This window comes from Anopheles coluzzii, chromosome 2 (genome assembly GCF_943734685.1).
Source record: "Anopheles coluzzii chromosome 2, AcolN3, whole genome shotgun sequence".
In the NCBI taxonomy this organism is placed as follows: Eukaryota; Metazoa; Arthropoda; class Insecta; order Diptera; family Culicidae; genus Anopheles; species Anopheles coluzzii.
In genome coordinates, this window is record NC_064670.1 from 13,688,981 (window position 1) to 14,194,781 (window position 505,801).

At 48.2% G+C, this 505,801-nt stretch overlaps 25 protein-coding genes, 1 long non-coding RNA gene and 1 other non-coding gene across 63 annotated transcripts; 14 read left to right on the forward strand and 13 right to left on the reverse strand.

Moving 5' to 3' along the window:
- Positions 1 to 2,410: 2,410 nt before the first annotated feature.
- On the reverse strand, positions 2,411 to 4,087 carry LOC120951539 (WD repeat-containing protein 5). Its single transcript, XM_040370314.2, has 3 exons — positions 3,700 to 4,087; positions 3,540 to 3,636; positions 2,411 to 3,455 (listed from the first exon to the last, which is right to left on the reverse strand). The coding sequence occupies exons 1-3, from the start codon at positions 3,829 to 3,831 to the stop codon at positions 2,641 to 2,643; spliced, it is 1,044 nt and encodes a 347-aa protein (XP_040226248.1). The 5' UTR covers positions 3,832 to 4,087; the 3' UTR covers positions 2,411 to 2,640.
- Positions 4,088 to 4,265: 178 nt separating this feature from the next.
- On the reverse strand, positions 4,266 to 5,368 carry LOC120951630 (NADH dehydrogenase [ubiquinone] 1 beta subcomplex subunit 8, mitochondrial). The gene is made up of 3 exons (XM_040370431.2): positions 5,227 to 5,368; positions 4,798 to 5,021; positions 4,266 to 4,715 (listed from the first exon to the last, which is right to left on the reverse strand). The coding sequence occupies exons 1-3, from the start codon at positions 5,309 to 5,311 to the stop codon at positions 4,500 to 4,502; spliced, it is 525 nt and encodes a 174-aa protein (XP_040226365.1). The 5' UTR covers positions 5,312 to 5,368; the 3' UTR covers positions 4,266 to 4,499.
- Positions 5,369 to 5,872: 504 nt separating this feature from the next.
- On the forward strand, positions 5,873 to 15,070 carry LOC120949404 (1-acyl-sn-glycerol-3-phosphate acyltransferase alpha). Its single transcript, XM_040366660.2, has 3 exons — positions 5,873 to 6,813; positions 12,810 to 12,943; positions 13,019 to 15,070. The coding sequence occupies exons 1-3, from the start codon at positions 6,629 to 6,631 to the stop codon at positions 13,771 to 13,773; spliced, it is 1,074 nt and encodes a 357-aa protein (XP_040222594.2). The 5' UTR covers positions 5,873 to 6,628; the 3' UTR covers positions 13,774 to 15,070.
- Positions 15,071 to 15,307: 237 nt separating this feature from the next.
- LOC120949403 (protein maelstrom homolog) lies at positions 15,308 to 17,443 on the reverse strand. The gene is made up of 3 exons (XM_040366659.2): positions 17,195 to 17,443; positions 16,926 to 17,127; positions 15,308 to 16,835 (listed from the first exon to the last, which is right to left on the reverse strand). The coding sequence occupies exons 1-3, from the start codon at positions 17,312 to 17,314 to the stop codon at positions 15,649 to 15,651; spliced, it is 1,509 nt and encodes a 502-aa protein (XP_040222593.2). The 5' UTR covers positions 17,315 to 17,443; the 3' UTR covers positions 15,308 to 15,648.
- Positions 17,444 to 19,285: 1,842 nt separating this feature from the next.
- On the forward strand, positions 19,286 to 24,453 carry LOC120948154 (uncharacterized). Its single transcript, XM_040364189.2, has one exon. The coding sequence runs from the start codon at positions 20,071 to 20,073 to the stop codon at positions 20,527 to 20,529; it is 459 nt and encodes a 152-aa protein (XP_040220123.2). The 5' UTR covers positions 19,286 to 20,070; the 3' UTR covers positions 20,530 to 24,453.
- A 6,952-nt stretch (positions 24,454 to 31,405) lies between these two features.
- On the reverse strand, positions 31,406 to 33,119 carry LOC125906642 (uncharacterized). Its single transcript, XR_007452013.1, has 2 exons — positions 32,878 to 33,119; positions 31,406 to 32,554 (listed from the first exon to the last, which is right to left on the reverse strand). It is a non-coding gene; the product is annotated as an uncharacterized LOC125906642 (long non-coding RNA).
- Positions 33,120 to 38,750: 5,631 nt separating this feature from the next.
- LOC120961087 (uncharacterized) lies at positions 38,751 to 44,372 on the forward strand. Its single transcript, XM_040384726.2, has 3 exons — positions 38,751 to 39,333; positions 39,478 to 39,858; positions 39,958 to 44,372. Exons 1-3 carry the CDS (start codon positions 39,230 to 39,232, stop codon positions 42,383 to 42,385), a joined length of 2,913 nt encoding a protein of 970 aa, XP_040240660.2. The 5' UTR covers positions 38,751 to 39,229; the 3' UTR covers positions 42,386 to 44,372.
- On the reverse strand, positions 43,121 to 65,844 carry LOC120961085 (F-BAR domain only protein 2). 9 transcript variants are annotated; one of them, XM_040384721.2, is made up of 17 exons: positions 65,631 to 65,843; positions 61,279 to 62,080; positions 55,620 to 55,964; positions 55,331 to 55,546; positions 55,049 to 55,147; positions 54,825 to 54,921; positions 52,910 to 53,734; positions 50,619 to 50,891; positions 48,227 to 48,338; positions 47,967 to 48,139; positions 47,686 to 47,858; positions 46,598 to 46,851; positions 46,356 to 46,531; positions 46,085 to 46,268; positions 45,485 to 45,994; positions 45,163 to 45,392; positions 43,121 to 45,093 (listed from the first exon to the last, which is right to left on the reverse strand). In XM_040384721.2, exons 2-17 carry the CDS (start codon positions 61,306 to 61,308, stop codon positions 44,942 to 44,944), a joined length of 3,849 nt encoding a protein of 1,282 aa, XP_040240655.2. In that variant the 5' UTR covers positions 61,309 to 62,080; positions 65,631 to 65,843; the 3' UTR covers positions 43,121 to 44,941. The 9 variants fall into 9 exon arrangements, with proteins under 9 accessions (XP_040240655.2, XP_049462307.1, XP_040240654.2 ...); XM_049606350.1 differs by having other exon boundaries at positions 46,085 to 46,531; positions 65,724 to 65,844; XM_040384720.2 differs by having other exon boundaries at positions 46,085 to 46,531; positions 48,227 to 48,335; positions 65,631 to 65,844.
- LOC120961088 (uncharacterized) lies at positions 62,088 to 64,962 on the forward strand. The gene has a single exon (XM_049606364.1). It carries the CDS (start codon positions 62,691 to 62,693, stop codon positions 63,267 to 63,269), a length of 579 nt encoding a protein of 192 aa, XP_049462321.1. The 5' UTR covers positions 62,088 to 62,690; the 3' UTR covers positions 63,270 to 64,962.
- A 311-nt stretch (positions 65,845 to 66,155) lies between the features above and the next one.
- On the forward strand, positions 66,156 to 67,547 carry LOC120947645 (dehydrodolichyl diphosphate synthase complex subunit DHDDS). Of its 4 annotated transcripts, none has more exons than XM_040363144.2 (2): positions 66,156 to 66,289; positions 66,394 to 67,547. In XM_040363144.2, the coding sequence occupies exon 2, from the start codon at positions 66,397 to 66,399 to the stop codon at positions 67,393 to 67,395; it is 999 nt and encodes a 332-aa protein (XP_040219078.2). In that variant the 5' UTR covers positions 66,156 to 66,289; positions 66,394 to 66,396; the 3' UTR covers positions 67,396 to 67,547. The 4 variants fall into 4 exon arrangements, with proteins under 4 accessions (XP_040219078.2, XP_040219079.2, XP_040219077.2 ...); XM_040363145.2 differs by having other exon boundaries at positions 66,166 to 66,299; positions 66,377 to 67,547; XM_040363143.2 differs by having other exon boundaries at positions 66,166 to 66,299.
- A 63-nt stretch (positions 67,548 to 67,610) lies between these two features.
- On the reverse strand, positions 67,611 to 77,389 carry LOC120947643 (uncharacterized). 4 transcript variants are annotated; one of them, XM_040363138.2, is made up of 8 exons: positions 77,194 to 77,389; positions 73,209 to 74,085; positions 71,622 to 71,779; positions 71,436 to 71,527; positions 71,144 to 71,343; positions 70,650 to 70,848; positions 70,000 to 70,561; positions 67,611 to 69,921 (listed from the first exon to the last, which is right to left on the reverse strand). In XM_040363138.2, exons 2-8 carry the CDS (start codon positions 73,401 to 73,403, stop codon positions 69,471 to 69,473), a joined length of 1,857 nt encoding a protein of 618 aa, XP_040219072.2. In that variant the 5' UTR covers positions 73,404 to 74,085; positions 77,194 to 77,389; the 3' UTR covers positions 67,611 to 69,470. The 4 variants fall into 4 exon arrangements, with proteins under 4 accessions (XP_040219072.2, XP_040219075.2, XP_040219073.2 ...); XM_040363141.2 differs by having other exon boundaries at positions 70,650 to 70,836; positions 77,194 to 77,388; XM_040363139.2 differs by lacking the exon at positions 77,194 to 77,389 and adding an exon at positions 76,262 to 77,114.
- Positions 77,390 to 77,997: 608 nt separating this feature from the next.
- Positions 77,998 to 91,542, forward strand: LOC120961587 (bromodomain and WD repeat-containing protein 3). 2 transcript variants are annotated; one of them, XM_040385391.2, is made up of 10 exons: positions 77,998 to 78,169; positions 78,432 to 78,490; positions 78,594 to 78,623; positions 79,860 to 79,919; positions 81,870 to 85,564; positions 85,649 to 85,819; positions 85,914 to 86,187; positions 86,261 to 89,152; positions 89,238 to 89,583; positions 89,697 to 89,856. In XM_040385391.2, exons 1-10 carry the CDS (start codon positions 78,127 to 78,129, stop codon positions 89,747 to 89,749), a joined length of 7,623 nt encoding a protein of 2,540 aa, XP_040241325.2. In that variant the 5' UTR covers positions 77,998 to 78,126; the 3' UTR covers positions 89,750 to 89,856. The 2 variants fall into 2 exon arrangements, with proteins under 2 accessions (XP_040241325.2, XP_040241324.2); XM_040385390.2 differs by having other exon boundaries at positions 89,238 to 91,542.
- A 322-nt stretch (positions 91,543 to 91,864) lies between these two features.
- Positions 91,865 to 91,936, reverse strand: Trnad-guc (transfer RNA aspartic acid (anticodon GUC)). The gene has a single exon. It is a non-coding gene; the product is annotated as a tRNA-Asp (tRNA).
- LOC120961589 (uncharacterized) lies at positions 91,876 to 103,119 on the reverse strand. Its single transcript, XM_040385400.2, has 10 exons — positions 102,477 to 103,119; positions 101,339 to 101,535; positions 100,066 to 101,257; positions 99,581 to 99,974; positions 99,282 to 99,501; positions 98,973 to 99,201; positions 97,928 to 98,901; positions 93,217 to 93,528; positions 92,895 to 93,135; positions 91,876 to 92,822 (listed from the first exon to the last, which is right to left on the reverse strand). Exons 1-10 carry the CDS (start codon positions 102,526 to 102,528, stop codon positions 92,335 to 92,337), a joined length of 4,299 nt encoding a protein of 1,432 aa, XP_040241334.2. The 5' UTR covers positions 102,529 to 103,119; the 3' UTR covers positions 91,876 to 92,334.
- On the forward strand, positions 93,775 to 95,935 carry LOC120961595 (arginine kinase-like). Its single transcript, XM_040385422.2, has 3 exons — positions 93,775 to 94,142; positions 94,241 to 95,216; positions 95,299 to 95,935. Exons 1-3 carry the CDS (start codon positions 94,134 to 94,136, stop codon positions 95,703 to 95,705), a joined length of 1,392 nt encoding a protein of 463 aa, XP_040241356.2. The 5' UTR covers positions 93,775 to 94,133; the 3' UTR covers positions 95,706 to 95,935.
- Positions 103,120 to 103,827: 708 nt separating the features above from the next.
- LOC120961593 (intron Large complex component GCFC2) lies at positions 103,828 to 109,113 on the reverse strand. Of its 2 annotated transcripts, XM_040385415.2 has the most exons (8): positions 108,486 to 109,113; positions 107,588 to 107,928; positions 106,415 to 106,679; positions 106,168 to 106,344; positions 105,374 to 106,087; positions 104,554 to 105,289; positions 104,140 to 104,463; positions 103,828 to 104,057 (listed from the first exon to the last, which is right to left on the reverse strand). In XM_040385415.2, the coding sequence occupies exons 1-8, from the start codon at positions 108,823 to 108,825 to the stop codon at positions 104,000 to 104,002; spliced, it is 2,955 nt and encodes a 984-aa protein (XP_040241349.2). In that variant the 5' UTR covers positions 108,826 to 109,113; the 3' UTR covers positions 103,828 to 103,999. The 2 variants fall into 2 exon arrangements, with proteins under 2 accessions (XP_040241349.2, XP_040241351.2); XM_040385417.2 differs by lacking the exon at positions 108,486 to 109,113 and having other exon boundaries at positions 107,583 to 107,674.
- A 215-nt stretch (positions 109,114 to 109,328) lies between these two features.
- Positions 109,329 to 110,954, reverse strand: LOC120961597 (dihydroorotate dehydrogenase (quinone), mitochondrial). The gene is made up of 2 exons (XM_040385426.2): positions 110,680 to 110,954; positions 109,329 to 110,580 (listed from the first exon to the last, which is right to left on the reverse strand). The coding sequence occupies exons 1-2, from the start codon at positions 110,704 to 110,706 to the stop codon at positions 109,411 to 109,413; spliced, it is 1,197 nt and encodes a 398-aa protein (XP_040241360.2). The 5' UTR covers positions 110,707 to 110,954; the 3' UTR covers positions 109,329 to 109,410.
- A 267-nt stretch (positions 110,955 to 111,221) lies between these two features.
- Positions 111,222 to 119,118, forward strand: LOC120961594 (zinc finger FYVE domain-containing protein 1-like). 2 transcript variants are annotated; one of them, XM_040385419.2, is made up of 6 exons: positions 111,222 to 112,750; positions 114,442 to 115,754; positions 115,900 to 116,098; positions 116,180 to 116,477; positions 116,734 to 116,907; positions 116,969 to 119,118. In XM_040385419.2, exons 1-6 carry the CDS (start codon positions 112,703 to 112,705, stop codon positions 117,469 to 117,471), a joined length of 2,535 nt encoding a protein of 844 aa, XP_040241353.2. In that variant the 5' UTR covers positions 111,222 to 112,702; the 3' UTR covers positions 117,472 to 119,118. The 2 variants fall into 2 exon arrangements, with proteins under 2 accessions (XP_040241353.2, XP_040241355.2); XM_040385421.2 differs by having other exon boundaries at positions 111,223 to 112,750; positions 116,803 to 116,907.
- LOC120961592 (leucine-rich PPR motif-containing protein, mitochondrial) lies at positions 118,024 to 123,087 on the reverse strand. The gene is made up of 2 exons (XM_040385414.2): positions 122,998 to 123,087; positions 118,024 to 122,901 (listed from the first exon to the last, which is right to left on the reverse strand). Exon 2 carries the CDS (start codon positions 122,893 to 122,895, stop codon positions 119,707 to 119,709), a length of 3,189 nt encoding a protein of 1,062 aa, XP_040241348.2. The 5' UTR covers positions 122,896 to 122,901; positions 122,998 to 123,087; the 3' UTR covers positions 118,024 to 119,706.
- A 722-nt stretch (positions 123,088 to 123,809) lies between these two features.
- Positions 123,810 to 206,909, forward strand: LOC120961588 (serine-rich adhesin for platelets). Of its 5 annotated transcripts, XM_040385392.2 has the most exons (11): positions 123,810 to 124,457; positions 151,372 to 151,421; positions 197,317 to 198,257; positions 198,442 to 198,693; positions 199,808 to 200,717; positions 200,790 to 201,299; positions 201,386 to 201,563; positions 201,661 to 201,840; positions 201,929 to 202,503; positions 202,570 to 202,917; positions 203,008 to 206,909. In XM_040385392.2, exons 3-11 carry the CDS (start codon positions 197,318 to 197,320, stop codon positions 203,582 to 203,584), a joined length of 4,470 nt encoding a protein of 1,489 aa, XP_040241326.2. In that variant the 5' UTR covers positions 123,810 to 124,457; positions 151,372 to 151,421; position 197,317; the 3' UTR covers positions 203,585 to 206,909. The 5 variants fall into 5 exon arrangements, with proteins under 5 accessions (XP_040241326.2, XP_049462304.1, XP_040241327.2 ...); XM_049606347.1 differs by lacking the exons at positions 123,810 to 124,457; positions 151,372 to 151,421 and adding an exon at positions 173,657 to 174,573 and having other exon boundaries at positions 201,932 to 202,503; XM_040385393.2 differs by lacking the exons at positions 123,810 to 124,457; positions 151,372 to 151,421 and adding an exon at positions 173,658 to 174,573.
- Positions 206,910 to 210,806: 3,897 nt separating this feature from the next.
- LOC120961596 (uncharacterized) lies at positions 210,807 to 213,012 on the reverse strand. 3 transcript variants are annotated; one of them, XM_040385425.2, is made up of 5 exons: positions 212,671 to 213,012; positions 212,336 to 212,588; positions 212,044 to 212,224; positions 211,742 to 211,954; positions 210,807 to 211,655 (listed from the first exon to the last, which is right to left on the reverse strand). In XM_040385425.2, the coding sequence occupies exons 2-5, from the start codon at positions 212,429 to 212,431 to the stop codon at positions 211,354 to 211,356; spliced, it is 792 nt and encodes a 263-aa protein (XP_040241359.2). In that variant the 5' UTR covers positions 212,432 to 212,588; positions 212,671 to 213,012; the 3' UTR covers positions 210,807 to 211,353. The 3 variants fall into 3 exon arrangements, with proteins under 3 accessions (XP_040241359.2, XP_040241357.2, XP_040241358.2); XM_040385423.2 differs by having other exon boundaries at positions 212,336 to 212,501; positions 212,675 to 213,011; XM_040385424.2 differs by having other exon boundaries at positions 212,336 to 212,501; positions 212,671 to 213,011.
- Positions 213,013 to 214,069: 1,057 nt separating this feature from the next.
- On the forward strand, positions 214,070 to 296,582 carry LOC120961590 (interference hedgehog-like). Of its 11 annotated transcripts, none has more exons than XM_040385410.2 (10): positions 214,070 to 214,266; positions 215,533 to 216,044; positions 245,920 to 245,991; positions 271,391 to 271,636; positions 286,214 to 286,835; positions 286,918 to 287,234; positions 287,298 to 288,151; positions 288,878 to 289,693; positions 289,785 to 289,960; positions 291,634 to 291,765. In XM_040385410.2, the coding sequence occupies exons 5-10, from the start codon at positions 286,251 to 286,253 to the stop codon at positions 291,658 to 291,660; spliced, it is 2,775 nt and encodes a 924-aa protein (XP_040241344.2). In that variant the 5' UTR covers positions 214,070 to 214,266; positions 215,533 to 216,044; positions 245,920 to 245,991; positions 271,391 to 271,636; positions 286,214 to 286,250; the 3' UTR covers positions 291,661 to 291,765. The 11 variants fall into 11 exon arrangements, with proteins under 11 accessions (XP_040241344.2, XP_040241342.2, XP_040241345.2 ...); XM_040385408.2 differs by having other exon boundaries at positions 289,785 to 289,954; positions 291,622 to 291,765; XM_040385411.2 differs by having other exon boundaries at positions 289,785 to 289,954.
- Positions 294,555 to 455,786, reverse strand: LOC120948088 (serine-rich adhesin for platelets). Of its 4 annotated transcripts, XM_049606345.1 has the most exons (13): positions 455,117 to 455,785; positions 443,152 to 443,232; positions 440,495 to 442,963; positions 412,854 to 412,943; positions 350,201 to 350,624; positions 341,840 to 342,219; positions 328,344 to 328,462; positions 327,993 to 328,213; positions 324,535 to 324,947; positions 311,075 to 311,758; positions 307,532 to 310,669; positions 307,264 to 307,342; positions 294,555 to 305,475 (listed from the first exon to the last, which is right to left on the reverse strand). In XM_049606345.1, the coding sequence occupies exons 4-13, from the start codon at positions 412,869 to 412,871 to the stop codon at positions 305,459 to 305,461; spliced, it is 5,493 nt and encodes a 1,830-aa protein (XP_049462302.1). In that variant the 5' UTR covers positions 412,872 to 412,943; positions 440,495 to 442,963; positions 443,152 to 443,232; positions 455,117 to 455,785; the 3' UTR covers positions 294,555 to 305,458. The 4 variants fall into 4 exon arrangements, with proteins under 4 accessions (XP_049462302.1, XP_040220003.2, XP_049462303.1 ...); XM_040364069.2 differs by lacking the exon at positions 443,152 to 443,232 and having other exon boundaries at positions 307,532 to 310,654; positions 455,117 to 455,786; XM_049606346.1 differs by lacking the exon at positions 443,152 to 443,232 and having other exon boundaries at positions 455,234 to 455,785.
- LOC120948089 (major facilitator superfamily domain-containing protein 6-like) lies at positions 403,104 to 407,329 on the forward strand. Its single transcript, XM_049606368.1, has 2 exons — positions 403,104 to 404,399; positions 404,457 to 407,329. Exons 1-2 carry the CDS (start codon positions 404,031 to 404,033, stop codon positions 405,777 to 405,779), a joined length of 1,692 nt encoding a protein of 563 aa, XP_049462325.1. The 5' UTR covers positions 403,104 to 404,030; the 3' UTR covers positions 405,780 to 407,329.
- Positions 455,787 to 466,561: 10,775 nt separating the features above from the next.
- LOC120953469 (uncharacterized) lies at positions 466,562 to 468,125 on the forward strand. Its single transcript, XM_040373397.2, has 2 exons — positions 466,562 to 467,091; positions 467,168 to 468,125. The coding sequence occupies exons 1-2, from the start codon at positions 466,825 to 466,827 to the stop codon at positions 468,053 to 468,055; spliced, it is 1,155 nt and encodes a 384-aa protein (XP_040229331.2). The 5' UTR covers positions 466,562 to 466,824; the 3' UTR covers positions 468,056 to 468,125.
- Positions 468,126 to 473,146: 5,021 nt separating this feature from the next.
- LOC120952960 (uncharacterized) lies at positions 473,147 to 474,820 on the forward strand. The gene is made up of 3 exons (XM_040372566.2): positions 473,147 to 473,535; positions 473,609 to 474,510; positions 474,576 to 474,820. The coding sequence occupies exons 1-3, from the start codon at positions 473,421 to 473,423 to the stop codon at positions 474,792 to 474,794; spliced, it is 1,236 nt and encodes a 411-aa protein (XP_040228500.2). The 5' UTR covers positions 473,147 to 473,420; the 3' UTR covers positions 474,795 to 474,820.
- A 4,551-nt stretch (positions 474,821 to 479,371) lies between these two features.
- LOC125906641 (uncharacterized) lies at positions 479,372 to 481,152 on the forward strand. The gene is made up of 3 exons (XM_049606363.1): positions 479,372 to 479,754; positions 479,828 to 480,729; positions 480,795 to 481,152. Exons 1-3 carry the CDS (start codon positions 479,640 to 479,642, stop codon positions 481,011 to 481,013), a joined length of 1,236 nt encoding a protein of 411 aa, XP_049462320.1. The 5' UTR covers positions 479,372 to 479,639; the 3' UTR covers positions 481,014 to 481,152.
- Positions 481,153 to 505,801: the final 24,649 nt, after the last annotated feature.

Consider the following 505,801-nt stretch of genomic DNA (forward strand, 5'->3'; position numbering starts at 1 on the left):
ACACCTGATGGCCACCACACGACACCCCCGGCCCACCTCCACTTCGGGCCAATGACCTTCGGAATTCCACCCGCTTTCGATCTCGTTTTCTCACTTGCTAGGTTTTATCGTGTCGGTGTCGTCTGCTCGGTCTTTCTCCTCGGGAGCGGGTTTTGGGGTTGAGCGCGCTTTTTGCGCGAATTTCTCCCCCGTTGGTGCTGACTGCTGGTGGATCTTTTGCCTTTGCTGGAGCGGTGCCGCTTTTCCTGTCCGATAATTGAGGCCATTATGTAGAGCACAGGTGTGGCGCAGGCGAGCGAGCGGACGAACGATGGGTGGACACCTATTCAAAGCAGCGGCTGCATTGCGGAAGGGAGTTTTAATTAATGCTACCGAAACCCATGCATGGGCATGGAGACGTGATAGTAAGTGGTACAAATAAACATTACATTTTAATGTTTTTTTTTTGGTTACATTGTAAACATATTTTTAAATTATGTTTTATAAGAAATCAGAATGATGCAGTGCTGAGTTTGCCGCTAGGTCATAAATAGGATCAAATGATTGCCAACCTACAGAAAAAGTTATTACAATTTACATAATCAAAATATGTGGTTTGTAGGTACATATCAAGGTATTGTTTTTTTAGCATAGCTTTAGTCTATTTGGAAAAACAGTTTTTGTCTCTATTCTGTAGGCCGTTACTTCACAAACATTGCTTAATTAATGTCGTAAGAGTCAGTGAAGGTAATTAGTGTTGTCACTGGTACAAAAACGATTTAATTAACGATTGCTAACAGCGACCTTAATTATGCGACAATTGCTTTCCCAAAACCGCAAAACCAGTACTTAGAAAAGATCACTTATGTAAAGCTTCTAGATTAAAACATCTTCATTTTTTGCTAACAAGAAAAAAAAAACAATGATCTCGAAATGTCTCGATCGATAAAGATCCCCTGAAAATTTACCCCCTTTGCTGCGGATTTATAGTACGATCATGATCACCGTTCTCCGTTACGATCTTACGTCAGTATTAAATCACTCCCATCCAATATTGGTAGCTACTTTACTCCCTTTTTTCCCCCGAACCCAACCGTAATCGGCACCGTTCAAGCGCTCTCCGTACAAATTGCACAATCTTGCCTGAGGGGGGGCTGAGCTAAAAAATCGGAAGTAAGAGCAAGCAACTCCAATGAAATAAATTAATAACTCCATTAGCCCAAACACAGCCCGAAACGGAAAGTGGCTGTGATCGCGATCATATCGCTACCTGGTGGATTGCAACTAGCTCCAATTCCTCCGTACCGCGCGCAGCAATGGAAGCAGAATGGTAAAGTGCATAATGCGTTTATTACGTGCCTTACGCGCGCGCGCGCGCTCTCGTCTTCACGTCTCCCAATAAATCACGCCTCATTTCCTCAGGTTGGGATTTTTTGTTGCTAGATGTTGCTCTGTTTTCCCGCTCATTGTTGGTACGACAAAAAGAAACAAGACTAAGGGATCAATTTAAACCATAAATCGAGTTAGTAAAACGATGGTGCTGTGATACCCGCAGTGGTGTAATTACTGAAACCATCCATTTCTGTGCCGGACAATGCGATGCCCAAAAAGTGGACAATCGCGATCGCTTCCATTTATTAGTAAGGGGTAGAGTTTTTATTCAATCGATCGAAACTTCCCTTTTTTATCTTTCCCATAGTCCACGTTGCTTTGAAAGAGATCCCCAAACAAAACCCAGTGCCACCGAACACTGATCGGTGGTCGGTGATCAGGCACGGAAGCGCGTTTAATGCTCCAAACAAAAATGGGGCTCGCGGGTTTAAATGAAAGTGAAACTTTTCTTGGGGATACTTTTGTTTTCGTTCGCTACTAACTGCGTTTGATTGACTCTCTCGCTTTCTGTCGCGCAGGGTTAAGGAATTGTATGGAGAGCATCAATTAGCGGTAGATGTGCCGCTCTATACAACCCGCTGAAGAAACACCCTTCCATGTGGTAAACGTGCAACAACACTGCCAAATCACTACTGGCCGTTGGGTTTTATGAAATACGCTGTGCAAAATTGTCAGCTGTAAACAGGCTGACGAAAATATGCTGGCTCCGGCAAACAATGGAGTTCCCATAATCGACACTTTCACGCATAATTTTGGCTTATTTGTTTTTTTTTTTGGGAGAGGGGGAACAGAGAAACCCCCTCTCCGAATCAACGGATTAGCGGCCGTTCTTTGGCTGCTGCTTGTAATTTATGGTTAACGATAACGAGTTGGCTTTTTATTGCCCATTGGCGCAGCAAAACTACTTTCAGCAAAATAAATGGCATTGTTACGTGGAAGGAGGGAGTGTTTTGCTCAAAGTGAAATTTTAAAAGTACGGCAATAATTTTTAAACATATTTCTTTCCTGTTTCGTGTGCGCTATAAACCACTCAACACGGTGTCGTTTCCTTATATATGTTGTATCATTATCATGCACGTTTAGTTTGTATATTATTATACACAAGATGTCGAAGTCTTATAAAACCATCCTGAATCTTTCTTACCTCGCTACAACTGTCCGCATCGCCTACCGTCTACTTACTGTTCTGGTTTATGAATTTACCCTTAAACGATAGTGAAGAAGGTTCTCCTCGCACCGCAACTAACTCCGCTTCTATCGTCTCCCACTCTACGTATCGCTCTTCCAAAGCTTTATCGTTTTATCGTTCTCGAGCGCAGCCGAGGCAATGATGTTCTCCGTCGGATGGCAAGCCGTACAGAGGACCGTATCCGTGTGGCCCTGCAGCGTCTGCACGATCTCTTTGCTCTGCAGGTTCCAGATGTACACCATGTGGTCCTCACTGCCCGACACGATCCACTTGCCACCGGTGACGGAGAAGTTGGCAAAGATGCAGTACTTCTCGTTCCGATGGCCGGTGTACGTCTTCAGGCACTTGCCCTTCGAATAGTCCCACAGCTTAAGCGTGTTGTCGAGCGTTGCCGCCAAAATGTACTTGCCGTTCGGCGAGAACTTCACGAACGATACCGGCGGATTGTCATCGTCGATCAGCGTCTTCAGACACTGGCCGCTGGCAGTGTCCCAGATCCGGCACAGCCCATCGTAGCTGGACGATACGATCAACGACCCGTCCCGGTTGAAGTGAACCGCCGACACGGGGTCGGAGTGTGCGGGCAGCGTCTTCAAACACTTGCCCGTTCGCACGTCCCAGATGCGCACGGACTCGTCGAAGCTGCCCGACACGATCAGATTGCTCTGCGGGTTGAAGTTGCAGCAGAACACGTAGTTGGTGTGGCCCTTCAGCGTTTTCAGACACTTGCCCGAGCTCAGCTCCCAGATTTTCAGCGTCTTGTCATCGCTGGCCGTCACGAGCAGACGGCTATCGCTCGACCACGCCACATCGCTGATGCCGAGCTTGTGGCCGGAGATCGTCTTCTCGAACTTACCGTCGTAGGCGCCCCAGATTTTGATCAACTTGTCGGCCGCTGCAAGGGAAAGGGAGGTAAAGAGGGAAGTTTTGTTAGTGTGAAGGACCGGTAGGAAGGAAGGTACGGTAGGTGCATACGTACAGGAGCTTGCAAGCCATTCACCGTTCGGACTGAACTTTACCGCCGACACCGCCTTGGTATGTCCGGCAAGGGTGAACTTGAGGGTGTAGTTTGGTTTCTGGAAAAACAAAACAATGAGTTAGTCAATATGCTACGGCTACGATAGTGTGCCAATACGTACCACCGATAGTGATTGCCGGTTCTGACTGGATGGTGCATGCTGACTTTGTGACGGTGGAGGAGCAGTTTGTATTGGAGTCGGTATGTGAATCGGATGTCCACCGTGTCCTACAGGACCCCCGATTGGTACCATCGCTTCGGCAGTATGTCTTTAGCGTAAACACAAGCCAAGGTTGCACAGCGAGCTAAAATGCGGTTCGTCCTTTTTGGTGTTTTACGGTTTAGAACACAAGCAAACTGCCGTTAATCTGAAGATGGCGACAGGAGTTATACGTGCAAGATACTTCTTATCCAGTTTTAAAGTTTTATTTTCAAGATTTGAGACCAATTTTTCACAAGCACTCTGAAAATGCTGAACCCAAACAATTAATCTCACCGAGTTCGCGTCTTTTCTGCTGTCATCGAAGCGGAAATTTTGCTCGACTGTTTTCGAGCAGCAGAACTGTCAAACAGGGAAGCAGTTTTTAGACCAAAACACGTGTGCTAAAAAAATCGTTGCTGATTTAGAACAATGTAAACATTAATTTCAAGTCATGAAAAATGAGGAAAATACAACCATTACGTCGATTGGGCTTTGTAATTTGTGTTTATTTACATAGCGCTCATAACAATTGTTTCAATCTACTTTGTTGTATTGACCAGAACCAGTGGATACGGTGCCAGTACCACGCGGCGGCAGCAGTGATGGTTGTTCTGCTGGCTGTTCGTTTTCATAGGATGTTCTCCATTGCTCTGAGTTTGTAGCAGCATGCAATATTAGCAAATTTCGCACTATTGCTCCAACCAGTACCGAAAGCCGGCTTACTTCTTGTCGAACGTGTAGTGAGACTTTCCTTCGTGCGGATACTGCTTGGCAAGCACCGGTCGGAACATTTTGTAATTTTCAAGCCAGTAGTACACCGCGAAGCAACCGGTCATAACGCCCAAAAATGCTAACCAATAGGTCTTCATCTCGTAGCGCAATGGTTCCGCTGAACCGAATCGATCCTCCGACCAGAAATCGGTCTCTGCGTGGAGCTGCAAGTGAACAATAATAACAAAGCATCATGACACAACGACTATTCTGCTGGAACAGGGCGCAAAAGGTTCCACTACTTACTGTATCATGAAGATTTCTCTTCAGTTCCGGAAAATCGTACGGATAGTAGGGATCGCGTGCTTCCACCGGTACGTCCGGCAGCTTCGGATAGTCACCGTAGCCGAGACCATCGTCCGGGTACGGCTGATACTCGGCGGTAGTCAGGCCGTACTTTTTAGCGGCCGCTTCACGATCCTTGTCCGATTCGGGGAACTTACCAGGCTTGTAGTCTTTGTTCCAGCCATCTAAAAGAGAGCATTTACATTATCAGTACACCGCACAGTAGCGCACCCGCAGGATGAAACGTAAACAAATCAAAGTCCTTCTCTATGCGACACTCCGGCACTTGTCACTGAAGTTACGTAAAGTTAGCGTAGCAAAAGATTCAGTCTATTTGCTCGCCCCACACTGTATTTACACTTTAACGCATTCATCTTGGAAGATACTTACGATGTCTTACGCTCGTGTACAGTATTGCTGGGTTTCGGTTCGAGATTTGGGCCGCAAGTTTAATACCCTTGATCAGCGCTGCCATTTTCAAGAGGTGTTTTTTCGTCGTATTATTTTGCGAGCAGAACCCCTTGACAGCTCACACAGGGTGCCTCGAAAATGGATTCTGCTGATTGTCAAACATTTTCGAAAACTAGTTCGAAACATATTTTGCAACTTTTTTGGAAATCGTTTTGTCCCTCTTGAATATTACAAACTCTGCTTGCAAAATGTTGCAGAACATTCCAGATTTGCACAAATATAATTATCATATTTCCATGCGATCCAATTTTACATGTTTAATAGCGATCTCTGTTTGCATTTCAGGCCATTTGGAGTCGTGCAATAATTTTATATAATGATTAACCAAGACCGATAACTGCTAATTATAAATCATTTTTAAATAATAAACCTTTAAGAAGAATCAAATCATTTGTGAACACAGCATTTTGATTTTTCGCATCAACCCTTGACCACTAAGGGTTAACATTCGGCCGGAAACCTCCGCTTCGTAGGAGTGAAGCATGCCGATGGTTCGAATTGTTAGCCCGTCTCTTTCACACTTACGCAAAAGGTTCAACCCGCTCTAACGTCGGTTTCGCACGAAGCGAAGCAACATCGGTTTGGCTCCATAAGCCAGTGAAAAACACAAGCGACCTGCACGCATGGCGGACATAGACCTGCGATGCTGTAAATAAACAGTCGCAGCAGTGAAAACATCGGACGTATTCTACCAGAATCGGCCACTGATCCAACAGTACAGCATTGTACCCGTCCACATCGACCCGAGCATGCTAGGGGGCCCGTGCCGGACCGACAGTTGATACAACATTCGCAGCATCGCCTTTCCGTCAGGACATTCGCCGTCAAGGATCGTACCCCAAGAAAAAGGCAAGAAACCAACGTGTGCAGTGCAACGAATCGATATTTTGGCGAATGTAGTGTAAAAGTGCGAAAAGCGGGTGCGGTGGAACTAAATATTCCACGCTTGCTGCTTTTTGCTGACAATTGCGGGCAGAGTGTGCATGCAGAAGTGCAATTCGCTGATCAGATGTGCGCGTGTGTCAGTATGTGTGTGTGTGTGAGCAGTGTATTGATTGCAGGAGCATTGTGTAAAAAGCGTTGATTGATATTTTCCACCTCCGTCGCGACAAGAAAAAAAAACACCATTGCAAAACCAGTGCACCCGGTGGCAAATAGTAACATCACCGTCCGTGCGTGACCAAACGAAACCCCAAACCAACACCCCGGGATTTTTCTCGCTCCTTCCGCGAACGGACAGTGTGCGAAGGAGCAGCTTTTAAAGCAAGAAAAACACGAAAACAGTGCAACAACAATAACAAGAAAAACGTACATCGCCAAAATGTTGTCCAACTACGCGGAGCTGTTTCTCGTCTGTGCCATCATACTGATGCCAATATTTTACGAAACGTCGAGCCGCTTCCGGTACTACTTTAAAATCTTCGTCTACTACGCGGTGGTCATACTGAACTCCTTCTTTTTCATACCCATCTTCCTGTTCCGGCCGTGCGATGTGAGAAACCTGACGTAAGTAGCCACACACCACCAAACAGATGGGCGCAAGACAGTAGTAGTAGGCGTGCGGCGCGGGTAGCAGTGTAGAGAGCGAAAAAGCTTCTAGGATGTTCTGGGGTACCCGCTTTTCCTTCGCTATGCGTTTTGTAACGTGCTCCATCTTTTCGTGGCAGGAAGAGAGAGAGCGAGAGGTGGGCACCGATAGCGATAGCGCAGAGCTGTGCGTGCAGGGTGCGTGGAAAACACGCTGTGAAAAAACCGACGACCCCGGGAAAATAGACACACGGAACGTGTCGTCGCAGTAATCGATATTGGACTTCTGGCCGTCCTTTGGGGAATTGGTGCCCTTTCCTTTGCAGATGACGGATTCACACATGCTACTACGATTGGAGGCGGGGCAAAAAAGGATTTTTCTTTCAATTTCCATGGGAAAGGGACAGTTGACGTTGGCTGTGTGAAAGGCACATTAATAGTGTGTGCACGATTTAATTTTGGTTTTCTTTTAGCACTTTTTCAGCTGAAATGCCATCTAGTGTGCCCAGAAAGTGTCTCCCCAAACAGCTGTGTGGGACTTCTTATGGCTAGAAGACAAACACGCTGGCGCTAGCAAACGTATCGATCTAATACCAGCCAGCGGACAGGCACTCAAGGGCGCACACTTGCGATGTACACAATTACCAAGTGCCAAGTGCCGTAGTGTGTTTGGAAATTCTTTCACCACCGCAAACCAGTCCAACACCAAAAAAAATATGGAAATGAAAGTGAATCCCGTTTGTTTATGGTACAGTTCCCAAAATGTTTACCTTTGGCAGTGCAAACTACACGGCGGCTCGTTCTTATTAACCGCTCCCTGTTTAATCTCACCTTTTCAGCCAAATGTCAATCGATGGCATTTAATCCCCTTTTTTTTCCTTCACCGCCACACTCGTGCGAAGCATGATTATTATTTTAAAACAAATTCTAAAATTAGCCATTTCATTGGACCATTTTCAATTACCATGCAGCAACACACCGGCACAAACACACATCGTCCGGTATAATTACAGCCCTCCAAAGCCCCCGACCATTCTTATCATCAAACCCATCAACGCATATGCTCCACAATGAATCAGCTTATTGATGAGAGGGAGAAGGGACAAATATGCGCCGTGTGGCTCCGTTTGGCGTATCGTGGTTTTCTTCGTGCTCTCAGGTCTCTCCTCCCCATACCTGGCCGTACGTCTTTGCCACTACTGCCGCTGGTATGTCAGGAGTGTGCGATACAGTGTTGTGTGGTAGTGTGGTGCTGCTGCATTTATCAATTCGTACCACCATGGTGGGCGAAAGATAGGGCGAGATGATTGGGATGTAGTTCATATACGCGCCCGTACCCACACCCGACAGTGTCCGGGACAATTCAATCGCCAAGAATGGAGGAGGTGTGTTTGGCGCGCTTTATCGTGCCCACTGGGAGCCATTTATTGCCAAAGGGCCATCTGAAGTGGCATCCACCTACGATCCAACGTGATGATGTGTACTTTCTCAGGGGGCCAGTCTTAATAATGACGGTTGAAAATGACTGTATAATATTTAAACATTTTTTTTCTCTTTTTCTGTATTTTTTTCACGAACCTTTCTATTGGAGCAGATGTTCCACAACATACCTGAAATTCACAAAATGTAAACTAAATTAAAAAAGAAGGCAAGCATTCCTTGTACTTCCTTCAAGTAGAACGCCGAACGACCAACAGTGTGCGAAAAAGAAACGACCTCAACATGGGCAGCCCACACACAGCACCAATCTGTCTGGACAGCGCTTTCCGCTGGGGGCACGTTGCGCACAGCATTGCCGACTGAATCACATCCCAAATCCATCCTCTTCGGGCGCTTTTGTCGCGGCCCACTCCCGCCGATCCGTAATTCCTATATGTTAAACCACACCGCCGTACGCTCGTGCACACACACACACAAACACACTCAAACAAGGGCCGTTGTGTCGTTTTCGCCCCTTCGGTACCCTGAGAGGAGAGGAGGGACCGTTTTGCCCGTGGCGTGGATCATCATATGCGTGCGTTCGCGCGATCTAGATGTCGCGACGAAAGAGTAAATCTGCGATGAATGGATGGAGCATAGCGTCGTTTTTGATGGGGGGGGGGAACCGGCGGCTGCTCCGCGCGTGTGTGTGTTGGTGCTGGTATGTTTACTCAATTCGGTTCAATTAGCTGTCAAGTGCTTGGCGGTTCGGTGCCGGCCGTGCGGAACTGCTGATAATAAAACAGCACATCACTTTCTTCCCGGCAAGAACTAGGGGAATTCTCGGTTCGTTAAGGAAGCTCAAAAATCGGAGAAGCGGTAGCGATGGAAACACGGTTGCGGTTCGTTCTCGTTTGCAGCACGAGACAGCGAGACACACACCGCCTGCTTGGATTGATGAATTGAGAAGCCTGCCACACAGACACATAGGAGGATGTCATAAAGATGCGATCGGTATGCCCCCGTCCAATGTATGATCTCTTCACCAAGCGGCAGGATCGCACAAGATTACGCGTTGGAGCATAATTTGCAATCAGAAACAATGTGACGAATTTGATTGCAAAATAATGCTTTCATGTTAATGAAGTGCATGATCCTCTTTGCTATTTTTTACCGCTAATTTAAAATTAACGCGAGCGACTCATTTGCCTGCAATGAACACTAAATTTTGCTGGACTTTTGCGTAACGCACCACAATGCCAACCCTCAGGCGCCCCGTTTTTTGTGGTGTACCGCTTTTCTTCTAATGAGATTTAAAGCCTAAAATTAACTGCATAAAAACTGCAGATAGCAGATGCTGCTAGTGCCAAACAGTACCCAAACAACCTTGAACATTAACTCCGCAGTGGTTTTGGCGGACACAACCTTAAAGGCCAGACAGACCCGGCGGGCAGCCTGCACGTGTCGTGTGGCCTTGGGAAAACGCTCGTTGGCCATTTGTCGATAAAGTACTGCTTTTTTTTTTTGTTTGGCTTAAGTACCACACACGCTATGACGTGGGACATTTGCTCAAGGCTACATGCACCCAACTCAACACACCCTTGTGTGTGTGAGAGAGAAAGAGAGAGAGCGAAGAACTGTTACCAGCCCAAGCAAAACGTTTCCATTTCCACTCGGAATAAGCCACAGCAAAGAATGCTGCACCGGGCGAAGGGAAGAAATGTGCATAGCTCAGCATAAAAAGGCTTTGCTTACGGTTCGCCGGAAAAGAGATAGGAGCTTCCGAAGTACCGGTTACTACCCCCTGTGGAGGGTATGACCCGCGGGCAGTGATACAACACTGTGTATCTTACAGGTTTCCCTTTTTTTTATCTTGCCTGGATACAACCCCGCAATTCAAGCGACGACCCCCGATGTGCCCGGAGTTATTTCTGTTGCATCAACAATAATCTTCCAACAAAAATAATAATCAAAAAATGCAATCCATCCTACCTACGTCAATCATGGGGATGCATTAACAGAACCGATGCTTTAAATACAATAACGTTTAAATCCCACACAACTGGCCCATATCATTATCATTGCTGCCGCGAAGACGCCCTTCCGTACGAATGCACTTTTGAGTTCTGGTGTGTTTCTAGTTACGAGCCCACCTTTGTGCGCAGAAACGGTTGGCGTCAGCGCAGCACCGTTTGCGTCCTTGCTAGCGAGACGGCGTAACAATAATCCACAATAATCCCAAAATAATAAATTGCGCCCCCCCCCCCCTCGAAGCACCGATAATGAATGGTTATCGTTTGGTGATAGCATTTTGCAGAAAATAAAGCGTAAAAAGGAGGAGATCTCTGAGGCAGTCGGTTATCTCGGTCCCATCCAGTGTGCGCAATCGTATCCCCGTATCGTTATTTTGGGACCTTGCTCTTCTATTATCGTTACCAACCGAAGAATGCGATTGGTTTTTAGATCCTCGGGTTCCGGCTGTGTTCCTTCGCCCTCCTCGCTCAAAGGTTATGTGCAATAAAACAAAAGCAATCTTAAGGCGAAGGAGAATGATTGGGATTTGTGGGAGGAATTAGCGAGAGTGGTGTGCGCAAGCAAGCAAGCAAAACAACACCGATTACTTTAGGTAGAAGATCAAACGGTGACGGTTTAAATAAACCCCCCCATTCCCGATTATTGTTCCCGTTTGTTGTTAGAGGTAGAGAGTTTAATGACCAGCAAATGGTGCCGACCATTTTCAAGCCAGTTCCTTAGCTCTTTTGCTTATCAAATCGAACAAATGTTTAGCTGAAAGAGTTCAACCAACAGTAGCCGTAGGGGCGTCGATGACGACAGCGCGGCGCATCATCATCACAAAGCTCTCTTACACGTCTAATGCCACACATTCCGCCACAGACGGTTCTCGAACCGTCGGCACACTCGATGATGCACCCGCACCACCACGCACGACCGCGTCCAAGTGATAAGGAGGGGGGGGGGGGGGGCGTCTTTTATAGACATGGGGACATACCCCGGGCAGTGGCCTTGCTCGGGCGGCACAGAAGAAGGAAGTTCCAGTAGCTTCAGTAGCTGCTACCGTTCCATCCTGCGTGCACCAAGATGTACTTTGTACCTGTCGACACGTTCCACCAGCTTAAATGTGAATTAAATCACCACCCACTTTATGATGGGGTGCCTCCAGAAGCAAGAGCAAAAAAGTATGATCATAAAAGAAGTAAATGGCGACGCTGCTTGCCCCCCCCCCTCCCTGGGATAGGGGACGCGTGGACGCGTGCTAAAGTCACAATGGGCTTACGCTATCTTTGGGCGTTAGTGGTGCTTTAAGAGAAAATGGAAGCATTAGAAGGGGAGTGGAGGGTGGAGATAATTATAATTATGGTATCGAAATAACTATGTGTCGTATGGGGCGGTATGATAAGAGAAGGCAGCAGAGTGTGGCCGCTAATTGCCCTGCCACATGCCCCCTTATTGGCTGACACACAAAAGGCGGCTTTGCGTATGATTTTAAAGAACGTTCTTTTTGTTCAATCCTACTCTAATACGGTTAATTAAGAACGTTTGCCCACGCAAATTTGCTCTTTTGCTCTTGGTGTGCCCAGTCTAAAAGATCACATTCTCGATCGTACGCTGAGAACCGGCTAAAATGCAGGCCTACTTGGACGCCAATTTAACAACTCTTTGCATGGCCCACATAGATAGCATAACAACGGTACCCATTCACACCCGCCAAGCAATTAGCGATGTGCGGCGCTACGGTGTGCTACCGATGTTGTTGATAAGGATTATCCGCACACCCCGCGACCACCGCTGCCTGCTTGGTGCAGGAAAAAAAACACACGCGGGCACCAATAACGCGAAAAGGAGAGGAGGAGGGAGTATGTTTAGCTTGACCCGCTTTTTATACCGGTGCATTAACAACTCCGCGCTGTTGCTGCCTCTCTATCTCACTCTCTCTTTCTCTGAGGTTGGCGGCGTCCAATATCTGCGTATGTATCCTAGGTCAAGGCGGACGCGCGCGCTTAAGCAGCGAGAACCGTCCAGAAGGCGTCTCTGTGTGCGCCTCTCGTTTTAAGGATGAAGGCAGTATTATTTTCGTGACATGCTCGATCCAGTGACACCTACCTAGTACCAGTAGACAGTGAGGCAATTTATTATCGCCCATGTACGAGAGGGACGTGTGCTATCGGGCCTGTCAAACTCTGCCGTAACATGCCGTCCGGTTGGACAAATGAACATACTTCTTCGACCAGTTCTCTGGGCCCGGTGCTATTAAGGATGCTCAACACACGTCTCAGGCAGCGGCGTAACCATGGCCACGGCTAGGTGTCTAGGTTGCCTTGTTTGCGTTCGTAAAGTGCGTGCTGTTGTGCGTGAGCCGTGCAAGGAGCCTCGGCGCACACTATTTTATCTAATTGGAGATATAATGTTCTTATTAGAAAATCCGCATTTAGGGGGGAGAAATATGCCAATCGCTCTTCTAAACAACCCGAAGGGGCTGTACGCCTTGAACTCGATGTAATTTTTTCAATGATTTATCCCCCTTTTTACTCTTACAGACTGGCGAGCAAATTCTGCCGCCTTGCGTCGCCAATCATCAGCATGAAGTGGGAGGTGCGCGGTGCCGAGCACATGGGTGCCGATCGGGCGATGGTAATGGTGGCCAACCATCAAAGCTCACTCGATATTTTAGGTAAGTGTGCGTGTATGTGTGTGTGTGTGTGTGCAACGTTGATTTTAATTTTGTTCTCTCTCTCCCCCTCAAAAGGTATGTTCGACTTCTGGCACCTGATGGACAAGTGTACGGTGATCGCCAAGCGGGAACTGTTTTTCGCCTGGCCGTTCGGGCTGGCCGCCTGGCTGTCCGGGCTGATCTTCATCGACCGGCGGCATGCGCAGCGCGCCCAAACGGCAATGAACGAGTCCACCAAGATGCTGATCGAAAAGCGCACCAAGCTGTGGGTATTCCCCGAGGGTACGCGCCGCATCACCAACGAAATCCACCCGTTCAAAAAGGGCGCTTTCCACGTGGCCGTTCGGGCCCAGCTGCCGATACTGCCGGTCGTGTACAGCTCGTACCACACGTTCCTGGACACCAAGAACAAGGTGATGAACCCGGGGCACGTGATCGTGACCGCGCTGCCACCGATCGAAACGAAGGGCCTCACGATCGACGACATCCCGGAGCTGATCGAGCGCACCCGCAATGCGATGATCGAAACGTTCAAGGCCACCACCAAGGAGGTGGAGAATCGGTTCAATCTGAGCGGCCACGGCATGACACCGGCCAAGGGTACGACGACGGTGATCTCGCGCATTGCGGCCGCCCTGCCCGGTGGCGTGAGCAAGCAGCCGACTACGGCGACTTCGACGACCACCGTGGTGGATCCGCTTCCGATCCGGCCCGTTGTTGAGCTGATTGAACCGGAAGCGCGAAAGATTGGCTCCCTGCTGGGGGGTGGCGATGCGTCACCGATTAAGGAACCGACCGCCTACCGGCGCAAGGATGTACAGCGGGATTAGTTTGCTCGTTGTTTTTTGTTTTGTTGTTGCTGTTGGCCCGCTGCAATGTGGTGTCACATACACACACACGCGCACTCACACGGGCAACCTAATTTGTTGTCGATTGGTTAGGGGTGAAAGCGTGTTTTAATTTGATTACGGTTGGAACGGAAAAGGAAAAAGGTTCAAGGATCCCATGGGCAGTATGGGAATTGCAATTATCCTCCTCATGGTCCAAAGATCGAGTGAGTTTTAATACAAACATAAACGCTTTCCGGCGTCTCTCAGAGAGTGAAAGAGAGAGAGAAATAGAGCGAAAGAGAGGGGCTCCCGTCCCCGGTTGGTGCGTGTTTTTTTTTGTAAAAAAAAGAAGCAGAGATGGAGGCCGAGTAAAGGGATCGTTTCCATCGCGAAAAAGTACTGTTTTGTGGACGTTTCAAAACGCAAAAAGCGCACCCTGGCGAGAGCGCCGCACCCACAATCGAACGGGAAAACAGATTTTGCAAAAGAGATTACTTTTAGAGAGTTAGACCAAAACCAGACGTTAAAGCAAAACAAAAAACATTAAATCAATGTGCCATCGTACAGGAGGAAAAGAAAAAGGCACCATAAATGTGAACACTCCAAAGAGACACACACACACACACGTCCTCGTTTTGCCTCTATCACCCATTTTTATCTTCATCACCCTTTTACTTTTGTGTATATGTGTACATGTTGGTTCGAGAAGTCACGAATTTGTATTAAATTATTATTATTATATATATTCCTTTGCTCTTATATATCCGTAACCAAACGGACGCGCGTTGAATTGTAGTTCGTATCAAGGGAAGGGAAAGGATAATAGGAAAATATGGCTGAATAGGAAGAAGAAAGGAAGGTATTCAAATGTTGGCGAAAATGGGGGAAAAAGTGCGAATTGTTATTTTGATTTGTTGTTTATTTACACAGTTTGTTTGTTTGTTTTACATGCTGATCTCGTTTGGCACGGTGTAACTCTGTCATGTAAAAAGTCGATTACATATATGCACACATTTACACTGTTTGAACAAAAGTTTTACTATCCATTCGCATCGTCCTTTTCTAGCACCCGTGCGCCCGTATATTTTTGTATAGTATAGCACACATTTGCAGACACTTTTGTGATAGACACGTGTCAGCGCCGTCTCACCACATGGTTTTGTAACGTTCACCCCATCTTGGCACTTGGCACTAGTCGGAAAACAGGTGGCAGAGAGAGGGGCGGCGGGCAGGAGAGGATCGGCAAACGTGGTAAAGATAGTATTGCAGAGGCACAGCATAGTAGGCACAGCGTATAAAGCGAAAAAAGCCCCCCCATATGAGATGATGAAGGAAGTAATGTGCCGTATTAATGATATTCATTCCACATTCTTTTTATCATAATTTTTCGTACCTAGTTTGTTCGCGTAAATAATAGAAAGAAGATGAAAAAAATGTAATCAAAAGATGGCCTGGGATAATAATAATAATAATAATAAACAAGAACAAAAACTGTATTCACAACATTCAATGAAACTTTACAAAAGCGTGCCAATAAGTTCTTTACGTACTACTTTTATTAATACGTAATTCAGACGATTTCATAATACCGAAACGAGTGGTTGGGAATCTTGGGAAAAAAAATCATTGGCTTTGGTTAAGCCCAAGTAAAAATGCTTTAAAAAAAAAAAAAAAAAGTCGTCGCCCTTGTGCACAATGAAGCGCGCGAGTCAGTAAGTAAGCTCTTGATTGTTCGTTTTGGATGTAATTCTAATTGTTTGCGTTTTGTTTTCGAAATCTGCTCATGGCACTATATCCCTAACCGAAGGCACGCGCACAGAAAGTAATGAATGATTAAAAAAAAAACTGCGAAAAGACAGAAAAAAATCTCCCGGCTCACAGGAACCGCCGAGCGCGGCCACGTCCACCAACGCCGGCAAGCGGTGGAAACTCCTCCAGCAGCTGGCCCCGTCCACGGCCCGCCCCACGGAAGCTGCTACTGGCGGGCGACTTTGTTTCCGGGCCCCAGGCACTGCCACCCGCCATGCTGCTGTTGCTTTCCCACGCGGCCGAACGTTTGAGGCTTTCGTGCAGCTCCGTCTTATCGTCGCTTTGCGAGCTGCTTTCGAGCGAGCTGCTTTCAAGCGAGCTGTTTGTATTGATCGACTCTTCGACGCTTTCAAAGTGCGACCGTACCGCACTGCTGCTGCTGTTGGCCCGCGAACTGCCGCCCGGACCGAAACGCTTTGCACCTCGACCCGCCGACGCCGGCAGCTGGCTGCTGGCGTAGGAATCTCCGGTCAGCGGGTTCGTGAAACGGCTGACGTTCGACCCGGACACGAACGAGTCCCGGTCGTCGTGCGCCGACACGAACGAGGACAGATCGTAGGTGCAGGCGGTCGGGTTGGTGTTGGCGTTCAGCGGCACATGCTTCCCGGGGATCGGCTCGATGCCCATGTCCTGGCAGCAGTTGTCCGAGATGATGTACGCCCAGCGGATGCACCGGGACAGCGGGCAGTACAGCACGTTGTCCTTCTCCTCGTGGTAGTCGCAGCTGATGCCCTTGGTGTAGTCGTACACGTCCTTCGTGATGATTTGCTGCGCAATGTACACGGACGGGAAGGTGGTCTGGTCCATCATGTACAGCTCGACGTTTTGCTTCAGCCGGAAGAACAGCTCCGCCAGCGGGCAGATGCGCAGCTCAATCTCGCTGAGATGGTCGCTCAGAATGTGCTCCAGCATGCTTTCCACCCGGGGCACATCGGTCTCGTCGGTGAACAGTAGCGGCATGTCGTCGTTCTGCAGCAGAAAGGAGAACAGCCTCATCGCCACGTCACCGTAATCCGACACGCCCATCGCGTTCGGTGGCAGCGGCAGCTGGTGGTCCTCCTCGGCGTGCCGCTGCGCATCGTACGCCATCCCGATCGGCAGCCGGCCCGGATTGATGAACATGTGGAGCTTGTCCTTTACGCCACCCTCGAGACTGTACCGCACGACGGCCAGCTCGGCCGGCAGATGGACGCCAGTGTTCGTCCGACAGAAGTAGGCCATGGAAATGAAGTAAAACTCTTGCTTTTCAAGCACTGCGGAAAGAAAGGCGGAAAGAAGGCGTCCGTGAGTATCGGCGGAATGAGCAACACGCTCCGCTTGTCTGTGATTCCCTCCACACATACCATTTTTCGATGCAGCATTCATCACCAGCGTGCTGACGAGCTTTTTCAGCCGTTCCGCTTTGCTCTCCCGGTCGCGTTTTTCCTGCGTAATTTCGCTGATCGGTATGCCAATGTTGGTTATCTTGCCCTTGCCACCGCTCGTGTTTAACACGTCCTGCTTCGCCTGCACGTTGTACGGTTCACGCTGCTGGGCGTTCATTTTCTGGAGAACAATAAAAGAAGCGCACACATGAAGTGCATTGTGGTAGAACGATAGTGTTTTTACGTACCTTCCATACTTCGCCGGCAATGGGTGCCACCTGATCCAGGCCGCTGAACTTTCGTCCCTTGGCCTCCTCGCGCTTCTTGTAGTCGAGCATAAAATAAAAGAAACCGTTCTTTTTCGGCATTTTTGTTTTTCGATGTGTGGGTTTGCGGTAAATGAGTTTAGTAAATGTTGTGCACCGATAGCAACTGCCTCTTCTGTGAATTTAACAGGAATTGACCGAGATAACGTTCTGACAGCTGAGCCAAATGTCAGCCAGATTTGACACAGACTGAGGGTGCATTTACACAATGCACCTCAGAACTGCTCGAATGGAGTTTGTCGCAAATTGAACCAGTTCGACAAATTCGAGCTAATTAGAAAGAATGTAAACAATATAGCGCGTGGCCACGGAGCTGAAAAAATGTTGAAAATTTTTTCAACTTTGTCAAAATTGCTTGTCAACTGCAAAAAAGAGCTTTTCTCGTGGCCGCACCAAAAACATACACAAGAGCGACAAAAAGCTCCAACATCTGAATATCATCGATATTTTGTTTAAGAAACACTAACTAGGTATATAAATCAATTAGAATCATGCATTTTAGCATTATTATCATAACAATGGGTCACAACTGCGCCAAATAGCTGTTTGTTTACGCTTTTTCACGAACGTCAAATTTTGTCACAAAATTTTGACAAAAGCTCAAAAAAGTGACAAAAGCTCACATTTTGAAAAATTTGTCAGCATTTTGTCACTCCCGTGGCCTTTCGCTTATAGAAGGTAAAATCGCTTGAAATATTGCTGTCCTATTCTTCCAATGTTTTTCGCCTAGCTTCATCTAATCATAACATATATACCCTTCTAACTTTCCGAGCAGAAAACCATAAAAATGGTCGTGTGGTCAGGTCAGATACATGTATATCAGCACCGACGACCATTACTCAAATCTCACATGCTTCAAAGCTGGTGGTTAACATTGTAATTTAGTATTTAAGCAATCATATCGCTGTTCTAGTTCTAGCGATGCTTAACTTTAATACGAAACCATATAACATTACAGAGGGAAGGAGAAAGCTCTCAAAGCAAAGAAAGCTTCGCTGTGTGGCTATCCCAAGTGCCACAAATTCACTAAACGACCACTAAACGGCTTCTAAACGACTCAAGTTCTCTACCTAAACGGAATATTGAAAGACTTCGTTTAGCAGACGGCAAACGACTCATGCATTCTAAAAATAGCTAAAAAGCTGGTGGCGCTCTCTGTTGGTGGGATACCCCAACCAGTTGAGCTTCATCGCTTGGAGGAGAGCTTTTTCATCTCCTCTGTACTGTTGTATGGTTTCGCATTGAAGTTATGCATCGCTAGAACTAGAACGGCGATACGATTGTTTAAATACTAAACTCCAACGGAAACCACCAGCACTGAAGCAAGTGAGATTTGAGTTATGGTCGTTGGTGTTGATATCCACGTATCTGACCACACGACCATTCATATAGATTTTTGCTCAGAAAGTTAGAAGGCTATATAGGTCATGATAAGATGAAACTTGTCGAAACACATTGCAAGAAAAGGATAGCAATATAATGATGAGCTGTAATACGCCATCTATTGATCAAACCAATGAAGCTGTGGAGCTTTCATTTTTTTTCTATGGATATTCAATTTTCCAGTCGTTTAAGCTTAATCTGTGGCGCTTGGGATCCCACCAACGGATGGCACCACCAGCTTTTTTGCTATTTTTAGAATGCTTGAGTCGTTTGCCGTCTACTAAACGAAGCATGTATTTTTAGATTTCGTTAATGTTGAGAGCTTGAGCCATTTAGAACCCGTTTTGTGGCCGTTTAGTGGAGTTGTGGCATTTGGGACATTCTTAGAAATGATGCTCGGCAAAAACAGTGAAAATATACGGCCTCAATTCATACGTTTAGCTCATCCAATAACTCTTGTTTACCGTATCTAATAACCCTTTAATCACAAAACAATGCGATTAAAAAAACCAAAATCGTCGAACTCGAATGCATGTACGTCACCGGATGACACTGCGTGGAGAAACGACTTTATACTTGTCGTGTAGCAGGGCCTTCATGAAACAATACCTAAAATGAGAGAGCGAACGCCCATTCTCGTCATTCTCTCTCGAACCGCCGAAAGAGCCAATAGCCAACCGACAAAACGGTCATCACGCGAGTTCACCGTAACAGTATACACACAGAGCTGAAAGCGTATCGTTGTAAAGTGCACAGCGTGTTGTGAATCGATCAAATCGGAAAACCGCGATTGCTGCAAACGTTTCTCTACACCGTCGTGTGCGAATTAGTTGTGTCTGTGTAAAGAAAAACACAAACACCTATACACAGCAAAACCGAACGAAGTGAAAGTTTTGTTTCTGCAGGGAATGCGTTTTACGTGCATCGTCGTCGATGTAAAGAGAAAAAGAGGCAAAAAGGCATCTTGTTAGTTTTTCTCCATCGCTAGCGTGCGCGAGTGTGTATGTGTGTCCCTATGCGTTCTCGCTCTAGCACAGAATTTTACAACGTGCCTCGAACGTGATCAAATACAATAACAGAAAAAGCAACTGCAACAACAACAAAAATACACCCACCGCGTAGTAAAATAACAACCCCCCATCCACGGGTACGAATTATCGATTTTTCGTCCCAGTGTGTGAAAAGCGTGGAAAACGAAAAAAAAAAACGCTACTGGAGTACGTGACTACGAGCACAACTTTTCCGTTTGACAGACACCGTATTTGCCGTTTCGGTGTGCCGCCTTGTTGTGTGAGTGCGTGTGTGTGTGTACGCGCGCTTGTGTGCGTGTGTCTGTGTGTATCGCCACAAGCGAAAAGGAATTGTGTGTTTTGTTTGCGCGTTTGAGCGGTCGCCACTTTCCCACGCACGCCAAGATGGCTTTCATGATGCCGGTGATGAAGAACGAGTTCGACATCTACAAGGGGCGCCAGCGGCGGATATCGGAATGCTCGAACCAGAGCAACTGCCGGTCGCGCAAGGTGTCGGAAAGCTCGCGCTCCGACTGCCCCAGCCTGTCCACGTCGCCCGGCACCGAAGGGTTCATGTCGAGCTCGCCGGCCCACCGCAGCCACCCGATGTACATGTCCCATCTGGCCTCCCGGTCGCAGTTTTCCCGCAACTCGTCCCGCACCTCGCAAAGCTCCCTGATCGCGTCCAGCCCGTCGAAAGCGAGCGCGGGCAGCAGCCCGCCGAAGGGTGCGGCCGGACCGGCCGTACCGGCAGCGGCGGCGGCCGCCGGCAGCCAGAGCAGCCTCAACAAGTTCCACAGCCGGCTGGTCGACAAGCTGCGAAAGTCGCTGCGCAAGAGCAAGTCGACCGATGGCCGGTCATGAGAGGGGAAAGGAGCGGGTGCTGGCGCCGTGGAGGGAGAAAGCCCCGATGCGGCACCGAACCACAAAGACGACGGCGGCGGCGACGATGATGACGACGACGACGGCAGCAACAACAACAACAACGAAGACGATGACGAGACGCCCGGCGAAGCAAGTCACCATGGTAGCCGGATGAGCAGGCGGCTGGAGGACGAGGTGCGGGAAGCTTGCTCGGACAGTGTGCTGCATGTGCATCACCGGAAGCCACCGCTACCCCGGACGTCGACATCGTCCGTCAGGGCGCCGGGCAAGATCCGCTCCCGACGGGGCACCTACAGTGCGCCACGGTAACTTGGCCGCACCAGCAGTGGCCGCGAATGGTGTTCGGTGTTGTTGTGCCCCGGCCGATTTCAAACATTTAGAGCAACGAGAGACACGGATAAGACGAGTATGGCTTATTATTAGTAAACTTACATTAAACTACTTAGAGTAAACGCAAGGCAGCAGCAGCAGCAGCAGCAGTACTAGCAGCATTAGAGCAGAGTCAAAGAAGGCATTGCAATAGTTGAGTGAAGGGGTAGAAGAGAAAACATTGAACACGGGTGCGCCGCATTGAACCAGCAACATATACACCACACATACACAGCTTACTTGTTATAGTTACAGTACGGCTAGCTAATATTAATCACCTATCACCATCCCGCTCATACTAGCAAGTAATAACGGCTCGCCGAATCAAAACTATTCAATAATACCTGTACGTTTTAAGTGTTATCAAGTATGCTCGCAATCGCGTCCCTGGCTCATATTAGTATGTACGTTAGTATGGCGTGGACAGGGAAACGATGGTTCGTTTCCTGCCTAGTATTAGGTCCCTTAAGTTAGAGCAAATATTTATGGAACAAAAACTGCAACTCCTCTCTCTTCGATTCTTTTTACATGACTCGTTTCTTCATAATGCCGGTTCTTATCATACGAGGATATACTCCCACCATCAGTTGCTAATAATCACCAGCACACGTTTTGCCATCGTACGCGTACATACATATACATATCAGTTTCTAGCAGTGTTGAAACGAGAGATTTGTTTCTCCTTTCCTCTGTATCCTACTCAATCCGCAAAGATCCGTACGGTGCAGTAAATTGTTATTGGATCATAAGGGCCAATCAGCAAGCAAAAATTGAAACATACATATTGCATTATGCACACCCCAACGCTCACAGGAAACAAAACAAAACAACCTTATTCAAAACTGTGATACATGTTCGGAATCTGTACAGAAAAGATCGCACCACATCTTGTAATAGAGCGCCAAAGCAGGTAGGGTGCATGGAGCGATTTGCTTACACGGTACGCTCCAACGGCCATTCCGTAAACGGCCCATCCCCAACAACACTTAGTAGATTACGAAGAACAGAGGGGGGCGATGCAATCGCAAACGAAATTCCGATCCCTTTCTGTATTGGGCACGTGTTTGAAGGAAGCACAACGAACCAACAACAACAAAAAACGAAACAAATTGGACAATGAAATTGCATCCATCTGGAAAGTGCATTAGCTGTTTACAGTTTTTTGTTTTGTTTTGTTTGTTTGGGTTTGTGCATGTGCACACCTGTACAATTGGAAGTGGATGTTGAATTTTGTGTTTCAAAAACATGATACGAAAGAGAGAAAAAACAACATGCAAGTCCTATTTTGATTAGCCTGCCCCCCCTGGCTGGTGGTTGCAGTAGGTGGGGGAGGGGGAAGTATTTCCTTTTAAACAAGCTACCCATACACAGAGACATACAAAAACTTACACAATCTGTGATTCATACTGGTGAGGAATGTGTTGATATCGAATTGTGAATGCTTTTATGTAGCGAAACGAACCGGAGAAGAACACTAATAGTCGCGCTTCAGCAATGAGCATATATTTTAATATCCCTAGAACAAAAAAACGGAGGGGGGAAACATTAGCGCATACTGTGTTTTGTTTGCGTGTGTGAGTGTGTATGGGAATAGAAAATTGGAATTTACAAAACAATACTAAAAAAGACAGGCGATAGGGAGAGAGGGCGCATTTTGCACAGCACTGTGTGTGTGTGAGAGAGCGAAAGAGAGAGAGAGAGTGCGCTCGGGAAGGCGGTTAGATCAATATTTATAGAGCATAAGTCCCTGGATCTGTGGGGTGAAGGAAAGAATTCTAAAATACGCAATAGGATGACTTGACGCGTAGCCCACACACGTAGCGTGGTGTGGATGCTTTTTCTTTTCTGTTTTTATATCTATATGGAAATTTAAATGTATTGATAACAAGGACACGAACTACATACAAACACCAATGTGTTGTTTGGGGTGGCGATGCTCGGTGTTGGCGCATTAATGCGCAGAATTGATTGTACTGTAATGCGATAATAAAATACGATACACATACACAAATACGCTTAACGTGAATGACTTAACTAAACGGACACATGTACATTTAGCGGACTTCAGGAGGTCAAACGTGTAAATGGATACCCTTCCATATCCCTGATTTTTACTACACGTTAAACGTTGTTTTAAGGTGTAAATTGTTAATTTAGACATTTTTTTCTCTCTATCAAGCACTGCTTCTATACACCAAGCAAACAAACATGGCTGCCACGAGGCAGTAATGTTTTGGAAACCCCCCTCCCGCTGTAAATTCGGCACATTTCATAGATTGCTGCGACCTTTCCGGATCGTTGCTAGAGCGATAGGGGCAACTCGCAAACGTTCCGCAAACGTTCCGATTGTGGTGATTTGAGCGAGGAAAAAGCATTGAGATGCAAAATTTGGAAGTTTTTTTTTAATAACCAGATAATTGCATATGCTACAACCTGGATTAGCTGCTTTACGTGAGCGGTAGGTACTGAAGTTACCCAGGCTTTACAGCCCGGAGGCTCACTTTGTTCGGAGGCTCGATTGTTAGTAAAAGACTGTTGCTGGAGTTTGTTTTTTAGTTCCCCCTTCGCGCCCGTTCCTGTTAGCGATCTTGATCTTCTCTCGTTGCGTTCCCTTTTGCGGAAACGACCTAGACTTTAGTAGGGTAGTGAAGTCCCAGAATTGGGACGACTGTAGTGCACTGATAAGCAGAGAGCGTGGCCATCATCCTCCACCAGTCATCAGTCCATCCATCGTCCAACCCCATAATTCATCGCATTCTGACCAGTTGACCAAGCGTTTAATATTGATAGCCCGGAGCCGTCACCGGTACCGGGTATAGCACCCGAAGAAGATGCTGTTGAAGCAACTGATCAAAAGCAAAATAATAAATTGTGATCCAAACATGTTTATTGGTCTTCGGCACGTACCATAGGGCAGATATGCAGGCAGACAGGGAGATGAGCAAAAAACACAGGGCACATACCCACACGAAAGACACATTCCACTTTTGCCAAATTCTAAGTCACACGTGTGTCTATGCTAAAGGGGAAATTTATTCTGGCAAAAATGAGACAAAAATTTGGCAGACCAAACTCGATACCGGGACTCTAATTATCGCCTATTTAGAGAGAGAAAAAGAGAGAGAGTGTGTGTGAGAGAGAGATAACATAAAAGAACAAGCATGTCCTCTAGAAATTCTTTTCGGAATCGTTCAGAAATCGTACATTGCTCCACGTTGGACGTAAGAACCTTATCTACCTATATCTGTATCTCTAAAATAACCGAATATGCTGCAAAAATAAGGTGCAAATAAATGAAAACACCCCATGAAAAATCAACAGATTGGAATCGAATTAAAAAAACACACACACATAAACATATTGTATAATTATGTATAATTGTATAATGTATAATGTATAATGTATAATTATTACCCTGTATACATATATCTATATACCCTTATTAAGCGAACAAAACCGGAAGCTGCACAGTTCCGTCATTTGTAAACCCAAAATATGAAGAAAAAAATAAACAACCAGAAAAACAATATCGTATTTAGCGCCTTGTGTACGTTGTTCCCAATTTGTCCATCAACCACGAGTGAAAGAAAGAAAGCGTATCTCCAATAAAGGTTCAACTGCGATAAAGGTTCCGGCGGCCGTCCGGCGGTCGGTCAGGTTTAAGCGTCCAAATTCTTCGCCGCCTACGTCAATGGGGGTTAAATTTAGTAACTCAACCGCACAACCGGTTACAAATACAAGAGCGATCTGCAGATTCGAATCCGCGCGCACAGCGTTTCAGTGTTGGTTGGTGCGGAACAGCCCCGGGCCGGGAGTTCCCTCCGCCGGGAGACGATGGGTGGCAGTTTTGTTTTTCGAGTTTTCACCTGCATCTCGCTAGATTTTCGCTGCACGATTCTGTGACCGTACCGGCCAACGGAAGAGTGGGGGGTGCTCTGGTACGAAAGCAGCCGACGAGAGCATGTGCAGGTCGTAAATCACTGTTGCAAATTCTACCATTCCGCAGCCCCCAGCACATGCACAGCTCACCCATTTCTTCGTTAAAAATTTCGCCCTCTCCCTCCACTATCCACCCCCCCCCCCCTCCCAAAAGTCAACGGCGTGGTGCAGAGAAGCTGTGGTCAACCGTTTGCTGCTGTTTTGAAGAGGATGATGATGGTTGTGTGCTTTTGGGTGCTTATTTTTAGAGATCTTGTTCGTTTGGTTTTATTTTGTTTTTGCATCGTTCTGTTCGATTGAATTGCTGACTCTTTCCGTCTCTCTCTTCTCCTCATCCTCCCAAACCCCCTCCCCTCCCCGCAGTGTCCCGTGAAACATCCTACTAAACTAGTCCTACTTCCGCTCAGTGTGTTACCCGTCCCCAAAACCCAAAACCCTCTTGTAACCCACGTGACTTGGATGGGAAAGGGGTAATTGCAGAGTTAGTAAACTGTTTTGCTCATTAGTAGGAGTGATGCTACATAGTAATGGTATTTTAATTAGAACGTTTTACATGTTCCCGGGACCACTCGCCCACGACTAATGCATTCGTTGAGTGCGAGCGAAATTTTTCAAAAAAAAATGTACAACCAAATTGCTTTGCTTTTAGTCAATTCTTTAGGTCCTTATTCTGTCGGAATTTGCCGAGATGTAGAATGTTGATTTCACAGCCTATAGAACAGCCGACTCCACATTTCGCATGACTCCTTCCACTTCCGGGTGCAAATCATCTGCTCCCGGGTGCTACCAAACAAGCACGCGGTCTCATTTGCCATTCAAGCTGAATTTAAGCTCCTAGCTGGCTCCCTTGCCGTTCGATGCAAACCGAGGGGGTGTGCTACTTTTTACCTTCACATTCCAATTTGCTACGCCTGGATGGAGCACACTACTCTAAGAAACACAACTCTTGGAATATGTTGCTTCACTAGCTCGAACGATCCAACGTTCGCCACCAGCAAAAGCAAGTAAAAGGAGATCCAAAACGTTAGAACCGGATTTTCGGTTTTAGAAAATCATTACCCGTGGACGAGCCCTCTCGTGCAGGCGAACGACTGGTCAAACGACGAACCGACGAACCGGTTCCGTTTGCTTCAGCCGGACATGATGCGCGGTTGAACGGCCGCAATCGTACAAGAACTCGCCGAAGTAGGTTGAGCTATGGCAGCAAACGCAACGAAACGAGTTTCACCGCCACATTAGTGGCGGGGTGAGTGGCAAAATTATGAATGCAAATGTGTGCCGTTTATGGCAAAAGAAAAAAAAACCGCGCGTGTGTGGTAAGGGTAGATCCTTTTTCCGCGTAGCAGCACGGTTTCTAACGAGCTGTGCACATTATCTAACTGACATTTTGGTGCTGCCGCTGCTGCTGCTGCTGCTGCTGTTGCAAAGGCTGCTCTGCCAAAACAGACACGGCACAAAACCGCTTTCTTCGCTTCTTCGCGGCAAGCGCAAGAGTGTTAAGAGAGATGAATCACAGTGCACTGTGCGATTGTTTGTTAGAAAGGCGTGTGGGCAACAGGTTGAAAATTATGCGTACTGTGTACGTGCTGAGAGTGAAAGAGGACAGCGCGTGGGTGCTGAATATTAAAGCCGCCCACTTGTTGCTAACCCTTTCATCTTGGTACATCCTAATCATCACACTGAATGTAGTATTTTTATCATATGTTTATCCATTTTATAGCCCATTATTACTATGTTGATGACTCGCAGTCACAGTCAAGCACCATGCCAAAGCAAATGGATTTGCGAGATGAAAATTAAGCGAATTATCATCGCTTTTCTAACTCGATTCGCACTGCTTCATTTGACTTGCATAAAAAAAAACACTTTAATTAGCAAACCCCGAGACACACCTCCGTGCCATGCCATCATAATCAACACAATTCACGAGATCGCGGTGTTTTTGGCACACGTGTGCTGTGCGCGTTGTTTACAAAGATGTGCGACCGATCAACCGACGCCCCGGCGTCACGAGTTGATTTGCGCATTACTAGAGCAAGAAATGTATGACATAGAGCGAGAGAGAGGGAGAAAATATCCACCCCAATCATTAGGGATGTTTATGCGTATGCTCCCGTAGAACGTAGAAAGTGTGTGCGCCCGCGCGCCCCCACGAGAACGCTTGCATAATAATCCCCCCCACTACACGTCAGGTGCTGTCATTGGCCTTTAACCGGCAATTGAAATGTCAGGTGTACTGTACTAACACCCCCCCCCCACCCTCCCCTAAAGACTCCGTAGTTATCCTCTCTATCCCTGTACCACTCCTTCTCATATTTCAGTTTGTTTCCTTTCGTCGCCTAAAGCCATACTAATTATAGCCCACTGGGGGCTGTATAGCACACTGCGATTGACACTGCGAGATAGTACGCATTCTTTGATTGATGGGTGTACCTAACCTGTACCGGTACTCTCATCCGACCGGCTTAGTAGGCGAGCCCCAGGTTACGCTGCCGGGTAAGCAAAACGGTCACGAAAACACGATCATTCCCACACCACGTGCAACGGGTTGGGGGTGGTGGTGTGCGCGCACGAAATAATGGCCAGAAATTAAACTGCCAACTGTCACTCTACTGAACAGCGGGCGGCGTAGCTGGGTGGGGTAAATGGGGCTTCTTTTCTAAAACCCCTGCCGGCTGAGCGACCGCGCTGCAAAGCTTTGGAAACTGAGCGGAAATCACGCGGTATCCCACGATGAAACGAATCGATACAACTACTCCACGAGGGGTCGGCGTAAGACTACAACGTACATGTGCACATACTAGAATGCAACTTGTAGCGTGTACTTTTTTTAAATATAAAGGAATGATAATAGTAAAACCGAGACACCGCGGCAGAGTGGGGCATTTCAAGCTACGGCGTGCGGAAAATTCCATAAACGCGTTGCATACCCTCAGACAGGGAGGGAGAGTCGATATTCTAAGCAACATGCTTGAAGAATGATGCTTTACACCGTAGAAGACGCGTAGATACCATTGTTGCTGGGGAGTAAGTAAGAAAAATAATTAAAGATTAGTTGTACGGCTATATATATTTATAGATCCATTAGGCTTCATCGCTACCCACGGGATTCTCCCTCCCTTTTGAGTAGCAATTACCGTATCCCGTAAATCAAGACCCATCGCCACACACCTACGGGAGCTCTGACTAAGGCGTAGGCCGCAACAAATGTGGGCTTTGTTTCTATTTTTTTTTTTTCAAATTCTCACCCACCACCACCACCCGATGGAACGACATAATGAGCAGACGCGGCCCGAAGCTTCTCGAGTGGCCGATGGCGACCACTAAAACTGCAGGGCGCAGGGTGTCGAGAGCGGGCGAACTGCAAGGTGGTCTCTGCTGGACGCACCGCGCCGCACTGCATGCACTCTGTATGCAGCAGTGTCGTTGCAACAATTTTGTTGCTATTTTTAGCAACCGCCAGTAATGGCAAGAAAATGTACACCATCTCCCCCAACACCAGCCGCAGTATGTGTCATTAAAGACGATGACGATGTTGCTGTGGCGCGGTAAGCGGTCAAGACGTCGCCATACCATACCGGACCAATCCGGCCCCGTCTGACCTCGAATGTGGATCATCTGGAGGCGCATAAAAACGTGGTGTGTTTGAGTGCCTCTCTGTGTGTGTTTCTATGCGTTACAGGGCAGCAATCAGGCAGGCGGGCGAACCGTTTTCGTATGTTTACCGATGTGTGTCAGTGGGCGAAACGGAAAATAGGAAAGATGACCCTGGAAAGGGATGGCCCGGCCACCCTTCTTCTACGCAGTACGCGCTCGTACGCACGGCGTACGGTACGGGGTTGTTGTAGGGGAGATGGCATTGTTGGAATGCAATCCCTTGTTATTTGAACCGACGAAATGATACGTTAGCCGGAATGTGATACCAATGGTGGTGTCGTGCACGAGAAACATATCGTTTGCTGCGCCGCACTGATTGCCTCTGCCGAAGGAGGTTTGAAGGTCAATGGTGGCAGTATGAGTAACATAAAAGGGCAGAGGAACTTCCCTACCCTGCCTTAAGTACACGAGGGAGAGGGAGGGCGTCTGATAACGACAAAGTCAGTTTTAACCGGTACATGGAGTACATCTATTCGAAGTACACGTGTTACAGAAGAACAAACAAATGCCCGAGATAAACCCAATGTTGCGCTTGCAGTTGAATGAAGCTGCTCAGTGCAACGAGCGGTAAGGTCCGGTTAATTAATTCTAGCTTCAGATACAATTCGGAATTAAATGCTACTGAAGTTATGGCTTTATTTGTCCGGATTGCTGAGACTCGATGTGATTTTGACCATTTTTATTGCAGTTGCTCCCTAAAAATAATTCCAACCGTGTCGAATGGTTGTATTTTTCCATACGTAAACATGATAAAACGGACGGATCGTACGGACTGATATCTCCACTTTGCTCGCGCAGTGTGTGCGCAAAGCGTAAAGCGCCAATAGTTGTCCCCAAAAATAACCGCTTCATACCAGCTCCCAGCTGTTGACGGCTGTCACAACCATCAATGAGGTGTTGATGGTTTGCGATAACACTGCCCAATTTACAGCCCCACACGAAAGTGTGCCTTTGGACGGGATGTGCCCACCTGCCGAGGTCGAAATCGTTGGCCACTGTAAACAAATCCCCTGCTAACAAGACCAAACAATCAACAACAAGGCTGCACGGGCCGCCCAAAAAAATGTGTTGTCCAGCGTCAATCCGATAACACCGCGGCCATCCAGTAAAGATAGCGTCCCAAACGGCCTTCGCTCAACGGATATCGGGTAATTGTTTACAGTTTATTTTTAAAATAAAAATTCCATTCCATGAATGTGGTAACATTCTGCGATCGTACTTATCTCCCCTACTACACCACACGTGGATCGCGTGTACGGCCGCATACAGCGTTGGGAATTGTTTACGCTTCGACTTCACTGTACATGGACCTCGGCCGTCCAAGTCCTATGCACGTGATCCGTATCTGTCAGTTGTCTAACCTCTCCGCCAAGGGATAAGTGCAGCATTCCCTCCGATTCCGGTTGAATGCCGGCATGAATCAACCGGATTTGATGCACTCGTCTGCGAACGTTCCAGATCGCTGCAGATCCCCCAACGGATGGGAAGATTTCCGAATGACGCACGGGGGTAGTAGTTGAATAGTCGGGAGAGCATTCCGTGTCGTCTTTGTAGAAGATATTTTGCGTATCATGTCCATTCCGGCTCAATTGATCACAATTGATATCGTTTATGTTGTTGGCCATCGCCAGTGATGATGGCGTTGCAAAGCAACAAACTACCCCATGGAGGGGGGAGGGGCGAGTCGGCTAACATAATCCATTACCGACGCTGGAGGACAGCAATTCGCCCAGGCGCGTCGGGCGAAAATGGTTCTCGTTAATTTGCGTGTCCTATGGTGTTGCCGGTCCAACTACATGCATCCCGCCTTCCAAACCCTTGAAATGTGGTGCTAGAAAGACTCGGCACGCGTCTGGAGCGATCGCCGGTACGGGTACGATCAGTGGTCTTCGGGTCAATTAACCAACCACACACAGAATGGGCATGCGCCATAGATGATCAATCGATGAAGGCAGAAGGCGAACGATCGTTCGTGCACTGACTGGCGTCGTCAATTGGTTGTGTCGCCAGCAGTTTGATTGGAACTGGTTTCGGCGAAAGTAGTCTACGCGGTTGCCATTGAGCTTGAAATGGTATGGAGCGCTTCCCACACTTAATTGATTGTAGGATCTACTGCGTTGCAATACACGCAAATTGCGTTGTTTCTCTTCATCGACACAGTTGAATGAATGACGACGGCTGATCGGTTGGGGGGACTAATCAATGCACTACTCCGCGGTGATGGTATACTAAGGCACACTAAGCCATGAATCATGTTGCGAACAAGGAAATGGAAAGAGTGCGTGTATCTTGTAAATCAAATCGTAGCTTATCAGAGAGCAGTTATTGCATGTCCAATAAACGACACACAACGCCACAACTCAAAAGGAGCAAACACCATAACGGAGCGAAATGTAGCACCTTATCGAATTCCCACGGCAGAGAGAACGAGCCGCGTGGCGTAAATCACGGATATCCCCGCTGACGATAACCCGTCGCTAATATACAAGAGTTGTAAAGCTGTCCTAATCAAAGCGTGTTATGACACAACGTACAAGCTACATACGAAACTGCCCGTATCATCCTCCTTCCTTCCAAGTATTGCGATTGCCAGTACCGCGAACTTGACCTTGGGCTTCCCGCGTATGCATTACTGCATTTGTAATTGCGTCTCCTTGTACGCATTTCGAAAAAAAAACAGGGAACTTCTTACGCATAATTCCACCCAATCGGAAACTCCCTGCACGACGTCATCGCACAAAATAGGGGGTAGTAGGAATTTTGTCCCAGTTGTCTTATCACCCGCTTATCACCATAATTGCTAACGATTGCATCATGATTGTGGATTGTTGTCAGATGGTTCCGTTTTTGTGCCTTGTTCCAAGACCTGTCAGCAGGGATGACAGATGAGTTAAGATGGTTTACTCTGGTCCCATATCAAACCAAGCCGAAGGAATTGTTTTATTTGCACATACACACAAAGTCTGGTAGGAGGTGGGTGGGTAAAGCTACTGTCTAGGTTGTAGAATCATCACTGCACATATTACTCATTGCAATGATTCATTTCCTACTTGAAGGAACTGGGTTTTGGTGATGAGCCTTTCTTCCCTATTGTGAACCCTTTTTTTCTCTCTATTTCTCTCTCTATTTCTCTCTCTCTCTCTCTCTCTCTCTCTCTCTCTCTCTCTCTCTCTCTCTTGTTGGCCTGCTCACGATAGAGCACGTCGATGTGACATGGCCCGGTCAACAATAATTGTCAAGGATTCTCGGTCCCTGGCTGCAGCCATGTCCCATCCATGTAGACACACGATTTCCGACAGGTCTCGCTTCACCTGATCCAGCCATCGAGTTCGCTGTGCTCCCCTGCGCCTTATGCCGAACTGGGGATCGCTGTTGAACACCTTCCTGGTGGGACATGAGTCCGGCATTCTCATGACATGCCCCAGCCATCGAATCCTGCCAGCCTTCGCCACCGTCAGGATGCTCGGTTCGCCGTACAGCTTAGCAAGCACGTGGTTTATCCTTCTCCTCCACGCTCCATGCTCGAACACACCGCCAAAGATGATCCGGAGTATGCGTCGCTCAAACACGCCCAGCACGTTTGCATCCTCCGCTCGAATGGTCCAGGGCTCGTGTCCGTAGAGGACCACCGGGCGAATCAATGTGCGATATATCTCACATTTCGTGCGGGCTCGAAGTCTTCTGGATCTCAGCAGTCGGTGAAGCCCATAGTATGCACGATTCACCTGCACAATTTCGCTGCTGATGTCGTTTCCAAAGTAACGATCGTGGCGAGATAGCAAAACTCCTTTACCACCTCGAGACTGTCGCCGTCAACTAATACACTGCTTCCCAGATGGTCTGAGTCACCGGCAAGCAGGTACTTCGTCTTCGTCGCATTGATTCTCAATCCAATTCTTGCTGCTTCGCGTTTGAGTCGGGTGTACGCCTCACACACCTTCGCTGTTGTCCTGCCGATGATGTCGATGTCATCCGTGAAGCCAAGAAATTGGAGAGATCGGTAGAGGATCGTGCCACGGATGTCGTTGTCAACCCTTTTCTAAAGATGGTTGTTTCAGTCAGATTTTAACTACACTCCGAACTCGCTGGTTGAACTTCGATTCCCTGCCTACTATTGAATATGTGCTTTATAGTTGGCACGTTTTTCCATACAAAAAAACTGAATTTTTTCTCGGCAAGCCATGAGATTTTTGTGAAATTTTAAAAAATCGGGTTTTCCATACAAATGCATGCTTTTCAATTGAACTGTCGAGCGAACTATCGAGCGTTCAACTAAAAAGCATGCCAACTAAAAAGCATTCAACTATTGAATTATGACTGTACTTTAAATATAAACATACGCACACACACACACACACACACCTGCAAGTTATGCCTTTATAGCTTGATTTTATTGCCCTTGTGGGTATTTTCCATGTGTACCTTTAGCAATACGCAATGACTCCGTCCAGCCTCAGGCACTTTAATGCCAGGTTACATGGGGACAAATGGCGCCATTCAGTTGTATTTCCAGCGATCCAGAAATATCCAGTACATTCGCTCACATTGGCTTTATAATCTCAACCACTCTCGCGCAATCCCTCGACACAAAAGAAGGGGGGGGGGGGGGGTGCAACTAATGCCGTGCACACGGTGTAAAGCAAAACCTCTGATTACATGGATCTTCATGGAGCAATGTTATGAAATATATCCCACCAAACACCTCGGAACGACCCCCCTCCCTCAAATTCTGACCCCTAGAAAGGGCCGGCTAGAATCGAGGACCCGAGACCCCATATCACACGAGCGTCACACACGTGTGCGCCACTCTAGCGCCCGCTCGGCGGTCACACGGGTCGTCCGCGCTCTCCAACCGAACGAAACGTCTAGCGAAACGTGAACTAAAAACGAAGGGGGAATTCACCATTCCTTGCCCAGTACAGCTGCAGAGTTGCATTTTACGTTTGGGCGTACGTACCCCGCGCCCGTACCGGGACCCGATCGCTGATCGAGTGACAGCTAGAATGAGTTTCCCTTTGAGTGGTGCTGTTTTTTTTTTTGCTTTTATTTTGAAACCGGTTCGATGGAGAGCAGTGTTTACTAAGCACTTCTAGCCCTTCCCCCACCCCTCGGGGAGGGGACACCGGAATATTGCACCGTTGTAAAATGGTGTTGCGCCCCCCTCCCCCCTCTCTATACAGCAACTGTGGCGCGGTGTTTTATCGTTCTTTTGCGGGACACGTATGCGAGATTTTACCGTGTGGACACGTAACGAGCAGTGGTAGTGGTAGTTATGGAAAATTTCCACCATTACCATAAAGCGGAGGAGCGTTGTGTTTTAGGCCAAAGTAGAATTACGGGCTTTTTTTAACCCATCCCAACGGGGGTATCTGTAACCCGTTCTGTCTGGTTACAAACTTAAAGATTCGTATTTTTAAAATGTATTTACAGGTTTTTTTTTGTTGAATGAAAAGCGCCATCTGTATGAATCACAACAGAGTACAGTACAAACCAGTTCATTCCTCAATTGCAATTGCCTTGTGCAACAAAGCACATGGCTGTAGTATTGGAACCGGCTCGTCCATTGGATGAGTGGTTGCACTGCGTCACAGCGTGGTGTTACTTCCTTAAGTTTCAATAAATAAAATCCCCTGCACGATCACCGCACAGGGGAAGGGATCGATGACTGGACGAGCACGAGCACACACAAATGCATTGCTAATGGGGGAGGAGGTGATGAGTGGGTTACTGTTGCAGCAACCGGTTCTAGCTAGTTACGTGAACTACGGCTCATTCCGGTATGAGCAGATTCCATGTCCTTTGGGTTGGACAAAACAGGGCTTTGTACGAAAGATTGGAAATCCCAATGGGTGGGTGGGTGTGTGTGTGATTGACCTCTGCTGTACGTGGAATCACAGACCGGTTTGGCAGAGAGTAGTACTACCGAAGAAGTTACAAAATCCGTTTAAGAAGACGGGGGACAGAGGATCAAGAATGCGCTGGAACGAACCACCTGGAACCAGTTTGTCTAGGATGTGGACTCCTCTTCAGCTGATCCCCTGAGCTCTTGGGAGCGCCGAAGACAAGAGCGACTTTTAAATGTCGCAGTAAGTTCAATCAAATCGCCAATCATCAGAGATGACGCTTTGCCATCTACTGTGATATTGCCTCAGAAAGTGCCCTTAAGATCACACTTAGATGCAAGATTGTGCAATATCGCCTGGTTGTGCTGGAACCGGCTGCAACTGTCAGCTGCAAATACGATTAGGGCAAATAAAGTGCAGTGTCAACAGACGGCCCTCCGATGTGTTCAACACTTATATGCACGATATGGGCAGTAGAAAAAAAAAACCCCTGGAGACGATGACGCGTAACTGCAAATTGCGCCGGCCTGGGTCTCGTTGCGCAACCCGTGCACTTTATGGTTGTGTTCGTGTGTGTATGTGTGTGGTAGTCGCAAGTGTTTCTATCAACTATTCAGCAAAAATTGTGGTAGGCTCTTGAACGGTAAGCTCCGGTAAAAATCCCCATTTCCTGTTGCATCACACTCCGCGCGAGACCACGTTAGATGACCACCTGATTAAGGGGGAGTTTAAAAGATGGCCACTTCCGGCGCTTCACCGTACTAGACAGTAGTAGTGACAGATAATCCTCTAATCCTTTCTCTCTCTTTCCCCCTCCCTCTCCCGGACCAAGGAAACAGTGTGGCCAAACGGATTCAGGAAGCACCTTATAAATCATGCTGGACAGAGCGGCGATAAACCTTCACCAGAAGGAATGTCTACCAGTCTGCTCTTCCCTGTTTCCCCCCAACATTACCGTTTCTCTACTGCCTTGAAAAGGAAAGGCGGCCAGACCGGCCGGGTCGCTTCATCTCTCGTGCTCTGCCAATAAACTTCCGCCATTTCATAAATATTTACACCAATCCCTCATCCCCTCCCCACCATGCCATGTGAATGTGACAAGAGAGGGGGAGGAAAAAGGAGACATTTTAATTGCACCCAACTGTGGCTGCACGTGGGCGGGCCGGCGCTGCTGCCGCCGCAACCGGGTTGTCGTCCTTGACTCGTGAGAATTTTACATGCACACTCGCACACAGCCGAGTGACCAGAAATCAGCAGCAATGGCAGCTGTGTGTGTGTGTGTGTGTGTGTCGAATGCGGCTTTGATCGACTGGCGCCAGCAGCAGCTCGATCGAGACAACGGTTTTGATTGGCCACCGGAAGGGGTTGGTTCAAGCGCGGGGTGGTTCAAGCGCGTCATCGGGTTGGGTGTGTGTTAGCACGCGGTGTGCAATGACTACGATACAGCCGTGATTAAGCAGATCAAGCGGCACGGTCACACAGAGCCACACACACACACACCCCGTGCGATCTTCGCTTTGTCATCTTCGCTTTGTTGTGACGTTGAGAGTAAAGTTTGCTTACTTGTTTTACTAGACCTATAAAAATAGTCGTCAAATCGTAACAAAGTTGCTTGGAGACTGTATAATTACCACAAATCTACTGGACCTTTTCCAGAGTTACTATACTTTGTTATTTTTCTTAGCCACAGACTTCTGCTATGCTTAACTGTCCTGTACATTGCAATCTGTTCCATTTGTTCAATAAACATCCAGTGCGTTTGCGCTTTTCTTTGTCAATCCATTTTCAATCTTAATAATCGCTTACTACTTACAATGCTAGCTCCAACCTAGATCATGCCACACCTCAAAAAGAAGCAATTTATCATCTCGCACATCTCGTGCTGACGCAAATCAATTGTACGCGCCAGCCCGGTGCAGCCGTTACCCCGCGCGAACGATGCGATTCACGCGAAACACGCGACAGCTTTGCGCAATTGCGGAACATCGTTTACGCATGCTGTGTCCTGATCAATTACTATCAAGCGTGCGTATGTCACCCAAATTAACGGGTGTTTTTTTTTTATTTAATTCTGTTTGTATGTGATTGTGCGCGTGATTACATTATCGCGGGCATGTTACAGAGATCGGCCCAAAGGCATTTGGTCGCAACAATCACGATCTCCAATTCAAAATACCCGAATACCAGTTTTTTTTTGCCCTGCATGCCATTCCTCCACCGACCTCAAACCAACTCTCGTTCGTACCCGACCACCCGTTGCTGTCGTTGTGGTGTTGTTAAACATGGTTAAAAATAACATCTCGCCTGCACTGCATGTCTTACCATCCTATGTGTGTGTGTGCGAGTGTCCCCCCCTGTTGCCCCGATGGTCGGTTTGATCTGGTGTTGCGGTATTCTGTTTTGGTTGGTTGGTTGTTGTTGTTGTTTTTTTGGCGACAGCGTGGCCGTTGTCTGTGTGGGCCTGTGCCAAGGGCCACGACGTGCCAGGTAGGTAAAAATAGGCACGAGCTTTCTTACGGACTATACGGTGGCGACAGATGGTTTTCCTTTTTTCTTTCCGTTTACCCCCTTTGGTGGCCGCCTCCTCCCACAACAACGGCAAATAAAAAGGCAACGGCAAGGCAGAGAAAATGATCGTACGATGGGTTTGTTGACTTTACAAGCAAAATGGAAAGGGAACACAAGTAGCTCAAGGGACATTCTGGTCCGGTGGGATAAGGCCCCTCCAATGTGGGATTGATTGACGTCGCTGCACCAACAATGCTGCCACCCCAAGGTGGCACTGTGTGGTCTTCTTCGGACCGGCGGTTGGGGGCTTTTTGTTTTGTGCGGTAGAATAATTTACACCGTAAAACAAGCGCTCGCCGTAGTCGACCAACGCCCTCGCCCTCGTGTAAAGAATGATCGTAAAGTACCCCATCCCCTCCCCAGGGTGGCAAAGTCATAACAAATGACATCCCGTAGTGTAAGAAAAGCGTAAGCTTTTTCATGGACATCCGCACCACCGAAGCAGGCTGGAGCAGTTTTTATCCGTTCTCGACAACATTCCTTGTTAATATGTCGACAAGGACGGCATCCTACACGCATTTGTGGGTCAATGTGCATGCATTCACATCTGGGATGGAGGAGCAGGCAGCGGCAGCAGCAGTTGTTCCGCGATCGCCGTTTCCCAATGTCAGGGTTTTGTGCACCGGAACAGGGCATGGATAACGGAACGCGCGTCAGCTTGCAGGCTTGACAAGGATGACGAGGAGAACGTATGTATGGCATGAAAAAGGCAATCACGAAGAGCAGGATAAGGAGGCGTTACACCGCCACCGATGGGTGATATAACAGACGGGCCCGCGCACGAGAATGATCGTGCCGGCACGCACGGTCCGCGTAGCGCTGTGAGGAGCTTCTTACTCAGCTGGTGCTGTTGTTCTTATACACTTTACTGCACACATAGCTGAGGATCACGAGCGAGACAAACCCCCTTTACCGAGGAAGAGACAGCGAGATTATTTGTAGTACAGCTATAGCTTGACATTGGGGACCAGAGTCCCAACAACGGTTAGTGAAATAGCTTTGTTTACGACGAAATAATGCCTGCCCACGCCACCGAGGGGCATCACGGCCGCAAAGGTGGGCGGAGGAGATCCTATATCCGTTGTACCCCGCGCTCTAAAAATACATCCTTCTACATCTTCACGCACGGGCAGCTTCCGAGAGTGCATGCGATCTTGTACGATTCGCTGGCGATCTCAATACCGCGCCACAATCACGTTTCGCAGCCGATCGATGGACAGTGTGGAGGCAGGGGAGACAGGGGAGACAGGGGATTGACCGTTGCTAGCTTACATCGTTAGGCATTACCGGTTCAGGGTGGATATTACCGGCTGCCGGGAGGGATTAATGTCAAACGATTTTACATTGTTTGGTTGCTCCCAGTTGGTGTAGAATCTACGACGCTCTGGACATACGAGGTGTATCCGTACCACATCGCCAACAGTTCTGATGCGAAGTTAGCTATAATTATGTATCGTGCGAAGCGGTTAGTCTCAGCAGCATTGTGTGCTTGTGCTTCCTGTTCCATCGGTAAAATGTTTCCCTCCACATGGTTGAAATAAATAAGCCACGCTACCGTACACGGAAGATGCTTCATAACACACATTCTGTCCGATCCTGCATTGGCTCTGCACGCCGACTCGAGCTCATTCTTTTTGTTTCATTCGATTGACGTTGACTCGGCGCCGATGTGCGTCAATCGGCTGGTGTCTTTATCTAACGGCAACCAAATATGGTAAAACTTTGTGCAGGGAACCAAAATACCACCTATTTGTGTAAGTTTCCTATATTTGATTATCACATTTCTGTCACAATCCATATTCATTTTGCAGAAACGCATTCACAATCTACCATTAGCAATAGATTAAATATGAAAAATTACAAATTACAGCAAACGAACGAGCAAAAGTCAAACCGTTACCATAAATTCAAACGTCCCATTCAAATCACACTGCAATGTCGACTTCACGCAATCCTTACGTCGACGACTCTATGCACCTTGTTCCGCTATGCCGGCAAATTCAAATGTCAACAATTTTGACACTTTGCTTGTGCTTGGGATTTGCGGTCGAATTTGCTCCAAAACGTGCGTGAAAAAAGTTTCCGTAATCCCAGCTTTGAATAAATAGAAAAAAACATTGCATATAAACTGTTTCCAGACACAGGCAAACGGAGAATGGATTCAAGCGATTGAAACGACTGTTGAAACAGTGTTCCGCACGAGTGGTACCGCGTGTGTGTGTGTGTGTCTCGTGCTCTAAACCCGTGGACCCCGGAAAAGCCGAACAGGGAAAGGGAAGGGGTCCTGCCCTGCCGCAAAGAAAATGGGCGCGAACTTTCTAATCATGCTGGGCACGATCGTGGTGCCCTTGGTTGTGATCTGCTTCGTGTCGATCGTTACGTTCGTTAATCTGTACTTAAACGTCAGGTACTGCACGCCCTAGGAGATGTTTTTTTTTGTTTCCTTCTCTATGTTCTTCTCGACTTAGTTCCCTTCATTAGCTATTGTTTACATTAGAGGTTAATTATCGGTACCTTCTCACACACACTTTCTGCTTTTCGTTTTCCGTAGGAGACGCTTCCCGGCAAAGGTAAACTGTTGGTTCTGCAATCACGATACGCACGTGCCGTACGAGCAATCCAACTCGTTCGTCTGTCCGGCGTGCAAGCAGTACAATGGGTTTAGCGCTGACGGTGACTACAACCGGGAGATCCCGGAACAGTACCAGCAGCGGCTGAACAATTACCACTATCACCATCCCGCAAACGTCACCGACGATGATAAATGGGATAGTTCCACCGTCCGGTCAGTTGCCGGCAGTGGACGCCCCCAGCCCACCAGCAACGGACTGTGCTTCGGGTGCAATCGCAACCAGGAGCTGAAAATACATCAACTCGCATCGTTCGTGCCGGAAAATGAGGATAACTATGATGCTGAGGTGGAAGAATACCGGTAAGAAAGAGAGGCGTGTTGTGTGGCCACCTTTTGCCCTTTATAAGCCTAAATGCTTATTCGTTACTTTCTTTCCAAACAAAAACAACAACCCCACAGCAAACAGCTGGAACAGGCATACAAACTGTGCGGCAGATGCGAACGCGTGTTGAAGCGTACGCTGAACGATGTGAAGCGCAACGTACTCGGCTCGAAGCTGGCCCAGATCGGTAGCAAAAGCTTGACCGCGCTCGACATGCACATTCGGGCGTCGGGGAAGCAGCAGGCCCACCAGAAGCGGCAACGCTGGGCGAAGGTGTGCGTCTGGGCCATCACGGGACTGCTGGCGGTGAAGCTGCAGCACCACTTTGCCGACTCGGGCTGGACCGTTGCCGAGCTGATGCTGCACTGTCCGGCTGCAATACTTTCCGCCTTTAACATGGCCCTCTCGTACGGTATGGCAATGCGCGAGCTGTTCTGGAATCTGGCTGACCGAGTGCTAGCCGAGCCGAGCGTGCAGCAAACGACGGAGCGTTTCGAAACGATTGGGTACGAAATATTTCTCCAGTACGTGCCGAAGTCGGTGGTACAAACGTCCGCCCACTACCTGGAATCACTATCGGCACAGGTGCCACACGAGCGCAGCTCTCCTGCACTGCTGAACGCTGCGATAGTAGCGCTGGCCGCACTGCTAGCCTCCTTAGGCAGTCAGCGAACGATCGTCAAACAGCTGCTGATCGTAGTGCTCTGTGCCGCCGATTGTGCAGTAGTGTTTGCGGAGGCGAAAGATGCACCGACAATAGCCTTTCTGCTAACTTCCGGAGCCCTCTTAGTATCGCTCAGCTGCCTAGGACAGCGTTTAATACGCAGCGATGTGCCGGCCGGCAATCTCAATTCTAGCTTCCACAAGATCTACTCCCAGCAGTGCAAGGAAAGCGACTACTCCGACGCAGAAACAAGTGCCGCTGGTGAACGGGACACCTCATTCACCGGACCGGGTCAAGGTCATGGCTCGTTCGGTAGCAAAAGCCCCCCTTTGCTTCACCGCACCATAGCGGGGGGTGGTGATATGAGCGGTAAATCGCTCGATACAACAAAATCCGGCAGCCCTTCGGGTATGTCGTTCTCGACCACCAATCCGTTCCTGATGGCGGACGGATCGCCTCCGCTAGGCTGTGGCAGCAAAATTAGTGGCTCTCTGTTCAACGTTGCTGCCTGCACGAACCATCGCAGCAGCAGCATTGGACCAGCCGATAAGGAGTCGGTGTTTAGCGGCAGAACCATCGTCCCGTCGTCCAACCATCACCCCTCATCAGCCCATTCGCTGCTGAAAACACCATCCTTTTCGGTGGACAACTTTCAAACGGTATCACACGGCTTAACGCACCGGCGAAACCACTCTCGCTACTCGGGACCGACCAACAACCAGTTCCACTACTCGATGAGCACAATTAACCAGCAGGAAGAGGAGGACCACCCCAGTCAACTCATCCCGGACGATATCGATCGGCTATCGATCAGCGGGCGTGTGTCGTTAAATTCGGCTTCAGTACTGTCGCGCAGTCGTGTATCGCTCAGTGGCACCACTAACCCTTTTGCGAAGAAGTCACTGCACGAGCCGGAATACGATGAGCGCGTGATGCTGCCATCAGCCGGATCGCTGCATCATCGGGCACGCGTGTTCCGTGCGCCCGAACCATTTAAAGGCTACGCCAAAGACACACTATGGACGGGTGGTAACGGCGGGGGTGGTATCGGTGGCCCCTTCGGTGGTCAGCTGACCCACATGTCGCGCACCTCATCCCAGAGCTCCGGGTTTGAATCGCAGGCCGGCACCACGCGCCGTAACACTCCGACCGAGGTGGACAGTGCGGCGAACGTCGAAATGCCATCCGATGAGCTGCTGTCGCAGCATATCGCTTCTCAGCCCCGCAGCGAACAACCCTCACCAGTCCCATCGTCGGCGTCCGTTTTCGAGTGGAACAACATCACCGGAGGAGCGTCCATATTTGGCAGCAAGGCGACACCATCCTCCCAGCACCAGCGCTCACTGTTTAGCGAGCAAAACCTCTTCAACAGTGCGCTGCAACAACCGACCGCAGCAATCGACGGTAGAATGGGGCCCGCGCAAGGAGGTGCTGCTGCTGCTGCTGCTGGTGGTTTCACAACGATGGAAGGATCGGGACTCTTTTTCCCCAAACTTGCCCGCACCTCCACCATCGGCAATGGGTCTATAGCAACCGGCACCACCATTACGCCGCACATGGCCGCTCGTCACATTTTCCCGCCCCAACAGTCCAAAACGCCATCCTACCATCATCAGTTTAGCCATAACACTACTACTACTACTACTGCTGCAGGGGTGTGCACGCCCTTCGGTAATACTGCCAGCTTTGCGAGCAAAGCGTTACCCTCCTCACCGGCCTCGCTTGCCGGTAGCAGCCACTATACCTCAACCAAGTCAACTGCCACCGGCAGAGCAAGCCTGCTGAACATTAGCAAATTTACGCATGAACTCAGCCACAACGGAACCCTGCCCACTGCCTAAGGGAGGAGAAGAAAAGGAAAGACAAGTTTAGCTTAAGTTAGATAGGTAAAAATATCAGTGCTGCCAGCAGAGAGAAATTCTTCTGCGCACCGAGGTGTGATTGTAAAGTTATACGTGTTTCGCTTTTTTTTTGGTATTGCAATTTTTTTTACATTGAAATAAAAATAATAATCACTGCTGTGAACATAAATCGTGCATCGTCGTGAACGATTTCATTTTCGTTCCCTTTTGGTTAGTGAAATTAAGCATTATAACGTAAGGGTTGGTTGTCTTACTTACTCTGCAGTAGTTCCGGTGTGACCACTCCACGATCTAGTTCTACCGGTTAATTTTGGCCTTATTATCCAAGATGCACTGGCCACGCTACGTTTTCATCTTGCACCTAAAACACTTCCATTGTCCATGTCGAAGAATTCAAAGGCCTTTACAGACCAGGCGGCGTTGTCTTGTGATATGCAAACCGGACCTTTCCTGTGTGATTGCTCGACATTTTCCGCCTGCTACAGATTGGTTTCCCTTATCTTCCTTTTTCGCCCATTAGTATCCTAGCAACTGATCGGCCCGTAGTGTTTTCGGATGTTGTTGAGCGTACAACCGGCATGCGGGCACTCTCCTGTAAGTAGGTTGATGAACAAGAAGCTAGGAACTTACTCGATAAACGGAAGCAACATTCCAGCACAATCCACATTTAAAGATTGTGAGAAATGTAATGCTAATATCCCGCGCTGGTGTGTGTATTGTGATTGATAATTGCCTAATTTTTATTTTTCCTTCGCACGATGCAGGCAGTATATAATAATAATAATAATAATAGTAATGATACCTGGGCTAAATGTTTGCGTCCTGTTTGCTGTATCCCTATGTTTTGGAAAGAGTGATTTTGTATTCAAAATTGATTTCAAGTGTATTTCACTGTTTGCTTTCTTTGCATTTAGGAGGGGAAGGGAGGGGGGATGTGTGTCGTTTCCTAGCCTACAATTGTTACCGAGTCTTTTTTTATTTATTATTATTTACGAAGAGGAACGGGTGCCTAAGGATCGGTCGGTGTGTGGACAGACACATTCGGATCACTTTCTTGTTAGAGTTCAATATACTAGGAAACAGTCCGTTGTTTAGTTCAGATTCTTGCCCTCCTTTTGCCATGCTACGCGCTACATCTCATTTAACCTACTTCTTTGCCCTTAGTGCACAAACGGGATAATAATAATACAGCAGTATGTGTGTGTGTGAGTGTTTTGTACCGAAAACGAGGAGTGTGTGGCATTTTAACTAAGGTCTAAGTGATGGGAGCATATATAGCATCCACACCCGATACACATCAAACGTAGATTAGAGTTTACATGTTTTAAAAATATGCTAACATAAAGCATAAAACAACAGTATAAACATTCAAGCTTAGCATTCTGATGCAGTGCCACTTATCTGTAGTGAATCAAATTTTCTCTGGAGCCACGCTCTGGGGCTACTGATAGTGAATGTGTGTGTTACACTCTCTGTTACTGCAGATGTTATCTTAAGAGTATTTCCATTTAACATCGCAACTACCTCTTCCTTTTGTTTGCTGTTGTTGCTGGAAAGCATACGTAAAAAACACCGGCATACACCACACTCAGCTTACCACTAGCACATATAAACTCGCAGACTCACTGGACACTCGCTTCCCTATGTGATGCGTTGTTTGGTGGGTAAGCGAGCGCCTTCTACGAGGGTATAACATGAAATTTACATTACTTAAAGCATTCTCACGCAGCTGAGAAACGGATAACAAGTAGATATCTTCGAGAGAAAAGAAAAAAAAACAAAACAAGCTAGCGTCAGGAATGGCGTTCGGGGTGTCAGTCCTTGTGAAAATACTAGCAGTTGTTGCTACAAACAAACAAAACACGAAAGGGATAATAATAAGGAAGGAGGAGCGCGGAAAGAAATTAAACGTACAGAACTGGCAGGATAAGCAAAGCCGAGGCACACGCTCTCACCGACGGACCGGTTTGCACTAAAGAAGGAAGGCACCATACCCATTTTACACAGGCTTATCCGATATCCAACTCCTTCGCTCCGCACGGTCTGCCCCGCCACAGCAGAACCCCAATCATCATCATCCACTAAAAACAACATTTCTGAAATCTCCTCCTAGCCTCTCTCTCGTACGCTATCAACGTTCGCTTTTCCTCCTTCCGTATAGCGCGCGTGTGGGGTGGTATATATCACCATTCTCTCGCCTTCTCTCTTAGTACCAGTACGCAGTACAATTTGTTTTGCACTAGTCTATAGTCTTGGTTGGAAAGTCTTTCCACTCACCCTACTACTCGCTACCGACAAACAAGCCGACGCCCGGTATTGCGTATAGTGCGCGCCCTAGTGCAACAGCAACCGCCCGCTCGCTCGGAGGGTTAGACGTTCGCTGCCCGATGGCCGACAAATGATGAGGACGGGGTGTTGTCCCGGTTTTGCACCCAGCAGCACTGTAACAGTGGTAACTTCTACCTTCAGCTCACGCTCTCGTTCGGGGGAAAGGATATGGTGGTACTTGCTTTTCTAGCAGAAGAAAAACCGATACTATCCAGTGGTGCCACCGGATGAGGGGTTGGCCGACTTGCTGCTGTTGCTACTGCTGCTGCCGAACGGAATCGGTGACATGACGCCGGACACGTTCGGTGGCGTAGGTGTTTTCACCGTCCGTATGCCATCGCCTTCGCAGATGTACTTTCCTAAAAAGCAAAGATGATTTTTTACACATTTGACCGTCCAAAAATCGACAACAGCAGTTGCGTACGTACCTGATACGAATCGTCGCTTTACAAGCGATAGCCGATATCCCGAGCCGGCCAGCTCAAACTCAATGCCGGACAGCGTGGTCCCTTCGCAGTTGAACTGGGTCGAGATGATGGCCGGCGTCGATGGTCCCGTGCCTACCTCGAGCCGGGCACGGAGCGTATCAACACCGCCACTCTCCGAGTGCTGCGATATGTCCGTAAAGTTCCACACCAGCCGGTTCGATTCGCCTTGCCTGCACGCGACCCCCAAAAAACCCACACCAAAGCGAAGCAATCATGGTCAGAGGGTCCCAGCTGCAGCTGCTTCTGAAGAGCAATTACTCACCAAGCCGAATGAGGTTTCGATTGGACGTTCTTCACACCGCCGTCGACCGGCACCGAGATGGAAACGTTCAGCAGCGGGGACGGCTGGGCCATCGCGTGGCAGTTATACTTGTAGTCGATCTTAATGTCCGTGTGCCGCTGTTCGCACTTCCAGTAGGACACGAGCTGGAACGGACAGGAGGCCGCCCCCGGCTTGGCCTTGATCTGGTACTTCAGGATGTCCACGTTGATGTGCGGCGCGTTCGGGTTCTGCTCCGACTGGCGCCGCAGGGTCGCCGTTAATACTGGCATGTTGAACTCGAGCGTCGTGCTGAAGCTGGTCGACTGGAGCCGATCGATCGTGATGAGCTGCTTGTTCGGCAGCACGTTGTCGAGGTTCTGGAGATTCTTGATGCGGAAGCCCAGCTTGGCCGGGTTCGGATTGTTCGTCAGCACGTTCACAATGCCGGCCGGGAACGAAATCATCATGTCGCCCGACATTTTCACCTGACACCGGGACTCGTCGGCTCCTCTGGCAGAGGGAGAGAAAACATAGTTTAATTAGACTTTCGAATCTACCACTCCACAGCGGAGAGACACAGATGGGGAGAAGCCTTCTTACTTGAAATAGGCGTGAATAATTTCGTGGAATGCAACAGCCAATGGAATCGTATCGGACATGCCGATCGTTAGCGGGGACGGACCACGGGACGATCCGATACCCACGCTCGGACTACGGAACTCCAAACTGCCGACACTGTCGGCACGAGCAATCTGTGACGCCGGACTGACACGATCACGTGCAACTGAGGATTGAGTTGAAGAGAAGAAAATTACAGCATTACAGCCGGGGTCTAAACCACTGAAAGGACAGGGTTCACCAGCGCCCTTACCAGCCGCTTCCGATCTTCGCGATGGTGGTCGCGGTATAGCGATACTGCTGCCGCCCGCTGACGTCGGTGTGGGAATTTGTCGCTGGGTAAGCTTCGTTAGGTTCGCGGAAGTCGGTGCCGAGATGCTAATGTCACCCACCTCCGAAAAGATGTCACCCAGATCTGCATACCGATTGCTGTAACGTAAAAGAAGGCGAGTTTAGGCGTCTCCCATGCCACCGTCTAACGAGTCTACTACTCACTTCGAGCTGGTTGACATCGACAGGGTAGGGCTTTGTAGCGGCGCGTACGGATGTACCGTCGTCGGCGTGGACGCATTCGAGGCATTCGGACTGGTGAGGTGCGTGGCGGCGTTGCTATTGTTCAGGAGCGACGCATTCCCGACCGACATCTGGTGGTGCAGCGCGTGTGCCTGGGAGGCGGGCTGTGCCTGCTGTTGCTGATGGTGCAGCTGGTGGTGCAGCTGGTGCTGCTGATGGTGCTGCTGCTGCTGTTGCTGTTGGAAGATAGAGTGGTTTAGTGACAGCAGATCGTGGCTCGGTTTGCAACCGTTGCCATTGTCGCCGATCTGCTGCGACACGGACTTGGAGCGTTTCATGCGCAGCAGTCGGTCTTGGTGCTGCGGGTCGAAGCTTGAACCGCGCCTTGCCTGGTGTTGGGGGGGGGTTTTAGTACGTTATGAGGCGTTACATAGAGAACCGGCCACCGGTAAGCAAATCCCCGCGACACAACCAGAATTAACGAACGGGACAATGAACACCATGAATGCGTTTCCAAATCGTCCAAATCAGTGACGGGGTTGTTTTAGTTGTTCCATAGACACAGATGAGTTTGGTTAGTGATGATGAGTTGGGTTGGATGATATTAAGGCATGGATGATGATCGTCAAATAGACCCACGAAAATTCGACAGCACGACACGCGCGGACAGACAGTGTTATTAAGTGCGTAGATGGTAGTAGTAGGTAGGTGTACAAATGGATGAAAGGAAAAAAAGGCATTCGAGTAGTTTTGTTAGAATTGTTTTGAAATTAAAGATGGAATGAAAGAGGTATGACAAAATTTAGTAAAATCAAGCTTCTAGTGATACTTATTCAACGAACAAGGCATTAGATATGAATATGGTTAACTATCAAAAATTAAGCGGAAAAATAATGTTCTATCCATTTAAAACAACTTCAACTCAACAAAAGTGTCCTACTGCTCTAGAAAATTGCCACAAACTAATGAAAGCACAAATCTGTTATGGAACGATGATCACTACCGCGCGCACACACACACACCAAGCCCGTCCATTACTACACACAGTCGCTAAAAAGTTTAATTCTTACCGATGTTAGAATACCGATTGGTGATAGCGAAAGATTTTCCACCGTTGCCCGCAGCTCATCGACACTGGCCGAAATGGGTGCGGCACCATTGTTAAGCGGTTTAATTTCCACGTGGATTTTCTTCTCTTCACGCTCATCCTCGCTGTCACTGTCCGAGCTTGAGTAGAAATTATCTGCAAATAATCGACCGGGAAAAGGAACGATACACCAACGAACGGGGTTAGAGTTTTATCTTTTTAGCTTAAAAACGTTCAATGAGCGGCACTCAGAGGTATGCTTACTGCTCTTTTCCGTGATCGTCGCACTGTCCCAGGTGGTTTCGCGCGGCTGTATGCTGTAACCGTCCTCATCCACTTCGGGCGTTGCCGTGGGGGCTACATTCGAAGCACTGATCGCGGAAGTGGTTTGCAGATTCGTGGCGCTGTCCGCATTTGCCGTATCGCCCTTGCTATCGCTGCAAGTAGAGTAATGCATAAAGTGTTCAAACAGTGTCACTCGACAACATCGACGAGACGACCACGGCGACTTCGCTCACACATACCCGTCCAAAATATTTTCATCTTTGGCACTGGAGTTTTCCGTGGAATCTTTCTTCTTTTTGGCTTTCTTTGATTTGGCCTTCTCGCGCCGGCTGCGCAGAAACCCGGAAACTGCTTCGATCGGGAGCGACGAAAAGCAAAAGATGAACAAAAAAGATAAATAATAGTTACACACACACAAACACATGTTCTTCGATCGAAACAACTAACAAGACGGAACACGTCTTTTACCTACAACAAAACAGAGGATAAGATGTCTTGTTTGTTGTGATTTGTTAAATTTGAAACGGGGGTTAAAAACTGGGTGGGAAAAACTCAATGCAAGAACAAAATGTCAATAGGTAAGATCTAACACAAAATAGGAAATGTGGAAAGAGAACCGTACGCCAGAATGAAGATTTAAATTTAGTAACTATAGGAAAGTTATACTATCGGCAAAGTAATCCTGCTGCTACCAACCAAATGGGGAGAATTTTGTTCAGGTTCTCTTCGTGATGTCAAAAAGTTATGTCCACCAAACAAGGAAAACAAAAACATAGGAATTACAAAAAACACAAATGGATCACGATCGCTTGATCGCATTAAGTTAAGAGTACAAATGTGACTGCTGTTTGCATGTGAGTGTGGTGTTGGATGTGATAAAATCGATAGAAATGATAAAACAAAATGGGATTCGAGGAAAGAGGAATGGAAAGGGAGAACAGGCACGTAGGGAGATGTGGTATGAAATGAAAACGCGAGTTGGTTTTAACTTGAAAACAACGGAAAACAACAGAAACAACAATTCTTGCCACTAAAAAAAATAACAATGAAACAGCCAACAATCAGCATTAAATAAAAGCACGCACTAAATGAACAACTGAGCGCTATTGTAAGGAGCACAAATAAAGAGTTGTAAATATTTTGCATAACGCAACAACACTACTACTACTAATAATAGAAAAAAATAGGTGTAAATCATGAGAAGCCACATCACAAACACTACGCATTTTGAGGAGGTCGCACAGCTTTTGTCCGGTTGTTTACGGGGACCTTTGCGCTTCGTCCTGTGCCAGGGGCAGTCCGTTCTGTTGTAAGTCCTCTCTGCAGTCCACTCAGTTCAAGGTTTAGTATGGAAAATGCACAAACAGCACGCTGCCTAACAACCACACACACAACACACACACACACATTTATATCATTCACTGTGTCCGCGTGCTATAATCACATCAAACGCAAGCCACTTCCTATCACACACGTTCGCGCGTAACATTTATGTGTTCAGTCTTAATCTATAACCTTTCTTTGCCGTACCATAATAACAAGCACGCTATATGCGACATGCAGATTTTAAACAGTAACGCGCGATGGACGCGCTTTCCTTTAACGGCTGGCTTACTGAATGAAACTAGACGACAAGTGGCGATTAGCAACAATTCTGCAGACATGAACGTGGCCTAAGAGAGTCAGACTTTTGTTTTTTTTTTCAGTTCGTTGCGTTCCGTACCGGGTGAGTGCGTAAAGTGTTGAACACTTCTCTACCTAGAACTTGTCCTGTGCTGTGTGCTTCTCCTGTGTGTGTGCGTGTGTTCGCTTCACTACGTCAACCCTAGCCGTGGTCGAGAGATAACAAGAACAACTTCTTCCCGCACACCTTCAGGGTTCAGGTTAGAAAAGGTCACAGTTAGAAAATAGGTAGTTAGCTAGAAAATAGGATAAAAGCTATTGATAAATATAATCATTAACGTTAATTAGGGATGTTAGCTGATGGTACTAAGATAAAAATAGACGCTAGAAAAGAAGCAAACTGAAAAGCGTAAACATAATTCTAATTAAAAAAATAATAACCAAAAGCCAAAGAACCCCGCTATATAAGAAGATACAAATGGTACATGGTTTTTTACAGAAGCAAATAATTAACCTAATTTCAAATGGCACTAATATGATTCAGGTACAGCAGACAGACCCGAATAGACTAGTACTAACATTCAAAAAACTACTCTCATTCTTGCTGGTGAGCACAGATCGAAGTAGAAGAGCTAAAGAATACAAAAGAATAGAATAAAAACATCCAATAAAGTAACCAAAACAGAAGAAAACAGTCGTTTGCAACACACTCAGAAGACACAGGCTAAACACACTCCAAACCGTTTGTGGGAAAAAAGATAATCCAATGTAAAAAGTAAAACATCCTTTGCCGAACGAATACCGATCAATGGACGATCATCATCCATTGTTCTCTAGTAGCAGGGGAAATCCAATTAGATGTAAGAAATAGTTCAATTGAAATAAAAACAAAACACCAATAAAAAGGGATTTAAAAAGAGAGTGAGTGAGAGAGAGAGACAGAGAGAAAGAGAGGAAGAAAACACAACACCACGCAATGTAATCGAGATGAGAAGATATGTGATTTACATTTCGAGCCCCGCAGCAACGGATTCCGTCCGATAAAGGACTGCTGCTGCTGTGACCGTTCATCGATGGCTGCCGCCGTGCCGCCCCCGCTGCTTCCAGTGTCCGGATCGTTCGGGCTGGTCGGGGCAGAAACGGTCGCGCCGGTGGAGGAGACCGAATTTCGACCGACTTCCGATGCCGCCGCATTGGTGCCTCCGGCGATGTTGCTGTTGTTCCGGCGTCCGCCCGCACTGCTTGTGGTCGATTCGCGGCTTTCTCGGCTATCGCGACTTCCTGTATTGCCACCACGTTGACGTTGCCGTTCCCATTTACACGCAAACACACACACACATACACACACGTTTTGTCGAGAATGGAAGGATAACGAGGAGCCATACCCCGACCGCCCAGCGAAGCAATTATATATTGTATGCGTTGTGGAATGAATTGTTGTTGATATATGGATGGCGGCGTGTAGTGAACAGTGAGGTGTTGTGGGGAGATTTTTGTTTGTTTGTTTTGTTTTGTACAATCATCGAGAGGTGTAATAAATACACGGGGCAGAGATGTAAAAATAGGGGAAGAGACAAAAAAATGGGCATAAGAATATCGATATTGAAAACCATTTTGATGTGTTATTTTAATGCGCGTGTTATCGCCCAAACGTACTTGAAACGTTGTGGGGCATACGGTACGTGCCAATGTTACCGCTGGTGAGAAGAGAAGAGGGTAAAGTCTAGGAAAGGGTGAAGTGAGACTAGAATATTATCAAAATTATAACGAAAACAGACCACCAAAGAATGAAACCATAATTTAAGTACAGAAGAGAGGGCAGCAGTACCGGGGTTTTTTATTGGGATAAAAACAAACTACAAAAGTGATGCTTTGTGGGGAAAATAATGTGGAAAAAAATAGATAAAATGTACCCAAACTTTGAAAAGAGATTGACCACAATATTGTGGCTGATATTAGAGAACAGGGTAACATTTTTTCTCTATTCAACCATTTAAAACAGAGAAGAACCGACGTGCTCCACCACTGAAACTAACACTGATGTCTCTAACGATGGTAACCATAATTGAAGAAAAAAAAGCGCTATTCTTCACTTTGCCAAACACCTTTTTTCCACTAGGGCAGGATTCTGTAATGAAAGTGTAACTCCCACAGGAACGCTAGCTTCCAACACACCCCAATTACCACCACCATTGCGCTCAAATGATGGTCCGAAAATAGTGCAAATGACATCATTTACGACCCGCCCCTTCACAGGAGTGACGATAATGGGAGCGGTAGACACTCCAGCAGCCTGCGGACGAACGGTGGTGCCGCAAGCTACTTGCAATTACTGTGTTGGGCAGGCGCGCATCATATCCACCCAGCTAAAAGCACTAGCACTAATGGCACGTTCGTACACCTTGTTGCAAGACGTACGCACGCAGCAGCGTAGATACTTCGCTAATCTTTTCGCCATAAAATATGTAGAAAATGGGCAAAGGATACAACACTAACTTAGCTATTGTTTTAAACTATTATTATTGCAAAGCTGCACTAAAATTGAGCGTACGATCGAAACATGAAATCATGAACCTAGCAATAGTGATGAGGTAATTAGATCAATTAGTTGGACCTATTTTTTCTAGCGATACCTTCTTTTTAGCTTCGTTCGATTTTAGGATACGGCATTTCAAGCAAACGAGTAATCCCATTTGAAAATTAAACCCGAACTGCTGGCATTTGCCATCGATCCAAATTAATTAAAAGCGTGTTGGTGCCAGGGGTAAGAAAAACGGAGGTGGGTGGATGTGTGTGTGAATAGAAATAGAAAGCGGAAAGCAGTAGATTAAAAACGAAACCACGTCCCGTCTAGTGAGAAATGGCGCATTAAAGATATTAATAGCGTCAAAATAAAACAAACACAAATCGGTACGAAATATGCAAACATGAAAAAAGACAAATAATAACTAAATCTACGTTACGCATAGGAACAGGTAAAGAGAGTAAAATAGAAATGGTGAGCCAACGCAACGGAAAAAACAGAACTGTAAGCTATACTATTTCCAAAAGTAATAGATGGAAAGATAAGGCAAAAAGATATATAAAACCCATAAGAAAACCGATAGGAAACAGAAACTAGAGACAGACTATGGAAAAAAGAAAAGAGGAAAAAGAGATAGGAACAGCAAAAGTGGAAAAAAACTGTAAGTGTTTTGTAAGTGTGTGTGTGTGTTTTAGGTTGTTTTTTGGCAGTGTTGTGAAAGATAGAAAGTTGTATTCGCATATCGCGAATGTGAAAATCAAGAAGATAAAATTACCCTGGGAGTTAGACATGAAGAGATTGAGAAGGGAAGTAGTGCGGCGGGAAGATTTTTGTTGTTGTTGTTGTTGTTGTGGTGGTGGTAGTTGCTGAGGTGACGCAGGCTGCTGCTGCTGCTGCTGGTCTTGCTGTTGCTGTGGATGCTGTAAAGATTCTTGCAGTTGCTGTTCCTGCTGTTTCATTTGCGGCGATTGTTGCGATTGTTGTTTGCCGCTGCCACCGTTATTGTGACCGTTAGTGGCTAGGTTGGGCGGGTGGTGGTATGGCTGATTGTGATTAGTGGAGGGATTGGTACTATGATGCTTGAAGGAAAACAGATCGCCGTAGAATGGTTTACTTGACTGTTTGCCCGTACTTTGTGCGGATCCGGACACGCTACTTTCGTTCAGCACCGATGGCACCGGCGACATGGCACGCAACGAGGCCGGATGGGGCTGCTGCTGGGCTGACGGTAGGTCCGTTCCGCCATCGCCCCACCGTCCGCCGCCTCCGCCCATCGAGGTGGACGTGGGCGAGGTGGACAGATTGACCGGTGAGTTCGTTGGGACGGCTGCCGTCGAGCTGGAGCTAAACCAGGACCGCAGGTGGCTGCTCTCCTTCTTGCCGGGCGCCGTGCCGATGTTGATCGGTTGCGAGGAGCTGGTCGCGGACAGGGTCGGTGATTCGAGCAGCCCGCCGCCCGCCAACGAGGATGGAGCGGGCGAAATGCTGCCACCCGGTGGCAGCGGGGCCGAGGTGTTCACTAGCAGCTGGTGGCCGCTGTTATGGCCAACCGCACCGGAACCGCTCGCGGTGCCACTTTCAAAATCAAGCTCAATTAGCTCTGAAGGAAAGGAGAATATTGTAATGGATCATAAGCACACATTAAGCCGGCCGCCCGATCGAACACACACCCGGTACACCCCCGGCAAACGGGAACAGAGATTGAAAGGAGAATGAAATAGAGAGACGAAAAATCGCACGACTACAAAACACGCACACACCGGGCAACACTGTACGACAACGCACCACGTGGCAGGGATGTACCGGAGGCAAGGAAGCGCTCACTATTGCACAGACGTACAGGGGGAACTATGACTCCAACGACGAAGGGGGTAACGTTTTACAATCACTACTAATGTAGACAATTTTAAAATGAATTTGAATATAACGGCGAAATAGCACACGGCAAAACAAGAAAATAAATCTACTTTACATGCATTTTCAATTATTTTGGGCTTTTAAATTGTTCCTCTGCGAGTAGCGGTCTGTATCGCGCCTTAGCTGGAAGAAATGTTGAGCTGATCGATCGATCTGCCGATCGATCATAACTGCCAAACAAATGTTTACAAAAACTAGCAGCTATCCCTGCTGAGAGTCACATTAGCTTTTGTAAGCAAATTAATCAAATGACGATTAAGCTTTTTCAAACACAACAACGAAAAACACAAAAATAAAGCTTATTGGCTATAAAAGTACCATTCAACGTGAAACATCTACAAAAAAAATCACTTACAGCAAAAAAAATCAAACAAAAACGAACCAAAGGGCATACAACATAAAACTTGTAAGCAAATTCTCAAATAATTGAAAAAAAACTCATGAGAACGCATGCAAAAACCAACAAAAATCATGCATTAGATAAAAGAAAACGCAACACACAACAATGTGTTCGTCCGGGCAAGGCAAAAAATACGAATAAAAAACATTGAATTATAAAAGGAAGAGTGTATAAAGGGATTACAAATTCCAAATTGATGTTTCTCGACTGGTGTTGTGCTATGTGGACTGGGGATCTAATACACTGTATATATTTGGAGTTTTTTTTCTCTCTCTCTTTTTTCGTGGCTTCCGTGTACGCCAGGAGAGGAGTGGAAACAAAACACTACACCCCACGCAGGGTTGGTTTCGAACATTCCCGTCCTGTTACTTACCTGGTTTCTCCAGACCGGTGTACTTGTTCAGCACGAACTGTTCCAATAGCTTGTCCACGGTTAACTCTAGAAATTGACGCTTCAAATCAGAATGGACCTGGCGCAGGAAGCAAAGTAGAGAAAGAGAGAGCGAGAGAGAGAGAGAAAGAAGGAGAGAATCTATGAATAATCGGATTTTACGGCTACGCCATCTCATCGCACGTCACACCATTGCCCGAACGTACCTGGCCAACTAAATCGAAATTGTTCTGCACTATGTCCATGTACGACGAGAGGAACTCTTTCATTTGTTTCAGATGTGCTTCTTCCATCTCTTGAAAACGCTGCAACAGCAGATAGAAAACATATCAAACAATCAGCTTGGTCCGTGTGTGATTAGAATGTTCGTAGCACCGCATTTGCACACAGTGCTCAAGGCCGCTCCATGCCAGGGTTTCGGTTGTACGCGCCCCGGGTTTGAATGACTCACTGGCAAAACTGGAGGCTTTGATCGCATTTACACTCACCCTACACGTTATTGTCATTTTCTTCTCAAACTCCTGCTTGATTATGTTGTGCTTCTCCACCAGCGCCTTGTAGTCGTCCTGGTGTTTGCGTAGCTTTGCCTCCGACTTTTCGATCTCCTTGGCCGAATTGTCCTTCCGGGCCTTCTCCACCTCCTGCAGCCGGGCATTGTGGGTATCCTTTGCCTTGGCGACAGCCGCGGTCGATTCCTTCATTGCCTGTTGGGAAGGATAATGGAGCACAAAGCGTCATGTTATGCTCTTTCCGTGTATGTGTGTGTGTGTTACTCACCTGCACCGCATCCTGCGTGCCCGACTCTTCCTCCTTCACCGATTTATGCTTCTTGTGCAGGTCTTCCGCGTACTTGGTGACATTCTTGACCAGCTCCGTCAGCTTCTGCACCTTCTGGGCGTGCAGCTCCGACAGACGCTCGGTGGTTGACTTGAGTATGATCCAGAGCGGGGAAAAAGTACCGCCACCGCTCGAGCCCGCCTTGTTGGCCAGCTTTGTCAGCAGCTTCGAATTGTACTCCTCCAGATTCGAGCGCTCGCGGAAGTACTCCGCTAGCTCTTTCGTCGCCGATAGGCCATACTTCATGTTTTGGTACAGCACCTCGTACCCGTTGTTCTTCTCGCCCTGAAGACAGTGGAAAAAAGGGGAAAGATAGGTTAGTTAATTGGTTGTACAGCCAAATTTCCAAATCCATCGAGAAGGAGCTTTCAAGTATTGATATTTAGATTTTTGGATTTTTTTTATGACTGTTTCATTCTTATGCCCATTTTTTCCACAGGCACAAAATTGTGTACTTTATTCCTCAATATTGCAGTCACGTGCGAGACGTGAAGAATTTAAAATCCATGAAACAATCCTACACACCCCATCTGTGTGCCAGCTTATGACAAACAATTTCCACGTGTGTTTGTATTAGAACCGACCTCCAGCACCTCGGGCATAGTTCTGGTATAAAAAATATGATCTTTTCTGTCGATGTCTAAATGCTGCTTCATCCACATTATACTACAGTAACAACGCACACACTCAAGTTGCCGCTGTATGCTATCCAGAAATAGTTTTTTGTTTGTTTCCAGCGTGCAAAGACCAACGGCATGCAGTAGACTACTAGAACACCAGAATAGTAATCTATCTTTCTCCAAACCATAAGCCCCTGGCGCTATAATTAATGAACATGATATTTTAAAAACAGTCTTGAGCAATTCGCCAACCCATCTACGTAACAACGGCTAGTTAGTTTACCGCTTCCCAACCCACCCAACCCAAAACACGAAACTCCAATGCTCCACAGACAGGTCATAACCCATGAAGTGGAACAGAAAAACACCATGTGTCGGGGGAGGTTTCTGTTTGGTCGATATGTAAGCTTAAATTGAGTTAAATCAAATTATTTTGATCATCGGTGCCAGAAGTCGACCAATTGAGTAAAATTTCTTCCCATGAGCATGAGCACCACGCGGCACCACCTTCCTTTGGACCGCATGTTACTACCACCCGCAAAACACTGCCAAACTTGTATTTGGTCATATTTTTTTTCTGTTTTTTAGGAAGGGTCACATGGGCAGATTGAATTCACATATCACTCGAAGAAGCATGAGAATTGTAAAGTACTGCGAGTACAACAAGTCACTGGCATTGCAACTGATCTCCTCCTCACATACAACACACACTGGTCTCTCCTCAACCAACCAGGTGTGATGCCTTATGGGCGGACGAGAGTCATTGCGAAGCCGGAACCGGTTCTAGCACGAGTGGTAACAGTACTACACATGACGGTGGTGATTTATTATGAGAAAACCATCCATCGATGAAAACAAGCTTCATTGCGCTGAGCGCTTACCCGCTGTTGGTTGAGGTGGTATGGAATGCATTTTTCCCACGAGTTGTCCGGCGTACATACATGCACCATCACGACACGACTGCTACTACTAATTTTACTCCTACCACTACAAAATTAGTGGCACAAATTGGTTTTCATTCGACGACGAGATGATGTTTAGTTACATCGAATTCCCTGTGCCGCGTCGCAGTTACACAGTAGTGTCGTCATGGTGTCTTCATATTGGTCCGCTTTTTCATGGCTTCCTATGGTGTAGTGAATATCCCACACACACAAAACATCTTCCGACAAGGGATAGCAGCGCTAACGCAGCAAGCGCAAGGACGTAAATGATGATTAGACTCTTCTGACTCCTACGCGCAAACACGTGGTTTTGGTGCCTTTCCAGCGAAACATCGGGGCTAGCCTGGCAACCAGGAAAGAAAGGGCCGCTGACGGCCACTGCGTATGCTGTATCTTTGACCATCGTGGAAGATATTTTTAGCCAGTCGGAAGCAATAAAAAACACGGAACCGTAATGAAAGATGGGTGGGGGATGGTTGGGCAACGTAATGATTGTAACCGTACAGTACAATAAATCGAAATTAATGACTAGTTTGCGAGTAGATTGGTTGCCGAGGAAAGATAAGTTTAATTGTAATTAATTTCGTTTGGACGTTTCACCAGATACAGAGAAGGAGCGCATTAGTTAGTTTCTAAGTATATTTGCTGTTTGTTGCGTGTCTTCGGAGTGTACTACCAACGATGGTGCAATGGTCAGTAGCAATTCTGTACTAAAAGACTAAATTTCTCGACTAAATTCAACCCAATTCAATGTTCAAGCGTGCTCGTGTTCGGCATTCCTTTTACATATTCCGAAACCAACTCTAGCACACTCAAGCTACGCGAAGTGGAATGTTGTCTATTTTACATCGATCTTGATCCACCATCACTGGCAGCGATAGACAGCTCCGACGGGCAGGCGGCGGCAGGCAGACAGGCAGCGCTCATTTACAACCGATTTGCGTCACATGAATACAAATGGATGCATTTATGGTGTGACAGCACCTTCCCTTCATCGGGGCAGGCTCGTATCCCCGTCGTCTGGATGCCGGGTCAGTATGGTTCATCCGGGACAACCTCCCAACCCCCCCATACAGTCTTGGGGGTTGCACTTGTATCGTTCAAAGGTAAGGGGGGGCATGAAGAAGCAGCGCGACTGCATTAATTCATTACATCCTGTCCTCGGACACAAAGATTGGCGTTACATCGTGTACAAAAACAAACGCAATCATTATTAAAATCACATCGCACGGATTTGACCTTGCAATGCGCATACACGAACATCGTTCGAAAGCACCCTTCCTGCTACAAGATCTTAAACTAATATTGCTCTTCATAAAATAAAATGTATTTTTAACTTCAGTCAGCAATTCTTTATTAGGGCCGTCTTATCCTTTCGTACATGAATTGGAAAAGCCCTTACAACGCCACAACAACAACAATCGCAACCCACGCAGCTGAAATGAATGACTCATCAAAAAATGTCCACACACACACACACCAGCTGGCACACAACCGCAGCAGGAAAATCCCGTCGTTGCGTAAAAGACTGTGACAGAATAAAATGTATTATTTCATGATCAATTGCATTTTTCTTGCCACTCAGCAAAAAGCAACCGGGCGGCGTCTTGTGCTTGGTCGGTCGGTCGGTCGGTCCGAGTCAACGAACCGCATCGTAACGGAACAGAAGCGGAAAGGAACGTTCGACGGCGCCGGGGCAACGACGACGACGCACGTCAGCTGATTTTATAACGCCCTTATCCCCCAGCCCTCCCACCGACTCACGCCCTCCACACCAACAAAGAAACGGGTGTAAAGAATGAAATTGATACTGAAGCTTTGTCCAACAAACACACACACGGCAGAGTAGAGAAGAGAGGTGGTTGTAATATTTCAATGGAGGTTAACGGTCATTCGGTACACTTAATCATAACCGGGAAAAGCGGAAAAGTACTGGCTGGAGGTCAAATGGGTTACAAAAAATGAGCAGTAGCATCTCAAATACAATACAGCATTTGTGCAAGCTTCTCAATAAATCACATAAAATGTTGTTAAACAAGCTAAATAGTAAAACAGGTGTAACAGCATTAAATCGTATAAGATAAGGAATGTTTTGTTAGCGTGATAACCGACATAATACGGTTTACAGTTACTTTAAACGCAGTATCCTCACGTGTTGCCGGTCTCGTAGTACAGTCGTCAACTCGTACAACTTAACAACATGCCCGTCATGGGTTCAATCCCCAAATAGACCGCGCCGCCATACGTAGGACTGACTATCCTGCTATGGGTGGGAATCAATTAGTCACTGAAAGCCAAAGCCCACAAGTGGGTACAGGCAGGCCTTGACCGACATCAGTTGTTGAGCCAAAGAAGAAGAAGAAGATCCTCACGTGTTATACCGCGCTCAATTATGGAAAATTAATTATAAACTTTAACAATCGAATTAGTTCAAATTATGTCTAACACAGCAGCGCCTCAACTAGCTATTTGTTCTCCCACCCTACCTCCACCATCCCCAAGCTACCCTTTGCGAACAATAGGAACAAAACATTTGCACATACTACAATCTCACCCAACCCTCGAGGATTGACCTTCACTCTTGCATGAAAGTAGCATACGCGAAAACAGAGCTTAAAACGGGTAACAACGGGGCAGCGGCACGTGGCGCACTTGAGTAATTTTATCTTTTCCTGCTCGAACGACCGAACGACTTCGGTGGCGCATACGCAGGCTGCCTCCAGCGCAGCAAATATCACACAACACCGCGCGCCTACTTGGATGGAAGAAGGACGGCGGCGCGCAAGATAATTCCATTCAGCATCAACGCTCTTAAGCTCTTTAAAGATGGATGGAAGTGGTGTTTGGAGAGACCAGAGAGTGGGGTTTCGGGTGGAGGTGCGAGATGGTTGTCTTATGTGGGATCTCGAAACGGGGCCGCCCCCCTCCCAATGCTGCGCGCACGAGAAATAACAATAAGCGACACGAAGACGACGACAAACAACAGAGCGAGTAACACGATCTCGCAAGTCAGCGCCAAACACCCGGAACGTAGTATAATGTGAGCAGCGCATTGGGCGTCGGCCGTACCACCACCACCACCACCACCATCCATGGTCATGTTGCGTCACCGATTATGCCAAACTGCCGCATTTTGTATCGCGTTTACTACAGCAGCAGGACAATTTAGCGCTCAGATTTCCCATCTTGAGGTAGAAACAAACATTCAGCGCGCAGTGAAAAACTCATAAGAACGATCATGCGACTTTGTTCTAAAATAGTTGATAAGTTGCTGTAGAGTTGCCGGAGTAGAACGATGTAAATGCTCTCAAACGTCCTGTTCAAATATCTTCAAACTTGCTGCTGCTTTCAAATTCAACTACCATTCGTTCTGCTACACACTCTTATCAACAAAACCCATGAAACCTTCGTATCATGTGGCTCAACTTACATTTTTCCGTCAAAAAAAACATTAAAAAAACAGTATGATAACAAGCGCTCGCTCTGTCTTGACATCCATATTCCGATCCTCAAACGTACCACCCACCCCGATGCAACAGCAAACGGCAAGGCTAAGGCGAGGGGGGAAAATGCGTGAGAATTTCTTCTGTACACGAACTGGAAACTGGTTGTTTCCCTCCCTTGGTGTCAAGGGAGTTCAAGATCGACGGGTTCAAAGATAAAGCGTTTTGCAAATGGACCGCACTGGGTTCTGGGGTTGGTCGACGGAGATAGGTGTTGGTGATGGAAAGCAGCAGCGCAGACACATTATCAGCATCGAAGTATTTTTTCAACGGGTCAGGCGAGAGTGATAAATCTCCTCTATCACTGCCGCCGACATTCCGTGGCACTCTAGTGCAACAGCCCTAGATCATTTGCCCATGTAAAACATTCATGAATATAAAAGAGACGGAAAAAATACAAGATTAGAAATGTTGGGCGTGCGTAAACCATGCACGGTCGCACTACTAACAACACACTTCAGCCCACAGAAAATCCGGTAGAAAGCATCGGCAAATCCCAAAACAAATCCTTATCGCACATTGACACACTTACCCAAAAATAATCGTTGAAATCGACCGTCATTTTGTCAGTGGTTGGGATTGATAATCGTTGCCCCCACGGAAATGTAATTACGTGCCGATATATCGCGCGTCGTTGTCGTACTCTGCAATTATCCTTCCTTTGCACCGCCGCCGCGTCACAACTGCTTGGGCCGGGGGGGTTGCTATGGGTTTCAATTACTTTCACAAACACAAACACACACACACGTACACCGACACTTTGCTTCTTTTGTTCTCCAGCAAGGACTAGACACTTTCACCAGTACCACACACACTCACACACACCGGCCACCATTTAGCAGCTACTACTACCGTGACATGATGATGTGGTTGTTCATCTTCGCTCCATCACCGTGCCGCCCGGTTCCGATTGACGTATGCCCCGGGCCCAGAGTGTGGTGGTGGCCTCATTACAACCTGCCCATGCTAGGCTACCCCACCAAACACACCGCCGCCTTGGCAATGGGCCAAGAGGACACCAAACGCTCGAACACCGCCGAGAGCACTGTGATGGATGGGCTGATGAGAGGTTGGAGAGAGCTGGGGCGGAAGCAATAGCGCGACGGATGGTTCTGGAACGGTTCACTTTTCCCTTCCCGCGAGGGAGAATTTTCCGTTTTTGTATGTTCTTTTGTTTGATTGGAGATGCTCCGCGTTTCTGGACTAATTTCCGGCACTCATTTTTAACGCTACGTAATTGTTCTGACAGATTGAGGTGCTGGTAATTTCACATTGCCATCTGGAGGCGTATGAGGCGAGTGTAACTTTTGCTTCCGTTTAGCAATTTTTCTTGTCTGTGAATAAAGCGTTTAATTTGTTAATAAATAATTAGCACGATGAGTGAGTTCATTATTAGCTAAGTTTTATAATTATAATTACAATTACATAAATAAAGGACTGTTTTTGAGGCCATTTTAAAGTACATTATGAAACTAGTAGAACTATTTGATGTAACGAAAAAAAAAGAAGAATTTGTTTCATTCCTGAACAAACCCAGATAGCAAAAATGGGTAGCTTTCTCATATCACCACAACGAAACGTGTGTTTCAACGATCTGTTCGCTGGACGTCAGAAAAAAAAAACATAAAACAAATGCACAAAAAGAGACTCCCCAAAGGTGGGCTTAAATTTAGCCAAACAAAAAGCCTGCCGGGACCCGGTAGTGCGGCCCGCTACGCAAGCGAACCGTGCGCTCCGTGCCGTATCACCTCTGTACGGGTTGCGAAGAATTGGTGGCGCACTGATAATCGCCATCGTCCACAAGACATGCCGGTGGTAGCCTCAAAGTATAAAACTACCCCGACCACAGACCGACCGGTACAGTGCGGCAGGTTAGCTTAAACCATTCCATCAGCGCTTCAGCAGGACATTCGCAGGACAAACACACAGGAGCCGGAGTACAAAATGATCAAACCGTTCGTCTGCATACTGATCGTGGCGGCCGGTTGCGCCAACGCCTTCATGTACAAACACCCGTACAACCACCATCAGGCGGCGGTGCTGGCCCACGAGCCGGTCGTACCGGTGGAGTTTGTGAAGCACACCACCAGCCCCGCCTTCCGGCCCGCCTCCTTCCTCGAGGTGATGGAGGTCGTGCTGGACTGCTTCAACACGCTGCGCATCCCGCTGCAGCGGTTCCCCTCCTACCTGTCCGGCATCTTCCCGGAGGATCCGGAAACGAAGTGCTTCCTGCGCTGCGTCGCCATCAAGCTGGGCGTGTACTGCGACGAGAAGGGTGCCGATCTGGACCGGCACTGCGTACAGTTCGGGCTGGGCGAATGCTGCGAAAACTTCTCCAACCGCCATCTGGTCTGCCTGCAGCAGAACTCCCTGCCCTGCCCGGATCGGTGCACGGCCGCGTACAAGCAGGAGCTGTGCTTCCAGGAGCCGATCGCCAAGTATCTGGACTACCACTTCCACGATCTGGTCGGACTGTTGCATCAGGCCAAGTGCAGCCACGATCTGAAAATGCTGCATCCTTAAAAAAAGAAGCCCGTTCGTGTTGGTTGGTGTAGTGTAGCCGTACTTTTCTTCTTTGCGTGTTTGTTTCCGGTGTGTGTGTGTTGTGCCCGAAGGGGTAAGGGTATCATCAGCAGCGCGTGGCATGTGTTAGAGCACGAGCGCTGGCGATGGTGCCTAAAAACGCATAAAAACTAATAAAAAAATCAATAGCACAAAAATATCCTAATTTATTCGTTTTGTTCTGCCCTCGTTCCATTCGTTGAATGATAGAGAAAGGATGAATATTATGGGCACCGGAATAACCTTTTCTACCTTCTATCTCTTTCTGACCAGCTTGCTTCCTTCCACCAAAAAAAAAAAACAGGTCTACTAAACCTCTACGGCTTCAAATGCGCTATATTTACCGTAGACTTGCCATTTAATATGCTGAAAACTTCAATATTGTCCCTCTTTCGCTTCGCTTCGCAGAACGCAAGCTGGGAAGTGACAAGGCAAAAACTCCTTTCGCCAACAACGAAAAGGTCGGAAAAGTAGGCGAGCGAACTGCATGCTCATCGAAATGAAACCATGAGTGTTTGGCTAATTACGATTGAAAGAAGGATTAATAGTGATTAACCAGGCACTAGGCAAACTATTTGTTCCGGAATGGTGGTAAAAAGGTAATATTTTCGATGAACAGTGCAATGGAAGCTTTCTTAATCCGGTTGCAACCCTTGTAACTCCTCAATATGTCTTATTGAGATCTAAGTAGCCTATGCCTGATCGTTCGAGTCCTGATTAAAATACTGAAAAATTATTTTCCCGATATAAACCTGATAACTGAACAACGTTAAAGCCACTAACTTCAAATCGACTGGCTTCGTAAAACTAAATTTAAACGCTTCCTATTGCTTCCAACCTTTAGATATTTCGTGACACAGTAAGAAATCAATCGCCTCATTCCTCTAGATATGTGAACATGAAATGGCGAAATTCGCATAAAATTTCGACATGAAACATGAAAAGCACACGCTCACAGAGACACAACACAATACCGGGAACATGCACGAGTTCAGACCGTAAAGCACTTTTCCAAAGAAGGAAAAAACACAGTTTGGTGGAGAATTTTTCCTCCCTTTTTTTTTTTTTTTTGTTGTTGCACCAATGCGGTATCATGTTTAAACACGCACACATACACGCTCCCTCAGTGGCACGCGACTGCTGATTTTCCAATAATTAAGTATTCATACTTTTTTTTAACATACGCACACACACACACACACACAGCCAGACGCACAAACTATCCGCAGGTTACACAATCTGCCCGCTATTGTCGTGCTCTCCGAGGACAACCTTGCACTCTGCCTGCAACTTGCTCTTCGGGCGGACGGATGGCATGACATGGTAGGCAGTCGAGCCAGTTCCGCCCCATTGCGATTATTGTGCAGCACACACCCTTCTACCCCAACTTCCACTCCTTCATGTAAGCCACCAACCACCCACTCCCTTCCATCCGTTTTCTCCAGGGGCTAATACAAAAACACAACCCGGTTAATGGGGTCGGCTCGAATCAATAAACCTTCGAGCGAATATTTGCCATCGTCGTGTTACGCGTCGCGCACCGACCGTTGAACTTTTTTTGTTGATTCTATCATCATCCCCCTCCCCAGTGTAACTAAAGACCGGGCGTGCACATACACACACACACGCACGCACACACACAGACACACTGACGCAGAACCTGTGATTGCACGATGTTTGCCTGCTGGAAAATGGACATTTTGCACGATCAATGTGAAACAACAGTGGGGCAGCGCGGTAGGGGGTGATACAATTCCGTGCACCGAACACACACACGGGAATGCCGTAACAAACACTGCGAAAGCCTCCCGAACACATTCACAAATTTCACTTCAAGTAGGCTGCATTCTTGCCCAACGGTCGGGGGGAAGGAGAGGGGGTTGAACGACACCCTTGAAGCATAGAGAGAAAACACCCTTTCGGTGGCCGCTCCTTTCAATACATCGTCATTCGCGAGGGCAGCCCTGCTGTGCACTTTCGGTCGCCATTTGCTATCATCACCGCTTGCTGCTTCCAGCGAATCCCCCGGACACCGATTCCTGCTATCAAACACGGGATTGCTTCGCACTGGAGATGTGGGCGTATCGCGCGCCTAGTTGGCTGCTTGTTTTCTGCAGTCGCAGTTCACACTTGCTAACACACATTGACACCACTCACTATCCGGGAACATCGTATTTCGACCCAGCACAGATCGTCCAGCGAATATGCTAATCACCCTCTGAGCGGAGGTGCGCACAGCAGGGTGTGTTGGAAGGTGGTGCTGCTGCTGGTTCCGTACGGCGGCTCTACGCCGTTGTCTTTTTTACCACACAAACTGCTTACATCACGCAGCGCCGACGGAAGTGGTGGATGAATCGCGCATCAACTGCCCAACACTGCACCACTTTCCGACGGAGCGAATCGTTAATATTTCACCGATTTTCTTGCCTGCCTGCGACCGACAACAGCGAACAGAAACAAACGAAAAAACCAAACGACACCAGACAACGACGACGGAATGAAGGAATTTGCTGTCAAATGGGCTCTTCCTCTTCTTGTTTTGCAACTGTTTGCCGCGGAGCCTGACAACAATCGCCGTTACCGCGCCCGCGTCTGTTGACAGTTTGTGGCGCTGGCATTTTCGAACTCGTGTTTGAACAGTCCGTTACGCATTTTTGCCAAAATACAAGCAAAAACTGTTTCTTTTAACTCCTATTTGTGAGATAAAAGTTTAATTTAAATATAGCTGAGCAAGCCTCATACTTTGAGACAACAACATGGTGAAAATAGATCAGGAAATAGAAAGAGAAAGCATCAGCTACGAAAGGTGAATGCGCAACATCAGCATACCATGTGGGATAGTTTTTTCGCTGGGAGTTTTCAAAACAATCCGCTGTCATGTGAGGTTCCAAATCGGCAAGAAACAACTCACGAGAAGATCTTTCCCCCTCTTGGTGATTCTAATTCTAGCAGACCCCAATGAAATAGTTCAATTTTAGCAGGTAATTACAGGTAATCGTGCAATATACTTTCCTGCTTCTACACTCAAACAAATGGGACCGTCCGCACACACACACACACGCTCACAGTACTCCTTCTTTTGCAGGCGATGGCACCTTCCGCCGCTAGCGTCCGCCCCGTCGAAGTGTCGGGGCCACCACCACCGACACCAGCAACGGAACCACCTGCCTCGACCTGGGTCCGGGAGAGCAACCTGCACTGGTACCATCGATGGGTGATCCGGGTGCTGCAGGCCGGCCCGATACCGCGGCACGTCGCGTTCATTATGGACGGTAACCGGCGGTACGCCCGGAAAGCGAACATTGCCAAAGCGGAGGGCCACTCGGCCGGGTTCGAGAAGCTGTCGGAAACGCTCCAGTGGTGCCTGGAGGTGGGCATCACCGAGGTGACGGTGTACGCGTTCAGCATCGAAAACTTCAAGCGCACGCAGGAGGAGGTGGACACACTGATGAATCTGGCCAGGGACAAATTCCAGCGCCTGCTGGCCGAGCGGGACAAGCTGCACGAGCGCGGCATCTGCATCCGCATCATCGGCAACTGGGATCTGCTCGAGCCGGACATACGGCGCAGCATCGCGGAAGCGGTCCTGCTGACGCGCCACAACCGCAAGGCGATCCTGAACGTGGCGTTCGCGTACACGTCCCGGGACGAGATCACACATTCCATCCGCACCGTCGCGCAGGCGGTCGGCGATGGGCAGCTCGAGCCGGACGACGTCAGCGAGGAGCTGCTGACCCGATGCCTCTACACCAAGTATTCTGCCGAGCCGGATCTGCTAGTGCGCACGTCCGGCGAAGTGCGGTTAAGCGACTTTCTGCTCTGGCAGTCGGCCACCACCGTGATGTACTTCACCGAGACGCTGTGGCCCGAGTTCACCATCTGGCATCTGCTCGGCGCCGTGTTCTCCTATCAGCGGGTGCGCTGGCGCATGGTGGACGTGCGGAAGGCGCTAGACCACTACACCGACGAGGGTGTAGCATCGGCGTGCGGCAAGCGTGACGAACGCGTCGGCCGCTTTCTCGAGTACGTGGAGCGGGAGGAGGAACATCACCTGGTGCGGCTGGTGCGGGGGATGGGTATAAAGTAGCGCGTGCCGCGCACAACACGCCGTTCTCTCCGCGGGGGTGGCCCGCGGGTGTGTGCGGGGAATTGTGTAATATTTTGTTTTTTTTTTTTCTTTTCACTAGGTGTTACGTTTACATAAAACAATGCTAGAACTATGAAAATCGCATAAACACACACTTACCGTTGGTGCGGGAGTTTTATTTCTCCGATACATCCGAGCAGCTGTGCAACGCGTGCTTCAACTATATTGTACAGTTTATTCTTCCTTTTCTCATCTAGCGCGGGATAATCTGGTTTACAATAGTGCCTTTTCTCCGTTCTCCGCGAGCGAAGAAACGCAAGCTTCTCCTTCTGCTCCGGCTATTTCACTATAAAGGCTTGCTCTCTTCCCTCTTCCTTTTCTTGAGAGAACGTTCATGATTCCACTTCAGCGTGAGAGTTCACTGTCTGCGCTCGTGTATCGTCCGGATTAGATAAACGAATGCGTCGAAATTAGCCTACCGAACTAATCCTGTTCATAGTACCGTATGTACATCCCACCGTATAAGTCCGAATGCACACACACACACACATACATACATATATATGGATTACGCAGATAGTACGAGTTTTCTATTTTATTTCCTCGCTACCTCTAAATACCTCTCTCTACCAAATATTTTCCCTAACGCCGTGGTAGTACAAGTCGCGGTTCGAACTATGATGAGAGTGGACGCAAATCCCGAAAAACAAAAACAAAATGTGTGGCGACCCTTAATTATCATGAGTACCGCTGTGCCAGCTACTCCCAACTCCCTACCTTTACGCGCCCTTTTACGCACAATGTGGTTAGCAACTAAAAATAGGGATCTCTTTCTCTATTGCTTTCCTTCGCTCTTCAGCAAAAAAAGAAAAAAAAACACTGTACGGAAAATCCGTGCCGGAGGAAGTGGTCGAAGGAAGATATTACACATCGGAACAGCTCTTGGAACTGTCCGGTATATCTTGTCCTAACCGTGGCGCTTGTTTGTTGTTTGTGCAACAAAACAGACAAAACATCGCACTAATAACTCAAAATCACATGTGTGTAAAAATCACACACTGCGCGCAATTAAACTCTTCTGCTGGAGGGGGTACACAAACTGATTACTGTTCTGCTCGCAAATACAAGCAGAGCACACACAAGCGCACGATTGGTGGGCGCACACTACTATCTATTCGATTGTTTCGATCTACTCACTCTACTCCTCTGCTCTCAGTTCCGTTAGTAAAATGAAGAGAAAAAAATAAACGATTAATATACGAATGACTATACGTTTAAATGGTAAATAAGGTAAATTATTTCAACAGTAAGCGGCCACACCGAGCTACTGGATGCCTGCAAGACAAGCAGAGACACACAACAACGCAATGCAACAGGCTCACAGTACAGCCTGCAACCGACCACCGATCACAACGCGGTCCACAACACGCACACGTGGTGCATTGCACTACTGCTACAAAAAAAAGCATAATATTATGTGTGACTGTGTTGTGTTTTGTGACACGCAATTCGAGCGATATCTGCCTTCCCCCCCGGGGAATGTTCGGGGATTGGACAAGATAACTGACGGCAGGATGGATGAGGGTTGTGATGCTGCATTGCATTGCTTGGCCAGGACCTCTACCACAATCTTGCCTTCTAAAAAAGGGACAACTCCCCGGAAAAGTTACAAACTCTTGGCCAGCTTACTTGTTGTTTTTTTTTTTTGCTGTGTTATGCTTACATATATGTACTCTATATCACGTGTGTAAGCGACATCAATATGGTCGCGCACATTATGCAGGGGGGAGGGGCTCTTGATGATAATGATGATTTAGGTATCCGTAGTGCGTTCGCTTCGTTCGGCTGCACGCGCTCCATCCCTTTTAAAAGATTTCCTAAAATAACCCTTCCCAACTTTCCTCCCCCGTGGTGCGGGGTTTTGGGGGGAGTGGTCCGCACCCGGGAGAGAAAGAAGAAAAGAAAAACGCTATAGCACACCGAATCACGCGTGTGTTTGTGTGTGTGAGTACCACCATCCTCCGAACGTCGCAGCCACTCCAGGAACGTCCCGCCACGTTCGGTTAGGCACGTATTTACACAATATGGCTATTGTTGTTGCCATTACGTCTACGCTCATGCCGAGGCATCGGTTGGCGGGGGTACCGTCTCGGGGCACCACCACCGGACGATGACTCGGCCGGTGCTACCGGCGCGTTTGCGCCACCGCCCGCCGGGTTGAAGTTAACGTTCGGCAGTGCGGCTACCCCGAGACGCGCGCCGACACTGGTCGAGGGCATGTCTGGTGCGGAGCGGAACTGGCGCTGCTTGGTCCGGTCGCGCTGCATTGCATCGAGCAGTTCGTCGTCGGTCGTGTCTTCCGAGCCGTGGAACGAACCGGACAGGTGCGCATTGAGGATGTTGTTACCCGTGCCGAGCGGCACGGTGGGACTGAATGGTTGGGGTGACGGTGCTTGCGCCGGTGCCGGCGGTTCCTGTATGTTGTTGCCTTCGGTATCGCTTTGCGCCGTACTTCTGGTGAAAAATCTATCATTGGAGAATGAAATATTTAAAAATCAGTAAATGTTATCGCACCCGTTTTCCGTTGCTTAAGTTACAGCCTACCTTTGGAAAAACCTCCAACGGGAAGGAGTAGCCACATTGTCACCGATCGGACTATATGGAGACTCATTAAGGGGTTGCTGTTGCGGTTGCTGCTGCTGCTGATGCTGCTGCTGGGAGGAAGTACGGCCACGCAACAGCCAGCGCGCACTCGGTACATTCCGATCGTCCAGCATCTCATCGTCGTCGTCAGAAGGTGGCACCTCCATCACGTGACTGTCGGGAGCGGCATTCTGCTGCAGTTGCTGCTGTTCACGCTGCGGTGCAGCAGCAGCAGCTGTTTGCGCCCCGGCACCACTGTTACCGGACGGTGCAACCGCAGCAGTGACCGGACTGGAAGACGATGTAGCCGGTGGTGCGGTAACCACTCCGGCAGCGCTACCCGAAGTACTGTTTTCGGTCGAGTTGAGCAGTGGTGTCGATTCGTCCGCATTCGTCGACGACATGCTGTCGCTGGAGTAGCGACGTTGGCGTGCCTCGCCGCGCACTATTACCCGCCGTTTGCAGATGGGGCAAACGCGCCGGTTCTTCGTCAACCATGGATCGATGCAGATCGCATGATAAGCTGCGGCGCAAGGAGCAGAAAAGAATGCATTGTAAATAATCGCACCACAAGCAAAATTAGGAGAGATCCGGGTGGAGGTGATGCTTACCATGCCGGCAGGGCAGCACACGCAGTCGCTCGTTCTCGACAAAGTCCTCCAGACAGATGGCGCACGTGTCGAAGCGCATCCCTTTAGCGAACTTTACGATGCCGATCTTGCGCAGCACGCGGGCAGGCAACCGGTGACGCATCCGCCGTCGCCGCTCACGAATGCAGCGGATAATCATGAACAGCACCTGCAAGACACGCTACCGAAAATCAGCGGGAAAAACATACATACAGTTGGCCTCATTGGTAAGCCGGACACTTGCGGCGTTGTTGTTGTTTTTTTGTCTCTATATACTTGAAACCCGTATGCGAAAGTTATCTTTAAAAAGACTCTGTTCATCAAACAAACCAAAGGATAATCGTTTTGAATCATACCAAAAACAGCAAGTGTCCGACTTGATCCAAATGACCCATACACACGCGCGCGCGCGCGCACACAGGTGCTAATAATTGATTGAGCCTGATCGAGTCCTGACTCGAGCGACAAGGGCTTACCATAATGATAAAGCACAGCCCAACAACGATGGCGAATGGAATAATCAGATTATTGCTAATGTTGAACGGGATGTCATCGGTTATGACCAGTGCGTAGTCATGATCGTACAGGTACGCCTCGATGATGCTGCGTCCAGCTGATTCGCCCACAAACACGGACGGTATTAGCAGATCTTGCGGATGGTTGGCGGACATGTGCTCTGCGGTAGGAATAAGGAAATAAATAATTGCTATGCTCCAAAAAAGCTCCCAACTGTGTCTCTAACTCGCTGTTTGTTGCCACAAAACCTACCCAAATCATTACTGCCCACATTGTGAACGATAACCATGGCATATCCAGCCTGTTGAGCGTTCCGTACCTTCACCTCGAACGAACAGTTGTAGCTAAAATGGGAAATTGGAAAATCATAAACCATCGATGAGTGATTCATCCACAAATGGTAGGGATCGCTTTTTTGTTATACTCAATAAACCATACCGTGCGATTACTACCGCAAACTTGCTAGTTATATTCGGCGCTGGACGCATTTCGGTACAACCGTCCGGTGGGTCCGCCCTGTCCGCCAGTACCTTCAGCCCCGAGTCGGGAATTTCGCCGCCGAACGTGGCTGGAAGGTCACGAAACTCTTCGATGATCTACAAAGAGAGCACAAACGAACGAATGGAAATTAGTAAACAACATTGAGCATAATAATCTACACTGCATCGAAATACGATTGCATGCCGGCAAAATCGGCCAACAAAAAAGAGGAGCGAAGACAAAAAATAAATCAATCGGACACACTTTCTTTGTGAACCGTGCTCACTGTCGCAGGGCGGATTCATTCTTCTGTTTTAGCCGGTGGCATGTGGAGTGTATTATCATAAGAACGGTTATTAACAGTAAAATCGCTCGTGCCCGGCTACTGATACGGTGCAAAAGCTCGGCCACTACTATCTCCTAGCGCTATCAAACGACCGAATGGTCATTGCGCTAGCTGGCTGATGTCGGCAGCTACGGAGGAGGAGTTTGAGGAGGGAGGGTTCGAAGGGGGTGGGAAAGAGTGCAGCAAAAAAAAAAAAGGTTCAACAATAATCATCGTTCCTGCGGATGGCGGCATGTTGTAACACGTTGTGTACGGCTTGCGTATGTTATTGGTGACCTTAAAGCCGGAGCCTCTTTTGCATTAGACAGATTTGGGCCAAGCGGTAGTGTGTGCAACGTGAAGCACCGTGCACCGTGTTTTGCGATTACATTCGTTGCTGTAGTGTTCTTGATAGGACTGATGATACGAATGAGTACAAAGACAGACTTCTATTTAAATTTTTCTATGTGAAATTATACTTGAACAGTATCGTTGTTAAAAGATGTAAACCGATTAATCGTTCAATTATTTCGAACGATTGTTTTCTTATCGATCTTTTAACTCTATATCGTTGCAATAGCCGTCGATTTGAATTGGCAAGCAAAGTTAACGACCCTAAAATTTTACTATGTTTTCTACGTGCTTTTAAATCTTTTCCTCCCAGCAACAGCTAGCAAGAATCACAGCGAAACTGTTCCCGTACAAAGTAACCGGTCACGAAGTTCGTGCAATCGTTATTCTACTCACAAACGAACCACATTCGCAAAAGATGACATTGTTGTTTAGCCACTCTCTTAACACCAGATGGGCAGAAAGCAGTGACGTCTATGTTGCGCCGGCACAGACACCCAGGCGCATAAGAAAATGTCTTCACTGGACAATGTTAAAAAAATTATTAAACCAACTTCCTCTATACAAACTCATAGTCATTATTGCTTCCGTCGAATGGATTACGCGTCCTCGGATGGGGTACGCAGACGATAAAACTTATCCAGCGATAAGTGAAGGTGTAGTATGTATCCGTTTTGCCTGATAACAGGATGCTTTGCTGTTGGCTGCCTACCCTACAATCTGCTCTGTGTGTACCAGTGTCAGTGAAGATAACACCCGTATCCTCAGACGATGCGCCTTCCGGTAGAAGGTTACGGGGTCACATAATCGCAGTCAATATGGCCTTCCATCTAGAAGGTTCATGGAGGTCGAACTTTTCAGCAACTTACCTGATCGTTCAGCATCTGATAGACGAGTATGTCCGCTCGTACGCAGGGTTGCGCCAACATCAGGACCATGGCGACCAGCATCACCAGCCGATGATGGTACTGCCGATGGACGAACTTCGGCGATCGGTGTGCAGCCCGATTCATCGGCCTACGCGCGTACCCGCCCTTCACCATTATCAGCGACTGCGGCAGCATGTTCAATCCACAGAAACGTTTGCGATAATGCTTCGCGACGATGGGCCCCAAAACAAACCCGATAATCGCGATTCGTACTCTATATATAGCTCCCGCACGACTCCGGGTTTGCGCCCCTGGAGTACACGGTCGCCTCCCCTGCCGTCCACCGTCTGTGATACGCTTTTGCGCTAGGGTCGGTTTAACGCGTACGCGCTCGCACGTCTGTCTTTTCCTTTTCACGCGGCACGCGGCCGTCCCTTTGGGTACCGGGGTGGGAGAAGGGTGAACGGCACCAGTGTTCACAGCTCTCTAGTGCCTGTCCGGCTCTAGGAGAGTGATGATGATGATGGTGCTGATCATGTCTAACGGTCACACTTCAGCTAGCCGGCATCGCAGGAACACAAGATCAGGCTAGAGGCCAGCGTATCAGGTACGGGAAGCAGAGGAGGAACGCGGAGGGTTTGTGGTTTTCGCGACACGATTGTCTTCACATGCGTCTTTTATACGGCGGGGGCAGGAAACGTTCACCTTTTTCTTTGCCCAGCACTTCTTTGCTGCAAACCGGAAGCAACAATAGATGGAATGCACATTCACGATTTAGTATTTTTCCATTAGCGATGGTGGTTGATTGGGGTGTGTGGGTGTGTGTGTGGATATTCGCGATCCTACAGCAAGGTCAAGCAACGAGCCTGATTGATATCTACAATGAGAAAAAGGGATTAAACAAAGATTAAATTACACAAGAAAATTGTTATCGATTAGTTCTTTTAGATGAAAAATGAACCAACTGAAATTTTCCGAACCAAGATTGGAAAGCAACATACACGCACACCCATACACATATGTTGCCACCTGTTCCGAAACGTTCAACACACCCCGGGGGAGGAGAAAAACAGTTCACGTACGTTCGTTCACTAGCGCTGCGCCTACTGTGTGTATGTGCGTCGAAGGTTCAAGGACTGGTGGTGACTGTTGCTTGTTTCCTGCTTATCCCAAACAAACGCACGAACCACACCACACACGTTTGCTTCGACCCCGCTGTATCGCGGCTGAGCGTTGCAGCATCGTGGAGATTAGCGAAAACAAATGAAGAAGAAAAAATACCACTTTACAATTTCAACGACAAGAAGGTCCCGCTGTGCACGACCGCGGAAAGTTTGAACGCGATTTTAGCAGCTGCTTCTCACTATCTACGACTATACACGAAGCTACCGGACGAGTGTGTGTTAGTGTGTAGAGCTCCGTGAAATCAAGCTTAGAAAAACGATCACCCTCGTTCCTTAGGGTGGGGTATGATGCAAATGTGCATCGCATGGTGCTCGTTTGATGAAGCTAAAATTATGATAATTCAAGAAACAATTGAAGATTCAAAACCCAGTTGTATGCGCTTTGTTGCTATTAGTAGCAGTAGTTGGTGTTGTAAACGGCCATTCGTTTACGTTTTCATCCTCTGCCTCAATCAATTAGCCCCAATCATATGGTTTGAGAGATGCTTTACGCACACACTCACACACACACCATACGACGCGGGTTCTTTAATCACAAAGACAATCTCGCGGTCGCGTACAGTTAAAGATAGGGGATGATTTTGGGTTGTACGACATATAATCGGCCCTTTCGAGTTTGGCATGCGTCATGCGTTCTACGCTCCCCAGGAGGGACGTTCTAGAACGACTGTCCGCCACTGTGTGTGTTCTGTTCTGTAGGTGTTTGCCAGCATGATCATACAACACAACTGCTGATCATGGTGTTTGCGAGAACATAGAACGCATCCAAGTCAACGCGAAGGAGACAACATTGCTTAGACGCGATTAGGGAATGATGCATGCAGTGTGTGCTTTGCGTGTCTGCCATTCCATTCTGGTTGCGTATTGCGTATGTGTTCCGTCGAAACGCAACGCAACCAACAAACGGAGACACCACTTACTGCTTCCGATAAGCTAAAAGAAAAGGAAGTAAGAAAGGAAAACAGCGATCGATTTTCAAAGCCACTTTATACCAACACCATTGGTGACTTCAGCCACTGATTTTCCTGAATTCCTAATGCTCTTGCAATAATTGCTGAACGATATGCAACCGAGTTTATGTGTTTGCTGTGTGTTGTACCGCCTTTCAGCTTGAAATGCTTTGTTAATGCTGCTTTTCTCCCTGTACATGGTGTGTCGGATGGTTTGTAGCTTTGCGTTATCATCTCCAGGTGTGTTGCGCACAGTCAAGTGGCACTGAGTCACGCGCACACATTCAGCCAGATGTGGGAAAGAAAAAGGGCACGTACTCTTCTGGCTTCTTCCGTACACTTCGCTCATCACTGTGGATGGGAGTAATCTACCAGCAAATCCAACAACACACCGGGGCAGCTTTTGCCAGATCGATTGCGTCTACTGAATTTCGGTTCGCTTGTACCGCTGCGCACACGTTCACAACAATTCGACACCCTCCAGGGATGCAAATTTCACAGACAATCGCAAGTTATTGGTCGGACGTGTTGACCTTGGGGCTGGTACCGTCTGCCGTCGTCTACCGCGGGTGAGATAGTACAGTCAGCGCGTTGTTCGTGTGAGCTTGATGATGGTTGTCACGGTTCCGGAGGAAGAGAAAAAAACGGCCAACTTTGCACAACACCAACCCTGTTCCCTTCCTTTGAAGAGAGATAGACACACACACGCACAAAGCGAACCGTACCTGTATTAGCGTACCACAGCACACCACCTCTCTGTTTGGTAGTTTGCTAAGTGTACGGACGGACACACACACACACACACACACACACACACACACACGGCCCCCAAAATAGCGCTGTTGCTTTGATGAAAACAAACCGAAATTTTGATCACACGGTACGGGATATACGGGGAGCGGTAGGGATTTTCACTTACCCACACACTATTGCTTGTGTGTTTGTTTCTTCCGCTAGTTTGCGAATGCGATTTTCACTCCCATCCAAATACTTTTTCCACCTAACTTTCCTTTGTACGGGCGGTGCGCAATTTACAACGCACTAGAAACACCAAAAAGACACACCGAACAAGCGACACACACCGATATGACAGCTGACGGCGGAAAGCGTAAAACGGGAGGGGGCCGAACAAAGTCAAAACAAAAACCGTCCGTGCTGTGCTCTGATGGTAATTTTTCTTGCTTCGTGGTTCGATTATCTGGCTGGAATGAATCATTTCCCGTTCAGCGTGCAACCGGAAGCTGCTACCTCCCTGACGCTAGGGTGCGGATGAAACACGGGCATGGAAAAACGTCCACCACTTGACTGGGCGCTGAATCGCTAGGACGTAATCACTAAGCAGCGGTCGCCATTATTGTCTTAGCGATTGAAAACATTGCAATCATTTGCTCGCATTGTACAAACACAGACGCACACAGCTACACAAAACACACCAACACACTCATACACTCACACACAGCAGCGAATGCTCCGTGCTTCACACCGAGAGGGGCTTTTGGAAAAGAACAAACTTTGAACGTAATACTTTGCCAGAACTATGCCTTTGAAGAAACTGGACTAGATGAGCAAGAAGAACGTGAATATGGCACTGCTTTGCACAAGGAAATTCGTTTGCTTGTCCGACAACGACCACAACAACAACAACACCATCGCCCGCTGCCCAACAGAACCAGCGGTTGGAGGGAGAGAAGGAAGGGAGCCTCAACTATTCTACTGCGTGATTAATCTTCGCCTTTCCGTATCCGCAGCGCAGATCACAGCGAAGCAAAACCCCATCACAAATCCCGGATCGGAAACATCACACACCGTTGCCGTTTGTTGCGAATTCAGGTGAACAATTGTCCTGCGTACCTTTTCCTGCCGAGTACTGGCGGCGCCCGAACGCTGCCAACTTGCTTCTCGTTCGCAAACAGTAGAAAATAATGCACGGGAACAAAATGCACTCTTTCCCTTCGGCCTGCGCTGAATGAAATGAAATGGGCCCTTTTTTCGAGGTGAATATAGCACAGCACGGCTGAGCATAGCTGTAGCTCAGCTCGTTGGTCGATACTGTTCTGGCGCATTGCTTTCGTACGGTGGGATGGGGCACGAGCGAAACGCACATAGAAAAACAACAACAAAGCCGGAATGGTTTGGTAGGTTGGTGGTGAGTTTCTAGCACTGAGCGCAATCAGCTGCCCGTTTGCTGGCGCACTTAGCAAAGACATCCTGCATTGGTGCAACACTTCAACACACTGAAACGAAAAATGTTATTTTTTAGATCTTGTTGAAAATTAAATTCAGGAGGTAATTTAAATAATTTGCGCAATGCGAACAATTGCTGCCCAGCGGATGAAGTTGATGCAAACGTTTGTCCAAGTGCCAAGTGCACTGCAATCTCCAGTTTGCAGTTTTTTATCTAAAAAAAGAATTCCTTTTGTGTTTTAAAGCGTCCATTCAAATCGTAGAATCACTAAAAAAGAAAATAATTATAATTTTCTACTATTCTGTGTGAATATTTTTCCTTTTTTCGCAAAATATTTCTCAGCCACTTTTGAATAACGCACATCTCTCGCGTTTTCAAATGTTCGAGCAGTTTGCTCACCCGCAGCACGAACATGTCGAGCAGTGGCGGGTCTATTTTGTCGAGCGGGTCCTGCGTAGACCGTGCGTCCGGATGAGCGGGTTTGGATGTTTTACGAGCTCAGCGTTAAGTAATGGCGGATGTGTTCGTACGGTGCTCCGTCGAAAAAATGAACTTTTCTACCCGTTTTGTATGAGTGTGACAACAGAACCAGTGCAAAAATGGAAGATCAAAGCCTAGTGAAGCAAAACATTCTCGTTCCAGGTAAGTGCGGTGCCGTGCGGTGGCCAAATTGGGCGTACGAAATCGCTCGAAGCCCTACGCGAGACGACGGGGTTCGCGTAGTGTGAGAGCTCTGTGTGTGCCCAGCGCGCACCTATGGCTGTGTGTGTATGTGTGTGTGTGTTGGTTGTGTGGTGGAAAAAACATGGGGACGGAACTGTAACCCAAAAACATACGCCTGGAAAGTTGTTCACGTTTGTGGTTAAATTGTGCGGTTTTTCGTTCTGTTTGCTCTCTTCCACAGAACTTTATTTTCTGATATCCAAATTCCTGGCCAATGGACCACTGCGCGAGACGGCAAAGGTAAGTGCGGGGACGCTCGGAACGGTTGACAAATCTCAACGCCTATTCGCGTTCATTAATTGACGTTTCGTTTGTGTTTTGATTCGCCGTCTGTTATTTGCAGGTTCTGGTGCAGGAGTTGGAGCATTTGGACGTAAGTTTAGACGCTGTTTTGTTGTCATTTCACGATCTTTCTACCACGGCTCTTCACCCCGCTTCCTTTCCAATTCCCTTTCCATCGTCCCCTCTGTCTACCCTATACAAGCTTTGTTGTACACTGCAGCAGCAGCAGCAGCAGTACCTTGAAACAGAGCTGCGTCTCGCATCCACCAGCGGTATATACAAGCAAGAAAGAAAGAGATCACACGCTGCTGTTATTGCAGACCATTTTTGTAGCTGCGTGAATGAGTGTGTATGCGTGTGTGTGTGTATGTCGAGCATTGAAAAAGTGTTCAATGAAAAAACACACGCGCGCACCGTAACGTTCGATTCTCCGTAAGCCATTTTCGATATTGCGATCATCTTTTATGATAATTATGTATGTTGTTCTGCATAACCATGAGCCTCTTTTCTTCATATGAAGTTTAAAATTGAACTTTCAGCGAAAAAATAAGGCCTCCAGAAGCAAACTTGTTTCCAATCGCGAACGCGCAATATCGCCGCACCGTTAAAAACGGGTAGCATCGTTAGTAATCATCGGAGCACGTGTATTGCCCACCCCGCCCCTCCCTTCCACCGGCATTACACCTCCTCTCGCCCTCCGCGGGTTGGATTTGCCGGTATGCAGCAGGGCCAGTGCGTCTTTCCGTCCGTCTTGCCCCTTCCCCATGGTAGGGAATTCCCAAAGTCTTGGCGGCGTCTAGGCTAGAAGTAACACGTCAGATGACGATTTTGAATCAAGCGGGAATCTCCCTCTTGATACATTCGGCCTTGACCTTGTCCTAGTTTAGAAAAGAGACTTTCTTCTTCCTCTGTTTTTTTGTTGTTGTGTTGGCCCCCTGCGAGTGTTGCCGGGTTTGTTTCGAGGAAGCGAAAAGCCAGAGCGATTGTGCTATTTCTTTCTCGCACTTGGTACTTTGGTGTTAAAGTATTGACAAAATGAAATTATATGCTTTTTCTCCTCAACCATCTCTCCTTGCCCATTCACCACCCTGCCTTACCCACTCGATGAGTCATGTGGCAGTTATAGTAAATCCCGTGCCCCGCCCCATTCCTTCCACAACTTCGCTCTCCTGTCTTTCGACTTCCAAAGTTCATTGACATGGAATGTAATATTTTTGTTTTTATTTTGTCTCCCTCTTGCCCTCGTGCCCTCTCCTGCGCCACTATTTCTTCCACCCGGTGGCATGAACGGACCGGAATTGTGTTGCTGCACGGTTCGCGGAAGCAGATCCTACCCCGGCGCCTAGACTGGACCGGACAGGAGCATCGACAGTCGCTGGATGAACTTGTGAGTATAGTAATAACATTATGAGCAATTTAGTTTGAATTTTGCTACCATTGCTTGGACACACGGTGCCGTCACCGGAAATGCTGAACGCCTAGCAAGTGGGCCATTTACCACTACACACGCACACGCTCGAATCGAGTCGAGCTCGAACGTGTCCGTAGGGGCGTCGGCGTGTCGGTGTGTTAGTGTGCGGCACAGCTTTTGCGACTCTCTCCCCTGTGTATGCGCCACCAAGGTGTGCTGTGTCGCCTAGATGTCCGGACCGTTTTGAAGGTCGCCATACTGCAATCCGGATTATCTCCGGTGTGGCGCGCCGGATGTGACTACCGGAAATGTTTTGGTTTATATTTTCATACTTCATACGCAAAAATAATTAGAAATTGCCTATGGCAAAACATTTCTTGTGTCCCATGTCCAACTTTCTTCCGCAGTGGACGGTGGCACCGGTGCTTGGTTCCGGATGTCGGAACATCCGGAACCTGGTTCCGTGCTTTTGTGCTGCAAACATACTCCCTACCACCTAATGGTGGCCGCCATGTTGGTTCTTATTCTCATCGGAAGTGACGCGGTCGTGCTTGATTTCGTACCAGGGCGGTTTAGAAAACAGCACGCGGTGGTCACTTCATCTCTAGCCCGTCCGCGACGGAAGTGTACGTTGCGCCCATCACCACCACCACCACCCTCTCTTTTAGCCGTTTCAATCGAAGCAGCGCCTGCTTCGCTTTGTCCAATGAGAGCGAGGTGTGCGAGTGTGTGTGTGCGCGCGAATGGTAACACGCAGCTGCTTCGCTGTGTTGAAAGTGCTCGATTTTTCGCCGTCGGGAATGGAATTTTAATTTTTAATTGATAAAATGTAATATTCATCATTGCATTGTGATATTCTGGTGTGGTTTTTGTGCATACATATACATTGAATCGTGTTGTTGTTTCGTCGAATGTTAATTAGCACCGCTTTGTGTGTTGTGTTCTGTGCGTGTATGCTTCGAATGTGCAAATAAGTGAGTTGTTTGTATAGTTTAGTGAATAAAACAACCAAATAATTATTTAAATTCGTAAAAAAACTATGATTGTGACGCCATTGTGATGTGAAATTGAAATACTCGTTCTGCGTTTTTACACCACCTCTCTCTGTCCGTGACCGGGGGGGTTGTATTTTTTCGTATGCCACAACACCACTACACCAAACCGCGCCGTGTGTGTTGGTATGGGATGTTCGTACGCAGAAGCATAGAGTGCTCGAATCGCGTACGACGTTTCGCAGGGCCCGCTGCGCTCTTTGTGTAAAAGGTCTGGCAGCGAGTGAGAGTGTGTGTGAGCAGTGTAGTTTAATTTTGTGCTTGACGGCACTCCTGCTGCCGTGGGGTTTTTGCCTTTTACATGAGCTCGCTTCGACGGGGAAGCAACGCTCTGTGCCTGCAATGTGTAGAAATGCATCAAAACAAATGACGATCGCACAGCTTTGCGGGATTTGTTTACAATGTTTTTGCTGTGAATTTACACTATAAATTGGAATCGGATTGCGTCCCTTAGTAAAAAAGTATAATCAGTCAGAAATGCTTTATATGTTCAAAGATGCTCAGAGCATTTAAATTGTTACGATATTGAGTAAATTATACATTTTTCGTAAATTCGTAAATTCATCTTCCGTCGCGGCATCTGATTACCAGCGCAGACGATTTCGTCATGCGATGTACGTAGCACTGCTGTGTGTGTGTGTAGAGCGACCCTCCACTACCACATAGCAACCTTGTGTCTGTGTAATGATTTCGAGCAGTCGCTCTCGATGGCTGTGTTCGAAACAGCTAACATGACGATGAAAATACAATTTATTTTATATTAAATAACTTTTTGAGTAAAAAATCATGTAAAAATTAGCCAATATAAACTCGATTTTAAAACTTTTATACCTACCATATAATATACCCTACAATTTAACTCTTTGTTTTTTAGGAAAGGAAATATCCACACGTTGGACCAGAGCATTTGCTCGAAATATGCAGCCGTATCGGACCGCTGTTGGACAAAGTGCTGCCCCCGGCCGTGTCCGGCGTTTCGTCCGTGCTCGGCGCCGGGCGGCAGAGCCTGCTGCGCACGAAGGAAAGCGTAACCAGGCCGCGCCAGCTGCTCGACTACTACACGCGCCGGCACGACCGACCGCTGAGCGATGTGGTGAATCGCAACAACACGCACAACTTCGTGAAGGTGCTGTACGGGCGGGAAAGTGCGGGTCCGCTGACGCGCCGCCAGGCCATCCCGACCTCCTTCTACTCGAAGCAAACGCTGCAGCGGCGCACCCTCGGCCACCTGTCCGCGGTGTACTGCGTCCTGTTTGATCGCACCGGCAAGTACATCATCACAGCGGCGGATGACTTTCTCGTGAAGCTGTGGTCGGCCATCGACGGCCGCCTGCTGGCCACGTTCCGCGGTGCGTCCGCCGAAATCACCGATATCGCGATCAATCTCGACAACACGATGCTGGCGGCCGGTTCGCTGGATCGGATACTGCGCGTGTGGGATCTGCAATACGGCGGCCCCATAGCGGTACTGGCCGGCCACACCGGCATGATAACGTCGGTCAACTTTTGCCCCTCGCCCAAGACGGACCTGCGCTTTCTGGTTACGACCAGCACGGACGGCTCGGTCGCCTTCTGGGAGTACACGACGCGCAACGGCAAGACGACGTTCTCGTCCAAGCCCACCTCCTACCACGAAAAGCTGCGCCCGGGTCAGGCACAGATGATCTGTGCCTCGTTCTCGCCCGGCGGCATCTTCATGGCGGCCGGCTCGGCCGATCATCACGTGCGCGTGTACCTGATGTCGGAGGACGGGCCGAAGCGCATCCTGGAGACGGAATCGCACTCGGACACGGTCGATTCGATCCAGTGGGCCCACGGTGGGCTGAAGTTCATCTCGGGCAGCAAGGACGGTACGGCGCTGGTGTGGCACTTCGAGTCGCAGCAGTGGAAATCGATCCGGCTGAACATGGGCGACCGGCTGCTGACCTGTCCGCCCGTCAACCCGGACGACAACGTGAAGCTGAAGGTGACGATGGTGTCGTGGGACAACACGGACAACTGGGTGATAACGGCGGTGAACGATTTCACGATCAAGGTGTGGAATGCGCAGACGGGCAAGCTGCACCGCGTGCTGCGCGGGCACACGAACGAGATCTACGTGCTCGAGTCGCACCAGAAGGACTCGGGCGTGCTGCTGTCGGCCGGCCACGACGGCCAGCTGTTCATCTGGGACATTGTGCAGGGCGTTTCGATGGCAAACTTCGTCAACCGCATCGACGACCATTGCGAGGGCGGCATCTACGACGCGAAATGGTCCCCGGACGGTATGATGATTGCGGCGACGGATTCGCACGGCCACATACTGATGTTCGGGTACGGGTCGGGGCACGAGAAGCTGAAGCAGCTACCACCGGAGCTGTTCTTCCACACGGACTACCGGCCGTTGATACGCGACTCGGCGCTGCACGTAATGGACGAGCAGACGCAAACGATGCCTCACCTGATGCCGCCTCCGTTTCTGGTCGATATTGATGGCAATCCGTATCCACCGGCGCTACAGCGCTTGGTGCCGGGCAGGGAAAACTGTCCCACGGATCAGCTCATACCGAACATCAGTGTCGGTGGTGAGGGCGCGGAGGTCCAGCAGCAACAGCAGCAGCAGCAGCTACAGCCGGCTATTGGTGGCGGTGTTGGTGGTGCTCAGGCAGGCCCGCAGGAGCCCGCTGGTGGGGCATACTCGAATATCGATCGTATGATCGAAGCCCTGGCCAATCGACGACAGGTCGAGGGAGGTGGAGCAGATCGAGCGGCCCAGGGAGAAGATCAACAGGCGCCCGATTCGAACAATGATCGGGCACGTGGAGAGGACGCCGGTGGCGCTTTACAGCCCGCGAACAACGGTGGCAGACCGGGTAACAACGCGAATCAACCCGCCGGCGGAAGGAATGGGCAGCGTGGGTTCGGCTCCGCTGGCAATTGGCACCGCACGGAGGAAGGCTTCAAGTTTCACCGGCGCCAGTACGTGCGGCCGATGAGCTACTCGGCGATGGTGAATCTGAAGCAGCGCGTGTACGCGGCCGGAGTGCAGGAGCAGGAGGTGTATCGGCGCGAGATGCGCCGTCGCCCGGTCATGATCAACACTGCCAACAGTGCTTCCTCGTCCGGCGGTCCGTCCGGGCTGGGCGGTCGGCGAGCGGCTCGTGCCGGCGGTGGCGCCAACCGTTCGTTGCGCCGGGCCAACGGTGAGGGTGGAGCGAACGGAGCACGCCCAGCCTACCGGACGCGGGCTGTGCGCGAAAACGAACCCATGCCCGAACCGGACGAAGACGATGCGGCGGAAGAGCAGAACGAATCGTCGTCATCGGAGTCGAGCAACAGCGACTACTCCACCGCCATCGAGGAGAAGCTTGACCTGTCCGGGAGCAGCTCGAGCGACACCCAAAGCTCGGACTACTCCGACTGGGTGTCGCACGAGCCGGGCCACAATCTGGAACCCCCGAAGCGGTCGAAGCGGAAACACGTGCAACGCCGTGCCTATTCGCCGCCCGATCCCGACCAGCCCGGCCCGAGCCATGCGACGCCGGGCACGAGCGGTACGGGCGGTGGCCGTCGTCGCTCGACTAAGGTGCGTAAGATACCGCTGACGCGTGACGGTGAGATACCGGAACAGTTCCGGCCGCCCGAATGGCTGTCGGAGGTGATTCCGCGCAAGGCGCCCTACTACCCGCAGATGGGCGACGAGGTGGTGTACTTCCGGCAGGGCCACCAGCGCTACCTCGAGGCGGTGCGCACCAAGTCGGTGTACAACCTCGGCAACCGGTGCGAACCGTGGGCCGCGATGGAGATACAGGCGCACGAGCTGTGCAAGGTGATCGGCATCAAGTACGAGATCCGACCGCCCCGGCTGTGCTGCCTGAAGCTGGCCATCATTACGGAGGACGGCGAGCTGACGGGGCGCTCGTTCGCCATCAAGTACCACGATATGCCGGACGTGCTGGACTTTCTGGTGCTGAAGCAAACGTTCGACACGTCGGTCGGGCGCAGCTGGGGCCCGGGCGATCGGTTCCGCTGCATGATCGAGGACGTGTGGTGGACCGGGCAGATCGAATCTCACAACCAGCTGTCGGCCGACTTCCCGGACTCGCTGTTTATGTGCTTCCGGGTGCGCTGGGACAATGGCGAGTACGAGCTGATGAGCCCGTGGGATCTCGAGCCGGTGGACGAAGCGCGCCAGCCGGAGGAGGTGGGCGGTGCGGTGCCGGTGCTGCCCGAGGAGCTGCAAGCCACACTGTACCAGCCAAAGCCCGAGGAATGGCCCCGGGGCGATCGGGATGCGTCGTGCCGGCGCATCATCGCCGGGCTGGAGCAGGTGATGGGGCTGGCGATTGCGGATCTCTTCCTTGCGCCGGTCGATCTCAACATCTATCCCGAGTATGCGTTCGTGGTGGAGTATCCGATCGATCTGAACACGATCAAGTCGCGGTTCGAGAACCATTTCTACCGGCGCATCACATCGGCCCAGTTTGACGTGCGCTACCTGGCGACGAACGCGGAAAAGTTCAACGAATCGCACAGTACGATAGTGCGGAACGCTCGCATCATTACCGATCTCTGCTTGCGCATACTGAGGTGAGTAAGGGAAGCAGGAAAAACAAGCACGGAAACCATACTCTAATCAATGCTTTTTTTTGCTTCACAAATGTGTTTTGGCAGTGATCTCAATGAAATCGATGTGCCAGCTGTGTATCACCAACTGGTCGATACATACCTATCGTCCGACTCGGAAACGGAGCGGCACAGGCCTGGCCCATCGACAAGCTCGGCCGGAGCTGCTGGTCCAGCCGGAAGTGGTGTTTCCAACAATCGACGAACGGGATCGCGAAGGTAACCATCGTCCGTCCGCTACGAAAGCTTTTCCCTCGGCAGCGATGCAGTCGGTGTACACTCAACGACCGTTCTCCTCTAATTACTTTTCAAGATCAAGACGACTGGTGCCGGAAGGGGATTGGCGAGTGGACTGCCGGGAGCTGCTGGAGATGATTTGGCAGTGCGATGATTCGGAACCGTTCCGAGAGCCGGTCGACACCATCGAGCATCCGGACTATCTGCAAATTATCGACACGCCGATGGATCTGCGCACGATAAAGGAAGATCTGCTCGGCGGCAACTACGAGTCGCCGTACGATTTCTGCAAAGACATGCGGCTCATCTTTCAAAACTCGCGCAATTACAACACAAACAAACGTTCGAGGGTAAGTTGGAAGGATCATTTCCATTTGTGTGCCATCCAATTTCAAATGTAATACTTTTGCCTTTTTCTTTTAGATCTACTCGATGACCCTACGGTTGAGCACGCTGTTCGAGGCGCACATAAAGGCTGTTATCTACAACTGGAAATCGGCCCGAAGGCGCAGTCGAGGCAGTGGCGGTGGCGGTGGAGGCAGCGGTAGAAACCACGATCTTTCCACCACCGGCAGCAGCAATGGGCTAGCATCGTCCACGAAACGGCGCCGACGAGATAGGCGGGACGATGCGGTGGCGGGTCCGAGCAGCAGCCGAAGAGGCGGGGCAGCACTGAACAGCAGCTCCGGCAGTGGGATGAACACGAGTGGCAGCTCGTCGCGTGCCACTGCCAGCCACGCAGCGGCACATTCGGATGACGACGACGATGACGACGACGATGATGATGACGATGAGGAGGAGGATCGCCGGGCGGCGAACCATCGTGCCGGCAAGCGTACGCGCAATGGCGGAATGCTAGTAGCGTCCTCGTCTCGCCGTGGTCATTCAACCGTGGCGGGTGGCTCGAACGGTGTGTCGTCATCGTCGGCCGGTGGTGGAGCAGGTAACAGTAACAATGTGATAGACCCGTTGGCTATTCCGGGTCCGAGTAGTAGCCGCGGCAGCCGGTCGGCCACCGGTGGCGGTGCGCGCATGCTGACGCGACGCGGCCGTCGGTCGCAGGACGAAGATGATGAGGAGGACGAGGCGGCTGCGAGCAGCGAGGAGTCGGATATGAGCAGCAGCGACAACACGAGCAGCGAATCGGACAGCGACGATGACGACGATGACGATAGCACGGGCGTACCGGTTTCGCACCGGGCGGACTACGACTCCGGCGAGATGTACGATCCGTACAAGCGGCGCACCAAACGGTCGCCCCAGAAGCGGAAGCAGAAGAAACGCAACAAGAAGAAGGTGCACCGGAAGGCGGGCGGCAAGCGTGATACGGTCAGCTCGACGACGAAACGAAAGCGCCCGGGTGTGCTGGACGACTCGCCGGAAGCGGGCAGCAGTGGTGGTGTTGTTCGGCGGCCATCGGCAGCGGTGCGCGCAGCGCGTCAGGATCTGTTCGGCACTTCCTCGCCGGCTGGTGGCGAAAGTGGTGGTGGTACACGGTCGCTTCGCAACGGTACCGTGTCGAGTGCTGCTACCTCCAACGCAGCAGGAGCCGAAGCAGGATCGTCGATGCAGAACGATCACAGCAAGCCAAAGACATCGTCGCTGGGCAGCAAGCGGCCGCGCCGGAGCACCCGCAACCAGATGGACGACTCCAGCAACGACAATGACGACGACGATGAGGAGGAGGAGGAGAACGAAGAAAGCGAAGAGGATGTGGCAAGGGGCGGCGAGGGTAGTGCGGTGGCAGCGCGCGAGAGTCGCTCCTATCGGGGTGGACCGCCGGCGAAACGTAACCGCAGCCGGTACGAGTCCGATCACAGCTACCACAAGGAGCGTCCCAAGACGGCGCGGATCGTTTCGGATTCGGATAATGAAGTTGGCGAACCGTCCCGTTCGACCAGGGGCAGTGTCCGGCGGGCACAGGCCGAGTGGGGCAAGAGCGAGGACAGTTTGGAAGAAAGGCACGACGACGAGGATGACGACGACGATGATGATGATGATGACGACAACGGTGCCGAGGAGAAGGTTGCAAGACGGGGTGGTACTGCAAAACTGCGTTCGGAAAATGAGGAAGAGGATGAAGCGGTTGCCGGCGGATCGAGCACCCGTCGGACGGCGGCACCATCGTCATCGTCCGGCACCGGTCGACGGATGCGGGCACGCAAGCTTCCGTCCGACCACGAGCAGAGCGCCGAGGAGACGAGCAACATTAGCAAGCGCAGCTCGGCTACGCAGCGCGCTCAGCGAGCGACGGTCGGTCGAAATCACCCAAACGCCTCGCAAGCTGCTTCGTCTAGCGGCACGCGCAACAGTTGGTACGCCAGCGAGAGTGACAACGACGGGAACCATCACCCCGCAGCCGGGGGTGCAGCAACCGTGCCTGCCGCCTCGACTAGCTTTCATTCGGTGCGCTCGTCACGTCGTATGGTGATGGAAATGAACTCATCCAGCACGATAGTTACCGCCAACGGGACGGCGAGTGGTTCGTCGATCGTACGAAGAACGATAAGCGCTACCAGCAGCAGCAGTACGTCTGGCCGCCGGTTGCGTGGAATGGATGCGAATCCGGCTAGTGGGACGGCTACTCCGCCACCACACACCGTGGATCATAACTACGGCGAGCAGCCGGGTCCATCCGCTACGCCAGCGGCAACGAGCGGTTCTTCAGCAGGCATTGCTGCCGGTGGCACGTCTAGTGCGGGACGGGGAGAGGCACTCGCTGCTGGCGTCCCGACCGTTGGTGGCGGTGTGAGTGCGTTGAGAAGAACGCGAACGCGCAGTACCGTGCTGTCCCGCCATCAGCGCAATCCGGACGAGCTCGATCAGGGCGTGATGTTGCCCGAGGCTCCGCATCGCCCGGAGGCGCCCGCGGATGGAAGCGATGAGGACGATAATCAACCGCTAAGGGCAGCACCATCATCCGGCGTCAGATCATCACGGTCCACCACGGCACGCCAGTTACGATCGCGCGCTGCCGGTGATGGTGGTGAAGGCGGCGCTGGTGGTGGTGGTACACCGTTGAAGAGGAAATCAACGCGCATTTCGTCATCGCACGAGGAAGACCTGCCGGAGGACGGTGCCGCCGACGCCGCCGGCGACAGTGAGGACAGTGATGATTCCGATGACGATAATACGCCGCTGAAAATGATGGCGGGATCGTCGTCTTCGCGCACGAGGAGTGGTCGCTCGCAGCCCCCATCCGTTGCCGGTACGCCCAAGAAGAACGACAGCAGTACGGCGTCGTTCGGTAGCAGTCGGATCGTGCCACATCGGACGCGAAGAAAGGAACGGTACACGTCCGATGAGGAGTATGAGGTAAGTGTTTGCCATGTGCATTGAATGCATTGCACAAATAGCACTCTTAAAAGCATACTTTAAAATGTTTGATTGATGCTTTTAGGCTCCCGGTCCGTCGAGCGGAAGGTCGACGCGCAAGATGAAACGGCCCCGGTACAACGAAGAGTCGGAAGAGAATGACGAAGAGGACGGGCGTCGTGGCGCGGGCAACAATCACCATTCACATCATCGAGCGCAGCGGCACACGATGCGGCCCCGCCAGCGAGTGCTCAGGACTGCCCAGGAGGACGACAACGAGAACGATGACGACGAGGACGAGCACGACGACGAGGAGGATGACATTGCACGGGCGCTGGCCAACATTCGGCAACGATCGCGCCGCACGATTGCTTCCTCCTCCTCCTCCTCCGCGGCACAGCACGGCACAGACGGCGATGCGGCCAACAACGGTAGTACCAATAGTCATAGTCATAGGGTGGTGGACAACCTTCCTCACCACACCACAACACACCAGCAACAACCGTATCATCATGCTACTCCTCCTCCTCCTTCTCGCCATCAGTCAGCAGCCGGCAGCAGTCAGCAGCAGCGACGCGATACCATCGACGAAGCTGAGCGCAGTTTGGGCCGGCCAACTACTTCGCCACCGCACCACCGCAGCTGCAGCACTGGTGGTGGTCGTCCGCCGCGTAGTAGCAGCCACTATCCGCAGCAGGCCGCAACGGAGGTGGCGACAGCAGCAGCAGCTGGGCCTTCATCACGCTTTGCACGAGGACGGGGGGTCGGCCGGGGGCATCGTAACAACAGCAGCGACGAGGACGATGAGGAGCAGGATAGCGCACAGGAGGAGGATGGGGGGACGGAGAATGGAGGGGCCGATGACGCCACGACACTGCTCACCAGCGTCAGCAGCCGGGGCCGCGTACGGCGCATCAATCCGCGGGTGCGCAAGATTTTCGGCGAATAGTACTACGCCCTGGATGGTTCCGCGTGGGAGGAGGGAACCAGCGACACTGCGAGCAGTTCCGGCAGCGAGCAAGACCTTTCAATGTTTCTCGATTCTAGCAGAACGCACCGGCAGCAGCAGCAGCAGCAGCAGCAGCAGCAGCTCCAACTTGGCCAGTTTTCCGACGAACAGTGTGTGGAGGAGCTGCTGCTGCACGATGCGAACACCACTACCACCACCACCACGACGGTAAGCAGCCTCGATGTGCAGGTGGACGACGTGGTGTACGACATTGGTGGCGAGGTGATGATGTTCTCCGCCAGCAGCCCATCCGGTGCAACGATCGAGGAGCTAGAGTTTATCCTTGGAACGTAAAAACAATGTGCGCGCTGCATCCAAGCAACAAGCGCGAAACCACAATCCCTCACTTATGGCGGGCAGGGTTTGTCGGTCGGTTGGAAAAACCGCTATCCATTATTAAAGTCATCGTTAGTCCGTTCGTCGATGCAAGTATCGCAAGGGAAAACGTTTAAGACTGATTATTAGAGAGCCAACGTGGTAATCAATTCGTTGCTGATAACCCACACACACACTCGCACTCCCACGCACCATCTTGCGTTTAGTTGGTGTTGTTGAGGTGTTTGCGCGATCGGATTATATTAGTTCGACCAGTTCATTTTCCCCCCGTTTCACTCCCCCGGGGGTCTATATATCTCATCTGCTGCCAGATTCGATCATTTACTGATAGAACGAAGTTGTACACCACACTACTTTATAAGCACACACACACACACACACACACACAGCCCGCTCTGCAGCAAGCCGCGTGAACAAAGTGACAGATAAGAAAGAGAAGAAAAAACAGTAACAGTAGAGAAAGCGGAAGAAAAGGATCGCGGGAATAATTTCTCATAATTTTGTACAATATACCTAAGCGCCCTACTAGAAAGAGAGCGAGAGAGAGAGAAAGAGAGAGAGAGCGAGAGAGAGAGAGAGAGAGAGTACAGTTAATTTCCTTACATAGCATAGTAATTTACCTATCAAGGGAATGTAACAGCGGAGTAGGCGGCGACGACACCACGGTTTGTAAAAAAAGAGGAAGGAAAGGATGTGTAAATGTAATCGCCCCCCTTGTTGATCGTCATCAATGCCGGAACGGAATATCAGTCGATCATTATTAATATTTCCCCTTTGTCACCGCCGCAACTCTTTCTCTCTCTCTCTCTCTCTCTCTCTCACACTCTCTCTTGTGGTGCAACGTGACCGTAAAATAGGTGGTGTGTGGACACCGATCGTGCTTTTCGGTATCATCCTCTCCCGCTGGTTAAAAATGTAGAGTTTAAGCGTATTAAGAGTGTCTCTGTGTCGCGTATTTTAGGAAACAAAAGTAACTACTAGAACCGAGAGAGGAGATGTAATGTGCTACAGAAAAGTAATAAAAACGTGGATAAATATAAAAGAATGGTTGTACGTGTTTTTCTCTTTTTTCTATTTTTAAGATTCAATTTTGGCGTTCTATTTGTTGTCTCTGAGTAAGTTAGTAAGTTCCATTTACAGTTTTTTTTAAAGATTTTTGGATGCTTCTCGATATTTTTTTTGGATTAAACGATTGTTTCCCACATATTTTTGAAACGTTACCACAATCCAATTTGAAAGAACGAATCCAATACGTTTCGGGAAGCATCCAAAAAGATTTCGTAAACAACATGTAAACTATGAGGGGAACCCTGTAAAATATGTTAGGAAAACACCCCACTCATGGACAAAAAAAGCAAAGTTTTCCTCTCCCCGACGGGGAATCGAACCCCGGTCTCCCGCGTGACAGGCGGGGATACTGACCACTATACTATCGAGGACGTTGCGTGAGGCGCCGTTACATGCGTATTTCAACCACGGCCGAATACTTTAATCCGTGCACGCATATTCGCACATGATGCTGGATTTAAAATCAGTGAAACCTTTATCGGGTATTTTAAAAAGCTCCTTTTTTATTATCATTCACTAGCACTCTAACATACACAGAGACACAAAACCATATGCTTACATGCGCTGGTTTTATGTTTACCTAATATGCTACGCTTGCGTTGCACATGCACACGGCTTTATGCACCCACAGCCGTCGCGCGTATAGTGAGAGACCAACATGGGGGGGGGAGGCCGGCCGATAATGTTGCTGTGGTAATGGTAATCCCCTGTAAACCTCAGTCCTAACGAGACACACACACACACTCTCTCTCTCTTTCTCTGTCTCTGTCTACTCGCGATCACTGCACAGCCCGCACATTTGGCCCTTGTGGACGGTCGGCAGCAGCAGATTGACTATGCCCGCCGGTCCGTACTGTACGACCGCACCGTTCAGCTGGTTCTCCACCACCAGCACACCCTCCCGATCGATGTACACCCGGAAGTCGTAGAACTCATCGTCCGGCGGGTACTGGTACACGATATTGCGCAGATCGATCAGCTGCTCATCGTTAATGTTAACCGTCATCGTGGGCGAGCTGTTGCTGCTGGCGTTGTAACTATTGCCACCCGGCTCGTAGATCAGATAGTTGCCGCCGGTGTAGATCTGCACACCCTTCTGGTCGTCCAGCACAAACACGGCCATCTTCGGGGTGAGCGAGCAGTCGGCGGTCAGCAGGAAGCTATCGCGCACCCGGTACTCGTCCCGTACCTCGTTCGTCAGCTGCAGGACGCGATCGTTGAACGTGGTCAGCTTGTCGTAGATCAGGCTGCACACACCTGCGGGAAGTGAAGAAAGGTGTATTAGCATCGGAGCACAGCAGGCCACGGCAAATCAAACGCGCCACTTACTGAGAAACCCGTACTCGATCCGTGACGTGTAGGAATGCTGCATCTTGACGTTGTGATAGAAGCGCGAAGGGAACCAGATGGTGCCACCGTTGATTTGAATCTCTGTATCATTCGACCACTGCATCACCCGGGCCTGCACATCGATGTGGTCGGTCATGTTGAGCGTTTGTACGCGCCCGGGCACAACGGCCGAGACGGCATGGTCCAACCGGTGCAGCAGCATATCAATCCACGACGGAAGCTACAACAAAATTTAAAGCAATTTCATTTAAAATCAAACTATTCGCGCGATATCCCATTCATCCTTCTGTTTTTCGCCAACCTTAGTGAACTTCAGGTGTGCATCCAGCCCGGTTACGGTGGTCAGCGGGCTGAACCGATTTGCGCGACACTCCCCGGAGAACGGTGGTGGCGTCAGGCGCAGAATCTCCTTCGGGCAGCTGCGATCCTTGGTGTCCAGTGCGCGGTAGATGCGCTCAACGTACTCGGGCAGATGGTACGACACATTGAACGCAATCCGTGGCTCCTTGGGGCACTGTTTCGGTACCCGAGTTTCACCAAACACCACCTCGCCGGTAAGCTCGAACGGTCGCTGCAGAAACACCAGCGGTCGATAATCCGCCGAAAAGCACATCTGAAACGAAATCAAAAAAAGGAAAAGTTTAGAAAACGGCGCGCACACCATAGAACGACCATGCCCAGCTCCCCACTGCAGAGGGAGACTTTATGCGGGAGAGGGGGGGGGGGGGGGGGGCATTAGAACCTGCCCATTGCGGGTTTTCCTTCGCGGGAGTAAGCCCTGCATCACCATGGTAACAGAATTGTTTGGTTGCTGCCTGTTGGTAGCGCTACCGTCCTCGTCTTTCACCAGAGGAGCCACTTTCGCTTTTCTAGCGCTCGTGTGCACTGCTTGGGCTCAGTAGACATTGCTATGTTTGTCGCATCGCTCATTCAAGGTGAAACTATCCAACGAGCAGGGTGCAAATCGTGATACACTGGAAAACTGAAACCGTCTAAATTTGCAGTGAACTTTAGTGAGAGAGAGTAAAGTAAAAAGGATTTTGGAACCATAACCCGAGACAGGCATTCCACACACACACACACATACGCTTGAAGAGGACGGTAAGGATCCCATTTCATCGAACGAGAGAGAAGTGTGCACTTCACTGGAAAGCCCTACAAGAGGTCATCCCGTCCGGAGAAGTATTGAAAAAAAAAGAAATCCATTCAAACAATACAATGGCTTCGGTAAGTGGAAATTGGGAGTCCCTTTTTCCCCCTCTATGGCCACAGCTTGGGTTTTTAACCACAACCTCTTTTTTCCCTTATCTCGCGCGTGCGGGCAGCTGGACCAGAAGCGTGAAGCGTTCCGCAAGTATCTCGAATCGGCCGGCGCTATCGATTGCCTCAGCAAGGCACTGATACGCCTGTACCAGGAAGACCACAAGCCGGAGGATGCGTGCAAGTTCATCCGCCAGGTGCTGTGCGAGAGCTGCCCCACCGACGAGCAGGTGGCGGAAAGTATGGCCGAACTGGACGAAGCTCGCAAGCGGATACGGCACCTGGAGCGCGAAAATCGAGGCCTACTGCTGAGCGTACGGCGCACCGCGAGCGAAACCAACCTTGCCCTCGACAGTGGGCTGGCGGGACTGGCCGAGGACGAGGCGTGCGATTCGCTGCTCAAGAAGCATCTTACGCCCGAGGTGCTCGAAACGCTCCGGGAGCTGAAAACACCGGCCTTCAAGTCGACGCTGCTCGACTGCGTCCAGTCCGGGCTGAAGAATCGGGACTCGCACGTGGGCGTGTATGCGGCCGACCCGATGGCGTACAGCGTGTTTGGCGCCCTGTTCGATCCGCTGATCGAGGAGTACCATGGAGGGTTCGGGTCGGATGGTCAGCAGCCCGAGCTGAGCTGGGGCGAACCGAGCGAGCTGGAAAATCCGGACCCGGAGGGTCAGTACGTTGTGTCGACCCGGGTACGCTGTGCCCGGTCGGTGGAGGGTATGCCGTTCCATCCGCGCATGCAGGAGGACCAGTACGAGGAGATCTACGACAAGGTGCGGGAAGCCGTGCAGGACCTGCCGGAGGAGTTGCAGGGCGAGCTGCACCTGCTCGCGGCGCTCGATGCCGGCCAGAAGGAGGAGCTGACGGAGGGGCACTATCTGTTCAAGGAGTGTGACCGATTTCTGGACGAGGCACAGGCGAACCGGTTCTTCCCGGCGGGGCGTGCGATCTTTCTGAACGAGAGCAAAACGTTCGTCCTGTGGGTGAATGAGGAGGACCATCTGCGCATCATCTCCATGCAGGAGGGCGCAGATGTTGGTAAGTGTGCACTGGAGGGATTTTGAGAAGCTCCCTTTTCCAAAACATTAATTCTCCACCCGGGGGGGAACTTGTCTTACAGCACAAGTCTATCAACGGTTCATTACCGCGCTGGAGACACTGGGCCAAAAGATACCCTTCCAGCGGGACGAGCGACTCGGCTTTCTCACCTTCTGTCCCACCAATCTCGGCACGGCGATCCGCGCCTCGGTGCACATTCGCCTGCCGAAGCTGAGCGCCGACAAGGCACGGATGGAAGAGGCGGCCGCCACTCACAAGCTGCAGATTCGCGGTGTTCACGGTGAGCATACGGACACCGGTGACGGTGTGCTGGATGTGTCCAACAAGCGACGCCTCGGGCTTACCGAGTTCGAGGCGGTGAAGGAGATGGTGGACGGCGTCAAGGCACTGATCGAGCTGGAGAAGGAGCTCGAGGCTGGCGGAGGTGGTGAAGCCGCCGCAGATGAGGCTCCGGCAGCAGAGGAGTAAGACAGACCCCCTGTGTTTTGTGCCATTAATTGCATCGGCTCCGCTTGCCATATATCCGCTTTAGCTAGACAATTTTGTTTTTGCTGGTACAATCACCAATGTCAGCAGCTGCAGCAGCAGCATAGCCGTGAAACGAAGTTATCTACTGCTTTTAAATCCGAGATTTAGCAGAGATGTAGCAAATTTGTAGACATGAATTAAAAATAAATCATATTTATCGAACCGTTGAATCAAGCCTAATGGAATCATGCAGATTGATTTTTTTTTAAATAATGATAGACCTTCCAATTATCAGTTATTGCCTGTTAACTTAAATACTAAAGAATCAATTTGGTTTCAATAGCCAAAGGTGGAGATGTCAAACTCATTTGACCAGAAGGTGTTGTGATCATAGCAACCTCGCTAGTTTAAACGAAGTGTAGTAGGCTTTATTGAAATAGAGAATAAATCAGTTTGCATTTTCCTTTCGTACGAACAAGAAGTTCCAACAGGTTATGGGTCCAGGATTAGTGGCGATTAAAACGTTTTAACCAAAAGAAAGATTTCGCAAAATGGAACGATTGGGAATTGCAAAACTCAACGGAGGTAATTACAGTGTCTGGAAGACAAAGGTCGAATTCCTCCTTATCCGAAAAGATTTGTGGCAGTATGTGATCAGCGATGGACCAGGTAACACGATGGCCAGTCCCACTACTGAAGCCATCGGAGCAGTATGGAAGAGTGGTGATCAGAAGGCGCGAGCGACAATCGGCCTTTTACTGGAAGATAACCAACTCAACCTAATTAAGGACTGTAAGACGGCTAAAGCGACATGGGAAAAGCTGCGAGGACACTTTTGAATGATGTTTTGACCTATGTCGAATCACTTTGCATTAGGCGCGCACTCATCTACAACGAATAGACAATCGCTTCAAACTAAGGAGTATGAGTATGTAACAACGGCAGGCGATTCCATAATATGGAACATCTGGTCCTGTGTAGAGAGCTCAATACTGCAAGACCTTCCTTGCTTGAAGAAATCGTGATTCGTGATATTCTGGTGACTAAAGGCCATAACCGAGAGCAACAAAACACTACCACCATATCCCATCACACCTAGTAATAGGACGAGCGAGAACACCCCACGCTCCAAACAGCCATAGAACCGCGGACAGCAAAACCTAAATTTATTATTATTACACGTTCAGCCGAGTATGCCACCCGAGATAAGGTTAAAATCTTTTCTTCTTCTTTTAGGTTATTTATAAAGGAAACAAACGTCTTGAAAACAAAATCTGTCGATAGATGGTACATTAAAAATACGGACGAAGTTGTAATAATGTTAATTTAAATTAAACAAAGTTCTTCAATTAATTGAATTGACCTCCGATCGATCAGTACATTAGAAGCCTTGAGCTGAAAATAATGATCCACGACGTTGCCTCATCGACCGTTTGCAATGCTATCACAAGCCAGTATTGAAGCTTTTTGGTGCATAATGTAGGTGCTTTTCAAACGTTTCGTTTAGGTATTGCCTTCTAAGCTACCTTAAGCCAAACGAAACTTACATGAAGAACTAGGGGATCGATCTTATGCTTTCATGAAAAGACGGGTCAGAACGGTGTGAATTTTTCGAGACTTTTGTTCTTAATGAAATTGCGCTCTCTTTTGCACTTCCAACGTATTGAATTGATGGCATTACACTGTTTTTCATCACAAATACAATCGCAGTCCGTAAATGAACAGTATAACAACTAGAGGCAATTTTTAATTTTTAAAAACTACACAGAAGCAAAAGTGAAAAATAAATTTCGGCCTGAAGCGGTAGCGGGATGCACCGAACGACCCCGAGGGCCGCAAGTTTGACCACTCTGTCCAAAGACATCGGCTCCGTATCATCCAACATTCAATATTCTGTGTCGTCGAGTCCTCGAGTCTGCGCTGTCTGGGTGGTATGCACATTTGCACGGATTCCGAACCCTCGTACACAATTAAAAACAATTCGATTGTCCAAGGCGGAGAAATGCAATCCGCGCCGCCCATGGTGTGATGATGCCGGGAGAGAACGGAAGGGTGCGCAAAAAATTGACCCTTCCCTGATTGAGTTTAATTCAATTGAAAAACGAACGAGCGCCCGCGAGACACGTTGATGCGCGCGCTCCAGATTGCTTGCCCTCACAGCATCCCAAAAAATACCTCCCCTCCTCGCATCTTCCCCTATTTCCCCCCCACCCTCCACCTACCTTCCAGTGAGAGCTGTTCCATTCGTGGCGCGTCAGGGAGAAGAAGATCCGGGCCGCCCGGTCACACTTGAAGTTGGTGTACTGCGACACAATGTCCCACTTGTGCAGCACCTTCACCTCGTCGCGGCTTCCCTCCGGCTTCGGGATGGTGTGCGCCAGTATGAGGTTCACGCGCAGCACCTCGTTCTCCGGCACGGCCGGCTGCTTCGAGTAGTTCTGCGTGTCCCACTTGAGCGTACCCTGCAGGAGCGTTTTCTGATCGTTCGCGATCAGCAGCGTCAGATGCTTGTCGCGCCCGATGTGGATCGTGTTCAGCTGGATCAGGCTGACGATGCGCAGCACATTGTTCACCAGCGAGAACGGTGCCTTCGTCAGCACCTTCGCATTGTCCAGTATGTCCGTCTCGAGCATGAACATCACGTTGTCCTTGGTGTAGTCCTGATGCACGCGGGCCAGCAGCTGAATGCCAAGATCGTCGATCCGGTACCCGTACTTGGCGATATCTTCCTCCTTCGGTTCGAGCGTTTCCGCCGCCGACGACCCATTTGCCGGCGTGTTGCGCGTGCGGCTCTTGAGCGAGATCCCACTGGTCATGTTTTCCGGCCGGTAGAAGCTGTAGCTGATCGATTTGCCCGCAATGTCCCACACGATCTCGTTGTTGACCGGTATGTACACCAGGAAGCCCTGCTCGCGGATGGTCGAGTACTCCACATCGTTGATGGGGTTGTAGCTGCGGATCTTTACCACAGCGTACGAGGAGTACCGCACGTCCACCTGGTTGCTGCGGGCCACCTTATCCATCAGCATCATCTGCTGCGTAGTGTTGCCGCGCACCGTCGCCAGCACGGTGTTCTCGATCAGTATGTCGGCCGGCGTACCGAGCAGCGTCGGCAACGCGTACTTGATCATGAACGGGCGGCGCACGATCTGCATGTTCACGTGGCTGTCCCGCAGCAGATTGATGCGATTGATGACTTTAGGGTTGGAAAATTGTTCATAGGATCACATTAGAAAGCCCTAGCCCCACCCAATACGTTGTACTTACTGTTGCCATCGGTAAGATTGTGAAACGTCGTTTGATTCAGATGGTAGCACAGTACGGCCTTGCCCTCAAACTGCACGATAAACTCAAAGTGCAGCGGCGTCGGGCTGATGGTGGACAGCTTCATCGTCTTCAGAATGCTGCTCAGCCGATCGAGCCGAAGGTGGCTCGAGTTGAACGTGGTCAGCCGGTTGATGACGGCATCACTCAGTCCCCGTGCCTTAATGTACAGCTGTGAAGTTGAATCGGAAAACAAGACGGAAACATTACACATGTGCTGGTATTTCGCACTGCTTTCCTCCCGGAACCTACTCCCAGCTGGCCTGTGAACCGCCCGAGCGCTTCCGTGTCGAACTTGAGCGATGCAATCATCGGCAGATCCGTCTGGTGGCTACCGATCAGCATCGTCTGCAGCATCGAGCCGATGTGGAACTTGCGGTCCCGGTAGTCGAACAGATAGTTCCCGGTGACCCAGTACTTGGGTGCGGGTGCATCCGGCAGCTGGCGGGTCATGTAGGCGAGCAGCAGTTTGCTGTGGAGGGAGATTGTGCGTGGTTTTTAAAAAGGGTGATCCTTCGACTGCTCCTGGATCACGTTCCGCCATGACTTACAGATGCTGGTAGCACGGGTAGGTCGTCTCGGAGATGCTCAGCACGGTCGTGCGGTAGAAGTTGATCATGTGCGGATCGTTCTCCGTCTTGATCACGCTGTACAGGCCCAGCAACCGGCCCGGCGTTGGGTTGGAGAACAGCAGCATGGTAAAGGCGGCTACCCGCAGCTGCAGCGGGCTGGTGCGCGAGTGAAAGATTGGCCAGTACGTCTCGTACACCTGGTTCGGGCGGAGATGGGCGGTGGGCAGCAGTGCCAGCATCGCCAGAAAGCGAATGTCCGTGTTTTGTGGATAGTCGGCACGAATGATTGGATCCAGATATTCGGCCACGTTTTCCAGCTGCAGATTGCCTAACCCTTCGAGATAGAGCATTTGCTGCTCGTACTCGAAGCTGTCTGTGTGTTGGAGGAAAAAAGAAGAAAAGAAGAAGAAGAAGGAAACATTTCTAAACGGTCCAAAAAAATGATGATGCCTTCTCGCACTCACTCAGAAACAGATCGAAGTACATTTTCACGTACTTCTCGAACGTGTCCGCGGTCAGCTTGCCGGCGACGAACGTGTTGTAGATCATCGTGGCGTAGCTCAGCACGGCCGCATGCTTAATGTCCGGCCGGTCCGCACCCACCTCCAGAAACACCTCGCACTCCTTCACCAGCTCCGGCGACGGTTCGGCCATGTAGAACGGGAGCGAAATCAGCAGCTGCACCGCCGTCATCGGGTTGACCTGCTTGTTCATGATCAGATCACGCGTCAGCAGTATCGTCGAGGTCGTCCCGGTGCGCGGCACTATCTCGAGAAAGATGTTCCGGGCCGTCTCCTGCCGATAGGACGTGCCGAGATCGATCTCCTCGTACAGCTGCTTCAGCGTTTCCAGATCCATCGTGCCCATCAGCCGGATGATTTCCGACACCGTCTCGTCGTACGGTTCCTTCAGCTTGTTGTCGACCGTCTCGAGATTGTCCGCCATCGCGTTCAGCAGGCTGGCGGTCCGCTTGATTAGCTTCTCCTTCGACTTCGGGCTGCGGCCACCGGTCGCCTCCAGATCGGGACTGTCGAACAGGATCGGGCTGAACAGCAGCGCCATCCCGCTGACGATGTCCACTACCGGCCGGCCCGGGGGCCCGTCCTCCAGCACCTGGTGCCGGTCGTACCGCAGCACGACGCGCGAGTACAGGAACTGCGGATAGTACGACTCGAGCGTCCGTATGTTGGTGCGCATCGTGCCGTCCAGCTCGGTCAGCATGTACCGGTACGATTCGATCTTGCGCAGCTTGTAGTTGGCGATGCGGGACGTGATCGCCTGCGGCTGCTTGTTCGGGATGCAGTGGTTCTGCGGGATGTTGCTGCGCGTCAGGTAGATCGCACCGCGATAGATCGTGCACCGGTCCATGCCGTACGTTTTCGAGATCTCGTACACGTTCGACTTGTTCACCACGAAGTACTCGGTCGGGCAGCTGCCGAAGATGCCCTGCTCGTCGACGACGTACGCACCCGGCCCGTCGCCGTGCGCCTGCAGCAGCGAGGCCAGCGCGCGCTTGATGTTGGCCGACCAGATCGGCTCGTTCAGCTTGAACTGTATGCTCAGGATCGTATCGTTCGCGATCGCTATGCGGAACGGTTGCAGGAGGGCCGACACATCGCCCTCGCTTTGCGGTATGTGGTGGCGATCGAGCTCGATCTGCCGGGTGGCGTTAGGACGTTAGTAGGACTCAGTGCTGCTAGCTGACCATTGTGGAATGCGATAGATAATGATGCTTACCTGAGCGGCGAGATTCTTGGCATCGTACCGATGGACGCGCAGGTACCCGTTCAGATACCACATGTAGTTGTCGGTCGCGTGCACATCCGGCACTAGCGTTACGTCCGTTTCCAGCCGGTATCGGATGTCATAGTTCGGAGGGAAAATATCGAACGCATCGCAACGATCGATTAGAGCCGGCGACAGTGCAAGCAGAACTGAAAGGAGAAGCAAAAGGAGAGCGATGGGGCAAAGACCGAATTTTAGAATCAAGCTTTAGCATCACTTAAACGATAAGAGAGTGCGCGGGAGTGCAATTTCCGAGAATATGGAAATGAAAATTCCCACGAAGGGCCACGGTAGATGAGGCACCAATCACGTGGCAAACAAATAACACCGCTTCGGAACGGAAATACCATTTCGCAGCACAATTTTGAGTCGCGGCAACAGCAAAGGTGGAAGTTGCGCAAGCGCTGAAGCAAACTCCGCGATAAGCATATCCTTTCGCACGGACTGCAATGGTGACGCATCCAGTAGAAATAAGAACATGGACAGAATGCTACTACAACCGAAAAAAACATTCCAACGATAACGTGTTGCTCTACTCTGCTTCAACAACACACATTGGGAGCTCTCTCTCTCCCTCTCGTGCGTAACGGTCGTTTGCGCAGCCAGCAGAAGAAGCTAGTCAGTCCGCGCCGTCTTGGCCAACCCTGGGAAAACAATTAAGCGCGCCCGGCAAAGGTCAACGACGATCACGATCACGAGACTGTGAGGGCGCAAAGGCAAGAAACGCTAACGAAAGGAAGGCTCGCTCGCTGTAACATGCCTCCGTATCACTATCATCGGGCTTTGCTGCTTCTTCATCTTCTCCCCCCCATCCCCGAAACGGTGAGGACGCGAGGGCTTGGAATGATGATGTGCAAATGCATTTTTGTGCCACAAATTCCGTAGTGGTGACCGAAGGCGCGCGATAAGCCACTATCATCATCCGTCAGCGTCAGGCGGGGCCGTGACGGCGGAGTGTGTTGACCGACCGGGTGGGCCGGCTTTTTTTTCGTTTCCTTACGCGTCTTCGCTTTTCTTCGCCGTTTGGCCCGGAACCGGAAAATCGTTATCGTTGGGAAGCGGAGCAGGAATTTCGGAAGTGGTTACTAACCCCACACTACCACCGGAAGTGGTCGATTGGCCGGAGCCGAAGTGCCGCGCATCCTTGCCGCCACCGACACACACACCGACAGACAGTTTTTCTGGCTTTATAACAGTACTGACTACTGATCACAATAATCGCAATGGTTTGTCACTGCTGTTAACACCACTCACGAAAGTCGTTTGTAGGAATCGTCGTTCGAAAGCTGATTCATTAATAAACGACAGCGAAATTACACATCATCTTGCACTGGATGGCACACGCTTGCCACACGCTCAACACATCACCACATGCTTCTCTGGCAGCCGAATCAGTCCGTGCTGGACGAGCGTCGCGGCATTACTGACGACCAGCATCGATCGGCTTGGTTTTATCCAGCTTCGCGGCGCCCGGGACAGTTCTGTGTGTGAGCGCGCGCGTTTGTCAATTGAACAATCTCTGGACGCGTCGGCGACGACCGCGGTCACTTAACCGCACACACACACACACATACACACAAATACGGTCCGATCGGTGACGTCGGTGACCCCAGCGCGGTGTCATACGACACAGTAGTAACCGACGGATGGCGATCAACGTTTCGCGTTCAGGCTCGGCGTATAGGACATCTGACTTGCGTCTTCACGCTCCCAGCCCGTTGGAGGAACTGGCGCTACACGCTGCGCTGTGCTCTGCACGATGTAGGCCCGATCCTGGAATGGTAAACACATAGCATGGTCGTGTCGTGCGCGGCAGAGACCGTTGATAAGCTCTTGTCGGTCCGTTTGTTTTAGTGTGGTCCTTCGGGCCGGGCACAGCACAGCAATCGCGCAAAAAGGCGTCGTGCGACCCACAGACCCGCGTGACGAATGATGATGCAACCATTTACACAGCGGGGAGTGAGAGAGAGAGAGAGGCAACATTAAAATAAAAGACAAGGAATGTGCCCCGGGTGCGAGTGAAATGGAGGGAAAAAATGGTTGATTGAAAACAGATTGGGGCCTACTGGACCGCGCACGCAGCAGGGTCAATGCAATCGGCACTTTTCGGGAGTCTCGTGATTCGTTAAGCTATCTGGCGGCCAATTTAATGTGGCGGCTATTTATAGCACGTATTCGGGTGTCGGTGTAGCCCACCGGCAAGGACGACGGAAGACGCATGAAAACGGACCGGCACGACGCCACGCCAAGATGGTCAAACCAAATGACATCATCGACGGCATTGCAGTTGATTAACATCATTTAACAGCTTTTGGCCCTTGGCTTAAAAGGCGGGAAGGCGGCAGTGTTCGGCGTGTCCTTTTTTCGTATTTACTTCTTCGCTGACATTCTGCCATTTTCTGTTTTGTTTCGGAATTATTCTTCGCTCACGCCGTGTCATCTTTCATTTCCATTTTAAAACGATCGGGAGCACTTTATTTGCTTTCTTCATTCATCCGCGTATTGCTAGAAACAGTGATCAGAAAAAACGGCTTTCCAAACGGGATGCAAGTGTTTGTTGTGAAGCACCACTTCGCTTCGCGTTTGCTTCAGCTGCCCACCGGCAAACGAGCACTACGTCGCAGTCACGTGCAAGCTTGTTAGAATTTTGCGTATCTGTTCGGCAAGTTCGCTGCAAAAAAAGGGGGAAAAACGAGGAAAGGACACATTTACTGCAAACCATCGGCACTGTTTAACCTTCCACACCGACTTACCCATTCGGAGGAAGGGCAGGATCGAGCTGAGATTGCAGATGCCGCAGCATGGTGACGAACTGATCCATGCCCTGCACCACCGATGCGCCCGGATTGAGCCAGACGCGCGGCAGGGTGTACACGATCGTGGACGCTTTGCCGACCGCGTCCACCGGCGAGCAGACGCGCATCCCGTTCAGCAGGTAGCGATTCAGCAGCGAACCGATCGCGAGATCTTTCAGTGCCGCATCGGCTAGAATCCCTTGCCAGCTGGTGATGTTGCGCAGCAGCTTCAGGCCGCTGCAGAACTGGCGCTGAAAGAAGGACGACCTCGCTTCCTGCGCTCTGGAAAAAAGGAGAGAGAGAGAGAGAGAGAGCTGTGAGGATCACGGCCCAGAGCACGATCGCGATCGGCTGATCCGCCACACTACTTACTGCTTCGGAAAGATTGGAATAAACACATCATTGTCGATCGACTGTTTCAGCTTGTCGAGGATCGCCTGGAAGAGCACCCGGAGCGGCCGGCAGCCGCTCCGGAGCGATGGGTAGTCGCGCACGAACCGCTTCAGCAGCCGCACCAGCCGGAAGGTTTGCGTCGTCGACAGCGGATCCCAGTACTGCTCAACCAGCGCGGTCAGCTTGGGCAGGAATATTTTCTCCACCAGCGTCGGTATGAGCCGTACGTCCGGATCGGCCGCGAGTGCCGCCTCCGTCGTGGCCGAGCAGCCGTACTGGGCGGCCGTGCGGTACCACTTTTCGTTCTCTAGCTCGACCAGCGCATCCATCGTCATCGGGTTCCAGCACACGTGCTCGAGGCGGATCAGCGGGCCGAGAATCTTGGGCAGGCAGAGGCTCATGTACGCGTCGCTGTACGCGGGCAGGTCGTGCTCGCGCCACTGCTCGAACCGCTCCAGTATGCCGCCGACCTCGCCGTACTCTTCGGCCGCGTCGGCAAAGATGTCGCGCGCCTCCAGCTCGATCGCCTGCAGGGCGGACCGGTAGCGCGCTGCGTCCATGTCGGGGATTTCGTCGTCGCTCGACATGCCGTCGAAGTGGCTTTCGGCCGTTTCGTTCTTTTCGCGATCGCGCCGCCGCCGCGTTCGGCGACCCTCCCGCTCGGCGGCCCTTCGCACACGCTCCTGATCCTCTGGACCGGCCCGTTTGACCATTTCTGTTGGAGCGAAAGAAACAAAAGGATCGTAAATAGTAAAGTGTATCTTTGGTCTGCAACGTCCCGCAGCAGCACGACACTTACTGTTTGCGTCCGTGACCTCCTTCACCTGGTCGCGCATATCCTGCCGGCGTCGCTCGATCAGCATGCCGGAATGTTTCCCCATCAGGGCGAGCGCCCGCTGCTCGAGTGCCGTTACCAGCGGTACCTTCTCGTTCAGACACTCGACCAGATCGGACACGTAGCAACGGAACTCCTGATAGAACCGGTACTTGGCCGCCGCAACCGGTGCCCGCTGCTCGCACGCCCGATAATCCATCTGCAGCAGCTTCACCTCCTGCGTGATGTGTTCGATGTCTTCGTCGTGCTTTCGGTTCAAATCGGCCGTCGTACGGTGCCGTTCGGTTAGCTGTGCCAGGATTTGCTGCGGCATCCGCGGACCGGTCGGTTTCGTGTCGGAAGATTTGCTGCCGGCATTGCTGGACGCATTCGTGGTACGCTTGCTGCCAGCGCCGGTACCGGCCAATCGGATGCCGCTCGACGCTGCGTACGCTTTTTCGAGCAGGGCAGCGGTTGACAGTGCTCGGAACTCGCCAGTTCCATCGTCGCCCGCCCGCTGATCGTCCAGCAGTAGGGTGGATTTGTTCTGGAACGTTTGGCTAAAGCTGCCGCCGATTAAGTACTGCGATATGACGGATTCTTGCTGTGCCGATACGAGCTGTGCCCCGGTGACGCCTTTGCGTATTTGCTGATTTTCCCATTCCTTCGTTTCCACGTCGGAATCTTCCGCATCGGAATCTATTTATTTATAAAAAAGATCAATTAGCATGTGTTTTCTGTCTTTTCGAGTGGGTCGAGCGTTAAATCGACAGTGTTACCTTCACGCTGAACGGCGTAAAACTGTTCCCGCCGTTCCTCGCGCTCTTTGGCACCGGTTATGGCCGACATGTCGATACGGTCGTCATCCTCATCGGACCCATCGCCATCGCCGTCCTCTTGCACGGTTCGCTTTTTGGTCTTGTCCTCCTTCGGCTCCTCGACCGGAATAAATTCGCCTAAAAGAAAGCAACAATAACACATGAGCTCTTCTACTACTTCCATACAATCCCAATCATCCTTCCTTACCTTGTTCACGCGCTTTCTGTCGTCGCTTGCGTGCGGCATGAATCATGGCCGCGTCCGGTATGACACCGTTTTCCAGACACATCTTAAAGTTGTCCTGCGGCTTCGCAAACCGATGATGATGATGCTGGTGCTGCTGCTGCATCCGTCCATCCGTTTCGTCCTCCTCGTTCCCGTCATCCTCCGACGACATATCGTTCCGCCCGGCGCACAGTGCCGCCCGCCCGTTCAGGATCATATTCTCAGGGTCCGATTTCTTGACCACCAGCTTCGCCATCCATCGACATCAACCGGTAACGGTGGGGGAGAGGGGTGTGATTTCCGGGATGCATAAGAGTAGGTGGGGAAGGAGAGCCAAGGGCCCAGCAAAATACAAGCAAAACCGGAAAGTACCGAGTATTAGCAGAAATCTTAAAATGGCCATCTTTTCAAATGGTGGGTTCGCAAGACGCAAGGTAGACAACAAGGCGACGAGCCAAAGAGAGAGAGAGAGAAAGCGAGAAAGAGATAAAGAGTGGGGATTTTGAGGGGGTGAAAAAGCGGTGCAAATGGAAATCCTGTCACGTCGTTTTGAGAATCATTTCACCGATCGCGCGTGGTAATGATGCTGGTATGGATGTAACGGGGTCAGGGTGCAGTTAAGGGGAAAGATGGGATCGATTTAAATTTGCAGGACACAATTAACGAGCTTTGCCCATCGCGCACTCGGTAAGCTACACTTGCTGTGGTTTTGGTTTTTGCTTTGTAAACTAACAGATCCATTTGCGAAATAAAATAAAAATCCAATCAAAAAGTGGTGTAAAATATTTGCATTGACTCCGCTTCAAAGCAAATCGTAGCCCAATCGATCATTACAGTTTACCAATCGAACTAAACACGATGAATTCCGGCGAAGGGCACAATTCAATTAAAAAAAGCAAGGAACAAGGAACGTACAGCCGAAATAATTAAAACCAAAAACCGTAACTAAAGACGATGCGAACTAAACTGAATGCGAAGCACACATTTCTTGTTCTCGCTTGTAGCTTGCTTCATTGCTCCTTCATCTTCTAGCTTTTTGTTCGCGTATGTTTTGGGAGTGTTTTCGAACAAACTTAAAGATACTATTTGTTTTTTTTTGTTTAAATACAACTTAAAAGAAAAGAGTAGTAGAAAATTGAATAATAATAACCTTACCACAAAGTCGTCTGTGCGTATTTCTGTTTGGATATTAGAGCTAGAATTTTCACACTTTTCTCTTTTTATCTTATCATTACTGTCGGCGGTACCACCGTGAGCCGACGAGCCCGCCACGCTCGATGCCGACGATGAAGGCTGCTTTCGGTGCGGTGCGCTCGTTGGTTTGGCCTGGTCCACTGCACCCGCTCCACCGGACGCTGATCCTGGCGCCGGTCCGGCCAGTCCGCTGCCGTTGCCCTTTTCCATGTGCCGCTTCCGGCGCCGTTCCTTGTCGAGCGTTTTCATCACCTTCTTGCTGTGGGAGGACTTTTTCACTTGGAAAACTTCGCCGCCCTCCTCTGTGTGCGGTGTGAGCGAGGGGATGGGTACGGAAAATAAAGAGAAAGAAGAAGAAAGACGGACGGAAAGAAGAAAAAAAAGTGCCATTAAATGCGTCCCTTGCGGTTGCGGATCGAGGGGGGTGGGGAAGCTGCACGACGGAAACTGCGGTTTTAAATAATAGCAAAAAATAAACATCCGTCCTGCAATTTGGCGTTTTCGCATTTCGGCAAACAAACACACACACACACACACTCTCTTCTGGGCAGTGAGGGGACATCCACTGCAACAATTTCGCATATTTCTTCTACTCAATGCTGGACAAATTAAACACACACTTTCAGTGCATTTTTCGCCACCATTTTCTTCTTGGCTTTGGGAAACACTACTGGGAAGCGCTTTCCCTCTTCCTTCTTCGATCTAATTGTGGTCGATCTTGCTCCACTCACGCAAAAACACTATTGCGCACCACTGCCACCGGGGGGGACGATGGGCTATAATGCTTCATTTTTGGGCTACGCGTGTACGCGTGTGTTTCTTAGGTACGTGAAGAGCTAAATTAGAGGCTTTTTGTTACCTTCGTCGTCGAAACTAAGCAAAGAGGGTTTGGTGCTCGGGTTCGCTTTCAACGACGAGCCCTTCGAGCCAGAGTCCGCCGCAGCACGGTGCTCTTTTCGCTTGGATGAGGAGGAGGACGGTGCGACCGATGCCGTCGCTACCGCCGGACCTTCCGGCACGGGGTCAACGTCCATCGGTGTGGACCGGTCGACGCTGGTACCGTTTTGTGTCCCGTTGCCGGCACCGTTCGGGTGGCCCGAATCCTTCGCCGACGAGCCGTGGTTTTCCTCGTCCTCATCATCGTAGCCGCTGAAAACGCGCCGCTGGATGGGCTTTTTGGGCTTGCGAAAGAGCGACATCGCACCGTCGCACCCCGTCTACGCACTGCTGTGTACTGTGTGCTGCTGCTGCTGTTGTTGTTGTTGTTGCTGCTGTGTCTGGTGTGTGTGTACGTTTCGCGAGGGTTACTGAATCGTCACCATTGCACAAACACCGTTCCAGTCAGCGGAACAGAAAGCCAAATGGAAAGAAACACTTTTTCCCAACTTTTCACGCAAAATAGAATGGAAATGTTGAATCAAAACACGCCAGACGGAGTAGCGTTGCCCTTGCTACGGCGAGAGGAAAATTTTCATTGCCCCCCTTTTGACAGTTGCTATTTGACGCATTGCTGAAGGAGTGTGAAAAGGAGAGCAATAGTCGGCACCAATGAGCGAAAGAAACAACTACTACTACCGTTCTGCAGTGAAGTTTAACGCGTTTATCATCCACGGTTGAGTGCTTCATATTTCCGCGTGGAAAAATAAAACTAAAAAAAAAAAATGGGCAAAACAAAACAAGAGAAAAAAAAAACACCGGCTGATTTCGCAACTATATACAATACACAGATATATTTCGACTCGACTTTTGTAGCTTACACTAATTCCTGAGGAGCACATCACATTTTATGCTAAATATTTGTCCACGCCCTTGCCGACGGCGTCCTGCACGCTGGCGTAACCGTTCGCTTCCAGCAGGCGGTCCAGCTCGCGCTTAATTTTCGGCACCACCGGCGGCCCGTGAAAGATGAAAGACGTGTACAGCTGGACCGCGCTCGCGCCCGCCTCAATCTTCTCGAACGCATCCTCGCCGGTAAAAATGCCACCCACGCCAATGATCGGTATCTTGCCCTCGGTCAGCTTGTACACCCGGGCGATCATCGCCGTCGACCGGTGCTTCAGCGGCGGTCCGCTCAATCCACCGAGCTGGCCGGCATTGACGCTTCGCAGCGTAGCCGGCCGGTCGATCGTCGTGTTCGACACGATCAGCCCGTCCACCGCGCACGCTTTCGCCCGCACCACGTCCACGATCTCGCGCAGATCCTCCTCCGACAGGTCCGGCGCCAGCTTCAACAGTATCGGGCGCTGCTCATTTGCCGGCAGGCTGGCACGTGCCTTCAGCACCTCCGTCAGCAACGTTTGCAGTGTGCTCTTGCTTTGCATCGTCCGCAGCCCGGGCGTGTTGGGGCTGCTCACGTTAATCACCAGATAGTCGGCCAACGTCCCGAACCGCTTCACGCCCTGCACGTAGTCGGCGATCGCATCCAGCGACAGCTTGTTCTTGCCCAGATTGATCCCGAGGGCGACACGCTGGTCCGGTGGCTGCTGTTCGCGGCACTCCCGCAACCGTTCGTACACCACGTCGTGGCCCTCGCTGTTGAACCCGTACCGATTGACGATCGCTTTGTCCTCGTTCAGGCGAAAGATGCGCGGTCTCGCATTGCCCGGCTGCGGTTCGGGCGTGACCGAGCCGATCTCCACAAACCCGAACCCGATCAGCTGCAGCCCCTGGACGGCTTCGCCGTGCTTGTCGAACCCGGCCGCAATGCCGATCGGGTTGCTGAACGCCATGCCGAGCAGCCGGGTGCGCAACCGGTCCGTGTCCTGGTACGGTGGGCGGAACAGCTTCCACTTGACGCCCAGCACCGCCAGATCGTGGGCCGTTTCCGGCGGTATCAGCCGGACGATCGGCATGAACACGTTGTTGTAGAATTTCTCATCGCCCCGGCACACGCTGTACGCGCTGAAGACGCCCGCCGCCAGCCCGGTTACCTTCAGCAAGGAGCGGATTTTATTCTGGAAAGAATACGAAATGCAGAAGTGACACCTTGATATTACACTTTATCAGCGACCTCACGGCAGGGGTCACGCGGAGAAGAGAGGGCGTTCATTTACCGGTGTTCTTACGCGGCATGCACACATGGTTTGATGGCAAGGTTAAATGCAATATTGTTAAGCCAAATTTGTCGGAAAAGGTTCGTTAATTAAAAAAAAAAATGCACTTTACACGGAGGAGCGCTCAAACGAGTCCGTTACCGAACCGGATGATACTTCTTCACTGTTTTGCTTGTTTGTGAATCGTGCAGAAAGTGAAAGTTTCCACGGTGTGCGTGTGCTGTGGGGGGAAATGTGGTGATTTTGTTTACGTTTTGCCATTAATGTCAAACCAATGCGGTGCGCGGGAACACTGTGTGCTGGTAGATCGGATAATGTTGCAAAATGCACATTTATGTTACAAAAAAACGTGTAAATGATCGGATTAAAACCGAAGCATTTAAAACAAAAAAAAGCAAAAGAGTTGGGAAATAAATTTGTTCCACTTTTAACAACAACAAACCGTGCTCAATCCACCTTTGACAGCTCATTTCGAGCCGGCTTGAGCCGAGTGGCGAAGTTGTGTTGTTATTGATACAGCCCGATCTCACCAACACTACCCTGCAAAGCAGCGAAGTGTCATGTTCGGGAGTGAGGAGAAAAAACTCGCAGAGGCAGTGCGTGTGAATCAGCGAAGAAAAACAGAAGCACCCGAAAGAAAAGGTGCAAAAAACCTGCTTATCATCGCTGATACGCGACTGGACGACGCAACAAAAGGCGTTTGTGTGAAGTGTTTTCCAGAATAGCCTCGTCGGAAAAGTAAAGATTGATCCAGCGAAAAGGCAGCTCATCGAGGAAATCCATATCACTCCCCACCCTCCCCTGGACGGGGCAAGGAGGTGCTGCTGCTCGGCGCAATAGAAGGACGGGGGCCCGTGCAGGGCGATTGTTTTCTTTGTGCTCAACGGGTGCGATCGTAGAAGGCGTTGTTGCTGCCCTGCCAGGGGTGCATCTTTTCCTGTGATTTTAATTCCCGGAGTACTGCCATTTTCAGTGCAATATTAGTTCAGCTCAGAAGTGTGCGCGTGTGTGTGGGCGCGGGTGTGTATGCGTTTAGTTTAAATAGGTACGGTAATGTGAACCCCCATTGCAAGCGAGTGCGAGTTCTTTGTTTACAAAATTGCTCCCCCGTCCTCCCGTTTCGGACGGTGGGCATGTTCGCCATAACCCCTTGTCCGTGGGGCGTGTGTCTTCCATGCTGACAATGGTATAGTGTTACCCAGTGAAATAGCTCCTGCTACCTGCAGGTCTGTGCGTCTCGTGAACCGGAAGTGGCGTGAAGGATTTCCGTTTGGAACTGTTGCGTAGTAGAAATATCAAATCCCCACCATCGTCACCCGTCACCCGTTTCCCAGTGCGACTAACACAAACGTACGTACGGTGCTACAACGCTCCCTCTCTCTCTTTCGCTCTTTCGTACGCGATTTGTCTAATTGACGTATGCGCGCGCGGTCGCTCTCGCTCTCTCATACTCTGTCTCTCTTCTTCCGTCTAACGCTCGAGCAAGGCTTTACAGTGAGCACAGAGTAGGAGCAGCCTCTTGACCAGCCAAGGTCACGAAGCGACACTCCGCTAGCGCACAGGCAGCGTAGGCACGGCAGGCACGGCAGGCACGGCAGGCAGGCAAAGCTCTGCATGTTTACGTTTACGCGATTGCTGGCGATGGTGAGGAAGCCTTCTGGTTTCCCCGTGAACAGTGTGTGTTAGTGTGCGTGTGTGAATTTTCTTGCTAAAGTAACCCCCTCTGCACGATAAGAAAGGGTGCACAATAGGGAAGCGGGTTCACTCAAGGCCATTCGGGAGGGAGGGAAAACTCAGCGATCCTTCCCATCCATCATCAGCGACAGCGCCCAGCGCAGGGAGAAAGTGTCACTACACACACACACACACACACACACACACACACACACACACACACACACACAGATACAACCCACACGTGCCCCACCTGGAGCATCTAGCGCGTGGAACCCTGTTTGACGGTTTCTTGAAGGAGCGAATGGTTTGAAACGCTGGGGACAACAACAGCACAGCAACTGCAACCATGATGCAAGCGGAGGACTCCGAGAGCCTTTCGTGGATCAGTGATAAGGTAAGGACGAAAGGGGGTACCTTTAGGTAAACGGGTTTTTTTTCGTTTTTCACAGGGCAAGCAACACGCTGCACGAAATGCGTCTCGGCGTTTGGCCTACTTTGACCATCCCCCATCGTTACCAACAGCGAAGAACTCCCAGCGTTGTGTGCGGGTGGGTGTGTGCACAGAGAGAGTTTGTGGGTGTGTGCGGTTTTGCAGCCCTTTGTCGAACTTCATGCTACCCTCCCCCCTCCCCCAAAAGGGAGTTTGTTTACCACTGCGTGGTGGTGTGAAGGAATTAAGATAGGCGCTGACCCGTACCGTAGAAACCAATTGAAATGCCTGGTGCCTGACCACACACGATAAAGAAAAACCACATAACACAAACATGTGGTAAAAACGATGCCCCATAAGCAATGCTTTGTGCTGCCGGAGGGGGTCTTAAACAAAACCAGCAGCAGCAGCAGCGTATCCACTGTGCGTTGCGTATCGAGCGCCACGCGCACCAGCCAAACCATCGTTCCCTTCTACGCGAACGCGCTAGCAGCGAGAGCGTTCGATGTTCAAGGACTTTCCGATGGCCAAATGGTTGGTACACACATACACACACCACGCGCGATGGAGTTTTAGAAGGAGGTGGTATGATCGTGCCCCCCCTGCGCTGGTCGAATTAATATTCTACGCATGACATTGATCCTCAACTTTGGTTCTAAAGGCGCTGCAGCGCTTGGCGAGTGTGATGCAAAAGGCGCCAACCACTCATTTGGCGCTGCTTCCGTTTCAACGGGCATCAAACAAATGAACTTACACGAGCGTACGATCAGCAGCTTTAAAAAGCAAACACTTTCCTCAGCAACAATCGGCAGCGCTGAAGCGACCTACTTAGGCGGAATTAAAATTGATTTTTGTGGAGTCGTGGTTCCGAGCAGCTTCCGACAGCAAATGTTGCTACACAAGCATAATGTGAGATCAATAACAAAAGTTATCATGAAACAACAACACAAAAAACGCGCCCTTTCTCAGCTGTTTTGGCTCCGGAACCTTTGTTGCACCCTATCGGAAGTGTGTCTTCTTTCTTGCGTCGCTTGCATTGCTTGGCCCCACCACCCTTCGAACAGGTACATCCGGGGCCCGAACGCCGTTGCACCGAATTGAAAAAAAACGGGGTCAAATGAACGTGTGCCTAGTGTGGTGTACCAATCCTTGTTGCGATTGTTATCGCGCAACAACCGCGCGAGCCTTGCGCGATCGCCGTTCGCTGCGCAATCTGGTGTGGCCCCTAATCGATCCCTCCCCCCCTCCTCTCACCATGGTGGTAGGATCGTTCCCACAAGGAGGGGGGTCTGAGTGTGAGGTTAGCATGTAATCATTCTATTTGTTTCCTTTTCGCGGGGCACGTCACCACACCCCGTGTCCATGAGGCCGTGGGCAGCAGTTTTGATAACAGTAGTAGCAGGTCGTCCGATTGCAAGCGAGTGGCGATGCAAACAGTTGATGACGCAAAAGATTAAAGCTGCGACTTGGGTGTTGATTTTACTGCCTCTAGGGACACCGCCGTGGGTTCATTACCAGCGGTGGGCTCGTTCAACATGGTAGGGAAGCGTTGGGTCTAAATCGTAACCGGTTGGACTCAGACAGTAGAGTTTAGTTATTAAAACGAGCTTTTTTTTATATATTTAACATTCTTTTCTGTTTCTCTCCCTTCGCAGCCACCGACGACGGATGGAACGCTCGCAGTGCAGCCGCCGGATGTGGTGTCCGGTCCGTTCACATCGCTTACCCTCGACATGACCGACACGGACGACATCGACGATCGGCGATCGCCGGCCATGAACGGAGCGGGCGGACCCACCGATACTGCCGGCACCAAGAAGGAGCGCAGCTTCCTGCTAATGGACGAGCAAGAGCGGATATGCGTGCGCTCGGCCGAACAATTCTGCAAGCGGCTGTCCGTATCGCCCGACGCCAAGCTGAAGGTCGTGTCCATCTTCGGCAACACGGGCGACGGCAAATCGCACACGATGAATCACGCCCTGTTCGGTGGCCGGGACGTGTTTAAAACCTCCTCCGAGCAGGCGTCCTGCACGATGGGCATCTGGGCGGCGTACCAGCGGCAAAAGAACGTCCTCGCGCTCGACACCGAGGGGCTGCTGGGGGAAACGGTGAACGAAAACCGCCAGATGCGCATGCTGCTCAAAGTGCTGGCCATCTCCGACATCATCATCTATCGCACGCGCGCCGAACGGTTGCGCACGGACATGTACAAGTTTCTCGGCACGGCGTCGAAAGCGTTCACGAAGTACTTTTCCGGCGCGCTGCAGGCGCTCGATCTGCCCGGTCCGCCCCAGGCGCTCGGGCCCGCCGTCATCATCTTCCACGAAACGCACAACACGGAGGTGCTGAAGGAGGACGAGGATGGAAAGAAGGAGGAGGACATACTGCGCGAACGGTTCGCCAAGCTGCGGCTCGAGCTGAGCGCGTTCAGTTCGCTGCGGTACGTGGGCGTGCGCACCTCGAAACCGCCGACCAACTACGAACCGCTGCGCATGGTGTGGGAGAAGGAGGTGCGCAACACGGCCGTCCGTTCGCCCCGGTTGCCGCGGGTCGTGTTCGAGGCGCTGCTCGCGCTGAACAACAAGTTCAACGGCGAGCTGAGCCCGCTGCCGTTCCACGCCTTCCCGGAGCAGTACTTTACCTGCACGACGTACTGCAAGTCGTGCGACGCCCGCTGCCAGCTGTCGATGGGCCACCTGGAGCTGAAGGAGGACCACCGGTGCGGCAGCACCAGCTGCAAGTACCAGCATCAGCACGAGAACAAGGTGTACCTGTGCAACCGGTGCTACGTGAACGGGCGCCAGGTGGTGGTCAGTATTAAGACGCAAAAGTCGAACGACTCGTCCTGGATGGGGCTGGCGCTGTACGCGTGGAGCGGCTCCGTCATCGAGTGTCCGCACTGTGGGGAGATCTACCGCTCGCGGCAACACTGGTACGGGAACAAGCCGCCGGAGCAGAACGCAGTACGGTAAGCTGTTTCGTCGTGCGACGTACGGGTTGCTTTCCTCTTTTTCCCGCGAGAGGGCGCCCTTACGGCAACGCATGAAGCGTTGCGATAGGGAAGCGTTTTTTTTTTAACGCTTTTGGCTTTTTCTCCCCCACACTCATTTCAGGACGGAAATTGTGCACGTCTGGAACGATGGCGGGCTGCAGCTGCAGGGCCCGACCCATTCGGCCCAGCTCGTGCTGGACGGGGTAGCTTACATCACCGATGCCATGGCCAGCGTTGGCTCACAGCCGACGAAGCTCGTCAAATCGTGGGTAACGGACAAAATACGGCCCGCGTACTGGCGCCCGGACAGTGAGATTATTGTAAGTGCCCTTTGTGGAAAGTTCGTGTGGAAATGGATAGTTGTTTTTATTGAGATTTTCCATTGTCGTCCCAAAAAACAGCACTGCAAAGGATGCATCAGCAACTTCGAGCGCTTGGGTCTGAAGAAGCATCACTGTCGCAGCTGTGGCGAAGGGTTCTGCAACCATTGCTCCAAGCACGAGATGGCCGTACCGAGCCGCGGCTGGAACTATCCGGTGCGCGTGTGCAACAGCTGCTGGAACGACGGCCGAAACGGTGGCACCGTGGGCACGGAAGGGCTGGCCGGTCCGGGGGCAGCCGTGAATGGAATGACATCGAACGGGAACCACCATCCTCACCACCGCCATCACTCGCCGGAACAAACGCACCGGAATGCAGGTAGGTGTGAGACGTAGATAGACAGTGGCATGGTCCGGGAAAATCCTCACCCCATCCCCCCCCCCCAACATTTGTGCAACGTTGCTGTTCAAAATTGTGCTGAATCTGGCTCGACTGCTGCTGCTGCACGATTCTGTGTTTCCCTATTTACTTCTCGATCCGCCGTGCGTGCGATGTGATGATGGTGGCGATGTGTTACACGATGACACGCGATCGTGATTCTCCCTTCACGTCGTCCATCCCGTCCGCGGCACAGAGCGGGAAGAAGTTGCTGACCAAGCGCTTACTGATGAGGCTGACCTCCTCGTGCCGTCTTCTTCTGCAGGCAATAATGGTATCGACGAGGCGAACAACGTGCTGGTGCGGCGCTACGGCGAGGCAGTCATCAACACGATCAGCAACATTGGCGCCGTGCTGGAGTACCCGAAAGGTGTGTGATTATGTGTGTGTGTGTTTTTGTCATGCTTCTAACGTGCCCTGTTTTCGCGTAGATTTTATCAAGGAATCGGCCCGCCCATCCTACTGGGTGCCGGATGCGGAGGCACCGAACTGCTACATCTGCGAGCTGCTGTTCGGTTCGCCGGAAGAGCTGAACGCGCTGGCAGCACTTGCCAGCCAACCTGCCGCCCCAGCATCAGCAGTAGCGCCCCATGCCTCCGGAACATCGACACCGGCGACAGCAGCGTCGCCTGCCAAGCGGAGCGAGAGCGGTGCCGCCGACCCGGTGGCCCGTTCGGGCGGTGGAACCCTACGCACCTCGGGCGGTGGCGCATCCGTTCCCCCGAAGGCTGGCGTTGCTGGTGTGCCGGCGGCCCAACGTTCGGCTGCCGGCTCAGCATCGTACCGTTCGGCGATCGATCGCCGGAGGCACCACTGCCGGGCGTGTGGGAATGCGGTCTGTGCCGGCTGCTCGCAGAACCGTCGGCCCGTACCGAAACGGGGCTGGCTGAGTGATGTGCGCGTCTGCAACAGCTGCTACACGGCGGAAGATTAGGCGCGTTCCTAGGGCGAGCACGTTGCCTGCTACCAGTAGTTTGTAATATTTCTATCAGAGACTCGTTTCCAATCCCCAACCCCACAAACCCGTTCTCGCGGATCGTTGACACCCAGCGTTTAGCAAATTATTAGTACAATTTGTAGCTTGCTTTCCGTTGTCCGCGCTAGCGTGAATGTATGTGAAACCTTCCTGGATATATCCTTCCTTCCAAACAAAAGAAAACACCGCGGCACCAGGCTGCCGCCCCCAAAAGCTCAAGCTTCTTCTCAAGCCCTCTCTTCCCCTGTTTTGCATTTCCACCCGTGTAGGCGGGGGGTTAGTGACAAAACAACAAATGTGTGTGTTTAGCCAAAAGAAAAACAAAACAAACGACAACAACGCTTCAAGCTTGAGGTGGTGGCGACAGCGTGGCATTCTAGGGCACGGCTGCCGAACGACCAAAAATGTGATGATATTTACCTTTGTTTTCAAACACTTTTACTAGCTCTTAGCTTATGAATATTGATAATGATTTTGATTGTTTGTTTAATTTTGTTTTTTTTTTTCCTGTGTACACCTTATTTGGTTCGGCTTTGAAGAGACTGTGGCGCGAAAACGGAAAAGACTCTAGTATTTGAATGAGTGGAGAGGGATTGTTGAAGGAACAGTGTAGTATAGAACTGTTTAGCTTTAAATCGTTTCCGCGTTGATTTGATGCCTTGCTTGTTCAGTTTGTTCATAGATGTTTTGTATTTTCGTAACTCAACTAAACCTGTACTGGCGTTAAAAAAGAGTGATCTGGTGCGTAGCAGGAAAAACAAAGCAGGGCTTTATTAGGTTTGGAAATTTGTTGCACGTTCGCTCGCTTTCTTCATGATGCTGATGCGACACAACTTCGAATGCCATGAGGATGATGGTGACGATCAATGATGCTAACCATCGTACCCTTCGTTTCATCATCCCGAGGAAACCTGAAATGGTTTTAAAACTCTACAAAAAAAGAAACCGCCCGATCGCCCGATCGGGCACGGCCAGAATCAAAATTACCACAAAACAAACCACCCGCGATCATCTTCCTAAAACGAACATATAAAAAAACCAAAACAAAATAACGGTTATGCTGCCATCCGGTATTTATATGTACACCTCAGTACACTGTTGGTGTTGCAATGCACACACAAACACACACAATACACACTCAAAACACATGTAATGAGCATAAGCGATTGAATTTAACTCTCTGTACCATTTTTGCGTGATTAAAAAGAGCACGCGAGTGACACGGATCTAGCCGTGTGTATCTGTTTGCTGGCAAATTACGATAACAACAAAAAAAAAGAACCCCGGGAAGCAAAACGGAGCAATTGCGCCATGGCGCGGCCGCGTAAACATAGTTTATGTGGCGGATAGTGTGTAGTTAAAGTAATTGATATTTCCCCCCTTCTTCCAGCAGAACAACACTCCCGTGTCCCTCCGGCAGTCCTTTCGTGTGGCATCTTACTATGTACTGTACGGACACATAAAACCACATATATATATTGAACAGATATATACAGATAAAGATACATACATATACATATATATATATATATATATTTCGATAACTCTTCAGAAGAATTCGAATGGCACAGTTTTAGAATAAATTAATGGTTTTTCTTTTCTTTATTATTTTTAGCAATAACTTTTGAAAGAAACGGTCAGCATTGGATTTGATTCACTGTATGTACTGCTGTTGTTCCTCTTATTGCTGCAACGTGTCCAGAAAACCGGCTTTGTTTGAGTACTTGTGTTAGTGGGCAAGTTCGCTTCGCATGCTTCCCACAAGTCGGCCATCCATCGAGCTCTGGTACGAAACCGATCGATCAACATTGTTCGTGATGCATAAAAATAGCACCAAGCATGATCGGTGCGACAATCGATCTAATTAGTTGAAAACAACGTCAAGCGACGACAACAGCAGCGCGTGTCTATTTTAGGAATTGGAAAACTTAATTTCATTTTTCTTTGCAACAATGATTGAGTTTATTCTACTGTCGATCGCTCCCCCCCCTCTCTCTCTCTCTCTCTCTCTCTCTCTCTCTCTCTCTCTCTCTCTCTCTCTTTCTCTCTCTTACCCTACATAAGGATTATGCACTTTATTGCGATTACTTAGGCTAATCTGTGCCAAGTACGTTCGGGCATTATGCTAAGCAAAAAAAAACCAAAAATAACTAAAACTATTTACACGTCCATGCTGCCGACCCTGCTCAATCATCACTTCAGGTACATCTGCAACCCGGCCGGCAGTTCGTAGTTGTTCGCCTCGAGCAGATCGGACAGCTTGCGCGCGAACTCGGTCGTGATCTTCAGCTCGTCGCCCTCGTCCAGCAGCCGCTGGAAGAGCTGGACGGCCGCTTCGCAGTTGTTGTCCCGCACGTACTGCCCGAGGGCCAGCTGCAGAAAGTCGGACTCGCGCACATTCGCCAGCCCCTTGGCGCACTTGGCCAACCGCAGCACGGGCTCGAGCTTGCCGCTGCCGACGAGAAACTCGCACTGCGTGAGGATGTACTCGTGGTTGACGCGCACCTCCGGATTGATAAGCATGCGGCGCAGCTGTGCCTCGGTGCCGCCGACCGCCAGTGCCACGATCAGCGTGTTGTTCGTGTTGACTGGCCCGTGAATTTGCGACACGATTTGGATCGTTTCGCTAAGCAGCGCTTTGGCTTCGGCTGGTGAAATGTCCTCCTGCTGCTGGCCGTTGGTAAGCTCCACCAGCAGCGTCATGATTTCCAGCTGCAACGGTGTCCGCCGTTTCTCGGTGGCGATCCGTTTGAACTCGTCGATGGCGGCCCGCCGGTGGCCGGCCAGCAGGTACTCGCGCAGCACCGGCCCGAGCAGTGCGTTGTCGTAGTTACAGTACCCGAGCTGGACGAGCAAATCGAGCAGCTGTTGGGTGGTGTTGGGAGAGGCACTTCCACCCTGCTCGCCTTTGGCGTTGGCCGCCGCCGCCCACTGTGCCGTGTTGGTGAGCAGATTCCAAACGTTTTTGCTGGTGGAGCCTTCGTCGGCGCCGCGCAGCTTACCACCGCCGGCTGCGCGTTCGCGCAGCACCTTCTTCGCACCGTCGAGCTGGCCGCGCTCGACCAGCAGCGCCGCGTAGTCCAGTATCTTGTGCTCGTCCACCACGAAGCCGGGAAACTGTTTGCGCAGCTGCTCGAGCGTGCGGCCGGCCTGCTCCGGGTTGCCCACCTTCGTGTACAGCTCGACCACGGACGCGAGCATGCCGGAGCTTTGGTCCACCTTCGCCTGGTCGCACTTCTGCTTCAGCTCGAGCGCCCGCTTGTACCGGCCCTCGCGCACACTGAGCTGCAGCAGGCGGCGCAGCACGCCGCGCGTATTCAGCTTCTTCTGCTCGAGCTCCACCAGGTGGCACTCCAGCTCGTCGTAGCTCATGTCGCGCGGATGCACACCGATCGTGTCGAACAGCTCCTTCGACAGGATGGTCAGCTGGTCGTCGGTGACCTTCTTCAGCAGCGCATCGGTCGCTTCGCCCTCGTTCGCACCCGTTGCTTTCCCCGCACGCCCGAAATGGTTCTTCAGCACGCCGGCCGCCATGCGCGATATCTTGATCTCGAACCGGTCGAACTCGGCGAGCAGCGCCCGCAGGCTGGCCGCGTCGTGCTTGCTCTTCTTGTTGCTGATCAGCTCGAGCAGCAGCTGGCCGGCTAGATCGTGCCGCGTGTCAGCCGACCGTTCGCCGATCGCGCGTATAACCTCCGCAAGCTTGCGCTGGTGGGCGCCGGAGCGGTTCACGTTCGCTTGCAGGATCAGCGGCCACAGGAGCGTCTCCGTGTCGAGCTTGGTCGGGTAGAGGCGCACAATCTCGAGCACCTCGTCGAACCGGTTCTGGTAGAGCAGGTGCGATATGAACGGTGTCATCAGTACGGCCGTCCGTACGCCGCACGCTTCGAAAATCTTCAGCGCCGCCCGGGAATCCTTCAGCGTGAGGGCCAGCTTGGGCAGCACGTACTGGGTGAGCGTTTCCTGGTCCGGGTCCACCTTCAGCTTGCGCATCGTCTGCAGCACCCCCAGCACGCCCGCCTCCCCATCCGTCTTGGTGCGCTGCATGAACAGTGGCCAGAAGTAGTGCGGGCGCAGATCTTCGAGCGGCGCGAGCGCCGCCAGCAGCCGCGCAAAGTACGGATGACCCGCCTTGGCGGCGCACTCGCACGCGACCTGGTACGCGCGTGCATTGCGCTCCGTCTGTACCAGCCTTTGCAGGAAGCGGTTCAGCCGATCGAACGGCACATCGTTGCGCAGCATCTCCACCATCAGGAACGTCCCGTAGCCGTCGGTGTTTTCGTTCGCCCGGAACTGCGGTGCCGGCAGGTCGTCGAGCAGTGCCATCATGCCGTCGAGATGGCCGGCCCGCACCAGCCCGCTCAGCACGTTGCGCAGCACGGGATGGATCCGGCCGTCGCCGGTCAGCTCCTCCGGCAGCAGCTTCAGCAGGGCGCGCACCAGCTCCGGCTGCACCTTCGCACCGAGCGCGAGGGCGAGCAGCTCGAGCACGTGCCGCTCCTGCAGCTGCGAGCCCTTTTCGCGCACCATCTTCAGCACCCGGTCGCCCATACCGTCCTCGAGGAAGGCAATCATCAGCTCGCCGTACGTTTCGCCGTTCGCCGACACGCTGCTGGCGCTCATCGTTTCCAGCACCATCTGCACGCCGTCCAGATCGCCGGCCCGGCCGTACCCGCGTATCATCAGGTTGATCACGTCGACCGTCAGCGGCAGGTTGCGCTCCTTCATCATCTCCCCGACGAGCTTCATCTCCGCGATGTCTCCCTTCTCGGCCAGCACCCCCAGCAGCCCCCGGTACAGGTCGGCATCCTTCTCGACCGTGTCGCCCATGGACGCGAGAAACGCCGGCACGTCCGTGATGGTGCGCTCGTTCTCCCGGTACACCTGTAGCAGCACCTTCCAGTGTTTCTGCTGCGGTTCGCCCAGATAGAACCAGAACTGCTCGAACACCTTCATGCGCGTTTCGAGCGTTTCCGCACAGAGCAGGGAGCCACAGCACTGGAGCAAAAACTCGTACGCATCGGCCGGTATTTCGAACGGTTTCGCAAGCAGTTGGTTCAGCTTTTCCAGCTGCACTCGCCGGTACACGATCGCATCGGACCGCAGTTCGTCCACCAGCCGTACACTGTCGACCGGCTTTTGCTGCTGCTTGCCGGATGGCGCTTTTGCTGCTCGATCGGACTGGTGGGCCGTTGATTCCTGCTGCTTCGCCGACGGGACCGTCTGGCAGTGGCGCACGGACTGGGACAGCAGTCTGGCAAACGGTACGGTGTGTTGCTGCAGCACTCCGGCACCGTAACACGAACCGGCGGCAGCACACTGTAGGGCGGCCCGCTGGCACACCACCACCCGCCTCAGCAGGGTCACTCGAAGGTGATTCATTGCGGTCTGAAAGAAAAAGCGAAAGAACAGCACTCGGTCACGAAAACGGACGAAACGCAAAAGTCGCTCGCCCGGTGCAGCGCGCGCTCGGAAAGTGATTACATGAACGTGTGCAAAAGCTGCTCGGTCGAGGCCGCCGGGGGTTGGTTTGTTTTGAATCGCGCACCACACTGACAGCTAGAAACGTCAGTGTCAGCTGCCACAGCGCGACTGTGTGCGTGTGTGTGCGTGAGACGTCGCGTCCCGGTGTCGGACAGAGCACGTGGTGATGTAAACAAACCGATTGTTTGGATTTGTTTTGTGGCGAGGAGAGAAAAAAAGTTGCGTGAACTTTACGCTAATTTGTGCCTGCGGAAAGGTAAGCAAATGGGAAAGAATGATCAAACACTGCATTGTTGATGGTAATGAGAAGTTTCGTTGAGAAGATCACGATTTTTCAGGTCACGCTTGGAAAAGTGTTAAAAAGAAGAGCAAGAAAACGAATAAATGCGTTATATAAATAGAAACCAAAGGAAAAAAATGAAAAGAAGCTAGAATGATGTCTTTCCCCCCTACAAAGACCAGGGTGCAGCATTTTTTCACAAACTACAGGCAAATTTTCCGCGAAGCTTGCCATTGTTTGCTACGCTGCCCCCGCCCGAGGCAGGAAAGTGAAATCCGAATGAAACGCTCCATTCAAAAAAAAAGCTGCATCGCTTTTCATTCAAAAACACAGATCCGCCATCCGCCCGCGAATGACATTACAGTGCTGTGCCGGGGGTGTGTGTACGTGCCGCCGGTGCCAATCTTTCTCACAGTGTGCGTGTGCGTGTACTCCGTTCCTCTTGATCGCGCACCGTACAGAGGCGATACACGGGGCCACGGCTTTATTTACCGCTCGGCACAAACGCCACCCGGATCGTGAACTCGGTTGTGCGGCTGCTCTCGTTTCTAACTATTTTTTCTTTCTTTCTTTGTGTGTTTGTTCTTTCTACGGACGGACGGACGCTGTGCAACATACACAAACGACTCGGAAACGCGTGGGACGGGCCAGGAAACCGCTAACCAACACGCTCTCCCGTCGTCTATTGCGTATCCGCAAACCACAGTGCGGTGTGATTGTGCAGAAAAAAGGAAGTGTCTAGAACTGGTAGTAGTAGTAGGCTGAGGACGCGTTCTGGCCTCCAAAAATCGCCCTTCCCGTTTTTGTGTGCGCGTGTGTCTGGAAAGTGAAATCGAAGCAAGCCCAAACACCAAACCCAAAAGCTTCTCCCATGGTGTGTTGAGTGTTGGGCAGGGGCGGACCTTTGGACGGGATTGATTGCGGGACCATCGCGTGGACAACGCGACCGTGCCGTGACTGTGTGCGCGTGTGTGTGTGTGTGTGTGAGAGAGCGTGTGCACGTTGGTGTGAATTTTCTAGCCGTGTGGGCTACAGTGTACACGTCCGCGTGGTTTTCCAGCGGAAGAAACCGGGCGTGCTGCAAAGTTAGGGGATTGCATTACAATTACTGTACGCACTGTACTTAGCGTGGTGTGTGTGTGTACGACTGGCTTGCCGAAGAACGTCTGGCAGTTATCAGGTAAGAGTGTTCAATACTGGTGTGTGCAGTTTCTCACCCCCCTGCGTGCCCAATCATCTAGTTTGTATCTAACTAAACTTTCATTCCCACCACCCCGGCCCCCTCTACTGTGCACAAGCGTATCTTTATCGAAATGGGTTAAAACGGCGTCGACCCCCCCCCCCCCCCCCCCACCAGTTTCCCGTAAGGGCTCGTCAGCAAACTACGCAACGAAACACACGTTCGTCAATGATGATGGGTGTGCATGTGTTGTTATGGGTTCAGGGTTTGCTTCTTCTTTGCCGCAGCTGCCCATAGCAACCAATCCATCCATGGGTGAGGCGTGTGTGTGTGTGTGTGAAAGAGAGAGAGCGAGAATGTAGAGGAAATAGTAGTTTCTTCCACTACCACGAAAGGTAGCTAGAGAAGCAGTGGTAGTAGTGCCGTTGGGAAGCTGATCATCCCCCTTTCCCCCCGTTTAATGCACATTTCAATTTGATTCCCCGTGATGCATTCCACTATCATCGGTTTCCCCCCCGTGGGGGGGGCTGATAGCTTACAACAACAACAACAACAACAACAACAACAACAAAACCACATCCGAAACCCTGCCCACATGTGTGCCCGTGTGGTACGTGTGTGTGTGTGTGTGTGTGTGTGTGTGTGTACGGGCTGCGACCTGTGGGGCGACGGCGGAAGAGCATGTGATATACACCGGCCGCCATTACACCCGAACGTTTGGTTTAACAAAATCCCCTCACCATCAACCTCCCCTTGCTGTGTGTTGTGGGAAGGGTCCCCCCTTGTGGGAAGGGGGGGGGAGTAGAGATACAGCATAAATGAACCATTTCAGGCGGCGCCCCCCCCCCCTCGCCGGTATTATTTTCGGGTACAATCGAACGATACACAGAGAGAGAGAGGAAGAGAGAGAGACAGAGAGATGCAGTGTTGTGCGGAGGGGGGCCATTTTTTGGGCCCCCTTTGCTCCCCTGTGTACAGTACCAGCCACGTACTGGTGGCGTAGAACGCCACCACCTCCACCACCGCGCCTGTGTGTGTGTGTATGTGTCCTTGTGGGGCGCAAATCGTCGGCAGCACAACTATTTGAAACGCGCACCGCAACAAAACGCACAGTTCGTTTGCGTAAAAGACGCGCGCCCCGGGGCGGCTTGGGTCGCTGATGCGTCTAGGTGTTGGTGGTGCCGCTGCCTTCATCTGCAGAATCACGCCGTTTTCGAGCAGTTTTGTGTTGTTGTTTAAATCTGCTAAAATAGATACGCCGATTTACTGGTCGGTTAGAGGGTTGTTTGATTGAGTTGGTGCACTAGTTTTCCATTTTTTTTAAGTCGTTCCCTTACCACGTGTATTGCTGTTTGCAGTGCCATTTTGACAGCTGTCAAAGCATAGTATCAAATTTCAATGTTTAGTGTACGGGTTTTGCTTGGTGTGTTGCTTACTGATCGTATGCACGATCTCGCTTTTGGAGACCAAGTTCCGCCCATAGTTTCGCAATTACAACAACACACAATTTTAAAAGGACATGTAGTAAAAGATTTGCAGTTTCTATTCGCTCTCTCTCTCCGTTATAAAGCTTGCCCACTTGCTGCTCCCCTTTGCTGCTTCACCAATCGATTGGTTCCGATTGTGCGTTGATCGATTTCACGGACATTTTAACATTGGCGTCGGTACCGAAACCAACCCAAACAAACGAGCAGTCTAACATCATCGGTGTACATTACAACTACTACTACTGCTGCCACTACTACTACCACTACCTTGCCAGCACGGTCACCGCTAGAAGGTCTATTTCTAGCTGTGTGTATGATCAAAACCACCTCCACCTCATCTTACAACCTTCTTTCCTGGGTAGCAGAGGCATCCACGGCACCGTTCCGTGCAAGTTATGCACGTTATCTTGAGCAGCGTTGGTGCTGCTACGGCCACGCTAATTTGGCGATAGTGACAAGTGTGTGCCAAGCATCGGAATTTGAGCGCAATTCGATTGTTGTTGCAATGATTGTTGGTGAATTGGCAAACACAGCAACGACCATCAGCAATAATCAATTAAAAGAAGAACCTCTGAAACATATCTCGGGACCCCGATGGTTTCAATCGTTGGCGCTAGATTAGATAGAATTGGTGTTGCTTTTATTTGTGTTGTCACTGTTTTTGATCGTGTTTTTTTAATTCTTGTATTGTGTACGGACCTTCCACCCATACACACACACCCGCAGACAGCCCATGGAAGAAGAACGCATCCCTTCTCTATTTATTTTTTGCTCCTCTTTCTCTCTCTCTCTTTCATCCCTCGAAACCTCTGAACCAACCAGGCGGCGTATGGCCTCGATCGGTACACGCGGACCTAACAAGGTGCAACCGGTGGTTGGTTGGTTGTTTGAGAAAGCAGCCGAGATCGTTCCTTTTCCTTACGCTGGCGAGATCGTGCGTTTAAAAGTGTGCCTTTTGTTGAGGGATTTTTTTTTGTTATTGTTGCCGTTTTGCGGGTTGGTGGATTGGCCAAAACCTAAGACTCACCGTTGCTCGTGACAGTCAGCTTAAGCTAAGGTAGGAAGTGCGTTGTTGCGTGTGAGATCCGGAAAGGAATCAAATTAGAACGATTAAGCCGTCCAGGTACCAGGTAAGGCAGGGTAGGATTCTTCTAAGCCAATTCATCTACATCTAACCGTGCAACTCTTTAACGGCTTACGTCATCGAACCACGCGACCGTTACGTTACGTTGCGGACCGCCATACAAAGGGAGGTTGCTATTCGGTGACGAATGTTGTCTGGACAGTCATCCCCCAATGTTTGGTAGTGGCTGTGACTGTCCACTTTTTTTTTTGTTTGGTTTGTGACAAGCACGATACGGAATTATTTTTTTTGTTGGTGTTGACGTTTTCCTTGTGCACGTGCGCCGCAACCCCAGCGTGAATCGATGTGACAAGTCAGCTGCACAAAATAACACACGCACACAGATAGACACACTAGCAACTAATCGTGTAGTAGTAGCGCATGTGTGTTTGTGTGGACTATGTCGATGGTTGCTAGATGGCGCTGTAAGTTTGACAGTTCGCTTGATCAATTGCTCGGTTTAAACTGGGTGCCCGATGTTCTGAGAAATGGGTGGGAAGGGGGAGGGTAAGGAATTGTGTTCCCAAAAAGGGCTCTCGAGCGTCGATTGGTGTGATACGATCGACAATGATGCAGAAATGTAGCTTTATTTGAGTTCGAGTGAAACGTTTGCTTTATTTTTCGATAACACTGGGTAATTTGCAGGGTTTGCAGAACCGCGGATGAAAAATTAGGCATTTAAAATGTTATAGACAAATAATAAACTAAACTAATATGTTATCTAATCTAAGATTTAATATCAACATCAAGAATCAAAGAATTACTCTCGAAAAGAAGCGGTGCTTCGCTCTTCGCTTAAAGCAAACTAAACAACTATACAATACACTGAATGATCTATTCCGATCTCCTAGACCCCGGTACCTCTCCACTCCCATCAATCGGAGAAGGTTACTTAAGATTTGCAAAAACATGCATGCGACTTTAGCGCGAACGAGCGTGTGCATGATTCACAGGTGCAAAACGTTTTCGAGTGCATCGAGTGCACTTCCGCCCGCGGCGTCGGTTGCATTGCGTCTGGTCGGTGCATCATAAGTATGGCTCCCATACCCGTCCAATGTGTGGGTGGTGTTTATGGCAAAATATAGCTTCTTGTTTTGTTTTTTTTTTTGCATTCGTACACCACCATGGTCGTGGCAAAAAATTCCAGAGGGAAAGAGAAGCAGCGGTCTGCTCGGTCTCGGTTAATGCATTGCGTCTGTTCCGACAGGATGTGCATCGGTCTTACTGCCGCCGCAGCTCGCTCGCACGTTGGTTACGTTGTCTTGGCATTGGACATCCACAACGTGATCTCGCTGTCGTCATGTCGGATAGCCCTGGTGCCCGGGTGCGATGTGATATCTTGGGAGTCTGGGAAGTGGGAAGTGGGTACCTGTAGGGCCTGAAAAGGTGTCTTTGCTAGTGTAACCAACGTTTGTGTGCGATCGTCTACGCTGCAATTGTCGTTTTTTTCCACGGCCACTGCTCATAATGCCCGTGTGGATAATGGATGGCATATGCAGTTTCCATCATCATCTTCCACTGCAGTACCGGACGTCGTAATTAATTCGCTGTTTATGGTTGCAAGATGTGTATATTCTTGCCGGTGTAACTGTGTGTGTAATATCGAAAGCAAAGCTTTTGAAACAACACCAACTGGAAGCGACTCGGAATAGTGATCGCACCTTCAGAACGAAAAGAAACCAACACGGCAGCATACGATCGTGCATGATCTGCAGTAAAACAAGAGGAATCGATGATAGTTGCATGGTCTTCCCGCTTCAACGGAAGGACGCAACTCATTAGAACGTTTAACCTGTTCAACGGGGAAGGGAAGAACCGTTTAAACTACCTGCACGATCGCTTATCGCTTGCAAGGATCACACTGCAGCACGGCGATTATCCTTTGCCCCAGAATGGTGCGCTTCCCGATCCGCTTCCCAGGATGGCAGTGATCCGTTGACCCCTCGGAAGACCCTTTTTTACGGCCTTTCCTTTGTGCCCGGAACAGACACGCAACTTTTGCTGCTTCCTGCAGATCCATTCCAACTATGTAAGCGCGCCGCTCACATAGACACACACTCACACACGATATGATGTGGTACATTAATTTAATGCTTCCTGCAATTCTTCACTTTATCTAACTTCCCGTGGTGTCCCGTAGTGGTAATAGTTGCGGTGTTGATGCGGTGCTGCGGCTGGACGTGTCGGCGTCCCGGGCTATCTGGGCCCCCATTATCGGGCACAGGCGTCGCATCGTGACCATCATATGATCACACTGCACACACACACACAAACTATTATGAGCGTGTTATCGTTTAGCATGCTTCCCTCTGCCACTGCCATTGATCCCTCTTCTTTCTTTCTCTTTTGTTTTTATCTCTTTTTGTCCCCTTCCTTCGTGGCAAACGTGTTGTGTGTTTGAGCATTGTAGTTTACGGAACTCGGAACTCGGCAATTTGGGTTTTCGTTGCGTTGGATTAGTGCTGTCGCAAGATTCGTTCTGTCATCCTCTGTGTTTCGCTCCACGTGCTTTTTGTGCTGCGTTGTGCGCTTGACCACGTGGTTTTGGATTTTGTGTGAGGGCCATCTCAACCTCATGTTTTACTCAACAAATCGGTAAACGTGGTGGTAGGGGAGAAAGAGAAAGAGAGAGAGAGAGAGAGAGATTCAAATGGTACCAGCACAATAGCAAGGCGTCTTCTTAGCGTGGTTCCGGCCGTCTCCAGAAACGCCGGCCGAAGAGAAACGACACACGCTCTCCTTGAACTCTGCTGCTGCTGCTGCTGCTCGCCGCCATACGGCAAGCTTATCAGATATGATTTTTTGGTCACTACTGCGTAGAAAAGTGAACCCCGATCCCCGAGCCAAACGAACCGAAACACACCGGCAAGGTTATACAGAAATCCCCAATCCCCTCCCAATGCTTGGTTGATGGTGGTAGTGGTAGTGTGTTTGCGCTTCGCGAGTTAAAAAGGCATCAAATCAATTGAAGACGCGTCGTTTCTTCACACCACAACACAACAAAACACACACTTATATAGAAACAAACAAGTGTCCAGTTTTTGTGTGCGAGAAGGTAAGGCAGAACCTGTAAAAGATACGTTGGCGCGCGTGTGTGTGTGTGATTGTTTGGGGTTGGGAGTTTGGAGCCAACATTGCAATTGCGCATCGAAGGTTCAGGCTTCTTTGTGCCTATCTTTTCATGCTGTTTAGACTGCTTTTGTTTGTAAACTTTTGTTGCCTTTCCACCTTCTTTGGCTGATGTTCCGTCCTCTCCTCCTCCTCCACCTAACCCTCCGCTGCCTCCCTTTCCCCCAAGTCCCCAACATTGTTGATACCAGTTTCTAAGCACGACACGATTACTTTGCCTTAGATAAGAAGACATTCTTTGGCCAAAATTCCAAACAATATCTCACTTTATCATTTCAACCGGTGTACTGAATAGGTGTTTGTACGGGGTGTTACAAGTAGTATTCTTACTTACTTACTAGCACACCCACCAAACCTACCAAACCGTAACGTTGACTTCAAAATGCAAGAGATGGCGCCACATGGTGCCCTCCAGAAATTACAAATGTATTCTCATTCTCAAGGTTGTTTGTGATTATTTTAGTACCGCTCAACCACCATCACCGCCGGCCTCACCCCTCGCTGCGGTATCGCTGCGGTGGATGCGTTCCAGGGGTCGACCCAGGGGTGGGGTGATTATGCAATCAGAAACCACTGCCACTGCCTGTTGTTTCTTATCTCATCGGTTCTGATGCCGTTTGACGCCATTTCGCTTTCAATTCGGAGGTGCTCGTCAGGCTCAAATGTCAACAAGGGGGCACCGTGTGCAAGTGGTTCCGAAGGTGCCCAAATGCACTTTGCGATAAGGAGGGAAGCGTAATTAAGGAATACAGGGTTTGTTTTGCGAGTTTGTAATGAACCACGCAACTCCAAAAAGTCGGTCCTGCCTTGTAGAAGCTATCTATGTAATACATCCTGCTAACAGACCATATGGAATGTACAGTGGAGCGCCGTTTATCCGGGTATCTTTTAACCGGCTGTCCGTTAATCCGTGCTGTTGAAAAATGACAGTTCAATACAAAAGTGACATTGCTTTATGAGGACAATATTTGAAAAAAGCGGTTATAAGAGCACATTGTCATAACAAAAAAACACTATAATTCATGGCAAATTTTAAATATTCTCTTTGGACAACCATGAAGCTAATAAAAACTGGGTTATTTTTATCAAAAAAATAAGAAAAATTTCCAAAACATAACCAGAAACTGGTGATAAAATACAGTGAACCCTCTCTTATTTGAGAGGCGATGGGACTGTCGAATAAGACGGGTTTTCAAATTAGAGAGGTTGAAAGTGAATGTAAGGTCCATACAAACACGAAAGAGACAGAACATTTAGTATGCAGCCTTAACTGTTGCTATAGGAAACTGTGCATACGATTGCCAATTTGAGCATACATCATTCAATAACCATGGCAACACCATACACAAATAAGAGGGACACAGATTTCAGAGGTTTTCCAAATTAGAGGAACAAAAATGTACTGGAAATCAAGGGTCTGTGTAAAATGTTCAAATAAGAGAGGTTTTTCAAATTGGAGAGATGTCAAATAAGAGAGGGTTCACTGTATATCATTTGAGTCATTGTCCGTGTTATTCGCTTATCCGGGCGAGGTCAAGTCCCGAGAAGCCCGGATAAACGGCGCTCCACTGTATGTAAAGAACTGGGAATGCCTGAATTAAAGTATATTTATGTTTATTACACACTAAGGAAAGCTGTCAAACACGTCTAAAGACACAGCTGTCACGCGGTTCCGACATTTGGTGTAGTATCTTCAAACGCACCAGAACGAACGAAGTTCCGTAGAAGCTGCGTAGTGTGCTAATCATATCCTCTCTTAGTGGTTCTTGTTGATCTGCGCGCGCCTGCGAACTACTAATATTATTTTATGAGCCGCGAAATTGAATCCATTTTAATGCTGCGTAAAACGGGGCGCGCTAATTTCCTATGGTGGTTGCGTTTTTGGTTGTGTTGTTGAGGCTTCTCTTCTAGCTTTTTATGGTTAATGGTGCGATTGCCAAATTTACACCCACCCAACATCGGTGTGGTTTTGTTTAGCACACCGTTTTTGTATCGTGTGTGACTTTATGCTCATTGATTAATGCCTTTCCTTATCTACTGATTTGACCATTTTCACTGAAGCGAGTGTGGTGGGGCAGCAGAGTAATGTTATTTGACGGTATTTCCTTTTGACTCATAATGTTATTGCTCAACATATGATGATGCGAAGCGAAATTGCTTATTTGCGAAATTAATTTAACTCCTACCACCAATGGGGTGGCAATGATCAGGTGTGTCTGTGTGTGTGTGTGTGTGTGTGTGTGTGTGTGTGTGTGTGTGTGTATTTGCCCTGTGCTGATTGATTTATGTTTCATTGGTGCGCCGATGCGTGGCAAAGCGATGTTTCACTTGTGGAGCAGCAATTTCTGGTTTTTTACTGTTCTTTTTGCGGTTGCTGCTGCTGCTACTGGTTGAATGGAATTCAGTATGTTGCCAAAAATTCGCACGTTAAGGGTTGTGGTGGTGGTGGTGGTGGTGGTTTCGTTTTGGTTGGTAAAAAAAAGGCGATGGGAAAAGAATGGGGAAACTGTCCGACATTAATTAGATAATTAATTAAGTCCAGTTTGACCCCGGGACCAGGTACTATGCGGGTGGTAGTAGGATTGGCAAGAGTGTTTATATTGCATTTTTACTGTATGTTGACGAACTATAAAATCACACACATACACACACACACACACACACACACACACACACACACACACACACACACACACACACACACACACACACAGAGATGAAGACACAAATTAATGTGGATGTGCAAAATGAGACATTTCTTTAATGCAAATAAAAACAAATAAACTGTTCCATTTGATCGATCGATAAGCCGTATTATGTCAATAAACAAACACGCTTTTATAAATACAAGTAAGATGGCAGGGGCAAACCGACCGACCGACACGGTATGTGTGTGTGCGTAGTGGACGCGCGTTCGATGTAGCTTGCGTGCCGAGCACATACATATGCTGCTGCAGTAGGCTGCGGTGCGGTTAAAAATAGTTCACAACCATCATCTTCCCTCTGCCTGTCCCTCCCACACACAGTCCCACAGTTTTCCTTTTGGGTGCGAATTGTGCGGAGGAAAAGCAATCACTCCGAAGGTAGCATTGGCACACAGCAATAATGTGAGTGTGTGTGCACTGGCCGTGGTTCGCTGTAGCTTGGTGTGTGATGTTTTCATCCTTTGCTTTGTTGTAATGGAGCTTAATAGCGGGTAGTATTAGTACACACAGTATGTGTCGATACTGTCATTCCTCCCCGCGAGGACAGGAGAGTGTACGGAGAGCTTTCGGTCGCTGGCGGCGACTTTGGCTGCTCATTACATATGTAACGCCCGTCACTACTTGGGTAACGGGTAGAACTTTCTCGACTCGATGTGCGCGCCGCACACCCCAAGTACGGAATATAAATGAATTTGAATATTGTATGTGGTGTTGTTTTATTACTGGTCTGTTGTTGTATTATTTTTATAAGAATAGGATGAGTAATTAAGGTGTAAATTCTTACTTTTTTAACCTTTTTTTACCTAACATTTTGGTGTCTTTACATTGCTGTTGTACTTTACCGGCTGTTTGTGGACATCAAGCTAGCGGACAGCGGCAAACGACGATGCCACCATGTACGAAGTACCGGCAAGCAAGAGCGTATTTGTGTGTGTGGCCACCAATAATGAAGCAAATTTATCTGAGAGAGTGAGAGAACCTTAAAAAAAGAGTTGGGTTAGAGGGTCGGGGTTGAATGGGGGGGTTGGTGATTCTCATATTTGGAAATGTGCCTTTCGGTGTCTTTACTTCCCATTCTTTGCGTCAAACAACATTTCTGGGCGTTGTGCTGGCCGTTGTCCGGCTCGATACGGTCTCGCCCAACACAGCACAACGCCCAGGGTGTGTGTGTGTGTGTGTGTGTGTGTGTGTGTGTGTGTATGGCCGACAACGAGGCGGAAGTTTTGTGCCCCGTATTTCACCTCCACCGCCACCCTCAGGTCGAGCGAGAGTGAAAGGGAGAGCGAGAGAGAGAGAGAGAGAGAAAGAGAAAGAGAAAGAGAAAGCAACTCAATTTTCCTCCCCATATATCCCCCCCCCCTCCTTTTCAACTGATCGGCCTAAAGGGAAACCGTAACCGGAACGCATATTTGTTGCACCGCACACTTGGTGCCAACCGGCGCACTGGTTTTCGATGAGGAATGAGAGGGGGGGGGGGGAGGGGGGGGTGAAGGGTGGAAACAACTGTGAGTCTGTGGAAAGCAATGCATGCACTCACACACACACACATACACGGGCGCCGCTCTAATCTACACCGGTCGCCAACAGCCGAGGTGGTATTTAGGCCGGCAAATCCATTTTTGGCCATCTCGGCCCCCAAGACCCGTCCCACAGTGTGTGTGTGTGTGTGTGTGTGTGTACTTTTTTAATTGCGATACTGCCTTTTTTCAGTTGGTGCGCTGCTCTGGTGCAAGAGAGTACAATCCAAATAGATGAGCCGCTAGATAAAAGCGGGTTTTGTTGCGGGTGTTTGGGTGGTGGTGGTAGGTGTGAGAGATGGGGTGGTTGTGGAGGTGGTGCCCTCGGACGCTCTCGCACGCCGTGATCGCTTATCAATTGGCCAGTGTCTCAATCAGGTGTTGCTTGACGCGCCAGTAATGTGTGAGATCTTCTCTCCCTCTCTCTCTATCTATGTTTCGTTCACTGTCTTAGTTGCACTTGTTTACTAGGGAGAGGTGAGAGGCAAGAAAAGAGAAAGAAAACAATACAGACGAGCATGCATACGCGCATGTAGTGGTGAGCGAATTTTGTTTACCAAAAAAAAAAATAAAAACCACGACCCCCATCCCCCAAGAAGCATCATGACGCAACACCCGTTCTGTGTGGTGATTGCGGAAGGGGGGGAGATAGTTTTAGAACCAGAAAGTATCTTTTGAATTGATTTTCACACCACTAAAAAGTTGAGTTTAGTAACTGAAGTTACATTACTTGCCACGTTTTAGTAAAGAAAGAGCAATCAACGCAATTCTTTTGCTTTCTCTCTCTCACACACACACACACACACGTACACACACGGCAGGCAGTGCCCCACGTTGGCATTCTCTGTTTGATTACTGTACTGTGTTGAGTGGTTGAGTGTGTGTTAGTATGCCAACAGGGGTGAGAGTGAGAAACCGTCCCCAACAACGCACACACACATTCAATCGACATTATGCAGATAGGGGAGCATTGGAGCTGCCGGTTGTCATGGCAACCACGACCGGTCCGCCATCGTGTGTGGGGGGGGGGCGGGCAACGTTGCTGAGAGCGCGCAATGAGAGCGAGGATCAGCGGCACCGATATACACTCACACAAACATCCACACACCGATAGGAGAGCAGTGTGTTGTACAATCGCACTGAAAGAGAGACGCCTTTCGACGATGTGTGGCGGCCATTCGGATACACAAATTGTGTTGTGTTTTTGTTTGCGTGTTCGTTTGCGAACTAACCCCCCCCCCCCCCCTTCCAGCTGGGCAGGGGTAGGGTTTGCTATGTGTGGCGACTGTATCATGAGAAGATCGCATCAGTGCCACGTGAGAGGTTGCGTACAATGGTAGCGTGTGGGCTTTACCATGAGTAATAACCGGTAATATCTCTCTTTAACAGAAGTCGTCACAATAAATTCCCATTATTTTCGGTTTCGCATTGACTGCCCCCCCCCCCCCCCCCCCCCCCCCCCAGAGGCAGACATCTGTGCAAAGGCGATCGTACACGCGGCTGTTTCGTCCATCTCGCGACTTTTACGTATGTGTGTTTATTTACCGCTCACCCAAACGGTTTTCGGTTGGTGCGAAACGCATACCAATACCCACAATTGTTCGTTACCGGTAGTGCCAAAGAGGAACGCCACCACGGCGTCTTGCTTGCTGTGCGAAAGAGACGTTAACGCCTTAACGCCGCCACCAACACCAGCACTTTGGGTTTGGGTGGCAAAAGGGAAATCGTGGCGTGCGCGTCGCGGTTTGCCGCATCGCGCGGTCTCGCGTTTTTCTTTACGTATTTCTCTCTCTCTCTCTCTCTCTCTCTCTCTCTCTCTCTCTCTCAATCATCTCCTGTCCCTTGGCTTGCTTTCTGTAGTTGTGGCCGACCCGAAACACACAACAAAATGGCATCGTGATTCGGTAATTAGATCACATGTACCACCCGGCACTCCGCTTCCTCACACCAAACAACTTCACACCTCACCCTGCCCCCCCCCCCGGTGCTATCGGCCAGTGCGTCGCCTTCACCGGATGACAACGACCACGACGACGACGACGACGACGAAAAACCGGTCGAATGATTTGCATTCCCGACCTAAGCCGCCCTACGCTTCAACGGTCCGCCTCCTTGGACTCCTTGGACACCACTGCCATGGGTCGCCACCGTGGCTTTTTCCACCTGTGTTCCGTCCTTCACTGGTCTGGTGGCTATTCTTGGCAGCACACGAATGTATGATGTGTTGTATGCAACAAGTCAGGCCCGCTTCTAAACATTGTAAAGACCGGCTGCGGCTTCTACAGCATTGCTGGGTGATCTATCCCCCCCCCAGTATCTCTCAGTGTATGGTGGTGAGAAACCGTTTAACAGTGCATTTATCTGATGGTTATCATGATGTGCCCTCAATTCTCGGGTCTGGTTTCGGGATGGGGAGTGGGTGAGCAGATCTTGGGGGAGAGTTTTGGGGAAGGCCAATCAATGCCTTTGATTTTCCACTATTGATCGACTCGAGCGACGAGTTTCGTACACGTGGCTCCAACTACATTACAGGTTATTAATTTACAACGGATTGTCCAACGATGGAGGGGTTGTGGACAGTGGAGGGATTGCCGTTGTTGCTAAGGGCTAAGGCGCAGAGAACGATCGAGATGATCGTGATTGTATCACACGCTGTCGCAAAGAGCCGAGCTGTCATCGATCTGTCAGTGAAACACTGTGTCCAAGAGAGGTTTAACCAACTTTTTTGGGGAGAGTACTGAAGCATTCTCTATGGTTTGGTTACAGGACATTACATTAGGCGTGTGTGGCAGCGTTACTGAAAGCTAAACGCACATTCAAAACACACACACACACACATCAGATTGTGTTTCTATTCCCACAAGCACAGCCACTGTGTGGTGCGTGTGGCAATTACAGCTACAGATGTTGTACAGCATCATGCTCCGATCAGTGTCTGACCGGCCCCGCGCCGTACCACGCAAGCAACGCAACAACCTTCACGCCGGCCCTTGAATCTGAGGTCCGAGGGGACCGGCGAGGCATCGAAAGGCATCCGAGGGGGTGGTTTATTTATTTTCTTCGTTCGGTCGGGTTTCTTTTTCGCTTCTGTGATTAGAGACGGGACTGCTGGGATCGGGAAGGGTCAGGTGGATGGACACGAACGCCCTGACAATCACGAACGATTGCGCATTCTTTCGAGACGCGCATGCCAAACGTTCGATCGTGTGTTTGGGTGTGTGTGTGTGTGAGAGAGAGTGAGGAGTATCATTGCCCCCCCCCCCCTCCCCCATCTGTGTCCAAAGATGAAGCTTCTAATTGAGGTTAGAATTGTGATCTGGCTGCAACACACAAACACACACACACTATTAGCACCAATCCCGGGGAATGCGTTTGCGCTGTTGTCGATCGTGCGCAAATAAGACATCGCGCTTGCTTCGCTAGAAGAGCGTTCCAAGCGGCGGGGCATCTTCTTCGGGACCAAAGGCCCGGTGGGGGCAAGTCACTGGGCGAAGCATAATCGGTTCGCTGTTTTAATCGTATGCAAATGCGAACCTGTTGCAATAAACCTGTTGAAGAAATGTAGTGCCAATCGTGGGAGAGAGGGAGGCAGTTGGCCGACAGAGAAGCAGTGCGCGGAGCATGAACGGGAAAGTAAGCGAAAAAGGAGGTCATCGCGGGTGTGTGTGTGTGAATGTTTGTTCGGTCCAGGTCAGTACACAGGAGCGCATCCTTGTTGCTGGCCGCCGAACAGCAGCAGGTGCATGACGGTGATCATCCCCGGAGGAAGCTATTGGCCGGTGCGAGATCGCACCACTGCCGCTACCGCCACCGGCCGAGCATGCCAGAAAAGTGTATGTCCGCCTGCACCTGTACCGCGGTACGGTGGCGCCATATCGTTTCGGTGGAATGTTTGGCATCGCGTACGAAGCTATGAATATTTGTTGTGTCTGTGTGTGTGGGTTTGATTTCTGGTTCTAATGATCGCGACGTGCCTTGCATAGTAACTAGCGTGCTTGTTTTGAAGGGGTTTTTCAATGGTTAAATGACTGCCAGCTTTCAAAAAAGAAGCAGGGCGTTTGGAGAACTATGATACCTCGATAACTTGGAGTTAAAGACGGTTTTAAGTATAGGCAAATTAGATCTAAGTCATGGGGCAACTTGTCAAGGTTCAGGATTTTTTTGAATAGTGTACGATCAATTTTATTTAGTAATTTTTAGTACTTTTAGTAAGTCTTGTAGATGTTGGAATATCACAGAATCGTGAACGCATTAGTCGTCGTGGCATTGTTAACGTAACCAGCATGATGCTGACATGACCCGTTAAAGCTTCAGGGAAATAAATAAAAAAAGTGATCGTAAGATCACGATCGATGAGTTGCATTAATGTTTGGCAATTACTTCTAGTGCCACCCCTACAACATCCTAGCCTAAACGTAACCTGTTGCGAGAATAATTTCTTCCCCTGGCTGTGTTTAGACTCCTCTGATGACCCAAGCAGAACATACCGGAAACATCCGTTCCAAACCGATTGCACGTTGATGCGTCTGTATACTTGTAGAGCGCGTAGCGTTGCTTTGCCATTCCTTCAAGGAAGTTCACACTCGAGCAAATGCGACGACGAGGCGCTTAATCCCGTCTGGGAGGCACAAGGGCATGCTCGTGCCCGATTACGGCATGAAATCGCGTGAGCATCGCCAGCTATCTGATTAGCGTAACGGTGACGAACGCGTAACGTTGTCCCACCTCACGACGGGAAAGTGCACGGGCAGTGAAATGATCCGGCCACAGCGAGCACGAAGCGGTGTCCGGTGTCCAAACAAAAAAACGGCTGAGAATGGCCTTGCGATATCGTCTTGGACAGTTGAATCGAGCGTGTGTTTACTCCATCGGCTCGCCTCAAATCGGTGCTAAATGGCACAGAAGCATGGGCCCATGGGTGTAGCTATCGATAGGTTTTCCGGAGGCTGGCTAATAGTGGAAAAACATGGGGGCAAACCAATGGCATTGTTTTGTAAACAGGGCAGCCCCTCTAACAGTACCTCCGGTTCCGGCCCTGCTCGTTTGACGCGAACCGGTTGGAAGGAGTGGGAGTGGAGTGTGTGATTTACGCCACACCGTTCATATGAAGGGAGGTAATTTTGCATGTGTGTGTGTGCGTGTTTGTTTTATCATACTCACTCCCCCCCCCCCCTGCTTACGGCGCCAACCAAACAACGACCGAACGACGGAAGCCGGCTCAGCTGGTGTGTGCGGGGCTACACATATTGTTTACATCCCGCCCTTGATTGGTTCCTCCGGGCCGGCCGCAACACAACACCGATGTGCGGCAACGACGCCATCGCTCTCGCTGATAAACAAAAGCCGACCAAACTCCGGATTCATACCGTTTTGTGTACTGCTGCGAATCGGGTTAAATGTAGCGTTACGGCTGTCAAACACACACACACACTGGCTGACAGAAGCGACACAGATTGACAGATGGGTAGATTAGATTCCTGGCAAACCCAGTATGCCATGGTGCAAAGGGTGGGGGGGGCTATAACAGCCATGACATTTTGTTTGGTTGTTGCGTGAAAAACCGCCCCCCCCCGAAACGGGCTTTACCTTACATGTAAATCAGTGTCTTCATTTAAAAGTGTGTCATAATTGGCGGTCATGTTCAGCAGTTCAGATAGCAGGGCGTTAGAACTCAGTCCGCCTAAATCACGCCTCTTTGCGCACCGTGTGACGTTGGTAGGCGCGAGCGCAACGTAGAGAGATATCACACACACACCGGACGCCACCATGTTTTATGGCCACGGTGTGAAGGCGGAACCAATTTATCAGGGCTCGCGTATCGCGTGTCCCGCTCGCTTTCGTACGCAGATCGCTTTGCAGCAGCTTCAATTGTGCAATGCATCCCGCGCGCGTGTATCGCGCACACCCGAACGGTGGCGCGTCCGGGTTGCGCACACATAGATGAGGTTGATATGACATCCATCATACACGAAATGGTTCCAACATCATCACCCCTGCACTGGTGTGTGTGTGTGTGTGTGCGCTGAGACAGTAAAGAAGCATCCGCGAAACCAGTTCACTTCACCAGAGCAAACACCGCGCGTCTTACCACACTCACCCCGCGCGATCACACACGTGGTTCGCTTGGTGGGCACGTTTTGTTTGTTTGTCTGTTCGGTTGTTTGTTTGGTTGGGGCTGCTTGCGTGCTCCCTCCCCCGTTCGGTAAAGGTTAGAGCTTCTCCTGAAGGTTACTAACGGCTGCTGCTGCTGCCGCCTGTTCCAATCAATTGATGCTACAAATTAGCATGGCCGCGCTACCGCCACTGGCAACCGCTAGAACTGGAGCTAGAAAACCGGGAACCGGGAAGGGCTATCAAACAACGGAAGACGATGGTGACGTGCGATCGTGCAATCAATGCCGCGTGTGATATGTGTAGCTGCGAACATGCGAGAACAGTGAAATGCTGTACCCTTCAACCCACTGATGCGCGCTGTAGTAGTTGTTACACCAGTCTGACGCCATGTTTAGAATGTGTGTGTGTGTGTGAGGGGGAGTGGGGGAGGGGGGGGAGGGTTAGGGCGGACTGTGCCACGAACCGCTCTCACTCGTTTACTACCATAATTGGCTGTGATTGGAGCTGTGACGTAACGCGGAACGCAAAAAAAGGCGGTTACCCCTTTCCACGGGTCGAGAGGCGAGAGCGAGAGAGCAGTGTAAAGTATCTTTTATTTCGCCTGTTTTTATAAGTGGGTATTGGGGGCACCCCCCCAATGGGTAGCTGTGCTGTTGATGTGTGACGGTCTCGAGAGATTTAACACCGACTGTGTATCAGTTTGTTCTTATCATTATCGTGCGCACGTGTAACGCGCTACGCAAGGCCACCATCACCTCCGAGGAAGGCATCAGCTGAAAGGAAATTCGTCCACTGTCGTCGGCTCGATTTGATGCGATGCGATGAGAGCATCGAGCATTTGGCCATCTTCCGCATGGGTCGCCATCTTGTAGCCGTATCTGGTGCATTCTACTGCGCTGCAATCTGCAATAAACCGATCGATCAGCAGCGTTGGATGTTGGAGGATCGCAACGAAAATCGACTGCTTTCAGCAAGCAACCAACCCCCTATAGGGTGGAATTTTTTAAGAAGCTTGACTGTATGTTCACATGCTTGTAGCGCAAGTAGTTATGGCACTGTGTTTACATCATCGTAAAGCATCAACACCCTGCCGCCAGCCCAGCATCTCAGGGCATTTGTTTTTGCACGCGCGCTCATCATACGGCGGCGTCTCTTCACCGTCTCTCGCCGCGCTTGCTCGTTCAATTCGGTTGCTCGATTCAAGGTTTTCGTGCGCGACGCATTCCGGTGTTTCAGGGAGGGCGTAGAGAGTACACTGATGCTTTTTAATCGAGCAGCAGCGTCCGAGAGACACAATCCTTTCGTACCTTCCTGCACTGCCCGCAGCAGGGTTGCGGCAAAGCGTGGACGCGCTTTTCCCGGTTCTGACGCGACACAAGCCTGTCGATGTTTGAGATGCCGATCGGCGTCACCTATGCTACCGCTATAAATAGGGTTCTGCCAATGGAGACATGGGACACCAAAAAGGGGAGAGGGGGAGCCGTGGAGTTCTGGCGAAGGGTAAGTGTCACTTAGATTCTTACCGGCGGTGACACACGATCTGGTGGCTCGCAGTAACCAACCCAATCGGTGAACCGTGGGTTGGTGCTGCACCACGATACGCAAGAAGCATTACGCAGGGCTAAAAGGCCCCTTCCCTCTCCTTCCCACCCCTGGTACAGTGGCATCCTTTGCCCAGATCGAACTGCTGCCACCACTGTTCCTAAAATATCCCAAACAAAATAGAACAAAAAACACAAAAAAAGAACACACAAATGGATGGATGACTCTGCTGTACTACCGGGACAAACACCGGTGCAGCTCAGCCATTGGTTATGTAGCGACGCGTTTTGCCGAAGTAAAAACAAAGCGCAGTAATACACGTTTCGGAGGGTTTTGTTTCGGTTTCGGTGTGGTTTTGCTTGTAGGTTTGAGCAAATGCGAGCAGAAGGCGAACCAGCGACGGTAGTACAAACGTTACAAAACTGTCGTTAAACTCTGCATGCATAGCGGTGTATCGGTCGGCAGAAGAGGGCCATTAAATGACTCCCGCACAAAACTACGGGAAGTGGAGGTGTGGTAGCGCGTTTCGGAGAGAACGCTAGCCATTCTAACGATGTTGGGTGTAAGAAGAAGAGAGAGAATGCCTTTTTATTAGCCGTTTACTTGAGTGTTTTTGAATTGTTGCTCGGAAAGGGAATGACAACTTTGTTTCTCAATGATTTGGTGAAATACAGTCACTGATTAGATAAGTATTGAAGTAAATACGACGGGTATAGATCGACTACAGGTAATACCAATTGAAAAAACAAAAAAAAAACACTCGATAAACTGTGTCTTATTTTGCAATTATTTGTACATTCCCTTCGATCGTCTCTCCGTTAAGCGGTAGCATGCGATCTCCAGCAGGAAAACGACCATTCCAAGCGCTGCTCCAACCGGTAGCAGCACGAAAAACCAAATAATATCGTCAAATTTAATCACATCCGCCATCAGTGCCGTACGATCGCGGGCTATCGGTACCTTTTGGATGATAAAGTTATCCCAGTACCGGTACAGGTTGGCTTGATACGACAGGGCAACGTATCGCTCCAGCACCTCCTGCAGGATCGACTCCTTGTGCAGCAGATAAACGATGTAGTGCGAAATCAAGGGCTCCCGTATTAGCTTGTAAACGTTGGGCGAATGTTTTACCGCCAACTGTGCATGACTGCACGCCATCACAGTAGCTACGTACTCTCGGTGAGGATCGAAGTTTAAATTGTACGCACGTTGCCGTAGTATTTGCAGCTGAGTTTCTGTGCCTAAAATTGGAGTCTGATGAACGATCAAGTCTTGTAGGGTGTCAAGAGTGTTAGCATATCGTGAGGTGGAAAGATTGGAGATGACTACAGACACATACACCGTGACGATGTGGAAAACGGCCAAAATGTAGCAAAACAGAAGCAGCTGCTCTACTTTGCGAATGCGCTTAAGCTCTGGCGGTGCAAGGACGCAACACTGCAGCAATACCAGATGAAGTTCACCGTACTGCTGGAGGAACGCGATCGGTGTTCTAGCGTTGGGAGATTGGACACACTTAGCAACCGTCCAAACGATAGCGGTTAGCTCACTACACACGAACCATAGCAGCCAGATGTGCCGATCGAAAGGATCGATCAAGTCGTTGAAAATGGTTAAAATATTCGCAGCCGGAACCACTATGCAGAGACCTTCCATATCGTTGGTCCATATGCGTCGGAAATCTCCCTCACTGTGACCGTAGGTGACGATGATACTGTTTTCCTTTACGTGATCGTTGAACTGATGTTTGAAGACCAAGTTTAGTTGATCCTCACGTTCCACCATCGATAGGTTAAGCCGATCGGCGGCCATGGTGATGAAGTAAGCTTCCCGGTTGAATATCTTAAATTTTCCGTAAATAACGAAGTGAAACGGATAAATCTCTACATCGATCAGATCCTCCAGATGGTAGCGATGCATTTGGCGGAACTTATCCTGAAATAGGTCCTGCACTGCCGTACGGATCTGATCGTGGCGAGCAATGGCGCTGTTTAGTACGTTAAAGGTAAGAAGATGTTTATGATTGATCGCAAACAGATTGTTGTACAGCCGTTGTCCGGTAAGGATGGTTGCGATTGCTGTGAAGTTACTTAGCTGATCCGCAGTCAGTGAGGGTAGATGGAACAGATACTTCGCTCCCCAGTCATAGTTGGCGGACTGTTTAATGTAGGCTCCAATGTGTTGCAGCTGTTGGAGTTCAAGAGGACAATGGTTAGTGATAGGATCATACTTAACCGTTGCTGACGCCTCCCGTACATTGTTTTCCGTGAGGTTGGAAATATGCACCACGTTCAGTCGGCTTTTGCGTAGATGATGTCCGAAGGAAACGTTGCTGAATAGCTGTTGAAGAATGATTGCTCCCGTACAGTGGTTGGAATGGTTGGTGGCAGGTTTCAAGATGCCGTCCACTGCAAGCGAAGAATCGAACAACACACGCAGATCTACAATTCCGGGAGTGTTACATTCTCGCTGTACGATCTGAGAAAGCAGTGGCGATAGTAGTGTAAAGCCAGTAGCTACGTTTGTCAGTGCGTAAAGGTAGAGCAAGTGATGCATCTTGCGTAACATTCTCTTGCCAAATGGTCGTTGCATCGAAAGAAAGTTAAGAACCGGAGAGGAAATTGCACTCAACTTATTAGTTTGATTAGTTCGTTATCGCACTAATCAAATGTGTGGATTATAATTGCATACGTCAAGGTTTAATGTTTGTTTAATTGTTGCTATAACCTTTCTGAATAGTCCAGGTGGTAGTGTTGTGGAGTAATGAAATTAATTACGCAAACACATTTAATACTGTGAGGCATAGTGCATCGCAATTATTATCGTAAAAATCCTTGGAAAGAAGAATATACATTGGAGCTGCATTTATGATTGCAATCGATAGTGTGACTGTTGCCGTATTTGTCTGATCCGAGATTGAAGAACGTGAAGATTGAAGATAGTTTGTTGAACAATATTCTAAAGCATTCAAATACTCAGCTGCTACTTAGTTGTTCGTACAGGATCGATAAGTAGTCCGCGCAACAGTGTGCACGAGCGTTCCTTGCAACTCCTTGAGCGCTTGCTTAACGCGTTGACGCATATCTCACCCTGTGTCCATGAGGCACAGCCGTAACGCTCTTGCAGAAGAACGTAGATAAAAATACTTCACTTTTTCTCCAACAAGACACACCGTACACCGGCCCAGGATGATGATGGTGTTTGTGGTGCGCGAGTTGGTCCAATTTTTACCTCCCCCGGCACGAAGGTCGGCACTGTTTGCATAGATAACCTGATGGTGGTGCATACTCATGTGTGTGTGTGTGCACGGTCACTTAGCACGACAGACGAGACATGTGTCCCCGAAACCCCGAATGAGCCAGCGTCCGGTGGGTGGGTCTGTGTGCGCGCGGAGTCGTCGCCGTCTAGTTTGGTGTAGCAATTTTTATCGCAATGCTAATGGTGTGTGAAGCAGCACTGGATCGCTACTCCACCACTGCACGACTGCAGCGCATCTCCTTTGAAGGTCCGGTCCAGCGTGACTCCAGCAAACGAGGCTGTCCGCCGCTACTAGTGGCCACTAGCATGACAACCCTCCCCCCCCTAAAAAGACGCTGTTTAATGAATCAATTCTACGCTGCAGAGCCGCTGGGGGGCTCTAATTGGTCCGCTGTGCTGCGCTGGCACAACGGAACACGGGCGGTCGGCTCTGACGCAGTTTGCACACGTCGATCGCGGAAAGGGATAGCGGGACGGTGTGGAGAACCGTGCAGAACCCATTGCGTCAGTACGTTTTTGTGTGGTGTTGGTGTTTGTGACACGTCGCGCGCGTTTGGTGTGGTTTCCAAACCGTTTGCGCCTTTGCTAATTATCGAGTAAGGTGTTCGCACGGCGCGGGTTTATCGGTGTCAACGCGTGTTTCTTCTGCAGCATTCGGCTACGCGCTAGGGCGCTTGTCCGCTCAGGCCCTGTTGCATAATCTTTGTGCGTACGGGTCGTGTGGCGAGATCGCGTGTTAACAAGCCTCGGCGGCATCATTTCGTTTATAGGCATCGCGTAAAATTAATCACGCGTGATGAGCAACTTACAGTTGTCGATGGGTCTAAACATTGATTAACGCAATAAACGACGCTCGAAGTACACTCTCTCTCTCTCATTTGCCTTTTTCGGAGTGGTGAGCATCTTTCGGTGTGATAAGATAAGAGAACCTGCTTTACCTGGTAGCTCGCACTCACACAAACCGCCGCCGTCCATCTTGTGCAAGCGTGCGAGCTACACCGCCAAACACACACCGCGCGATCGTAATCGCAATTAACGGAAACCACCAACACAACCGCGAGCTTGATCAACTTGATTCGCTCTGTACGATTGTGTGTATGAGGGGTGTAACTGGGTGGGGTATGGATCGGGGGAAAACTAATCGAATGCGACACGTCGATCGGATCGGAACAATCGTTCAGCTCTCAGGCGGCAGAAAATGATGCATAAAGTCGTACAAACGTTACAAGCGCTGTGTGTTGTACTGGCAAATTTGTTGAATGGGTAATTTATTGATCTAGATTATAGTGTATTTTCCTTGCAAAATGGACCTTTTTGTAGCTAAACAATGAAATTAAGTGCTATAATTGGTACTTTGTCTTTCTTTTAGACTAGTGTGAGTTACCAAACCGTTCTAATTACAGTATAGGATGCTGCTTGTTTTCTATCTAACCATAACATTACAAGGTTTTCCAGGAGTACTCATAGCGGTTGGACACTTCATTGACTCTTTCTTACGCGAAATGAACTTAATGAACTTAATTGGACTCTATAGCACTGTTGTTAGACAAATCCAATAGGAATTTCCAATGAGTCTCTCCAAAAGCGATGCCATACAGTCCAATATCCATCATTTGAATTTCATTTCCCATAAGAAAGAGTCTAGGAAGTGTCCGACAACTATGACAACCCCTGGAACACCCTGTAAACTACAATTACAGTCGAAGCGCTTGAGTTTACCGGAAAATGGTTAAAACTCGAATTGGTGATCCTTCTGCTGCGATCACCTGCTTTATTTTCGCCACCAGATATCGCCCGCGCCACCGTTCCGATCCGATCGTGACCGTCGCGCCGCACTGCCACCTAAATTGCATGCACACCCACCACCGCCAGTGTTGTTGCTGCCGGGAGTGCAACCGCTGGGCCCCCATTCATTTGCACCGCGCGCCGCCGGCGTAACGTTCCCGTACTTTCTTGGGTCCAGGGGGCCGCCCGGTGATGGTGAAACTAATTGGACCGGCACGTCGACACGGGTCCGGCCCATTGGTTTGGTTGGTGTGTCCTGCTGCTGCCGTCTACTGTCCCTCTCACCCCCCCTCCCCCACATACAACTCGAAAATGTCATACACACGATCGTGGGCGAAACAGCGAAGGAAAAATGCTTAATTTTCCGCGGCGCGTCATGCCGAGGGGTTGTTGCGCCGCCGCCGCCGCTTTCTGTCTGCGGCGGCCCCGGCATGGGGTGAGTGTTAGCAACAATTTGACTGGGATTTTTGTCGCATTTGTCGCTAGTCGAGTCAGAGAGAGAAAGAGAAAGTGTGTGTGTGAGAGGGATAGAGACAGAGAGAGAGAGGGGTAGAGTGAGGAAAACTGTTCAGAGGAGCGGAGAAAAGGGGAAAGCAACGGTGATGCCTTTTTTAAATCGAGAGACACAACAAAAAAACGAAAGATACAAATGCGGAAAATGGGAAGAAAAACCATTCGGTGAATGGATGGCTTTCCCGCCACCCACCCACTTCCATCTCTGTGGCGGGTTTGGCTGCGCTGCAACAGCCCAAGGGTTGCGTCGGTGGATGTGTTTGGCTAAAATTAAACAAATTTCTTTCGCCCCTGCGAGACAAATTCGGTCATCGGTGTGTGGTTTGGTGGACAGAGATATAGCGTGAGATACAGAGAAGGAGAGAGAGAGAGAGAGCACACTGCATACCCTACGACGGGTGGGGTATATGGGAGAGTGAGCTGGTGGCGAGGGGTTTGTTGGCGGCGACCGTTAGTTTGCCGGTCTAACGCAACCGGCATTTTCAGCGTACGTACGGCACGATCGGCTTGGCGCACAGCAAATGACTTCATAGTTAATGATCAGGAATGCTGCCACTGCTACTGCTGCAGTGTGGATGGATAAGTTACGGGAATAGCTGTCGTGCGTGACTGTGTGTGTGTGTGTTTGGTTGTGTATTTAGGCTTAAGATTTGTAGTTAGAGATGAACACCTTCGTTGTTGTAGAGCTGCCTAAAATATGAATTAAAAGAGCTAAATAACGTAAGAATAGCACCGGGCGATGTTGTGAGTCCGTGCAACATTGTCATTCTATGACAGCTGTCAGCTGCAGAAAACTGATTTTTTAAGCTCAATTCCGCAGCTCTATGTACCTCTATGGGCAATCCTTTCAAAAGAGGTTTATTTTCAACGATTTAATTACCTCCCCATAAAGCGTATAAAATAAGACTCTTTTCTCTTGTTTTACGATCATCTCATACGCGGGCGATCATTACGCGCGCACCCTGCTACGCAAACGAAAGAAAGGGCCGCCAGAAAGTGGCACGTAAACGCCGCTTCGGCTTCGGCTCAGATTTTAACCACTCCCGACATGCCAATTAAACGCTCGATTGAAAGTAAAAGTCGCCGCTTGAATATGCAAATTGGCACTGGCTGAAGATGTGCGGCCCTCATGCGTTATGCTGCAGCTGCACTTCTCTGGGTGTGTGTTTTTGCTGGGTGGCGGCTGCATTTTGCTACGCTGCTGGGTTTTAACGATTATTAGCTAAGATGTTATCACCTTATCGGTCAATTATATCAAACAACATCCGCTGATATTGATAAAATCTAACTACTACAAACCTGTGTTGTTAAGGCCCTTCGCTACACGCACGCAAGATCCATTACCTTCGCAATACGCCGGAAGAGAACCGTACATGATGCTGCTGCTGCTGCACGGTGCGATTCAGTCATAGGGTCAGCCTTCGTCAAAAAACCGGCCACGCAGACACGCCACACCGTTCAATTGAAGTGCCAAAGCCGCGTCAGCACCACGCTGCGAATGATCAATCATTCCTCGTGCCACACCGGGGCACGATGTGTGTCGTATGGTTTGGCACGGGGCCAACCGCATCACGTGGTGGTGGTGGTGGCTACTGCTACGACACTAAAGGTGCCTTTGAACGACCGGCTTTTTTTGGTGTGTCGGCTGGTGAAAAAAAGAGCGGAAGAGGGGGCTGGGTGTGGTACCCAAATTCTGGACAGCCGATGAGCGAGGTCAGCAGCTGGATTGGCGTTTGTGGGCGTTGGTGGGTTGAACGATCGTCCTGCGCGGCTGCAAGATATATCCCAAAGGAAAAGTGGGTACGCAAAACACCATTCCACCACCAGTTCGGGGGCATGCTGGGTGAGTGCGCATAGCTTTGCATTGGCATTCGTTTGATGAATGCTGCGAATGTGTGGTGGTTTTCAAGTGGCTGATCGCGATGTTTGTGCGGAGGCTGTGTTGATGTTGACGCGCGGACGGTGCATCGGACGGTGCGCATAGTTCGGGCAGGGTGTCGGCGTGCTCGCGGAATGTGGCACTCGGGTGGTATGGCAGCGATCAAAGGGCGCGTCAGAATTTTGCACTTTCGATCGAGCTCCGTCGGTTTTGAAGTGCCACAGTAATGTGACACGTGTTTGCTGATCGGTACATTAACACACGGAGTCTTGCTGGGGAGTAAACGCGTACTGAGCTATTCCAACTTTTCCCGAAATTAATTCTATCCTTTCGTCGTCAAGACACAATACACATGAGGCGACGCCTTGCACATCGTTCAATGAACTAGAGCGACACTCAGGAAATGTGAGGCAATATCTTCTACCCTCAATAACCGATTCGGAGGCAGGGCTCTACACTCCAAAAATGCCAACAAATAGCATCAGGAGTTGTCTGCAGAGAATGAGTAAAGAAGAGGCCAGAAAGGGCCCAAATAACCCGAACCTTGGTTTCCTTTTTTTCTCGTTCAGAAACTGGTTCAGAAAGCATTCTAGGAAGCGTCAAGGAAGTCCATCCGTATATCGAACGCGTCACGGTGTGGCGCTCGCGTTCGTTTGTCTCGGCTATAATTATCCGCTGCGGGATGGATGCGCAAGATGGAGTGTTGGGTCGCTGGCCTTTTGGTCGTGTACCGATCGTGTACGGGCAGCCACACACACATACACCCAAGTCAACCCTTGAAGAAGTTAATCAGGAATTCAACTGATGGGTAGCGTAAGGGATTTGTTTATAGTTCTAGCCGAAGCCAGTAGTGTAGACCCTTAAACGATAGTTTACTTTGCACAGCACTGTAAGAGCCTAAATCAATGAGACTGCGTCACTCAAGGGTTACATTTGCCCGGCGACAAAGTATCCGCACGAAGCATACGTTGCCCTGTACGGGAGTGACAGCGAAGAAGCGCCTTCCTTTGCGCCGTTACCATGGCGATACGATGCTCGGATGTACTCGATTACCAGATCGTTTTAGTGTGCTGCGCGTTTGCGACAGCGTCACCGTTTCCACTTACTGCGCCTCTCGAATCGTTCAAGGTATGAGGTAATTTGACCAACTCGCCTGACAAAGATTACTCACCGATAAACGCGTCTCTTTGCGCGTCCTTCGGCCGCTTGACATGCGTTCTTGACAACTTTGTTCCGAGCACAGTTCGTCGTCTGCTCGAATCACACGGGTTGTTGTTGTTTTCGAGTGTTGGGTGTCCCAAAATATGCCCAAAATCATCCCGCTCGCTAAAGCTATTCGCACCCCCCCCCCTGTCCCCCCCCCCCCCCGCTCTCGGGGTCGTCTCTCCCGGAAGCGTTTCGGCTAAGGGCAATCGGCGCGTGACGAGAGACGGCTGCTCGTCGTACCCTGTTATGCATTCCTGCAGGTCGTCGTTGTGTGTTGTGTGCGCGCGCGTGATTCACTCACCGCTTCTTTTTGGACTCTGTCCAGGTGCATTAGGATTACGTTACATCCCAGCCGCACAGCCCTGCTGACCTGCAGACCGAGACCTCCCAGCAAGTGAGTCCTGGGATCGATGCGGCGGGCCACAGAGCCAGAAGGAGAGCAATATTTTTAAAACATGATGGATCGCACACTTGCGTCTCGCCCGCTATTATCGGTCGTTAGCTGGTGGAGGTGCAGGAGCGGATTTTAAGCAGATGCAAACGTTACCGATGCTCGACGAGTTTTTAGTATTTTTTTGGTTGTTGCTCTTGTTGTTGATGTTGCTCTATATTTTTAACCCGTGCTTTTCTTTCTTTCTTTCTTTCTTTCCGTCTAGGTTCCAGTTCGTGAGAGTCGACGAAAATTTCACCCATAAATCAGCTGCAGGTAGGTGGACGGCGACGGCAGACGATGATGATGTTTGTTGTGAAGTCGGGCACGATCCGCTTGTGAGGGGATTACAATTAGCGTATGTTTGCCGAAAAAAAACCCCGTCACAGAGATAATGATTTACCGATTGTTTTTACACGGCTGCATTGTACGGTACAAGTGTGTGGAACGTGACCGTGTATGGGGACACTTTAGGTTTGATCTGTCTGTCTGTCTGGGCTGGTTGTTTTACACGGCTGTGGTTAAAATCCTCCCCCCAAAACGACAGTCTCGAGCAGTGAGTACTAGATGGAAGATCTGTGCGCATTATTATTTATCGCGTCCAATCCACTGGTTGCAATGCGTTGCAAACACACGTTTTTGCACCGGCGGCAGCAGCAGCAGCAGCAGCAGCAAGACACAAGTGCAACCAAACCGTCACCGGTTCTTACGGGTTCGTAAGACGCGTGTCTTAAAGGCGCCTGTCAAAACATTCCGTCCTGTCCGGTGCGCTTGAACACACGGGGTGCGCTTGTTAAACGAAAACAGACTCTGTTTTTCCCGCCTGTTGGGCCTGGGCTGGTCTGACCCCAGCGGAGGTGGTGAGAGATATATCTTTGCGTTCAGTTTTCCTCCCTCCGGTGGAACATTTTGTTTGTTTGTTTGTTTGTTTTTTCGATGAAGTGTGCATCAGGCACGGGTTTTTAAAAACGTCAGCCGTCGTGCGCCAAGTGCTACTCAAAAACCGCTCACAAGGGGGTGGATTGAAATACAACTGTCATGGTTTAAGTGACCGTTTATGATCGTCAAAACAACAGGATCACCTTACTTTGGGCGCGCGGGACAGTTTAATTGCATTTCGGGCGTGTGGTGCTGCATTGTTGGGTGAAGTTACGCCTTAATGGTGCTCAAATCAATTGGTCATTGGACTACGTAAAATTAGGACAACAAAGTGTGTGTTTTATGAGCATCCTTAACTGCGCTCAAGTAATTAACGTTTTTTTTTTTAAGAACAAATAGATAAGGAGTAATATAATGTACATAAATCACGTGTACTTATCAACATTTAGTGGTAAGAGGTATCGAATTCTTTTGAAGCGATTATTACGTAGGCTGTATGATTGGTCCTACACAGAATTGTTATTAATGGTAAAAATTAAAAAAAAAATGCTTAGTAATACCCTTTTTTATTATAATAACTCCTAATAATAGGTGGTAACAACTGTTGATCTTTAAATCGAATCTGTTGTGTCTGGCCGTAATGAATCCCTTTTTGCTTTTAAAACAAATTCAAAATAATAGTAAAACTTGTCCAGAGTATGACACGATCCCTCTCAGGAGACGAGCAACGAAACATCTAAATGAAATAATAAAATCAAAGAAAAGCAAATAACTAAATACAAAAAAAACACAACTTAATTTCCCACTCAGAAAGAGCGTCCCTTGGCATGGGATTGGCCGATCGCCTTCTTACCATACCAGAGGACGAAGAAGCAGTTTGTTCGGGGGGGAGGGGGGCAAAGATTTACGATGGCAAAAAATAAAACATCATAAAACATGGGACAACGCAACTTCGCCGTCTTCCCATTCTCCCCCCCCCCCCCTCCAAACCCATCCATTAGCGTCCGATTGGGTGTGCGGAATTGCTCGAAATAGTAATGACCCAATGAGGCTTCTTTCATCGCGTTACCGCCCAGAGATGGTGCTGGTGATGGTGATGGTTGCAGTTGAACGCGAGGGCAATCAGAAGGACCGGCATTTGAACACCATCATTAAGTTTTCATCCTCTAGAAACCGAAAAGATGTGCACGACGGTGCCCGGTAGGGTTGTGCGACGATCGGCGGTCGAATGTGTATTAATTAGAGTGAAATGCCCTTCGTTTCGTCACAGTTTCGTGAGGGAAAAACCAAGTACCATAAGGTGTGAATAGAGTGGTTGTTTCGTATTCCCTGGCAGCAGCATAAGCGATGCTTCGGCCCACAGTTTTGGGCATGCCAGGTTGCATATTAGTGTCTGTTCGGGAGCTGCACCGCTTCAAAGGGAGTTCGTTTAGATCTGTTGCTCGTTTGTTGTTGTTCTTTTTTCGCTTCGTTCGCTGCTGTTTTGCTGGGGCTGGATTTTGGATGAACGGGGTTTCGGGTGTTTGGAAAATTTATGGCCCGTTACGAGAACTCTTCCTCCGAGCGGCGGATCACCTCCGCCCCGTTGTCAGGAGCAAAGCTAGCCGCTCACGGCGCTGCTCTTTCCGCGGGAGGTGTAAAATGGCGCACGATGCGCACGATTTAGGTGGCAGCGTCATCGTCACCTCCAAGATCTAGCGATTGGGACTGAGCCCGGGAATCTCAGTAGATGAAAATTAACCTTCCCTCCCCCACCAACACGAGCAGAGTGCAAGTTTAATCCACGAACTCATGATCATTATGTCTCACTCTCTCTGTGTGTCAAGCCACGATGACACGATCTCTCAGCTGTGCAGCAGAAGGTAACGGAAGGCACAAATGTAAACGAAAAGAAACCATAACAACAGTCTTGTGATGGGGGGATTGCAACCGGCGAATTGTTTGTTTTATTGACACATTATTACCGGACGTCGATACGCATTATGAGAGAAAGAAACAGAGAGAGAGAGAGAGAGAGTAGGGCTGCTGTGCGGACATTTGCGCACACAGGATCATTAAATTCTAAAGTGATCGTTAAAATCAACTTTCTTCGTGCACGGTATGGATGCACCGGTTGTGACCTACTTTGATTTGAAGAATTCGTAGAAATTTTGGGTGAAATCATCAGCAGCTCAATTCGAAAAGGTTAGATCGTTGATGGCTTTGTTTTGGTCTAGACGATTGCGTCAATTGAAGCGCAAAGAGAGGATGATCGATTGCACAATACCGGGGGCTAATTTCACAATGTTGAGTTTTGCTAAAGAATAGATATTTTACGCAATGAGACAAAGGATCGGATGACTTACAGCTATTAATAAAAACTAAAAGATCGTTGGTTTTATTGGTTTTGGATCATACATTGTGTTAATTTATATTTCTAAACCATAGTTCTCATTCTTTATTCCTTCATGTAATTAAATTTGAGTTGTTCACAATATGCACTAAAATCTGTTCATTACTGACAATTCCTACAGGAAACTGGGTCAAAAACGAACTTTCTTATTTTGTTGGATCGTTTGAACAGTACAATCAAAGTTTATTTTAGTTCCAAAGAATTTTAAAGCGTCATCTAACAGGTTGGCTGATAAGTCCCCGGTCTGACACATAGATGGCGCCGTTAGTATTAAATGCATATTTTTTTTATATAGTACCAACCTTCAAATGATTCGTGTCAAAATTTGACGTCTGTATGTCCATTAGTTTGTGAGACAGAGCGTCTTTTGTCAAGCAACTTTTGTTAACTTTTTGTCCACCAAGACAACGCACCGTGCCACAAGTCATTGAGAACGATGGAAAAAATTCATGAATTGGGCTTCGAATTGCTTCCCTACCCACCGTATTCTCCAGATCTGGCCCCCAGCGACTTTTTCTTGTTCTCAGACCTCAAAAGGATGCTCGCAGGGAAAACATTTGGCTGCAATGAAGAGGTGGTCGCCGAAACTGAGGCCTATTTTGAGGCAAACCCGAAGGAGTACTACCAAAATGGTATCAAAAAATTGGAAGGTCGTTATAATCGTTGTATCGCTCTTGAAGGGAACTATGTTGAATAATAAAAACGAATTTTGACAAAAAAAAATGTGTTTTTCTTTGTTAGACCGGGGACTTATCAGCCAACCTGTTAGTGCATGATCTTCAAAAATAATGTTATTAATTCTTTCCTTGGCGATTAGCAACATGAGCGAATTGAACGATAGCCACACAGATATTACCAAAGGAATTATTTCGCGGAAAGATCTACCCTTTAAAACATATATTCAGACGCCAAGACTACCTTATCTCTAGAAAGCTGTCCCCCGTATGCACTGTGCTCAGTGTAGCGCTCAGTTATTTGGTACTGCGCCGAACCTGCGCTACAAAGTAAGCAGATGGCTGTCAACCGCGTGTTGCAAGGATAACGCGAGACAGCGTCGTCCACCGGGAATGGTAGACAGACAACCCAAAAAAGTGCATTAAAAAAAACAAAAACGGCCCGCACTGTACGGGCGTATGTTGACCATTTGTCAGACGCGTCCCCGTCCGTACTCTATTCAGGCGCTCGGTTAAAATTAGCGCCAGCGTCGCGGTTTTTTGTGCGCCCCTCTCTCCCCACGCCTTCACTGTCTGCGCGCGCGCGGCGTTCGCGTTCGATGCGTCATCTTGCGTTCGCGCGGGTGGAAAAAGGCGTCTGGTACTGCATCCACATCCACCGTGGCGAAGATGTGGCAGACGGTGCCCGAACGGGGAGGGAGAGTGTGATGCGAGGACTAAAGCATCCACACTGTGTGTTGTACGGGTCTGTACGGGCGGTTTTTTTTTGTTGTTACGGTGGCATGGCTTAAGAACACGGCCGCGCGCGATCATCGTTTGCGTGCAGAAATTTACGATCGTGCTGACACGAGCCGCCTGTTCCGCGCTCCAGCTCCGGGCGGTGAATTATAATTCCATTAGCCTCTAAATGCACACCGTGTGTGTGTGTGTGTAAGGCCGTGGGTGAATCCTCCCCCGGAGGACGATGAAGATGACGATGGGGCGAAAACCTGTCTGCTGCATACGCAGCTCGCGCGCGGGAGTGCGCATCTCTTCTCTTCATTAGCCCGGCCGCACGGGGCAGATTCTTTTCCACTTCCATCTCCAGAAAGGAGATCGTCAGGCTGTGACAGAGGGAGTTAATTATTTGTCATCTCGTCGCGATCGTCCCATGTTCTTGCGATCGAATGCGTTGTTGCGACCACAGCACATTCGCTGGCCCAATTTTCCCCGGCTCGCCCCACACACCGGGCTTTTCTTGACCGTTCGCGTGGGTTTTCCATTCGCGGCGTCGCGTTTTTGCTGGATCATTTTTCCACCCTCTCGCTGTGTGACGACCGACCGGTGTGGGGGGTGGGTGCGATTGTTTATTTACCGCTTGGCAGGAACGAAAATAAAACATTGCGCGCGGCGCAGTAGGCTGTGCAGCGGCGTGGTGAATGGCGAATCATGAGCGAAACACTGCGTGCTACGGGATGATTCTTTCCCCAAATGCGGCGGGTGTGTGTGCGATTGATGCTGGAGACGCGTTGATGCGTAAGGTTGGTTGTTTATTATCGTTCGCGAATCCGCGCACTCCGAATGGCACTAAGAATGCAGCGCCAGCATCCGTGGTCGTGCAGCAGAAAACACGTGCAGCAGCATACAGAGCGACGGCCGACCGTTTGCAACCGTATGGCGCACCCGCCTTTTGTAGCTTTGAAGCGATGTTTACGAAAAGTCTGCCGTTTGGTCTGGCGGCACATAAACACACACACACACACACACACACTGACATGACGTCATACATGAGGATGTAGGCGGTGGAAGTGACGGAGTCCGTTTTTGTTTTAAATTAAGCTATTACTCATAAGTGTTGTTGATAGTTTATTCCCAAAAACAAAACAAAAAATGCCTTGGATTAACCCCGGCGAAATGGAAGTGGGGGACGTCAGCAGCATACTTTTTCCCACAAACGCCGTATGCCCATCGGCCCATGGGGTCCTCATGATTGCAACCCTCCCGCTCCCGCTCTCTGCATAAGTTGTGTTATTTTTCAGCCCATGATTAATGGCCTTGCCACAGTAAATGGGTGGGTGCGTTTAGGCAACGGTAACGAAATACGCTTAAACTTCCCAACAAAAAAAAAAAAAAAACACCTCCCACCGAGAGCGCGGACGGGTGCATCGTCGCCCGGAATATGGCGTCCACAGGCAGAACAATCATTAACCAGAAATCGTTCAAAAACTCGCGCCCCACAGGCACGTGATTTGGTCGCTGACATACGCCCCGCGGATGGCGCTGCTGGCTCTGACTGCGTTCCGTGGGCGATAATGTGTGTTTGTACCACAAGGTATCGTTTTTTGTGTGTGTGGATGGTTTGATGGTTTTGGTCTATTCTTCGCACTCGCCTAGCTTGCTTTCGGGCAGCTTGTGGCTTGTCTTTTGCCGCCTTCTCTCACACATCCCCTGCACGCGCGCGTAATCTAACACAGGCGTGGGGGCGACATCGACATGTTTGGCATTCGACGGTGCGTCGGTTTAGGGTCGGATTTTTGGGTTTTTTTGTTGTTGTTGCTTCGTTCTTTTGCTGGATGTGTTAGGAAATTAACTGCAACTAGGAAAATCAAAACAACCCCGCTCTCGATGCGGGTTCATCGCCGACTTAAAGGTGTAGCGCTGGACTTTTTTGTTGTCGTTGTTTAAAGGAGAGGAGCAAAATTAAGACAGACATGCCGCCGGGCCCGCCCCAAGAGAGAGAGAGTTTGATATTGTGAAGCATGGTCTGTATGGCATGTTACAAGGACGTACCGTGGGTGTGTCACAATGATTTGTGCACAGCCGATTGAGAGCAAAAAGGAGTCGTTTGGTCATCTCGAGGGACGTAACGACCGCTGATTATGTTTTAGTTCCGAGTGAATTGCTATTATTATTATTATTATTATTATTATTATTATTATTATTATTATTATTATTATTATTATTATTATTATTATTATTATTATTATTTTTATTATTATTATTATTATTATTATTATTATTATTATTATTATTATTATTATTATTATTATTATTATTATTATTATTATTATTATTATTATTATTATTATTATTATTATTATTATTATTATTATTATTTTTATTTATATTATGATTATTTGTTGGCCGGTCTTGTGGGACTTTAAAAATGTCCATCGTGCGTTCAAGCCCCGAATGGACCGTTCCCTTATATCCAGGACTAATTATCCAGCTATGGATAATCAATAAGTCACTGAAAGCAAAACCCTACTAGTTCTTTAGGCAAGCCTTGGCCGACAACGAATGTTATGTTATTACTATTATTACTGTTTCTCTTCGCTATCTTTCTTTTCGAGATTCTGTTTATGCATGTTTTTGATCCTTATTTTTATTATTTAATTCAAAAGTAGATTTTCTTTAGTTTCAAAAAGTCACACCAATTATTGCTCACATAATTTAGTTGGATACATACGAAAGTCTAAAGGACCGCAAATAAGCTCATAGCGAGTACCGGAAACGATCCCGTGCGAACCCACAGGGCTACATACATGATCTAGCCATTAACGTCATGGGTGGTTTCGATCACAAACAATGCTGCCCATTCACAGTGGCCACACACCGCGTGCAGACACGGATTTTATTGCCCGGTAGCAGATTTAGCAAACAACCGCTTGGATCGGATCAATCTGTGTGCGAATAATACGGGAAGAGCTCCTATGTGCGCCCTGGTGGTCCACCGTCGGTTCGACATCCATCGCTCATGGATGGTGCAAAAGGGTTGTAAGCTACAAAATGAAACCGCGGCGCAAATGGCATGTGCATCTAGTGCACTTTCCGATGTGCGATTTGGTTTACAGCACGACACCAGCGACGGCACAGGACGGCTGGTCCGCGCCAGTATGGTGCACAAATTTTAAGATTTCCATTTTAATCTCATTCTGCTCCCACACACCACCGTTCGCTCGTTTTAGTGGTTTGTTCCAGATCTGTGTGTGTTTGCTGTGGTTGATCTTCCGCACGATTGACTGTACCTAATGGTGGTCGCTGTCGTTTGGTCAACGTATTCTTCCTTTTTGAACATTTTTCTCTTTTTGGATGAATTTGTTTTTTTTTTCTCGCCGACGGCCAATCTTGCCGCGTGCAATTACGGTGACGCGAATGTCTACTCTTCCGACGCCCAGATTTGGGTTAAATATACTTTATGATCACGCATTGCAACCACCCAGCACTCGCACGGCAGGCGCACAGTTGTTTATGGTAATTCTTACATTCGTTTTTTCTCTCTCTGTGTGCAAGAATTAGCGTGTTGATGTGTGGCCCCGCGGTGTTTGATGGACACAATTTTATGAGCTTCGAGCTGGCTGGAAAATTAAACACGGCGCACGGAGCAGTGGCAGGGAAATTGGTGATGATGGTGATGATGCTGGTACGATGGATTGGCTCAAAAATAGCACGCCGTCTACGGATTTTGTAATAACAAGCCTTTGTTTGATTGTTGCTTGATTGTTTATGTATGTTCGCCTAGGTGCTGTGGTGGAATGGGTTAATGTGTGTGTGTGTTGCTATTGCAACAGAAAAAATTTTAATTTTATTCTGTTTTGTATGATTTACTGATGACATATTTGGTTTGGTATTTTATTTTGATGCATTTTTTAACTCTGTTGATGTAGTACATGGAATCTTTTATATTTATGACTCACACAAATGCATATAAACTTGTTGGAACCTTACAACAGCATGAAAGAAGGGATCCAACGACCTGTCGACATTAGCGTTAGGAATTGTTTAGGAGAAAAAGAGATAGGAAAAAAGGGAGAAAAAGCTAGGTGAAAAACGATAAAACGGTCTCGAAAGACAAATTCTGGCATTATCGTAAACGAACCGGCGGAATAAACAGACTAATTTTTTGGCAACAGCTAAAGTATAACAAAAAACCTTTAACGTGTTCGGCACTTAATTATTTTCCGCTTCGTTTTCTAACAAAACTATTATCTTTAAATTTTGTGTTTTCATAGGCTCAAAACATAAATGTTCGGAGTATATTTTACGAAATTTATCCTACACAAAATATATTACGCATGGTTAAACGTACGAAAATGCTTCATTCGATTAAATGCTTCTGGAATGAAATAAACATGTTTTTTGTTCAACCTTTTTCATTCTAACGTTAATGTTAATTTATTTCTGCACGTCTCCTCAATAATCCTTTATTCATTGCTATTCAAACAAACCGCGTCGCTTCACTAAACTAGCATTACTGCATATTAGTCATACGCCCACGCCAAGCAGCAGCGCAGCCTCTCTCCCATGAATCATCTCTCCAAAAACAGCCACAAAAGCAAAGACCGTGATCTACTGAACCGCTGCAAAACAGAAACAATCGGCGTAAAACCAACGCACAAACACGGCGCTCCCCGGTTCACTCCGGTTAGTGCAAAACTGCACCGCCGACAACGCCGGCGCACCGGTGGCAATGAATTACCCGGCAGCCGACAGCAGCAGCAAGGACGGCAACAAGTCGCCACCGTCGTCGTCGTTGTCGGATTTTGCCCGTGAGAATATCAAGCGGTGGCCAAAGACGCCAAAGAAAGGAAGGCGACGAAAGCGAGCGATGGCTGTCCTCTGCAGCTGCAAACACTTTCCACAGGGGCTGGTTGACTGACCGAAGGGACAAACGGCAACGATTACAAACGTTAAGATGCACGCCTGGTCTGTGGTGTGTGCGGATAATTTGAAGGTTTTTCGTAAGCTTTATGACCCTTCAGCTCTCAGGATATCACCTATCCTGTCCGTAATTATGCACTCAACTGTGTTCTTGTTGAGGGTTGTACTTGGCTGGTTATGACTGTCCTCTTGGCTTCGATTGCGGTGCGCTTCGGTCACTGGTTTGTGTGGATAATTCTTTTTACTGTCCAGTAGTTTAAATAATCTTTTACGTTTGCAAACACGCTTCCCATCCGTGTTTTCTCTTTTGCTTGGAGTTTGTGTCAGTGTCCCAAAACTGCAGCTCAGTGGCATCAAAGTGCATTTCATGGGCGGAAGGAACTTGTTTTTTTTTTAATTATTATGTGTCTCTTGGGAAACAGCAGTGAGGCCAATAATTTACGACCCCAAAAAAAGAGCAGTCGGCGGTATGGGGCAGTACGGGGGTAAATTATTGTTTGTCTGGGTCGTTCGAGCGCCCGGGCGACGCTCAGTGCGCCCGGAACAAGCTTCCTTCCCTGATGCGTCCCTTGCTCGGGTCTGCAGCGGCAGCGAAGGGCTGTGGTGACCATTCGCTTCCCGAAGAAAGATTGTTCGAAATTGGGGAACTGTTGAAAACCGGGAAAAGAATTTAAAACACACACACAGCATACAGCGTGTGTCGTTTGAGTAGGAAACGTATTTTGACAATCCTTTAAAATACGATCACGATCGTAAGGCGATTAGTATGCGATTGCACCGACAGCTGGGAGGATTAAAAGACGATAAAATGATGGCCTTTTTCGTTGTAGTAGTTCGTTTTTTCTTCCCCCCTGGCGCTCTCACTGTGTTTAATTTGTTTCGGATAAAAGAGCAAACAAAAAAGTCACAGTGGCACAGTGGCGGATACACACACGATGGAGGCGCCTGGTTGGTGGTGAACGATCGGATGGTCGAAACGATCGGCACCGTGGACGAGTAAACCTTGCATTGATTTAAAAGGTACAACTGGTATGTGTGTGTGTGATGAAATTTCTTCGCATTATGCAACCCGATGTCCGATAAACTGCTGCTCGCTTATTTCCGTCAACCCGCTAGCGCTCCCGGTTCTGTTGTCTAACCTTGTTCCGCTTCTGTTTTTATCTTGCCCGCAACACACAGCTCTACATACTCGGCCACGTCGATACCCACGGCCAGTGTTCCGCACAACAAACGGAACAAACAAAACATTGCAGCCGGTGTTGCGGGTTGCGTCGCGCTAGACGACGGCGACAAAGACGCTAATCGCCCGGTTTGGATGGATTAGCGTCGGTTGGTTTGGCGTTGACGATGGAAAGACACATCCGCCGCGAGAAGCGCTGTCTTTACTGTGAGTGTGTGTGTGTGTGTGCGGGTGTGTTTCGATGTCCCAAAATCACGACCGTCAATGTTGGGCGGCAGAAGCAGATGACACAACGCAAACTCAGGGACGCGCCGTGTTTCGCTGTGTGACGTTGCTAGTGATGATGATGCGAAGGTTAGGTGCTTGGTAGAGGGAAGGGTGGAGGTTGCAATCGTTGAAGGATTCTAAACCGGCTAAATGATGCTAATGAGAAGGGCCGGCGGGGGTTTTTCTTATGATGATGGTAAAGTTAATAGTGCGCGAAATTGGAAAAAAGATTGATCGATTGTGGAAAGTATTTAAAAGCTTTAAGAATTTGGGGTTTTTCAGATAAAAAGATTGAATACACCAGATGTTTGATTATTCCGAACTTGTATTCAGCTCCCTAATTTACTAATTAAGGAAATATATTTAGAAACAATTAGTTTTGTTAATTAATGCGTTGTAATGCTTCTTTGGTCATATAAAAATAGCATTTTAATATATTTTAAACCTTTCAGCCATGAATATACGAATTTTTGTTCAATAAATCTCAAATTGAATGGATTTGTATGGATTTTTCCTCAACAAATTATACTAAAATCTCTAAAAGTGTTAACCTAACGAAGAAATTATGCGTTCCAAATATATGAACTGTTTAGCATTAATTTACTTATCCCATCTAAGCTTATATATGATTCAACAGCTTATATGATTAAACAAATGCGAAGAAAAAGGTAGATAATGCATCTACCAAGACCTTTTACCAAGACCCAAAAGCTGCTGTAGACCATCCTTTTTACCACCTTGAGTACATTTGTCTTTGCATTTCTCCCTTTTCTTCGTGAAGAAAGAAATGTCACCCCATGTCACCTACTACTGGATGCCTACGGGCGTCGGCACAGCATCGTCAGCAAGAGCAGCGACTCTTAACTCTCGCACTCTCGGTTGTATCGGCTCGAACGGACGATGCAATCATCCCCCAGGGAGCGGGACCGAGTCACACTTCGTTAGCGACCGAAGTTAATTGCTCAAGAAATGCACTCGAGGTGTATACCTCGCCTTGCATCCCCTCCTACCTACTACCTGCCCTGTTGTGTGTCACAGGAAAAATCGTTGGAAAAATGAACGACGAAACACAAATCTGAAGCACATAACATAACCACGAATCGTGTAGCGTTCCTGGTCAAATGTAGGCCATCCTGGGGCTCCCATCTAATCATTAAGGTTCTCTCTCTCTCTCTTTCTCTCTTTTTCTTCTTCTCTCTGTCTCACTGCTAGTACGTAACGAGAAAAGGGGGGTCAGGCCCCTACTCGGACAACGGTCCTTTCCGCGCACGACACATCTTTCGTCGTGACGCTCGCTGTCGATTGATGGGTGTTGCCCGCTGTCTGGCTTACGGAAAGTGCCGTAGCATCTTTATCCTTCAGTTTTGTCGTAGTTGTTGTTATTGCCTCCTTGGTCATTTCGGTCGTCATCGTCTCGGGGCCTGTCAATCAGCCAGCCGTGCGGGCCGCGATCTGCAACTCGAACTGGTGTCGGGCTAGCTAGATACACAGCACGTCCAGGACATTTCTTGACTTAAAGTCACATTTTGGGAAGCACAGGGTGGCCTCATTTGTGTGAGTGTGTTTTTTCTCCCCCTGCCGAGGAAATGGTCACTTTTTTTTTGGATTTTTCAATCAGCATTTGATTTGCGTTTGACAGATGCCTTCCGGGCTTGAAAGTGTGATGTTGCATTAACTGTTTTTTCTACTATCTCTCTCTCTCTCTCTCTCTCTCTCTCTCTCTCTCTCTCTCTCTCTCTCTCTCTCTCCAATAAAGACATTTTAAGGTAATTGATTTAGAGGATAATTAGATTTGGAGAAAGCAACTAATGCTTCAACATGTTCCGCTGCGGATGCCGCTCAATCCAATCATTTGCTACGTTTATCGACCTCCGCCGCGACCAAAAAAGGCATCTCAGGAGGCCCGCGAGATAGAGATAGTGAGAGATTATTTTTAAAAACAGTTGCACCCCCCCCCTCCAACAGCGAGAACAGCGGTGTGAGACGTTTGTTGTACCAACACAAAGCGTGTAAGCGTATGTACTCGTTCAATCTTTGGCGATTGTTTCGTTCGATGGATGCCGTTGTCTGTTACGATTCTGAAGCGATCGTTCCGTTTGATCGCGATCGCCACAAAGCATGGACAGCGGCGGAAATATGACAAGTTTGGGAGGGTGGTCTTGGGTCACCCGAGGGGGGTGGGGGGGTGGGTGCAACGGTTGTGTAAACAACGGAGATGTATTATCAAACGGAACCCCGCGGGGCGGCGTCCCGTCGAAACCGTCACCACGGCAAACGGAGAACCCAACCCAACCACCAAGCAACAAGTGGTGAGTTACTCTCACTCACTCTCTCTCTCTCTCTCACACTCTGCTGTTCTCGCATGCCTACTCTTTTCACCGCATAGCGAAACGGCTACGACACACCATGATGCTGTTGCGCAGGAGCTGCTGCCGCGGCGTACTATGGCGAGGTTTACTTTGCCTTTGGGAGTGTGGGTGTGTGTACACAAGATGTGTTCGGTCGAATCCAAGTGGGGCGTATAGGAAAGGACGCCATGATTTAGCGTGTGGGTCGTTGGTGTTTGTTTGCGATGGCGGTTGTGGCTACTTTGTAGCGTAGTGCAAGGAAACACAAAGCCCGTCCGGCCCGTTCTTGCAGCTAGTGGAACGCTTGGACAATCATCATGGCGGAGGAATTATAATGCGTGATGATAGTGACGTTATTTACGTTGGACGGAGGATCATTCCAATAGGAGGATCACGCCTTTACAATGTAGAAACTCTAACACTCACTCCAACTATTTTAAATGTAATATTGTTATTAAGGGATATTAAGAGAAACTGTTAAGAGATGCAGGAAAGTCTTGTCGCTGTTTATGAGCTTTCATCTGTGCATGATCTTGGGTGCATGATCTGTCTTATGATGTTGTGAATGTAGATCTACACTATGATTAATACTTTACCATCTGGCATCTGTGTTCATATCGTGTTGACTCGTGCCAGTCTTCAACGCAATTTCGTTTCGACATTCTCTCTCTCTTGGACATAGCCACAAAATGCTTACCCCGTTCTAAAGATGTCACCCTACCATCGATCAACTTTGTTGCACACGGGGAAGGGACAACAAAATAGTGCCCCACTCTACGTCCCAAACATGTTTACAAACTGCACTCTAGCTGCGCCATACACTCTTTTGTCCCTGTGCTGTCGATAAGTGGACGCTCTGTGCGCTCTGTGGCTTCAGTTTGTCCTTCGATGAAGCCGCCCGCCCCGGCAGACGATTGACAAAAAGGGCATATCTGTCATCTTTGCCCCCCTTACCGTCCCCAACCAACCCATTGCCGCTGGTTTATCAGTATCGGACGCCAAAAGAATAAGGCCAGACAACAACAACAAAAATTGCCACGCCATGTAGTAAACCGTTTAACGCCGGTGGGAGTTATGTAGCTAAAAGAGGGACGAAGATAAATAAAAATGAATGCATTAGGTAATTTATTAGGCTTAAAATCGAGCGATAAAACTCGCGTTCGTTTGTCCTTCTGCCGTTGATTTCGTTTACTTTACTTTCTCGCTCTCTGTCTCTCTCTCTCTCTCTCTCTCTCTCTCTCTGTCTCTGTCTTTCTCTCCGTCATCCCTCATCGCTCATTCAGCCAAGGTATTTCCTACTCGACTGCTACAGCAGCGCCTACCTTGGTGGTGACACTCATTTGCCAAAAAAGAAAAATCCCCAACCACCAATTAGAAAGAGAAAAAAAAGAGAAATGCTTGACATCTTACTTGACCGGACCCCGAACCTACTGCGTTCGATGAGAACAAGCGAAGAAGAAGAAGAAGAAGAAGAAAAAATGCCTCGACAACGACGACGCCGCACACTGTCGAAGCGCACGATGCGCGGCCGCCGCCATGTACGTCGACGACATCTCCTCTTTGCGCCGTGGCCGTTTCAAACGCAGCAGCGCAGCGGACAACGCCACTTTTCCGCGGTGAAAAGCAGCCGACGAAGGGGGGTCGGGTCGAGCGATTGCGCGTGTCGCACCGGTGGCAAAGCGTCACACCACCACCACACAGCCAAGGACGATGGGATGGGTGGCGTTGGTCGTGATGGGGGATCGCGTTGGGGAGACGCTGTTGTGTCATGAGCGATTAAACCGAAAGCGCAGAGGATCGCGTACTATTCCCCCCCCCCCCTCCCCTTGTGAGGTGATCAAACCAAAGAGAGGCTTAAGTGAAGGGGAGGAGGGTATGTACCGACAGACACATACACTTTAACACCAAACGACAAACGGTACACGACGGTACGATAGCGAAGCGTCGATGGAATTAGCGGCGTTGCTATTTTTAAGTATTGAGAACAAATGTATAAATAACAACAAACAAACCGAAACGAAAACAAAGAAGCAAAGCGCTGTTTCTAGTCGGTCTAGTTGCAGCCAAAACGAAGACGACGACGACGCGGGAAAGAGGCACACAGAGGGGGAAGAAGAAGAAGGCAAACTGATACATGGAGGTGTTGTCTGTAGCCCCACCACAAGCCGGCCACAATCTAGCAAGGAAAATCAACAACAACCACAGCAGCCGAGAGAGCGCGTCCGCAAACAAACACACACAATACACAATAGCAGGCGTTACAGATTGAAAGCGAAAGAGCAAAACGAGCACAACTGACTTGCGTTTGCTTGCTCTGGGTTGTACTACCGTGGCTATGTCTCGGTGTCGTTGCTTCTTTTGTCACCTTTTGTCATTGCCTGTGTGATCGGGAGCGTGTTTGTTTCCTTTCTAGTCGTTGTTTTTGAGCGCTTTACAGATTTAGAAGGTTTTGTTTAATTAAGTTTTTTGTTTCATCTTTTCCATCACTGTTTTATTTGTATTCTTTCATTTCGTTCTGTTCTGATTTTGGTGATGTTATGTAGTTTTTTTTTAGCTTTATGAATATGTTTTTTTAAATTTGAAATACTTTTTTATCTTTTTTTCGTCTTTACTAGGTCTGTTTCTGATCTTTCGACACCAATTACTATCATTTGTCATTTCTTTTTCGTAACTTTTAATCAATATTTGTTTTCTTTTTATCTTTGTTACACGTTTAAATGTTTTTTTTTGATAAATTCTCAATGTTTTCATATTTTCTTTTGCTGTTTTCTTTTTATTTTATTTCGATCATGTTTTACATTTGTCTGTTTTGTGATTTTGAGTTTGTTTTTCTTGAATTTTTCGTTTAAACCTTACTTTGCCCTTTTACTTGGTCTTTTGTCGAATTTCCTACACCGAAAATCATCGTTTCTCTCAACTTTTCAATCAACGTGTGTGTGAGCGGCTTAATTGGTCCCAGCCTGCCGCTCCTGTGACATTCCTGCCCTATTTGCCACCACCGCGGTGGCCACAATGTCTAATGCTTTATCATGTTTTGTCGCACGTCCGCATCGGGTGTTGGTCCCGGTGCGCTATTCCTACAAGTTTGTGTGTCCACCTCTGTTCGGCCCGAGAGAGGGAGAGATGCTACGTAAAAGGGTGCACGCAAAAGGGCGACGATGTTTAACGACGCCCAAAATTTGGTTATGCGTTCGCGTCCCATTCCGCTTCCGCGGTCTGTGTGTGTGTCTGTGTGTTTCGCAGGACGGTGGATTAATTAAATTAAAACGCACAACCGTGGCACCGAGCGCATTCAACTTTTGTTCGAATTCTAGCACTACTGGTGGTGCTGGTGGTGGTGAAGTTTGGTGGAACGTCGTCGTGTACCTCTTTACGTTTTGTTAGCCATGTTCGATTCGAAACACCGGCAAGGTACGGTGGCTGAAGGCACGAGAAACATGAAGTTGTACAACAGAACCGACGATTTTAAGAGATGTTGGACCCTTTGGGGCTTTGGTTGATCCTATAGTTGATCTGATCCTATAGTTGATCCTCAATGCTTCTTCCCTTAAATCTTCGGAACAGAGTTTAGTGCTCGTTGAACTGATATCTTCGTTTTCACCACGTACACTAACACGTAATCATCAGCCATAATCTCGTATGTAGAGCCGTCTGATGTCCATCCAATGTCTTGATGTCTTGGTAGCTCATCTCTGGAGCTCATGTGCAATAGTTAGCAAAAGTTGCACTGTAAATTGTAAATTGTAAAAGACAAAACTCTACAAATTCTGTACGATAAAAACTTGCTTGCCGACGACAAAAGCGGAACCATCAACACCGATGATGTTGTTTTCGTTGGGGCAGCATTTCACTGGTTGTATTTGTCGTTTCTATTACCGTTAAGTTTCAAATGGTCTAAATTTATGTTCAACCTTGAAACTGCGCGTAAATAAATCTTACGCTTCGTCCTTTTCTATGTACCAGCAGCTCTTACCACCACCACCGAGAAGGGTCCAACGTTTTTAGATCCATTCTGAACAATGTTTCCGTTTTTATCAACAATTTGCTCGCTTTAAATGCTCGTTTTCATCTTATTTTATCCCCTCCCAACCACTAATTTTGTTGGCTCATCTTCGGAAGCATAAACAGATTCATCCCAATCCGGTGGGGGAGGATGTTGGGGAGGGTGAGGATTCGCGCGATTTGTCACAGGAAATAAATTAGAGCAATCGGCAAATGGGCATCGAGTCCCCTAGCTAGCTAGTCGGGCATTACAAGCACTGACACGCCTGACATCCCGGCGGATAAAGGCGGATCGATTAGCACGTGTCAGTGACACAAACGGGAAGAAAGACATAGAGAGAAAGAGAGAGAGAGAGAGAGCCGGTGTTCGAGAAAAGACCTCCGCTCCTTGGTCGTCTGGTACAACCTGCACGATCTGTCTTTGTAGCGTCTGTCTTGTTGTACGAACCGGAAACACTTACCCCGCAAGCTCTCTATTAGCTAATAAGAGGTGGTGGTGGGAAGCAGGGAACCAAAACTGTCAACTGATGCGGCGCTATAAACAGCATCTTGGTTTGTTTGGTGCCGCGGCGGTGTACGGAGAAGAAGGAAACCCTTTCTTTTTTTTGCTTTTGGTTAGGAGTTTGCGTAGCCATGGTGTGCTACGATTTGATAAGCGTTGGCTGGGGGATGCTGAGATACGCTCGGTTGTGCTAATGGTTTCGGTGACATTGAAATTCTTTCGCTATGCGTGTGCGGTGTGCCTTTAGATGTTGGGGACGTTGGGGTTGGATATTTGGAGGACAGATTTTTTGACACCGTCCGTGCGTTTAGAAGAGCGTCCGGAGCGTTTGCGTATTCTTCTCTTCTGCTGCGGACGGCGTTGATTTGTTAATACGCAGCACGCGAAATGGTTGGTGTAGGTATTTTATCGCAGATTAATCCGCTCACTGCTGTTTCCCCTCCCCTGGGTGGATGTTGCCCTGTATTTTCTCTGGGTTTATGGGTTTCATATTTAGAATCAGGAGGTGTGATCTCTTTTTTTTTGCATAGCTGGGAAGCTTTGGGTAGGAATGAAAGTCAGTTGAGGCAATCAAACGAGCGTCTATGTGATGTAATTTTAGTGTTTGACGCTTGATACGGAAAAGCAGGATAATCGTTTGCGAGCGGTGATTTAGTTTCGGTGTTAACTGAACATAAAAGTTGATTTATATGATGATGATCAATATAATTCCACCTTAAAATGTGACGAAAATGTTGCATCATTTTCACAGCCGTTAACTTGTTTAGTAATAAGATGCTAGTTAACAATTCTTTCTACTTTCTACAGTTCTTTGACTTCCATTTTCGTTTCGCTATCCTGGCTCTATCATCTTACTTGTGTTGTCTGTGTTACTAATTGCTTGTTGCCCAGTATACGTTGTCGGGTTAGATTTAAGTTATTTGTTTGTTATTATTAATTCTAAGTTTTAGTTTATAAGTTTCCCTATATTTAGCCCTCTGAGGCAGATATTTGTAGCAAAATAAAAATAAACAAATAAATAAATAAATATTATACGTGTTCTAATGGTTCTATTCTAGGTACAATGGCAAATGCGCCAGCTTCTGCAAGATCAAGCATGTGGTTGTCTAAATTGTCCCATTCTTTAACAGAGATTGAAGTGGAAATGGAAATTTAGAGTTTTTGCACTACAAGACTGCCTAATACCTAATGCCTAATACAAGACAAGCTGAAATAGGATTTTTAAAGTATCAACTTCTTCCCATTGTCACGAGCCAAAATTATACGGAAATGTGGACAAGAGTTATGCAAAAAGTGTTCAATTTGATGGCAAATCGTATCCATCCGCTGGAGATTTCGTTTGCCTTAAGTCACTGAAACTCAAGCCACACTAGTGGAACAACCGACAGGCCCTTGGCCGACAGTGGTTGTTGTGCCAAATTCTGTTACCTGGGTATAAGCAATTGATTGGTTATTGTTGTTATTCAATTATGTTTCCTACGTGTTTGTTGTGGGTCTCTATGTCATTACAAAATTCAAAATTTTGTTTTCTCCAGTTCTTGTACTCTTCTGTGTTGCAGTGAATGGTTCAATACGATTAGGAATGTTAAAGTGTCGCCCGGTTTTCTTCCAGTCCAATATGGTCCACCAAATCCATGACAAACCCACGTAGTATATGCAATGGCAGTTCAAACAAAAGCGCACATGTTTGTTGCTTACCAAGGCGTCCTCTCTTTTTGACAGAAGTGCGCTAATACCCACAGCTAAAGAGTGCGGTAATGACGTTTCGCTTCATAGCCGTGAATGAAATGTGATTGCAGGCAAGTGGCCGCTGCCGTTCTTCTGCCAATGCTGTGTCGTTGTTTTGTAGACCATCCCCCCCTGCTGCCCCATCCCCCTCTTGTAAACCATCGCCCTGGTAAATCCTCTTTTTTTCCGGTGAAGGGAGAAAGCGAAACGGGAAAGATATCGAAAAGGTGAATCGAATGCATCTCTTCGCCCTCTCTTATTCATTTCGCACAAACGGGCGAATGGTCTGTGTGTGTGTGTGTGTGTGTGTGTGTGTGTGTGTGTGTGTGTGTGTGTGTGTGTGTGCAGTTATTGGTTGGCAATTATTACACCCACGCGTATTGACCATTTAGCTGACCGGTTGTGGGAAACGGGGAAAGGGGAAGAGAGGAGACAGGGGTGATGGTACTTAAAAACACATTTTCACCTGTCCAGGGGTTGGTTATTGGGTTGGAGTTTGCTCGATATTTGGCCATTCAACAACGAGAGAGAGAGAGTGAGAGATAGAAAGAGAGAGAGATATATAGAGAGAGACGCGAGCAGGCTTGTGTGAGTGTGTGTTCCTGAAATCAAAATTCAAGCTACGAGAGACCTTAATGTACCGTGCAGTTAATGGACCGGCACCGTCGGTCACTACCCCTTGTTGCTTTTTTTTAAGGCGGGGAGGTGTTGATGGTGGTCGTTGAGAGCTCCAGAAGGGTTTACCACGGATCCGCGACCATGTTCTCCATGCGCCACCGAAGCGCACCAGAAAACGATCGATTTCCGGTTGTGCTGTGTTGTTGCTGTTGTTGTGGGAAGTTCAAGTGCTTTTGCGCTGGCGACGGGAATTTTCGGATGCTTCCGGAGGGGGGGAGGGCCGCTCTCAGCCCCTGGAAGGAAAGCACACTGAAGCGTTTAAAATAAGGGAGAAAGGTGTACATCCGGGAAGATTGTTTGTGTGTGTTGCTTGGGTTACGTTGGTCCATCTGTCTCAACAGAAAGCACTAAACGCTCGGAATTGTGTGTGAAGCAAGGCCAGAGGATGCGGAAGCAAACGCCAAACCCCGCAGCTCCCATTGCAGCAGCCCCTGCATCATGCAATCGCAGCGTTCGGGTTGAAAACGTGCTCACGGCATTTGGCATTTGTGTGTGTGTGGTGTAATTCCTCTCTCTGATCCCCGGTACGCTTCTCACACCGAACACCGAATTGCGTGTTGTGTGTTTGTTAGCTTGCGGTTTTATTAACCTTATTACACGTTGGCGTTGGCTGGCCCCCCCAAACAAGTTGTTACCGATCATATCGGCCCCAAAATCGGCTCTGTGCACTGTGAATGTGTTGGTTTCCTGGTGCTTGACAGGATTGCCGGGCGGATAGCGCGTCGACACCGCCGGCAGTTTCGCTCTCTCTCTCTCTCTCTCTCTATCGCGCGCGCGTCTGTCTCGAGTTCGAATCCAGGTCGATGCAGGGATCCGCTCCGAAAAGTTATGCGTCGGTATGGGTGTGTTTTTGTCGTGTGCGCTGTGATCGTAATGCGCGGGGCGGCTGGTACACGTTGCAACACAGCACTGTGTGTGTGTGTGCCCTGACGGGTCGCCAGGGGGGTGGATTTCTGATAAGTGCTATCGCTTCGCATCGCGCAACAACCTCCATACCCCCCCTCCCGTTGCGTACACTCTTCCATACCAAAATACACACCCATACACTCATCATACACATCCGTTCGGTTGCGTTTTTCTCAATTGAAAGTGAGAGCACTGCTGCCGCGGGCGCTCGATGTGCGCAAGCGAGAGAATGAGCAGACGATAGAAGAAGAAGAAAAGAAAAACGACAAAAACAACAACAACACGCAGCCAAAAACGGTCTGCAAAATGCAGCACGCACGCACGCACACAGCCACAGGCGGCGTGTAAACATTGGCCGCATTCTCAAAACACAACCCTTCGCCGCCGCCTGCTGCTAACGGTGTTTGTTGCTTTGCGACTTTCGCTCTCTCTCTCTCTTTTGGTCTGCGCTCTGCTTGTGTGTGTGTGTTTTCGCTCCGGTGGAATGTTTGAACCATCGTTCTCCACCTTCCTACCCCTTCCGCCGAACCGCACTGTGCACAAGCGGGAAAGCAGAACGACAGCCGGTCGAAAGAGGGAATCAAATCGAATTATCGCACCTCACGCGGGCACACATATACACATAGCAGCGTTGCTTCTTCCTATTTTTTTTTTAAATGCACTCGTGTCAACGGGCTGATCGTTAGATAAAATGGTGTAAAGCAGGAAGCGGGGTTGCGCGTGGTGCAGGTGTGGTGGAGCTTCTGCTCGCGGGGCACAGGCGGATTTGTTTACACTTGTTTGTATACGCGCGCGCGGCCGTGTGAGATGATTCCACCCTTGCACAGCAACACGCACACAAATGAGTGCGCTGCTCGCACGTGTTGTCTCGCTCTGTCGACCGGTATTTTGGCGCGTCCGTGTCGCTGCGAGTGTGTGTGTGTGTGTGAGGTGTGCTGCGACGGTAACTATAGCAACAGCTGATCGACGAGCACACCAAATTCCATCCAACGGTGGTGTGCTGCAAACAGCAACACACTTACTCTCTCTCGCTCTCTCTCTCTGTCACACACTCTCGCCCGCTCTCGCGAATATCTCTTCGCCGTCTGGTGAGCGACCGCACTCGAGTAACAGAGAGGGCGATAGTTTGTGGTTGCGCGAGCAAGAAAGAGAGAGAGAGAGAGAGAGAGCGAGCGCACACGCTGTGGGTAAATTTGTTTGTGCTCGAATGCGACGAGCGCCAAACATACGCACACACCCAGCCATGCTCTGGTTTGTCGGCCCCGTTTGTCGGGTTAGCCTCACTTTTTCACCCCGACTGTGCGGTGGCATTTCATTTCAGTTTGAACCGTCGTAACGCGCGCGCGTGTGTGTCCGCCTCTCTCGGTCCGTCCGTGCCCGGAGAGTTTCTGTGTGGCAGCCGATCGGCTTCCGGCGGCGTTTTGTTATCCAAGACGGCAGTGTGTGTGCGTGTGTGTGGGGGGTGACTGCGTGTACAGGTTTTACAACACCTTAAACGGATCAAAACCTGCCCCCGCCCCGGTACACACTTCGTGACAAACACACGCACGAAAAAAGGCACAGTTCTGTGTGCCAGTTGGGCCCATTTGACACACGGACGTCGTACGTTTTGTCCCAAGGTTTCCCTGGGTTACCTCTCACAGGAGCTGTGCACGCGTGTGTTTCTGTGTCTGCTTGCGTGTGCGCGTGTGTGCGTTTGTTACATGATGGAGAAGGATTCAAACGATTACGGTGCACACCTTGCTCCAGTGCCGTGAAGAGTGCCCTGTGTTTGATCCCCCCATACCCCCAGTTTGTGGTTTATTTTCACATCGCCTTTTGGGTGCTGAAGTGTCTGCTGGCGTGTACAAAAAACCGGACACACGCAGTGTGCGGTGTGTGCGTGTGTGCGCTTCCGCTGCGTGGTGTGTGGTGGTACCTGTGGCGTGCGCACGCGGGGCAGTAGGAAAGGAGCAACCTGCCCGACTGTGTGTGCGGCGAACGCGAAAACGGCTTGTGTGTGTGTGCGTGTGTGTACGTTGTGCACGGTGTGCGTTTTTGCGAAAAGTTTTGGAAGTAAAACGTGGCCAACAGACACACACACACGTACGGTGGCCCCCGGAGAAGGGAGGTGGCCGGGGTAAACGCACGCATTGCAGCCCCCGAGGTGGTGGTGTCCTCCACACAGTGCCATCGCCGCCGCTGGCTCCGCCAAAACGCATCACGCTTTTATTGAAGCGAAATAACATATCGGTAAGTATAAATGCCTGCCTCTGACGCGATTCGTGCCTTTACTTGTGTCTGGTGTGTGCGTGCGTGCGTGTGGTGTGCTAGTTTCGCGAAAAGTGTGTATGTGTGTATGTGTGTGTAGCTGTGTGTTGTGTACAAATCGATGCGTGTTCGATCTAGGGTAGCCCAAAGGAGGAAGAGTAGGCCGAAATGTACAGAAATGTCACTTTCCTGGGCATGACAACATGGTAGCGTTGCTTTTATCGTGGTCAAAAAAAAGCGGGTCGGTGGAAAGAGGCAGGGGGCGACTGAAGGGCGACTAGGAGAAAGCAGTGTGTGTGTGTGTGTGTGTGCGTTGTGAAGCAATTTTTCCCTACACTCTTTCTGTGTTTATTGCTATATACGCGTGTCGGGGCGGGCCAATCGCAGGGGCCAATCAGTTGTGGGCACCTCGTCTTGCGCTGATTAAACTGCTTTATTCAGGGTTTACATTGTCCGCCCTTCCTCCCGCCCTGTTGGCAAAGTACAGTTTCATCCCCAAGCATCGTGACGTCACTGGAACCGTGTCGAAAGTTCCCAAAAGCAGCGCCAGCGTGGGGTGGAAGTAAAAAATTGAATTGAATTAAAACACAAATCAAACAAACCAGATACAGAAAGCAGGAGAGAGAGAGAGAGAGAGACTAGAAGAGAGACTGAAAAAAAAATGGAAAAGAGTGCAGTTTTTTTCTTCTCTTTAGTACGTACTTCCTTTTCTAACAAGAGAAAAGTGAGCTTTGATGGTCCTTTTTTGTGAATTTTGTAGCTGCTGTACTGCTCAATTTGCTTTCCGGCTCCTTGACGACGCAATGTTGTGTGTGACCTCCCCATTCCACCAGCCCCCCCCCCCCCTCAACTCTCCCCTAAGCTTTCGTAGAATTTGTCCCATAATACGTTTGTATTGGTCAGTGATTGAGGCGACAGTGGGAAAAGCAAGCTGGAAAGGGCTCCTTCCTTATTGGGGCGAGCGCGCGTCATATCCTGCTTTCTCCCGACACACACACACACACACACACACACACACACACACACACACACACACACTGCGACAGCGCATCGGCGTTGATAAACCCGTTTCGCAATCCGCAATCAACTACGTTGTGTGTGGTTTCTCCACTTTGGTTGCCTTGGGTTTTGTCGTGTACTTCTTTGCGCTTGACAGGGCAGAGGCATTTTTGAGGGTGAAAATCAGTGAACGCATGCCCCCCTTCCCTTTCCCTGACTGGTGTTCTCATCAAAATTCTGCGTCCATCTTTCGTGTGTATGTGTGTGTGTTGGAGTGTTTGTCGCTATGTGTGGTGTCATTAATTTATGCGAAAGGCCATCGAGGGGGGTAATGATTGGCTAAATGGCACAGCACTTTGAACTGCCGGTGTGCGTGTGAGGATTTTTTTTATTGCTAATTCTCATCATCATCATCATCATGATCATGAAATGCGTTTCTTTCTAGTGTGTAGTGAGTGTGCCGTTTGTTATTTTCTTCTCGAAACAATCCCGTTTACATTATTGCAGCTTTGAAAAGAGAGCGAGAGATAAAAACCGTAGAGAGAGAGAGAGAGAGAGAGAGAGAGAGAGAGAGAGAGAGAGAGAGAGAGAGAAGAGCAAAATGTTACATTACCCAATATGGTACGACATCTACGCCATGTGTGTGTGTGTGTTTGTCTGTGCGCTGGCTGCTGATTGGAAAAACCGGAAACATTGCGTCTGGTGAACTCCTCTCCCCTTTCACTGGAAAAACCCCTAAAAAGGACCCCCACGTCTGATGCACACACACACGCACAGTCACAAGCGCACACGCGGGAGAGCCTCTCCCGCAGAGTAGTGCTCGTTGCTCGGTGCTCGTAGCTGTGATGGAATGGTTTGTCGTGCGTGTATGTGTCGGGCGCCCGCAGTACAAGTGACGCGGAAAATCCTCCGACCACCAAGCAGCGTCGCCAGGAATTGAGAAGAGTTGTTGTTGGTGGTGTTGTTATTGTTGTTGGTTGGCGTACGGCCGTGTGCGAACATAACTGCCCGCTGTTGTTACCCTTACATCATCATCACACCGTGTGTTTACGCATCATCTAGCGTGTGCGAGCGAGCGAGCGACTGTGTGTGTGTAGGTTCTTGCCGTGTTTTGTCCCGTTTGTGTTGCTGGCAGATTGCGCAGCGGCCGCACGAAAATTGTTTGTTTTTTTTTTTTTTTTTTTTTACTACTGCTCTGTTGCTTGAGTGTGTGCGTACGTATGTGTACGTGTCCGCGTTTTGCTAATGTGCGCTTTGACTGATGGATAGCCGTGTGGGTCCGTGCGTGCGTCTGTGTGTGTGTGTTGGTACGGTTGTTTTCTTTTCCTTAGCAACCGATCAAGAAAATCTGTGCTAATCTTTCCACCCCTTTCCAGCCGCCTACTTCTTGTTTGTTCCACAAACACACTCACACACACTGCAGTGTACTGCAGCTGGGATGGTTAGGGAAAAGTTTTCGCTCAAAAAGCGTTCGCTGAGTCTCTCTCTCTCTCTCTTCTTTTTGCCACGGTCGAGACACTGCGTCATCGGTGTGTTTGTTGTGCTTGTGGGCATCGGGGAAGGAAGAATTGGTTCGATGACAACACCTATTTGGCAGTTCCTTCCGGCGACACGTACCATAGCCAGCATGTATGATGGTGTGTGCACGCTCGTTTGTGTTCCCTCCACCGCCTTTCCTCTTACACGCAACCCTCCTCCCCCCCCCCCCTAACACATACACACACACACACACACACGCACACAGACGTGCGCAAGTAAGGACGATGCAGAGAGACACATGACGTGATGGTGTAAGAAGGGGAGGTTGGAGTTTAACGCGTTTCCATGGCACACACACCCAGTTTGGGGATGTTGCTATGATGATGTGTTTGCGAGAAATTGGAACTCTTTACGGTGTGTGTGTGTGTGTGTGTGAGAGAGAGAGAGAGAGAGAGCGCGCAATTTGACAGATATTACAACTGTGTTTGTGTATGTGTGTGTGGTCACAGTTTTGGTTCTTTTGCTTATCATCAGCAGCACCAAGTGTAATACCAACCAAACCAACCACCACCGCTGCTGCAATGTGACGGAATTTGAAGCCCTTCTTGTATCGGTATGTGGTATTGTTTGTATTTGTGTTTGTGTGTGTGTGTGTGTGTGTGTGTGTGTGTGTGTGTGTGTGTGTGTGTGTGTGTGTGTTTATCGCATTGCTGTCGGCCAAAAATAGACACCGGAAGGTTGCTGTTTCCATTTGCGCTATTGCCATACATTGTACCAATTGGTTTCCTTACCTTACCTTTTGGGCAATTGGTTAAAAATTAACCACTTTAATTTACCTGCTGCGCTATCGTTCGTTTCTCCAGCTGCTACGCAAACTACGCAATCGATATGTCTGTCTGTCACATGCACACATCGGTTTTGGCGTCGTGGCAATTCCCCAATGCGTGGAAGATGATGATGATGATGGCTGAAAAGCAGCAGCAGCCGTTGCTGCTGCTAGCAGTGTGTGCGAGCGCCGCCGCGTTAGTAAACAAATTGTGTCGTCTAACGATTTAATGGACGCGCGCTAACACACCGATAGAGAGCGACCGCAGTGTGTGTGTGTGTGCCTGTGCCGCTGTGTACCGTACGTGCGACCATTTTATTATGGTGATGTGCGTCGCCGCCGCTGCATCTAATTTCCATCCGCACACATTGGATGATTGGAATGTGTGTGCGAGGAATTAAATCAATTCGCTGACACGGGGCCCGCTCGGGGAATGACGCGCTGCAAATGGTTGGGAATTTTTGTGCTGCCTTTGCCTGCTCCGGAACACACGGTTCACGGGGTTCGTAAATCGTTATTACGGCTGCAAGTACGTCATCCGGCACACGGTAAATCGGCTGTGTGTGTGTGTTTCGAGAACTATTTTGTTGCATGTAAAGTAAGAGCGAGTGTAGGTTTGTAAGTAACTAAGCGAAACTTTTGTATTATAAAAGAAAATTCGCCTTTGTAAAACACCCACTCACGAAAGGAAGCTTTGTGTGTGTGTGAGTGTGACTTCTTCATTCCTATTTTCTCTAACTCTGTAATACGCCGAAACGAGCCCGTTCTAGCAGTTTCCACCGTGGTCCGTTCGACGCAAAGCGCGTCACGGATGCGTGTGCTGTGTGCGTGTACGAAAATAGAGCAAAAAGAGCAAAGTTAAGGGGGAAGGGGAGGGGGTCTGTAAAGAGAAGGACTTTCTTCTTCATCTGCCACCCTGTGCAGGAATGTCAGACACCTTGTGTGTGTGTTTCTGGGTACCGAGTGTCTCAGGGGAGGAGACTTTACCTAAAGAAGCCAAACCTACTTTGATCCACGGGCTTCACATGTTGATTTGTGTGTTGCGCGATAGAGAGCGATTGTAGAGGATAGAGATAGTCCGGCAGAGTGCAAATAGCAGCATGCACGTACGTGCGCACGCACGCACGCACGCACGCACACAGATACCATACCCGCGGTACAATAAATGGTTGCTGTCAAACAGTGATAACGCAACCCCTGCCCCTCAAAGTCGACAGCACAGAGGGCCTACTTTGTTGAGCCGACCCCGTCCAACGGCGTCGCTTGGATGAATGCGTCACAACAGTGTCTTTGTGTGTGTGTGTGTAGCGACAGGACGCGATAAACGACGCTTATCCTAACATCCACCATTACTCTCTACCCCCCCCCCCCCCTCTAATCTCCGTAGTTTCGGGAGTGTTTGGTGTGTTGTGTCACCGCCCCCCTGAGGGCATGGGGATTAGCCAGGGGCATCCAACGAAACAGTACGTAATGAAGCTATAACTCTTCGCCAACACTTAATGACGTGTGGAAATTGGCCCCAGTATTCTTCTAAAAACGAAACGTAGCGCAAATCCATACACAAACTATTTCATCATCATCATTTTAAATGGGTATGTTTGCGATGTACAGATGCGACATGGAGCATCGTGGTTTTTATAAAAGTTACTTCACAATAATGGCTTCTTAGTTCAAATGCAGTATGAAGCTAATTTGGGTATGCATTTAACACATCAATTCATTGCTCTAGATCAGGGTTAATACTAAACAGTATCTATTATTGACTGTAGCAGCAATGTCGATGAAGAATTATCATTAATATCCCAGGAATGACAGCGATTTCATTGATGTTTTCTAGAACTAATAGAGTTTACATTCCGTTAGGATTTCAATTATGTGATGGCCTCTCTGCCATGAAGGTTGGGACTTTGGTCTTAGACATCTAGACGATGTTCCCGGAGGATAGGTCTTAGACATCTACATGATGTGCCCGTAACTTCCATGCAAAAGTTCCATAGTTGGGGGAACCTATTAGTACATTGTTCTATAATGTTTTTTTTGCACAATAGTAAGATTATGTTCCATTCCGTATGTTCTTACCTCCCCGAAACTTCTCCAAATGTTCATTAGTAACCTCCATTGTCTTGCATTTGCAAGAAAGCTTGCAGAAACTCACCCATACACCAGTCGCGGTTCTGAAGATGCACTTACAGGACCAACCCCTCGTATCAAAGGCTGGGTGAGCCTCCAATACCCTCCGGACTTCCAAGTCGTCCTACTAATTGTTACATCTTGTATGTGTGCATCCTCACGACTTTCCTTTGCTCCTTCTTCTGCTGCTGCCTCTCTTTCTATTTCTCTCCACCAACGTCCGCTTAATGTATGTTTGTGTGCGAAATAAACACTTGATGGCGTTTCTCGTACTTGAGAACGTCTTAAAAGCGCTTCTTCAGCGTATGCTGTTTGTACACTTTGCCCGCAGTGGTTGGAAACTTGAGGCGGCCCTCCCGCCCCATGAGGCACCGAAGGTATAATAGAAAAGCAGCAGCAGCACGTTGCACGTGTGTGATGCACATTTCGGTTGGTTCTCTCCTGCTCGTACCTGTCCGCCGGTGGCCCGTCCGTGCACTCATAATAGCTGTATATTGGGGATGTATGCACCTGTGTGTCAGGTGGCTCTTCTCCAATTAGCGCCAACCGTCCAATTTCGCTACAAAACATTTCCTCACTGTCTCGAGCCGGTCCGGTTATTTTTGTTGTTGCTGTTTTGTTTGGATATGTACAAACTGTGTAAAGCTTTCCACTGGTTGTGGTGTTCAGCTCCCTGTAGCCCCTCCTCCCGCCGCACACCCTCGTCGTGACGATGTCATGCGCGCGTGTCAAACCAATCACGCGGCGCTGCGCGGTGTTTTGCTGTGCAATCCCGAAACCGTGTCCCACCTTCATCCTAAACCATCAACCTCAACGCTGCCGCAAACCACCCACCCCCCCTTTTGATGTGTATTAGCTGTTTTGCATCGTGTGCACACCGAAAAGTGTATCGCATCGTTTATCGCTTCCCGGGGACGAACGAGACCGTCTAGCTGTGACCTAGATAAGGTACAACAGACACCCAAAGGGGGTGCGCAAAGAGCCGGTACCGGGGGAACTGCTGCGGCGTCCCTGGGGGCAGTTTAAAACAAGAAGATGCGCTACGACCGTCATCTCCTCCCGCGTTCAGGGTTGGTCAATACTTGATGGCTAGAGACTAGACAGCGGTTAGAAAAAAGTGTAGAGAAGGTTCCTTACTTGGCTCGCGGTAAATGTCTCTGCGCGCTAGTGACAGAAGATGGACACCGTCCATAGTGTTGTTACGCATGTAAATGTTCAGTGCCGATTGCTACGCTTCTGCCGCAAGACTTCCGTGTTGGTTCGATCGGGCTGTGTTCTGTCGCAGTACTCGCACCCGTAGCAGTTCGTGTGGCCGTTGTAGAAATTGAATATTGAAATGTAACCGTATTTTAACCGACCACCGAATTCACTTTCCAATGGGAGGGAAATAGATTTGAAGACGGTGGCCGTCGCCTACCCGGATCGTTACCATAGCCGGGTAGTACTTCTAGCTGTCAAAACAACAAAGCCTTCCGAGGAGAGCGCCTCAGACACAGAGAAAGAGAGAGAGAGAGAGAGAGAGAGAGAGAGAGAGAGAGAGAGAGAGAGAGAGAGTATGAAAGAGGGAAAGGGAGAGCTAGCGGCGGCGTACCTGTGCACGTCTGTCAGCAGTAATCTCGCCACGCCATAGCAACGAAGCGAACACGTTTCATACGCTACTCTCGCCACCGGCGTCATCATCATGTGTGTGTATGTGTGTGTATATGGGGCGAAAGTAAATAGGGGGGGCAGGGCTAGCGGGCAAGCGAAATCCCCCATCGGGTGGCCATTTTTTTTTTCAGCAGACACGCAAAATGTAGGCCGCGCTACAATTTGCGAAAGGACGACACACGGACAAAAAGAGCGTGATTGGGTGGGATCGATTCGTCCCCAACAACACAGGCAGCAACAATGACCTGTCATCAAAGCCTGCCTGCTGCTGCACACGAGCGCGAGAGTCATCTGATGGTCGTCGGTCGTTTTGCGGAGATTTGTTTGTTTGCGCGAACCAACCGCGCCGCCGTGTGCACTTTCATTGTGTGCTCGATAGCATTGCGGCGCTACTTTGTTGTTTGGTGTCTGTGCGCAACGGCGTAATGCGAACGCTACATACGCATACCAACACACACATGGTGTGGTAGGCTTCTTCAGGTGGTGACGGTGACGTGACTGGGATTTGTGGATGTAAATTCGTATGTTTCGATTGGTTTGTCGGGGAACGTCCAAGGTGTATATCGAGTGGCAGTTCTGATGACCGCGTGTTGTGTTGTGTAGCTCCGTGCGTGTGTCTGCTTCCGCCAGAGGGACGAGACACGAGATGACGTAACACCGGCGCGCGCGCGCTCTCTCTCTCTTGGGTACGAACCCCGGTGCGGATGGGGTTTTGCCTTCGTGGCGTGCTGGAAAATCAATGACAGTGCGTGTTTTTTTGTTGAAGGGGGGGGGGGGGGGGGGGGGAGCCTATGAAGACTTACAACGGCGCGATGCCGCATCGTTGCATAATTGTGTTCTATCCATTTTTGGGTTGAAACATAAAACACAATATGAACTTTTATAATCTCTCTCTCTCTCTTGCTCCTTCCCTAGCAGCGGGGGCTGCTCCGAGTCGTGTTTTATTACACAGCTTTTGTTTTATTACAAGTGTGCGCGCCACCGTTGGCAACTCTTCGAGAGCGGGAGCTTCTCCAATCAATCTTACTTCGATTTGTTTTGTAAAAAAAAAAAAAAAACTGCGCAGAAAGCGAAGCGCTACTCTTGCTACTAGCCCGTCCACCGAAGCTCCTTAGCTGCTTAGCTACCGGGTGAGAGGAGGGGACGGTGCAATAAACATCCGGACACGCGCGGCCACACATCATCTTCTGCTTTGCAAAGTAGGAGAGATAGCGATCGATGAAGAAACAATTTTATTGCCGTCACCCGCCGTTTAGAAAGCCACACACACACACACACACACCACGAATGACCGGCGCTTACAGTTGTTACAATTTGATAAAAATGCGCGTGTGTGTGTTTAGTGCAATTACTCATCACAAACCTCCTATCCATAAACTCGATTTTCACGACCCACGATAGAGGGATTGTGCGAAAAAGAACCATGAAGTCATCATGATTCAGGGCGGGTCGCCATTTCTGCTGCTGCTGCTGCTGCTCGCCCCCCAAAATGTGTTTATTTGGACGAGTTTTGTTGATCAAGCAGCCAGCCAGGCAGCAGGGGATGGTGGTGATGTTGGCAAAAATCCGTGTGGCGAAGGCGCATTTCTTTTCCTTTGGCTTACCTACCGTGTTCCAGTAGAGAGACACACGAAGCAGTAAGCGAACGAGATGGCGTTGTTTGTGTTTATTTGGTTTATGTTTTTTTTTGTTGGTTGCTCTCTTCTGTTCCTCTTGCTGCTGCTGCTACTCCTGTTATTTTGTTGTTGTGTGGTGCTACTCGTCTTATTTGCTGCTTCGTTGCACAGTAGCTTCTACGCGCGCGTGTGTGTTTGTATCGTTGACGTAGCAGAAAGCAAACGGAGCAGGCGATGGATCGTGGGGGAGCGCTGTTTTGGAACAGCGAAGCTGAAGGGGCTGAAAGACGCCGCGCCACAAGCGCGCGCGCGAGCGCGGTGTATGTAAACAAATGTCAAGCGATAACGGGCTCTGAGCCGAGCTGAGCTGCAGCGCGTTAAGCATTTACCTCTCTGTTACTAATACTACCACCAGCTACTAAGCCACTGCCATCATTGCGATGGGCTTTTACAACTACGACGAGGCTGCTCATCACCACTACAAGCAACGTTGTGGCCTTTTTTCGAGTGCGTCCAGCGGCAAAACATACCCCGGTGGAAGGCGCACGGACACGCGCGCGCGTTCGAGAAGAGGCCGCTTCTGAAGGACAGCCACCCCACAAACTGGGCAATGATGGTGGTGGTGGTGGTCGGTGGGGTTATGTTTCTGCCCACCGAGGATGATGCCGTAGTTGGTGAACCGTTTTTTTTCTCTCCTTCTATTTCTTCTGTTGCTTCCCCACACAAACACAAACATACGGGCGGGCGGGCAGCATTGGATACAAACGATGTACACAGACAGCCGACGCCACCCGCGAGTCCTTTTGCCAGTATGGAAAGGGCATCATGTTGAAAAGCGCCGTGGAAAAGTATTTAACCCGAAGGATGATGCGTGTGTGTGTGTCGGTGTGTATGGCTTCCTGCTTCTCACTCCATTTACCTTCTATTTGCGGAACACAGGCGTCCACCATCTTTGCTGATCTTCCATTTTCCGTGGACACGCGTGCAGTGGCCCCATAAACACTGTGCCATCGATTGTACTCGCTTTTCCCATTTTTTTTGTCTTTCGTGTGTGTGTGTGTGTGTGTTTTTTTTGTACCCGAAAGCTTTCGCTTCGGCTTTTTACGCTTCAAAAGCTGGCAAACGCGTACACACCAGACACACCGGTAAAGTGTTGACCGTTGGCTGCTGCTGCTGTTGCTGTTGCTATGGTGAGTTTTCACCCAAAATTTATTCACCCTGCTGTAGCTTCCGAGTGTGCCGTGTACGGCCGCACGGGGGTCTCCCTTGTGACCTGAGCACAAAGTTCGAAGACTTTTGGCCACTAAAAGGGCAATTATATTTATTATTGTGCCCCACACATCATTGAATTACCTTTTTTTCTTTGGCTGTATCTCTCTCTCTCTCTTTCTCTCTCTCTCTCTCTCTGTCTCTCTCTCTTTATATCTCCAAATGCACTGCAACAAGAAAACGGGGAAGTCTCTCTGCGAGGCCACAAGACGAAAACGTGTCACAAAGACAGCGTGCTTTTTTGTTGTTGTTGTTGTAATTTTGTTTATCTCTGACCTTGAGCCTTAACCGCAAAAACCGTCGAAGAGAGAGAGAGAAAGAGAGAGCAAGAAACAGTCGCCACAGTTGCATACAGCAACGCCTGCTAGAATGCGATTAGATATTGGTTTTGGGAGCTTCATTGGCAGATGGGGGAAGTAGTATTACCTCCTCCTCCTCTGTCATCTACCGTTTTTATTAGAGCAGTAGGCTCTGCGTCCGTGTGCTTGATTTCTCTTTAAAACTGTTAATTTGGAAAGAGCCCCCTCCCCCTTCTCTCCACATGTCACTAAACCATGTTAGCAAGAGTGGAGTTGCTACACCCGACGATGATGATGATGATGATGATGATGACGATGCTGCTGCCGACTGGTGCCACGTTTTACCGATACGACGCAGCTTGTTGTGTATTTATTGCTCCGTTTCTGTGTCTGTGTGTGCGCGTGTGTGTGTGTGTTGTGGTATGTTTTTTCTACTTCTATTTTTTGCACTTGTAACACGTCTCATTCGATGGGGGGGGGGGGGGGGCAATAGGCGTCACCACTCAAATGACGCCTTTTTCGCGTGCCTGCCACATGGACATGTGTGTATGTCTCTGTGTGTGTGTGTGTGTGCGTGTGTTTGGAAACAAACAAAACAAGAAGCCCGCGTGGCTTTTATAATGTTGCGGCGTATAATAAATAGTGCTCCTCCTCCTCCTCCTATTGGAGAGCGAAAATAAAAAGAAAATGGGGAAGCCTTTCAGCTCCTCGGTAGCAATGGCGTCTCCCGTGCGCTTAGTGCTTACAATATAAGCTAAGTACATACACAAGCACAGAGAGAGAGAGAGAGAGAGAGAGAGAGAGAGAGAGAGAGAGAGAGAGAGAGAGAGAGAGAGAGAGAGAGAGAGAGAGAGAGAGAGAGAGAGGCTTTGTGGGTAAAATAGGCTCGTTATCGTTTGTTTGTGTTTTTTTTTCTTCATTCTACACGAGTCAAATGCTGGTAGTGTGTGTGTGTGTGTGTTAGTAGCTTTGATCGCACACAAACACATGCACACTTCATAATCATTGCTGTGTTGTGTTGGCAGGTGGATTGCGCGTGTCATCCTCTTTCGTGCGCGCACACAATACGCCATCCCCCCCCCGGCCCCTTCCCTCCACCCCCCAAATGTAGTGGGCGCGTGCTGCCCATTCGATCAGCCCTTCATCCACCCCCCCCCCCCCCTTCCCTCACAAAGTATATACGATCATGTGTATGTTTACGCTACACGCTTGACGCGAAGCGACGCCATCTTTTCCAGCGAGGCGCCAATTTCAAGGTTAAGCAAAAAAAGCAAAAAAAAAAAAAGGTTGCCAGTCAAGCGCTCCCCCCCCCCCCACCGGGGGGTTTTACCTATTTTTTCTCTCGCTCTCTTCTAATGTGGCTTTTGCGCGCGCGTGCGTGTGTGTGTCTGTATTTTTCCTTTTTAGCTGCATCACGCCAAAAGTCGTTCGCGTCTCGAGGCCGTGCGTTTCGCAGCAGTGAAGGAAGGGGAGGAAAAGCCACATTGGTGTGATAATGTTTTAGTGCGTCCCACGATAAGAACGTCTTCGTCGCTACGCTGTGCCCTTCCGAAGTGGGTAAACACGTGTGTGTAGTCGGGCTGCGGATGAGAATGGTTCCTCTGCGCAGATGGCGTTACGCGATCACGCGTTACGCAATGCGTCGTCATCCTGGCAGGCGTAGCGATGCGTTGAGGTGTTTCTGGTCATGTGGCCCGTATACTGTAAACTAGATCCAGCCGCCAGGGGCCAGGGAAAGCGCCCAAGCGAACGTAGTAGAACTGCTGCGCTTCTTACTCCGTTCTTGTTCGTAATCACCGTTGCTTTGAAAGTAGGTCACGAAGTAGGAAACAATCTCTCCTCCATCCCCTATCTGAAAACATGCCTACAAAAGCTAGGTGTGCGTACGCAAGCCCTCTTTGAGTTGAGACGTTGCTCCGCGTGACAAATGATGGACGCGCCCTGTTCCCTGTCGTTTCCGCTGACTTCTAATGCCACTGTCGGCCCGCTTGGTTGTAGGTGGCGTAGGCGTATACGTCGAGCAATTGGGAGCAAATCTTGACGTGACATCTTCGTGACGCATTGTACTTTTGCTTTCTTTTGCCCCCCCTCCGGCAGAAGAGTTCGGTGGTTCGGTGGATCTTGAGTTGCGGTTGGCTTATCACAGCACGGCGGCCCCTCTGAATGGTTGGTTCCCAGGGTTTCTTGTGCTGTGGGAAATTCGCTTCCCATGCCGGAGCTGGCTTATCGTTTGCTAAAAATTGTGTTGTGTTGAAGTTGGCTTGATATCATCCACAACGAACGATCGACAAAACGCGAAAGCGTCCGATGGTTTACAATCGTTTCATTTCAGCATTTCAATAATGGGGCAATCTTTTCTCTGCTGTGTTCCAATGTGCTCGATCCCATGTGTGGCTCTTGCGTCATCGCCGAACGCACCAACATGGCAGCGGCGCATTCCTCTAGCTCGTGCTCCTCCTCCCAAAGATTTAGCATTCTTGCTTTGTTTCAGCAAATTTTCCTTCATCGTTCCATCGTTCCACATCCCCCCCCGCAGCAGCAAAAGAAAATCAATTCTCCGAGAGACGCTACCATATCCATCCAGCAACCAACCAAGCGCGCATTGTTGCTGCCGTTCGCGCATTTGTTTGTACAATAATGGGGAGCGGGCTGATCGTTCCAGTGCGCACAACACCGTTTGCCTGTTTGGCCACTGTCACTGTGATGTGTGTGTGTGTGGTGCTGTATGTTTGTCTCCCGATTCTGGGGGTTGTTGTTGTTGTTTGGTTGTGCCCTGCAGGCGCGGTTCCTGTGTGGGTTCCCCACGAAAAAGGGGTAGCCCGATGATGATGATGCCGGTGCTCTATAACGTTTCTGCGCGCAACAACATCGAACAGAGTGTGGGCGACTGCTCGCTACTTTTCCTGACTTCCACATCGCTGGGGTTTTCCAGCGTTCGGTGTGTTTGTGCAGTGTGCAGTGTGCGCCACCAATCGAAATGTTTTGGGATTTAGGCAAGCGGCAAAAGCGCCCAGCGCCAGAGACATGATTGTGGTGGGCGTCTCGATGTCTCTCGGTCCTCCCTTCCTCTCTCTCTATGCAGTGTTCTGTGCCACCGACAAACGATCTTGTAATCTTTCTGTGTAGAGTGCGCGACTCAGGAGGGCGAAAGACCTCGTTCATTCGCGCAACAAGCACCTGTTGGCCATAAATATATGGTGCGTGTGCGTGCGCGTGGTGGAAATGGATTAAAGACGCCGGCAAAAGCAAGCAAGAACCCCACCGGGTACACCGAAACTACACAAATCAAACTCATGCCACACCCCGGGGTTTCGTAGTTCTTCTCTCTCTCTCTCTCTCTCTCTCTCTCTCTCTCTCTCTCTCTCTCTCTCTCACTCGATACGGACCCAAGCGTCTAAGGTTGAAACCTTTTGCTGCTGCCTGACGGGAAAAATCGACGCATTTTCGTTGTTTGTGTCGTCGTTTGCGTTTGGCCGAATTCCGACCGATCCCCTCGACGACCACCGGGTGGGTAGGGGGTGCCGGCTTGAACGAAGATCATGTTGGTCCCCTCCGCATACGCGCCCCTTGCGGTCGGTGTGCTGTCGCCTACGCAAAAAAACTACAATGCGCTCAATGCTCTGTGCTGTGTGTTTGTGTGGTGGTACAACTGGAGCAACCAAACCCAAGCAAGAATTAAAGGTAGAAGATCGACGACCGGTGGTGCTGGTGGACCATTTTTACGAAAATAGCAATGATCACGTGGCACCGAAGGGGGAGCTGTGACTAAGAAGAGGTTCCCTCTGCAGTGGAATTATGTTTGAACGTCGTTTGCAGTTGGATGTCATGCAGTGAATTGTTGTCGGCTGTGTTTGTCGTTACACGTTTCGGAATGAAAAACAACGGGAGTGATCTCCGATCCGAAGCACACCCAAACAGCTTTGAGAGTTCACGGGGGGTGGTTCAAGGGAATTGGAAGCAGAGCAAGGGAATGTTCAACAATGGAAGAAAATGCGGAACTCAAAGACAAAGAGCGATTTTTGAGTCAATATTTTCGACAAAACCAGGACAAGTTGTGGTAGATAGATAGGTGTGACCCTATCTCAATGGTGAAAAGAAGGTCCTTAACTGTTAGTATAGTATATCTACATGTTATGATGATCTTATGCTGCAAGGGAGAGAGTTCGTCGCTTGAGTTGAATGAGTTGTTTTTTGAAGTTCGAAAAACTGTTTAAAAACAGACAATCAAACGGAAACTGGAAGGGATTCGAACCACATCCGACTGTGTCAAAGAGCCGGTGCATCTAACCAATAGACCAGCGGGCGATCACATCTCAATCACGCAACGAACCAATATGAATCTTTCTGGATTGAGGATTGCTCGATGTGTTGTTGTTGAAGAAGCTACAACGGAGGACAATTGCATAGCCTGTGAGCACAACTTCACAGAACTTTCTAAATAATTAACACAAAGTTTACACGGTAAAAAGTAGTTCAAGCTCCTCTGCCCCCCCCCCATTACCATGCATAAATTGATACGTTTGCGCTTATGTGTGGGAAAGGAGCTAAATATGGCTCTCATTCCACTATCTACACCCTTTTAGTAGATTGTTGCTGCCGGCAGTCCGGCAGTCGGGCGATAGTGGCATGGTGTGTGCGCCTCGTATGTGGTAACACACGTACCACCGGGTGCGCCTTTACCGGTTCAAAGTACACCTTCTCTATACCATTTTGCGCGCCTCTGCGAGAGAGCGCCAAAAGGCAACACACCAGCCGTGCTGAGACACTGAGACGATGCCAGAAAAAAAGAACAAGAAAGAAGCATATAAATTGTAACCCTTTAAACACACACACACACACACACACGGGGTGGCACTGTTTCATCAAAACCACAACCTTTTATAGGGGGAACTGGGAGACGCCATTGCACGTTATGCAAGGCGTCTCATTTATCTTCATCGTTTAATGTGTGTGTGTGTTGGTGCGGGTTTTTTTGCAAATAAAAGAAATAATCCATTACCGTCCAGACGAATCGAAATGGTGAGAAATCCCCAATCGATTAGCGTCGATATGATATGGCGATTGTGCTGTGGTAGTTTCGTCGCTTCTGATCATAATACCGTACACGATCGTGTCATACACGTGTCATTTGGAAGGTTAAAGTGTACTTCTACGCGTCTTTAGAATGACTTTTCTTTTTTGTACGAAGGTGCGCTACATTGTAATGGGACGTTAAATACCTCATTCATTATCGTTTTTGTGGGTTTACAACACCACCGAAGCCAACCAACCCGGCTGCGTGGTGGACTTTAAATAAGCGGTTCAACTCGTCAAGGGGTCGGCCGGCCACCCGGTACCATTCGCTTTGGGTGCTCTTCATTCCCTACTTCCCTTGTTTCCAGACACTTATCAATATTTATGCGCGGTGCATATTATTTCCCTTCGCTTGTAATAATCGGCGTTGTACCGTAGAATAGGTGTGCAGTTTCAAAATGCGCTGCATTTTTATCAGCAAACACACACACTTTGTTTGTTGCGTGTGCTGCGTGTGTTTCAGGGTGTATATGTGCTTAATGCATTTATTTGATCATCGTGTGTATGTGTGTGTGTGTGTGTCTTTTAAATGTTCTTGAGAAAGCAAAGGTTATATGGAAACAGTTCGCGCGATTGCTTCATTTGCGGGGCAATGTTGGCGCTGGTTGGTTTCGTTCTCATGACCTGACATGAAGTCCTCGTCTATGTTTTGGACCGGACCTTCACTCCCTTCCCCCTAGACAAATGGGTAAAATATGAAATTGCATGCCACACACACACACACACACACACACTCACACCATGGTCATGTGTGGTTGTTCTAGAAGTGTGTTCTCTTGTTTTGTTGTAATTCGATTTGCGTGTTTGTTCTTCCTTGAAAGAAACGCTTTTCGGAAGGTTCGAGTGATGTTGCGGTTTCCCATTTCCATCGTCCACACATAGACACACACACACACGCGCTTACTGCTTGGTGTATATGGGTGTGTGCATATTTGATTGCCCATGCTCATGCTCATTATAAGGCAGTGCGGCGGCATATGAACGCGCTTGGTGTACTGGCTGTGGACACGCCAAACCCCGCACCGTCACTCCCCCCTCCCGGGCGAGGGGTTTCACGCTTGCCTCCGCTCGGACGGTCGGTGGCGTTTGTGTTTGGCTCCCATGCGATAAGGTTGTATTGTGTGTGCAGCAAAGTGTATGGCGTAAGGGCCAATTTCCCACACACACACACACACACTGTGCTGCTACCACCATCGCCGCCCGATTCCTAATTGGCTTTCCGTTGCGCCGGGAGCAGGCAGAGAGAGAGAGAGAGGGCTCATGGATGGGTTCCATGTTTCGAAAACACCAGCCGCGCGCACAGTCTTATCTCGCGAGCCCGGCGTTTGACGCTTCCACTTTTTGCGCCACCAGGTCCACTAATGCTCCCCATCCCCCCTCCCCTCTCTCTCACACACTGCAAAAGGCGTCGAGTCATCAACCAAGCTGTCACGCGCAGTAGCGAAGGACACGTGTTTGTAGCTTCACATGCGCCTCGTCTCGGTGCGCGCGAATGATGTGGCTTGATTTGGTGGTTGCGATTGTGTGTGTGTGCGAGCCCCCTCGAAAGGGTCGGGTGAGTGTCACTTACCGGAAAACCTTGAAATTTTTAGGTTTGGTGGTAAGTGTGTCCAAATCAACACATATATTGATGAATATGGCTTAAAAGGTTCTTTCACTTTTTGTCTCAGTCTCGTACAGCTGTAGAAATGATTTGTAAAATAATGGTTCCTACTCTAAAGGTCAACTAGCAGAAGGTGCATTTGAAGGAGGGGAGCGGGGAGCGCTGTTTTTGGTGTGCTGGACGAGGTTTTGTGGCAACGGTGATTGAATGCCAGCGAAACGTGTGCTGATTGATCTCCCCAGCATTAGTAAACAATCAATTAGGACAGTTTTTTTGCTGCATAATAAACAAATAATAACAATAATAAAAGCCGAATAATGAACAATGTACAAAAACGTACTTAAAAGTAATCCATTCAAGTATATTTTTGCTACACAATGGATCAACCAATGCGCATGAAGGATTCATCATTACATCCCTGCTCCTTGTGCTTCCACTGTTTTTTTTTTTATTTTATTCTCGTGAAGTATTTTCCTTTCCTGTGCAATGTTCTTCTTTATTTCGTTTGAAACTTGGCTCCCCCTTTGTTGTGACCGTGCAATTTTCGCGTTGTGTGCCTGCAAAGGGCGTTCGCTTCTTGATGTGCGTTGCCAGCAACGACCGGCCGAGCAAAAACAATGTCAAACAACACAAAGGCAAATCAGGCCACAAACACACACATACACACACTCAGAGGGTGATATAAGGCCATCATCGGGCATCATCCCCATCGTCCGTGTACAACACCACATGAAAGAGAGAGAGAGAGAGAGAGTGCGAGCAGGAGAGTGCTAGATTAAAAGGAGGCGTTTGATGCAACTAAAACCACACCACAGCACTGTTAGTACACAGTAGCAGCAGCAGCAGCAGCAGCTATGGAAACTACGGTCAAACATCCTGCTTTTGCGCTCTCTCCGCTCTCCCACCTGCCCACTCTTTCCATCCACTTCCACAGCCAAAGCAGCAGCTGTGAGTTCACTCTACATTCCAGCGCGCTGCTTGTCACATTCTCGTCCTTTCGAGCAGCAGCAATGTGTAATAGTAGTAGTAGTGGTGGTCGCCATCTCTACACACACCGGAAAGCTTTCCCTCTCCGTATTCAGCTGTCACACTGTGTTGTGACCTTGACCTTTTTTTTAGCGCTCCTCACACACATACACTGTAACGTGGTGTGGCCTAGGACGAGCAAGGTTCTGTTGTGTGCGGCGACTGGCCTGCTGCTGAGTGTGCGTCGTCAGGGTGGTTGGCGCTCTCTCACTCACACACAGACACACTTAGCCCCCTTCAATGAGGGTTGGTAGGAGAGGCGAGCAAACAGTGTACTGACGGACACAGCATAGTAGACTGCGGAAAACCGTCGGCCCCGGATTTTGGTGGTGTGCGTGAAGGCAGCCCTTTTACGCGTTGTTTGACATTGCAAGGACTCGGCTCAACACGCCGTTGTCATCACTACGGAGTGGCCTGACGATGGAAAGAGAGAGAGGGAGAGAGAGAGAGAGAGAGCAAAGTGTATAAAAAAGGAGAGTGATGTTTCCGATGCGCGTGTGTGTGTGTTTTAGTGTGGGATAAAAATACACCGTTTGTTTGGCGGAAGAAAACGAGAGGGGCGAGCGTGGCTCGGTGGGGGGGGGGGGGGGCAGTAACCAAGAAGAAGGTTGAAATTTTGTTTACGTTGGCAACCAAACAACAAATCAATCTGCTGCTGCTGCTGCTGCTGCTCGGCACTTGTTTTTTTCTTTGGGGTTAGGCGAAAGGACCTTAGAAGAGCCTCTTCCCCTTCCATAACCATCATGTAATGCCTGCCGTGTTGGCCTCTTTTTCTAACCCCCGTTTTTTGTTTTTTTTTTTTTGTGGAAGTTAAGGAATGTTGTTAGTAAAGCATTATGTTGGTGTACAAGAATTTATACCATTTCCGCTCACTACTGTGTTGTAATGCATACAAAATTACAGCGAAAAAATCGGATTATAATTTGGAAAGTCCTTTACACCATTGCTCCCGCTGTTGCTGTTCATGTTGCTTTCCATCAGCCGCAAAGCAAGTGCTTTACAAGTTCGATCAAACTCTCTTGCCCGAACAACTGACCCGAAACATGTTTTTTGTTGTTGTTTGGTTCACGTTTCTGGATCAACCCTTGCGGCAGGTTCGGTGCGTTGCAGCAGGCAAGGGGGTGCAGCAGGGTTCCCGGGGTGGTGGTGGTGGTTGCGGTTTGGTGCGGCTGGCAAACCAGCAGCAGCAGCAGCAGCAGCCCGGTTACGATCAGTTGATATCGGTATGTAAAAGAGAAGACCACCGAAAACCAACCACTGGTCGGTCGCGACGCGCTGTGTGCCTTTCTCTTTGTCGTGTTTGGTATGTGTGGTGTGTGCCGTTTTTTCAGCTTTTTTTGTTGTTGGTTGGCAGTATAGAGAGACTGTTCCAAATTGGTCGTGTTTAATGCACTAATCTCGGCCCAAGCGAGTCGGAACCGCATTCTTTTCCTGTTTGTTTTATGTGAACTTTCTGTTTTTTTTTTAAAATAAAATCGTTATTTTATTCGCACAAAGTTCAAGCAGTGAATGGTTTGTGGGTGGGTAGGGGGGGGGGGGTTGTTGTTGCCAGGACAGGTTCTGATCCCACCACCACCACCCAACCTTCTGCAGGTGTGTTGCGTTCTATCGACAAATTAATTAAAAGTCCTACACAAACCTCAAAGCAATTACCACCGCGCATACGTGTGCAGGATTGCATACCCTGCAGGCGCATTACTCTGTGCGTGGCGCATGCAAGTGCTCAGGCTGCCCCCAATATTGCTTCCTTGGTTTGCAGCGAAATTGGCTGGATTGTGATGATGATGTTGCAATAGTGTGCTGCGTTAGCAACAAGAACCAACACTAAACGATTTTACGACGACCGACATTACTATGTGTGTGTGTGTGTCTGTGTGGAGGGAAAAAGGGGTACACTAAAGCGGCGCCGTTCCAAGGCCTCTCCCCCTTACAGGTCCTGCCGTGACCTGTTTCTAGGTAGTTCTTAGTACCACTAGGAAGGCGTTAGTACTAACCTTTCCTAGTATGGGAAGAGTCACAGTCGTCACCTTACCTACCACCCTTACCCCATCATGATCCGTCAATTGTTTGTGCCTGCCTGTCGAAGGGTGGTTTCTTTGGTAACTGCTAAAAAAAAGAGCACTAACCGAACCTACCACTCTTGTAGTCGCTTCCCACTTCCAACTCCACCTCTTCTTAATCCCTGCCTTTGGAAAACGGAAGCTTCCAATTCCTGTGTGTATGGTTGTGTCCCTACTGTCCTTCAAACGCAAACACTGCACCGAAAAGGAAAACTTCCGCTCCAATTGTGACATAATACACAGCTTGTCGATTACAATATTTTACAATGTGTGTGTGTGTTTGTGTATTTTTGTTCTTCGTAATTTTTATACAATTGCTCACACAAAAAAACAATTCAAAAATAAAACCCATCAAACTAACCCTTAGTCAGGTGTAATAATGCTGTGACTGTGCTTTCCTTCGTGTGGAATGTTTCACCTTTCCCTTCGGAGTCGCACGAACAAAAAACACACACAAAAAAACACCCCAATTGCTCGGTTGTCGTTGAAAGGAGGAGCATGGGCCAAGTTGTCCAGGCAACTTTTCCCTCTTGACAGAGAGACGATGAAGGTGGGTCCTCGTCGATTCCTCGAGAGTATGTGTGTGTGTTTGCTTTACAAAATTGATCCAATTTCACCCTGCCTGCCTGCCTTCCTGCCTGTCACAGAAGCCTCCAGGGGCGTGTGTGTAAAAATTTCACATCCAAATTATCCACCGGACGACGGGCGACAACGTGGCGTCGATGATGGTGGCCGCGTGCTCGTACCGGTTCCAGTTTCCTGGTTCCGCCGTCGGCCCCATTCATTACAAAACTGTGGCAAACTTTATGGTAGCGTTTCTAGTGGAAAACTTTAATTTGATGTATTTGCCACTGTTGAATTTCTGGGAATAGGAGCAAAATCCGTTTAGCGCTCAAATTTAGTTCGATTTTTTTGCAAGGAAATGCTTTTGGAAATGATTTTTTTGTGTTATGTATTGATTTATCATAGGCCTCATAGGCCTCGACGCGCAAGTAAACCATTTTTCCTCACCAAAGAGAGAAGAAGAGAGAGTGAAAGAGATATCGGAAGAGCTGGAAAATAATAGCATTGGACAGGGAAACCTGCAAAGGTCTCCCGGGTAGAACGGAAGGATGCTTATTTTTAGCCACACTTTAATCCTGCTGTCTTAAGACGGTGTAACTCATCCTTGACGGTGCAAACGGGACGATACTGAAGGGAGGATGGGGAAGAGAAAGAAAAGAAAAGTTAATGTTAATTGTACCATTTCCCTATCGGATTGGCTGCTGAAGGTTGTTAGTCCGTTTGCTTCATCAATGTTTGATGAGCCACGACGTTGGAAAACTGTCTCTCTCTCTCTCTTTCTTTCTCTTTCTCTCTCTCTCTCTGTCTCTCTCTCTCTCCTACTCCCTTGATACCGATTATCAGACCGATCACCCCGGGCAGCGCGCTGTCCATCACCATTCGTCAAGCCATCCCGGAGGAATTGCTGCCCTTTTCCTAGGGAGAAAGCGACAGAAAAAAACGAAGCTTAAATAAGAAAGCACAATTGGGTCAACATTAAGCTAGAATGGGGGGCGGAAGGTGAGCAAGGTGCTGCTTTTCCTTGGACTACTGCTGCCGCTTCGATAACTGCGGGAAAAGGACTTTGAAGGACACGGCGACTAGGACACACACTATCAGGTTCGATATTTGTCCGAGTGCACTGAGGTGCGGTACATGGCAACAGTCGCAGGTTTGACGGGAGGGTTTTTTTACCGGTGCCCCTCCTAGGCGTGTGTTGTAGTTTTGGAAACTAGACAAACAAACTGGATTGAAAGGGGGGGAAATAAACACACGGACACACCGAGCGCGGTAACTAAACAAGAGGAGGTCCTTTCAAGCCTAATCCTTCCTTACCGACGCTTCTCTCGCCGTGGTGTGACATCCTCGTTTTGCCGCGTTACCCTTGGTTACGGTTTGTTACAGCCACCAGCACGCGACCACACCATCTCGCGCACTGGTTTGGTGGTGGTAGTTGTAAGGGGCACATGCAGGGGCGCACTATTCACGGGATCTAGTTGGCTTGGCTTATGTGCAAGCAAAAGCTCCTCCATCAACCCGGGGAGGTGGTTTGTGTGCTCTACGGGGCACTCCCTTAAGCGGTAACACAGCTTCTAGCGTGTGTGAGGCCGGTACGGGTGGTCACCGCCGGAGTTTATTAAATCGATGCCGTCGGGATTTACGCGCACCGCCCTAGAAATCGAGGGGGTTGGGGCGCGATGATCCGACGATGAACCCCCGACGATGGTGATGTGTTCGTCCTTTTGGAACGGCGTCAGTGTTTGGGGTTTGCCGCGCATCGCCGTTTCTATGGTTTGTTGTGGTTCGTCCGGTTGTGCAAGGAAGAAACAAATATTGGTGCGCGAAATCGAAATCGCAAACGGTGAAGATGTTTGGAGCAGATGGTTTGGTTTTTGGTGGTGGTCTCCATTTCGCCATGAGTCCTTTGGCAGGCAGGGTCCGCATTGTAAGGCAGTGCGACGCGTGTGCTTAGTCTGTAAGACTCTTCGCTCTCTTGCTCACTCTCTGTACGTTGGATCTGCCCTGTTGTGGGTTAGAACAACATCTACAGGAGTTGTTCCAATACCTGACAAGTAACCTCAATACCGCAAAAGGAAGTAACATTTGGCTAACATCTTTTCCCCCCCTCTGTTTTCTTCTCCTAAATTTACAGGATGTCCCCGGAAAGGACACTTGATGAAGACAGCAGCAGCAGCAGCAACAGCAACGACAGTACCAGTGTCCATCATCTAATTGCGGAAGAATCGATCGAGGAAGAGTTGCTGGAGGAGGAAACGCTGCTCGAGCCGGCGGAAACGATCGTCGGAGATCACGTGACGGTCGAGACGTCGTCGCCGGTGCCAAGCCCCGGCGCGGAAACGACACTGTCCGCCTGCCCGCTCGGTGGCGCTGGTATGACCGAGGGTCCCGCCGCCAGCAAGGCAACCACCGGCACCAGCATGGTACTGTCCGCGATCCCCCTGGACCAGTCCATCATGCATCAGCAAATTCTGCACCTGCACCAGCAGCAGCACCAGCAGCAGCAGCAACACAGCGTGAACCATACGATCAACAACAATAATACGAGCTTCAAAAATCACAACAGTAGCCACGCAGGGAAAAACATCCTGCTCGGCAACAACAACAACAGTGGCAGTGGCACAGTTACACACCAAATTGTGCATCCACACCACCACCAGCAGCAGCAGTCGCAGCACCACCAAACGTACACCATCAGTCTGGGCAGCAGCAGCGCTGGTAACGGCACCAACCACTACCAAACGGTTACCACGGTAACGTCGAACGGTGCTCCGGTCGTCAACACCACCACCGGAAGTAGCAGCAGCAGCAATATGGCGTCCGACCGCAGTGGAACGGCCGGTGCACTCGCACTAGTGACCGGAGGGGCCGCCACCACCGTGGTCAATGCAGCCGTGCCATCGTCACCGTCCTCGTCCTCATCCTCCTCCTCCCCGGCATCGCTCGGTGCTCCTACCAACAGCAGCGCCGGTGGTGGTATGCTGGTGGTGACGGATCGCAACGGAACCGCCACCACGACGACCACGGGCAAGCTGGTGCTGCTGCATCAGGGGCGCGCGGGCGAAGATTATATAAGTAAGTAAGGGTGCGGGGCGCAGTGTCGGTGCGTTTCTTCTTGCAGGATTTAATGGATTCCGGTGACCTTGTTAGGCTTTCCAATTAGAATCCATATTTCATATAGCAATTGAACGGCAAATACCATCAAGCTTCTTCTCTAACCTTTTCTGTGTTACCTTTTTCTTCCCTCCCTCGCCTGCAGCAACGACGGGCGAAACGATCAACGGTGGCAACATCGTGCTGCTGGCAACGGAACAGATGGACATGGCCGAGCACGACATCATTAACAACAACGTTATCATCAGCACCGCGGGTGGCACGACGCGCACCGTCGCGCTGCCCGCCCATCCCGCCCATGCGCACGGTGGTTCGCCCGCCGGTTCCGGGCCGCCCGGGAACGGTGACGAGGAGCTCACGTCGTTGTCCTGGTTGCAGGATAAGAATTTACTAAAAGGTAACGATCGCATCATCATCATCATCGGTAAAGCAAAGCAAAAACAAAAAGAAGCATCAGAAACACGTTACGACGGGTTAGATCTATTAGGTACGGTGTGGGATTGGGAAAAGGGTGGCAAGGAAACGGGGGTACAGAAGTATGCCGGAATTTAGATCAGGCCAACGAGATCTCGGCTCTGCTGTTGAGTTGTTTTGATTCGTGTTTTTTTTTGTTTGTTTTTGGCACGCAGCGGAGCGCACTGTTGCTGCCGTTGAACTAACCTCAATGGCGCGGCGAAGATGCACAACAGCGCGTACCACCGCTGCTCGATCAAGCACATACCAAGTGTGCTAGTGTTCACAAGAGTGACTGTGCTTTAACAGGAACAGGCGAAGGCTGTTTCTCAATCTTCTCCTCCGATGCGCAAACAACCAACAGCAAGCACAGATGCCTTAGCAGGCGAGAACCTTAGCAAGCAATAGGAGAACGCACCCACCCCACCACCCCATTCCCTATGAAACAAACGGGGCAGCTATCGCCAAACCGCAGGTCAATGACGTATCATCCGAATCAGGCGTGGCGAGTTGTTCGTTAGCTTAGGAAGAGTTAGTAGTACAGGCGTGTGCGCGCGCGCACGCTCTTCGCAGCTTACGCACCGTGTTGCTGTGGTGCGTATTGTGCGTCCCGTGAAGCGCGTTCGGTGAGCATGGTCGCCGTGTTGCTGCGCACTTGCAAAGGAGAGACAGCAAAGGGTCGCAGATGCGTCAGCAGTGTAGCAAACGGCGCGTTTTAGCATTTCCTTACATTGTCGACATAGGAGGCTGTGCGAGGCAGCAGCAGCAGCAGGGCAATGCTGGGAATGATGCGCACAGTGTTCCCCACACTACATGCTTAGTAACAGGGGGGAATGTAATGTGTGTGCAGTATGTCAGACTGTGTCAGAAGGTAAATGACCGATCGCTCTGGGCGGTGCGTGTGTGTGTTGTGATGACGCGGTGTTAGGCGACTCACTTTTCGAGCACTTTTCGAGGAACGAGGAGCAGGAATCTAGCGTCTTAGTGTGTCTTAAAGTAATTTCAAACCTGCCACAAACTTACCACTGTCTACTCCTCTTGTTGCGTCACCTTCGCAGGTATCAACCTGTCCAAAGTGCCAGTCTCATCGCCCGACAGTCCTAGGCAGGGTGGCGGTACTGCCGCTGCTGGTGGCGTTGCCGGTGGCCGCATCTCGCCGACCAGTGACTTTGTGGAGGATTCGTCCAGCATTTCCGAGGACAACAACTCGTCGGCCAACTCATCGTCGGCGGAGCAGAGCACGGGCAGCAGCGCCGGTGCGCCGGCTTACTCGACCGATCCGGCGCCGCCGGGTACGCCCGACCGTCGTACGCCCTCGCAGCATCTGTACCAGCATGGGGCCGGCCCGGCGAAGGCAATCACCACGCTGAACGGGGACACGATCATTGGCATTCCGGTCATAGCGGTCAATCAGCATCACCATCACGCGCTCGCCGGTAGCAATGGTAGCGGCAGCAGCACCGTCCAGCAGCAGCAGGTCATTCTGGATGGTGGCAAAACGATGAAGGTGTCGGTGATGACCAGCCCGTCCCCGGCAGCAGCGTCACCGTTCATTGTGGCCGGGTCCGCAGCGGCAAGCACGGTACCGTCGGCGTACGGCATCGTTTCCTCGCCCGTTAGCTCCTCGGTGGCGGCAGCTCCCGTGGCCGCTTCGACACCGCACAGCGCGAATTCCAACAGTACCGCTAATAGCAGCGGTACCACTACGAACACCACCACCAGCAGCACTACCACCCCGCATCAACACTTCCACAAAAAGTATTTGCGCGAGGAGCTGGTGAAACAGCAGCAGCAGCAACAGCAGCAGCAACAGCAACAGCAACAGCAGCAACAGCAGCAACCACAACAGCATCAACCAAATCCAAAAACCGCCACCATCGGTGGCACAGTCACGCTTATGTCAACCGGTGGCACTAGCAGCAACATCTTCGTCACACCGATGAAACAACTAACAAGCAGGTACGGCAGGTACACTCGAAGCACCTTTTCCACCTGTTGCGGTGCTCATTCTTAACCCCTTTTCCGTTCTCTCTTTGCCAGTGCTGTGAAGTACGAGGATGACGTGATCGAGGATCGCCACTATCCACCGCCGGCAGCGCCGGTCAAGAACGGCAGCAGCAGTTACGGTGGCAGCAGCAGCACCATGAGCTCGCCGAATGTCAGCGGCGAGGAGTACGGCAACAGCGTCGGCAACACCGTGACCGTGTACGGTGGGCTCAACATGATCAAACCATCGCCCGTGTCCTCGCCGACGATGCTGTCGCCAGCGCACAACGGTAGCACGGGCAACGGTTTAATTATCCAGCATCATCCAAGTCATTACCAGTCGCAGCAGCAGCAGCAGCAGCCGATTGCGACACCTCCACCACAGCAGCAGCAGCAGCAACCGTTACCGCCACCGTCCACCAGCTCGCTGTCCATGCCGGCATCGCCCCAATCGAGCAGTGCCGTCAGCCCGTCGAAGTTAGCTCCGCCGAAGGCAAAGCATCCGACCAACGTGCCATACGATCCGCTTGTACACGTCAACAGCAAGCCACCGTTCAGCTTTAGGTGTGTGGAGCAAATCGATGAAGCTCTGATTTGAGCATTCCAAATGGCTTGCAATATTAATTTCTCCTTTGCCTTCCTCTTCCCAGCTCGCTCATCTTTATGGCCATCGAAAACTCGCAGCAGAAGGCGCTGCCGGTGAAGGAGATCTACGCCTGGATCGTGCATCAGTTCCCGTACTTTAAAACCGCCCCGACCGGCTGGAAGAACAGTGTGCGCCACAATCTGTCGCTCAACAAGTGCTTCCAGAAGGTGGAAAAGGCTGCGGTAGGTTTCCTTTTTTTTGTTTATTATTGTGAACCTTAGTTTTGGCCAACATTTTTGTTTAAATAAACGTGTTTTTCCCCCCCTTACCTCACTGCAGAATCTCGGCAAAGGCTCGCTGTGGATGGTGGAGCCGCAGTACCGGCCGAACCTGGTGCAGGCACTGTCGCGCTCGCCGTTCCACGCCGGTTCTGGCATCGACAAGGCAACGTACAAGAGCATGCAGCAGCAACGTTCCACCAATGCCAGCCCGACCGGCAATGGTGCACACTATTCCAAGGTTTGTGTGTGTTCAACGATTTGTGACTGTTTGGAATGGAGAATTTGGGTTTTTGTTACTAAAAATCCTTCTCTCTTTCTCTTTCTAGCAGGACAACTTTCCTCAGCTGACTAGCCGGCTGGCGCCGGCCGATGCACAAAACGGTCTGCTGCATCAGGACGATCTGGACGACATTAGCCGCTCCTCGACACCGATCGACTACGACGGTGGTGCCAGTGGTGATCTGGCCCCCGGTGTCGGCGGACCGCCACATCACAGCCCGTATCGGCCCCAGCATCATCACATAGCGCACGAGCAGCAGCACCAGCACCCGCTGCCGGCCGTACATCACGCTCACCAGCAGCTGATTGCCGTGGCGGGCGGTGGCTTCCATCGGCACAGCAACGGTTCACCCGAACCGCCCATGAATGGGGCGGCGAACGGCGCTACCGGGACCACCACCACCTATCTGACGACCGCCGACGGTACGACGATTGTGTCCTGTCCGGGCGGTGTCGTGTACATGAATGGGGGCAGTGTGGGTGGCGCCACCAGCCTGCCGAAGGAGCTGGTGGCGGGGCGCGAATGGAGCGCCGACACGATAGAGGATGTGAATGCCGCCACCGCAATGCTAGCGCTCAAGCATGGACCTAAGATTTTCACCGAAAGCTCGTTCCGCAATGGGTAAGTGTTTTTCGGGCGCGTATGGAGCAGGGTTCCGTCTCATGCCGATGTTTCTTCCTGCTTTAGCAACCCACCGGTCATTACCACCTCCCCGAGCGAGGACCACACGTACTCGGCCGGCGGTGTCGGCGTGCAGGAGCAGCTGGCGGTCGCCAATGGAGCGGCTGCAAACGGCGGCACTGCCGCCGCGGTGGTAGCGAATGGATTGAGCTGCTGCTCGTCGTCGGACGAACGGTACGAGCCGCCGCAGCACAGCAAGCACCACCACCACCACCACAACCATCACCAGCCAGCACCGCATCATCACACGGCGATCCATCATGCGCACCAGCCACAGCAGCATTCGATCCGGCACAGTGACAACGTCAGCAATGGCACCTCCTCGGACGCTACGTACGAAAGCAGTGAGGAAAGGTAGGTGCTGCAATGAAAGCGAATTAAATGAAGCTTTTACTCTGGTGTTTTCATACTAATTTTTGTGTGTGTGTGTTTTCTCTCTCTCAGCCATCCCGCTCATGTCGCCTCCGCCGAAGACGTTGAGGAACGCCGCCGCCAGGAAGGTGTGTTCGCGCTGCTCAACCTCGCCCAGATGACCTACTCGCCCGCCTCGTCCATGTCCTCGTCCACGTCCACGCTGTCGTCGCCCGCCTCGTCGACGGGTTCGCTGAAGCGTGCCGCACCGGCCAACGGTTCCTCCGACGCGCCGTACGCGCCGCTCCACAACAGCGCGTACCGGCTGCACCCCGCCACCGGTTCGCCCGATCGCGTCCGAACGGGCTCGCCACAGCTCCCGCCGGCCCACCAACATCACCAGCATCTGCACCATCACCTGCAAGCGAACGGGCATACTATGCATGCCGACCAGCAGCAGCAGCAGGCTGTAAACACTCCTGCCGGCGGCAACATTCTGCAAACGATGCCGATCGTTTCGTACTACGGCGGTGGTGGTGGAGGCAGCACCAGCAGCAGCAGCACCAGCAGTGTCGATCTAGCCCGCCAGTACGCTTCGCCGCCACCGGCAAAGAAAACCAAACCACGCTCATCGCTCAAGAAGCTGAAGAAAAAGTCGCTCGGCCGGTAATGCACTGGGTCGCGCCACCGTTGGCATCGGCCGCATCGCTGCTGCGGTACCGTCCCGATCTGGAACGACTGACAACACACAAACACACACACACACACACACACATCCGCACCGCTCGCACGCATCACCGCACTGGGCGGTGCGGTGGGCGGACCCTCTAGATTCATCACTGGACGCGCGCACTAAATTGTTACTATTGTTGCTGCTCTTAGCGAAGCACACTACTGTTGAATTCACGTTAATATTTTAAAAAGCGAAACTCTCATCCCCGCGAAAGTATGGGAGCTGGCGGGGGGGCAGGAAAAAAAAGGAAAAGCTATAGGAAACGCCAACAATGTCTTCCATTGTTCGTTTCCCCGTTTAGATGTTCTTGTTCGGGTATTCTAACACTCTATTGCCTTATTGATGTACACACGGCGCACGGCGCAGAGCCGCGAGAGAGAGAGAGAAAGAGAGAGGGAACGGTTGCATGACTTTCGCAATTGCAATTGCACGTGTACAGCGCGGCACTGTACAATGGTACGCAGGACACCACTGTACGGGGAATGTATAAAGTGTGATAACATGTTGGAACACCTTTGCATCTGTTTTACCTCGCCAATCCCATCTCCTCCCTCTCCACAGGGGGGCCGGTTTCGGCTTGCAACCACCGTACCCGTGCGTGTCTCTTTCTCCTGGCGCATCTGTTTCAACCACGTTCACCTGCGAACTGTTTTTAATCCCGTGTTTTAGCTATCTTTCGTTGCTGTTTTGTGTGTTAGTGGATCGATTTTGTGTGCGAAACACGGCACCCCGATGCAGTAGTAGTAGTAGTAGTAATATAGCAGTTAGGTGTTAGGTGGGTGTGTGCGTTGTTTTCGCCACTTGAAATCATCAAAGCGGTTCGGTAGAGTTGAACTCTCCTGCGAGAAAAGTAAAAAAACAAACAAGCAACAAATCTCTAAGAGAGGAAATTGTAAATCGTTTTCAAAAAATGGTTCCCATCCAGCTGCTGGAATAGGTTTTCGTTAGACACAGGCCTCCGTTGTACGGAAAGCGGGCGAGAAGCATGTTAGGAGGAGCATGTTCGTTAATGCTTTCGCAAGTTTGTTCACCGAAGCACAAGCATAGCTTGTTGTCCGAGCTCGTTTTTAGTGGCACCCGTCGGAAGGGTGTTTCCGCTGTTCCCCGTTTAGCGTAGAACACAATCCTCGCCTTTGCGTATAGCTTGTTTTGTTATTTTCTTTTATTGGGCCGTGTTTTGTAGGTCCTGTTTTCATCATGTTTCCATTACAATCAACCATTTGCTTAATTGTTTTTCGGTTTAGTGTAGTGTAGAGATGTAGGAACGATTGTGAGCGGAGTTTTACTATTTTCCCGCATAACACGCATCGGCCACCCCGTGTACAGTGCTCGTTTAGCAAACGAAGCTGCAAGAAGCCAATCAATGAAGTTTGTAATGTAAGAAACCCTTTACCTAACAGCAGCAAGACAAAGAAAATGAATGAAGAAAGAGAGAGAGAGAGAGAGATAGAGCGAGAAAGAGAGATAGTGAAGGAGAGTGAAAGATAGAGAGAGAGAGCAGGGGAAAGGTGCGGAAACGCGCAAACCGTAGTCAAAATGGCACCAAAATTGCATTTTTTGTTTGTTTTTATATACTTGTTTAACAGTTGTTTCGATTTTAGTGCTCCGTGTTTATGTTTGCCCCTATTTGTTAGCAGTTATCGATTACAAAGCAAACGTGTCGTCTAGCCGCGGCGGGGTAGTATCGATATACTACCTTTGAGCGGGGCGAACTTGCTAAGACTAATTAACGTTATGTTCTATGCATACATTTATATATCTTTATATATATATATATATATATACATCTACATACAGCTAAGAGAAGAATAAGAAACGAGTGATTTATGATATGATAAGCGAAAAATAAGTGGAAAGTGAAGGAGTGTGACAGGGGATCATCGCCTCCGAAACCGACCGAACCACACCATAGAAGAAAAAGAAGAAGAAGAAGAAGAAAAAAAGGAAAGTGGTCAACACACAGCACTTATCTACTCGCGCCTTCAATATAGTTATTCACTTATCCCCTAACACACCATTGTCCTACTATCGATTAAGAAGATCCTGACCGATTTTTGCTATAAAACCAGACGCGGGGAGAGGCGGTTGGAAGGTGATGTGTTCGGTCCCCGTCCCCAAACGTGATGATAGCGCCATTTTCCCCCTCCTCCCAATTTGGGGCGATGCTTCAATCAAACTATTGTTTACGAACGTTAACGTTTAAGGTGTAATTTGTGCGACGTAAGCCGTTCAAGCGTCAAGCGAGATGCCATCGAAGGGGAAGAAGGCCAGCGCCGGTAGGAAGAGAAAAAGATAATAGAAAAACGGATTTCAGTACGGTTTTCCCCCCTCTTTGGATGACTTTCCCAATATCGGTGGAACGCAAACCGTGTAGTAGCGTAATGATGTGCGAGAAGCCGGGGTGGTTGAGTTGCTACGTTTATCTAGTGCTTTACATACTTCCTTGTTTAAGTTTGACAGTTTGTTTGACTATTACTACTACTACTAATTGTAATATCACGTATTTTCACGTACGCCAATCATATGTAGTTGGGTAAGCAAAAGAGAGAGACAGAGAGAGAGAGAGAGAGAGAGAGAGAGAGAGAGAGAAAGAAAAACAAACACACCTAACATAAGCAATCAAATGAGTAAGGATGTTAACGTGTAACGCGCTGCACGGACCAAGGAAGGGGAGGGATGGCAGGCAGGTTTAGGAAAAGGAACCTGGTGTCCTGGTGCGGCATTCAGTAATGCAACAGAAGCAACGTAATCATCTACTTATATAGTCCCCTTTATATTGGCAATGAAAGGCGTATAGAAGCAAAAATGCATCATCCTCCCGTAGCCGCCTTGTCGTCGACGTAGCTTCCTGTCGAACTTAAGCCCTGTTTGTTTGCGTTACTATTAGCAACTGTTTTTTTCTTATTAACTAAACTAAAGAAAAGAAAGGAAAAACAACCCCCCCCCCCATCTCCCTTTTTGATATAAAATCTATCCCGGTTGATCATGTACACTGTTGATTGCCTAGTTTTCTAGTGATTAGTTAGCTACAAATAGAACACTGAGCCAGAAGCGATACACACATATAGCCACGCGGTGTGCGTGCGACTATTGGGTGAGCTAGGCTAGCCGGACTACTAGACGGTGGATTTGTTTGTTGAATAAGTTTAGCAATAGTAGCAAGTAGCACAGCAGTTTATTGTAATACGAAAATATGGCGCTAAATGATATTTAATAGCAAATGATTGATTTCAGAATAAGAAGAACATTTTTCGTTGTTTTATTTCTTTTCTGTTTTGGTTTTGGTTTTGTTTTATGTTCATTTTGTTGTCTTTCTCTTTCTGCTTGTTTTTTCTTCTCTATTCTTTTCTTCTTTTTTTTGTACTGTTGTGTTTTCTCTACTTTGATAATGTTTTGTCTATTATCATTTTTTCATTCTTTTCTTTTATCTTCTTTTGTGCCTTTTTTTTCTTTTTTACATTGTTTATCTTTTATTATTTCTAGTTTTACTTTTGATGTTTTTATTCTTTTGTATTTTTTACCTTTCAGTTTACTCTTTCTTGGTTTTCTTATACAGGATGTATGACTGCTGTGCCGATCGTTATTCCAAGAAGCAGTGCAAAACGCTACCAAACGCTTCGGGGAGGGGTGAGGGGTATGTTTTTATTTGTTTAATTATCATCCTTATCACACTACTTTTCATCTGCAATAAGCTCCTTTCCTCATAAGGGGGGGACGCTGGTGGTGCAAGGCGGGTGCACACCAGCAAAACACACTTAAAAAGCGCTGAACAATCATAATCATGTCGATCAAGAGCATGCAAACAAAAAAAATCACTGTTTATTCTAAAGATAAACACTAAATTACTTTACAACAACGCATATATATATATATATGTAGAGAAAAGCATGGGAAAAAGCATGGGAGAATTATTTTCTAACGCGCAAACGGGTCGTGGGGAAAATGGCGGGAGAGACGAACGATAAAACGATAATCATCATTTAGTACGCTTGCTGCTGTTGCTAGTGGGCGTGTGTGTGCGTGTGTGTGCGTGTGGGTGTAGTATGAACATGGATAACATAATGCACTACAATTTCAATGCTAAAACATGTTGTTTGTTTAAAGTATCCCTCTATCTCTCTCTCTCCTTCTCTCTTCTCTACTAGAGCGCCTTAATTTATCGTACACGCACTGTTTTACACCTTTTTATGCAGCTGGCAGCCGGCACTATCGTAAGTAAGAGAAAGAGCCTTATAGAAGTAGCCGTTGTTTTTTTAAAGTAAAGTAGATCGATCGAGGAAGAGGACATAGATATATGGGCGCAAGAAGCTTCGTACGATGATTTCGATTGTGCCAAAACCTCTGATATATTGCAAAAAGAGACATCATCACAGCAAGAATGCAAACATCTCATCACACAAACTCAGTATCCATAAATATCGGCCACTGTACACCGAGCAAACAAGTACCCGAACGAGGTCAAAGTGCACGACGCTCGAAACTAACCACTGTACTGTAGCTTTATAGCGTGTATTTGTTAAGCCGTTAAGCAGGTAGCATCCTATCGCACTCACCCTATCGCGCTATCTTTCTCTGTTTCTCTCCTCCTTCTGTCCGTGGTTTCGTTCGATGGCGCTGTCAGAAGGCAAAAACAGTAGGATGTTGTGTGTAGCTGAATAGTAGAAGCAAAAGCCATAAATCAACCACACACACACCACATCTACCAGCGAGGAGAGATGGAAATGGTAACACAATTAAGCTAATTTAAAGCTAAATCAGAGATAGAAAGCGAATGAAGGGAAAACAACAACAACAAAAAAACACAAAAATATTAGAATACTAGAACCGAGCAAGGACAAAAGGAAAGAGAAGAACAAGGGGAATCATCTACTATAGTCTTCCAGATGTATATTTACACCTTTCTAAACCTTATGGCCCCGTTCACGTAGGCCATGAACGGCACGGAGCAAAGCGTTCGTTTCAAAGCGTTAACGCGTGTTTACTGTGTTACCTTTGAATGTGCTAAATGTATTTGTTTTTCTTTATTATTGGTCTATTATTTCTGTTAAAACTGGACAAGAGCACAGTTAAGATAGCAGTTTGCGCTGCTGCTTGCGGTTATAAATGTATGTAGTGTAAAGTTGTTTTCGTCGTACGCACGTTTGTAGGAAAGATCCGCAGCCTAAAAGGATAGAAAAGAGTGTGTGTGTGCGAGAGAGAGAGAGAGAGAGAGAGAGAGAGAGAGAGAGAGAGAGAGAGGGAGGGGGAGAGAAAGAGAGATATGATGCTCTGTATTTCGAGTGTTTGATTTTGATTCAAAACAGGTGCCTAAATGCCCAATGAATGTTGTTACACTGTCTGAAAGAGCTTTAAAGTTTAGGTTTAACTCTATATAGCAAAAGCGCCGATTCCTTCGTTAGGTTTGCTTGTTATACAAACTCTATACCCTCTATTGTAGCTGTTTTGTTCAAATCATACAAATTTACTAAAAAAAAACCAAACTAAATAAGAACATTCACAGTGAAAAAAACAATGCGCATACTCACATACAAGTAAATCACTCGCACATATGATATTTATATTATATATACATGCAAACATATATATATACATATACATATAGTTAAAAGAACTTGGGGGAGGGTAGAAAGGCAAAAGCAAGCAAGCATGCAAACAAACAAACAAACAAACAAATCCTTTATCGTTGAACAAACGAAAAATAGACTGCACTGGAAAATAATTACTCTATACACTCGTAAACTATTAAACAAAACCAAGCATAGCAAAGAAGCAAAAGCGGGTAGTCTTGGGTGTAGTGCAATTGAAAGCAGAAGAAAGAAAACTGATACAAAAATAAAGAGAAAAAGAAATCATTATTAGTACGAAAAGAAGTGTGTAAACTATTTGCAAAGATAGGCGTAGGCGGGACGGAAAAGGACAAACAAAAACATGCAACTATAAATGCAAAAAGATGAAACAAAAATATAAAACACAGAAGCAATACACTTTTTCAATGTCTTACTCTCTTTACACAGCTAACAAAACAAAAAAGAAGAGGAAGTGGAAGAATATGGTAGAAGGCAAAAGGAGAAAAAAGAGATAAAAACAAGTAAGAAAAATATAGAAATCGTAGAAATATTGTACACCTTTAGCAAGCAAATGCCTGAAGTAGTAATGACTTACCAAAGCAAATCTCTTTGCCTGCTCCTTATAAAAAGGAAAGAAAACAAAACAAAACAAAAGACAAAAAAAAACAAATCTTCACTCAAACACCATGGTTTTTACACAACAAAGCAAAGCAACAAGAACAACAAAAAAAAAGTATGTTATACAAAGGGTAACACAACAGGAACAAAAAGCCAACTAACCTGTTTATACAACAAAAACACAACATTATAGTAATAAAACACACAAACACACACACACATATTGCATACACATAGTTCTCTCACGCGAAGCGACCAGGCGGTAGCAGTAGAAGGCAGCCCGGTACCGTACCGTACCGCTGTACAAAAACCACTCATCCTTAAAAGAGATGCAATTAAAGACGACACGGTGTGCGTAGGGCATGCCGTAGAATGGAGTACAATACAACATGGTATGCATGGTACAAGTAGAGCCTGTGGAGCCTGTGTGGACACAGCGTATCAGCAGCACACAGCACCACACTTCCTTCCCTTGTATCTTGTACTAAAGCTCTCTGCAAACTGCAGCAACACAATAGGAGTTCAGGATGAAGGCGCTGAAGCTATCCTTTAGAAGGGGTATATCACACACACACACACACACACACACACACACACACACACACACACACACACACACACACACACAGTCCGACAGCTTGTCAAACACTATACAATCGCACGGGCACGAGCAGAGAGAAGATACAGATCGATCGAAGATCGTGAAAAGGGCTAGACTAATGGTAGGAGCTGTTCTTCTAAGCCACTGTGCAGTGGATCGGTGGTACCGAATACGAATGTTGAGTAAATAATAAAAATCTTCAAAAACAAGGCGTAACGACAGTGTCCAGGGATGATCATCATGATGACTTCCAAAATTCCAATATGATGTGATGTGAGCTCGACTACTTCATTTGAGACTTGAAGCAATTTGATTAGTTCTTCTCGGATGACCTTCTTTTCTACACCTTAAAAGCCAACACCTTTACCCAAGGTTAATCCATCCAGTTGTTGGTAATTTTTTTATTATAGGAGATGTTCCTCTACTACATATTCCAATACAACAAACAGCTAGTGCAGCCGCGCGCGCTTGTGACGTGCTACTTCTTGTATCGTTTTTTTTGTCTGTTAGCAAAACCAATGTGTCTAAATTTGCAAATCGTTCGCTCTTTGCACAAAATCACCCCACACCCTCCCTACTCCCATTTCACCCCACCAATCCAGGGGGAGAGACAACGAGACAACCACACACGGCAAAATTCGGTACGTTCCAATGGGAGGGGCGCGAAGGAAGCAGAAGGATCCAACTACGCAAGCCTGCCTGTCTGCCTGTGGGCCAACAGCTAACAACAGTAAAATTCAGTTTTATGGTTGATGATGATTGATGAACAATCAATGGGAGGCGAGAGAGAGAGAGATGGAACTCTTCCGGAACTCTTTCGTCGTCCTCCTTTTCACAGCAAATAATTTACCATTCCACTATCGCGATCTGTGCCATTTGTGCGTGCACGAAGACGCCGAAAGCTGTCGCCCAACCGCCGCTTACACCAGATAGTTGGCCTCGTTGGCATCGAAGAGAATGTGCTTCAGTCCACCGTCGCTCAGGTGCATGTTCTCCTTGCGATAGTGATGCGGTATGCCGTTGGGGCATTTGCCGGTGCTGGTGGTGGTGGTGGTGGTGTTGCTGCAGGCCCCGTTTGCGGTCGGCGGTACAGCAGCCGGGCACGGAATCGCCACAATCGCTACCTCGCGCAGCTTGGTCATGTGGACGAGATTCTTGTAGAAGAGCCGAATGACGCACCAGACGGTTGCGTTGAAGATGAACATGATCGTGCAGAAACCCCCTGAAATAGAGGAAAGAGGGGGGGATGGGGGGATGAGAGAGTAGCAACGAGAGTTAACAAGGTAAGCATTTTCCGGCGCTCCTTACAGTACTCCCATTCGGCGACGTATTGGTAGGTGGAGTCATTGCAGCCGCACGCCAGCACCACCGACCCGATGGCAAGCGTACCGAAGAAGTCCACCACCATCCAGGGGATGAAGAACTCGTGCCGGTTGCGAAGCGTACCGATCAAAAGCCCCAGGCAGCTCAGCACATAGATGGTGGCAACCGTTGTGCCGATGTAAAGCACGCAAAGCGTCACTGCAAAAGGGAAACCCGAGTTGGAACATTAAATTCTACCAGTTTTACGACCCTAGCCACCCCAAAAAAAAAAAAAACACTTAACCTACCGGAAGCGAGCTTTTCCGCGGACTTGAAGCGCCACTCGTTGATCGACTCCTCCTGCTCGCTCGTCGTCCAGATGTACTCGCCATCCTTCTGGTCGGCGATGCTCATCTGCAGGATGGTGCTCATCTCCTCGGCATGCGCCAGCCCGAGCAGCATCACAAACAGGAACACGTGTGCCGTCAGCTGGAATGGAAGCGGGAAGGGGGTTGTATAATGTGCACGTAATAAAACTTGCGATGCGATGCACCGCAACGGTTCGAGCGGAAATTGCCCCAACCGCCAGAGCGCGCTTACCACTTTATAGATGGCGATGAGAATGGCCGTGACGCGCAGATATTTGGGCGACAGCGGCAAGTTGACGGCCTCGATGATTCGATTAACGAGCTGCATTTTGCTGTGGCCTGGTGCTTGGCTGCTGCCACTGCCGAGCGCTCTGGTGATGATTATTATCGACAACTTCCTGTCACCGGAGAATGGCAAAAGAGGAATGTGGTATGCAGGATGTTAGGATGAGGAACGCGCTTCCAGCAAATCAGAACAAAGGATGCTATGGAAAGGGGTTGCTGTAGTGTGTGTGTGTGTGTGTGTGTTTCTTTTTTGCGACACTATAGTTCTCTACCCTTTCTTACCGACCGAGTACGGAAAATGGCGCAGTGTGCCTTGCAGTTGCTATGGAGGCGCCTGGTTTTTTTCGCCTTCTCGCTTCTTGGTTCTCTTTGGAAGAAAACGCGCTGCAAAAGCGGTTGAAAACACGGAAGGTGTGTTGCAAGTTACGGCCAGGTTACGGTCTGTAACTAGTAGCACTACTGGCACCAAAACGAAGCACTTTCTTTGCCGGAGAACGCAGCAGATCCAGCAGGTTCCCGGAGGTGTTTGTGTTTGTGTCCCTAGCTGGAAGAGAGTTACATCGTGACTGATGGGAACAAAAATCGAATCGAGTCGTCCTTCGGTTTTCGGTTTGCGGCTTGCTCTGGTAGTGGGTTTGCGGGGAAAGGGATTGTCTGGGGGAGGGATGAGTGTAATGTTTTTATTCATGGAGCATGCGCCGTTGTAGTTGGAGCGGGTCGTGTTCGTGGTGTTTTTGTGAACGTAAACAATCGAAAAAACGAGTGGATTCGCTGGGTTATAAAACGCGCAGCCAATGACAGTAAAAAAAAATCATCATCAGGAGCATGTTGAACATGTGTTTTAAAATTTTCTTAAAAGGATTTATTGCTTTGTACCAAAGTTTTGATTTAATTTTTTTTAATGATTTTTTTGAATTAAATTATTTTTTAATTATTTTTGTTTGTAGGAAAACGTCAACAGACAGCTTAAGCGCACAACATGGTTGGTCGACAAAAGTCGACAAAATGGGGTTTGTGTCTCGGGTAAATTGGATTGATCTGTTGCGATTTCAAAGATTAATTGCTGAATTGAAGAAACAATGAAATGTAATCGGTTTATGGAAAAACAGTGAAATTTAAAAAGTTAACATAAAAACTTAAGAGCTAAAAATACTAAAAACTGCACTTGTGTAATAATTAATTTCTCTGTCTATTGTTATTTCATATTATTGAATAAAACAGACGAAGTTCGATTTAAACAATTCAACACAAAATTAAGGCACTGACAAAACACATTCATATAGTTTTTTTTTTTGTAGAATTTTCATTTCAACTCTACTGCAAAATATCACAATTTGGATGCTGGCGAAGTCTAAACCACGCTTTAGCGAACGCTCTCCCCAAATCACTCTCACCGCTCTCGCAGTGTGTGAGTGCGATGCAGCCAGTGCTGCTCTCATTCTGTTTCGCTCATTCTAATGTCCCAAGCTGACCGGCGTGCCGGTGCGATGCGTACGAGTAGACAGAGAGAGAGAGAGAGAGTGCAAAGAACAAAATAATTGCTCTCCATCTCGCTCTCTCTATATCTCACTGTCTCACTCTCTCTGCTGCGTTTATAAAGACGATGATTTTATGCTACAGGCGCCCGGCAAACGAACGGTGTGCGCTCTCGTTCTCTCTGTCTCGCATCTCTCTTCCTCTCGATCGCACGCTCTCTCTCGCAACATCCGAGCGGACGTACGGGCAGGTTTCGCTGTACGCTCGGGCACTACTTTCAAAGTGTATTTCGCCGCGTACGTATCTCTCGAAGCCTGGGCAACGGATCAGTAGGAAACTTCTGCCGGCGTGAAAGATCCCGTGATCAGGTGCGATCGACGGACGGGTTGGTGGCAAGTGCAAGTGAGTGTGAGTGTGTTTTTAAAGGAGGGGGGGATAAATTTAAATTATCACGCATTCGTGTGTGGGTTTGATTGAATGAAGAGAAACGATCGAAACAATCAGCGTGTTTTAGGCAAGGAGGAGAAAAAGTGTTACTAGCAAGTGGAGATTAGTGTGTGACTGTGTATTACAAATATTTTACAAGTTATGCGATTACACCATGCTAAGGAAACTATCGAAGAAAAAACCCCAGTCATCCATCATTTCCCACAGAAAAAAGTGTTGCAGTGTTGTTTTTGCTTATCCAAAACGTTGGAGTGTTTTCGAAAATATACTCCAAAAAAACAAAAAACCGTACCATTTTTTTCGAAACAGTCGCCCGCTGAAAAGCGGTAAACAACTAACAAACCTTCAAATGTGCCGTCAACGGTTGCGACAGCGGAACGCGTCCGCTCATAACAAACACTAGAATTTTTGGCCAATTTTGGGCAAGCCATTTTTACACACAAAAACGTTTCCAAGGCAACGCAGTGCGCCCAGTTGCCCTGTTCCCACGCAGCGGTTGAAAGAGATTTGCCACAAAAATGTTGGGCAAAGTGCACAAAAAAGATTAAACTTTATGCGACTGTGTAAAAGGCGGCTATCCTTCTCGTGCGTTGTGTTTTGTTTTAGCTGTGCTGTGATATTTTTGCTTTCTTGTGTGTTTTGCACTGCCGTCGTTTGCCGCTTGTGTGCGTTAGATCGGCGGCGATCTTTCCCCGATCTCTGTCATCGCTGTAGCGGATGGTGATGGTATTTTTACACCCAAAAGGTTGCCCCCGGCCAGGCCTGGCGATGTTTTTTGTTTTCTTTTTGTTTGTGTGTGTGGTGTTGCTGTTTGCATTGGAGAGGGACACACACACAAACGAAAACGATCAGTTACAAATGATCATCAGGTTGAGTGAAGCTTTCGAGCTGCTCTTCTTAACCTTCTAATAACTCGTTCGATCATCACTGCGTGTGTGTGTGTGTGTGTGTGTGTGTGTGTGTTGGGCGATGTTTTGAAAGGAAGCGCAAACCCACCGGAACCCGAAACCGGTCGAAACGTTCAGGCGCACGAATGCGTTCGAAGCAAAAAGACAACAAACGTACACACACCGAAGCGATCATTTGCTAGCCATTCTCTCGCAACGATCTCTCTTTCCCTCTCTCTCACACACACTGATCCCCGCACACGGTCTGTGACGTTTTCAGAGTGATTTCATTCCGCTTTTCATTCAACCTCTTGTTTCGCCCGATCTTCCCTAGCCGAGTGCACACGTGCGTATCTCTTCCCGAGTTGTTTGTTCACAGTGTGTGAGTGTATGTGCGTGTAGTTTAGTGTGTAGTGCACGCACGGTGACGAGATTCGTACCAGCGGCGTTGTGCGGAGTGTGTGTGTGCGTGTGTTTGATTTGCCTGTGGCGATGTTCTGCTAATGCGCGCTCACTGTCTCAATGACGTCGATCGCTGGTGCGATGAAATAGCATCAATCAATGAGCAGTGTGGTTTGGTGTGTGTGTTGATGTGTCTCATCTCATAGCGTAAAGAGCGCAGTGCAGTGTATACTGTGTGTGTGTGGGTGTGTATTAGAGTGTGCGTACGAGTGTGGGTGGATGGGTATTCAGTGTGAGTTAGTTTAGTGTTTGACGGTGGTGTACATACAAAAACATATAAAAACAACGATTGTGTACGGTGTGGAAGACAGCAAGCAGAGACAACAAACCTCACCAGAGAATACGAAGACGATCGTAGCCGATGGTTTGTTTCGCTCAACAGAGGTTAGTTTTGGGCCACTTTTTCCTATTAGCTTTCTCTACAATCCCTCAACAAGCAAGTAAGATTGATGAAATGTGTGTTGGTTTGCATTGTCTCCGAGTAGTTTTGATTGGAGCATTCGCAAACAACAGCACAACAAAAAGTACATCATCTCCCGTGTCTTGACGCCGTGATCTTGACGTTTTAGCGTTGGTATGCGTGCACGATGCACACGCACACATACACCCGACGGGGCTCAGGAATGCATGGCCCGGTGCCGGGGTTGTTTTCAGTTTCATAGTGGTGGTGGTGGTGGTGTTGCCGTTTGGTGCAAGATTTTAGCGTCCCGCCGTGTTGTGGGAATCATATGGGCAAACGGCAAACGAAAGCACGATGATCGTAAGGCACGAAGGAGAGAAAGAGAGGGAAAAACGCTACACAGCTTCCACTGGGAGTATAAGGAAGGTGGAGGATGAGGTGAGCCAGAGCGGCGGCCAGCATCGGAAGAAAATTCTTTTCCTTTTCTTTTCAATTTTCTTCCTTCTTGGTTTCGTCTTGGCTTTCTGCTGTGCCAGGGCTTTTTTTTGGGGGCACCAACGTTCCCCGGCGATCGTTTCATACCGCGCTCGCAAGGTATCAGTATTAATGGGTTGCTTCTCCGTCCGTCTGTTCTGTTTCTTCTCTGCCCTTTTGTGTTTGGGTGTGTGTGTGTGTGTGGAAAAGGTTTAAGAAAACGGGAGAATGAAAGACGGGCAAAGAGAGCCTGCCGTCTGCGGGGCAGAATTCCGAGCGCAAGAAAGCACGATCAAGTATCGAGTACAATATCGACCGATGAAACGAATCGATCTAGCCCGGATTCGATCCGGTATGAATGGGTGGATGAGGAGAGAGAGAGAGAGAGAGAGAGAGAGATAGAGAGAGAGAGAGAGAGAGAGAGAGAGAGAGAGAGAGAGAGAGAGAGAGAGAGAGAGAGAGAGAGGGAGAGGAGGCAGCGGCACAGTGCACAAGGGCGAGGGCTTTCCGGGTGTCGGCCTCTGTGATGGGACAAGTTGGGAGAGTAAAAGCAGAACAATTAGGGTTGTATGAGGTGTTTTGTTGTACATCTTTAGGGAATAAAGTTTTAGCTCATAAAAAAAAAGAAAATGACCTAAAGGACGTTTGGAAGCATCATTTCCATTAACTATTCATCGTAATAGACGTTAATAAATTGAATGTTTTGCATTGAAATACGTACTTCTAGAATGCAATTCAGCTCAATTCAAATTAACCTATTTATTGCTTTTATTTGATGAGCATATTCCTTATTTAAAATGGTGATATTACTTGTAGTAAAATACATTGTTTTATTGTTTTGTGTTGTCGTTCTACTATACTTTTACAAAACTTCCAATCCACATTTATTACAATCACAATCGCATATCGCATTTAAGCCTTAGAAATCTATTTACACAAAACAAATCCTTTATGTGCCGCTTTTCCTCAAGCAAAACGAATTGAGCAACAACAACCAAAAACATTCCAAACAAAACCTTTGATGTGAAAAACGAACGGGCGTTATTGAATGGTTTGCGGGAAACTCACCGCGTAGCGAATGTAAACGGTGCGACACCAATTGACTGCTTACGTACGAGTTTAGGCCACACCAAGCGTAAACACTGCCACACCGTTCATCCCGTTCGGCAGGTTCTGCACGGTGACAATTCTTATCCCTATCACACACACACGTTAACAGGGTGGGACGATATGTGTTTTTTTCTTCCTCAATTTCGCTACGGTTACGATGCGTTTTGTTGTTGCAGCAGCAGCAGCAGCAGCGGCTGCAAGTGACTTTGAATATTGCACCGCAAACTACAAAGCGAATGCCGCAACAGAGGGCTTGAGAATGGCTCCGTCCCAGCCGGGGGTAGTGGGACAGGCACCTTTCCCGCCCGATCGTGCCCGTCGTGCGATCGAAGATTTGTTAAACGATCGGCAACGTTTGTGCGTGCTGCGTGTGTGCGTTTTGACGCTTTTTGCCGTACCGCGCAGTACCGATCAACATCGATGACACGGTACATTTGGTGCCACAACACAACATGCAAGCGATATACAAACACACACACACACACACGATCGAGTGTCATCCGCAGGCTCCGAGCCCTCCGAGAAAGGGTGTGTGTGTGTGTTTGTGAGCAATTTTGCGTTGAAATTCATACCCAAAACGAAGCCTCCTGGAAGGATGGGAGAAATGCTCCCTTTTCATTCCCTGCTGCCTGGAGCTGCGTTTTTTTTGATAGTACGTTTGCCGTCCCAGCATGACGGCGATCGTATGCGAAACAGCATGCTGCTGCTGCTGTCTGCCTGTCCGCCTGCCCGCTTGACGATGTGATCAGAGGGCCGCCCCAGCCTCGGTTCGGTTCGTTATCCTTGTTCACTTGTTCTGGTTTCGCTGGTTGTTGCAAAATGAAAGCAAAATACCAAAAAAAAAAGAACTCGAACGAAAATCCTGCCCCGCAAGAAGCGCAAATAAGCGGCCCACATAATGAAGGAAGAACAAAGCGACGAACCCTTCCGCCACGGCAAACCATCAGTCTCCCTCTCTACACACGCACTCCGGTGGGGAAGAGAATGCGCTGTGCAGAATACATACGCCGAAGCTTGTTATGCACACTATCGACGACGCCAGCAATCCTTTTAGGCTGTCGGGTGTGTCGGGGGAATGCGCTATAGTGATGTGCTTTCTGGAGCGCACCCATGATTCTGATCCGTCTATTGTTAGTCAGATTCCGACTCCGGCAAAAGGGGAACCATTAGTTCCGCTTGGAGTCAGAGTCTTCCGAGGTCGTCCGGAGCCATCCGAGGTCGTCGGGAGTCGTCTGAAGTCTTCCGGAGGCGCCTGGAGTCATCGGGAGTCGTCTGAAGTCATCCGGAGTCGTCTGGAGTCCTGTGCAATGTATCTTTCGTATGCAGGTCTTTGTTTCAAAGCCTCCGATATCGGATGACTCCAATTCCGGCCGACTTCGGGCGATACTGGTCGTCTCCAGCCGATTCAGAACGTCTCCGGATAATGCTGGGCGAAACCGACCTTCCGGAATTATCGGTTCCGAAATTATCGTAGCCGGATCGGAATCGACTCCGGATTTTTGGCCATCCTTACCCATCACTAGTGTGCGCACCCCGCCGCAGGAGATCGCGCACCAAAAACCCGACTCATCATCTTGAGCCGGTGCCGGTGCTCTGTCAGTCGTCTGCTTCGTTCAGTTCGTGTCCATCTGCTTTCCTTCTTTTAGTGTGACTGCAATAAAAAAAGGAAGAAACGATTCCCCACTTCACCTGCCTCCATCACCACCGTACCGTGGAGAGTGATCACCGTTGCTTAATGCTGCTAGTGAGCGCACACCAACACACACAGGCACCCGTACGGTTACACCGGCCAAGGCAGTTTTGTGTCATTATCGGGTTCGTTTCCTGTTGCCAGGGTGTGTCTTTCGTTTCGTGCAGGGTGCGCGCTTCTTCAACGCGCTTGGCTACTCGGGCACTACTCGGTGGATCTGGCCCAGGAGGATCTGTGTTTTGTCAAAGCTGTGAATGAAGAGCCCCGTACGACGACGATGCAGCAGTAAATGTGATTGTTGTGACCGTTGACGGCTAGCTTTTTCCGAAAACCTTCTCAACTGTTCAGTGCACGGGCGCCGTTCCTTTTTTTTTTGTTTGCCTGAGCACGCCAAAATCAAATTGGGGTTGATCGTGGCGTGGTGTTGGTGGTGAAGATAAATACCGTGCAAAAAGGGATGTGATTCGGTAACAACCCGATAATTACCACACCCAAAGCACTTCCCCAACAGGGAAGGTATGCGCCTTGTAGCGAACTCGAGCGGGGGAGGGGGGAGGAATGACGCCGGAATGATGCCGCACTAGGGTTAGGCGACCGCAAACAGACATTCTTTCCACCGAATGCTTTGCTGGGTTGCTGGGTCAATGGCTTGGATTGGGGGGGATTTTTTGTTGCACGGTTGCTTCTAAAATTAATCGTTTCGAAATTGGGGATCGTCGCTCCATCAGGAGTTCCAGGAAGCTTACAGGAAGTTAAAATTACACACAGAAAGAGAGAGAGAGGGATTTGTATCAGAATGATCACGACTTAAAGTGAATCTAATGTTATCTCAACTGTCTTTTAGTTACTAGCAAAATAAAATAAAGAATGCCTTTTGCTTTGTCTACAGCATTCGATCGTACCCGAACGAATCAATCCCGTCCTGGTCGGGCCAGGCTTGTTGGCTTGTTGTAGCTCCTTTTTTTTAGACACCTCTTTTTGCTTGCCAAATTACCCTGACCAGCGTTGGGTTGTCAGGCTGTGCCTGCAAACGTTTTGAGTGAATGAGAACGGGCATTCTTGCTCGGCTGTTTTTTTGTTTGTTTCTTATGTCCGCCCCATTTTAACCGCGCTGCTGCCTGGCTGCGGAGCGCGCCTAGTTGCGTGTACCGGCCGGCCGACTGATTGACGGCTTGATTGGACCTTATCAACTTAAGAGCATTATCATTTGCATGGGTTGCATGTCTGCAAACGTTAGCGTTTTGCTTTGCTGTCACCTGGTGGGAAGCGCTGGGCAGAAGTGCCCTCAAGCTTCGAGCTTTTGAAGCCTTTGATGCATTCCAGGGCTTTTCCATTTCCTTCGTTTCACACTCACACACACGCACACACACACACACTGGGGAACTGCGTATGCAAGCGCTGCAAGTGCAAGAAGTGTGCCTGTGAAAAGGCTCCCCACTCGAGCACTCTTCAACCGGCTTAACCTGATGCATCGGCTGTGGAGCTGGTTGGCTTTCGCGGTTGCTTATTTGTTGAACGTTGCTTAAAGGATGTTGAGAGTACCTGTGTGCGCATGGGACATGGGAAAGCTTTCTCGGCACTCGGAAAATGCGATGCAAGCATAACATTGGTGGTGGTGTGTGCTTCTATCACAGGCTCGACTGTTGATGAAATCCCATTGTGTGTGTCGGCACTGCCGGCGAGGTGGGAAAGCGGTGAGTAAAGTGATCGACAAAACTTTGTTTCACACAGCGCCAGCATGGATGTGGAGGCTACAATCCCATCATCAATCGAAGCCCTTTCCCCTCTAGCCACCGCAACTCATCGGGCTAGGATCGAGTAGAGATTCCACTTCAAAAGCACAGTGGGATTACAGTGCTGAGAATTCAATTTTTAAAGTAATAAAAGTGATGAAGCTGAAAGTCGAAGTCGAATCGTCGCCATTGCTCATATTGCGATGAACTATTCCTTTCGTGTGTAATAGTTTGAAGTGAGTTCCGGTTTTGAATCATTCGATATCGATCCTTCGACTTCCTCCTGCCAGCGTGCAAACAGTGGTGGAGCAGCAATCGCACGATGGATGGCGCGTTTGGTGCGCTCCACATGGTAACGAAACGAAACGATTCCAGCGGCACCGGTTTCGAAAGGATTAGGTGCACGTGTTTGCGTTAAGTTTTCCCTCATTCGCTCCGCCCGCGTCACGGGCTCGTCTGTTTGTCTTTCATCCTTGCCAGCTCCTTGCAAGGGGTTGGCAAAATATAATTTATTACGATCGATCGCTTTATCCCCAATCGAAGTGTGGAGTGTGTTGCAGCTGAGGCAGGTGGAAGGATTTGAGCGTTTGAGCCAAGTCGATTCGCTGTCGAGCGCTGAAATGATAGAGAAAAGTTTTTTCTTACCAACGATTCATTACCTTGTGGGGGAAATGTTTTCCTTTCAAAAGTTTGTGCTTTGGGAAATGCTACATTTGCTGGAATGTTTTGATTGTAATTGAACGATTTTTGCTCCTCCGTTTGTGCTTTTATTAGCACAAATCAATGCTACAATAGACTTTCAGTTCGAGTTCTCAAAGTCTTGTTTTGCTTCCCTCGGCATGATATCATTCCCATCTTCGGCACGGTCACTTGATCACGTATCGATTTTGTCAACACTTCAACACCCTCCACATTCGCACGCCCTGAAGCAACACACACATACATGTTCGGTTCGGTTGAGCACAAACCAGCTATTGTAGCCAGCCAAGCGGATTGAAAGGGTTCGCCGTCATTGCCGATGCGCCGATCTATGGATGAAGGATTGGGATTGAGAGGGCGCGGGTTGAAGATTGTTTACACACTAGCCAATGTTTGGTTTGTAATGATCGGACCGGGTGGTGGATTTTATGGCAATATTCTTCTCCGTTCCCGTACCCATCGCTTTTTCGAGTGATCTTAACCGATATACCACTTGACGGGAGGTGTAAGCTTGTTAGAGGAATGCGCTGCTCTTAAAAGAAAAGCAAGGGTGTGGAATGCATTGATTGAGAAGGTGATGGAAGCGAAATTCCCACCTTTAGCCGGGGATGGGAAGTTTGTTGGTTGTAACGTACAAGAATTTGATTATTTTGCTACAATCAATGAACTTAACCTCAATGGAAGTATTCAACATGTTTCTTCGTTGGCCCAAAGGTCAGGTATTTACATCAACTGAGCACGACTTTTGCTTCAGCAATCAAACTGAAGATTATCTGCTGACAATAAGAGTTTTTGGTCCTTCGAACCGGATTACGGACGACAAACAGACACTCGTTTCACGCACACACACACACACTCTCGCAAGCAACGTTCGCAAGATTTATTTCCGACAAATGCATTTTATGCCATTTCCACTTTAGACAATTTACTCGCCCCATTATTCACTTGCACTTCCTGGGGGGAGGAAACCGTGGACAACCGCTAGAGGAGTGAAACCATCGGTCAAACCAATCCTCGGACCGGTAGAACAAAAAAAAGAACAATTCAAATTGTCACCCACATTACTCACCCAGCCAGCCTGCCAGCCAGTTTGCCATCCCCGCCCCGCAATGCTGTGTGTGTGTGTGGAAGTGCATTAAAATTGCATTAACGAGCGATTTCTTCGGTTGATCTCGTCCGTGCTAAAAAAATAAAATATCATCTGGTCCATATTTTGCGACCGAATGGATTACCGGCCTCGGAAAGAGATTTTGTGTGTGTGTGTGAGCAATTTCGAGTGGAGCGATATGTTTGCACTCGTTTGAGAACCAAAAAAAAAACCCCCAACGGATTGACTTTGATAGCCGAACAGTTGTCGTCCGTTGCACCCCGGTGGGATGGTCGTCAAACCGGCGTGGGATGGAAAGTGAAGGAATGGTTTGATAATATATCAAGAGATTCGCAATTTCGCTTTTACCCCTGTGCCCATTTCCCGAGCCGAGTAGAGCGGACGGGCTGCTGCCCCGAATGTAATGCTTCCGGTCAGTGCAAATATTACAAGCCAGTTTGATTGCATCCAGGTTCCGGTTCTGGTTCACACACACACAAACACACGTACATAAAATACGAACTGCATTCCGCTGCCCCATGCCATCGATTGATTGCTACCGATGTACAGTTTTAATTCCAACGTCGGAATCCAACGTTTGTTCGGGCGGAAGCGTTCGGGACTGTTCCCCGCGGACAGGGCGCAGAAAAACAAACGCCCCACCCTTGTACACGGAAAGGCCATTTGATGGATTTTTATTGGTATTTGCTGTTTGCAAAATGTCTGTCGCAATTTGTGAAACCTCCCAGTGGTGGTGGTTCATTGGCCAAGCCTTGGTTTGGCTTGGAGCGAGATGGATTGGCGTTTCGGGCTTTGGTTGCACCGTTTTGTTTGACTTGTTTTTTTGGCGGAGAGGGGAGTTAAACTGTTGCACATTTTGTAGCATTTTGGTGCGGTGTGATTGCTGACAGCCAAACATTGGTCACCTCTGCCTGCGGCAACGTGCAGTTAAAAGGTGTTTCTTTATTTACAAATAAAGCCTCTCAAATCAAATAGTGCACGAAATAATGCATCGTGTTTGCGATATTTTTCACGCCGGTTATTGACCGAGAAACATGGCCCGAGAGAACCCCTCCCCCAGCAGACACTGGGGCCGAAAATTCCCCTCAAATAGGGAGGCTATGTGGTTGTGAATCATTTTCGTTGTTTGCACCCGCTGGCAGCATCGTTCGACCCATCGGCAAGCGAGAAGGGAATGGGACACAGACACACACAGGGCGATGAGTGTTTGCTGTTTTGGGCAAAAGCGCTCTTTCCCAAGTACAGTTTTTGACAAATCCGTGCGCCTTCCAACCCAACACAGTGGAATCTTTAAGAAACGTGGCTTCTTCACACGTCTCCAAGCTCTCCAACACGAAGGGTGAAGTGACGACGATGAAACATGACGCAGAGCGCGCGGTTGCAGTGCTGGCAATGCAATAAAGATTGCAAATACCCGGAGCCCGGTTGGTGCATTGGATCTAGGATCACGGACTTGCACTTTCCCGGACCTCGTTCCCAGACCCCTTCTAGCGTTACCCCTTCCAGTCTCCACTATGATATGGAAAAGCATAAACAGTCGATGTTTACATTCGTTGCCACAAATGTACCTCCGACAGCACAGGGCTCCTGGGGTGGGGAATGGTGGGCCAAAAACAGCAATCCGGGAGGAAGGAGAGATATTGTGGCCACAAGCCTTCATTCGTTCGTTCTTTCGCTTTTCTTGCTCTCTTGATTTTTCTTGCCAGGCCACGAAAAGTACGACCGGCGGCGGTAGTACGTGACGGATGGATGGGTAAATTTTAAAATTCGTGCTTCAAGTTGCGCATTTTGGGGGTGCTACTACACTAGCCCCAGACACTAGCCTGATATCTCCTTCTCTCTATATATATATATATCTTTCTCTCTCTCTTTCTTGCTCTATTTTGGCGTTTATGTGTGTTATTTTGCTTTTGATCCTAGATGGGGGGGTTTGTTCCCTTCGTTTTCGGAGTCAGTTTAACCAAACTAGAACGGCAGATTGAGACGGGCGGTCCCCAAGGGTGGGTGGGTGGTATATTTGTTTGGCAACGGGGCAGACGGGTGCTTTAGCATGTGAACGATGCACTTGAACCGAACTTTTCGCACCGAGGTTTGTGGCGCTAGTGAACCCTTTATAGCATCGAGTGGGTTTTTTTTTATTTAAATGATTTTGTTTTGTAAAAGAAATATTTTGGAATAGATAATATGTTAACATTAGTTAAAATAAGAAAAGGAATAAATTGCCTTTGGAAAATTAAAAATGCTTGCCTGAACCTGAGCTTTTATTGGCGTTTTATCTTCTCCCTAAGATAGTGGTGCCGACAGTGTAGTTAGCTGCGCGCTCGACTTGATAAGCTGAATGACGTTAGTTCGAATCCTGACTTGACTTGACCCCCCCCCCCAAACTGTCTAGAATTTATTTTCAAACAAGAAGGACTGATTTAATCTATCTTCCACTCTTTTATCTAAAAAATTCTCAAACCTGTTTGTTTAAAAGAAAATCAATCATAAACCGGTTATTAAATAATAACTCAATTAATAGCAATTTGTCTTATCTTTGCAACCGCTTTCTCGATAAGATATAGATAGTTGTTTTGCGGCCTACGTTTTTTTAAATCATCCCAATCAACTTGTCAAGGGTTAAACGCGGTAACAGTTTGTCACTTGCCAACGAGTGAGTGAGTAGAGTATCTCGTTTACCCATACCCCGGTGCTTGGCACATGCCCTTAGCCGGTGGACTACGTGCGCAAAGGCACGCTTCCATTCGGGAGCATCTCGTCGTCGTCGTCGCCTCCTGCTTGCCGTTGCTATCGTATCTTAACAAACTGTGCAAGCAAAGTCGCCCGCATCAACCAAAGCTGCAGTTGTGTGTGTGTTCAGTTGCAGTTTCGGTAGCAATTGAAGCACGGCGAGCCCCCGTTCCCCGTTCCAAGCTGATAAGACGACGGCCAACAACAGCATTCGCAACAGCGTTGTGCACGTAGTGGGGTTGGGGTTGGCTGGGCGTACAAATGCGCTATGAAGAGGTGCGGAATTATTGGATTCTTATGCAGGCTTATGACGATGACGACGATGCTCATGGGACACGCTGGGGCTCGGCGGCGCACTCCACGGTTCGCGGAGATTTCACAAACCATCGGCCGCGTCGACAGATTGGTCTGTGCAAGAAGAGAAAAATCGCTTCTTCGCTCGGGATCAAACGAAGAATTAATGGGGGTGGGGAAAGGTGGTGAAAAATTCGTCCCATGGTGCATTGATCAGAATCAGTTCGTTTGCTTTACTTTTTTTTTGTTGATAAAGAGCGCAAAAAAAGGATTCCCCAAACACAGAAAAAGAAAGATCAGATAGGGAAAAAGGGCACGTAGCTCAGACGAAAAAGGGGAGGGTTTCCCTTTTTTCACAACGGCAAACATCATTAGCCCGGAGCGTGACCGTGTCGGTATGCTCTGTGTGTGTGCCTCGTCTCGTGGGCAAAAGGACGAGCCAAAGAAGGTTTTGTTTGGGAGTCGCTGGAATCGAATTGCTAGTAGTCGTAGTACCTAGTAGCAGTAAAAAAAGGGATCACACACCAGCACGACCACTGTGGACAGACCAACGGGGGACACTATTTGTTCAGCCCTGATTGGCGCATGTGTTGACTAAGCGTAGGATTTTTCGGTAATGAAACGCGCCCCCCCCCCTCTCCCGGTGTTTCGGTTGATTGGCGCGCTAAAGGTGGTTTGTTTGGGTGGGCGAGAAATGTGAAGCGAACGCAATGTCTGATTTCAATTAGGAAGTGTTGGGCTCGCTGCCTCGCTTTTGGGCCTACGTACCTACGTTAATTAATTTGAAAATTTTTCCAATGTCCATTGGTGCAATGGTGTTTCGGGTGTTGAAATGAAAGCAAACGGCTTCTCGGCAAGCGACACATTGTTGGGGCGTTAAGAGGGCTAGAAGCTCAGGGGTTGGTTGCGCTACGAGGGGAAGCTAATTAAGCTGTTTAGTGGCGGGTTCAAGCCATTTCAATCCAATTGCCAATTTCTGGATCAGTTGCGTTACAAACCCCTTGGGGCGAACGAACAAGGTACGCATAAAGGTTATTAATTGGAGAGGCTCGTGTAATTGGGCTGTCCGGGGTCTTTAAGGTGCTTCCGTTTGTGTAAGTTCAAGGTTTGATGTTATCCTTTTTAAAGGGCCTTTTTTCGTTCTATTTTATGTATTTTTGGATATTTGGAAAGAATATCTGCACACCTCAATTTCCAATTTGTTTGGAGTGTGTGATTTGAAGCATAAATTTCTTCGTAGATCGAACACATGTAGGACATAATGGGGGGGTTGCACAATCAGAGCCACTTTTTCCGCCAACATCAAAAGCGAACAGGAAAAGCGTGTATTCCGCACACTGTTCCTCCTTCGTTTTGTAACGCTTGATTTGAAGTGGATTTGAAGGAAATGTCAAATCATCATTTTGGCTCTTTCCACTTGACGCGCGCACTCGGCATTACTTAACATCAATCGATTCTATATCGCCACTCACCGGGTTGGGCGGTTTAAGTGGCGAAAAGAAATCCCTCTTCCCTCTTCCCTTCTTTCTACCTGTGCAGAATGGTTCTGCTCAGGTGTGCTCTCGCCCCACGTGGCCCCCCCAATCATCGTGTGCAGTATGATGAATGATCGGCGTGCTTGAAGAGTTGTCCCTTCGAGCGGTGGTGCGAAGAAGGTGTAACGCGGCGTTACACAACTTACGTATCTGTCTCTAAGTGTGTGTGAGAGAGATTTCAACGATGTTGCGATGCTATTGCCGCCCTGTCGAAGGATTGATGGGCAGTAACGAGCTTGAGGGGTTGGCCGGCGTATAAGTGAGCCAAGGTCTGGCCGAGCGCGACCATCTATGCCCGTGCGTGCGTGAATGAACCAGCGCAGCAGATGGGGAGGATGGGGAGGGGGATGATGCGATTAAGTGTGGTGTTCGATCTGCTAGCTTGAACCGCGCGAAGGACATACTTTGCACGGGCGAAGTGGTCGTTTTTTCTTTTGCTGCCGTTGGCTGTGATTTTCGGCAGAGATAATCTATTTTCGGTTTCGTCTGCGGATCTGCTGTGCGTTGCGTTGCGACTTGACAAGGCGTACTTGACCGCCCCTCTTGGTGACTTGATCGTGCCGGGTGTTGAACGATTTGAAGCAATGGAAGGAAAGATCAATCTAGAAGTGGAGAGCGCACCGAACTAGATTCGATTGAATGTGAAGCAGATGGAGGGCGGAGGGAACGAAACATAAACAAACAAACAGCTGGTGGAAGCAGTTTTGCATGATTTATTAAGAGTTTCCTTTGCTTTTTACCCAACTGCTTGGCGGTGCAATCGTTGGAGGTTAACGCATGGTCCCAATTATTTAAACAAAGCTATGTAATACTATGAAAAGATGATTTATTTCGGTAAACAAACGTACAACAATACTGCACAAATTGCGTGCCAGATTTATGGAAGTCGTTAGCGCGACTGTTCACTTCCCTGTTAATGTCATCTGTGTTTGATGGTGGGTTGATCCCCTCATTTTTTCACAGCATGTAATTGTTTTTCCTCCAGAGCACGCAGAGCAGCACCACCAAAAAAAACATAAACCCACTTTGCTACGAGTTAGACAAATTCGCTAGTTCATCAAAAAGCCGCTTCCCAAATGACTCTCCCGTAAGCTGTGCGTCTCGCTCGCTTTTGTGTAACGCTGTCGCTGTAACGATATTACGATGCTGCACGTACGGGGCTTGTTTCAGCTTCCCGGTCCCGGCCGGCTTCTGCTGTTAAATCGAATTTCTTTCCTTCCCTATTTTAAGGGCGGAGCACTCCGACTCTGACCAGAGAGCCATAGCGTTCTTGCAATCGTGTAGTAGGCTTTCCTGTCCAAACGGGCCAACATTCCGTGGGAGGGATGTGTGGCTCAAAGATCAAAGCAGGCCCCCGGTGCCTCCATTAGTGACGAAGACGAAGACCGACCGTTAGTTTAATGTGCATCGCAACCAAAGCATGGCTGGCTTCGACGGCGATGATGATGATGATGATGATGATGCTGGGGGAATTGTAACGCACCTTTGGAGCATTATGCTGATGATGCTGCCGGTGCTGCTGCTGCTGACGAGGCCGATGCCGAATCGCACGGCAATCGGATCAAGAACTTTCGATTCGATCGGTGGCGCTGTTTGCTTCCCATCTTCTACTACTTTCCCCCTTCTGTACCTTGTGTGGCTTTATTTTGTTGACAGCGAAATAAAAACAAACCATCCTGCGGTATGAGATTTTAAGTAACGATGTAGCAAAAAAAGAAAACACACACACACACACATGGTTAGCATTGGTTTGGCGAGGGATACCAGAAAGTTTGCTCCCTTTTGGCCGCGCCGGGCGAGCGACACAGCCCGCAGCGGAAATGGTGGGTGATGATTGAAATATTGTTTACTCGCCCCAATTACGTCGAGGCCGGGCTTGATGGGTGTGTGTGTGTGTGTTTGTGTGTGAAAAGTTAACGCGATATTACGTGCCGCGAGGGCGGTAGCATAAGTAAACATGCGACAAGGGTGACGGATTGTTTAGTGCGTGTGTGCGAGCGCGCTGCGTATACGCAATGGCACGCGCGTTCGCTGCAGTCGGGTGAAGCGAGCGAGCGCACCCGACGACCGCATCAGCATCAGATCAGCATATTGTTTTTTTTTCTGTTTGGCTTTCTGTTTTCTCGTGTACCTGTGTTAGTGTGTTTGTGTTTTGCTGTGCGATGATTGCAACCGGTGACACAGGATCGGTGATTGATGTGTCTTAAGGCGGCCAAAATTTACAGTTCCGCAACCGGAAAGGTTTGGGCGGTTTGATGATATAATGCTGCAAAACGTTGCTGCCCGACCCGTCAACGGGAAGGGGAACATTGCTGTGTGTACGTGTTTGTGTTGTTTGTGGGATCAAGTTGTGAAGTTTTAAATGCTGACAGGGATTGGATGGATTGCTGTATGATTATGTGCAGATTGTAGGGCTTAAGCTTTGTGACTGCGGGAAGATTTGAATGAAAACTGTTACTATTTTGATTGAAAAATGGATAATTTGTAGAACGGTTTCGTTATCGATGAACTAAGTGTCTACTTTAATAGAGCCTTATTCTATCTCTACATACAAAACAGAAAAAAGTAAATCAAAATATATAAGAGAGCCTTCTTGTTGGAGATTTCTATGCTGGTGCCGTGACCAGGATTTCAAGCTGGAATAGCTATAAACATACGATTTCTTATGTCTGCACCACACAAATTGGATCTGGCAGCGAACTGCAATATCTCTGCTATTGCTTCTTACAAAACTCTTGTAATTCCGCAGAAAAGCTGCCACAAAAAATGGCCCTCCTCATGGCTAGTAACGAATTGGAGGAAAAAATGCTTTTCTAGCTCTATTATGACATGTTTAGCACATGTTTTATCACACCTGCACCATCCACGAGTCCTTCTCCCCCTCCCCTCACCGTCCGGGCACAGGTGCACGAAGATAATCGTAAATTGTTGAGGGCACGAATCCTCGAGCCACCACAGCCACTGCGATAAATTTGAATGAATGCTGATGCAGCCCAGGCAGCCCTGAACGGAGCGAGCCACGTTCGCCCACCGCGAGCCAATCATGAATGAAACACGACCCCCGAAACATACCTGCCGACAGCCGGCATTCCCACCAGAAAAGCATACATTCAGCGAAGAGTGCGCGCTGCGACAACCCCTTCCCCCCCCCTCTTTCCACGACCGTTGAGGAAACTTCCGGATCGAATTACGCCATAAAGCCATAAGCGTCCGTTGTCAGCAGCATTCCGTTTTCGAAACGGGGTTACGAGATGGAATTTGGAGAAGAAGATGGGAAAGTGTCGCTACGTACGGATCTCACCCGGTGTCGTAGGAGTGTCACCTTCGTAGAGCCGAAAAACCGTAAAGCGTTCGATCGTTTGTTAACAGGTTTTACGATGCCGCTCCGACAAGAACGCGTGTGTTGGAGCGCGCGTTTCCGGCGATTTTAGAAACGTTGGAGCGTTGGATTGGGCAGCACAAGTTTCTCCGTTTCTAATGTCGCTCGAACTGCCCTGTCCACGGTTGAGGGTTGAGGAAATTAGTAAAGATTTAAGCCCTTGACGACGACTGACCCATCGACCGCAAGCTTGACCGCGGTGGAATGTGTATTTGTGTGGTAGGAGAAGACGCGAAGCAATTAACAAGTCCTCACATGTCCGACAGCTTCGCTTCGCTTTTGGTAGCGGGGCAGTGGTCAAAAGAAGCCCAGTATGACCCTCCAGCGTTACCAGCGGTGTTGTGGATGGTGTGGTGTTTATTTAGAACTGGTTCACCGTTCCGATGGGAAGATGAAGAATACCCACGAGAACTTGACCTTCGGCCGCGTCCCAGGTTGCATGAGCGGGCTCGATCGGTGCTTCCAGCAGCTTGCTTCCACGGGCAATGGGCAACGGGCAATGTTCTGGGTCTGGCAGTGCCTTTTATCTCTCGGAGTTCCACAGTTTGTGTGCTCAGCGTTTCAGCCCGTTGTCAGCTGAAATGTTGTTAGTTTCTGCTTTTGCTGACGGTGAAGGGACCGGTTAATGGGAGTAACTTGTTTGGTCGTTCGTTCGCTGCTGCTGCCGTTGGTTGCCTCGGTGTTGTCGGTGTCTGGTCAGCCCAATGGCCGAAACCTCCGAGTGTCGGCGTCCCAGAAGGACACCAAACAACACAGCCGAACGACCGTACGGCATTAAAAGCACGGCGCTGGAGGGAATGGGGGAAATTAAAACACGGATAACACCTCGGCTAAACAAATGGTGGCGACACGAATGTTAATATCCCGGGCACGACGGGAACGGCGGGAGGAACGACATAAAGCAAGGTTTTACGAGTAGCGCGCCGAGCAGCTCGACCGGGGACTGGAAGCTATTTGAAATGGGTTTGAACCGTCCCGAATTGAAGTATTGGTGATAAATAAAGTCTCACCTTCTGTGCATTGGAAAACGGGAGGATTAAAAGTCTTAAAATCCGAAATTTCCAAAGAAGCGTTCTTCTGAGCTGAACTCCAAACAGAGAACCCTCAAAAGCATTGGGCGAATTAATCAATGCGGCGGACTGTCCAAGCGTCTTGTAATCGGCGGTTCGGAGTTCGGTTTATCATGTCCTCGCACTTGTCTTAGCGACAGGTGACAAGCTCTGTACCGTATTCTGCCACGGCATGGTTGCTATCGTATCGGCAAACTACATCTTGCATTGGGGTGCGACTTTCCACGAGGTCTCCTTTTGAGATGGAATGAAATTTCTTGTTTAATATGTTACATGAGTGAGTGTGTGGAGTTATCAACACATAGTTCCGACATAGTTTCTGCCAGCGGCCTTTTGAGGGGGTAGACGTTTTGTAAGGTTCCAAAACGAAGGGGACGAGAGTAGTGCAGGTTATCGTTTCTTATCGTGCGCTGGGGGCTGAAACTGGAGGCCTTAAATTATTCGTCGGACTTGTCGGCGTGCAGAAGGTGCCTGTTTTTTATGACCCACCAGCCCAAACGATATCTAGCACCGGGAAGGGGGGGGGGGAGGTGGAGGAAGAGATGGTAAAGATAAATAAAGAAATGATTGATGTTTCCAAGTTTGCCTCAAGAAGCGTTTTACCTCGCATCGGGTCGGGTTGGGACGGGTCTGTGAAGGTTTAGAAACTGTTTGTTAGACAAACAGGTGCTTCTCGTTCTCGTTCGTTAGTTTGAGGGGGGATTTTTTTTTCATTTCGTTCCCCTCATTTCTCCTTCCGATAGAAACTTTCTTCCATCCATCCGGTTTAGATTTCATTTGGATACATCGGCATTGGTATATAAACCGCTCGAAACGTTATTTGTCCACGCGAGACAATAAAGTAGGCAATATTTTATCGTCCACTTCTACCATTGGCCCTGCTAGAGCCTGCTGCTAGATAAGCCCACCGAGGTGGAGGGAAATAACGATCAAACGGTGCTGCGGCTCTATGTCTGGGATGCTCGCTCTGGGTTGCGTTTTGCGATCAGAAAAAAATGTGGCGCTTGTTTGTGTGTGTGTATGAGAGGGAAAAGCAATGAGCTGCTACTACGCTTAAATCGTTTTGATTAATGTTTCATTTTGCCATTACAACCCGATTTCGGCCGCTGTGAAGTTCATCAAATATTGACTCGTTTCTTACACTCTCTTAACCTTCTTCCACTCACCTTGCAAATGCTTACTATATATGTGTTTTTTTTATTCTCTTTCTGCGTTGTCGTTTGCAGGCGAGGTAAGCGAGATTGTCCTGCTGGTTCGTGTTCAAAAGGTTCGTTTTCGGGGGACGTTTGTGCCATAAATAATTCCAGCAACAGTAGTAGAGGCAGTAGTAGCAGTAGTGGTAGTAGTAGTGGGAAGATGACTCGTACACAGGAATTCGAGGGGGGGGGGGGAGGAGGAAGTCAGTAGCGCAATAGCAAGGAAGAAGAAGAAGAAAAAAAGCTACAATAGCACACAAAACGCACACACAAAAGAACACAAACGCGGTAAGTGTATTGATTTGCATAACTAACAAACAAGTTGGAAGCTCGAGTTTCGCCAGAACCTTCGCTCTTCGCCCCATTCCAACCCATGGGGTGTAGAATTCGGGTGCGTCAACCCACCGAGAGAGAGAGAGAGGGAGTGGTGGGAGGATTGTGTTTGAATATTACATACCGGGTGAGGACTTGTTGTTGCCTTTTTTTTATTGGTTTTTGCTTCATTTTTTGTTGTTGCTGGTGTTCTGTTACTTGGTTCTTGTCAAAATTGTTGACATCAACCGAAAATCTTTTCTGAGGAAATGTCATTGATCGTACGAGTAGTCTCGTGCGTGTGTTCCTCGTTGTATGTGTCTGTTTGTCAAGAAGTTCCTCTCTTTAAATCAGCAAACGGAGCCTTCTTATTGTGCCATAGCTTCGTGTTCATAATTTGCTCGTAAAAGTGTGAATTGTGACATGAAAACTTCAAGTACATCAGTAACTTTCATGTGGTAGTAGCTTTATACCCACCAAACTTTCGGGAAATCAGGTTTAATTTAGCAGATGGGATGTCACGAGTAGCGCCGCTTGCGCGTCCCCTCACTCCGTTTGCCGATCGAAGCTGACGTGCAGGATGGGTAACCAGCAACCTAGCTCGTTCTACTAGCCGTTCCGAGTTGTCCATCAAACTCGTCTTGACGTCTTGTGCGAGGCACATAAGAAAGACCGTTTGCCTCTCCTTGTGGTTGTGGTTTGTGTGTGTGTCTGTGTGCTACTGGGGCCAAGTTCGAGATAATGCTTAAAACATGTCTTAAACATGCGAACGAAGCTGCTAGACTCTGGCCTGGTGAGAGTTTCCTGGTGAGAAAAATTAGTTTACCTTTTCGAAGTGCACAGCAGGAACAGCAGCCGCACGTCAACAGCTACCGCTACTTCACGACTTGATCTTGCGTTTCGAATCGATGCGAAAGGGAACGGTAACGGTAGTGATGCTGGTGAAAACCACCTTGGGGTGGAAGGGCGGGGTAGTAAGCCGACCAACCATCTTGGCTTCTTGACGGGTTGGGGACGGTCGCGGAAAGCACTTACCCGCGGCAGCCAAAACAAACATTTAATTAATGAGATTAACGCGGCTGAACGATCACGGCTTGTGTGTGGTACCGGTCGCGCCGCCCCGTCCCTACTGTGCAAACCACTCCTTTTGACAGAGTTTCCTTCGTGTGCATTTTCCTTCATTTTCTCGCTCGGAGCCGCTCTGTTCCCATGGTCTATCGTCTAGCTAACTTTATTACCGATAATTCCTTACCGCAGCAGTCTAGGGACTCTGGGTAGGTGTGTTGCTAGAAGGTTAATGAAGGTGGAAATTCCATTATGATGGGGCTATGGTTTTAACAACATAATTTGTGACAGGATTCGCCAAAGTGTTGCAGCAGCGTTTCGGCGCGGTTGAAGTGCATTACAGTAGCAATAATTACATTCTTGAAGAGTTCCATTTTCATTTTCCAGTGTATCAACTACAACCACAGTGTTTAGAGGCTGTAGGTCATAGTAACACGAAGACGCGATACTATTTGCTACAAAGTCGCTAAATCCATCGAAACGCTAGAACGCTAGTTTCCTTAACGGGGCGCTGTGTAAGGATCGTTAAAATACTATAAAATAAGATTTTATTCGCAAGCAAAGATCATGAATTTCACGCTATATTGCGTGGAACGCTTGCACGAACCGTGAAGAAGGTGATCGTTCGGTTTGAAATTTGTCATCCCATTTTACGGCGTAGGTGGGTGGAGTTTTGTGTTGTTTGTAGCAAATACACAAAAGCGCTCGAATAATTCTGCAGCTTAAGCCAACAAACAAATCGAAAATAGAATGTAAAGCAAATTCTCTCTCTCTCGCTGCATAGGCGGAGCAATTTCGCTTGCATGGCAGGGAGGTTGAAGAGTTAATTGGCTTTTTTATCTACATTTGATAATTAACAGAACCAAAAAAAATACTACAAAGGCTAGCAGAAAGGAACCAGTGTTAACAAACGACCACGGTACGGGTATATTTGCGTGCCTAATGTGTTTTTATTTTGTTGATTCTTTGCCTACCACCCCTGCCCTTTGTCGCAAAAGGAAGAAACCGGCAAGAGCCGTGTGTCCCGTCCGATATTTGTGATATTTTGCGTGTGCGTGTTTGCCGTTTTTGTTCGTGTTCGTTGTTACTTTATTGGACTGTAATAGTTGCAGCGATAAGCATGTTGTGGAAAATGTCATATCTATTAAACAAGCTGCGCTCCTTCGTGCGGCAGAAGGCAGAGCGAACGTTTGGCGTGGGGCAGTTTTTTTATGTTGGGGGATCGTTTTTTAAGCGTTTGCAGTTGTATTCCTCACTGTGCAAACACCGATATCTCACCCACTCCTACGCCCTCTTTTTTTCGGGAATGAGTTCCGTGGGGTAAGGTGTACTTTTTTGTTGGAGATGCTTTTTGTTCTTCTTTCTCAGCGGTTGCCTTTTTTGGTCAGGATCAGCATAAAAAGGAGCGGAAAAATGGTGATAAAATGTGTTTTATGTGGTGAGCGTGTTTGGTTATTTGTTGCCTTGCTTTATTTGCGTTTTGATAAGTATATTTGCAATGCGGGTTCCGTTGCTCATTCGAGAGAGGATATTGAACTTGAACTTCAAATATGTGCCTAAAACGGCTGGCTTCAAAAAGCGCTATGGAATGTTGGCTTCATTCAATTTGGTTTGAGAGTTTCGGCTGCTCCCTATCGCAACCATTCAGCAGCGTCTTATCTGATGGGTTTCACTTCGGATCCGACTGCACGATATGAATGCAATAAATTCAACACCAACTAACGTTACGATGCAACCATTAAAGACACCTCTCTGGTACATACCTTTCTGGTGCCGAGAAGAGCCTGACAATCCTTAGCCGCCACTGCTGCTGCTGCTGCTGCTGCTGCTGGCTGACCGGTTTTTTTGACAACTTCATCTTCTCCGATCGCACGATCGCTTCCGTTTCGTCCTGTGCACTGGGCTGCGTTCCCTGCTGGTTCAGCACAATGGTCACCATTCCAAGGGTCACATTTTACGATCGGACCCAACAAACCGGCCAAAGATGCAAACGCAATACGAAATGTGTGCACGGCGTGCACACCTACCCTACCCCGTGGCCCTAACGCGCGTAGTTTGATTTATGATGCATCCCAATGCACAACCCCGATCTCCGGATCGTAGGAGCTCCTTTGCTCGTGCTGAGCCAAAACTCCTTTGGAAGTAGAAGGGAAAAGGTACAATCGAATCGAAAAGGAGGCTTTTTTGTTGTTCCTTGCTTTGCGAGTTCGGGTGTTGAAGGGACAGGCTTTTGTGATTGTAGGGATCCGCTTGCTAGAGTTGTACGATGTAAGCGCTGCTTCTGAGGCGGCATTGGGAACGTGAGTAGAACGTTGATGTAGCAGACGCGTCGCTGCTTGGACGATGAAAACGATCGGAATGTTTCGGTACAAATGGTTCGTTTCGGTCGTTAAAATGGGAGCGATCGCGTGTGTATCTAACCTTTTTTTGTGTATGTGCCGTTGTTAATTTCTCAAGAATGCGTCAGTAGAAACTCTTGAGACCTGTTACGGATAAAGTTTCTCAACCAGACAAAAAAAAAACCAAAGAGAAAGCTATATTATTCTGCACTGCAAACAAAAGAACGAGAGCAGCGCATATGTGCAACCGGTGACGAGTTGTGCACAAGAATGACACCAGCGAACGGTGTTGACAGTTCCAAAGCGAAGCATAATGGACACTGGTTTGGGTCAAGCCTGTTGCTGCTGTTGGGCTACGAACGTGAGAACTTAAATCCAACGATTAAGTTCCCGGTCGCCGTTTCCCCGAGGACGGTGCCACGATGTGTTTGTACAGCAGCACTCGAGATCTTCGGAATGCAGCACGATTAATCTCTTTTTTCTGGACCGGTCATACGATTCGGAGCCTCGGTTACCTGTGAACCCGGGGTTGCAATTCCTGTTGCCTCTTCAGGCTCCAATGTGTTTCCCTTCTTCGCTTGTGTAGCATCTTGCAAGCGGCTGCAAAGCGCGGGGAGAATGCTGGAAACGAACCGAGACATCAAGTAGGCTTAAGTGTTTTGTTTAAACCTCGATCGCGCTAGTCAGAGCGGTTTCCAGCGGTCCAAAAGAATTCCCACTGCTTCTCGCTCGATTGTTTTGGTTGCTGTGTTCACTCTGCATCTCCGTTGTGCTCTTCTCTCCATTTTCCTTTGGGATTGTGTGCTTGAACCGCGACTTAAAGATGGTTCGGATAAGCCAAGGAGGGGCAAACGGGGCGACCGAGTTCCTTTTCGTCCCTCCGTGCGGCCAACTGTGTTGCTGCCTGCTGCTAATCCACGGGCACGACGTCCTACCCAAGCGCGGATCGTTGTCGCCGGCAATGGCGATACACCGTTCGCTTGTTGGTGGATTTGCATCCCACTTCAGGAAGGAGGGACGACATGTGATGCGGTACATGATTTTATCTGTGCAAGCAAATCCATCGGATAATGGGACTTGATGTGGCAGTATGAAGATCGAGCGTGGTAGAGAAGCTCAGCCGCACATCCTGTGATCAGTGCTGGTTGGTTGGATAGGCAGGCAGCATTAGCTGCGAACAATACGAAACCGATTGCTCCGTTGCTTCATGGCAGAGTAGGTATTACGAAAGGAATAGAAGTTACGTTTGATTGTGGAATATTTTGAATGCATTTTACCGCCTACAAATCTACACACGTCTTGTCCGGCGTCTCAACAAACTGAAGCTTGATGTCCAATGGAGTTCATTACCGACAAAGGACGCCATATTTGGTTCACACCAAAAGTGAAACTGACCATTTGAGACTGGTGGAGGAGTTCAACTGGACTGGAGAAATCCAAATGTTGATGTTGATCAATTTTGATAGCAAAATAAAGCATAGCACCGCCCCATAAGTGGCTTAACAGAGCGATACCGGGTTCGAAATGATGATCCGATCCATCCTACTGCCAACCGTCTGGCACACAGTGACGGTGACCAAGCCTAACCTTAGCTCGTTTCTGTTATGTTTGGTCATATGGGGGAGTTTGTGTGTGTAAAAAAATAGAAAACAAAACAAAATCCGTCTTCGATCCACCTTTGACAAGTTGAAACGGTATTGCAACATGGGCCGCCAACATCCTCTCCTGTACGGCCGTGTTTGGTTTGGTGGATTATCTAGTCGCGGCGAAGATCCGCATCGTGTGTGTGTGGTGTCGGGTGCGTCTTGTCGGACGTAGTTTTACAAGTTTTGTTTCCTTGACGTTGACAGATAATTACCTAATCCAACATGCAGTGAGGCACCAAAAACCGATCCACCCACCACCACTCATCTTGTTGTGTCTAGGAAGGTGTCTATTTTTTTTAAAAAGAAGACTCCTCCCTTCCTTCCTGCGCGCTTGTTTGCCACGTTTTTGACGATCACATCCGATCCGGGAGGAATGCGTGTAGTTTGGAGGAGTCTTGTTACCAGCCTGGTTACGGTGTTTGTGCATGCATTCACATGGTGTACACAGTACTCTAGCCGGTGTCTAACAGGTCGGTTTCTTGTGTGATGCGGCTCCGGCTCCGTACCATGATGAATGAAACGCACACAAACTCGAGAATAAACTGTTGTGCTGCTTCTTGGAAAGGTGAGTGTGCGTATTATGAGGATGGTTGAAACTGGTGCACAGCCGTACAGCAAACGCACGCGCGTGGAGCACCTCTGCCAGTCGAGATGTCGTCAGCGGGGTGACATATTCCCGTCCCTCGGGTCTCTGGGGGTGGGTGTGAGACATTAATGGCATCTTCATCTCTGATAATGGATGGAACCGCTGCTCGGGGGCGGGTGGAATGGAGTCGGGTTTGCCAGGGGCTTACATCATCTGTCGGCTCCCTGGAAGATGAAATAGCGGACACAGACGACGTAGTGGTGATCGGAGAGCCTGGCGATGGTCTGGTGGATGTGAAATGAATGATCGTGCGGTGAAAAGTTGAGAAGGAGTTAATCCTCGCTGATGGGTGTTTGCGGAGCAAGAGTGCGAGTAACACAAACGATAAAAGCAGTATTTCATCCAGTGAGTGTCTCTTGAGAAGGAAGATGAACGTTTTTGGATGTCTGGAACGCAGTTTCTGGATTACAGTGTGGTGATCTTCGTCCAGGAATGGAGGTGAATAGTTTGCAGTATTCAAAATCCTCTAGAGAGCATCTGCTAGCTGTTGGGATGTGGACGACCTCGGTTCTTCGTTATCTGTGCTCAGTCCAGATGAGGGCATCGCGCCAAGATTCGAGACCTAGACATATTACCGGCTGCTGATATATTCCCCAAGAAAGCTAATGTCCGAGTCCATTAATATATTTTACGGTGAAGCAGGTTTGCAAAAAAAAAACGGTGCCCAAGAAACTGGTACGATCAATTAATCACTGGCCGCATTTCACCTGTCGCCCCGGGGGGATGGTGCCGTCGTCATGCTCTGGAATATGATAGCAAAGCAGAGTGGAAAAGGCGGGTGAAGATTTCTGCATTCCATGTTATTTGCTTATCCTCGGTGGCAGGAAGACAACCACGGACAGTTGGAAAGGCATCATCGATCCAACCAGTTCTGAGGGGTTTTTATGATGAACCGGTAACTCGCGGTCGATGAAGACGCACAATTATCAATGTGTTCTGGATTTAGCAATATATCTTAACAGTAAAAGGAGTTTCTAACAAACAATCTGGTGCAAAAGGTTGCTGAACCGTGGCCCGTTCCCTCTGCAGAGGAATGCAAATGGCTCCATTGTTCCTCAATCTCAGGATTGCGTGATGTGCCGCGTGAACACACTGTTGCCGGCGCCATTTTATGTGTTGCTGTTCGCGGTGCTTCCGGCGGCGCATCATGCAATCGGACGGGCTTCTGTAATTATTTATATCCCTTCCATGATGTCGATGTCCCCATTATGCCCATCTCGTTCTCTCCAGCTAAGATGGACGTGAGCGGGGCCCTTTTTTTCGGGGCACCTCATTGCAGGAGCTTTGGGGCAAACGATCATCGATCGTTTCGGGAGACGAGTGATGTCGATCGTCATACACATATTTTGTCGCAAATTCAAGACATCGATATAAGGTCTGCTGCAAACACAATCTCGCGCACACATACATACCAAGCGCGCACGAGATGGTGTGACGCACACTTTTTCGTTCTCGGAAATGAGCGGAAAATTTATGCTTCCCAAGCGGCAGCAGCAGCCGGTGGGAAACGATTTATGATGGCATCATGATCCCCTCGCGGTAATTTTGCTGCCCCGACTATCCGCGCCGGGCTTTCCTGCAGCTTTCATCCATGTTCGCTGTTCGCTCGTCCGCTATTACCTGCCGATTGCCGTCTCGGTGGTGTGTAATGATTGAGAGAATGCAAGAACCAACGAGAATGCGGAATTCGTGAACGGAACGAAACGCTACACAGACACACGGTCCGGCCCGGGCCGCGGTTGCCAGAAGCGGACAAGAACTTAACGATGAACAGAAGAGAGTACACCGCGCTTAAGGATGGTCATCTTCACCTGAGACCTTTCCCCGTCGTGTCCGTGTTGCCGCCGTCCGGCCTGCGAGCACGATTTAACGAGGTACGGCCAATCGAACGCGATCATCGACGTCAGCCCATTACCGACATTCAAAGACGAGATACAGACACACACACATACATATATATGGGGCCAAAAATGTTGAGCACTTCGCATCCGCAGTGGACACAAAACCTTCCCAAAATGTTGTTTTTTTTTTCGTTTATACTCTTGCTGTGCTTATGTTTCGTGATTTTTTTCTCCTGGCGTGTCTGCCTTCATCAGCCACAAACTCCTTTCTTTTCGCATTCGCCACGCGATCGCACGCGGTGCAGTGTACGTTGGCATTTTTTTTTCTCTTGCGGCCAGTTTGAGAGAATTTGGTGAACGGAAGACTGGTGCCGATGGTACAGCGGCATTGAAACCGCGGGTTGGATGATGCTGGTTTAAAATCAAAGATGTGAAAAAATCGTTTCGATGTTCGATCGTCAGCGCCACCCGACTCACCGGGGTACGTTTGTGAGGTGGTGTAAGATGCCGAACGAAGAAGAAGAAGAAGGCCCGCAAGCAGGTGGGAAGAAGCGAAAAGCGGGAAGAACACTGTTAAAGCCCCGAAAATGATGCTGGTATGCCCTGCCGGTGGGGTGTTCTCATCGAAAGCTCATCATTTCTGGGCGAACGGTTGAAAATGGTTCTGTCGTTTAATAAGTGTTTCTTCTCTCTCTCTCTCTCTCTCTCTCTCTCTCTCTCTCTCTCTGTCTCTTCTTCGTCCTATTGGATTGGGTGGTTTTTTTGCTGTTATTATTGTTGTTGAAATTCAACTGGCATGATTTTCCTAAATTGACTTCTATTGATCGCCCCCTTACTGCAGTCATTTAAAGCCTCTTGACGAAAGCACTCTTCAGCTTGGCTAGCGATGTAATTCTCAGCGTCCGGGAAGGGTTTTGGATTTTCCCATTCCGTATTGCGTTGTGGTTAAAAGGGACAAAGGGACAAGAAGCGTTGAACTATGGGTTTTGATTAAAGATTAAATCGTAAGACGTGGCTATAAAATTATAGGAATATTCTTGTTGCCATGTTTAAATTCACTTGTTTGTGTAATTGTACTTCGAGAAATCTGAGTCTAAAGCTCATGACTTGTGTCACTAAATCTAGGTGTCTTTCTCATACAGCTAAAGTAAATACAAAGGTCATGTTTGAAAAATTGTCCATCCCATTGCATGGTCCCCTCTTGCCCCGTATGTAGTGATCTCTTAAACACACACACACACAACCGAATGCTCAATACTAAATGGACATTCAAGTAGGGGCACCACTCTTGACCAGTTTCGATGAGCAGAACTGCTGAACGATCTTCACATAACGAAATGCTGAAGAGTGGTTTTGTTGAACGCTTACTGAAGCTCTAACGAGCTTCCTACCCGTAATGCGTGCAGACTCACGCCTGCGTGGTTTAAGCGTGATCACGTCATCGGCCAACAATTCCAACCAAGAGTAACAACATAACGAAACGTATTTAAGAAATTAAATTAAACATTTCATTTTGTTCTATCCTGTTTGGCTACCCCGGAACGTGTGCTCCTTAATGTGTTTCTTTGCACCGATACCCCGAAATAGGTAAAGAACAACTACACGGCACGAAACCTTAAGCCTCTGTAAGCCATTCAGCAAAACAGTGGTATTTTAAAAATGATCTCATTAAATGGCGTTCGGCAATTCTCCCTGTGTTTTTCTCTCTCTCTCTGGGTGCTGATTGCGTGATTGATGAGCGGCTTAGCGGGTTTAATTGGCACAGCTCCAGTTTGGCTTCTGGTTTGTTGCTGGCAAATATGCACGACCGCAACCATACCGTCCCAACGTTTGAGTGGAAGGACAAACGATCCTCGGACGGAGTGACGGAGACAGAAACGGGATCAAGTTTTACAGCTTCACCGAGATTGCGTTTTGGCGAAACTTTCGCCACACGAGAAATTCGATCCATTTTCGTTGGAACGTGTTGTGGTTGCGGCGAATGTGATCTCTCTCCCCTTATTGCCGACTCCAGCACCGGAAATGGGTGCCCATCGAAATGTCGGTTGACCCGATGCGCGGGATCCATCATTATGTTGCGTTCGGGAGGAGGCTTTTGCTTTGTACGAGGGGGAAAATGGCACACACACACTGGCTCGATCGTTCTCAAAGCCCCAGACAACGTCATTAGCCACGATCCAGGCATTAGGCGCGCGCGGGAGACTTGAACGAGCGTGTCTCGTGTTACCACGATCCATGCTTTTTTATTTGCCATGTTTTCTGCACGGGAGGGCTTTTTTTGCGGGACTTGTCGGCGAGTAAAGGCTTGCAAAATTAACCAACCACCTAGGGTGGAGTTGAGATTGAAGCGATGCTGTCTTAATAAAAAGTTGATATATTTGCGGTAAAACGTAAATTTGAATACACACGGCTGTTCCGTTCTCGATCGTAGCGTGTATGAAAAAAAAAATGAATCATCAACGTGAATGCTCGGCGATCACAAAAGGGTAATGAGAAGCAGAAACAAAAACCGGCCCCACTCCATCCATAACGACAACTTGATCCTTCCAGCTCTGCGCGCTTCTAATCAGGTGGAGTCAGCGGTGCTGCAGAACCACCTTGGCGAGCGCGTACGGTCGTAAAGTATACATGTTTATTGATATCTTCAGCGATTGAGCCGCGCGCAGAACGCCGTGTCGTGGGACCATTTTTCGCGCTAGCTAAAACCCCTTTTTGCTTGAGTGATCTTGAGGGTTGACCGCGTGCGGTCCCAACGCCAGCCGGATACCTGCGCCCGTATTAATCTCAATTCCGTTCGCAAAAGCCGTCCCTCCTCTCATGTGTGCGCGCCGGCATCCTTTTGCGCGTAAATTATACAACTTTACGATCGCTCGGCGGATGCGGTGATCCTGGTCGGGGTTGTCCTCGTGTTGGAATGTGTGTGTGTGCACGGTCCTCCCGGTTGAGGTTGCAAAATCCATCAACTTTTCACATTGTTGCGCCGCTGGCACGCTGCTCCCTGTTCGACCATTGCATTGCGGTAGCGCGAATCAGTTTCCACGGGAACGAAAGCGAGCGCGATGATGATGAGATCGGTTCGTCTGACTCAGAACTGTGGCAGGATATCCCGTAGCAGAAATAATAAAATAACTCTACAGAGCTTGTATCGCGTTTTTTATCTCTCTCTCTCCTTCACGCCACCCTTATTCTGCTGCAAACAATAAACAGGAGGTCGTAGAATGCAATCCGTCTCGGTTCGTAAAATGGAACGTTTTCCAGTTTACAGCCAACCTCCCCCCGCCCATAACGGGCTGGACCGACGGGACGATGCTATTGGCCTGTGTGCGTAAACAATGTGATGCCTTGCGGACGTGCCAAAATGGATGAAAATGTTGTCCCACTGGGGTGCAATGCAAAGGCGGAAGTAAAACGCGACACCAACCCCTTGGGGGGGGGGGGGGGGCAACGGGTTGGGTCCATAAAAATGACACCACTTTGCAAAATGTTCATCATTTTAATGAAGAATTTCGTTACGGGTGTGATGAGGCGAGGCGCGCTGGGTTTCTGCCACACAGGGATAGAATGAAGAAGACCGTTTGGGAGGAAGCCGTGATACTGTTGGGCTGGAGATATTGAATCGAATCGTTTGTTAGTTTTGTTGCGTGAAAAGATGTTGTCAACGGCATGCTGAAAAGCGTTCATTTTAAAGGGTGGAGTTTTTAATGTTTCGATGGATTGAATTTGTCCGGATTTAGTGTTTGGGAGGCAGGAACATGGTTTGAAGTAAGATTGGGGATATTTTGCATTTGGAAATACGTAATTTCTAGTAAGAAATTCATGAATTTACTTCAATAAATGATCAATTCTGAGATTGGATTATGTTGAGAATTTAAATGACCATAGAAGAGGTAATGGAGTAGTAATCTATTATCTTCCATCAATCAATGGATCATTCCTTCAAAGATCTCTTATCGCTCTGACAATGCCGAATCTTTTAAAACCACATTCCACGTAATAAAATCACACGAAAACAATATTCGGCGCGTACGCCGTTGGCCTTTCTTGATAGCAATCTACCGCACGGCACCGTGGAACCAAACGGGCTGTGGGGTTCGGGGACGAACCGTTCGTGCCCCGGTCGGCACTACACACTACTGCGACAGACCCGGGGCGGCTAATTAAAAATGCAGCTCCAGCGCTTGCGGACGTGACTGCGGCGATAGTTATCAGAAACAGTTCCTTCTTCTCTCCGGTCTGAGCCGTCGTCATTGCCGCTGTCAGTCTGTCGGTAGGAACGGGCAAACGGGTGGCCCCGAAGTCCCGCCACCTGGAAGCAGTTCAGCGTTGTGGTGCCGTCTCGCACGACGCAAAAATATGAAGAATTAATGAAGCTCGAAAAGAAATCTTAGATAGGCCACAGCCGGTAGGGCCGGTTTTGGGTGAGTGTCTTATCGGGCATGCAGGGAGGGCAAATTTACACCAAACCAGCAAGAGATAGACATTCATATCAATTTACGGCGCCTTTGCCGATGGTGTAGAGATTGCGCCTCTGTGAATAGGTGGAAAGGATATGAACCGTGGAACGCTGTGTGTGTGTTACTCAGGGGGGATTGATTTATGATGCACTTGTTGTTGTGGGAGTGTACTCCATGTAACTTTGTTTTTACGACCCACTGACCTGTGGAATTCTGCGCAGATTTATTTGGAGCAAGGTGCTTCGTTTCTGGTTCGTACACAGATAAGAAAAATGGTTGTTATATATGAAGTAGTGCGTTACGCACCGTTGGCGCGAGTGTAACTTAACAAACCCTTATCTAAGGTCTGTTGGGGCCTGAAACTCGTCGTGAATGGTGCGGTTCGCAGGGCTGCGATAAATTCCCAAACTAACCCGCCCGTTATATGTTATCCGTTCCCAAACCGCGTGTGCATCCACACCCCATCCCATTGTTTGTGCACATTAGCTTTGTTACACAAAAATACAATTTCCGCTATCTTTGCTCTTCTCTTCCGCAGATAAGTGTGTGGCACCACCATCTAACCCCTTGGCATCGGCATCAGCGTAGTGGCATCTGGGGCAAAATAAAGGTACGTGCGAGGGTTACATGCGTGTATTATGGGCAAATGGCGCGACATAACTTATGCGAAGGTAATTTCACCCGCGAACACTTATCACGGAGTGGGGCATTGTTCAATGGGAGGTTCAGGGCAGTGCCGAGTGCTACCGGTGGCAGGATTTCGGGCGTACCGGGCGTCTCTTAGCAGTATCCTAATTACCGGTGCCTATTTGCTACCCGATTAATCTCATTAGCAACCACGGAACGACAACCATTGGATACGCGTGTGTTGGGCTGCGCTAAGGCAACGGTGGTAGAGCTAAGCAGCAGCACTAGAATGAGTAATATTCTTTACATTTCATTAAGTCCGTGTTCGTGTGTGTTTTGGGTCGTATTTGCTCGTTGCTGGGTAAACGCACCGCACCGGGAGGACTGCTTTTGCGTCTATTGTAGGGATGGCAGATACTTTGTTGCTGCTAATAGAACCAAGCCACGTAAATTGAGGATAGCTCCTGTGATTACAGGCTGAGCCTGTGACTTCGTTCCTTCTTCCGAGGAGGGCGTGTACGATGGTAAGTCGTAAACACGGGAGAATATATATCTTCCAGCAACGGGAAGAATCAACAAACTAACGCCACCTGTGCGCGTAGTCAAACTCCGACCAGAACCACGTCGGCCAGAAGTTTTACACCACTACCATATTTTCTCACTCCTATGCTTGTCCAAACAAACCGCCGTTTCGGTTCGGTAGTCACTTCAGTGGTCGGGTAGCCTCACGCTGGCTCTGCAGCATCACGCTCCATGTCAAGTGCGCGCAGTTCCAACGAAACCATATGCATCCGCCTGGATATGTGACTTTGGTAGATTCACTCCCGAAAGGTTTTTGTTTGTTTCTTGTTAGCTATTCTGGTTAACACCGCGATGATCTACCGCGCTACCAATGTTTGGTAGCGTTTGGTGTTTTTTTCTTCTTCTATATCTTCTGTTATGTTTTTCTTCTCTCTCTTCTTCTCCCTCCCGAAAAAAAAAGAAAACAGCAACATTGCGCTGCTGAGTAGAATGCGCCATCGCGTTGAGACATTGGCCGTCGTTCGGGGCCGTGCGGGGTACCGCAAGTCGTTGTCCAGCAAAGCAGTTATTTCATACGGTTTCAGGTTGCAGGTCGTATGCAGTGGCGATGTGTGCGCGTTTCATTTCTAATGCCAACGTACACTAATTGACAGACAGTGGTGCCACGGGAGGGAACGAAAAGCAGGGCGAGACGTGCTTGTGGTCGTTTATTTTTTGTTTATTTTAAAAAGTTGGTGGCGTACATAATACACATAGATCAATCAGTAATCACGGCATGCTAGTTAGTCAAGCACAGCATCGGCGAAGAAGCGCTGGCTGGTTGTACGCATATGCTGAACTGGTTGGTTTTAGTTGGCGTTGATTTTGGTTCTTGATGGTAGTTGACGGAAGACGGAGATCTATATTTGCCAATGATAGATGTGTCTGATCTAAGGAGAACGACTAAATTAAGCGTTTGAATGCATTTTCGGTCCAAGATCGTGAAGCTGAGTCAATAAGACTTTAATTGCAAAAGAATTCCGAACAGAACATGCCAGAAGAACCTCTTAGAATTGAATGATCTGTATCTTCGATGCTACTATAAAAGCAATGATCAATGATCAGAACATCGGAATGATCTTACGTAAGCATGGCAACGAGGAGGAGGGGCCAACAGTTTGGCCGGTATCACCAAAAATGGGTCGTCACTTTCTATTTTTGAGTGTGAAGAATTTCGTCACCAGACCGAACTTCATCTCGCAGCGGCTCTCTCACACAAACGCCGTGGGTGGTTCGGACGATGAGTCTTGGGGCGTGACGTTTCCAAAGTGTAATTGCTCATCGGAGCTGTCATGCGAGCGGAGCTTCATGAGCACGCGAGCTGATGTTACAAGGGGTAGAGGAAAATCCGGGTAAAAATAAACAACCACCCCGCAAAACACTTGTGCCCGTATTCCGATGTCTGTTGGGGACAAAACTGCGGCTTCCGGTGTAGACCGGGCTCGTAGACCCTGTCTCGAGACGAGTGTGAAGTGGCGTCCACAACCACTTCCCACGTGATCTTCCCGTCGTGCGTATTTCAATGCTGACTTGGCGCATCGATCGTGCCCGCGATTGCGCAACGTGCGCGGGTGTTCTTCTCGGGGTTCCTGTGAGGTACGCACGCGCGTGTGCTGCTAAACAAGAAGATAGGCCGCAGGGAGCGAACAGTAGTTGTGTAGCACGTGCTGCTGCGGCTGGGCCTGCTTGGTGCACTTCCGTTGTCAATATCCGATTCGATCACGGTGGCACATGGGGAGGGTTGGTGTGAAGCGTGTGCGATGATGAAAAGGAAGAAGGGAGTGAAAGATGAATGAATGATCTCGTCTCTTCCGGTCGGAATCGACTCGTTCATTAGGGTGGCGACATCTATTTTCCCTTTTCGGTGCGCATCTTGCATGTTTCTCTGTGTAGTCCCTCACACAGGAAGCGGTGTTATATGATTGGGTGTGTGTGTGTGTGTGTAGAGAGATTTGGGTGGTCGTTACCAAAAACTACGATAGCTCTAACATTGGCCAGAGTTCATGTGGCGCACAATGCCGTACCACTTCAACGCGGAGGAAAGAAACGAAAGGAAGCTGCCTCTTAGAATTCTATTAATCAGCTCATAATCAAGCCATACCATTGTCTGCAAGTGTATCGTGTGAGAGTCGCTGGTGTTGAATCTACTGGCGCCAGCTAATGATGAACGGTAGGCGGCCGACATCCGACAGGAACAGGCATTCGTACACCGAAGAATTCAGCAACCAACAAAACAACCTCCCTCATCCCCTGGAAGCGAGAAACGTGAAACGTGACATTCGTTCGATCCTGCTGTACAACAGGCCAGTGCCAGTATTACAGGGCCCGGTTGTACAACGATTTGCTTCTCCAACTACTCCAACGACAGCAACCGTACCGAAACTGATAAGCGGGAGACGGTTTTTTAATTGAAACCCCTGCCAATCAATTGTCGCATGGGCTGCCGCGTGTTCAGGGCGGCCGTCCAGGGCGACTCTTCCGGTGGAGGATTACAGAGGGCGCCACGGAATGTTGGGCGAGCGTGACAGAGGAGAGGAGAGATTCGGTTCCAGTTCGTCGATGCTCGAACCGGTTATCACATCGGTGCGTGAACCACCCCTTGTTGCCTTGGTATCGTGTCTGCCCTCCGTCCTCACGGCTTATCAGCAATCCTCCGCACTGTCGTGTGTAACGGTTGACTGGTTGGGTCAAAGTTTTGGGGTGACAAAATGGAACGCCACGCCTCGCACGGGTAAGGTATGGGCGAAGGTCGGGGAATGGACCCGTGCACAGGGATGCTGCGGTCTGATTGATTTCTCGACCAAGGTCCGCAAACACCCGTTAAGTCCTGTGGCGTTTGAGCTCCCGCAGCTGTACTTATCCTTATATGGAACGTTGCTGAACGTAACGACCGGTAATTAGCAAACCTTGGTATACATGCGCCCAAGCATTGACGGGCAATACGTGATAGTCCGTAGACCCATCGGAACGGACCCGAGGACACGAGTAAGATATCTTGTGATGGTGTTCTTGGTAATAAAAGGTCTTACGGGAGAAGCACCACTTTTTTATTGGTTGCATCAGTTTATACCTCGCAAAAGCAAAGCGAGCTGGACAATGAGGAGGGGCCCTGAGAGTGATGCTACGGCAGGGATTTGTTCTTGCCATTTGATTGCTCGCGTCGGAGCAATGGTGTCCCCTTGATTCGTCCTCAGTCTGGTTGTATGGGGCCGGAATTTAATGCAGCCAACAGACCAGAGCGCCGCCGTACGAGCTGAACTACTTCTGCCGAATGGATAACAAGGTGGTGTGCCTGACGTACGACACGACGCTCTCGTAAATGTCACGTAATTATCATTAACGGGGAACTGGAGGTTGGTGTAAGAAATGGTGCACACTAAGAGGTTGACTGTAATTGCTGCTTCAACAAAACTACCTTGGCCCAACAGCACAATACATTTGTGTGTGTGTGTTGTTGTAATCCAAAGGGTTTGGCTCGAGGACGGTAGAAAAACCTACTCCGAATGACATCGGACCTAAAAGGACAATAAGTAAACCAAGACTGTAGCTTAGAAGTTGTAAAGGGTATTGTCTTCTTGTGAAAGAACAACAATACTGATGGAGGTTTGAAATATTTCCTCCGTAAACCTGCGCCGACCTGCATGCGGGAACAGTTCACATACGAGCCGGTTTTTACCCCAAAAAACGCATTTTTAATCGAAATCGTCGTGTGCATTCAACCCAGAAATGGCCCCAACGACTGCCGACACAGGTTGTGCAAAATCATTCCAATGTATAGCAACACCGCTTACGTCAGCCACATCAGCCTTGGAGCATCAACGGCAAACGCATCGCAATGCTACGCTTCTCATCGAGAAGATTCAGCCCCGTTTTGGCACAAAAGCATCGAAACAAAAACAATCTCCCTGTGGCAAAAGGAATGGAAACAACCACAATACGCAAAGTATACTTTGTATTCCGGGAGCAGAGCGTAGTTGTTCTGGGGTTTTTTTCTTCCCGCTGCACTCCCGAACCCAAACTTTTGTGCGCTTTTGTGCGACATTGGACCTGGGCTGCGGAAACGGAAATAACCTGTAGGACATTTAGGCAGCTGGAGCTTTTTTCCGCTTCGCTGACGAACGAAGCTTTCATGGTTTGGGCAAAGGAAGAGGTTGGTGACGTTTTACAGCCGGTTTGTGTGTGTGTGTGTGTGTAAGGCGAAATCTTGGGCAACTGAATGCAGAATCAATGTTTTCCAACAACACCGGCTGCCGGATGCTGGGGCAACAAGTTCGTGAGAAAATTTGCAAAAAGCCCTCCTCCTCGCAGCAAGGCGTCTGTGATATCGTCGTTGGTCATCGAAGGCAGGGGTGCAACGGGGAGGGGGTTAAACTCCACCGAAAATGGCAAGGCATTGCTGTGAACCCTGGCGGCAGTACAGCGAATTTCCATCGTCCTGTCCTCTCGGGTGGGTTGTTGCAGTAGCAGCAGCAGCAGCCGGTTGGAAAATAAAAACACGATCCACTCGAAACGTGCTGCAGTGCTGCGAATGAATGATGCATTCGGCGTGCCGCATCCTTTCAGCGTTCCCCTCGGCATCATTATTGTACTGGTTTGACTTTTTTGGGGGGAAATGTTTTTTCGCAGATCCACTGATGATGGTAATTACTCCCAAATGGGCAAACGGGGGTGGGGGCATGGAGTGATGCATGGAAAAATGGGGTATGAATTTTAATGCAATTCAATCGAACGCTCGATGGATGCTGGCTGAATACTAAGCAGCGCAGGGGACGCAGTTTTTCGTGTATTTTATGAGGAGAGGAAACCCATAACCCATCAACTGGGGAGCGGTAAGAAATTGCTCGATCGAAAATGATTGAATGGACATTTATTTTCCTCACGCGGCACGAAGATTAAGCCAAACGTGAGCCGAATGTGAGCGTTTTGTGGGAGGGTTTTCCCTCCAAAAAGGTAAGAAAAACTACCGCCCTTTGAGCTATTGGGTTGGCGTGACGTTTACACCTGAGAATGGTTGGTTGCTTTACAGCAACGCAAGAAGCAAAACGGTTCAAACGCTATGTGTGAAAGATACGCAACGATTGCTTGAAAGTCCCCTGACGATACCACACCACAAGCATGCCTAGCTGCTAAAAATATAATTTATTGAACTGTCCCATTTTGACACACGCTTTCAAAACACGACCCATCACACCCGTTCCGTCCATCTTTTTTTATCTCTCTCTCTGTGTTTTTGTGTGTGTGTACACCATTTGGTTTAACTGCTGGGTGGGAAGACATTCTAACCCTGCCCTCCTCGAAATCAACCGGACGGCATATAGATAGTCGACCCATTCATAGAGTGCGCCTATAGGTGTGTGTGTGTGTGTGTGTGTGTGTGTGTGTGTGTGTGTGTGTGTGTGAGTGTGTAGGTGCGTTAAGGGTCCACCTTAACCATCAAAACACAGTCCACCCCACGCGCAAGTCGTCGTCGTCGTAGTGTGTGTCACCCACGTGGTAGTTGAACGAACGGGGCACACCAACTGCACCAACGTTTCGACACGCAAATGGAGATGTTTGATGCTGTTTTGGACACACAGCAACATCCGATGGAAAATGGGCCCCGCTGCTGTGCGGAGGCTCCAAGTTGCAGTGGGAATGATTAATTCTTGACCTGGTTTTTTGAATGCGCGCGCTCCATACGAAGTCTCACGAGATGGACGAGCAACGCATCACCTTTAAATGTGTGTTCCCGGGTAGGGTGTGGTGCATCGGGGGGTTGCATCGTCGCATGTAACCGACCGTTTGAATGTTGTTATGATGCGAAGATATGGGGAGAAGAGCCAGTGGAAGCGGTTTAGATAAGGGTCTCTCCGGTAAACACGGGGATGATCCTTCAACCACAAAATGGACCGATTTGGTAAAAAAAAACGAGGCCGTGTCACATCTTGCCACTACAAGCTAATGCCAGCCTCCCCACCCCCTCCCCAATGAGGGAGCGAGGAGTTCTTTCGAATGCAGCGACCCGGAATGACTCGGGGTTGACAAACCGGAATGAACCATTTGCAGCGCTTTCCCTCGGGAGAGACAGTGTTGGCACTTCTCGTCAGCCCTGCAAAGATCGCGGGGGTGTTCGTACCAACGCACGGTGGGATAGGCACACTTGAATGAAAATATCAAGTAGAAAATTAAGAAAAGAATTTCAAAATAAATTATTTTTTATCAATCAGAGCCAGTGAAGGTGTGATGAAAAGTAGAGAAAAAATAATATAAATCTAAACGTGTTTCACAAACTGCAACATACAGTATTGTAAGTGTGCATGCATTTGACTTTTTGTTTCGCGTTCTAGCCCATACACTGCATGCCTACGATTGACCTTTTTTTCTTCCCTCCCTTCTCAACCCCCCCCCCCCACCTGGGAACACCCACATCGACAGTTGGTTAAAATCGTTTTTATTCCACCCTCTTTTTAGTCAACTTTTCTTACCGTCACCTCGTCGTTTCTGAGGGTGAGCTAGAAACCGAAAGCCACACACACGAATGGAAGGCGCACCAAATGCACACCTTTTTGCGCTGCACACGGCGCGCGGAACCATCATTCCGCTGGCTCCTTGGCGTGTACGTGTGTGTGTGTGTGTCTGCTAGTGCACCTGAAGAAGCAAGAATCGAAGACATGGGACTGGTTTGGAAGGAAGAAGCTATTTTTGTGACAGTATTTCTTCTTGCCTCCATCTCTTTTTCTCTCTCGATGTGCATTCTTGGTGCCTTTGAGTCAAGGTAGGGCCGCAGCTCGCACGTCCCCACACAAACCGACCAGTGGCGCACCAGTGCAAATGAAAATGAGTTGCACCTTCCGGGCTAGGGCGGAAGCGGGGAGGGATGGGAACCGGATTTTCATTTCCATTTTGCAATCCAAACAGGGAAAAATGATGCAGTTCTGCCGTGTGTACCTTTCGCTGTGTGTTGTGTCGTCGTCCCTGGGTGGGGTTGTGGGGGCCAGTGGGAACTGCATTCTCACTTTCGCCTCACCTGCATGCCTGCCAATCGTGCATCGTGCCCACGTGCGGCGGGAGCATATGCTAGAGCAGCGGGGTTGAAGCAGGTTGCGGGCAGTGAGCGGGGTGGACGGAACACACAGGTGAACACATCCACACAAAATATGACATTCATTTTCTGACGAATGTGCGGCCCGCCCGTCCCAAACCCATTCGATACAACAAGGACTTCACTTTCCTTTCCGTTGGCCCAGTTGGCGTGTTTTGTGTGTGTCTGTTTGTATGTGGATTTGTGAGTTTTTGCCCATAATAAAAGCGAAACCGGTAAATGTAAATAGTGTTGACAGTGCACGGGGAGAGCGGGTTGGATCCTTGGGCCCCCTCGAGCCCCGGCTGCTGCTGGGTGGCGGTGGTAGTGTAATATAGGATGGAACCGCTCCGAGGACGACGTCCCAGTTTGTTGTGTGGACGGAGATTTGTGGACGATTCAAAAGTGGAACACAGCCACTGCCTGAAGAGCTGGGGGGGAGAGGGTAGCGCTACTACCCGTGCGAGAGAGTAGCTTTTGGAAAATTGGAAAATTTTCCATGTCCTTTTGTGTTTTTTGTTTTTCCACTTGCCGTTGTTGTTTACCTGTTGTCGCTAAACTGTGCTTCGTTATTCAATAGCAGTTGTTCTCCCCCCCGCAGATACAACGAACGGTTGTAACATACGGTCGATGAAGCACGCGTTCGCCAGTGTCCCGGATGGATTTTGGGATGGGAAAGTTTCGCACAAAACTATGCAAAGAAGGTTTGCTACATTTGAATTTTCCCTAGGCAGCCCCAGGGCTGATCATGTAACAGCTGTGTGGTTGGTACGGAAATTTTACCATGTCGTAAGTTGCTGTCTCACTGCTGCAAGAAATGATGAACAACTTATAACGCACGAGGAAGCAAGAAAGTGGTGGTGCAAGAGAGGGGAGTATCATCTAGATTTAGAGGTTAGAGGTATGACAAGAATGTTCGTGTCGTTACTGCCCAGGTTGCGAGCGAATGGGAATAAGATTTGGCGGAAGTGATTCAGACCTCACGTACGGTAAATAGTGCATGATTTCATCAAAATTCTATGGTAGTGTTGCAGGAGGGAAGGACGGTTATAAATAGCTGCTTGACGCTGGGATGTTAGAAGGAAAGATGAGTGTCTAAATATTCCCGAATGGGTGGTGGTGGAGGTATGCATTATAAATTGTGCTGAAAGTGTTCCACATAAAGCTCAAGGTTTTTTGAGATTTAAGGAAATACCTTAATAGTTTACAGTAATTCTGTCGTTGTGGATGTATCTGTCTGAATCTCTAATGGCATTCAAAGAGGCTTCTAATAAAAAACAAAAATAATACATTGATATCAATCCTTCTATCGTGTGGTGTCCATCGATTGACATTCTCCAAAGACATCCCAACATCTCTTAGTCGGTCTTCATCACGTGGGAGGTCGTCAACTTCCGCCTTCGCAGCGAAGCACGACAAATGTCATCACACCATTCTCGTGGGCCTCGAACCCTTCCGGCATCTATTCCGAAATGTTCAATTGGTTGCGGTTAATGCTGGCCGCATCGCCTCTCTAGTCGGTGGCGTTAATCCAATTTGATTTACCACTAATGATCATTTCCCCTACTTTGGGGAGTACGTGCGCGTTCCAACCTCGGGAATGTGATGATGAAGATCTTGCAGTGGATGGTGGTTGAAATGCTTTTGCTTCGATTTACCTCACGCATGCCGCAGCTTCAGGAAGGAACTCTCGCCATCCAGCACGCTGATCACCGCAACAAGTGGTGCTAATTTACCATTCGAGTCGCTTTGGATACGAATTTCAAGTGCGAGAAATCGATGGGCTTAACATACGCGTGTCCGGAAGACCTCCCAGGAGCGGACATACTACTCCAATCGCCCAACCAACCAGAATTCCCAATTTGTTTTTATGTCTCTTTCTCCCTCTTTTTCTGTCTGTGTGTCTTCGGTGCCTACTTATGTACGATTTCAATGTTTTTCTCCCTCCGATCAGGAGGTTAGTAGCACGGCTGAGCAAACATTTACACCGCGCAAGAGGGGGAAACCGTGTTTTGACAGATTGTGCTGAAAAATTGCACCTTATACTGCTGCTCGTGATCGTGTGAGCGGCAGTGCGATCGTGGTTTGTTAAAACAGCTCGTCTTGAGCCAACGCCGGTCAAAAAGGTTTGCAAACATTGCTCCCGTTGCTTTCTTCGGCTTCGGCACACTTGACACATATTTAATAGGACGCATAAATCATACAAAACGGTGGTGTTGTTTGCATCTTGCGTCATCTTGTTTGCTGCTGAAAGCGAATGATAAAGAGAGAGAGAGAGGACATGACAGTCCCCAACATGATGCTGTACGATGCCGTATTCTGCCCCACTCGGATCTGGGGACATTAAAAACTATCCCCACGAATAAACCACAGATACGAAAACATTTGTCAGCTTTCGACAAAAATTAGCGCCAGCGGTTAAAGGAATCCGTGGCACGCGTTTTACGCTGGGGTATGATATTTATGGAGTTCCTGTCCCGGCTGTCGGACACTTGTTCAAACACTGTGGGTGGTGTGTTGGAACCAGTTACCCTTGGGTTGTAAATCTGTTCCAAATCAGTGCGCTAATTCACGATTACTGCGGGGCAGACACACGCTGTATAGGATGTCGCGTACTGTCCTGTCCATAAGCGGAGATCACGATTACAAACGAGCCCGCCAGATGGAACAGGTCTTTCGATTAGCTCTTCTCATCCTCCTCAAGCAGCGAATGAATGTTCCATCTGTTTTGCGGAGGCAGTTGGCAGGGGTTTGGGTAGTAAATGTGAGCAAAAGATGAACCTCCAGACCCGGCGTGAGCAAAGCACGCCCGGGCGGGGTCATATTATCGTCGCGGTTGCGGTGTCGGAGCTCTGCAAAGCTATGGTGGCAAAAGTTTGGGCCCGCAATTTATTCTCCAACCACGTCTCTACCGTCCTTCATTGTGGGACATCGTTATGACATCGTTTTATTCATCATTTCGCATCCGTGTTTTCGTCGTCGTCGTCGTCTGCGTGTCTTTTTGATGGGTGTCACCGAGCGGAGATTATTTGCAAACATTAACAAACGGAAATGAAATGTCTCTCGCTTGCGGTGTGGAATTTACCACCTTCTCCGCCCACGCCAAAATGGCTCCATTACTGACCACCGGATGGTGCGGGGGGAAGAGTGAGGCTTGGCCCCCGCCCTGGAAAGGTTGGTTGAATGGGCTTTATAGAATTATGTCTTTCTGTGTAGCGCCGCGGTTTGGGCTCATTAACTTTTCCTCTGCCCATCCCCAGTGCGTGCCCTCGTAAAAAGCCGCTACCGTCCATTCAATTGAAACCTCAAAGAATGCCTCCCGGCTCCCAAACCCGTACCGCAACCGCATTGCGGACACAGCGACCAGTGTGTGTGATGAGAGCGTCTGTGTCGCGGGCCTAAGGATGCTGGGCGTAAAGTAGACGATTAACGATGCTTTTTTGGAAAGCATTTCCCCCGCCATTGGCCGAAATGTTCTGAAAGGGTGATGCTTATAATCAGCGAATGGAAATGGTTTAAAAATTCACCAAACTGACCTCTCCTTCAGGCACTGCTCACCTGTCTCTTCGTGGCTGAATTCTACGGTGGCACGTAACGGAAAACGCGAAGAACCTTTTGGCGCCGATGCTTTGCGGACCTGCGAAACTGTAGAACTGCCGAGCAGTGAAGTGGGCCCAGGTTTTTATAGACCACAAATTTTAATGAGCCCAGCTGGTGTGTGTATTGTGCTCTGGAGTAGGTTTTTAATGATCAAAAGTGAGGTTATTCCAAGTGCGGCAGTGCTTCTGGCACCATTATTCCGATGGCGCTGATGCAGCGGTGGCTGTGTGTGTACATAAAGATGTGGCGCAAAGATTGTGTCAAAAATTGTATGAAAAATTGCAGATTTTGAACGTCCATCGTGGTGGAAAAGGTCCATCGCTCCAGCAGCAATAGAATTTGAAGTGTGCCGACTTGTCGACAAACTTAATTTTGTGTTCTTAGCAACGAACTCGGAAACTTTATCAAGTGATGATAACAGCAAAAACAAAAATGCACTCTTTCACCGATTTCTAACCCACGTGCTGAAAGCTTTTAGGAAAGCATGTTGCAGTGGTCAGTTGTTTGCACTAACGAGTTCCACCGGGCTCTGGAGCACACTTTGCTGGAGCGTGCAACCAATTTCTTTACCCACCATCTTCAATGCTGTCCGGTGTCAGTCTTCCATGGCCGTAACGGTTATGATATTTGCCGATGGTGATGGTGCCGTATGGCTACCGATCGGTTCGTTCGCTCTGTGTGTGAGCCGGCTGCATCCGCTTGGCCACAGCACGCTTGAAACAGCAAGGTTGAAATTGAATTAAGAAGTGCAACGCTCACATTGCAATTTTACCGCGCATGTGTTCGTGTTTGTCTTTCCTTTGCCCGCGGAGAACAAAGTTTATTTTACTGCTTTGCCATTTATTCCATTTATCAATTGGCTCCTCCTGCCGGCTGACCGGTCGGGCGCTGTGGACGACTGTGTGGCTTGCCTCTCGACCGTGCTGCTTAGAATCGTGTTCCTTGGGGATGGTAAAACCGGGTAAAAGGAATTTAATTTTCCTAATGATTCGATTATAATCCGCTCGGGGATGGTGTGGCGTGGGACGTAAATGGCGAAAAGAAAGCGATGGGAAACGATGTGTGGCAATGTGTGCGCTTACTACTACTCTGCACCATCCCAGCGTTAAGTGCGTTTTGGCGTGTGCAGCATCGAATGAAGTCTAATCGTGTACTTCACGTGCTCTCGTGAAGTTAGATGGTCCAATCCAATAACGCTTAAGTGAGTCGGGCCGTTAGCCAGCTAAAACCAGCTAAAAGGGGCAACAGCAACAGAGCACGATGGACATTAGGTTTTATTTATTCGAAAGAATCAATATCCTTCCCTGTCCACGCGAAGCACTAATCGTGCAAGTAGTGTTTGAATTACACTTCGTTTTTTTTTCACTCCATCCACTGAAGATGCATTTCAATCCGTTTTTTTTTCTCCATCTTCAGTCAGCAATCCAAACCAAAAAGGTGGTAGCGCACTGATGCTGCTATCATCTTCATTAATAAGTTTTTATGGGCACGATAAAGTTTTACGATCGTCTCCGCGTGCACACTTACCTGCGGAGTGTTTTTGCCTGCACGGTTTCGGAAAAGGGATACCAAAGGGGGTACAGACAGGGTTGGTTTTCGGTCGGTAGATCGTATGTTATCGCAACGCTATCGACCACACCGTATGCGTTTTATGCGCTGCGCTGCAGCCAATGCCTGTGTCTGCGTGCGCGCGAAGGGTCCGTGTGCAGCTTAAGAAGCTGGCCATATTGCTCAGCTTTAATTGACTTTCCTGCCTGGTGCATGGATGTCATTGACATCTGGAATGTTTTGCGGCTGGTGAGACCGGTGCCGCGGTGGGTTGTTTGCCAATTAGATTTTAAAATTGAAATAGGGAAAAAGCAGATGGGAAGCGATTAAAGGAACAGCTTTGACTGAGCACCTTTAATTTCCTTCGCCCCTTTTACACAATGTCCACCACTGGCGGTGTCCAGCAGAAAGGCTGTTCCATGAGCGAATGGAAAAGGTTGTTGTTTTTTTGGTGGTTATTGTGGTCATTCCGTTCTTGTTGGCGTTTCCGTCGATCGTGTTGCTTCGGGGCACCGTTGGCCCAACGACAGGCTCCGGCTCCGGATAGTATCAAGACGGCGGTAAGATTTCCATCGCGAAATATGTTGAACGATCTTGCACAAACCCCCAGCACCAACATCGATGGGTGGTCTCGCTGCCGTGTGGTTAGTGAAAGGCGGGCTTCACAGCTTCGGCAGTATCGGTGCAGCAACACCCTCGGTATCTCCAATTCAAAGGCCAGTGTCTGGCTGTGCAATAATGCCAATACTCATCCCGGACGGATTGAGCTGCGGTTCTGTTACCCTCTCCAGGCACGGGGGCAGAATCGATAAAACGGTAGGCAGCCATAGAAAGTCATAATCGTCAATAAGTACAACCATTACTAACATTCCCGCAGCAACGGCAGCGGCAAACGCTGTGTGGGTTATGTGCGGTTTGCGTCTGGTGCGGCGAATCCAACGGCGGATTACCTGTCATCTGGAAGTTTGAACCGATGGGCAATTGCACAGTTGAATTGCTTAACTTGTGCTGTGTGCCGTGTGCGGTAAGCCGGCAAACGGCATATAACATGCCGCTTTATGGAGAGAGAGAGAGAGAGAGAGAGAGAGAGAGAGAGAGAGAGAGAGAGAGAGAGAGAGAGAGAGAGAGAGAGAGAGAGAGAGAGAGAGCTTCCCCTCTTGCATGCATTATTTATTTATTAACCCTTTTTTTCAAACCAATTTAACGGTATATCGGTTCGCTCTTTGTACCGAGGTGGACCGCAGTATGAATATGACCTCTGAGTTTGGTTCGTTTTTTTTATTGGTGTTGTTGTTCCGAGCCCGGGCTCTCGGTTCTCATGGTTGTGCCATGCGGCCTGGGTGAAGCCACTTGAGCATGAATAACTTGTACGGCTGCAGCGGTTCGATTATCGTATTAACCCGCTTCCCGAATATTTGATGCCTCACGGGGTCCGCTCACGACTACAAAACCGTACGCCGACCGACCGACCGCCCCGATCTAACGGATCGATGATCTTCGACCTCGATCGATCGGCGGACCAGTGTTTGGGAGCTGCAGGTATATCCCCGTGCGGCAAAACACCGATTAAGCCGATAATGATCGATTGGAGTGCGGTCGGTTGTGTTTTGGTTGGTCGTCGTTCCACAAGTAAGAAGGTAAGAAGGGCAGAGTGGGATTTAGTGAGTGTGTTTCTCTTTCCTCCATTAACAATAGCATCCCATTCCGATTGATGTATGTTGTCGAAGATATGAGTCGGATGTTCGATTACTACACTATCGATCGAAGTTGTGAGTACAAGAGGGAGTTCTCTCGATGTAAATGCTCTCGCAATCAGTTTAGGACCCAAATCGTCTCAAGCTCCGCTTCCGAGCCGCTTACGCCAGTGTCGCCCTATTAACCGACACGTTTGTGGCTGGCGAACCTTCCTGATTGACCGCTCCAGACGCATACCCGGAATGTGGTTTGGTTTCTGGATGGAAAGGCCTGTGTAGCCTTCGGGCACAGTAGCAGCCTGTCCATCGAACGGGACTTCTGTGTTGGCTGCTATCGCTTGCAACTGATCTACAACCATAAAAGGGATCGACGAAGGCTACTCCTGGCGGTGGTACCTCGTCCGGGCGTCTTTTCGTCGTCGGCCGAACGCGTGCAGGGCATCGGTGATTGATCCTTTTCCCGATCGGAAGCATTCGCGGGTTGAAGAAGCGAACACTGGGGACACACACACAGCACGCGGGAGACAGGTTTTTCAGGGCAAAAGCGAATTAGGTTTTGTCGGGAGCAGGCAGCACACGGAAAAGTTGCTCTTGTTCGCCAACAAGCCGTACATGGAAATTGGGCGAAAGACGACACACGGGCATTGGCGGGGCGACTACTGGGAAGAGTGCGACTACGGGAACAACTAGTGGCCTGTCGCTTGTTCCAGTTGTGCGATTAATGTGTGTGTGTGTTTGCGTTCCCTTATGTTGTGCAGTTTTCAGGTGCCCGGTTCCATTGCGAACCATGTCGGGCACGGGCGGGTGTCGATAACTGGGCCAAGAACATTCCAAGTCGCTAGGAGGGGGTATTCCATGTTGCTGAGTGGAGAGGATTGGCGAAGCTATTTATAACAGAACGAACGGTACTTTTCGGAGGTAAATGGGGGAGCGATCGAGGCAGTCCAGCTTTGGGCGAAGGGACAAGCAGCTGTAGTAGCGATCCGGTGCCAATGATGATGCCGATTTTACCAGCGTTGGAAGATCTCTTAAACGCTCTCTTGATTGAAATGTACACACCTGGCCTTACGGCATGTTGGTTGTTTATCGCCCGATGCGATCGTACAGATCCGCCGGCGATACAATGTAAGATTTGCGTGCAATTTGTTGGCACACTTTGGCATACATTAGCCTTTAAATCTGCGTACCGTGTCCGCTCACGTGCCACCTGTTAGATCATGGCGTCGCAGAGGCAATGTCACATGTTCATACTTCATACCGGAGTCGATGACGCCTCGTCGATTTATTTGCACACGCTAGCTTGTGCAAAGCTGTGCGACACGCGCAATAATTTCAGTTTCCTACGCACGCGGCATTTCTTCCCCACAGGGCCTGTGGTGACATGTGCAGGTCTTTGGCGGCCTGCAGCTGGATCGGTACGAGAGATGTGATCGTCTAAATCGCAACAGAGATCACCGACACAGAATGGGACAACGTTGTTTGCGTGTTTTGCCTGCAGTTATCGATCACTCGCTGGGCCGGAAGTTGGTAGGCGGTGGTTGAATGCGGTGTAGCGATTGGATCCAAGCATTTCTGAGGAGGTAGTTGTGCACCAGTCCCACAGAGTCGTTGTGGAGCTATGTGCCATGTGTACTGCTGAAATGTCTTCAGTGTCTTACAGTGCAAAAACGAGAAACGATGCAATTGACATAGTTCTGCCTCAATTTGATGCCTCATTTAGAGGCGTTTACTCACTTCGAAAGCATCTCGTTAGGTATGTTTGTTTACGCACATTTCAAAGGGTTGATAACGCGTCACGTAATGCTCTCCCTGCTTTGCGTTGCGCTAGAAATAGACTCAATTTATTAACCGGCTATCGCAGGCAAATAAACAACGCGGAAGGTGATCAAAATTGTTCATGGTTAGTAAAAAGAAACACTCAGAAACACACCCGGGAGACATACCTACAAAAGCCGTTCCAATTGCCCACGGTTAGGTTGGCGTGTGACCGGGTGTGTGTGATGTGGATGGCAGGGGCGATCGTTTTCGAAGATTTATGCCGCGTCGCGTTGCGCATCAAAGCGTTTGCAAGCCGTCAGTCGGTGACGACTGGTCTGAGGCATAGACGGCTGATTTCGGTAGCCGTCGAAAGAAGGAAGCGGCCATAAATATCCAACCTGATCGTTCCGCACCGCTTTAGCTTGATAGGGTTTAGCGCGTGTGCGCTCGGGGACGGCTTGGGAGTCGTTGGAACTGCACCTAGCGCTTGTTTTAAGGGGCACACCAGGGGCTCATTGGGGCGCACTGCGGTGGAGGATTAATAAAACACAACCAAGCGCTGTGCACCGCCGTTTCGAAGGAAGGTTTTAAATAAATAATGAACTACTTAAGCAGCTCATATGCTAACGATCGAGCCGGCCGACGATCGGGTCGAGTTTTTCCGTCCTCTTCCCAAACCCCAACCTGTACACCCAATGTCGCGTTTGACGTCGGCGCGTTTCGCACCGTTCCGGATGGGCCATAACTGTCAATCCGCCTCAATCAATAATCGGTCCCGATGTGGTGCCCCCAGTGCCTGTCGCCGCTATTAAGCGATTGCCGTGTTCGTGTTCAGAGATTTATGACAGCAAACATAGCTGCCGCGTTTCCCGTTCGTCATGAAGATGACGGCTGAAGCAGCCAAGACACGGCAACCAACTATCGATTACAAACCAACGGTTAGTGCTGCTTGTCTTTCCCGCGCCACATCACACCGGCAAACGTTCGGTGGCACTCTGCTGTACGCTCGAGGAACTTTAGCAAATGCTGCCGTCGGTTTGTTCAGTGCCATTGTTTGCACTACCTTTTCCTTCTGTTTTGGTTCCGTTTGGACCGTTTTGCGAGCCGTGGGGAGGATCAAAGCGGGCAACATTCCCTCCAGGGAGATTGTCTTCCTCCGATCGGTCACTGGCAACTGGGTGCCCCTTCCGGCTATTTGCTTCTGGGAGAACGCTGCAAACCTCCCTGTTTTCCGGCGGCGGCGTCGTCTGCGCGGCCACAAAATTGCGATAAAAACGTAGTTCTCTCCCCGGAACTGCGGGCAGGGTAGAGACGCGACAGCGACAACAATAATCATAATCATCGTAAATGCATTTTCAATTGCCAGCCGCTCTAAGCATTCGTGTCGTGTATGCGGCGCGTATACCCTTGTCGTGTGTGCCGGTCGGTGGTGAGTATGTTTAACCGCTACTGTCAATGGGACCGGTACACCCGTTCGGGCGGGGAGATGCAGCAAGCAGCAACCGAGGAAGAGCGGTTGTTTCCAAGCGAACAACTAGAGAATATCTGCATCTCTGCCACTGCTGCCTGAGAGAAGATTGGTACATACATTCCCGCGTGGGGGCGGAAGAACGAACCGACGACGCAACAGACGCAACCGAGCTAATGGGGACTCGGGGCGTGCTTGGCTTGCGCTTGTTATGGTTTGATGCACTCGCACGCCGCACTTTGCATACAGTGCAGTTCTCGGTGCGGCCGGCCTTTTGTACTCCGAACCTGAAAGGGAAGGAGCAAGAGGGTGGCCGTTGTTTTCTTTAGGTGCATCGGTGCGTCACAGTACCCATTCCGTCCATTGGTGGGGAGGGTAGGGGTTTTTGATTCTCGTTTTCTAATGGCGCTAAGCGCTGCTTCCAAAAAAGGGGGGGAAAGGGGCCTTATTATTTCCTACTTTGCCAACGAGTGGATTTTTGGGATGTTTTGTTCCGGACGTGTGTGTGTGTGCAGGTTATTGTTGTGCCATTGCTCGACACTCGAAGCACCACTTTCTGGCGTGTTATTTGTTTAGTCTAGACGTTTGATGACACTGGGCGAGTGTATCCGGTGCTGTACTCCTCTCCATTGTGCCCGCACATTTAAGCACTATTTGGTTGCTAATAAACCGCCACTTAGTCATGGATTTATCGGGCGCGCGCGCGCTGAGATTTGCTGTGGAGCTCTCAATGATTATTTATCGCCCTTTTGGGGGGGTGGATTGATTTTTTGATGACAAATGGAACCGGCTAACCGGCTTCGGTTCGAGTGTAGCGAAGAAGCAAAACAGGAAAGCGATTTATTATCACCAAAAGTCGACCGCTCTCGAAGCGATGGCATATAATTCACATGCGAAACGAGCCCGAAATGTGTCTCCCGCTCTAACACCGTGAAATGTGTCTGATAGGTTTTTCTTTTTTACGATCGTTTTGGTTCCCCCCGTTTCGATGATGGTTCAGCATTTATGACCCCCCCGCTCGAGACGCTTATCGTGATCGTGTGTCCCAATCCCAGCACGGTCGATGCTCTGTGGTCGAGACCGTGGCCGGAATCGTTTATTTTAATACCGTGCAAATGTCGATCCCATTTCGGGATTAGATACACGGCCGATTCGAATGGGGCCCGGTCTCGATTGGACGGTTTACGACCGCGCACCGGTCGGTGGTACCATCGTAGAGCGGGCACGCAGAAATCAGCATAATTCCAAATCCGATCACAGGACCAGCAGTGTTCTGAGTCACCGTGGATGCGCGTCAAAAGGGTGCCGCCCGGTGGAGGGCCACGGTCGGCATAATTTAATTGATAATACCTCCTGGGATGGCATTCGAATGTTTCGTGCACGGTGCAGGAAGTAGCTGGAGCATCTGCCCCCCCCCCCCCCCCCGTCCCTTCGTTTGGTATGCCACGGTCGATCTTCATCGTGCGCAACAGTTGACGGAGGCCTTGGGGAACACGCCCGGGCAGCTACGAAACCTGCGAAGCATTAATGTGCCTTTTTGCTGGCTTTTTATTAGCAAAAATACACTGATTGGCAGTGATGGCTGTAAAAAAAAACAAAAAATCAGGAGAAAAGAAGCTTCCACATTAATTGCCTACCTTGGGGGCAGCTCACCTACAGTTCCAGTAGTCTGATGTCGGGTGAAAGAAGGCATCATATCCGTGCCAAAAACCGTACCATAAATCTTGGAAGTAAAAGTCAAGCGCTGAGGCGTCAACGTGTGTGTGTGCGTGTGAGTGTGTGAGAAGTAATTGCACCGCATCCATAAAAGAAGCTATCCACCCAGCCATGCCTGCCTGTGATTGATTTGCAAGTTCAGCTGTGGGGAGTGCAGTTACAGAAACAGGCAACAATGGCAATGTTAAAAGCATGGCGTATCTCCATTAACCTGCGGTTGTATCTTCTTGTCGGGGAGGACCCACAGCATCCCCTGTGCAGCACCATCACATGCACCAGTGTGTGTGTGTGTGTGTCGTCCCGACTCGCCCGCCCGATCGTCCGGAGAGTGGTGCTAGGTTTGCAAAATTAATTAACAATAGAAGGAAGAGCGTAGCCAGCCAACCCTCTCTCGGTACACGGCACTGCTGTGGCCTGCAGGGCAGAGGTGAAGCTGTCAGGAAGCGATGGTTAGAAACTAATGTGTAGGTACACACACACACACACGTGCGCGGGCGTGTTCGTTAGTGCTGTAAATTATGACGCTAAATTTACGACGCCACTGAGTGAACTGAGTGAACTTACGATACACGGTACGGAACTAATGACACGCTCATCGGTGGTGGCCGAGAGCGTGTCCAACGGCTGACGTAAGTGGAGCATGCTCCCACTAACGCTAACTGGCTGACTGTTTGGTTTGAGAAGGTTTTACGTTAGCAGTCTGCAGGCAGTAGGTCTTGAAGTTTGACACCAAATTAATTCCCGAAGAATTCAAACTGATAAGATACTGAAAAAGGGTTGAAATGTGTAACAAACGCAATAAAAATCTTCTTGTGCAAGAGCTGAACTACACCCGAACAATCCAAAAACTAGTCCAACCTCTTCCGTACGGTATTATGATGTTATGGTACACTTGCACCACCGACGACCGATCGCCTACGCTGAAGTTTGTCCACCCTGTCCCTCTCCCTGTTGCTGTCTGTCTTGCTGTGTCGCTGTCGTCGGAGGAGCCGTTTTCGTAAATTAACGTTTCAATACAAACTGACACATCTGACACACACACACGGCGCGGTCTCGCCAGTACCACAGAGGGTTGACCAACCTACGGCGGGCGGATTCAGCTTTTCGGGTCGTCCACGTAGCAGTAGTAGCTACTGCTTATGAACTAATTATAGTTACCCGCACCGTACTCCGCGCGGACTCGAGAGCGAGAGTGGACGATACTGATTCTGACACATATCTAGATTTTAGTCGCCATCCGCTCAAGTGGAACCAACCAATCGGTGTATGGGATGACCAAGAGGGGGGCGTCCTCTCGGTTTTCCCGAGTGGGTGTGCCGTGTGTCTAATGTCTTTCCAGCAGTTTGCAATAAACTTTGCTCGCATCGTAATGGAGCGCACTTGCAAAGTGGTCGCGTTCTTCGGTGCACGGTTTCGGCGTTCGAGGTTTGGCATATGCGTGGTTTGGGCCAAATGGTGTAACACAGGGTTCGGGGATGACCTATTTGGTGAAGAATGCCGGAATGCACATTGCAACTTTAAGTGAAAAATACTGCCGGAATGTTCAACGTAAACAACCTCTTTTAAAATGGGTTGTCAATTAGAAGGGAACTGTTTTACCCTGCACTGTTTTTCCGGAACAAACTTGTTGAAATCGCAGTACCTAGTATTTTTTATCGCTTATTTTCACATCAGTTATGGCCATTGAAAAAAGGCAAGATAAAAATATGGATTCGATCGATTCCAATTTATCTTTATAGTTCAAGGTTTCGCCGCTTACTCCACGCGTTCTAGCTCGATGGACTGAGCCCTTTCGGGCGGGTTTTCTCTCTCGATTTCGTTGGTCATGATCCAACAGTCGTTCAACAGGTGTCGATTTTGAAGCAGTTATTAATACACAGCCATCCCTTTAGTGGCAGCGCCAAAAAAGTGAATGGCCCTTTTTCCCCCATTTTCCCAACTGCTCCCCGTGTTCGTCCGATGGTCCGAGCTGCTGCTGCCCCTGTTACTTACTTCCGCCTGTCAAACACACGTTTTGGGGGACCGATGACTTTGGCCTCTACATTGGTACTGGTCTGGTGGGTTTGCACAGGGTGCTATTGGCTGCACTAGATTTCAGTTTTCCACGCGCGTACTTTCTTTCTAATGCTGCCGCCCGCGGACTGCTGCTGCTTGTGTGCGCGCGTGTATGTGTGAGGTGTTTAAAATTAAAAATAGTGCCCCCAATAGTGGTGTGGTGTCTGTTGTAAGTCGCCTAAAGACGCGTGTCAGTTGCAGTTTTCGTAATCGCATGGACCTTGAATGTTGCAGTGTCAGCAGCTAAATCGCACGCAGCAAACAAACAAACAAATGGGATGAACCCTTCTGATTCTAGCACAGCGCTTCTAGCTTCTATCATCGTGCAGCATAAAATTCACTTCCCATCGCCAACACAACATGGTGCATATTATTCTCGCCCGAAGTAACGAATGTCGAGGTAGAAAACCTTGGCTGTGGTTTTATGTTTGGCTTGTCCCCACCGGCAGTGAATGACTCATAAATAGTATTCGGCCCCTTTCTTTCCCGGCTACCGCGCGCGCGCACTTCCAGCATGATACGTTTGCGAGGGGGAGGCAGTGCCTTTCACACACCAAATTAATGAGACAATAATTTGGCAACAAAACGATACTGCTGGCGTCCGGTTATGAGTGGGCTATCACATTTCTTTTTTGATGTCGTAAAAATTTCATTCAGGACCTTTCCCCATGTCCCCTGTTTTTTTTTTGCTTCTTCTGCTCGGTGCTATAAAGTGCAACTGGGAAGTGCAGTTTTTGTTGAAGAATGAGTTGATAATTCGGCACCCTTTTGGCATTCATTTTCTCAAAATAAATAAAGCAAATAAAATAAACAAATTGCATCCTCATCTAGCCAGCCACTGCAAGTGGCGGAAATGTACAGAGTGAAAGAGAGAGAGAGAGAGAGAGAGAGAGGTAAGAAAGGAGTAGTATAAAATGAGAAGGGGGAGAGAGAGGAAAAAAATCGTAAACAGTCCGTTCAGCAGTTGTCAGGCCCAAAAGTGTGTGTAAGGCCCGCTCACAGACCGTTCGCAGACGAAAGACGATAAAAATAAATATTTTGCACAACAAACACACACACACACACACACACACACACATCCCCCAAATTTTGCACCCGACGTCGCCGCTTGAGGTATTGCGCTAGAGAGGGAGGAGGACAAGGGTTGGCTTGCCCTGTGTGGTTGGGTTGGGGTGCGCGCGCTAGCTAACTGTTTGCTTGTTGTTTTGGGCAAGTCGGGTTGAATAAGTGATTTCCCCAATTTTTGAGCGGGAAAGGGATACCAATTTCCGCCGTTTGAGGGGGGTGGGGGGGGGGAGGATTGTTGTGTGGCTTTTCGGTGGTGTGGTTTTGGTTTTTTGCTTCTTCTTCAACCGTCTGACCGGACCCGGACCGGACACAGAGGGTTGGCACGATTGCATCAGTGCATTGCATTTCGTGGAAAGTGCAACGGAACGAATCGTGCTGATCGAAGGGGAAATCGCGTGCCTGGGTGGGTTTCGATGAGTTTTCGATTAAAAAATGGGGGCTGGGGGATTTTGTTATATTTTTTTATTAATGAGCAAAAATGAAGGTAGAATCGGTTATATTTGAGGGTCTTCTTTCACATTGGTGCGGTGATGTGTGGCAATCGATACTGGACGGTTGCGTCTCGTTTACACCGGAAGTCGTCGGAGCAAAATGTGGTGCCGGTGGTTGTTGTTGGGCAATCGGCGTTTGACGATCACTGCCTGCCTGCATCGGCAACGGGTTGAAAGATGATATGCGCCCGATATGATAGGTGAAGACCTCAAAATTGCTCATTTTTTATGTCATGGTTTGTTGACTGTTCGCAGCTAAAACAAGGGCCAAGCAGGAATATTTTTTATATTTATATTGACATTACAAGTGAAACTATCTATGTTTACGCTTTAAGCTAGCTCTCGATGCTTTAATTTATCTGTTTTCATATAAATACCTCAGCCTGTTCGTTGCGCGCACACAGGCGAACTGCAGCGCAATTGTATGCTTATTTTCACAACCACTCACGCCTCGATTGCCCCGGTAAACGTGGGATGCTGGCCCCATCCTACACCCTACTACGGATACGGACCGACCCACTCAACGGTGCATTTGGCTTCCCAAGCCCCCGGTGGATTTATGAGCATCGCGTGGGGTTAATATGCGCTCAGGTTCAATTTTTTTGGAAAGTGCTGCATAAGAACGGCCCAACGCGGCTTTCGTAATCGGTCGGTATCTTCGAGGCCACTCTCGATACTAGCTAGCTAGCTCGTGGAACCTTGTCGCTTAGTGGAAAAAAGCCGACCCACCGGCCTGTTACATCTGTGTGTCAAACCCGTTCCGGGATCGAAGGCTAGGTTTGTTGGAAGCATCTTATCCGAACTTTCGCGAATATGCAATAAATGCGCCAACACAATCCCTTGCAAGCCCTCGCTTCAATCACACACATAAATCTCCCGCAGGTGCTGTGCGCGTGATGTGATTTTGTGTGTTTTATTTTATAACACACACACAGAGTCATCGCACAACTTGTCGTTTTTGTGAAGCGTGTGTGGCAGGCATGGTCATGACAAGTTCACAAGTGGGGGTAGACTAGCCATTTCGCCAGGCCATTTGTGCACTCCATCAGCCGGCCATCAACCCGGCACCCGACTGGAAGGGGGAAAAGGGCAAAAAGGGGCCAGCTTGTTGGTGGTGGTGGTGGTGGAACGATGCATAAATGCATCGTTTGCAGGAAATTAATCCGTCTGCCTGAAAGTGTCCGAAAAGATTTGATTCCGGGAATGTTGATGGCGGCTACACGGAGGCTGGAGCAACAGGAAGGCAGAAACAGATGGAATTTTAATCGATTCTCGGCCGTCGACTTAAGGAATGGCACAAATTAAATGCATTGCAATCGGAGGGAGGGGATGCTGGGGTGTATAGCGGGAAAAAGAGACGACACCTGGGCGGATGGACGTACGCAGGGATCCAACAGCCAACAGGCAGCAGATGAGGGAGAGAGAAAATCACTTTTTCGTCGCAGTTCGTCGGTGCATATGGTCATGGGGGCAGATTTAGATTGCTGAAAGTGTTTTACCTTTCAGCGCTCGATTCACAATTAACCATACATCCGAAATGATATGGGAATCCTTCGGGTTTTGAGTTCTTAGCTTCTTCAGCTTCAGCTCTTCCCGCTCAGATCTCGTGGACGTGTGTGTCGCTCCTTCCGGGCATGTCTTACGCCTTGCGCCCTTGTCACTTGCCCGAACGAAACGAAACGTGGCCATTACGTATGATATTTCCATTTCGTACGAATTCTGTATTTGCATTTGCAGTATGCTATACGCTGCTCGCATCGTATCGCTTGGGCCGGATCGGGAAGAATTCCAGTGGTTTGGCTTTTTCTTTTCCCTTCTTTTGTGTTTGTTTTGTTCACGGTGTACAAATCCACTGGTGCTGCTCTGCTCTCTGTGTCTTAATTGCTTTCGAAAGGTGCATTTTGGACTGGTGGAATGAGCTCTCTTATGCATTTTTAATCGCCATTCTCTGCCTTCTCGATCCGTTTGGGGCGGGCTGGATGTGTCTGTATGTGTGCGCTTTAGCGTTTGCATAAAATACTTTATTGCAACATCAAGGGTGCATGCAGCATCCACGCCTACAATCAGTGTGATTGGTTTTCGGTTTTCAGTTTGACTTTTTGAAATTAAAGCTTGAAGTAAGGCAACAGTTTGTTGGCAGCGTTATGAGGAATGATTTATACATTTATTAAAGTTTTTTTTTAAATTATGGCACATTTAATTGATTCTGGTGACGGATTATCTTACTCTAAGTGCCAGCATAAAATGACCTTAAGCGAACCCTGATTTAAGTAGGATATTCAACATGACATAAACATATAGATTCCGTACATACTAAGCAGCTACTAATGGGCATCTATTTTATGGGTTGTTTTTCTTTCCAGATGATTGGCTGCTAATGAACTAAACAGGGAAAGGACGCGGCGAACGTTAGCAGCCCCCACAGCCATCGATAACTGTTCAGCTCCCGGGACTGTCCGCACTGGACGCACACTGCCCCAAAGCGTTGCACCTTTTTTTTGTTATTTTAGCGAACTTAAAAGACTACACACTCTGCTGTTTGGCTCAGAGTGTGGCCCTCCAGGACCAACAAGTCGAGCGAGCGAGCGAGACGGAACACAAAACTGAAGGTAAGTAAGTGCGGGATAATATTTATTACCAAACGGCAATGCCATCCCCACACAGTGGAAGCAAATCCATCGTACAAGATAATCCCATAAAACAAACCCCCTCTCTCCGTGCGATCAGCAGCACACACAACCGCGGCTCGCAAGGGTGGGAATGTTGGGTGGCAAGAATGTGAACACACACACACAGATCATTTCTCCTTTCTTGCACATATCTCTCGATTCAGTTTGATGGTTGTTGTTTTTTATTTCTTTACCCATTCGAAATCGCAAGATTTGTTTCTTCCTATCGATGAGAAAATGATCGCAGAAACAGAGCGGTGGAGACGGTGGACGCTCGACACACGCGCTTGAAACCCACCTGAAGGAAGGGATCAACAGGAAAGAGGGAAATGCATCCTGTGCGGTGGCGGATGGTTGGGTGGTGTGGCAAAGGGACGAAGGCAGCAGCAGCAAACAAGAGTGAGGCAGTGTGTGTGTGAGAGAGCGAGAGTATAATAAAATCAGCAAAAACCCTCCCAAGATCGGACCCGAGCATGGGGAGGGCGCTTGCGAAACGACCGAGCGAAGAAAAGTAAACATAAAATAATAATAAAAAATTATCCTCATTTTGCGTGGAATGCATGTTTCGCGCGACCACCGCGAATCGGCCGGGGCGGAGATCGTTCGCTTGTTGTGGCAGGATGAAAGGGTGGCCTACAGAAGGGAGGAGGGGGGGGGGGACGGTTGGCCACACTGTGGCTTGCACACTCCACTCCATTTTAATGGTGTTTTTTAGTACGCGCCCGGTGAACGAATTCACGATCGCGCATCGATCGCCCGATTTGTTTCCCCTCCCGCGATCGTTGGTTTTGCTTCTTGTGGTTTGTGCGATCCCGCGTACGGTTTGCAGGGGATGCAATGCGAGGGGAGTGGCGGGATGCCTCCGGTTTGTCGTTTGGCAAAGGGTGCGGATGTTGTACAGCATCGGTGACCTCTCTCTCTATCCCACCAACCGCACCGGCACTAAAGGACACGTTTAGTGGTGGCTCGCGCTTGCTCTGCATTGTTTGGGAGTGAACCCCGTGTGCAGCAGGAGCGTCTCGCTGCAGCCAATGTATGCAGCCACGTGTGTGTGTGAGTGTATGTATTGAGCGTCCTTGTGCGGTTGTTCCTAGTGCAACGATCGATCAGCTTGCCAGATCCGCAAAGTGCGATAAGCAGGCGGCAAAAGGGAGAGGGAGCAAGACGCCGGCTTTCGGCTGAACATCTCGAGGTGAACGCAAGATCATGGCCACTGCTCCGCACTCATCGTTGTCGGCCCGATCGCATCGCCGATCTGCACTCCGAGCGTGCATGCGTAAATTGATTACGGTGTATTATTTATTTAGTGGTACGGTTAAAGGGCGCCCACTACTGATGGAGGGGGGGGGAGGGAAGAGGGTAGTTTTCCGATCGATCGATACAGCCCGCAAGTAGTAATCGGGCGCAGATCGGATGAAGGGGGGAAATGTAATCTTTCCTGGAAGTGAAACAACAAACTGCAACAATTAGCATCGCAAGCAAACAGACGAGTTATGATTTGCAAAACCAACTACCATTTAGTATGGGCCTTTGTTTGTATTTACTTCGGTGGAGGGTTTTTGGAATCAAACATCCCGAGATTTATGAAGAAGATACTCTGTTTATTGTTTAATCAACACAAACAAGCTAATAAACATAATAATATAGCTAAGAACAACACTGTTACAATAAATTTGCTGTTAAAAGAGTAACTTTGTACTGCCTGTAGTATAACTTTAGGCGCATTTGGTCCTTATTTGCACTTCCAAACGCCTAAAGTAATGCAATCTGCGTGACAATCAATCAATTTACCAACCGCATGACACTTGTCTCCCACATCAACAATCATGCACCAACGGTTACTGGCGTTGCTATTTATTACGCTTCAACATTCAATCAAAGTCCACACACTGTCGATAACGCAGCGATTGTACAATACCCGCTGCCTGTCTGTCCCATCCACTCCGGCGCAACATCCGGTTAGTGGCAGATAGTTTTTCGCTGTCACCCCCGTGTGGCACCCCATTCCAGGCGAGTGCCATAAACACACTCCTGCCAAAGTGTGAAGTGTGGTGGCGGTGTGAAGTGTTCCCCCAAAGCTCGTCGACTCGCCGTTCAATTGCGGCCCGTTTAAGGCGCGGCGAGTCGGATGCAACTCCATCCCGAAAAGTGTCAAGCCCCTTAATAGACCGGCTTAATGCCGGGTACGGTTTGCAAAAATTTGCACATTTCGCACATGCCGCCGAGTGTGCCGCTGCAGGGCGCGCGAGCTGTCAATCAGCTGGCCCGATGCGACAAAGTGCGCGCTCATCGTCACGTTCGGCAAGCCGCGTTGATGCACGAGTTGTGATGCAACGTCAATATGATATGCTCTTTATTGGTTGGTGTAGAAATGTCCGGAGGTGTCTAAGGTTTGAGGTTGAGTAGTGTTTCAAAAACTTCTTGCTTTTTTATGAATATTGTACATGAAACTTTGTGACAAAATGCTGCAAACCTGATCAACAGTGGTGGACGATTTCGTATCAATTTGCCTGCAACGGTAAGGAGAAGGAAAAAAGACACATTCACCGTTTTTTTTCTTGTTTCTTCTTCGCTTTTGGGGTCGAAACTGTCACGACTGGTGCGCACTGGTACCACCACCGACGGTTCGACATTATCATCCCACCAAGATCTGAAAGCCATTCGTCTTACAGGATGACCAGCGGGAGGGAAGAGTGGACTCGGAGAGGGGCCGAATCCCAAGGCCTGTGTCGCGAACGGATAAATCACGCCCGCAGAGACGAAAAGGACGACGATGACGACGACGACGACGGTGTGTTCCTGCCACGTTTATGCAGGTTGCAACCGGGCCCCCGTGGGATGCCGGGGATGATTAAAACATTTTTGCATTGGTGGGAGTCGTTGTCAAGATTTTGTGCGAACATTGTGTTCCCGCAAGCCGGCAAGAGCTTAGTCTTTGCGCACAAAAAAGCAGCATCAGCTAAGACGATGGTTAAGATTTCGGACGCGCAAGATATTTCGTTGGACGCAAGCTAAAGGCGGAACTTTTCGCGGCCGTGGGTTGTTAGCCGTGCGCGTCTGGAATGTGCACCGCTGGCTTTCACAGTTCGCGAGCGGGCGAAGGAGTTTGGTATTTTTATTCACCCCGTTGCGCCTATCATCATGCCCGTTGTCCCAAACCGGTTGCGAGCGAGATCAGCGCACGGTAATCACCACAACGGCCACGACTTTCGAACGCGACCAGCGATCGATTCGGGCTCTCTGCTGGTTGGATTGATCTGACCGCGGGTGTCTGCTTGCTGCTCCCTGATCTGCATTCTGCGGCACAGTTCGGGTGGGTTAATCTCGGGGCTCTCCCTATCTCTCTCTTTCTCTTTCTGCGGGGACACTTTACCGGGTGACATTCCTTGGATGGAGGTGATGGTGGTGCTGGTGGTTTGTTCTGCGAATAAGTCCACTGTCCAGTGCCTCTGGAGAAGAAGTACACCGGCAGCTTGTCGTCCCATTTATATTGAGCTCGGTTTTTTGTTGTTTTGCTTCGAAACCAAATTCGCAACTCTCGAAAGATTGATTTGGATATCTGCTGCAGCACGAGCGAGATAGCAGCCAACTCCAATGAGAACAAGTGTTTGTCGCGCCCAAAACTATAAAGCAAAGGACAGCACAGAAAGATATGGAAGCTGTTTTTTATGAAAATCGGATCTTGTCTTAGAGATTACGAGGAACACCGAAAAAATGGCGAGCAATATCTCCTGCTGGAAGGGAAAGTACAGCCGGCGGCATACGGCATTCGCCGATTGGGCGCGTAGGTTCGGAAGGCTTCTGATGCCTGCAATGGGATATTAATCGCTGTGGAAGCGATTAAGTGCAGAGGGTGTGCACGCTTGGAGGGAAGCAAATTTGGATTTAATTTCGCCAATAATTCTTCGTTTCGTTTAAGGTTTTGTTGTTGTGCGTGTGCTGATCGAGTGTCCGGATAGGAGAGTTGCTGCAGTTGCTGCGTGCAAAGGTGGGCGCGCGGGAGCTGCGGCAAAGTTGGAGACTGTCAATTTATTTTGATTTATCATGAAATTCAGAACAAGCTCCTTTTGGTCGGCGGGAGCCTTTGGGTGATGGAGTGGTCGTCCTGTTGCTCGGAGAACTCAACCATGGAGACCACCTTCTTGGATGGTTCTTCGTCTCTCGCGCTCCTCTCTCCTTTCGGTGCAGATGCCTTTCAAGGATCCAACCCAAGTCGGATAAATCCTGCTCGTTAACTTTCCCCATTGAAGGCTTTTGGCGGTATGGCTCCCACGGGGGGGTTGGTGGAAGTGGAAGGTTTGGGGAGCTATCAAAATGAAATATATCTTGGAAAGAAAATTTACAAAAAAAACAAGCGCTCTTTTGCAAAGAATGTGACATGCACGACCGTGGGAATTTGTCATCGGAGAAGTTTACTGGCAACACCCGATGGGGAGGGGGGAGATTCACATTCATCAGCGTGTCCTCGGCCTGGGAATGAAGGGGCCCGGTAGAGGAATGGTCGTCGGGCAAAAATTGTGGCCCGCCGCTAAACGATAATTCATTTCCGCGGCTCGGACTCGGGAATGTTAATTTGCACGCGCGATTTGTGCAAACTTTGAGGAGAGAAAATAAAGAAAAGAAAGTCCAGTTCCCGGAGGCGCTCTTGGCCTTCCCCGCCACGCGACAAGTAAATTGGGTACGGAAAAGTTTTCCTTCGCGAAACGAATGCCCGATGGGTAGGGAGTGGTTGAATTGGTGACATACACCGAGGGCAAACACTTGAGCCAAGGAAATTGGATAAGCTGTCGCCCTTGAGGAAGGTCTGAGAGTGGCTGTGGCAGTGTCTTCCGCGCCCCAGTTCGCTCTTTTGTAATGGAGATGGATGGGAAAATTGGTGCATTACATACAGAAGAGGCTGAAACACATCCTTCCTTGTTCGGGGGGGTTTAAAGCTGGCTTAACTTGTAGGTTAAAAATGTAGGCCTTTTAGCGGCTTTGCACCTTGCTGTATGCTTGGGATTTTCCAAACGAATTCCGCAACCAAACCGGCATTACCTGCATGGATGGATGAAGTGTGTGGAAATTCAATCCGTGTACCTGTGGAGGGTCGTGGATAAGGAAGGGTTCAGTGTCACCGCTCCCCGTGTAGAGCATCCTGCTCTGTGCCCATCACTAAAGCCCTTCACCTCGTTTAGACACAAGTGTTGTTTGGAGCATGCCATGGATGAAGAAGTATTCAAAGGAGAGAGAAAGAGAGAGAAAACGAGAGCGACCTAAACCGGAACGCAAAACAACACCCTTCCAGGTGAGCGTCGTCGCTTTCCAGAAGGGAAAAGACGGCAGATGCAGCTGGCGGAAACTGTAACTGACCCCGATTGCCCGGTGCAAGGGAAGCATGAGAAGGCATAAATCTGGTGCAGACAAGCTTCGCACGTAATCGGCCAGGTAGCACGGAATGTTTGGTGCCGGCCACTGCCTGTGTGTGTGTGTGTGTCTGTGTGCGCGTCTATCTGCGCGCTCTCGTTTCCACATTTCGACGCCATGAATCAGCGCGAACTTTTCCGCGGCACAGATTAGGCTCCAGGGCTTTTAGGCTGGAGGCTTTGGCAGTGCGTGAACCGATCGGATCGGTTTCGGTTGCATCGAACCTAGCCAGTTGCATCGAGCGCGTATTCCATTATCGTTTGTGCAGCATTTTTTGTCTGGGATTTTGCTGAACCAGAACGAATCTAGCGGTTGTGTGGTGGGTGGTGATGGGTGAATCGCCAGCGAAACAACAAAACCACCATCACCACCCGGTTCAAGCTGGTCGAAGGAATGTGCTTTACGACCTGAACTGAAATGCTGTTTTTACGGGGGCACGATAGATCGAGCTTTTGCACCAGAGCACGGCCGTTGAATCATGCACGGTTTTGCTGCAGAAGGAGGCAAATAAAAAGGGCTGCAGTCGGGATTAAATAAAAAAAAATATCAACCAAATCGGTAGAAACCGCCTGACAAAAGCTGGATAGTGGAGGTGGTATGCTGATTGGTGAGGGTGGTTGTGGGTGGTAAAATGAAAAATTGTCAGTACAGAAGGCTTGATGCCTGAGCCTGGCCTCTAGCCACTGCTAGGGTGGGAAGGTAGAAGCAAATAAAAATTAAAAAGTCTCCTAGTAAGTGGTCCTCCCCAGAACGGGGGGGAGGGCCGTTGTCGCATTGCGATGAACGTGTTAGTGTGGTTTGCAGTCCTTTCCGACAATGCTGGAGAGAGTTTCTGCAGAGCTTTGGGAATGTTTATTTTCCTACTTTTGATCGCTAGCTAGAGAAGCTACTGACTTGACTTTACGATGCATTGAAAGCATCGAGTAAAGGTAATTAATTTGAGCTGTTAAAGTGAAGGCTTTTTAGCGCCAAAAGGTATGCAAACTGCACAACAAAAACAAGCGTTTAACAGTTTTTTACCCACAATCGGTGTCTATTGAGTAAGAGTAAGCTATGAGCTTGATATTTTAATTAGGCACTGCTTTATCGATCTGAAATGCTTCCTTTTCACGCCTAAAAACTCCCAACATTAAATGCCATCATTCACCTTCAAACCCTTTTAAGAATGCTTATTAATTTGTGTTTCTTGATCAGCCTTTTCCCACCTGATATCTTATCATGCAGCGAAGTTGTATCATTTGTATCTAGTAGAGCAGGTGGAGGGAGTGTATTTCCTTCGGTTTCGCATTTTTCTCGTCTTGAAAGCTTTCCTTGAATTCATTACAAGGAATGTCCCGCGTCCCAATGGCGCTGGCGGAAGCTGGGGCAAAAACTCTTCAATAAATTATTCACCTAGTGGCCGTCGTTTGAAACCACTCGCACAATCGATCGATTGTGGGAGCAACTTTGTTAATTTGATTTTCTTCTTTGCTGCTTTTGCTGTCATTTATTGCACCACAAACACACACACAGGCAGGCTCACCACAGGAAGTCTCTCGTTTTTTGCGCGCTGTGATACACAAACCACGCGCTGCGACAAGTGGTTCCGTTCGTAGCATCGTGCATCGCAGAAGAACCGAATGTTGACGCCGGGTTCGGTTGACACCCGAATGTGGCCATAAAACATTTGTCCGACCTTTCCGGCCGTTCGCTCACGCGTTTTGGGGGGGCGGGGGGAGGGGGAGGGGGGGGGGGAAATGGCTAAAATTTGACTCTCTTGCGGTCGTGAAGAAAATAAAAAAAGCCGTAAACCGCGTTCTCCGTCTGCTCTCTGAGCAACAGAGCAAAACAACGAAAAGCAGCGCCCGTCTTCCCACCAGTGTGTTCGGATCATTCTCGGCCTCCCGACCGAAGCACACATTCCAACGCAGCAACAGGTTGTTGCGCTGTTGTGTCACGGTGCTGCGTTCGCGCCGTGCCAATGGCGTACCGCGGAGACGATGATGAGGCGCATATTCAAAAAACAAAAAAATGAGGAAAAGAGGAATAGAACCCCAAACCACCTTTGGAAAAAAAGGAGAGAAGAAACGTTCGCCCAAAAGTTGTGTCCAATCGATTTGCATAAATAAATATTGTAATTTAAATTTTATCAATTTATTATACCCTGCCGCCTGCGCCCGTCCTCTCCCCCCTCGGCCCTGGTGGGGCGATCGTTTCTTGAAACTACCCCCCCCCCCTTTTTTTGTGAGCGTAATTTTCGACTCTTTTCACCCTTTGTTCACCCCGCGCAGACTAACAGCTAATGTGGCACTGTTTTTTTTTTGCTGTCGCTCTCTGTTCTCTTCCTCGCCAGCATATATCCGCCTTCCTGTCCTGTGATGATGGTTGTCATTGGAGGTTTGCTGTTTTTTGAATGTGTTGCTCGATTCCACGATCATCTTAAACTGTTTTCGCGGGAGACTAATGTGTGCTGTTAGTGGTTCCCCACCGACCGTGGCCGTGCGCCGTTCGGGCGAGATTCCAATCATTCCGCCAATTTGCCTTGGCATCCAGTGGGATGGAAAGCAGGTGAGCCGAGGGGGTTTATTATCGATTCTGTGGGGTGGAAAAAAGGCCACCTGAAACACGATTAGTCACACAGAACCGTGCTCAGAGAGAGAGCCTCTTCTCACGGTATGCCGTGGTCGCGGGCTGAGTCACTGCGCCAGTGCGACACGATCCTCCTATGATCCTTGGAGATTTTGTTGTTGTGCAGATCGTGTGCGCTGATCGCTGCAACCTAAATTAGGACCCCCCCCTCCTCCCCTCTCCCCCTTTATTTTCGCCAAAAGTGGGGTTGGGTTGTTTTTTTACTAATGGTTTCGTACGTTCGCTTCTTCTGGGCGGTTTGGTGGTTTGAAAGTTGAATTGAAGTATGTGTTTTTTGTTGCTGTTGTTGTTGCGTCCCATCCATCGCTTCATCATGTTTCATTTTCGGGGGGAGGAGAGAGCTTTCATGTTTTCTCCCTCTCTCTCTCTCTCTCTCTCTCTCTCTCCCTTGGCTGGTTTTAAGTTTGGTTACACTTGACGGATTCTAACCAGCCCGGCTCATGGGTCGCTCGTTTAGCGATCGGGACACAATGATTCTTCTCATTTATTATCATGTTGTGCCAATCGCCATGACCAGTTTGGTTTTTTGATGTTGTTGTTGGTTAACCGCCTTTTTGCTGCGTTCTGTGCGCCTCTGACTGTGCGCCTCAATCGTTTGACGGGCGATCGTTTAGTTTAGTGTTGTGGGGGGTAATATTTAAGGAAAAAAGGGAGAGCGAAGAAAATAAAACTATAATCATTTGCCCCCTTTTGCCTGATTCCCGGCTTGATCAGCATACACGCATCGTTTGTTTGACGCGTGTGTGTGTGTACCTCACATCCGAATAACTCGTTATAAGTGTTGAGGTATTGTTACCGCTTGTTTTATGCTGCTTCCTTAACGCGGTTTTTATCGAGGTTTATTTTGCTTGTTGTTGTTGTTATTCGTTATTTGAGGTGGAAAAGAACCTTGCCAACCACCCGCTGCTGATCAGGCGGGCAGGCTACCAGGACCAGGAGTCTCTACGTCCCCTTTCGACTTCTCTCGAACCCGCACGGGGCAGGTGGTTCATGAGCTCTCTCGCCCGCCTCAAATAACACAAGGCGCTCAAATAATAATCTGCCGCCCCTACGACTGCGGACTGTTTATTTCTTTGCAACCCCTCCAGCAGCAGGAGCAGACTAAAATCAATTAACATTCCGTGAGAATGCCAATGAATTGCTGCTAATGATGACCCTCCCGGTACGTTCGTGTCGGTGTCGCTGTGTGTCGAGATTACGGGTGGTTGGAAGCGGGCTCGGAGGAAGAAGAGGAGGCAGGTTTATGTTTTTATGATTATTTCCACCCGCGGTGGCCGTACCAGCTCCAGCGCTTATCCGCCGTCTTATCGACCAGTTTCCGATCGAACTTATAAGGATACTCAAATGAGGGTAATGGTGCAAGGGGAATTCACATTGAGGTTTTTGGGGAGCAACCTTTTGGCCAACAAATTGTGTGGTGGTCGGTTTGTTCGGAGGCCGCTGGAGAAGACGGTCTATGTGCAGACAGTAAACGCGGTGGGTGAAGTAAGTGAGGTCGGTGTTTTCCGGGGGCCCCGGTGCCGTGATTCCGGGCGGTCGATGAAATTTGTTGAACGAGTTCTCTTGAAATGAGGCAGCACCAGGCAGCCGGCTGGAATTGCAGGGAGCGGCCCTAGAGCAGCGCTTGTTTGTGTGTGTGTTTGGGCTGATCTGGAATCTCAGATTTCAGCTCGCGCGGTTTGATTAGATTGGTCGTTCTTGTGATTAATTCGCGATCCGAAAGGTTGCGATGATGGGAAGGAAACGTCAAAATTAGATTGTGAACAGTGTGGAGTGAGCGAAACCGGCGAGGTGTAGGTCGGTAAGAGTGACTGCTCGTTTGTCTGGGATGGCCGTCCGGCAATCATTAATTCGATTGGGCTAATTTTTACAACGTCAAATCATCCATCCACCAAGCGTAGGTTTGTGTTGTAGTTGTTTTGTTTTTTTGCTGTGTAAAAGAAACGATAATTAATGCTGTATGGCTGTGCTGGGATGGTGAACAAATGTGTCCTGATCGCGGTGACTTCATGGGAGTAAAGACGTATCAGATCCTTGATCAGATACATTGTAGGCTTTAGTTTGGACAGTTTCCAACAGAAAGGTTACATACGAATAACCTTTATTGAAGTTCTTTTTTTCCCTTTTGTCCCTTTTTGCGTAACAGTAACAAACCAGTAAAGTTCCCAAAATCATCGTTAAATACGCGTCACTGCACGGTCCCAAAAACCGACCGTAACTTTCTGAATCATTAAGGATCAGATTGTCTACTCAGTGGCGTAAAATAAAGCGAGCCGCAAATTGTCTCAGATTTGTCATAATTTCCCCGCATGATTGCAAAGTCTCGGTGAAATAAAAACGGTCTCTATGAACACCGATTCACTACCAGCCACGGGCAAATAGGTAATGTAATCTCATTAACGCTAGTAAAGCAACGCTCTAGCATCATAATGCCTATTGCGCTCGAAGAACGAATAAATGCCGAACACGGAACGCCGCTGCCGACCTTTAAAGGGGAAAATGGGGCGATTTTTCATAGCCCCCCCCCCCCCCCCCCGGCCCGTGGCGGCAACGGGACCGAGAACGAGTCTTAAAAGATGAATGCGTAGGGTCAAACCCGCACGGCCGGCCCCTGCGGTCGGCTTTTCGTCTAATGGTTCGTGTCTAATGTGATCTCTTTTACGATCAGCCAAAGGAAGCAGGCAGGGACCAACTGTACCATTCCTCAACATCACCATTTACAGTACAATTGTCGCAATTCGAGCTCCGTAGGGGTGGTTGTGTGTGGTTTGGCTGTGATGCTTCTGCCGCCTGATCGATTCCGCTCTTCATCGAAAAACGCTCTTTCCGAAATGGTTAAATTGATGGGGCGACGGTGATCGCAGGCAAGATCGCACGCGCACCCACTGGATCGTGCCGCCCGGCAAAGCGCGCAAAGGGGATGATAAATTTAAAAAGGGGTTAAAATGTGCAGTAATTAAAGCGTTCGATACGGATTGGCCATCGTACGCGGCACTACATCAGTAAGATTGATGAAACACGTTCGCGCGTTCGCACGCGCTCGCGCACGGCCCACCCGTGTGTGTGGGATGGAGTTCAAGATCGGGGCGATCAATTTTTAGTGAAGAAGGAACCTCTTTTTTTGGAAATTGGCAATCGCTCAACCGATGCGATGGCCGTCTAGGCGGCGAGTCTCCGAACAGACTTTGGCGCGGGAATATGGTTGATTGATTTCTTCACCATTAAGCTCTGTGTAGCGGTCGGTATGTATCGAACATAATCCTTCTCGATCATCCTCGCAGCTCTGGATCACAAGGTTAAAATATGTCAAATTGTGAACTATTTGGAGCAGCGTTCGGTTTCATTCTTGTGCAGTAAGATCCTAAAATGTTGGATGCACCTGTTCGCGACTAATCATGCGCTTTGGAATATTGGGTTGATAGAAAATTCAATCTCGCAGCATAATTTATGCACCATTTCGTGCGATTTGACACATGTTCATTGTGTGTGTATAAGAGAGAGAGAGAGATAAATTCGGAAACACACATCTTACTGTACGATCGAATAACAGTTAAAGGAACTGGAACGTAAAATACGCCTAATTTATACACCACCTTCCATCGGCCGCCGAATGCACACGATAGCACCTGCATACCCTTTAACGCTTAAATCGCAACTCGCACGACAGATCGAGCACTAAACCCACTTCGCCACCAACTCAGAAAGGAGGGATCGTCGGACGGTCGTTAATCTAAAATTAAAATAATTCGAAACCCCATTTTATAGGGCAGCTGCAGCGCACCGCAGAACAGGAAAGTCTTATAAAAAAAAGAACAAGATTATATTAAATAACGGAGACATACACACACACACACACACGCCAAACCGGCACAAGGGGAACCCCGTCCGCACCATCCGCTTCCATTGACGAGATTGTGGTTTATGGTTTTCAAAACATTGTCGTAAAATTATGCTGCTGTCTGTCTTATTTTGCCGCCCCGTGGTCGGTTCGGGTGTGTAAGTGTGTGTTTGTTCTTGTTGTTCTGTTGGTGCCGGCGTTCGATTCTCCACATCCTGTGCGTTTTTGAGCTGTATATTGGAACCACCATGGAAGCCGAACGCATTTTCTGCGCTGGGCGTTGTAAATGTTGATGTTTTTTACTCATTTTTTGTTCATTTTTTCCTCCTTTTCGTATCAATTTGTAAAGCCCAAAGAATGACCACGGAACAAACGACGGCAAGGGACCGATTATGGCTTCATAACGAATAATAAACGCTTGTGCTCCATAAACTTTACTGCCCCCGGGGTCCCCGGACGGTGCAATAAACTTTGCCTTGGAGATGAAGGGAAGGCATCTTCTGGCATGGCTTCCTTTGATCGAGTTCATTCCAAGGGAATGAATTTGTAGTTTTAATTAGAAGGTGGTGCGCAGCCACAGAGGGGTGGCGTTGCTGAGAATGTTGAACCGAACGATGATTGATGGAGCAGTTCAGCTTATCAGTTCGAAGTTCAGTGGCTGACAAATTCTTTCCCCTGGCTTGGTGTATTTGAATAGAATAAATCTTTCTATTCTTGTTGAACAGTTTCGTCCCCCTAAAAGTGATTTACTTATACACCTGTTCTCCGTTCGTTCCAAGATCCAAGATCGATCGTATCCACGCGAGGAACCCGATAAAGCCATTCAATCAATCAAGAATCCCCCCCTTCGTCAAATCAATTCACGAAACCACCCCGTAAACCCTATCCGATACCGATCGTCATTGAGTGAGTTCCGCAATCTCGGGGCAGGCTAATTATCATTGCTTGTTGTAAGGCCCATCACACTACCACTCACTCACTGCGTCATTCATCGATCACAATCAATTAAGCATTGCGTGCCAGTTTATGTGTAATCAAACCATCATTCTTCCTACCCCGCCTGGAAAACAGTGCGATAAACATAAGCGCGACTGTAAGGCGAGTGTTTGTTTATCTAACACAACGCAGCGAGCGGTTAAATATTGGTTCAAATAAACGCGCCCGGTCGCTGGAGGAGTTGGAAATGGACTTCCTGTTTTCCCACGGTGGTGCAGTGCGCATGGCGGTACTAGTTGGCAGTGTGTGAGAGAGAGAGTGAGAGGGTCGAGGTCCGGAAGGAAGCAACCTGATCTAGTGCCCAAATTTATGGTGATCGGTCAGTGTCGGGAGTTGGCAGCGGGAAACGGAACGGTATGATGTGTTTACGATAAATTATTCTATGTTTACACAAACTACGATCGAGGAGTGTCCTTTTTGGAATGGAAAGATGTTTGAGTTATCGTAACCGTTTTGAATCAAACATATGACAGTCAGTCTGTCAGCCAACGGTGCGTTAGGGGGGCGTTTCTAAGAACTCTGCTGCCTGTAAGCAGACCTAACGATCGAAGAGGAAGTTTGGACAGGAATGAACGGGCTCTCCGTTCGTGGTACGTGTAGTTGATAAGTCAACGCCTTTCCCGTCCTGTCCGTTCTGTCTGGGATCTCGCAGTTATCATGCAGAAGGCGGAGGAGGAGGAGGAGGAGGATCGTTTACTCTATCGCTTTCGTCGTTTGCTTCAAAATGTCGATCGAAAACAAATAAAGCAGACTCTCTCTCCCCCGGCTGAAACGTTTCGGGGGCAAGATTAATCGCTTTTTTCTCTCCTTCCTTTTCTAATCACGCACAGACACACACATGAGGCGCTTGAGAGTGATGGAACGCGCCTAGACACATGTCAGAGACACTACTGGGACTTTGGGCGAGGGTTTCGGGAATAATCTCTACCTAAACTGTTTGGAAATCTAACAACTCATCAACGCTTACGGCACTGACATGAGTCGGTCCCGTTCGAAGCTAGGGAAGATGGGTAAAGGGTCGGAATGGTCGTCTAGGCAGCGTCAAGGTACACACACACACACAGAACACGCACCGTGAGGGATCGCCGTGACGATGTGATTAATCTATCATCAATCACGTCCGGACCACGTCAAGACGCAACTCATCCGGACCGAGATTTCGATCCACTTTCGGGCGAGCGTCCAAACTTCGGCGACCCCTATTGGATTTGGATTGGTTGTAGAGGCTCAGCTGTGAGCTGTGCTGTAAACTGCACCGTAATGCTTTCTGGTTGCTTGCTGCATTCCACCATCGGTTTGGGTTTGGCTCGGTTTTGTGTTCGGAACGGTATGGGATTTGGGGGAAAATTTGTGGAAAGGTTTGGGATAACTGGGGATAGGTTCTGTTGGGAAGGAGAACATTGCAAACCTTTGCAGATGCGTCACACATCTTGGTGAACTTCACCCCGTACCAGCAACTCCATTCAATGTCATTCAATCCCTGATACATCCTGAACTCCCTTATCGCACTGAAACCCTTCCCAAAGTTAACTCTTTTAAAAGGTTTATTATGTCCCACAAAACCAAGGGATATTACATGAGCAATCATTTCAACCTTCATGTCCCTAATGAAGCCTTATATCTGCTCTTTTTCCCCCGTTTCTTTGCAGTGGATATGCACTAGCCCGAACCTGGAAGCGTTTAACAATGTGTTCAGCAAACGATCGACTCAGCGACACCGCCACTCATCCGCCAGCAGCACCACTCAGCTCCACAATGTACACGCAAGCAAGCAAACGACCTCCAGCAGCACGGCGACCACTCGTGAGCAGTAGGAGGAGATCCTGCCGTACCCAGCAGCACCTGCCTCACTGCCATCGATGCAGTAGGTGGTCGGACCGGCGGATATCGCACAGTTTATTGGGACTGTGCCTACTGCTAACCGTATGCATCCTGCCCACGGTGTTCGGTTCCCCGCAGTCCTCACACTCGCATCATTCACATCACTCCCATGGACATCACCATCAAACGGCACCGGCACACGGTGGTGGAACGAGTGGCAGTGTCCCGCCATCCTCCCAGCAGTACTCCGGTGGCTCCTCGGGCCGTTCGAGCGGTGGCAGCGGTCTCGGCCTGTACATCATTCGTGCGCCGGAGTCGACGATCGCACCCGCCGACGATGAGGTGCTGTTTGAGTGCGAGCTGAACCTGATGCCGGAGCAGCTGGACTGGCGGTTTCGGGCGCAGGGTACGGCGGGACAGCGCAAAGACTACGTGCTAATCCAGAGCAATGTAAGTCGGAGGGAGGGAGACTAGGACACGGATCGTCGGGCCCGGTTTTTTTTTTATTAATAACGCTCTTCACTCGTTGCAGCACCATGGGTACAATGCGACGGTCGTTGACGGCCGGTACAAGCTGCGCGTGTCGGTAAGCGAATCCACGATCGGCGAGTACCAGTGTGTGGCGTGGTTCGGTGCGTCGGCGATTGCGTCCATACCGGCCCGCCTGACGCTGGCGACGATCGGGCTGGAGGCGGAGGCAACCGGTGTGCCGGGCCGGCACGATCGGGTACCGACGACGATGCGCCGCATACAACCGCAGCAGCATTTTAAGGTATTCCCCGGCAACAGTATTATCATCGATTGCGGTGACATCGTCTCGAACCCGCCACCCATCTGGAGCTACTACAAGTAAGTTGTGTTACTGCAAGGAAGTAATTGCAATAAGTAATCTTCCGCTTTCCTTTCCCGCAGGGATGGCATGACGATCTATCCGAACGTGACGCAGCTCCAGACGGGCCGCCGGCTCATACTGGCCTCGCTGGCGCAGCGCGACACCGGCACGTACTGGTGCTCGGCCGTCAACTCCATCACCGGCAGCGAAGTCATACTGCCCCAGCGTACCACCGTCACGGTCGACTACGTACCGCGCTCGGCACCGCGCGCCTTCACCCAGCCTCAGAACGTGTCGGTGCTGCCGGGCGATACGGCCCTGCTCGAGTGCCCGGGCGTCGGCAACCCCGTCCCAGTGCCCGCCTGGACGAGAGCGAACGGCATCCCGCTGAATGTGCGCGCTCGCATCCAGGACTACGGCCTGCAGCTGTCCAACGTCCATCCGGAGGACGCGGGCCAGTACCTGTGCCGGCTGCAGAACGGCATCGATCCGCCGCTGCTACACTCCGTGTGGCTGACCGTGCTGGAGCCGCCGCGCATTGTCGCGCCACCCCGCTCGACGCTCACCAACGAAAGCGACAGCCTGGAGCTGGAGTGCATTGCGCGCGGTTCGCCCCATCCCGACATCTACTGGATGATCAACGGCGACTACACCGAGTGGGACGGTCTGATACGCACGAACGGCACGCGGCTCATCATACAGTCGGTGGAAAAGCGCCACGCCGGCATCGTGCAGTGCTTCGCCCGCAACGCGGTCGGGGAGGCGAGCGAGGGCAATCTGCTGCAGGTCATCCCGAAGCAGATACCGGGCGGCATCGGCACTACACCGCTCGGGTCCGTCCCGTCCAGCCCGAAGGCGGGCGGTGGTGGCGGCGGTGGCGGCGCCGGCGGGGACCATTCGCCCAAGCGCAAGGGTGGAAAGAAGCACAAAAACCGTAAGTATGGCAAGCGCATCCCGAACAGGCCCGCTTGCTTCGGGGCCGTGGGTGGGTTTATTACGCGTCCGATCTGCTCGATAAGCTGCTGCCAGGCCGGGTGATCGGCGTGTAGTGGGGGGAACTTTTCGCACCTCGGCGGTCCCCGGTTGAGACCGGTCCAGAGCGGCTGGCCCGGTAGACGGCAGTTGCGGGCGATGGACAGCTCGAAGCTGCCTTCCGGCGGTTCCAGCCGGTCGAACTCGTTCACGATCAGCTTGAAGCGATTGTCCGGGAAGGTTTGAGCGATTTGGTCGAACGTCCGTTCGGCCATCGTGCGGTAGATGGGACACTTGAGGCAGTGCTCGATGCGGACGATGGCGAGCGCTTCGTCAAAGTGTTTGTCGTCGCAGTAGACGAGGTTGGGGTCGGCGGTTTTCTTTTTGCCCTTTGCTCCTTTGCCTTTTGATTTGGACATTTTTGGAGTTTAATCCCTAAAACAAATTTCAATAAATTTTAAATCACTTAAACTTTAATGGGAAATATGTAAACACACTCCTAATTTAGAGGAACCAAAACAGAGTGACATGAACGCTCTGGTTACTTAGATTTGGGTTTGACGTTTCATAGAACGTGAGCATTGATCCGCTGTCAGTGAACCGTTGGTTGTCAACGCCTTTCCATTAATAAAAAAAAAACCCTCCCTAACATCTTGTTCTCCATCTGCCTCTCTCTCTCTCTTTCCAGTGGTAATGATACCTCCCTCCCGGCCCAACATTACCCGGCTGTCGGACGAATCGGTGATGGTGCGCTGGTCCGTACCGTCCAGCGACGGGCTGCCGATCCAGTTCTTCAAGGTGCAGTACCGAATGCTCGGCGACCCGACGAAAAACATCGCCCGCACCCAGTGGATGACGGAGAACGAGGACATCCCACCGTACACGCGCTCCTACGAGGTGAACAACCTCAAATCGGACCACCTGTACCGGTTCCGCATCGTGGCGGTCTACTCGAACAACGACAACAAGGAGGGAGCCGCCTCGGGCAAATTCCACCTGCAGCGTGGCTCCCAGCTCGGTCTCACCAAGAACCATCTGCTGGCGCCGACGCTCACCCGCATCGAGCCCGTGTCGCAGCATGCCGTCGTGCTGCAGTGGCAGTTCCCCCAGCATCTGCCGCACCCGATCGATGGCTTTTACGCGTACTATCGGCCGGCCACGACGGCGGGCGAATACTCGAAGGCCACGGTGGACAGCAGCACGGCCCGCCACTTCAAGATCGATCATCTCGAGCCGGGCACGGCCTACGAGTTTAAGCTGCAATCGTTCACCGCGTCGGCCGCGTCGGACTTTAGCGCGATCCTGACCGGTCGGACGCTGAAGCCACCGACGCCGCCACCGACCGTACCGACGGTGATAGCGGCAGCGGAAGGGCCGGACGGTAGCCAGGTCGTGCCGGTGAACTATCTGCTCGTGATCGGCTGCGTGCTGATCGTGAGCGTGCTGCTCGTGCTGTTTCTGTGCTGCTGCTTCAGCCGGCGCAAGAAGCGTGGCCACGGTGCAGGTAAGCGGAAGCTTCTTCTGTCAATTCACTTAAACCGTAATGTGTAATGTTTCCCGCACTTTAACTTGGTTTGTTTTTTTTTTTTTTTTAGATGAACCAGATGCGAAGGTACACATACCGGTCGATCAGAACGGGTTTGCCGGTGCGGTCAGCAATGGGGGACCAAGGGGCCCGCCGCCGCCCCACCACAAGACGCGCACGAACGGCATGAACGGACGGATGAACATTACGCCCAACCCGCTGGCACAGGATGGCGACAAGGTAACGGTGAGCTTTCATGCCGCTTCGTACCGCTAGTGTTATGCGTTCGGTTGACACAACATTCCACCCCGCACGTTTCCTTCCCCCAATCCCCACACTGCATGTGCGTTTGGTACTTAATTACCCCCGGCGGGGCGGATGAATAGCTTACATATTACAAGTGCACCGGCGAAGACGGACTTACAAGCGATGCGCCTGAAAGTATGCAATCCGCAAATCAGGCACATGGTTTTAAGTCACGTCAGTCGCCGTAGTTCATTCGCCCGCCCGGTAATGATTCCTTCACTAATGTCTTTTTCCGCTCCTTTCCACTAACAAGCCTTTTGTGTTGCGTATAACGTGCATGAGTGATTGCTTCATCTTGCTCGCTGCTCCCTTCAACCGCTCCCTGCACGACCAAGCGAACAAGTACTATCCAAGTTGCGCGATGAATGTTTTGCTTTCCCCTGTTTTGGTTTTGAATTGTGTTGTTCCCATTTGATGTTGTTTTTGTTTGGTTTCGTTCTCGTTATCCTTATTTTGATATTGTTTTTCGCTTAAATCTTTGAGCTTGTTTGATACTCTTCATAATTAAGTTACACGTTCTTTTAAGCGTACTTTTCCCTTTATTTAGTTTTTCCTTTGTAATTTATATTTGTCTTTGTTTGTAATTTTGAATGTTTTTTTTTTTTGTTATGATCATGATTAAACGTAACTTGAACTTCATTTCTGAATAGAAGAATATTCACCCTTTCTGTACATATGTTTCACATTAGCTATCGTAGTGCATACTGCATGTAAATATTGATCCAAATCGACCTTTAGTGTACAGCGTAGCGTTCCTCATACAAGTACTTTCTTGCATATACACAAAAAAAAAAAAAAATACAACGCACAAGAAATAAATCGCAAATTTTCAGCCCAAGCAAAACTCCTCGTTCGTCGCCCACGGATAGCTCGCTCTACCATCGCCCTAACGGTCGCCCGGTTTCGGTACGGTGAAGGAGCTCGGTTTAGGCTTCGCTTCGTAATCCTTTCCTTCCACACAATCCCGCCCCCCCTCTCTCCCGACCACTTTCATCAAACCTTTCCATCATCCATTTCTTGCTCTGTTCTTCACCCATTCTGCCCGCCTCCATCTTGCTCCCGGGTTGGGGAGAGGATCGGTTTAACAGTCATTTTTCTTTTCTACACCTACTCTAACCGTCCTGTTTCTACCTGATGCCGCACCGTTTTGATCGCGATACGATCATCCCGTACTGCGTACACTGCGATTGCGCTCTATTTCTTCTCTTTACTATTGATCTTCTTTGTATTCTTCTTTCCTTCCCTTCCTTTCGATTACACACTACTATCTCACTTGTTGCTGTTGTTGCTGTTGTGGTCGGATGCCCACAATTCCAGCACTACGTTCGGCGGAACTGAATCTTTGCGCTCTCCACGAGGAAGCGCCTAAATGTAGGCAATCTGTTTTGTGTTAGTGTGTGGAGGATAAAAGCTGCCGCTTCTTTCTCGCTTCACGACTCTTAGGGGGAAAACATCCCCCTCCCCGCCTCCCTTTCGCTCCCCCTGATCTGCTCCTCACTTTCATCTGTCACCCTCGCCACCCCCCCCCCCCATCTCCCCCCCGCCACCCCAGTAGCCAGTTTGCTGTGTAGATCGATTTGCGAGGACGCGTTTTATTCTAGCTCAGAAATCAGCGTGACTGTTCTAGAATCGCACTGTGATGGAGCTGCGCTTCCTGCCGAACACGCTGGTCGAGGGAGATGCCGGGCTGGCACGGGCGGCTGGCACCGCTACCGCCAACCCGATCGAGGGCGGCTGGAGACGGAAGAAGCGAAACGCCGCGCTCGATGCGGTGCCGAAGCAGGGCGACGAACCGGCGGACGGCGGCGGACGGACGGGCGATGGTAGCGACGAGGGCGACGAAACGACGGACCCGGCTGGAGTGGCTGCTGCCACGCTGTCCCACGAGCCAGCCACTAATAACAACCACCAATCGATTCCCAACCAACAGCAGCAACATCACCTGCAGCAGCAACACATCGGAGGACTGCCGCCGCTGCATCATCCGAGTGCCGCCACCGTGGCAATGAACAGTTGTGGCATTCCGCAAGCGCAGCAGCAGCAGCACCAACAGCAGCAGCAGCAGCAGGAACAGCTAATGCTTGCCTCGATGCCCCACCGGCGCACGCTCGAACGCACCGCGGTCAGACCGATCCCGAACGGTGCCACCATGGCGTACGGCGTCGATCCGAAGCTGGTGCTGGACGGTGGTCAGCCGCCCGTCGATTGCCGCCAGTCCTCGATACGGCGTACGCGGCGTGGGTCCGGCTCCGTCCCAGGCAGCCCACGAATAGGTCGTGGACCCAGCAGTGAGTTCCTTCAGCAGCAGCAGCAACAGCAGCAGCAGGGCGTAACCGTTGCCCGCTCGCCGATGCCGATGCGTGCGGCCGGGATGAAGCGACCGGGCGCGACAAGGCTGGGCCGGGCCGAGAACATGTCCTCGGGCAGCTTGAACAGTATTGAGGTATGAGAATGGCCGACCGGCGCCGTCCCGACCGCCGCCGACGGCGCAACCACCGGCGCGTCCTCCTCATCCACCATCGTCTCCCGCAAGCGGCGCAGCAAGCGTGCGTTCAAGCTGCTGTATCTGGTGCGCCGGCGCCATGCTAGGAAGCCACGCCAGCTGCCCCAGCAGGACGTGGAGCACCACTGCCAGAAGCAGGCGTTCTACGAGCGGGCGAACGGGTACCGGCTAATATCCTGAGTGTCACCGTTCGAGCTGCTGCTCTCCGTGCTGCACGATCTGGTGGTTAGCGTTTAGAGAGGGTTAGAGCGGGTTTTGCGGGGTTCGTGCCCCCTTTTACTTTTTTTGTTTCTACTACATCCGTCCATGAGTTGTCTGTATACATCCTGTTTCTGAGTTAGAGTTAGAGAGAGGGGCGAGGGTTTTAGCAAGGTTAAGTTAGTGCCTAAAGCTAGATCGTATGAGCAAAGGGTGCCGCTGCTGTACTTAAATCTCTATTCTTCGTTTAGTTCGATGTACCTTTCGCTTTCCGTTTGAAAGGCACCTCTGGCCCTGCCCCGGGTACAGTGGGTCGGTGCATAATTGTAAATAAGGCTCCTCGGTTGGAACGGGGCGTGAACTTAGGCTATACGGGAGGGAAACTACTGTTAACAGCTGTGTGTGTAGGGATTAGCAGAGCAGGCGAAGACAAAAGACACACGTAAGCGCGGCGAGCAGTGAATGTGCTACTTAACGTATAACTACTATTGCTATTAATACGGCTATTAATACTACTACTACTACTACTACTACAGATACTTAACGTACACACATTAGATAATCACACCAACAACCAACACAATCAGGAGTCCGAAATGTAACGCTTAGAAACGAACTGTAACAAGTCTGTTAGCTCTCGGCCTCGGCCTACTTGCTGGAAGGGTAGCAATGCAATGCGCCTAAAGCTATGCAATGTGTTAGAATCTGTGCTGTTTGGCACATAGTTTAAACAGCTGTTCAAAACTAGTTTTTTCATGATTTTGGTAGTTCAAAGGTATGATTAAAATGGAATGTAACGACAACAAATTGCATACATTTAGGCGCTTTGCCACGTGGAAGGCATGCAATTGCAACAGAAAGCGACGCAATCGTTCTGTACACATTAGCTTCACCATAGTAATACACACGCACATAAACAAACACAGAAACAAACACTATTTAAATGTAGCACAGATGTATATGTATGTGTAACAAATTTGAAAGGCGAATCAAAAAAGGCGGGAAGAATCGAAAATAGGGAATAATAGTGAGATGTTTACTGAGCTTCTTTTTTTAAACTGACTGATGGGCACTGATTAATCATTAGCGAAATATACATGTATGGGGTTAGGCTAGGGGACGAGTGGGGGGAGTGCTAACAATTTCCTGGCACGTTTGACACAGCGCGCACGGCCAGCAGTCTGCTATACAAATGTGTGTAAATTATTTATTAAACCGGTAGTGGAAGGAAACCAGCGCACAGCAGCAAACGAGCGATAGTATTTTAGATGTGTTAGATGCGCGGAAACCCATAAAAGGTTCCAATGTATTCCAGATCGAACGTTTCGAACAGACAGAGAGAGAGAGAGAGCTAAGGAGTCGAACCGGTTTGCCATTTAGCATGTTTTGGAGAACGTTTGTTCAGCGTTGTTTATAGTTTTGTTCTTTAGCAAAAGATGCTCCAAAAAGGCCGAATGTAGGCGCCTTGTAGGATTGTAAATAACGAAGAGGAATAGCTAAAGGACACTGAAAAAACTAGGGTAGAAAACACCTCCATCTACTTGTAAACAGTAGCAATCTGAGCAGTTATTAGCGAACCAACTGGATGTACGTGTATATTTTGTGTAACAAGTAGAGAGAAAAGGCACAAAAAAACGACAGAAAAGCGTAAAATCCACCCAATCAAATCATAATTCCAGCATCATCATCTGCGTGTCCATTTTTTTGTTTGTTTGTTTGATTCTACTTGATCAGCGCTTCGCTAACGTCCGTTTTGTGCACTAGGATGAGGGAGATAGATGATCGCATAACGACGATTGGTGTGTGTGCGTGTGTGCGTGTCTTTTTTTGGGGGGAGGGGGTGTGCTTACTTACGTTTGCTTCTACGTTCCCCGTAGCACAAAAGGCGCTTGAAGCGTAAGCGAAACACAATGGCGAAGAAACACCTGTAAGAAATGGCGAAACAATTAAAGGAAAACCGTGAAAAGAATGCAAATTGTGTGTTGATTATTTGTATGCGCTGAGAAGAATGGAAAGAAATTGGCAATGGTAACGGGTAAGAATTTTAAAACGAGAAAGAAAATGAGAAAAACGTCATTGCGCAACAACGTCCCTCATTCACCGACGCATGCCATAGAGGAAAACAGAAAAAAAAACAAAAAAAGCGAAATCGGTTTTGACCCCGTACGCGATACGGCAAAAGTAACAGGAGCGCAGGAATCTGTGCAGGTAGCACCACGCGTCACACGACACACTAATTTCGGGCGAATGAAAGAGACAGCACGGTGTACTGCGATCGATCATGTGCGCCTGTTACAAACGTAGCAGAATGTTAGTGTCGGCAGAACGGCGTGCCGTGTGCGTATCGCGTTGCGTGCTACCTACCGACATGCATGCTCTCCTGGTACAAGCAGTCGGAAAGGTTGTGTCAGCGCAAATCGGTTTTTTTTTCGTTTTTTTTTTTTGTTTTCTTCTATGGCGAATGAGGGGCGTCGTTGCGGAATGAAGTTTTTTTTTACATTTTCTATCTCGATTTTAGTTTCTTACCCGTTAATATTGATCAGTTTCTTGTGTGTTGTTTTGCAACATGGCGAATCTTGTTGTCGCAACCGGGATGTATGATCCTGTTCGATGAACATTTTGTTCGATGTTCGATAGCTGCCGTGGTGAATGTTCAGCGTGGTGAATATAAGACACTGTGCTTTTGCTGTGCTGGTTTGTGTCTTCGCTAACTGGCATAGTGATGTGCAAACATTGGTATGATGGAGAAGATTAATAAAAAAAATAAAATTATCAAAAACAAACACGAATAAACGGATATGAAATTACAAGCAATTGTATATTGTGGAAAAATAGTTTGATAAATATTTAAATTCTGACAGCTATTACTTACTGAATCAATCAATCTCCACAATCGAATTACAAAATTACCATCCCGTAAATAAGTAAACACGCAGATTGGTTTCTTTTTTAAATAGAATTTACATTACATATATTTCTTTTCTTTTTTTCTGTCATTTTCACAGGTTTTTTTTCTTGTTTTGTGTTGTTTTGTTTGCTTGTTGCTGGTTTTATACACACATTTAGTTTAAAATATACATCGTTTCTCGTCCTACTATCCACCACCAGCCTCTTACACACACACACATACGCTCCACACAACATCATTACCAAAATCAATCGGCCCTCGGTTGTATTTGCATGTATGTATGCGTGTGTGTGGGTGTGGGTGTGGTTTGGTTGATTTCAATCACTCTTTTCCTGGGTCATCGGCCATCTGATTCCGTTCCCAGCAGCGCAATGTATGCGATTTCCCCCACCCTCTTCGTTCAACACTACATTCTGGTTACAATGGTTCTTCAAACCCTTTTGGCTCTTTTCCTCAATCAGCTCCTGCCTTGCTTCCTTCCTTGCTGTTTGAAATGTTTTTAAATGTCTTAACAGTTGGTAACTTTCACTGAACGGCATATGGTTTCGGTTCAATTTTTGTTTTTCTGTTGGTTTTTTCTTCCTCTCTAAAACAATCTCTCGCTCTCATCTAGTAATTTTGTGCACAGGAAGCGTTCTTTCCCTTCCCTTGCTCTCTGTTCGTGTCTTTTTTGTTTGTGTTTGTGTGTTAAAAATAGCACTGGCACTGGAATATTTAACTGTTTGCTCTTTTACATTTTTGTTTTCTGCTGCTATTAATCGGTGTGTGTGTGTTCAACGTTTCGTTTTTTTTAATCTACTTATCAACGCATTTGTGTAATTATGCCTCTTTCTTATCATTCTTCTCAACACACACACACACACACACACTTGCGTAAATGTATGTTATTGCCTTCCCATTTGTATATCAACAAGAAATGGGAAAGCTTACTTCAAGCACCTGCAAGAATTAAAGTTACACAAACAAAAAAACATCAACTTCAAAAAGCATTGTTTAGTCAAGATACGGAAGGAAAAAAAAGCAAAATTACAGAGCCATCGCGTAGGGTTTTGCTACTAACAGTCCATTCCTCGGAACCTCCTTAGTCTTAGTGGTAGAAGTGTTTGTGTGTGTGCGTGTGTTTTTTTCGTAAAAAAATCGATATCATCATTCCTTTTTCCTACACCACCGCTGACGTCACAAATTGCATAGATGGGTTGAGTTTTCCTTCTTCTTCTTTTTTTGGTAGCAGTAGGAAAGGAAAGGGTGCATTTAAGTGCAATTTTGGAAATCACAGAATTTTGTTTTTCTTTTCATTTTGTTTGTTTTGTTTGCATTTGCTCTTTTTACGTGCAACTTCTTTCTACTTTAACACGTTTTATTTAAAGTTTTCTTTGTTTGTCTGTAGTTTTCTCTCTTTCTCTCTCTCTCTTTCTCTTTTTTCTAATTTTCATTTCCATTTCTTCTGGCCACATTGTGATGGATTGTTCTATTTGTTTTGTGTTTTGAATTTTTGTTTTGCGCTTCTACGTTCGATTTTGTGGGCAATTTATAGCTAGTGCGTCTTGCATAAAGCACCATAAATAAATGTAATTTCAATCGTTGTGAATGCAAAAAGCAAACCGAATTGCCACATTTTCTACGAACCAAAACCAATCTTCTTTTTGATTTTGTACAGCGGTACGGGGTACCGCTGTTATAGATGTGAACAACAATCGATGAAAACGACCAGCCAGAGTGGCTCAGTAGGCCATAAAGTTCAACAGTAGCATTTGCGTGTGTGTGTGTGTGAGCAACGAATAGTATTTGAGTGTGTAGTAGTAGGCTGCGCAATCACACGCTGCATGAATAAAACTGGTTTTCGTTGTTTTTGAGCCAGGCGATGGCTTGGATGCGTTGTTGTAGGTGATCGGTTAAAATTCTGTTGCTTCTCCAACAAAAGCGCTGTTAAAATCTGTTCTGTTCAGTAATCGATGTGTGTTGCAATATGTTTGTTTGTTAAAAGCAGTTCGATGTGTGCGTCTTTTCTTCTTCTTTTTTTCTTCTTCTTCTTTGCTGTGCTGTGTGGTTGACCGCAAGCGTTCAATCACAAAATTGACAGAATTTAGCTGTTTTTTTTATTATTAACTTTTCCTAGTCAGCTTCACTAACCACGAGTGAGAGTTTTTGAGCGAAACAGATATTTGTCTTTTTTTTTTAATTTATATAAGTGCAGTAAAATGAAGCCTAGCTCTAGTGTAAACAGTGTAAACAAATGTGCTAAACCAATGAGAATAAGCGAACCATTGTTTCAACCATCCACCAATTAACAAACGTAAAACGTAACCAATTTTGCTCAACATAAGCAAAAGAAATAAAAAAAAGGAAAACTATTAGCAGTAAAAATACGAAAAAAGCACAACCTCATTTCACTCACAGTGAGTAGTGTTGTTGTACGTGCACTTTCTGCTTTACTTTTTGCCATGCTTTCGTCGTGTTTCCTGCTCCTTTTTGCTTCGTTTACGTTTTTATATCTTTTGTCAATTTCTAATCGACTTGTTGTTTGTTTTTCTGTTGTTGCTGTTGTAACATTTCATCATAGTGTATATGTCTTTCATGCTTTCTGCTTGCCATTCGCGTTTCGCATCTTCTTATAAGTTATAATCACATTAAAAACTAACAGTGAAAAACATTTATATTTTATTTTATGCTTTGCTGTGGGCTGGCTGGCCGGCTGTCTGAGCGTGTGTGTGTGTGTGTGTGTTGTTTTGGGTTGTCATTTCTCTTTACAGTTTACTGTTTGTGTATGTTGGTTTAAAAGCAAATATTTTCCTTCCTCTCATTATTTACCTTCCCTTTGCCGTCTTTTTTCCCCTCCCTTTCCTCAAAATCTCGGTTGATTATTCCTGTTTTGTTTATGTTCATGTTTGCTGCGATCGGATAACACAATTTCTGCGTTTCCTGCTTCCTGCAAGCTTCGTGTGTACTGCTGCTGCGCAGACGCCTTACATTAACATACCATTCGCACGCCACCACACGCTTGTCTCGGCAATTATAACGATTACTTAATTTGCATTAATTAATTATAATGATGTGTATAATATATATATACTTTCGATAATTCCATTTATAAATATATCCATACTATTCCAATACGCAGCGCACATCACTTAAAACCACAAACACACACACACAGAGCCACGTAATGCGTAAAAAGTAAGGAGGTGTTTAATTTTCGAAATGGTTGATCGTGGTGATTGCTGCCGTTGCTGCCGGGACAGGAAGAGAAGAGCGTAAAAGCTGCTTCCCATTCGCGACGGTAGGTGTTGGAGAAAGTGTACGTGTATATATGTGTGTGTGTTTTGATATAAATGTTTTAATTACAATACAATAAAGCAATAATTAATTCCTCTAATATCCATTGGTAGGATAACATCGAACGATCAACGTAATGGACAGGAACAATCAAAAGAAAACAATCACACAAACATTTTAAAGTTAAACAAACATACAAAACAAGCAATAAACTCCATTTGAAAACCAGTTTCAGAGGGTTTTTGTCACATTAAGCTAGTTAATTGTGTACGTAAAAGTTACAATCAGTAAACACGAAACCATCGCAAGGCGACGGGGTGTAATAGTTTTTCACTAAGCAAAGCTCATTTATAGCTCGTTGATCCGTCTCAAACGTCAACGTGTTGAATTAAAAACAAAGTAAAAAAACAGAATAATCTAAACCGAGTGTTCTTATGCTGCTTAGTAAACGCAGACCCTCAACCCCAACCCCCCTCTCCCAACCCTTAGGGTATTAATTGTGTAGTGTCTTAAACCAAACAGTGTCTTACTGGAAACGAATGCTTTTCTCTGCTTATTGGATTGTAGTTAAACTAACGAGCATTTCGTTTTTCGTATTGGAATTTGTTCCATGGATGGCACGCGTGTTAGATCAAACGGGTACTGTGAAACGCAACTAAAACTAACTTAATATAGAACATTAGCTCGTATGAGTGTGTGCGTGTGTGTGTGTGTTATACAGAAAAGTGAAATGCATCTGCATTATGACAAACTTACACACTACTAATCGCATTTAGCACAACGAAACGAATGGACCTGCTGCTGCTGCACACTCTCCCCTTACGAACGAGCTTGCATGGTGGAGCCGGACCGGACAGTCATCCCAGTACGGCTTGCTTTATCTGTTTTGCTCGCTTGCTTTGTTTAATTGCGCCTCATTTCCGTTGCCGTCGCTTCTTTTGCTTTGCTCTTCTTCTTTTTTTGTATGTTGTTGCTTTTGCTTAGGATTGTCATTTAGTCTTACTTTTACATATTGTTTACCTTCTTCGCCCGGTGCTTCTCTGGAAGGCGTCTTCTCCTCTTCTTCTTCTTTTATCTCGCTTAGCTTCATCTCTGTCTTTTTTTTATCTTTTGAAACTGAGATTCTCTTACTTTGGCTGTTCAGTTGGCTGATGTAAATTAATGTTCGAAGACTTTTTTTTTCAGAAAACAGAAACGAACAAGGAAGATGACACTCGAGCCTTCGTTGGTGCCCTGCTCGCGCTCCCATTCTCATTCCTCTGCCGACGCACACTCTGACGAGTATCCTTTACACACTACGCGCTTTGACTCGTCAAAGAAAACTAGATTTGGCATCGTTTTTTTTTTTTTTAAATTTTTCTTCATCCCACCAAGGAAACGAAGAAACTTAACCACTAAACGCACACATACAAACACACCTCGCATTCACATTTCTACAGGCGGATCCTTCCGGATTTGGCGACACACATCCACACGCACACACACGCACACACACACACACAAACACACACACACACACATACATTATCAACGTTATCATAGTATTTTGCTTTTGTTTTTTTAAAGATACAAGTATAAGGTACACAACAACGTTTCTGTAAAGGTTTGAGCTTCGCTGTACAAGCCGCACGGGTACGAGTTCTGTACCAAGTGTTTAAAGGAGCATTATTTTAAAAAGTGTTTCTGTGTTCTCTTTTGTTTTAGATTAAAAGAGGAAGAGATTTCACCTATCCCCCCCTTCCCACCCATTTGCCCTATACAATTGCACAAGCTACACAGAGTTCTGTGTTTTGTTCTTGCTTTGTTTGTTTCTTCCGAAGTGTTACGAAGAGTTACAAGAGCTTCTCTTTACCTTAAATACACCTTGTTTGCAGCTTGAGTTGCGCGTTTGTCCAGTTTGTTTTCGTTTGTCTATCGTTAATTTCTTCTAGAAAAACTGATATGTATTAACTTCTATTATCTCAATTTCATTTCATTTCATTCGTGCACTTTAGAGGGGTTGCGTTTTTGCTTACTTCACCTTCGTTCGGTTCGACTTTTTGTTTTTGGCTTCCTTTTTATAAACTTTTACATCTTTTTACATCTTTGTTTGTTTTCCTTCTTCTTTTTGTTCTTTCTTCTTCGAAGCACTTTCTCTCCTCGCCAGGGTTAGAACACAGGGAGTTAGAAAAGATAGAACTAGTACTAGAGTTCAAAGCACCTTGTTATGGTGTGAAAAAGAAAAAAACGCATTGCACTCATAAGAAAGAGACATAAGACTGCTTCCCGTTCGTACGCGATACCAAAACGATAAGCGCTTAAATAGGGCGCATTGCTTTAGCACTGAAAAACAAAAGCACAGGAACAGAAAAATACAATTCCTTAAAGGAGGTAACTGGTTTGTTGCATTTTTCGTTCTGTTTTTGTTTAGGTTCATCTCCTTTTCACAAAACACAATTTACTTGTATATAATTCCAGCTGCGAACTCGTTTTAAACGATCCATCATTTCGCGCTGCCCTTTGCTTGCTCCATTTTGACTCCAGCGCCACAAACACTCCGCCCGAGACGAGATTTATAGCTAAAAATTGTCCTAGAACCATTTACAAACAGTAAACGAAGTAGTAGTAGTGGTAGTAGTAGTAGTAGTGCTAGAATATTCATTATTCTTCAGCAAAAAGTTTAGAGTGTGTGTATGTAATACAGTGTTTGAGTGTGTGTGTGAGAGAGAGAGAGAGAGAGTGAGTGAGTGAGAAAAACAGTATGAGTTTTCTGCTGCTCGGTATTATTTGTTGGTTGTTTCACTGTCTATCTTGTGTGTGTGTGTGTGTATTTTTCCCTCTTCATTCTTCTTCATTAATTCGTTAAAAATCACAACGCGGAGTATTTGATTTTGCCTTTTTGTTTGTTTGTTTGTTTGTTTGTTTGTTTGTTCGTTTGTTGGTTGGTTTTCCCCTTTTTGTTTGTACACACTTATTTGCACTTGCAAACTGAGCTGCTCAGTTCAATCGATCTTGCCGAGTGCTTTACTTTATTTGGGTTTGATTTTGTTGTGTCTGCTGTTTTTAATTTCCTTTTTTTCGTTAATATAAAAATGGGGGCTAGCAATTTATCGTTGTAAGTAGTGATTATTCGATGAGCAATTTGAGCGGAGTGCTAGAGAGTCGGACTGATTGTCACTCAAAATAAAGAGAGAGAGAGAGAGAGAGCGATAAAGTGATAAAGAGCTAATTAAAATGTTCACTTACTCAGCCATGTAAAGTTGATAATATAATGTATCACATCATCAAACAGCAACTGTTCAGGGTTTAGCACTAAGCACCAACAGAAATGATTTTCCATTCACAAAATCAGGCCAAACCAATGTACTGAAATTGAGCATCTCAAATGTGTTCTAAATCTGTTCGCCCAGCCCTTTGGAGACTACTTGCAACAATGGGCAAATGCACGCGCGCGTTTGTGTGATGTGTGCTGTTCCTCTCGTATTTTGTTTCGATATTTTTCTGTATTGACTAGTTCAATGTTCGAAAGATCGAAAATTGCGCGTATCAAATTCGGAAGTAGAAAAATAAATGTATACTACTGTATAACACACTGATACAACGTTCGCTTTCGTGAAGTGCGCGAAAAGATATTAGCTTAGAGCGAGAGAAAGAAAGAGAGAGAGAGTGAGTGAGAGAGAGCATTAGCAAAAAGGGAAAGATGCTGTTGCGTGCGCCTTAGTAAAGTTTGCTGTGTACAAGTACGTGTCAACCCTGTGTTGTTCAATAATGCTTAGTCACTTAGTTTTGTTTTGTTTCTCCCCGTCGCTTCTCACGTTGCTTCGCCTTAACTCGTTACGCTATCGCTCTCATATCGTGTTTCTGTTTTCGTTTTTACACACTTAACAAAAGGACCATATTCTTCTCGCCTCGCCTCGTGCTTTGTTTTGCTTTCCTCCTTTCTCTCCTTAACTCTAAACACTCTTTTTGTGCTACTGTGTGCAGCTCTCGTCCGCTCGAGGCTTTACGTACAATTAAATCGTTTATAGAATATTAAGAACATTGATCAACACTTAAGTTCTAGATACAACCATGTTTTTCAAGTTTACGGTTTTTCCTTTCTTCTCCTATGTTTTGTTGTTTGTTTGTTTGTTTGTTTTTTTACACAATTTTAGTAAAACTTGTTAGTTCGACAGGAAATAGAGTGTGTATCGCGTGTTACTGAAACTACTTTGTATTTTACGCTCTTATCTTATCTATATATGTATATATATATATTCTCTTTCGCTTTTTCTCTCTTTCTTTCTCTCTTTCTCTCTCTCTCTCTATCTCTCTCTCTCTTTCTCTCTCTCTCTCTCTCTCTTCCTCGCGGTCAGTGTAGTGTGTTGTTTTTGTCTCACATGAGCGTGTGTCTTTTTGTTCTTTGTTTCTTTCAAATGGAGTTTTTCCATTCCATTGCCCATTGTCTTCCTTCTTTCTCTGCTAAATCGTCACTCTCATTTACGGCACTGTGTTTTGTTTGTTCTTTTCTTCTTCTTCTTCTGCTACTTTACATATGTCCGTTGCGTGTCTGCCGCTCACTTTCGTTTGCACACAGGTGTCGTTTGACAAGTTGTCACAACAAATTGATTTTTGGCGCATGGCGGGACAATTCCCTTTTTTTAGCTGTGATTGTATTCGAGTTGAGCGGGTTTTGTTTTTGGAAGAGTGTTTCTTTAATACTGGAAACGGGACGAGTGTGCTCCGGGCTCTTCTGACCGTTCATGCCTCTACGAGGGATGAACAATTATTCGTCTTTTTTTTTTTTTTTGGTAACGTAAAATCGTTCACTTTTCTTTCACTTACGTCTATCTGCACAAACCCACACACACACGCGCGCGAGAGCGCGCGGAGTTCACTTGCACTAAAAGAACAGCAAAACGCGATCAAGGTGCGCGCACTGCTGTCGATGTCTTTTCCTATACGCTTGGCTGATGCTGACTACGTCGCAACGGAGCTTAAGCCTAAAGCACACAAGCACACACACCCACACGTGTGCTAGTGTGTATATGTGTATGGGTGTATGATATAACAATGAATGTGTGTATGAGTGTGTGTGTTAAAATACAGAACACCACCAAGTCTTTCTCTGTATGTACAATCGATGAGCGAACGAGATGCAAGATGATCCTCTTGGGAGGGTCGGGGTATTTTTTTTATCTACAAGGAACCAACAAAAACAAACATCGATATCAAGCCACTAGCTCGAACAGCTTTGCCTATTCTCATTATAATGTGAGTGCTGTTTTGCTGTTTTTGCTCTTTGTTAGCGACAACCGTTTACGTTTTTTTTGTGTTACACTATAATATTACATTTATGTTATGCACCACACGAAGCACACGAAGAGGATGCGTGTGTGTCGCTGTATGTATGTGTGTATGTGTGTGTGCAGGTTGAGCAGTTCCAAATATTACGACTAGAGTAGAAAGATTTAACAACACAAAAAACTGACTTGTGTACAAAAACCCTCCCACACACGCACACACATACGCCTGCTAACCGATCCGGGGCGGTAGAGCGACCCGGTTCTTAAGTATATAGATTCTTAGGTGGTTTACGCTATGCAGGTTAGAAGGTTGGGAATTTTTTTCCCACGCGCACGAACGCCCCGCACCGTTCGGTTTTGCTTTGGAGAGATTTTAAAGTTCTTCACTTGTTGGTTTCACTCGTTGTGCACTTAGCTCTGTAGGTTTATAGTAAGGTTATCGCTGGAAGTTGACATAATTTGACCTGGTATTTTCACAGTACTTACACAATAGCAAACACCGTAGCAAAAAGGGAAAGGGGAACCATTAGTGTCCTCCCCGTGCTTGGGTTTCTGCTATTCACTCATCTCGGTTAGCTTCTCTTACAATCTCTTTGTTTTTTCTCTTCTGTGGGGTTAAGTTTTTTGCTTTCTTCACGGTAATTTGTAGCTTTAACAACCTTTCGTTAGTTAAGTGTAAAGTTTCTTCTTCTTCTTCTTCTTCTTCTTCTTCTTCTTCTTCTTCTTCTTCTACCACTTCTTCAACTTCTTCTTTTCCTTCTTCTTCTTCTACCTCTTCTTCCTTCTTCTTCTTCATCTTCTACTACTTATTTCTCTACTTGATGCTTCACTCCTGTGCTCCCCTCGGTCAAGGTGGTGAATAAAACGGTGAGACGTGTTTCAGGTTGGTTGGCTTGCTTTTCCGGGGCGACCCCGTCAGTGGCGTAAGCGCCTTGATGTATTCGTAGCAACGTTTCGCACCCGCCACGTGTGCGCCCTCCCCTCTTTGGCCGTGCGCCATCTGCCGGAGGCGGGAGGCGCTGTGAAGATTGTCTAGATGCTGTTTTGCGTAACGCTTTCTTTCCGCGATTCTTCGGCTCACTTGGTCACTGTTAGCTGCAGTTGCGTGCCTTCTTCGGGCACTTCTGGCCTTTCGCTATCCTGCTGCCGTTGCTGCTGCTGCTGTTGCTGCTGCTGTTGCTGCTGTTGCTGCTGCTGCTGTTGCAACTGTTGCTGGTGCAGTTGTAGCTGGTGCTGCAGCTGATCGCTTGCATCCTGCGGCCGGTGTGACTTCATGTGAGCGCTTCGGCTTTTTACCTTATTGAATACCCTGCAGGCCGTTCGGAAAGCGATCGACCGAACCGAATGAAGGAAGGAAAAAGAAAGAAAAGGGCAAGAAAAGGGAAACGCAATTAATAGTGGTTTAGTTCGGCGGAGCAGAGAGCGCAGTGGATGCGCAGTGGATTAGTTCGGGTGGTTTCGTTTTGTTAGTTGAGTGGGAGTCGTTGTTTGCTTTGGCATTGTTTTCACTACGCTCTAGGAAGCGGGGCTGGGACGCAAGACACAAACACACGCACACTGACGTAAGAAGCGGGTTTATTTGTTAATATTTTTTTTTTCTTTTCTTTTCTTTTTAGTAAATCAGCGATAGTAGTAGTAGAGGTAGTAGTAGCTACAAGGTTTGATTTATAGCATTAGTGATTGCGGTAGTAGATCTAGATCGGCAGTAGTGTTTGTAAGAGATAGTAGTAGTAGAAGTAAGTTGTACAGGTGTACATTAGTGACACATTAGTTTGGTAGTAGCTAAGTGGCATTTCAGTCGCATTCGACCGTCCTCTTCCACTACGGCATAGGTGAAGCAGCAAGCATTTAGAAAGGAGAAGTAGAGCAGAGAGAGAGACAGAGAGCAGGAGAGAAGGAGAGCAGTCGGAAAGAAGTACTCCGGCAGAGAAGGAGTACTAAAGGGGGCACTCAGGGGAGTTATCCCAGAATGCTCGTTTTAAAAGGCACACACTTTGTTGCTGGTGCGACAACAGACAGACAACAGACAGCACATAAACACATCTACATGAATAAATAACACACACACACACATTCACGCCCACTTTCACACTATACACACCCATACACATGTACGCTAATAGTAGTTGCTATGAGGAGCGATAGAGCGAGAGAGACAGAGAGATGCTCAAACTTGTTCAAAGAATAGATCACAGAAGAGCCCATATTAACGTAGGCAAAGAAAGGAATTTCTCATCGCTTTTGTAAAGTAAAGTAAACAGCCAGATGAGCTCTACGTGGTAGAAAGATCGATAGAGAGAAGCTAGTAGCGACACACGCGACACGAGTCATGCCGGAACACTTGCTAAGGCTCATGTTCCCCCCTAACTAAGCGTGTTGAATTTTGTTCTGTTGTTGTGGTGAATGTAACCGAATACTGGAGTGTGTTTGATGTGTGTGTTCCTTAGGTTTTGATACAGACGCACACATACTAACGCATACATACACGCACACACACGCACACACAATCTAGTTTGAAATCAGAGCTAACAGAACTGCAACTGATACGAGATGGCGTCGAGTTCCGGTCCGGGCGGGGGTTTTTTCCGCTCTCGACGCTTGTGGTTGGTGTTGGAAGATTCTAGAGCTTCCCAGTTTCCTCTGGCTGGCTACAAAGCTAACCCCCTTTGGCAAAACCCGAAGAAACTAGGAATTAGGCCCAACCCGGAATCGTTCAAGTTGAACAGAAGACACCCAAGGAGCATAAAACTAAACCGGTCGGCTGCTCCTACCCACAAGGCTCGAAAACGATTCAAACGCCACACTCGGAAAGGAGGACGCCCCTACAAAAAAAAGAAAACCTAAAATGCGCAAACATAAATGCAAAACATTGTTTTTTTTGTTGTTTTGGTTGTTCTGTGCTGCTTCTGAAACAGTTTTCTCTCTGCTAAGTATTTCTGTGAAGTTGAGTTGTGGTTGTTGTTGTTGTTGTTGTTGTTATTCGTAAAACGAGCATTTATGGGGTGATCTTACTTGCCGCACACCTTGCAGGGATAGTCATCCTTTGTCGGTATGTGGTTAGGGTTAATGGGGTTACCGGCGGCACTCAAGAAATTACCATTTTGAACTGTGCTGTGGTTGCGCCCGATGCAGTGTATGCGAATGTGCCCGTGAAGGGCCGCTTTGGACGAGAAGCTCTGCGAACGAGAGAGAGAGAAAGGGAGAGAGAGAGAAAGAGAAAGAGGGAGAAAAAGAGATGAAAAAGCAGGTACAACAGGCCCTTAGTGTTGTTATTAGGTAATGTATTTTAGATCGAAATCCAGCCCAAGACCTTGTCTAGAGCATCATTTTGTTAGTGTAAGTTAAACTAAGATAGCTCGACTTACCGCTGAACAGTCAGGAACCTCGCACACATGCGGTCGGACGTCGCTGGCCGTGCTACTACCGTGCCCATTCGGCTGCAAATTGCCACTGTTCGAGCCGCCAGCCTGTTGCCCCCGGGGCATCGTCGCTCCAGCGCTTGCCGAGGCCGTATAGTCAAGATGATCGAGCAGCAGATCCTCTACCGGGGGCGTTGGTGCTGGTGGTGACGGTGTAGGCGAAAGCGCCCCATGCAGCCCACCGTACTTCGGCCCGGCAGCCAGCGCCGTCGTACCCTTGCCGTAGTCGATGCCGAGCTTCTTCCAGAAGTAGTACATCTGCACGCAATCGCCCGTCGACTTGCCGGGCAACAGATCGCGAGCGATCCGGTGGAAGTCCTTGCCGTACTCTTCCAGCCCCTGTATCAGCTGCTCGATCTCGTCCGCCGTCCACCGGCGATGGATGGTGGCGGGCGGGCCCTGCAGCATGCCCAGTATCGCCTGGTGTATCTCACCGTTCGCCTCCAGCAGGGCGCGCAGTGCATTCTCCTCCGAGTGGCAACCCAGCGGTGCGGCGGACGAACGGGCCAGCTCGATGAACCGCTGCAGCTGGCGGTCGTTTGGCGCGAGCGCCGGATCCCAGAGCCGCTGCACCGGCGGGACGCCGGGCTGGAACGGCGCCGCGTAGGCCGGGCGCGCGCAGTCCGGCAAGGTCGCCTGATAGTCGGGGCCGAGGTTGATGCGCGGCCGGATCGGCAGCGGCGGCTCGGAAAAGATATCGCTCGTGCTGTCCATCGTGGAGTCGAGATCGGGCTCGACGACCGAGCCGCCGGCCGCGCTCGCGTACAGCCCGGCCGTGCCGCACCGTTCCGGGTTGAGCATCGGGGCGGGCGTGTAGTGCAGGGCGGGCAGCAGTGCCGCCGTGGATCGTCGCAGCTTCGACAGATAGACCGTCGGCTTGCGCTGACCGGCGGGATGGGATGGGGTGGTCCCGGCGGCACTGTTGGCTGAGGGCGACTGTGAGGACGCTGATGTTTGGGAGCGTTTGCGGGGCCACACGACACCACCGGCGGCCGGGTGGGCACTGCCCAGCAGTGCATGCTGCAGCCGGGGCGACGCTACGGACGAGAGCGACAGCGAGGAGGAGGACGAAGAGGAGGAGCAGCTGTGCGAGGACAGGCTGCTCGGGCTGAGAAACACGCTGTCGGCATCCTTTGGCATCGGGTCGGTTTGGACCGTGAGTGGTGCTTTGCTGGCGTCCGCCCCGAACGTGCCGCTCGCTTCCACGTCGGAAGGTTTGGACTTTTTGGCACTGGGAGGCATACAGTGGTGGTTGGTGGTGGTGGTGGTAACACCCGCTTGTTGCTGCTGCTGCTGCTGAAGTTGCTGCTGTTGCTGCTGTTGCTGCTGTTGTTGCTGCTGCAGCTGCTGCTGATGCTGGGCGAGCTGCTGCTGCTGGGCCGCCTGGCTCTGCTCGAACAGAAACTTCTGGTGCTGCCGGTGGGCAAAGTCCTTCGGCGAGGAGGACAGCAGCGGATCGTCCGAGTTGGGCATCATCTGCGACTGCAGCGAGGAAAGGCCGTTCAGGTAGTACAGGTCGATGTCGCCCTCGGACACGCCAATGTCGTCATCGTCATCGTTCGGCAGGACCTCGTCGAGCGCTTCCTTGACCTCCGCCGCCGACGACATGGTGGCGGAAAAGAAGGCATTCGACAGCGGGGAGGACGCGTTGCGCGTCTCCTCGATGAACACCTGCGCGTCGTCCAGAAAGTCCAGGTTCATCTTGGACGTCCCGTCCGCCGACGGTTTCGACTCGGCGAAAAACCCGTCCTCCGTCTTGAACAGCTCTGAGCAGTGCTCGTCCAGCAGGTGGTGTTTGTTCGCCCGGAACAGGTCGTGGTTTTCGTCCAGCAGCTCGTGCTTGAGCGCCAGTATCTTCGCGCTCTCGGACGCCTTGCAGTCGCCGTCCTTCGGTTCGGTTTTGAAGAAACCATCGTCCAGAAAGCTTTGCGCACTGCGCTTGTCGTCGAAGAAGGAGCCCGCGTCGGTGAAGTGGCGCGAGTCGTCCAGGAAGGGGGACGCTTGTGCGACCGCTTCGTGCGATGCCGGTGGCGTTGGGTAGGCTAGCGGTGAGGGTAGCGGGGAAAGATGCGCCCCCGAGGGGGATGATTGTAGTAGCGCGCTGGTGTTGGTGGTGCTGCTGCTGCCGTTCGGTTCGCTGGAGGGCGCACCGGTGCCACCGTACAGGACGCTAAAGTCCTTGCCGTGCAGGGCACTAAACTCGGCCAATCCCTCGGGCAGGGGCGAGTCGAGCACGGCCTGGATTTGGCGGGACGGGGTGAAGCCCTGGTCGCTGATCGAGCCGTAGTCGGACAGGGCGATCTCGTCGAGCGGCTCGGCCGAGTTGGAGTCGTGCAGCAGCTGGATCGGATCGACGGCCTGCAGCAGCATGGCGGTGTCGCTCACGCTGTACACATCGCCGTCGCCGAAGTCGGTCGAGTAGGCGAGGGTGAACACGTCGCCGGGGGTCGTGGCCGGCGCTTGCGATATGGTTAGCGACAGGGGCGTCGGCTCGGTGCTGGCGGTGGCATTGGCCAGCAGGGTTGGGCCGGCGATCGTTTGACCGGACTGCTTGCCGGTGGTGGTGCTGGTGGAAAGCGTTGGGCCGGTCGGGACAACCGTAAGCGTGCGCGTGTTGGCGGACGTGAGCAGCTGGGCAGGGTTGGTGCTGCTCGCGGTCGAAACCACCGTCACCGTTGGGTTGGGCGTGGCTTGTGGCTGTAGTGAGAGCACGGTGGAGGAGTCACCGCTCGCCATCGCCCGCTTGACGGCCACCTTGGTGCCGCGCTTGAGCAGTTCGATGAGCGTCGCATCCTTCAGCTCCGTTGCTGCGCCCGCCGCCCCCAGCCCGTTGATCGTTATCGAGGGCGCGAGGGTGGTCGAGGTGGTGGTGTTGTTGGAGGGCGGCGGCGCACTGCTGACGCTCAGCACGGTCGCCTTGGAGTGCAGGGTGGCGGTGTTGATGATCTGCGTGGTGCCGTTCGACGTGGAGACGATCGCGACCGTGCTCGGTTTGGACGAGAGGAATGCTTCGTTGGCGTCGATCAGCCGGCGGGCGGTGAGCGGCGGTGCCGGCACCACGAACGAACCCTTCAACAAGAGATTCTATCATTACGCAAATGCCGCGGGGGGGTGGCACGGAATTGGTACACCGAATGGAAAAAAAATAAAGTAAAAAAATACCACAACACATTAGGGAACGGAACGGAAGAGACAACGAAAGAGACGACAAGTGTATCGATGCATGCAGCGTGAGGGATCGTTTAGAAGGGACGTTCGGAGCGTTAAAATGATGCACCAAAACTCTTTTGACAAGCGATTTGCAAACAACAAATTGCATACTTTCAGGAGCTTAGTAACCAACGCCTGTCGGTATGCAATCTGCTTTTCGCAAAAGCATCAACGCACGAACATTCTCTTCGGCAAAACAATCGATCGCAATAGAAGCACAACATAAGGCTCTAACACACATACACACAAATACGTATTTAAAAATCGGGATTGTCGTACCTTCAAATCCTTGCTGCGCTTGTTGATAATCTTCTCCTCGATCAGTGCCCGCACGCCCACGCTCGCCGTCTGTAGCGGGGGGCCCGTGTTTTCCTTCTTATCACATTTCTTCGCCTCCGAGTCCTTCTTGAAGTAGCCGCCGTGCAGTCGCATGTGCCCGTTCAGGGCGGGAATATTTTTGAACTTCCGGTGGCACAGATTACACTCGACCGGCTTCTGCTCCAGCTTGGTAGCGGTCGTAGTGGTGGTGGTGGTAGTTGTGGTAGCGGTGGTACCGGTGGCAGGTTGTTGGGTAGCAGCAGCAGCAGCAGCAGCAGCAGAAGAGCTGCCACTACCCGGTCCTGCTGTCCCAGCCGTCAGCGAGGTCGCCGAAACCGCACTGACCGCACTGAGCGAGGACGTACTGGCCGCAGACGACGATGACACCGTGAGGGTTGCCGTCACCGGTCCATTAGGATCGGCACTAGCACTGCCAGCGTTTGTCGCCTTGCTGATGATGCTGCTGCCGTTGCCGCTAAGGGTTCCTCCGTTCTGGTGCACGATGGTGGCGCCACTGTTCGAGGCGGAGAGTGTGGTCGTCGCTGTGACTGCCATTGAAGGCACGGGGACGGCGCTGACGACCGTCGGTGCTGTCGTCGCTGCCACCGTGGTCGATGCGGATAGCTTGTTCTGGCTGAGCTGCAGCTGAAATTGGCGGTAAAGGGCGTTGGGTGAGTCAGTCATGGTGTTTCGTTTTTTATCCTGTTTCTGTCTGTCTGTGTGTGTGTGTGCTTATAACAAAGAACGCTCAAACAGGGGACGCGTTTCGGCCGGAACTCAAACTGAAGGTGGGTATAGTAGCGCCTTGCGCAAATGGGCTCAGAATCTGCTTTTGACTTTTGGTCATTCCGTTTCCCACTCCTCCGGCTGACAGTTCGCAGGAGCGCTCGGTGCAGCAAGGAGGTGGGCTGTATTTTTTCCTCTTCCTCACTCTATCTCGTTAGATTATTGCACCCCAACGTAGAGAAGAGACAGCGAGTGTACAGCAGTCAACGGAGCACAATGTTAATTTACGGTTCGGCCGTTTTTTCTTTGTGTGTTCCTGCCTTCTTTTCCCAGCTGCCATCTGCAGCCACACTGCAGCCGTGCAGAATGAACAGTGCCATCCCTCTGAGAATAGTGCCCGCCCCCCGCCCACTCCCTCCCTCCCCACCGGTAGAGTAAAACTATTATTATCTTTTAAAATGGAAATGTGCCCTTTGTGCCGTCGTCGTTGCTTCGGTTGGTATCTGGCACTTCCGGACGGTTCTACTAATGGGCGGTTTCGTCGTCGCCCATTTCCATGGCCGGTAGATTACGCGGTTCGTCCGCGGTTCACTCCCGGAGGGTGAGCGGAGGGACCGGACTGTACAAGTTGTCTTAATCTTTCGCCGTGGGTGGGTTTGGTGTTAAATTTATGGATTCAACCAAGGGTTAAACTTTCGAGCGAGAATCGCTCCGAACGCGCGGGGACATTTCTTGCAGCTGGAATTTCTTGCCTCGCAGAGCGCACAGCGGTGCTTATCTGGAGGGCTGAGTGGGTTGTGGGGAGTAGCAAAAGAAGCAAGAGAAAAAAAAAAACGGAAAGCCAACCGGAAAAGCTTTTACCCAATCGTGAGCAGTGAAGTGCACCGGAGGCTGTATGCTTTGCGAAAGTAGCCCTCGGCAAAGAGGAAAAGTTGTAGTGGAGTGTAGGATAGATAGATAAGTATATCAACAGCAAATGAACAGTTCCGAGCGAAGAGAATATTCCCTTTTCAAGATGCTTAGACTCATTAATTTTCTTAATATTCTAACCAATATGATAAACTTATTAGAATAGTACTACAAAGAAGCGTACAAACAGTGACATTCGATAGACGAAATCTGTTTCTAACGACTCTACTAGTGATGGTTTAAGCAAGTGGAATGCTTTCTGGACTGTACCCACGACTTCAATCATACTTTGGTTATTGTTAGTTCGATTCCAACTCCGGTAAAATTGGAATTACTAGTTCCGTCCGAAATTGGAACCGTCTGGAGTTTTTCGGACTCATCCGGAGTTTTCCAGAGATATCCGGAATCCAGAGACCTCCTGAGTTGGCTAGAGTCGTTTGAAGCCATTCGGAGACGGAGTCTGCCGGAGGCATTTTATTTCGTGTTGTTTGATCTTTCTTTGTAAGAATAGCCATTTGAGTCGACCAGAGTTGGGAACGGAAATGATAAGCCTGACCACAAACACATTGACCCCGCTGTCTCCGGCACGATTCCGGCTCCGGACAACTTCAACTTCGGGCGACACCAGACAACTCCGGAAGACTCCGGATGACTCCAGGCGACTCCAAGCGGCTCCGGGCAATGCTGAACGGACCTACCTTCCGGTGTCGATTCCGAAAGTGTCGTTTGTTTTTAGTTTAGTTACCTTAGAGTTATTTCCGACCATTGTTACCAACTTTACCCATCACCAGTCCAAACAGTTCTGCAACTTCTGCCAGTAAATATCGCTTTCATTTATCTTCGGCCCAATCCCCGTAAAAATGTATGCAACAGCGCCACACCGCACAGCATTCTTTCGCACACGGACCACTAAAAACCGACAGCAACAGATCCCGGTTTCGGGGACAAAACTTGGGTAACCACTTTCGACAAGTTGTTTGTTCGACGAGTTGTTGTAATCCCTAACCCGAAAGCTCGTTAGCCTGCCCTTTTTCTCCGCACGGCTAACACGCAGCGTCCGGCAGGCATTCGCCGCCCCCCCGCTCGACCTGACAAACGCGGCTACAATGATAAACCCATTCTGTCAACACACACACATGCACATGTACACATGTCATGAGCTTCGGAAAAGGCACTCTAGGCAAAGAAGTTTTCCAGCAGCACTCAATGCCCTCCAGGGAGGGGAGGGACCGATGACGATGGTCTCGGGCACGTTCTTTACAGGCGGCATTTGGTTTCTTCTACCGGGAAATCTACCCCGCACGCCAGTGACGCGCGCATTGCTTTGTGACAGTTCCGTCGGACGGGCCGAGAGGGCCAAAGTTGTGACCGTGTCATCCCAGCTCTTGCCGTCGTCGTCGTCTAACTCCGTAATTCAATTGAAACTTATCTATTCAATCAAATTCCGTTATTCAATCCGTCACCAGCGTTGCGCTGCGTTGGCCTCGCTTCTCAACTCCCCCCCCTCCCCATGGGAGAAGGAGGAAAAGGTGGTGGTCCCGCTGCTCTATTCCGGGCGCGCATTCCGGGAGTGTAGTAGTGCGCTGTCGGCACCATTTGCTGAATGGCACACTGGCACACGACGGAACGAGGGATCAAACTTCGAAACCCATTAAATGAGATTTTCGGTTTTGTACCGGGGCCATGCCGTCGTGGCAAATGAGCTTAGGGTTTGGGAGAGCATGGAGGTGGGAGCTGAGTTAGAAAGATATTTTTGGCAGCGCGCAGTGGTACAGCAGTGTTGTTGGGAAGCGAGTTAGGCAGGTTCGTACGGTTGCATTACGAAGCAAAAGGGACACTAGAAAACAACGCTGTAGCTGTTAAGCAGCTTACTAGTAGCATGGTAATAAGGTCAAAAAAGGTGATACAACTTTGTCATACGCATTGCATACATTTGGGCGTGTTTTAATCGAAAGCGACTTTAGCAAACGTTACAGATGATCATTCTTGTTGCCAAACACCTTCATTAGCGCAAAAAAAACACTTTCAAATGACCTTATTTTCGGCTCGTTTGGTCAAAAAACTAACAAGACTGCCAGCTGGGCTGAGTTCTCCTTCCAAGCGAATCGGCCCGCCAACTCCTGCTGTAAGCTCCTCAGAGACGTCGGATGTTCCCCATTAGCACACAGACGCATCGAAGCGGCGCACGACAGGGCGCCGGCAGTCCCTTGACGAATGTGCGAGTGGGCGGTCGTGAGGGTGCCGTTCTTCGGTTTCGGTTATCTTTCATCACTTATCCTTGATGAAAAGTGACATATTCATTTTCGGGAAGCATGGCAAAGCAGAAAGGAAACGCCGGCAGCCAGTACGGCGGTAAGCGGTTGGCGGAAAGTGGTTGGTAGCAAAAGGGATACAACCGGTATGATCACAGAATCAAGGATTCTTTGTAGCCATTTCGCTCTTCCCTCCTTGCCTGCGTGGCATATGTCCTCCTGCCTTCTCTTCCGTTTTCCAGTCGGGCGTTTGGGGGACGGTTTCGTTAGTCGCAGACAAAGTTTGCCGTTGTCTGTTAACCCTAACGAGCGAACCGACCCAACCGTTCCGCTCCCATTCCCATCAGCCCCCCCCCCCTCGAACTGTCTCTCAATCACGCTTGTCAACGCGACCGCTGGGCTTACCGGGAAGAAATTAAGCCATGCCCCATCCGGGGAGACGCATCGACTTTTCCGGCACGTAGAGGCACACACGCTCTCGTCGACACCCACGTCGCCACCGGCACTATCCGGACTACCTCCCCCCCCCCCTGCCACCCATTCTGGATATATCTACCGCTTATTTGTCTTGCGGCGCAAAACCCACCGTCCCGTGCAGGCATGGCTTCGCTGGCAATCTGGCAGCGACACGAACACGGTAAAAGCTTCGGGCTGATTTGCATCGGAGCTGTACCTGCCCCACATCACGGTTGATGTGATGTCTTCTCAATTATGATGATACCACATTCGCAAAATCCTTTACTGCCGCAACTCCATTACACCGGGGTAGATACGGCTAAAATCAAAGTACCTCGAGCGATTTGTAGACACACCCATATGCGTGCCGTGCTGGTCGTTTTACAGCCAAATGGGCCCATCAATAACGGGGGCACCGGGGGTTGTCCCTTCTGGCTGGATAGCTCCACGCTGGCATGGGGTGGATCGTTTCCAAATCGAGCTATAAATTGCACGTCGGCGGTTGTGGTTGGTCGGAGGGAATGGTTGGTACATTCGAACCAATACTCCAACCTTCTAGGGAGCAGTGCTTTTTTTCTGGAATTTGATGTCCGTTTCAAATCATACATGACAGCACAAACACTCACAACTTTCGGATGGTGAGTGGTTCTGACAGGGCTTTACCACCGGCTGCGTCCAAAGGCTCAAAGTGTATGTTCATTAAAATCATCTCCCTGAATACCTTTCCGGCGAAAGGGATTCTTGGGGCGACGGGTCGTGAATCGGTGAGCTAAAGGATAAGGTCGTAAATATAGACCGTAACGATCGGTTGAAAGCAGTCGTATATTAGTTTGGTGCGCCATCGCCGCACATCGCGCGGGAGACCAGCGCTACGCACACTGGAAACGCAGTGGTAAAACGCTAAAACCTTTATGCCACTCAGCCTGTTCCTGGGCAAAGGATTTGATTTGAGGGCAGTGTAAAAGCACCGGATCGGAAACGAAGCGTGGATGCGAGCCACGGTGAATGATTGTGCCCATCCATTCACATTCTTCATAAGCGGCCCGCAACGACGCATCGAAATGGACGCGATGGGTAAGGCGTTACGTACCGGGGTCGGGTGTTTTCGATATCGGGGGAGATCACCCTTTTTTATAACACCTTCGGAATTGCTGCGCCCGTGTACATATGTACCGTTTTGGAGGGATTTTAATGGGTAGTAAAAAGCTTTTTTGTTTGGATGTTGCTAGTGGCTGTAAAATGGAATGGTTCAATCTAGCATAGCAATGGCTGTAGCGTACGCCCTTGGTGGCTTTGAAAGTAAAATCGCACGGAAAGTGCTGCACCATTTAGGTACGTTAGTAGCGCAGCACAGTGTTTGGCGATGTGCTAATGGGTTACGAAGAAGAACGGTCGATTGCAATTCGAGCAGAAATATCCTAACTTTTTTAGAAGTTTTTTGCATAGTTTTAAGTTTTACAAACCATAAATAGGTTACTTTAGCGATGCGAATTGCATACATTTAGGCGTTTCTAACAGCGTAATCTTAGCCCTTGCTCTTTATCCCATCACCCCGCCTACATAGATTACAATTCTATTGAAACGCACCGGGAAAACTGCTATAGGGGTCCTTTCCGTTTGAAGTTCGTAGGCTGAAATTTCAGCCCGTCAGCTGTTTGCATTGTATAGCAGTTTTCGAGCAGCTATCTATGTGAGTATAATATACAAGTGGGCTTATCCCAAGGTGTATGAATTTAGAAGGCTGATTTTTATCGCTTCTGCTTCTGAATGAAGATTTTAAGAGTGTTTTGAGTATTCGTCAAGCCTCCAGAAAGCTTGTTTGAACAAAAGTTTTCACTCGTTCTATCAAAAAGTATTGTTCAAAATTGGTTATAAAAAAATGCCATGAGACCTTCTGGACTACCAGATTCCAGATTCCACCACCAGATCTCTTTAATGCACCTTGGGATAAATCTAAACAACACCGTGTTTTCGAGCAGATGCTCGAATCTAATTCTAGCTTTGTGGCTAGAATAATCTAGACTGAAAATTGCAGGCTAGTTTTTTGTGTGGTTTTGTGTGGAGTGTTTACATGATTTCAGCCTTCAACTGTCAAACTCCATACAAAAAACTGACTATAATCGTGAAGGCCCCCATTGTTTAACCATTATCTCCATTTACATGCCCACATCTTGTTCTCGTATAATCTATCCGCAAAGAAAAAACACTCCTTTAAAGGGTGTGTGTTCTCTTGATTTTCTCTCTCTCAAACAATCGCTTTCCTTATCTTGCCACACAGGGAGGGAGGACACCTTCGTCCAGGGAAATGAAACGGAGCCCAAAAAGACGAATGGGGAGACACACCAGCAAAACGTAAGAAATAAGGGTTAGCGCCGAAGTTGTGGCAAAATTAATGGACCGTCCCATCTCGGGGGGCGGAAGGCAATAATTCATAAGCCAGCCGAGAATTGCTGACACGGTTCTGATTTGGGTTCGCACATACCGGAAGGAATGGCCCGGAATGGGGCCAATTCTGTGGCGGCGTGCAGCAAAATCTGGTGCCTGTGTGTGCTTGCTAAGTGCGAAAGGAAACCCCCGAGAGAGCTTGCTTCCGTGCCAGCAAGCGAAGCCGATATAAACCGATGTGCTTAATTTTCATTTGCTGCTCAACCGGCGTTCATATCGCGCCGCGCTGCTCATTAGCCCGTGAAACATTAGAACCGTCACGGGTCGAGGGAAAGGCCGAATCGACTTTAAAGGTGCTGGCAAGACGTTTCATTACACCTGCAAGGAGCTTGTTTCGGACGTTAAATTGCTTCGAGCCGGCGAGAAGCCCGTTCGGCTTATCGGGCCACTGCGCGGTGTGACTTTCGAGACAATGGCACCGCAAAACGATGGAACTCTTTAATCAACGCGTTACGGCGATAACATAAAACATGGAATTATTGAAGTGAGCCTTTTTTGCCAGGGCAGAAGCAGCAACCGAAAGTGGTATTTTATTTAAACGGCTTTGTACAAGAACGCACAATCCCTTCCGTTCGATACGCGAGGGGAAATTGAGAAACCTTAGGTGGAAAAGAATTCACGCGGATTGTCGTCCCCTCCCAGCGAGAGGCGCTTGCCCCTTCATCTAAGCCGGTGCTTGAAAGAGAATTGAAAAATACTCCTTTGCGAAAGAATGAGGCAAACTGAACTGAAAAGAACACGACGCGGAAGGGTCACCGTGGCACGGAAGGAGAGGGAAAAACTCGTTAGCGTTTATTTCGTGACACTTTTCGCGAGCGAAATAAAAAGCAAGCACTTGCCATATCGATTATCATAATGCGCTCCACTTTCTACCACTTTGGGTGGATTCGTTTGTGTGTAGAAGAGGCAGCAGGCTTGTTAAGATCTTGTGTTTTTTCGTTACTCGTGCGAAGAAAAGGTCCCGAAAACCGTTGTTTGCCGTTCCCAGCTCGCAACGGTGCGTGAGGATCATTTTCATTACGCGCTGCCAATGCAAAAGGAGCCATGAGTATTTGTGTGTGTGTGTGGGTGAGTGTGGGGGGTTGTTGTTTTTTCCCACTCATCGGCTTTAAAAAACAATCCTCATAGGAAAACACTCTCAAGCAGGTCCTTTCTTTTCGTTGTCAAAATTGCAAAAAAAAGCACATGGTTCTGGGAAACGGAAACACGTTGCCAGGGAAAAGCCAACGGGTGGTTAAGAATTCAAAATTATAAAGTACTGTTCGAGTGATACGGCAACGGTAGAAGAGCCTTTTTTCCCGTTTTCGGGTGTTTTCAAACTCTCCGGGGGAAATAAAACGTTTTCACACCGGGTGTTTCGACCGTACCCGCTCGTACTTTGTTGTCGTTGCCAACCTGTTAAGAGAAGGTGCTAGAAACACTGCTGTGGATAGGAAGGATGCGATGGGAAAAGAACACACACACACACACTCCACAATTGCCAATATTCCATGCTCGATCTACTTTAATGACGGTGGTGTTGTTGATAATGACAATAATAATAATAATAATACATTGGGAACCTTTACCGGCCATCGACATCATCGGCACCGTGAGCTGGCAGCAGAAAAAAAAACACCCACCCCTGTCCCTGATGCAAAGGGCCTCCGATGGTAATGATGGAAACCTGGCATAAAATGGTCGAAGTACTTCATTTGCTCGGCTGCCTGATCCTTGCCTTTTGTTGCCTTTGTGTGCGCCAATACCACACCTTACCGGAACGGACCACTCCACCAGTTGGACTATCAGCGGGTGGGAGGTGGGTGTTGTGGTGTTTGGGTGAGAGCTCACAAAAGATATAGCAATTTTTGAAAATTGAGTCTCTCCATTGAGGTGCCCACTTGTGTGAGCAAGCTACTACGAAGGGGAGGACACCGGTTTTGGGTTGATTGCGTTCCGAGTGTCCATTCGGTAGGGATGTTTTGCAATTCACGGGCACAGTACCTGGACCGGGTGACAACCAACGCACCGACACAATATTGGTTGGTAGATTGTACCCAGTGCGTTTGGAATCGAAAAAAAAACTGCCCATCTTGCCTCCAATTTTGGCCCTTGTCCATAAAACGGCACCTCTACCGGACATGGCCAGTAGATGTAGTTGTTAATAAAGAACTGAGTGTGATTGCATTTACAGAGGAGCGACAGGGGGTACATTTGCTGTAAACGAAACGGGGACAATGTTGAAGTAGAACATTGCATGTAACGGCAGGCAATCATAGGACTATTTCTAGCCAACATGATGCTTGTCTTGCAGCAGGAAAGATTGCATCGAAAACAGATTACAAGTGCTCGAAAAAATGCTGTTTTTGGTAGATGCTTCGAACGAGATGACAGTGTAGTGTGCGGGAAAAATGGGAAGATTCAATGGTTTCCAATGGTGCCCCTGCAACATCGACGGCACTAATTAATGCCACTCTAATTGGTTTGCCTAGCCACAATTGTCTGGTGATACATGGGCAGTCCCTCTCGTAAAACGGACTTTGATCGCATCATTATGCACTTTACACACGAAAGCGAAGGGGATAAAGCATTCTTTGTTGTGATTCAGACAGGCGAGATTACGGTTTCTCTTTTCAATACCATTGTTTGGCGTTTGGTGACACTGGATAACAATCAATGATGCTAACATGCTGCTATGGTGAGGAATTTTCTGACGCCTCTTTTAATATTCTTTTGTTTTTGGATGCAGCAAATGGGTTTGGAAACAGCTCCTGCCATTGGCAGATCGTTCGAAGGCAAGAATAATAACAGTAGCAGTTGTGGGGTTTGAGGGATAACTACAGAAATATTGAACTATTTTAAGCTACAACAGATGCTAATCATCATCATCGGCAGGACAACAGCGAAGGTGTGTGAGGCGTACATCCGACTCAAACCCGAAGCAGCAAGAATTGGATTGAGAATCAATGCGACGAAGACGAAGTACCTGCCTTGCCGGTGACTCAGACAATCTGGGAAGTAGTCTCGAGATGATAAAGGAGTTTTGCTATCTCGGGACGGTCGTTACTTCGGACAATGACATCAGCAGCGAAATCCGGAGACGCATTGTGCATACTATGGGCTTCACCGACTGCTGAGATCCAGAAGACTTCGAGCCCCCACGAAGTGTGAGATTTAACGCACATTGATTCGCCCGGTGGTCCTCTACGGACACGAGTCCTGGACCATTCGAGCGGAGGATGCAAACGCTCTGGGCGTGTTTGAGCGACGCATCCTCCGGACCATCTTTGGCGGTGTGTTCAAGCATGAAGCGTGTAGGAGAAGGATGAACCACGAGCTTGCTGAGCTGTACGGTGAACCAAGCATCCTGACGGTGGCGAAGGCTGGCAGGATACGATGACTGGGGCATGTCATGAATATGCCGGACTCATGCCCCACCAAGAAGGTGTTCGACAGCGATCCCCAGTTGGGCATAAGGCGCAGGGGAGCACAGCGAACTCGATGGCTGGATTAGGTGAATCGAGACCTGTCGGAAATTGTATGTCTACATGGATGGGATATGGCTGCAGCCAGGGACCGAGAATCCTTGAGAATTATTGTTGACCGGGCCATGTCACATCGACGTGCTCTATCGTGAGCAGGCCAAAAAGAGCGAGAGAGAGAGAGAGAGAGAGAGAGAGAGAGAGAGAGAGAGAGAGAGAGATGCTAATCATGTGAAGCTAATAATCAGCTTCACTTACGACGCGCCTAAAGGTATGCATTTCGTTAAGCAAGGTACCCTTCTTAACTGTCTTAACGCATTGGACTTTATAACCTGATTGAATCTTCCTTACTTACTTACTTACTTACTTACTTATCCGGCGCTACAACCGCTTTGCGGTCTTGGCCTGCCTCAGGAGTGTCCGAAACCGCTCACGGTCTCGCGCCTTCGTCTGCCAGTCCGTTATCCCGCCCTTAATGGCGGACGCCTCCACGCCATCTTGCCACCTCAATTTGGGCCTACCACGCCTCCTCTGTCCTTGTGGACGGCCTAAAAAGACTTTACGGGCTGGGTCGTCCGTTTCCATGCGTATAACATGGCCAGCCCACCGGAGCCTGGCGAGCTTTATACGCTGTACGACAGTGAGGTTGCCGTACATCTCGTATAGCTCGTCATTATAGCGGCTCCTCCATTGTCCTTCCACACATACGGGGCCAAGTATCCTTCTGAGCATCTTCCTCTCGAAATGGCTAAGAGAGTTTCGTCAGATTTGGACAGTGTCCATGTCTCAGAGGCGTATGTGAGTACTGGTACTATATAGGTACTATATAGTCCCAGCTTCGTCCGTCGCGACAGGTTCTTTGAGGTGAACTGCTTTTTCAGGCTGTAGAATGACCGGTTGGCAGCCAGCATCCTTGGGCGCAACTCAGCTTCCATGCTATTGTCGTTGCCCTCCCTTGGTAGGCTTCTGCTACATAGGAGAGCCGCAGACCAATGATGTCTATATCATCAGCGTATGCCAGAATCTGGGTTGACTTATAGAAGATGGTTCCCGTAGTCTCCACCCTCGAGTCGCGGATGGCCCTCTCTAGCGCCAAGTTGAATAGGAGACAGGCAAGCCCGTCCCCCTGGCGCAGACCCTTGGTGGTAGCAAAAGGTCGTGAGAGTTTTCCATCCACCCTCACCTGGCATGTGAAGTTGGTCATAGTCATTCTAACTAGCCTTATCAGTTTGGCCGGGATTCCAAATGAGCTCATAGCGTCGTAATGTTTTTCCCCGGGCTATGCTATCGTATGCGGCTTTGAAGTCTATGAAGAGATGGTATGTGTCGTTTTTGTATTCAGCCATCTTCTCCAAGATCTGCCGCATGGTGAAGATCTGATCAGTGGTTGATTTTCCGTTTCGGAATCCTCTTTGATAGTTTCCTACTATCTCTTCGACGTGCGGGACAAGGCGATCCTGAAGAATCAGGGAGAATATTTTATAGGCGGTATTCAACACCGTAATACCCCTGTAGTTGTTGCAGTCCAACCTATCTGCCTTCTTGTATATGGGGTAGATGATGCCGAGATTCCAATCACAAGGCATCGATTGAATCTTACTTTACGAAAAATTGCACTTCAAAATTGTCCCATAAATGGAAAATAATAGACTATTTAGAAAACTGCTCGTGCGCATTATTCGCTTCCACTCCGCCGATCATCGTACTCAATAATCAAAGCAGCTCACTGTATCGTCAGCCCATTTTCAACAAGTGCCAACAGTGTATTAGTTTTGCAGCATAGCAAGGTACGCTGCTTCCAGCACATCCAGCTGACGCAATTCCATCAACACTTATCCCCCCCTCCCTCCCCAACAGCGCGCTAAAAGCTACCGAAGCGATAATGCGCGCATCGAAGGGTTTTCACAAGATCCCTTTCGCGTGCTGAATGCGTGCCAACCGTGCGACCATAAATGGAGTAGAGAGCGGGTTGGCTGTTGCCATTTTGATTTAGCATACCAGCACTGCTTGCCACAAAGCATTGTGCCAATCGAAGCACACAACAGCCCCGTCCCAGCGGCTGGCGTAAGTCGGAATGTTTCCAAGTGCGGCGCTCGTACGTGCGCACAGGGAGCAGAGAGGAAAAAGGGGAACAAAAAGGCGAAAAAGCAACAGAGAGAAAAGGGAGAATCGCAATCAAACACAGTTTCCATTCGAACGGGACCGCGATGCCGGAGTTTTCTGGCAGACAAGTTGTGTGTGTGTCAAAATGGAGAACCGGTGGATGGTGGTAGAGCAAATTATGAATAAAACATCACTCGGCATCCTTCCCCCTATTGTCATCGAGAGCATAAGCGATTCGGAAGAGTGGCCTAGATGGCGGAACGTTAGCGGTCCCAGTGGGAAGCTGTTGGTCGGACTGGGATCGCAGAAAATACACGGTGTATCGTTTGCATTGCGACACACACATATACACACACACACACACATACCCACATTTCGATACAGCCCCACCATTCCCTCGAACTCCCTCAAAGTGACGTCGGGATGGCGACGGAATATCTTCACTCCCAATGTCGTTATGTTCGCTGAAATCGCAAAAGAACGAAGCGGAAAGCTTGAATCCATATCAAAATGCAAAACAGCACCGGGACATTGTTCTCGGGACAAGGTTGCGCCGCCGCCACCCGAACCGAAACCCAGCGGGCGCAATGGCAACCCAAATGCGCTTTCCGTTCCGTTCGTTCCGTGTGTCTCTGGTGTCCTCTCCAACCCCGGTGGCCGTGCGCCGTGTGGATATATGAGGATATGATAATGGCATCCATTTCCAGCGCGAGGTACGCCCGCGTCGGACAGACGCTGGATATAAACGGACTTTGGGAGGGACTTTTTTCTCTCCTCTTCTTTACCGGCCTTTCTAGACGCGGACCGCGAGTAGCGGAAAGAATTAAATTACCCTCCTTCGGTGGGAGTTGGGACACAAAAAGCGAATGCCCATCCCAGCGCGACCAGCACGTGGAGCATCATGGGGGGCTCCGCGGGAAAGTGTCGTTAAAATGCTTGATGCTACCATCGTGCGGCCTAACGACCATTAAAGGACTTGCAGCGCACACATTTCGATGGCTCGCTGCTGCTCGCAGTTTAGCGCTGATTAGGTTGCGGGGAAGTTTGGAGGCGTACGGGGAAAGCTTACCTGCATATTCCAAGTGCGGGGTCGTACCGGGACCTTCTGGCTGGTGGACTGTACCGAGCTGCTACCGTTCGTGGTGGTGGTGGTAGCGGCGGCGGCGGCGGCTGCAGCAGCTGCCGCATTCGCCTGCTTCGTCTGCTGCATGATCTGGGAAATTAGATCGAGCTGTTGGCGGGTAAGTCCCTCATTGCCTGCGCCGGGTGCCGGCGAGCTTGGCGAGGGCGATTTGCAGCTGGAGCTAGAGTCGCTGACGTTTCCACTGCTACTGCTGCTGCTGCTGCTGCTGCTACTACTCGAGCTACTGCTCGAACTGCTGCTCGAAAGACTGCAGTTGGAGCTGCTGCTGCCGGGCGTTCCGCTGCCGGTCGTGGTCGTGTACTGGACCAGTGTTGCTCCGTGCGGTGAGCTCGCATCGCCTGGGTGGAAGAGAAAGAATGTGATTATTACGAGCCATTAGCAGGTGCTTGCAATTGCCTTTTTAGGAAGAGTCCCAGGCCTACATGAAAGGATTATCTGCATTTAAAGCATATCATTAGCTTCCTGAATCGCAGGCTGGAGTTTTAAAAAAGCAAACAATTGCAATTCGATGCCACCGAATTACGACACCAACGCCAACACGTTTTCGCCCAAAAAAATCCCGTGTAAATTCCGTCTCACTATTCCGTTCCCCCAAACCCCCCCCCCCCCAATCAACACTCAGATTTTGTTTAAATTTAAACCAATTCCTTCACACGCCGTCAGGCACGCCGCTTGTAATGCAAAATGTGCGCGTCTAAGCGTCAGAAATCATCAGATTTATTCACCTTATCTCGCCGAACACGCTTCGCCCGCCGAATCCGATCGAATGCAAGCTGGCGAAGCGTGCTCGAATTGTTCCAGCGGTTCCTTCGCACAAAGGCTCGCGTGTGGAAAGCACTTCAACGGAACTGAAGAGCCGGCGAAAGAAATCGAACGAATCCACAAGCCATTTTTTGTAGTTGCTTCCTCTATTTCAGCCCGTCCACACGCGTCACTTTCCGACACGGCAGACACACACACACACCGACGTTCGTTCCGACAGATCGCATCAGCAAATTTGGAAATTGTGCAATCGACACACGGCGCTTCCCCCCTCACACAGCTCCTCCCGATGGATAGAAGGATGGCGAAAGCCTTGGAACTTATCTCAGAAAGTGCGCACATGGGAAAGCATTTCCAGGGCAGAGTGCCGATGGATTGGCAGTTTGCTTGGCGCTTGGCTTACCCTATCCTGCGCATAATCGGAATATGTTGCGCTCCAAACGCAACCGGGATGGCGGGCGGCCAAGTTTTGCTCCATCTCCCGGCTGTTTCCCCCGTTTCGCCGAGTGGTGGAAACCGAAAATCCCATTCAATTTCAATAAACTGTCAGCACCAATCAAATTTTCGCCAATCCTGCTCCCCATTTTCCCTGGTGCTACGTTTCTTTTTTTCACGTTTCACGTGAACGTGAACACACAGTCGATCGTACCTGTGTTCGGGAAAACGGGTCCGTAAGCAGTTCGATTCTCCCCATTTTTTTTTTTGGCACCAGCATCAGCAGCATTACCATCGAGCATGGGGCTGAGTCAGCAGGCGTGAAGGGGGTGTACCAGGAACGGGAAGGAACTTTTCACTGGGGAGCAACACACACACACAAAAACACCTCTGAAACCTTCCAACAACGACAACAGCAATCCCTTTTTGCTCTTTATCCCTGTCGCCCGGTGGCGGACGACTGCGAAGGGCAGAATCGGTTGTGAAGTTCACCGGAGGACCTGTTTTTGGCACCACTCGCATGCATGCGGCCGTCTCTTTCCTAATCGACAAAATCAACCAAAGAAAAAACACACACAAACTCCACAATAACGAACAAAACCAAACGCCTTGTGTTGTTGTGCTACGGAGGTTGTTTTTTCTTCATCCTTGCCGGGTTTTTTTTACCCTCCTATTTGCTGCCTCATTTCTGCTATCTGTGAAAATAAACGTGCAGAAATGTGGGCACAAAATTGTGCAAACAATCGCACATTTGCACGTACTTTGAATGAATTCTTTCTCGTCAACATTTCCCCCAAACGGGCTGCGGATAGCGGGGCTTTGTGGTGCTGTTTTTTTTTTTTTGGTTTGGGGGTTTTGCTGAAAAGCTTTCACACAGAGCAGGCAGAAAATCGGCCCGCATGGAATCGGCGCAGGAGTGTCACACACTTTTCTGACACTCCCCACTGGTTAGCTCGTATCGTACGGCTGAGTAGCTCTGAGTGGTGGTGCAAAAAAAACGAAGCATCACTGAAGGAAGGGAAAAGCGGGAAAGGTCACTGCCGGAAGGACTGATCTGATTAAATGGCATTAAAAATGTTGTTGTATTGAATATAGTTTGTTTGTTTTTTAATTCTGAAACCTTCAGCGGCTGTTGTTACGGCCGAGGCGGCAGAACAATAAATGGCCTTGTGTCTGCATCCATCCTCCTATTGGAATTGCTTTGTTTGTTTGGTTTGGCAAACAAGTTCTATCGAAAAATGAATTTCAGCTTGTATGCTCGCATCCAATCAATAACATATATCGCTAGAATTCCACGAATCATACAGGAACACACTAGAGTAGAGCTCTACTTTTGTTCCCTTTCAGATGCGAGAGCGTGTGCGCCCTGCAATCAATTTAAATTAAAAATAACGCACTGTCAGTAACGTGTCTCGGGGCACTTGTTACGCGCCTGCACGAAGCAAAATTGCATTACATCCCGCTGGGGTATTCAAGAGTATTCAGAAAATATACAAAACATGGTTGTTTTGTTGTATTGAGCAACGCTACAGCTATCCTGGAGATAGATGCAATCTGCTGACAGCTCACTCTACAGTTTGATGAATTTCTCCCTAAAAGGGCTGAGATATTTGATCTGGAGAGATAGAAAACTAAACTTTTCAGCCAGAATATGTTGAAATTATTTACCAACCAGAGGCATAAGTTCAATAAGCTGGAATTTGATTACTCGCATATAAAAGAACAGGTTGGCAGGTATATTTCCCTGAATTTCCCTAGATTTCCCTGTACATTTCAACCTGTACTGTAAAAACAACCCCATTTACACATGAGACCCTCTTTCCTAATGAAAAAAAAATTACCAACCACCATGCTTTGCAGGGTTTTGCAGGAGTACTCATAGCTGTGGGACACTTTATTGATTCCTTCTTAAGTGAAATGAACTTAATGTAATGGGAATTGGACTCTATAGCACTCTTGTTGAACAAATCCAATACGAATTTCCAAGGAGCCTGTCCAAAAACGGTGCCATAGTGTCCAATTTCCATTATATGAAGTTCATTTCCCATAAGAAAGAATCAAGGAAGTGTCCCTCAACTATGAGAGCCCCTGGAAAATCCTGTAATACATCTTTTCATCCTTAATTGCAGTAAGATTCAGAGAAGAGCACAGCAGCTCATTAGCCCGACGAGCAGACGACTACTTACCACTTGCCGTCGCCGGTGACAGGCTCAGCCCCCCGGGCGGTCCAGCATTGCTGCCACCCGGGCCGGGGCTGGCCGTGCCGGACGAGTTCGCCAGCCCGAGCGCACTGTGGTGGTTCTCGGTGTGGCGCCGGAGCGATCGCGCATCACAGTACGATTTGCCGCAGCCGTCCGCCTTACACTCGTACGGTTTTTTGTTACGATGCGTCAGCATATGGCCATTGCTGTGTGGAGAATGGAGTAGAGAGAGAGAGAGAGAGAGAGAGGGAATGTGTGGAGAATGGAGTAGAGATTCGTGGTATAAAACATGTAACGCGATGCACGAAACTAGTATCGGGCCGTTCGACTACTTACAGGTGATCCTGCCGCTTGAACGCTTTCGAGCACATGCCACACACGTACTTCCGCTCGTCGCTGTGCGTTAGCTTGTGTTTGGCGAGGGCGGACGCATTGCCGAACACTTTGCTGCAGACCTGGTGGGAGGAAGATAAGAAGGGAAAAGATTGTTAAAGCCTTGTACTCACTGTTGGTAGACGTAACGCGGAAAACAAAGAAAACGAAACATGTTACAGACGCCGCAAGAGGAACTTTGGCTTTAGCAAGGAATGTTTGTGTGTGTGTGTGTGTGCGGGTAAAAGCCATGGTGTATTGTTGTCGCTGTTAGGCAGGGTTGTTTCTTTGCGTTTTAAGATATCCCCACCTACATTGGGCGTCTTACCCGTTTCATGCGAAACTGTGTTATTGTGTTTTTACCGCTCTCCGGTCGAGTTTGTTTTTGCACGACCCTTTCGTGAAAAGGGAGCCACCTATTGTGGTGGCTGCCCATTTTCCACCAACACCAGCCGAATATTCCATTGTCATTTCAAACAAAACCTCCCCCGCACAAAGCTTTCGGGCACCAATTCAGGCACCAAAACACGGAGTGTTCCGAGGGGGGAGGGCTGAACAGGACCGTGTTTCGTTTGCTTTATTATCGTGGTCGGTCCGGACGGTTGGCTGTGAGGCGGCATTCGTCCACCCCAGCTCCGGCCACTGCCCTGGAGTGAAACAATTGCTGGGGCGGCCTTTAATGATATTGAATCGACCGGGTTTTGTACTGTTTCGCGGGAGGGTTTACGCACTTTCGTCAACCAACCAAAAAAAGGTCACATTGTTGTAGCGAAAGCATATATATCCTTTTTCTGTTTCGCCGCTCGGCTGTCGTGTTCTTTGCATAGGACGGGAACTGTTTTTTTACTTCTTCTTTCACCACCGTCATCATGACGGTTTACCTGATGTTGCTCTCTCCCACAAAGTGCCGGGTGGAAAAATAGTCTTTTAAGTGGCCTTCGTTCCTGCCATGGGAACAAGTGAAGCAAGAAAGCGAACCATTTCTAAGGCTTTTGTGTTCGGTTAGTTTCCGTTTTTATTCTTTTCCCTTCCTTTCAGACCACCAGCAGCGTTTGATGCATCGGCCCTAAGAGCTGTTATTACATCAACGTGTGTGTGTGCTGGTGTTTTGCAACATTTTTGTCGTCCATTTCTGCTGCTGTGGGTGGGCCGCCGAGCATGGTAAGTTGTTTATTTTGTTGAAAAGAGCCGCTGTCCGATCGTGTACCTTGACGTCCACTTAACCTCACTTCATTTGAGAAGGGTTGAGTAAAAAAAATAGCAAGTTGTGCTTTGAACAGGCAAGCAGAACCACCGTCAAAATGCTCTGAAGAAGAGGCGAGCTTAAAGCTGTGGTAGGTAGCGTGACAAAAAAAAAAAAACAAATCATCTCCTTTCTGTTGAAGTGATCTTACCACGTTCAAGTGTAGGCAGGATAGAAATTCTTGCAGCAATCTCTCCCCTCCCCCTTCTGAATGCTTTTGGTTTAGTTTTGGGCGGCTTAAAAGTGGGAGAAAGGTTAAAGCAAACAGCAGACGAGGATGTACTACTGGTGTCGTAGCATTTTTCCCCTGGCCGATCGATACGGAAGGAGCCGAAGCCGATAAGGGCCGAGGGATGCTCCATTCGGTTATTTATTAACCCAGTCTTATTAAAAGCCGTACTCGGGGTTATCCTTCCGGAAGGCGGCCCCCTTTGTGCGGAAATTTGTTTTGGGCTTATTTTTACGCTCGCTGGCGGAGAACGGTTCTGTAGCCCAAGTGCCCAAGTCGGGGTAGTATGGCTCCACCGCACCGTGCCGCATTCCGTTGGAGTAAGGTCCGCTCTGGGCAGGGCAACGCTTGAAATTGTCTTACATTCTAGCTATGTACACCTGCACGGAAGCGCTTGAGATGAAGCTTTGCTGATACACGCTCGTGCAGATCGAAGATCAGGGATGTTACGTTTCCCTTGCTCATTCGGCAACTTTCTCCAGACACCACATGTCCCCTCGTACCTGTGTACGATATGGTCAAGCGATATGGCCGGATTAAGGTGGGAAAATTAATGGCAAACAGGCGAAAGTGATTCACCGGCACGCACGGCTTTTACAGGCGATTATCGTACAGCAGCCGTCCGTCCAGTTTATGGACTCGGTGATAGTGATTTAAATGCTTTGCCCAAGCGTAACATAAAAAAACGTGGCTAATATATTTGTTGGATTTGTTCATAAACCCGGCACCATCGGTCCCATAAACAAACGGTTGCGGCTGCTGCCCTGTGCCGATTTGCCCAGTTGCTCAAGTGGCCCGAACGAACAACCCCGGTAGTGGTAGCGATTGGAGTTGGATAGCGACGGCTCCGGCCTGTGACGTTTATCACTCGGAGGTCCCTGGCGTGTAACTGCGAACCCGGTGCGCACTATCGGCATTACAACCCTTTTTACGGTTGATAGCAAAATGGCTTTTAATTTTCTCCCAGGACCGATTAAGCTCGATTGTCCCAACCTTCCAACTAGCGCCCCTCCCCACCCCGTGCTTGGTGGTCCCCGGAGCGGGTCCGAAAACTATCAAAACCATGAATCGCTCGGACAGCTTGGTCAGTGAGTCGTAAAATGGTACCGATTACCAGCTTCTGCCCCGAACAGCCGTGGTGCCAACCCGAGGGTGTTGGGTCAAGGAAATGGACGACGAGATCCGGTTTTCCAGCGGTTGCCTCTACCGCTTCACTCCGCCCACCACTCGCATGACATTCGACCGGATCGTTTAAGTGCGTGGCGGAGGTATGCGTTTGCTATCGCCATCCCTGAGCCGCCTGCCCCTGTGCTGTGCCGGTGGGACCGAGTGTCGATATTAGAAGCGATTAAACTTTCACTCCGCAGTGAAGTGTCCGTTAAAGTGAACAGCTTGTGCTACGGCATCGGTCACTGCTACTACTCGAGGGGAGAGCCGGCCGGCAGCTGTCAGAAGAGGGCCACGGATGGTTGAGTTAAGAGATTTTTAATTAAGCCCTGAAGCCCTGGTCGGGCCAGCAACCGGGCGGGTGGAAAATGTTAACTCATAAATGTTTGACATCGGTTGCAGGCCCGAGGACGGGTGCAGGGCAACCGCAAGCGTGAAAGGGGGAAAGTTTAAGGCGTACAATCATAATTGGCAGATCAAGAAGAAGAATGTGTATATTAGACGATTAAAATCCAATCAACATGTGCTCTAATTGATGCGTTGATGCGTTTGAGCAACATTCTCAATATGTTTCTCTTGTACATCAATAATGTTTTGTGTATCGAATTCGCTTGAAGCGTTGTGTAGAGTAAGCCGCCTAAAAGTATGCAATGCGCTTAACAATTGTCTGCTTTTCAGTGACTTATTTAGAAAGAATTACTTTTAATTTAAATTAGGGTTTCTCTAACCATCTCAATTTAGAAAGAAAACATCTCAAACTTGCGAAATGCATTTTGGATGACATGAAGTAAACGAAAAAAGATTTGATGGGAAACTATGGACTGAAAGTGAGGATTGTGATACTGCGCAACTGCTAGCAGAAAATCAAATTAGCGAAAATTAATCCAACAATGTTTTGACTGCAAACATCTGTAGCCAGTACAATGTGGCAATCATCCATCGACTTAATTAACTGGCGTACCTACGGTTAGAATCTCAATCACGAATGAATTGAAAGACGCATTCTAGGAAATACTGTGATTTCTGATTTTGGGCAAGAAATTCGTTTCCTTAAGATGCCCTCCAGCCCCGCGCCTATTGGCAGGATCGCTATTTTCCTTCGGGTCCGTCAATTGAATTAGCAGTGCGGTTGACTTTTGGGTGAAAAATTAGTATGATCACTCGCGAAATTTGGTAGCATCGCCAGGCCGGACGCGACCCGCGCGTAGCAAACAAATTGAACCATTAATTGAACATGAAAGCAATTACCGGGGCCCGCGAACGGGCCTAGCACTGCCAATGGATTTGTCGTCGTGCCGCCTGGGAGGACGCCAGCATGTTTTGGTGAAAATTTTCAACAGTGCCTCCCACTGCATTCCTCCAACTCGCACCACGCCCCTCAAAAACCGAAGCCGGTAGGACAGGAAGCGGTGAGAAATTAATTAATAATTCTCTAAACAACGGCTCGTTTCCTCGGTCTGCGCTGCTTTGGGAAGTGCTTTCGGCGCCAGCAACACGCCTTCCGGGAAAGGTTTCCCGCCCGGCGGGCACCGTCTCCGTCAAACGTTCAACGTTCTTCTCCTGGAGGATGGGGCATATTTTGCAACATCTTAGACATCAACATCATCTTCAAGGCGAATTCAATCTCGCCGAGCGAACGCTACACGCCGTAAGCGATATCAGCGCCCTGCTACCGAAATACGGTGGCAAATACTTACAAGACGCCGGGAAAGCTGTTTTTCGAACTAAAACCACGCGACGGTGGCAGTCGTGGGGGCAGGCTCCTTACCAATTTCTTCATTCTGCATGACGGAACATGCTGATCGCATCGGGGTGGAGGGCAAGTTTTCGGCAAAGCTCGCCGATGACGCTGCCCGAACCGAACCGGCTGCTGCACACACGCACACACACACACACACACAATACATCGTTAATTAATTCCCGCGTTTTCAGCAGCGCACGGCAGCATCCGCTTCCGCTTTTGCACAGCTGGCGTGCGGGCGTGCTCACACCGTTGCCGCCCAGGAGCGAGAAGCTCTAATCCCCTGCGCGTAGGTGCGACAGCGGAAACCGTATGTAGCCGCTGTGTCGCATTTGGGCGTATTTGGGTGGTTTCGTTTTACATTGTTTCCACCGTACAATGAAGATCGCGCAGAAGGCTGGGCGCAAGCGGGGGAATGCTTTTTGTTGGTGGTGCATCAAACGACTAAATTAAACTATATTTTAATGAGTGTTGCCTGAACTGTGCTCAATTAAGGTGAGTTGGAAGGTAGAGAGTGATTGTACAGACAGTTATAGCCGTAAAATTGATTCGTTGAAGAAAAACACAACACCACACGATGAAGTGAACAACAAATCTGATCGACAACACGGACATTACATTGTAACGGCTCCCCCAACACTTGGGATCTGCTTTTCATCGCCAAAACAATGTAACGCATTGCTTGTCTCCCTTCCAAGAAACGCTCGCCGTGTAATTACCCCGACAATCACGGTGCCAACTCACCCAACCGCCTCCTCCACCAAATGCCAGTCCAGTCATGCAACATGTGTGTGCGTGTGTGCGTGGTAGGTTAAATCTGGCGCACGCAAGTCACCTGGGAAAGGGGCAGCAAACTGTTGCCCGCGCCGTGTTGGCGTGTGATTGCGTGAAAATATGATAAATTTAGTTGTCACGCAACTGCGAGAACCGTTTAATGAGATTGCCGTACGCACGGGGCCGTGCGTGCCGTGTGCGCGTCCACCACTGTCATCGAGAGCGTGTAATGTGCTTAGCGCCGGTCTGGACGGAAAGCCTGCGTGAAAAGCGAACCGGTTGCTCCCCAGTGACCAGTTAGTAGACGGGCGTGCGAAGGACGCATTCGCCAAAAAGTACGGCTCGAATGGAAGTGCCAGCGTGGAAAGGGGTGGAGCAAAGTATGGCAACACCAGCAGTCACAGGATTGTCCGCTTTCTGCTCTTCCCCGGCGACGTGCGACGTTACGACAGCGATGCTCAAGCAGGGCTGCATTATTGATGAGCCCTGATGGTTATGGTTTAGGCGTGTTTTTACGCGCCTACGGCTCCGTGTGCGTGTACGTGTCCGCCGGGTAAGCGTGCTAGCGGTAAAGTGAGGGTTTTGGTTTTATTTTATTTCAATTTTCTACCCGTCCATCCGAAACACGCGTCGATGCGTCGTCGTTTTATGGCAGCAGCGATCGAGCGCGGAGGAGAAGCGGACTGATTGAAAAGGTTTCGATTTTGTTGCTTGTTGCTGCCCGGGGCCGTGCCATGGGTATGGGTTTTGCGGGCACGGGCGTACATCCATTAGTCACGGGCATCTCGATGCCTTGCTATGATGATGATTGAAAGGTTTGCCAAAAGCAGTCGTTACAGAGTGCAAAAAAATGGCAGGCTATCGTGTGCTTTTCACTAGCCTGTTGCTTACTTGAAAGTACTGGTGTAAGTAATCATGCAATAGTACACCGTTTCAGGAGCTTTTTTAGTGAAATGCGGTCGATGCTAGCCTATTAGGTTCATCTCTGTTTGTGCGAAACCCGCAAAAGCATTCCATGCGTTATTAAATGCATTCGAGGTATTTGCTCATTATGCGATGTAATCATACTGCATTTGCATGTTTTTTGAATAAAATACCATTTTTCCAAGCTATTTGTAGAATAAACTCGTTTTTAATTATTCGTGCTAAATGAGATACAGACAAAAAACCCCAAACAGAACAAAAAACACCCATACTTTCATTGCATGGACATGGTATGGAAACGTATTGCGTTCATATTTCTATGATTAGTTGGAATTCGTAATTAGTGTCGGGCTCGGGCGCTTAATTACTTTGTTCTCTCGCTCGCCAGGGATCATTCCACCAGCAGAATGAAGCTCCCGCCGGCCATGATTATTAGCCTCGTAATGGAGCGGTTGCTGCTTCCCTGCCCCGGAGATGGATTGAACCCGATACACCCGAGCAAGGGGTGTGCAGAAAAGCGGAACCCCACTTTTTATTCCACTCAGTTTTGTAAATTAGCAGCCCGAACGGTCAACGAGCGGGAAGCGACGGAGCACCCGTTTGCCAAGTGCCACCGTTGGCGGTGCTGTTTATTTCACCATTTTCCACCCATCGCTCCCAGTTCGTTCCTTGGCAGCAGGAAAGTTTCCGTTCGAAATAGTTTTTTTTGTTGTTGTGGTGTGTGTTTTGGATGGTTTTGTTCTGCCCTTGCTGCTATAAAAGGACGAATCTCTTCTTCGCCCGCTTCGCTTTTTGCTCTGACGTTTACACGGCGCTACGCGGAGGACATCAACAGTAAGGGACGATGATGATGGTGGCGATTCCCAGGGCGTGTACAAACGGGAGGGCGTTCAGTTTCTCATTTTATTTTTATTAGTTCATTAACTGTCTTGGTTTCGCCGGCCGAAGGTCGAGGCGAGGAATCTATCCGCTCACAGTGCCACAGCCCGAAGAGTCCGAGCATTATTTGATGCTCTATCAACCGTAATTACTACTATCCCAACCAGTAACCCGTTTCCATCTCTCCCCTGCTGTAGCGAGCTGTGCGAAGCCCATTTTCACAATGGCCGACCGACGGGCTACCAATCTTGCAAGCCACATCGCCCACCCCGAGGGAAGAATGGCAAAGGGATAATCGTTAGTTCAAGAATTAGCACCGAAGGGAGCGTGAGACGTGGGGCTGGATGGTGAGGGTGCCGCACTTCAGTAGACAATAAAAATCCAAGTTCAGAGAGAATCGCATTCCGCACCCTCACCAGTCGCAGCGAGAGAAGGTCGCAGACGCAACGTGCGAAGATGCGGGAAGATGAAACCACACTTACAAATGACACACTTCCGGCTCTTGTCGGCTAAAAGGTGGGAGGAAGTTTTAATTTATGTCGAAGCAATTTCCACCGCAACCTCACCGTGCTCATTTCAGCGGAAGCGTCGGATGGGGTGCCGTGGCTCCGGCGAAGCAGCTTTTTCTGCTGTACCGCCTTAGTTAAGAGGATAAGAAGGTGTGTGTGTGTGTGTGTGTGCTTTTTTATTTCTCACCTTCCGTCCCTTCTGCTTCCTTTTGTTCGGGCGCGTATGAGCGCACAAGCCATTCATTACGGTGAAGCATGTAGTACATGCAATATGCCGGCAGCGCAAAATGTTCTTTTAAGTGAAGGTTTTGCAAAGCGGCTTAACGCCCCTAGACGCTGTGAACAGATTGCTCACACGGCACCATTGATTAAAGTGATGCGGATGCGGGTGGCGAAGACGAGGGATGGTGGCGCGGTGCCTCATTTGCCGGAAGGCGTCTCGCTTTATCTCATTTCGAGTGCACGAAAATCCCGTGAAATATGAGACCCAAGCGTCGATTAACGAGTCGGGCAAACATGTGGGTTTAGGGATCGGTCGGTGTTTACTGCCGTCGTCACTCGGTTCGCTCGACGACGGTCAAAGTTGTTACATACGAATAGGAAAGGTGCTTTGAGTGGAGGTTGAAAGCATTAGGAATCGTAATTAAGAGTGTGATATGTGTGTGTGTGTGTGTGTTAATCATGAACAATCCACCGCGCAATACCGTTTCAGTTGTCGAACTTACGGGTAAAATTGCTGTCTTGTACAATGCATGTTACTTTCAATCAGATTTTGCTACACAAATTGCATAACTTTAGGCGGTTAGGACGAAAGTTACGTTGAGCTATTGCGTATCAAACTAGTCTTATAAACAGCAGCGCTGAAAAACTAGCATCATTACCAAATCGTTTTTCCAACAAGAGAATGTATAAAAATGCAGAATATGGCCCTAATCGACATCAAAAGATTCAGCAGTTCGAATGGCCCCGAAGGCTCCCAGCGGCGGCACGGAGAGAAGGCACGCAAGGAATAGTTCGCTAAATCGAAGAAACTTTTGCGCCAAAGAATTGCTTTCAGTCTTTTCCCTTTTTTGTGCCCCTTCCTTTCCACCTACATGGCTCGCAATATCTGTTAATGAGATTTTAATTTCGCTTCTGCTTTGTTTTACTGTAGTTTCCACAAGCGGCAAGATGTTATCGTTGCCTTAACCTTCATCGTTCGCCGATCATTAAAGACTAGCCGGAAACCGTCGCAAGCGGTATTGGTTCTAGTTGCTCTTTGCCTTTTTGCCAGAGATCCCAGGACATTAAGGATCGAAGTGGTGTTGTGCATTTGGAGCCATGGTTTCAGCATGGCTTGTCTTTATGCAAGGCGTTCCAACCGGCCAAACTCTTTAAGTAACGCCCAACGCTTTATGATAAATGGCAACATTTGAACAGTTTTCCATCCTAACGACCCACGGATCGCGACCCTTTTCGGCTGATCGGTACAGCAAAACTGTCTTCATTATAGAGCGCCAAGTAGAGGCCATGGCTGGCAGTGAATGGGAGCTTTAACAACGACAAAAAAGAAGGATGGCCGATACAACCGGCACAAAAACGGGCCGGCAGCTGCAACTCGCCGGAACGATACAGGGCGCCCCGATAACAAATTGAGCTTAATAGGAACAAGTGCCAAAGTTCAGTTCGTTCTTTCACCCTTCGCTTCATGCCTCCCTTCCCCTGTGGGAAGGGGCGAATGGTTTATCTCGTTAAGTGCAGCCACGCGAAGCAAAGCACAGCACACCGGCAACGGATCCTTGATGGCCGCCCCCATTCGGCCGGATGCGCCGGACTGTCCGGGCAGCTCACATCCCCGGACCCCGGACCCGGAGGGCCGTTCGTTTCACGTGCAAATTAATGGCCCTCAATTGCTAGTGATCTATTGAGTGCGCTCCGGAAAGGAAAATCCTTATTAATCTCGAGTCCTTTTTTCTCCGCTGCCCGGCTGCCCAGCTCGGCCGACCGAAGCAATCGCCGCCGTCGTCCGGGATACTCGGACGGACGGAGCGGGCAAACGAGATGGAGGATTTGGATTTAACAAGTTGCCTTTCATCATCAAAGGAGCGCTGTGTGCTGAAGGACAGTAATTTCGCAAAGAAACTGGCGCCCCGTGACGAAAGAGAGAGAGAGAGAGAGAGTGAGAGCGAGCAGCTGGGCGGATTGGCCGTTCCATTCAGCATTGGACGCCATAAAGTGGGGGGTGAAACGGGACGGTATTTTTGTGTCCGGTTGGTTTCGTCGTTCCGTTTCCGCCGGCTTGTCATAAAGTTACAAATGAGCTACCTGCCGATTAGATTTTCCTTTCAACGGGAACGACGCCCGGAACGGTCAGGTGCACTTTGAAAGGGTTAGTATGGATGGGTGCGAGAGATGGCGAGGGATGCCGAAGGGTCGAAGCAGGCACATCGATGCGGAAAAACGGCGCTAGGGCCGTGGAAGGAGTCTGAGATGAAGATTTATAGTTTATTACTTCATTCAGGGGACTAAACTCAGCATTTACTAGAAATGCTATCGTGTTTTGGAACACTTTGAAGCATTTCCAGAGATATTGAATCATTTGGAATTTTTTTTCGCTACTCTACAACAAATTTGTTAGAAAACGTTACTTAATGACTGTAATCTCAACCTCTGTTGAAGTGAGAATGGTTGTTTTCCTCATGGAAAAGAAGGAATGGATCATTTCCTCCATTGCTCGTGAAACAGAAGACATAAAGCTTCATAAAAATGTGTTGCTTTTATATTTTTAAACCCTTTCTTTAGTTTGCTAGACCTACTGATAGCAACAATGAAGTTTACTTAAAGGGAAAAGAAAAAACAAGCTAAAAAGATTCCCCGATTGGCTGCAAGCGCTTCCGGCTGTGATGCTGCTCACGGGCGGGCCAACTTCATTTTCACGCCAAACCCAACCGAGTTGATTAATGGAGGAAAATTCGTTTTGATTTAACCTTGAAGCGTGGCCCTAGGACCAAACACAGGGCGAAGGCCATGCGATTCCATGAACCGTTTCCAAAATAGAAGGGGCCAAAAAGTTAATCAAAAGGGTTGGTGCCGAGCCTTTCGAAAAAAGGGGGAAATAAATAAAAAAAAACGCTTGGAAATCGGTTTGCAAATTGAGAAAAAGGTATAGAGAAGGGCGCAAGGGACGGAAAATTGTTTTCCCATCCCTCTTGCTCGCTACAACTTAAGATAACGAATTGGATAACGAATATCAACTAGCACCGTACCATGCAAGGTTGACGTGCGGATGGTAGGGCAGCAACGTTCTTGTAAAAGCAGGATCTACATTTCACTTAATCTTATCGCCTAAAAGCTTTCACTGTAATTACTGTTGAGGAATTGGCCCGGATGCTCTTTTCTGCTAATAGCCTCCCAACATACAAACAAACACACACACACGCATGTAGGAAACAATTGAAACAGCAGCATGAAAACAAATCTCGGCTAATCTTCTTGAACCTGCCCGGCTCCGTGCCTGCGATGTATGCAATTAGAATCGTTTGCATTATTGAAAATTTGTTTTGAAATTCCTGCTCAATTTAATGGCATGCTGGGCGTGGGCATCCCTTGCTAGCTTGCTTGATAGCCGCCCCATCCATCGCCGGTTTTTCCTTCCTCGCTAGTCTTGCTAGGGCTAAGATGCCCCTTCCGAGAAAGAACGTGTTTACTGCACCATCTTTTTAATGAACATCTTTTTGATCTGTTGAATGTTTACCGGTCGGTGTCTGCCAGGCCGCGTCGAGCGCGGCAAGTCGTTAACGGGCGAAGGGTGTGTGTACAGGCGGACGGTGAAAACAAGATGGATATCGTTATCATGCCCTAGCGCAAATAGCCGTCCTTGTGCGCCGTCGCTCGCCCTTCCCGGGCGATAGAAGCCAGGAGAGGTGAAGCAAAAAATAAATGAAATACAAAAAAAAAAGTATCGCCCTGCAAACGCTCAAACGCACCGGAAAAGAAAATACTTTGCTTTGAAGTTCTCGTCTATCGTCGCTATCATTTTTCCGGCTAAGGTGGATTTGCGGCGCCCGGTACGACCCTCACCACCCACTTGGCTTGATGGTCGTAGGCGCGCTGCTAAAGATCGTACCGCCGGATACGAGAGCCAAATAAAATCAGGACGAAATTTCACCATCACCGTCAGCAGGGCAGGGAATCGAGCTTCTGCCACCGCGATGAGCGTCTCCATTACGGAAATGTCATGCGTTTTCTTCCATTCCTATCCGCCCCTTTTCCTTGATCGAATCCCGGCTGTGTGCCCAGGTAGGGTGTGTGTTTGGGGTGAGCTCGATCATAGCGAGCGGTATCGGGTGGGCGCTACACATGGCTGCTGGAGCATACACCACACTCGGAAGCGTTCATTTGCAGACAGTCGTGCACGGAGGAAAGCGGCTAAAGTGAATTTTCGCTCCATCTCCTTGCTGCCATCAGCGTAATGGCACAAACATACACACACACACAGGGCGATCTCCCGCCAGCAAAACCGTTACATCGAGAGGCGAGGGTTGAGGGAAAATATTTGCAAAGAACTTTGGTTCCTTTTCTTAAACGATTTTCATATTCAACCGAGCACTTTCGCTGCTAGGCTAACATGGTGGGGGGGGGGGGGGGGGGAGCTTGCTTCCTTCTTTAGCGAAACCGCGAATGCCTCACAGTGCCAACTCCTTTGCGTTGCGCAACCGTCTGCGTCGAACGGGACGCAAAGGCGGAAGAAAAATTAACGACACGGCATGTGAAACGGAAACCCGGCTCGTTTCCGGGTTTTCCGATTTGCATTTGCGGTGCAGTTTTGGGGTATCGAAGTATCGAAGAGTCTTGATTTTGGGGCTTAGCATTTTCGTTAGCGCGTTTTATTTTCGATGGTTTGATTTGAGGCTGTTTAGTGGGATTGTTTTTTGGAGGCTTTCTAGATACATAAAAATGAGAGAAAAATATGACATATGAGTAAATAGTAGTTTTCTGATTTGAATTATTTCACCAATTAGAACGATCACAGCCACGGACGCTTCAAAGAAAGCTAATTATACGCCCAAATGTATGCAATGTGCATGTTAATGTGTCACTTTTGTCCCTTTTATGCTATTAATAAGGTTTCCACTGCGGTTGCTTCACGCGTTACTTGTCTAACCGTACCCAACATACATCCACCATCGTGCATACCCGACTACAGCATACGAAACGTTTAAATAGCAACGCTTTTCTAAATGAGCGCTCAATTCTGTGTGTGCACTCGCTCGCTCATCATAGCAAAAGCGTCACGACCCAAAAGCAGGATTTACGCTCGAGCTGCAGTGAAAAAGATTCTTTCCCCTGGCACCCGGCTGCCGCTCATTCCCTACATTCGCTGTTCAGCAATCCGCACCAACGAAAGCCGTTTACGTTCCGATCCGCTTTTCTCGATGGCACGTAGGAGAAAATTAAATAAATAGCGTTCGCTCGCTGGAACCGAAATGAAGGCAACCGATGGGTTCTGTTTTCTTGTGTGCCAGTGGTGGCGCACTGCAATCACCGGCGATGCATACACGTGCGCTCACGTAGAGAGGAGTGTGCGCCGATGCGCTTCGATGTGAGTGCTGGCAAAGGATTTGCTCGATGTTGAACAGGGCTTTTGAATAGCGCACCGTGTATACGTTTGCTCGCAACATTTAGCTTTTGCTGGCACATTGCGCCGGCGAGGAAATAGCATTTATGCATTTCATTAGAAGTTATTTGGTTCAATTGTTTGCCATCAGAGGTGCTTCTTGGAAGTAGAGGATCAAACCGTTGCTTACTGAACAATCCCCGCGTATAGGACGATTGTTTAAAACATATGCATTGTTTGAACATGGTTTATGTAGCGTTTAGCAGGGGTTAAAAAATTATGTTAAAAAATATTGATCGTAAGTCATTTCATCACTCCAAAACAGTAACCTGTTTTCGTTTCAAATAAATCAGTAAAGAGACTACCGTTTCGGGTTCGTTGTTACCCGCCACACTTACCTGACACTGTTGCGGTCCGTGCCGGGTCGGTGATACCGTCTTGGGTCGCGGTTTCTTCGCCAGTCCGCTCAGCGAGACGGGGGAGGCAGCCGCCGACGGTGACGACGATGCGCTGCTGCTGCTGCCTCCACCGAAACCGCCCGACGCCGTCTCGGCCCGCCCGACCGTCGTAAGGATGAGGCTGGTTGGGCTGGCGGCGGTCGCAATGGTACCGCCGCTTCCTCCGGGCGAGCTTTTCACGGTCACCATCGTGGTGCCGTGGTGCAAGATGGCCGTCGACGAGGGAGACAGGTTGCTGCTGCCAATGCTACTGGTGGGCGTGAGGCCGGTCGGGTGCAGGTTGGTGGTTATGCTCGTTTTTTCCGCGGTTGATTTCGGCCCTGGAAGGAACCACAGCGAGAGGGAAAAGAAATCGGAAACGATAGAAAGAAATCCGATCAATATCAGGTTGACTTTTCGATACGCTTTGAGGCGCAAACAAGCAGCATCAAACGGTGCAGGAAAAGGAGGAGACGTACACCGGAAGACTTGCTTTGCAATGGAGTTACTATCGAAATGAGATTTCCTAATCCTTCTTCGTTCGATTCGGACTACCTCACGGTGGCCCTGGTGTGACACTCCGCTTTAAGCACTGGAAGCTTGGGCAAGGATTTAGATTGCGTCTGTCGGATTAGCTCTCGTTTGCGTTGCTCGTAGTTGGAAGGATATAGCGAAAACAAAAAAATCAACTAGTGAGCCAATCGAAGGGCGAACGCTGCTCGAAAGAACCTTCTACCACTTGCTAGGTCGGAACGAATAAAGGGCATCGAGTTTGCCAGAGGCAGAAGGACAGGGACAGAGTAAAAAGTATCGAAAACTGAAAAAAAATCCCACCACTTTGATGTCGGTGTGCTTCAGATGCTCGTAGTTGCGAAGGAATTTATCCGGATTAGGGATAATTGAACGGAATGCAATAAGGATGCATCGAGCGCTGCGATCGAGTTGGCATGATTTGTCCCATTTGTGTGTTCGTGTGGCATACGATTGCATTGCAAATGTATGTATCTGTGTGTTTGTGTGTGTGTCTGTGTGTGTGTGTGTGTTGTGTGTGTGTGGTCGATAATCCAAATTAATTTCGGTCAGCAAAAGTAGTGGGATGGGTCGAGTAGAGCGAGTGGAACGTCCATGACTAGCATACCAGTTGAAAGCTTTCCGGTAATTAATGAAGCAAATGAAAGCAACACGGGCTGAAAGCAAGAATGTAGGGTGGGAGGGGGGATGGCATATTGCAGCTTTCCCATTGAATACACACTGACAAAGATTACAGCCGGATCAGCCCTTTCAACCCTTCATTAGGGTACGAGCCGATCGGTAGGGGTCTCTTTTCGATTTTGACCTTAGCAAATTGTATCGCCATTTGAAACACGATTTAATTAGAGTCGGTGATGGAAAAAGGACAGTAATTGTGATGTTTGATGTATGAGGAAAAATCGACCGTGCGATCTACGTGCAACATCGCAATTGCAAACAACCATATAACAAGGCAAAAAGAAGTGATCATATTATACCGAAAGAGTCTATTTGCAAAGATTTTTGCATACCTTTAGGCGGGTAATTATATTTCAATGGAGAAGCTTTATAAAATAAAACACTATCTCCACTTTATAAAACTAGATTTTGCCTGTTCCATTATTTAATGAGGCCAAAGTACAAACATTTCCTATAATCTGTTGCCCACTTAATGTAATTTAATTTAATTTCATTTACTTATGAATTATTATGCGTTATTATGACTGCGAGCAAACTTTCATTTCCAAAATGTTCTTTACAGCTTTAAACAATATTGCTGAGAAAAGAATTTAAAGTTTCTTTTGAAATAAAACCAAAACTAAAAACGAACACAGAAATGCACAAGCTTGGTCGTATCTAGTGACTTTACTTTCATCTACCACTACAATCCTACCAACGTTTCACGCTGCCGATCGCCACCATTTTGCGCACGGTTGTAATTGCGAAAAACTCCCACTCGCAAACAATGGCAGCGCGGGGTTAGCAGCACGCCTTTTTTGCCAGACTCTAAGCCCTTCTGCTTTGAAGCTTTTCCACTCGTTAGTTTAACTGAATTGGCTCCGTTTTTCCGTTATTTATATTGATGCTGCTAGTCTGACCGATAGTTCATGTTTCTCTTTTTTTCTTCTTCTTCTCCTTCTAAACCGTTCCACGGCACATCCCCACCCAGCTCTGGCCGGGATCTCTACCGGCTGAACGAGAGAAATTCGAATAGCAATAGCAAAGCATCTCGCCCTACGGGAGAAGGCAACCTGCTGGGGGAGAGTATTTGATGGAGGATGGCGCATTCACCGTGCACAACCCTGTGTTGACGTGTATTTATTTATCGTTAAAAATGGCAGTATTCAAACCCCGCCCGAATGTATGCCGTTTTTGCTCGCCGTTGTTGTTGTTGCTGTTGCTTTTTCATCCCGACTGATAGTCTCCGTACCGTACCGTAGCGACTTTCGGTGCTTTTTTCTCGCATTCTCTGTCGCCGTTTTTGCCAGTGCGCTCGGTAAGGGTTCGCCGGGTTAACAAAACCATCTGCGATGATAGAATCAGGTAGATGGCAGCACTAGGCAGAGAGAACGATTTTACCCATTGTGCTGATTGGATGACTGGAGGAAAGGGCCTCTGCGCAGAGATCCTTGGCTAAGACTCTTGTGTATGCCACGCTCTGGCGCATAGTTTCTATCCTCTCACCAGTCCAGCTTCTTCCCACTGCACACTCGCTGCTAGCTCGAGATAAAAGCAAAATGGGACACACACACAATCGATTTTTTGGCGAGTGAGTGAGTGTGGGTGGGTGTTAAAAGTGCGAAAAAGGATACTATTTTGTTCTGCATCGTTGGTGGCACTAGGTTACGTTTATTGTGCCACATGGTACGGTACGGTTGTGCTTGTGCTGCGCGGGAGACGTGATCCACGTACAAATGGGAAGCGGTAAGCGCGTAAAGTGATATTTTCGTTAGGGTAGTACATACGAGCAGCGTATCCAGCTGGTTTAAGGAATGGTTGGTGACGACTAAAAATGTTTTTACCATGCGCAGGAATAGTACGGTATGCTAGCGGGTCGACTATGTTGGTGAGGCAAGAAAACTTCGGTATGATGTACAGCGAAACAGTATTACAATATGCCGGGAAACGAGTGGTGAGGCAAGTGTGCAGTATTGTTTTATACGAGCATTAGCATCGAAACGCTGCCCAACGAATGGATGTTTGTATGAATGGTAGTGTCTATTTATGGGTTACATGGATTGAAATAAACTGTTGCCTAAGGAGATTTCACAATAAATTTTAGGGATTTAGTGTTCCAAGCGTAGGTAAGTAGTAAAGTAATCTACAACAAAAAGAGGGGGACAGGGGTTTCATACAAGTTCTTACCAAGGTTGACAAATTCGCCTGAATGTATGCAATTTACATGTCAAAGCGAGATTAACACAATTGCGTTCGCAGTCAATGTGCTTGTGCAAAACTATGTTGTCTAACTGACACATTATCATGCGGCCGCGGATGTTTAAGCAGAATTTCAACAGGCTTTTCATGTATTAGCTTTTGCTAAAAAAAATTAAACACTGTAATGAGTATGAGGTTACGTCATGTAAAATAATTAGAACTTTTACCACACAAACCCCAATCACCCGAGTTCTAGCAAATCAACCGTCAGCGTATGCTTTGTTAGATAAAAAGTCAATAATTAAATTCCGTCACAGGCAGTTCGCCACTCGCCCATCACCATCCAAAGGCCAATCCTGCCCGTGTGTGTGTGTGTGTTTTTCACAGCCCCGGAGGGCTTTTCACATGAGCTCCATAGAATCTGGTTGAGCAGCACCGGCAGTGACCCAGAGCGTTGATTATGAAGCCAGCGCTAGTCAATGTGTCCGTTCCATGCATACACACACATACACATACTGGGAAGCAAATACGCTCCGAGCGCGTTCACTATTTATATTTATGAGCATAAATCCTGCAGCAAAAGGTCCCGCAGCGCTAATGAACCGGTCCCAAACGTCAATCACCGTGACATTTAACATTTCATGTTCATTAAAGCGGAAGAACTGGAAGTGGTTGAGGGTTGAGCGGGTGGTAGGGAGGGCGGCATTGGTTTGCATCCCGGACCATCGAGAGCCATCCGTTGACCACGTGTTGTTTGCACCGAGCGTGCAGAGAGCAGCGATGCAAATGCGCTTGCTCACGTATCATCCCATGCCGTTTCCCTCTTTCCTGCAGCCCGCCCGTTGCCACCATCACTCCACAGTTCCTCCGCAACCAATGACCTTTCCGAGGGTGTGGGGGAGAATGGTTCTCCACTGCACCCGTGTGCAGCAGCGGGGAGGAAATCTGTGTCATTAATTTCTTGTCCATTTTCCCACAACCATAGGTGGTGGTCGGCAACCCGAAGGGTTATTATCTTCCGCCCGATCGAGACCAGCCAGGATGACAACATTCAAGTGAGGCGGGCGTTCTCCGGCCAGAACAGGGCGACCTTGCGACCGAGCAAATGGTGGGAAAATGAATGCAATGATAATCATTAAATCCTGGGCCTATGCTCGGATGCGACGATGGCATGCTGGCCAGCAACGGAATATCGCCTACTTACCCCACTTCCACCACCCAAAACCCCACAAGAACGGACGGTCGAACTGTAGCTCGAGGGGCCACAACGCAGCCGCAAGGCTTGCTTTTATAATTTCGCAAAACTAGATAGATAAATATAAAATGCAAATTGTACACACATTGCATGTAAATATGCATGAGGTTGCTTTAAAGCGGCTCAGCGGCCGAAACGGTGCGGTGTGTTATGAGCGATGATGGAATGAGGGGAAAAGGGAGCAGGGAAGGGATGGGCCGTACCGGGTACCAGGATCCGGAAACCATTTCACATTCGTACTTCAACTGCCGCTGCACATGTGCATGCGGTGTATACGGGAGCAAAGCGGGATACATTTTAACTGAGCCCAAGCGCACGTTTACAGTGCAGGACAATGGTGAAGTGACACTTGAGAAAGATGACTAATATGTGTAAATAAAAATAAATCGATTGTACATAAAGTGCATAGTGCATTTAAAGTTACAACAGCAAAAAAAACACTCTTGAACTAAAAATTAATTAAAAAAAATATTTACTCGATTGTATAACAACTGACACCATAAATTGAAACTCAATTAAGCTCTTGCCTAGAAAATTGCCCCCTTTGAGGGGCGGTTTTTAGGGGAGCTGATTTATCTCCTCGGAGGGGACCGGCTACGTTTCCGGGACACACACACTGTATCCGGGAGTGTGCATGCGCCTGTTACAACCGACCACAGACACATATCTATTGTTGGTTAGCACAATTACAGTGTGTCCAGCCCGTGCGGGCGGGCGTACGTGTAGCCAAAGTTTACTTTACCATCGGTTCGATACGGTGCAGAAGGTGGACTGTATGGGGGGCAGAACCGTGTGCACATGTGCACGATAGGCAACGACGTAGCAAACGCAACGTAACGCAAAAAATAAACCCTGAGCAAACAGGCTGGAATTTGTCCGTGTTGCTACGGTTTCACGGGCACGAGAGAGAGAGAGAGTGGCAATGAAGAGGAGCGAAGAGGGAGCATTCTGTACGGCACCGGTAACCATCCCCGGGACCCCGGGCGGGAGAACGGCCAGACACAAGAAAGCATACCGTCCGGCGGGAGTCCGATATCAAAGTTCATGTGCATGCACATAAATATGCTTTAAAACCATAAAACCTAGCTGAAAAGTTTATGCACTGCTGGTACATGGTGGGTGGGGCACGGTTGCCTATCCGTACGGCACTCAATGGTGCACATAGTCACACACACACACACACACACACACACACACACACACACACACACACACACACACACACACATAGATACTCATCCTTTTGGTCCGTTGATAAGGACCGTTAGCGAAATGTTGCTCGGACTATAACAGGTTCGAAGCGTTTAGGTACGGAATGGAAGCTGTGTGTCTGTGTGTGAGTGTGTATGTGTGTTTTTTGCTGTTGTTCATTCTCTTCCCCTTTCCCTGTGACCCGTAACGGAGATATGCAGAGTTATTTCAATAAATTTATGTTCTGGTGTGTACCGTACTGGGGCGGTATGCTCCCATGTGCTGCCCTCTGTCTCACCCATCGTTCCCTCACTCTGTTTGTTAGAAAGCGATGCCCGCAGCGGACAGTGTGCGGAGCTGGGTTTGATCAATTTTTTATCGATAATTTTACAAAACAGTGCAGGACGAGATAAGGCAAAAGAGAGAGAGAGAGAGAGAGAGAGAGAGAGAGAGAGAGAGAATAAACCACTGTGCAATGAGAACGCAAAAAAACGAGACAGTCTTTTTTGTATGAATTTCGCATGAGTGCGGGAAAAATCTCTCCCGGAATCGGGCACGGGGATAGGATATTGAATAATCATGAAACATGAGCCAGGCGAGTGCATAAATATTCAATGTAGCGATGTGGTGGATGCGGAGCGAGGGAAAAGCGTACATCACAAAGAACCCGATGACGATGTGCAGTGTACGCCATCGACCGGGTACTCATGTATTGCCCTTTTTCCCCGCGTTTCTAGCGATGCAATTCGATTGTGAGCGTTTGAAGGGTGGCGTAGAAGCTGTGCAAACTAATGAGCATGGTTTTTGTCCAGTTAATCTAGCACGAATTGAAACCTTCTAATAATAGGAGTAGAACGGTTCATGTTTCGAAATTTGCATAAAAAACATGTTCAATACATGCGCGATCCTATTGGTATGGTTTTTGGAACAACAGGGCAATTGCACACCTAACAATTCAGCAGAAAAATCAAATTTTTCATAAAACAAACTACAAGGAACATCCATATTTAGTAGTTATATGAATAATCCGTTTGTTTCTCTTCCGTTTAATAACACAAAACGTAACGAACCGAGCACTTGGCTCGTACGAACATCGAAAAAGTTTTGCCTAAATAATTTAATCCTGGTCAGGGCGCCAGCAATCGAACTAGCTACAGATACTTTAGAACCAGTTGCAGCGTAGTGCAGTGTCACTGATTTTCATTGTTCATTAGCTTTTGAGTTTTGATTTACCCATCGTGGGAAGTTGAGGGTTTGGAGGGTTTATGAAAGAGATTAGTTTCATAAAACAACAGCACCAACAGGTTGTTCGGTGTACCTGAGGATGGGATTATTGTCCCTGGATGAAACACGTTTAGTTTGTGGGACTTGTAAAGTTTTTCAGACGCTGCGAGCGAATGCGTGGTACATTTATTGATTGCAAGGATGAATATTTAGATTTAATCACAATAAAGAAGCAAAACTGTTGAAGTGTAAGTAACGCTGAGTCAGATTTCTGAGCGAGTTGAATTGAAATTCCTGGATTAAACCAAGCACGTTTAAGAAACAAATGCCTGGTCTTGCTTAGTTATCTCCAAAGGTGATCCGGAATACCGTCTTCACATAGCGATTAGGATGATCAAACTTAGGCGGGTATCCAAAAACACTCTTTCAAAACCAACATCAGCCCCGCACTAGCCCATATTGGCAAGTAGTGAAGTGCTGTTTGGAGCGCATCCACGACTCCAATCTGATTCTGGTTATTATTAGCCTGATTCCGACCTCGGCGAAAACCGAACCACTAGTTCCGCCCGAAGTCGGTGTCGTCCGGAGTCGTCCGGAGTCGTCGAGAATCGTCCAGAGTCGTCCGGTGTCGCCTGGAGTCGTTTGTAGTCCGAGTCAACTGGAGTCGATCGGAATCGGAGTTGGTCGGAGTCAACAGGATTCGCCCGGTAGAATGTGCTTGGGATGATTCATTTCATTTTGTTGTGTTTTTTGTCTATCACTTTGCGCGTGATTTCGAACGACTCCGGACGACTCCGAGCAATTCTGGACGATTGAGAACGACTCTGGATAATACGAGTCGGATCGGAGCCGACTCCAGAATCTTGCCAATTTTAGCCATCACTATTGGCAAGCTTCGTGTCCATTTCGTTAGGCGTTTTAGTGGAACATGTTAACTTCACGCCTTTGCTACATTTATGTATATTGTTTGACATTTCTGACGAGATCATCTTGTTATTCGCAGCGGCATAGCTATGGCGTATCCGGATCGATGACGGTATGTGAAGATGTGAAGACGGTATTTTAATACTTGGTTAAAGAAACTGTACAAAACGCCTCAAAGTCACAAGCTAATTAAAAATATGAGATGTCCGACTTTAGCGTGCTGTCCCTATTGGTTGTGAAATTATTGAAAATAGTCACTCTAAACGTATATAATGCGGACATAAACATCCATCCCCATTATTCCGTGCATTAGCTCTGTTTTTATTTTAACAAACACTTACCCGGTTCTGTTTTTATCGTCACCGTTGTCGCACCGGTTGTCACGTTGCTGCTACTGCTACCACTGCTGTTCGCCTTGGTCAGGATAGCACCGGCCAGCTGCTCGAGCTGCTCGGCCGCCGACGTGCGCAAGGTAGCGCCGGCCGGACTGCCATTGCTGTCCTGCAGCAGCTCGAAGCTGCCCGCGTCCGGATCGCCGGACGCACCGGTCGATGCGCCCTGGAATGTGCCCAGCATGTCGGCTAGCATGTCCGGATCCGGGTAGCCGATCGTGAGCGCTCCATCGAGGGAGCCGGCCGCATCGGGCGCCTGTACCGCTTCCCGGAGCTGAAGTGTGACGGAACCTTCCGCACCCATCGAGGCACTACACATGAGGACGCGCGGAGGCGCCAGGCCGGCCAACGGCAACCGAATGCTGTTCTGGACCTGGAAGCAGCAAGAAAATGGGGAGAAATGTAATAAGACAAGATTGTATTGGTTTGCGATTTTGAAGAATGAAGTTCGTTCGAAAAGTGTGACGAGTATAAATTACGATGCAGAGATTGATAGCACAGCATAGGCACAGCCAACGATCTGCTAGATAAATCAAACGCTTCATATCAACGGAACGGATCCACGGTAAATGCTCTTAACGATCGTTGCCTAAGCACACGCTACAAATACGCATCCCTCGGGCGGTGGACAATTTCTCTGCTGCTTCCCGGCGCTACCGAGGGAACTTTACGACTCGTTGAGTTGCGTAAAGTTGCTCGGCAGCGCGCGTTCCCCGTACCCATCGCTGCTTCTGTTGCTGCGTGGGTCGTAAAACTGGAGTAAATAAAACATACCGCTTGGCATATTCCAATCGGTGCCAATTTGAATAACTGCCATCGTTTGGTGACCGTTTTTATGGGTCACGCGGTGCATGTAAGCGGACGGTTTTGTTCGTCCCTGCCGGTGGGTTGTCACGTGAATGTGGGCTGGCAGGGGCAAGTGTTGGTGGAATTGTTACGGTAACTAAAACATAAAAAAACACACACACGTACAAAGAAGCATGGGAGCCTTTAAGAACCGTAAACCATCATTTTAAACCATGCTTCGGAAAGCGCTTTTCGAGATAAGAACAAACGAACAAAAAAAAGACACAACAAACGGTGGTACATTTTCCCAAGGGAAATGATGTATCGCCGTTGATGGGCCACGCGAAACGTGGGATTTGCGTTTTAATGGGTTTTCTTTTATACGAGGATTTCCGAACTGTCACACTGTCTGTCTGCTCGTGGACCTTTTTCTTCCCATCAGCCGACCGAAAAAGTCCCTTTTTTTGCAGCGTGAGATGAGTTCTTTGGTACTTTCTTTTTTTACTTTCCTACTTTTTCTGCTGCTCTACTCTCAGCTGTGCTGCTTGTTATCCTTTAAAGACCGTTTCCAGGGATTTGTTTTCTTTTTTTCTTGTTGGTGTTGCTACCGCTAAAGTTAATAAAAACGTTTTGTTAAAGTTATTTTCATCAACCAAATTCGTCACCTCGGCAACCGTCCGTGGAATGGTTTAAATCATTCTCAGGCTATTTGCAAGCAGTGAAATAAAAATCCGCCTCTCATGGTGGGCCAAGGGATGGTTGCCGATCCCTTTGCATGATGCTGCGAAACGTCTGGAAAGTGCTTTTTTCATTCATATCATGGTATTACAGAGCACAAAGCGTTGGAGTTTTTTTTTTCAATTATAAATACACACATAATTCAGCTCGCAGGGATTACCGCATTGCTGGAATTTGAACCACGTTTCCGTTTGCTTGTACTCGCACAAAGGTTATTTTAAAATGAAATTACAAACGCTTCGTTAAAACGAGCAACAACATCTCGTGGACGAGGAAACCTCTGCTAACCGCATACCAACCATGTACGGTAATTGAATAAAATCGACATGGTTCTATACATCTAAACAACAAGCTGGTTGGGGATATGTTGCCCATCCCACCAGGGTCAAACAAAACAAACCCCATGTTGCATGTTGGATTGTTCTGCATAGTTGGTGTGGGATGGTGCATTACCTTTCCTTTCCTTCTGATAGCTAGAATGGCAATTTGTATGCTGCTATTTTGCATGGAAAAGTTAGGACAGCGCTTCCACTCAGGGGATGTTGTGCTTGTTGCTGCTGCAGCATTTGCATTGAGCACACGTTCTGCCAACAAAATTGTGCACAGTCTTACTCGCTTTACAGTTGCAACCAGATTCGTTAATTATAGCTTTGTTGGAATCATTTTTACAACTATTTTGCAATCGTAGTACTGTGCTTTGAGCAACTGTCAAATTTGCATATGAGACCATCAGCATACAATAGTTTTAAATTCTGCCATCAAAATATAAATTTCATAGGTCGAAAAAAAACCTTCACAGCTTCCTGCATGGCGTGTGCGTTATTTTTCTCAACCACCATCACCGAAGCATCTTTATGAAACACCACCGCCTGCAAACGCCATAAAGCTGGTCAATATGTTTTGCCCCACCGCCAGCCGCTTCAGATTCAGACCAGCCGAACATGCTAAACAAAGCGAATGTGCATCGCTCGGTTGCAGTTGTCGCACATGGCACTACCTCGCTTCGATGGTGGTCATAAAATCCATCGTTAAGTTGTGTCACTTTTAAGCACACTGCCAACCTACCACCCGGCGAGAAGCGAATAATCTTCCCGGCTTGTTGGCAATTTTCACCCACCATTTCCGCATCGGACTTCTATTTTCCGTTTCATTGCTTCGGGCGGCAGTAGGGGCACACACACACACACACACACACACACACACACCGGCACGCTTCAAATCGTCTCCGATCGTAATCAAATTTTAATATTTTTTCCCTCATCGACACCGTTCACCCAAGGCAGGCAGGCAGGCTGTTTTATGGCTAGCCACCGGATGGTCTGCATGTTAAGCACGATATGGGGCGTGTGGGTGGTGTCTGTTATGGATCTTGTAGACGCGTCTTACACTAAAGATGGCTCTCTCTCTCGTTACAATGTCTTGCCAGCCGTCCCTCCCGCGAATGTAATTGGATTTCAGTCAAACCATATGTGTGCCTCAAAATGCGGCCGGCAACGGTATGGAAGCGAAAAGTTAACACAATCTGACGTGTATCTGTGTAGCTGTGGATGTGTATGAGAGCAACAATCTCTTTTGCTTTCCGCCTGCCCAACTCAACGCGCTGCGCTGATATGCAAATGCAAATATGTTTTTTTGCACCCACCCATCCCTTAGCTGCCCCCCTCTGTCCAAAAAGGTCGTCCTAAAGGTCAATGCGCTGAAGGCCAGCCGTGCTGGGCCGGGCGAAGAGGTCTTAAAGTTTTATTGTATTTATTTCCGGCTCGGGGCGGGGACCGCTTGCTACCGGAAATGGACGGCGTCATCCAGGGCCCGCCTGTTCGAAGAAATGCAATCAACAAATCCTCTCCCGCGAACGATGGGTCCGAAAGCATCATCATAAAATGGAAGACCTGCCCCATACCTGCCTCTCCCTCGAACGAGGTTTGGCCGGATGTTACTGCCACGGGGTCTGGCCTGAAACTGGCCCAAACTGAACCTCGGAAATTGATCCAAACCCGCGCACGGAAAAAGGGGAAGTCGTATTTTTATGGCCACACAGACGGAGCTGCCAAAACAGTGGGGCAACGGGTTACCCCCACCCGGGGGAGTGGAAATCTTTCGCTATTTGTGATCAATAAAATCTATCCAAATCGTTCGTGAACCGCCTGGTTCTTCCATCTTTGCTTCCTGTCCGTTTACGCGTCCCGCGTCGTAAATGTGTTGATAGGCGATAAAGAGAGTGGGAAAGAAAGAAAAAACACACACACCCACACACACACACAACCTCGCAGCGCTGTAAGGAGGGTACGAAACCGCGCGCCCCAAACTGTCGGGGAGGACACCGAAGGTAGTTGTTTGTGCGAAATCGACCATTTGATTAGGGGAATGGTTATTGGATCGTAAAACATTCGGCCAACGAGACCATCGCGCAGCCCCCGGGGCGAGCCGTTTTGATGGAGGCGCAAACGGGCGCGCCTGAGCTACCGAGTGCATTTATTAGCGATGATGCTTACGATAGCGAACAGATAAACCGCTGACGTTTGGCATCGTCTGTTTGCATCGGGTGATGCGATGTGTGTTAGGACATTTAGAGTGTATAAATAGATGAGCATGTTTTCGACCAGTAAATGATAGTTTGCAATTATGAAGGGTCGACCGACCTATGCTATAAGGAGCGGGATTTGGAATAAACACGAGACACGCAATGATGAAACCACCATCAAACCCATTCCTTCACTGTCGTCGGAGTATTTTCAAACGAAAAACGCTCATCTTCAACCTTCCATCGCAAACCTATCGGTCGGACGGACTTAAAGGTCTGACCACGCTATCAAAACGTCCTGCCCAACAATGACCAGGCCAGTGCTTGGGATCGGAGTTTAAATACAAATAAAAATAAACCTATCCCCCTCGGGCACACTTCCCCGTATCCATCCCGCCGCCCCCGTACGCTTCCCGCAGCGGCGTCCGGCAGCCAGTTTTCCGGTAAATAAATATTTCATTCCCTCATTCGCAGTGCCTGACGCCGTTTGGCGTCACGCTGTCTTCTGCTGTCTCGATGACCGGCGAAAGAGGTAGATGGTTTCGGGCTCTGCGTTCGGCTTCAGTTTTGCTTCCACTTCTTTACACTCATCGGCAAGTGCTGGGCCTGGAGAGAAATAACCAGTCACGGACGAACGGGCCTGTTTCCACTGCGCTGATCCCGAACGAGACGGCGCTCGCACTGCAAAACCCTTGCTCCCTTGCCACTGTATCACTGAACGCATGAACGACTTGTCGATTGCGATTGTCGTACGCGCCGCATCGAGGGCAGCGAGAAAAGGCGGGAAAATGGAATGGCGTATGGGGCGGCGAAAGGAGGGAGCGATTGCCATGAATCGAGCAATGGCCAGCGTGCGTTCACCGGACGTGAGATGGACGCTGCATTTTTAATGGTCGCAAATATCTATCAATGTTTTATGATCATCGCCGTCATCAGTGCCATTCGTCGCGCGTAGCGGGAAAGTGGTGATCAACCGGGTTCAGCGGTGGGGTGGACGGACGCACCATATTGAGCTGCACTGGAATAGGGCCGAGCCAGAGGAGAGGGAAGCTGTATTTTATTCATCCTTTTTTCGAATGCTTTCCCGCCTGTCGTGTCCCATCCGAAACGACCGATGGAGCAATGATGTGATTATTAAAATTTAATTAGGGTAAATAAAAGAGAAGCGCATCCCGGTGGATCGGACGATGATGATGATGATGGTGATGATGATGAAATTGTTTTATTTATTTATTTTCCGCCCGGAGGGGGCACGCTATGGTCGGGTTTGAGGGGTTTTCACCAGTTTTTTCTTTACTATTATTATCGAGCTCTCCCTGTATTGAGTTTGCAAATTGCTTCCCGGTAGGCACCGTTGTGGGTGAGCGTGGCTGTGTGTGTCTGTGTGTCTGTTATCCCGGTTTGCCGGAAACCATTTCCATTTGGACGATTTTTGATCGCAAATAATGTGTTTTTGGGTGTGTGTGTGCATTGCTCTGCTCATTTTGCAGCGCTGCTCTTGCCCGGTTGCCAGGTTTGCTCTTGATTTTTTTGTCATTGTGATGGCTACGTTTTGTTCTACACCGCACCGCGCAGCCCATTGTAGGGTAAATTCGATTCAATTTATTTCATGCACACACAAAAAAAAGCGAAAACAACAGAGACACCAGAGAGAGACAGAACAGGACAACAAAAATTCATTTGCATCGCTCAACGCTCCCGCACAAAGCACGCTAAAGCAAGATGAAAATTGATCGACATTTGGTGGACGCGTTTTTCACTTCCTTTGCCACGGCTCCCCGGCTTGTGGGGAGGGCATATTTGTCCTTTTTTCAACCAATCCTACGCTGGTACCGGCAATATTATGTTCCTCCCTTCGTTCCACCGCGAACTTAATTTGAGTGTCATCGCACTGCGTGTTTGATTTATGAGTTTCGAGCGAAACCTTTGTCATGTTGTTCCACCAGGCCGGGTGGGCGGCAGTGTGCAGCGCAAGCAGTGCCCGGCCCTCGGTGGCACGCATAATGATGGGCTGATGATGAGTGTGGGATGATTAAAATTGACGCGCGCAATATTGGCCCAAATTAAATTCAATTGGCCCAAGTGCGCGCGTGTACGGCATGCGACGCTAGTTAACGTGCGGTTTCGGTACGCTGGCAAACAATGCATGAAAAGAACGCTAGTGGAGCAGGAAAGGACTTGCTGGACAAGTGGCAGAGATATTTTAGATTTTCTTCGGTGGGTTATGTACAACTTTTGTGTAACAAAATGCAAGAATTTAAGAATGTTAGCAGGAAACAATGGTGCTTCCCACAACCAGAATTTCCTTATGCTGAATGGAGATGACTGGATACAATCATCCCACTCTAAAGATAGACGATTGTCCATTTTTATGACTTCATAACACTCGTTTAACTCGTTTCCAGAACATTCCTTTCCATCGCTGTCATCGATTGCATAAACGAAAAGTATGGAAAGGTCACTTTAAAAAGCAGTAACACCCCGAAGCACATTTGCATCCATCAATTTCACGCCAAAACCACACATACACACACGCTCACACATGTAGCATATTTCGTCATCTCTTTAAGAAGGGCAACGGACAGCAAATAACTACTTTCTCCCCCCTCTCTTCACCCCTTCAGATCGAGTGCGAGTTTTCCAATCGATCCACTACCGAAATGGAAGTCCGCGCTCGGATGCTTCGGCACTTAAGATCCAGCTAACAGCCCGGGCCATACCCTCCCGCACTACCCGCCTGCACCGTGTCACCTTTGCCAACATTGCGTAAATGTCAGTCTGCGTAACACGATGCGTATTGTGCGCGTGAACGGTCTCGCACTCGTGGCCCGGTGTGTGTGTGTGTACGGCAACCATCGCACAGTTGCCTTGTTTAATTCTGTGCATTCCTTTCGCACCATCGCATCGCAAACGTATTTACGTCAACTGCCGCTGAACGGGCCTGGCGAAAGGGGTGTTTGCGTGCGGGTTTGACACGCGCAACAAACAAAAAAATGACGCATTCAACCCGGAGTCACTTGGTGAGCGATGGAAAACTGCGAACTGCGGGAAAGCAAGTCAGTGAAGAGTCAGTGTTGTGTTTTTTTGTGGTTTTTTGCTGATCTTTGGAGCTGTGCGTTTTTTTTTGTCTAGCCTATGTTAACGGAGCGTTCCTTGTTCCAAAGCGCACTTTAAAGCGTGTTGTCTTTGCTTCGTTTGCGTCCCATCACCATTCACCGCGCTGCCCGCAACTCGGTGATTCCTCCACTCTGACCGGACGACGTCTGGAACGTTTCATACACTGACGGGAAGCGCGAAGTGCCGACTTGATCGTGTTACCTGTGTTGGAATGTACCCCAGCACGGCCGAAAGGTCGAATGTAAAGTGCATTAAAATATTACATTACCGCCCGGCCAGCATCATCATCATCATCATCATCGGGCCAAATTTAGGGCAGGCAGACGCCTCCTTCCTCTACAGCCTCGTTCGAGCGGATGGCGTTTGCATACCGTTTTACCAAAGATCGATTACGCCCGTGTACGATGATCCGGTTCGAGAGAAAAAAAACAAACCGGCGTTACAATCGGCATGTTTCGTTTAAGCCGGTCGAAAAGAGTATTCCTGTTGCCTTCCCTACCCACCCTGTACACCGGCAAAAGGTCTTCTTCTGATGCTTGCTGCTGATGTCGGGAGAACAAAACAACAACCAAAAAAAGTAGAAGCGACCAGTTTTTAGCCCCATCAAATTGCACCGACAGGTCGGCGTAAGCAAAGCAACAGCTTCAAACTTCAAACAGCGCCTGGTGTGCTGTCCGGCGAGACGTCCGATGGGTTGCTCGAATTTCAGCCCAACATTAGAAAGCTGAATGATTCAGTCCGACCAAGCAGGCCGGAGCGCAAGCAGCAGGGCGGCAAGTTGGTCGAGCCGGCACCGGGGAGGGCGGTTTCTCATCAGCACCATCCATCGCCGGACCGGCACTGGAGAGCTGGCCGGGTTCGGATTGAGTGTGTGTGCTCGTGCACAGCCGGGTATTATCCGTTGCACACATCCTTGGGTAAGATGAAACTATGCACACGTGCCAAACTCTCTCGACGGGAGGGTCGATGGCGGGTTCAAGTGAGGGTGGCGTTTTATGATGTCTTTTTCCATGCGCCGTCCAAGCACGATGCTCGTTTGGCGTAACAATTCGCCCGCCAGCCTGGGAGACGTGCCGTGTGCCGTCTCTCGAGCTAACGCAATTTAGCTGATCGTGTGTTGGGGATGTTGTGCAGCTTGAACAGCACGTAGATAGTTCATTTTATTCGCTCGGTGTTGTTACTTAGTAAGGAAAGATGGGGATTGAGTGTTGCGCGCGGAAACAATATTGAGTTGTTTTGCGAAAGGATTGCATACAATTTAGAAGTTATTTAAACTATGTTCTATTAAATCGCTCAATAGTTCTTTGCTGGCTTTTTGTTAACTCACTGAGATCTTATTTCGCTAAAACTGTATTAAGAATTGTAGGAAAAAAGGCCACCTGCTAGGCGCTTTAAACCATGCTTAGTACTTGCAACATTGCTCTTGTTCAACCCACCCTTCCGCCGCGTTGTAAAACAGACACGATGATTGTTTACCAGCCAACTACTGCCAACTGCCGAGCGAGCGCAACTCTACACTACAAACTTTGCAAACGCCGGCAAGCGACGGTAGTTGAGTTTTACGATTCATGTTTATTGTACGACATGACGCTGAACACTAGCCGAACACAGGGTTCCAGGGTTATGATACCGTCCTATGATCTCATCCCCCACCAGCACGTCGTCTCCAGGGGACAATCGCAGTCACAGCGTACTGAGCGCGCGTCCCGTGTAACCGTAAACCGGCGTATCAGACGTCAGACGATCGGAAAAGCGTCCAAACTGGGAAAGCCATGGTGCAGAACAGCAGTCGCTTGCACCGGAAGCATTGTGGGTTTGGCGAGAGGAGGCACCTTGCTCCTTGCTCGTTGTTGGAAAATACGAACCAAGCATGTAAATGCTACCCACTTCATTGTTCTCTTGTGCTTTCTCCACATTCTCCCCGACCGGCCAGCCGCCCCTGTTCCATTCGACAACGGAGCCATGGCCAGATTGTCGTAACCGTTCGCTCTGCGTCGGTGTCATTCGGTGTTGCATTTTGCTTAATTTTGCCAATAAACTGAACAAAGCTGGCCCGCCCCTTCCGGGCGATCGGAACAGCAGGAAATGTCCACAATGCCGGGAAACGAACAACGCCGGCACCGAGCGAGCGGTCCGTGTTCGTGTCGTTGCAGCAATGAAACCAATTGTAAATGGTGTGACGAATTTCGGCATTTCCCCGTGGCCAGTGTGGGCGTGTTGGTGCACAAAGCGCCGTAGCACACTCTGCACTGCCTGTTCGGATTGAGCGTTCGGGCGCGCTGAGAGATCTTGAAGTGTCCTCTTCATTTGAGTATGACCAGCGCGCTCGGAGTGCCGGTGCGAAGCGGTATCAAATGCAAATGTGCTTACTTAGTCGCTTTTTGCAAAATAGTGTTCATAAGTTAGCGTGAGCCAGGGAGCAAGAGGTACGGCATAATATGGATCAGTTATCATTGGACATAAAAAGTGGGTTGATTGGCTTTGGCACAAACCTCCCATGCAAAGGATGCACAAAATCTGAAGCTGTTAGTTGCAGCATTATGAAGGAAGAACGGAGGGAGAGGTAAATTATTGACAATTGTTTTAATCATGGGTGAGCAAGTTATGTTCTGGACGTCTGGCAGACAGGGATCTGTAGGCGCTAGGATGTCTCTGCTCATTTATTATGGTTATGCAAATGTAAAATGTAGGTAACTTTCTTATGCAAATGTGAAAAAAGATCTATCTATTTAGTTGTAGAAGCCTGATGGAGTTTAACTTTAAGCGAAAGGCGCCCAAAAGTATGCTTCCACATGACAGAGCTGAGTACTAATAAACAAAATATGTTACGCGCCCAAAAGTATGCACCGTCGACCAATTTATTTTTTACATATTTTGTAAGCATTCTTTCCACACTTTTTGTCCTCTTTTTGACTTTCTACACTTTTGGTAAAATTGTCATTTCCGTTTTTGTTACGCAACCTGCAGTAAAACGCTTCGTTCGGCACAATTTCACCTGCCCGGTTACGTTTTGGCAGGATTACGTTGAGCCAGTGGAATGACTACAAACGTGCCTCATTATAGCCGTGTTCAGCAGCGTCAGCAACCCTTTCATTTTTATCGTTACTTATCTTCCTGCCCGACACACGCCACCATCCGCTACTAATATAGTTATCTCCATCAATGGCGCAGGTAAAAAGACTCCAAATCGCCAACGGCCATTCCTGTGTACGGGGCGTGCCGGTTGGAAAATCCAACTAATTACGCGCCCTTTCAAGGAAAGTTGCCCACCCGGGCGTAATTGTGCTGGAGAAATCGTAGCACGAATGGTCGCAGTAATTTTTTCTCTCGTGCTGCATCTTTTCCCTCCAAAAAAAGGTGGTCCGTTAATGCTTGCGAGTCACATCACATCCGATCCTGCTCCGGCTAGCTGGCCGCCCCGCAGGTGATAATTTCCTTCGCTTAACCTTCGTTAATTGAATTACATTCTGTCGGATGATCGCTAGTGCCCCGGGTTTCCAAGTGCTCGCGCTGAAGCCATCCATGGTACTGTTGGATGTGATTTATGGTGCAGGGTGGAGGAGAATGAGGAGAAAAAAAACCCACCGCATCTCACACTGAAAACTTACTTTCCCTGCAAACGGCTGAGTGTGTGAAGAAAAAAAAAAAGCACGCAAACGCCCCGAACCGGAATCCCAAATCAAATCAATTCAACCACAAAATTAAATCTCAACTCATCAATCTCGTCGCCGTTCCCGGGGCACACACACACACAAACATCCCCCATTGCAGCTTGTTTCCCGGTCCTCGTTTGCAGCGGGTGCGGGTGTTTTGAAGTTGATTGGCGCGAAAGGTCACGAAAATGGTGGTAAATGAAAACCACATTAAGGGGAGAGCGATTTATTTACTTTCCACGCTTCTCTCACCACGAGCAGGGGCGCGATCTTGAGCTGTTCTCGGTGCTCGGTCGGTGATGACCTGCTCGGTAGCTGCACAGAACATGACCCACGACACACACACATACACACTTTGCCATCGAGGGCTGCGTAAGCGTTTACGCGCTGGAAGCAGCCTGCTCTGTAAGTGTAATGAAATTTTTAATAAAGAACCACCGTGACGATCGAAATTAATCTCCATCATGGGAGGGAGGGCGAAGAAGGTGCCCCATTCCCGGCGTTACAAGTGGAAGAGGCATAAGAAAAATGGGGTCGCATTTTTGCAAGCAGTGTCCGCGAAATCAGAAGCGCCGCAGGCTCCAAACTACCGTTCCGTTGCGCGCGGGCACGGTTAAAATCCGATTATGACACCTGTTGGGCAACACAGTGCCAAAGTGTGTAAGATGAAGCTTTTGCTTTCCTTCTACCCTGCTCGCTCTCTGTTGATTGAGTAGAAAAACATGTTAAAAAGCCACGCTCTGCAGGGGGGATACAAAAATAGGAGCCTCTCCATTAACGACACCGCGGCAAACAAATGTTGCTATCGCTCGGGTGTGGTGTGCAGAGCTCACCGAGTTTTAATTTGTGTGAACCAATCTGTGCTCGCATTGCACTCAGGGAACAGTGTAGTTTTGCGTTCATTTAAACAGCTCTGGCCCGGTTTGATTGGCAGAGCACCGGCGGGGAAAAGCAGCTTTTTTTAAATGATACATTTGTGATGCAATAGTAACAACGTCATAATCAAAGAACCATAAAGCGCGAAAGGAGCACTATAAATCCTCCATCCGACCGCGGTTTTGCGCTGTTGGACGTAACTAGCTTGCAAGCGGCCGTGGAGAAAAGGCTGTAAATATTACAAATTCTCCTCATGGCGCTCTCGGATGGTGCGAGATTGTTCAGCTGTAGCCGTCCGTAGCACGTGGTTAACCGGAGGCGCTCAGCACCAACAAACACTACACGGTACACGGTACGGTTTTGCCTTGCTTGATAAGCATGGCTACGGGGAAACGGTACACCGCAGGATTAGGTATTCCGTTGCAGGTGTCAGATGGTAGGTTAGTGTTTTCGGGGTGTCTTTCTTTTTTTTTCTCAGCCTCGCTTCCCTGTCTTGACGAACCGCTTCCAGGGTGCTGTATTTGAATTCCGAGCCCGAGCTGAGCGTGCTGAGGGAGCGTGGATTACACGCTGGCGGTGGTTGCTCTTTGGAATGCAAACGAGTTAGTGTTGCCCGTGCTGGGGCCCGTGATCCCGCAACAACAGCGCCCGAAGAAGGCACAAGGCTGCCGGTGGCGGTGAAGGTGATAAATATTTCACACCGAGAGCAAACACACGCACCCGCGAACGTGAAGCGCGCGAGCACCGAATTTGTAAGCCGCCAGTGTACGCTGGCCGATGTGGCGCTGAAGCATTCCCGGTGCCCGGTGGTGGTACGGGAAAGTACGTAAAATTACAGCCCAGCGGCTCGGCAGTGCGGTGTGGACGAACGGCGGCGTCAGTGGAGAAGACAGTTGAAGATAAAACACTTCCTGCGCTGCGCTGGTTGAAGTCATGAAGCTTTCGTTTTTTGTTGTTTTGATTCATTGCACACAGCAAAGGATGGCGTGTGCGGATGTGCATGATTCGCCGAAGACAACGCAATCTGGTCACGGACCCATGGCAACTCATGCCGTTCCGGAGCGATTGCCATTCAGCCGCGCAGTTGCGTTCGCTGTAGACGAGCTCGTTGTTGCGTTTGGTCCTTTTTTTGTTGCTGTTGTCACGAAATCAAGTACAGCGACTGATTCATGGACAAAAGCGTGCACACACACGCACAAAATCGGAGCACAGCCAAAGCGTGTCCTTGCGTCAAAGGGCAGGACATGACTTTGTGAAACAAACGAACAAGAACAAAAAGAATGCTGGGAAAAGCAAGAAAGGAAACCGTGCATACCTTTACCATCGTTACTTTGATGGCAAAGACAAATAGCCCGTGACTGTTTTGTATCGTACGCGAGAGACAAATGCGTTGCGTACGCGCGCATTGCGCTGTGGTGGGGCGATTCTTTTTATGGATCAATCGATACGCGGGCGGGGAAGAAACAATGGACATGATTTGTTGCTACGGCTGATGGGTTACCGACGGTTGTCGAGATGACGGGTTTGTCCTTCCCGGAATGGGGGTGCTTGAATTCTGTGTGTTTTTAGTATAGGTTGCTCGAATCAAAGCGGGAGCATCAATTTGGGGAAGGATATTTTGGCTCACTTTTTATTACACCGAGAGGATACGGAACGGCATGAATCCACTCGATGTAGGGTCGTTTGGAATGTAGGTGGCTTTAAAGTTAAGCGATCTGTGCATGAAAATACAGAGGGACAAAGGACTTTACAGTGGTGAAAAAATGCCATAAATCAAATGAAGCTACATCATATCTACGGCACACGGTACAAAGCACCAGGCTTCTCCATTGCAAAACTTGTTCCGCGATAAGACGCTGTTCGATTGATAATGTTTGAGGTTTAGTTGTAGGTTTCGGTGTAGTATTTTTTTAAACAAATTTCTGTCAAAGGTAAAAGCTCTCTTAAACATTCATTTCTTGGTTTTGGTTCGATTTTTGACCATAAGCTACAAACGACTGGGCTGCCCCACATGCAAACTACAAACGACTGGGCTTCTCCATGTTCGTTAGCTTCATCGAATGTTTCCTCAAGAGGAACAAAATAATTATACCTGCGTGTTGTGATGATTTTTGTCGGTGTTATTGAGTTGCTATCATCGTTGAGCTCCGCTTGTAGCAAAGAATAAGTTCATCAATTAATTCAATCAATTAAAATACCCTTTAAAATACAAAAAAAAATCGATCATCTATCAAACTAAACAAATTTCCAATCTGTGCAAATCAAGTTGTACTCCACTAAGCACCAACCTACATATATTAAACCCAAACAGCACTGTTTGAAAGACAGATTAATGTAATGATTGCTAAGCATGCTTGCCATGGCTAAAAAAAAACAAAACCAGAACTTCCAACAAACCACTCAATCGTAAGTGAATGATACTCAACCAATCGCACCATAAATACGTTTACCATTTATCGCAACCTACCACGGGCGCTGACTGTGCCAAACAGGCACGAACGGCGAGGAGAGTAAAACAAAAAAAAACAGCAAAACAAAGCACCACCATCATAATACATTTATGATTAACATGCCCGAGAGCCGTAGGGCAATTCATCAGATTGATTGTTCTATTGGCTGGATTAGCATAACGGAACGGTAGTACGGCGCTGGAGGGAAGCAGTAAACGAGCAGCAGCAACCAGCGCGCGCATTGCTTTTCCTTTGCGAGGGCCCAAACGAAACACAACAAATCCGTGCGCAATCGAGCCACGCGATACATTGTGCTCGTGCGAGCGAACGGGGAAGAGGCCCGCCGCACGGAGGAAAAGGGGACATTTATCTGCGGAACGTGCCCGTCGCTAACTGCCAACCATTGTGCGTGGCCTGAATCATGCTGATTAGGTCGGAGAGCCGGGACGGGACGGGACGGGGGGGGGGGGGGGGGCGGCAAATCGAAACGAGAAGATATCCGTTTCATAACCGGCACGCTTCCGAATGTTTCCTTTCCACGCACACAATCCGCCGACGCTGGAATGGACCATTGTGATTTCCCAACAGAAGGGGGGGGGGGAAAGAGGAGGTAAAATGATGAGATGCGATGCAAGAAAAATCAACAACCATCCAGCGTCACAAACCAAGGGGCACCAACGCGCGTACGCACGAGATACGCCTGTCGGGTGCTTCGTACTTTGCGTCTGCATGATGTGCACGCACACTGACGGAGGTTGGTGGGCAGGAAAAAAAACGGTTCATTTTCTTTCAGCATGAAAACACAGCATCTCCCTCCGCAGCTCCGCGGCAAGCAAACCCGGGGGGAGAAAAAAAAGACAAGAAAACCGAGAAATCAACGATGCGATTGCAAAGCGTTTCCATGCGTCATGAAGGATGTGCTTTTTGTTGTTGTTGCTTGCTGCTGCTGTTGTTGTTGCTTTCGTTTTCGTCCCTTAGGATGTTTGGCTCGCGTACCGCTCGCACTGTGTTCGCAAATTATGTTATTTGTGTGCCAGTGCCCAATTTCCTATCCGCTTTGCTTGCCACGCTTTGCTCAGTGCCGGCGCGCGTACACGCAGCGAAGCTATCTAAGCAATGGCGCGCACTTGCGCTCGTCCATACAGCCCTCACCCCACCCCATTGTTTGTACAGCGATCGTGGCGTCGTTGATTTTGGGTTGAATTTTTGAATGAAACTAGGGCCGAAAAACGCCAACGTGTGAAAGAATATTAGCAATCGCTGACAGGGCAAAGAGGAACGATGGGAAGAGCAGGCGGTACGAAAACGTTTATCGTTACTCATTGTTAGCCTGCGCACATGCGCTTCCCGAGGGCCACATATCGTTGCGGTTATGGTGAGGCGAGCGGATGCGTGTGTGTTTCGATTTTATTTTTTTTTGTCTGCTTCTTTTGCTTTGTTGCAGCAAAATGAAACGGAACCGGAATCTTCCGGCAGCCGTATAATGAAGTGCACGTGCTTTTCGAAAGGAAGATTTCACATACCGGTTGCGATAAACCTAGCCGCGCGTGGCTGCATGTACGCATATGAGCTAAATTTGACATGATTCACTGCTGTATGGCTGGCCATACCTAGTGAGTTTGTTTCATGACAGCAATATCTATTTACAAAATTAATTTCGATTGAAAGTTGATACAGTTTGTATAAAGCTTGACGGTTTTGCATCGCTGTTTTGTTGGAATTGTATAATAAATACCTGTGCAGGATGTAAAACTCAACGTCAAAAGCATGTTGAAAAAACACGATGAGCCTCTACTTGCCCAAACTGTCTCGCAGCATAGACACTTTGATATTGAAGCGTTTCAATTTCGCATCGTATCTGGCACAAAAGCTACTCGGTAGGCAAGCATATTAAACCTTTTCGAAGTGCTTGCAGCCGCGGCTGTCGCTCATTTGTCGAAGCGCTGAACACAGTCTGATTGAAGTTTGTTTACCACTCGATTTCCACGATGCAGCAGCAGCAGCAGCATCAACTTTCTCTCTTCACACACAAAACAAGCAACACAACAAAAAGCAAACAGCGTAACGATGAGTATGCCTGTTTTGGTTGCGATACGGTCGTAGGAAATTTCACTGCGGAATCCATTTCTGCCACTCCCAGCGTAATCATTTACGAACGAACCTAATATGAAGCTTTCGTTTATGTTTTTTTGCAGCACACGCTCCCACGAAAACCGCTGCAAAGAGCGCAAGGTGCTGTGCGGAGGTGAAAAATAACCAAAATCGAAAAGCGTACCCCCCCCCCCCCCCAATCCCCACATTTGCGATTCGAAAGAAAAGCTACATCCCTGCCACGCTTCCCGCCACCCTCCCATGCGCTTCCATGCGACTACCCAACGTAAACGACGTCATATCAATTTCAGATGAAACTGTCACGATGCTGTTGTTTCCGTTCGGATCGCTTTCGATGACGGTAAGCCGATGAGATGCTGAAGGGTAAAGGGGGACACACACAGCGGGAGCCAGCGATGTAACGCGTCCCTTTCGCTCGTTCCAGCCCGGCTGCCCCCATACCCAGTGGTCGTACGGATGGCGCCTCGGTTCGAGTGATAAGACGAAACAATCATAAAAACAAACTTTGCTCCAACCGAATGGGTGGGGAGGTCGGGCGAGCGTTATCACATCATACGAGGGCAAACACACTCGCTCACTTTTTTCTTGCCTCCACCCCCCCCCCCTCTCCCCCAACAGTTCTGATCTCGAGCACTCCCAGGGGAGGATGCCGTGGAGGCACCGTGCAATGGGGAATGTAAGGGTAAAGTAAGAAAATATCAAAAATTCACCATTACGTACATCAACACAAACAAGTCGGCAAACATGCAGAGATCGATGGAATCGACTGGAGCGGAATGTGGGGCGGTGGGTGGGTTGCATTCAGACGATACACGATATGAGGGTCGGGTAAAAGCAGTAGCGCATGCTGTGTAAACAATGCAAGAGCAGAACTTTGCGTCCGACCGTCGTCAGCAAAGCGGGGGTTTGTTGATGTTCGTTGCTTTTGCGTAAAACTGACTGAAAAGAAGATGACGATTACATATACGATAGTTGTGTGTTTATATTGTTTGCGTCAAGCATTGGTGCTATTCTGTTTTGCCTAGCTGTGTGAAGTTAAAAGTGTATTAAGTAACGTTTTTTAACATAAATTCGTTTGAATATTGTTTGAAATGTATGAGTTTGTTTTGAAATTATTGTTCACTATAATCTTATACAACATACATTTAGCAATTATATTCAATGATTAATGATAACGGTAAATCAAACATAGATATAATCCATGGACATTTATTATAAACGTCTTTGTATAAAACCATTCCAATCTTAAATTATCGGGGCACCTTGAGTATCTTGATTTTTCGTGGATTTTTTACTTAAAACTGAGCATAACATTAATCCAACCACAATGTAACACTTACACCATCGGCAATCCCCTCACCGGGCTGGCTAAATGATGCGGTGAGCATTTTAGCTTTAATTGCCGCTCATCAGCAATGCTTTGTGTGGAGCGCTGCACTTTCCTAGGAAGCATCGCGCACAAACCAATGGACCCACCACTACTCCAGTGCCACACAGTACGGTTGGAGGGGAGGAAATTTCGCCCTCAGCAACGGTTAATGGCTGCCGCTGGTCGAGGTGAAATGTTGCAATTTGCTAAAGTGCTGAATGTGGCACTATCGCGGCACTACCACCCGCTGTCCAGCCGTTTGGCCAACGGGTGACCTACAGCCACCGTTTTGGCACCATCATTACACGCCCGCCGACAAAATGGTGTAACGTCCCATCCCGGCGTTACGCAAACAAACGATCCCGGCACGCAAAACACGGCCTAGAATATAGGTCATTGCAAATTACACCGACCGACAGACTCGTTCTGTTTATGGCTCCTAGCATGGTGCGGGCTCCACCACCACGGAGCGGCAGTGAAACTGGAAAAACTCCGTTGTAGGAAAGCATAAATATCCTCATAAAAATGCACCTCCAGCTTGGGAACCCGGGGCCCCGAAACCGGTGCCGTAGTACGAACGTTGTGGTGCGGGTGAAAAAACAAAAGCGCATAAGTGAGATAAAAGCAGCAGCGCTAACGCAACATAAAATCTGGTTCATTTTCCCATCTCTCCCCCCCCCCCACCCCCCTCAGTCGTTGTTTTTTTTCTGTGTTGGTACACAACATACTCGGCATTCATAAATTTTCATCTCGAGAAGCCTAACATGTTCGAAGGGGATATGGCTGTGTGTCTGTGCTTGTGGGCGGACAGGGCTGAATGTTGAGGGTTGGTTTGAATGTTTTAACTGCGAAAAAAACGCCACCATTCCGTGCTTCCATCCGTCATCATGTTTTCAACAGAGTGAGAGAGAGAAAGAGAGAGAGAGCGAATAAACGAGAAAGAACGAGAAAGAACATTACAGAAAATGGGGAAGCATAAAGCGAAAGGTCGACATACAGCAACAACAAAAAAAAAACACACACACACCACCCACTCACAAAAAGGCTTTCAAACCCTCGCAACTCCGCAGCATTCGCAGCCACACGCGTGTAAGGATTCGTTCGTTAACCCGCCCGGGAACCGCTGCAAAAGCGGGTAGCGGAACTTTTGTTCGCTCATGCGGGGCAACAAAAGCGGCAAGCCTTTCCACTTCCACTTGCGCCACCGCCGCCACCACCATCGCCACGCTAACTACGGCGGCGACCTTTCCTGTTCGTACGAGCGGCCCTGGAAAGTCGTTCGTTAAATTTTGTTTCGTGTGCCATTCCGCCGGAGCGGCCGCGGGAACAAGTGTGTCCATTGTTCGGCGCTGCAGCGTCCGGCGCTTGCCATAAATCACAAAATGGCCGAACAATTTGGCATCCATCAGCGAGTGCTATTTGCACAACCGCGTTCGGCAGGATAGTAATGAATGGCGCTGGCGGTGCGAGTGCAAACAGACCCAGAAAAAAGTGTCCGTCCGGCTACAAGCGCGAAAAGGGAACTGTGCAAACGGACGGGCAGAGTGCTCATTTAGCAAAATTTTAAGTTAATTTATTTCGGTTGGAAAAAATTGTGGCCTGAGTGGATGGTTTGAGAAGCTGTGCAATGATACATTATGTACGTTTTGCTAATGCAGCAAGCACAGAATGAACTGTGGAACGAAATTGCTGCGATAACAACGCGCCAGAGCGGTATAACAAAACCGACTGAAGTTATGTAATAAGCCGTTGAATATTAAAACAAAAATCACAATTTTGTATTTTCAATCGAGTCCTAATGTTAATTTACCAATATTGGGGTCTGTCACAATATTAGCCAGCCTTTTTTACATGGAATTTGACCGTTGGCGGTTGAAATCATGTCAACATTCTTTACAAAACCACACACAACCTTCGAGTAAAAAAATGGCAAAATTTTTTCGTAAAAAATGGCAAAATAAGGTCGTGTTTTCATTCATCCCAAGGTGCATTAAAAAGGTGCAGGTCGTGGATTCTAGAATCAAAGTGTATGTAGACCAGGTGGTCTCACAGCCTGTTTTTTCATAACAAAACTTAAACGTCACTTTTTGACAGGATGGGTGAAAACTTTTGTTCAAACAGGCTTTCTGATAACTTGACGAATACACAAAACGCTCTCAAAATCTTTATTCGGAAGCAGAAGCGATAAAAATCAACCTTATAAATACATACACCTTGGGATAAGCCCACCTATATATTAAACCAACTTTGATAGCTGCTCAACAATGGCTATGCAATGCAAACAGCTGATAGGCTGAAATTCCAGCCATTGATCTTAAAAGGGAAAGGGGTGTGTACCAAATATGCTTATTCATCAGCGTGCCTTTAAAGTATGTTACTTTCCTGTGCTTCTCTCGATCAGAACTACAAAAATGGCCTCCATAAAAACCTACCCACAACACGGTGAATATGATAAGCTTGTCTTTGCATTAATCTCCTCCCCGGTGCCTCCCCATTCGCCGCCTACATGGCCACCCCACCCCTGTCCAGCTTAATGATGATCCATTGCTGAGCCAAATGGGTCAACAAAATGCAGGACAACACAGGCGAAAGGGAAAATAATGGAAGTGGGCACGAGAGAGTGAAGCGTTGAGAGAAAAAAAAAGGTGTAAAAAATGCTCAACGTTGCTGCACCATTCACTTGACAAATGGGCTCTTTTACGTGCGTAAATGCTTGACCGAAAGCTTACCGAAAGCATCATCATCAGCGGCGACGAATGACTCACGGGAGCATTGCGTTGTGTGTGTGTGTGTGTGTGTGTGTGTGTGTGTGTGTGTGTGTGTGTGTGTGTGTGTGTGTGTGTGTGTGTGTGTGTGTGTGTGTGTGTGTGTGTGTGTGTGTGTGTGTGTGTGTGTGTGTGTGTGTGCACTGGTTTGTGTTGTGTGCAGCGTGGTAAAAGCCGGGCAGGCGGAAACGCATTGCGCCAAGTCCGGAGCAGCAGCTGCTCAGCGGGAAAAACACATTGCACCAGTGCACCAGTGAAGTGAGCAGCTGGCTGAAGGATGCTTATGACGCACTTAAAGCAGAACGACGACACACCATTGTAGCAGCAGAAGCAGCAACACAAAAAACGCGGCTGATCCACTTTTCAATAACAGTGATAGAACGTACGCACAAGAAAGAAAGCAAAAAAAAGGAAAAATGCCGGAAGAAGCTCCTTCTCCAGGCGGAAAGTGTTGTCAAGAAAAAGCTCAGACATAAACCATTGCTGCCATTGCTTTTCCAGCTGCGAGGATGTAAAAACAAAGCCATTCATTATCATTCAGCGCTTTGCAAAGTCGCCTTGTATGGGAGTGTTGGTGCTGGTGGATGCGAATGGCCGATAAACCCACGCATACAAGAACACACATACATACACTATCTCTCTCGCTCTTGCTCTCTTCATGTCCAGCAGTAGCCACCCTGCTGTGAACGGGCTGGTCCCCATTTCGGTGCTAATTTATTACCAGCTTAAGTGCATTTCCGGTTCAGCGAAGCCTGGAGTGTACTACTTGCCTGGAGTGTACGGTCTTCTTACGCAAAGCCGAAGCGGAAGAGTCCGGAAGCAGCGCCGAGAGTACTTTTGGCGCTAATCGTTCAGTGCGAAGCTTTTGTGACTGGCAAGTTTTAAACCCGTTAAAAGCTGATTGCGTTTCTTGCTTCTCTTTTTTTTAGCAACTTTCCGAGCAGCAGAATTTTCATTACCTTTAAGAGGATTACTTTCTACTAAAACTCTCTTACAGGGAAGGGTGCAGGTGCAGTATGAATGATGTATACGGTGTGGCTTAAAAAGCACATGCTTTTTTTTGTCGGTTCCGTTTTTGCTTGTCCTCGTGCAACAGTTCCCAAAGCCCGGAGGCATGCATTATTCAACCACTGTCCCGGTGCTCGAACGCTGTCCAACAACAAACGAACTCCCCCCCGAAAGGGGGAAAACACGAGACTCCCGACACAAATCGTACCGTTGGCTTTAATATTAAACAGGCACAAATTAATTTGCCCACGCTTCCCGAGCGGGAGAACGGGTACGTGGGAATTAATTTCTCTTCCCTCTCAACCGACCCGTAGAACGCAGGGAGGGGCATACGCAGGAAATGGAGGCCAGTATTGGGGAACGTTTCTGCCCGAGCAAACTTTCTCCGAAAGCAGTCGGAGCGTAAACTCACCCGAAAAAGGGGTAATATAAAATGCAAAAGCCAAAAACATTGCGGAGAGTTTTTTTTTAATATGGTTTACTCCCTTCTAGGAAATAAGCGATACCCTTTTCTATATAAATGATAAGTGTGGAGAAAACGGGGCAAGATAGACGAAAGAAAGAAAGAGAGCAAACAACACACACGCCACCGACATGCTTGCCACGGGTGTGAGTGGTTCTTTTGCGAAAGTGACTCTACCACTGCACCCGATTTGGGCTGGGTCGGTTTATTTTTACGTTTACTACTTCCCCCCTAAAAGTAAGCAGTGCTTCGGCTGGAGTTTCAGGAAATTGTACATTAATGATCGTTTGCTCTTTGGCAACGGACACCCTTGATGAATATTGTAGTTTACGGTGGTAAGAGCACGTCAGTGTAGCTAGCTACCATGCTAGCAGCCAAACCGAAAACAAACCACATGGGAACATGGTGGATGCGGTGGTCAGCCCCCGAACCGACGTAATGAATTTATGTTAACAAGCTGGAAAATTTAAGCTGATTTTATCGAGCTGTGTTCATTTTGGAGCAACAAAGGTTTCTTCTCTACAGCCCAAAGGGAACTTAACCGGCCCACAGGCATACGGTGGTGTCATTAAAAGATGTAAACGATATGCGGATTGCATTACTTTAGGCGTTTTTAGTTGAAACGACGTTTAATGATTGTGAAATTTCTTCAACACATGCAACATTACAAATTTAACTTACTCAAACCGTTTTAGTAACAAGTATCGTTCTATCTTCTTTACCCGATGGAAGATGAAGCTCGTCAAATTCGAAGAAAGGGCGTATTTTCGCTTACCTGGAATAATAAAGCAAAAACAAGAAAGAAAGAAAACACTTTTCATTAGCTTTACGGTAGCAAAAACTTTTGTCGTATATCACACAGTACGTGCGTGCAGGAAAATCTTTCCTTGTACGTTTTCTCTTCGGGTCCGTAAGCGTATGTTTAAGACATTACCGAACCAGGCAGTGGCAGTGGCACGCAAAGCAAGAAACAAGAAGCGAAAGATTTTTTTGAAACTTTCAACCAACGAAAACTTCTCCATTTACGCCAAAAGCCGCACAATATCATTACGGCTAAGCTTAAATCTTTTGCGTTCGTTTCACAAGACGTTCATTAATGCTCGCTTGTCATCTCGCGGTGTGAACCTGGCGCCCGGGTGGGTGGACAGCATTGGGAGAGGGGTGGAAAAGTGGAACGAACCCGGTTCTCAAACTTGCAAGGTGCAGAACATTCAGTACGTGCAAAAGGGATACTACGGAACAGAAAGAATGAAAACTTTCTAGCAGGAATTACGTGCATATAAGGTTGATTCGAGACGTACTTTACAAGGTGTGCCAGTGTGTATGTGTGTGTGTGTGTGAAAGGAAGGTTTTATTGAAAAGCAGCACTCACTACTGGTCCGAGCACATCGGACACAACGGGCCATTGTCGCTCGGAAAATAGAACTTGTTACCGGAACGGAAGCGAGCAGAGCAGACTCGCTACGAAGAGGGACAGAGCGTGGTTCTAGCAACCAAGAACGATGCAAAAACCCCGATCGGTCAGTGGTTGGGAAACGGGTGAGTGGCGACGAGGCTAGAGCTCATAAAACAAAGAATGCAGCACAAGGTGAAGCTGGTAAAACCCGGGGTTGGATAATGCTCCAATGCATCGTAGCAAATTCCCCGAGCAAGGAGAGCTGTTCATCGAAGGTGTAGCAGCATCGTATGACAGCCAGTGTCCAGCGTGGTAGACGAACAAATCCACCTACGAGAATAATTGCTGCATGTACCGGTCGGTCTTGTTTTAGTATGAAAAGAAGTACATAATTTTATACCATTTTGCCTGCATTCCATTCCACCCAGTGCGCTTAGTTTTCAGCTCTTGTTTGATTCTACGAAGGCACCATTTATTACATATTTTTGTAACTTTCGATACAATACTCGCTTCATCAACCTCTCCGCACGGTGGTCGGTGCTTTCTTCGTGCATTGTTCCTTCGCACAATCTCCAATTATCTTACCACCTACCAAGGGGGGAGTAAATGGGGCAGCCTGCAGCAGCACCATTATCTACATCGTCCAACGAACGGCACGTATCGGATATAATTTTGCCCGTTATTGTCCGAGTGTCCTTGTACGGCACAGCAGCGCAGGAGAGCAGGTTTGCGTGTGTTGGACCCGTGTAACATTCCGCTCTAACCGTTTGCCCCTACCTGTATACTACACACATGCCATGGAGATGGGAAGGCAGATTTTTACACACACACACAAGCTGACCAGTTTCCAGATCAGCTTCCGGGGCCGTCTTCCGTGCCTGTGTTGGGCTAGTTAGACACGCTAGCAACCATTGCAGAATCGTTCAGCCCAGCTTGGTATGGTAGCATAAAATGTAGATATAGTTGTTTTTTGTTTCTATTTCCATCAGCTGCAGGACTTCATTCTTCTCAAACGAAGGAGCAAAAATTTGTATCATTATTCAATATCGACGCAACGACGGTGTGTCGGTGACGGTGTATCTGTTACGCAACTTCGTGCAGCAAGTCGTGCGAAACTTGACGTGACGAGCTGTGCGTCGCTGCCGCTGAGACGCGCAACGTGACTTCCGGCAAGAGCTATCCCCGTTTCACCGTGTCGGAAGGGCAATTGAAATGAGATGATAATACCATTCCACTGGTACGCCTTCGGCTTCGCAGTCACCTCGGAGACAGGTCATACGTGATCGAAATGAGTCATTAAGGGGGGCGACCGGTCGGCCTACTGTCCCGAGCCCAGTGGATAATTGCATCGCTTTTCAGAACCGCACCGCACGGCGAGGGAATTGAACGCGCCTAGCCAGTTTGGACAGTTATTGTTTCAACCCAGACGAAACGGTTCGCCAATGGTCGAACGTGACAAAAATGTAATTTGTTGTGCGGTGGTGTTGCAGGGGGTGCAACGTTAGGAAAGTTGAACTAGCTGAACAGCACGTGTAGCGGTGGTTGGGCGCAATTGGGTTCATTTTGCGTTTCGATAAGATGGACGGAAATGGAGCCCTAGTGGTGGGTATCGTTCCGGTTTGAAGCTGCTGATGGAAACCGAGAAAACCCTGTCTGGCGATGGAAGTGCACCAATCGCACACCAATGCAATGGTTCGGGTGGATCGTTTTGTAATGGGGGTTGATTCGGTCATTGATGGTAAATAATCGGTTCGGAAGGGTTAGAAGTGGCGAAAATATCATCCAAGGTATGCGTAAAATGTTCATGCGAGTGTGCAGGGTTCAGATTTTGCAGGGCATGTAGTTTTATTCAAGTTTAATTCATCAAAAACTCAATTATATATGTTGTTTATGAAATTTGAAGTTTTAAAACAAGGAAAGATGTTAAGTTTACCCGTGGCAAGTTTTTACTTATCTAATCTAGTTTTTATGTTTTTACATCGAAGTTATTTAATTTATTATCAGTTCAAGCTACCTGCACTAAAAAGACTATAATTAAATTCAATAAGCAAACACCAAACTGCGAACAAATAAGCTAACACCAATTTGTACACTGCTCTTGCTCGATTGAACAGTACTCACAGCAGCTGCCAGTTTCACAAATTCCCTGGCCCTTCAAATGAACCCACCACCAATCACAATATAAATCGAGTTCATTAGCTTCTGATTAACCACCGCTAACTAGCTAGCGGCCGACGTTCGTTATCGCGCAGCCAATAATCTACCGTCCAGCTGTGTAATCATCTCGCCTGGGTCGTCCGTGGCAAAATAGAAATATTTTACATCCAAACTGTCAACTGTCGGGCGCAGCGGTACGATGGAAATTGAAAATTCATCAACCCAATGCAAAGCTCCTCCCGCCGCTCAACGGACTAGATCAATCGGTTTCCGGTGCCGTTACTCGTTGCGGAAGCTTACTGCTGAGGCACGCCAGGCCAGCGATACCCGGGTTCAAGTGCGGAGTCAATCGTGTACGCGAACCGGAAGCCGCGTTCGATCTGCATTTAACCATTTGTCATTCAGTGGGGGAGGGCGCATTGCAGGCCAAAAGAACCGGATGCAGCCGTTGGGAGTACAATTTTATGGTGCAGCACAATGCAGCACACCAAACATTGGCGGCGATGTGAGTGGCCTCGTGTTTCGCACAATTGCTCACCAGCCGCCTGCACAATGTTGCACTTTGGGGAAAAGCGGCAGCAAATTTTGCCAGCGAACTATCATTCGCATTAGTCTAGCATACAAAGGTTGGTGTGCGAAGTAGAGCGCGTGTGCGAAAAGGCAAGCCATAGCAGCTTTTCAATCAGTCGAAATCGAAATCGAAAATCATTACCACTGATGAGGTTTATCGACGGGGCGGCGCTCCATCAGCACAATCGGCAATCGGCGATCGTTTCGCAAGGGAGCGAGAGAGAGAGAGTTTGTATTTTTTATGAACCCCTCATACACACACACACTGAGTTAGCGGTGCATGCCGTTACGATGGAAGTTATCAAAACCTCCCCCACGATCCAGGCCGCCGAATGCGGAATGCTGATGCGCTAAGCGTTCCCGGGGTCGGTCAGAATGATGATGGCTTTCTTCGCTGAATCGATGAAGCGGCGGGGCGATGGTGGAAAATGGAGAAACCGTTACTGCTGTCGCCTTTTGACATTTCCTCACGCTCCGTTGCACGTGGTGGAAAAGTAACAGAAAGCACCCAACATTCTTGCACTATCGCTTGGTGAAAGGAAGATGGGCAAAGCATACTACAAACCGAACCCGACGCGTACTATCACGGCCAAAATCGAATGGAAAGCAGTTTGCCATGCTTACTATTACACAGTTCCCTTCGTTATGGCATTCATCAGACCCGATGGGAAAAGGAAGGAGTACGACGGCACGAAGAAAACAACGTTTCATCCAACCGTTACAAATAGTTCGTGATTCGACACACAACCGTCCGCACAATGTGCAGCGTCGGATGCTTACTGCCAATTCGGGGAAGGTGGAGAAATAGTTGTGCCTCACCTTCGGAGGGAGAGCGCACGCTTTGTTACTGTTGTTGCGAAGAAAATCACAAATCCGGCTACCCCGGGCCCTCGACACGCAAGCGGCAAGCGATTGGGAAGGGAACGAAGTGATGCTGGGAGTGGGAATTTATTTTCAGCCACAATAAACCACAGAAAGCGGCAGTGGATCGTAAATCTAGCATTTCACTTGAGCGCTCGCATCTTCGTGTCACAATATAAATGCTCCGTGTTTTGGAGATACGACGAGCGGGAAGGGTAAGAGCAGAGAAGGAGAGAGAGAGAGAGAGAGAGAGAGAGAGCAGAGAGAGAGCGAGAGAGAGTGTTGGAGGGGTTTTGGTTTTGCGCGAGGGTTTTGGGTGTCACACCGGCACTCCTAGGCGTCCGTATGCCGTGCAGCAATGAGCCGATAAAACCCATGTTGCGTGTATTAAATTGCGATGGCGCAACCGAAGCAAACCCACACAATGGCGGCAGCAGGAAGGTGCCGGAAAACAATGAAGATGGAATGAGAATGAGAAAGGGTTGGGATGGGCCCAAGCCCAAGTTAAGTGTGGCAGTATGCGTGTGCGTGTAAGCCCCTGCCCGAGACGTGCGCTTGCTCGCTGTGCATAGATTAATTGTGAAAATAAACACTTCATTGCCGCCGTCAGCGCTGAAATTTATGAATAAAATCAAACGCACATAAAAATATGCGTACCGCGTATCGTCGACAGCCAAACGGGGTTGGTGGGTGCGTGATGTGTTGTGCGGTGGGCTTTATCGGTTTCCGAAGCGTATGCCATTTTTCATTCGGGGATTTGGCTGTGTGGCTTCGGCGGCGAAGGTTAGCGATTACAAGGCCGCAAGGCCCCGTTGCTCTAGGCTTAGTTGAGGATCTTCTGCTCGTCGTATGTATAATGTTTGCCCCCTGAAGCTTGTTTGTTGTTAGTTTGCATTAAATATTCTGTTTAATTCCGTTCAATTTTCCAACGAGATACAGTAACACCGTTTGCTCATCACTCCGGACTGCATAACTCTCTTTCTCACCCTCTGCTTGTATTGATTCGAAGTTAAACTATTTACAAGCAACAGGAATGTTAATAGCAGTTGTTCGCTTCCCCGTTTGCACTGTGCTTGGCTGTTCGCTGTGTTAATTTATCGCTCACTTTATGATATTTATGAGTCTTTGCGGAGCACGCTGTCTCAAGAATACACAACACATTCTAGAACAACCGGTAACGCTTCACGTACGCAACTCAGTTTCTACGCCGAGAACAGCGACAATGTTGCTGCAAAAATTCGCTAAATGGCGTTGTTCTTAAGCCTCTGTTAACGACAGGGTACTGTTTGCTGTGTAATGAAATGCTCTAATCTGCTCAAAGCTTTACCCCGCATCGATGTGATTAGTTTTGTATCCTTTCCATTGGTTTACATTAGCTCTTGCTGCCGCCACCCAAGGCTGTTAACGTCGTGCAAACACTGCTTACTCCATCACGGCAGCAATCGTGATAGATAAGGTATAAACACTGTCCCCTACTCCCCCCAGTTCAGGGTCTGTCGAGTGACAAATCAAATTAAAATTAGACGCGGAAAAAAGGTTGACATGGTCATATATTTAGAGAGCGACACGTTGCCAGAGCGTGCTCTGGGAAGCAGCAAGTCGTGCAAGTCGTGTCGTCGTGTCGGTTGAATTGTGAATTTGAACCTTTGCTTCACGTTTTCTTCAATTACAGATGTTTAGAAAGCAATGTTTCCTTGTGGCTGATTTTGTTTTTTTGTTGTGCTTAACGGTTGGTGTAGACGTTAGAACGCAGCGTTTAGTAGTCAGCAGCAGTTGCGCCCCTACGCTCCACTGAGATAACAACTCGGTAATGTGGTTTGATAGTGCAAAGGAGAAAATAAATCCGATCACACACAGTTGGTGCTGACAGCGAGCGAACGATTGTTTTTATTTACTTTCGCTTCCGCCACGAACGATACTATCGAACGAAGCATTGATCAACCGCGCAGCACAGCGACGCACGGGGGGCCAGGAAATTATGAACCACAATCTCGCTGCGAACGTGTAACTAGTTTGCGAGCACGCAGCACGACACCGTAGCATTGTTACTGAAATGGCACCGGCGGTGGCTACTATTGAACCCGCAGCTAGAAAGGAGCACAGGTCCAGTTCCGGCCCTGGAGGTGGAAGTTCACCGTACAATCGCTGGTCGCTTGTTACGTCGTCGCCGTCCCGTTTGCCGCTCGTTCGCGCGTTGTTCCGACCGGGCGAGTAATTTTTCTCTTCGTTTACAGCCGACTTTCCTTTCCCCAAGAGCCCCTGCGGCAATGTGACAAACGTGCCCGTTGATGGAGAGTTGGTTAGTAAATAAACTTTGTGCCGGAAGGGCACCCGCTGGACGCTCCGGCAGCAACAGCCACAGCTGTTCACGATTGCTTGTCCCGGCTGCTAGGGACATCGAGCGAGGGCTCCGGCACACTGTGTCGTTTGCTGTGAATGGGGGGGGGGGGGGGGGGGGGAAGGGGAGAGGACTTTGGATTGGATGGTTTTCCGGGAGCGACTGCCCGCAACACATTAGGCGTCGAACCGTACGATGCCCGTCAGGTGTCCTTCAGCATCCACCCCAAACCCCATCTACCATCATTATGCTCCTGCGGTGGCTATTCCGATTCTATTTTGTTTCATCCGTTATTGTTCCCTAACACCTCCTCCCACGCCCACCGGCTGCTTCTGCTGACAGTGTCGATAAGCGATTTTCTAACTTTGTTATATTTTCTCGTTATTAATTAAGAACTTTCATCCTGCCGGAAGCGTCGGATGGACGAAACAACCACAGACCGGGCCGCTCTCATAAAGTGTTCGCACGTTCGCACAAGGCGCACACCATGAATGAAGTCGTCAACCTGGTAGTTAATTAGCGAACCGTGTCATGTGTGCGGCATGGGCGTCCCTTTTTTGGGGTAGCAGGGGGCGAACGTGTCGTTTCCGATGAGTAGGGAAGAACACAAAACAAAAGACCTCGGCGCAGAAATTGATCACACTTGTAGCCACCGTTTGGTGATGTTGGTTGGCTGTGCGTTTATTTAGCTTGTAGCTTGTGCAACAAATTACTAACGATTTTGATAGTGTTGCTGTTGAAACGAGTTGAATAGTTTTAGCAGAAAATGGAAAATATATAGCAAATATAAATCACGTACCAAAAATGAAGCTCATAAAATGAGTTCTTTAGATGGCGTACCTTTAGGAGTTTCGTGGTCATTTTTCATGTTTTTACAAATACACAAATATCTATTTTTATTACATTTATTACAGCAAATATTTTGCAGCGTCAAAAATGCTCGGCATACTTTTGCAGCCATAATGATGTCATCGGTATCGATGTCATTTTCTTTTCTTCTTCAAATTCACCTCTTAAATTTCTCCTCAAATTCACCTCAACAAACGCCATTCTCGTGAGCACGAATGCAGGAATGTTTTGGAATTCGTGGCCGCTACCCATTCTTCACCGTTGTCAAATATGCAGCACAACGTTGGCTGTGCTATGTTATTGCTTCCCGCTCCCAAGGGTATACACTTTTGCTCGACTTTGGTCGCCTGCCGCCGACGACGTGTTGATGGATAATTGTGCGGACACACACACACACACACACACGGTCGACACAGACAAATCGTGGCAAAACATGTTCCGATTTTGCGACTCCATGGGAGCGCGAAGCATCGGTCAGTTTTAAATTCCATTCGCGCTCGCGTAAAATATGCAACACGCAGTGAAACATTTCAAACACCTTTTCAAAACGATGGATTGTACGGATTTGTTGCTTTATATCGTTCGAAACAAGGAAAGGAAACATCGGCTCGGTACGGAGGCGGAAGCGGAAGCGAGAAAATGGGCCAAAACACGAGCTACGACCGCAAAGTTCCAAAACAAAGTGTTTCGGAAAGTCCCATATGTGTGAGCGATGCTTGCGGTTTGTGTTTTTACGCTCGGCCGGAAAATTGATGTTTCGGTTGATGTTAAGTGAAAAGTTTTCAGCACGAACGGGGAGCGAAACAAAGGGCAGCAGTGCAGCGGCGGGAGAACGCTGGTGGTGAAGCGAACGCAAAAGTCACACGAAATGGAAGCGGTTTAGAGACAGGGGCCAGTCGGTCTGGTCCCGGGGGAGTGGAACTCCTCCGCATCGAGAAATACACATTAACTTTCGCTGCTCTGCTTTCTAACTTTTCCACACCCTGTCGCATGTCGTTTGCCTTTCGCCGTGGCCTTGAGCTTTGGCGGTATTGTTATTTATCCGCGATCTGGTCTGTTACGTTTCTCGACCTACATCGACGACAGGGCGAGCGCAACGCTGCGCCCACGCAACTCGTTGGGCCCATGAAGGGCGACATGATATATCAATAGGCCCAAGGAAGAGCGACCGGAAGCTGTCGAAATGTGGCCATTGTTTTGTTTGCCGTTGTGTTGTTCTTGTTTTTGTTGATGCAGACTGAAAGTAGCCACTTACAATGTCAGCGCTGTACGGCGGCGGCGTTTGTCCCTGGCATCCAATTCCAACTCGCCTGCGTACGGAAGCAGCTCAGCGGGCGAACTGGCGGGAGCGCCAGCAAGGCGGGGAGAAGTTTTGGGATTTGTTTGTTTTCCCTAGCCTGCCAGTGGGCCGAAACAAGGCCCCACTTCAGAGTCGATGATAAACGACCATTTGCACCATACCATTTCGCCGGCTTCGTCGGTCGATTGCCATCCACACTACATGCTACCACTACCATCGGCACCGCTACTTGACTGACGCTTGGTGTAACACGAGCAAAAACCTCTCCCGCTATGGGAATCGCCCAGTCCACTCCAAACTTTTCGACAAGAGCTTGTCCGGATGATGAAGTGGCGAGCGTCACACGCGGGACGAAACAAGGCAGACCCGATCCAGCGTAATCTAACCGGCCGGCCGGGGCGGTTTCGGCGCGGCATTTGGGAAAAGGACAATCGTTCGGGCTGAACGCGCGGCCGGCCCGCAGGAAAGGATGTTTTGAATGACAAAGTGATCTTGGCTATAAAATATGACCGACAAATATGTATCCTTTGTAAAACATTTGGTAGGAGAGCGAGATAATCGAGAGGCGTGTTTGCGCGGTAGGAACAGGCGCGAACGATGCGCAACAACAAAACGGTAAAGTTTGTCTTGCTAAGTGCCTTCAAGTGGCACTAATAGAGAGCGAGGCAAGAGCTAGCGAAAGTCCGGGAAAGTGTGCTGGTGTTTTCGACTGGCTTGTTTTCTTTTTTTTATTAAGATTCCTTGTTATTCGGCGCGGGAGACGGGAAATGAACAGACACAAGATTATCTTCCGCCAGGCAAGGCAGGAATTTAGGCAACGGTTGACTATTGCTTTGTAAGGAAAGTAAATGTGTGTCGTAGTGCAGCGCTTATCAGCGATTGCAGGGTTAATCCTTGAAAGGTCTCAAACTGACACAGGCTTTCTGGATGATAAGACAGACGGGAAGATAAAGTTTGCTTGTGCAAAGAAAAGTTTGTTTCGAAATGACGGGAAAACGTCTCACGGGAGCTTTCTGGAATGAACTTAATACATAATACAGTAGGTTGTGAATAGAAGCAATAGAGGGGATTGTACTGTTGTTTGTTGTGAAATCTTGATTTGTATAAGTAAAATTATATAATTTGTTGCTGAACCATTCATTATTAATCATTATTATGATTTATTATGCATTGAACAATTCTAAACGCCTGAAGTTATGCTATCTTCAGTACATAATTGCATCATTAACGATCCAAGCGAATTTTCTTTGAAGGATGAGCCTTTTTGCTTGATAACAAGCTGCATTAGCTTTCATTTGTTGTCTAATTTCGAATCTTAAAATTTCCCCACAGTTTAATCTTTTTAACAAACACAAATTACACGTTTAGCTCTTATTTATAGAAAGCATTAGGCTTTCATTGGCTGGGGAAAATACGTCCAAAATTGCTTCAGTTGCGTAAACCAAAAAGTTTGATTATCTGTTCCCGCCTCCCAGCGGAGTTGTCGAATAAATGACGCCATAACCCGCAAACAATGTAAGCCGGCATGGACCGCCTCCCCGCAGCTAGTTGCTCTCAGCGATAATCCATTTGCTGCGATCAAGCACTCACCATTAATTCTGCACTTTGATTAAATTTCACATTTTCCATCAACTCCAGCAGGAGCCGAGATAACTCGACTTGTTACTACAGTTGTGCCCTGCCCCGGTTTTGTCTCGGCGGAACCAGAAGGAAGCGCTGAACCTTCTCAAGAGAATTCTGGCCGTGTTCCCGTGCTGTCGATGGCGCTTCTCGGGCGGTATAAACATGTCAGCTACATGCGCCTTTCTCGTGGCTTTTCATTTCGATAGCGCGTGTTTGTGTGTGTGAGAGAGAGAGGGAGAGAGCTCGCGCAAGAAGTATCTGCCACTTCGCTCGCCTTGCCCCAATAAAGAAAGCTTTTCGGACCGCCGTTTGCTGATGATGGCCCGATGGGAGGTAATTTATTATTTACAATATGTTTGCAAATGGCAGCCTTGCTTCAACAAACCCCCAGCGACGGGTGTACGAATGGGAGGGGGGAAGGGGAGGGTAGGGGGGAATCAGGTGTCCTCGATGCCTAACATCATCGTAAACCATATCTGCCCGACCCACGAACGTATGGGCGGAGGAGTGTTTTGTGGCTTAACGTAGAGTCGCTTGAAAATCTTCCAAAGACGGCAAACTCCCAATGCTCTGGGGCGAGCCGGCCCGTAGGCTTAATCAGTCATTTTGAACGACGAACGACGATCGAACGACGAAACATTAGGCATCGAGTCGAGCTCATTTCATTCACTTCCCAAAATACACAGCGCTTAGCAGCATCACAGTATCTGCTGCTGCTGCTGCTACTGCTACTGCTACTGAGTTTCTTCCATTTCCTGCTTCACACAATCACGATTTTTCGCTTCCAAAAGGCGAAACGAAGCGTAAACCACAACCAGACCAGAAGTTTGCCACACTTGCCGGCTCCGTTCGTATATTTATTATCATAATTAAATTAAGGTTGTTATTTATTGGGATTTGTGGAAAATTTACGAGCGTGTGCGCCGAGTTTGTGCCGGCGGAAAGTGCCGTCCCGAGCTGCTTGCCCTGTCCCGCTGTTTCTTCCTGCTGTAAGTTTGCCGACGTCCTGGTGAGTATGTGTTTGTGTGTGCTTGTGTTCTTACAGTCGTGGTATAGCAAATATAAGACGCAGGGAAGGCCGAATTGGGGATGTAAGGGGATTGGGGAAGAATCTCGTTTGTGGAGCATGTACACACCAGCAGACACTTGCAGCAGACTTTGTGTGCGTTCAACGAGCGCTGTTTGGTATCATGGGATGTAAAATCATGTAAACAAAAGAGCAGCAGCAAAGGACAGTACAATTAAAAAGAGTAATTTTAATTTTAATCGGTTTGTTTTTAATGTCATGTCTTAATAATTCAACATGCTATGTGGTACAGCGAAAAATAACAGCTCAAATCGATAAGGCTGATTAAATTTTCTTTGAAAGAAGATTTGAAAATTTCCTTGTTTTGAAAAAATTGAACAATATCAAATTATTAAAAAAATGATCAAGCATAACTCTCATAATTTTCTCTATAAAACTCATACTTTTTGTAGTTTATTTCTGACACACCCTACTTAATATTCCCGATCACATATGGAGAATATTTAATAAGCTCTCATCGCTTCCAACCGATAGAAGCTGATGATATGTGTATTTTTTTCCTCCCATACGCCATCAGCAGCGGCAGAATTAAATTATGCTTTCCCTTCCATTCGATTGCCAAACTCGTAGATCACAAGCCAAGTTGCCTAACGCGGCTAATGGAGTTTCCATCGCGCAGCACCGCACCGCACGCACACTACCTTCACATGGTTTGCTTCCCACAGCGGATGGGCTTTTTCCGACGACGTATTAAAATACGCCCAAGTCGTTTTCTCCTCCCCCAACCCACCATGCCATCCCCAGAGACGGATTGGAAAGTTGAAAACTTGTTCAAATCAATTTGCAGCTCGTTTGCGGAGTGGAACGAAATGGATCTACAAATATGGCCGTAGAAGCCCTTTGGTGCGCGTTGATGGTAAAGCGTACGCGAGAAGAACACGAAGCGACTGGGGCATAAACAGGCACACGCGGTGGAAGCTTTCCCTCACTTGACATGCACAAGCAAGGGGGGGGGGGCATCTTGTGGGGCCCACTTCTCTTTGGAGGCCAAGTTACGACCAAGTATTTTGTTCGTGTACGCAAATGAGAATGTTCTACTGCTTCGGGATGGCAAGCACATAGTAGCACACCTCAACGCACGAACTGTGTGAAGTTTTAGGGGATGTGAAAAGCTAACGAAAGCTGGGAAGAAGAAAAACCACCAGCAAAGAATGTTTTCTTTACGCACACACACACATCCACGCACACTTTATTTGCGTTGCAGATTTTCCACCCAGATGGATTAGCCCTGGTTCGGAGCGGAGCGTTTCATGTTGCGAGCCAGAGACGTTAAGCGTAATTGAAGTTTATTAGGTGTAGATTGCATGAAATTCGACCGTGGCTTAAAGCACCCAGCGCTAAGTAGAGAAAGCGTGTACAACATTCTCCATTTCTTAAATTCGATGGTTTATGTGTCTGTTTGTTTGGAGTTCAGCGTAACGGTTACGGTGTGTTCCTGCTCTTGCTTGTTTTCAATGATCATCGCGTGCAAGTGAAATGAATGTTCAAATTTAATTACCCTGCATGCGAAGCATCCAACGGACGACATAAATGAGATTGGTTTGGTTGGGCAAACTCCTACTTGATATCAACAATTTTCCTGGTAGGTGAAAAGCGAACTGTGCGCAATAATGTGTAGCTACGCCGTACCCGCTCTGGCAGCTCTTTGTGCGCCGACAACTGCGTCAAAAGTTTCAGTCGTGTAAACGTAACGAGTCAGGTGTATTAGTGTGCAGTGTACGCGTTCGCACGAAAACTTCACTCCACTGAGGTACCCTTTCCAAAGCCCGAGTTTGGCAGGAACAAGTTTTCCCTCGCCCGCAACGTTATGGTTTGATGATGAGGGTTCCATCAAGAGAAGAGGTTTAATACCCAAATACGCTCTGCCACCCCTCTCTTTCGCTTGTGCTCTTTCGAGGTGCGACGAAGCACTCGATGGGTTGGTAAGTGTCGTCTGGCTACCTCCGCCCTCCCTCAACCACACATCCTCGGCACAGCCCATTTGGTAGTTTTGGCTGGGAGTTTGAACGATTACGCTAAACTTTCATCAGGAGTAGGATTAATGTGTAGCTAAATTTCCTTATCATCGGGCGGTCGGATGGGTGCGGGAATTGAAAGATAAGCTTAGGTGTTCAGCTTTCCCGACGTTTTTTGTCCAACGGGGTTCATATTTCAGTGTGCAAGCGTAAGTTTTTCGATGATAGCGATGATTTGGGACAGCACCACCAAATGAAAAGCAAGATCAATTTTATCTGGATGATTCACGAGCAACGGAAAGCAAATTAATCCTTTCGTAATGCTGAGCGTCATTATTGGAGTGCAGGAATTTAAACGCAGAACGGCTGGGAGGAAATGTTCGTAGGAAAACGAATCGCATTATTTTATATTGAGCAAGGAAGAAGCAAGCTCTACAAAGTTCTTTTTACAGATCGATTCAAGCGAAAGCCTGGCGGGGAAAATAATTTAATTTGTAAAGCTTTCACAGCAAATCGTAATGAAGTTCACAGGAAATTACACAATTCAGTCAGCGGGTTGTTAATGCACCTTCACAAGCTTTAGTTTATCACTGATTTGAAAACAATAGCACTTTCCCTCGAAGGCAAATCAAGGTTTTTCATTTTATTTCACCAATCAGTACCACTATTCATCGGTCACTTACGCTGCGATGTAATAGCAAGGCTTATGCATATATACTCTTGCACTCCAAACCATCCGTTACAAATATATACTCTACACAAGTGTGCCACAGTCGTTGGCCAGAATCTTTAATCACTCATTGCAAATAAAATCAGTCGTGGAAATGCTCGCCAAAACTTATTGAATTATTATTGACGCTTGACGATGAAGCGCAAAGTAACTCTTAAGCTGGTGTACTGGACTGCTGGTAGTGAGTGTATTGAACGAAAACTTGAGAGCATGAAACAGTGGAGAAAACTTTACAATGTCTATAACAGCATTGCAATACAATACAAGGGAGAAAGTGTACAGTTTTAGTGAGTCAAATGGACACAAACAAAACAAATGGACAACTACATTGAGAAGAAGCGCTTTTTTATCAAACATTCACATTCAAACATTGATTCAAAGACTTGCTTGAAAGCCACACTTCCCACACTACGCTACACAAGTAAAAATAATGCTCATGCCAAAACAGTTGGAGCATACAAAAAATTGCCAAGCTCAAAAATTCGCTTCATTTTCCTGCATTCAAATCCTGCCCCCCGGTGCCATTTATAAAACATGCGATGATAAAAGCACAGCACAGTGGGAGTTTCATATAGTCGATCCACGGGCCACAGGCAAGTGCAAGAAGATTCCCACTGACTTGTGATTCACCTGATCCTGCCGACACTTCCTCACGCGATCGGCAACAAAAAAAGGATCCACCCGTTGAGGTAGCGCACGAGACAGTTTTCCGTTTCCGTTGCGTAGGTTTTCCTTTTATGCTCTTTCCCGTCACTTTCTCTCTCTCTTGCTCTCTCACTCTCTCTTACTACCTTTATCTCTTGCTCCCTCACTCTCTAACGCCATTCATTCCGGTTGACTTTTGTGAATACGAAATCTGCATACAAATTATTCACTCTAGGGGTTTTTTTTGTTGAGAGTTGTTCGTGTCGTTTATTTGCCTTCGTTTTTTTGTCGAAATTCCCATTTTCCACGCACCACGCATCTCCATTTTCACCGTTCGTCCCGAGTATCGTTGCCGGTGAGAGCTTGGACAAGTTTTTTGAGGAAAAACGATGTAAAAACAGACGAAGGAAATAACATCCAAACGCAACGGGACATCGTCTCCGCAGCAGGAGCGCTTACTATGTGCGATGAGGCACTTCGAAATCAAACAAAAACATCCCTCAGGGAGGGACGACACTCGGGGGGAGCGAGGCTGTGCTTAGCGAGGCCGACTACGTACCATCGACCGTATGCTGTGTGTCATCCCGGCAAGTAAGATCAAGCAAAAAAAAAATCGTGTAAACCAACAACAATTCAGTGGTACGCAAAAACGGCTCTCGAAAACAGTGGGATCCACGCGACGATAACAATAACACACGTGACGTTCCGTCGAGATAGAGTGGCCCCGAGTGCAATTCCTCCCCCTCATACCAGCTTGCGCATTTTCCGTGACGCAGCAGCAGCATAGATTCCTGCCGTGCCGTGGGGCGTGGGGCGAATGTTGCCGGAAATGGAGGCGGTCGGTCGGTCGGTTGGCAAAGCAGTAGCGCATATTAAAATCAGATACGAAAATCAACCATAAATCTCATGGCCTTGCCTGCCCTCGACGGTAGTGGGTGGGTTTTCCAACAGATTTTGTTTTTTTTCGTTGGATAAGTTTGGTACATGTAGATTGGTAAAAGGCAATTTCTAGATCATGTTACTTCATTTATGACTTTTTTTCAATTGAAATTCAAAATTTTTTGTTATTTGAATAAAGTGATTTAATGAACAAAAAATATATTCCTAAAGAACAACGCTCAATACCAAATAAAATACGATGGAGACGCATGGTAGCTTTTAAAAAGTGCAAGGATTTTTTGGGAATTATCATCATGTTTGAAAAAACAAAAAACTACTGTTCTTCAAAATTCAAGAGTCAACGATACCTCTATTGCGATATTTTTCTCCTGCTGAGACCACCAGGCAGGGATTAGCATCTTATTGTCTTACCTGCAAAGAGTAAAAATGATAGAAGCCTTTTAGTTCAACATACGAAATAATCCTTTTTTAATGTTCGCTTTGTGTGTGAAAAACCAGCGCGCTTCGCAACATAATAAAGGTAAAATTCATTAGCACGATCCCCAGCGAGCGGTAGCAAAGCGATGCAATTCTTGATTCTGCATTGTCATTTCCCCTCCCCCCCCCCCCCCCCCCCCGATGCAACCGTACCGATTCCGACAGCAGTTGGCATCCAACCGTGCACCATTCTGTTGTGCCGGTTTCATTCATAATGGCATTAAGATGAAGAGGTCATTCAATCGAGTAGCTCTTCTCTGGCTACAGCAGCCGGAAGTCACAATCAAGCAGCCGGTTCGTTCAGTTTCAACAATTGCCACCTGACGGGACCCACCTGTTCATCATCCGCCATCGATCCGGGTTCGGAGAACACATCACACAAGAATCAAACCATCGTAAGGTTTGATCCGTACCGACCACCGGGTGGTCAATGCGAACGTGTGTGGCATTATTCTCGATATGTTACCCGCAGGGTAAAAGATGAACATGCCATGCCCCACCGCTGGGACGGAGCAGACATTCCTCCGCTTGATTCTTCACACTATTGTCAACTACGCTGCCGGATCGGCTTGTCTTGTTGTAGTGATATCAACCATACGAGAGCATGAGCTCCGCTGAAACCATATTATATACAATTCACAGCAAAAACGACGAGCATGGCTTTGATTGCTGTTTCAACCACTCTCTACCTCTCTCTCTTCTCTTCTCTTCTCTTCTCTTTTACACTCACTCACTTCAACCCGACACGTTGCGCCACTGTCTCCACAACCTGCCTTAAAGGAAGGTTTATTTTAATTTAATTAAAGTCCAACTGATTGAAAACATCCATTTGCTGACATCGTTCATCTTGTACTGCCACCGTGTTCGTATCCTCCCTCACCCAGCGCTCTTCATACTCCCTCATCCCAGTAGTCGTATGCTGCGCCTCACTTAGCTCATTCCGCCGTCTATGTCTCTCTCTCTCTCTCTCTCTCTCTCTCTCTCTGTCGTTCTCATTAGCACAGAGTATTTTACTGCGAGTCACCAAACGCCGAAAAGCGAACGATGATCAAAATCATTGCAAAAACGAGCCCAGCGGTAAAGTTTGTCATGCCTGTGTTTTGCCGGGTCCGGTTGTCATAGTCACTTGTAGCAGAAGGGCGACGGTTGTTGAGCAAAATTAGAGCGTACGACTGCCGTATGTTTGCTTGGCTTGGTAACAAAAATTATGTTGCTAATAAACTTTCATTTTTGCACGAATACATTGTGCACTGTGTGGTTTGAATGAAACACTGCAAGGGGTAAACGAGATCGGCTCATTCTGTGTATTTGGAAACGTAACGCTTTAATAGATCGGCAAACTTGTTACAAGCGTATGAGTTCAATCCATCCACAGCACCGGCCTATTCGCATGCCTTCCAAATGGTTGAGCATCGTTTCACGTACGATGGCAGTTTGAACGGTGGAAGCATGCTGACGGTGGAAGCACTCGACGGCAGGCACAAACAAGCGTACAAAAATCCAACCAAACTCCTAAGGAACATATCAGAGGTTGGTCGTACACGTACACGCTGGACCATGTCCACTCGCCGGTTGCATTGTGTAGTATTATGTGGAGGGAAGGGATTGAACACACGTTTTAAGAGGAAAGCGTAGGAGCATGGAGTATGTACACGAACAAGGGATCTTATTAGCGGTTTGTGTTACGTCTCTCGTAGTAGGAAAAAGGAGTCTGTTCGGTTCAACAAATCATTTGGTAAGATTCAGGAAACGGGCAACGATGTAAGAATCAAATGTAAGATATTATATTTAAAAAAATACTATCCACAGTAAACAAGCTCAACAACATTTACTTTTACAATTACAACAAAACATGTGCTTCTTGTTATCCATTGCTTTTGCTTCTGCCATTCGTCACACAATGCGATAAATAATCCTATCATCAGCCGCTGTCCCGAAATCGTCCCATAAACACAAAACCCGCCCAGCGTTGATTGGGACACCCATTTAACGACCTACTTCCGATTCCGATAACTTGTTAACTAATCACAGGGAGGAAAACAATCCATCCCCTTTGCTGTCTTTTCTCCCGCGGCGGTGACCTTTCCCGGCCACGCGTTTTCCCCAACGATGATAATAATAATAAACGACTGCTTTTAGAGAGTGAGCTCGTTTCATCCAATTCCACCATCCACCGAACGATGGACGATGCGGCAGTGTCCACTGTTCGTGATGGCTCGGTATCACCGACTCCTGTCCCAGGGATCACTACATCGTTTCGAGCCGTGTAACGGCTGGTAATCTTCATCAAATATTATTCGTAAACAAAACCATATCAGGATGGTGCGTGTCGTCTTTCGCCCTTTCGCGATCCATTTCCCGGAGAGCTAATATTTTATTTTATCCTTTTATGTGCTCTGTGTCGGCTGTGTGTTATGCTTTATCCAACCAGCTCCCGGAGATCGATGCGTCCGTGAATGGCAGTAAATTAGGATCGAGATTATTTTTATGATTTCGAGACGCGTGGGCGGCTAGGAATCCTCGCCCGGGAAGATTTGGGAAGGTTTAACCTGTGCATTCACAACAGTCCGGCAAAAGACACCGCCACAAAACCTTCTGCTGCTGTTGTTGTTCTTTTGGTCGAGATTATGGTAAAAATAAAATGAATTATGGGCCCCATTTTCCCCGCATTGCCCAAACGGACGAGATTGAAAAGGAAGCCCGTAAATAAATAAAAAAAACATAAGCATCTCCGGTGCGTTGTGAATTTCCTGCTTAATTTTACTCTCCAGAATGGTTACGGTTCTTATGAGCGCACAGAGTCCACCGTTGTTGTGTTTTTTCTCTGTTAAACTCACAGCACGTTTTTATTATCAATGAATGAATTCTTCTTTTTTATTTTTACCACACCAATAATATACTCTCCATAATTCGTTCGAACAAAATCGAAGCCAAGATTGTGCAAATAAATAACACCACCATAAAACAGCTCATCCATTCGCTGCACACTCGTGCAATTCTCCCGGTTATGGATCGGGCACCACAGCCCCAAGGACAATTCTGTTCTGTTTTTGATCTGCGTTTATCTGCATTTATGACCAACGCTTCCGCCGTTGTCTCCATTACCGGAATTCATCCTTTCATTCGCATTCGGTTGCGCTTTAACCCGCGCTTGCCGGGGAAAATAATTGTGCTTTTTTGGTTGACTTCAGCAAAAAAAAAACAAAAAAAAAAACAAAAAATGCCCCATACACCGCATAAAAACTCAGCCCGGAAGAGATAAATCAAACCTTTCTTTATTATGTAACGCGAATGTTTGTTTCGATTAAGTGATGTAATGACGTTGATTTATGGTCCCCTTTAGACTGCCACCTTCCCGCAAGGGGTCAGACGCGGGCGAAACAAAAAAACTTGGCTCATCCTCGCAAAAAGTCTAAAGTTCCAGCCGGAAAGAACAAACAAAAAAAAAACGACCATTTGGTGTGAGTGAGATATCCCCCCCGCCCACCGTGGCGATCGTTGCGTTTCCGGGCAGAAGCGAAGTTTCCGTATTTATCCTGTTTTGGCACTGTGTCTGACAGTGGAATAATATTTGTGTGTTTCGCATTCGTTCTGCCCCCTCCCGGGCTCCGGTTCTCCGGGCTGCTGCCTTTGCCGATTCACCGCCGTTTTTTCCAAGTGGATCGATTCATCTGACTCATATTTTGGCAGCGGCCGGCTCCGACGAGACCCGCGGGAGCAAAAGTGTCGATATATTATCGGACCGAATTAGTGTGCCGAAGCTTCGCACAGTTTGGTGGCGGCGGCGGCGGCGGCGGCAAAAGAAATAATCTCTCTTAATGGCAATCATAATTTATACCGGAGTAAATCACGCTATTAATCCCTGATTGTGCCCAGAACACGGGCCAACGTTTTTGGGGTCGTCTGCACTTAGTTAGATGTGTGTTTAAATGTAATTGATAGATTGAGGGTATACAAATAACGTTGTCTCTATTAATTGAAGTGAAACATTATGTACAGAACCTTTGAAATAGAAATTTTTATAATCTTTCAAAGTAAATTTACAGGTACAATGCAACAGCTCGAGCTGATCCCTGTTGTATCGCTCTACAACCTAGCTTTGATGCTTTCCAAAGCTACGCATCCACGCCATACAGGCCACTGCGCTCGCCGGGCCGCATTCGCCGAAGGACACCATTTTATTTTTCCACTAACCAATAACACCATTATCACGATTCAGGGGTATGGTACGTTATCGGTGCCGACGCGCTGTATCGAACGGGGCGCTTCGACCTTTTGAAGATTGTCATCCGGACCCGTTATCCTAACCCCAGCCGCCATCCACCTCCTTTGCACAATACAATATCACACAGCCACGTACAATGGCGCATACACATATACACACACACACACACAGGCAGTGGCTGCGGTGTTCGATTGTGATTCGATTTTAGACCATACCGCCCACATGCAGATCAAAGGGCTGCTGAAACGAACCAATGCCGTAAACCATCGTCACTATCATCAACAACAGCATCACCACACACACTATCACCGAAAAACGGAACCCTCGTGTACTTGTGCTCGATCCGCCCGATCCAATGGAGTTTCAGTCCGAGTTTCGGGAATCCTTTGGAACACACACACACACACATCGACACACATTGCTGTATTGCTCGCATGTTCGATCGATGAGTTTGATGCGCTGCGCCGGTACACGGGACATGACGGTGCACATGACAAGTAATTATACAAATTGAAGAGTTTCGGTCACCCGTTGAGCCCTTTCAGGTTAATCCCGCCGGTCGGGCAGGGCTGGGAAACGGGTGGGACGGGGCTTATTGTTTGCACGTACGCCATACGGGACTCGATCTATCAGGTCAGGACGGTTCGGATAGAACGGAGCATGATGCAGCACAGCACTTCGGTGGTAGCATTATTTTACGATGACGTGCAACCAACTGTTCTCCGGTGGTCTGGGAATGTGTAGGGTGAGGTACGCGATACCGGACACTTTTGTTCTAGAGTGCTCACAAAAAGATGAAAGGGAAGAAGCCGGGCGTACTCGATGCAGCATGATGTGGGGGCGCGTACATTCGTGCTTTAATTCAACTTAACGGGCGTTGCGATTTGTGGGACTTTAATAGTGTTTTAATGAAGGAAAATAAAAGAAACACAAAAATGTGGTACAAAATTTCCTCGAAAATGTTGCCCAATTGTCAAGCAACTGTGTACGTTTCAATGTTGTTACACATTGAATGTGTTTTGGCATTTATTTTCCATACTTTAGGGCGCTTGGAGCTGGATTTCAATGTTTGTAATGATAGTACATTCAATGCTTGTGATTCAATCACCAATAATTCGGAAGATGCTGACCAAAGACTCTTGGCTTACCACACTTTATGCTGAATTACTATCAAAACCTATAAACGCTTAACACACAAGGTCCCGACTAGGCTAAATTAGATTGAGGCATTCAAAGCTAGTACGCACCCGGATGGCCTCGGTTAGTCAATACGGCACAGCCTCCGACACAGCAATTGCTTTGATGTCTTGCAGTTGTACCGGATGGAACCGGAGGTTGGAAGTTGCAGATGCAAATATTCAATTAAGTTATAATTAACTGCACACGCGCGCGTGAACGCTGTTGTCTGAAGCTGCCGCACAATAGGTGTTGGTGGTGGTGGCGATGCACCGTTGCGCCCGGATGCAAGATGCGCCCGGTATCATCCGCTGACAGCTGATGGATTGATTGTTAATGCAAAGGAGGAATGTTGGAGTTCGCTTATCCTTTGCGTTAGCGGAGGAAGTTTGTGCTTGTCCTCCAGGGTGTCGTCAAGAGGATTAATTATAGTGTGTACGCTTGCTAGCAGCAGGGCAGCCGAAACAATGCACATGCATACTGTAATAGACGGAAGCGTTTGTCGGTACCAAGAACTACCAGGTGCCTAGCTTCACTCTCTCTCTCTCTCTCTCTCTGGAACATACGCACCGTGATGTGTTAAGGGATATTTTAATAACCCTTACCCGAAGAAGGCGTAATGGTGGATGCGTTGCTCAAACCCGGCCAAATAGTAATGTAGTGTCTGTCGAGACCGGCTCATATTACACCAACCGAGCACCGTGGCGAGCATCGAGAGCATGGATAAAAGCTGTTTGTGGTTAGGCCGGTCAGTTGAGATGTGGCAGCCCCGACGCTCAAGATAAATGATGACCACCGTCGTGCAGCATTGCCTCGAATGGCTGCAGGCCGTTTACGTTCGCCTTCATTCAATGCACTAATTTTGGCCCAACAATTGCAAGGGGGTTGCTTCGGTAGCCGAGCGTGGTGGCAGGAGAAGAAAGTTACCCCAGGCGGGTAAAGTTTTGCGGTTAATTAATTTCGTTTTCGATCGCAACGGGACGGGGATGGGGATGTGTGCGTTCTGTTCCCCCGTAGCGTTCGAAGTTCGTTGTTCGTATTACCCCGCTGTGCACCTGTAGCAAACCTTGCTGCCTGCGGAGCGCATCGCAAAACCTCATCACTCTAACAGCAGCCTAGCTCTGCTTCGAACGTCCCCCTTCTCCACTCACAGGATGGTATTTAAATTGTACACACTACCGCACTTCGAACCAATCCACTTTGGTGCGGAATGGAGTTCGATTGAATCGACGAACTTCCGCTCGAACCTCGAGAAGCAAACAGCTATCCGAAAACGACCCAAAAAACCACCAGACCAACGAACAGGAATTGATGATGGGCAGGGTTCTTGAACAGATCGGGCAACAGAAAAGAAATTCGAGAGCTTGGGAAAACCAGTAGAAAAGAAGAGAAAAACTGCCCCAAACAACGCGAAGTAAGCACATCTTACGCTTGCTGCTAATTTAAGTAATTGATTTTGGGCTATTTTCTCATCCTTGTTCAATTTTGTTGGCCCCTTTCCCTTCGACGGCTTCGTTCCAAACCCCTCCAGCGGGCCGGATTGGATTTACTTACACTGGAGCGCTGCCTTGCATTCAATCAATATGGTGTGCCGGGTCCGAGAAGTTCGCCGAGCGGTATCAAACACTGCCCGACCGATGCGAGCGTTGCGCCTAACGTGCGCTTTCTCGCCCCGCTTCAGTTCGGCTTAAGTTTTGCGAGTAAGTTTTCGAAACAAAGTGAAAAGAAGAACACGAGATCCTTTATCAGCATACCCAGCAAACGCTCTGTGCGTGTTTGTGTGTGTGTGTTTTTGGTAGCGTTTTGCCGCTCCAGCAGCATTTACGCACGGCAACACCGCTCGAGGGGTAATGAAGTGGTAACGAAAGTTTACTGCCTGTAAAAGTTTGCTGCTGCCAGCAGTCTTGTCGGAAGGATTAAGCCGACTGTCGACCGATGTTGTCGGGGTGGAAGAGTTTATGCGTTCCTGCTCTCGGGCTAGTGGTGATGGGCCAACCATGATCGGTAGGGAAGGTGTACCACTTTAAGGTTTACTTAAGATGAGCTTGTTGAATATTTTGGTTCAAGCTCTTAAATATATGTGTTTGAATACCAATATACCATTGCAGGATAGGTGAATGAGTATAAATTTCATCAATTTTCTCTGTTTTTGATAAATTAGGATTTTAAAAGAATTGAAAGCTATAAACATACCAAGTCTTTACAAGCTCAAACAAACCATAAACGCCTAAAAGTATACATACAAGACAGCAGCTCGTTAATAACAGCTTATCTGCTCCATATGTACATACCTTTAGGCGTAGCTTGTGACTTAAAAGACTGAAATTCTCAAAACATTTGAAAGGAATGCTCAACAGCTACACATTTCCAATACACTATCTGTAATTAAATTTCAGTAAAATTTGCAAAACTTCGAGCAAAAGAAGGAACGCAACCCGATAAATCTTACAGCTGCGCATTCTATCTTCTGGGTCGCTATCCCGTAACAAAAAATAAGGTTGTATCGTTCCGTCAACGTTCTAGCAACTGTTATCGATTTTGCTATTGTTTTTTTTTTTCGCTGCTTCTGTACAGTGTTGATACACTTTCGCTCTACTCGCCCGCTACAATCTCTTACCCTTTCGAGAAGATGCAGGTGCCGAAGTTTTCTCTTTCAATGCAACACCTCCCCCCCACCGTTTCACCCCCCCCCCCCCCTGATGAAGTACGATTGTCGAAACGTCGCCCTAGTTCCGTTTCCATTGTGAGTGCTGACGGTCCCAGTGCAGGCACCAGCACAGCATCATCATTCGAGCCAGCAGTTTTCCACTTACGCTCGAGCTCCAGTCCTCCAAGAACAAGAGCAGCATGTGTGTGTGTGTCTGTGTGTCTATGTGCCAGCTCTTTCAATAGTGAAAAGCTATTGACATCATAGTTAACGGGTAAGACGAATGGGACGTTACATCGCCTTGTCTCTCCCTTGGATTGCACCCAACTGCCTGCCGCTCGGCAGCGAAACTCGATAATGTTCAAGCACTAACGAACAAGCAAAGGGGTAGTACGTGGCTCCCAAAGGGTGGAAAGTGCAAAGTAAAACAAAGAAACACGATGGAAGATATGGTGCACGGAGTGCTGCACCCGTCCTTTCCGCCATTCCTGTCTTCCCAACACGCCAGCACTATCGGCGGATTTATCCCCTTTGTGCAGAGCATAAAAACCAGAGGGAAAGAAATCGCTGCAGAGAACAGCGCCTCCCATCCACAGGGCTGTATGTTGTGCCATTCGCGCAGAAGGTGGTTGCAAGTCCGCTAAAAACATCGGAGGAAAAAAAAATAATGCTGAAGCACTAGCGAATTAAAAAAAAAAAAGTAATGCTCCTCGCTGGCAAATACTCAGCCTTGTGAATGCTTTTAATGTGATAACGTCCTGCCAAAGAAACTTGCACAACTCTAGCCCTGCACGCTGAACAGACGGGTGTCCGAGAGGTGGTGTGTTTTGCACTGGGCGAGCGCTCACAACCATTGTATTACAGCTAGTGCCGCATTCAAGTGTTTACTGTCGACCAGTGGCAGGATCGGCCGGTGGCAGACAGCGGGAGCTAGGGTGCAGCAAATGGCTAAAAGAAAGTTCTAAGGCCACGTCTGATAATGGGAGAAAAAAACAATGCACAGTTGCATACAGCTTGGCGTGCATTTGGGTCAAATTTGGGATTTCCCGTTTAAAGATTTAAGAGGAAAAGCAGTGTAGCACCTTTTTGAGGTAAATGTTTAAATTTAAATGTTCTTTAGGTATAGTAAAAGGAATAAAATATTTAGATAAAACATAGTCGCCCTAAACCAAATCCAACTGCTACCCATTGTGGCTTTGTACAGAGATGTCGACAGTGTTATCATGAAAAAAAGGAAAACAAAATACATCGACAGTGCTCCTCAAAATATATGCTCTATTGTGCAATGTTTGTTTTCAACCGTACTCACTGGTTGTACGTTTGGCTACGTTAACACTACTTTTCCCGATAGTTGTGTGCGCGTGAGCCTCATTCTATGCTGTCTCGTTCAACGAGTGCCATTTAGATTCGTGCAAAGCATTTGAGATTTGAGATTTTGAACAGTCGACGAGGCCGGTCTGAGGCGATATGCATCGACAGACTCATAGCCGAAGGAGTTGCAGCATCATTGTTGTATATGAGTTACATGTATAGTTTAGCTATGTTCGATACAATTGTCCATAAAGTATGGTTTTAATTTAAAAAAGGAGGCATTTCTCCAAAATATAATAAACATATGTAATGAACAAAAAACCAAATTATATATAATATAATGAACAAAATATAATTTATTTTAATGTGTTTTTTCCTGCACAAATAGCATCAGAAGAATTTAAAGTATCATTCCGCTAAAATGAAATCAGCTTAACAGTGCACACACTCTCCGATCGTTGGTGGTACGGATTGAAGCACACGTACAAGTGCTATCCATTGAAAGTATTTCACCAATCAATGCACTTTCAATTCTGAACTAAACAAACACGTTTCAAAATGTGTATTGTAAAACACAGCCCATTGCGTTGCTAAGCGGATTTTTGTGGTATCACACAGCGGATTCACGGGAACAAATGGCGCCGCACCGCAAACCTGTTTACAGCCAGCGAGCTGGAAAAACTCTGCAAATTAATTATGCCGCTTGTGCAAATAGTGCAGTTTAATTGAACGCTTTTTTACGTTTACACGCTTTTGTCGAGATAGGAAACACAATACAATTTTCCGTTTATAGACGATGCAAACAAATAGCTCACGGGGTTGGCAATCAAGCATTACGGGGAGGAAAGTATGTGTGTGTGCGTGTTTTTTCCCTGTTTGTGCATTAGACAGGTTTTTGAAGTAACATGATAAATGATTGAAGCATGTAAATGGGAAGGTATGGAATGCGCACCGTTATCATCAATCATTATTACAACCACCAACCATAACTCAATTCGTTTGAAAACAATACCAACTACATGCAGCCTGAACATGTTGCTGGTTACCAGCAATTTGGGTAAGAGAAGATTACATTTCCCCCATAATTGACGTTGGTTTTTATGGTTTACATACATTGAAATCCTATTGTTTCCTTGCCTCATTACTGCGCATTGAAAGAGTAGTGAAAACCTGCACGTATGTTGTTTGCACTGTAACCGTAATGTGTATTATTATATGAAAGTATTATTTTCGGCCCAGTTTACTATTAATAGCTCAGGCATTTTTAATAAATGAAAAAATACGCACAACATCAGCACAACACACATCAAAGGCGTTCGGAAAAAAACGGCAAAATATCACATCACTCCTCGTCTCGTCACCCTACCCGCTCCAGCTTGTGTATGAAACATCCAGTACCCCGCAAAAGGACGGCTAGCCACAGTATTCCAATTTCGAGCCGGCACCAGACCCCAGCGGCATTCAAGACTTTCGCATAGTTTGCAGCAAATCAGAAGGCACGACGCAAGAGCAGCCTGTACATATAGCAAGCCAGTATATACATACTCAATGCTGCAATGCGAAACGCTTTCTACCGTATCCCGCAGACGATGATACTTGAAACGAACGCTTGTTGCGTATGCGTGCGTGCGTGCTTGTCAATTTGCGGAGCTTTGCTTTTGAAGTTGCAAAGCTCAACTATGCTGGTGGATGTCGGCAAAGTGTGTGTGTGTGTGTGTGTGTGTGTGTGTGTGTGTGTGTGTGTGTGTGTGTGTGTGTGTGTGTGTGTGTGTGTGTGTGTGTGTGTGTGTGTGTGTGTGTGTGTGTGTGTGTGTGTGTGTGTGTGTGTGTGTGTGTGTGTGTGTGTGTGTGTGTGTGTGTGTGTGTGTGTGTGTGTTGCGAGATGGATTGGGCTTGGTAAAGTTTGCAGACCCGTGTTCAATTACGGCTGCGTGCGGGAAGAAGATACTAGGAGGGGAATCACGTGCAGTTACTTTTCAGAGTTGAATTTTTGCCAAATGATATCATCAATTGATTGTTTATGATTTAAAACAAACACGATCCTTTGCTGTGCATGACATTATGCAAGACTATTCTCAACCAACCACTGTTGAATTTAAGCAAATAAGAACAATACATTGGAGCTTATAAAAATATAAAACCCCAACACAGGTCACTGCAGTTTCGGTACAATTTCTTTCAGTTTCAGTTCTTCAAACGCCCGATTCATCAAAGTTAAGGTGACGAAAGACATTCATCATGCAGTGCTGCTGTGCCGCCCATAAACCGAAGGACGCGAGACGCAAGCAATAAAAATGGGAATAATTTGAACAGCAACATAGAACCGGCCTGGCCTGTATCGTGCACCGTGCTTGTGCCCGCGAAGCGTACGAAAGAAGCCGCCACCATCGTCATAAAGACAGCACACTTAAAAACTGTTACAATCTCTAAAAACGGCGATAGTAGATACAACTCGCAGGGTACGTGCTCTGTCCCATTCGGCGGTTTCGTAGCTTATTTGGGTTACGCTTTGGCGGTGGAATTTACATGCGTTGCCTTTTTCATTTTCGTTCTCGAGTGCGAATGTGTGTTATTGTACTGCTCGGGGTTTAATGGTTCTATTTTAATTGATCGAATTTAGGGGCGATGGGGCTGTACGGGGTCACATCAAGAACGGCATTGGGAGCGGGGGGGGGGGGGAAGCATTACGGCCTAGAAGTTCGTTTTTCATTGTCATCAAACAGAGCAGCCGAGGTTGAAGGATGCGTAAAGTGGAGGGTATATGAGAGCCAGTTCCGAGAAACGATCGAAATGACGCGATACGGGCGCGCGAGATCGGAGACGGTTTCCCGCGCTCCCGTTGGAAAGCCGAAGCAAATACCGCGGGCACTTCGTATTGGGCATAAAAATGCCGGCCGGGTCAGACGGTAGCGCTTACGATTTGTCATAAATCTTCGCAACCATGCGGTTCGTTTTCTAGGTGTGCCGGCCCGTGCACGGTTCCCGATCGTGCACGCGTGTTTCTGTGTGTGAGAGAATTTTACGCAAACACTACGCCATTAATCCTCGGCCTTTTGGGGGGGGGGGGGCGCTAAGGAAAGCATAGATCTGTGTCATTGGATCGATCTGTAGGGGAAGAGACAAGAAAAAAAACTCCCCTTGTAGAGTGCAAGGGAAAAATAAGGCAAAAGAAATAAGACACCAGGAAGATGATCTGTATTGTTGTGTCGCTTTCGATTTTTTTGACTTTATTTTTTGTACGCCATGAGTGTTGGAGGGTTGAGTGAAGCAAAAGAAAACTCTTCAAACCGACTGACCATCATCAGCTTCGGGAACACGTCTTCATCGTTGTGCACTGTTTCGCCCCTCCTTCCCCTTTTGATCTACATGTGTTGAGAGAGCATAAAGTGCCAAACGGCGAACGCGAGGAAGCAGACGCGTCTTGGTGTTTTTTTTTGTGGTTTATTTTTAAGAAGGTGTGAAACTGATTTTTCCTTGCGCTGCAAATATGTAGAGAGCGATTTAATTGTGTTGGGGGGGGGGAGGCGACTGTTATGTACATGGCAGAGGGTAGGGTGTCTCTTTCCGTTGTCGTTTTGTTACCTTTTTTTCTTCTTCCTATCGTTAATTTTGTTTGTCTGCTTTCTACCACCAGCCAAGGATTGTGTTTCTGCACACCGGACCGAAAACAGCACAATAATAAACGAATTGTGTGCTGAATTATTGGGTGTGTTATTACGATGCTACGCGTGTTCTCATCGTACAAGGTGGAAGCGAATCCGCATATTTTTGTCGCAGCAGACAAGATTATTGTCTTTGGCTTGCTTCTAGACCTATCCAAACGAAAAGTCGAGCCGAGGATTCGGTACATCGTCACTGTTGACAAATGAGATTGCACTTGCGAAGGTGTAAATGAATAGACAGTGGTGTTGTGTAATTCGTTTATGTCCGTGGTTCCTTCGCCATTGACAAATGGGTGCCGGTTTTTTGTTTCCAGTTTTGTTGTGTTTCTGGGTAACAATCATAAATTCTGTGATGATAGAATAATTTATTTGGAAGGAAAAATTTTCACATGATATTTAACACGTTTTAATTCAATCAAATACAATCGTTTTGTATAAAAAAAAAACAAACCTACGCATCATTGCAACTATTTTTAGCCAAGAAAACACTCTTGCTTCAATTATTGATGCAATCAATTTCGAAGAAAGCGCCACCGTACCCTCAGTCCCCGGGACAATTCATTCCACTTCCAGCGTTCTGCTTCAATTTTACGATACTGTTTCGGTATAAAGTAAATAAAAACATTCCCATTGCGCATCGCTCCACTTGCTTCCAGCACCGGCGCACAGCATCGTACCGGGTTCGACATTTTCTTTCCGGTTGCGTACCAAGCATCCTTGCAAACTTTTTGCGCTCCTTCCTCGAAGCAAACGTTACTCTTCCCGCCGTGCCCTACGCAGCGCCGATTCGGAAACGGCAAGTTGGCTGATCCCCCCCTCCCTCCCCCCCCTCCCCCCTCTTTTTTCGAAGGGCACAACTGAACAGCAATGATACAAAACAAAGCGCCGTGCACAAACTAAAAACTAAGTAAGCACAAAAATAAAAACAAACGCCATCAGCCCAGCTCGTCAGTCATTCGGGCAAAGGCGGACAGAAACTTTCCATTCTAGCGCTACCGTTTTTCTTATTTTGTTTCTCCGCCCACCCCCTCTTCGGTCCCTTGCAGGCCCTGCTTTACAAATGTGTTTTTGTTTGTATGTTGCCGTCCACTCGATCTCTCCATTCTTCCAGTATGCTGGAGTAGCAGTGACGCACCAAGACTGATGTGGCGTCGCCAAAAGGCACAGCCTACCAAACAGCGCCAACGGATAAATGGTTTGCAATGATAGAACTTTCAAATGAGTTTTTCGTCCCCACATTGATAAAGAACGTTAAAGTGAGAGAGAGAGAGAGAGAGATAGCAACGGATAGGAAGAGATGTATGTGTGAGTGTGTTTGTAAGCGAGAGAGAATGAAAGAACCGGAGCGATGTCGGTTGATGGATTTCTCCACAGCCAGCCTGGCCCAATTTGACTTTTCCAACTTGCACCGTAGCGTGAAGCAATGTTTCAAAGAGTGAAATTAAATTGACTACTCTCAGGACCGCTTGTTTGTCGGCTTGATACGTTTCGCCCTGCCCGACCCTGCTCGAAGCTCTTTCCCTCGGGCCAATGTCAAACCAAGGCGGCAAACAAAGAAAGTTGCCAAGCGGCAGCTCCCGTGAAGCAAGGGAACATAGAGAGCAATACATTCATATCACGCAGCATTGCTTGCACAACTTATCACGCTAATTCGAGGTTGATGGATTAACCTAAAACACTTCCCGCGGGTTGCAAGCATCACGTTTAGGGCCATCATTTCTCACCGATTATGAGCGCAATAAACGCATAAAAAAGGTAAAGCATCTAGCGTTCGTTTACACTCCCGGCTTCCAGCGTTTGCGGGGCCCGATAAGCGACCATCCAGCCCCGCGGGCGCTATCACGTGTGGACAGATGTACAAATTACCTTCAATTACCTTCACCGTCATTTATCTCGACGTCTTGCTGTGCGTCCAGTGTGCCAAAGTGCTGTGATCTTCCCCCTATTCACTGTGATAGTGATCGTGGTAGTGTGAAGATAGCGCGCTCTCTCCCGGTCGCTCAACTGCAGCAATGGATACGAAGCCAAAGGCTGTGCCAAGCGGACGGTGGTTCAACCCGCAGCTGGTGCAGCTGAAGGTGACACTGTTTCTTCTGTTCGGTGCAACGAGCGCCCTCACGCCGTACCTGACGATCCACATGCAAAGCATCGGGCTGACGGTGGAGGAGGTCGCGTCGGTGTACTTGACGCTGCTGTTCACCTCCTGCCTCAGTCCACCGCTGACGGGCTACTTGATCGATCGCTTTGGCCGCTACAAACCGGTTCTGCTGACGAGCATTGTGCTTAATGCCGTATCGCATCACTTGATCCACTTTATCCCGGCCCGTAACGTCATCGTGACGTACCGCAGCTGGAACGTGTCGCTTGCTGGCGACGGTGCTGCTCTGATTCTACACGTAGGTGAATAGGGCGAAGGGTTGTGAGTGGTCGGCTCGAAGTTAACTGCTTTTTGTTGCTTTCAGGGAACGTACTGTCCACTCCAAGGATACCTCAACTCATCTTGTAGCTCCAACAGCAGTACCTCCCTACCGACGTACCTCGGTGCGAGTGATATAAGCTGCGCCGATCTTCTCATTCCCGACTGTGCCCTGCCTGCGATGTCAGCCGGCACGCTGTCGCTGCTGGAACCGATCCCACCGGCAAGCGAGTACGATGCAACATTCTGGACATACCTTGCCGTTCGGTTCGTGGCGGCATCGATGCTCGCCTCCACGCTCACCATTACCGATCCGATCGCGCTCGACATGGTGGAGCAGCACGGCGGTGACTTTGGCCGCGAGAAGCTCTACTCGAGCGTGGGCATGGCGATCTTCACACCCCTAACCGGGCTCATGATTGACGCCTGGTCGAGCGGGTCCGGCCCGACCGAAACCGTCTACACGCCCGCCTTCTACACCTACGATCTGCTGCTGCTCGGCTCGCTCGTCTCGGTGTCGCTGATGCCGATCGGCCGCAAGATCCCGTCCGAGAGCGTGGTGAAGGACACGCGCCGTCTGCTGCGGCTGCCGCCCGTGCTCGCTTTCCTAGCGTTTCTGTTTCTGCTCGGCAACTTCTGGGGCTTCATCGAGAGCTACCTGTTCGTGATCATGAAGGCGATGGGTTCGCCCAACTATCTGCTCGGCCTGACCTACACGGTCGGGACGGTGGCCAGCATACCGATGATGTACCTGCTGGAGCGTATTACGCAGCGCGTCGGCCACGTAAACCTGCTCGTGGTGGCGTTCTTTGCCCACGCGCTGCGCATTCTCGGCTACTCGTGGATCACCAACCCGTACTGGTGCTTCCCGATCGAGCTGAACGAAGCCATCTCGTGCTACTTTATGTGGGTCGTCGCCACGACGTACTGTGCGGTGCTGGCGCCGAACAGCTTGGTCGCTACGCTGATCGGCATTGCCGGGATGGTGCACTTCTGTCTCGGGAAGGGCGTTGGTGCGTTTGTGGGTGGGTTTTTAATAGCGCGCGTTGGGCTGGTGCTCGCTTTCCGCTATGTTGGGTATATGGCCGTGGGCTGTGGTGTGCTGTACAAACTGGTGCATCTGCTATGGCTGCACAGGTACGATGGACGAGCGCTGCCGGACCGGGATCCCGTACGTGCCGTGGAGGAGCTGGTTAAACGGAGGGCTTCGATCTTGCCAAAGGTTGATCAGTTTGGCAGTGTCGTATCGTTCGGTGGACTCGCACGAACGAAAGCGGAAGATGCGCATGACAAGGTGAACGATGAAGAGCAGACTCCAGTTGAGAACGGATCAATAGAGCCATAAAATCAGTTTCGCTTTGTTGGAACGTGATCATTTTGCTATCGGGACCTTGGGGCGTAACATAAGTTACGACTGTTGCCATTATTGCTCGAACAAAAAATTTACTTAAAGGTTGTTTCTCATTGTGGGCGCAATAAAAAAGCTTGAACCATTTCTTGTCGAAAGAGCCACCTCCAAAAAGTATTCCATAACTTCCCAGTGCTTCCAAACTGAGCGGCTGTGTGCCACCAATACCAATATGCCGTTCAGATAATTCATATCCCAAACTTGAAGCTCCCGAACCCAACCCGATTCGTTCGATTGCTTTCGCAGGAAAGGCCAGAAGATAATAACGTTAAGGACCGAGAGGTAAAAAAACAAGGAACGAACAAAAAAAAACCTCCTTTCAGCCTCCAATCAAGATTCTTTGCTGCCAACCAAAACTTTGCCATCACATACTTTAAACTTTAATGAAACGCTCCTCCAACATCTTCGCCCGTCCGCGGCTGCCCCAAGGACGGGCGGATGTGTCCTCTCCCGCGTTGCCAACATCCCGATACGGGAATCGAAACGACCGCAGACCACATGCTGATTTTCGTTATTAATAAAGTTTCCAATCGTTATTCTTTGCCCGCGTGCGCGCTCGCTTCCCCGTCCGGGGGCCGGGTGTTTAAGGCATCCTAACGAGTCGTCTAGTTTATGGCCGTGGCAGGATGGGAGCGTGCTATATTTTTCTTTCTTTCTTGAAAGTTTCCCCCACAACGTGCTCCTAATGCTGCCGACCGTGAGCGAATAAGTTGCGCCTCGGCAGTGCAGCGAGGCGTGCGGATGGAAAAGGTGTAGGGCAGGATGCGTTTTTTTTTTCAAAGTACGATCACAAACACTGGGAAACATCTCCCAGCACACCGACACACTCACAGCAAGCGAGGCAAAGCGCACAGAAGTTCTAACGGCCGCGATGCCCCTCCTGCAGCACACCTGGCCCGACCTTCCGCAGAGTGCACTGGTGGATCGCGCGGGAGTGGATCTGCATCCGCTGCCCTAGAAGCGTGGATTGTCACCAAGCGATGCAGGGTGGTTTGGCTATGGTTTGTATGAGTGTGTGTGTGTGTGTGTCTGATTCACTGAGTTTTTTACCATGCGGGTCCCTTAAACTCTGATGAAAACCCCGAGCCCGTTTTGCTCTTTCAATAATGTATTCCACCATGCGTTGCGCAAACTTTGGCCCCTGGTGGGGCAACTTTGAATTCATCGTTCGGTGTTATTTTTGTTAGAAGCAAATCCTTTGGAAGTGTGCACACAACCGGGAGCGTAACCTATCGGGGGGCAGATTTGCGAGTGAAATAAATGCATCAAATCGCTGTTGGTTGCCATGTTGGCTTCATTGCATACGCAAAATTAATTAAATTTCCATTGGGACATCGTGGCACACGTGGGCACAGCTTCATTGGGTGGAAGTTCAGAACAAAATGTTCACTGAAGCAAATTTATTATTGAACCCGTAACACATCGACACTTTTCAAGAGAAAAGGTTCGAACTAGTGATGGGCAAAATTGATTGATTGGATTGATTCGAATCCAGCTGCTTTCGGATTCGAATCCGGATTAACTCCGCAGTTAGCGGGATAGGAGCTAGTTGAACTGGAATAATATTAAGCTTTTTTTTTTAATTTCTTGGATTAAATTCAATATCCTTAATAAATTATACATAACAAGTAACTTATAACTACACTTCCTAATTTGATTTCCTTTGTCTACACTATACAGTGCCACTGTATACTGTGTATATTTTCCGATTTTTGTTTGGGCTCTTATCACGACTTATTGCTCCAGAAATTAGTTAGATTCAATTAGTTAATTTGAACTATTGAACAATGTATTGTACGTTGCTCAAAATTGTTTGAACTATTTGCTTGAAAAATGTTAGGATAAAATCTGGAAACAACCAATTATAACTGTTCAAGACAGCAATGTTAGCTAGGAGCTAGGGTTGTTTGGAAGCTTGGTATTATAGTGTAACTATTTTCCTCTACGAATTAAGCACGGTAGTAAAACGGATTCAATAGGAGCTTGGATTTGGATTCGATCGCAGTAATCCGGATTCTGTCGGAGCCAACGGAATCTGTGTTCGTTCGGAGCAGCCGGATTCGAAACCTTATTTATTCCTGAGTTGGATCCGGATCAAAAACGCCGGAGTCGGAGTGGATACACGAATCCAATCAGGAGCTCCCGTCACTAGTTCAAACAAAACGGAGTTAAGTACAAAGTGCAGAATTCATAAACTCTAATCGTTAATAATTACGATTACCGTTCCACCGTTTGTCGACTTCAAGTCGCCTTAGGAACAGGTGAACTCGAAATGTTAGTTGTTTGCCGTTCTTCTGGCAACCTTCGTTGAATGTTTTGAAATAGTATATTTCAACTGTATATTGAAACAGTAGTTTAACAGTACAGTATTTCAACAGTTTTCCTAAGTTTTCCAGTTGTTTTTGTGTGCTTATTGTACGATTATTGATGAATTAAGTTTCCTAAATGCTTCGAATCAATAATTCGAAGCATTTTCAACATCAACACTCGAAAGGCTTCAAATATGTTCAACACTAGCCTGTCTGGTGTTATTTTAATCACCTGACGTATACCAATAAAACTGTATCGAAAAAAACCAAAACATCTTTATCAAAAACAAACAATTTAACCGTTCTGTGTTGTACGATTCGCTTCCAGGCCACATTTGCGCAACAAAACCCCACCAAACGGGCTATCATTTGCTAAACATTCATTATCTATTAATGTCCGTGCAATCCGTTGATGGTGTACCTATTTGCCACCATCACCACCCACACCCACCGGTACGGCGGGGCGGTAGTTTGAACCGCACAAAGACTTTAATACCGCGTGCGATCAAACGGGGACGTAATTACGCGAGCGCATCACACATCCCATCGTCCAGCTAAAGCGCATTAGTGCCGAAATGGCTCACGAAGGCCGGAGCAGGCTTAAGATTGAACTTCCACCAGCCACACGAACGCTGCTTTTATGAACCATAACTCTCGGTGCGGGCCCCGGGAATGCCGGGAAGCGTGTGAGCTGTTTGCGAACGGCCGCTTCCGATGAGTGGAAGTGTCGATGTCGATGGGTTTTGGCCGAATGAATGAAAAGCTGCCACACGGGCCCAGACACGCTCCAGCGAAACGATCCATTAGCCACCAGCCTCACATCCACCGTCATCCGGTCTGTGCGAAACGGAAGCGAAGAAGTTGCGGGGCGCGTCGTAAAAACCGGGGCTGCGGCGCTTCCCATCAAATGTCGCTCATTAGCGGCTAAGCAACAACAACCTGTTCCACATGTTAAGCGTGGGGGCATAGCATTTCTTACGCTTTCTTACACACACACACTCACAAACACATGGTTGTTTGGAGAGGACAAAAACACATCATCATTTAATTACCGTCTTATTTATTTCCCTTCACGCACACACACACAGTTGAGATGGAAGGAAGGAGATGCTGCGCGCGGTAAAGATGATGCTTTCACATTTTCCACCAGACTCCATTGCTATGTAATAACCTTTCTGGCGAGCCGGATTTTGCGCCGGATGCACACGGTCAGCAGCAAGTCAATGTTACGCCGTTGGACCGTATTTTACGTCATTGCCGTCAGGCTCTTTGCATTGCGCTTTAAATACTTGGACAGTGCGTGGTGTTGAGGAGCAGGCACACAAAAATTGATTCAAATTCTTCGAACCCGTTTGCTAATGGTCTCATAAGCAATTCGAGCGCGAGCTCCGTGAATCGAATGAATCTTTAAGCATGCGCCTTATGCGACGGGGGAATTGATTCCTACTGGGCGGTATGTATATGTGTGTGTGTGTGTGAACCAGCGGTAGGTAACGAGGTCGTACACGAGTAGTAGCAGTCAACAAGCAGGCAGCAAATGTGTTTATAATTTATTTCCAGCAATGCAAATGAGAGGGATAATCATTCTATGCCGCGTGTGCTTACGAAGAGGATTAAATTCCAACTTTGCCCTGCTACAAGTGGGAGCTGCTCGGTGGGAGTGAACGATGCTATTTGCTGCTTGAGCAGCGTGAACTTTCCATCCACAACCAAGAGCACAAACATTTAAACATTCGACCGAATTTGAATCGTTCGATAAGCTACCATTCTCCGTAACGCTACAGACGTTTCCATTAAATATGATATCTTCGGTAACACATACGTCATGGAATTCGATCCAATTTGTTGTTGCGTTTGGTACATATTTTTTGTGCTTTGTTACTCTTAAATCAACATAAATCGTTACACACATGCACACGCTCTCCCACAAAATACTGACTTTCTAATGTTTCGCCACCGATACGTCTAGCGTACACAACAGGACGAAATCGAAACGGCCCCCTGCAAATGTGAAAAATGGAAAACATAAAACGCATACACACACACATACATCCACTTCACCGAAACAGCTACGCCTTCCGTAAAGTAAAACAAAAGAAACACCACCACCGGATTGCCCCCCCCCCCCCCCCGGACCACGCACCTTACGCACTTTACAAAATGTGTTTTGCAAACGCATGATGCGTGAGTGAAAATGGAGTTAAAGGTAAACAAACGATCCAGCCAAACCGGTACCGGTGCTACCGGTTCGGTATTTCCATCATGCGTACACGCCCACCCCACCATCCCCCACCATACAAAATGCTTCACCCACTGGCCACAATTCCATGCAGACGTTTTCATCCGGCAACACATCTACACACGGGAGGAGAAGAAGACGAAAATAAACAACGCACAAAACGAGAGCCACAAAACAAACATGGCCTTGTGAACATGCTTGTCGGTGGTGCTGCAACGGGGGGGAAGATGTTGGTGGAGTGGCGGAGGTCCAAATGCTCACGAGCGTCCACCGATGGAACAGATCATGAATCAAACAAACGGTAGGGGTACATTGCACGGGCACCGCATTGGCACATCCATTCGCGGGCGTGGGTTGAGGGACGATATTGCATCACCGAAATGAAGGATGGCGGTGTGTGGGTGTGTGGGTGGGTGTGTATGCGCAATGGTTACGGGGATTGGATCGGGAAGTTTTGCATGCGGCGTGAGCGTAGATGTGCGCTTGTTTTCCGCGTTTCAATGGAGGCGTGTAAAGATTTCACCGTTTTGTTTGGATTTTTTTTGTTATTTTTAGTAAAGCAAGGAAACTCAAACAAAGCTGATTATGTTGGCATTGTTCCATTGTTGGTAGAAATATTATTTTTTAGCTTTTTGGAACAGGATTTTGGAACGTTTTCATGAAGTTAGGTATTTATTTTGAATTTTCGCCTCATTATGGTGAAGGTTTTATTACAACAAATCTATTTTGGCTTGTGATTGTTTCTAATTAGTAATATGAAATGATGCTCCAATTAAATTATTGAATACGTTTTTTTGCATACCAAGACCTGATTTAACCCTCTCTCAATGATCATCAATTGGAAGCAAACAAACTTCCCTCTTATCTGTTTTAAGCGTCCGCAATAAATCTAAACCCCTCAACCTCAACCTCTCGAATAACCTCCCTTATTATTCTGATTAAATTTAAAAGTGCTTCCGCCGGTTAGTGTCTTTCGTCAGTTACGCGCTAATTGATTGAATTCGATCGCACCGAATCACACCGAACATTGCGATTCCAGTCGCGTCCAATCAATCATCGCAGCATCGTTTAGCGGCCATTATCTCTCGCTCACTCTCGGCCGAACCGGCGTGGGAGACGGTTAGAAAATCACAACCATAAGCTACTGCCACTGCACTGCCAATTTCATTAATCCTGCCGAACCGTCCCGATTGGGACCCCTTACTTTTCGCTCTACTTGTGCGAACGAAAACTCGTACACAAGAAATACACAACCATCCTTCCCCGGAGGCAGTCGTCCCGGGACCCACTGCTTGGGCTCAATCAAAATGACTCAATTTTCCAGCTCACTAGTGTTCGGTGCGCAACAACGGGCATCGCACGAAGAGTTGGGAAGGTACAACAGACGAGGAGGATGGAAAATAAAACTGGTCAAAAAATCAAACGCGCACAGTACGGGCTTACCCATGCGATGGCAGCAGACCATGTGAACAAAAGCGCTGCCCTGCACTGCCTGGGACGACCGCACCGTTCCAAAGAAAAGCCATTAGAGCTCTGTGCGGTTACCGGGGAAACCGGGGCGAAAAGAAAACTTCTCTCGGCGCGAAGACTGACGCGACGGTGTAACGGTGTGGCGGTGGCCAAATGTGAAAAAACTCGGGCCCAACCGTTCGGACGACACCGGATCGAACGGCCGTTCCGAATTCCGGTCACGTAACAGGCATTTGGGCGCTTGGCGTTTTTATTTTCAACCCCCCTTCCCACCGCATTCCCTGTGTCCAAGAAGCGAAAAGAGAATAGCATTGCGAGAGAGAGCTACGCTATCCGCCCGCTGGCACGTGATGCCTCGGCCGGGTAAGGTAAATGGGAGCCAAGGGAGTAAATAAATAGCTGCCCATTAAGGTTTGAAAACCGAAATAAAAATAGGTCGCAACGATGTTGTAGAAGGTTTTTGTTTCCAACCGGTCGTGTGTGTTTTTTTTTTTTTGTTGTATTCCTTCTCTGCTTGCCTTTGAATCGTTCTGTCCTGTTCTGCACCCCGCTTGCCTACAGCTTGTTCCATTTCCATGCATCGCTGATCGCTGATCATTGATTCGTAACATTTTTATCGATTTGCTTTCGACCACTGTGGTATTCGCTTCTTTTCTGCATTCTTTATATTGCAGCGTGAAACGAGTGGGAGGAGAGGAAGGAGGAGAAGGTGGAGACGCAAACTAGGTTGATGTAGAATGATTATTCGGCCTGTAATTGCGCGACTGGGCGATCGAGGGAGCGCGAACGCTGCTATTAACACGTCATAATCGCATAATTCAGCTGGCGGTTTCGCTTAGCATGAACAATAAATTCTACCGTTCGCTATTACAGTCCCTTCCTTTGCACAAGGTGTACAAATGTACTCGTTGTAAAGTGCAAGCTCGGCAAACGGGGGGAGGGAGCATTTACAAGCAATCGAAAATGAAGGGATAAAATCCAATTAACACTTACCGAGTTTACAGCAGCCATCGCTTGTCCTTCTCACGTGTACCAGGATAACGCTGTTTTGCTGCTACGAGGACGACGATACGCGATTCACCGCTAGAAGTAAAGGTAGATGTAGAAAAATTAGTTAAAAAATAAGCGGAACGAAGCGATGGGAAATGACATTATCGAGATATTACGGTGGAAATGATTAACACTGTATTGATGGGCATTTCCATCTTGGTTGCACAGGACAAATTGTACAAGAAAATTATAAGTAGCTAGTGCCGGCATTCCGAACGAAAATGTATCAATCGAAACTAACGCAATATTCACACAGCTACACAATGCGCCTGAGTTACCGCAAAACGGTCCGCAAATAAATGGCTCTTTACAGCTCCATGCTTACAGAGATCGTGTTTTATGATCCAAGTCAAAAATTAGGTTGCGTTATTTATAGAGCCGTACAAAGCACGGTTTCAACCAAAAAGTAACAATGCTAAGATTGATTGTTTCGTCACAAATTCACCTCGTTAGTGTAGATTACTTTCCTGCAACTGTGCTTGTTTTGCGATCCGAAACGTCATGCAATGAAACAACACCGCCGCCGTGCCCGTCAAATGATGACACAAGCAGCGTCAGTTCATCCACTCTTTTTTGTTACTTCTTCTTAGTCAGTCTCTCTTTAATCCCGTGCTTAAAACTATTCACACACACACACACACACACACACACACACACACACACACACACACACACACACACACACATACACACACACACACACACACGCGCAATGGTGAATCCATAATCAACCCGTCACCATTTGTTTGGCGCTTGACCAACATCGGCCGGGCATGTGTGTTGCTGGTAGCCGTGATAGCCCTCGCTATTCAACGCGCCTCGTAACCCTTGCCTGACTCAACCGTGAATCGTACGAAAAGATTGTCCTCCCCAGGAATGTCCGTTGATCTTCGTTGTCGTCTCAACAAACACCAAACGAAACCCACCACAAAAAAACGCAGACACAAATCCTCAATATGATCATTGGATAAGCCAGCAGGCGGGAATGGGTCAACCGACCGGGTACCGGCGGTTATGTGCCAAGTAGGTAGTGCGGCTGACTCATGCCCAGCGCTCGCTCAGCTCGCTCGCCGTCATCATCGCCGCGGTCTAGTCTATTTTCGGGCGCCCAACGGTGGTCGATTTCGGCAACTTGGCAGCCGTCCCATATCCTTGGACAATTCGCAACCGCAAAACCTAGCGAAGCGAAAGTATCGTCCGTAGCGGCATCTTCGTCCTGGTGTGCGTCCGCGCGCACCTCTGGGCGGTTGCCACCGCACCAATGAATGGAACGGGCAACGCGTCGGAAAAGGACACAATGCATCGGACGAGTACGGGACGGTACACACTCATCGCATCGTGTGACAAACACGGTCCAACCACAACATGAAGCACCGGGCCGAGCCCGATACATGACAAACAGGCACAAACAGCGGGCGAGAGGACGCGGAGGCTTTTGGGAGGGAAGCGTGAAGCACGGCCAAAAACAAGGGGAACGGAAGCCGTCAGACGGTAAACAAATTTCAGCCGGCGATAAATTGCACCACCCTTCAATGCTCGTCGCCGGCGCAACCTGCCTCCCGCGTGCACAAACCTGCCCACCGTTGGGGTATGCACTTTCGGGCATGTGCACATCATCGGTCCGTCAGATCGCGCGGCAGCACTGCACTCCCAAGTAACCGCAGCCGGAGAGCCGAGACCGCTCTGGGACCGCTGCCAAAACAATGCGCGTCCGCCATTTTGCACTGGCGTGCATATTCGGGCTGGTGATTCTTCCGCTGCGGCGCCTAGCAACGACGCCCCGCAACACGCAGAGAAAGCTCACCCTGCCAGCAAGAGAAAATGAACGAATGATATGGACAAGGACAAAACACCGAACCGCCCAGAACGCAAGGCAGACGCGAGTTTCTACTCGAATTATTTCGACACAATATATCCGCTCGATCGTTACCCCATGAGAAATGTTTGGGAAAAGTGTATGTGTGTGTGTGTTTGTGTGTCGCCCTTTTTTTGCTGTTAAAGATGCGGCAGTGAGGTGCGGAATTCAGAAAGCGAGAGAGAGAGAGCAAAAAACGGAGGCAATCGATCGATATTTGAGTTGTTATTTGAGTGGAGGTTAGAGCCAGCAGCAGGACGACGCTCAATTGACAAGCTGACATATTGGATCACTTTACGTCACAGTAGTGTGTCAACTTTTTTGGCACGATCGATGTGTTTGGCAGCTAAAGGAAATGGTATCAACTTTTTAATTGTGCCAAAGATAGCATTTTACATTATTGTACGATGGCGAACGGCGCGGTCTGTCATATCCGTATCCTGGTCACGGCACCGAAGCTGATTGTTGCTAGTTTCGATTGCGTTAAAAATATAAATTAAATGAAAGACGTTTTGTACAACTTTAGTAGAAAGCAAACATTATTCTATTTCCGTTTTAATACCCAAAGTATTATTCATGAATATTTTACAACTAACCCAGTCAACACGTTCACAAAATCAATAAAGACACGGCTTAAGCGGAATTCACCAACAAAACCCGGCAAAAAAAAACCCAGCCAAATTATAAGAATCGCTTTGGTTGGACCACAACAACAACAACAACAACAGCCCCACAACAACAAAGCGAACACCAACCAAAAATGAATTATTTGCGCTATTTTTGCTGCAGATCATATTAATTAGCCATTAATTAATACGCTCACCTTACCTGCCCCCTTCTCAGCCGGTGGGCGCGCGCGCTCTCACCAAAAGCGTGTCCGCCAAAAAGGGTCCGTTTCTGGCTGGGCACGGAAAACATGGATTTTCCATTTCGGCCTGGGTGGATGATTGAGTGGAGGCAAGTTTTATGGCTCAGGCCTGATCCCTGCACGCCCGCAAGCTCACCGGGCAAACCGGTCCATCTTCACCGGTCGCAGAAGGCTCCCCCCGGTGAGGCAGCCCGTACCACTTAACGGTTCGTGGCCCCGGCCAAGGGCCCTCGGTGATGCTCTATGGTACAAAAGTTAATACTTCCAGCAACTCGTTCGATGGATGGGAAATCTTGGGGCATAAAAATGTTTCCATTACGCGATGAAATATTAATTATTTAGCAGCAAATTGAAAGCAGCTTAATACAAAGGGCCATGGGAAGAAAATTCGACCAACCGTTCCGAACCGCGTGTGGCGTTAGTTGAAGAACGGTACCGTTTTGCTTAAGAGTTTTAATTACGATCCTATTTGAGAAAAACAGGCCTCTTATCTAATCGCATTCTCGCGTTTCGAACGGAATCGTTTGACAAGGTTTAAATTTATACAACAGCCTTCCACGTACACCGGCAGGCGGTGTCGCCGGCACGTACGTGTCACCTTGGTACGATAATTTATGTAAATGAATCGCTCCACGTACACACGTTTGCATCGAATCGGTTCGGTTTGGTGTCCCCGGTGTGTCGTCCCGTCCCGTCACGCTAATTGCGATGCGCCCTACCACCGCGAAATGTCCGCGAGTGCGCGCACACATTTTTCTCGTGCCGCGAACATCGTGTTTCGCTTTACCACCCCACCCGGCCCCCGGATGCCTATTGGATTGGACAACAAGGGAAAAATGTTTATTGATGATGCGCTCGTGATTTACTGCAAATTCTGCCTGATTGAGAGACACCGATCGTATTGCATCGGGTGCGGTCGCTGCCAGAACGCGATTAGTGAGGCATCCTGTGCCGAGAGTGGGAATGATTTAGATTCCAACCGTACGAGCGCAGGACTCGGTGCTGTGGGTATGTGTTTTTTTTTTATTTCCCTTTTTTTCTCTGTGTACCTGCTACGTTCATGCTCACTTGCACAGCGAGCAAACCACGATTTTCCAATTCGACGGTGGTAACGAAGCGTCAGCGAATGGGATATAATTATCGCCGAATTCTAATTTACGTTCTCGAATAGCCGTATCCCGTACTCTCGTACAAGCCTTCCCTCTCACACCCTCTATCTCTCTTTTTCTCTGTTTTTCTCCCCATCTCCTTCCTGCTCTTTCCTTTGCGTTCTGTTTTCCTTCATTACTCCCAACACCAAACACCACCGTATAGATCCAATTCGTTTGCCAGAGCAAATAAATAAACATATGAACATTTAAATTATTCTCATTCAGCCCCACCCCTTGCTACCACCTCCCTGCCACCACACAATCCAGCGTTGAATTTGGTCTGGCCATCGGCCCAAAGCAGCACACCGGCACACAAAACAACCGATTCTCGTACAAAACGGGAACTCAGAGCCACTGGGAGTGTAGCTCCCTCACACCATTGTCCCTTACCACGCGCTCTGGCCGCGCCAAAAACCTCAGCCAATGGGGCGGGCAGCATCTGCTCTTGTGTGCGAGAATAAATTGCATTTTGTGTGCACCCGCCCGTAACTGCGCCTTCCGCACGCCGCAAGACGAATGTGCACCGGTCGCCGTTTCTCGTGCAGCATCGGTTTTGTACGATAGGCAGCCTCCCTTCCTGTTCGGTGCAAAATGTTTAATTGAAGCGGCTCGATGCAAACCACCGAACTGGGCTGCGGTTTTCCTTTCCCCCTTGGTGGTATCCGTTTGGGGTTTGGGAGCCCCAGTGCGAAAATGGAGCAGCAACTGGGTAAGGGTTTCTTGTACCGATGAACAAAAGCGGGACAGAGTAAACAGAAAAGATGGTTTGCAATTGCAATAGCTTTATTGTTCATTATCGTTACATAAAAAAAGGTATTTACACCACTTGCGCTATAAAATATTAAATCATGCAGTGGATTCGAGCAGTTTTGCACGTTACTACCAATTTTGCTTAGCGGGTTGCATACTTTACGGCTCATTTATGAGTGTGCAAGTATTTGCTTTATAAATCATCTTTCTCGACTTTTTTGTTTAATGAAGCAAATCAAAAACAAACAAACACAGCCGTTACCGTTACTAACATCCTCATTGACAGTCTTACAAACCTCTGACCACTCTCAGCCAACATTGCTCGATAAACATTTTCCCGTTTCTTAAACACTGCATTGCCTACCCCCGGCGCACAGCATCACCTTCGTGTGCTGGCCGGAAAATAAAAACAAACAACCGAGTGAGACATCACTTCATCATCTCTAGATGCCGCTGACATCGAAGCTGCGGCGCGGTGCAACAAACAACAAACCAACCACCGCACCAGCGAACGGATGACACACCTTGAGATGGGAGCTAAAAATAAAATCGCTTCGCACTTCGCTATTATTTTGACACATCTGCGTATCATTACTGGGGCGGCGTGATTAAGTCATCTCGCGCAGGCATTGGATCATGCTCGAGGAGCACGCAGCGCTAAAGAGTTGAGTGGTAAGCGTTACCCGATTATTACCGATTTGATTTATGTGTGTTCAAAGCTGCAACAGCGGTGAGCAAATCCTCCGTTGCATTTTACGAATAGCATGTACTTCACAACTCGAACCCGAACGGAACACGGAACGCTACATCAACCACTCTCGGTCACATTTCACCAAAGGTGCTTCTTCTCCACAGCAGAAAGCTTATCCCGAAACACTGCCACACTATTATGACATTCAATCTCGGGCCAAAAATTTGCTTCCGTCCGAAAGCCCCCTGCTGTCCATTCATTCACGGCGCCCATTGGGTCGGCCCAAGGGATGGCCGAATGGGGCCGATGCGGAAGCAGTGTGAAAAGTTAAGCACCCTCTCAACTGCTCGAGAGGAAGCTCCTCAAAAGATAAACAATCGACCACCGCCCAACCAATCTAATTCACACGCATCCGCGGGCCGAGACGGGCAGTGAACGGCGAACGGTGATGGACGCGGCAACGCGGTTCCCGAATGAGATGAATGATGCAGATCCCGAAAGGTCAGTTCAGAGTTCCGCACCGCAGAGGCCAGCAATGAAGGGAAAGGAATTATGAAAATATAAATATTTGTCTTGAGCTGTAAGTCACTTGAGACTGTCTCAGGCCAGGTCCCGCCCGTCTCGGGGTGTTGGCAGGTGGTGGTGATAGCAAAACGTGGACGCCTACAAGTCTTCTTTTGCCGGTTCGATCGGCCATCCCCGGTATATGGTTCGTTTTCCCCTCCCCTCGTTTGAACACGAACTGTCAGTTTCGTAACTGTCAGTGTTTGGGTGGTGGTCAGCGATGTCACTGGTGTCAGCTTAGGACGACGACCACCGCCAGGGGAAGCGTCTTGGGTGGGAATGGGTGTGAGCTGTGTGAAACCACCAATTGTGGTTAATTAAGAAGGGCTGATCGATTGGGCGGAAAGTGCTGAATGGAAAAGGATGAATATGTGGATTATGTTGTTCATCAATATAGTTCGGGTCATTCTATTAAATTACTAGACAAATTGTACGATCAAATCATTTTCTAATTATATAAATCATTTCTATGTTTCTGTGATGCGACTCGATGTACCTCATTTATTGCGTGCCAAATCAGCATCTTTTCCCGGCATGTTTTCAAACCATTGTTTACAACAATCGTACCCAAGGACTGTGTCTGAAATAAAATCAGATAACATCTACTCAAACACTTGCGCAAACAACAATCTTTCCACCACCAAAACGCAAAAAAAAGGACGCACAGCACAAGCTACATAATTTACCCATGTTCATGCAACGTCTGCATTACACACCGGGTTACGCGTTTTTTCTCTTTCTCTTCTTACATATCTAAAGCAGGAAACAAAACTTCGCTCAAAATTGGCTCGTACAAGAGCACGTGCACAATTTCCCTTTTGGCAGCATTCCCTCGCTGCCGTTTGGAGGATGGTGGTACAAAACGGACAACTAAACAGCAACAAAAAAACGGCAGATCGCGCACAATACATACACTACTGCTGTAAGCGCGGGAGAGGCAGGAGCGCTGGCCGGACTGGCCAAACAACATAACAAGTGTAAAATGTAGTGTATCTACGCTCCTGGCGTTGGAGTTGGGCGGTGCTGAAGAAGCGCAGCGATTCGAAACATTTCGATATAAAAAGTACTTCACAGGGTTTTGTGTTTTGCGGAACTGAACCGAACTGGGTGGCAGCGGGAAGCGTGGCTCCATGAAATCGCCCACTATCACAGGGTGAAACTATGTAATTTCCAACGTTTCGCTCTGATACAGCGGTTTTTTTTTCCTCCGCTCGATTGCTATTGCAGGAAGTTTTGTTTTTATCGCACGAGTTGCTCTCCTGTGTGCACGGTCCTACAGCACAGGAGAACATTCTACGCCCAGCACAGCAGCGAACAGTAGTGCCAGCAAAATGGAGCCCGTACCGTACACCAGGAACTCTACCCCGGAAGCGTCGAAATTAGGTCATCGGAATCAATAACTCCCGACAAATGATAGCAGCGGTGGGGCTCCGGCTCGTCCGGACCGGTCGGTCGTCCCGGTCTGGCAGCCCCCGTTGAAGCCTTTGTGCTGGGGGGAGAAAACGTGGTAGAATCTAACCGATAGCACACTCACGGGAATCAGTTTGCCTGCCCGCCGGCAGAATGCGTTCCCAGCGATAAAACCATGTTCAGCCAGGGGTGAAAAAAGTGTTGCGGTGTAGCAGGGTATGGAGCGAGTATGGCGAACCAACTGTGCCTATGTGAAGGAAAGCTCAGCTCCATCAAAATAAACTGCATGACTTACTGGCCCCGGCTGCTGGGCTGGGAACGAGCGGTACAGCAAATCGTTGAGGCTGATCGTATCGGTCCTGCCGTAAGGGGTTTGGGTGTAACGAGAAAGTTCTCGACAGTCTTTTGCAACAGTGCTTGCTTTAGAGCGTGTTTACAGCCACAAATCTGTTGCTTTGCTTGGGTGACTGCTGCTACAATTACATTTTATGGTTAATTTTATGAGCATTAGATTAATGTGAGCGTATCTCCTTCGTTCGATTTCTGGGCAAAGCATGAAGAGAAATATAGCAACAACCTACCAACACACCCAAAGCCATAACTCAATATGTACTACGCAATTCACCCCAGTTTAGTGTTTCCTGCCTGCTTCCCCACCGGTACTTTCTCCGCTTTAATCAAAAAGGCAAAAAACGTCGAATCCTCCCAAATCAGCTTGATATTTATTCGATTTCTGCTACCGCATTCAGTTTGGCCCCTCATCCAGGCTGTTCCTTAATTATCCTTGCATTCTGAAACCCACCCAAAGATAAACAGCTTGCCGGAATGGTACCAAGGGCCAATATTGATACCAAACTACGCAACCATTCCTCCCCAACGGCTCTACGAATGCTATTGTGCTAACCGGATTGGCCGAAAATAGGGAAATCGCTTGCAAGCGCTCCGTAGAAGTAAATATTATTTGCTGATGTGCTCACTACAGCTCAGAGCGTAGGGAGCGAAGCTTGACTAGATGGGCAGACTCGAGAGCTGCGGCAGGAAAGCGGAGAAAAGCAGGACAAAAACAACCCACAAACATAGCAACGCAGCGCATGGCCGGTGGAAGCAATGAAGCTATTTCCGTGCGCGCCCATAATCGTACCCATCAATATCGTATTGATTTAATTACTTTTATTCGTCGATGCTGTTATGGCGATGCCTTTTGTGCGGTTCGAGTCAATCGACATTAAGGAGGGATGATAAATACTGTCTTTCACTTTGTGCCGTACACCAAATTATGTTACGAGTTACGTCCGCTGCAAGGCTGCCTACAGAACCGACATGTTCCTTTCAATAGTATAATTGATAAAATACGTGCTTTGCTATCATTTCCAATAAGCTTTCAATGAAACTAATACACTCCAATTGGAACACAACACAGCTTTCTGTTAAGCTTCCCAGACGGGCACAAAATGAGAACACAAAAATCAACCAACACCGTGTGGCCGTGTTCAGCTGACCCTTGTACTGCTGCCATGGAACCCTTTTGTACGTGCGCAAATTCATTTCCCAAGCACTACACGGTTTCATTTTACAAAACAATTGTCCCTTTCGGCTGTGTGCCGGCACTGCTGTGTGCACCAGACACCACTGTGCAGGGGGAGCTCCCAGCCAATAACGCAACGCGCATAAAATGGCGCGCGTACCAAATTATACCTGACCGGCATGCGAACGGACCGAAAGTGGCAGCACACACACACACACACAACAACCACTGGCGAAAACATCATGCGAAAACGGGTCCTGCATTCGAAATTTCGCACCCAAACACTGCCGAAACCTGTTTTTTTTTCGATTAAATTATTTCTAAACGGTTCACCACCGCCACGGGCAATGTACGGTGCGTGCAGTCCAGTGGCCCGAGAAGGACAGAGGGCAGAGAGTAGAAAGAGAGCAACAAGAGAAACGAAAAACGAAGTGCCAAAGTGCCACTGTCCTGCGCCACCAAACCGGGCGAGGTTTATTAATGCGGCAAATAGAACAATGAATGTAGCAGCGCAACGCTTTAATATGATTATTTGTTGCGGGGTTCAATGTTGGCTGGTGTTGATTATTTCAAACGACCAGACACGGTGTGAGTGGACCCTCCAAAGGACTCTGAAAAGCAATAAAAAGTGTTTGTTGATGCTGTGTGTAAATAGACGCAAGATGTTTCTCAAATCGGTATAGAGTTAAATTAAAATCTATTTAAAAAGTAATCATCCTCTGTCAATTAATAATTGTCTGCATGAATTTAAATACCGAAGCACGAGCAAGACGCACGAAAGCACGTTTATTCAAATCACTAAAGCCACACGCGTACATACTCTATTCCATTACTCGACTTTCGAACCTAGTTCATACCGTTTCCTGTGCGAACAGGCGGTGCCACCAAATGGACAGGACATTTGAATTTGAAACAATGCGCACCGGGACGCGCCCTGTGGGACCGAGCAAAAGAATGGGAAAAGACGGAAGCGCACAATCGTTCTTTGCCCCGGAAACGCATCTAGCTGCTCATTTGGATGGTAAAACAATTGCATTCAACCGGCTGCCCTTAACGACCATTCCCATGGGGACTGTTCCCATTGCTGGACGGTTCCCGTCGTCTAAACTATGCAACTATGCAACCGTCCCTGCATCGGCAAGCATAGCGGAGTGGCGAGCACACGGGCTAGCCGCTTCGGAAGGGATAAAACCCCGTTGCCTTTAGCGAGTTGGATGTGCTTTCTGCGTTTTACTAGCTCTAGAAGTGGACATACACACACACACATAAAACGGCATATCACAAGAGACACACCCCTGCGCACACCACTGATACCCCGCCGTGCAGTCACATTCTGTTGCAAAACAAAGCTAATTATACAATTTTATAACCGCCACCACGAGTGAATATTTAATCTTTCCCGTGCGATTTTCTCCTTGGATACGATGGGCGAGAACGAGATAGAGAGACAGTGTGAGAAGGCAGAAAAGGGAAAACGGGAATTTCAGTCCCATCCCGCTCGCCACGTCACCAAGGCGCTTGGACGCGGCCGGCCCCATGGACCAACTTTCTCGCCCACTGGCCGTCTATTGTCTCGTTGGGAGTGAGCCACAGCCGAGTGTTCTGAGAAAAGGGATGCGCTGCTTCTTTTCACTATCATTGTGCAAAGACAACCACAAAAAAAATATTAAAAAAAAACATTCACACTCCCACCCTGGATGGTGCCAGATTGTGCATTGTTATCCTGCAGCACTGCTTCCGGAGCCAAAGCCATGCGATAAGCCATGGCAACTCCCCATCCGCTTGCCGTGCCGGGGAGAAGATTGCTTTTTCGTATTTTAATTTTTGTATAACACGCCTTCATTATTCACTTTTGCGTTTCCCGTTCTGTCGGTGTATCTTGGGGCTTGGGGTTTTGTGTTTTTTTTTTCTTAACGCACCATGAGTGCGAATTAAAAAAGGCGAGTGCACAGTACACTGGTACACACTCCAGGCACAAAATCACACCGCCACTGTGTCACCGGAGCGAAGCTGAGAAGAAAGAAAAAATACACCAGCATTTACTCGAAGTTTGCGCTAAGTTTCTATGCGCTCTCGCAGCATGGCTGAACCAGGGGGAGGTGTAGCGGAGCAAATGGTGTGGCGAAAACATCCAACATCTAATTAAAATTCGTCTTTAAATCACACACACACACACGCTCACACACATATACTTGCCGACAGACGATAGCCGAAATACGCAAAGGTGAGCTATTCGGGCAAATTAGTAAAACAAGAAGCGAGTGCGCGCTTGTGTTGCGACTTTTCCGACCCTTGCGGTACGACACCGCCCGCCCTACCATTGCTGTTCAGCCCGTCTGCTTTAAGTGGCGAATGTGGGGAATGTGTGTACTATGCACGAAATGCTCCGGCGTTTGCAGAGTGCAGCGGTGTGCATTCGGTGCACACAAAGGTGACTTCGGTGCGACGTCGTTTATTTTGCTCGGTTTGTCGTCTTCTGCGTTTCGACGCTCCCGTGCGCGCTTGTTAGGCGTAAATAGAGTGTCTGGCAAGAGTGTGTGAGTGTGTGTGTTGTGGATGCGTGCAGAGGAGTTTTACATTACGCTCGTGCAGGGTAGAATGCGGAAGAGATGCAACCGACCGACTGGGGCGAGTGCGCGACAGTGATGAATCTGTTGATCGGTGTGTGGTTTACGAGTCAGACAGAGCGATGAACAATGTTTCCATCGCCCGTGTGCCCGCAGGTGAACATGTGTAAAATTGTACGTACCATTAATTAAGACCGGTGCAAGCGATTATTAATTGCAGCAAAAGGAAGTGCTTTTTGTTACACGACTGTCTGTGGATCTGGTTTAAATTGGAGCAGTTAAAATGGCGAAGAACGTACAAAAGTACACAGCATAAACAATCAACAATGAACACAACCTGGTTCTGGATGATGATTTTGTCTGGAGGATCCAAAGCAGCTTTCAAAACATACGCAGCGCCTTTTTCCACGTACACGCCGAGCACACTTGCCCTATGGATTAACGTTTAAGCCCTTTTGACATTAAACATCACGCGTGTACGCTCGGCAGAGCATTGGTGCTGCTCTTTCGGCCTAAAACATTTGTGTTATCTCTTCAAAACATTCTGTTAAATTATTCCGTTTGAAGCTACGGGGTTGGAAAGTTCCATTTGCGTTCGCCTCAGGAATGATCCATTTGCCGTCGGCGATTGTTTTCCATTTTCCAAATTCCATTCCAATGCATTGTAATTCTCTCGAAAGCAACACGCATGTGGAGCGCGCAGACACAAACAAAATTCTAATTCGTGTTTTTAAATCCATTTGTACTTTTGCAATTTTGCTGTTATCTTTTACACACACACACACCACATTCGCAGCTAATCCTCAACAGCAAATGTTGCAATGGGTGAGATGTAATCTTGAGCTACAAGCGCTTCCAGCCCAGCGAAGGCTTAAAAATGTCTTAACGAAAAGGAAAAGTCTAATACCCGCTGTGCCTGGCAAAGTTCAGCGTAAATTAAACCATTTTTAAGAACACACAGTAGAGGGTGCTTGCTATTTGGCAGCGAATTGAGCGTTTGATACACAAAAACACACGACGTAATGAAACAAAAAACTCTCAGATCTACCATCATAATATTCATTTCAGTTAGCATATGCGGGGGTTCCTACCAATCACCTTCGAAAATGCTATCAATCTTAAATTAAGCAATCATTTATCATAAATTCTTTCGTGCAAATACACCAGGCACAGCTGGGAATCGGTCTCATTTTCACCCATTCATTTAAACAATCCCACTCACCGAATGCCAACAAAACCCAAAACCGTGGCCGGCCGAAGGCGTAGGTTTGAAATGTTGCCAACCGTGCTAACACCGCACCGTTTGATTAAATGAAGCCGTTATCTGTCCGGTGCAGCACATTGTTTTGTCCTTTTTTTGTTGCTGTGCCACCATAATGCCAACCAGTCGCTCAATGAAAGCACAAACACTCGGATCGTCGGATCCACCCGTCGTCGCTGGACTTTCGCCAGCTCATTTCACCTCCCTCAAGCGGTCGTGTGTTTGTTGCTGCTCGGTGTTTGTGTAGTTCGCTATTGCTGGTTGTTGAGAAATTTAATTTAATTATTTCCCCCATCAACACCACGCTTGCCGGTGGGCATTCGGTGCGCCCACTCGCCCACTAAAACCCACCTCACCACGGTACCCAGAAGCACCTGTCAGTTCATCAGGTGCGTCCTTAACAACAAGATTTTGCACAACCGACAGTGCTCGGGCCTCGCACCCCTACCGAGAAACGTCTTACCCAGACAGCACGCAGGTGAGCGGCATTTTACCAAATTGATAACCGTAACTCCTCCCCTTCTTGTTGCACACCCCCTCCCCCCACACAAACGCTGGCCGGTTTGCCGGCACGAGCACGAGCCCGAGAGGAAGAGCGAACCAAAAGCCTCGCCCTCGTATTTGCACACCACTGTCCTGGGGTCGTTCTGCGAAAAGGCGCACAACACGGTGCCCAGGCTTTTGTTTGCCCAATGCTTGCTCGCCTCATTTGGTCCTTCGAACCGGAATCGCGGGCTGGTGTGACGCCCCGTTTCCAACCGACCGCGTGTTGGTGTTCGCTTCAAGTGCTATTTAACCTTTGCGTAGCTCATCTTCCTGGCACGGCCGGCACATGGTGGTGGCGCTTTTGCTCGGGAACAGTTCTAATAGCATCGGCTACAGAGCAAGCCGCCCTAGACTGCGACTTAGCTTACGAGCGTAAAGCGACAAACGTTCTACTTGGAAAGGAACAAAGAAACACACAAAAGCAACACCAACACGTGCAGGGCGGTAATTATAAGTAAGAGAAAATGCAAAGAGATCAGCATAAACACACACACGCATACGAACTCATGTTGTAGTGTAAATATCTGCTGGCAAAGAGATGTTTCTTTTTCATGTGCATTGTGTGTGGGTGTTGTTGTGCATAAATGAAGTGTTACCGAAGAGCCTTCTTGTGAACGTATCAACAACGCTGGATGAAAAACAATGCACATATTTAACTTTGTTTTTTGAAAAGATGTAAAACATGTATTAATTTAAGTATAAAAAGCATGAAAGTAAGACACTGTAGGTAAAAGCAACTTCAGCTAAGATAATGAATAGCTCAATCGTTCAAAATGTTTAAACCGTGAAACGAAAATTGACAATCTCGATGCTAACACTTTAACTCAAATTAAATACCATCTAATCGAATGATCAAACGAGATCCCAATCAACAAGAAGCTCATCCATTCCAGGCCTGTCCTGAAGTTGTCAAGGGTTTTGAAACGCGCAAAACTTTCACCCTCTGCAGCGCCAAACACGAGCGAGAGCGGATAAGAGAGAGAGAGAGATATGGACGGGCCCTGAACAGCCAGTCCGTGCTCATTATCCTTTGATCTCGCACGCGGGATGTCTAGCGATGGATTGTTAGCAGCAACTCTTCGTCAGTAACCACCGCACAAAACCCGCTCAAGCCCAATCCTCCAGTGCTCAGCCTCCGATTTATGAAAAATTCTAAACAAGTTTGAAAATTAAAAAAAACGACAAAATACCAACAGGCACCAAAATTATGTTAGCTAGCCACTTCACTGTTGCCGACGACAGGGCCCCGCACTTAAAAACTTTTAATTGGTAAGCTGATGGACCAAGTGGACTAACCAGATAGAAGCAGAACAAAGAGCGTGAGTAAAAAAAAAGAGTGAACAACTTTGCACCGGAACAGCGGAACAAAGTGGAAACGGAAGCGGGAAAGGATGAGGCTGAGTTGGCGGAAAAGGGGCAGAAGTTTTTCACTGGCTTGTCAGCAGTCGGCGCGCCACTGATTGGCATCCAGGCGTGCCGGCGCGAGCCGGTCGAATGTAGAGGATTTGGTTTGGGTGCCCGGTGACGGTGGAGGCAATGTCTGAAGACTTTGTTCTACAAAGTAATTAACAGCGAACACGCTTTTGTCCACACACCCTCTAATCAAATGCTTCAGCATCTTCTAAGCGATGCCGGAGTAAGGTATGGGTGGAAAATCGAGGATAAATCAGGGATATAATAAAATGGATCAGTATTTTTTTACTTCCTCTTTTTCCTCCCTTTTCTATACATTATTTACCCCTCAAACCCACTGGTTACAGCATTCCGGCCCGGATACGGAAGGACCATAAAATCCCGGCCGCAGGTTTTGTGCTTAACGGTATCGGCGTGGTGCTGTCGTAAAACTGTACGCTCGCTGGACGAAGCGCGGCTATCATCTGCAGCCTCCAGCGGGGCGATACCGAGACAAATAGCATTTAATCGACCCCAATCAATTTTGCGACCTCGCTGCCAAATGAAGCGACACTGTTTTCTGGCCACAAGCAGGCTCCCCCCCCCCTGTTACGCCCCACTTCCCCGGTACCATTATGATTGGTTCTCGGTGATGTGTATTTTCTCTGCCGTAACGGGCCCCGTTTCTATTTGCACACGCGGGTCCGCTCGAACATAAGATTAGGAGCAGATTAGTGCTACCGGAGGAAAGTGCTACTCCGCACGCAAACACGTGTCACGAGCACAAATACACCGAGTGTGTGTGTGTGAGAGCAAGCGCGGAAAGGAGAGACAAAGAAAAGGAAATAGAAAAAAAGTGAATTATTTTCTGCCCCGATGAGACCGAAGGAGATGGAACTGAGTTAGCGCAAATCAAGCGAAATTGAACTGACTGCCAATTCGATCGAGTTCCAAGGGGGGGGGGGGGGGCAAACAAAGGGAGGCAAAAAGAAAAATCTGAACCATCGGGCAACACACGCCAAGACAGCCGCTGGTACGTGACTATGAATAAATAAGTAGTGGTGCTGAATCGACCAGACAAAAAATAACACCAACCTATGACTTCCCATCCATCACGCTACGAGAATCGACGACGTTCGGCTTCCGGCAGCTTCCGGCAAAGCGCGCAGTTGCGTGGCCCAAAAACCTTTTGTTAAAGCCGCACTGCCGCTGTACGATGAATTGGCGATTTTTTCTTGCTCTGCAGCAGCCAGATTGGGTGAGCGAGCGGTGCGAAATAAATCATGCTCACCGGCGACCTGGTTTGATTGCGAAGGTTCGGCGTCATGTACGTCTCCAGCTTCAAGCCGGAAGAACCATCCGGATGCTTACATTGAGGGGCCCAAAAACCCAATCCCAATCGCAGCGACACTGGTACTGACATCGGACACTGGCGGGCTGGTGAGCGTTAAAATGGCGAAAATCATCCCTTGGTTGGCGCAGTGTGCTGTGAGGAAACGGGCCTCGTGTAGCAAGGGAAAGAGCCAACGCGTAGAAAATTCCGAACGTAGCCACAAACGAACTGCTTGTTACGCCGAACACGGATTTTTCTTCAATTGTATGTATGTGTGTGAGTAAGAGAGAGAAAAAAGAGAAAGAGAGAGCATCGAAAAAGAAAAAGCAATTTATTCGATATTCATTATCGTTTCTATTCAAGAGTAAAATTGAAGAATCACCTTCACTTTCCTGCTGGATTTCGATTTTCTATATATTTTGCTTTTCCCTACAGCTCTTGGACCGTCTCCCTTCTCCAGGTGTGCCAGGTGGTATAGAGTGTGTAGGAGTTTTCACCTTCGCGTCGTACACTGCTTTTTTCACCTCCTCCCATCGCACATTGTCAATCCATTTGGTAAAGCTATGGAAACCTATCAGCCAAAAAAAAAAGTGGGTCGGAAGTGGAGGGAGAAAAATCGAATGAATCCGAATGTCCACCAGGTGCGACCGAAAGGGCACCTGGACGAAGGGCATGTGTGAGCCTGCAAGTGGGCTGCGAGAGTGTTAGTTTTGGCCATTCGAAGGAAACTCTTAAATTTTCCCTTTACTTTACTTTAGCAAAAAAGAAAAGGAGAGGAAAATCCTAGAACCCTGACAAGAACATTCCTTCCAGCATTCGATGGAAAGGGAGTAACCCGACCCACCCTCCCAGCGCTGGTAACAGGTGAGCACGATGACGATGATTGAAGGCAACCGGAAACGTACAAATGAAGAACCTTTTCTGGGGCACGGTCCGAAATTCCGTTTTGCCGATTGCTTTTGTCTGCCCCGTCATCCTGTGTCGACCGGCATTGGGCGAAACCGAACGACAGCCCCAATGGCAACATGGAATCGAATCCCTAAACCCACCACGCCTCACCCTTCCCCTCCCGACCACCGTTCACGGCACTTGAGTGGCGAAGGATTTCTCCAAGACTCGAAACCGATCAACGACGACGACGCTGCTGGGGATTTGGCCCGAAACGGCGAAAAACAATGTGCCAAAATGGAAACGCCTCGATTGCTTTCTCCACCCGACGTCTCCAAACCTTGCTTCGGGCCGTGAAGAAGAAGGTGGGGCACGACCATTTCCCGGTTACCATTGTCGATTCGCTGAATTTTCAATTTATTCGATTCCTTTCACCCCCGCCCATCGTTTCCGGGGACGCGCGGAATAAACTATTCCGGGAGAGGGCCAGATGAGCTTGACAATTCTGGCGCCCCGAGGTGAGTGGAGCGAAGGTGATGCTGGTGAGAGTGCGACCAGCCGGGTAAGGTGTTGATCGCCCCAAGCGTTCTTTGATTCTTGATCCCGAATAAAAACTTCTTTCAAGATGTTGTTGTAGATTTTACACTTTTCATTTTTCCTGACACGTTCCACGTTGTATGTGTGAATGTTTATCATTTCCCACTACTCTTGTTTCTGAACATCTTCCTCCCATTGTGATCTAATATTCAACCTCAACAACAAAAGGACATGATTTGGATGAAACTTAAGACGTTCTATGCCGTCAAATCAAACCGTCTCATTCAAGCCATTGCCTACTGAACCGAACGAGTATCTAAATCCTCACTTACTTGTCCTTCTAGATGTTTGTTACAGAAAACAAGTTGCCTCAAGACCTTGATGTAGCACCGAAATATGATACTATTGCCAACAAGGACCTCGCGACTCACCCGCGCCGTGCACTGTGTGAGGGAAACCTTTGGACCGGTGCCCAAATTGGTACGTTGAACTGAACCGTGCCGAGTGTTTGTTTTGGGATGGTTTCAATGTTTTCTCACAATACGAACAGAGCGTTGTGTCATATTTGTTGATGGACCGCGCGCGCGCGCATAGAGAAGCCACGCTGTTGAGCATTGCCATACATCCAGCGCCTCCGCCGTGGACAAACATTATGAGATGATTTATGATTGAAACAACAAAAGACAGGAATGGTTTTCGGCTTGAGACAAATTTAAGACACCTTTTACCGCTTCAACTTTGTTTCGACGAAATGTTGACTAAACCCGAAATGTGTAAATGACCAGGCAGCTCCACGACCGCGCGTCTCCATGACCAGGCGTCTCCATGACCAGGCGTCTCCATGACCGGGCGTCTCCATGACCGGGCGTCTCCATTCTTGACCGATCAAGCTGTCGGATCGGCCACCCTGCCCAAGGCAGTTAACTATTAACGAGTTTTAAAAATACTTCCAACTGCCCTTGATAGTTTCCCTGTTGTGTCGCGATGGAAACAAACGACCCATTTGTTCCAAAACAACAACAAAAACGACACATTCCTCGCTACAGCGGCACACAGGCCGCCATTCCCGTTCCATTAATTTTGCTAATGTTCTGAAGCAACCGTTTCCATTCCATCATCAACAAGCTTGGGCGGAGGCAACAAAAAAACCCACAACAACACAGCGCAGACGTAGATTAATACGATAAATTTGCGACGGACGAAATGGAGTCCAAAATAATTCCTAATCCCTGCTCACCTGCTGCCGTAATGGGGTTTGTTGCCGGTGCCGCCTTTCCACACCGACAACACACGGTGCCAAAACGCCTATATCAACACTGTATCAAACGACCATCACCATCGCCTCAACCATCGCTGTCCCCCCCCTTCTCAACCGTGCCCGTTCGCGCTTCTAATGTGATTTCGCTCAAATGACTCGTTCACTCGAACGCTTTTCTCGGTCGAGAACGAATCGGTGTGCGCGTTCGGGCACACCTGCCAGTGTCAGTCGGTGCTCATTTTGGCGACGCTTTCACGCTATTGCAGCAGCGTGTGTCTTTCGGTCACCCGTGGATAGATGGATGGATAGGTCCACGCAGCGGTCCCCGAGTCCGCAGGCCAAAACGCCACTTCCAAACGCTTGCGAGTGGCCACGCCACGGATGCTTTCCTGCGATGAATCGGTCAGATTTTCCACGCTGATGAGGAAAACTACCGCATGGTTGCACCGAGCCGTTCGGCCCGGCGAACTCAAACCTGAACCGAGCGACGCACCCAAGGTGAAAGCAAGCCTGCCTCAGCGGGGAAAGGTTTTGTCTCGCGACGCTCCCAGCTCGCCGAGAGTAAGTCCCCTATCTCGAGTCGACCAATCTCGCAAAATGTCGCACCCCGCTCCCCGCTTCATAAGCAGCCCACTGGCAGCTAGCGAGTGAAGCGCAAAACCGAGCAACCGAAGCAACCATCAAGCGCACTAAACGAACCTCGAGCAAAAAAAAAAAACACAAATGAAGAGTAAAATGAAGCACCCAGCGGCAGCGAAAGCAGATTCACCCGCAGCAGACGCAAGGCGTAATTTAATGATAAAAATTTAATTATGTTACATTTTAGTTGAATTCCACCCGACCGGTGGCATTTTCGTAGTTTCGTATTCGTCTTCCCACCCTCCCACTGTTGCGTTGGCTGGGCAGAGGAAGGGGAGGGCAGGGCCATTTCTTTCTTGCTTTGTTTCTGTGCCTTTGAGTAGCAAAAAGTTAAGTTCTTTGAACTTAGCATTTCAGTTGGCAGCGGAGACCTTTTCGCACTGCCGGCCGACGAACGGAGTAGAAAAGATGGCCCAGAGGAGGTCCAGCAGTCAAGCTGTCTTGGCTGAGCGTTGGACAGAGTGAACAGTGAACAGTCTTTATGTGTGTGTGTGTGTGTGTGCATAAGAAAGCCGATAAACATTTGCCCTGCAAAAAAGAAGTACCATCCACTTGTCAACCTGCGATACTTTGGTCATTTTCATTTCTTCATTTTCACAATCCCCAAAATGATGCTGCCGCTGGTGCTGCTGGTGCTGCTGCTGGAACGTGTTTTGTTGGCGGCTTCTATCACTTGTTTTCTCAACTCTCAACAACCTCCCGGGTGCAAGCGGGTGCAGCCAGGGACCCTGGGAAACGGGTCTTCCTACCTCAAGGGTGTCTGGAAGGTGGAAGGCAAATAACTTTGCCACTTCGTCGGCAGACAGTGTGCAAGCAGGCAGGCAGGAAGGCCAGCGGCAGTTGAAAGGCCGGGCCGGGAAGCAAAAATAAAACAAAATCTTCTTAAGTGGACCTTTCGCTTTGTAATCGCCTGGCTTATGGGGCCCTCCGTAGCGGAAAAAACAGGACCGACGGTGGAATGAAAGTCAACTTTTCCACCAGTGCTTCGTTAACTTATCTTTGTTTTTTGTCTCTGTTTTTTTTCATCATTGGCTGCAACGAGGGTTTCTGTTATGCCACCCGGGTTTTTGTATGCTTTTTGAAACGGTTTTCCTTCTTTGCCTTGCGTTGTTATCACTCCTGGAGAGGGTTTGTTTTGCTTTTAATTACTTCTTTTCAAGTTTTTTTTCTGTGTACACATCTGCCCGCTTGCTTGTCTTGGTGCTGCTTTTACATGAAATGTGCATTCAAGCTGACGAGCTTTAATAGTAATTTAAACACTTCCCAATAAACAAACAGTTAAGTATAAGAAAAACCAACATTTAAATGCAATATTTATAAAGTAATTTAGGTAAAGTGCTTGTTGATTCAGTAAAAACAACTATTGCATTAAAAATGCTAAAGTTTATTGCACAAGAAATCACCAGTAACCAAATCAATTGATCGCCATCGTTATCATTTTCTTTCGATAAAATACTACATAAGTTTGGCGCTGCTGCACGAGTCTGCCACGCTTCGTTAGTCGCTGGATGCCGTCGTAAAAACAACTGCAGTTTAGAAAGCAAACCACCCGACTGATTACACTGCTTGCCAGTAACAGCCCCAACACTACGCAAGAAAAGATGGAAAAAGGAAGAGAAAAACACCCCGATACTAGGGACAATATTAGCTGAACACTTCATTTGTGCCGGACACATGTCCAGAAACGATGCACCATAAATGCAGTCGTAAAAAGTGTCGTAAAACTTTCGCCGAAAATCAAACTCCCTTTTCAAGAAGTGTGCACGTTTCGGCGTGCGTGTTTGTATGCGCGAAAGAGAGAGTGTATTAGATTGCATCACATGTGAAACCATCATATTGGCAGTATCCTTGGTGTTGAAAAAAAAAAAACACCCAAAACGGGAAACTTTAACAAACCCACAAAACTCTACCGAAGAAACAAGCGACCAATATCTTCGGAGTGCATCTCGGTCGATGAAAGTTTGTTCCGGTAGTTTACGAGGCGCTTCGGCGATTGGAGGCAACTAAAAGGCTAAGGGCACCGTCCGAGCGAAAGTTTTCGACCACTCCGAGCGCAAGCGGGCAAAGCGTCTCGGGTGGCATTTGTTTGTGCTGTTTACGATCAAAGTGCCCCAGATGGAACGAACAGAGCGGCGGTGCGTCTTGAAATGTTGCTAGCTCCAAAGATATTCATTACTATCGTACGCATCGTTGAATGTGTGTGTGTGTGTGTGTGTGTGTGTGTGTGTGTGTGTGTGTGTGTGTGTGTGTGTGTGTGTGTGTGTGTGTGTATAGTAATAGTGTGCAAGTGCTTCAAACGAAGGACAAAGTACGGCGATGGAAGTACCACAAGGCTGCCTAGCGCACCATCCTTACTTCCTTTTTAATTTCCACCTAACGAACATCGTTTCACTTCGCTTCCTGCCTTTGGCGTTAGTGGCATTGGCATTGGTCCTTTCGGGCTGCTTGGGCTGCTACCGTAAGCAAACGGATGTAAAAGTTTCCTTTCGAGTGCTGCTGCCGCTCCCTGTGCTGCCTGGGTGCACCCTCCGGAGCACTCCTTCACAAGCCACTAATTAGGAAATCTAACGTCTAAACATCCCATCCTTTGGACCATAGACACACACACACACACACTTGACTACCTCTTGACAGTTGGCGAGCAGGGCCGGCTTTACGTCCAGCAAGGTGACACGTACTGGGAATACCCTTCCCAGAATGGTTATCAAACAACGCAGATACTAGCAATGGGATGGAGACAGTGGTAGCCTTTTGATCGACCACTCGTGTTGCGGCACACAAAGGACTGCGTCCCTACAGAGGGCAAAAGGTTTGCCAGATGATGGTGGAAGAAGTTGCAAAGAGAAAATGGTGAAACAGTTTGGCAAAGTTTCGTTCCACCGACGACGGGCAGGGGCTACCACGGGTTGAACGTTATCGAATGTGTTGCATAATAATTTAAACTTCAACAACTTCCCGCTCGAAGCGATTGTGTTTAAAATAGTTGAAAATGAAGGTACAGAGGTTAAAGTTGCCATTTCACAATTGCAGCAACCATAAGAAAATTCTACAAATTTACTACCGGGAAGGGTTTTCAACGCTTCGCACCAAAACCAGGAACACAAAACCATGTTTTAACATGAGCATAAGCTCTTTGATTTATGCTTCACTGCCATTACTTTCATTATGGCGCTCCATCGCACGAATCGAGCGCCTTTCGTACTAAGTTATCTTGCGCAAATATTTTCTCATTCAAAATGTATTTTTACGCTTCACCCGACACCGGGCACTATCGTCTTCAAACGTAGCAATCTGCACAAGCAGCAGCGACGCCATCAACCACCCAGCTCGGCAGTTGCAGGCAGCTTGGTTCCTTTTCCCCGAACGTCAGTCACTTCACTCGAGCAGGATTATGTTTGCATACCCTTGCCGTTTCGTGGAAAACTCCATCAGCACACCGTTTCATTTCGTTTCTCCCTTTCCTACTCTCTGTCTGCGTCAGTGCACATTGCGCAAACGAACGCAATAGAAAAGGGTGAATCAAAAAAAAAATATCGTTTCATTTCCAAAATAAGCAGATGAAGAAATTATCATAAGAAATTAAGAATAATTAACAGAAGAGCCCTTTTCTCGACGCCCGGGGCCCAAGTGGACCGCGTTGAGCAAGAGGCGATAAGAGGTCCTTTTTGCTGCACGATGCTGATGGGCCTGGATGACAGACGGGCTGGCCGGGAGTTTGTGCCCACCTTACTCTTAACCCCTCTCGAACGAGCTGCATGAATCAGGCAACTTGTTGGTAGAAATATTCGGGCCACTTTTGGGGGGCACTGCTCACAACGCCACAGCCGTGTTAGTGACTGGGAAGGCGTTTGTGCAAAGACCCTTGACACTCGACACAACAGCAAATGTACACGAGCCACGGAGCGACATGATTGTTTGACTCGACACGCCCCGCAACCAATATACATTCTGGGCCAACACACACACACACACACACACACACACTGGCAGGGTAACAAGTGAAAACAAGAACCATTTTTGCCCACCTCATGCCATTGAAGAAGCAGGTGGCGTTGGATGCGTGTGGCCCCACGGTCCCACCAAACGATGGCGGCAACAACAACAGACGCCCTTTCGCGAACGTTTTCCACTCAAATGTCGAATGTCGATGCCACTGGAGAGGCGTTGTATTTTTCGCGTAAAATAAAAGGGAACGGAGCAACAACAAAAAAAACAAGCACAAGAACAACCATGTTTCAAGTGGTTTTCCACTACACACGCTCCAAGCACAGCAGCAACAGTACACACACACACACACACAACCGGTATTCCAAAGCACACGCGTTGCCGATGGTGGATAAATGGATTGGAGAAGTTTTCGACACCATTATTTTGCACCGTGCGCGCCTTTGATGTCTTCGATGCCTGGGCGCGTGGAAAAGAGGCCCAAAAGGCGGTCGAGGAATTCCACTGTGCTAGTGGGAACCCACATGTTCCATTACGTCGTTGTACTGAATAACAATCACCCAAACGACGTTTTGTTCTTGCTCGTTCGTCGGCACACCACAGAACCCTTCTTCAAGGGGTTCGGCACTAGGGAAAAGGGCTGTGAGGCTCATGTTTGCCATGTTAGCAATGTGTGTGTGTGTGTGTGTGTGTGCCCGACTAGAATGGAGAAAGGGAAATTGATTCTACATCTTGCGAAAGTAGCTGTATTGAAGCACATCGACAACTGATTACAAACAATAATCTTGTAAACCTTGCTTCACGATTTTACCACTTTAGCCCAAAAATTACCTTTTTTTTCTTTTGGGAAGTTCAATTGATTCCATATTTCTTTAATATTTTCTGAAATTTATTATGTATTCAGAAACTTTCAATTGTATAAAGATATTAATTCCAATTACAGCATTACAAACAAGTCTGATAAACAAGAAGTGAAATCACAACGTAAATAGATCATAAATCAGCACATATTCGTATTAACCATCTTTTGCTCCTCTTATCGCATGAGCTCAGGCAGAAAAAAACACACACACCGTCACACAGCTGTACCGAAACGAGCATCATCAAATGAGGTAATAAAAACACACCACAATTGCATCTTCAGTGACTCGTCATGCCGAGCCGCAAGACACAGTAAGACACTCCTCATCGTTATATCTAATACCCTACACCAATACCCAATTGCGACCACCACCTCTCAACAATCCCCCGCCAGTGCAGCCTCCCCCCTCCCCCTCATTGCGTCACGATTGGTACCGAGACCGTGCAGTAACGAGAGTTAAAATTACCTCCATCATTCCTCTAAATTCCGAGAAAACACAATCGCCACCAGCCACCAGCCACCAGCAGTCGCAGCCGAATGGACATAAATTCGTCTCTTGAAGATGGCGTCTATTTTCGGCCGCGTTACCCCCTTTTTGGCGGACTGCAGTGGCCGCGAGGTGGGCAGGAGCAGCACTCGGAATGTGTGCGCCAACTCGCAATGAAACCGAATGGCGAATTATCTTCGCTATAATTTTAATTATTCTCGGCTGTACTCTCTGACGTTGCCCTCGGGCTAGCTCTCGTCTCGCTGTGCGGAAACACTTCGCTGTGGGAAAGTTGGCAAATAATACGGTTCCACCGAAACGTGGTGTGGGCCCTGGCGATGGGCACAAGAAAATCACACACATACAAACAAGATGTGTCGATATCTTGAAGACGGGTGACCCGATTTTTTACGACCCCGTTGGCAAACAATTCGACCAAAGACAAAAGGTTCGTCATCAATAAAACAAAAACCACCCTCGGAATGGCACGTAAAACAAAGCGACAAACTTTGGGCAACCTTGGTACATACATTGTCACGTCCACTGGCAGGGTCTGGTGAACGATAAATTTTACACCATCAAATAGAGCGAGAGAGAGAGAAGGGGAGAAATGGTGCCGGTGTGGCATCATACGGCTGTAAGCTTTTGCATTATTATTTCGACACCGGTCACACATATTTTACACCTGCCTCCAAATGCTCCGAGCTACGACGCTGTGTCGCCCCATTCGCTGGACGCGGCGTGCCGGATTGCGACATAAAACGCGTTTCCATAACTTATTTTTGTTGCAGTTTTGTTTTCTTTTTTTGTGTGTGTTTTTGTTTGCCTTCTGCTACATAAAATTGTCAATGATTTCGTTCCAACCTCACTTACGGGCCGGAGATACCATCACGAGGAGTTTAGTTTTGGTCGGTGTTTGTTCTTAGACGCGCGCATGAGGGTGTGTGTTGTTCTTGTTGGCTGTTTAGACGCGTAAAACCGTAAGACAACCGAAACATCTTTATTGGATGTAAAAGGGCAAGGTGGGCCGTAAATTTTGCCCAGCTAACATAAATTACGACCCCGTTTACATAAATATTGCGTATGTGTATGTTTTCACTGTGTGTGAGTGTGTGTATGTGTGACCCAGAGATCTGCTGCCGCGTACGTGAATTGTGCGTGTGCAATCTGGAGGAACATTGTGTCACGGAACGGCACCACGGGAATGTTTCCGAGTTTCTGAGCTTCCTCTGCCATCTTACGCACGATCTTACATGTATGATATATATGTGGTACAACAGCCTGCGCCCGCGACGGTTGCCAGCAGTGGTAGCAGTGAACATCTCTTTTACCTGCGAACCTGGGAGCAGATTTCCACGTAGTACATTATAGATACAGCTTTGCGTTATTTCGTTGCTTTCGTTGCCATGTTCGTTATCAAAGGCAATCATTCCGAACGAAACTTCCCTTAAAGGTATAAAGACGTCGCAGAAGATGACGTTTTGAGGTTGGTATGAATATTACTTTTACCGTCTTAAGTACATGATCTTGCAAAAACAATGCGAAAAAGATTGTCTTCGAGAACTGTAACACCCTTTGGACTTGTTTTCAAACTGGTGTACTAGTAACTACTCAGTCATTTGTGTCCAAAATTGTGTTGTAGTATCATTTAGCCGTTTGAGGCGATATTTGTCAGTCACGTTCGTTCTACATTCGAGTTCTTTTCTGTAGTGTGGTGTCCTGATGCAGATTGCTGGATAAAACGAATTGAAAAAGTTCCAAAAAATATATGACTAGACACACTTTACGACTTCTAACATGGCCAAACAGTTCTGGGATGTTTAGAAAGCCTAGAAAATGGTCGGAAAAATGCAAAACTGAAAAATGACTGCAAACGCAAACACTCCATACAAAACCATACAAAAAACTAGCCTGCAATTTTCAGTCTAGAGTATTCTAGCCTCAAAACTAGAATTAGATTCGAGTAGCTGCTCGAAAACACGGTGTTGTTTACATTTACCCCAAGGTGCATTAAAGAGATCACGTGGTGGAATCTAGAATCAAAGTGTATGTAGTCCAGGTGGTCTCATAGCTGGTTTTTTAAACCAAATTTGAATATCACTTCTTGACAGGATGGGTGAAAACTTTTGTTCGAACAAGCTTTCTGGAGGCTTGACAAATACTCAAAACACTCTTATTATTATTATTATTTATTAATCTTCAACGGGCCGTATGGCCTAATTAAGATGTAACAGTTAATTTAAAAAACTAAAATCTTCATTTTCAAATTCTCTTAAAATCTTCATTCATAAAAAGAAGCGATAAAAATCAGCCTTCTAAATTGATACACCTTGGGATAAGCCCACCTGTATATTATACCTACTTAGATAGCTGCTCGAAAACTACTATACAATGCATGCAACAACAGACAGGCAACAATGCAACAGCTGACAGGCTGAAATTTCAGCCTACGGACTTAAAACGGCAAGGACCCCATCATTGTATTTTATATCTATCTCTTGTTGAACCGAACGCGGTGGACAAGAATATACAAATAAATATACAAACAAACAAATGTGTATTCAAATTTATTGTAGAGGCCATATTAACTATATTTTCCATTTAGTAAACTAACTCACATCAGTGAAGTCTCTATCTAAAAGCAACATTAATACAAACGAACCAAAAATTGCACCGCACTCACAGCCATGCACTAACGATCAAATCACCCAACAGCGTAATGCCAGTAAGTTTGATAAACCTTTCTTAAATTGCTATACAAACATTGCACACAACAGCGCATAAAGTAAGAGCAACAGCGAGGGCAGCATGGAGCGAGTGAGAAAAATTTCATTAATAACCCACTTTCGTTCCCCGTTCCCAGTAGGGCGCAGGATCATCATAGCCTCGTTGTTGTGGTGCCCGCACAGAACACACACACCGCATCCACCCGTCCCATAAGGCATCGTTTTCCATGACCGACACTACATAAATTAATAAAAAGCAATCATCGCCTCGCGTATTGAAGCGTACGAGAAGGAGCGAGGAAAAAGAGAAAACTTCCCCCTTCACTTACCTTAACACACGCGCCGGACGGTTCCTCCTTCAGGACAGGCACGAACTCCGTAACACATCCACGTACGCGCACACACACGCACAAGCAGAGGCCCGTTGCCAGCTAAACACACACACACACACAGACACACACACACTCTCACAGGCAATCGGTTGGCACAATTGATCCGCGTTCCGTTTGGGCCGCTGCTGTGGATTTTCCAATTGCGCGTGAAATAACTTTTCCACATGCGCCTTCCCCGACTTTGCTTGGCCCTCGTGGTGCTTAAAGGGGATTCCCGTTGTTGCAAATTCTTTCAGCCCAACACCTTTTGCTTACACACAAACACATATTCAGGCATGCTCACTAACACACGGTCGCTTCAGCTCACCTTCGGCGTCCTTCTGCCTCACCACGAATCGCAATCGCACACGCACGCCACGCAGTCACAATCGTTCGCAAAGCTCATTTATCGCAATCGTTATCGCGTGCGGGGTGTTCCACTGCCACTGCCAGTCGTAGGCGGTGCGGAGGGTGGGAAGTTTTTGCTCGTGCGGTGCAATTACCAGAAAGCAACGGCACCATCAGCGCACCGGGCACGGTAAAACTCCCAACTTCGTACACACCGGTACGCACGCACTTTTGACATTCCTTCCACACTCACTCACACACACGCACCCTGCTCACAACCACGTTAAACAACAGAATCCTTTGCCGATTCACCGGTTGCTTCGATCACCGGTGCCAACGACCAGCGCCGTTCGGTGCTTAAGGAAGCCATTTTTCTTCAGTACCATCGCGTTGCCGGTCCTTCCGGTGGTGCTACAGTTCCACAATCACGCCAAACGAGCCGTACCATCATTATCACCGCTTGCCAGGATGCGTACCGGCATTAGCACTAGTAACACTCGTTGATTTTTACACAGTCACAACCCACCGGGCTTACCGCGCTGGCAAACGAAAATTAGGCTTTACCCACCTACCCATGCAAACTGTTGCATGGATTTGTGTGTTTTTGTTCCGCCGCACCGGAAATTAAACGGTTACAGCGCGTAAACCGGCCACCGACACTACTACGCATGTGGCCCTCTTGCGGTAAACCGACCTAACTACTATTCGTACCGAGTTGCACGCTAAATGACAGCCGCCTGTCAGTTGCCTTCGTTGAGCGTGGCCTCTTCGATTCGTTGCCCTTTTTGCACTCTACTGTTGTATCGCTCGTTGCAGTTCGGTGGATTATTGTTGGGTTTTTTTTTTTTTTTGGCACACACGTTTCAAGCGGAATGCAGAGTGTTGGTGACTTCCTGCTGACTCCCTTCCTTCGCTGATTATCGTACCAATCACTCGCTCGTGGGTTAATATTACACGTATTAAGTTGAACTACAAAACAGTAACAGTGCGCGCCAGCGTTACGGTAACGCACCGCCCGGCACCGTGAAAGAGATGGATGAGCTGATGAGTTAAAAAGAACGAGACCAACTCGCTGCTCTGCCCCGCGCAAACGGGACAACGCGTTACTTGCTTACACTTACACTTTAAAGAGGACGGTTATTGGTTATCTGTTTTGTTTAGCTTGCTTGCTACACTGTACACCAATTGATTGTACAGCCTACACCGCTCGGGAAGTGTCTGACCGCGGGAAGACCACGAGCAGCGACCGAGGATTCGCCCCAGGGGCGCCGAGCACTACTGCTGCCTTTGGCCTGCCGGCCAACTGTTACTGGCTCACAACCGTACGAGGTTTCGCGATTTCGATCTACACTCCAGCCCGTCCAGTTTTCGGCAGGGGGGCTTTTGGGTTTAATTTTTGTACACACACACACGTGAATGTCCTTGACAAAATAGACGCCAAGCGCTACCACAGTTTTACTATACACAACACAGGGTTTTTTTTCTTTTGTTTACACACGCTACGGCTTGTCCGTATGCATGTAGAGAGCGAGAGTGAGCGAGAGATGTATAATGCGTTGTATAAACAGGTGATAGAAAATATCTTATTATCGATAACATCCATTCGTACGCGCGTTACAGCGGTAGCGCCAGCTCACTGCACGTACTACTAGCGACACTACTGCAACACTATCGGCGGACACTTCATCAACATCAACCGAAAACAATAGACAGAATTAACGCACAACCACAGATACACGGTACACGATAGTGAAAACATTAACATTAGAGTGTGCACAACCTTCGAAATTCACTTCACTGGGTAGAAGAATAGTTGAGCGATGTATTACACTACTAATACTATTGATGCTACTGCTAGTGCCTCATGCCACTTCCGCTTCACCGACGTACTACTACTGCCGTGCTGGCTGCACTATTGGTGGCACAGTTCGTTGCAACGCAACACTTCACTTCACACTGTGAATGCATCTGCTTTGCTTACACTGCTAACGGCCAAATCGTTACACACGAACGGTTACATTTTTGCAGTTTTTTTGGAGCGATTTCACTGTACACTACACTACATGGCCGGGAAGGATGCTGAAAGAGAATATTAGAACATGGTTAAGCAGAGTTTATGAATTAGGCTAACACTGTCATCACAAACACTCGCCGTTATAGATTCTTGAGCTGTCCGTTTACATATTTTGGCGAGCAATTTAACTGTCCCTAACACTTATCACTATCACACAACACAGCGCTAAGAGTCCATGGATTGTAATATTAACCGTTTCGTTTACGACTGCTGCATGCTTTAGAGCTCTTCTTAGTCATGCGATGATTGCTGATATCTTTTAGGAGTATTATTTCTGAAAAGAAAGAGTAAAGGAGAACTTTTATTAGCAAAAATGGTTGAAGCTTATTATTGTGTACAGTAAAGTATGAATGATTACACCCGATACATGACCACAAAAGACGAATTGCATTGCGCTTCTAGCGAAAATAGTATCATAAACATTTATTTCAATTAACCATTAACCTTCAAATGCTGCGTTTCATCTGCTTCTACACGTGCCCTAACTCCATTCAACGCTTCCAAACAGCATTACAACTCCGTAAAGCCTGCTTAAAGCTGATCATACCAATTTTTCTCATCTTCTTTTTCTTCCCTTTCCATTCCCAAGAAACGCGCCCGCTACTTACAAAGAAACGGCCGCGCTGGCGCTTCTTCAATTTCGTAATTACTGTCCGCCAGCTTAGCAAGCCGGCAGCGATATTCCAGCATCAAGCACCGGCTGTTCACCGCACAATATTTCGTTTCCTCGAATTTCCCCACCATTCCCTTACACCCCATTTCCCGCGAGCGCAGGGAAACGTTTCAAAACGAAAATTAAATTTTCCCTCATTTCCCGCAGCTGACAGTATCCGCACGGAAGTATCGCAAAACCCTCGAGCCTTCTTCTCTTTGGGGGGGGGGGGGGGGGGGGGGCGCACGGGCGGGAGAGGTTGATAGTTTGCGAAAAAGAAATACGGTTCACCTGTTTTTTTTTCTCGAATATCTATCTCTCACTCGCACCCGGAAGGTGTGTGCTCTCTAAACCTTCCAGGACACTTGCTCTCTTACCTGCAAAAACATCACACACAAAAACAGGATGATACGTAGAATAGATGCTTAAATAGGACCAAAAATAAGAAGAAAATTGCTAACACAGACGCAACACAGGCCAAGCGGGCTGGAAGAAAGCAGTACGCATTTGCCCGTGGGGTTTCCATTAGCAACGCGTTTGACGAGGGTGACACGGCTCCATTTGGCCGTATTTGCGGAGGAAAAATCACAACGCCTCAGCAGAATGACACTCGACGCCAACGACACACGACCGCGCTCGGTAGTTCCCTCTGGGTCCATGTAAAAGATGCTTCAAAACACATAGACACACACATCTAAATACACGCAATGAGTAAGGGAAAACACTAGCACACCCACACATCACAGTGAGATGGACAGCGGAAAAAGACAAACGGCAGGCGGTATGGAATATTATGTAAATGTAATTAATTATGAACGCTCCTAACTACCGTGCCCGAGGTTGCTTGCCCGACTTCTGGATAGGTTTCCGCACCCGCCAGCGATGGTCTGTTTTCTCGCAACCGGACTAACCTGGTCACGATGGCAACGGTTACGCACGAGAGACACTGTAAAGCTTGTATTCCCGCTGGAATGGATTTGCGTTGGTTCACAACAAACCACAGCACTAGGCACAGGCCGTGTGTTTTTACATAAAAGGAATGTCCTTTATTGCTGCTTACCGGAAAGGCTGAGATTGTACAAAAGCGTATGCAAAACATGAAAGGGCAGTGCGTGTGATGGAAATGCATCTTGATGAGGATATTCATCTTCTAATTAGCTTTTTACGGCTGCCTCTGTCAACTATTCGAGGAAAGAGAGAGTCTTCCGCTGAATGAGGAGTTAATTTAAGGTTTCTTACCTTAAAATTATCATGACTATCCCTTTCATTCTACACCTTTATCCCTTTTTCTCTCTTTCTCTCTCGTTTATTTATGAATTTCCGCGGCACAAAACCACATTTCCATTAGCAACTTCACACATATTTACCGAATCCTCGAGGGAAGAGCCTCCCATCCCTGCACGTGCGGTTCGAAATGGATCATAATAATAGATAAAATCTATTAGCAAAATCCATCCATTCAGCACGACGGCATATGGTCCCTCCGGACAACAGGTCGGCTCCACGAGTCCTGCAGCTGCCCTAGCGTACAGTTGCTCGGCTCGTCGAGACATTATCCAATTTTATGATTTATTTATCACACCCCATGGTCGCAGCAAATGGCAAAAAGGCCCAGACAACGCTCATCAGCACCAGACTCACGAGGGACACGCTCATGCATAGATCCATTGATTCTGGCACGAGATATTCCCAGCTAGGTTGTCGAGGCAACGCTGTACATGGCTCAGTGCCTGATTGCCTGTAACGATATGCTATTGATGAATTGGTGAGCATGTGCCAATGCAATCATATTTTAAGCATTTACTTTCATCATCGAGAATAAGACTCTTCCAGGAAGCTTTCAATTTGTAAAAGAACTCCATCGAAGCTGGTGGTGATACGGTTTCGTGCTTTCAGTTTTCGTCGCGATGCTCATCATCACAATCCACGAGCTTTCATGTGCGGTTGAAGAACGGGAAAAGGGCTTATAAACTCATTCCAACATCAGCAGTAAGGGAGCCGGATTTCAATATAATCCTTGCGCCAACGTTGGTAACCGTCCCTGCATCAAACACACACACACAGCCACACAGCCACACGCTCGTGGAAAAAAAGGATTCGGGTGCATTCAGTACAGCCACATACCGCAAAACCCACTCATGAGGCTGGCCGCCACACAAATCCGCGCCATCCATTGGCCAGCTCTGAAGCCATGGGATTTTTGGCGCGAGACTTTGGGATTAGCTTTAAATTATGATTATTTGCCGAAAACGGCCTGGGTGTGTGTGTGTCCAGCGGGATTTTTGGTACGGTTGATTTTATGTGCAGTGTTGCTGCGGTATAAATTAACTTATCCTTAATGAACCGTAACGAGCAAATAGAAAGCCACACCCGATGTTGCATACGGCATTTGGGTGATTGGATTTGTCGATTTTGTTGGGCATGGACTTGTTGAAATTTAATCCTAAATGTTCGACCCTTGAATGTGTTGAACGATTCTTTCTGTATAAATTTCAAAAAATAAACATCGAGGTTTAAAGACATTAAATCCCAATGAGTAGCATTGACCAGAGTCCAAATAGAGTTTGCTGAATGATTATGCCCCTTAAATTATGCAATCCACATAACATTCATCCCTTTTTACGCGGTATGCAACCCTTTTTCTTGCTTCACTGTTTCGTGTCGATGAAATCATCGTAAATTTTACACAACAACACTCCAAAAGGCACCTTTAGATCTGGTGTAGGATTCAAAAGAACGAAACACTCTCAACACCCACTCTGTTCCCGTGCATCTTATCTCGATGAACCCTTTTTCGCGAAACGGGCGCATTTAATCAAACAAAACCGAAACACGTTTCTTCGATTCGAAAATAAAGTTTCAAATCATCCCGCCCGCAACATCGTTTCCACCATCTCTTCCCCACCGCGGCTGCAAATACGCGAACCACTTCATCAATCAATCGAAACCCCGAAGTCACTACAGGACTAACGCCAACCATTCCGCCCGGTTATCTTCGCGAGCTTCTCCGAATTAAGCAAACTTCTTCACTTCACAAAACGATTTCCGCGACCGAATTTCGAGACATCGATCACCGCTATAAGTAATTTATCTTTCGCAATTCTCCAATCAATCATCATCGTGCGTTCACCGCACCGTGCCGTCCCAAGCGGAAAATGGAAAGGAAGGCCACAGTACCGTGCGCGGGCAAACGGACATCATCATTAGTGTGGCGGTGCGGGGAGTGTGCGGAAAGTGCGGCAGTATTGCTTTTCTACAGAACTACCTACACACACCCCCTGCTGCGATGACGACTCCATTTCCGTTCCATCCGACGATCACGCGCTGCCCGGGGTACACGGTTTCATTCATCCCGACGCAAAACCGTTGGCGTCCTCGGACAGTTTGAAGAGTAATTATTGTAACCGTAACCATCCAGCCGTTCAGCCGAGGCCGAGCAAAACAAAACACAGTTGCGACACGCGGAGTAATAAAACCGCAGCGCGAAGCAAACGCGCTCGTCGGGATGTTTGCTATGGAATGGAACCGGTGGGCGAAAAGAAAATATTCACCAGGCCAGGGGTTCGGTGTTGGGCCCGGGGGAGCAAACGATTGCGGGACAGCGGACCGGAGAGCGCCGGATGACGTACGGCGCAATGTTTCTGGGGGGCTCAAAGCGGGGGTACGTGTCGAGGGACTGCAGCCCGTCCGGTTAATGATGAGGATGGACAAAAAAAACTAGCGGGAAAAAATGACAGCGTAAAAGTTGGTCGTTTTCTAACAAACGGTCAACAACCACCCATCCTCCCATCTCGGTTTCCACACTCTTAGCTCGACACATTATGCTCAAATTTGGTGATGAAAAATGAAGCTAAATTTTACTCCCAGCAGCACAACAACGACGGGAGCCCCACCGAGAAGGAGCCCCCGGTAATTAATCGTTCTCGTAAAGAATTTCAAACGATTGTGAGGGGGAAGGTTGGATGGAGAAAGGATAGAGTTGACCCGCACCCGTGCACAGAACGACACTAAACGGTTGCATTTATTACCAGCGCTATTAACATTTAAGCGGGCAACGATTTTGTTTGCAAATGACAACTTCAATGGCTAAAAAAAGGTTAGTTTTCATTCCTTGCGTTCGATGGTGCTTCACCTGACGTTTGACGCGTTTCTCGGTCTAACTTTCCGCCAGGGTGGAAACAAAAACTATATTAAAGCGGCGTCTATCACTTCCACATCACGTACAATGGCGTCGAGGAGCAGTGGAAATCATACACGCGGCACCACCGCGACACAATAGTTCCCACGCGTACCATATTCTTTTGCCACAAAAACAAAATCTTCCCCTTCACATTGCTGACCACCTGCGGGCACCTTATTCGTACACAAAAAAAAAACACACACACAAACACAAAGCAAATTCCGCGATCATCGCGATCACTGCAAACCGGTGTTGCTGTCGATGATTGATGATCTACGGTGCAGACGCGACCAAAACAGAGCTAAACAACGGAACGCGCCAGCTCGAAGGGTAAACTCGGCGGCATTGAAGGCATTCAGTGACATGATCCAACGTCCCAATCCAGCAGCCCTACGTGGGGGCAGGGGGTCTTGTTGGAACAATTACGCCCACGCCCGCTAGGGTCGTAATGTGGGGCCTGAGAAGCAGAAGCCGTTCCTGTTCGCTTTATGTGTCTTTTGGCTTGTCAGTGTTTGAAATGATTTTGGTGTCGTTTTTTTTTTCTCTCATGCGTTTGCGTCTCAACGGGACGGCTGATGTGGGTGTTCTTTCGTTGCTGCTAAACGCAAACACATTGGAATGTGGAATTTTTAACGGAACTGTTTTGGTGTTGTAGGGAAGGGAATGTTTAATGTATCAGCTTAGTTCTGTGTTAAAACAAGTTTTGTTCAATGGAAAACACATTTTCGAGAACCAAGCTCTCTTTATAAACTCTTTACTCAAGTACCGCCTAATAGATAAATTGTAATAAAACAAAAATTGTTGTGAAAGCATCAAAATCTTCTGGAGCCACACACACACACACACCTAATCGTCGACAATATCGCAGCTGAAAGATTTCGCCAATACCGAGAACACGAATCCTGTGTGCGTGATCCAATCAATCTCAACCAACATCCAAAGAAGCCTGCACTCGCACAGAGAGCAAAAAATCGTCACGATCGGGACACAACCTGCTCGAAATGCTCGCCACAAAACACGCACACACACAGGCAAACAAACGAAAGTAACCAATACAAAAAAATCATCCCCTTACTCTCGATAATGCAGCCCAATCAGCAAAATCCCCGGCCGCTAAATCGGTGATGTATTAATTGGATTCATTCTTCGCAGGAGGGCCAGCAAAAATGCTTTCTGCCGGTTCTTGCGGGGTTTTGTGGGCTTTTTTGTTTCTTCTCCAGCGACGAAGTTGGGAACCGAAAATGAGTTTTCAATGTATTTTGTTTTCCCCGTTCTTCTTTGTATTTGTATGTATCTTTTACGTGCAATTTTGCGTTTCGCTTCTGTGCACCATTAATGCTACTTCGAGTGTTAGAAACGTTCCAGCCTGGCGGGCATTTCCTGTCGCCCTTTTTTATCGACTGTCCAAGCATGTGATTTTACGCCCCCCCCCTCCCTTAGTCCTTTTTTTGCTTCCCGCTTGATCTATAATGATCCAAACCCCCAGAAACAAAAGCTTAATCCAGCCCCTCCAGCAAGAAGACTGGTTTTTTTCGGAGATTAATATTTTTCCCTGTTTTTCTCGAATCCTCTTTTAGCAAGTTTTGTTACTTTGCATCATTTTGCTGAAAACAGCCAAAAAAAAAACCCCCTCTCCAAGGATTACTTTCGTTGTTAGCCTAAAACAAACTGACTCAAGGCTGTCCACAATACAGCACGCACAGGACGAAGGTGCCCCGAAACAAAATATGATACTGGATAGAAGAAAAAATGTATACAAAAGATTTAAGGACCTTCTTTGAATCCACCAAGAGCAGGACAGTGGTATTACTTTACCCTGTAGCTTACGTGGTGTTCACGCGGCTTTAATGCCCCAAACCAATGGCGGCTAACTTTCGCCACTTCGCTGCAAACTGTCGTAAATCAGAAATTTCATTTTCCACACTGCAAAACTGATAGTATCCGATGACGCATCGCCACGGTTCGGGATGGGCGGAGGGTGAACAAGAAGCGATAGAAGAAGCTCGCTGTAAGACGGCGCAGAGGCTTATTTTCCTTTTTCCAGAAAACGGCACTTCCGTCCTTGGTGAAAATTCCATTATAATGCTACGATCAAGTTGAGCCGAGTGATGATTTTTTGTTTCCTTCGATTCTTTTTACTTCACACCAGCACAAAAGGCAGCAGAAATGAGCGTAGCAGTACACGGACGGCGGTGACGGTTGAAGCAAGAAGGGACGTGAAAATTGTATTTAAATTTGTGAAGTTTTTCACTCCCTCGTTTGTTGCTCCTTCTCATCGTCCGGTGGCCGGTTTTGCACACACACACTCACACACATTTTATGCTATGAATATCAAATGACTCGTGGCGCATAAAACGGCTTCGAAACGACGCTCACATACCATCAACGGCAGCAAAATGGTGGAAAGCATTGCACAAGTACGTTTCAATACCTGCAACGGGGTTTTCCCCATTTACCTCGGCACCTTGGCGCTGCGATCGTACGCTGCCTTGTAATTACCGCTAGAAGTAGTAACAATGCAGAAACCAACCAACAACAACCCCTCCCAGCCCAGCAACGTTGGTACACAAACACATGCGCGCGCCCCTGCTCCATGAGCTTTGACTCTCGCCGTTTAACGATTACAGTGCCGTTAATGTAAAGTGCAAACATGCAAACAAACGCCCGTCAGCCCGTTCGCCCGCCACACGGTAGGTCCGTGAGAAACTCCGGGGCTGGCGATGCAATCAAAAAGGTATAAAAATTTCAAAATGAGCCATTTTGTGTCACACATCACCGGGAGGTTGTTCATGCGGTGGCGCTCGCTGGCGCTCCTTCCGCATCGTCACTAGGATCAGGCTGTGGCGGAATTGATGTAATTTATTGCACCTCCCCTACACCTTGTTGATGCTTTTTTTTTGTGTGCAAGATTGTGCTCATGCCCTCCCGAGACCAAAGTGCTTGGGACCAATATTACTCCAAACACCATCACAAAGGGTGTCACAAAATAAAAAAAAGAAACACAAAGCAGTACCAGGTATTTAAAAACCAAAAACGGAAACACCCCCAGAACCTCCGCACATCCTCCATCGCGCGAAACGCGAATTATCCCGCAGGGTGCCGTTAATGATACACACCAGTGCGTGCGCTCCTGCGTGAATTGGTTGATTAAAAGTAATTGTCCATCCGCACGGCAACGGTGCTCGTTCACGCACTAACTATGCGTTTACCTGCGTGAAATGCATCAATCATCATTAAATGTAGCCGTATTTTTAATTGCTCATTATTATTGCATTGCAATTCGCCATTGCCGCTGAACCGTTGAGTGTGGTAGGGTGGGAGCGAAAATTGCAAACTAAATAACAACAGGCGTTACCGCGGCGTTACCAATGGCTGACGATGCATTGCGAATACATAATTATGAGCAGGTAGCGTACGGTGCGCTTTTTTTGGACTAGGTGGAATACACTTTTTTTGTGCCGTTGTAATAAAATGTATGCAGCGGGTACGGAAAATGATCCAGAGGAGTATAATTTACATGATTCAGATAACTTTTAAAGTAGTCGGATTGTTATAACTTCACAGAAGCCCACAATCAACGAACATAATATATAATTATATGTTATTATATTATTATTAAATATTTTTATATAAAAAAATTAAAATATTTATATTACAGGTGTTAAAATTACAGGCCTTGCAAAACCACTTTAAGCTAACAAGCTTCAAATGATGAGCAAATATCGACTTGGTACAGAAAATTGCATACTTGTAGGCGAACAGTGTAAACACAACCCAAACAACGCCAGAAGTTATGCAAGATAGGTACGATTGTTACATTTTAATCTTTTAATGATGTTTCCATGAATGATAAAACATATCCATCAAGCTTATGCACAACCAGTGAAACTTGTGCACGTTTCAAGCTGCATTCGACATGCATTGGACATATTATTTTCTACATTTACCTTACCATGTGGTACACTGTTTTGCAGATGCAACTAGGAACCGTCCTTGAAATGGCGGCGACGCCATACCAATATGGCAGCAGCATGCTGGTCCCAGGATGCACCCGCCAGCATCCAGCCTAATCTTATCTTGCTCACCACCCAATCAACTGTATTAATGTGTATCCACAATCAATGGAACCGCAGATGCAAGTCAAACAAACACGCACGCTGTCTCTCGTTACGCTGCTCTTCCGTTTCGTCCCACCCACACCTCTTTTCCGATCCTACTCACTCCCTTCCTGCCAACCCCAAGGGGGCCAGGGCGCTAGCGTGCGTTAATTGCGGCTCAATCCATCACCAGCCCGGAGTAATCCGTGCATCATCAACGGTCGTCAAATCCTCCAACAGGACTGGCGGTCTTCACCATTCACGCAAACACGCACGTCATGTCATTGGCACGGCGATGGGGTGGTGTAGTAGTAACTCAGTGGGTGGCTTATTTTTGGCCAACGGAAGGAACGGAAGGATGCTGCCGAGAATGCGGAACGCGTGGAACGGAGGAAGGTCGACCACATACACATATATCCCGATCGTCACGCGGGTGACACGATGACACCGACACCGGGGTGCCAAGGGGACCGGGGGCTGCCAACACACACACACGAAGAAGGCAGGCAGACAGGCGGCTACTCCCGCTGCGTCCAGACGTCACACGCGAGCGTTTTTGGGCGACGTGAACTCTCTGCTTGGCTACGGCGGCAAGGTGGTGGCCGGGTGGTGGTTGAAAACTGCACAACAGAACAGTGGCAACTGTGCCACGCCGTGTTTTGCAACCCTCGCGCTGTTTGCTCAACGAGTTCAAGGACGCCCGGACTGATGTGTCTGTTACAGCATCTTTTGCAAAAAGGGGGCTGGCGAAACGATGCGATGCGTTTACATCACAGCGTAATGCGAATTAATAGGTTTTGCAACAGCGCGCGATGCGTCGTGTGAAGTGTTTTTTGTGTGTTCTCTCTCTCTCCCGCGAAACACGGAATGCGTCCGGAAGACACGCTTTTTTATTCTTGCTTTTAAACTGCCCGTGGTTGCTTGAGGTCGAGGCGTCCGGGAGCGCCGTGAGCAATGACTTATTTTTAAAAAGCAACACCATGTTCAGATGCGTCACACCGCGACGTCCTCTCCCCACGAAGCCAGCAGTTTCCAGAGGTTTTGGTATGTGACAGAAAGCAACGCCAAAAAAAAAATCTTGCATTTAAAGCTTATTGTGCAAAACAACAAAAAAACAGCGTCAACATCAGCCAAAAACAATCCACTGACAGGCGGATCCCCATTTTGCGCAAAAGCAATCTTTTGTCGCGGTTGTTGGTCCCTCCCTTCTAACCCTTCAAAATCAAACGACGCTTTTCGTCAAAGATTTCCATAATGAAAGGTTAAGGAAGGTTTTTCAGCTTTCCTGGAAGGATTTTAAGGTTGCTGTTTTCCTTCTATTTTTCGTTGTTGTTTGTTTGGTTCCCTTTTGCCATACGCTAAGCCACAGCTAAGACACTCGCTCACTAACACACACACACACACACACACACACACACACACACACACACACAGACAAAGACGCACGGAAATCACTCATTCAAAAAAGCGGTCCTCAAAATCGTTTTCCGCAATTTTTCTTTTTTGCTTTTCGTGAGCCATTTTAGCTTTTCGACCTCTTCATTGCTTCTTTGTTCACTCCAGCAGAGCACACGGCGTGCTACCTGGACGGGGTGGTTAGGGGTTCAGTTTTCATTTTTCACATCTCTCCTGCCGCTCATTTTTACAACCCTAGTCGTCAGCATCCTCGCCTCGTTTATCCATTTCATCCTAGTGTGAAGGAAAAAGTGACGGAAGAGGACGGAAACCGAATTTTGCCCCATATCCCCACGTGGTTTTTCTGCTGCGTGTGTATACCGACGGGTGAATGGTGTGTAACAGCCCGTGATGATAAAGCAGCCATACAGCAGCAGCAGCATCAGCAGCAGCAGCAGCAGCACGGGACAGAGCAGCGCGAGAAAGCGAACAAACACAACAAAAAAATCCGCCCAAAAGAATTCACACACATGGTAATTTAGCACAAAACCAAGCCCATGAACCTTTTTTCTTTGTATGCGTGTGTGTGTGTGTGTGTGTGTATGTATATACATGAAGGTGAAAGTGTGGGTGTGTGTTTGTGTGCAGTTTTAGCTGTTCACCGTGTGGCAGAAAAGCGCTTCTGCATTGAGTGCTGTTTCCGGAACCATTTGGTAATATGGCTCGAGAAAGCCCGTGCAAACGATGATGCTCTTGTTGTTGATGATGATGATGATGATGATGATGGGCTGGTGAGGCTGGGGAAAGAGAATGAAAAATCGATTTTCCTACGACTTGAAGCTCATCACAACCACCATAACCACCACCATCATCATCGTCATGATCATCTGCGCTACACGGTGTGAGATTTTGCTGCGAACGTTTGCTTTTGTTTCATCGATCGTCTCTTCCACACGCACCACAGCAAGGGGGCGGGAATGTTAAGGGCATTTTTCCACCTGCACCACAGTGAAAATGAACTGAAGCCTCCTTCGCAGCACTACTTACATCGCATTCCTGAACGGGGATTTTCCTGGTGCAGAAGTTTATCCAGCCGCGTGAGGAGCGTACCCACGAACGGGTTTGAACGGCTTTCGATGATTTTCAATGGTACCGACGGCATTTTCAACGCTTTTCCATGTAGCCTCTCGTAACCTGCGCGCTGGAAGGGCGCTACCTATCTTTCAGCTGTTAAAGTGAACTTTCGGCTGCAATTTTCTTATCATACACATTCCATGGCATCGTTTTGTGCATAATTAAACGCTACACTTTGCACAATTCACACGAGCTACCGGGTGAGCTTCAAACTCCATTCCGTAGCAAGTTGCACAAAGCATGAACCACAGCATCCGTCGGCTGCACAAAATTGTCCATCTTCCGGGAAGGTTTTGCAACGTTCTATGCTGCCATCGCACACTTTCACACTGACACCTTTTCACAACGACACTGCTCCTGCCACCACGTGTGCCGCCTCACTGCACTTCTTCCCTAACGAATTCTGCTCGGGTCGGGAGGACACGTCTGCTTTACATGGGAAGTTGGTAACTTCAAACTTTGCACACGTTTGCTGGCATGCACAAAATCAGGTCAAACATGGACAAGGTGTGCATCTTCACACACACAAACAAACAAACACCTTTTTCAACCTGCTAGCACCTGCACCTGCAGTGCATTGTTGTTCACACGACTCACAGCACTTCACCATCCTGCTCATCAACAAACCCCAATCCCTTCCCTTTCTCCCATCCGCCCGACACTGATCCCCCTTTCCAACCCCCCCCCCCCCTTTGCATACCTTTACTTCCAGCACAAACGGTGCACACTGTGCAAGGGGAAACAACACACAAACTGTGGCTTGAACAATTCCTGTCACACGCACTTGCTTGCCACTCCACGCAGTGTCCTGCTGTACCTGGTACCGATTGGTTTGTTGTTTGTTGTTTTTTTTGTTGGTTGTCCTTCGTCTTCTTCTTCTTCTTCTTCTCCTCCTTCCACACGGGTGTGGAACGTCCTGCACAGTGTGGGGATGTGGCTGCTATGCCGTCGCTCTTGCACCCCGCGCGTGTAGTGCAATGTATGTGTGTTGTGATGAGCGAGAGCTGGGCTATATGATCGGAGACAACAACTGGCGCGTTCTGCAACCCAACGCCACTGTTTCGCGTTACCAAACGGCAGCAGGAAAATTTCCATCCATCCATCGACGTGGTTTTTCCTCCCCTAGCACGAGGCGGAGAGCACGCGCGAGAGATGCGCGAGAGCGAGCGTTGTGAAGCGAGAGAATATACAGTGATGGAATATGGCCACCCGATGGTCACGATGGAGGCGCTCTCCCGTCTGCTCACGCACTGAGCGGGAGGATGTGTGGAGGCGCTCACGAATCCTTCCCACGCGGGTCGGTACCGCGCGGGAATCGGGTGGGGAGGGGGAGAGGGGGCAAAGGATCGTAAGCGTGAAACATGCGCAAGCACGCGCACCACGTGAAACACACCGTGTGAGACAGGAGATAAAGAGAGAAAGGAGCGAGAAAGAGAGAGAGAGAGAGAGAGAGAGAGAGAGAGAGAGAAAGCGAGAAAGAGAGAGTAAAAGAGAAAGAGATAGAGAGAGAGATTGAGGGAGATAGAAAGAATTTATATGCGTGTCGCGAGCAGCATAACGTAATGCAAGGGAAAATGGACAAAGAGAGTCTTGGCAGCGAGTTGAGCAGAGGTTGAGTTGTGGCGCTTTTCCACGTCGGAGCGAGATGCTCTTGGCATCTCTCGCCGCAAACGTATCTGAGGGGATGCTGAGTGATGTGAAAAACGTGCGCCGTTGTTTTCCACCATGCCATCGGCCATCAAAACATGCTGAGAGTGTACATGTGCTCACGCTCAGCTTCTCTCGCATTCCTTTGCACGTTTTGCGCCACGCGCACCCCGAAGATGGTGGAGATTTGAGAAGAGCAAAAAACAAACGCATACGCACACATACACATCCCCGACCTTCGTTAAGTTTCGTCGGCATGGTTGTGGCATTCGTTAGGTTTTGCTCGCCTTCCTTTCCTTTCGCTTGTGATAGCGAATGAGTTGCATGTGTCTGTGTGTGTGTGTGTGTGTGTGTGTGTGTGTGTGTGTGTGTGTGTGTGTGTGTGTGTGTGTGTGTGTGTGAGTGTTTGTGTTTTTGTTTGGGTTATTTTATAGCATCTTTTTTGTTGCGTAGTTGGGATCCAGGGAACAAAATAATCCGTTTTCATGGCAAAACAATAAGAATGAGAGAAAGAGTAGCAAAAATGCTAAATATTAATTTACATAGATTCGATTCATGTTCGTACAGTGCTATTAAAATCGAAAGCTACTTTTTTTTGAGGGAACATGTTCCCTCACTCAAGCAAATAAGCTACCGTGTGCTTAGTTAAGGATTATTTTACGTTATCAAAAAAAACATTTGCCTTCTTTTTGTGTTGAACTGGTGGATATTGATCGGTGCTAACTGAACCGTATAAGCTATGATACGAATTGCAACAACTTTACGTAACAGTGTGTAATGACATTCTGTAGTACATCAAATCGGCAAACATGTTTACCAATTTAAGATAAAGTTAATTAAAAGCAGCGAGTCATAAACTACCTGTTGACGTTCCGTTTTTTTTCACCTCAACGCACTTATCGGGATCAGTGTTCGCAAATTAAAATTAAATCGAACTGCAGTGCAAAAATAAACAATACCATCCGTTCGGTTACTACCGGGAACCCATTATTGCTTTTCGCCCAAAATCGACCGAATGTTTCGAGAAGGTAAAATATGTTCTTTCACTCCCATTCGCAGCTGCTCTTGCATTACAGTCCATCACGACCCTGCCGAGTAAAAGCGGCCCCATAATCCTGCGAAAATTCATTTGTGGGAAATGGGAACTAAAAACGATACAACAAACATAACGCACTTTTTGCACGGGTTTCAAACGGTTCGATAATGGACCCATGATTACTGCCACGAGCTGCGTGGAACAATTGCATTTTTACGCACTTGTAATCTGGCTTTGGTTGCAACTTGCACGAGTGCTGATACTGCCCGCGCAGCCTCAACTATACAAAAAAAGAAAATCTGCAACATGTTGCTCGGGAAAGTGGGTGGAGACGAGGGCATATCAGAACTGTAGGCAAATGGAATTCTCCTTTATGGTACATAAAAAAAAAACTTCACATTCTATAGAATCGAGATAACTTTGAATACAAAGAAACAACGAATATTTAAATAAATCGCACAGATCTCCCACAACCTCCTATACGAATGCAATCATAAATTTAAACAGTAAAAAACAGTAATGAAAGCGATTGGCAAACTTGATACCACCACAACGCTTCTTCGAATCCATCCGTCCATTCCAATTTGTACAAATGATTGCATCAATGCAGTGATTGCAGGCTGATGGCAATCAATTTACAGCATATATAGGTTCGTCATCTCGTAGCTCGTCGCCAGAATCCAGAGACCACTGCTCACTGATCGACCATTAGCACTAATTACGAACAAGCTCGCTCGCAAATCAATCAATGCTCGCCCTCCGATAACCACAATCAAATCTGTTTAGTGTTTGCTTTTTCCATCTATGGCACGTTGAACTTTATCTCACGCACGACAGAAGGCGTTAGGCTTTAATCTTAAAGCCAATGCCGTAATTAATAAGCCTTCATTTACTGGCGCGCGCACACACACGCACACAACCGACCTGCTGGATTCGGTTGAACGGATGACCGCATATTAATTGAAGCACATGATGGGTGCCACGTGCCCATCGCACGGATCGCGGCTGGTGACGATCCTTTAGCTATGACCAGTTGCGGACAGTTGCCGTATTTTTCAATGGGGGTTTTTCGTTACCAATACTCGCAACAGAACGGCAGCAACCAACGCACACACCGACTAATGAGCGCAATGATGGCAACCGATCCAGATAAGGGTTACTGCTGCAATGCCCATCGCAGGTGGTACCGAAAAAATGAATTATTTATATGTACCGTCCGTTGTACTGTCCGTGGGACAGTTATCTCTATGCCAAGCCTTTCACTGCCCACAGTGCCCGTTTCTTGGGGTTCGGTTGCCGCTGCCTCCTGCTTGCTTGCTCCGCATCCCGTGATACGAGATGAAGATGCTAGGGACAAAACTTCCAGTTGAGCTGATAAAAGTTGACAAACGGCACATCGGTTGCCAGCGCAAAGGAAGGGAGGTGTAGGTGGGCGCGGAGGAGATAGTGTTGAAGAGTGAAAGGACTCCGCAGCATTCCGCACGCGAAACAGTCGACTGAGGGAAATTAGAAAAGTTCCATCGTGAAATGTCACTGTGCTGTGTCGATTCCAGTGGCAGGTTGGTGGAAGAATTTATGCGACCGGGAGGGGGGGAGAGCATTTTTCGTAGAATTCGGGCAGGATATCGAACAATATTACGATTCGAGCGTTTCATGTAGTATAACTATCGATACGATTGATCAACAGCAAGAAAAGTAATTTTGCTGCAAATAGTCAGGTTATGAAATATAAGCTTTTCATAGAATTGCAATTCATAGTTTGTTGTACATATACGTTTTTAACAGGAACCATCATGCCATTAGCAACATTCATCTCTTCATAAATTGCTCGTTAACGTAGTAATCGTCATTGAAAAAGAAGAAAACAAAAAAACAGTACAAAATCGTGCGAGAAAAAACGGGAAATTGTAATTTTCACGGACAAACGGATTCAACAAACAATTTCAGCAATAATGAATACGCTCTCCACAGTCGCGATGCTATTGACAGACATCGATTGCTTCTGCAAAGAATAAACCACCAAGTAGGGAGCTCAAACAAGGGATCGACAGAATGCGCGAGCAAGGGAAAATATTATTAAAATTCACAACTACAACACACAATACAACATGTCTGCTGTGCCTGGGCCGTTGCGTTGCAACAAGGGACTTCATTTCAGGGTTTCTTTTTGCAAACAGTCCACAAACAATCGTCGATTTAATAAAGTTAATAGATATTTTTGCACAAACAACCTCGCTGCAGCCGATAAGGTACTGTTTCTGTATGTTTGTTTGTGCGTGTGTATGTGCGCAGAACGATCGGACTGTGTGTTGTGGGGTAGCTTGATCGGAGCGTCTGGACTGGGCGGAACATGAAAAGTCAATTTTCTTTCGCAGAAAGTTAGACATTTCCGAGCTTTCTTGCCCGGTGTCCCATCCATCTCACGGAATGACGGTTAATTCGAGTTTGGTCCGTACTGCTCGGTACTGCTTGGGCTATATCTGAATCCCGCCAGTTGCCCGCCGGTGCTAGCGGCCAAAAGTTTCTCTTTGCGTACAGTGGCTACAGTGCTCTGTTCGTCTCACTTCCTTCCCCACAACACGGTCAACTGACGACTGTCAAAGATTTTTGAAAGTGATGAATAAAATTTCCTCTCCATCCACAACGCTACAGGGGGAAGAACCTTCATAGCACAGCTTCATCAAGGCAAGAGATAAGTAAATCGCCAGGGTTTGGCAGTCCCTTTCGACTGGAAAATCTTATTGCAAATCCTTTTTTACGAAACAAAGACAAAACAAATCAGTAAGAGAAATTTTCGGTACAAAAGAAACGTAGTCTAATTTCTTTTCCTGTTCCTAATATTCATCTTATTTATTCTCTTGCCAAACCCTGCCCTAGACTATTGTCGTTAATTTAATTCCTACCGCTCTGTTTCCATCCGAGAATTGTCGTCTGCATCGCGCTTCTGCGGGCTTGTGGCAATTATTTACTTCTGATTCCTTTGCTGTCCTGCCGCCCGTTGCTGTCTACTGCCAGTTCACACTTCAACGTACAATGCCCATCACAGGATGTAAGAACACGCGACCCAAACTTAACACCGGGAAAACTGAGCGGGAAGCCCTAACACCAAGCGAAACGAACGTAAAACATTTGAGCCACGAATTTGAGTGACGATCCTCCGAATGCGTTTGTCTAATGCGAACAACATTTAAAGCGCGCGTGGCGAATTAATTTCCATCCGCTTGTGGTTTCCGCCGATGATTGAAAGAGCTCATGCTTTCATCGAACACCCCTCGCGCTGCAAGAATGGTAATGAAATTGCAGTGAGTGAGACCCAGAATGTTTCGGGCACGAAAGAGAGTTATCTACAGCTCACCGATGCTTTGAACATCGAATAACATTTATATAACAACACAGCATTACTCCACAAACGAGAATCATATATTGCGCAAATTAAAGAAATATGAAAAGCCAAGTGTTTGCTTTTAAACATTGTGAACCAAGTACTGCTCTACAGCAGGCAACACAAACAGATTGAAAGTTTGTCCACAACTCTCATCTCTCAATTTCTGCCATTCATCTAACAAACCACCCCAGGAACACTTCTACCAAAGGAATGTCAATTTTAATTTACACAATTTCACAAGTCTAGATTGCGAAGTCCTGTTTGCGTTACTGGGAGTGGCGCACAGGGTGTCGTTTTTTTTGTTCTATGTGTGTGTGTGTGTGTGTGTGTTTGTGAGTCAACACCCACCGGGTTTAGTGAAATCTGTTCCATGCTCTACGCTCCTGTCTATGCTGCATTTTGATTGTAAATGTTTTTTGTTATTTTTATTATTTTTTTTTTTTTGAAGAAAGACGGCCACACAATGCAACATGTACACCCAGACAGATATGTAAAGATAACGAACAGTGAAAACAAACAAACAAAAATGTAACATCACACCGTGCACCACCCAGCACAGCTTTCGTGCCGTGCTGGGCAGGAGTTTTGAGCCACCATGTGGAAAACGGCAGTAATGGAGGACGACCAGGTCGTGCTGGCAATTGTTGTGGACGATGTCATTTTATTGATGGTATGGGTTTTTTTGTTGTTCTGCTACGATTCCGTAGCTTTTATTTTTCAAAGACCAACCACATTGTGTCTAAAATGTGTGCTTCACGGCCACGATTGTTTGCTATCTAACTAGAAAAAGAACGTCAAACAAAAGAAGACAAATCAACAAATGCGAGTATAGTGTCAGAGGAAAAAATGGGAAACACTGAACACTGCCAGATAGAAACAGAGAGAGCGAGCGAAGGACAGAGAACGCGAGCGAGATAGAGTGCGCGTGAAAAAATAGCTAATTTTAGAAACACATCAACTGTCGTGATCCATTTATTTTCTATACCTTGCCGGCGATGGGGCAGGTGATGGCGTGGAGCGGGCAGAATGGGAAGATGAGTCTGTCACCCACCCATTTCCTTTCCACTTTGAACACACACACACAACCACCTTACCGGCGATCGCCGCTTTTGTCTCACTTGCTGTCTCACTTCCGTCCATTGTGCCGATGTGATTTGTCTCCATATATTCAGTTTTGTTGTTGTTTTGTTTATTGTTGGCTCAATGTAAGAAATGCTGCTTGTGTGTTAAATGAAAACAGATGATGTCGTTGTTTTGTGGATGAAATTTTGGCCACCATTATCAAGCCGTCGCGAGTGGTAGGCGAACACCCGGGTCCAAATCAATCCCATGTACTGGTGCCAGCATCCGCTGCCAAAGTGATTTAGTGGGCGGGCAAGCGACTGACCCCAAAGGTCAAACGGGATGCCAAACCATTCATAAATGTGGTTCCGTCATGGTGCGGCAGCTCGATCGTCCATTACTACCAAACACGATGCAAGGTGAGATATAATGATACATTAAAAATAAGCATTGAGAAAATAATCAAGTAAAAGAGTGCCAAATTAGATTCGTGTCTGTCACAAAATAGAAAGAAAAAGTAATATAACATTTCCAACAAATGAAAATGCTTTGCTTTTAAAGATATTTTGAACAATTTTGAAACTTTATCTTAAGAATAATAAATGTCAAACAATACAAGCGAAATGTCGTCTTAAGCTGATTGTGAAAGCAGATTGCATTAGCTCAGGGGCTTTCCATATGAAATGACATACTTTGATGTGAGCCTAAAAATATGCAATGCAATATTATACGTTGCATACACGCACAAACCGCATCGAAATGTGCAATTAAATAATAAAATATTTCATTTCTCCTATTTCAACAAAATTTGCGTAGAAGCAACCCAAAGCTGTTTCTTCATAAATTAAAAGAAAACTAATAATCCGTCAATCCGTCACGCAAAACCATTGTGTAAGGCCTTCGTTTGACTTTTGCTCCTCCCAAAATCACAGCATCGGTCACGAAAAGGTCACACGGTGCTTATCAAACGTACGACACAAGCACACAGTCGGACGCAACATAGTCCCAAGAACAAGTCGGTCTATTTTTATTAGTAGAAAGATCATTTAATTTCTCTCCTCCGGCATTAAACTCCACCCCCCCCCCCTCTCCCCCTCGTCTCTCTTCAGCCCTTATCCCTCAACCTCGCTGCATGCAGTGTTCGGCATTGTATTTGAGATTCTAAAATAAATACACTAAAAAATAACCTACAGCTTCTCACATTTGCGACACTTGTACGCCGACTGCCGACCTCTCTCTCTCTCTCTCTCTCTCTCTCTCTCTCTCTCTCTTTCTCTCTCTGTCCGAGGGTGAAAAGGCGTGAGTTCGGCAGACAATAGATGATCCCACATTGAGCACACTTACACACATACATACATAGTGCCTGCGGGCAGAATTTCCACGAATTCTACAACCTATTGTGCGTGTCATCAACAGCTATGGCCGACGGCACCGAACCTGCCCCGTACTGCCTGTCTCCTACAGCTTTAGCTTCTGCTGCTTTCATCATGCTTAATGAAATTACAACCAACCAACGAATCACACGATCAAACACATTCTAGAGAGAGAGAGATAGAGAGATAGAGCACACAACAAAACAACACTCAACAACAGCGCAAAGATTGAAATCTAACACAGCGGTGGGAAAACATCAAAAGTGACAAAATGTACGAGGAGTTAATTAGTGGAAGGACTCATCACCGTAAAGGGGTAGATTATGAATGTATATTTATACATATATTGTTGTGTCGCACACTAATGCCCAGAGCAGAGGGCTCACTAATTGATGAGATGTGGTTTTTGATGAGCAGCAGAAACCAACAAAAAAAAATACGAAACATTCAGCAAACGAGCATGTCTCGAAACAATGTGCGATGATCGGTGCGCCGATCTCTCCCCTTTACCACCGAGACCGTCGAAGGTTTTCGCAAAAACACTCTGCACAAGCAACTTTCACACGGGGGAAACATTTCACACAAATTGGTTTCCTCCACACACACAGTCACACACACTCGGTACACGGCTCTTTTGCACGTGCTCAGGAGCATTAGGAAAATATTCAATTTAAATCTGATAAGCTCACTTGAATATGCACTATGACTATCCGGAAGCATACTTTCGCTCGACTTTACTGCACTAATCACTTACCAACCAAAGGGGCCGTTCCATTGCACCGTGTGGCTTTGCACCTACGGCCAGCGAAAGGGGCAAAAGGGGGGGGGACATGTAAGGCCAGATAAACGACTCTTGATTTGGCACACCAACACAACGCTACCGTACATAAATTGCTTGCATTACCCAAACGATACGGCTCGAAGCAGCATTCGCCCTATAACATTCCAACCCTGTACACTGACCACAGACACCTGTTCTAACTGTTTCCATCACAAATGCATACGCCTCCGCGCGCTCCTCGAACCCGCAATCATATTCCTCTTAAAGTCTCTCACTATTTCTCGCCCGTCTCTTTTTCTCTCCCCACCGGCATGCTCGGGGTGAAGCTTACGCTTTTATTTAACCATTGGTGTTGCGTTTGTGCTCCATCGGGACCATTTTTCAATTTGCCTACATTTCATTGCCACCCACCTTTGTAAGTGTCTCCCGTGTTCACTCTCTCATTAAAACACAACAACACCGGCATAAAACCTACAGACCGAGCATGGATTTTGCAAATTAATATGTAATGGAAAGTTGAGGAGCCATGTGGAGGCACATAAGCTGCACGGCAGCAACAGCTCTGCCGCACATTGTGCACGCTGTAGGTGCAAATCCTTTCCTCTCACCCGTACGGTTGGGCGCATTCTCCAACGGCCGATAGAGAGTGCGCTCATCATTTTATGAGCAAACAATTTTCTCAATAAACATTCTCCCCCTCCCTCCCCTTCCCTCCTCCTTGCTCTATTCCTTTCCTTTCGCACGGAAAATGCGATCAAACTTTGCCTATGTTGGGTGACGTGGTGACGCAAAAGGGTTCAGCTTTTCAGCACGGCGGACGCACAGGTGGTAGATTAAAAAGTGTACGCAAAGTAAGTTTTACTTTGGCAAACCTTTCCCTTACTCGCTTGGACTCTTGCTTACCCCCGGTTTGGGGGGGGGGGATCTCGTTGCTGCCGGTCCGTGGGTGCAGCAAAGAGCTTGCCAGCTTACCCGAATAACTTGCAAAGCAATATTTCTACAGTGCTCACCGGTTGATTGTGGAAGTTAGACAAAAACAAAACAGTGTTAAAATCGCGCTCTTACCGTTACACAAGAGAAAAAAAAAACACAGAAATAGCAAATGTTTTGCAAAAAATCATTAGAATCTGTTCTGCAAAAAAGAAGGATTCGAAGAAGGGATGGCAGAAACAAAAACGCACCAAAGCACCAGACTGCTATAAATATTCAAACTGACAAAGTTAAGAAGTGCAAGCGAGTAAAGCTGCAAGCACTGCTAAAGTACAGCGAACACGTGACGGGAGCATAAACAACGAGTGCGACAAACGCGCAAGGGAAAGCGCAATTGAAAGTACATCATAATTTTAAGATCCTGCACGATGCTGTAAACATCTCAATGTATTTCCATTTTCTTTTCTCCGTTTGTTTCGCTCGCTGCATCATTTCTTTCACCCGTCCGCTCCTTTCATAACCTTTTTGGGTTTTTTGTTGTTGTTTCCAGTTCCAGTCTATTTATTTCACTTTACCGTTTGCGATCGAGTGCTGGGTGTTTTGTTCGTTTTCGAGCTGTTCCCGCCACTCGAGCGCTCACCCTAGCAACGGTTCGCTCGTTTGCCCTTCCTGCTCGCCTCCGTGCGGAGTACCGCCATTCGTTGCAAATCAGACGGTCGAAGGAAACCATAGTAACTGTGAGTATTACAGCCAACTGTTACACGTTTCATTCATTCATCCCATCCCAAAGCGCCACGAGCTAGTAGCAGGACGCCGAACGACGGCTAGTCGTGGTGAAGCAAATGGCGCGACTCCATGATTGAGTATGGGTGCTCGACAGGCAGGTACGTAATACAGAATGCATAGAAACTCCGCAACAAAGGGAGAGTGAGAGATAGACAGATAGAATACGATTGAGCGAGAGCAAGAGACAGCACGGATGGAAAATCGATAAATCTCTCCTATCTCGTACGCGTCCACACATGATGGCGGTATTTATTTGCGAGCTGCTCCGAAAATGCTGCTGCAGTTTCGCTGCTGCTACAGCACACTCACGCGAACTGTTTGCTGTTATTCGCCGGCAGTAACCTTTGCTTATGTAGTTTGCCTGCTCGATGCTAATGCATAGTTACTTCTATGCCCACATTCCATGTATGTCTAATGCTGCGTACAATTATTGCTAAAAACTCTGTAACATCGTTACTTTGGCCCACGTACTCGAATGTACATTTCAATTCGCGATACTGATATCTCTTCATTTCGGCGTAGCGACCTACGCAATAATGCCGGTTTGCTATTTAAACGGTTTTCCAGGTCAATTATCAGTAATCCATAGGAAGAAGCGCTACAATACTAACATCAGGACTGGAGTGTTAGAAGGAATAAACAATGCAGTGAATCATGGATGGGAATATTTCCTATGACAAGAGATAAACGGTAAATAAGATGCAAAACATTCATGAATTGAAGTTGATGCTAGGAGCCATCTGAGCCCGATTTTAGAACAGAGTCACACACTAAGGCTGGAGCGACAGTCGACGCTAATAGACCATAGAAATGAAGAACAGAGAAAATAAGGAACAGAAGAAATATTATTGGTGATGAACTCAAGCACCAGATACAAAGAAATTTGCATTAATGGAGAAAATTATCAATAACCAATTGATTGAAAATTTTTCTTTAAATAGGTATCATAAGTAAGAAAGTAGTACCAGGAAGTCAGTAGAACTAAAACACTAAAGATCTGAATACTAATATCGAGAGTGGAAGAGGAAGAAAGAGCCTAAAACAACTAGAACTACAATACAAATAAAGCAAACAACTAGCTCTGAAAAAAGTAAAATTTGACCATAAATAACTGAAGCCCCATACTGAACTGTTGAAACATAAATTATAACCCATGTAAATGAACAGAAACTTAAACCTGTATATTACAGTTTCCATGACACGATCACACCTGTTACTCACCAACGATCAAAGAACCAACATTCCACACTTGAAAGCATTATCACAGAGCACATCGAACGGAAGGCGCTGAACACTGCAATCAAAATAATTGTTCTCGATGCGGTGGAAAGCTGATAAAACACGCTCGGCAATATGACCATGGCATTAAGTCACTCGGCAACGTTGCACCGTGCAACAACTCTAAGCCATGGGTACGGCAAACCAACCATCTAGCATCTGCTTTCTTCGATGGATCGGCTGGATGGACACGATCAACGGGATCCATCTGCACGACGATTCTCGCCTAGCTCGGGCGTTCGAGTACACGTTTTACGCCCTTCAGCTGGTGCAGCTGCTGAATGGGTACAATTTCGCAGTGCTTTGCAGCAACGACACCATCTCGCTCGAAACGTTTGCGGAACAGTTCAACCAGTTCGGTGGTATTTTACTGACCCTGTCCCGTGTCATCGCGATTGTAGGCAGCTTCCCGCGCGTTTGATCTCGGTTGCGCAGGGTAATGTGATGATATGGTTTATCTCACTTTTTTCCAGAATATTTATCGTCCCCAGCTGAAAGACACGGCCGAGTTCATCAATGCCTGCAAATTTCACCATCTCAACGAGCGAGCAGAAGAGATCCGTGCCGGATCCATCCACAACGCAGGCCGATTCCTGTCCACGCTCCTAGCCGTCCAGATAGTAACGCTTATTTTCTGGTTCGTGCTAACTGAGCTGCAGGCCCACCGGCAAGACGTGCTGCTGCCCATATTCATCTATCTACCGTTTGACGCTTCCCACTGGCCACTAGTCGCAAAGGTAGCGTTTCGGTTGTACGCTTACCTTGCGTACGCTCAGCTAATGCTTACCTTCTTCGGAAGCTATATCATCACGAGCAGCTATCTGCTAACGCTTACCATCGAGCTTCGCATCCTGAACGATTCGTATGCTGCTGCACCGACCGATCCGCAGCAGTTAGTAGCATTCCTGAAGGAACGGGTCGTCTACAAGGCGGCACTGCTGCAGCACATCCGAACCATCAAGCGGCACATGAACGGGAGCGTTCTGTTGGAGCTGCTGTTTATCGTGTGCCTGCTTGCGCTCAATGGTTTGCGCCTGTGCACCACCACCACCACCAGTGATCTTAGCGAGCTGGCACTGTCCAGCAGCATGATCCTGATCTATCTGCTGGAGCTGTTCCAGTACTGCTGGCAGGTGGATGAGATGGAGCTGCTGCACGAGGGTCAAGCGTTCGCCGTCTACTCAACGCCGTGGACGGGTGCCATCATGCAGTCGAAACCATTCCTGCTGATCACGATCCGTATGGCCCAGGTGCCGTTGCGCTTCATGTGCGGTGGGATGTATCAACTGTCTACCGAGCTGTTTGCCTCCGTTTTGCAGTTTATCTACTCACTCATTATGATGCTTTTACAGTTTAAGTAAGCGAACTGCAGCAAAACCATACTATCACAAAATCCCTTTTGCTCTCATTTTGTATACCTATTACCAGAAGCATCAAAACTGGTGCGCATTGATCTTTTCTTTGCCAGGCTTGAATGCATAAATTCACACAAACCATCGGGTCGCAATGAAATGTACCCCATTTATCGATGGACCTATAAATTCTTCAAATCCCTCTAATACCACACCTTTGCACCAGCAGAGCCTCACAACTTGCAGCCATCCCCGTGGCTACATTTGCTTACAGTTGCCCCTTGCTCTAGCCGGAAATCGGTACGGGTGTAAATGTTCCCACTACTCGTTACCCGGAAGAAACTATTTCCTGCTCTGCTGTATATGCCACGCACGGTCATACTTCGTCCTGCACGAGAAATCAGCAGTCCCTACGAAAAAGGTAAGCTTGTTGCAAAACCAATTTCCCATCACAAACCACAAGACGTGTAGGAATGCAATGGTTTTAAGCCATATATCATTTGCAACATATTAAAAGCTCTTAATTTCGCTACGTTTCTTTGCCCCAATAAATAACACTCAGTATGTTCCTTCATTCTGCTATTGATGTTGCTATCGAAGAAGGAGCGCCGAACCATTCCAGGTTTCCATTTCACAACACTCCATTCCGCCGTACTAAAACTAACCAAAACTCTTCCCGGGGACATCGCGACATGCACCTTCGCCTTGCGTATGTGTATATCTATTTTTTTTTCTTTGCTTTCTTCCAAACACGAACAAATGCAACGCAGTAAAGATTCGGTGCAATGTCTGACTTCCTAAGTATCCATGGTGACACTGAAGACAGTCGTCGGGCGCACAAGGACTATCGTAGGATTTTCAACTTTCCCAACCTTTCCGGTTCTGGACCGGCTGACGCAGGTGTGCTTCCACAGCGAGGAAGAAATTGTGCTGAAACACAGTAGAGACCACGCACACCGCGCTCGCAAAGAAGAGAACACTGAAGCAGAGAAGGAAATGGAAAACGGCAAATGGGAACGGAGGGACTGCATCATAAAAATAAATTGCATTCATAAATATTCCGTCGTTGGATTGTGACCGGCCGGTGCGAAGTCGAGTGGACTCTGATACGGAAAGAGAGTAGTCAGCTTAGGGGAGGAGAATTATTCCTGCCCTTACACAAAAAAAGAAGGAACGCCTATAAGAACCCACCTGTCCCACGAATCGCACATTTGGTAGTTATGGTCACTTGAAAGTTCCGAACTGAGCTTTTGGTCGATACGGGATGAGGTGATCGTTAGGCTAGGCTTTTTTCGTTAGGCATCCAGCGACGAAACTTGAAGGATGCCGTTGAGATGAGGGTTTCAAGGTTCCTTTCTAAGCGATTTTTAAATACAACTTCCATTAGCTGCCACTCTGAGCCATCATGATTGTATAATATTAATTGCAGATGGTTGTAAACATTACTCTATTCTTCCGAAAATGATTGTTAGTAGAAAAATTCAAGAAAACCCCCAAAAGATAAGAATATCTTCTGAAGTGCAGAATAAAAACCGACGTATGTCTAACTGCACGTGTATCGCTTCAAACTTTAGCCACATTTTTACTGCAAGAGATCTGTTTTATTGCTTCCACAAGGACACACAAATGTTCACAATGCTGCTCCGATGCAATACTTCTTCAGATATTCTTCCCTTCCAACTGCATTCTTTTGCTGCGGCACGAAAAAAGTTAACCACTTTCCTAGCCGAATTGCACATCCCCAAGAGCACACTGCAGTCCCGTTCCAGGCGGGCCAGAATTGCGAAACTAACTGCTGAAAATAAGACACAATCGACCCCGAGAAACATTCTATACCCCGGAGGGGCGGTTAGATATTACTTCTGCTGCAATCTGCCCTCATTCTCAAAGACAAGATTTTTTTTTGTTGAAATGGCTTATTTCCCCAAAATCCCTGGCAAATGTATGTCGCGAAAAAACACACGGAGTAACGTTCCAACAGAGACAAGTAGCACATCGTTTAATCGTTTTCCGGAGCCAAATTTTCTTTCGCTTTTCAAGTGACAGTTTACAATTTATGGCGAAATCGGTCGAAACTGAACAGAAGTACGTCTGGCTTTTCCGGACAAAATATCTAGCGCACTTGACAGTGCACACTGAAGCACGGTAGGACGGAAAGACAAGTGGTCTGGTACTGGCAATTGGAGAGTAGAAAATCATACCGTGCACTCGAAAGACCACGCTTAGTGAAGCTTCGTAATTCTTCCAATATTGCAAAAAAATCATAGTATATTGAAATCTTAATGGTTTTTTTATATGTATACTTTGGAAGGTGAATAGGGCCAGTCTAGTAGTTCGTGCGACTTAACAACACGCCCATCATGGGTTCATGCCGCGAGTGGACCATGTTTCGAATCGTAGGACTGACTATCCTGCTATGTGTAATCAGTAAGTCACTGAAAGTCAAGCCCACTAGTGGAACAGGCAGGCCTTAACCGACAACGGTTGTGTTAATGCCAAAGCCATATAGAACAACAACATTCCTGTGTAGTCTGTTGCTAATTGCATTCCTACAATCTTTCACTCCAACAACAACAACAACTTCAAAAAGCAATCACAATCTTCGATCTTTCCGGAAACTGACTGCTTCTAACCTGCGTTTGAGACAATTTCGAATGAATTTTTTTTACCAGCATTTATCGACGAACTATAACTTATGACCTGCTTCCAGACAAACGCTCAACACACAAAACAACTCCACAAACATACTTCCGACGTCAATTATTTATTTCGCTCGAAGCTTAATAAGCCCAATACACGTACGGTACCAGACACGGGCGAAAGACCAGAAGCTGAGCAGAAGACAACGTTCGATTGGTACACAACTGCGCGCGCACACACACACACACACTCCACAAATAGCGTGTGTCCAAAGCGACAACTTCAAAAGAAAGTGCTTCGCAATGAAATATGCATCCCATCGACACGACGTCACCAAACCGTTTGCAGAGATACGGTATGTATGTGCGGCTCGGAGAATATACGTCTCCCTTCGACTTGGTTCCTTCGAACGCATCATCATCCACCCGGGAAGAGGCTTTTTGCCCACCCACCGCGCCCGTGGTACTGACTGTACTGGGCAGCAATGGAGCCAATAGTCATTGCATTGATGAAAAATAAATATCGATTGAAAGCCACCATGCCAGCCATGAGCAAATCGTAACCTCACACTTGATCGGGTTTGCCAGTTGCCGAGAATTAGTACTGGAACATCAGCAGCGCAACGGAACTACACCCAACTGCATCGAATGCTTTTGCAATCATTAGAAGGTTGTTGTTGTTGTTGATGTGGAGGGCTCTTTTGATACCCCCAATCCCCCCGACCTGGGCCGACGATTGCAATCCAATCATCCGAAAATGCATCAAATTAAGCATAGGCAGAGCAAAGGCATAAGGCAGTTGCCATCAAACAGTCACCATTTCTGTTGAAGCATATGCCTTCAGGCTCCAATCTAATTTGTTTTAGAAACATGTTGCTCGACAAAGTGGCCTTTTTAGGGAAGAACTAGACATGCTTTTAGTTGGTGAAATTAATAATTTTGTATATAACTGTACAGCGTAGCCAACATAAACCAAAAGCTCCTCAATTTCAATGTAACATTTACAGGGTTTACCTAGCCAATCGGGCGTCGTCAAAGCGTTATCGGTCGGCGTAAATACTTTTTCGGGCGACGTAACCCGTCAATTGGACACTGTCATTTCTATTCGAGCCTTGTGAAGTATAAATCGGGCAAAGTACAGAATGAAAGCGTCCTACTCTTGAAGGTGTCAAATCGGTAGCCTCGATGTGTTTGATCCATTAAGTTGTTTAAAAATATGTATTTTGCAGTTTTTTTAACTTAGCATGTATTATTTTAGAATTTCGACCAAATTCAATCACCAAACATACTTTATTATTTAAAAAATATAAAACCAAATTGCATTTTATGGGCTTGAATTAAAAATTTAAAATAAGAAATTTGAATCATTTTTATTTGTAATTTAACTTAAAAATGGTGAATTTTTACAGATCAGTAAAACTATTCGCAAAAAATATTGTTTTACAACTAGAAAGTAAGAAAATATAAAGTCGGCCGCATTCATTCTGCACTATGGCCGATTCATACTTCACAAGGCAGTCTGCCTGCTCTCATGGTTGTAAGGTCTGAAGTTACCCTTAAGAACTTCAACCCCCGTTTCACGGTGGTCGGCTGTTTCCCCACAAATGGTCTTGACTACTGACTGCGTAACACAAACAAATCCAATTCAACACGGTAAAACGTGAAGAAAAACCTATAACTTGCTTAACCGCAAACATTAATCAACTTTGTTTGAAATTGAAACGATACAGAAATGTAACAAGGCCCGAATAGAAATGACAGTGCCCAATGGAGGGTTTACGCCGCCCGAAAAAGTATTTACGGCGACCGATAACGCTTTGACGACGCCCGATTGGCTAAGTAAACCCTGTATTAACGAAATAGGTTGATTTGGGCATGCTACACAACCCCGCCCAGCAAACAACATTCAGACACATTGAAGCGGATAGTACATATACTTGCCAAAGGTTCAACCTGTAATATGTTTGATTAAAGTTTACGTACCGTACCGTCGGTGCATTCGCATCTGAGATTCGATGAGTTGTGTGTTGAATTTCATGTGGAAGTTATCCACACACATGAGCAAAGAAGGGAGAGAAGGAAAAGAAGAGAGAGATATATTATACATCAAAAGGGGTTTTATTACAACTATATGACTACATTGTGGTTTCCATTTAGAATGCAAAGGGTTTCGGTTATTTGCGGTTTTGAAAACTGCAATTTTGAAGTACACGTTGAATATCTGAGATGTATGGGAATGAAATTGTTTATCACACAAATTTGCAGCAAACAAGTAATGAACCTGAAACGTGTGGCAACTTTACAAAACGATTTCAAAATAATGGTTTTAGTTCATTCCAAACGAAATAGAAACATTTCTTCACACAAAACACAAACTCGCTTTAAACTACAGGGAAAATCAAAACATTGACATGAACATCCCTACGAATGATTATTTCGTACAGATTTCCTATGTTCTATTGAAAAGACACATCAATCGACATACGTTCATCATCAAGTCTCTTTGTAAAACGAAACTCTCGAAAGCAGCACATAACATGGTTTGAAATGCATAGTTCTACATGCCAAAACACTTCCAAACAGTCAATAATTGAGCTTACCCTGTGAGCGATTCCACGTGTCAGTTCCCATGCCTTCCTCTATAAAACCCAATGAATGTTGGGTAGTGGTCTCAGTACCTTAGCGAAAGCTTGTAGCATCAGTTTAAACTCTCAACCAGTGGGGCAACTACAGGCATGACCGTTGTGCACCGCTTCGTTAGCTTTGGCTACAACCTGCTCCAGCGCCACTTCAATGTTGGACATCCTACGGAACAGTTTTTCTTGCTGCGCTGTCTGGACGTTGTATCCCGTCAGTATCCAGTGATCGAGTCGGAGTTTTTTCACACGTAAGCGCATTCTAAACATCCTTTACTTCCCCCCAGCGGCCATGCTACTACAGCGCCCACGCTCGAATCTGGAGGTCGCCCTGAAGACGCTCTGCTTGAGCGTGATGGTAGCGCACGTCATAGCGCTGGCGTACGACTTCAGCCAGCAGACGGATGTGCGTCTTGCGATGGACATGCTATGCATGCTGTCACTCTTTGTCTCCATCATTTTGCGTGGCACCTGCATGCGCCAGTACCTGGCGCACATTAACGCACTGGACCGGCTGGAAAGGCGGCCAACGTTTCGCATCGGCACACCGTACGCCGATGAGAGCCGCCGAAACGTTGCGCTGCAGAACAGTCGCTACCTCGGCGTGGCCCTCGTGTTTCACTCGCTCACGGTAACAGTCTACGTGATCCAGAACATGGTGAGGGAAAATTCGTTCGTGAAGATCATTACCAGCTTCCCGATCGACCTGTCCGAGCGGGCACCGGTGCTGGAGCGGGTGGCCGACCTGTGCTACAGCCTCGTCGGGTACGTTTGGGGTTGGTACCATGGGGCCACCCAGCTAACCATCATCGTCCTGCTGCGCTACGCCATTACCGAGTTTCGCGTGTTTCTCCACTCGCTGGACAGCCTGGACGATCAGCTGCGGCAGCGTCGCGAGCAGGCGCAGGGCGCCACGGACGAGGAGCGCATCCTGCGGGAGCTGCTGTACGAGCACGCACGGCACCACTCGCAGCTGATCGTGGTCGTGACGCACCTGCGTACGTTGCTGCGCAACTACTCGCTAGTGCACTTCTCCTTCTACATGATCATCGTGGCCACCTTTATGACGCGCGTCCTTATCATCCCCGGCAGGTCGTCGTTCGGTTTGGCCATCCCGCTGTTGGTGACGACGATCTATTTCCTCGAAACGTTCGGCATGTGCATGCTGGTGGAGATGCTGGTGCAGTTGGTATGTATCAAACAGGTGAACAGGCTAGCTTTCTAATCCCACAAAACACGTCGTTTCTGCTTCAGAATCGAAAGGTCAGCACCAGCTTGTACGGATTCAGCTGGCCCCAGTATCTGCGCTACGGACGCACCATCAAACGGCCGATGATGCTGATGATAATGCAGGCAAACATGACGAAAGATTTCTCCGCCGGCGGGCTGACCACGGTATCGGCCGAGCTGTTTGCTAAAACGTGCCGAATGATCTACACCATGATGATGTTTATGGCCAATATGGCAACGTAGAATCACAGCCATAACGCTTTGAGTGTAAAATCCGCCAAAACAATTACGATTGCACTTACATCAAAATGGCATATCATGTTTTTATTTTATTTATTTTACTATTTTATTAGTTGCTCGGCCACGTTGGGTTACAGCAATAGTGCTTACTGACTATAGTATACTATTATTCGCGAAGAAGTTGTAAGGAGTTTATGGTACGGAAAAGGAGCGAAGACGGGATCGGTAGACAGGATAGGATAGGTTGAAATCGAACAGATCTGAAGTAATATTAAAAGACGACATAGCTCTTAACAGGTTGGCTGATAAGTCCCCGGTCTAACAAAGAAAAACACATTTTTTTGTCAAAATTCGTTTTTATTATTCAACATAGTTCCCTTCAAGAGCGATACAAGGATTATAACGACCTTCCAATTTTTTGATACCATTTTGTACTCCTTCGGTTTTGCCTCAAAATAGGCCTCAGTTTCGGCGACCACCTCTTCATTGCAGCCAAATTTTTTCCCTGCGAGCATCCTTTTGAGATCTGAGAACAAGAAAAAGTCGCTGGGGGCCAGATCTGGAGAATACGGTGGGTGGGGAAGCAATTCGAAGCCCAATTCATGAATTTTTGCCATCGTTCTCAATGACTTGAGGCACGGTGCGTTGTCTTGGTGGAATAATTCGGTGCGCTCGCGCGGCGCCCATTTTTCACAGAGCTTCCGCATATCCAAATATTGATGAATGATATGACCAACACGTTCCTTTGATATCTTTAAGGCCTCTGCTATCTCGATCAACTTCATTTTACGGTCATTCAAAATCATTTTGTGGATTTTTGTTGATGTTTTCGTCGGTAACCACCTCTTTCGGGCGTCCACTACGTTCACCGTCCTCCGTGCTCATTTCACCACGCTTGAATTTTGCATACCAATCAATTATTGTTGATTTCCCTGGGGCAGAGCCCGGAAACTCATTATCAAGCCAAATTTTTGCTTCTACTGTATTTTTTCCCTTCAGAAAACAGTATTTTATCAAAACACGAAATTCCTTTTTTTCCATTTTTTTTCACAATAACAAAAGTTGCTTGACAAAAGACGCTCTGTCTCACAAACTAATTGACATACAGACGTCAAATTTGACACGAATCATTTGAAGGTTGGTACTATATAAAAATAATATGTATTTAATACTAGCGGCGCCATCGATGTGTCAGACCGGGGACTTATCAGCCAACCTGTTACTAAAGGCTCATTGCGAGCAAAACGTGTACGACATATAGGTAACTGGAGACGAAAACGATAACGTAAGGTGCGACTAGGTGCATACAAATGTAAGCGCGATAGAAGGGAAGGAGTATCAATCGTATTGAGCAATATGCCAGCAACGAAAGAAGCCTGAGCGACCGAGAGGCGGTGCTCCAACTTGGTAAGGGTGCATCTATCGTCATACGAAGGAAGCGGAATAGAGTGATGACCCAGCGACCTACGAAATACGATCCTTGTGAAACGTCTCTGGATCCTCTCAATCCTTTGGAGCAGAGATAGTTGGATGTTGAATGCCATCGAGTGCATCGGTATAACGACTTTTCAAGAGTGTTGTGACAGTGAGTCGGCCCTATCCATCCCGTTTGCAACATCAATAAAGGTCACGTTACAAACAGCCATGCCGTTACAGCCATGAGCAATTCATAACCTCACACTTGATCGGGTTTGCCAGTTGCCGGGAATTAGTACTGGAACATCAGCAACGCAACGGAACTACACCCAACTGCATCGAATGCTTTTGCAATCATTAGAAGGTTGCTGTTGTTGTTGTTGATGTGGAGGGCTCTTTTGATACCCCCAATCCCCCCGACCTGGGCCGACGATTGCAATCCAATCATCCGAAAATGCATCAAATTAAGCATAGGCAGGGCAATGGCATAAGGCAGATGCCGTCCAACAGTTACCATTTCTGTCGAAGCATATGCCTTCAGGCTCCAATCTAATTTGTTTTAGAAACATGTTGCTCTACAAAGTTGCCTATTTAGGGAAGAACTAGACATGCTTTTAGTTGCTGAAATTAATAATTTTGTATATAACTGTACAGCGTAGCCAACATAAACCAAAAGCTCCTCAATTTCAATGTAACATTTATTAACGAAATAGGTTGATTTGGGCATGCTACACAACGCAGCTCAGCAAACAACATTCCGATACATTGAAGCGGATAGTAAATATAGTTGCCAAAGGTTCAACCTGTAATATGTTTGATTAAAGTTTACGTACCGTACCGACGGTGCATTCGCTTCTGGGATTCGATGAGTTGTGTGTTGAATTTCATGTGGAAGTTATCCACACACATGAGCAAAGAAGGAAGAGAAGGAAAAGAAGAGAGAGATATTTCACTTCAAACAAGGTTACTATGTTTGTAATGGGGTTTTGAGACGAGTTTCTACTACCAGAAAACAGATATGAAACTGCGAGCGAGAGGTGGAACGCTCTAAAAACAAAAATAATAAACTGTGCAAGAAATATACTCCCACCACGTCGTGGCAACACCAAATCTGGCTGGTTCGACGATGAATGCAGACAAGTGACCGAACGTAGGAATACTGCATACCGAGCAATGCAACAACGGCATAGAACGCGGGCATGCGCAGAGGAATATTCACGGCTCAGACGCGAAGAGAAACGAGTTCACCGCTTCAAGAAGCATGCTTTGGAAGAACAAATATGCGGGAACTCGAGCAAACCAGAGAGGCATACGGACCGACACGAAAGTTTTACCAAGCGATAGCAGGTCACCGAAACAACGTTGTACCTAAAGTAACCTGCTGTCGCAACAAGGATGGAGATCTGGTTAGTAACCAGCCAGAGGTCCTCTCGCGGTGAGCACAGTACTTTGATGAATTACTCAACGACCAGTTAAACGAACAGCTAGAAGCGCTACTAGCAGATAGTGTCATGCTACTGCCACCTAGCATAGAAGAAACACGAAAGGATATCCGTCGGCTGAAAAATAACAAGGCACCCGGAACCGACGGAATTGCAGCTGAACTGGTCAAGAATGGAGGTGCACGACTAGAAAACGAGATTCATCAAATAGTTACTGAGGTGTGGGATAGCGAATCGATGCCTTGTGATTGGAATCTCGGCATCATCTACCCCGTATACAAGAAGGGAGACAGGTTGGACTGCAACAACTACAGGGGTATTACGGTGTTGAATACCGCCTATAAAATATTCTCCCTGATCCTTCAGGATCGCCTTGTCCCGCACGTCGAAGAGATAGTAGGAAACTACAAAGAGGATTCCGAAACGGAAAATCAACCACTGATCAGATCTTCACCATGCGGCAGATCTTGGAGAAGATGGCTGAATACAGAAACGACACATACCATCTCTTCTTTGACTTCAAAGCCGCATACGATAGCATAGCCAGGGTAAAACTGTACGACGCTATGAGCTCATTTCATTAGCCAAACTGAAATGGGATGGAAAACTCTCAGCACCTTTTGCTACCACCAAGGGTCTGCGCCAGGGGGACGGGCTTGCCTGTCTCCTATTCAACTTGGCGCTAGAGAGGGCCATCCGCGACTCGAGGGTGGAGACTACGGGAACCATCTTCTATAAGTCAACCCAGATCCTGGCATACGCTGATGATATAGACATCATTGGTCTGCGGCTCTCTTATGTAGCAGAAGCCTACCAAGGGATTGAGCAGGCGGCAGAGAGCCTCGGATTGCAGATAAATGAGGCAAAGACCAAACTGATGGTGGCAACATCAGCGGACCTACCAATAAATAATCCGAATCTACGTAGGCGTGATGTACAGATAGGTGAACGCTCTTTTGATGCTGGCTGCCAACCGGTCATTCTACAGCCTGAAAAAGCAGTTCACCTCAAAGAACCTGTCGCGACGGACGAAGCTGGGACTATATAGTACCTATATAGTACCAGTACTCACATACGCCTCTGAGACATGGACACTGTCCAAATCTGACGAAGCCCTCTTAGCCGCGTTCGAGAGGAAGATGCTCAGAAGGATACTTGGCCCCGTATGTGTGGAAGGACAATGGAGGAGCCGATATAATGACGACCTATACGAGATGTACGGCGACCTCACTGTCGTACAGCGTATTAAGCTCGCCAGGCTCCGGTGGGCTGGCCATGTTGTACGCATGGAAACGGACGACCCAGCCCGTAAAGTCTTTTTAGGCCGTCCACAAGGACAGAGGAGGCGTGGTAGGCCCAAATTAAGGTGGCAAGATGGCGTGGAGGCGTCCGCCATTAAGGCCGGGATAACGGACCGGCAGACGAAGGCGCGAGACCGTGAGCGGTTTCGGACACTCCTGAGGCAGACCAAGACCGCAAAGCAGTTGTAGCGCCGGATAAGTAAGTAAGTAATGGGGTTTTATTACAATTGTATGACATACATTGTGGTTTCCATTTGGAACGGAAGGGTTTTTGGTTGTTTTGCACGATGAAGTATACGTTGTATATCTGAGATGTCACAAAACACAAACTCGCTTTAAACTACAGGGAAAATCAAAACATTGACATGAACATCCCTACGAATGATTATTTCGTACAGATTTCCTATGTTCTATTGAAAAGACACATCAATCGACATACGTTCATCATCAAGTCTCTTTGTAAAACGAAACTCTCGAAAGCAGCACATAACATGGTTTGAAATGCATAGTTCTACATGCCAAAACACTTCCAAACAGTCAATAATTGAGCTTACCCTGTGAGCGATTCCACGTGTCAGTTCCCATGCCTTCCTCTATAAAACCCAATGACTGTTGGGCAGTGGTCTCAGTACCTTAGCGAAAGCTTGTAGCATCAGTTTAAACTCTCAACCAGTGGGGCAACTACAGACATGACCGTAGTGCACCGCATCGTTAGCTTTGGCTACAACCTGCTCCAGCGCCACTTCAATGTTGGACATCCTACGGAACAGTTTTTCTTGCTCCGCTGTCTGGACGTTGTATCCCGTCAGTTTCCCGTGATCGAGTTGGAGTTTTTTCACACGTAAGCGCATTCTAAACATCCTTTACTTCCCCCCAGCGGCCATGCTACTACAGCGCCCACGATCGAATCTGGAAGTCGCCCTGAAGACGCTCTGCTTGAGCGTGATGGTAGCGCACACCATAGCGCTGGCGTACGACTTCAGCCAGCAGACGGATGTGCGACTTGCGCTGGACATGCTATGCATGCTGTCACTCTTTGTCTCCATCATTTTGCGTAGCACCTGCATGCGCCAGTACCTGTCGCACATTGACGCACTGGACCGGCTGGAAAGGCGGCCAACGTTTCGCGTCGGCACACCGTACGCCGATGAGAGCCGCCGAAACGTTGCGTTGCAGAACAGTCGCTACCTCGGCGTGGCCCTCGTGATGCACTCGCTCACGGTAACGATGTACGTGATCCAGAACATGGTGCGGGAAAATTCGTTCGTGAAGATCATTACCAGCTTCCCGATCGACCTGTCCGAGCGGGCACCGGTGCTGGAGCGAGTGGCCGACCTGTGCTACAGCCTCGTCGGGTACGTTTGGGGTTGGTACCATGGGGCCACCCAGCTAACCATCATCGTCCTGCTGCGCTACGCCATTACCGAGTTTCGCGTGTTTCTCCACTCGCTGGACAGCCTGGACGATCAGCTGCGGCAGCGTCGCGAGCAGGCGCAGGGCGCCACGGACGAGGAGCGCATCCTGCGGGAGCTGCTGTACGAGCACGCACGGCACCACTCGCAGCTGATCGTGGTCGTGACGCACCTGCGTACGTTGCTGCGCAACTACTCGCTAGTGCATTTCTTCTTCTACATGATCATCGTGGCCACCTTTATGACGCGCGTCCTTATCATCCCCGGCAGGTCGTCGTTCGGCTTGGCCATCCCCCTGTTGACGACGACGATCTATTTCTTCGAAACGTTCGGCATGTGCATGCTGGTGGAGATGCTGGTGCAGTTGGTATGTATCAAACAGGTGAACAGGCTAGCTTTATAATCCCATAAAACACGTCGTTTATGCTTCAGAATCGAAAGGTCAGCACCAGCTTGTACGGATTCAGCTGGCCCCAGTATCTGCGCTACGAACGCACCATCAAACGGCCGATGATGCTGATGATAATGCAGGCAAACATGACGAAAGATTTCTCCGCCGGCGGGCTGACCACGGTATCGGCCGAGCTGTTTGCTAAAACGTGCCGAATGATCTACACCATGATGATGTTTATGGCCAATATGGCAACGTAGAATCACAGCCATAACGCTTTGAGTGTAAAATCAACTGACCTGCGACGTCAGTTGCAACAGTTGCCACACATATTAGGTGCCTTAATCAGTCAAATAAAGGGCTTGCATGATCTTTGATTCGCATTTTCCACCAAAACAATTACGAATATTGAATGCTATCGAGTGCATCAGGAGTACGGGTCGGTAACGACTTTTCAAGAGTGATGTGACAGTGAGTCGCCTCTATCCATCCCGTTTGCAACATGAATAAAGGTCACGTTACCGGATGATAAAAGCATCACACTTCCTTTCCCACTCGGATAAAACAACGCTCCCAGATCGCTCCCAGATTCGAGCAAGCCCCCTGTGCGTATGTGACAGTTATGTGGGGCGCGACTTCCCGTCCATGCAAATAACTCACCCGGCACCATGCAGTCATAATATGCAGCCCATATTCCCACGTACACAGCGTCGTCAACTGTAATAATATTACACAACGAACGAAAAAAAGGGACGTTACAATGACACGGTGGCGTAGTAAAGCGTACCAGCCATCGGTCTTTTCGAATGGTTGGCGCGCGATTTGCCCCCCATTCCATCGGTAGCAGCAGCATTGCCGCCATCGTCAGGCGGACTCAGCTGCTCAAATTGCACACGGGCGGACAAAAATCATTTATCATTAGAATAACAAATGCACTAACTGAGCATCACCATTACCTGCCCGATCCTGGCTGCGTCTCTTCCGCTACGTCTCAGACTCTGGATCAGTTGCGCAGCGTGGTGCTCTCAAGGCCAAACAGCTCGTAGGTAAATTGTAGCCAAACGACAACACTGCACCATGGAACAAAAGCTAGTTCCACTCCCACCAACCCACATACACACAGACACACATAGAAGGCACACGTGAAAGAGCAATAGTGAGGACGATAGAGTGGCCATCGAACGTGCGAATCCGGAGAACCCCGGAAGAGCTGCTTCTTCTTGCTATTGCCATTCTTCAGCGCGCACTTAACACACACACAGACACGAACCGACAAACAGGCCGGATGTGGGTAGCAACCGGGAATAGGTGCAGCTGCAGCAGCAGCTTCCTTTTGATTTTACGCTGCTGGTTCGCTTGAATGTTGTTTACATGATTTACGGGTGGAATTTTCCAACAACACACATAAATTTCACCCTCTCCCCTCCGCCCACCACCAGTGCACGCGCAGTGTTCCAGTGCGAGCGCACGGGTACCCCTTGTCGGGCAGCCATCTTGCATGGCGGCGGGGCCAAAATCGTTAGCCAAATCCTTGCACCGCACCCGCGTTTCAGCGGCCACCTTTGCTGAAAGTTTAAAGTCCTGCGAAACCATTAAACCAAACAATGAACTTGCGCTCGGTCGCTGGTGCTGGAAGAAAACGGAACACCATTGAAGATGTGCTTGCAACTTGCTCTTACACAGACACACATACACACACACACACACACACACAAACACACACACACACTGGAACGATCGTGCTAGCCAGGATAAGACATTCGGCTGGCTAGTAGGCGACACTCTCTTCTTGCCAGAGAACCTACAGATCTTTCGATTCTGTTCAGCGGCGAAGAAACACGGCCCTGCTACTACACTCTCTGCTGTTCTGCCCGCATTAGTGCAATTTGCAAAGGATGTAGGGGTGTGCGCTCTGTGTGTGTTTGCATTTCATTGTGCTAAGCTAATGATAATAGTACAACGCTTTGCCATTTGTTTACTGTTTGCATCAAGCTAGCGCCCGGTTTACACTAATGCTCTGTGGGAAAGTGGAGCAGCAAAAAAATAAATACACACAGACAAATGCCCTCCACCACTCTCCCCTATCATCGTTCTTCCATCTTCAGCTTGCTTGTTCATTTGCTCGATTCGAACTGCATTGTCACCCTTTGAACAAACAAACAACATAATTGATAATCCGAACCAGGCGCCGCACCGGTTGTGGTTACCGAATGCCGAATGCACGCTGCACTCGCTGTGTCGCTGCATTGTGGTGCTGCGTTTGCGAAATATTTCACACGTCAGCTTATTTATTGAGGCCAGCCGGTGGCTTTTGATGTGATAGTAGCTCATGCAGCGAGGGAGGGATTGTATATTAGGTTAGGTAAATTAGTCTTTGGCATACTAAAGTAGCCAGTAATATACAGACGATTGGTATATGCTTTACACAACGAAGCAAACTTGCACATGCCAAACATCAAAACGTTTAAAAATGATGAGAAATAATAATGATCTTTTCAATACATGGCATAATATTAGGCGTTTCCTTTTAATCCGCCTTAACGTATGCAATTCGCTCAGCTCCGTAGCTATAATCGGTGCCAAAGTCATGTGCAAAAAATCAAATTTATTTCATTTAGTTCTTCTCTTTAAATCCACCATAAAAAAAAACGTGATTTAATATTTTCCAAGTAAATTTATTGTACAGTAGCTCACATTAATCCACCGTTGGGAACTTAAAATGACTATTACTTACACATTATTCTTACCGATGCTGCCGACGCTCTTGCCCGCGCTATCATTGCAATTGCAGTTCCACTCTAACCGAACTACATTAAATTGCTCTCCGTTACACGGCACGGTTCGATCTCACGCTCTAACTGTGCACCAACTGGGAAACGCACACCCGTGCAACACAACAAACGAACGATGCACGCGACACCGATGGTTTTAAAATGAATGCACCGACATTTATTTCCCGAAGCAAAAAAAAACACAACATCTCAGGTGATAAATTGTCCTGTTTTTATCTTCGAATTTGCGCATTTTCGTTACGCTACGGTTCCGGTGTTACGGTGGCACCGAAAACCAAACAAAAAAAAATGGTTTACATTCCATAGCCCGATTTCGCCAACCTCGATTTGGCTGTCCCGCAAGCATTCCCACGTGGAGGAGATGTAATCCGCGAATGAAGAATAATGAGCTTTACCTTAAAATAATGGTCACCACTTTGCTCACGGTGGGTGCGAGAACCGAGCCCGAACCGTTCACAGTCTTTTATGGAAGACGAAAACAATCTCACGCTATTTATGGTGCTGCTGAAGATGCTGCTGCTGATGCCAAAAACAGAACCAGCTACACCAGCAACGACAGCAATCGGTCGCTTGACGCATTTGCTACGCTCCGGATCGTTTAGTTTTCCAAGCCAAGCAGCGCTTACAGCGCGGCTGCTTGGTTGGTGCCTGCCACGACCAGAACATGCCGGTGTTGGCCCGATTCGGGAATCTGGTCGGTACACCGCTCGATGATGAACCGACACTTAGCTGGCGTCCCCGGAGCTCATCTGTTTCAATAAGGATTTGCGGTTAATCCTCGGTTGACGGCACCCGCTCGAAAGTGTTTCAAGTGGTGTGTTTGTGTGTGTGTGTGTGTGTGTGTGTGTGTGTGTGTGTGTGTGTGTGTGTGTGTGTGTGTGTGTGTGTGTGTGTGTGTGTGTGTGTGTGTGTGTGTGTGTGTGTGTGTGTGTGTGTGTGTGTGTGTGTGTGTGTGTGTGTTTCTGCGCAACATCGTGGCTGAATAATTACGTCGCATTTCTTTTTGCGCTGGCAAGAAACAGCAACTAACTGAACGTGGAAAATATTCATCATCATGCCCTCTCCGCGGTATTGAACGATCTAATCCTGACTAATTGTTTCACAGCAGCCGTGAGTGCGAGTTATGACGCACGTTCGACACGAACTGTGTCCCGACTATTGTAGTTTTAGGTAGTAATTAGTAAAAGAATAGCTTAGATACCATACCTTAGTATGTATCTTTCGTATGGCCCAATTTAATGTGATTTTGTACTGCTGCAAGCATAGCTTTAGGCGTTTTTGTATACATATTTATTCCTTGTCTTTAAAGTTTTATAATCCATCCAGCACGGTTTAAATCACCATTTGTAGACAGATTTTTACTTCATTTGAAATTTAAACTACCAATTCGTAACACTAAGTATCGATAAATAAAATTATATTGGACAAATATCACCAGAAATTATAACTAGCTTTATACTGCATACCCTGCAGGCGCCTGGCGAAAGGGACTTGCGAAAGAACGTTATTTTATGTATTGTTTTTTTTTCATTTCTCGTTAAAAAAGCTTTAAAATCATCAAAGCACCACAAGAACAAATGTACATTTCTAGCAATGATCATACTACTGATGCATACTTTTAGGTATTCTGCAATACAGAGAATGGCCTTGTTTGATTTCACGATATGTGCTTATCATGAAATAGATGCAAATTATTTAAAACACATCCAATCTTCATTTTACAACCAACCATCGCAATTGATGTCATCTGTATTGTTTCCCAACTATCCATCACCGTCGCCTCACAGAGAACAGAGATTCTAGGAAATTATACTCTAGACAGTCTTTGCTATGCTTTACTATTCGAACTAATCCATAAATAAAATGCATTTCTGGAACAGCAGGCAGCAAAAATGCATCGAATGCCAGGCCGAGCTGCACACCGTACCGACCTGATTACATTTGATTTATTTGCTCCGCTGCCCGCCATCAATCCACACGGAGCGTTCGATCAAGCGTTTCTAGCTTGTTGATGCAGCACATTTCACCACCACCACCACCCCCCCACTTTTTGCCACGATTGACACGCTGTTCCCTGTCATTCTAAATAAATAAATACAATTTTACATCCACAATCGATACGCCTGTACCGTTTCATCCAGTGCGAGACCCGTTTGACTTTTGTCATGAAATGGAATAAATTTGTCGTTTATTAAATTCTTCCACCTTCTTTCCCACCCTCCCACCATCCGGCCTATTGCCCCGATTGCATTTAAACCGCCCGGTTCGCCCGGCATACAGCTGGATTCACCAGAACCAGTGCTCATGCCGCACATTGTAACGCAAATATTCATTAAATGCTCGAGCAAGAATGTAAAAGTGTAAAGCCGACAGAGCGCACCGGAGCGCCAACGGAGCGCGAGCGGGAAAGTGGAGCTGTTCGGAGTGTGCTAGCTGGAGGTGGATGTGATTGCTTTCCGCCTTCTGCACACCTCAGGTCCACCCGCAGCCGCCCTTCTGTCTATTGGATGCTAAAAATTCATTAAACCAAAAACACGCATTCGATTGGTTTCCAGGTTCCGAGCGAAGCTCTTGATTTGCCACAATTCCACTTCGACGTCGTTTGCCACTTTCCCCTGCTTTCCCGCTTCCCACCCCCAATGGGCACAAAAACCACACGCACCATAGCTCCATAGCTGGCTCCTGATCGGCAATTATGTGTATTTGTACGTGCGCGTTTGTGTACCACCGGTGTCGTTGAGAACACAGCCCCCACACACACACACACACGCCCGTACCGCTTGTTCTTCTGCCTTCGCTTTTCGAGTGGCCCAAACATAATTTGCAAATCGATATTGAAATCGAATTCCAGCCGCGGATTTCCTAACGCAAAATTTCTCCCCCAGTTTGCGCTGCACTCGTTGAACAACGATCCCGCGAAGCGTACCGAAAACCCTTCCGCTGTGCAGTGGGGCGGAAGTTTGTGGTTTCGAATTGCACAAAAATTCACCGACCGACCCGCTAGGAAGCCGCCAAACCCCGACTAAGAGCCGTTTGGCTGCCGATCGATAGCACGCGGCAAGGCGGACGGGAAAGCGGAGTATATGTCGCAGATTCTCCGCGATGCGCCACTCGCTGATAAGCGCCAGCAATTAGCATTATCGCGCGGCGCAACCAATTGCGCATGATTTATGCGTATGCCTGTTTGGAGTGAGGGCCTTGCAGAAGGCATGGCTTTACCTCGCCCTGCAGGGCTTTAGCGCTTCACCGACCGGTAGCATGCAGGTGGTGATTGGATTGGGCCGCCGTAGGAGGTGCTGCTGGTGTACCATTTTATGGTGATTTGTGGTAGTTTGAGACTATGGCAATCGGTGTACCTGACACCGGGACCGGGTTCGCGTCCACGGAGAGACCACCGGAGCGTGTGTCTCGAGCGAAAGGTTCATAATAAAATAGGAACAATACAGCCACCCCTTTTCCGGCGGCAACCGTTTTAGCGGGGCGGCGTTACTGTCTTGCCTTGCCAAATGAGATGTAAATTTATTGTCGAACTAAATTAATTGATCATCCCCTAATCGCACCAGTCATGTGTGTGTGTGTGTGTGTCTGTGGCGCGTTGGTGCACTTTGTAGATGATGGGCGAGCGAACGAAAAGGGACCATGCCACAGGGGCAAAATGATGATTTTATGCAAAGATTGTAATTTTCCCGCCGGGCCAATTATTATCAGATTTAAAATTCAATTTGAAAAAAAAAAACACACACACGCACGCACTCACCTTGCCGAATGATTGCGGCTTGCTGTATGAGGCCATAAAATTAATAATAATCAGATTTTACAGCATACGATAACAGCCGCTGGGATGGTTCCAAAACGTACGGCTTCGCTTTGAGAGCATTAAACGATCAATCATTAGAGAAAAATGGGTACCAACGTACATTAAATACCAAAAAAATAGAGCTTTTATTGCTAAGAAAACTTTACATAATATGAGGAATCTTCAGAGACATTGAAAACATAAATAAACACATTATTGGTTAAAAAAGGCTGTTTTTGTACGTTCTATCAACCAGCAAACAACGCATCATATCCAATGATGTTTGTAAATTACATACACCCTCATTACATGCCTATTCAAGCACCATTTCAAACGAATTTAATTTAAAAACAATAAAGCATCATCTCTCGATTCCAGTTCAACCGCTTACGGCAAAACTTCTAATGCTCCATAAATTAAAGCGATCGATTTTGTGAGACAGTTTCACTGCTCACCCGGAAACGTGCCTGTTCTTCCATTGTCGTCCTTCCACACGTCCTTCGCCACAGCGATAGCATCCAGACAAAGTTTCGCCCCGTCTACCTGCCTTCCTCTGTCCCCGGGAGGACCCCCACGAACACACCGGACCAAAAGCCGCTTATGTGTGTGCTTGTGCTTGAAACAAATTCGGTTCGCCAAACTAATAGCACGTAGGCGGCAGCACGATTTATTGGGAGCCGAGAGTCCTATTGATTGGGTTTGATGGTGCATATTTCCTGCAGCCAAAGCCGGACCGGTCAGGGCCCAAACTGGTCCGAGAGAAAATTACCCAGCCAGCCTAGCCCAGCCCAGCCCAGCACCCCTCGTATCCCATTCGCTCCAGTCTACGGACCTTTGCGCGACCGTGAAGCGCTTCGAATCGGCTACCGGGCCTTTTCTATACGTGACAGCTCACCTTGATTGCATTCAACGGTCCCCCTCCTTTGCCTCACTCGCTTCCCACCCGGCAGAAAGACCTTAGCACTGGCTATCGAAAGCTATAATATTCCATAATTTAACGGTCGTGCGGCTAAATAAATATGTCGCAAGCCAACAAATCAACATCAACCGATGCTTGGCTCACCTTCGTCCGTTTGCTATATTTGTGTCCCGGTGAATCCATTTCTTCGCACACACACACACACACGCAGACACGCATGATATTGTACTTAGAAATCCCATCCCCACAGCCCGATCCATGGAAGCGGCCGGTAGTGGAAGTGAAAGCTCACTCCCGAGCGCCGGTGCCGGCGGGCGAGCGAATTGAAACATGGCTGGAAATTACTGGAGCACAAAATCGACGGTACGAGCGACCGGTTTGATTAAGTTCAATCAGTGTTCATTGACTAGAGGGAAAGGCGGGCAGCGTGCTAAACGGGTTCTTGGGAATGTTGCACACCCGCCCACAAGCCGAGCGTATTAATGGACGAACCAAGCTGACCGACATTAGCGCCCAGCACTGGCGCTAAGCTAAACTCTTCTCCAGAAGCCGAGCTTGCCAGAAGAGCAGTATATGATAATGAGAAGAAGGGACAGGTCGTGTTCCGTTTGAGGTGAAGGAGGCAAAGCACCAGGCTCGCTCACGCAGTCGTAAAATTGCAATCGGCCCGCTCTCTAGGCACGGCAAAAATTCACAAACGACCAGGCGTCCTCCATCGGCGAGGAGCATTTGCGAGCCGAGAGCGCCACGCAACAGCGCAATTCAATTAATCATTTTTGTACGGCATCCTGTCCGGTCCATTCATGTTAGTTTTTTTTCCTACGCGCGTGTGTGTGTGTGTGTGTGTTGTAGTTGCGTGTTTTTTATCACGTCCTCCCCATCAAGCCTATCAGTGCAATCCCATCGCATATTAAGGATCGTTGGGGGGGAAAAAAACGCGAAAGCATAAATAGACACAAAAAAGCACACGGAATCACAGCACCTTCCTCCCGGATAGGAAACCATCCAGGCCGGAAATTCATTGTATTGCTCTTCACGTATCCCGTCCGGGGCTGCGCGTGCCTACCCCGGCACCCTTCCCTAGGAAACCGAAAGGGAACCTCCCCGGGCCGGTGGCAGCAGCCGCACCATAAATAAAGCGAAATAAATTCAATAAAATCATCAACCCAATTACGGTGATCAGTGGAGCGTTTAATAAAATTTACTGTTTTCTAAATTATGCTCCGTGAAGCGCGGCTCGCGCACAGCACCGGTGTGCTGTCTGCTGTCCGACCGGCGCTCCGAAGCCCGGCTTGATGATGACGACGACAACGACGGCGGCGTGCGCCAATCTAACGGCCATTATTATGATTTTTCCCTCGCATTTGCTTCCTTGCTTGTTGCTTGTGTTGTTTGGTTTTGGTTTTCCACCGGGGCAGTAGAAGCAGTTTTTGTTTTCAAGTTCGGCTGTGTTGCGTGTGACCGGGTTTGGGAAGCGCAGTTCAATTTTTATTTCAAATTCTACAATTGTTTGCTTGTTTTAGTGCAGCTTTTTTAGCATTTGGCTTGATGCGTTTGTTTTCTGTTTATGTTATGGTTTTTTTTTTATCTGATGCTAGCTTATCGCCTAGTATTTTAATGATTTTTTAATAATTTCAGATTGTTTGGGTCATCTTTTCGACATCAAAATAAGACAATTTATAAATACTAATGTTAATATTCATGCAAGAACTAGCTGCAGCTTTAGCCATAGATTTAATCCAGCTTCCTATTCCGTAATAATCTTGAAGAAATAAAGAATTACTGAACAACCCATTACCTTAAATCAATGGTCAAAGGTTGTAAGTGGCCTCCAAAATGAGAAAAAAAGTTCCAACACGAGCACAATTTTCTATTAACTTTCCTTCCCTTTTTCGTATATTTATGGGTGTGTGTGCGTTTACTACGCTCTCTCTATCGTTTTTTCTCTCTCCCCGTCTCTTTGCTACCTTTCAACCGTTCCCATGCGCCCGTAAAGCATCGCCGTAATGGCCGCACGCCTTAACGATTCGCACGTTTTGCACAATCCGAGCGCGGGGCACCGTTAATGGCGCTGTGTAACGCCACACTGCCCACGGTATGCACGGTAATTAATTCGACTTTACAGCTCAATTTTATCGCACCGAGCAGCGTTACATCCACCAGGTACGCAGCAGCATATAGACACACCTGTCGTGTCTTGTTGGTAACGAAAAAAAAACTCAACCCTTTTTGTAGCTCTTTTTTGTGCTTTTTCGTAGTCGCCGCCATGGAAAGGTAAAACGATATGGTGAAATACTACATAAGTAGATACGTACATAGGTATAACGCGCCCACGGGCAAAGGATGCACTCGGTTTGGCCACCTGATCTTCGCTTCGCCAAAGAAAGCGTCCGACACTTCAGGCTACCGTTGGACCGTGAAAGGCTCGCTCGTGGAAGCGGAGCTCGGGGACGAACGAACTGCACGTGCAGATGGTTTGCCGCCGCCGCCGTCATCCTTTCACTCATCCCCACCCCCCATTTGCTCAAATGTCCGACCGGTCAAGTGTACACGTCGGCGAGATAACTCAACGGCAAGAAAAACGGAAAGCAAAACAACACACCGATATTACACCAAACGCCACTTGTTTTCGGTTGGCCTGCTTCACCTGGCAAAACCTACAGTGGGAGGGTGGGGGAAACGGGAGGGCAAGCCAGGCAAGACCTTTAGAGGCATCCATCCGAAGGAAAAATCGACATTGAAAGAGTCGTCCGGCTAGCGCGCAGGCCTCGAGCCTCGACACGAGTGCGGCTAGAAAATAGCTTTTTCCCTACCAATGACCAGCGCCGGAATTGCCTTTTGCGAATTTTCCTTTCGGTATCTCGGCATACAAGACCAGTCGGCGTCCCGTGAGCCAATTTCCAAGTTCTACATTTCCCATTCTATTGCTTCGCTTTTCTTCCTTCCCTCAAAAAACCGCCAGAGCTCGAGAGTGGTCGCTCGGGAGGGCTTTCTCGATTCGCATCGAAACTTTCCCATTCGAAACATTCCCTCCCCACGCCGAGGCGAAAAGCGTCCTGTGCAACCGACTAAGAAGGCCAGCTACACGGCACGACGCGGGGTGTGTGTGTGTGTGTGTGTGGAGGGAGAAATTTATGAAGCATTAAATGGATTTTGTTTTCATTTGAATTTAAACGAAGCAGTTTTGCTTTCGATTTTGCAGCGAATTGGGTCGATTTCGATTTCCGCCGTTCGATGGTGCACAGACGAAGGGTCCAGGGTGGTGCGTTTTGCTTCCTACGGAGAGCCGTTTGGGCACCCACGCTCAAAAAGATGTACCATGATGATGTTTCCTTTAATTTTTCCACAAACCAACGCAAGAAGAAATTTGTTTCCTCTTCCGGGCCTCAAACCTGGCACATGGGGGAATGCGGGTAAGATCGGCGTGTGCACGTTGCGTATGTTGGGTGTACGAAGTTTTAACTCGAGTTTATCGAATTGCATACCTTCAGGCGGCTTTACGTCCTTTTGCAGCTCGACTGATGAAAGTTGCCCAAAAGGTATGCAAATTGCATTACAAATCGCTCACAATTTTTGCACTTCTCATTACAAACCCTTCAATCGCAAACAAAAGTTGCACGAACTTACGCGTACAACCCGAACTTCCCTTCCACCGTCGGTCAACCGTGTGTGGTAGGGGGGGTGTTACCGTCCCAATTTACACCGCCACGGAATTACCACCAGCCAATTTGTACGTTTGCTTTTCCGCCTTCCGCAATAGATTGGAAATTATCATCCATTGGGCGGTGGTAGGTTGAGGGAAGGGGAACATGCGCTGGCCCCGCCAGCCTCCAACAAATTAGCCCATCCGTGCGCGATTCGTCGAACAGGCAGGGGGGACGAACTTTTACGATTCTAATCGTACAAGCGTGTTCTATTTTTTGTTTGCGCACGTGATCAGATTTCTATAGCAAACTGTGGGAAAAATACGTATTCGGAACAGGATTACAAATAGAGAGAGTGAGAGAGAGAGAGAGAGTGAGAGAGAGAGAAAGAAAGAGAGGAGGATGCTGTGATGTAGAGAACAAAAACTGTGAGTATGTAAAATCATTTTCCCTCGCAGTGAAAACACTAACTCACCCCACCTGCAGGTGGGACTGTGGGCGAGAAACTGAACTGATTGCTGGGAGAGAGAGAATAAAAAAATAAAAAACCCTTGCACACAAGCGTACAGCTAACTGGAACGAGTTCACCTGCTTGCGCACTGGCAAAACGTTACTGCCCGCAGATTTCGGTTTTCCGTTCCAGCACAAACCCGGATGGGTGAATGTACAAGTGTGCCCGCGGGTATGTTTGTGTGTATGTGTGTATGTGTGTTAGGTCTGTGAATGTGCAAATGTTTGCCCATGTCACGGTCAGACTCTAAGCTGACCAAACAGCGCTTGGGCGTGGTGGAAAACCCGAAGCGATGCCAGCAGATCGACAGGGCGACACGCGGCACGATTGGGGGGGGCGAGTGTGAAAGGCGAAAGTTTGGTCAAGACATCCGGCGATGACTATGTGAAAATCCTGTCCCCCCATCCCTGCGGACAGCGGAATCGGAAGTGAAAATATTTCCTTTTCCTCCCCACCCTGCTCTCTCTCTCTCGTGCTGTCCTACTATTTCCACCGTCCCGGACCGGGGCACGGCAGGAAGCGAGACTTTAAAACATCGGATTCAACTCTGTTTGATGGCTTTTCCTTCCCTCCCGCTCGCTTTCAAATCCCATCCACTCCGACCGATCAACGCAAGGGCAACCGACTTACTGCCGTACCCACCGTACCAACCCCACACCCAACGCTAAATTTGAACAAATCGTACCACCGCACTCGGCAAGCTCGCCGGGCAGCCTGCAGAGCAAGCAGAGGAGACAGGGCAGTGGAGCGTTCGCACACAGCTGGACATAGTTTTCCGATAGCCCGCGGGCCGAACGTCTAAACTCTTTTCCGGCCCTTTGCCGAGCAGCACCACGGGTACCACGTTTTTAGCTACGGGAAGTTCACATCACGGGACGAGCGGGCAGCGTAGTGGTTAGAACGCCGACCAACCCTCCCCCGACCGCATCGCACTGCCGGACGCGTGTTTGTCTTTTAATTTATGTAAGGTTTGTGCATGGAATTAAGACAAATTTACATCGCAAATGTATGCGGGCGAATGAATGGGTGGGTGCACACGTTTCGGGAAAGATTTGCTATTCCAGATCCAGCTTCTTTTTTTTTTTTTTGGGGGGTTTCCAACTAACATTTCTAGTTTTTGCGTTTCATTGGGCTTTTTTTGGCCGTTCCTTTTCTAACTCATCCTTTTCATAAAACAGTAATTTGGCGAACAGTATAGAGCTGAAGCTGTTTGCCTTTTTTACTGTGTTCCGAGTGATTTACTTCTTGCTTGAGTCGTGTGGAAATGTATACGATGAAGTTAGTCGAGCATGGTTTTTAAAGAAATGCTTCAATGGATATTTTTAATTACAATTAAAACTCATTTATGATTGCAATATTCTATGATTTATGTAACTGATTCTCATGAAACGACCTCTGGAGGTAGGTGGTAAAATATGGCCAAGTTAACGGATGACGTAGTTCTTCTGTCCAATCGATGTAGTTATACCGCACAGTCCTACAGAAGTCGGAACTGCCCCAGTTCTAGGAAAACAAAACTTGAAATTGGAATCATGGCTTATGCGACACTCGGAATGCGATCAAGAATGCGGAATTCGAGAGCAAGAAACTGAACAACAGCAGGACAACATCGAAGAGAGCAACTGTAAAATTCAGTGGCACCCCTCATAACGAGTTTAATCCATTCCACTTACTCGTTATGCGATAATACCCGTAATGCGGGAGGCTCTTTTTCATATAATTTGTATGAAAAGTGGTATCAGTAATGCATTGATCAATTTTTAGTATCGAAATTCTCGCAAGTTAATCAATAATACATGCAAGAACACATGCATCAATACACCTCAAATTTGTCAAAGACAAGCTTCTTAGGGAGCGTCACACTACTACACACATACTCAAATCTACGTCCTGTCCATTTCCACTGCCGATGCCGATGATAATTAATATGTTAATCTAATATTGTCAAATAAGAAGGAAAGAAATGGAGCAATTAAACTGAGGACACTACCTCACTTACTCAACCTGTCGATAAGCGCAGCAAAACTCTCAGCTGCGCTATGTGATCTCAAAAGAGTTATCTGGAGGTGGAGAGATTACTTATAAAACACTCGAAATGAATACGATTCCTATTCGGGAACAAACATGAAATTGCTCGTTATGCAAGATTTTACTCGTTTAGAGGGGTATTTTTAGAACATTTAGCAAATCTATGCGCAATCTAATGCTAAAAATTCGTTATAATGGGTACTCGTTATGAGAGGTTCCACTGTATATGTTTAAATATATGCATTATGATGAATTTACAACCAATAATCATGAAAACAAACAAATTTATGACAGAAAAAAAGACATAGACTTCGAGAAAAAAAGAAAGTAATGTGAGGAAATCCGAACCGAAAACCCTACGTCAACAAAAGGAGCTAATAAGTACTTCAATAAGCTTTCCATCAACACAATTCACGCATCAAGCGACTGTTTTGAAACTCTTCAAGAATCAACTTTATAACGTTAAGAAACGTTTCTAATATTCAAATCAACACCAACCAAACAATTCTGCACTACGTCAACGGCTCCCGCATAAAGAATACATTTCCAGGAGAAGGAGCTATTGCATCGCTCCACAAACTAATTGCTCCCATTTGTCGAAGCTCAATGCAAAGCCCTTGGTAGCGATCTGTGTAAACAGCCGAAAATGTGCTGATGCTTGCTTGAACGACAAACAACAAAATCCTGCCTGAAAGCTTTTCTACACCGAGATGAGAACGATTACTATTAACAGGATCTGTTTGCCTCGCAGCTTCCGCTGTTTGTGCGAGCGATGGCTTGTTTTTTGGCCCACACAAACACACTATGGCTGGCGTATCGGCGTAGCGAGAACATTGGGAGCCATATTTGTCAGCAGACATCCGCCGATGCTGCAGAAGCTGTACCACGGCGGGTTTTGTCTTTTTTATACCCCCTCCCATCAATCAACTCTCTTGATTATTTACTTTCTTTTCGCCCGATCCGGGCACCTGGCCAGTGCCCACGACATTGCCCGAAACTTCCTTCTTTAATCGTGCAGTAACGAAACCTTCCACGAAAAACGCTCCGGCCCAACAGAGGCAACGGTGTGACGCCAGCACTACCGCCACCGCCGCCAGATCACGATAAGCCATCGACAACATTTTCGGTATTTATGATGAATCCACCTCGGGTCGTGGTGAAAATGCGATGACAGCAATTCCCTGTCCCAGCGTCTCAGTGCCGGCGTGCCCGCGCACGTTGTATTGCACCGTGAACGCTCATCTTTCATCCGATGGAACCGACGGCCGGAAACGTGTCCACTGGTGTGCAAAAACCCAACGCAAAGATCCCGGGAAGATCTTTTAGCGCCAGCCACCACCACCAGGCACCAGGGGGTAAAGGGTAGCCGCACCAGCCCGCAACCGAACATAATAAACCGGATGCTGGCATTGCAAACAGAGCCAAGCAGAGTCTCAGCAGCGGCGGCAAGCAGCAGGAAGATATAAATAAGCACGATTAAAGATAAGCAAACTTCCGCCCCGGAAAAAAGCGTCTCGGAATGGTGGAGAGAATGCGAAAAAGAAAGCAGGCACACACACATTCCCATCCTTACCGATGGTTCGAGTGCATCTGCTTCGCCTTATTTATGCCTTGTGCCTTGTGGGAGTTAAAAATATTGTTCTTCAAATATTCTTACCACCTCCGGACGACCGTCCGCTTGGGCCGGCCAAGCTGTAGCCGGCGATGCACTTCCGGTTATTGTGGATGACGGGGGATTGGTTGGAAAGAATCAAGCAAACTAGACACAACTTTATGAAGCGTAAGGATTCTTCGGCTGCACTCGAAAGTAATGACGGAAGTAAGGCGACGGGTACGGGTGAGCGTAGCACCATTTCCGCTCAAATATGAGTTAAAGAACAGACCGGGAACTAACAATATCTCAACATCAACAAGAGAAGAGGTGCTTTTTAAAAAAAGAGTTTGTGTGTGAGAGAAAGAGAGATAGAAAGAGAAGGCTTATGAACAATGAGATTATTGCCATCTATAAATTGTGTGGCAAGGGAACGGAGATTATCAACATTCGCATTCCACTCAACCCTGCTCGTCAGATTGCTGTTGTACGGGATCATTACACTGCAATGTAAACCTTATCGGTAGCAAATCGCTTAAAACGATCATTCAAGTGATTTTGTACTGCAAGTTGCATACATTTAGGCGAAGACATTAACACATACATCATATCATATTTTTTAAATAATTCTTTCCAAAAGTTTCCACTAAAGTGAGGTTAGAACTTCAGTTTTCGCAAAGCCCCAAGCCTTTAGGCCGAAAGTGCATCAGCAATGGCCACCCAAAGACAACCCTTCATCTGCACGATGCACTTTTCCGAGCGTTGCACATTAGCCAGATTGGACGACGGGAGAGCGCCCGAGAAGATGGTTGGATTTATGACATCCATATCAGCAAATCATATCGTTGGTGTTCGAAGCACCACCGCACAGTTTTGCATGTGCAGCACACGTCATAAGGTTGTTCGAGCTGCTTGCACAGCAGCTTGGTACCGTATTTTCTAGCACTGTTTTCGTACGATCAGAATTTGCAGAACGGGGCTTTGCTTTCAGTTTAGACAGACGAAACTGATCGGCGGTTGCACGAGCGGGAACGTATGCGGAACGGGGTCGGCAAATATCAGGAGAAGCCGGTTCCTGTCATAAATGTTATCCCGGAGGATTAATTCCCTTGTACTTCGAACCGACCGAATCGTACCCGGTAAGCCCAACCACAACCTCCATCATCATACATACAGGAGCGCACACACACACACACCGCAGACAAGCGGTAGGGGTGAATTTTTCGACAAACGATAAATATATTCTCGCCCAAGTACGTGAGAGGCCTTCCGGATGCGCTTGTTGGTGCGTTGTTTGAAGATTTGCACAAAGAATCGTTCTCCAACAGGACTCGGTTCAAACAGGAACGCTCCTTTTTAGATGATGGTGATGAATTTTCTTAGAAACAAAAGAGAATCTGATGTTCATCGGGATGGGTTTGGGAATGCATTTAATTGTTGAAACATTTCCCAGAAAATTATGCACATTCTTCTACAACTTCTAGCGAAATCCTTTGTAGAAAATAAGAGCAACCATATAATGAGTTTTGCAAATTCGCTCCAAAACATCCTACTGCTGTTGCTTATTGAAGCACAGCCGCTTCCAGCGATGCTTTTCCAGCCCGAACGGCTTGTCTCAAGCCCGACGACGTATTGATGCCGGAGCTGTAATGCAATCGTCAAAAGATGTGAATAATTTAGCAACCTCGTTACAATTCAATTCCGAACGTGCTCGGTACACATTAATCCTGCTACGCTGCTGCTGTCGTTCGATACCCCAGCACAAGATTTATACCCTAATTGATAGCAGTACTTTTGACCGACGTGCTCTCCCCGCCCGTGCTCGGGCACCGTTCCATAAATCAACGTCAATCGCTCAAGCATATCAACGAATTTCCCGCACCAAAAGCCGGGAGGAAATTAAACAGTGCCCCCGCTCGTCACCAACAACCGGGTCCCAAACGACAGCGCTCTTCCTCGATGCGATTACGAGTGTGCTCATCTGCAGATCCTGCACACCTGGCACACGTCCAGAAGAAGAGGTGCAGGTCTTACGCGGCAAGACACTCACACGTACCGAGAATCAGGTAAGGACCTCTTCGTCTTCGTCACAGCCAGAAGCACTTTTCGTCTTTCGCAGCATCCAAACGCATCAAGTGCCTCCAGCACGACTGTCTAGTACCTTGCAGACAACTCAGTTTACCAGACGTGGCAACCCATCTTGCCACCGCTGGATAACATCGCCCCCAGGAGGAGGGTTACGACTGCATATCTCTACTGCGTACTCAACGCTCCAAGTAAAACACAGACACACAGAAACACCTTTCGCCAACCGTAACCAACGCAATGGGTGTGATTTTTATCGTCAACTACTTACCTGCAACGGATGCCTGCCGCACCGCCGAGGATTTGGTCGGGACCGGGCCGGTACGCTCCAAAGTTTCGCTCCGATTGGCATAGTTTCGATGATGACGGTGTCTCGGGGCCCTGGAGTTCGCAAAAAACACCGGGAGGACCGGGGCCCTTTCGAGGAGCCTGTCCCCGAGGAAGTTTTGCACAGTGATGATTCGATTTGCCGGGCAACAGTGACAACAGAGCAGCAGTACGATCGAGGTTCGGAGCCCGTCCGGCTGGGAATTAGAAGACAGCGAGACAGACGGTAAGAGTGTGACAGTGAAAGCGTAAAGACAGCACACGATAAACGACTTCAACTGTCATAATCGTAAAAATGATGCTGATAGGAAAGCTGTCACAAAGTGGCACCAAGGGGGGTTTTGTCTGCCAGTCGGTACGTAGCAGAAGACACCAAAGGTATCTAAACAATGGGTTTTGCCACTACTACGGAGTGCCACAACAGTGGGGAGACACGAAGTTTACTTTTGGACTCGAACAGACTCACACATACCCGATGAAGTTCAAATCATTTTACTTTCTCGCTCGCACCGTTTGGTAAGTGGGATGCTCGTTCTCCTCTCCTTTATCTAGTGTCTGGTTGGAAAAATGGTATATTCTTATTCAATCTTGAGTAATCCTCCATGGGAAAACACTCCTGTGCGCACATGAAGATTGGTCTAATTCTTTATTTACTTGGTACTTGTACTATGTAATACATTCTTTTAGTTGCATGACGATGTGGACTGTAATGGATTATATTTGAAAATATCGTGCACTATATACAGGATTTTCCAGGGGTTCTCATAGTTGTGGGACGCTTGACTCTTTTTTATGTGAAGTGACCTTCAAATGATGGAAATTGGACTCTATGTCACCCTTGTTGGACAAGCTCCTTGGAAATGTCTACTGGATTTGTCCAACCAGGGTGCTATAGAGTTCAATTCCCATTACATTAGATTCATTTCACGTAAGAAAAAGTCAAGAAAGTGTCCTACAGCTATGAGAACTTCTGAAAAAACCCTGTCAAAGTTAATACTCAGCATTAAATATACACATTTGTTCAGAGCACTGCATACATTTAGGGGTATTTTTCTTCACCTGGTGTAGCTAAGTCATACTATTAGTTCCATTTGATTTAAGCAATAAATGATATGATATGGTAGAAATACATACTTGTTTGTCGGCGTAACTGATAATCCTTTCTAAACTTCAAAGAATACAATAGTCAAATGTAACAGTATCAAACCCATCAAACGCTAATTGAATTTGTGATGGAAAGCAGCACCGTGTTCTACTGCTGCACTGAGATTCACCGTGTGTGTGATTTATAATGGTCTAGTAGTTTGAGCGTACACGCTGAAATTTGCATTCACGCTCATTAAACAGTCACCCATACTAACCACGATACACTTCAGCTCCAGCTGGAAGGACTCGCCAAGGTGAGGGGTTAGGTAGTGCTAATCCTAGCTTTCTACTTCCGCACAGTAAACACCTGAGCACCACAGCTTAGACATCAATTTCTCGCTAATCCGCACGGTCCATCGGTCGTAGCATGGATTAAAAGGGCAATCGACTCAAGCCGTGCTGTAGTGGGTCCGGCGCCCCAAGACTCAGGGGAACATCAGCCAGCATCCGGCCAAACAACTCCTGCACAACTTGTACTCTAATCTCCAATCACCCCTCTTCTATCCGACCGGGACAGCGCCGAACGAGCAAAATGACATTCGAAATCAATTTGCTTTTAATTCGAGCCAGGGACTCTGGCCCTTGTGTTTCATTTTAAAGACCACCCTTAGCGAGTGTTGTTACCACGGACAACAACATCATCAAAGCAGCTCTTGCATCAACTTGGTGGCCTGCCATTGGTGGTTCGAGTGGGAGGAAGCTACAGGAGAAAGAGTTGAAGCAATGAAGAAGCAACCAACGCAACCGGAAACTAATACCGGTTCCGTCCGTTTCATGCACCCATTCTAGGGCCGTTCCTCCATAATCCTTTCGATAGAGTCGCATTTGCGATGGGTACACAGCGAACAGATCGCCCTGTCACGGAGCTGCTTCCAACGTTGCGCAGCGAATACAACGAAGCAATAAATTAAATTTCCAAAATGAACGACCTTGTTGTTAATGCCTACTGAAACAATCAGCAGCCCACCTTCACCATTGCCCTGCACTGGAAATCGTCCAGCGACGACCAGAAAGAGTTGCTACCATCGTTTAAAGGCGCTTCAAGCAGCTCCATGACAATGCGCTACTGGACAACTTTGGTTTGCTTCCACCGCGGAGTGCTCAACAAAGCATACTTTTGCGAAAGAATAGCCATAAACCGGGTACAAAGTTTTCGTCAAATAATGACAAACTAGTTCCTTCTGCCGACATAAGACGACGCAATTGAATCAAATTGAAAGCAGCAGCAGCAGTTTCCTTACCCATTCATCACTTATCTTCGTTACGCTTACAGTGAAATCAAACAAAACGGGCAACCGGAGCGAGAGAGGGAGCAGCAATCAGAATAGCGAAACTCTTACCAAACCGGTGGCGCTTCACTCGGGATGACGACTTCAGCGAGGGGAAAAACACCCCGTTCCACGGATATGCCTGCTGCAGTTGACAAGAAACGGAGACGAGCAGTTTCGGGGCGAACAAACACGCTTGGCGCGCCAAACGGGGACGAGTGATGTTGTGGCAAAGATTCGTACCTGATTCCCGAATGGGACGGATGGCAAATGTCGCCCACGCCCGTGTGTGTGTGTCGCGTGTGTAAAACGCACTGGCAAACAGTTACCAACATTTCCTTCCAGGATAGTAGGACTCCACTAGCAAACGGAAGATTTGACTGGCGTACGAACGAGAAGCACTTAAAAGCGGTACGCGCGCTCGTCAAGGCACGGGTGGTTCAACCTAGCCGTATGTATCCGTGTAGTTGCTGGTGAGGTGAATGTCTGTTGATTGGACATCCCGCATGTTGTCGGGTACATCTTTTGGTTCGAACGCGAATTCTTCGACGCGTTCGTTTTGAGCCACCATTCTCAAAATAACAACGTTTCGTTGTACCTGATAAACTGTTTCGAACATTGGGATAGTATTGGAGAACTTTGGAGGTAAGATTTTCAACATTTGGTGAAGTTATGATTTAATTTGTAGTCTCACAGTGCTTCTAAAAGTACATAAAGAGTGCCTAAAACAATCGTACGATAATCTACCTTTTGATCTGTCTGTTATGAAACTACACGGGGACACCTATAAACCACTCGTTCTTATCAAGCATAAATGGCAATTAATTTCAACATTTCGCAACAATTTCAGCAAGCTAGAGCTTTTACATATTCTGCCTTTGCTTGTTATAAAACAGCTGGGCTGAGATTCGAATTACGCCCTTTTTGTCAAGAGCCAACACTCTTATCCAATGGACTATCGAGCCATCGCACATAACATCGATTTACTCCCCAATATTAATCTCACTGCGCCAAACGGACATAGCAGGACTACTATCAATCACTTTGCCAACTTGAATAAACCACCGCCAACACACGAAATTGTGACCAAAAATAAATCCCTACCCAGCAATCACTCTCACTGTGCACACATTCCCACACCGTCGTACTGAAACCGGTGCCACCTTGGCAGGGGCGACAGGAGAGTTCAAGAAAATGTTTCCAAATTCCCAAAACCCATCACTGTTTGCCCGAACCTTCAATCCGAATGTGTACGCTTCCGCAATACCGGTCGCACTCAATTCGCCGATTTGTCTCGCTCGTCATCTCGTCCTTCGTGTAATACGCGCACAATTCTATGATTTTCTTCCCTCCCGCGTAAGGTACCGCACCACTACCCCCCACCAGCCCCAGCTAACAAGTGCTGCACAAATTCAATAAACAAAACACCCACCTATCACGGTGATACGTACCACTGGGGAAGGACGCGTGGGCTTGCCACTACAAAAACCGTCGGGCATTGTTATCGGCTTGCCGGAAGAACAACATGCCCTTGCACAGGAATAATTCTGCACATAAACACACACAAGCTGTGGCACATATATACAGAGCGCACCGGAGACAGCCCTAATGCGGCTTACAGCACACGATCATTTCTCCGTGTATTTTCCCTCCAAATGCTTGCGAAATAATGGGTATGGAAAATGTTTACATTTTCTTCGCGTTTTCACCAGCTGCCACTTACGGTCCAGCAACAACAACAATGATAACAACAAACAAGTATTATGCTCTTTTAACCCTTTTTCCTGGGCCGTGGGTTTTTTGTTATTGTTTTCAGGTCGTGGATGCACTACACCACTCCGCTGGGCTGCTCGAGCTGTTGCTACGCAATGCCTAACCGATATGGGTAAAGGGGTTCCTGTTCACCTGTTGCCCCGAACGAATGAAGGTAGCGCCGCAACACGTTGCTACGGTAGCCTCCGCACACATGCACACAGGGGGCTCTTACTTTCCACATGACCTTTTCGCGGGAATCGATGCCCGTCTTTTCACCATAAAATTCCCTTTTCACAAAAGTGAGCACAAACAATGACCGCGCGATCGTATCCCCCCCCCCCACCTTCTCCCTCTCCGTCCAAAACAAAATGGATCAATGTGGTAGAGACAGAGAAAGCGCAAGAGAGTTCTACTGCTTCTGGGCAGCCTGTACAGGTAAAAACGGGGTTTTCCGTGGAATTTTCATACTGCTGCTGCTGCTGCGCCATACCATTGAAGCGTTCAAATAATGGAATGGGAATGTATTTTTATTTCCACCCACTCACGTGAGCGGTAAAATGTGGGGCAAGAGCGATCCAGAGGGATGGGCGAACAAATCAAATCAAACGTATCCGTTTCAGCCTTTGCCGCTCGAGGCTGCTCGAGGTTGGAATTCAAGGGAAAAAGGATGAGGGCCTGTGTGCGTATCTCCCTGCAGCATCGGCTTTTTCTTGGAACACCGAAACAATCCGGCTAACAATCGGTGTTGAGATGCTGACCAGCGTTTTTCGGATTCAAGCCAGCGGGTGACTACTAGGCACTGCTACGGCTCCCGCTAACCTAGGCGCGTCCAGTGTCGTGTCCTTTAGTGTGTTTGGTTTGACAACAATCTAAAAATGAACTCACTCTTGTGTACGTGTGTGACGGTAGCGTATACCTTCTTTCACGTGAAACAATACACAGGTGTGGTATTGCATTCTCATAATGAGATTCTGAACAATGAAATGCGTTCTGCAAAGTGCAATGCATGTGGTATTCCTGAAAATACGGTATATTTGATTTACACCGGATTCAATTTCGTCAATTAAATTCATCATTTCGAGTTCATAATTTCATTGGAAAGGTGTGTTACTCTACTTTACCGAATGTGGGTCGAATAAATACAACGAAAACCCCACTTCTTTTTTAATTAAAATCGTATTATCTTGCTTTAGTATCATTTGCTAGCTGTTTCAGCACTCTCAATAAGCTTCTCAAATAGTTATGAGTTGAGCTACCTTTTTGGCTATAACAATAACCATTATTGCATACCTTCAGGCGTACTGTGTACAAAACATTGCCGTGCCGTGTACAAAACAACAAACGATATTGCATACCTCAAGGCGCAAAGCCAGCAAACTAGATTATTATGTTGCAGCCTGTTAGGCGCTCTTAGTTTCAGAGGTGTTTGAAGGAAAGGTACAATTGTTTCCATTGGCTGGAATCATTTTTAGAAAATTGCATGTTTTTTTAAGTTTCATGCGAGTATCTAATATTATTCTAAAAATAGTTTCATACAATTTGTGTTGCAGGTTAATTATTATTATTTTTGTTTCAATCATCAGCCCATACTGTTGGGAACGCACGAATTGAACCCAGATCTATCGTATCTATTAATCCGTGCCACACCCGCGACAGCATACTATCAATCTGACTGGATGTTTGGGATTTGTTTGCCCCCACTTGTGCATAAGGAAGCGCCTGCCAGTGAAAAAAAAGGTATCCTACGCATCGTAATGCAATAAACCCTACAACAATCCATCGCTCGAGGGCACTCGCGCTCCCGGAGTACGCTCCTGCTCATATGGTTCTCACCAAACTCTTTTCCGGCACCTTCCCGTTCGCATGCAGCCGATCGATCAAAATCTTTGCACTATTTTATGTGATGTTGTACAAAGCAACAACAAGAAAAAACACCCAACATACAACCGAAGAACACACAAAGCGGAAGCCAAAACAATATCAGCCCAGTGCAAGGGACGGTTGCTACTCCTGTGTTTCCGGTTCATCGAAAGGCAACAACGATAACAAAAAATCTCAACCCAGTTGCCAATGGCACCGATTGGCTGTCGGAAACGACTTTTTAATAGAACGCCACTCAGCCGCACCGTCGAGAAGATGCATTACCTGCAGCCACGAGAGTGCGTCGTTAGACACATCTGGTGCAAGCGCGTTCGAGAGATGGTTGAAAGCGCTTTCATTTTTTTCACCCTCTTCCCCCTGCAAGCGGAAAGAATCATCTCGCCAGAAATGGCGAAAGGTTCGTCGTCTCCCCAACACCCAACAGACGTCCCGATAACGGCCCCCTCGCCGCCGTAAGACGTCGATCTTCAGCGGGCATAACTCCTGCACCTTGCCACGTTTTAATGACACTTTGCTTTCTACTAAGAAAACCCATCAACTGCAGATATGTCCCAGAAAAAGGGAGCAGGGTGCCGAAACAAACGTCACCCACCCGGTGGCGCCTCCATAACCTGAAGGCAGCGCGCGCCTTCGAGATGACACACTTAAACTGTTCGCTACTGCGGTCGATTTCGTTTTATAACGACTGCAAACACGCTGCCGGATGAGGTGGTGAGTTTATTTCACATGCTCGAGTGGTCGTAATTGTCACTTTCAACCGTGAATCCACCACACCCCGCAGAAAGTGTGTTCTGTACAACTGCGAGAGAAGGGGAATGTTTTTTTTTTTTTTCAACAACTTTCTACCACAATTTTCCAATGTGGTGTGCGTTAAAAAAAGCGACGATATATTTCGACAGTAGAACGCGGTTTACTACCGGTACTCAATCGATTAATTGCTCGTAACCGGATGTCGCCCATCCGTACCGGAGCGATTGTTTATTAAAACCGCCCCAAGAAGTGTTTTTGCGGCTTTGTAAGTTTCAAGTACTTTGTGGTACACGACAGCTTTATCTTATCATTCGCACTCCCGAGAATGTCAACCGTAGGAGAATGGTGCGTGGTTTTATGTTACAGTAATTCATTTTAAAGACTGTTTCATCCAACATTAAATGCTGCCGGAAAGGTAAGCTTGAGATACTAAACCCCCACACCCACACCGGGTGAGTTGTGATGAAAAGTGTCATGCAACATCATTCATTGGAATAAAACAATTGAATGTACTTCAAATACATCAGCGCTCTATTTTGAACATTAAACAACTAC

What these genes read in the sequence shown, in the direction of transcription:
- LOC120961593 (XM_040385415.2), bottom strand. Translation starts at nt 108,825, where the DNA reads ATGTCGCTCTTTCGCAAGCCCAAAAAGCCCATCCAGCGGCGCGTTTTC. An exon ending in TTACGCCGTTCAGCGTGAAG is followed by an intron (nt 106,088 to 106,167) that starts GTAACACTGTCG and finishes ATAAATAAATAG; the next exon opens with ATTCCGATGCGGAAGATTCC. An exon ending in ATTCCAATCTTTCCGAAGCA is followed by an intron (nt 104,464 to 104,553) that starts GTAAGTAGTGTG and finishes CCTTTTTTCCAG; the next exon opens with AGCGCAGGAAGCGAGGTCGT.
- LOC120961588 (XM_040385392.2), top strand. Translation starts at nt 197,318, where the DNA reads ATGTCCCCGGAAAGGACACTTGATGAAGACAGCAGCAGCAGCAGCAAC. An exon ending in GGATAAGAATTTACTAAAAG is followed by an intron (nt 198,694 to 199,807) that starts GTAACGATCGCA and finishes TCACCTTCGCAG; the next exon opens with GTATCAACCTGTCCAAAGTG. An exon ending in AGAAGGTGGAAAAGGCTGCG is followed by an intron (nt 201,564 to 201,660) that starts GTAGGTTTCCTT and finishes ACCTCACTGCAG; the next exon opens with AATCTCGGCAAAGGCTCGCT.
- LOC120951539 (XM_040370314.2), bottom strand. Translation starts at nt 3,831, where the DNA reads ATGGTACCAATCGGGGGTCCTGTAGGACACGGTGGACATCCGATTCAC. An exon ending in ACCGGCAATCACTATCGGTG is followed by an intron (nt 3,637 to 3,699) that starts GTACGTATTGGC and finishes TTGTTTTTCCAG; the next exon opens with AAACCAAACTACACCCTCAA. An exon ending in TGAATGGCTTGCAAGCTCCT is followed by an intron (nt 3,456 to 3,539) that starts GTACGTATGCAC and finishes TTTCCCTTGCAG; the next exon opens with CGGCCGACAAGTTGATCAAA.
- LOC120949404 (XM_040366660.2), top strand. Translation starts at nt 6,629, where the DNA reads ATGTTGTCCAACTACGCGGAGCTGTTTCTCGTCTGTGCCATCATACTG. An exon ending in TGCGATGTGAGAAACCTGAC is followed by an intron (nt 6,814 to 12,809) that starts GTAAGTAGCCAC and finishes TTACTCTTACAG; the next exon opens with ACTGGCGAGCAAATTCTGCC. An exon ending in AAGCTCACTCGATATTTTAG is followed by an intron (nt 12,944 to 13,018) that starts GTAAGTGTGCGT and finishes CCCCCTCAAAAG; the next exon opens with GTATGTTCGACTTCTGGCAC.
- LOC120961587 (XM_040385390.2), top strand. Translation starts at nt 78,127, where the DNA reads ATGGAAGATCAAAGCCTAGTGAAGCAAAACATTCTCGTTCCAG. An exon ending in AGGAGTTGGAGCATTTGGAC is followed by an intron (nt 78,624 to 79,859) that starts GTAAGTTTAGAC and finishes TCGCGGAAGCAG; the next exon opens with ATCCTACCCCGGCGCCTAGA. An exon ending in CTCTGCTTGCGCATACTGAG is followed by an intron (nt 85,565 to 85,648) that starts GTGAGTAAGGGA and finishes GTGTTTTGGCAG; the next exon opens with TGATCTCAATGAAATCGATG.
- LOC120961594 (XM_040385419.2), top strand. Translation starts at nt 112,703, where the DNA reads ATGATGCAAGCGGAGGACTCCGAGAGCCTTTCGTGGATCAGTGATAAG. An exon ending in TTTCGTGGATCAGTGATAAG is followed by an intron (nt 112,751 to 114,441) that starts GTAAGGACGAAA and finishes CTCCCTTCGCAG; the next exon opens with CCACCGACGACGGATGGAAC. An exon ending in CCGGAGCAGAACGCAGTACG is followed by an intron (nt 115,755 to 115,899) that starts GTAAGCTGTTTC and finishes CACTCATTTCAG; the next exon opens with GACGGAAATTGTGCACGTCT.
- LOC120961592 (XM_040385414.2), bottom strand. Translation starts at nt 122,895, where the DNA reads ATGAATCACCTTCGAGTGACCCTGCTGAGGCGGGTGGTGGTGTGCCAG.
- LOC120961088 (XM_049606364.1), top strand. Translation starts at nt 62,691, where the DNA reads ATGATCAAACCGTTCGTCTGCATACTGATCGTGGCGGCCGGTTGCGCC.
- LOC120948088 (XM_049606346.1), bottom strand. An exon ending in GACGATAAAAACAGAACCGG is followed by an intron (nt 342,220 to 350,200) that starts GTAAGTGTTTGT and finishes GGTTCCTTCCAG; the next exon opens with GGCCGAAATCAACCGCGGAA. An exon ending in GTCACCGGCGACGGCAAGTG is followed by an intron (nt 324,948 to 327,992) that starts GTAAGTAGTCGT and finishes TCTTCCACCCAG; the next exon opens with GCGATGCGAGCTCACCGCAC.
- LOC120961596 (XM_040385425.2), bottom strand. Translation starts at nt 212,431, where the DNA reads ATGCAGCTCGTTAATCGAATCATCGAGGCCGTCAACTTGCCGCTGTCG. An exon ending in TCATCGCCATCTATAAAGTG is followed by an intron (nt 212,225 to 212,335) that starts GTAAGCGCGCTC and finishes CTTCCATTCCAG; the next exon opens with CTGACGGCACACGTGTTCCT. An exon ending in CGTCGCCGAATGGGAGTACT is followed by an intron (nt 211,656 to 211,741) that starts GTAAGGAGCGCC and finishes CCTCTATTTCAG; the next exon opens with GGGGTTTCTGCACGATCATG.
- LOC120961087 (XM_040384726.2), top strand. Translation starts at nt 39,230, where the DNA reads ATGGGCGCGAACTTTCTAATCATGCTGGGCACGATCGTGGTGCCCTTG. An exon ending in AATCTGTACTTAAACGTCAG is followed by an intron (nt 39,334 to 39,477) that starts GTACTGCACGCC and finishes CGTTTTCCGTAG; the next exon opens with GAGACGCTTCCCGGCAAAGG. An exon ending in GCTGAGGTGGAAGAATACCG is followed by an intron (nt 39,859 to 39,957) that starts GTAAGAAAGAGA and finishes ACAACCCCACAG; the next exon opens with CAAACAGCTGGAACAGGCAT.
- LOC120952960 (XM_040372566.2), top strand. Translation starts at nt 473,421, where the DNA reads ATGACCGTTGTGCACCGCTTCGTTAGCTTTGGCTACAACCTGCTCCAG. An exon ending in CTGTCTGGACGTTGTATCCC is followed by an intron (nt 473,536 to 473,608) that starts GTCAGTATCCAG and finishes ACTTCCCCCCAG; the next exon opens with CGGCCATGCTACTACAGCGC. An exon ending in TGGAGATGCTGGTGCAGTTG is followed by an intron (nt 474,511 to 474,575) that starts GTATGTATCAAA and finishes TTTCTGCTTCAG; the next exon opens with AATCGAAAGGTCAGCACCAG.
- LOC120961595 (XM_040385422.2), top strand. An exon ending in GCAGGAGGGCGCAGATGTTG is followed by an intron (nt 95,217 to 95,298) that starts GTAAGTGTGCAC and finishes CTTGTCTTACAG; the next exon opens with CACAAGTCTATCAACGGTTC.
- LOC120947645 (XM_040363144.2), top strand. Translation starts at nt 66,397, where the DNA reads ATGGCACCTTCCGCCGCTAGCGTCCGCCCCGTCGAAGTGTCGGGGCCA.
- LOC120948089 (XM_049606368.1), top strand. Translation starts at nt 404,031, where the DNA reads ATGGATACGAAGCCAAAGGCTGTGCCAAGCGGACGGTGGTTCAACCCG. An exon ending in CGCTTGCTGGCGACGGTGCT is followed by an intron (nt 404,400 to 404,456) that starts GCTCTGATTCTA and finishes GTCGGCTCGAAG; the next exon opens with TTAACTGCTTTTTGTTGCTT.
- LOC120961597 (XM_040385426.2), bottom strand. Translation starts at nt 110,706, where the DNA reads ATGTGTGCATGCCGCGTAAGAACACCG. An exon ending in CATGCCGCGTAAGAACACCG is followed by an intron (nt 110,581 to 110,679) that starts GTAAATGAACGC and finishes TATTCTTTCCAG; the next exon opens with AATAAAATCCGCTCCTTGCT.
- LOC120961085 (XM_049606350.1), bottom strand. Translation starts at nt 61,308, where the DNA reads ATGACGGTCGATTTCAACGATTATTTTTGG. An exon ending in CACCGGTCTGGAGAAACCAG is followed by an intron (nt 53,735 to 54,824) that starts GTAAGTAACAGG and finishes CCTTTCCTTCAG; the next exon opens with AGCTAATTGAGCTTGATTTT. An exon ending in CTTCATGTCTAACTCCCAGG is followed by an intron (nt 50,892 to 52,909) that starts GTAATTTTATCT and finishes GTGGCAATACAG; the next exon opens with GAAGTCGCGATAGCCGAGAA.
- LOC125906641 (XM_049606363.1), top strand. Translation starts at nt 479,640, where the DNA reads ATGACCGTAGTGCACCGCATCGTTAGCTTTGGCTACAACCTGCTCCAG. An exon ending in CTGTCTGGACGTTGTATCCC is followed by an intron (nt 479,755 to 479,827) that starts GTCAGTTTCCCG and finishes ACTTCCCCCCAG; the next exon opens with CGGCCATGCTACTACAGCGC. An exon ending in TGGAGATGCTGGTGCAGTTG is followed by an intron (nt 480,730 to 480,794) that starts GTATGTATCAAA and finishes TTTATGCTTCAG; the next exon opens with AATCGAAAGGTCAGCACCAG.
- LOC120949403 (XM_040366659.2), bottom strand. Translation starts at nt 17,314, where the DNA reads ATGCCGAAAAAGAACGGTTTCTTTTATTTTATGCTCGACTACAAGAAG. An exon ending in TTGCCGGCGAAGTATGGAAG is followed by an intron (nt 17,128 to 17,194) that starts GTACGTAAAAAC and finishes ATTGTTCTCCAG; the next exon opens with AAAATGAACGCCCAGCAGCG. An exon ending in GAATGCTGCATCGAAAAATG is followed by an intron (nt 16,836 to 16,925) that starts GTATGTGTGGAG and finishes TTCTTTCCGCAG; the next exon opens with TGCTTGAAAAGCAAGAGTTT.
- LOC120947643 (XM_040363138.2), bottom strand. Translation starts at nt 73,403, where the DNA reads ATGCTGCCGCAGTCGCTGATAATGGTGAAGGGCGGGTACGCGCGTAGG. An exon ending in GGCTGTGCTTTATCATTATG is followed by an intron (nt 70,849 to 71,143) that starts GTAAGCCCTTGT and finishes GATTTTCGGTAG; the next exon opens with CGTGTCTTGCAGGTGCTGTT. An exon ending in CGTTGGAGGTTTTTCCAAAG is followed by an intron (nt 69,922 to 69,999) that starts GTAGGCTGTAAC and finishes CTCCAATGATAG; the next exon opens with ATTTTTCACCAGAAGTACGG.
- LOC120961589 (XM_040385400.2), bottom strand. Translation starts at nt 102,528, where the DNA reads ATGCGCGGCACTTCGGCTCCGGCCAATCGACCACTTCCGGTGGTAGTG. An exon ending in CCAAGAATCTCGCCGCTCAG is followed by an intron (nt 101,258 to 101,338) that starts GTAAGCATCATT and finishes GCCACCCGGCAG; the next exon opens with ATCGAGCTCGATCGCCACCA. An exon ending in TACCCGTGCTACCAGCATCT is followed by an intron (nt 99,502 to 99,580) that starts GTAAGTCATGGC and finishes CTCCCTCCACAG; the next exon opens with CAAACTGCTGCTCGCCTACA.
- LOC120948154 (XM_040364189.2), top strand. Translation starts at nt 20,071, where the DNA reads ATGGCTTTCATGATGCCGGTGATGAAGAACGAGTTCGACATCTACAAG.
- LOC120953469 (XM_040373397.2), top strand. Translation starts at nt 466,825, where the DNA reads ATGGGTACGGCAAACCAACCATCTAGCATCTGCTTTCTTCGATGGATC. An exon ending in TGTCCCGTGTCATCGCGATT is followed by an intron (nt 467,092 to 467,167) that starts GTAGGCAGCTTC and finishes ACTTTTTTCCAG; the next exon opens with AATATTTATCGTCCCCAGCT.
- LOC120961590 (XM_040385401.2), top strand. Translation starts at nt 286,251, where the DNA reads ATGTGTTCAGCAAACGATCGACTCAGCGACACCGCCACTCATCCGCCA. An exon ending in CCCATCTGGAGCTACTACAA is followed by an intron (nt 287,235 to 287,297) that starts GTAAGTTGTGTT and finishes CCTTTCCCGCAG; the next exon opens with GGATGGCATGACGATCTATC. An exon ending in TGGAAAGAAGCACAAAAACC is followed by an intron (nt 288,152 to 288,877) that starts GTAAGTATGGCA and finishes CTCTCTTTCCAG; the next exon opens with TGGTAATGATACCTCCCTCC.
- LOC120951630 (XM_040370431.2), bottom strand. Translation starts at nt 5,311, where the DNA reads ATGGCAGCGCTGATCAAGGGTATTAAACTTGCGGCCCAAATCTCGAAC. An exon ending in GTACACGAGCGTAAGACATC is followed by an intron (nt 5,022 to 5,226) that starts GTAAGTATCTTC and finishes GCTCTCTTTTAG; the next exon opens with ATGGCTGGAACAAAGACTAC. An exon ending in AGAGAAATCTTCATGATACA is followed by an intron (nt 4,716 to 4,797) that starts GTAAGTAGTGGA and finishes GTTCACTTGCAG; the next exon opens with CTCCACGCAGAGACCGATTT.